Genomic DNA, 558,485 nt, shown 5'->3' on the forward strand with positions numbered 1-558,485 from the left:
TCGACGAATATAATCGCGATATTAATACAATATTTTATTTTGTGAAAATAAATTATTTCAAAATTGTTTTTTTGATTTGGAAAATCTCTATTAATATTTTTTATTAAAAAAACATATTTTTATTTTAATTCGTTCTTTTTTTATTTTATTGTTAATATTAAATCTAAATATTATTATTTCGTTTTAAGTCAAATTTAACTAACTGTACAATTCAATTTTGAATTAAAATTTCTTAATATAAATTCAAATTCGAATCTTTTTAAATCTTTACAATTTTTATTGAAAATAATGAATGATTATGAATTATTTGACAATTGTTTATTAATTTTTTTTATATTTAACATATATGTATTTTATTTCAGACACGTCTTTTTTTTTTTTTAAATACTAATCCAATAAATAAGTTTGTTTCAGATTTATTAATTTCTAGGATGAATATAATAGTATTTTAACTCAACAGCGGCATAATTCAAACAGGTATGTAAATATGTATTCTGTCAGGATCTTGAGTGGAATAGCAAGAATGAATGAAAAGAAGAAGAGAAAAGAGTACATGTATTTACAATTACGAAATACGTGTAATTCTCTTTTGCTAAGAATTTATTATTATATATTGTAAACTTTTACTAAATTTTTTGAAGTTTAAATTTGTTTCAGAATCCATGGTGAAATTTCAGGGAAGAAGATTCTCATGTTCTGCCTATCTCTTCCTCCTATTCCTTGTCCTTTATTTAAATTAGGTTTTTATATAGGTAGAATCATATGATCAATCTTTCCATTTTTGTTTAGGTAGGATAGGAAAGATACAATTATTAAATAATTAATGTAATTTTTATGGATCCATAAATTAAAGCTTTAATAGAGAGACCTTATAATTAGATTATTTGGTAGATAGATTTTGTAAGTAATTCAGTTAGGTAGGTTTTGTAAAAAGGTACCTTTAGGTTTTTGGTAGATAGTTTGTATTGGTTGTTGGATGTAGGATACTTTTCGGTTATTAAATTTGCTGTTAGGTATGTTTATCATTTTTAAATAATAAACATATATATAAAAAACGAGAAATTATTAGTGAAATCATTCACTAAAAATGTAATTAAAAAGCATGAAATTTCAATGCTATACAAATAATCAAATATAGGATATATTTATAGTTAAATGCATGCATAAGGATAAATAAAATAAAATTGTTGGTGATGGATATATAGTATTTAATTTATTCTTAAATAAGTGTATGAATAATTAAAAATAGTAATTAATTTTAAGTAAATTATAGTGAACAATAAAATAATTTTTTGTGAGACGCATTTCATATATTTTTTCTTTTTATTAATTAATAAATTATAATATTTTAATGTTAATAAAATTTATTAATTCTCTTATTAATTATTAAATATTTTATAAGTTATTTTATATTTTCATAGTAATGAAAGTATAAAATAACGATACAGTGAAGAAGCGTCTCACATAAATTAAATTAATTACTATTTAATTAATTTTTAATTTTTAATTTTAAATATAGTTTAAGTTTTATTTTAAGGTTTAGTCTTCCGCGTCGGTTTTTCTTATAATTCCTTTTGTTACTTTGCACAACGATCAAATATTTGAACGTTTTGTAAATGTACATCAAAAGGAGAATTAATGTATATAATAAATTAATAAATAAATTTGTGCGTAAAAGGAGGGTGGATGGGACGTGGCTAGGGTGGGTCTCCACTTTGCAGCAACCTCCTCGAGGTGAGACCTGGGCAATCATTATTATTTAGTATACAATTTATAATCATATTCTTTTATAGGTAATATCGTAATATAATTATAAATTATATAGCAAATAATATGAGCTAATTGGCTGCAATTAGGTTAGGAATAGTTATATTGAACAAATTTTTCTCGTTTACATAAATTAATAGCAATTATAGATACTATTAATTTATGAATAGTATTAAAATTATCAATAATAATAATAAAATTGAATTTAAAGAAAAAAATATTCGATGATTTTTCAATAATTTTTTCCAAATTTGATTATTTGATTTTGTTTAATTTCATTTAATTTTTTTTAAGTTTTTTGTTTTATCATTAGAGAAGATAATATACAGTATATTCTTTTTTAGTGGTTGGGTATTTCAAAATATGTTATGCAAAGTTCCGTAAGATGTCGCCACACGTCTGTTTCTTATGTGCGATGATAATGTGCATCGGTTTAATATAGCTATTCACGTTATTAAATGTCGGTAAAAATGTTAGCTTAAAAAAGAGATATGTGACATTATTGAGAACGATTCTGAAAATGATATCGATAAATTGTAAAAAATTTTTAATCTTATGATTTTTGTAAATTAAAACTGTTGTTTTCGAATTGGTCAAATATTAATATCAAATATTAATATCAAAAGATAAAAATTTTGCTTGAAATGAGTTTTCAGAGTAGATTGGGTATAATTTCACAATATTTATTGGTCGAAATCATAGAGGATATATTAAACATTGATTTTTTGTGCGATCGTGAATGTGAAATATAAGTATAGATATAAGATCTGTATTTTTTAATTCGTTTGTAGTTTTGATATGCTCTCTGTAATTCAATTAATTTAAAAATTTTATTGTAATTTATTTTTATCATGATTTTTTTTTGCTAACATTTTATTTAATCGTAGAAAAATTATTTCAGATAACTCTGTGTTCATAAAGTATGAGTTTTTTTTGAATTTCAATATTGTTTAAATATTTTATATGATACGGAATTTTGAAATTATACATAATATGTATAAAAAGAAATAAAATTTAAAGTAAAGATAGCATTTATATAATTGTTAAGTTTATAATTAAAAACGTTTGCCTTCTCAAGTATTATTATATATTATATATAATATTACTTAGAAATAAATTTAATTTTATCGGTTTACGGCATCGAGTATCGGTATTTGTAAAATTGCTGAAAGCAGTATTAATAAATAGAATTATCAACGTAAAATATCCATAAACAAAATCTTTTTAATAATGCTTTACGTACCAAAGAATGCTGTCGCTGTTTGTTTCAATCATGTGGCCAGCGTGTTTGATTTATATTTGTAAAATCTCATATATGATTTAAAATCAAATCCGTCTTTTTTCGTATCTCTCGTTTTAACCAATTGTACTCTTTGGCGATGATTTACCTGATTTACAAATTAATTTGTATGATATTTGTAATCTAATATTTATGATCTCGTTTAGACGTTATGTGTATAAATTTGCCAAATAGATAGATTGATGATTATATTTTTAGAGTGAAACCATGATTGTAGGAGAGATAACCGAGAAAAGTCAGTCTGTAAGTAAATTGTTGGGTAGTAAAAAGCAATTTATTTTCAAACGTCCGAAAAAAGTTTATTTTATACAGAATAGACTTGTACATCGTGTTGCTTTTAATTGAACCGATACGACCTCGTTCGTACATCATGTGGAACATGGATATATAATAATAAACAATTATTACTTTCAAAACAATTGTGTTTTAATGTTTTAACAAAAAAAAAAAATCAAAAATTTTCGAAGGTTCTGCATTAACAATATCCTAATCTAAATTATTTTAAATTCTTGGCTTCCAATATATTATCGATTTCAAATATTTGGTCGGTATTTACACATAGTCATAAATTAAATTAAAAAGTAAAGTAGTAAAATAAGATCTTTCATCGTTCAATTGTTTTTTTGCTCGAAAATTTAACAAACGACTCGATGATGGTCAAAAAATACGTGGGTGCGGGTGATCGTCCTCGTAGTTGTTCGTGGACCCGGTACATTGCCAACTGTCAGTTGACAGGGCACAGGATGTGCCTTTTCCGTTCGAAAAGAGTTCGCTCGGGCCACTCCCATCCCATACAATTGCGTTCAATCGTCCATCGATTGAACATGATCGTATCGCTAACTATACTTATCGATTGGCCCTTGCCGCGTATCTTTCCGCACGATGTTCTGCTCGAAAAATGATAGAGGCGCCGGTTGCATCTTCTTCCAACGATTTGCCCGTCAAATAATTCTTCTGAACGCTGCAGGCCTCGCGATTATTACTATTCTTGCTGTTCATCTCGCGCTCGCAACATTATTGGATTTACGACGGGTTAACATACTCGACAATTCGTTTGTTCCTTGCCCATCGATATCGCCGATGGAATGATATAAAATCGACAATATCGGTCTCTGTATTATAGTACACGCAAGCAATATCCGTTTGATATTTTCACAATGGCATAGGCGCGCGTTAATTACGCGGCAAACGATTGTATTGTTCGTGCAAATGAAATTTTAATTCATGACGTAATCCGATTTTATTCTCTGTTCGAGAATTACTTAATCGTCGTGATTATTCACACCGCCACTCGTAGAACGGAGGACCAGTTATTTGGTCCATTTATATGTCAAGATAACATGAAAGAAACGAACCTTCGATTTCACCGGGAAGACGCGCCCAGCTCTCAGAAAAAAAATCCTAATGCCCCCGTTTACGTGACGCAACATCCGGCCTCCGTTCGTGTTTCGAGTCACATCGTATATCGTCTTCATTGTAACCGCCGTCATTTTCTATACGAAAAATCCGTTCTTTGTACACTTCAGCCTATCGTTTTTTTTTTCTCTAAAAAAAAAAAAAAGGAAGAAAAAAATGTGACCGTTGCATCGCATATATGATCGAGGAGCGTAATATTTCGTAAATTCTCGGTCGATGAATGTCATTCAACAAAATTCATTGAGAATATTTGTAGCAAACTTCGAGTCGTAAAGCTTTTTAATATACGTGTCCGTTTTCACGCACGACGCATCGTATTCCATTGTAAGGGCGAGAGGGAGAATGTTGCATTGTCGACAGACTCGCCCTTTATGCCTTTTACATCGACTCGTCATGTCCCTTCTCCTAGAGGATTTCTCGGTTACCTGGATCCCTGAAAAGTTTAAAGGACGTTTTCTCGAGTTTATCCAACCAGCCAGAAGAAACGAAGCTGTGCTTCGAAACGATTCTTTGTCACTCAGAGATTTGTTGGTGCAGTGAAAAACCTAGGAGTCGTGTGTGCAGGGGTCGGGAGAGAGAAATCTGAGCCCTGCCCGTAAAATCACGTTACAGAGAAATTGTCTCGGAGGACGGATTGCGTTTTTGCGGTTACCAGAATCCTCTCGTTTCTACGTTGAACGGTTCCTACTTTTTACCACGAACTTTGCATCGATTTTTAGAGACCATTTCCGCGATTGCTTTCAGCTTCTCTAATTTCTGTAATGGATATATTTCCGAAGAATTAAAAAAGTGTGACGTGAAGGATTGGTCGATTTATAATTTATATAATTATATAGTTCTCTAAATAGGGATGATGATTCGAATTTTTAATTTGGAATCTTTTTTCGTTGGTAATAATGTTCGAGAAAAATTAATCTCGTTAATATACCATACGGTTACGTTAATATGGATGCACAAAGGGGGGATCAACGTGATCGTATTGTCTAATATTTGTCTAATATTTTTATTAGAAGAATTCAGGCGAGAGAAAAATATTTGTAGAGAGTACATGTGTATATTTGAAACACAATGGTTTTATCAATTATATTGCGAATAATCATTTTTCGGATTTATCGAGGAAAGAAACAAAAAAAGTTTAAAGAATAAATTTTTTTTCTGTTTCAAAGTAGACACGAATAAAAAAATTCATCTTTACGTGATTATATGTCGTGTCTTCCCGATACGAGAATAGAATGGCTGGATCGTATTTAAGCGATTCAATTGACGCGAGTAATTATGAAGCCCTCAAAAAGCGCACTCGCTATAGGATCCACTTGCCGCGTCTAATTATGTAAATCGCGATCGAGTCGTAAATTAATTAGCCTCGCTGACTAATTGAAGGCACCCGGACTGGCTTGATCGATCGCGAGTCGGCAACCTCGCCGGAGAATTGCAAACCGCGTAGTTCCTGGCTCTCGCAACTTTTCATCGTTACGGATCGATCCATCCTCTCTGCTCCGATACGTCGCGATATGTCGCGGAATCAACTTCTCTAAATAGATTCTGATGTTTCTCGATTCTTCCTAATATATAACTCTATACGTAATACGAAAATATCTTCGTCGAGCATTAAAAGTGACGTTAGAAAAGAAAGATTTAAAGGATAGACGGATTCGATAGTTACAGATATATCGAAATCAAAATTAAATATAGTTTATCGATAATTTTATTGCTATCCGTCAATATAATGGATACGATTTATCAAGTGTTTCTGTTAAATTGAATTTCACTGGAGAAAGGGAAAAAAGGAGAGAAGAAAGTTTAAAGAAGGGGAATCAAAAAGGGAATCCGAACTGTGTCTTTTAAATTCTCGCTATTGGACCGTTGTAGGCGTCGCGAGTATATACCGCGGGCACCGTAATCACTGTTATTTTATCGTGAACGGTAATGCTCCGGCTTAAAGCCGCCCTACTTATACGCATTACCCGAGCAAAAGCATCGCGGACCGCGTCCCCGGGCAATCATCGTTCTCCAGCGTCATTACGAAATTGCTTTGGCAAATGAAATGCGCGGTTATGCGCGAGTACGAAGCATCTTCTTAAATTGAGATTTATTGGAAAATCGAGCGTACCGCTTTCCGGTGTGTGTCGCCCATAAACAGGGTCGGGAGATGGACGTGGCTTTCTTTCGCATCGGTTTACCATGTCGCCATTACGCGCTCGATGATTCAGACGATTTAAACGAGACCAAAGAAGAAATCCTTCTCGCGAAATTGCTTTCATTTTTCCACGCCGCCGCCTACTATTTGTCTTGCCACGGTTACGATCCACCACCAGGTTTATCGAACGAGTTTCAATCGCTGGAATAATCGGTTCAACCGATGGATATTGGAGGACGAGAATTTACATTTCAAAGTAAAATAAAACAAAGTTTGGAATAATGCGATATTACGATAAATACGTGTTTTTTGATACGATCAAACGAATCATAGATTCTAGCGCTACCTCCTTTGCGGGTCGTATTGATTTTTCTTCGCGTCTTGCACATCTTCAAGCGCCAATTAATTACATAGTTCGATAATCGAGTTAAAGTTATTAATCGTACTTTAATAACTTCGATTAAGATTAATGGTTGCTCGTATCATTTCCCTTATTGTATATACCCGTTTATCTATCAAACAATATAACGTGTAACGATAATTTCAAATTTTTCAAACATGTCGGGACGTTAGAAAACTCGATTCACTGTAATCGTATCTAAACTTCACTAAATAAATCCTTCGAGATTGTTCTTCGAACAATTGACACGAATTGCGCGAGACGAATCGAAAATATCGTTACAATAGCATGTAGCATAGAGTACACGGGACGGAGTGGAGGATACGGAACGGATAGGCGGGATCTTGGAAGACGTTTCGGTTTCGCGCCTCCGTAAGCCTGTCGGTAATCCATACCGATTTCTTGAATAAAGTGTCTCTTTGGAAGGGCTCGTATCGGCGATAACGTACTATTGCGGTTTCTCGGACAGCTCTGATATCTGATTACATAGCGGAATCTTGGTTGCATTGGATGCAGTCGGTAGCCAGTCGAGCAGGGTATATTGATTTGCCCGGATGTCTCGGGGCGCGACGTTCAACGGACGTCGAGAGGATAATGGCGGCAGCAGCTATTTGCCGAAGCGAAGTTTTCGTAAGAGCCGCTACAACTTGCCACGATAAACGCGAATAAACACCAGCCGTCTGTCACTTTTTTAACTCGTCGATGGGAATCACCGAAGAGAGAGCTATACTTCTCTCGTTATCCATCGAGCTCTTGACTTTCGACGGACTTCCTTGCGGACGATTAATATTGATATATCTATTGGTCAAAGGAATTTATCGATGTAAGATATGCGGTGATGAAAAATGGATCGAAAATACAGGAATTAGAATTTTTGAAAATGTTTCTCGAAGAAATATATATCGGTCATGGTTTTTGGGTTACGTAGATAAGACGGTTGTAGGAGCCGCGCTATCTAAATAACGTGTCGGTGCTAATTCGTTAATGGGACATCCTGGTTGGTACGCATTTTAATCAGTTTTCAGCGCACCGATAACGAGTTATTATTATGTGGCCTTCGGGAGAATGGTCACCATGTGGTTCATCGCACGAGTTTATCAAGCTAGCTCGCGCAGGATCGCTCTAGAACGTATATGATAAAAGAAAAAAACTTTTAGTTAGTTTGGAATATTTGCTCGGAATAGCTCACGGAACAGGGACTGCGAAAACTCGATGAAAAAAACGATGAAAGCTAAGAGAGAAAAGAAGATTCGAGTCCGATAGAATCTGTGTTTATTCGTAAGGATATTCGCGTAATTACACAATCTAGTGTTATCGCTTATTATCGGCTTGTAACAAAATGGTATAAAATTGATATATTAATTGTCGGACGGAGCCACGAAACACCGGTTGCGTTGTGGAGCGAGGCCGATTTTCCGTAGCCGCGAATTAAGGCATAACACGGTCTAAAGGGGGAAGAGGGAGAAAAATGTTGTCGGTATTCGTTCAACTTGGTCTGAAAATGAATTTACGAGGCCATAATCGCCAATTGAGATGAGTACTTGTTGCGTGCAATCAAGCCCGGCTTAAGACCTTGCGCCGAAGCGTTGCACTCTTCTCACGTTAGGGAAGTGTGCGCTACCATCGAAGCCACGGCGCATACAGCTCGTCGCAAAATTACGCGAAAATTATCCGAGACTTGATCGATCCCGGCCCGATATTCGAGACGATACGCAATAACTTAACCGATCGATCGAACGATTTGTTTGCTCGCGCCTTTCAACGCGGTTATTATTCGCGAACGTCGTCGCGGCGAGAAAGCAAACACTCGGCCACCATTGTCCCCGGCAAAAAGTTTCGTTCCTGTGAAAGGAGAACAAGTTGGTAGAGGGGTGGCGAGCACGGGAGAAGTTAGATTTCGAACTTGCGACACCCTGTATACCCGGGCGAATTCAGTGGCGATGACGCAGAGACGATTATGCTGAGCTATACGAGAGTCAAGATTAGCGGTGATCCTTGGTTCGGACCTTAAATGAGAAAGATTTTTGCAGCGTGTCTGCTTTATATAAAAGACCGATTCAATCGGGATATCCTGTCCATCTGCGAATTGTTAATTCGTATGTTTGCGCGGACTGCAGCCTCGTTTGTTTAGCGCTCGTCGATAATGATTGAATGTATGCTGGATTATCTCTGCGTCTGGTTGATTCTTTATAAAAAAAATCTTCTATTTTCTGAACGTTCATTCCTTTCGTTTGTTTTTTGCGTAACAATTCGAATATGTATTTCCGAGAAACAAACGTTCGATTGCATTGATCGGTGTTGATGAGTTTGGAAACGAAGCGATTGTGTTATTGTCTATACCGAGGGCTGTGTAACATTCTTCGATGTTTGCTTCGAGAAAGGTATTAAGATTACCACTTGACGATTCTCTTCTATTTTTCTATTCTTGCAGTTTGTTTAGATTCGTCGAACGCTTCTCGAAACATGAATTGCGTTCGAATTTTCAATTTCTAGAAGAAGCCACTCCGTAAGCACTTGGTTTTGACTTGGCGTTTTAACAAAATGACCATTCGGAACAGATCTCACACATCGATGCCAACATTTCATCTACATTTCCTCTTATCTGTAATTATTAAATTTGTACACATCAAAGTATGTAATAGGATTTACGGATAGGAAGAGGATATTTTCGTAAGGAACGGACGCAATTAATTTATTTGTTTTCAAATAGGGGGTGTAACGTTATCCTTTTTATCAAGAGCTATGTCTTCCAGAATGATCTTTGTATATACAATAAAGCTCGAAGAGGGGGATTAAATTCGACAGAAGGTGCTCGACACGATATTTGAATAACAAAGTGTTTCCTCGTCGGCGTTACGTGAAGTCATGGAAATTTTACACCGGAGAGAGGTCAACGGAGGGAAAGAAAATAAAAGTGACGGCGGCGTCGGGATGCGGGGTGTGGGTATATAAGTAAAGGAAGGATGGATGGGTGAAGGAAGAAAGTTGCTTGGGTGCATTATGACGCGATCGTCGACTGCACGCAGATCCGATCGGATCATACGTATACCGTGTATTATAATCTCGTGGAAGGGCTGTTAGCCGATAAATTCTTCATCTAGGTGGAACCACTTACAAAAGGGAACACCTTTTCGTGATTGCATGCTTATGGCATGTGAAATAGTGTCCAAATTATAGGTCATGGCGTATAATTCGACGAAGCGTTGAGCAGGGTCGTGCTTCGCCAAAAAGGAAGAACGACAAAAGGAAAAGAGAGGGGGAAGAAAAATAAGCGTTGGAACAGGGGACCCATTTCTCGTTCGTAGATATACGAGACGCGTTTCCTCCTCTTTTCTTCTCTCGGTCCAACTGTCTGTCAACACTTTTCCTTTCCGTCTGTCTCGATTTTGCGTGACAAGATGGATTAAACAGTAAAGTTCGAATGGATTTGCTGCGAAAACAGTGTATCGTTTCTGAATAGGAAATATCTGTTTGACCATTGATTAATTACCATCTCGTTAAGTATACAGTATATATTGACATGATGGATAGAGAATGGTTTTAGCGTCGTTGAAAATGTTAATAACCGTGCTAGCCGACACTGCCAACTCAACGATCATAAGTTTCTCTCAAGGAGGTTAATGGGAGTCGCAACCAGTTAGTTTTTCTACAAGTTTCACTGGTTCAGTAGTAATGATCGTCAGCCACGGTTTAACGATGCTTTACGCGTTTCTCATACGACGATCGAAAGAAAAATCTAATCGAATTCTGTCCGCGATATTCTCAAGAGTTGCTCTTATCCTTGTATAACGGATAATCGTTCGAGTGTGTCTCTTCATTCATGAAAGGGAAATCTTTTCATTCAGAACAGAGAATGACATCGTTTCGACTCCTATCAGGCCACTTCCTTTTGTTCCTACGCTGTATGCCGTGACTTATCGTTCGAAACACGCACACCCTGTGTATGTAAATGTTGACGGAGGTTGGAACGGGAAGAGAAACAGCCCGAAACAGTATGATATAACCAGTTAAGGGGCCATTGGGCCAACATTCAACGCGTGCTTCACGAGGCAATAACTACTCGTTGTTACGCGCGTCTTGCATCCACTTTATCGCTTCGTTCACCCTTTACTAACTCTGCTCTTTTTTTTTTTTCCTTTTTATTTTACGTTTGCACGAATCATCGTTTGACTCGTACCGCGAAACGTTTCATTAACTTCCTTGTAAAATTCAAACGATCGTTTAATTACTATCGATCATTGTCAATACCGTGATTCAGTGTTCCCAATTTATGGGTCTCGAGTTCAAAGAGAATCGTGAAGTAATTTTCGGGAGGATTATATATCGTTGTAACAAAGCTTTTGTTTGCAATCATTTATATAAAAATCATTGTTTTATTAAATTATGGATCGTATTATGATATTTCTTTCAAAAGCATTTTTATCGCTTCATTATTATTCAATTTATTCGAATAATTATTCGGATCGTAATGAAAAATAATTTGTCAAAGCTTTTTCAATATTTTTCTAAAAGACGTTCGATTATAATGAAATCGAGAACAACAAAGCACGACACGAGACAAAGTTCTCCCGAGTGATGATGAATAAGATCCAACGCAGGACGCTGAAGAGAAACAATCTTGAAATTCCAACGACTTCTAATAACCTTAGAAATCTGAGAATGATCGGATTTACGTGGTTAGTTGCCGATATGAAAACGTAATACGATAATATAATACGATAAATACGAAATGTAATACACACACAACCGGTAGCTGTTAGTGCTCGGAATTCGCGGTAAATTGCGAAGCGAGCGGTCGAGTCGATGGGGCGGAATTGCACAGCGCGTGTTCCATCGTGGACGAGCAACGCGCGTGTTATTCTTCGAACGAATCTCGGCAAATAATAAAATGACCGGAGGGCATGGCGGCCGATCAAGCGGCCGTGCTGATTACTTAGCACGGCCCGTTGTTCACGTTGACATCCGTAATCGGCAACTCGCACGGTGGTCGAATGCGCCTCCACGCGAAATAATAAACGGAAAAGCATATTGGATCGATCCATTAGTCTAACCGTAGTATTGTTATTACTCGTTCATTTTCTTAGTGGAACTTATACTCGTCCACTGCTCGTCGCAAGTGTGTCCCGGACACACGTGTTCATTCTTGATGGAATGTGTTGAGAATTTTGAAATTACGTATAAAAGCGTATGATATAATTGTTCGGATTTAACGTAAAGCATAAAATATTGCTATAAGATTAATAATAGAGGATAGATAATATCGGTCATTTTCTAACGATTATTCAACCTTCTTCCACGATTTCTTCTATGATTCGGATAATTGGATTGTGCAAGATTTTAATTGATCGACGGTGAATCGAGAGTTTAATTTCACTTAGAGGCATCGTTCCACCGAATCGTCGAGAATAGAACACTCGTAATAAATTCTTCCAAGGTTTAGAACATTGTACGGATCGCGAAACAATGTCGCATAAATTAATTAATACGATTTTGTTACTGTCGCGATCGCAGACTCTTACACGCGTTAATGCGAACGAATTCGTTCGAATGAATAACATATTACGAACGAAGGAGAAATGGAGACGCTTTATCGACGATCCCTTTTCGTCATTTCCATAATTGGCTTATTCTTGTTAGTTTTCGGCGTGTCTCGAGAGATACGGAGGACGCGTCTCCCGGTATTGATGGATTTCGCATAAAAGAGCAATTATATCGGTTATATTCCGAGCGTGTGCTGCATATTAAAACGAGGCAGCGATAAAAAAAATACATAATCTCGTCAAGAACGTTCCTTGAATCGTCATTGAACGCGTATTTACTTTGAGTTGGTAGGCAGCCACGGTGCATCCGTACCGAAATTATTTAAAGCCGATTCTGCGCAAGTAGAATCGAACCGATGCTGTTTGTCGAAATTAATGAATTATACCCGGTATATTTTAATAAATACATATTTAACGTGGGCAAACAGAACGAGCGCGCCACGATGATCGCCGACTGCGCTCCGATCTTTCGTATCCGGTTGAAAGATAATTAACCCTTGTTTGTTCGATGTTTGCGCGATGAAACGTTGGATATCCAGTTTAGGATAATACATTTTGCTGGAGCTGCGCGAACGATTCGCTGGCGCCAAACTAATGTCTCGTGCGCATCGCGAGAAAGCGAGTTCTCGTTCTCGATTCGTCGGTTGGTCAGTGGACAGAACATTCGCGCATATCTTCTCGACCAGACGACGATTCTACAGTTGAAAAAAAGGAAACGGTTGGAAGAGACGTTTCACGATTTTATTTACCGGTTACGCGAGTTTTCCTCGCGCGTTTTTATCGCGTGTCAAAGTTACAGCTATTGAGATACGCGACTCACGGCAATAAACGACAAGCCTTGGATAATTTTTTAGCAAAATGTAGTAGGAGAAGGTATTTAATCGATATCGTCGCATACCGATTGCATCAGCTTTGAACAGGTGCAAATATTCTATTCGGTTTTTACATAACAGGGGGTTATAACAAGTGTACAAACGTTTTCATTTATTTTTTTATACGTCTACGCGTTGTACATTCTATTTCTATGAATTTACCCATCTACTTCTTAACTTGACTAATGACTTCTGCTAAGAATTGTTGGCCATCAGAGTCGATGAAGTTCGCGCAAGTCGTTTAAAAAATTCAAGCTAGATAAACATGCACATACATCTTCGCGCGCTTCGATCGTTGGAAAAGGCCATCGGTACTTTACATATTATCGAAATACATAATGTTAAGTTTTAATGTAATCGTTAAAAAAAAAAAAAAAAAAAAGATGCTATTTATGAATCACACGAGAAGAGACAAAACTTTTTCACTCATCTAACACTTTTGACCGTACTGATAAGAAACGCCTGCTTAAGAATCACGCGAGTCAAAAGAAACGCGGAGATCCATAGTTCGTCGGCCAACGCGAGGAGACTGGTAACCCAGAAGATTTTCTCGGAAGAACGTTTTTTCGCCCAGTTGTCGGTTTCAATAGTAGACTAGAGAAAAGAGTTTCTACTTCTTCTTTTTTTTTTTTTCTTCCGCGACACCGTTCTACTATGCAGACTCGATTTGTCGCGGCACTTACGACTCTCGCGATGCGCTTGGTCGATCGACGAAATGTCTCGCGATCGATTCGCGACGCGTGAATGCGAGAGCTAAAAATGGAAAGCGGAAACAAGGAGGAGAGCAGAATCGCGCGTGGCTTCAGGGCGTCACGCTGTCCACGAATGGAATATCCACGGTAGTACGCCCGTTGCACCGTTACATCGATATCCGAAGAAAAACCGCTAACGCAATCTCAGGCTAAATTTTACGAGTATTCGTACAAACCTATGCTCGCGGTTCGTTGAACCGGCGATAGAGAAACTGTCAGAATAGTGTCAGTTATTTCGAGACGTTTGTTTCGCGTATGTATATCTACCCTCTTCTTATCGTTGCTTCATCGCGAAGACTTTCATATTCGACCAGAGCGAGTGAGTAAGAAATCGTTGTCGATGAATTATGCTTATAATTCTTGAGAGGAAAAATTTCTTTTCTTATGCATCGTTTGTGCAGAAGCGTTTTGCACGTAAGTGCGAATAATTAAGCCTAAGAGGATGCACGATCGAAGTGCAAGAATCAAGTGCTAAGAGCATCCCTTGGAAATCTTTCCTTTCAAAATCCACCTATCGTACTACTACGTTCGATCTTCGATTGTATCCGTAGGATTTCGACTCGTTACACGTAAATGACGCGCAAATGCAATAGGATCTTAAATCATTCCGGTATCATAGAATCTATCAAAGCGGGCAAAATGTAAAGATCTTGCAGCAAGGGGGAGAGCAGATCCATTGTTTCAAAGAAATTAAAAAATATATAATCTATCGATTTATTGTTGTTTTCATAGAATAAAAAAAAGTTTTTTTTTATATTCAAAACCGGATCTGCATTCTTATTACATAAAATAGCAAAGGTAGAATGTATAGAAATACATAAATATCACGTAACATAAAATTATATAGTATTACGTTGCACATGATAACACGTGACATCACGGTTGAGAGGCATATTTTTGTCTCGTTAAAATAGCAACAACTTATTATTAACGTAATAGGAATAATTTACTAATAATTAATAACAGAATGTGAAACCTCGAGCAGAAATTCCTTGAATCGAGAGAAAAACGAATTGGAAAATCTTGCAGCATTTTTCGCTCTCCTTCATTTTCAAAAAACAATCGGAAATTTTTATCTTTTGCATCATTTATCAATTCACGTCAAAAATCGTCGAAAACGAATTCTCCTATTGTATTTGCTTCTCAAGATAGTAGTAGTAGTAGTACCCAATTCTTGAAACACGGAGATTGAAATTTCTTTTGGATACGTAACGGATAATGTTTCAGAAACTATCAAAAATATCCGCTTCAAGGTCCTCGTCGATATTCTTACGCGACTAAAAGTGTCCCGAAAAAGGAGAGCACCCGTGACTCTTTTTCTTTTTCGATCCGTTTTCTCGGGGATGCGGCTCTCCTCCGTGTACCGGCTGGTGCATGTGCCTTGCATCGTGCGTGAACACGTGCGTGGTGGCGCGTGTGCGTGCACACAGGCGCCGAGGGATGCGTCGACGGACCTCCGCCTCCTTCCTCCTCGGATCCACCACCACCCTGCGGACCTATATATTTCCCGGAGGGTCTCCCACTTTCGCCACTATCATTCCCGTCGCGGCTGCGCCAACCCGTGAGCGCGCAAACGTGAGTCCGCTCTCGGCTTTCCTCCTCGGAGTTTCCGCGCTCGATGATCGCGCGCCAACACCGATTCTCTCTCCTCACGTTTTCTCTCCACGATTTTCCACGAACGGAGGAAACGCGTCGTGCGGTGCATTCGTGTCGAGGTTAGTCAGTGTGCGGTTTCCAAGGAAATTGGTTTCACGGACGAATCGAACGCGGGAATCGGTCCACGCGTGTTGTCGTTCCATTTAATTTTCTCTCGATATTTTGTTTTTATCGGGTGTAGAGAGAGAGGGACAGGGGAGAGAGAGAGAGAGAGAGAGAGAGAGAGTATCAATCGCGATCAAGGTTTTTTTCTCTTTTCTTTTTGTTTTCTTTTCACCCGCGAGCGGCTCGTGTTTCTTGGGAAATGTGTGCCACGTGTAGTGAGCCCGCGAGTTCACCTGCTACTCCTACTGAATGGGATTAGATGAAGTGCACGACGGTATGTCGAAGTGTTTGTTCAATTTTCTTTCCTTTTTTAATCGTGGTTGTTCATGGGAACTTTATCGTGTGGAAACTCGAACGTATTTCGTGTCAATTATTATGACATAAAATCACGGAATTGACGATTATCGTGAATGAAGTTGTTTCTCGATACTTCGAAACTTTGTTTAAAAAGAAGTTTCGAAAAAAAATATTTTATTCTCTTGCCAGAAATCGTGAGATCAACGAATGTACGAAAGTTTTTGATAAGAAAATGACGAAGAGAACGAAAAAAATTATTTCGTCGAATCGAACGCGTCTATGGATTTACGATGTATTTACGATATTAATTTTTCACTCGTTCACTCGTAGAATTGCCGCGTTTCAATCGCCGCGCAAGAACGCGAGACGAGACGCATTTTTCACAGCTGTTCATACAGCGAAACGCGTACGCTCTTCGTACACAAGAAATCGTGAATAAAGATGCTTCCTTATTCAACCGTTCGCCAATTAGTGACGCAATATATCGTCTTGTAAATTATCTTTCCGCGATTTTTATCTTCATACTTTTGTAACTCGATTTTTTTTTTTTCAGTTTTTGAATAACTTCGAACGATCCCTCGATCGTCTTCTGCATAAAAACGAATAAACACACAACTAGAAAATATATCAGCCTATTTCTTTTCTAACTTCGTGACGCGTTACTCCACATACATAATTCATCGTTCTTTTTGTAAACGTTTCCACCGATTCGAAATAATATTTTTTTTTTTTTTTTGTTCCACAAAACGAGGAAAGTCATCGACTATGCGGATCTCGTGTTTTCTCGTTGAACGATCGCACGATCATTCGCGATTCCACGACCGTTTTCATCGATCGTTTTCGACGTGGGCATCGAGACCTGGAAGGAAAAGAAAACACGGGTGTGAGATAGAATTATTGAACGCTTTATCGATCGCGCGGCAAGAGTTTATTACACAATGAGACAGAGAGAGAAAGAAAGAAGGTAAAAGACCGCGGAGTCTAGGACTTAAGGCGATCAAGCTTAACCGGTCGGTCTAAAGACGTCCCTCGAGTTTCCACGCGGGGTACACACTGGTGATTTGTTGCGTTGCTTTCTTTCTTACGCTCTATATCATTCAGCCGGTAATGAGATTTGCCTTTAACGTATTCGCGACGTTTCTCATGCGCAGGATGGCCTGAGCCTCGGAGCAAATCTTCATGGATCGTTCACGAAAATCGAGAAATGATCGGTCGCCGCGGTGTCCCGCAGAAGTTCCGCGGCGCCAAAGATGCGCGCCACGACGCGTCAACATCCCTGTCAAGAATTTCGGGTAAGTGTGAAAACGTGCCGATATTTTTGTACAAAAATTTCAACCGTTATTTATATACCAATACAAACACGTGGGTCGGATGTTGGTGAAGCGTGTCGAACTCTCTCGATCTCTGCGTCGAAAGATACGTGAGAATGAGACGTATTAGATTTCTGAAATATTAGCTTAGATTTTCTCACCGATCAACGATCGTCAATCGTCGCCCGTCGTGAAAAATATATATCCACTGTTTAAAGAACAGTTTTTGGCTCGTGTGTAATGTTATTTAACGGATATTCAACTGCAAATGACGCTCGTGCAAACGCTTGGGGCGCGGTATCCGGGGGTCTTCGGTTTTGTTTAAAAATTTTACGCGATATCGCCTTGGAAACGTGAAACCGTAGAATATTCCGGATCGAACTCGAGTCGAAGAATTTCACTCTTATACTGGGGGAAGGGGGGGGACACGGAGCATTATTGTGACCCGATGAAATACGTAATCGAAGTGCTCGATGTCGCGATTAGAAATGGATCGTTGCGACAGCTAAACGATTCCGGTTATCAGCCTTTTCTGTACATATATTTTAAAAACTGTCGTCCGGGTATAATATTTATGCCCCATATGCCCCCCAAGCTTCGTATTTCCGTTTCACAACCGATCTTGATTAATATTTATTTCTCAATCTGATGTCTGGACCAACAGGAGAGAGAAAATACAAACCGTTTCACGATCGACGTTTATATAAAAGGAGAAAAATATTTAAAAATTTTCTCGAGGGCTTCTTTAATAATCCAATAATCCATCGGTTAAACCGTTTAACCTGGAACGCGATACTCAAACGAGCAAATAGCATCGAGCGCGACGCGAAATTTGTACGCGATTTGTATCGAGAATCTCGTGACCGCGAGCGTGTGCGGTTTACTGTGAAGGAAAAATGAAAAAGAAAGAAAAAAAGAAAAAATATGTGGAATTAAGAAGAAAAAGAAAACGGAGAACAGTCGAAACACGATCGCCTCCTCGATAAGTCGTCTCTCTTCCTCGTGCCGTACCGTACCGTACGTATATATCGGCAGTTTATTTTAATACAGACACCTCGTAATAATTCTCAATATACATCGTACCGAATGAACGGACATCAATCGTTGCCCTCGTTACTTTCGATGCTTCGGGCAGAGGGTCCCTTGTTATCCGCGCAGTCTTCTTCGTACGGCATGCATGCCAATGTCCGCGCATAATTACCGGTTTCGATTACTGATCGGCCATGGCAAGCGGTTGAATTTTCCGCCTGTGTTGAGAAACTTTTACTTTATCGTGTGGACCTTATAACTCGTTAATTTCTCGGTTTAATCTTTATTTTTATCCGCCCGTTTTACTTTTCCATCGTTTCCATCGATTATTATATTCATTCTCAATACGCTTTTCTCGATCGTTTTCTTACAACGCTTATATGGCTAGTTTCTCGTATTCGTTCAATTGTATTAAAATATTTCACGTGTTCGTGATTAAGCTGGATACGTATTAACTCGAATAACGCGATTTCCGAGCGACCGTGGCACGGAATTCCCAGATGTAGATTCTCAAAGCACCGACCGACGTCTGGCAGCGCGCGTAGTCATCACTGAAAAGCGTGAAAGTAACTCATGTATCACTCTCTGTGACACTAATCCCCTGGGTCGTGGGGTGGATCGGCCCCGAAAAAGGGCCAAGGAGGATGGAAAAAAGCGAGAAGGAAGAAGCAGCGATGCGGACAATAAGCAATCTGTAACGTGTAGGGTAATTATATCGAGTCTAGACGTACGCGTGCGATTATACGCGTCCCTTCCGCGCGTCACATGCGGTATACATTACGCATGGTATGTTGGTTGTGTAGTCGAGTTTGCCAGGGTCTCGCGTGTGTATGCATGTATGTCTGTGATAATACGCGGTGACTGAAAAATACGACTCGTCCGACTTGTCGGTCGAGAAAGTTTTTGCTCGCCTTGAAAACTTTTCGTCGCGACGTCCTACTCGTCGATAATTATGCTCGTCCCTTTTTTTTTTTTTCTTTTCTTTTTTTTTTCTCTCTCCCCTCTCCGAATCGTCCACTTCGATCCTGACGATTTTCGCAGACATCACAGACGACGGCCACCTGCTTTTTTCCCCTCAACCCTGTCACTTAACAGTTGCGAACACTTTCCTTTGAATTATCGTGTTTCGTACTCGACAAATTGTTCTTCTCTTCGTTAAATATCTCGATAATTTACGCTCGAATAATGAAGAGAAATGTTTATAATATCGTCGTGGTATAAAGATTCGTAAATTCTTCGCCAAATTTTTCGTTAATTTCTTTCGCGAACGATCGTGAATTTACGTAGCATGCATAATATTCGCGTATATATGTCATTATACGATCCCCGTGGACACGTAAAACTTGCACCCATGGAGCTTTTTATATCTGGACACGAGCCCATTAAGCGAACCAGAAAGGCCATCAACGGATCTCCGAGGTGCGAACCGCGAAGTCGACTGGAATATCGATTATTTACGTGACGAAGGTTGGGGAGAGAAGGCATCTTGGTCGGAAAAATAGGAGATCGCGCGCCAAGGAACTGTGGAATGAATGGAAAAACAAATAAAAATGCATTAGTCGGCGAGCGTGTTAAGAATATGAAGGGCAGTTGGCGTTCAACCCGCGATCTACCTCCCACTTTGATCTTCACCGCGACAACGCAAAGCGTTACCGATGCCGTGGGGAAAAATGCATTTCTACGCGTTACGTAGATGCCCTGCCCTCTTCCTTCCTCTTCCCTTATCCCTCTGTCCCTTCGAGCAACGTATACAACGCCCCCTAACGTCCCTGCCACGCCGCTGCTTCAAGTACTCACTTATAGAGTACTGTTAATCGGTGTCCAACCGACCGACCGGTTGTTCGTTCGTTCTCGATGACGTAGGATGATCGATCATTTGCCAACCGATGCGTTTCCGTTCGAAATTCATGGCGACGATACCAGGCGCTGTTGCCTGGTACGTTTGAGTGGATCTCCGTTATCGAATGCCTGGAAGAAATCTAAGGACGTATCGAGCCGCGTCATCGATGTACGGTTGAACGGATCGACGATTACGCGGTAGTCGTCGCTTGTTAATTAACGTCAGCGAGCGTCCATGATTCGAGTTTTATTGGTCTTTTTGACGGCTGTATAAGTCGTCGAACGGCGTCGAGAGCGAAAGAAAAGAAAGCGGCTCGAATCGAAGGCGAAATAGGAACGTAGATGAAATTTCATTTGGTCGTCATTCAGGGGCAATGAAACGCATCTTTGAGAGCGAGGTTATATATCGTTTAATTACGGATCAGCTGTTTCAGGCCGAGCGTGACGGCCGCTCGCGCCTGTGTGCGCGCGCGTGTCCCGATCGATTTATTTCGAATATATATCGAGAGGTTCGCAACGAAGCGATCCCATCTCGGCACCGAAGATAGAATTGCCGTGGACGGCAGCAATAAACGCGATCCACTCACGTACAACGAGTACTATTCATAAGTCGGATGGGAGAGGTCTAAGGGCCGTAAGTCCGCTCCGAGCGTGGCGCCTTCGACCACCTCGTAATTCTCGTCCGGAGACTTTTCTTTTTCACGGAGGCTTACAATTAAGCTCATTATGTACGCACATGTTCGCCGCGTTTCCGCTGATTTGCGCGCGTCACGCGACGCTCCGAATGCACCAGTCGTCGTCTCGTTCAATCTATCTCCGAGATCCCATTCCGCCGCTTTTTTTTCCCCCCTCTCCTCTCTCTATCGAACTCAATTGCTTGTTACGTTCGTTTATTACGTTCGTTTCTTTACGGGGGTGGGAAAACGAGAGAATTATTAATCCAATAATTCTACGTGTTTCTTTCTTTCTTTCTTTCTTGAACTTCATTTATCGACTCCGTGCTATTCGTAGCAATTTCGATGAAAAGTAAGACTAAAAGGAAGACTAATTGTGATCGCCGTGATACCAGTTAGTTTGATTATCGAGTTTTCGTTAAGTCAATTTCCATGTAGTTATCCGGATCTTATTAAAAGGGTCGCCCTACTCGTTTCCGAGAGCGTTGGGGTCCGGTAGAATCGATAGAAACGGATGGACTACTAATCGGGGAGAGAGAGAGACGCTATCTTTAATTATAACTTTCTTTTCGATAAGATTTTATGCTCGGTTTATTCTGGACGGTGCGAGAAATGATTTTTAGCGAGCGGATGATTCTTATACCTGTAAAAAATTTTAAAGCTTCCGTTAAAGAAATGTCGGCGATAGATAGACTCTCGACAGAGCGAAGAAAACCGTTATGGAACACGTGTGTCCATAATGAACATTTATGCGTAACTTCCGGAAACGTTAGGAATAACGATTATGTTGTTAAAGTGGTTTTTGTAATAGTGACGATCGTAAAGCATTATGATTAGTCTCACTGTGAAAAGTCTCAATTGGATCGTGCTTTAATTTCATTGTTCGAATTTCTTCGATCATGGTGCGCTGTCGGTCTTTACGAGCGGTCAGAGGTGTGATGGCGCGAAATGAAAATGAAATCGAAGAACGAGGCAAACCGACAACCGTCTATAAGCGAGCATACGAGCCGTAAAACCACCAAGATCGTAAAATCATCAAACAATAGATTACACGGTAGTTACGAAGTGGTTGGCAAACAATTTCAACCGTTACCCACTTTTCTTTGACGATTCGTGAAAAATCGAATCTATACGGTTTCCCAGCTTATATAATAGCCTTACGCGCGCCATTGTTTAAAGAAATTTCTTTATAAAGAAACTTCGGTTCCATTTCCAAAACCTTTCACTGCTTCTTCTCTTATGCGTGAATTTTATAACTTGGAATTTTATAACTTGAAGGAATGAAAAGACCTGTTCGAAATTAATCTTAGAAACGGCGATCGTCGATTCGCGCGAGCGGTTTCTGCTTTTCTGCCGCTAACAATCGCGTTACGCTTAACTGTGGTGCAGCGGATCGTGCGAGTAGCTGCGAGTCATTGACTCCTGTTTACATCGATGATTTACTCTAACGACGATACTTTTGTCGTATGCAACGAGGCCTAGGATCGAGATGAAAACACGATTCCGATTATCTGGCAGCGACGACAACATCAACGTCTATAAGCGTTCGATTTATGCGCCAAATATTTTTTTCAAATACGTGACAAATTCGTCCGAGTTGCTCTTATCTTCTCTATTGTACGTATTTTCTGCGAGTCTTCCATTCTTGAATCCCTTGAACGCAAACCTTTTTTGAAAGAAGGAAGACTTTTCGATTTATCTTGTGCAACATAGTCGAAAAGAAAACACGGAGATAAAAGGGCGCCTCGTCCATTCTCGATCGTTGCAATTGCTTAAGATTCGAGATTAAAAAAAAATACGTTTGCATCTTTCGTTGACGAATCGTTCGTCAAACCGTTGGTTTTTTTTAAGATTGTGTAGTGATTCGTTCATTGATCATCGATGAAAAGAATAATAGTTTATTGCATGATCGATTAAATCCGGCTCTCCCTTTAAAAATAGAAAACAAAAAAAAAAAATGCGAGGATAATGGCAGCAATATCGGGCTAATCGTAAGTCTCTATTAAGAAACAGTGATCCGTAACGTTTAGACGAGGGTGGGGCGTCTCTAACGCCATTACTTAAAATATCTCTGACGATCTGACACGTGTTACAAATAACGTTGTAATTTATCGCAACGCAAACAGCGTTACGACCTTCACACAACCTCGAGTGCAAACAGATTTTTCCCGAATTTTTGTGGAATTATTATTATCGTATTTCCTCGTATTGCTCGATAAAAGCAAAACGAATGAATGCGTCGATCACGGTGGAAGGACGAAGTAAAGTAAACTTCCAACTTCAAGATCCACCAAGATCCATCTCTTGGCACGATCGAACTCGAAAGCGCAGAGTCCAGAGGAGACTCGACCTCTCCGTATCGGCGGATATCGAAGAAGTCGCGCACGCGAGGAGGGTGGCGAACGAGGCGGGGGCGGAACGAGAGGCGGTGACGTTGATTCGCATCGAGTCCCGCTGCGAGGACCTTGACAGTTTAGAGGCACAGTGACAGCCACGGACGCCTGACACCGCACCGCAACCCCGAGTCAACGATACGTATTCTATCAACGTCCGTGGAGCGCGATAACCTCGGCAACTGCATGCTGAATGAGCCGTACGAGAAACGACGGATCGTTGCCGTCTTCGTCGTCGACTTGGTCCCTTTTCTGCAACAATGGCCTTTATGGGCGCGGGACGGATGCTATTCTAACGCGGCACGAGACGAGAAAGGGAGAGAGAAGAACGGCGGGTGATCCACGTCGGCATGGACAAAGCTGTTCCCTTCTCCATATAGGAACCGAGGCGGACAGCCAAGATTTAAATTGATTTCGAGATAAGTGCGTGGAATTAAAGATGCATTCGGACGATCATCATCCGCGCGCGGTCAACCCCACGTTCCCTCCATTCCTCCGCCTTGCCCTCTCCATTTTGCGTACGATAACCGGCAATCGCGTTGCTCGCTTTCGTTTCCCGTTCCCTTTCTCGAGGGAATCCCTCGGTATCGGGGGGACCCTTCTCGAGGGTATATCTGTCGTTGTTGAAGAATTAAGAGGATAAACTCGTAGTTTCCTGGTTCCGAAGGCAGAGAAACGAGTGATTAAGGGCTCGAGGAGGAAGCTCGAGCACGAATCGCGTATAAATAACGAGCGACGAAAAGGGGAATGGCGGCGGTGTATGGTCGCCGTTCCCATCGACGACCGTTTGTTTGATGGAAGGCCTGTCGTCGCGATCGTCCCGGACCGGAGGGAAGTTGACTGCACTCTCGCGTGCGCGCCCGTTTCAACCGGCTAGAAAGTGAAACGAAGAAGTGGTTTCTCCACTGTTCGTGATTCCACGCTTAAGTAAACCCGTTAACGCCTGTTCCGCGTTCTGATACCCAGCGCGTTCATCGAGTGTGAACGAATCGTTCGAAAATCGGTAAATCGATGCTCTTTCACACCTTCTGATATAATGTCTTCGAGACTTTTAGAGGATTCAATTTCGTTTTTATTATACGCGTTGTTTAGACAAGTACGCAATTAGCGCCGCGAGATTAAAAGATAAATCTTTATTCGAAAAATTTATCTTTCGAGATAGGGATTATTGAAACTTTCGATCGATCATTTAGTGAAGAAGAAGAAAATTTTAAAAGTAAATGTGAATAGTTATCGAGAGGTTTTTACGATTTACAGGTTGGGAACCATTAGCATCTAAACGATGCTAATGTCGTGTTAATGAACGAATCGATAATAATAATATGCATGCGTTATATCTATACGCGCAACAACCTCGAGCGGGGTGTACATAAATTTTTAACGCTTAAAAACTTACGCACGACGCCAACTAGAACAACGTTCTCTATTGTGTTATATGTATATGGTCTTAGACCGTCTCGAGAAGATAATCTTGGAAAAAATAGGCTACACGATCTTTTATCAGTCTTCCGCGACGCCACGACGAATTTTCTCGATGGTGAGGTTAGCGATAACGCATTCACTCACTTTGTGTGAGTGTATGTTTAATATGCATCTACGAAGAATCGCGAGACACGACGCATTGTAATTAGTTATTATTCGCGATATACGTTGATATCGTAGCTTCGCGGCTTCATTGAAGAGAGTTCAAGAATGGCGCGGCGACAGGGTGGAAAGTAGCCATTATCAGTGCGAAGTATGCATTATTTCGCAATACCGTGTTTACGTATCGTAACTTATCTAATTGTTAAGCAATTTACAATAAACATACGTATCGACTTTGATGAATTTATAGCGAGAAGAATAAATTTGTATCTGAAGCAACGTATAATATAATCTAGCTTTTTTTTTTTTCCAAATCTACGATTAAATTCTTCCAACACGCAAAAGAGCAGATTTATTTATAACAATGTCTTAACAAGATCATCCTCAATTTAAATTTTATTTTTGGAAAAAAAAAACAAAGATCGCGTTAATCATACATTATGGAAAATATTCGAACGTATAAATTCCTCGGTGAAGACAATCAATCGTGTTCTACATTAGATAGAAAAAAGGATAACAGTCCGTCATCAACGAGATATCGCATATATCGTACATGCACGGGACGCGTATTGGATATATCAGATAAGAACGTTCGCGAGGTCTCGTAACTCCTTCGTCCGAGTAGGAGGCGTACAGCTCGAAAGCGGCATTAAACGGTCTTTCCTCGTTTATTTTTCAGTGAGCGCGAGATAGCGTGGTTTGACGTGAACCACCGCTACCGCCAGCAGCGGTACCATCTCATGTCTTACCCATTCGCGTACGAGAAACCTATAATTATTCTTTCGAACGAGATCGTGGGCGAGTTGTGCCGTGCATGCTCTCGCGACCGTAATTTAGACTTCTCTTCCGATCTTTTCTTTTCGCTTGTCAACTTCAGATCTTACGATTTCATTCGAATCTTTGGCTAATCGTTCATTTTCTTGAAACGTTAAATGCCAATCGTGCACTGCTTTTCCATTAAATTTTCCGATCCTTTCATAGTATAATTATATAAAAAAAAAAAAAAAAAAAAAAATATACCATATCAATTTTAGAGGAGAGATCCAACAGAGATTCGCGAAATTGTGAAAGTTGCGGTGTTAAACGCTCGAGAATATTCTTCAATTGATACGCTGTGCGAATCGTATCATCGAGTCGGCATTTTCTCGTATTTATTGGCAGGCTTCGAATAATCGAAACATTTTGGTCTATGATTTCTGCCGTTTCTACGCGGTGCATGGCTTGGGATACGTGATATCGACAAGATATCAAAAGCCGTTTTCCCACGGGCGACGTTGCTCGAAGAGCACCGGGGATTATCGAGCTGCGATGATTATACATCATACGCACCACTGTTATTATACGGAACGTAGAAACAGAACCGTTAATTAGCCGGTACACGCTCCGCTGACACAATCGATCGAGCCATATTAATTGAAATCGACTTGAACTTGCCCGGCTGGAACTTTTGGTGTGAAAGTAATACGAGCAAAACTATCCGAATCGATCCGTTTCAATCAGAAATTAATTAACGATCGATAAGATTGATTTACATTTCAAATTTAAGCAATTTTTTTTTTCTACTCGTGTTTCTCAAACGAAACGACATCATCGTAAATTCATATTAAAATGCAAAAATATCTCGACGAACTAGAAAACTCTCGAAGAATTTGTAAAATTAGCAACCGTTTCAAGAAAGCTTCGATACTTGGAGTTACTCGAATGAAATTTTTAAAAATTAAAAGAAAAAAAAGAGATCGAACATTCGTATTCATCAAATAAAAATCTATTCAGCCTAACGCGGTCGAGAAAACTTGCTAAAAATACACAATTTTTCGGTTTATACACACAATCGGAGATAACTATTCGATCATCACGATCAAATTTCGTGGTGGAAATCACCAATGAAGATCGTTGCGGGAACACCGCACCGTTAAAGCATCATCGATTCCTTGTTATTACTGCTGCCTGAAAATAGACTTTACCGGAAACTACGTACCGCTATACTCACCATCTGAATCCGTGGTGTCTCGCGGAACCGAAAGCATCGAGATGCGTCCCGCCTGTTAATGTTTTCGCCGTTGTATCCCGCCGACTTCCCGTCTCGGAAGTTCTTTGGGACACAGGCGCGCAGCACGAGTTTACCGGAAGTTCCATCGTGTTTTAATTGCCGGCTCTCTGTTTCAACGGGGAATGTGAACCGTTATCGTTTCGAGGCTTGGAGAACGACTTTAAGCCAGCTTTCGTGGTCGACGATGGTCAACTCGAGAACAGAGAGGATAGAGAGAGCTGCAATTTCGCGGGAATTAAAGGTGGAAGCTGACTGAGGCGGCAAGTTTCCGCGTTTTCACGATTAACGAACAAACAACTAGTTAATGCGACGCTGATTCGTATCGTCCTGTTTACACACGCCGCGTCGCCATTCCCTTTTTACACCGTAGACATAGTTTTAACGCGATTATATCGCGCGTACGCATATAAGTTCGCTCACAATTACGAAGCTCGCGCGTACACACCCTATGCACATATTTGCACGCGGATCTACGTGCAAATATACGGGCGCGCGTGCACGCGCGATTTCGACGCCGGCGTTTGTGCGTGCCGCGTAGCGACAGGGATGTTCTTGAGCGCGGGTAAATGTTTATCTTCGTGTCGATGCATATTAATAATCGCTGATTGCTTTTTATTCTCTCTTCCCTGTATCTTTTGAAAGTGGAGGAAAATAGGATAATATCGATCAATTAAATGTATGCATTTTAAATGTTGTTTTTTCCGTTTTGTCGATTCGTACGTTCGATTAATTGGTATGCGATTTTTAATCACATTTTCGTGCGAATTGATCGAAAATTTCACGTGTAGATACTCTTCTTTTTTTTTTGTTCTTTTTTTGGTAAATGGTATAATAGATGAACAAAATATTCTAATTTTCGTTTGTAATCCGATACAACGTAATTGGACAATTTTTCTTAAATATATTACTCGGTACTCCTTTATTTTGTAAGTTCTTCTTCGTTAGATCGATCAGTTTCGCGATTCAAAGAGGCAATGTTCGTCCTATAATTAGGCGAGGCTTTCGAGTGCAAGCCGCGTCTTATAGAAATATTGTTCTCACGACTTGCCAACACTGGTGCGTCTTCATCGGGATCCAAACCATGACATCAGTGACCAACAAACAAGCACTGAATCTTAATTTCGACGAGGACTTATACCTGGATCGATAATGCTTAGAAAACAAGCTGCATTTGGAAGAGGCAAGTCATCGAAAATCAACGAGCATGTCGGGATCCATAGTTAGAATCCACTTTCGGGGATCAAGGGTGATATGACTGTGCAGAAACGCGGAGCATATTTGATGACTATTCTATTTTCACGTACACGAAGAAAAATAAAAAAACTTAAGAGGAAGAGGGTTCGAATCAGGATAGCACACGTGGGGTCATTTTTTTTTTCTTTTGCATCGAACATAAGGTCGGTGACCTATTAAGTCGTTCGTTTTGTGAGATTTCCAGACGATTATAACGACAAATAACGAGGTCACGGTTCTTCGTGTCGTAAAACATACGAGTTCTTACTAATATTCGTTGACAAACGTTTCCTCCGACTAATTGCGTCGAGAACGAGTCCGGGATTAGAATCCTAGAATCATTGATCATTTCTCGTTTTCCCCTTTCCATCATCACCGTGACGAGATTTACGACGGTCACGGTCCGATCGCGAGTCTAATAAAGACCACCGCGTAGACGAGAATGGAACGCGTGGCACGCGTGGAAAGAATTGGTTGTATTATTCCTCTGCAAAATTTTCAGCGATGAATTCATTTTAATTGCGAGGACGCCGCCGCCGCCGTCGCCTTCCTACTCGTTCTTCGTAGCTCGCTCACCGATGTTTGTTTAACCCCGTTGAGCGTATTACGCGTATATACTGGAAATTTCAGCCACCATATGAACGCGGATCGTGGAAAGAGAAATTTCAAGAAACGTTGGAACTAATCTGGCGGATTTCCATGGAAAATACTATTTTCGCTGGTTGGAGAGAAGGAAACTTTTTCATCGAGAATCGTAAGAAGATGGTGGAAAACCGAGCTACAAGCTTTCAGCTGATTCAGCGTTTTTGATTCCGAAGAAAATCACCTCGAGTAAATTTCACCGAAAGAATCGTTTCCACGGAGCGATTTTTCCCTGAAATTCGTTACTGTCTCCTCCATCCACTTGCTTACCGCAAGTCCTTCACGCCCAAGCGCAAGCTCGCGACAAGCCCGGTCGTAAACTAACGAGCGGAAAATCCAAGCAAAAACGAACGAACAACATTCGAGCTCGTAGCGTTTCCAAGATCGATACTCGAGAGGTATGCGGTAACCACGATCGAGAAAGAAGAGATCCATTCTATTTCCATTTCTATTTCGTGGCACTGTGTACGTACGCGTGCAATTGCGGAAATAAGCTGTAGATCAGAGGGTTCAGACTTTTTCCATTTAGACGGTGAGATGCATTGGCATCGTTATCGAACACGCACGATTCGTTATTACGCGTATCTCTTTATTTTCACGGGGAATTTTTTTTTTGTTTTTTGCCGCCATTTTCCATTTCTTCGCGTATATTTTCTTTATCGAGTAGTAGTATCAAGATATATGGGGTGAACAACATCCACTATTTCCATCGATGCTATTATATCGAGTATTTACGAGCCGAGCGCAACCGGATATTTGATTCTACGAAATAACAAAGCGAAATTGGAAGAATCCCTCTTTTTTTTATTCACTCGTGGGAATCGGAGAATAGGGAACGTTGAAAATACTCTCCCGAAACATTACAGTAGAAATATTGAGTCTGATAGAAACGTAATCTCGATTTTTGCGAATAGAAATACTCGTACGTCAAGCTTTAAAATCATAGGGGCTATATCGTGTGTATATCAAAGACAAATAATACCGGAGAATACTATCCTTATAAGATGAATTTATCACGAACGAATGATGCAATAAATGCACGAAACATTTGAAACTGTTCATCCTATCAGAGTTGGAAATATTATCGACACATAACTTTACCACCTACTCAATAACCGACTGCCAAATCTCTCGAAATGCGTTTCGAGCTCCCTGTACATCGGTGCACGCGCTTTGCCAATGTCGTTTTATTTCAAAGCTATGCAAACAAAGGCCGGTAAGAGGGTATACGATCGATATACGATAAAAGCTTTCGCGCAACCGTAATCGCATCTGTAATTCTATATCATTTATATCGTTGGTTGTCCGTGCCGGACTCTCTAGGCATTGTATTCGTAAGTCTCTTTTGTCTTTGGTGAAATTTTTTCCACCTGCGTGTGAACGAGACCGATCCCGGCCAGAGTCGACCGTGTGGCAGAAAACGCGAAAACGAGAGTGCGCGAGGGGTCGAGATCGAAATCGAGGAAAGGGCGAGAGATAGCGTCGCTTCCGCCGTTCTCGAGCCAGAAACAACAACGATGGTATACGTGAGCTATCCGACATACGTGCTCGCCGTTCGTTAAATGAGCGAAACGCGCTTGTTCGACCAAAACAATGGTCTTGTACGATGGCTACGTGTATTGTGTGCGAGCGCATCAAAGGGCCACGCGAGGCATAGCAAAAGGGTTCTCGAACACCAAGGTAAAAGTCGATTGGAAGTCACGCCGCTCTGTCCTCGGTATCCGTGCCATCAACAATCGTATCCGGTCGTGGCTAATTATTTCCTGCTGCCGTGGAAGAATCGAGCTTTCTCGTCGTCGTCGTCGTCGTCATCGTCATCGTCGTCGTCGTCGTCTCTTAATCGGTTTGTTTCGTCGTCGCTCTTTTCGAACGATCGATCGATCGATCGATCGACTGGCGGACGACTTATCGGGACGACCTTCAATTCGACGATTTTAAACGCGTACAGAAAATCGTGGGGAGAATTTTAATGATCCGAGAGGGAGGAGTTAAGAGGCGACAGATCGGAATGTAGAATTTGGAGGGAAAGTTTCTCTTCTCTTTTACTTATATATATGTACACGAGTATACACGATTCCAAGAAACATCTTGCCTCTCCCTCCCTTTCCCAAGGGTTCGTTTGTAGGAAAAGTGAATCAAACAAAACGGTGAGAACGTTTGCACAGGTGGACATCTCTTGGAGGCATTTCCTTCTTCTTCTTTTTTTTCTATTTCGAGATAAAAAAAAAAACCCTTTTCTCGCAGCGATATTACTACCTCTTCGTTTCCCAAAAAATTGTCGGGCTTATCGCGAGCAACAGGTTAACAGGTTCGGTCGGAGATATTGTAGGTAGTGTGACGTTAAAATGTTCACACTTCCAAGTCTGGTTCTCAGCGGCAACGCGCATTCTGCACGGCTGCCCTTTCCGGCACCACTATCTTGGATCGGCGCCTTTGTACGTGACATTCTCGACGCGTGTACCGGCCAAGGAGGTGAGATTCCCGTCCACGGAGACGAAAGGTAGAAATTTACGGTCATTAAACGGCGTTCAAACGGTCTCTCTCGAGAGTGGCCTCTCGACACGGCCTCGCGTTTGCCCCGCGTGTGTCCGTCTTCCACGGATCAAATGCAAACGTAATTGCTATTAAAGCGTTTATTCGTATTACAACTTCCATACGCTGCATCCCATACGATGCGATTATCGTGTATGTATGTGCGTGTGTGTTTCGAGGTCGAGAGAAAAGCTTCCTTCCCCGTTCCTTCTCCAACTTGTACGTGGGAATTAAATCTCTTCGAAAATCTCTTGGAAGTCGAAGGTCTGATCGTGGGTGCACGATTCTCCTCGCAATTCCGATCCTTCCGGTATCAAAGGCTCGCGTTTACTACTCGATTTCGATTCGCGAAGGAGCGATAAGGAAGGGGAGGCAGAGGAATCAGAAGCGATAAATCGAGTTTAAAAGCTGTTTCGAGTGCGCCTCTCGTGCCAAGGATCTAGTTTAAGAAGAAAATTACGAAGAGATCATCCATCTCATCGCGGGTCATTCGCGGCGAATTTATGCCGCCAGGTTACTCGTCCTCGGGACTTGGATAACGGGCCACCGAGGTGGTGACTTCCTTATCGTATTATTTACGACACTTCCACAGCTGCTCGAGGAGAGAGAAAAAAAAGACATTCCAGATGGGAGATCGGTGCACACGGTTGTACATCGAATGCTATTCAACTGCGCCTGTTGGCGCCTGCCCTGCTCGCTCGCTCGCTCGCTCGCTCGCTGCCCTCTTCCCTTTCCGATTTAATCGATTTAATGGCCGAATGACAGCGGACGATGAAATCGGTCAGACCATGCTTTCGTGGCAGCGTTAACGAGTAATTAGTTTAGGTTTTCGATAACGAGCAAACTAACAGACTTCCCGGAATAGATAAAATTAGAACTCGAGTTGCTCTCGAGTTTCCAAAGAAAATTCTATTTCGCGATCGCGATCTGTGAAGAAGAAGATACTGTCGCTACGATTTCGAAAAAAAAAAAAAAAAAAAAAAAAGAAAACGTGCACTCCCTCGTTAACGTGCATCCGAGAAAAATTCTCCATCCTTGTGTTTCTTACTCGTTTACATCCGCTCACCTTTTTACCGCGCTCGTTTACGACCAGCGTGTCGACAAGCGAGAACCGGGTGAATTCGCCTTTTCGTTTATCGTCCTTAAAAATCTCTAGATCAATCAGATTTTTCTTCGAAAGCTTGGTGGAGCACTGGCTTGAAAGGAGGGGGGGAGGGGGACTTTTCGAGACGGCATGCAATACCAGGCACAAAGGCCTGCGTCTATATACCCGGCGGTGTTAAATAATAGCCACGGTGGAAAAAGCACGATTCTCTCGTAGCTCTCTCTCCCCGTAAAACTCCCCTCTCGCGGTTAAATCGAAAGATCGCGATTTGCGGCCAGGTACTTCGACCCGAGAAAAGGGGGTGCACGAGGGAGTTGGAAACGCAACGGCGGAAAATCGGTTCGTTTTGCCGCAGATTGCGCGGAGTTGGAGCGCGCTGCTGGAAAAGGCAATCGGTAATCGTTCCGGCCTGAGCTTTGAACGCGCGCAACATCGTAGATGCATTTACCTGTTGGTTATTTTTGCGCCAACTTGCGCGAATTGGAGAACGTTACGCTGTTAAAACAGCACACGTATACACGCACGTATATATAAGAATCGCGAATGGTAGGTTTCCGAAGGGTCGGCAAAAATAGATCACGAGAGGCAAGTGGAATTCGATGTCCGATACCCTTGGCAAGGGAATGCACGACGAGGCGGTTAAACGGGACGGAATTTGCTTTTATCGGGAGAGTCTAGAAGTCTAGAGGCTAGTTAACGCCCCCTCGTCGATCGTGAGCTACCAACAGGAAATTAATTGATTTAAGTGGCCGTTCAAGAGCCCGGTCGAACGCTCGAATATCCTCGAACCGATACTTAACCCGGATTCCACGGACATCGATGGCATATCCACGTGAAACGCGAAAGTAATTTCTTCATCTGCGTCGCACGCAACACTCCCCTGCCCCCTCCGGATCGCAGCGAAACGAAGGGGGTAGGTATCTCGGTTATCTCGAAATTGTTAATTCTCCAACGTGGATCTCCTTTAATTGCCGATCTTTTCAAACATGTTGGTCTGGCGTGTGCAATTATTTCTACGAGAAATAGAGCAGAGAGTCTAAATTACTTCGATTTTCTTCCATGATGGAGCGTGTCTTTAACCCGTTTCTTCGAACGTCAACTATTGCTCCATTTTATTTCTCTCTACGTTCGTTCTCGTGAACTTTATGGACGACGTTTAGCGTTTTGCGTTTTCGACGTTTAACATTTCATTCCGCGGTGCCAACGACCTACCTACCTTCCATCGACAGGGGTGGTAATAGTAGTAGGGATTTTGCTGGCGGCGCCTAACTCTCAAAGTGTTCCCCATAGGTCAGTGAAATGTCGCGATCAGAGGCCCGACCCGAAAGCGGCCGATCTCGGCTAAACGATCCCCGGACGATGGCTCTCGCGGTGGGGATCGAAGAAATAAGAGTGACACGACCTTAACGGCGATTCCTGCGGTGGCCTTAAAGGCAGCGGCCGCGTTTCACGGAGGCGAACCCGTCTCGTAACTCGCACGCTCGTATGTTATAATATAGCTAGCCGGTCGTAGAGAGATCTCTCGAGGATCTCGAAGACGGAGCCAAGGACCGGTTCTCTTAATAATTAACATATGCAACGTTAATTTTACGGAATTATAATTTCACGTCACTCGGTGGCGGCAGGAGAAACCCGATGGGCGAGAAACGTGTACCACACGTTTATATGCGTTAGGTATACGTGTAGGACGCTAGCTAGAACGAGGAGGGAAGAAAAGGGAAGAAGGACACCGAGTGTGCAACTGACTGAAGGCGAGAGAAGGTCAGGATAATACGGATCGTGCGCGCGCGCGCGCGTCCTGTCTTTCAGCTACCGGCTTCGTTTCGAAGATCCGTGTGTGCAAGAAGAAGAGAAAAGGGAAAAGAGGAAAGATGGAAAAGGGTCTTTTTTTTTTTCTTCTTTTTTGCGTTTCGGAGTAAGGTGGATTAAAGGAGTCGGTTAAGGGAAGCTCGTTATAATTTTTCCTAGCCAAGATTGAGATAATTTCCCGACTCCGGTTTTATTACGATATACGAACGATTCTAATTGCCGGTCATTAACCATTTAATAACTATTGTACGTGCGCTACGTATTAAGGTTTCGACGTGTCCGGTGGTCTCTGTCACGATCTCTATGATCGTGAATGTAATCGTTAGAACGATTAAATCGTGTAACGAAACATCGACTTAATTTCGCTGTAGAGATGTAATTTCACTGCCGGTCGAGGAAACGGACACAGAACTCGTTTAAAAGAACGAGGACGTCGTTCCCTTACGGTCATTTTTCTTCCTCCTTCTCCTCCTTTTCTTTCATATTTTTCCCTCCATTTTTCTCTTTTATCCCAGATCTGTTTCTTTCGAATATATTTCTCTTACTCCTCGGATTCTCCTCGAAGAGTAAAAGAACGAAGGTTTCAAAGACGGCGATGACGACACAAGAAACGCAGAAACCGACGTTTCACAGCGTTACGATAATCGTGACAAAATGGGATTAGATCACAAACATGATTGATGGTTTAAAAAGCATCTTCTTGAAAGACGCCAGATCATTTCCATCACAAAACCTTACGTCGATCGAATCTTTGTAAAACTATATACGATTCACGTTTTCCTTCGAAACATCGAATAGAATTTAATTTAAGAGGGATATAGTATATAGTTTCTCTACGAATCTCATCAGACCGTAATTTCATGATTCATTACGACATTCGTGATCATACATCGATCTACACGAGAGTGTTGTAAATAAGAGGAAAATATGTTTCTGAACAAAAAATGGGCGGAAAAATGATGGAACAAGGAGAACACAAGTAGAGAAGAGTTATGTACTAACAAACTGGTTGCGTGCGGTATACCTATGATGAAGATGGTTCATCTACATACTACGTGTCTTGTTAACTGCACGCACGACTGGCCATATGTGTGTGGCTCTTGCGTTCGCGTGAAACCTAATATACCGAAAACGAGTTAAACGGATGGAGAGAGAGACGAGAATATAAAGATGCACAGGTGGAACCAGAATAAGGAAAGTTCCGAAAATGGATAAAAGATGCGCCGAAGAGCTTTGCATTCTTTAACACACTATTCGACCACACTCGTGCTTTGAGTTAGGTCTGAGTTGGTTGGTTCCTTGAAAGAGAATCTCACTCTTCTTCCATTCTTTCGTTTCGAGATTAATGCTTGACACATTGAAACGTTTCCAATTTGTCATCCATGTTTACTCGTCGCTGTTCTCCAGTTTTAACGAACGTATCGCGCGACTTAATTTGGAACAGTTTCGAGTCTCACCTGGCTCGAGAAGGTGATTACATAATGTATTCGTTCTCGTTTCGTAATACACTGGAGGAATTATACGAAAGGAACTCTCGCTAGCTTCTGTCGTTAATTAATCGAAATGTAGGTTCCACAGTATCGAATTTCGCGAATCAAAAGAGCGGAATATAGGTTAACGAAGCGGAGGATATTTAAGATTGCGAAGCTGATGACTCGAGGTCGAGTGAGGCGCGATTACACCTGGTCCATTGGTGCACGCGTCCTCAGGTGAGAATGTCGATGTGTTGTGTCACGGCTTTCCTTATTCGTCTCACGTACCACTCTCCTCGCATCCTCCCACACTTCTAATAATAACGCTACCAAGAGGTGTGTATTTATAGGCATGTCACATTGTCGTACCTGCTGCTTAAAAAAGCACGATATGTAAACGAGTTCTAAAGTTCATCATTCGGATTAATTGTTCAGTTTCGTAAATTTTTTTCTAGATTTTAGATTTTATTCCAACCCATCGATTGAGGCGTACGAATGAGGAGTCATAAACGTTTAACACAGACATTTTTATTTCTGATTAATTATGTACGAAAATTTCATCGTTTATTTATCTCTTGGTATAATTATACGTAACAAACAGAAATGATTCGTAATCTGTTGCAGCGGATACTAAAAAAAAAAAAAAAAAAAAAAAATCGTATAATTATATATTTATATATGTACGTTAAATATTTAGATCTCGGGACCAATCTTGTTTCCACTTCTCGTCTTTGGTCTTTTAGTTCTAAAAATATAAACCTATCAACGAACAAGTAATTAATTCTCGATGCAAGCGGATCGATGCAATGGATACAAGTCGAATTTATTGCGCGGATTGTTAGCTCGTTAACGTTAATCAGCTCCCGTTAGCGATTTATTAATATTAAGAGTTATCGAATTAAGATTCCACCGCGACGACGGGGGCAGTCATGCATAGATCATCCGATTAGACTCGACAATGAAGCGAGTATATTACAAAGGGCCATCCAAGGTGCTCTTATATTTCATTCCTTCTCGACGTTCAACTCGTGGCTGATTAACGCTGCGTAAAAAACTCGGATGAATCGATAACGATCGATGGAACGCGAAAGTTCGTGACTGGCGAACGATTATGCATCCTGTTACGTCGTCGGATCCGAATATCGACGACGTATTCGATCGACCTACCAGGAATCCATTTCCAACTTTATTTTTGCGTTTCATCGCTGAAAATCTATCGAGTCGGCCTTGGAAAAGACGAGTTTACGAAGGACGAGATAAAATCGATAAATATCGAATCTGTCCCTCGAGATTTAAATGAAGATGTCAAAAGATGGCTATCGACGACGTAATTAAACGGACACGATAATTACGTGTATACGTCCCTTTTCGCGTACAATTAAGTTCAACGATACGAGAAACGTGACACGAATCTCTTTCGTGTTTACATCTTCTCTTTATGGAGTCCGTGTTCGAACGACGTCGTAAAAAGGAAATAGCATCGATCGATAATCATCATTGAAACGCGGGTTCCGTGTTCGAATAGGAAGGAATGCTTTCACTCTATTTCCTTTTTTTACCTTGGCCTTGCGCCCTAGGATACGAAATTGATAGGCTGGCGATCTATTTGCATTCGTACACGATACCGTACTACAAGAACGGATGCACTATGCTAATTAAATAAAATTTTTTGAAACGGGTAGCATGCGTCTAATTTAATTACTTTTATCGGAAAACAACGTTATCGTTTAATCTAGAAAATAAAGTATTATTTTTCTATGAAATTTCATCGATATTCTTCTTCTGATTTAAACATTTTTTTTTTTATTATCAAAGATCATATATCGTGATACAAATCGATTTTATTATTCGATCGTTTGTAAAACGAAAAATTTGCTTCTAATCTTTTAAATTTCGGTAAATGTATAAAAAATCAAAATTATATGAAATAGTGGAAAGCAACTTCTTATCACTGTTAAAAGTGAAGTGAATAGCAAAAAGAAAAAATTTTTTTGCTTCGTTCATTGCTATATTTCGTTCCATTATACTCGTGAATTCGCCAAAGCAAAGTGTTGTTATTTGCGCATTGTCCATTTTTTTTTTTTTTTTTATTTATTTTTAAACTGGTTGTCGTCAAGACGAGAATAATTAAGCAGAGCAGTTTTGGAACGTTGCTCTTTCGTTTAATCAACGAAGTCGATTTACGGAGACCGCCAGGGTCGTCGTTGAAGGACCTTGAAAAGAGAGTAAGTAACTAACCAGCTTCCACGTACGCCTTCATTGTTATTTCTATCTGTTTAAATTTGCCTTGGCACGTTCCGCCCTCGTCAATGTAACAGCCCCGTAAAAAAGCCAAACACACAAATGATTATATCGTGTCAACTCCTTCCGTAATCAAAGTGTGAAAAGATCGAAACGTTTTACGATACGGTTTTTTCTCTATCGAATGTCAAAGATACTATTCCAGTTATACTTTAATACTTGTAATTATTAATGCGTTACAATGTCACTCGTGCCATTTACGCGTTTACAATTCGTTTCACGCGAACATACGTTCTTATACGTCAAATGGGAACGGCCTTCGTCTATCTTACAATTTCTTCACCAGTTCGATTGTTCATCGATCCGTTCATCGAGGAAAATGAGGAATTTCAAGGAAAACGATATTTTATCATTCGTATAAAATTCCTTCATATTATGGCCTAATTCTCACGATTCATGCGAGAAAATTTATGATATCTTTAATTATACACACGCGAATTGTTGTGAAAATATTCTGTAATAAATAAATTTTTCATCTAATATCGTCGACGATTTGTCGTGATTCACTTGCGTGCTCCTTCGCCCCATTCGCATTAATTTTCCTGAAGTAGAGTTTCGTGGATTTTGCCAACCACCCACTCGTCGCGTGTATTCTGTACGCGGAAGGCGCCCGTGGTGCTGTTCTCGAGTAAGTAACGAGGCGAGAGATAGACGAACGGTGTTACAACGGAAGAGGTTAGATGGTGAAGAAACTCGCGAGGAAAGGCAAGAGGAAAACAAGAGGAAAAAATGCGACAGCAGGGTTAGAGGATGTGTAGAAAGGTGGAAGCGCGCCACAAGGAAGAGATCCTGAGAGGAGTGCAAGGAAGAAATGGAAGAGACAAGGGAAAATGTTTATGACGACAACAACAGCAACCGCAGCACGACAGCAGCTTGGTTATAGACGGTGACAGTTTATAGTGCAACAACATCGCAAAATACCTCTCTGTTCTCGACTGGCAAAACGAAACGCGTCAACGATAACGTTTCACCAACCGTATAATGAAATTTTCTTCACGCTACGCTATGAATTATTTTCATTTGCAATAAATAATTTTCTAATTCGAGCTAAATCTTCCATTATCGAAATAAGAAGAGAAACAAGAAAACAAGCCTCGTACAATATTACTTTAACGTTTTTGCAATATAATTCGTCTTGTCGACATTCCATCCTAAGATGAAACGATGAGAAGAAACGAAATGTCTGGAGAACAGACGCTTCGTCTATCCGGAAGTTTCAACCAGTTTCAACAGACAAGAGAACACCGATTGCATTGCAACGACCTTTTGCTCTATCGTGCTTTCTTTGCGAGGCAAAGTCCCCGATCCTCCATGTGAACCCATTGTATCCTTTCCAATGAAAAAAACGGGACGGAAAGAAGGGGAGGAAGCGGAGGAAATAAGAAAAGACAAAAAGAAAGAGAGGTTAAAATATACGTGATAATATACGCGTAAACAGGAACGTTCGCATTTATATACGCTTCGATCGGAGGTGCTCCGGTATCATTAGAGGAGGCATTCGAAACTCACGCCCCCATTGTCCGAGGGCGACTTCTTGCTCCTTTCCCTTGGTTAACGCCGGAGATGCTCAACAGCTTACCGAGACAATGCCGCGTACGTGTATCGTGCATCATATTTCACGGCCATTCCTTTTTGTGTCCGGCGCGTACGTATCGGCTCTGGCCCCCCCCTTTGCACGAGACGAAAATCCCCTTGCATCGGACCACCGTGGTTAAAATGATTTCGCCGGCCTCCCGCGATGCCGGCCGGCCGCCCAGTTATTCTTATCCCCTTTTTTTGCCCGCAGAAACGCCGCGATTTATCGGATGAATTCCGCCGAGAATTGGAAAGTTACTCGCCGATCCAGGCAGCGATTTAATTGTTATCAATCGTTATTATTGCTCGGGACGACGCCAACATTTTTATGCCCGTTCCTTCGGGCTAATGTGCCGTGCGATCATCCAGACAGAATCTAGCCGGATAGACAGAGTTTTTCTCGATCAAAAGATCCATCGATCTCTCGGTTTTTTTTTTTTTTTTTTGAAATGAAAAAGTATTGTCGAAAATTTATATATCGACTTGGTGCTTTTATTATCCATCGTTGATTATTGCATGTACTTGTCACGTCGAATCACGGATCATTCGTTCCGCGCATGTTCACTGACCCTAACTCGATGAAATATCTCCGGGAGGAGCGAGCGTTAATCGGGCGCAATCGTTGTCTCGCGGGAATCATTATCGGATCGTTGCACCGGCTAGAATTAATTTTGCCCGACGAGTCGCGCGGACTCGTGAAATGGCGGGAAATATCGAGCAAGTTATCACGTTCCCGCGAGATCTCTCGACAAAAGCGTTATATCCACCGAGACCAGGGAAACCAGACAGACGCTGCGTTTCGCACGCAATCGAGAACTCTTGTTTCCCCTTTTTTGCACAAACGTATCAAACTTTATAGCCGGGAGATCTTATAGCCGAGAGGAGGCTCGTATTTTCGAACCGTTACGACTTCGTGGCGGTTGATGCATCATATGCCGCGATAAACAATGTCGGTCTTGTTTTCAATGGCGTAAGAATTACGCTAAAAACGGATCAGTAAGAAGTGGACGCGTATCTTTGCGTGCCAGTGACGAGTATTAGAAGCCTCGGTTCAAAGACAAGCGCGATAGATGACCAGCTACCATCAGTCGTTGCCGAGTCAAAGATTTCTCAACGATTTCCACGAACAACGACAGATATAGCCCCAAACCTTTTGTCGCCGGGATAACAGAACAAATTGGCCTCGCTATTCGTCTCTGTACGATCTTTGTTTCTTCCTGAAGCGTGAAGATTGCAGATAACTGCGAGTTTGAACGAACGCCTCCTCCATAAGTATCCCGTTTTCGTCGATTATTTTTCAAGACACGAAAAGAAGCAACGACGATCGAAGATATTCTCGAATTAATAATTTGAAAAATAATTTGCTATTATGACAATTCTTAGGACAAAGAATTCGTTGTGAAAGCGAGAACGAGAGATAACTCGAATCAGAACGAATGAACGATTTTACGGCAAATCTCGCGATCTGTTTAGCGTTACAAAGAATATAGCGAGGAACACATGTTCGTCGTTGCGGGTGGATACGATTGCTCTCGAGCGGATAGCTAAAGCGCATCCAGCCAAGTGCAATGCTTCATCGCGCCGCTTGCGTGCACCGTGAACGTCCCTTTCTTAAGCGTTGTGCATACCGTGACACGCGGATCCAGCTGCGTGTCGTCGTTGAATAACAAACTACTTCGTTGTAATTCACGGTAATCGTGTCTAACGAAGGGAGCACGATAGATGTTTGTTTGTGAGGTAATTGATTGTCGTAATGAAGGGACAATAAAGGTGCGAGTAGTAATTGTAAATCAATGGGATAACCGTTTCATTAGTGCAAATCACGTTCTCGTATTCTCGCAATCCTCTTTTTCTACGTGTATTCTTCGTTCATCGTCTGTATCATCGATTGTAGTCTTCCTTCCTGCTCTTCGATTTCTCTTATTTTTCTCAACGTTATTACTTTAATGTTAAATTTGGGAATTAAATGGGGATCTCGAAATTCGTCATAGAGAATAATTAATAAAGGAAATAAAAATGATTTACGAGAAGTTGTGACGATACGAATTAGGAAATCTCGAAAGAATTAATGTTCGAAAGTTGTTCGAATGATGATCGTCCGCTTCTCTAGATGTAGAAGAAAATTTTTTTCTCGAGATTTTTCGCTTTGAGCAACATGCTCGAGATGAGCAATGTTCAACATAGATGATCGATGAAGCACCGGCACACCTGACACGCCAACTACTTCTCTTACCGTATCTTTAAAATAGTACTTAAACCCAACCTCGCATCGTGTGTCGGAGCGCTATTAATTTTATTCCACTTTGCCGGTATGTACGCAGCCTTATTCGCGATTCGCGAGAAGATCGCGTGGAAAGGCAAGAGAAGATACGGCTTTTTCTGATTTCGTCGCAATAATAACGCGCGTTTACACGTGTTTGCTGTGTGCGTTTCACGCACGCGAGTAAGCGACTACTTCAGTGGCTGCGGGCGGTCCGCCTCTCCTAGCCCCTCTCTCCTCTTTCTCTTTCTCTTTCCGCCACATAAGGGCGTAATGATTAATCAAGCTTTCCAAGAAAACGCAACAAGTGAAACGTTATTAGCGCTTAGTGGCACAGTTTACACAGTTTCCAACCTCCCTTGCACCTCCCTTACTCCCAACTTGTTTCTTTCTCTCCCTCTTCCTCGCCTATTCCGACTATCCGATCGGCGATACATCCCCGCCGCAGTTTTAATAATTATCGTGGCAAAACGAATTGGAGGCCGCGATACCATTGGAGGCTCTTCTTCCATCTTGGACGCGTTGCTATTCGCCGCGTGAAAATGGAGAACTTTTGAAATCTATGGCGGCGATTATCCGCTGCGCGAACTGGATGATCGAGAACACATGCTCGGTTATTCCTTTCCCGTGAAATCGTTCTAAAAATGCCGTAAGATATTCCGAAAGAGGGAGAGAGTGGATCTCATCGCGCTATTTTTTTCTTTTTTTTTTTTCTTTTAGATTTAATTTTGCTCGCATTTTAATACGATGAAATTCTTGGTAATCTCGTCCAATCGTTGATCGCGTTTCTAAATATATATTGTGGAGCATCTGCGTAAAATTATCGTGTCGTGCGTTATTAATCCGGAATCGCGATGGGATAAATCATGGGGGATGTATTCAATTAATCGTTTCGAGGTTCGATTCGGAAGGAAGACGCGGCTGTACGTTATTCAATCTAAACACGATCTATCCGTATTGATCGCATTAATCCTTGTCGGAGATTATTTCTTTTTTTCACCGGTAAATAATTGACGGGGAGAGGAGAATACATTAACGAGGCGCTTGGACGTGGATGGAGGAATTATCCAATCCCCTAGGTCAGGAGCATTTTACGTCGTCGTAGTATGCAGCGCTACTCATCCGAGGAAGATTATCACATTCTTGAAATGTCTGACCCGATGAAACCAGCTGAAAGATAGATATTTTGCGATAGATAAGGGGGGGGGGGGATAATTGGCTCGGTTCAACAGTCGACGGACGCTCGTGAAAACCGCCTCGTAGATTGACAACAACGATAACAAATTACATTCCATTACGTCGGATTAATTAAGGCATCTTTGCAATCTCTGTTTCAGATCGATTCTAGCTTTGACAATGCTGACTGCGGCCACCGTCTCCTCTACCCACGTGCCCGACAAGTATCCCATCGAAGTAAGTTTCCGTCCATGCTTGATTAACATTCTATCGATTTCTATTCGATCCTCCGTGCTTTCCAACTCGATAAACTTATTTCGTCGCGTTATTTTTGCGTTGTAATAACTGATAAAAAAATTTATATATATAAAAGATTTTTCCATTTTACGAAGTCGATACGAAGAGGAAGAATGTTTCGAATGTCGATGGAATATGTTTATTATAATGCGATGTATATCTAGGAAACGTTTGATTTTCGATGCAATTTAATACGTACATAACTTCTTGCCGTTAACTTATGAACGTAATAACGTTATCGTGGCTATCTCTCGTCCATTAATGTATTTTATCTCGAATGTACGGTCGAGCGGTGAATATTAATTTAATCCACTTACAAGAATTAATAAGCAATTACGTAGACGTTATTCTGGGTGGCACGACGAAGATAATTAATTGACACTGGAGGATCTTCCTAAATTACATCGGAGCTGTTGCTGTATTCTGAAGGCCGAGCAAACGAATGAATACGAAACGCGCAAACACTCTAATGCGCCGCGCCGTTCTTGCAATGCCGTTCGTGCTTCTTGTTATATGCCGCGTTTTTAATGTCGCGTTTAAATGGATCGTTTGTTTTGGAAAATACTGTAATATCGCTCTCGGCTTGGCGCGATTACGATTCGTCGTAAAGAAACATTTGAACATTCTCGGTTAACGCTCTCCCATATAATGCCGTTTAATAGCTCTTTCTTTACTTAAAACTTCGTGATCGTTTTCTTTTAACGAGCGCCTACGTGGATCACTCTCCTCTCTCGCGTTACAACTCAATATCATCCTTATTCTCGCCACGTGGATATTTATCACGAAGATAATTAATTCGCACGCATCGAAAAACGCACATCCTCCTGTTTCGCGTGTTTATAATTTTTAATCGATCTATTTTGATCGACATAGAACGTCGACAATTCGGTGGCAACCTGTTGAACCCGGGGATAACGGCGCTTATCGTCGATTAAACTTATACATACTTTGAACGATCGTTCCAGTTAATCGTAATGATTGGTCGATCGGCCAATTTCAATCGGTCTCCGCTAACAAGCGCGCCGCAGCTTTCTAACAGCGGTATATACCCAGCGGGGAGGAGGTATTCCCATCTCGAGACTTCCTCCGTGTTCAATCCGCGAAATAAGTTCGAGAGATGATTGTTACGAGAAACGTAATCCAAATAAGAATCGAGAAAAATATAAAAATGAACCTGTACCTTCTTAAAGGTTTCTCGTCTATCTATAATTGTCCTCTTGGGATGAAATGCGTTGGGCGTAATACCGAGCTTCTTAACCGTCGCAAAGACGTTCGTTACGCTCGTAAGAATCCCTTTGAAAGGATCGCGGGACAATGAGATTAAGATCGTTCATCGTGGAAATAATCTTGAAACGCGGCTCCATTATTCAGCGCGATGCCAACCAGCGGCCCCTTCTATATATCCCCTCGTCGAGTATTTTCGCATTTCCCCTTTCCATCTCTGTGCTGGATCCAGTGCACGGCTAGAAGTTCATGCGCGGCGCGATTAACGTGCCGGAGTTAATGTCGGTCATCAAGGAAGTATTACTCCGTTTTAGCGGGTTAACGACTTTTTGAAACCCGCTCGAATTTCGAATTCGTGTAAACGTAAACCACGTTGACCATTCGGATCAATGTTCCTTCAACATTTTTACGACAACCGACATAATTCGAAACGATTTCTCTTCTTTCTCAAAATTAATTCGAATGGGAAAATGAACCTCTCGATAAAGGATAAAGAGTAAATATAATATTCTTAGGTATGTAAAGATTGGGAAACACTGGATACACTATAATAAAGTAAAAATAAAAAATAAAAATATAGATTCACGTGCAATTCGAAATACACGGTAAAATTTCCGTGATTTCTTTATCAACGATGAAGGAACGATAAGTTTGGAATGATAATTTCAAATAGATTTCGAGTAATCGAGTTCTTCATTTTCATCAAACGAAGGTAATGTTTTTCTGTAACATTTACTATTTTCTCGTTTTACCTCGGTATAATTCACTGCGTGAGTTATTTCCCCTCCAATCGCGAATTTCACCGAATGAGAAAATGATATACTTGATACGACACGTTTGATTATAACCATCGAAAATTTAAATCTGCATACCGTACGTATCGATGGCGCCACAGATCCGTCTCTTAATTAATTATAGTCTCGCGAGTGGTCTAATTACGATCTCAATCGCGGAAGTACCGATATTAATTATTGAGCAAACAGTTTGTATGTCGTTATGTCGTCTCTCTCTCTCTCTCTCTCTCTCTCTCTCTCTCTCCTCTTTCACTCTATCTACTGTAATTAACGCGGTTGGATTATAACGCAAGGGTTATTCCGACCATTTGATTATCAGCAGCCGAGGCAATTTTGTTCACCATCCTTTGATTGATTAATCCGACGGTCCGGAGATGCTTCTAATAAAATTAATTACATCGCGGCCAGTACGTGATTACATAATATCTCGAATTTCTCATTCGCACACGAGACGATGAATAATGATTCGTGCGCATAATGAACCTTTTGTCAAAGGTTTCATGCGTTATTGAGAATCCTATTTGAATGAATCGACGCGAAATCTGGCAAAGCTTGGACGACGTGATGATTGATGTGAAATGAAAATGCAAATGTAACGAAATTGAGGGATATGATCCTCGAAACGAACGATTTCAAGGATATCGTATCACAAAAATAACAAAAGATTTAGTAGTGTTTCATCCATCTCTCGATTTTTCAAATATTTTCAGGTGTATCATATGCTACGGGAGAAGACTCAATTCGCTCTTGGACGAGATAATCGTATTAGAGGAACCTGGGGTCCGTGGAGTTCGTGGAGCGAGTGCTCGCGTACCTGTGGCACGGGGATCCAATCCCAATCCCGTGAATGCGTTCCCTATCAGTAAGTAGAACATATTATTTCGATGAAGTAAAATAAAATAAAACAAAAAAGTTACAACAGGATGCAATTAAATCCACAAGAGGAGGTGGTGGATAATGAAACGAGGAGTCGTATAATTTACTATGAATTTCAATAATAAAATCGTTGATTTCGCGATACCGTTAACATCAAAGATCGTGGATAATCGTTCCACGAACCAAACGAAACCGTTGCAAGAAACACCTCCACGAGAGAAACGGAGAAGGCTAATTTCAACGAACTTTCGATAGACAAATTCACGGTTACCGTTTTCCTTTGCAAGATCTTGCGAGAGTTCGACATGACGAATCTCATGACACGTTCTTCGTAGCATATACGTGCCGTATACGATATACGGGGAAGAGGCGAGCAAATTGCGGATCGGTAGCAGAGGAAGATTACACGCTGGCAAGCCGACGAACTCGCGCGAGCGACCCCGAAACGTGTTATTGTCGCTGACATTTACACCTTTGTAGCGCTACCTGCGCGGTTACGTGATCCTCGGCGCAGGATTTATCGGTGGACCCGCGAGTTTCTCGACCGGCGATAAAATAGTCTAAAGACCTTGTTGTTGTGTACCGTTAGAGTATTTTTCTCCGCTTGACGAGGGTAATAAGTAAAAGACATTTCAACCCTTCCTCCTTCGTCTCTTACGTTTTAAATTTTTATACCCTTTCTCCTTTATGCAAGTCTCAACAATGTTCAGAGACGAGAGTTCTCGAAACAGCTGTTAATATAATTGAACAATTTATTTTTAAACAATGCAACCTATGTATTCTCGACAACAGTTTTTTTTTTACATGAAATTAGCAGTGTCTTCGTTAGAAACGAAGGGAAATTTACGTTTTGGTTTTGTGTTTTGTTTTTCTGTCTGTATAAAGAAACTCTGCGGAGGGGTGGGGAGGGGGGAACGTGAGAATCGGCCGTGAAAAATAAGGATCCATCTCTCTAAGGTCGATACTTACGAGTAATCGCGATCGATTTGTTTCAGGCGACTGTTAAGGAAGCGGAGCATTATCTCGGAGAATGGCACGAGCAACTCGCGACCCATTTGCATCGGTACATATAAGCGATACCACACGTGCAACACGCAGGTAAATCAATGCGACACGTAACGCGAGTCAATGTTTACGCCTTTAACCGTTTCTGTCTCGACACGTGATAGATTAACATTTCAATGACCCCACGCCTGGTAAATCTTTTTAATCTGCAAGCTATTCATTACGAAAAACACGGTAGAATGACTAGTAATAATCGTTATAAATCTAAATCGCTGTACCGAGAGAAATTTATACCTTACTTCTCTAACATTCGTGAAAAATACGAAATATTCGTTTTTGTCTTTAAAAAATTTAATTTTAATATTATAGAGATTATATTTTATACGCTAAATACGAAAGATCAGAAGCAAATATTTTTGATTATTGAATCAAATAATTATGTGCAATTTTGATTCTTTCGTACTATTCAAATTTTTTACTCGTTTTCCTCTTGAACTTTTCATAAAAATGGGAAAAAGAATTATATTTATATACACGCGAATATTGTATTATATATACATATAAGTGCATGGTGTCAAGGATAGGCAGGCATAGAGAATAGATGCATATCGAAGGGCGTTTCCTTTTCTTTTCGATATATTATGAGTCACGAACAAATCATCGCGAAAGCCAATTAAGGAAGCGCAATTTATATAGCTGGCTAGCGAGTATTAACCGATGTTATTTAAAATTCATAAGAATAATCACCACCTGCAGAGTTAAAGACCGCTGGTTGGTAATAGACGAGTTTGGCCTCTGTCCAGATATTCGCCTGAACGATAATCAGACTTTCATAGATGTAAAGATTATGATTGACGTTTGTGTCTCGTTTCCAACCGCGAAAAAAATACTTCCGGTTTGGTTTTAAAGCGTTTCGAATCGTTAGTCGCTTGAAAGATCGTTGTACAGATCGTGTGGAATTCGTTTGATGTTCTTCGCGTACGATCGTGGGAAACAAAGACTCTCGTAGAAACGAATCGAAATAAAAAATACAGCCAATTGAAAAATCCACCACTACAAATCGTGTTCATTTTCGATCCATTTCGAATCGATCGAAACAACGGGGATCGCAATAATCGGGGATTTCTCTTTTGTGACAAACAGAAGAAAACAAGTTTATTTTTGTAACAATTTATGAAAAAGAAACTAATTAATAAAAATTATCGTTTCGATTTTGTTTCGAGCTATAACGTGTAATAAAATTTAAATTTGTGGAAAATGAATCAACGTTTCTTTTTTTCTTCTTCTTTTTCTTCTGAGAAGATCCTTCCATTAATCTTAATGGTATCGGAGTGTATATTTCTCTCACAGTAATGATTGTAATTTTTAATACACTTGAAATCTTGTTTTCGACGAGGGGAATTTTCACGGTTTGTTCCTGAATGAACGCATGCTAGTTAATTTTCTGCGTGCAAACGTGGCAATTAAAAACTTTGCATGTTAACCATTTGTCTCTTTTTTCGGCGTGGCGCCACGACTCGGCTAGATTTATCTCGGAAACGGTGGTTTACAAACATGCGAGACTATTCACGGTTTTACTGGCCGGTAATTAATCTTCCACCCGGAAATTACCAGGGTAACGCTTCTCCTTTACGTGTCGGTATTCCCATTTCAGTGTATTCGTTCCGAGTGGAGCGGCTTCTTTTTGAATCCACTGAAATCCCATTATAAAAGCACGGAATTTACTAGAAATTTAAAGAAATTTTTAGAATTTGAATGTTTTTCCGCGTTACGTTGCACGAGAAATTTTATCCAAATTAAATTTTTTTCGTCGCCGAAACAATTTTTTGGGAAATAAAACTTTGGGAATATTCTAATCGAGTTGAAGAGAATCTGTTGGAAAATCTGAAATGACACTGTAACAGGTTTCCCAACAACAATCGATCTTTAATTACCTGAAGTTTAATTAAACCGTTGCTCGCAACAGAAATGTCCGAACTTCCCGGAGGATTTGCGGGCCGAACAATGTGCCAAGTACAACGGAAGAAATTACAAGGGCGAGAGTTACGATTGGGTCCCGTTTTTGGATGGTAAGTTAAACCCATCCAAAACTCCGTCTTATCATTTTAATGGGCAATTTAGTTAAAACACGACCGATTTTTAATCAATTTACACTTTCTTCTTGATAATTCTTTTTGAGAGAACGAAAAATAAAATGCAAATACTCGGTTATAATAAGGATCCTTCTGTATATTAGTATATTAACTAAAAGACCTGTTTTGATATTTTTTTTTTTTTATTGTGCGACGACTGTCGTCCAGCACCGAATTCTTGCGCGCTCAATTGCCGTGCCGTTGGCGAGCCTTTTTACGCAACGCTTGAACCGGCAGTAATGGACGGCACACCCTGCGACGCTCCGAATCTTCGTGGATATAATGCTGGAATTTCTATGGAACGCACCGATCGATGGCTCTGTGTCGCCGGACAATGCAAGGTACGATGAGTCAAACGCGAGTATTAATTCCTCCACGTCACGTCGGAAATCGATCGCGATTCCTCTTCAATGCGATCGATCGAATCGATTTTTCTTTTTTTTTTTTTTTAATTATACCCGGTTTGATCGCAACGCGGACTAGTTAACCGTGTCTCTTTTGTCCATTCCGCTTGTTCTTTCTTTCTCTTTCGTTCACCATTGTTTCTGCGCCTATTCTTTCACCGCGATTCAACAGCGAGTCGTTTCACACCAATTTTCGAATTGTTTTCGATCCATTGATTTCGTCGATCTATTTAACGCGGAAACGTTGTGTTGCACGCTCGTTTCAGAACAGAACAGTTCATTAAATGCTTTTATGTTTCTTTTTTATGTTTCGCAGCCCGTGGGTTGCGACGGTGTGGTAGGTTCCGGCGTCACGATGGACGCTTGTGGTGTCTGCGGTGGTCAGGGTAAAGGTTGTAGACTGTACGAGGGCATTTTTATGGAACCAATCCTGCCACGGGGTCATCAACCTGTAACCAGTATTCCGAAAGGAGCCATGTCCCTCAACATATCCGAACTACGGCACAGTAGCAATTTCTTAGGTATTCTTATGGAAAAAAAGAAAAAAAAAAAGAGAAAAAGCATGCTCGAACCGCGTTTATTTAAGGGATACCAAACTGTATCGCCTCTTTTTTCTCTCTGCTTTTCTAACGAATAATCTGATGTGTTAGCGTTGAGAGACGGCAACGGTAGTTACATCCTGAACGGACCCTTGGCTTACAGTCCAAGCGGCACTTATAAAGCGGCTGGCACGACATTAACATACCAGAGGGGTGACAGAAACCGCATGGAGTGTATCTTGGCGACCGGGCCACTGAACGATTCTTTGCATTTAGAGGTACGACCATAAAGATGTCTCCGATATCTCATTCGTTCCAATTTATTGGATCGATTTTCTTCTCCTTCTTTTTTTTTTTTCTTTTCTTTTTTTGTTGCCCTCCCCCCCCCCCTCCTTTTTTCTTTACACGATCTTTCTCGACCTGGCATTGTGTTACTTTAACCGTGACTTCGTGTATCGATGTATTATTGGTATTTTTTTTAAATCGGTTCTTCAGATTCTGGCACAGGAAATGAATCCTGGAGTACTTTACAAATACATGATGCCGTTCAATGGAAAGCCATTAATAGCACCGCCACTTTTTGCGACAGGTAATACATTACACCGAAAAATCTTTAATCGAACTCATTTTTCTAAGTTCTCTACGATGTCTTTGGTTAGTACTTTTACAGGCTTTTTAGTGGCTTTTAAAGTTGAGTTGACATTTTACTCTTTTCGCAGGATCCATCGATCGTGGCAACGAGATCCCTGATTCGGATGCGCGTGTTGGTCACACGATTCCCGTAACCAGAATGTAAATATTCTCAAATATCATAGAGATTTCGATCGTTGGAATTAAATCGGAAACGGAAAACATTTATTTATACGGAAAAAAAAAAAAAAAAAAAAAAGAAATCACATTTGGTGGAAAGTTACGATTTAGTAGTCCGCTAGGATTTTCGCTTTTTCAGATCCAATCAGAAAACCGATTTATTACCGACGATTCGCAATCAAGATCGAGCACGAGGCCGTGAGAGAGGACGAAAGGAGGAGATGAAGCATTCCCCGACTACGGTGATGGCTGGTGATCAACCGAAGTTAAAGGGCAAGAAAAAGAAACGTGCGCGGTTCGCCTGGAAGATGTTTGGATTGACTCCTTGTTCCAAAGAATGTGGAGGAGGTACGTGGATATTGCCATCAATTTCTCCGTAATTTATTACCATTTCGAATAACTTCGAGGAAGAAAAAGATTACGCTTTCATTTACGCTTCTCACGCGATTCTAATTCGTTGTGGCGAGCTCGATTTTTTCGGACACGCTAATTAAACGAGCAATTATAGAAAAAAGGCGCGTAGACAATTAATAGACGATCTAGAAACCGCAGAGAAGCGGCTAATCGAGCAATGCGTGGGAACGACTCGGTCGAGAACTCGTTCGTTTCGGTATTATCGCCGAGGGTTCGAAGGGTCGTAAGATTATACAGTGCTCGATTCGCTCATCGCCATCACGGAAGTTCCGTTCAATTCACGAAATTTATTAACAGGAAACCCCACATCCGTGGCCACCTTGTTATTTTCCATCGACCTCTTCAATATCGGGGTTCATTCACATGATGCGCTTCTGTATGCATCGCGAATAGGAGATTTTTTTCATTTTGATTGGCAGCTCATACGGGCAACACGGGTGAAATAACACCGTGACAGCTGTCACTCGTTTCTTCTTGATTTCCATTCCCGACACGAGCGATAATTGACCCCGAACATCGTTATAATCCTTCAACCCTTTTAGATTGCATTGCAATCTTATCGAGAAAATTGCTTTATTGGGCAACTAAAAAATTTGTGTGTCGTTCCTTTTATGATAAAAGGATATATATATATATATATATATATATGATATAAAATAGACAACCACTTGTGAAACGAAGACAAGACTGTTTTACAGACTTGGTTCAGTTAACTACAACCAAATGTTACCCACATTTTTAGGCGTTCAGACAGCGATCTTCAAGTGCTTCCGCGAGACCAAGCAGATGATCGTGAACGACAAGCGTTGTCGCAACGTGGGAAAGCCGCAACACCCGCCTCCGTTGCGTTGCAACGACAAACCTTGTCCACCCAGGTAATAATCCATCTCTGACGATTCGATGGTTCGCATGCTCGCAATTCGGAAACGAAGGAAACGCCGTTTCAGGTGGAGGGCCGAATCGTGGGGCGAGTGCTCGGTCACCTGCGGCACCGGCACGAGAACACGAAAATTGGAGTGTGTGCAGGAACTGAAAGCGAATCTAACGATGCGAGTGTTAGACGGTGCGTGTGTACAACCGCCCGACCTTAGAACCGTGGAAACCTGTGCGAAACCGGCTTGCACGAACAGTCCGGAATTGAGGCATATGCACTCTCAACACGACACACCCAGATGGGACGTCGGCGCCTGGGGTCCTGTACGTTATTACTCTTTTTCTTTTCTTTTCTTGTCTTATATATATATATATACACAGGTAGTAAGAAAAGAGTCTTTCGTTCGAAAAAGAAAATAGTCTGAAGCTACGTTAATGCGACAACGAAGCGCATTAAATGCATTTTGCGCACTAAGCGAGAGTTTTTTATGATTTCAGTGCTCGACGACGTGTGGGATGGGAATTCGAAATCGAACAGTGACTTGCATCACGTCGGGAAGTGTCTGTCCCGCGTTCAACAAACCCGAATCTCAGAAAATCTGCGAATCCCCGCCTTGTACCGCGCACAACACTGGTATGGAGCAACGAGCGCCTTGGCTCTACTCGGAATGGTCGGCCAAGGTAAGATCGATAAATGGAAAGGAAGAATGGTGAAATCGAAGCGAATCGAGTAAACGTTCTCTTATCATTTGTTCAGTGTTCGGCAGAATGTGGTAGCGGAGTGGAAACGAGGCAAGTAGCTTGCGCCGATGTCAGCGAGTTGTTCTGCAATCCCAAAGAGAGGCCGGAAACGGAAAGGGAATGTTACGGAAGAGGAAGGAATTGCGATAGCGCGAAATGGTTCACCGGTCCATGGACATTGGTTAGTAATAGATAAGCAAGAAACAGAGTATCCCCGGTGGCTTGTCGAATAATTGCCGACGGCAAAAAGGATAAAAACGACGACGCCACCGATCGGTTGCTATCGTCTCGAACGAGCATGCTGGACAAATATGGTTTCAGTGTTCCGTGTCTTGTGGAGTGGGTGTCCAGTATCGAGAAGTGCTTTGCGTCGCAAGGACGAACAACGAATTCGTCGTGTTGCCGGCGAGCAATTGCAGCGGCTCGAGGCCAGCAAACGAACAAGTATGCAGAGCGGCCGCGTGCACGCCGACATGGTTCACCTCGGACTGGTCGAAGGTAAATCGCGAGTCGAGTCATGCGAGTCGAGTAGATTTATGATCGGACGAGCACCGTGACTTTTTGACTCCCCGATATATAAATACCGATATAAATTTCGATATAAATACCAACGTGGTTTTTCAGTGCTCGGTGACATGCGGTACCGGCGTGCAAACCAGACTGGTTCGTTGTATTCTCGAAGGTGTGAGCAGCTCGAATTGCGAAGATGCTGCGAAACCGAGCGACCAACAGCAATGCAGCCTGGAGCCATGCAAAAAGGATCCTACGTCGTCGATCAAACCGCCGAAAAGTAAGTTCGATCGTTTAATAAACGCAAACTTAGTTTTGTGTTTCGTATTTTGTGGTTAACGATAAATTTTTCGAGAAAATTTTTCACAATTTCAGAAGCGTACGAAGCATCGTCGGAATGCGTTGACAAGCATCCAGATTGCTCGGTGGTGGTGAAGAATGGTTATTGCCGGATCAAATATTACAAGTATTCGTGCTGTCGATGCCGCGAATAATCGTTCGACAGCCGAGGACGAGTCATCGTTTCAGGCAGGTTCACCTTTTCCATTTTAGGGCCGTTTTCAGTTCGATTAAACTCGTTGCTTTCCTCTTTCAGTTCAAATGTAAACGGGGGAACTCGATAGAGAATCTCTTAGCGAGTGATAAGACTGTGACAAAGAGGCGATCATGTTATGTACAATTTTATTTAACACGATAATCAGCTAATCCCGCGTAGCTTTACTCCATCTATCTTATCTTATTCCCGCTGCGGAAGAACGATTATTTAATTCCACAAGGACGTTAAACCCGGAAAGTGGGATAGTAGGTGAAAATTCACGTGAAATCCAACTAGTCGTTCGAGAGCCGAAGAGAAGCGTTGAAAAGGGAGCAGCAGCACGATGTCGTCGTATAGAGCAGGAGAGAGTATGTATGATGCGTCTGTACACTGCAGAAACTCGTATCGTACGGGGCATGTATATGTGTTACGTATGTAAATATCTCTGTACAAGCGAACAGTTGCAGGGACGTAATTTTGTTGTCAATGCATCGATCTTGTTGATCTTCACTCGATACCAAAATAACTTCAACAACGATCGAAATTCTGACTTCGAAGACAACATTTCGAACATTGCAAACGTCTCGAAATCAAAACGTGAGTATCCCATAAAAGCAACGAAAGTGAAAAGTTCTTATCCGAATTTTTTATCCGAAATCGTGCGATAAATTGAGAAAATAGTAGGGGTAGCGATAAATAGGTTGGATCGTCGGCAAAGAACGAGAAAGGATTATCATTGTTACGCCCCTGCGATGAGTTGCGGTCCCATTTGCATGCGCGTTCGACGTGAAACCTGTACGCCCATGTACCCACTTAGGTAAAACCCTGCGTGCTTGTGCCCAGACAACCGTGCGTGGACACGAAACGAAACGAAACGAAGCACACGAGCTGTCTGGTGTCGCTGCGAAAAGGAGAAGCAAAAATGTTTCGATCGATACAACTGCATGTGCTCTCGATGTACTTCGATAGGTAGGCTGTATTAGTTGCAAAAACATTATTTATGCGCTCGTATAGGCCAATCGGACCACGATGAATGCGAATAATTTTTGTTATCGAGCATTTAATTAACATATCGAGTCGAACGAATTCGACTCCGATTTTGATTTACGAACCTGACTTTATTAACAAATTCATTCATCGCGACAAGGACAACGCGGTGAACTCAAACCGGAAGCGCGTCGACATATTTTTCCCCTCTTTGCATTCTTGTTTTCAACAAGGAACGAGTTTCGAGAACGCGTTCGATCTTTAGAGAGATATTTTACGTCGGATCGAACTTCGCTCGGGGAGTTTTATCGTGAAACTCGTGTATTCATCGTTCTATGTGGCTGATATCAACTGATTTGCCTATTCTTTAATGTGCGAACATTAGTTGTAGGATAATAACTATAGCAGTGGTATCGAATCAAATATACGCTTGTCTCTGTGTAAAAAATATAACACTGGTATACTGTATACGTAGAATCGAATTTAATTTCCGACAATTTCTAATAAAAATCGCGAGAAAGTATTATTATTAAAATCCACGAATTACTCGCGCGTAGAGAAACCTTTACGAGGTATATGCACGTTGATTAGCTTAAGTTTTAAATAGATAACGAACGATCAATGGAAACCTCGTGAAAATTGCGTGGGCAATCAATTCTCGGTGTCAATTAAATCGCATTCCGGTTTGCCTTCTCGACATGAAAGAAGTCTGTGCGAACACTGTACCATATTCCGATTCGCTTTGTGTCCCTCGAGAAGCCAATTTCTGTTGCAATTCGTTTCAATAAAATTTCCGTTTTTCCTTATATCATTTCTTTACTTTTACACCGATATAGGCTGATTCACAGGTAAGTGTTGATTTCCCTGAAATTATTTTAGACGAAGCACGATTTTTGATTTTTTTTTTCTTTTTTTTTTTTCGTTCAGTTCTCTTACCCTTAATTTTTTTTTTTTTTTTCCATTTGTTATAGTTTATTCGACATTTGCACACAATAACAGCTGCCGATCTAAAATACAAATACTGCATGCGTGTACAAAAACAGTTCCTCCGATTTAACTATATTATCGATTTCATCGAACGTATCTGATTACACGATTAAACGATTAATTTGGCAATGACTTTTTTTTTTTTTTTATCAAATTGAATAAAAAAAACACAATTGTTCGACCGAACCTCAACTCTTACGATAGATCTGTGTGTACGTATTTAATAATTGTATCGTATCCCGTTTATTATTCGAGTATTAATATTTATGGCTGTGACGCGTACCATGAATGGTAAATGTACGTATCTCGACGAAGGACATCCCCCAGCAATGTGTTATTTATTAAATAGCCATCAAATGCCGACTTGTTTTGCATGTGAGGATAGGAAAGAAATAATCTTTTTATAGGGAAAAAATATTCAAGTACCCTACGATGCGTTTCGAAGAGATACGAGCGTTCATACCACGTAACGTATTTACACGACTATTACGTTTCTTTCTTCACTTAGATATTATTATCACTTGCTGCACATACTGAATTCGATTTTAAGAATCAATGATCGATAGATGAATTAGGATAGTTCTGCTTAATCTTCAAAAGACTGCTTTATATTTTTTCAAATCCATTTTGAAACTGTATTTATACATATATTTTCTTAAATTTCTCTAACTATAATAAGTATACTTCGATCTATGAAATGATAAATGTAGTAGGCATCTTTGCTATGATTCATTTTCAATTTTACCGATATTTTACGTCTACTTTGGTCATTTTTTGCGAATGAAAGTCTATTGTATTATCACATTGGCTCGAGACACGATATAATAGTGCTCGTTAGCAAATGTGACCTCGTCAAAGACTGTGATACAATCGTAGTCTCTTGCAGGAGTGAAGTACAACGAAGAATTAATAAATAATGAATTATCGATGTAAAGAATTGCCAGAAAAATGAATAGCAATTCTTGATCGTAAATGTGTATTCTATTGATATTCGAAAGATATTATCCATAAGAAGTTTTCACGAATTTAACCCTTTAATTATTAATGTCATTTCTAAACAAAAAAAAAAAAAAAAAAAATAAAAGAATAAATTTTGTTATACAGTTGCGTTTTAAATCTTCATTTACTCCTTACTAAAATATCAATTAGATTGAGTACTCGTTTAACGTCTTATATTAAAAAGGATGTTTTGTGAAAACTTCTTTGTAAACGATCATCTTCTTGATATTTAAAGATATAAAGGATAAATGGAGAGTATAGACTGATCGGAAAAATTTAATGCTATACAATCTATACGTGATGGATATGTGTTTGAAGATGGATGTAATTTCGGATATTGTTCATAATAATCAGGTATATGTATATATGTATATGTATACACCTGACATTGCTCAAAAGAAAGATCTTTCCAAGATCCAAAATGACGAAATATTAAAATCGAGCTTATACTTTACCCGAAGCAAAGAATAAATTGAAAAATTTTTCTTGAATTCTTAATTTAATAATTAATAAAATATATTTTTCACGCAATTAATTAAATCAATTTTCGGAAATATCATTCATTATGTGTTGAGAAAAAATGTTAATGCATTTGCTCAATAAAAATAATATAAATAAGAAAATTCTGATTTAATAATGAAATAATAATGAAAGTGACAATGTAAACGAGATATTGAAATAAAAACCGAGTTTAAGTGTGGTATTGGTATTCATATGTGGTTGATATGTGCATTCACTAATTGCATATCTTATCGTAATAAAGATAAAAGTTTATTATAAATTTATATTAATATACAACGCATAAATATACATCAATATATAAAAAAAACAAATTTCAAAAAACAATACATATAATGTATTGCTACGAAAAATACTAATATCAGCCGTTAGTTTTTCACATGTATATTTATCATTTTTCAAACTAAAATGTATAAAAATTTGAAATATTTGCAAAATATACATGATAGCGATTATTAATTAATTAATTAATTAATTAATTCCGTTGTTCAAGGATGCACCTTTTCCGGTCCATTCTTCTTTCAATTCCACTTTCAATCCCAGATCTCTTAAAGCCGCCTTCACGTCACTTTCGAGCTTAGAACCATGTTGTTGAAGAGCACTTGTCAAAACGTCCTCTACACCGTGAGTAATAAATTCTGAACATTCTGCCTTATTTCTTACAGACATATTTCGAATAGCCCAAGCAGCTTGTTTCAAAACATTCACGCTTTTAGAATAAGCTTTCATCGCATCTATGATTATAAGCGGCGCTCCGCAATCATAAAACACACCAGCGTTTGAGGGACACCTCAGTGTTAATGCGGAAATGCATGCAAGTCCTGCGGTCACTACACACTCGGATTCCTATGGCATGATTAACATTTCAGTACCAAAATTTTTTCTTACACGCATGGATCTAAATAACTAATCAACGTATTTCACAGAAAAGCATCATCGCAAAAATAACGAACTTACTTTGAGTCTACTTATGACGGAAACAATTAAAGGGCCACAGCCTGAAGTTACAATGTGAGATTTCACATTATCATTTCCAGCAAGAGCTTTTAATAATTTTAAAGCCTGCCAATTTAATTTCTCTGAATCTGGATAATCAATCATGACGTCTATAACAAATTTTAAGCCTCCTGCATCCTCTACTTCTTGACAAAATTCATTTCTCACTATTAATGCTGCTAAAGTTATCATTAAATCACCTACAACCCCTTTATCTTTTTTATATCCTATGCATAGTAAATAGTATCTATTAAAAATTTTTTTGCATATATATAACTTTTTCTATACATACACAAAGATATCATTTACTTGGCATCAATCCAGTAAGGACATTGAGGGCTCCCTTTGCAATAATACTTGCATGCTCGTGTGCTTTCCCATATTCATGTCTAATATCATCATCTAACACCAGAGCTCTAATCACAGCACAAGCATCTCTTAACTCAGGTCCAGATGCATTATCTCGAATTAATATTTTTTTAAGCTTATTAAAGATATCTGCATTAAAAATATTTTGTCTATTATTCTCATGTTTTATACAACATTCTCTTATCCACCGTAAAAGACACTGTAATGTTGGAATGTCTGGATAATTATCTAAAATCCTAACAAATGGAATAATTTATAAATGAAAAACAATTGGCCATATTGTATTTGATCATAACTAATAAATACTTCTTACTGTATTTGCAAGGCTATTCCCTCATCATTTAATAAATCTGGATTACCAGTCATCAATGAAGTAATAGTTTTCAATGCTGCCTTTATTACTGTACCATTATTAAGGCATGCTTTCATTAATTTTATTAAACTATTATAAGCACCATTTCTTCCTGCATATACTCTACGTGCAATATCTTTGTCTAATTGAATTCTCAATTTGTCTAATGTATGATGAATATTTCCATAATTTTGATCTTCTATAGCAATATTAATTTGATTTAAACAAGATGTAATTAATTCATTGTCATCATTAAGAATTAAATCTTTAATGATATTGCTCAAGTCAATACCCTATAAAAATAGAGTTGATAAAAACAACATGCAAGTACATTATATAATGTGTTCTAGATTATTTGAATTCTAATATTCTTGTAATACTTTTTTAAGTGAAAAAAATTACAATATTATATAGTTTGATATTTATTTATTTATTTATTTTTTTTAACTGTTATTAATATAAAAATAAAATTATTATTTGCAATAATGTAAAGATAATAAAAAAAAATATTACTACTAGAATTCTAACGTTTATAAAAAAAAATTAATTTGACACAAGCTCCTATATAAATAAAATAGCCTGTGATATAAGATATAAAATTAGAGATATTACTTATTTTTTAAAATTTAATTTAAAATTTCGAGAATTTCTACATAATGAATAATATTAAAATATTGATTATAATTTAAAATGATGAATTGTGCAATTTGAAATAAAATTTGTAAGAAATTAACAAACATTTTGTAGAAATTTATATATCAGAAAAATTAAAAAGAAACAAATTTAAATACCTGAGCTTCTAATTGTTTTACCGCGTCTTCTATAGCTTCTTCGGGAGTCATCGAGAATTGCTCCATATTTTCATGGACAACTTCGTCGTAGGTTTCCTGACTAATTACGCGAACCATGATAATGCTATGCCTTTATTCACCACGTTCTGAATTTCTATATTAGGAAATGAATGCTGTCTCGAGAACGCAGTGTATCTTATCCACGTGAAAACAAAAAGACAAATGTCAATCTTCGTCGTGTTCTATAATACATTAAGAACAAATTGCGAATTGGTGGGGGTAAATCTAGGGATTTATAATCTAAATATATCTATCATATTTTATTTATTTATTCTATCCATTTTATTTTTATTATTTTATTAATTTATTTTATAAATTATTTAACTGTCATTAAAAAAAATAGATTATCTATATGATATTTAAAAAAATTAATAATTCATTTTATCAATTGAAATTGATAAAAAATATTGATGAATTTCTTTTAGATATCTTTAAGTGTTATTAGAAAAAAGTGATTTTCAAATTTATATAATAAATTCATAAAGATATTAAAAAATATGAAGAAAAATAAAATAAAAATAATCAAAAATAAATTTGAAAAAGTAGGTTTCCCATCCTGATAAAACGTAAGCAATGATCGATCGTAGCGCCCTCAGCTGCTTTGCCTGGCCTAACCGTGTTCGTACGTGTTGCGATCGAGGGAAACAATTCTTTGTCACTTACTATTTGATCTTTTCAAATTTTCCTGTCGATTTGTCGGCAGCTGAAACTGAAAACCTCAAGAATTCGATGTGCCGAAGTGCGAAGGTAGTGTTTTTAATGTTTATCGGTTCTACGGTACCTTTATTGTCAGATCTAATTCTTGCATCCCCACCGATCACTCCATCGAGTTTCTTGTCCGTAAGAACTCTAATCTTTCTCGAATCGCTTTTGGGCGTTGTATCTTCTAGTGCATAAAAGATATGATTATGTGCAGTTGAAAAATGAACTCTTTATCAGAATTCAAAAAACATTACTTCTACATGGTTACTTAACACGCGTGTAAACTGTGTTGTGTTATTCATCATTAAAGACATGCATTATAAAATTTTGTGCGCGTAAAAATCACCATGTGATTAAAATGAGTTATAATATTTGCGAGTTTATTTTATATTTTATAATATAACGGAATAATGACTTTTATAAAATCATAATATTTCATTGATTATAATTTTGATCACTTTGAAACGCTATGTACGCCATTCGCGTCATCGAATTAGACAAACGCACTTTCTTTTTCATTTTATTATAATTACCAAAATTTATACCAATTATTTGTTATTAACAAAGACTACATTTAATTTTAATGCAATATTTATTTTAGTATACTGTTTAATGTGTTAGTAGTGTTTTCATGTGAAAAGTATATTGGATAATTGAAGATTTAATAAAAATATAGCTATAATAATATGTTATGAATTGTTATCGTTATTAAGTGTTATAGAATTATGAAGGAAATTTCATAAACATTGATTTATGTTACAGGAATTGCACTAAGTGATTGTGGATATGAAAAAGCATGAAATAAATATTTGTATGAAAGAAGAGGTACATTTGAACTATAGATCTCCACAAAAAAAATGCAAGAAAGAATGATAAAATCATGATGCATCATATTGTCATGCATAACTAGTTATCGCTGTGTTCATATCAAGTTACTTTAATAGATTTTGTGTGTTCAGAGAAATTAACACTCAAATATCATCACAGATCATCATTACATATATTGCTATACATTATATATATGTATATATTTATCAAACAAGATTTTTAAAAATAATTTTATGTATACATGCGAGTAGCCTTAAATGAGAGTTACTGTAAATTTGTAATAATTCTGGTGCCGTTTAATATAATCAATAAAAAAATCAATTTTATAAAGTAATAATAAATAAAAATTACATTTTAAATGATGCTCAAACTGTTACAAATAATTTTAAGTAGTATACATGAAGTATTGAATAAGAATTTGTTCTGACACAATTTGTGGTATATACAACTACAGTGAAATAAAAATGTTTTAATGTCTAAGAAGAGGATGCACAACAATCAGGAGAGATTATGTTCTGTGATTATAGTGTTGTGCAGAATTACTCCAGTTTACATACCATGTATGACTGACAAATGAGTTAATTCTAATATATTTTTCCATGGAGAGAATATGTTAATGTGATTATTTCTTAAGAAATTTCGGATAAGGCTCCATTTTGGAGGGGGAAAAAAAACAGTGCTTATATTTCTATAAATAACAGGAGAACTAAGAAGACTTTGTACCGGTATGAGAAATTTTTAAAAATTTAAATAAATTTGAAAAATCAAACATTGTTTTTAAAACAATGTGTTTTTAGGTGTTGCAGGTACACGCGAGGAAGTCCTAATGCTGAAAGGAAACTTATCACCGTACTTAGACACTCATAATGAAGAAGAGTCGTCTTATGTAACCCTCAGCAATAGGCCATATGGTATTGAACATTTCATAATTATATATATAACAATATGATGTAACTCATATTTAAAATATTTAAAAATTTTCTATTTTCATTGTTATAGTATATGTAACTGAGTCTTCTAATACGGAACCTAAAAATAATCACATCCTCATAGATACATATTTTTTAACTCCTATCCTTTGTAAGCATTGTAAGTATTATTATAAAATACTATATATATATATATATTTTTTTTTTTTACAATTATACTGAACTTTTTATTTATTTTTATAGGTGAAGATTATGTTTGGGGCACTGGAAGAGTGGGCATCATATGTAAAGGTGAGTTTTTTCACTTTTTTTTTGTTGATAAATATTAATGCAATAACAAAAATTTATTTTGCGATCGTTCGTGTCAAATGTAAATCCATAAAAAAAGTTGATTTTTTTATAATTCAATTCAATAGAATAACTAACACGATTAAATTTATAAAAATTTAAAAATCAAATCAAATACGAATAACTAGTTATTTGTTTGTTAATTTTAATAATTCGAAAATCATATCGCTCTATCATATTCGCAATATTCAAAATTAACAAATCATGAAATATACCGACCGTGTAACATGGCGATATAGTCGCCCTCTTCGAAGTAAAATTGTAGAGCACGACAATACGGTTCATCATCGTTTCCTCGATCACCGTCGAGGGCGATACCGTAGCATAGTAACACATGCAGTCACGGTGACTTCAAGTGGCGTGCTGTCGTGTCCCCCTTCACCTTACCTCGCGTTCGTTTCCAGCTCAGCCGGCAGTTTCTTTTCTGAAACTCCACAACCCTCTCCTGTCCCTCTTATTCCCCACCACTGACGTTTTGCCATCGTACGACCCAGGAACGTATCTACTCTCTAATGAGCTTCGTTCCTATGCCGTTTAAATGTGTACAACTTCTTGATTCACTTTGATATTCACTATTTATACATTCGATCGATATTATTTAATATCTATTAATAATCCTACTACCTTCGTTACTTATTCTTTTTATCTTTTTATTAAGAGAGAAATAGATAGTGGTTTTTTTTTTTTTTTTTTTTTTTTTTTAACTTCCTACTCTTCGATTATATTCTTTTATAAAAACAATTACATATTTTTAAAATAATATCGTATCGTTCTTTCGGTCTTTGACATCAAAAGTTCTTTCATTCTCATGAATGTCTTTCGATATAGATATTCATCATTTTCAATAAGAAAAAAAGATCAAATTTCGCATATCTCAGTACGAGATATCTCCAGAATTATTCCATGATAATTCGTGCATCTTTGGCGAGCGTGTATGCCGAATATAGACGCGACTCGTCACGAATACATGGAAGATACAAAATTAGCGAACAGAAAGGTAGAGAAGCAGAGGTTTTCTTCGAATCGTTCCTGAAAGTATATTGACGGTATAGGTTAGCCAGTAGCAGATATCATAGACTGGCAACTGTGCAAACGAAATTACTTACGTTTCATTGGATTTCACGCTTGGAAAAGGAAACTATCGCGGCGATCACGTAGCACGCGGACGCGCGAGACGAGTGCTTTTCAATCAATCGTATTAGCACGAAATCGTACGAAAGAAAGCAGAAATCAGAGATACAGTTGATGTAACCGCACTTACGTATAGAACGACCGTTTTGCACGCTTTTGCTCTTCGACGTAATCGTACGAGAATCGACCAGATCCTTCACAGGCAATCATGAAAATCAGTGTATTTGATTGCACGAAACATTTACCACCAATATCTGAGCACTCTTATACGTAGCCATTACGTGTTTGTGAACTGTATCTGGGTATCGATACTTTACCACCAATATTTTCTGATGGAAGAAAGAATAAGAAGGAGGGGAAAAAAAGAAAGAAAAAACGATCAAGTCGCGACGATAAAACGAGTTCCTTCATACCAAAGACCCGCTTCTGAATGTCTGCACCCTTCCATGACCTACGTTCGAGTCGATACGTCCTTGCGACTCCGATTTAGAACATTGAATTTCACGAGCATACGATCACTGTCCATTTTTCCGATTAGTTTTTTCCATGGGGATGATTAAAATTAGTAGATATTATATTCAGTTTGATAGTTACTGGTATGCCATTTATGCGTGGATATGTATATCAAGAAAAAGGGGATAAAAATAATCTAAGGAAGAATACGAGGTCATCTCGAACTATAATTTCTTTTCTCTTTTTTTCTTTTCTTAATTTGATAGAGAAAAAAGAAAAGAGGAGTGAAAGTACATGCAATCGCATACTTATGGTAGAAACTAAGCGCGGGAAAAAGCGTGGATTAGAAAGAAGTTGGATGAAAGAGTCACATCAAAGTATGCTCTCGCACGATGTGAAATAAGAGGACTGGTAGACTGTACTATTCACTTGGCGAAAATATTTCCTTTCCTCGTATGAATTGATGATCTTTTTCGTTCTATTTCGTTGAAAAGAAGCGTGTTTGCTTCACAGTCGTCGAACAAAAAGTCGAAGAATCTGACTAAAAAATTCCTTTCAATTTCTTTCATTCTTCTATTCAAGAAGAGATTTTCACCGATTTTGATTGCGATGCGCGGATCGCGATTTGGCAGTGTTTCCACTGCTACACTGTGTTTCTCGATCTATAGGAAAATCCATAGATTAGAATATATAACTCGTGTATAATTTGTAATTAAATTTCTTCCATGCGCGTTATCTTCCTTGTGTAGAATAGTTCGTTCGTAAAATTGCGTGTATTGGCTGGGAAAACGATTGGGAAAACGGCATATATTTCGAAATATAGCATAATAAGACAATATCGAAATTATTCTGTTCGACGACAAGCATTGTTCATATACGTGCCACTTAACGTCCGTATCGTGGCTTTCTTTGCGCATCGATCCGCTCGTAAATTTAAACTCGTGCGTCATTCGTGATCAACGCTTTCGAAATTCATTGATCTTACTTTTATTTATTTATTTATTTATTTTTTTTTTTTTTTGAGTAGTTCAAGCTGTGCAGATTTCAAATGTTTTTTTTTTTTTTTTTTTTTTTTTTTTTTTGTTATTTTCGTTGATGATCATCCCCAAGTATATACGTACGATCGTTAGAATAAATGATAGAAGTGAAATATTATCGTTGAACTAAGAGGAATCTTATCGAAGACGATACACGCGTTGAGGTTAAAGAAGAGTGACGCCTAAGTGCGATTCAACGATGCGTTTCACTTCTCTCGGCCGACAAAGCGGGAGAAAACGATGAGGCATCGAGTTGTTTCGAAGGACAATCGAACGGGGTCAAAAGTCCTCCTGTTGCTACGTGAAACGAACGAAGCCATGGAAACGAGCTCGTCGCGCAAGCGCTTCGCCCTTCTGCTGCTTTCCCCCCTTTTTTCCTCGATTTCCGGCTTCCCCAGTTCCTGTCTCCTTTCCCCTCCGCTCAAACAGATACGCGAGTTTTTCCACTTTTTTTAACCACATCGAATTACGAATCGGCGCGTATCAAATCTTTGGAAAAACTATAAAAAAATATTTTCATTTTCCTCGTTTTCAAAAGTCTTGCCGATTCGAATTTAGATACGTTCAAACCCTCGCGACTCGTTATTCGCCCAAGGTACTTCGACCTTCCCTCCTCTGATTTGTATTCGATTCGTCTCTGGAGAACGCCCTACACATTCTTATCGTCGAGGGGACATTTAACTTCCGTATTTCTCGCTACCTAAGCCTCGTTGCATCGCTTCGCTATGCGGCGAAGGTACGATGCTCTTTCGATAACGAGCGGGTCGTCAATAATACCTTCGATGATCAAAAAAAACGTTCGAGAGGACCAAGGGAAAGCGTCTCTTCTGGGTTCGTCACCCGATGCCGGGCCTGATGATTGTTTCGTAGTAGCCACTGACCTTAATTGAATGATTTCGATCCGAACGACTTCGAACCCTCCCTCGCCCGTTCCATTTACACGAACGATCCGAATGCACTTTGACTCTAAAACGGAAGCCTCTCGCAGCCGCTACGGTTATACTACGAGTATCATCCGGTTAAGCTTAAACAGTCAATTTCCACGCATTTACGTGGGGGAACGCAGGGATGGTTCGTAGACGGTCGTCATCATCGATTTTTCAGCAATGTTCGTGAAATGATCCGTATCGAGATAAATAATTTCCGTATCCCCGTGAATGATCAATTTGCGACGATATTGCGTGGAATCGATGCATCGAGTCGCATAGAGATTCCTATATCTATCCTGAACTTTGTGACGGGAACGCTGTGTCCAAGTGTCGGGAAACTCGAAAGTGAATTCCATGGGGGGGAAAAGCAGCGGTTGTCGAAGTTACACGTAAGCCAGCGACGCATAACAAGTCCTTCCGTATGTATAGAGGCGTGCTTTGACTCGTTCTCGAGTGCGCGGATACGTATTGCTTACTTACGTACATGCACCGACGCTCGTACACGAGCTTCTCGTATCAGGTCGGTCGATTAAACTAAAATTAACTCGTCCACCTCGAGCAGGCGAGTTCCCTCTTTCGGTGCACCTTCGAGCACCATACCGCTCGGTTAATGTCTCGATATTTAGTCACTCGCTGTCCTCATGTTTTTTTCTTCCTTTGTTTCTTCTCTCCTTTCTTTCTCCTTTCCTCCACCTTGAATTTTAGCCACGAATTTTCTTAATACACCCATTTTTTTTTTTAACAAGAAAGAGAGAGTTATTCTTTCAACGAAGAGCGCAGCTTGTCTAAATAATGCTTCGTGTTTTTCTACTCCACCAAGATTTTTCGACCGCGTGCAACGCGTATTACCGTCTTTTTTCATTCTTCTACCTCTTGCGCGAGAGAAAGGAGCGGCCGTTGCACGAACCGGGATTTGATCTTTTTTTTTTTTTAGGATTCTCTTGTTAGAAGTTTCTTTAGTTAGCTTTTACGATTTCAGATAACTTTCATTCGAAATAAAACTGCCCACTCTTTTCTACCTGTTTAGTTTTTCAAATTTATCGCCTCTTGTCGCTCTCGCGTATTCAAAGTCGATTTCTTTCCTCTTATTCATTTAGCCCGTGATTGAGTATTGGTATGCATGCAACGTTGACCGCGAACAACTTTATGTTTTTCGTTGTTTATGCTTTATATATATGCGCACGATACGAGAAAATCCCGCGTTCGTACGCGAATTTAAAATTGACGGTTCGAAGAAACCGTGTTGGCTCGCCGCTTTTAATAAACGTTCCCGATCGCCGATGGATAAGTAACGCGTACAAGTTTCGATAATGCGAGATCACGAGCACGCCCACCTTTCTTCTTTCGCCGCGGTTCAACCCTCTTTTCGCCCCGCTGACACGATGAAATTCATTCATCATCCTTTTGTTCCGTTTTTTGATACGCTTCCAACGGTCTTGGCGCATACCCGATTTACAGTGTATACATATTTATGAGCGGAATATTTGTATAGAAGAGTCGGGAAGAGTCGGACCAAGTTATTCAACCAATGTTCCAGTGACTCGCGGAAGTCGAGGATAAAACTAGAACTCCCTCGTGCTCTTCTCCAACTTTTTACCGTTCGATTCTCTCGAAACACTCGCAAACCGCGCGAACGCTTATGCATTTCCTTCCTTAACCGCGCAACCTTCCTAAAATTATTATTGTATTCAAATTGGCCACGAGTAAAATAAACGATTCGCTTGGTTTTAAAATCTGATTTTAACGGATAAATAGAGCATCGGCCGGCGCTTCGTGTTCGAAGTACAAGACGCACTTGTTAGCGGTAATGAATTGCACCGGTTTCGATATAACGACGCGTGTCCCCTTTCCATACCGAGCCGAAGTGTGTCTCTATTTTCTCGTGTACCATGTAAATTACGGGGCAGACAGGCGTGCGAGACAGGAGGGAAGACGGGAAATAAGGCGAGAGAAAACGATCGTGTTCGCTTATTTTCCACGTTTGCACCGATGGTCGCGTGACTATTCCGATTAGGCTACCGGCTGTATTTCGGAGACTGATACATGCATGTACAGCCGCGTACACGGTTGGCACACACATAGAACCGGGATGCACGCAATGGAGCTGCATTGATTCGCAGATATAGAGGCCCCCAGGCTCAGGGCGGAGGTCATGGGTAATGGAGTGCACCGTCACGTTGCTATGGGAAATTCAGGATTCCCGGGGTAAACGATGGAGCCGACGCGAGGAGAATAGGATATGTTTCGCGACAGAGTTAATCGAGGTTTACGGTGGCACAGGTCGCCAATGGTGCGCTCCCGTTGAATTAAAAGGACAGCATTTATATGGACCAGATTGCTCGTCGTCAGTTTCGTCTTGGGAGACATTACTCGCTCCGACGACGAGCCTTCTCGCTCCGAGATGTTCCCAAGGACGTTTCCATTTAGAATTTCGAGGAAAATCCTGGTTGAATTAATTCCATTTCGGAAATAGAATTCGCGATTCGGATTTCTCGTAAAGATACGTAACGGAGAACACGTGCACGCGATTCCAAGCATCGTATAATATATTTTCCCGATGACAATTTTCCGTTCGTCAATATCATCGAAACACCGGCAATTTTGTCGATTATGTACCACCGGCCCATAATTCGTCTCATTACATACGAGAATCTATCGCCTATCGATTCTTACACGTGCATTCTGTTATTCGCGATTCTTCGAATGGAAAGCAAATAACCAAGAAGGAAAGGAATAAAAATTCAATCTGACTAATGTTCGAATACGAAATAAGCAATGTTAATCCATCTCGATTTAATGCGGAATGTGTAATTGTGAGCAAAAAGAAGACACGGCACCCGGCATGAATTTTTACGAATCAATTTACATGGTTAAGTAATCACCGTCATCGATGCTTTCGACGTGCCATTGGCTTTGATCGGTGACTTCTTCCCCGGTATGTATGCAACCCGATGTTGGAATTAATTTACGCGTTAACTCTTTCGACTACGCTACGACATGTGAGACGTGCAAAAGTATCGAGCAGTCGAACAATGGAATAAAAAAAAAAAAAAAAAAAGACTCAAAAATTCTCGTATTATACGGGTGCAACAAAGCGTGTCTTCGTCACGTTGTCGTATTTATTATAAATATTGACGAAAGCAAAGAGGGGACACGGTACATTATAGGAATCGACGTGATCGACCGATTTTATAACCATATGAGAAGCGTTTTTCCCTAGTCTAGTGTCAACCCACTAGTTAAACTGATGGTGATGATTGTGTGCCATTGTACGTACATCGGGCTATCTGCGTGTCACTGTTGTTAGGAAAAACTCGAGTATACTCGTCGTCAACGAGAGATTCGACATCGACGATACTCTATTATTTACCTTTAATAAATATACTCTTTATCGCGGCGATAAACATTCCACGAGCGGTACCGAACAACCGATACCGCCCCCAACGAGCCGGTCAAGTACAATGGCATGTATTGTTATCGCGACGTACATTTAAATACTCGAGACTAATCGAATTGGAGCGTCGCGAAAAAGAGTTCTTCATTTTGTTTATATCGTTAGATATCGCGGTCGCGCATGGTCGCCGAGATAAGATTTTTATACAGAAAATGGAAGATGGCGACAAGGTTCTCTTTGTAATCGGCTGTTAACATGTGCATAATACACGCGCTAACGCGTGACGATCCATCGCACGCAAAAGCCTGAGATCCTTTCGACCTATCGTCGTATTCGATCGATGGATCGATCGATCGATCGGCGAGCATTAAGAATAATACCGCTTTTGTTCAAGTTTCGGATCACGATCTGGCAGATTCTTGGGAGGCGTGCCTCCGTTAGTTGGGCCGCGTTTAAACCGTAGACGTAAAATTCTGTTCTCGGTGTGTGTTTCCTTCCATCTGGCTAAGCAAGTTTTTGTCGTGGCTTTTATTTGACCAGCCACGAGTCTCGAGCCTTGCATAGTTGAAAGTTATCAAGCAAGGTTCGTGCAATAGAGATATTTAATAACGCGTGTAGAACGCGCGTGAAAAGCGCGCCGCGCCTCTTTCGACCTGATTTAAAACATACCATCAGTGCGCGCCAAAAGGAAACGCGATTCTTGCCGCAACACCGTTGGATATCTAAGGATTTCTTCGGCTCTCACGACGCACACCTTGATTGAATCGAGAATGCTTTTCTTAAACAGATCTTTCGCCTTTCGATCGTCTTTAATCGTTTTGCTACTGAAAATCTATTGAATCGAAACGTCACACACACGTCATTCTTTGTTTATTTCGAATAAAAGCGTACCCGATGCACTTCCTTCTTTTGGATATCCATTAACACCGTCCTTCTATTTCAAGTAGTAGTAGTTGTGACGCATCCTTATCTGAAGAGACCTTGACAAAAAAGAAAAAAGAAAAAAAGAAAAAAAAGACGTTTCGGGCATTTCAGACACAGAACAAGTCGTTAAGAATATAGGAAAACTACCGAAATAACCACAGACACGTCGATTGAAATTTAATCCCTCTCCCTCGTGTGTCTGTACAACAAGGGTCTATCAGTTGGCTTTTCGATGGGAAATCGATCGGTCCTTTTGTGTTTATAACATAGGGTGAAGGGTTGGTACGTGGTTAGTACTGTGACCTTGAACAGGATATTCGAACCAGAACGCCTGCGCGGCCGGATTCGATCATCTCGCGTCCAGGGATCCTTGCATCGCGTCATCTCTCTCTCTCTCTCCCCCCCCCCCGCGTGTCTCCTCTTTTACCTTGGAAAGTCGCTTTTCACTTTCACATCCCTTTCTTCCCTTTCAAGTACTACACGCGCGCGGCCCTTTCATATGATTCGAGTAGCGGGAGGCCCTTGGTGCGCGCGAGAGCACGTGCGTACGCACTTGAGCGTATCGCATGCAGCGCTTTCACGATAAGAGCGAGAGTAAAGGCTGATCGTAAAGAATGAAATCTGATTCTGTCCCCGTCAGCATTGACATTTACGACACGGGAAAGGGGGACGGGAATTTTCGATTTTTACTCCTTCTCTCTAACTATCGCGGATAGAGAGAGATTTTAGAACCACAGATTTATCCCCCTTTTTTCAACGAATCGACAATTTTCGACCATTGAATTTCCAAGAGGGGTCGAGGATGGGTTTATCCCGAAACCCGATTCGTTTTATTATCCATTTATTTTTACGCGTTTGAACCGATGGAATTTTTGCCTATTCCGGATCTTTGAGTCATCAAACAGAGGATTTACGTTTGACGCGAACGGTCATCGAACGTTTTTCGAACGAGGCACGTAACTTCCAACAATACGATATTGGTCCAGCTTGATTTAGTCACGAACAATGGCGAACGATGCTTTTTTTTTTTTTTACCAAGCATGACTTTTACATCAGCTCTTATATATTTAATCGCGATCTTTATTCCGTCGCGTGCTTAGAAACTGCAGATGCGTTCGCGCGGTAGACTTTATCGCAGCTGGTCCCAGATAAGAATAAGAATAAGAGTTGATAGACCGATTGTAATTCGATGATAATTTTTAATTAATTGTTCGAATCTTTTGAACGTGTATTCTATATAAAATCGGAAAACCTTGGATGATTATTTAAAACCGTGATTATTTCAAAAAAAAAAAAAAGAAAAGAAAAAAGGATGAAAAAGGAAAATATGAAAATGAAGAAAGATATATATATTTCGGTGTATAATCTGATTTTTGTTTGATAAAAATCATCAACCTTTGCCATTAATCAGATGACAGATGAAATTCCGATAATCGTGACTCTATTCACGTTTTTTGATTGGTCATTTGTTGATCGTTTAATAAAAAAAAAAAAAAAAATCTTCATTCGCTCGAGGAAATGGCCGTTTCTATTTGATGTGAAGTCGAAAAACGAGACCCCCTGAGCGTGAGAAGCATGTAAGCCGAGCGTAAAAAATGGTCGGGGAATTTCCACGAAGCCGCTTCGATCGGCCGGTAAGCCCGGGGTTCCGATAGTCGCTACGTACGGAGATGGCTCGCATAAAGGCCACGGAAAGAGCCGAAACGAGGCGGAACAGACCGAAGTGTAACGCCGACGGTCGAGCACGAGCAACCCTCGGCAGGCTGCGACTGCTATGGCTATTGACCGAACTTGGCGGACCGGCCGGTCAGCTGTGCGCCGAGCCGCCGGAGATATTTTCTCTGGTAGGAAATCGTCCGTGTAGATGTATGATTCGCGGCCGGTGGCAACGGCAAAGAAAAGTCTATTGGAGAACGGAATCCAGTGTGTTGGACGGGATCTGTGGAAAAGTTAAAACGCTTCGACAAGGATCGGCGAAGGTGGAAAGACAGAAGAAACCTAGAGACAATATCGGACAGCTAGACAGAGACACTGTATCAAGTATCGTAATACGTGACCGGCGATCGTACGGAAAATTAATGGTGCTACTTAAAGCGATGTGTACTTGTTCAATAAATCGAAAACACCGATCTTAACGACTTGGGATTCAGTGAAAGCCAGTTGAAAGAAGTTGGAAATCTTCTCCGTATGCTTGTGAATAATTTAATAAACTTACTCGATGAAATGAGAGGACATTGGTGAAACAGAAAAAAGAACAGACCGGGGGAAAAAAAAAGAGAAAAGATAGAGAAGAGAAAAAGGGAAAGAAATTGAAGACTGGCCCACGGTTAGTCGGCACGTAGACCGGCTGTGTATGGCGAGCAGACGAAGTGAAGGAGAGAAATATAAGAGAGAGTAAAGGAACGAAACGTGAGAGAAAGAAACAATAGTGGCAAAGGTAGAAAAAGAGAGAAAAGAGTGAAGGAACGAACAGCGGTTGAGAAAGAAAGAGAGAAAGAGAGAGAAAGAGAGAGAGAGAGAGAGAGAGAGAGAGAAAGAGGAGTATCGCGAAGGAAAGAGGCAGATGTATAGATAGGTGTCGTGCACATACATGCAGAAAGTGACGTGTGTGCCGTCGTCGTGTGTGCAGGTGTGCGCGTGGTGCAGGCTGCCGGTGCAAAAAGTGCAGTGCCCAGTGGACTTTTCCATCTCGTGCGTGCGCTGTTTCTACGAGTAGGCACGTATATATGCCGGTGTTCCGATGTAGACTGATCGGAGAACGAATAATACGGTAAGAGAGTTTGATATCATCGTTTTCTACGCCGGTTATACTCGATTAACAAAAGATTAAGTTCGTTTAAAGATTAAGTGCATCGAAGTTTTTTAGGATGAAATCGAATTAGGAATGTGTCAATACACAAGAGGAATTGTAAAATTGGAAAGCAAGAATTTTGTAATATAATTTTGAAAAACCTATTTGATATATATCGTTTGAATAGAACGATCATCAACGAGAAAATTATATATATATATATATATATGTGTGTGTGTGTGTGTGTGTATAACGAGAAAAGAAACGGGGTAATAAGATCGTCCGTGACAAACTGCTTTACCGACAGATTCGTTGACTCGCTGTTGGTAAGATACCTCTATAGTGATCTATCGACGAGGAAGAACGGTGAGGCAGACCGAGGAGACGCAGCAGTCGCAGATTACTGGTGGTCGTGATAAGGGCAAGCGCGGATGTATTCCGTTTTGTGGATGTGATCGATGATATTTGCGCGGATCGTTTGAATTAATAAATCCACTTTATTATCTAAAGAACAAAAAAATATGGAAAGTTTCTTGATCAATTTTATCGTGATGATCGATTGTGAAATTTTTAAAAAAGAGTCGTCTGATTCCCGGGCAACGTTGTGTGACTTGATTGTGAACCTGTGAAATTAGACGAACACGTTTCCTTTACAAATGATTCTTCTGTTTGCCTGTTGTCTCAATTTGAGAGCTATTTTATCCAATCCGTCTTGAATTAACGCATACTATTAAGACGATAGACACAGGAGCCGGTTGTTTCATCGCAATTAACGACGGTGAAGGTTATGAAGATCCGGATCACTAACGTGCTTTTTTCACGCTCTCTATCTCTCTGTCTACAAAGAAGATTGTTTTTTAATTTCCAACGAGAGAATAGAGGTTATAGAAGAGAAGCCACACGAAACGAGCAACAGAAGAGGATAAACGTTAATAGACACGTTTGCTTGAGTAGGCACAGTAATCGAAGATCGAGGTGCGCGCATGTCGCTCGATCCACGACCGATTCGATCTGAAGCGTATAACAAACTTGTTCGACCGCATTGGTAAAATAATTCGATCTAATTGACGAAGGGAACCGCTTTAAGGTCACCTGGAATTGCTCTCTCGAATAACCCACGAGGTACTCTCTTCTCGTCTATACAGGCTCGCGGGACTACGTTGAAAATCGTTCGGTGTCGTTGCTTGACGAAACCGGTTTCGTTCGGCTCGGCGAATCTCGGCGTTTATACAAAGGTCGTGTGTGCGCGCACGAGAGAGAGTGGTAGGAGTGAGATTTATGAAAAACGAATTTACGCGAGGTCACACCCACGGTAGTGACTCTTTCTTCTCTCTCTCTCTCTCTCTCTCTCTCTCTCTCTCTCTCTTTTCTTTCTTTGTTCTGTTTTTTTTTTTTTATTTTCTCCTCCTTATCTGTCTTCCACGTTGTCCGTCTATTTCCATTTCAAGCATATTAATAATAAAGGACGAAATTGAGAATCGAATCACATCGTTGGATCACGTCACTTGAGAAGAGGTTACCCCATTGGAAATTCGACGGACCTTCTTTTTTTCCTCTACTCTCTTTATCTTTCTCCATGCTAATAACGAGTGGAATCTTTCCTTTTTAAAGATATCGACGTGTTTGGCGATAAGCTAACTAACTCGAATATGAAACGACACGTTTCTTCGTGGCTGATCGGCAATTAATAACGCGACGAACGCGATTGAACGAACGAAGCCGGTTTCAAGCAGTGTTTAGTGAATCCTTTTGAATAAAATAAAAGAAATCAAAGAAAATGATGTATTGTTGTTGGTCGTGAGAAAAAAAAACATACAGAGATCACAACGAATCACGATCTATTCTACTCTTGTCTCGAACGAATTCCCAATCTTGGAATCTTGGCATCTTGGCATCTTTTAGAAAAAGAAGAAAAAAAAAAGAAGAAAAAAGAAAAGCGTAACTTAAAATCGCTAGATCGTTGATGGCGACATGCGAGTAACCTTGCAACGCGAATCAATTGAAACAATTACGTTTTTAACACGCGAGAATCGAACGGTGGTGAATCAGTGGTATCCTGGAGGAGCGGAGGGAGCGGAAAGAAAGTAAGTAGAATAAGAAGAATCGGCCGCGACTGTTATATCGTGAGCTTGTTGTGTGTTCCGTAAAACGGAACCGAGAGTACTTCGGTTGACGAGGCGAAGGCGACGATGACGGGCGATCCGCGTCGATCGAGGGAGGCTCAGGACTCGCCGGAAAGTAACAACTTGAACTTAAAAGCCTCCGTGGAAGTGTTTAATAAAACCTAGTCGTGGCTGGAGTTTTGATGACCGTGATTGGCCTCAGCGATGAAGGGGGCGTCGAGTGCATCCGGTGCAGCAGCTGCGACCGCTGCTTCGCAGGTGCAGCCTGCGGTCGGCTTACACGGCAGGATACACGATCTCTTTAGCCCGATAACGGCGGCGAGCTGTGCGGACAAGGAGGAATACGAGAAGCTCGCCGAAACGAAAACCAGGACAGACAAGATCGAAGTATTGCCCAAGGGATACTCGAACGATGACACTAAGGCTAAGTCCACGGCCATGTCGCGGCTCCTAGCCGTTGATTCTGACAATTACATGCTCCGCAAAGGCGCCACTTCGGCCAATGGCGCCGTCGCCTCGACGTCCACCGTCCCCGCGATAGTGCCTGCAGCCTCTATATCGAATGCCTCCTCGATCGCACAAAATTTGCAACTACATCCCAGACAGATACCACCACCACGTAATTTTCACACAAAACTCGGTTTCAACAGCAATGGAACTTACAGTGATCTCGAAACCAGCATTGCGATCACGGCAAAAACTTGTACCAGCTCGATTAAAGCTATGCCCGTTAACGATCCTCCTCCATCATCGGAACCACACAATTCTAAAGGAAGTGCCGCGTTGCTTTTGCCTAAACGACAACATACCTCCGTTAATCAGCAACAACAAATTCACTCCGTTAATAATGCCGCTTCCTCGTCGTCGTCGTCCTCCTTTTGCCCCGTCGTCACTTCTGTAACTTCGACAAAGTTTCTAAATCTTCCTATAAGCCGGAAGCAACAATTTTCGAAACTATCTTTGATTGCGGATCAATTCCGATCGAATCCAACGTCGAAAAGCATTTCGAAGGAATTGCTTGAAAATGCAGAGGAATTTTCGCATCTATGGCCGAGCGGGTTATTTCCTTGCGCGAGAACAGTATCATTTCATCAGTATCTGTGCTCGTGCAATGATTTTTCGCAACAACAGAACAGTGAATCGTCGATAAATGGTAATGCTTACGATGTAGTGGCAGAGGAGAGCGTCTATTCGAATTCAATCGGTCATGAGGGCTTTGGTGGCGATAGCGGACAGCGTGCCCTTGACAAGGGCACTGGAGCCGGCCGCGAACCGGCTACTATGCGTAATCTATGTTGCTGCATGTGCGGTTCTCTATGTCCTCCAGAGTGCCATGCGTGCTTCCACGTGGTCTGCTCGGAATACAGCGGGCAGCACCTCTGCCAATGGAGTAGCAAGGGTCACGCGCTACCGGGCCAGGTTCTCGACAAGGACAAGGTCAGTAAAATCATCCGTTTTTGTTATTTTTGATTATTATTATTATTATTATTATTATTATTACATGCTCTTTTTCTTTCTTTCGTTTTTACATGTTCTTTTTTTTCTTTCTTGTCAACACGTGATAGACATCACTGATAAACTGATTGAAGAATCGTTGCTCTTATCTTCGAATACACATTGAATCATTCTTTTTTCTTTCTTTCTTTCTTTCTTTCTTTTTAATATATAAGTTTAATCCATCTGCCATTTAAAATAGAAAGTTAAGAAATTAAAGGCTTCGTTTTTTTCTCGTTAGTTTCTCCATGAAAAGAATCGAGAAAATTTAATTTAAAATTATTTGAAAATAAGTTTCTTTTAGTTCGATATCTAATTTTGATTTTCTTTGTCGCGCATTTTTATTAAATGCTGAATTTCGATTTAAGTCTTTTGATCAGCAAACGATTCTGTTTACAGTCAAAGTTCAGGTTTACAATTACGACACCGATTTTGCCTAGTTCTCGACATGAGTAAGGTCACGTTGGCGATTTAATCGATTTATTCTAAAATTAAAATTGTAGCGTTATAAATCAACGAAAATTTGCTCGCAAAATTAATTTTATCTTATTTCAAGCAAATATATAAGAATGCTTTTGTTCTCATGGTGCACAGTAGCTGAAACCGACGATTTACAAGGAAAATTATTTACCATGCTCCTGTTACTCGCCTTCAGAGGTGAACCAACTGGTTCCACGTCCAATTTATCTCCGTATCTCTGTTTAATTTGCATAAATCGCAGACATATTCTCACCACGAGCATTGGAAGTCTGCTTCGAACGCATGTTTTCCCCTTTACCCACCTCTATTCGGAACATGACTTTGTACACAAACACTAGCCAGGTTTCGTTATCAGAGCGAAACCTATTCGAGATCTGATGGCGTAACGACCTAAATCGTAACATTGCTACTGTCTCTATATATTAAATTTCAAAAAAAAAAGAAAAAAAAAATCAAATCTTTGCTTAACACTGTATTCTCCATCTCGACTTCTTTTATCCGGTGATCCTCATCTCGATGAGCTAGATAGGTTATTAGAATTTTATCCACAATTATTCACAAAAGTTGAAAATTTCGAAATAAGATCAGATTTGATCTATGTATTATTTATAGAATAATACATACTTTCCGGCAATTTATGTTTACGAGTTCACGTGAACAGGAGGAATGGCAGCGTGCACGAATTTACATACACACGAGCGGGACAAGCATTCCTATGAACGACACGATGTCACGGCGTAGTAATTTTGCGAGCTAGCGCCAAACCCGTTGAATGATACATTCGCATCTCTGGTTTCAACCAACACACGTATCGTGTATTTCTAATTCAGTTTTCAAATTTACGCAATTCGACGGGCCTCGCTATCGTTTCTCATTTCTCATTCGATTATCACAAAGATTGCGAACGATGCGACAAAAGTAAAGGGATGAAAATAGTTCGGAGTAACGCTGTACGAACGTGTACGTAACGTGTGGAGCGTTAAAATGAATCGCGTGTATATTCGCAGGAGACATATTCCGAGTCTTATTTCGAGTGGGTGATACGCGGCCTTATCTCGCTCGTGTCGTCACGATCGTAGGCTTAAGGTTACGAGAGAAGGTTACGTTTTCTTTTTCCCTTGGTTTTTACGCTTTCGCTTTATCGGAGCATTCCCGATATCAGCCGTGTATGTACGTGCGCTCGGTCTTCTTTCTCGCCTCCTCGTCCTCTTTTTGTCGCGCTAGTGCTATCTAATCCGAGCTTCTGGTCGCGTGGTGGACGCGTTTGCAGCCACGCTCGCATCCGCCGACAGCATCCTCGCGAACGACGAGACAGAACAATAAACGATACGTTTCGATAATGTAGTTTTTCATTGGAAATTTATCAAGTAATAAGTTTTATTATTTTTTATTCGTGGTGAGAAAGAAAGATACAAGAAATATAAAAAAACAAATTTTTATTCATTAAGGTAACTTTATTTAATAGGAAACTAACGATAATAATGTAAAAAAAAAAATTTTTAATTTACGAATTTTGTTTTCAATTCATTCTAAAATTGAAAATAATACGCAGAAATGGATAATTTTAAATGAAATTAAATTTTTAATTTTTCTCGTATCGTAGAAGGAATAACAGATTTGTCATCTTGATTTATCTAATATATATTCGAAATTCGTAAATTTAACCATAGGGATCAGAGGTGTAAGAATTCTTGAATTCTTATGTCTGATCATAGCATGTATAAATCTACTTATTTACGTCAATGTTATTTCGTACGATGAGACATATATATATAGATTGCAGAATAAAAAAATATTCGTTTTAAGGTTAACGATTATCTTCACACGGATTGAAATACATTGACAATCTTTTTTCCACATTCTTATAGCCGACATTAACATTTGTGACTAGTGAAACAGCGATGGTTGGAATTTTTATGCAAGAACATTATTCATTCTATTTATATAAAAATTCTTCGTCGAAAAATTTTTTTTAAATGGCAAAGCGCGTCATTGGGATTTATCAGCGCGGAATTCGCGGCCAATGATTACCGGAAACCTTACGTAATTTTATTCGTGAGAAAGCCGATTAATTATATCTACGAATATTCGTCGTGGACCATATGCGCGTGAATCTCTCGCGACTTAATGTCCGATTTACTATTGAATTTTTGCTATTTAAAAGATTGACCTGTGTCACGTCTCTTTTATAACAGCCCGTGAGCGAGTGGACATCTTTAAACGTTGTCGAATGGATGGCTGCTCTAAATCTCTACCGCTATGCGGACGTCTTCAAGTCTAAGGATATCAAGGGGAGCGATCTTCCTTTCTTGGACCGGGATAAGTTGATGGTAAGTAAATTCTTTTCATTTCTTCTTCTTCTTCTTCTTCTTCTTCGTATTTAATTTCAATTTATTTATTTTTCGTTAAATTTTCGAACGTTTGTTAGTAGCTCGGTCGTAAATATTACAGGACGTTGAAAGCCGATAAAGTTTCTCGATGGAAAACGAAGGTAAAGGGAGTAGTCGGCCGCGAATATTTGTCTCGTTTTTTCTTGTTTCGAGGCAGGGAACCGTGTCGGGAGCGGAATCAGCCACGGTGGGAGATCGAAAATTCTTTGGCTAGTACTCAAAGGCGATGACCTCGACTCAAGAGTATCTGGACGACGTTTTCCTTGGCCCGTTGACCCTGTAATTGCCATGTAGCGTCTGCTCTATAGCACAGTCGATTCTTTATCGTGTCTTCCCCTCCCCTCTTCTTCTTCTTCATTTCTTGTTCTTCTTTTTTTTTTCTTTTTTCTTTTTTTATATCGTTTATCGATTATCGAAAGTACTTGACGAGTGCTTTCTCATTATCTCTGAATGACTTCACGAAGTAGACGAAACATCATTTCAATTTTATTTTCAATACACGGTATCTTTCTTTTCGACGAGTAGTAAAAGTAAAATGAGACAAATGACATGGATTGTATCTTTTCGTTTCTCTAATTTTTTCTTCGTTGCTTCATGATGAAATTTCGCAATTTTCGTTCCGTGCTCATCCAAAAGTCCGTTCTCTTAGGATTTCAACTCTCTCGGTGTCCTGGCAAGGATCTTTCGCAAATTTAGTCACGACGCGTTTCGTGTCCAAGCGAAAAGAATAAAAATACTCATCTGGCCAAGGCTTCTACGGGTGTAAATCGCATATTACCATGCTAATCGACTCGTAAATCGTCTGGAAGTGTCCTTTCGGCGCGAGAAATCGTCCGATTCCCATTCGCCTCGTCCTTCGCGTCGATATTCGAGCCTCGGCCGAAGGAAAACGCATTTCGACGGAACCTCGGCTACTTTAGAACAACTTTAAATCAATTCCTCTCTCGGCGGTTGCGCGTTGCATCGATATTCCGTGTTTTCGTTCGTTATTTAAATCCTTTCCTTTCTCGAAAGAAACAATTTTGTATTCTCGTGTCGAAAACGGACACAATTCGATTATCGAAAATACATTAGGGCCGTGTACCTATCTTCGTAACAGAAACGACACTCGGGTCTTCCTCCTTTCCAGACGACGGAGCGTAACGATTTAACGACTACCTCGCGCACCGCGTCTCGTATCTTCCGCCGGCAACGCTGAATAAACTCGGAGGATTGATGCGTCGCGTATAATTAACACTCAACGCCGAGTGTCAGCTTGATAAATTACGCATTACTTTGTGCCCCTTATCTCTCGTGCGTCGTGATTCCAACAAAAAAATCCTACTTTCTCTCTCTCTCTCTCTCTCTTCCCTCCCACTCTCTTTCTCTCTTTCTCTTTCCCTCCCACTCTCTCTCTCTCTCATCTCACGATATGCCCACTTTTTTGCCCCAGTGTCGAGACATTCGTAAATTATTTCTCGTCTCCGTCTGTCGTCGATTCATCCTTCGTGCCCACCATATCCCGGGAGATAACCTGGCACGGTGGCTGGACGCGAAACAAAATAATTACGCGTCAGATTTGACGGTCGCACGAACCCGTGGACCTCGTAATAATCACAGCGTTTTCGTGTATAACACGCGTGCACATCGATCCTTCTTCCCCGCCACTGGCACGCGTACGGTGCTAAGAATATCGTTTGGCCCAGTGCGACTCGTGGCGCCGGGGAAACACGTTCTTCTCGTCGCCACATTTTAAAATAGCCCGCGCGAGCGTATACTATACAATTCGGAGGAAAAATGCGTGCCAGTCACCCGTTGCCGGAAATGGCGCCTCACGCTTCAATCACGCACGATGCTCCTCGATCTCTCGCCGCGAGACGAATGGCGGCGTTTCTTTTTGCCACGGGATCAAGACTTGGTTAAAATTTTTATCGCCGTCGTATTACGTTGGAACGTGTCGTTCGTCGCGGTTATTACGTAAGTCTGTCACTAGGATATATAAACGGTTTTTCGAGTTGCATTATTGCATCGATTCGTTGTAAGGAAAGTATTGTTGTAGTATTGAAAATATTGGACGATGTTTTATCCTTTTATCGTTTTATCCTCGACGCAAAAACTCCTTTATCAGGAGTTGCATACAGTTAATATATATATCGTCGTGACACACGTGTATCCGACACCTGTTGACTCGCCAATCATCTTCGCCTGGAAAACGAGATTCTAGTTAAGAGAGAGAGAGAGAGAGAGACAAACGCGTATAAATTCTAGTCCCCTTCGTATTCTTTTTTTATTTTTCTCTTCTCTTTATACTTATTCGTATTACCGTTTCTCCCTTGCTTGTTTCTTACTTCAAATGCTAAATCAGATCGTACCTACGTTTCGAATCATAGCCATCGAAATAACGAGAAGATCTCTTGGAACAGCTTAACAATTTTACGAGGCGTTGATTTTAACCATGCTGTTCTAGGTGATGATTTCGGACATAACTCCGTTTAAACTTCGCAGACTACAATGTGTTGGTTTTTTTTGTTCGCAGAATATGGGCATCAAGGATGACTTCCACCAGAAGACCATCTTGGCTTGCATCGAGGAACTTTGTCAGACACCGGCCGTCGGTGCCACATTGTCGGTCTCCACGACCACGTTGAACGCGTCCTCCGCCAATGTGGCGAACGATGCGATCGTTGGTGGCAGCGGGTCCGTGGCCACCGGCAATTCGCCTCACACCCTTATGCCTCAGAGTTTCAGCGTGCTGGAGAAGTGCGATAAGTGCCATAAATACCTCAGGGGCCTCCTGCATCAAGGCTTTCTCTGTCTAGGTAAGCAATCGATGCCCTGATAATTCGCCGCATCAAGATAACGTTTCCTTAAAAAAAAAAAAAAAAAAATCTTGTTCCTTTTTCTCTCTTTCTTTTTTCTTTTCTTTTTTTTTTTTTTTTTTCGACGAACTTCTTATTAAAGCAACGTTCGTATATACGCTCCAAATTTCCCCCATATATATTCGAAGTTGAGAAACGCGATTATTTTAACGATATTATTAGATTTAGTTGTCTAACTTGTCTCGCTTATCATTCGATCGTCGATTAAAGTTTTGGGACACGGTTTAATCGTGTTTTGCTTCGTTTGCTCTACTTTTTATATAATCATGTCTTGTTTCTCTTTCCCTCTTTCGATAGATTGCGGTCTGGTAGCTCATAGGACGTGTACAGCGACGGGTTTACCCTCTAACTGCTTGCCGGTCGACTCGGAAAATCGTGCCCATAGATTTACACCAGGTAAGTGGCACAAAGAAGTTGTCGCGGTTTAAAACGCAGCACACTCGCGGTGGCGCGTTCAGTTTCGTAATGTGACATTGATACGGCTCGGCCGTAACACGCCCATTACTTCTTGGTTACGTTAATGGACCCAACACGGAAACAATTTAAAAATTCAGATGTCTTTTAGTCGACTATCCCGGATTGCATCAGAAACGTGTTCGCTGACGTTGGACGTTGCTTTGCAATCGCGCGCCAGAGTCGATTATGAAGTTTGAAGCAAGGACATTTGACGTGGCGCATTTACTAGTGTTGATCTAATATCTGAATAACTAAATATTCATGCGTCTTTCGAACGTTGGTGGCCGGAGCTGGAAGAGGATAGAAAATGTTATTTCATCGGTCACGTTCGCAGCTTCTTTTTCCTCTCCTCTTTCGCGCGTATTTTGGCTAGAGAACGGGAGAAGGATCGTCATCGTCGCCGCTCTCGAACTAACTCGAACGAACGCCTACGATACGCGAGCCGTATGATGGACGCATGTGCGTAACTGTTGGCGCGAACTGTAGACGGTCTTCTGAGAAATTCCACGGCTACTCTCGGAATCGTGATCGAGAGAACAGGACTGTATGATGGATAAAACCGTGCGAGCGGCACGAATCTCGCCACTCTCGTACACTCGCATACACGCCGGTATCATACCTCCTCGAGAGAGGTGCACACACTCGTTGGACGTCTCGTGCATGCGCGTTAGCCTTCCGATGTGCACCGAGAAGAGTAGTGGTGGTTTCATTAAGTTGTTGATCGCGTCGCGCGTTGTCAACGCGATGAGGCAGCCGTGCAACTGCTCTACACGAACGGAACAATCTGCGTAGTCGCGTTATTTATGAAATTCGCTCACGCAAAATACGATCTATAAAGGCGGTCGTTTCGTTAGAAACTGGTCGTGTTTTTTAAAAATTTGCAGGAGAGAGAGAAAAATCGCACATCGTCGTTCCATCGTGGCCGAACATGCAAGAATCGCGATCATCATTCCGGACCGGGACAATAAAAACATTTCCACGTACTCCTCGTAAAATTGGAACGTCCTCGTTTCGAATTGTATGGCGCCAGTCGCGATACCTCTCGCCGTTCCCCGATATCGCAGCTTTCCTTCGGGGACCCCGTGACCAGTCAACCGATCGTCGAGAACAGCCGTGACGAATATCGAATTTCCGTATTGACCTCTATCCAACCAACCCACCTTCGATTTATACTTATATATATATGTATGTATGTATGTATGTATGTATGTATGTATGTATGTATGTATGAATATCATCCCGCGCGTCTTTTTAATCCCAACTTTTCTCTCTCGTCGTGTCGTCTCGGCGTAGAGAAGAAGATACACGCCGCTCGTGAAGAAACAAAACGTCGTAGTCGTAAAAATAAATTTCTTTCTCCTCCTTTCCTCTCCTTCCTCTCCTCCTCGTGAAATTCTCTCGCTAACCTCCTACTTCGCCTTCTTCATCTCCTCCTCTCCTCTTCTGCTGCCTCATCCTTCTTTTCCTTCCGATCCCCTCCCCCCTCTCCATTTCTCTTTCTCTATTTCTCGATCTCTTTATAATGCATGCGTACACGCCTTTGATTGTACAAGTGGTGTATTGACGATAAGCCGCGCGGCTAGTTCGAAAATACGATCTCTCTACGCCGTGCTTCGAGTCGCATTCTCGAGAGAGCAGATAAGGAAAAACAGGATAGTCATCGAACAGAATAGTGGCCGACGCGTGGAGAGAGTGAGTGAGAGAGAGAGAGAGAGACTCGAGTCCGCCGAAATGGTGTTCGAAGGACGCGTAGAATCTGGTACCTGGCTTTTTCAACCACGCGAAAGATCAACATCGTGGAATTTTTCATCGAGGCAAGAAACGAGGTTACGTAATTTCAAAAGTGCGGGCGCGATTGTTTTTCCCGATCCGATCGGATTCGAAGAGAAAGAAATCACACGCGTTCCCTCCTGGCTTCTTTACGATTTTACGCGTCTCTCGCGTTTGTATGCCGAGCGTCTGGAATGCGTCTGTGAGATGTCAAGAATTTTTTTCTCCCCCAACATGTCCATAAAAACGGACGAATCTCTCGCAGATGCCGACTTCTCCTTCCCGCTGTTTCCAATTCCGCCGTACGTGTTCCTCCTCTTGGGAATGTTAATTCGACGCAGCCAATTAATTTCGACGCCACACGATTATTTCCCCGGTCGCGAGTGGGTCAACGGCTCGGCCGTGCACATCTTTTACGCACCGTGCACCTGTTCGCACGCGCCTCCTCTTTTCCTCCTCCTCCTCCTCCTCCTCTTCCCTTTGACACACGCGTTCAACCACGATTCGTACCGCTTTCGAGAGTTTCCGATTCTCCCTCGTCGAGAATTCTCTTCTCGATCCTTGTTTGATCCGTTCATGATCTCGATCTCTCGCCAGTCATCCACACGTCGTCCACGCGCCGTTTCATCGTTCCTTTTCCACGGCCTATCGACGCGGCGGCGGCGATGCTCGTGTTCGATTCTCGTATCATTTACAACCGAGGAGGTCACGCGACCGCTCGGTTGCGCGCAAACACCAGAAACACCGCATACGTACCGAACAAATGAAAGTTTTATTATCGGCCGCGCGTTGAAAAAAATTCCTACGCGGAGGCTCGGGCGAAAGAAGCGACTAACATAAGTCCTTAGGCTTAGAGGCCGTGGTAATAAATAGAACAGTGAAAGGTAGAACTTCGTGGTTCTTTTTTTTCCTCTTTCTCTTTTTTCCTTTCCTCGTTTCGATCGACGACACAATTTCATGGTGCTAAAAACTTATCAGCGAATAGAATATTTTAATTACCTTAAATAATACGTTGACATGCCCGCCCCTACGGCTAAGGATGTACTCGAGACGGTGAAAAGTAACCTTTTTTTTTTTTTTTTTTTTTTATATTATATATATATATATATATATATATATTTCTTCGTTACTCCGAATCGTATCGATTCCTCTCGAATATATAAGTGTAACATATAACATATAAGTGTAACAATTTCTCAATTGCAGTATTCGGTCTTGGCCTGTGCTCGCAATTCGACATCTCCTCGCGTCCAGCTCCATTGTTGGTGGAACGATGCACCAGTGCCTTGGAGGAGAAGGCATCCGAGGACAGCACGTTGGATCTGTACAAAGTCTATCACAGTAGTCCTCCTAACGAGCAAACCTTGGAATTGCGACAAAAATTGAACGAAGGTAAGTTTATATATTTATTTCTGGATTCCGTGCCGATGATAGAATAGATTTCACGTTAAATCACGTTCGATCCTCGATCTTTTTTCAGATGTGTGCAACGCTGATTTAAGTTCGTATAGTGCACAATGCGTAGCGGGCGTTTTGAAAAAGTTTCTTCGAGAATTGCCAGATCCTGTGATCCCTGTACAGTTTTACGATAGATTTATAGAAGCATCCAGTGAGTATTGTATATGTATAAACAAATATGTAAAATGCTTTGTATAATGCTTTGTGCAATAAATCATGAAGATTTACTCGCAAGCTGTGTATATCTTATATATCTATTTATACTTATATACTTTTTGATGTTTAGATATGAAGAACGACGAACAGTGTGCAGCACGTTTGGGACAGCTCGTCTCGGAACTTCCAGAACATCACCGTAGCACCTTGTTTCATTTGATGGCTCATTTTTGTCGGATCTGTCAATTGCAACACGGAAGGGGTTACATAGAACCCCCTACCATCCTTATACAAGTGCTGTGTCATATTTTCGTCAGACCACCTTGGGAAAGGATCGTGTAAGCACTTCTTAGATCGAAGTAATTCTGATATACTACTTCCTTCCTTCCAATTCTTCTTCCATGATGGATCGTTCGTTTTGCAGACAAATTGTTCACAATATAGAAGCTCATATACGAATAGTGGAGGTGTTGCTGTTACACGGTGATTGGAACGAGAGATTACCACAATTTGCAAGTCCACCGCAGTTACCGCCGCGAAAAGTTTCAAGGCCGCAGTTTCCAGTTTTAGATCCGTTCTCCGTTCTCGACGAGGACAATTCTATGGATCGAACAGTGTCAGTTTCAGAGAGCAAAGAGTCGCAACAGCAACCCCACAGGTAAACGACCTGTTTATTTTTATCCTGTACGAATGGCGTACTTCTGATTCTGAACTATATATATATATATATACTTTGCTGTATGTTCTCGTTTCGTTGAGAAGACCACGCACGCTTCAAGAGGCTGAATGGTATTGGGGAGACATCACTAGAGACGAGGTGAACGAGAAGATGATCGACTCGCCGGATGGTACTTTCTTGGTACGTGATGCGTCTTCTAAGGGTGGGGAGTACACACTGACATTGCGTAAAGGTGGGACCAACAAGCTTATCAAGATTTGTCAACGGAACGGAAAATACGGCTTCTCGGAGCCGTATAACTTTCATTCGGTTATCGAGCTGGTGGATCATTATAGGAATTGTTCTCTGGCGCAATATAATTCGACGCTAGATATTAAGCTATTGTATCCAGTATCTCGGTTTCAACAGGTAAAATTTTTTTCCTATAAAAAAATTTAAAGGCTTGGCTGCTTTAAAGATCCGATTTCCATCTATTTATTTTTCCTATGAATTTTATTTTGAACTAGGATGATGAAATTGCGAGTACAACAGATATGGCGAACGTTGCCCAAAAATACATCGAGCTTGACAAAGAGATAACCGATGCGTTGAAAGAATATAAAGACCTTTCGGAATTATACAATAGAACGTCTTTCGAAGTACAATTGAAACGACAAGCGTTAGAAGCTTTTTCCGAAGCTATCAAAATGTTCGAAGATCAAATGAAATTGCAAGAGAAATATCAGAAAGAAGCTCAACCGCACGAGATATCAACGTGAGTTTCAATTAATTAATTAATTAATTAATTAATTAATTAAGCTTCGTTTCGGTGCGTTTCAAATCGTTTGTATAAAATTTATTTTTTTTATTTACGCGTACAGATTAACCGACAATGCAGAATTGTTGAAACGAAGACTGAAATCTTTAGAAGATAGTAGAGAACAATTGGACGGTAGCTTGAAGGAGCAAATCGCTTATAACAGAACTTTAGAAAGAGAGATGCACAAATTGAAACCTGAACTCTTGCAACTTGTACGACAAAGGGATAAGCATTTAATGTGCGTACATTGATTTTTATAATCTATTCTCGTTCGAAAGTATTCACAGATTTCGAGATAACGAGATTTAACGTATCTATATCGTATTGTGTTACAGATGGTTGAAAAAAAATGGCATGAAGCAAAATAAGATAAGTCAACTCGTACTGAATCATTCGTTATCGAATCCTTTGTTGGGTCATTTGGCGTATGGGGAACTTCAAGAGATAGATCTCGAGGTTCATTCCGATGAAAAGACATGGCTTTATCTGGAATGTTCTCGTTCTGATGCTGATCGTATTCTTGCCGACAGGCCGGATGGTACTTTTCTTATTCGAACATCAAGAACTGGTCAATACGCACTTTCCATCATGTACGCATGTCACTTGTAATTTTCTCTCTCTCTCTCTCTCTCTCTCTCTCTCTCTCTCTCTCTCTCTCCAACTTCTTTCCCATTCATGATTTTATATAATTTATAGAAAAATAATTCCTCTAATAATGTTACAGGTGTAACGGTACAGTGAATCATTGCATAATATACGGTACCGAACGTGGTTTTGGATTCGCTGAACCGTACAACATCCACAAGAGTTTGAAACACTTGGTGCTACATTACGCTCAGAATTCTCTGGAAGAACACAATGAGAGTCTAAACACGACTCTAGCTTATCCGGCTTTCGCCTCGCCTGCGGCGTTATCAAAGTTACAAATGAAGATGCACACGCAAAACCAATTACAGTTAACACGTCCTCTTGAAAATCAACATTATATGACGCACACGTAATACCCGTGTGCCGATCAGTTACAAATATAGTTTACAAAGGTATTAGGAGATATACGTGTGCACGCAAGTTTACTTGGTATTTAATTACCAAGATTCGAAATCGAAAGTGAATGCGATGACGACAAATAATTTTTCGAAGAAGATTCTGCAAAATTTATATATATATATATATATTCGTTTAATCGGTATTTACGGTTATTAAGGAGAAACCAACACGCGATAATTGATCGTTCCATTTTTATATAGGCTGGAAGTAAATGACACTTCCTTGAACGAAGTACAGTGGTATTGATAATGAAGTGCGAAACATTGGTAGCGATAATAACCTCGGAAGCTGCTGTAGTACAGTAAGGTATACGTATGTTATATACGTATGTTACCGTGGCGCTGCAGCAATAGTTTTGGTCGACAGGATCGATGAAACATTTTACGCGCAAGATTTTACAATTTTCTCGAGGTCAACTGGTTTTGACGGATCTTGTCGACAAAACCAACGAAATCGATGCAAAAATTAACCGAGAGTGAAAATAGGTTTTTGCCGCCCATTTATTATTTTATATTCGTGATAGAGAAGAAACATTTGGAATTGTGTTTTCCGTTACATTTTCTTTTTTTTTTTTTTTCGAGATGCACTTATTATTCGATCGAATACGTCAGAGTTAATAGAGGCATATATCTAGTCTTATAGGCAAATTGATGGAAGAAACGAATAATAGAGCAGGACAGAAAACAATAAGTCTGACTAGGCTCAAACTACTCGCAACTTTCGATTGGTAATCAGGGTAGTTGCATTTCGTAAAAAAAAAAGGAAAAAAAAAAAAAAAAAAAAGAAAAAAAATTTGATACTAATGACTAAGATTGGATGGATGCATCCGTTCGTTCCGGAGCAAGCGGAAGTGAAACAATACATTTCTTCATAGACCGCTGTACTTCTGACTCCTTCGATATTTTTTTTTCTTTTTTCTGCGAATATTTCCCGAACCTCCGGTTTTTGTAACGCACGATACACGCGGTCGTCGTTTACATCGCGAATGTGATCGACAAGGTGTAAGATCTTTTCAACAGTGATACTAGGATATATTATTAGACGCATCGCAAACATAACGTAATCGAGCCTTTCGGATGCTTTACGGAACGTTTTTTGTAGTGATTTACAACAATATTAAAAAAAAAAAAAAAAAAAAAAAAAAAAATAGCATCTATCACCGTTGAACCGAAGAAGTCAACAACAAGAGGCTCGGACAATATCTCGATCAATATAATACTTCCTTTCGATTTAAACGTGCCCGCCGCGTTACTTTCGAACTTCATTACAACGAAAGAAAGAAGAAAAATTTACACGGATGCGCGGGAGCTTTTTTATATGTACGTTAGATTTCAAGTGCTGTGCCAGATCTGTGTAGGCTATTACTACGCGTGTCTAAGGCTAATACAATGGTGTGACTACTAAGAGAGTGTGAGAGTACGAGTGACAGAGAGGGAGAGCGAGAGGGGGAGAGGGAGATCATTTTTCGAGAAGTTAAACATATTGTCTGTGATTTCGGATTGCCGAGAAAGGAGATATATATAATATTATCTTGTCTATTATTTTTCATTCGCTTTTTACAATTTGCTTTTCTTCTTCTTCTTCTTCTTCTTCTTCTTCTATTATTACTTGTTCTTTTCCTTTAAGATTTACGAACCGTGTAATCGTACGATTCGATACACGCGTCGGTTTCGCGTCGGATATAGTATAATTATACATGGCGGACATCGTATGTGCAAAAAAGCTATTCGTGATTTTTTTAATTTTTTTTTTTTTTTTTTAATTACGTTCGATCCATCAGTACTTTTTTTTCGATACATCGCGTCGAAGTTTTACGTATCTCGTCGCGCTTCTTTCTCTTTCAACTCGAAGTATTTCCGTGTCCCTGAAAACGTGTTGCGAAACGTCGATTAATTTTGATTCTATCCGTTATTCTCGTCCTATCGAATATGGATAAAATCTGTGCACGCATAACGTGACGTTCTCGCAAACGTTAGACAGGATCGATCTCTTCTCGCCTTCAAAGACGTCAAAGCTTATCTCGTTTGAATGATCTCAAAGGTGGGGCAAACGAGGGTCTCGTCGGGTTGGGACGGTAACGAGAAGAATCGCGGAAAGGATCGGTCGCGATTGAATCGATACTCGAGAAATTTTACGTATTACATTGCGGTCCGGTAATCGTAAAAGTGTATCGAGGACGATTCGCGCGTACGCAGATTCCTCGACTTGTAGCGGTCACTTGAGTCGAAACGACGATTCTTCCCGTTCCTGCTCTTTCCTGCTCCAGATCCTTTTTCGCGATCCACCGTATAGTCAAAAGGAAATTAAAAATCGTGCAAATAAATCGAGCGAGAAACAAGTTCAAGTTTTTGAAAGAGTCGAAAGCGGGGCGACGATTTTTTTTTTTTTTTTTTTAATCTTCTTTTATTTTTCTTCCGTTTGTTTGTTGCGCGCAGTATAGGATGACGAATTTCGACGAATAGGGCAAGAATTGTGGGCAGAGATACTAGAAAGATACTAGAAAGGGAAAAAGATTACAGAAGGAAAGAAAGGCTCGTTGCTCATCCTAAAAAGCTTCGAATTACAATAGATTTAGGTAGTTTAGGTTTTTTATACGAAAGAAAGAAAAAAAAAAGAGGAAATTAAGTGCCCTGGCGCTGATAGGCTTATATATTAGATTCAATGGTGTCCAATCGCGTGCAGGTGCAATATTCGATCGTTGTTCAACGATCGTGTTGCCACCGGATCGTTCTTGCTCCCCGGATGTTTCGATCGATGCAAATTATTTAAATGTTTGTTTCCGAAAATCGATTGTTCTCTTTGCAGATTTCAATCTATTATTCTATAGTTGAACGTGTTTCCTTTTCGATTTTAACGTTGCTTTCGATGATTGCCATTTTGCCATGAAAAGAAAATATAAATAAATAAGATAGGGGGAGGATTCGAGGAAAGATTTTATTATTAATGGGAAGAAGAAAAGAGCTACGTTAGAATCGATGATTGAAATAATTATGCCGCGTGCAATTACATTTTCATTTTCAGATTGAAAATGTTTAAAATGGTAAAGAGAACAACGATATTTTGCGAATTAATAATTAATGAGAGCGGAATAGTCGGAGGTGTTCGATTCGGTGACGAAAGTGTGACTTTTACGTTATAATCAGCTGTAATTTGCGACGAGTTCGAGATCCCGATTGAAATCTTGAAATAGAAATAAATACGTATAGAGATTTTCGAAACTCATTATCACTCCTTTTTCTAGATGGTTCTCAAGTTTGAGAGAGAACACAGTCCCGCTTCTTTTTTTTTTTTTTCTATCGCGATCCATTGGATTTCTCGATCGCGACTCGATCTCGTCGTCCTTTTTCAGAAGCAAATACACACAAGCAAAATATACGACCATATACACGACCATCGTACATACATTATCAAATACATACACACACACACACACACACACACACACACACACACACACACACCTTCATATACACACAACATACATACACACGTGTATCGCATGCACGCAAATGCATGAATCGTGTGCGTGAAATTTAAACGATGAATTTAGAAGTAGACAGAGAGAGAGAGAAAGAGAGAGAGAGAAATAAGAAAAGAAAAAAATTAATAAAAAAATAAATGAAAGAAAGAATAAACGAAATACATTCGTTGACGAAAGAATATATGACGTGGAAGTGATGACGAAAAAAAAGGAAAATGAAGGAAAAGAAAATGGAAAAAAATATATGAACATATATATATATATATATATCTATATATTTTTACTTACTTTGAAAACAAACCTTTAATTAATTATTTATAATATATTCGTGCGTATGTTGTATACATATATATATATATACATACATATATTATATCGTAGCATCGTGATGTACCCTGTTCGAAGCTACGCAAACCTTGACGATCGCGTTTCCCACGAGGGGGAAAGCGCATATCGTGTGGGACGCGAGATCTCCAAGGCTCGTGCGTTCTCGAATATTTGTCGATGGAACGGAAAAAAAAAAAAAAAAAAAAAAAAAAAAAAAAAAAAACGTGTACGCGCGCATACGAATTTACAAATTTCCAAGGGAAAGACTACAATCGAATCTTTTTCTTTCTTTTTTTTCTTTTTTTTTTTTTTTCTTCTTCTTTAAATAACAACGTACGTGTTACAGCGGTACGCGATCAAATTCGAAAGACGTTACTATTTTTACGATCGCGTATCGAAGGGTGTGTAACCTCACGTCGACAAATCAATTTTAACGCGCTCGTTTTTGATCTTTTTATTCTTTTTCGTGTGCGCGTGTTCACGTTTCGATAGGTTGGTATCGCAGGCGGTTTATATTGTTTCGAGCATCGATGGAGGCTCGAAGAAAGAAGTGGAGGAAAAAGTACACGTGGTGCTCGCACGCGTGCTAATTAAAACTTAAAAACTTGGGGCGAATCAAGTTCAACGAATGTATTTTCACGTTACGGTTAGAGAACGGAATAGGGGACGAATTACGAGAAAATAAATATGTCCAGACGTATCGAGTTTTCCAAATCTGACACACACACACACACACACATATATATATATATATACAAACGTATACACAAGAAAGTAAAACACAGTTTGGAACTATAATGAATGAAACGAAGCAAGACTAAATCATTCCAGTAGTATCGATCGTTGGACTTGATTCGCTTCGCTCGTTTAAACTCGTTCGTTGGAACGGGATCATATACATACGATCGATTCGAGTACGGATTTTTTACGATCTCGTGGATGATCGACCGTGAGAGGTTCGATCTCTCGCGGTATTCTTTTGTATTTTTCGAAAAGGGGACGACGAGTCCCTGTTTGAGATTTTATGGCATAATAAAAAAAAAAAAAAAAAAAAAGAAAAAAGCTGTTGTCCGATGTAAAACACGTGTTGTCACATCACGATGTGTATATAAATATATCGGAGCTATGGTGGTGAGGCTCTTTTATACAAAAATGGAGGGGAGAAAGAAATGGAAAGGAGAAGGGAGGATATGACTTGGAAATTGGCGTGGACTTCTCGGCGGGACCGATCCAACAGTTTCTTTCACGAGCCAGCAGAACGGTTTATCTCTAAAATTACACTTGTTCGGTCTGATGATCCTTGAGCCGATCGATATTCTTTTTTTTACATGTTTAACAACCAGCGTGTCGATCGCTGAGTCTCCTCGAATCGACGAAATCAATTTCAAAGAACCAAAAGAAACTCGAAGCGAGGAGGATTCAGAGAATTCTCGGATCGACTCGGCGAGGCTCAGACTTTTGTCGCTGTTCGATGAGCGTTGTTTGGTGGATTATTTAACGAGATCGATTGTGAGAGAGAGACAAGAATCAATCTTACGAACGCGTTTCGAAGAATTGAAGAATTCAAGGGACAGGAGAATTTTAAGTAGATCGGGGAAAAAAAGAAAAAAAAAAAAAAGAAAAAACGAAGCGAAGAAGAGAAGAAACGGAGCGACGAGAGAAGATAACGTGTAAAAGTTGCCTTAGCTTTTCTACAAGTTGAATATGTGCAGAATGCGAGAGAAACAATGGAAGAGAGAAAGAGAGGGAGAGAATGAGAGAGGTGGAAGATAAGAAAGGGCGCGTGCAAGAAAGAAAGAAAGAAAGAAAGAGGAAAGAAAGTTGCAAGAAAGTTGAGGAAAAAAAGAGAGACGAGATAAATATTTCGTAACGGTGTTACTTGTCGATCGATGCAGATATTTTGCGACGAAAAAGAAAGGAGTGATTGATTCTACTAAAGGTTATTCACGACATTTCTCACCACGAAGAGGAGAAGAGCCTTTGCGAAAAAATAAATTTTCTGCGAAACATTGATAATCAAATCGTATCGATAACACTTATCGTAATCGAAACTGCAATTTGTAATACATAAAAATAGCGATTCCTGTAATAGTAATTGCGTGCGCCGATTTTCGCGACACTTTGTAAACTCGTATAGAGGAAGGTAAACAGTTTCTCTAGACGCTCGTGGACACTCTTTTTCTAATATTTGCAGCAATATGTATAAAATATACTTATATAATTACTTGGCGGTTTAGCTACGGGCAAAACTCTCAGGTTCCAGTTAACTAAACGAGATATTTAAACTACTTAACGAATTAATTGTAAACGGAGAAACGAGTAATTTAAGCGTTACGATACGTCCTTTTATGGAGAAACCAATGAAACATGGATTTCGATTCCTCTCTTTTGTCAATGCTAACGATTTAAGTAGTGACAACAAGCCAATAGGAAATAGATAATTAGAGAAAGATTGGGGGATCGCCGTAGACCAATATATTGTTAACTTACTAAGCGTAACGAATTAATTGTAAAAAAAAAAAAAAAAATGGAGTTTCTCTTGAAGCCTCTTTGCCAGAAATGGCTAATTGTAAGATCGAGAAAGAAACGAGATTAAAACGAGAATGACAACTCTCCGAGTGTAGAGAAAGCGTGTATGTTCGAAAGAAGATGAGAGAAAGAGAGTGAGAGTGAGAGAGAGAGAGAGAGAGAGAGAGAGAGAGAGAGAGAGAGAATGAATCGTACAAAATTACAAGAGAGTCGTGTAACGATCTTTGCAATTTCCCTTTGTCTCTGCGTCCAAATTTAGAAAGAGGAATAGATGAGAGAGAATTCGTTGATCGTGTTACTTATATTAATAAGTAAAAGCAAATATCTTCGTTTGCCATTGTTCGACGAATCGAACGAAATTACGCGCAATTGGGCGGTTATTTTGTAACAAAATATATTTTTTTTTTTCCCCATTCACGATTCTGACGAAAAAAAAAAAAAAAAAATAAAGACGAAGATATAAAATCGAAGATGATTCATCGGAATAATGTTGCTGCTCATTTTATTCGTAACAATGTAAAAACGTATTCTTGGCGTGTGTTGCGATCTTCGAGGAATTGGCGTATTCTCCATTCTCATACGTATTATGCAGAAACTCTCGAGGACAATGTTCGCCGAATAAAATATTGGCCCAACTTTGATCTCTTGCCAGTCTAAGTAAAAAAAAGAAAAAAAAAGGGAGAGACGGAGAAAGAGAGAAAAAAAGTACAATATATCGACGGGGATATTTCGACCGTCTATACAAATACATCTACGAGTCGCGAGAGCACGGCTTCAAGGCGATTTCGCCCCTATTGATCGACCGTGTAAAAATAAAGGGAGAAAGAGGGGCTGGTCGCACGCGAAACCGTCTTAAAATCGTGTTCGACGGTCGACAGATTTCGTGTACGTCCATTTGGATCCTTGCCAGTCTTTTTCTTTCCTCGTTTTCTATGGTCGGGGAGGTATGGTATCGTGCGAGATGTAAATGTGTCGGTGGACATCGAGGCGCCTGGTATGCGAGTGTGTGATCGTGTGATGGATGGCGATAATCGCTGATCGTTAAACGAATCGATACAGCGAATGAATTCTATTTCGCGAATAGAATGCGTGAACAGGAAAGAGGAGTGAGGGAAAGAGTAGAAGAAGTCGAAACGGGGTGGGTTTGCAACATTTGGGGCGTGTTGGTGAGGGAGGGAGGGTATAACAAACAAACAAACAAACAAAAAAAAAAAAGAAAGAAAGAAAGAAAGCGGCAGAGAAGAAGTTATCGATACGCAATTATTACGTTATTAACGAATGTATGCTGTCCCACTGTGATAAAACTTTTTGTTTTTGCATGTAAAATATACTATTATTGTCATAAGTATATGAGACGATGGAAAAGAAAATAAAAGGAGAGAAAAAAAAAAAAAACGTGAAATCATATATTATAAAACGGTGCATATATATAGATGTATGCGCCGAGGCATGCGCGATCTTAGAACGATCTATGTATGTACCTATATATCTATATATGTGCAGGCACACACAGAGAACACCCACATGTACACAGAGGCATAAACACAGACAAACCGAGGCATACATATATTGTGATTGAGTGTGCACGCAATAAAAGTGTATACTACTACAAAGAATATACAAATTTTAATTATCGGACCCACCTGTTATCACGTACGATCGATGAATGGGAGAACGGATAAAGAAGACCGTTCAATGTTCCACGATTCGATGCAATTTCAATATAACGTATTCGATATTTTATCAAATTTACAAGAATTCTACATATTATTCTAATACATTATTCTGAATGTTCTCACGTTTCAAGAACACGTTGAAAAAAATAATTTCTTTTTACCATGTAAAATTATTTATACTTGCATACGATTAATATGTTTTATCGCCTTGGTATCCCGTGTTATTAATAACATTTTAATTTATTATTCTTCCTTTCCATGGATTCAACGGATGTGTTCAATGGATCTTATAAATGATTAACCTTTATAAATAATTGACTGTATCGAAACACGAGGCTCGTAAAATATCAAAAGATAGATGAATCGAGAAAATTTCCAGCTGTGCATACGAATTCGATTCGATTCGTTGTTCTGTATATCGACGATAACGAAAAAACGAAAAAATTAATTAAAACACGCAAACGGAGTTGCAAGGTATTACGGTATTATCCAATTCACCTGGAAGGATGAGGTGAAATAAATGAATTGGAAAGAAATCGGTGAGAATCGCGTGCCTCCGCTCGAAAGACATACCTGCCATATCCAACATTGTTGGATAGAAATCGCTACTGGTGACGCCGGTGGTGATTGTACGATGGTTGTGACGACTGTAGCAGCGGTGTAGGAGGTAGTGAGGAGGGTAATGGCGTCGGTAATGGTGGTTGTGGTGAATCTAGCCGGGGACGCTCGTGTCGGTGTAGCTAACGCGACGAAACAACGTTCCGATTGGCAGTGTGCATAGCGTAGCGAGCTTGCGCGCCGCATTGCACGGCTGCAGTCGAGTCATTATGCAGGTACTGGCTGTCACTTGTACTCACCGTAACCGCAGACCGACGTTGACTATCGTCGAGTTCTCTGTGCATCCGGCCTCTCCACGGTTTCGTCGCCCGATACAGCGGTAGACCGCTGAATATATTACATATGCTCGTTTAAACCTGATTTCTAGTGATGCACTCCCCAAGTGTCGGTGCTCTGACACTGATTCACGGAATTATCGCCTTCCTTTTCGTCGTTGCAGATATTTTGCAGATACATTTTTCTTCTTCTACACGGAATCCTATGACTGAAGACTCGCGTTGGGTAATGAGAGCCCAATTGGTGGAAATGCACGTGTTCAATTTCAGGGAGAGAGACTGGAACGGTGATTAAAAGGTAAAATAAATGGCAATTGGATCGAAGGGAATAACAGCACCCTGCCACTACGTTCCTCACAATTTGGATTACGATGGTTGGATCGCGATACCTTCGCGTGATACCGATGTGTACGAAGGTCCCAGTGTTCGGTTGGCACGCGACTAACTTTCCAATTGGAGGCGTCGCTGTCGGGATCGCAGTGATAATCGTTCGCTTGAGAAAAATGTAGAATTTAGAACAGAAATTCTATCCCGAACTCGGAAAAGTAGAACAAAGGATTTTTGTTCACGCGTCCATTTTCAACGTTGGGGGAAGGAAAGGATTTATCGGGGAGATGACATTTCGATCGCGCAAATTTTCGCTTTTAAGTTATTATTCGATCGATCGTAACTCACGCGCTGCTGCTGTAAGAGTCATGATTTTTTTACTTATTTATTCACGGATGGGAAAATCGTCGTCGAAACAAAATCAATTCGATTTAAAAGTTGACGACTTCTCGAGATTCGATCGAGCCCACGTCACCACTATAAATCACGCACCTGGTGTTCGCGGATGTTTATATCAAATCAAATCGAAGAACAGAACTTCGAAGAACAACTTCTTACGTCAGAATTATACGATCGTATCGCGTGATCGTCGTCATCCGACCTTTGAAACTTCTTCGAGGTTACTCCTCCGTTTTATAATTCGAAGCGCGATGGAAACAAATATCCGAAGAACCTCGAATCTCGTAACGATTGTTCACGGTCTTAAACAATCGAATCTTCTTAACAACTCCCAAGAACGAGCGTTCAGCTTCTTCTACTCGAACAAATCTCAAGTTTTCTTCCCGACTTTCGCGTGGACTCGTTACTTTTTCTACGAATTACACGGCAATTAACGCGGAATAAGGTTCTTTTTACGTGCTTTCCTTCTTGGCAATTGATTATTCGCATAATTGCTGACTCGGGTTCTCGTACATGGCCCGTTCGACTATTCACTTACTTCTACCACTACATCGAACGTATCTACGTCTCGCCTGACCAGTGGCGCGCTTATACCACTGGCTCCAGCACCGATTCGGCTTGGTCAGTAAAATCCTTGGAAATCTAGCAACATCGTGCAATTTACCGACACGTACGCTCTCTCGCCTTCCATTCATATATCTTCCTTTACCTTTAAATCGGTTTTTCCTCGCGATAACATTCGCGAAAGAAATCGTTGGATTAAACAAACTGTGCGACAGTACGAGCGTTATTTTACGATCCAACGAAATAATTACATTGTGCGGGCGTATAAAACTCGATTAATATTACACGTCAATATTAGGTTGGCTCTATTTAACGTGGCCAATCGAATCGCGATTATGCGGATGACCTGCTGTCGGCTACATTTTTCCCCCGGTGGACTTGAATATCGGATTTTCGAAGCGTCGCGATGAGAATTAATAATACTGTTTGCCCCGGCATTATGCGCCGCATCTCGTCGTCCACTGGTCGTTCATGAATTCCGGTAATCATCCTTCCTAATTGATAACGTTCGCTAACACGACGATAACACGACGATCTACGCTTTCGACAAAAATCATCTCGTCCAATGTTATTTCGAACATTCTACTGGAAATATTTATTCGTACGCACGCACACGTCATCGTTTATTAAGAGGGGCAAGATGAGGAGAGCTGCTCACCGATGATGGACCGGTGAAATTTTCAACGCGATTCAAGTTGCTTCTGCAACGATGAAACTTTCACAACCTTCCGTTGATTGGTTCTACGCTACGTGGCATAAACGTGTTTTAACTTCATCAGGGAAATAGAAAGTTGGCCGCGAACAAGTGGCAGGCAGCTAGCTGTGCTTGTGTATCAGCCCGGAAATTCAGAGACGACCGTGTATCTCCCAAACTATCGAACAAAAGTGTTCTGCGTTCGTTAAATTTCTTTCCGAGCTTATCGGTAGAAGATGAACGGATGAAGGTAAAACGACGGTTAAGCCGATTTTCAAGGATGGACCGCTGCGAGGAGAGGGATGACATTTCCGCGTAACCGACCTCGACAAACGGAGCGAAACGAGGTCAGGAACGATGGCGCGTACGAGGAAACGAGGGTCGTTGGTGGCTGCTCGCCCACCTGGCCACCCTCTCTCTCCCCCAGCCAGGGGATGTTCCTTCGCTCGGAATACCTCGGATCCGCTCGGACGTTGTCGTTTCCACGAACTGGAATCGTGTTACATCGACACGTACGGCACGACCCGCACACACCGCCAACGCTGTACGTGCTCGATACACAGCCATGTGCTGCACGCCGGCCAAATAACTACGGACACCGATATCGGTTCGAGTCGAACTTACGAGGAAGAAACACGCGACGCGTCTACTACTACTATTGACTCGATAGCCCGCGCGACGAACGAGGATATCCTTCGATTCGGTATCTTTCTTCCCTCCTCATCCGTCGAAAAAAGGGAAGCCGAGAGTGGAAGAAGGAAATTTGGATCGGTTAGAGGTAAACGCAGAAGAGCCAACGTAGTAGTAGCCACGAGGGGGAGATTCGGGTACGCGTGGGATTAACGGAGCAGGTGTGCGTTCTCCGGGGGGAGGGGGAACGATGCGTTACCACGGAGAGAAGAGGGTGTGCGCACACACGAGCGCACTCGAGGGCGAGCACTTGGGTCGCGTGCAAGGACACGCAGAGGGAGGAGGGACGGGAGGAGAAACGTGGTTCTCTCGGAGGATTCGGAACGGCGCACACTTTGGCGCAGAAACTATCGTGTGTAAGGTTGGGGGGGGAGGGGAGTGGGGAGAGGGGCGGTGGTAGTCGCGCGGCGAACGCGGTGCGGCCGTCATTGGGCGTCGGGACGCCGTGGCGACGCGGTCTCGGCTCGAAGGCACGCTCGGTTGGCGAGCACGCGCGCGGCAAGTGTGTTCGAAACGCGACACGAGGGCCGAGAGAGTGGTGCGCGACTTTTGCCGCATCGTTTTCTGCAACCACGCTCACCACCCACCCGTCGTCCTAACTCGAGGCTGCCGCGACGCTTTTATACATCGCGTTGGAATCGCCGCGTAGAATCGCAAGAGGAGAGGAGAGTTTGGTGCGGGTTTTCGTTCAGTAATTTCGACGCCGTCCAGGATCCGTGACGGTTTGGTTCGCGAGTGATCGATCGATCGATCGACGACGACGATTCTTCTTCATCCGCGATCGGGTTGAAGAGGATGTTCGGTGCGTCGAACGCGGTTACTACGCCTGTTCGAGCCGTTGTTACGAGTTCGTTATGAGTCGGGAGTTGTTTGGTCGGATCGGTGGCATTTCTCGGTCTCGTCGGGAAACCGCGAGAAAAGTGTTTCGGGAATAGAATCTTCAAGTATAAAGTGTGCGCGTGTTACTTTTCTCTCTCTCTCTCTCTCTCTTTCTCTCTCGAGAAAGAAGGAAGAGGAGAAGGTGGTAGAAGGGAGAAGAAGAGAGGTGGATCATCGGGTGGAATCGAGCGGTGTGGATAGAAGGACGAGCGTTGGGCCTGGTTGGATCGGATCGAAGGTGGAGGAGACGTCGCACGATGAGACGGACGACGAGAGAATGTCGCGCGGACGCCGCCGCGGGATTCGTCTCAGTCGTCCGACCGGTCGACCGGTGGCCGTTGAGAGCGTCGAAGAGGAAAGGGTGAAGGGCAGCAGGCCGTCCTCGATGGTGTGCCACGTCGATCCGATGGGACGAGTCATGTCACGTGTCGTCGGCACGCTGCTCGCGCGCTCCACGCTGCTCACGAGCGTCGCCGCTGCCCTCGTCCTACTCTTTTGCTGCTGCAGGTGCACTCGCGCGAGCGAATTCCCGGAAAGGGAATGTTGCGACCTGATATTCCCGATCCCGGAACCGACCGGCAGATCCACGTCCGCGCCCACGCCAACGGGCAGAAGCGGTGAGTATCAATCAAATTTATCCGGCCAATCGTTTGACGAAAGTTGAACGAGACGAGGAATTCGCGTCGTTCTTTTACGAACGAGAAAATATCTTTCTTCGGTTATTATACACGGTTCTCCTCTTCGATTCTTCGTTGAGAATTTGACAAGGATGGTCGAGCAAGTGATGTCAACAAGACCATCATTCTGCTCGGAGCAGAGAATCGTTCCTTGTTGACGTAGGCTCGCCACCTCGTAAAGTCGATTCGTAAACAGTCGCGATCCCTTCGATCGCGCGTTTTCGTTCGGGCGAAGGATTTGTCTTTCCTTCTTCCTACTTTTTCCATTCTGTTCGAGTTTGTTTCTCTTTGGGAGGAAAAGAGGGGATATTCGTGGTACAATTATAAATCGTGAAAATATCGCGAGTACAGACTCGGTTTCAATTTTTCTATAGCCCGCGATATTTAAAAAAAAAAAAAAAAAAAAAACATTTGAACCGAGTATTGTAGAGTGTATTTTTATCGTTTCGGTTATGATCGTTAATTGACCGAATACGGGGAACAATGGGGCAAAGAATATACATTTTTAGTATCGGGAAATGTATTCCTTTTTTTTTTTTTTTTTTTTTTTTTAAACACTCGTTTTGTCAATGGTTTAATAGAACATTCCAACGGCGAAAGCTGGGAGGAATGGAATAGAAGGGAAGTCAATAATTGAACAGGGAACCAATAACTGTACGTATAGCTTGGCCGTATTTTGTTAGCCACCGTTCACCTATTACAATTTCCGTAGAGGGATGAGCGGATTATTAATTCAATTAGGATCAGTTATTAATTCAACAACGACGGTTTATCGACGCGCGAGTTCAACGCGGTGGTAATTTAAGTGGCGATACAACCGCGTAAATCGAGTGGCCTGTTTTCAACCGGAACTCAACTCTCCAACCACCTCGTCTCTTTTCCTATTCTCAGTTTCTTTCGCGAGGAAATACACCGAAATAACGACCGATCCGATTTTCAAACGACCGATCGAACGACCTGTGATATTTCTAAAATAATACTTCTAACAACGTCGCGCATCAATCTTTCCCCTCGTAACCGGACCGTGCTCGAACAAACGTCGAATCGATCGATGGTCATTTCAATCATCGGGTATTTCACTTTGGAATATTTCTGGAAATATTTCTTTCGAGATTGTTTCTTCGATCGATATCTTCGACCAATTCGAACGTTTTCCCCTACCAACCTCTGTAAATTTTTTCTCCCGTCTGTCTATTCGATATTTTAAGTTCGATCAATATTCATTCCTCTTTTAGACGAATGTTACGCGTTCTTCGAATAAAATTGATGCGATTGTAACAATCACCGTTCAACGCAATTTCCTATTACTGAAACTCGAAAAGTTCGGTTCTTTCAAATCTGGGCTTTCGAGTCTCGGTTAATGAAGACAACGGTACTTGGCAGGGCACGCGCGAGGGATTGGTGGTCGACGTTGTCGTCTACGGAATCGATGTCTGCGGGAATTTCGGTCCCCGCACGGGATGAAGTTCGATCGAGGTTGGCCACGATTGAAGGTTATCCCGCCGCGTCTATAGCCAAGTCTACTATAACGGAGTAAGTTTCAGGGTGGAAGTCATTTATATACCCTCCCTACACGGAATTCCTCGGTGGCGAAATATCGCGTACGTGTTCATAAAGTGTTGGTAATGAAAGATTCGATCAGAGTTTCGTCGGCCTTTTTCTACCCTCTATCTCTCTCTCTTCCTTTCTCTCCAAGGTCAAGGGTGAACATCCCGTGTTCCTTCCCTCTCTCGATCCGTCTCGTCAGTGGCGAGAATAATAATCAGTTCGTTCCTTTCGTTCGACCGAATTCGATAATTTTCGAAAAACAAATCAACGTTCAATCCTCAACGTTGATGTTTAATCGAAGCAGGGTTAAGGTTTTTTTCCTTTTCTTTCTTTTTTTTTTTTTTTAAATCGATCGAGATTAGATTGCCCCCGATATCGGTCGTGATTCGTCTTAGAAGCGTCGCAGTGGATCGAAGAGGAAACTTAAGAAGATCGCGTTAAAGTGAAAAAGGCGCGATGGAAAAGGGGAGGAGAAACGTCGCAAGGCGCGAAAGCGTCGTGCGGAATAGAAGGCGACAACCCGTCAAGAAGGAATCCTACACCGAGGAAAAAGAGAACGGCGGGCACAAAGCTCGCTCGCTCGCTCGCCCGCCCGCCCGCTCCTGGTTGCACGCTCGCTCGCTCGAGTCCAAAGCGAGTCGAAAGATTTTTCCAAGAGCTCGCCTACGTTCGTCGTTCTACGACTCCTAGCTTAAATGTCGCGACTCAACCCGCAAAAAGGAAGAAAACGCATGGAAGGGAAAAGGGGGAGAGAGAGAGAGAGGGAGAGCAGCGGGCTGCGGCCGAGAAAAAGGAGTCGCACAGCCCACGGAGAGAAAAAGAAAAGAGGGGAACGAGAAGTGGCCCATTGACGTTAAATCGCACGGTGAGGCGCTTTTAAACGTCCTTGCTATTTTCATGCGACCTACTTTGCCAGCCGCACCGTAACGAGGTTGCTTTCGAATAAATTCCAAGTGCTTTCGAATCCCCTCCCCTCCCCTCCCCTCCCCCCTTTTATCCTTATATCGCGATTTGGGCATTTTTTGGTCATTGATCGAGCGACCAAACTTTCCCCCCTTTTTCTTCTTTGTCATCCGCGCCATCCCGAAACCACCGTGGCTGTCTCGTTGTTAGTCGAGCGCGTCTCTCGTAAAAAACGATCCCCTATCCCTGGGGGAAGCTCGAACGGAAGATAAGAGTAACCCGACTTTACGCGAGAAAATCTGAAGTAAGTAGCAGCACAGGTGACGTGCAGAGATAAATATCGGTGTCGATCGGATATTTACTTGCGATTAATTGATCGCAAGATGGCTCGAATCCGAGTGTATTTTTTCACGCTCGCCTCAAGTTTCGCCTCTGTTTCTTCATATATATATATATATATATCCATCGGTGATTCCGATTAAAATTTACACCTTTGAAACGTATATATTTTCCAGATCGATTCGATCTCTTCGATCGATCGTTCAAGGAACAGGATGAGAAAGATAGATGGGGAGTTATTGGTTCGAATCTCGAACTTAATATTCGGCACGAGTTGCAAAAGAGAAATCGAGTTGATCGCGCGTCTCTCCCTATTTCGATAGATAGGAAACATGAAAACGTATGCGCATATTTTCGCGTGGCGATCCCATTAGTCAGACGAGGGCACGATTTAAAAGAACGTCCCGATAACGTGTCTGATTCGATTAAATTACGGAACGGTTTGATTTCTCGGCTCTACCCCTCCCTCCTCCCTCCCCCAACCGGACCAAATAATTAATTATTCGACAAAATTTCATTATTGGAAATAAATTCGGGTGTCATGTTCGCTTCAATAATGACTACGAATGGTACGAATCTAAACATTCTATATCGGATCGAATCGTTTCACGATTTGATATTTTGTATCGCGAAACACTGGCCTATCGATGATTATTTATTTATTTATTAAATCAATGATCAAATAATGCTCGTGACACGAATGAACGGAATACACATTAGCTTACAATAACATAATATAATTGCGAATATGGATGCACAAAATTGTACTGTGATTATTATTAGGCGAACGAAAACTCGTATTTATCGTTAATTAATATTGGACAGAAATTTTTGAAATGTCAAAGATAATGCACGGTGTCTATTTGTCGAAATACAGAGAAAATAGAATTCGATAACTCGACTTCTCGAAAGAAGACGAAAAATTCAAGAATATATCGACCGATCGATCGATCGATTTTCGAAAAAACGAAACGGGTTTTAATTCGATAAGAAGATTTACATAATTATCTCGTGTGTCTCGTGTATAAATAATAAAGGATATTTGATCGCGTTTCCAGTGGAACTTGGCCGGAAACGAGGAAAGCCAGGAACCGCCGGACCAGAAGGTCGGCCGGCCTGCACTCCTGTTTTATTCGACTCGACCTCGTTTCCTTTCTTCGATATACGATTCTCTTCTCAGTGGGCTCTCGTGGTGGGTGCTGCAATTCGAAGAAGTCCCGTTATTACTACTTGTATCGCGGCAAAGGGAACACCTCGAATTACGAGAATCCTCGTCAAAGAAATGACTAATTAATTGGCCGGCAACCTCGGCCCTCCTTGACCCGAGATATATATATATATATATATACATATATATACACACGATTCCCTTTGAACCCTATCCTTCGCCGTGACCCGAATCGTCGAAACGGTTTGCGAATCTTCTTGTTAACCTTTCGATCGTAATCGGGTCGCGTTTGTTCGTCCTCGAATTTCCGCCGACACACTCGACCATTCCCCGCCCGCTAGAAATATCGGGGAAGCCGCTACGAACGAATCTAGATTCATTCCTTCTTCCTTTTTCTTTTTTTTCCATTTCCGACTGTTGCATCGAGGATTAATTTGCGGGAGGGAAAACAGATACGAAATCTCGTTTGCCGATATTATTATACGGAAGATATCTGGTGGTGGAGGGAGGGAAATCGGGTCGGGTTGGTAGACTAGGGCGGTTCGATTTGATTAAACGACCGCATTTGATTAATCCCCGATCTTGAAGACTGCCGCCGCTTGTTGTAATTCGGTCGCCGCTCGTAACCGGGACACGCTTTATACATATTTCATACGGAATTCTGATACGGAAAAACAAAGACGCTTAATCCTCCCAAGTATTTGTTCTGTCCTCGTTGCTCCAAATTAATTCCGCGATCGTTAATCATCCGCGGGATGACGCGTTTTCGCGTACACGACTTTCAACGGTTTCCGAGGAAGTGGCCGCATTCCTTCCACATCAATTTCTTCATTCTCGCTCTATTGTGCGAGATCCAAAATGCAGCAGCAACCCATCTTACCAACTTTTTTCCAACTCGAGTTTCCTTCTTCTGGAACGGCCCAACTTTCGAGAAGAGTCGAGCCGATTACGCGACTCTCTCTCCTTTTCATCCTGCCAATTATTTTTCGAACTTGGAAATTTCGAAAATCCAGTTTAACTTTGTCCCTTCGTATTAAGAAATTCGTGTTACTTTTCTTCGCTACGGGAGTAACGAGTAATTTGGAAACGAAGAGAGATAGAGAAATGGATACCGTAATAAGTGATATGCCGGTGGTTGCTGCCTGATTTTTATCGGTCGTAATTCTCGAGGCGATGAAATCTCGTGATCCATTTCTCTGGAAGAAAGCGCCTATTAATAACGTATCCGATGGGAGAAAAGGAGAAAGAATTAAATTGCTTTTTGCCCTGTTCTCTCATCCGTCTCGATTCCCCGATAGAAATGTTAAATCCAGACGTATGCGCGATGCATTTACGTTGTTGAAACGTTGTTAACTAAAATCGCGTATATACTTTGTTTAATTGGACGAATTTTTGCTTTCTCTCTCCACTAAAGGGATGTGCTTTTTCCTCCTTTTTTTAAACGAAATTTGCGTTTGATCAACAGAAATGGAAATTAGCCGTATCGTATTCGACCCTCGTCGAGTGGTTCCACTGCGAGCCGAGTCCACAGTGGTAGAGTTGGGTTATGGCCAGCCACTCGGGGCCGAGTTGTCGGTGAAATATATTTTTATAAAAAAATTTTTTCGCGACGCTTCAGATCATCGTAGTTATACTTTATTGTCGTATTTTGCACGCGCCGCGTTTAACCGTCCCGCGTTACACGCGGTGATTCTCCACGGAAAGGTTTCGGCTTCACGAGCCACGTTTTCGCATCTCATATTTTTCCACGATTCGAGAGCTTTTCGACCGACCCACCGCCCTTTCTCTCCTCGTCGTACGAAACACGAAAATTAAAAAATTTGTCATCTCGACGAAGTTGATGATTTGTCGGACGTGGCAACAAAGTAACAGAGAAGAAGTTCTGGGCGGCTCTAAGGGCGCGCAAAAAAAGGAAACAGGAACAAACAACGTTCCGAGGAAATCAATATCGATGGGGGTTCGAGTGTCGTGGAGACGAGTTTTCCGCAACGAAAGTGTTACTTGGGGAAAAGGTAAACGGGTTAGAAGAACGAGTTCCTCCGCAATTCCCATGTCTGTCGATCATTGATCATCCGAATGACATTATCCAGGGAAAATTTCATCTGTTCGCGAGAAAAAAAAAAAAAAGAAAAAAGGATATTTATCTTTGTAAATGGGAAAACTAGCCCATTTATATATCGCGAATATCAATCCTCATTTCCTGATTATGGTTGGATATCTTTATTCCCGAATATTCGACACCGTCGATACGAGCGATAGATATCAGTTTACAGTTACGTATCGCGATGCATTTTCGCATCGGCAATTTATGTCATACCCATCAACTTTTAAAGCGCAGTTTTTTTGCGCTTTATTCTCGTTACTTAAATTTCCTCCATGGTAAAATTCCTGCATATTTTTATCTCTCAAATTCCTCTCGTTACGCTCTTTGCATAGTCGTTTTCACGTTGGTGCGATATTTTGACGTAATTCTTAAAATTCCACCGTTTTTTATTATTATTATTATTATTATTATTATTATTATTATTCTTTATTCGCGGAATAAATTCAACGAAGAATTCGAACAAAATAAATAGATATAATGGATAAAATATCGAGAACGAGAATAATACGTGTAAAGAGGAGACGTGACGAAGAAACAAACGCTTAATTATTTGATTTATCAAAAAAAAAAAATCAATATAGCGTTATTAGGAAAGGAAAATTCTTGGAATTTACAAGCGATCGAAAAAACAAGCACGATAAAACAGTCGACAGGAATGATTTTGAAGAGAAGGATAGATCCCATATCATTGATTGATCGCAGATCAATCACACGTTGTTGAAGCAAGAATTTAACAGAAGAATTTACTCGAAGAGTATTAAGCAAGCTTTCGATACTAATAAAAAAGTGAAAGAGATTAAAACGGATCACCCAGTGAAAAGAAAAATCGTCGTCACTGCGTATCTTTTTGCCATTTACCTCGATAAACGATGCTTAACCTGGAATATAAGATCAAAGTTGCCGACAAATGTCTTCGCGTTAATTTTACACTTGAATCGATTATTCTTTAATAGCGAGATACGTAAGAACGTATGTACAAAGTCGTTGTTGGTTTCGATCGATAATCATAGTGGATACCGCGTTACTTAATTTCCTTAACCGTGGAAGTTCTAAAAGGGGGTTCCACCGACTCATAAATCGAAAAACTTTAAATTAGAATTGTTTCCTTTTCGTGAAAAATTCTCACGAAATTATTTATCGTCGTGTACGAATTTAAGTTTCACATTCAAAAGTTCTCGGTTGCCACGCGTGAAATAATTATCACAGAAAAATAACGGATTACTTAACGTTGTCGTTCTCGATGTATCGAAAGTACTAAAAAGGAGATTTTTAGTAAATGTGACGTTCGGTTCATCAAAAAGAATTATCACAATGTAATATAAAGATAATGTCCAGAAAAGATATTCAATTAATATTATATATCTATGTCATTCGTATAGATATGAATGGAAGAAAAATGTAATGCCGTTCGATGATACTATTGCTCAATATATAAAAAAAACAATATTTTTCAAGATAAATGTGGAAGTGAAGGAATAATTCTCTTCTTAGAACGCTCATACGATGGATCAAAAGTGTTTTTTTTTTTCATTAATATTAAGGACACAGTAAGCCGATACTGGAACAGATAAATAACTAATAAGTCGTTAAAAATTCATACTTACACGTTGAAGCAGCTCGACGAGAGAATTGATAGGAAGTTGAGAATATACGATGGTTCAGAGACGCGTCAAGTACACTTTGGCTTTGATCCAGTCTCCATCGAAAAAGATAGGATGTTTTTGCGGTTCTGAGCATCATCGGTTTGTTCGATCGGCGCTCGATGCTTTAATTTAGGACCTCGTACGTATCGACGAAGCTGCGATAAATTTCTTTCACAAAGGAAAACGCTATTTATATCGCGTCTGGTATTCGATCCCGATGAAAAGAATGTAAGTTTAATGGCGACCCACAAGTAGTTACACCTGGCTACACGTACAACAGGTTAAAGCTATGCATTTGAGCTATGGCTCCGGGAAAGATCGATCCATCAACCCGACCAAGTTAATCCTTTTCGCGCGAAACGAAAAACTTTCTCAAACTGGCCACCCTTTGAAATACCATCTTTTGAAGAAAGATCTCTCTTTATTAAACAAAATTCCCAATCTTCGTCTTTTCCTTTTATCGACGATCACTGAACCGCGGCAAAGTTACGATCCCGCTTTGGAAAACGGTGAAAAACGTTCATCGAGGCGTTGCCTATTATTTATCTATGAGCTGGATCGTTAAAAGGAAGGAAGAAAGGAGAATTTTCACGCGGTTTTTCCCTGGTGAACTTGGAAGCATTATTTACGAGGCATCCACGAACCGGGTAATCGAGTTCAACTCTCGTTCACTCATCGAATTCGAGCAATTGTAACGCGAGAGAATTGAACATGAAGGATCGATGGAAGGATCGACAGGTCCTCTTTAAAGCGTGCTTTACATCTAGCAACACGGAGTGTTTTAACGTCGAATTGGGGGAGGCACAATCCCTACGTATATTATAGCTGCCCGAGGGTGAACAGGAGATTGACAACGAATCTGATTCCGACTATTGTTGGCTAGATTTTGAAAACCATATCATATCGTGAATTCAGGCAGCATGCGCAACCAGCGTAAAATTAAAATCGTTGCTCCTCCCCTCCCTCGACTTGCTTTTTCGCTACGTTATCGGATACTTTCGATATCCGCGTGGAACAGATGCATCCGACTTTTATAATCCACGATTCTTATTGACAAGAGGACAATGAGAGAAAAGTTCGAAAAAATAACAGGAAATTTATCAACGCCGATCGATCGATCCCTGCTTCTAAATTGTTCTATCTAAGTTATCGCATCCATCCGACAGGTTACGAGACTTTTGAACGATTTTAGATCGTTCAATCTCCTCGTCGAATCACCAGTCGTTTCGACGCGATAAATAGATAAAATTGCTCGTTTTCGCGAGGTTGTTACGCGATCCGAATACCAATAATTCTCGCTGTTAGCCGATTCATCGCTTGTAAACCGGTCGGATTTAAGTGGCAGAGGACGCAGGATGATCGCTGCACGATGGGATAAGAAATAGAAGAGGATGGCGAAATCGTGTTGGAGGCACGGTGTATCGGCTGGTGTAAAAAGGGAAGGAAGGTTGGACAGAGTTTTTACGGTAGCAAAACTGTGTTGAAACACCGGTCGAAGCACGGTTGAACGTTCGACACGCGCAACCTTCCTCTCTCTTATCCACGAGGTTCGAACGATTGCTCTTTGTACGGGTGAACGGTTTTGGAGCGAGTTTGCGATAAACGTCCCTGCAAACGTTTCCTCCCTTTTGACGCGAGCACGCTCAAAGAGACTTGCCGTTCTCTCGCTCGTTCGTCATACGCGCAATACAATTATTTTCTTCTTGAAAAGGTGTTCTTTGACGCGTCTCTATCTAAACACGGAATCGTGGAACAACGCGGAAGCGTGCTCGGGTAAATAATTCGCGCGATTCGAAGGGAAGGGGAATTTTCGCGTTGATTAGAAAAATGTTGGAAAAGAAGGAATCTTGGGATCGATTAACGTCGAACGAATCATTCTCGCGATTAAGAGGAGAATTAAGAAGAGGAATAAATCGTTTGAATTTTAAGGCGTTCTATTCTCTTCCCTCGATGCGAGTCGTCGATACGACTTTTAAATAAATCCACGGATAAATAGGGCATGAATATTCCCGGCCTTTGACGCGATTTATCGAACGGCACCTGCCTCTGGCAGTCCGTACTCGCTCCTTCTGTGAAATGTAATTAGCATCGCAATTATCGACACGAACAAACAACGGATCTACGTACAAGCGTGTATATTTAATTAATCGTTGGTCGAGGGTGGAGTACGTACGTACGTTCTTTACACATTTGAAAAAATTGTCTTCTATCTGTTTGAAGATATTGGAAATCGTCGAAGAGCTCGTTCAACTTTAAACGAACGGGAAATAAACGGTCAGACGTTTAATAAAGTAAATTTGATTCCAATGTGACGAGATAAGACACGTATATATCAGTTTTACAATTTTCAAGTAACGAGTTGTTTAATAAGTAACCGTGATTCCAATGTAACGAGATAAGGCACGTACATCAGTTTTACAATTTTCAAGCAACGACTCGACTCGGTTTGGGGAGCTTTAAAGAAGCTTTAAGAGCTTGGAAGTTGCACGTTACGTAGGAGATAGCCGTGGACAATAAACGGAAGGAGGGGATACATAATAAATAAGGAGAGGAAGGGCCGTTATTTCTTGGATTAACCCATTTCTTTGTAACGAAGCACGAGAGCTTAATAGAGGGGACGGCTAAAGTTTTTCCCATTTCTTTGCGAATTTTTCATACATTTTCCGATGCAAAAAAAGGCCGTGAAGGAATAAAATAGCCGCGCGACCTGAATTGACCGGCGGAGCAGCGAGGCGCGCCGGGTCGAGCTTTCATCCCACCGGGAGCCGAACCGCGTCGCGTTTCCATTTAAAGGCGCAACCAGATATAAACGCTCGCCGTGGGAAAAGTCGATCCACCCAGAAACAGCGAATTATGAATTATACTCGAGGATTTCTGGGTATAAGCTCGGCGTAAACAGGGCGTAAATATTCACAAGCCCTTCGCCGCGACTTATCGAACGTGGCCTGCCTCGCTACATGCACCACCTATGTAACGCAATTACCCAGGTGTCTAACGTGCTTGTGCGCGCGCTCCCCCCATGCGTTGATGTGTTTGCACGCGCACTCTCTCTATCTCGCGTCTTGATCTGCATACATCGACGCCACCTGCATCAATAATATCTTTCCGACGAGGGGAGAGAGAGAGAGAGAGAGAGAGAGAGGGGTTGGTTCGTTTTGTGGAAACTGGATAATTTAATAATCGATCGTCGTAATCGATCGACCGATTCGTGTATAACGAATAATATTTCAACGCCGAGAGTGGATCGCCGATGATTTTCCAAAAATTTGTTCGAGTGGAAAAATTTACGTCGGGTTTTTGGACAATTTTCCTTTCCTCGCGACTTGTTGAAAATTCGTGGCAACCGATCGACGAGTTTACTTTCGTATCGCACGCGAAACGAATCTTTCGAATCTTCAGAGTTACGATGAAACCGTAACTCATCAGCCGCATTGTTACGTCGAATCGGAAGGATTTGTGAAAATTGAACAATCTGCGGTGGCTGGATCCCGCGGCGCGTTATTGAAATTCCGTTGTTTATGCCGGCTGTGTTGGCCGATCGCGAGCGAGATCTCTCCGCAAGCCGGATTCCATACGAGCGAGCAATTAAATCACGCGCTCGCTTTGAAATTTTAGCTACGTCGAAGCGTAGGTGGCGCTCTGGGCGGCGATCTCTCTGCGCTTGAAACGGAGCGGGCGTACCAATTAACGTCGCAGAACGCACTCCTCCAACCTCCTCCGTCTAATGCTTCGAGTAATTGATAACGTAAGCCGTTCGAAGCGAGCAGCTCGTTTCCGCTGCTCGACGGCTCGGAATCTTCTCAAATACGCGGATGGAACATCCGTGCAATTAACTCTCGAATTCCATAGCCAATTGTTCCATAGCCTTGTTCAACCCCCCCGTCGAATGCATCATCATGTTCGAACAATAATCGTCCGGAGAATATCGAATGTTCCTTGCTTTTTATCTTCTTGTAAAGTGAACTCGCGTCGTAAATCGATTATCGATGAAAATCTTAACGGAGAAATTATTGGAACGCGTGCAGTGTTTATTATTCGAATCTTTCTACTTGTCTTACTCCTCGTGTTTTTCAAGCTTATTCAAGAACTTGTTCGAGAACAGATCGATCCACCACGATTCGTCCAATCATGTTCCACTTGTTCCCTTTTCTATTTGCCTGGCCATAATTCTCTTTATCTACTTACGCCACAATTTCAGAGGTCTAATCCTCGTCGAATTTATTCGTATCTCTCTGAGTCTTGCCACGTACACGTCTATACGTACGTAGACAATTACGCGCGAACTTGACGAATTTGGAAACGTGACTGGGCTGCGATGATTCTTTTACCTAGACTCGGAGAGATGTTCCGTCGAGTCCAGGAGTTGAGTTTGATGTTGCAGTGGTGGAAAAAAAGTTATAAAATTGCATGCCTTCGAGTTGTTTCGTCTTGCAGTTAGCAAGATCGGTTATTCGGGATTTCATCGTAGATTTCAAAGAAGAGATCGTTTGTTGTCCCGCGATAAATCGCAACGATTGCGTATTTGCGCGAATTTTCATTGTAAACGGGGGATCGATTTCTTTCGCGAACGCGTTCTGGCTTTCTTCTTCGTCTCTTTCTTGAGATCAAAGGGTGAAAGAATCATCGCGAGCAAAGGTAGGATAATTAAAAATGTGTAAAACAAGTTCTATATCTTACGTTAGTAGTTTCTCTTCTCACTTTTCTTTTCTTCAAGGCTCGAATACCTGACATCAACTTTCAATTTCGATGAAATTCCACGAATTTGGAATAAAAACTCTCCCTCCTCCCTGAAGAGTATCAAATTTCAAGGGATGTCGGAACGAAGGATCGAATCGATTTTGGATACGTGTTCATAAGTGGACCCTACCTCCATACGCTACTTTCTCCGCACGATAAACGATGCCCTCTCGACATCGATCCTACAATTTTTTCTCTCATTCAATTGTTACAATTTTCTCGATGGAAACTCCTTACAACTCCTTTTTCTTTTTTTTTTTTTTTTTTTGTTTCGAGCGAGGAGGGCGAATTTCCCCGAGGATAAAAGTCAAGCGGAACTCGTAAAAACACCCCTGCCATTATCCACTCCGGAGGGAGAAAAGAGAGAGAGAGAGAGAGAGAGAGAGAGAGAGAGAGAGAGAGAGAGAGAAAGGTGCGCTTCGCGGAGGGAGAATTTTTCAGGATTCTGTTTGCCCGCGCGGAGGTGGGATTTTTTCGCCACCTCTCTCCCTCTCCCCCTCGTAATCACGAGGGAATCATGGTTGACCGTTTACTGCCGACCGGGGAGCACGCTCGATGACGACGAATTTGCACGCCACGCGACCGTGCCACACGCGATCCGAACATCGTTACCGCGGATTCGACATGCGAACTGGAAATCAGAGAGGCCTCTCTCCTCCGTGTGTGGAGAAGGAAACCGTGCGTTTACGCGAGATCGCCACGCGACTCTATCGCGGCTCGTAAAGACGCCACGATTTTTGTTTACTCTCCTTATCCTTTCGATAAATCGTTTCGGGACGCGTGCTCTTTGTTCCATAATGTGATACGAGGAGTTTAGATGATCTGAAAGAATGATTCTTCGAGAAGATTCTTTAAAAGTAGAATTCGAGAATCGGATCGATCGTGCAACGAAATTATTTAAATTTCGCGCGGTATGACGAGTCACAAGGTACTCGTCTATTTTTAACGCGATCGCACGCGATACGGGAGGGAGGACACTCTGGCGGAAATCCGGTTCCGCTCACGCGAAAAGAAAGTGAAAACGATGGATTTCGCGTGATTCTTCGTATCCGATATCGCGAATAAACGATCGCTTTACGATCGGCAAATTGACTCGGGAAACATTATTCGTAGCGATTTTTTATCATCGCCCCATTTATGAAGGACGATTAGTTGCACGAGTTTCTTTTTTTTTTTTTTTTTTTTTTTTTACGTAGAATCGAGAAAATTAGGAGCATCCAGTATGGAGGACGCATTTGGAATTCCGTTTCACGGTGGCCACGGGTGCTTTAGGCCCCCGCGCGATGCACTGTAATCTAGAACACGTGTCGGTTGGTACGTAGGTGCGCGTTATCTGCTCGCAAATATGCATTAGGGCGAATAGGGAAGAGGCCTGTTCAGGTAAACGGGAATAACGATGCGCTCGGGTATGAAAAATTTTATTATCCCCGGATAAGGGAGTCGGTTGATAATGGAACCGCGTGCGGGAATCGGTTTGTGTCGTTGCTCGGCTGACTAATCGCGTTTCACTCCACTTCGAGCCGACCTGCGTTATAACGAAAACCCAGCAACCGATTTTCGTTTATTCCTTTTCTCTCTCTCTTTCCCGTTTCCATTCGTTATGAAAACGTTATGAAAAACGGGGGGAGAAACATCGCTAAACACCCATTCGATTCGCGTTCCTTTGCTGTTCGTTATAACATTTTTTTCCCCCTTTTTTATTTATTTCTTTTTTTTTTTTTTTTTACCCGTTTTCCGAGGCAAGGGAGGAGGGGTTGTATTCGCTCGAAATTTACAGCGTCCGTTATTAATATTTCGCGAGCAGGGCTCCCGCGGCTGTTGGCCCGCGATTTTTCGACCAACGAGAGGAAAACAATTCTACGCAAATTTACGCATTTTTTTTTTTTTTTTTTTTCGTTACCTCCCTCCTCCTCCTCCTCCTCCTCGACTCCTGTTTCTCACTCGATGCTTTTTATACGCGTCAGAACAGGTCAGGAATTTCGCGTTAGCTATGAAATGGGTGATGGGTGTGGATATATATATATATATATAGTGTTATAAAAAAAACGATGCACGGGAGGCGGGATATACGATTATTCGACGGTTTCTGGTTTTTTTTAGTATTATTCCGTTTTTAATTAATTCTTGTTAGCGTCGCGGCAACCACGAGGGGGAGGGGCATTGTATCGGTATTTCTCGGCTCATCGTTGGTTTAACTATTCCCTCCCCCTCTTTCCCCTCCGTCGAACAATACGGACAACCGGACCGATAATTATAATATATCGTTTTTATCGCCACGAGAATCCATCGTATCTCGGATGCATTTCCTTCGTATCGTCGATAAATTCGGTTAAATTACCGGATCGTGTACGTGTTTTTTCTTTTTTCTTTTTTTTCTTCTCTCCCTCTTCTTTTTAATAAGTAACGGGAACGTGATTAACCGTGCTCGCCTCACGCGATCGGTAATTAATTAAATTCGAGGAATCGAGAACTGGATCGATTCTTGGCGAATCGTGTCCGCAAAAAAAAAAAAAAAAAAAAAGAGAGAAAAAAATGGAGAAAGAAGAAACACAGAGAGGAGAGGTTATCGCAACGCGCGTTGGAAGCTCGCCTCGTTCCATATTTTTTTTCTTTTTCGTTTATTCGAGAAGAAATAAGGGAATCGTTCCTCTAAATGGATAAATGGATCTTTGGTGGGATGATGGCGGCGACGATGGTAACAGGTCGCGTGCGTTTCGTCCGCGATAAATTGGCCGGTTCGTGGGTAAGTCTCAGGTGCGCGGGCAAATTATAAATAATCCCCTGTCGGATTAACGTATTCCCAAAATACTTTGCGGTGTACGCGTGTTTGCTTTCCCCTGGATTCGCCGCGGTGTGCGATCGCGATTAAAATCGGCACACCTGAATAAAACTGTCCGTTTCGCGTGTAAATTATATTTAAATTCGCTCGAATTTCGCGTCAACCTTTCATCGAATAAATCCGTGGAAATATATAGACGATCCATCCCCAATAATAAAACCGTCGGGGTTAAACGAAATATCGATGATAATTTCGATAAAATTGTCCGGCCACAATTGAGAGTCTCATTTTTCTAACTAGTGGACGCTCCATTCGAAAAGATTGTTCAAGAATTAAACGCCATAATAAATCGTGTGATATCCACCAGCAGTAGAAACAAGTTTCGAACAAGGAAGGAACTCGCGATGCGTGTGTATTCACGATGCGTTAAGAAGAATCGGAAGGATCGTCACCGATTGTCGACAACCGAGCATCGAACATCGAAGCGCACGATGAGATGGACTTGCTTAGATCGGATTTGCGAATTACGAAAGTTGCAGAAGTTCGCTTGGGACGCGTGGCTAATAAAACGCTTTCGCGTCGTTCTTCTTCTTCTTCTTCGGTTAATTCGACGACGTGACGGGTTGCCACGGCACAACCTATTTAATAATAGCGGATTGTCAACGGGTTTCCGCGTTGTGGAAAGGAATGGAATGCAAATAAAATTTAATCCCCTTTTCTCCATTTCGCTCTTAGCGAATGTTCCCGGAACGGGAAATTAGCACTTGGAGTTTGTTTCGACGAATCTGTGTCATGGACGTGGCGCGACGCCAGACGCCCTCAGACCGACTCAATTAGCCGAAGCTTCGTTTTGACGAGTTCCGCCGGATACTCTCTGGCCGGAGTTCGTGTCAGATTTAGAGGAGAGCGGGATCGAAAGTAGCATGTTAAATTCAAGTATCGTGGATATAATCACCGACTTTGAATACAACGTTAGGATGTGAAAATTATAATTAAAGTATTTTGAAATGTGAAGAAATGTGAGGAAATGCGGGCATAGAACGGAAAATCAAAATTTTTATACAATCTTCGAGACGTTTGAACGGAATAAAAATAGCCGCGGAAAATTGAATTTTAAATTAAAAAAAAAAAAAATAAAATACGTAAAGGCAAAAAACTATAAATTAATTAGATATTTATAACAGTCACAATTAGTGGAACTGGTATATTATTTGTCAAATTCAATTTATCAAGGATTTATGACGGATCGAAATATAATAATATTATATTTCCCCACCATCGGAATATTAAAAAAGCGGAAAAGCACTTTTTAATTCGTTATGCCTCGAAAAAGTAAAAATTGCGATATAAATATTTCTGCTGCAACAATGTTTTTTTCTCTAATATTTCATCCGACCTTTCTACATTGTGTTCATCGTTATTTAACATTTTTATGTATTTCGTTAATAAAAATTTGCAATTTAAATTAAAAATCGAACAAGTTCGTAACGTCATCGGTTAGAAACTAACCAACAACCAAAAAAGAAAAGTTAATACACCAGCCAAATATTCCATTCCCTCCCCGATAACGTGGACCATCGAATTCGCTTGAAAACAAGGAAACATCGTTTCGACAATCCTTTACAAATCATCGATCGACATCGCTTCGTGTAAAAAAAATATACTCTAAACCTTCGTGTATTCCTTCGAACTGGAATGATTTTTCGAAGAACAGAAATAGAAATTCTTGGACGAAACGTTGGTTGATCGCGATCGATGAATTGGCACGAAACGGAGCTCACGAGATTCCGTCGTTCCGTCGTTGATAATTTCAATGGTGGCGCCCGGGGAAACAAATCGCGCGAAATGGTGGACAGGAAGGAAACAGGAGGCGAATGAACTCGATGAAAATCGATAATCAGAGGCATCGAAGCTGCTGGTTGTCCGCCGCTGACAGATGAGCGTCTTCCATGAATCGACGTTCTTTGATCATCGTGTCACCGATCTTTTTGTAACGATGTTTTCGAATTCCTCCCTCCCTGCTCCTTCCCTCCGCCACTCTCTCGATACTCTCGACTCTCTCGTAGTCGACGGAACGTTGCTCGTTCGACTCGAGGAAAATGAAGTCTCTTAAGGGTAGTTTTTTCTCTACTCGATGCTAAAGCAACTCTTTGGGAAACTCTTGGCCGGAAGAATTTTTTAAGCGAGTGTCGCTTCTTCTTCTTCTTCTTCTTCTTCTGCTTTTGGGGAAAAACTTGTCTCGGGATTTCGTGTACGAATCGTAAATTTTTAACATGTTTCTCGAAGTTAGAAGTTGGAAGAAACGTTATCGGATCGTCCGATTTTTCCAGATCTCGTTTCCTTCGAATCCAGGATAAACACGGTATAATCGATGGAGGAACGATTTCGTTTGGATCTTGTTTTATTTCTCTTTGTCATCAAGAGGATTAAGAAGAATCGTTGTCTCTCTCTCTCTCTCGAGAGAGAGAGAGAGAGAGAAAGGAGGCGGAAGAAGGAAAAATCGAGGAGAGAAAACGTAAAGAGAGAGAATTGTAAAGAAACCTAGAGAAAAGTGTGTTTTTCCATGCGCGTATACACATGTTGTTTCGATCGTTCGATTTCGTCCAAGAAGCGAGCAAAGAATTCGCGTCTACCCGGTAAACAACGAGTTATGATTTTCCACCGTTCCTTGCGCTCTTGTAAATCGTAAGAGAACCTAGCGAGGCGGATACATTTAAGATCGTTTTTCTCATCCCTTTTTCCCTTTACAACTATGGAATATAGATTATCGACGAATCGCGAAAATTGATTAGAAAATTGATCGCCAAATAACCGATCTTCCATGTTTACATTGATATCCTTTGAAGCCAAGATTGTAAATCGAGCTTAAAATCGAGAAGAGGGAAAACGTTAGGAAGGAAGCTCGGTTTTACAAAAATACAAAAGTCGGATAAGAAAATACAAGGAATATTATTAAAGGAAAATGATTAAAATTCCGACTCGAATCGGATGGAATAATCTCATCGATCTTTGCTTTGATTCGAAACGAGACACGCGGGGGAAAACTTGTTTCGCATCCCGCCAAGGTAAAAGAAGCGAGGAGAGAAGGAAGGTTTGTTGAATTTTCAAGGGGAATCTCGAAACTTTCTTTCCCTCCTCCTTCTCCATTCCCCATCGAAGGGGAAGGGTGAAACGAGGTCGAGGGATGACGTCGTCGGAGGACCGTTCAATTTTGCATCGCGACAAGTTGCGAGGTCGCGTTAAATAAGCATTCTCGCTGCGCGTTCCACGTTGAATTGTGGTTTCGAAGGGTAATGGAGGAGTTGAACCGATGAAATCCTGTTTTCGCAAAGCTAAAACCAAGTCGCGGCGACGAGATTTCCCGACGAGCGCATAGAAGGCATACGCCACCACCTCCCTCGCTCAAGTCCTCCTCTCTTTATGCCCGTGTTTTCTTTGCCGACTGTATTCCTCCATTTCCTATCCTATCCTATTTCTCTCTATCGACCAGCTCCCCTACATTAGAAATGCATCGACCCATACACCGAGAATTCCCTCGGCCTGTAAACGGCTCCGTTCCCAGCCATCCTTATTTTTCCCCCGATTTTCCAATTAAACCGTGCAATCGATGCTCTCCGGGGATAATTTTCGGAACGAAAATTGAACCCGTTCTTTCCCCGGAACGAGCGGCTGGCTACGGATATAAGAGATATAACGGAAACGAGAATAATATCTCCACGAGTGGAGAGCTATCCTTTTAAACTATATACGAAGTCTAAAAAAAAAATTCTCGATACACATCTCGAGATACGGAAGAATGGAAGAGTTAGTTAGTTGGTCGATGGGAACGGGAAGCATCCATTCGGAATTCTTCGATCGACTTAATCCGTGAATCGATCTCGGGAAGGCATCCGAGTTTTCTTCGTTTAAACTTGGCAGGCTGGATCGGAGGAGGGGAGGCGCATGGAAGAGCCGCATTAAGGCTGCATTCCCTCTCGCTAATCCGACTGTTATTCCCGAGACTTTAGACAGGGGACAAGGCTCGAGAGGCAACCCTAACTCGTGCCGAGAGAGGAAGGACCTAGCGTTTCCCCAGCCTCGTTGCCCCGATTGAACCCGCGTCTCTCGTCTCAATGAAATATGCATCGGTTTTGAAGCGTCCAGTTCCGCCTGCTAATTAGCGGGAAAAACATCCGGGCAAAAAACGTCTGTTTGTCCGACCGCTTCTTTTTGTTCGCCTACTCTTTGACTCCTCCCTCCCCCGTTTCTCTACACCGTCCACGAGTGGATACGAAAAAGGGGAAGGCCCGTTTAATTCGTTTAGACTTCGTTCCCTCCACTTTCCGAAAGCAGTTTAGAAGTTTGTATGGAACCACCCTCCTCGGTTTGGTGTGCCGATTTTTCTTTTTTTTTTTCGGGCCACGACTCGTTTTAAACCATCCCTCCCTCTCTTTCTCTCCTTCTTTTTGTTCGTAAAACGGGAATTCAAACGTAGAGGCGTATCGAGCCAGCGCTAGTTTAAGTCGCGAGAATTTATATTTTCTACTGCACGCGACAAGGGACGATGGAGGTCGCCGCCTCGTCGAAGACGAGAGAACGGTTGAAGATTTCGAAACGCGCGATGACCATCGACGATACGAAGAAGAATCGCGAAAGGAGAGACTCAGTGCGCAGGGAACGTCCGTTGGTGTTCCAGCGTGGCGACTTGGCCCGCGTTAAGGGGATACTCGAGTCGAGTTCATTTATTTCGCGGCTAACAACCGGCAGATGCGCAAATGCAAAGCGAATTTATATATATATATCGGTGGCGAAGCAACAACTTCCGGCTGCTAATTAGCGACAAGGACAATACCGGAAGAACGGCCGTGCCCCTTTTGTTCCCATTGTCCCTTCCGCCTATTATTCGACCGCGTATAATAATTGTAACCGTGATCGAAGCGTGTTACCTATCTATCTGGAAAACTTCTATCTCGAGGTTGTACAATTTATCTGTTCCAAAAAGACGTCATCTGTCCGCGTTTCCATTTTCCTCATACGTTTCATCGTCCCGGTTAATTAAACCTCGTTCACGCTTCTTCTTCGACGTTAATTGTTTCGTTTTGATAAAATTTCGAAGCGAAGTAAATCGAAGATGGCGCGGATCGATCGAGCGATTTTTTTTCTCGTCGTCGTTTCTTTCTTTTTTTTTTTTTTTTTTTTGACGAACGAGGAGAAATCTTATTTGCTTTGACGTAAGGGTCGTTCGTCTCTTTGGAGGAGGATCACGGGGATACAAGCTTGCAGGAAGGACGTCTGGTTTCGCCGCGAGGACCTTTACGTGTCTTGACCGTGGAAGCCGGTACAATGGCCGCTGCCAAACAACCGGTCGTAACTCGCGACCAGATAAAAGATATCGTCCATCCTTCGCTCCTCTCTCTCTCTCTCTCTCTCTTTTTTTCTCTTCTTCCTTTCGAATTTCCTTTCAACGCTGCCATTTTCTTTCTACCTCGTTCGTCGCTGGCAGAGGATATTGTCAAAACGTGTCTAGAAACTGGTACACTCTGGATGCTCTTCACTCTGTTTCCTGGATCCACAGATCCAGTAAGGGTGACGAGCGTTTTTGTAATCTTTCGATCAATTCGAAGAAGAGATTAGGGGATATTTCTGATTTATGTCAAATATGGCATTATAACGACGTTAGGTTTTGTCGTTGCAATCATATTGGAAAATCGTATTTTAATGTTAATAGTTGTTTTTATCGGACGCGACCGGTGGTGGCGCAAGTTTTTCCACCGAATGTGTTTCTCTCTCTACTTGGGTCTTTTTTGCGTATTTCGGAAAGCATTAATCAATTTACGTTGAGAGGAATTTTATTTAATCGAACCGTTTACTATTGTCTACGTTCGACCATTGGTACGGTTATTCCACTGAATATATAGCTTTCTACGCTCTCTCTTGCTTCATTCGTTTATCTCTTTAGAACGAGGTATTTTTAGATTGATCAATCAACAGAGATTTTATTCAATATCAAATCGTTTATTAATGATCTTAAATTACGAATCGATTACATTTTGATTTAACAATGTTACCTAATTAGATAGGGAATATCTTAGAAGTTTGAATAATTAATTAGTAGATAGGATAGAGAAATTCATTTTCACGAAGCTCCAACTTGAGCTTACATTCCATACAATAGTCGAGAAGGTTTATTCATCAGATAGATCCATCAACTTCTTCGTCAAATCGCTTTACGTCTACGAGTACTTTTCTTGCAAGATCGCGTGAGAATCTTTTTTTGGCCAACGAGTGGGCAAACGTTTTATCCTCCTCGAAAACAAGCTTCTAATTCGAGATCGTTCCATACATGGAATTTCTATCAACTATATTTTTCCATCTTTCCCTTCCAATTTAACACAAAGCCTCCACCAACTTTAAAATCTCAGTAGCGACAAACGATCTTGCATCTTGTAATACTCGACGGGGTTCACTTTCGAGCCACTCCTTCCGTATCCAAAGAAACTCGATTTTGTCCACTCGTGGGAATACCACTGGCAACACGTGAAGTTGAAAATTTCAACGATTCGCTTTCGGAGCTCGTCCTTTCGAACGCGTTATCTCAAAGGACGAAAAACCGTACGTCCTGACGAATTTACTGACCAAGATTCGTCTGCATTCGTTTCGCCGATTTTTCTTACGTCTACTTTCTCGTCCTTCCAAATTTAACAACGAAAACTTTATCGTTATCGTCTAAAGCTGTAGCATCCAGCAAAAGAACGATTGACAGTCGCGGCAAAGAAAAGAATATAACAGATTCAGATATTGATCAACGTAAGATTTTGTAAGATTTTCGATATTGCAATAATAACGGTGATTATAAAAATTACAGATCGAGCGATTCGAGAGAAAATAGAAGAAAAAAACGAGGAGAAACGATGACTCGTGTTTTGCCCCTCTCCACACTCGAAGTCGCCTGACATGTTTTTTCTCGTTTCTCGTAGAATCGAACAACGAAGAGGAACAAATTTGTCTCGAATTATCATTCAAATAACTCTCTCTCTCTCTCTCCTCGTATTTACCATTACCTCGCTCTTACCATTTTTGTCTCTGGAACAAAAGAAGAGGTGGAGATTCGATCCGGAAAGTCGACATTGTGATAGTTTGAAATTTGATTGCGGAGGAGGAGCGTTGCCTGGAGGCGAGTCGATGTTCACCATTCCGCGCGTTTCTTCATCGTCCTCGTGGATCAGAGATGGCGGGATCTCGACGGTCGGCAAGGAAACGTGATAAATTTCGAGAGAGACTTTTATTGCGGAAGGGGCGGAGGAGTTAGAGTTCGCCTTAACGTCTGACGCTTTATCGGCAGTTTGAAAAGTTTCACGGCCACGGGAAAGTCGTGCAATAAACGGCCGTGAACCGGAGATAAGATAGAGCGGCGTAACTCGGCCGCAAAATTACAGAGGATCGTGTAGAGGGCGGAGAAGCGAGGACCGCCCGCCAACGATTCCCCACATAAATCCACCACTTTCTTTCTTCTCGATTTATTTAGGATCCTAATGCTTCCGAATCTTCGAACCAGGATTTGCCTCGAGACGACGATTCGAAAGATCGATGCAAAATTTTTGAAACGAAACTTTCGTTAACGTTGTTGTTGGAAGAAGACGAGAAAATTCTTTCGAAAAATCGATGTGTTGAATAGTATTATAAAAAGAATTGTTTGTAGAAAGACAAATCTATACACCGATGCAAACACATCCGTTTATTTCAATATCACACGGATAAATCGTGCGAGTTTTCGTTTAATGCACCGGTTAAAAGTAACTCGTCGAGTGAAATTTGGACGTGGAATTATTTTCAGCGTTGTCAAGTTGGCCACGGAACCACGCTCTAAAAGGGGGACAAAGTTTTTACGAGGCGAGTCGTTGGAAACGGAAAATCCTGTTCTTTTGCGGCGCGGCAATTAGATGCTCGCGAATATCTCTCAGCGTACAGGCTTTATCGGTTTCCTTTTTCCCTGGTATCGTTCTTTCTACCGTACGTATATCACGTCGATGGAGAGAGAGAGAGAGAGAGAGAGATGCATAATGCGGACTTAGTTGTGGTTGCGCTTGGTTGTTGCTCATTGCGGAGAGCGCGGCAAGTGCGAAACCCGCGAGTTTTTATCTCTCCGCTTTCGTCCTCTTCGCTACGACGCGTAACAATTGAACAAATGCGATGCGGTTACGTTCTCTCGTGTAACTCTCGTCGGGGACGGTTTAAGGGGACGATCTCGCTCTCGTTGAATTTTTCAAATTTTCTAAATGTGGTGAAAAGAGGTTTAACTCCGTTAAATACCGAGGTAAGGTTATTGAATCGAAGAGTTTATTGTTCCGTGGAAGAATTGCAGGGCAAGTTTCGAGTACAAAATCCAGATCTAGACTCGACTAAAATTGTATCGATCTTCTTATTCCACCACGTTCTCGAATAATGTCTTTAAAGCAAGCTTTCGATTCGATTCAATTACGATAGTTTGGACCATCGAGCAGGAGTTAATAATTATAGTTTAATAGTTTTAGTCGAGATTAATGCGCAAGATCGATGCCTCTTTGTTTAAGCAGGAAGTAAACGGACTAAATTACTATGGAGCAGAGGGTTAACAAAGCTTTCTTACTTACTCTCTATTTCTCTTCGCGTCTATTTCACGAATAGCGATAACAAGAGATAGGATTAATCCATTTTATCGGGGAGCGCAGTCGATACGAAGAAATCGAAGCAGAAATAGCCGATCTCGCGAATCGTATCTGACCAAATTCGAATCGGTCATCGAATAACCGCGTTACAGGTTTTCTCGAGGCTTTGAATCGAAGAATGGCGAACTGGCAAAGCCGACGAGTTGCAGCAGTTTGAAAATTTCCTTTCGTTCCCTCGCTATTGGATTTCGCGTGTGTTGCTCAGCGCGGCGCCGCTTTTCATCGGCGAAGGAAAGAGGAGAGAGAGAGAGAGAGAGAGAGAGAGATTGGACCGGTGAAGAGAAGGTAAGGGAAAGGAGGGAAGAAAGAGGGTTTAGTCATCAGAAGGTATCCCCCAGTCGACGTGTTTTGCATGCTGGTATTGAGAGAGGAGGGGTCAGGGAAGTGGCAGCTCCTTTGAATCAGGCGAAAAGATCTAGAGAGAGAGAGAGAGGAGAGACTTTGGAAATACGTTTCGACGAAATTGGCAGGATGCGGAGGAAAAATTTCAGCGTTTTCTTCGTGGATGGAAACCGTTGTCGGGGCCGTGTGTTTTCGATTTGTCAAGTTGCATGAACGTCGAGGGAAATTGTCGATACTGCGTCGCAGACACGGGTACACGTATTGTATCGCGTCGCAGTCGAGTCGAGAAAGCGTGCAACAAATCGCGGGGGGAGCAGCAATGTAGCAGGAAACAAAGAAAGATTAGGGTTTTGTTTTGCGTCGTCGTCGAATCAGCACGCAAGGATTCCTATCCTCTTTATTATTCGCGAGGAGGAATTAGATTGATTTACGCTCGTTATTCGTCATCGTCGACTGATAACAAAGTCGGATGTTTTACAATAGGCTAAATGACGCGCTTCATCCAGGCTCCATTCGATATCGTGCTGGAATGATAATGGCGAACGAATAGCGGCGCGTGGATCGTCTCATTTGCCGTCAATTATTTCCGAGTATAATTTCATTTCGAAACGCGCTCGAGCCTTGTCGCGACACGATTCGTCCGTGTTGTTTCGCGATGGTATTGTTTCGTATTGTGGCGAAAGAATCGAGATTCTTCGGCGTTATCATCGTTCAATCCGTGCATTTGATCCGTGCACGACAACAAATGAGAGAAATCTGATCGAATCGAAACGATATTCTGCAAATTTTTTTTCACGCATTTCAACTCGTACATCGCATAATAATAAAAAATCGAGGAACAAGGTTCGATAACGCTTCTTTATTTCCTCAATTTATTTTCATTAGAAATTCATATCTAAATTCCGTAATGTAAATCTGATTCCTTTCTAAACATTGTGTACATTCACGAAAGATTAAACGAGAATTTCGCGCGGGAAATTTAAATTAAATCGATAATATTTATCCAAGGATGTTTAAACTTTCCCCTCGATGTTTGCGTTTCGATATAATTAAATCCTCGATCGATACCTCGAAAGATAATGACACTTTTCCAATAGTATCTGGATCGAAAAATTGGAAAAACTGGCTGCAATTCTCTATCCTATCCTATCCGGATCGAAATGACATTGAATGGCTCGCGGAAGCGAAGTATAATCGGGCTTAAACGCGGATAACTGGCGTGCGAACGCGTTCGAATCAATTGAAACGAAGTCAGCGATACGATTTTATTCGCGGTGGTGAATAAAATAATATTTTGACGGGCAGACTGGCGTAAGCCGAAATAATGAAATGGAGCCGGGATGCTGGAGAAATCGCATGCTCTGCAAATGAAATGAATTTCCAGCCGGGCCGGTTCGTGTTTTACGCATGCTGCTCGATTTACAACCCGAAATATCGTCTCGCCCCGCGGTAATGCGATATTCATCATCGTTTTGTTTCTATCGCGCGCAACTCCCTCCTTGAATATCGAATTCTACCTTCACTCGATATTTCCCAGAGTTACCACTCGCCGTTTCCCCCTCGACGAGAATAATACGTTTAATTTGTGGCTATGAATATGTAGCGTTGGGAAGGAGGGGGAGGGGGGCCTTCACGATCATTAAATCGAAATTAACGGCTATAACTAGGAGGAACTAATAAGGGAGTAGTAGTGCAGAGTATCGGTTTTCTAACCAAAGAGTTGCCATTTCCAATCTTGGCTTCTTCGCTTTTTTCCCCTTCGATTCTTCGAAACCGATTGAGCAGTTGTTTCGGGATTAGAGTATTTTTTCTCCATTCTTATGATTTAAAGTTCCTTCGAATCGGTATGAAGGAATAGCGCAAACCAAAGTTTTTATAAATTAATTAAACTGTTTCAGAACAAGAGCATAGGCTCCCTGCCTAGGTTTCTGGTTCAAAGGTTCGTTGTACGATTGGCTGCGAACTCGATCGAGTCGCGGCGAGACTCGGAGAGACATTGCTCGGGCAATGTCTGGGGGCATCCATATTCTTTTACGGTTCAGTTGGCGAGCGTCCTCGGATTTCCCCTTTTCCTCGGCCATGCATTTGTTGCTCGCGGCGAAACTTTTCTCGTCTTCGAACTGAAAGCGTTTTCTGATAATCCGATACCCGGCAAACGCAATTTTCTTCTCGCCTATCCCTCCCCCTTCCCTTTCTCTCGTTTGGCCGCTTATATCGGCGCACACCTCTCACACCCATCGCCTCGGGCGCATCGCTGTAATTTTCTCTTCTCCCGTCTCGCCCTCCTCGTCGTAATTAAAAATTACCAACCGTGCGTTGAACCGAATCATCCACGAGGACGTTAGAGAACGAGTTGTTTCCAATGTTCCGGAAATCGAATATTTCTATCGTCTTTCTATTTTGCACGTTTGCAAAAAAAAAAAAGAAAGATAAGCGTTTACACGAAACGTGCTCGAAGACGGTTTATTTCGAAGAGAACTTGGTGTTTTATTGACAGAGAGCGGTAATAAGGGTGACTTATCGGCCGACAGAAAGCGTGTTTTTAATGCCATCAACGGAGCTATTACTTCTGGCAGGGCCACTAACGCTGTTATCGTCGCGGCTATTGCTCGAGCCGGCGCTACTATTAGCGCCGCTACTCTTTACGATACCGTTATACCCTGTGCCACCATAATCGTTTACACGCCGCTTCTGGTGTACCCGCCGCCCCGGTTAAGTAAATGGAAGCGTGTGCGGCAATGTAAATAGCAGTGCGAATGGCAGCAATCGTGTAATCATAACAGGCGGGGGTGGCGAGAGGGGAGGAACGCCGGCAGCCAGGTTGACTTAATTACCACCGCTACCGATTAAGCAATTACCAATGCGAACGTTGGGCAAAGAACACGTGTAATCTTCTCGGTGATGGAACGCGGAGGAATCTTTTAAGAATTGTTTTTCGTCGAACGAACGTAGAAATTTTGTTTTGTCCGCGTCCGCGTTAACGAAAAAATAATTGTCTCGTTTCAAAGCGTTACCTTTTCAGAGTTTTAACAGAGTTGTCGAACTTTCTCGGCCTGGTTTCCTAAGGAAAATTCAATGAAGCGGAATAAAAGGGGTGACAATTGCGGTCAAGGGATGGACAACGAAAAGGCGAAGAGGAGGGAAGAATGGGAGGGAAAAGGGACGGTGGCGTGTGTTTTGCGGCCGAATCGATATCACTGAAAGATCCACAAAGTTGAACCCGGATAACTCCGTCCCCGTGGAAGCCCGGAACGAGATTATTTTCTCATTTGCGGCGAAAGGACGAGCCCTTGTAACGATTTTTACCGAGTGATTCGATCGATACCCCGTTACACGCTCCCTCTTCTCCTTTTTTTTTTTTTTCGGAATGGGAGCACCTCTCTAAACTAAACTCACTTTTCAAAGAAATCCGAAATCTTATCTTTTTCGTTTCGAATCGTTGTGTTCCCTTATCTTTGGAAACGACACGGTTATCGTGCGTAATCCATATTTTTTCCGTGGCACGGAATAATATTCACTTTCAACTCTCTCTCTCTCTCTCTCTTTTTTTCAGAATTTTAAAATCCTAAAATGCGCACGAAACGCGCATTTTTTCCATAAGGAAAATCACGTCACATCGATATCAATCCGTCGATCAAGCGAGAACTGTAAATTAGATCAAATTAAACACGGTATTCGGCTCGTTGATTCGTTCGAGTTAATTCGACATTATTAGCGAGAAATTAATTAGGAATTAGGGTTGAAACGAAAGAGAGATTTCCGGCGCGAAAATTGGCGAGTACTTTGAACAGATGCGGGGATTCTCATGGGTTCCTTCCGCTTCTCGTGGAAGAGAGGGCACGGTCAGCAACGGGCGGAAACGCTTCCTGTCGAGCTGACACGACGGGAAACTTACTCGCCGGATGTTTACTCGCCGCGAGGGTAAACTGGACGTAAAAGCGATAACGGGCTGCACGTCCACCCGAAATCGGATACGTTTTTCGGGTTTCCGTCTAAAAGCTCGATGGTTTCCCTCCATTTGCCGGAGACGTCGTTCGCCTCTCCATTTTATTTTTCCATTCGAAGAAAGCACACGCTTTCTCGCCAACCGAGTATCGCTCTCGAGAGTCACTCGTTCTCCTTTCTCTTGTCGTCGTTAATCGTTTCTCCGTCTTCGTCCATTTTTCTTTCTTTTTTTTTTCTTTTTTTTTTTTTCGTATAGCATCGAGGATACACCACCTGGACGACTTTCTTCGTCCATCCGTTCGACGGACCCTCTTAATGGTGTCCCTCTTAATACGTCAAAGGGAATGTTGGATTAATCGCGTCGTTCCAACGTTTATTAGAATTCCGCTCGTTAAAGGCTGATAAAGGTTGCGTAAACTGCAAGTTTATTATACTCGTGGCCGTTATTGGAATTCAACGTTGTTACAATGGAATAATAGCAGAGTCATTGCGGATAACTGGCACGCGTATTAATGCGGTTCTGTATTCCAGACTTGGAAAAAAAAGGAAAAAAAAATAATATTTTCGCACGCGTTATTACCAAAAATCTCGATGTGCACACATCTGTCCGCATATTTTTACGGGGAAAGTGTCTTTAGCCTCGCTTTTAGATCGATCGTAACCTATGCTAGACGCAAGCTGCATCGGATTACTCGCAGAACGGTTTTATTAATCGGTTTACCGTAGATTTCGATCACGTTATTAAAATCCGCCGATCGTTAATCATATTAATTGTTTTGCGGTAACAGTTGCGTTCTCGGAACAGAAATATGCTCCAATAACTTTGCGCTTTAATTACGGGCCTTGCTTGTAAAGCGGGCACCAAACTCTCGCATAATTACGCGTACGCGTTTAATTAAATCACCTCGTCAAGAGTCGCCGATTGCTGGCCCCGAGCTAACCCTCGCCTCGTCTAACGCTTCGGATCAATTAGGTATAATACATGTATATATGTGTATATATATATATATATATATATATATATATATATATATATATATATATATGTATGTACATCGATGAGAATTTCGAGTCTGTTCCTCCTGAGTCTGTGTTATTCAAGAATTACGGGACCAACACGATTGCCAGTTTATCGTCATATCGGTCGTGTAATTGCGAGAGGTCACGTTGCTTTCTTTTGGACTCGATGTCGAGGTAAGGTATCGTCGAGGTAAAATGCAATTCTTCTTTCTCTGTAATTTGATAGTACAGTTTTATCGTTTTACTGTTTCTTTTTCAGTAAACGTCGCGATTTATGCCGATAATCGTTTTTCAACCGAACTGTTATATTCGAATGCATTATAATCGAAATCGTTCGCAATCGTTTTAACCCCGCTTTTTTGTCCGCTCGAATTGGCCTTTTCTACCGTTTTTTGCTTTGTGTATGAGATTCGTATGCTTTTTTGTTGTTTCAATTTTTTTCTTTATTTCTTTCTTTTTTTTCATTGTCTCCGAATTTTATTGCTTTTTTTCGTTCGTGCCCTTTCGTTTGGTTTTTTATTTTTCGATTTCTCTTCGAATAGGAATATTGTTAGATTTCGACGCGAACATAAACGCGTGTATAACTGCGGCCCGTGTAATTTCTGGTATCCACAATTGAAGGTCTCTTTTACTTGTACCAAGTATATAGATGTATAATGCGAATATAATCTCGAAGCCAATCAAAACGTAAATTCTCACGTTTCTCTCGAGCATCGTCTCGATGAATTCATTCTCGTGGAATTCCAGTCTCGTTCGGATATCGGCTCGATGTTAAAATGTTCAATTCGCTGTGAGTGATTTTACATCGTCCGTATATAGCAACGAGGATGCGTGAACGTTAAGAACATGGATTTTTAATTGTTACACGTTATTACACGTAAAATTTTGTATACACGATGTGATCGTTTCAACTCGCGATTAAAGTTTCAACGGATGGTCTTATCAATCACCGACTTATTCTACTGGCGCCATTAGAAAGAATTCGTTCTCTCTCTCTCGTTTTACTCGAAATTTCCAATAATTTTTCTCTCGCAATTCCTCTCACAATTTTATTTAGATCGTGTATTAATTTACGCATTGCGCGAATTTCTGTTCAATTTTTTTCGTACATATATATTTTGTATATTTTTGGACGCAGTAGAATCACGAAGAAGAATTTTACGAATCTACATTCCATCGAACTCAAGTTTTGCAATTCTATATATTTCCTAATTTTTAATATTACGCGTATAGCAACGAAAATTTTCAAAAGATTTTCCTCTTTTCCCATAAATCCCCGGTAGCGCGCCACAACTTTATTTCGAACGAAGATCCAAAGGTTTCCCGTATTCCACGCGAGTTTTCGCGAAACGTTTCGCGAAGGGAGAAAAACACTTTGAATAACGATTGTTACGAAGATGTTTCCCCGCTCGGGAGAAATGCACGCATGCATCGCATCGTAAGATTGAAAATCGTTCGTTTCTTCCGACCGGAGATTCGCCGAGCTTAACGAGAATCCTGCCAACGAGTAGCTGTCCCTACGTGGCTGGAATTTCTCTTCCCCAAATATCGACATATTTTCATCCTGACTCTTCCTTCGGAAAAAACTCTCACCTGACCGCTGTCTACAGCGAACAAACTTATTAACTCAACCCATCAATTTTCTCGAGTCTTTCTTCCACCGATCAGAAGAATCGCCAATCGTAAAAGCAAAGCTTGGATCTAATTTCCACACCGTACTTGGCAACCTATATAATTTTCTCGAATCTTTCTTCCACCGATCAAAAATCCACCAATCGTGAGCAAAACTTAGATCTAATCTTTTAGATCTCATCGTATTGAATAACTCGACAAAGGAAGAAACTAGCTCGAATCTCGCGTCTCTTCTTCTTCTTCTTCTTCTTCTTCTTCCTTTTCTTTTTATTCCCAAAACACGGGGGAGGAAAAAGGGAAGAAAAGTGGTCGAAAAGAACGGGACGCGTTCTCGGGGCGTGCGTGGCGTATTCGGAATTCCGACTGGCGGCTAATTAACACCGCTTCGAGGCATTCGCGTGGACAGTTGGCGCGGCCGAGATATCGGAATGCAATATTCATAGCTGGCGCGCGCGCGCACACTCCTCCAATACACGGAACGGATATACAAGCGAGACTGCGCCGACATCGAAACTGCCAGCTATATCGCGAAAATCGATCTCCCCAGTCGCCTGCAATTTCACGACTTCTCTCTTAACGCTTCCTTCCCTCTTATATCCTCGATCGCTCAAATTCCACCCCCCTGCTTCACGATCCTTATCGCTAGCGTACTCCTCGACGCGTACTTCTCTCTCGTGGGAGGAAAGCGTGTAGCATTCTCGTCCTCGCCTATTCTCCGCGAGCGAATTACGCGGCAAACCCGAAAATCGAGTTTCTTCCCTTCCGTTGCAAGCGTCTAATTTTTCCACTCCCCTCTCTTCTCCTTTTTTTCGTGATTCTCCGTGGATATTTTTGACTTCTCCCTTCTCTCTCCCCCCCTCTTTGGATTTCGGTTCGTTACGCCGCGAGAGGAGGCGACGAGGCGAGAGGTGCGCGACAGAGGCAAGACGGTTAAATCGATTTCCACGGAGGGGTGGATTCGATTCGAGGAATCGGTTTCCCTCGAGGCGATCCTTTTTCTCGGCTCGGCTCGGCTCGTTGGTGAAGCGCGACTGGTAAAGCGAAATTGGAAGGAGACAAAGCGACTGGGAGAACTTTTGGAAGAAGACACGATTGGGCGTGCGGCGTTTTCCTGCAAGAACGAATTTTCCGGGAAGCGGGGGGGCGAGAGGCGCGATTACGTGGAAGGAATTCGATGGAGGAGTTCGAGGAATGTTGTTCATTTAAAGGATGGGGATAAATAGGTGGTAGGTCTCGGTGATTTTTCAGTGCTGTGGCCTGGCCTCCTCCTCCTCCTCCTCCTTCTGCCCCAATTCGTGTCCGTTTCGAAGGAAAGCGAGGAACCTCCTCTTCTGCATTGGCGTGCTCCTTGGTTGGAGAGAGGAAACTTGCCTCTTTTTTTTCTTTCTTGCTAATCGAAACAAACGTTTAGACCAGAAGTTTGCTACTCTTCTCTTTTTCGCGTTTCTTTTTTTTTTTTTTTTAGTCGAAGAACTCTCTTGATTTCGCGATTGTCTACGATCTCTTTTTGCCAACGTTTCAACTGTGCGAAACTACGTTTTTATCGTTACGACGCTTTATCCCGACGACGGAGCGAGAGAGTGTCGCTTTAAGGAGCCAGTCTAGAAGTCGTAAAAGTTCGCGGTTTCCCTTCCTCCCTATACAGATTTTTTCCACCACTTTGTTCGCATAATTCGTTCGTTAAGATACTTATCTCACATCTATATTTTTCGATCATCATTTCCAATCTGTATGTAATTTCTTTCGCAAAGAATCCTTTCCCGTAAAAGAGAAACGATTATTTCCAACAGATTATCTCGATATCGAAACGAAAGATTCGATTCGGACGAAGCACGAAGGATTGAATGAAAGCAAGGAAAAAAAGGAACGAGAAACAGTAAAAAGAGAGAGAGAGAGAGAAGAGAGAGAGAGAGAGAGAGAGAGAGAGAGAGAGAGAGAGTGAGGAAAATAAGGCACGGGGTAAATCCGCCATAATAATTATCGCGGTGGTGGTTTCTTGATGGCGCGGCGGTAGCGGTGGGTGCAACAGGTGGCCGTGAACGAACAAATCGTTCAGGATAACGACGAATCCGAATCGAAGTTCGGTGATTACCGTCCCAATGGAAATTCGATTTCGGGGTGACCGTCGAATGGCCAAAAGGCGAGCTCGGTCGGTCCACGCTTATTCCCCTCTCTCTTTCTCCCTTCTACTTTTTCCTTTTGCTTTCCTCGTCTCTCTGTTGTTGCATCGACCCGCATCCGATGAAAAGGGGGGAGGAAAGGGGTGGGAAGGGAAACCGGGTCACGGATACCGCTCGATGCTTTCCCCTCGATGTCCAGGGATTCGCATATTTTCCTTGGCTCGTGAAACATCGACACTGGGGCCACGGTTAACGCGGTACGCGCTCGTATATTCGGAGAAATTCTGCCGCGGATGAATGGTGGGTTCGCACGCGTACCTTCGGAAACCGATGATGCCTCGGCTTCGCTTCGATTCGTTTGTTTTTCCTCCCCCCCCCTCTTCCTCCTTCTTCTTCTTTTTTCATTTATCGGGATTAGACCGATTTTCCACCAACATTCCCGAATATATGCTATGCTCACACGAGCAAACACGTGTATTCTATCTCTACGTATGCACGAGAAAAAGGGATTCGCATTGTTTTAATCGCTAAATATCTCGCTACAAATGATTCCGGTATCAATATTTAACGCGCACGCTCGACCGAAATATCGAATAATATCGGCCGACTCCTACTTCAATCGTTTCGATCGATTGGCCGTAAAGCGCACCGATAATACCGTTCCCGCGCGCGTATCTTTTTAATTCGCCTCTCTTTCCATCGATCGTGCGCGGGAAAAATGAATATTTGTTCAACTGGGCTCTCGTCGATTTGCAGCGAAAACAACGGTGTATTCCTTTCTTTCTTCCTTTTTTTTTTTTTTTTTTTTTTTTTAACCAATAATTAATCGACACGATCGATATACCGATAATCGAACGAGAGAGAGAGAGAGAGAGAGAGAGAGGAAGAAGAGAGTTAGATTAACCGCGATTAACTTCTATCGTGGCGTGCTCGTCGCAGCCATTGAAACGGCCCCCTTAATCGATACGCATCCCCTCGAGCTGATCGACGCGTCTGTCTCTCCAGATTACGATGCCGGTTGCCGCGAGATTATCGGTTAGGAACAATGTAAATTGGTCCCGCTCTTGGATACGCATCCCTGATTAATAGGAAACAGTTACGTGTCGCGCACCCGGCATCGTTATCGGCCAAATTGCCAACCGCCGCACGATTATTCCTATAAATTGTTCGTTAATTATTTACCGGTGTAGATAGGAATCCCTTCAATTTCCCTCCCCTCGCCCCCAAATATTCCCAATATTATCGAACGATACATTCGGTTAAATATTAAATTCGTTTCGCGATCGATTCGATACCCGATACGGACAACCCTATTTAATTAGAACGATGTCTGGATTGGAGGGAAAGAGGATCGAAAGAGGTAGGACCAATCGGATCGTCGAGAGATCTTTGTGCTGGATTTAACCCGATTTTCACCAACGTTTACCTTACCAACGTTGTCCCAAAGAGCGGGAGATCCTCGACATCTACCTCTCTCTCTCTCTCTCTCTCTCTCTCTCTCTCTCTCTCTCTCTCTCTCTCTCTCTCTCTCTGTTTTTCGTCGATCGTGGTGTCTCACGCGTACACGTGTAGTGTGTGTGTGTGTGTGTGTGTGTGTCTCCTTTCTGTTTGATCCGGGGAGAGAGGGGGAGGGGCAGAGATGGTTGGCGTCAAAGTGGCCCGTGTCTCTCGCCTCGTTTTCAAAGCCGTCGAACCGGAACGTTCTCGTAGAAACGAGAAACGCCACTACGATAATGCTAACTAGTCGTTAATAACCAGGCATTTCTCGTGCATCAGTCTTTCGAGAAGATTTAAATCGCTTTCTGCTTTAATTGGCCCGCGCTGCTCCTTCTTTCTCCTCCCCCCCTCGCGCTTTTCCCGCGACACATTGTGCATGCACGCTCGTTGAATCCACCACTGCAGCAGTTCCCCGCTTTTTGCTCCCCGTCTTTTCTTCTCTTTCACTTTCTTCTCTCTCCTCCCCCCCTCCCTCTCCCTTTCTCTCTCCGTTTCCCGCCCTCCTTCCTTCCTTCCTTCCTTCCTTCCTTCCTTCGCTTTCTTCGCCCTCTTTTTTCATTCGCTCGTCCGTGCGACTCTCTGTACGTGCTCGCTCGCTCGCTCGCTCGCCCTTTGACCCCGCTGCTGTTTTTCACCCGCCCGTTGTACGCAACGCGCGTCGCGAGATTATTTTCGCGAGGAAAAGGTGAGATATACGATTGACTCTTCCGCTTCTCGACTTCAATACCGACGTTTTTTTTCTCTTTCTCTCTCCTTTTCTTTTTCCCCCCCCCCCCTCTTTTCTCTCGACTCTTTTTCCGCTCGAATCACTTTTTCACCAGGTCACCGAGAATCGTCCCTGACATCGAATCGCTTTCATCCGTTTTTTTTTCTCGTTCCCCCCACCCCTCCGCACCCCCTCCCTCGTCCCCTATAAGTAATAACGTCACTGGTTAACGCCACTTTGCGTTAGACGTGAGTTTCCATCCTTGCGGATCGAGATGTCTGCGGAAGAGGGACAGGTTTAGATTATCGGTATAAAGGGAAAGTCGAGAATGAATTGAATGAAGTCGGGAGATATCGACTAAATAAGGCTAAATAAGAGAGGACCAAAAAGGAGGAGGATCGTTTAAGGGAGTCGTTCCGCGGAAGAACGGACGGAGAAGAATGTGGTTAAATTTGCCGGTAGCTAATCCGCTGGAGAGATAAGGGAAACCGGCCGAGAAGAGAGTTTCAAACGGACGGTGGTTCATAACTTATGAATAAGCAAAGCCGTTTCTTCGCCGCTAATAACGTTATCGATCTTTCCCCGCGTATTTTTCCCCCCTTTTCCCTTTCAATTTTTCATTTACTTTAGGCTACTAGATCTCGTCGATCAACCTCTCGTTATCCAATTATCTCGTGCTATCCCCTCCCCTCACAATCAGCGGCGGAGAAATGAAAAGAGAAGAAAAGAAGAAGAAGAAGGCGGATTAGTTGTTTTTCTTTCTCTTCTTCTTCTTTTTTTTTTTTTTTTTTTTTTAGTTCTTCACATCATATCGTATCGGATCATCCGATGGGAAAAGCGTGAAGACGCGATCGGAGGATTTATAGGCACGCTTGAAACGACAACTGGAACGAGAATTGACGGATTAATGGCGGACACTGGGGACGTTGGATAAACACGCCGCCGTGCGAATTATATTCCCTCTGTTGCGTCGTTTCTATCTAGACGAGCATCAATCCAGACGAGTTTTCCGCTTCCATCGAGATCTTTTTCTCGGAGTCGTTTTTTTTTTCTTTTTTTTTCGTCTTCGATGGTATTTCTTCTAAGGTAGAGTAGCAATGGCTCGGCAATGGTGTAGCAGTTATAGGCGAAAGACAAATATAACAGGCCCATCAAGGATTATCGAAGTTAAGCTATTGTTTTGTAATTGTGGCGTTTATATATATATGTATAGTTGTCTATAAACGATAAAAAGATAAGATCGCGAAATAGATACAGTAGAAGATTGAAACTTTAGATCAGTACGTTTCGCTAGTTGCCTGTGTGAACAGAGGGAGGGAACGATGTGAGGCTTATGAAGATCGAAAGTTGGTCTTTAACGTGCATTTTGAAAGTATGGATCAACGCCTATGCCTATGAACGAACGAAACAAATTGTTGTTTTTAACAGAACAGTGGAGGATCAAGATGATGATTTTAGGAGGCTAGTAATCTTCGATTCTTCGTGGATAAAATAACGGGCAAGCAAGCAAGTCGAAACTTTGAAAACTTTTAACAATTTCGAATCGAATTCGAAACGGTCCGAATTTTCAGCCATTTCGGAGATTCATTATAGAGAAGTAATTAATTAGAGTTTCCGGTACGTAAAAATTGGTTTTCGCAATCGCAAGATCTGCCGTTCGATCTTCGTCGCGCTGACGGATTTCATTCCCATTCAACCCCCGTCTGTTTTTCAGAGTTACGGTTCAATAATGTTAATGGATTTGTTGGATCCGTCGAATTCCCGCCACTCCCTCGCCTGTCCAGCCCGCTCTGAAAACGAACACCGGCCGAATCAACGGAATAAATCGGGCCTCGTGCAACCTCGTCCAATGACTAAACATTCGTCGAGTTTCCAATTTTCCAACGACGGCGTGCTCGCGTGTTTGCCCCGATCGATCATCGGATGTCTGGCTTGTTCTTAGCTCTAACGTTGGAAAAATTTCGAAAGGGAATGGAAGAAGTGTGTAATTTTCGTTCGAAAAAATTTCCGACGAAAATAACGAAATAAAAAGAACTCGGATTCGATCCAGGCTGAACAATCATCATCCTTGCTGGATTCTTTGCCAGAAGACCGGAAGACTAGCGTTTTATTATATTCAGAGCGTAAAATCGATATCATTTTTTCGCGACGTACGAAGCGATTGAAAACGAGATCCAATTATAGACGCGCAGGGGGCGCAAGATCGATACGAGAAAACCTATTCACCGAGCCGATAAACTCGAATTAAAACGAGTATCCACGAGGTTGGGAATGATATCGAAAGGAGGTAAGCACGCCAGCCAGCCTGATCCGAGCAAGAATCGAATACCGGTTTAAGAGCCTTTAATTTCGCCGAGATAAATGGTCATCAAGAAGGTGCACGCGTATCCATGATTATCTTGAGCGGCACTGAAGCAATTTCGCCCCGTAACGCCCAGGAATCTAATTCCCTCCGGAAGATCTCTTTCCAGAATTCCCCCTTTCACCTCTGTTCCCGGCAATTTCTTAATCTTCTCGCGCCATATTTCCCTGCCTTCATTTTTCTTGTTTCGATTCTCTCCCGCGAAACCATCCATTTTTCTTTCTCTTTTTTTTCTTTTTCTTTCTTTCCACACACACACACACACACACACAAGTAGGTGAATTCTACGTACTTCAACCAACGAGTGGTCGAGGTTATTAGACCGACACTCGGTGGACGCATTGTTGTCCCTCGCGACACCTTTCATTTAGTCACGATCCCCGCTGGCACTACTCTCTCTCTCTCTCTCTCTCTCTCTCAATTATGAATTATTCCGCGGCTGCTTTCATCGCTCGATTACTCTTAAAACCAGTCATCCTCTTTGCTTCCTCTCCGAGCTTCTCGAAGCAAAACGAGACACGGAAAGGGAGGAGGAACAAAGAGAGACCCGAGGAGATAATAAGGAATTAAGGATATCTGTGACGAGAAGAAAAAGAGACTCCACGGTGAATATAATAAGGTGAGAGAGAGGGAGAGAGACTTTGTTTCAAAGGGGAATTGTTATCGGTGGACGATTGATGTTGGACGGTGATGTTTCACGGTGGGCGAAGCGAGAAGACACATCCCGATCTGTTTCATCCCCCGGCTCTTACATCTAACGGCTCTTTGCCAGGAAATTGGATCATCACGAAGTTGATCAAAGAGCCTCTCGTTTTTCGCTTCCACTCATTTGCAGCGGATCGAGATATCTCTTCTCCGAAGGGAGGAAGACTGGCCTCCCTCCGTCCCAGATATAAAGCCCACTTATCTGGCAGGACGATTCCGATTTAGAACTCGTCCCACTGATCACGCCGTTTCTTCTTTTTCTCGAAAAGTATACAGTTTCGAACGAGAATAACTCGTATTAAGATATCGAGAACGACGCGAGAATTATTAAAGCTCAGTGGGATCATTCTCGGTCTGAAACGCTTTATGAAAATTTCACTCGCGAACGAGGATCATGCAGCGAGTCACGTTGAAGCGAAGAAAGAAGGGGTGGAGTCGAATCGTAAAGGGAAAAGTGGAAACTGGGGCGAAGGAGGAAAACAACGCGGTTATTAATGCTTTTTTTCCGCTAACAGTTATTCCCATCTCCCTGCGGATAATAATCTTCGAAACTTGGCGAATCATTTCTCATTCCTTGTGAACGTCGCGTTCGAAAAATGCTTTCGAATATCAAACATGCGATGGAAATGCATCCGCAAAAATTGGAGCGTGACCCATCCCTGTACAAAGATTGATTTGACCAACGAGGGAATCGAGGGTGGAGGACATTTCCTTTCCTTTCGAAACGAGATGAGGATCGACTCTCTCGATCCGTGCCGGTCGTCTTCTCCACGTTTCCCGGAGGCGCATTATTCAGCGGGGTTTATCAATCTTTCATTCCGAGCGGGCGGATCGAGGAGTGGGGGCCCTGACCCCCAGGGTTGAAAAACGAGCGGCGGGGTCGCGGTCTAATCTCTCGAGCAGAAGGTGGCCGCCCCCAGCAGCGTCGTTGAGAATCGCAGACTCGTCGACCGTGTCGCGCTAAGCGATTATTTTATCTCGACCCGGCCATCTGCCAAACCCCGTACGAGCCTCCTTTTTACCACCCCCGCATCCTCCAAGCGCCTTTGTTTCCTGCCTCTCGCCCCCTTATCGAAAGGTTATCTCTCCTCTATCCCTCGCCCTCGTTCGCGAAACGTTCGTGAAATGGATGGATCGAGTGGTACCAGAGACCGTTTGGAGAACGTTTTATCCTATCCTCGAATTCAAGGATTCATTTCGCTCCTTTCGAATCGCTCACGAATCGTCGTCGAGTCGATTATACACGGAGCGTGTTTCGAAGCGTAATAAAATTCGAATAATAGGATGGAGGAGCACAACTTCTCATTGCTCGTCGAGCGCAACGATTCTTGATCTTTTTTCTTTTTTTCTCCACTCGTGAAGAAAACTTCCCTCGTTTGAACTTCTCGTCTCGTTATCGCGATTATCGAAGCGTCGTCGAGTGGTGGACCGCCAACCTTGAAAGAAGACGATTATCCCCGCGTAGGTCTGGATAAGGAAAAGAGGGGAGAGATTTTTAATATCAATTTCCATATCGTAAAGAATGATTTCACGGACGGTTCACGGAACTCGTTTAACTCGCGTAATTAAGGAACTCGACTTTTTTCCTCGCGAGAACCACAACACGCTCTTTGGTTCTTACGCTCTCTGGCGTAATAAGTATTAGGTTGCTCGGTTTATCCGAGATTATAGGGTGCATGGCTCTCTGGTAAACTGATTAACCCGCGTGGAAAATATTATATTGGTCGGGGGGAGAAATTGCGACAGGAAGTGGAATGGACGCCAGCTGGAAGGGACGAGAGAGATTGGCCGTGGGACGGGAGCAATGTCGGATGAAATTATTCATCTGGAGGAGGTGATAAGGAGGAAGAGAATCCGCTTCGGGGACGCGAGCGACCAGCCAAGGGTATTCTCGGAAAATTGCTTCGAACGATGTTTTCCGGTACCGGTCGAAGCGTCGCCCCGGAACTTCCGGTCGGAAAGCTTGGAAAACTTGGAGACGGAATTCACGGCGAAGCTTGGCAACTCTCGAGATTTCGAGCGAGGAGAGAAGTTGGACGTGGCGCGTTGACAAGTCCGTCCATGAGGCTACTATCTCCGACGACGTCGCGAGAGGAAGAAGCGTGCATATCGCGTTGGAGAGACGAGTCTCTTCTGAGAAACACGAAGAAATCGGGCGAAATCGGTCTTCCTTTCTCGTGAAACTAATTTCTTTTTTCTTTCTTTTCCGAAGAGAAACTCACTCCTAGATTGTCGATTTTCGATCGAATCGCCCTTGTCTCAGTTTTTCAATTAATTTTTCCATTTTTCCAACGAAACAATTTCATTACTCAGTTTTGATTGATTATTTTTTTTTTTATCGCGTAATTTTTTAGTTCAATGATATCGAATCACGATGTTTAACGATGTTTCGAGTTGCTCGATTCCATTCGATTTAGCTGCACGCTCGTACAGATTTACCAGTTATTGCGTCTTCCCGCAATTCTTCCGCTTCCTAAGGTTCTATCCTTACTCCATACCTGGTTATCTATCTCGCCGGCAACGCTTCCGCCATTGTTCCCTATTGTGGCAAGCGTAGAATGTATAGGGAAGCGCGGAAAACGAATTCCTGCCATTGTAGGATACACGGGTAATAATTCGAACACGAAGAGGAGTTGCCCGCCCGATTCTCTTCTCGGAGAAATCGAATTCGATCGAATGTGTTTTCTTTCGCCCGCCCAGTGCGATGATTTCCAGTTGGATGAATTGGACTTTCCCTCGGTGTTTCAATTACAATCACCGATCGTGATTAGACGACACTGCTTCGTTTCGAAGAGATTCGCAATTCTTCGGAAAATGATGAAATTCGTCGGAATTCTTTTTCCGATCGAAATTATTATCATCAAACATATTAAAACTTATTACTTTCTCGATACGCTCTTTATCACATTCGATAAAATTATTTTAGAAAGATAATTTAGAAAATAGGAAAATGGCGGAAAATGGAGTAGACGACGTATCGAGGCGCGGAACAAGAGCAAGGGCCCCGTTATTCCCTCCTAAGATATCTTATATTTCTCGACGCAAAGTTTCAACTGCGAACAGCTTGATTCCGGCTTATCCATGAAAACGTTTGATCCTCGCCTCACGCCCGCTCCTTCATCCCTTAATCCGTCGGGTTAAGCTCCCTGCGGTGACGACAAAACGACGAAAAGGATCACTCATTCTCTCTCTCTCTCTCTCTCTCTCTCTCTTCCCCTGTTTAATCGGTTTCGCTTTGTGTACGCGAATTCGTCGTTTCTACCCCTTTCGCGATTAAAAACTCATAGGAGATTAACGGCGGCGAAGGGATTTTTTCGATGGAATCGAGTCCGTAGGAATTCCGCCGCCGCCAAAGTAAATCCCCCAGGCTTGTAAAGTCATCCTTGCTCCAACTTTGTTTGCCCTCCCTTTTTTGGCGCCGTTTGTCTCCCCGTGACCTGAATTGCCAAGACCTGTACGCTCCCTATATTCCCACTTAAATCTCTCGTTTGTTTTCGTTCCCACCAGAGGGAACCAGAGTGGGTCGGTGTTTTCGAGCGAGAAGTCGAATTTTCGTATTTCCCTTTCTTTCTCCGACTGCGTCACGATATGACTCGTAATCGAGAAATGAAAATACGAAATACGTATTATTATACATATATATATATTCGTAAATACTGAAATATAGCGTGATACAATTTTTTATTCGATAATTGAAAGAGTAATTGAATCCTGCATCGAAACATGCTTGATAGATTACGCTCTTATGCACGCTCGAAAAAGTACAAAACAACCGCGCATTATCGTGAAAATTGGCAGAGTGGTTAACGTTGCAAGGGTGTGGGTCCCGCGAATAAAAAATCGCGACAAAGGGTGTCTGTGGACAGACTGGTCGCTTTGTAACGACGTGAAACGTTAATTAATACGGTAATTAATTTTGTGGCTTTTCGACCGAACATCCTTTACAATCTCTCTCTCTCTCTCTCTCTCTCTCTCGAATTCGTCGATCCCTCCTTTGACAAGGGACGGATGACGAAGAAACTCGCCGCGATCGAGAGATGATTTAAAAGAGAAAGGAGAGAAACGAGAGGGGGCCACCGTTTAAGCGGATAAGGAACTCGCGTCACGAAGTTGGAGGCAGGAATCAATTTCCAGAATTGAAGCGTTCGTAAACGTGTCTTTCTCTCTATCCGTGGATGGGCTCTTTAGCGGCGTGTTTCCGTCTCTCCAAAGCCTCGACTCGAAGCGGCGGTGGTTTTCAGTCCGCTGTGGAATTAATGGCGAGAAACCGAGGCTATCCCAGCATGATTTAACCCGACAAGGCCGGGAGGACGACGAACAGAAGAGAAAGGGGGGGAGAGAGAGAGAGAGAAGCGAGGCGTTACGTTACAATCTTCGTTTCTGGATGAGAACACCGATTCGAATTCGATTCCGGTATCCCGGGTCCACGCACGTAAATCCGCGTTCGCGTGTTACGTCGGCCTGGGTTAACGTAATCGGGGCACCGACTGGAAAATTAGCCGACAGGGCTGAAAGCTCACGCGCCTCCGAGACACTTCTCTCCCGCCATCTATCCGATTTTTCCTTCACGCGCCATTCGCTCGCCGATCTTTTTATTCTGCTTCGTTATATCGCGAGGAATTTGATCAAAAATAAATCCCTTGAAAAAATATCCACGATGTGTCGAATATCTTATATACGCGCGATCGATATACGAGCAATTTAATAGTTAGAGATATCGTTCGATGCGTAAATAATATTTGTGAATTTTTTTTTTTTTTTTTTGCGACAAGAAGAAAAACCACGAACGAACGAACGAGCAAACAAACAAAAATGTAGGGCGAGACGGGATTGGAACAAGCGGATTGATCTTACAGATTGGTGTGCAGATGGCATTTCATCAGCGCGCGAGCCACCGCATCAGCCCCTTAATCGGATTAAACGCAATTGCAACGCGGCCCGTTATTATCCGGTCGCGTTCCCGTTATTGTCGCGAGCGGATGCGGCGAGATTTATCGCGCGGATCGATTTCGTCGTTTCGCTAGCAGTTGTAAACAAGAACGCTAGTTTAATTAGTTAGGTGGACGCGCGCCGTACCGGGTAATTAAAGCTCGCATCGCGCGATATTTCCACCCGTTGTTGCCGCGCTATAAAATGGATGAACAATATCGATGATAAATAAAACCGAAGGAACCGATTTCTATCTTCTCTGCGGTTGTTGCGTTGTTTCGTTCTCCACTCGTGCGTGTATCATATCGTTTAAGGCTGCCATCGAAAATGGAGATTTAGATTATTCCGTTCGTATTTTTAAAAAGGATATTGCGTTTCATACAAAAGTGAGTGTATCCGTGGTGTTACGTGTCTGAATAATCTGAATAATCTGTTTGTCTCTCCGCTCTCTCTAAACTCTTTGTATTCGACTGCGCGCCCAAAAAGGGGAAGCGTTTTCAAGAGTTTTTAAGAGCTTTTGTCCCCTCTCGGCATCTTTTTGCGCGCTGTAACGCGCAGTTTCGACAAAGCATTATCAACGGAATGGAATAAGTTCAAGATTCGCACGGATTATTATCGAGCCTTGAAACAAATGAAATTTATTGAGTTTAACAGAGCGTTAATTAAAATTATTCCAATTCCAGATGGATAGAAAGGAAAATAACGAAGCTCGTCGAAGGGAAACGCCACGTTTGGCACCGTGCGACGAATCGATCGAAAGATCTTTCAAACAGAGGGTAGTAATCGAAAAAAAAAAAAAAATTAGGACGGCTGTCGAACGACACGCGTTCCGCGACGCTAATCCATGCTTTCTATGAATTTTGGATAGAGCGAAGAAAACGATGGATCGTGTCGTGACCGGCTCGGTTGAATTATGAATTTTCAAGAAAGTAAGACGGACGAATATCTTCCCGACAGACAAGTTCGACAGACTTTGTACGGATGACGAAGGGGGAGGCGAGGCACGGTCGATCGGGTTCATAAATATCGATGGAAGTCCCGGGATATTCCTGGAGGATTTGCAATCCCTCGTCTATCCGGAAGCTCGGTCACCTTTTGCAATATAAACGTTCCATGGGATCCAAAAGAAGCTTGCCGACTGACAATGAGAAACACGAGAGGATCGATTTTTTTTTTCCTTTTTTTTTTTTTTTTTTTTTTTTTCCTTTTGGGATAAGAGAACGCTCTTGAATTCCGTGTAGATGAGTCCCCCCACCGAGGTTACACACACACGAGAGCACCCGAAATAAGACTGTAACGATCGTTCGGAGTAGGAATAATTCAAACTCTTTCGATTATTGAAGCGGGAATCGATCGTGTGGAGAAACGTTTATTTCCATTCAGTTATCTTATCGCGTGATCGTCACGAATCTCGGCGAGAGATCGGAAGGAAAGGAAAAATGGAGGGGAAAATTAGGGAAACGGACGACAAAGAAGAGAGGATTGAAACGGATTGCTCTCCGGTTATCATACTTGTATCGACTTAAAAGAATCTACTTATATATCTTCTTTCGATCTCGCAAGATCTCTTCTTCCCGACGAAATAAAGAGAGATCTCGAATCTTAGTTTGCTTCGTTCCTCGTTACGAGGAAGGATTCACCTTAACCTTTGACATCGATGTAATAATTTACGCGGGAAAGAAATTCCGTTCCAAAAATTGATCTCTTCTTCGGAGAAGATCCTGCGAATTTCCAGAGGAGGAAATTTCACGCGCGACGTTTCTTCGCTGCGAGTGAGCGAGTCGGTCGGTCGGTTTTTCGAAAACTGGTTGGAAAATGGGTGCCGCGACGTGGACATCGTTGGTGCGGAGCGGAGGAGGAAATGGGGTGTCAGAGATTGGGTTCGCGTCAGTTGGTGGCTCAGCGACGAGTCGCATCTGTCTTCTCTCGACTCTATCACGGGATGAGAGGGGGGGTTGTGGCGTGGCAGGGCCAGGTTCGAACCGGCGTGATGGATACGCGAGGTGGAGGCAGCCATTCGCATATCAACTACACGCGAGATGGCTCCACCAGTCTCCTCCAGTGCCATCCTTCCACACGTTCCTCCACTTGCGGCTCGCCGACCACCTTCTTCTTTTCCATCCCTCGAGACGTATCCGTTTCGTTTCGTTTCCAACCCTCTCTTGCTCTACTCTCCCCTTCGTTTTTCGCGTCTTCCATTCTTCGTCTTCTTTCTCCTCGCTGTTATTCTTCGCTGGTATCCGCGAGCTTCTTCTCCCTTCTTCTTTTGTTTCTTTGTTCGATTCCTCCCCTTCTCTACCGCCTCTTTCAGCCTGGCCCCTCTGAACAAGAAGCTTCTCCTTCTTCTTCGAATCTTCTTCCGCTAGCCTTTTCCTTCACTCTCTTTCTTTCTCTTTTTCTCGCCCACTCGTCACCCCCCCCTTTGCATCTCGCATTCGCCTCCGCTTTGATCGCGTATCGCGAGCTTTTCACTTCCCGCCCGAGATCCCTTTGTCCCCGCCGTTCCTTTCGCCGACCTCCTACTACTATCCGTCCTCCAGGGATTTGCACACCGGTCTCGTTTCACCGTTTGGCCGACGACGATATCGCGCGATTCGAGAACGCGATGTTTCGATCGTTTCGTCGATACGATGTCCGATAATTCGGAAGCAGGATGATTCAACTTCGGTTGAACGCTCGTTCGATTCTTTTCTTCTTTTTTTCTCCCGCTCGTTCCACATTCTCGAGTTGCTCGCATCCGCGATATCGATCTTGCTCGTATTCGTTTTGTCGCATTTCTTGCACCGCGCCAACCGTTGGCAGTCATCACGTTCCGCTCGCAACTGACAATTTCATCGAGCCACGTTGTCGCCTCGAAATGTGTTCCACGAGACACCTCGGGAAGGAAGAAACGGATCTCTCACGAGCGTTATCTCCTCCGCAGCGAAGTTTAATCGAATTCAATTGGCAGATTCAACTGGGCGTCTTTTCAGTTTTCGAATTTGTTAATTGTTTATTCGACAAATCTTTGGAACAGGAGACGGAGACAGAACGGAAGGGGAAGAAAAGGGGTTTTGTATTGGCGCAGCTTAGCCGCAATATCCTAGGCGCGTCGGGACAAGAGCGGATTCTCCGTGGCTCTCGTCCTCGCGAGGAATCCTGGTCGAGACGAAGGGAAGGGTGGGCGCATCGAGAGGGGTAAAGGGCGTGTCTGGGTGTATACAGAAACGAGAAAAGAGGCTGGAAAGGGTCGCGCGACGGGGTTGAAAATCACTTGGCCGATGCTCTCGAGTGCGCGCTGCGGAACAACCCTCTCGATGACGATGAATCAAAGCAGTGCTGGCAGACAATGGAGGAAAAGGTGGAGAGGAGAGGAGAGGGCCAGACGGCAACGGACACCGGGTGTTGAGGGGAGGGAGGGTGGGTTTCGAGGGTTCGCAGAAAGCGGAGGAAGAACTCCTGGAAGAATCGGCTGGAGTGTCATACATCGCGGTATGAGCATTGTTCGACGCAGCACCGAACGGTTTTCTATGGGCAAAGGTCCTCACCCCCATCATCACCCTCGAGCACCCTCGAAACAGACGCGGAAAGACAAAGGGGATTATGATTAGTCACGCCAGCGATTTCCACTTTTTTTCTCTCTCTTTTCTTTTCTTTATGGTTTTCACGGACTTGCCATTGTCGTTTTCGCGACTCTCGTCGCGAAAAAATTGTTGTGTATATACATATATATATATATATGTCTAGGAGCAATTTTTGCACATTTTAACGAAATTTCAATAAATTAAAATTGAGAAGGAGAGACGCGAGAGAAAAATTAAAGTAGAGTCGGATGAGAAAGGAGCATCCCGTGCTTTTCAACTGAGGACTGAATTAAGATTAAGGTGCATTTCGTGCAACGTGAAATTCTAATAAAAAGAAAACTCGATTTCTCGCGAGGAATTTTCGCTCGAGCTGAAAAACGGAACGCAAAAGGACACATCGAAAAAGGATTCCAACGATAAAAAAAAAAGAAGAAAAAAAAAGAAGAAGAAAAAAAAAGAGGTGTAAAGTCGACATCCTAACACGGCGAGAACCTTCTCCTCGACAATAAGAAAGGAATATTTCACGAACGAAAAGTGAAACTCGTACAAGTGAAAATCATACAAGCTACGATACTCTACGATATTTTATATCGTACAATGATAATAATAATGATTAATGGAATTAATCGTCTATTATATATACTATCGTATACAAAAAAAAAAGGAAAGAAAAAAGGATTCACAGGATAAAGACGAACTAAGTTTATAATCAATTAATACAAAATACTGATCGATATACTTTTGAAAGAATCCTTTCAATACCGTCCGTCAATTAAGAAAACGAAAGATCCCTCTACGATGATCCATTGTCTTTCCACGCCGTTTACGATCACGCAACAGAAAATATTGCAACAATTAATTGGTTGTTTTCGTCGCGAGAAAGTTACGAGACGAATTCTGCAACATTGCAGAGAATCGCGAGCATTCCGTACTACTTCCTAACGGAACGATTTATCCCGCGATCTGTTCTCACGATATCACCGATATATATATTACGCCTTATTTTTCTTTCTTTCTTTTTTTTTTTTTCGGACGCGAAATAAAAATTTCCACGCCAAAAATCTGAAAAAGAGGCCGTAAGATTCGAAAAAATACGACGACAGCGTTCCAAATATCCCACTGTCCACTCTTTGTCTCTCATATTGTCCCATACTCCGCACGCTACAATTCGCTCCCCTCCCCGCGATCATTTATCGTCCGCTCGTTGGCCGCTTTATCTCCGCGATCTCTGCGATCGAGCGCGCTCCACACGCGTCTACAATAGCCGCGAAATCATAAGCATCGTAACTTTATTTTCGCGACAATGGGCGGCAGCCGCACCGCGTCACAATCAAACGTACCGACAAATGGAGAGAAGAGAGAGAGAGAGAGAGGAGAGAGAGAGAGAGAGCTCGTTTCGTCACGGTTCGCGATGTCGGTCGGGTCGGGCGAGCTTTAATCAAAATTGAACAATGCTCTGCGTGTATATATATATATATATCCCTCCTCTTCTTTCCGCCTCCCCCTCCTTTTTTTTCGTTCGTCACGTCGATCTGGCCCGGACTTCTCGTCCGTGGTGAATGCGCGCGCCCTTTCGCTCGATTCCGTCCCCGAGTAAAATAGCATCGCGATTGAATGGAATCGCGAGTGAATAGATGGTAACCTGACAGTCGAAACGTGCGGTTGCAAGACAGAGAGGGAGAGAGAGAGAGAGAGAGTTCCATCGATCCGTATATAGAGCAGCCGCGTTTACGCGAAATACGAGATACGGGACGGGACACCGTTCCGTTCGATGGGCGAATCGAGTTGGTCTCCAGTTTGAAAATGGCGCGTTTCCATTAGGGATAATTATTCGTACGGCGGTTGTTGGATCGCGGTTGATCTCGGGGATCGTCCCTCTATTCGCTTTGGGATATTTTAAAGGGTATCCCCGACAGAGAGTTTCGAGATTAGCCTCGATCCTTTTGACGTCGGGTCGTCTTTGAAGGAAGAGAGCGCTCGAGAGGAAAAAGACACGGCGACTCGGCACGATGCCGTTTGAAAAGTTTTCACGACACTCCGGAGGTAATGTCTCGGCGGAGAGTGGTGGGTAAAAAGTAAAGGTATTCGTTGCTCGACGTTGATCCGAATGGGATGAACTTTTCAGCGACGTGATAAATCATGGCGACGAGTGACGCTCTCGAAGGACCTAAGCTCGCGCACGGATCTTCCCGAAAATCGTCGTCGAATCGAGAATTCTCTCGAAAGGTTTCATCAACCGGATCGATCGGTAATCTTTCGATTTCCAGAATTTAATTCTTCGAAATGATCCCGGTTGAAATCGAGTCGAAACGAGAAAACGGATTTATATACGTCGATCGATGCACGGTTCTCGATTCTAAGGAAGGAGGAAGTCGCGGATTTACGAGAAGAAGAGGAGGAGGCGATCGAGAAACAGGAAAGGAATAAATTTCACGCGATATATAGGCCGACAAATAGGGAAGGGATCCTTTCCAGCTTCCCGGAATCCGAGAAATTGACGCTTTTACCTTCTCTTTCCGAGGTTGGTGATATCGTGATTAATCGAGAGCGCGATTCGATCTGTGCGGTGCTCGCTTCGACGAATGATGATTAATGGGATCGTTCGAAATGCTCGAGTCGTAAAATCGCGAGCTTTCTCTTCCCTTTCTCCTTCCTCCCTCCATTTCTTCTTTTCATCCTGCCGCAATTCTAAATTTCTTGGAGGTTGAATATTTCGCTCACCGCGACGCTAAGCGAAGCGAAACTCTCGAAGCGTCGCCGCTTCTTCTCGTCGTCGTCGGCTCCTGTTTCTCTTGTATAAATCTGGAGAGCGCGCGAGAGATGGTTTTAAGGAAGGCGAGGTTTCCAGGAAGAAATCACGGAGGCGTTGGAACAAGTCTAATTTTTCCCGACGTCAGCCGGCGAGAAGTTCCGTCGTTAAGTCGCCTATAAAGCTTCCCAGAGCTTTTTTTTTCCCCATCCACTGTTCGCGTCGCGGTTCAGCTCGGAGGAAAGATGTTGTTGGACAGTTGGGAAACGAAGAGGAAAACGAAGTGACGGCGAGAGGCGCGTTGGAGAGAGGGAGGAGGTGCACGCGGAGATAAAGGGTGGAGGTTGGGCAGAAGACTTTCTTCAGACTTGAGCGCTAAGCTGACTTTAAAGTTTCTGTTGTGTCAAGAAGTTCCGCGCGGGCATTCCCCCCCCCCCCTCCTCCTTTCTCTGGCGGATTCGACCCGTAACAACGCTTCCGAATTCGCGAGCAACCTTAATCGCGCCGAGCGTTATGAATTAATTCGTGCTTCTCTCTGCACGATCGATGTCTTGCGCGTCACAGTGATCCCGTGCCCTCTTAACGATTTCCATCGCCGAGGAGGAGGAGGAGGGTCGAGTGGTTTGCTCTCTTCCTGCGATTCGAATTCACGCGCGCAACACGATAAAGCGGAATGGAATGGTTAAATTATTGCACGATCGAATACGTCACGGGGACAGGGCAGGGGTTCGTGCACGCGTAACACGACAAGTAGGGAAGACAGTGATAACGATGCCACACGTATAAATCCGACGAAAAATTACCGTTCACCACCACCACCACCACCACCACCACCATCACCGTTTTAACGTTAAATCTATCTATCTATCTATCTATCTATCCGCGTAATTCGGAATATTTCGAATGTTCCGCGTGGAAAGGGTTTTTCGATGCATCGACCCCCCCCCCCCCTCCCTTTTTTTTCTACGACACCTCGATTTTTCACGTTCAGTTTTTTATTTCATTATCCGCCCCGCAGACGATCCGTCACTGTCCGTTTCGCCGTTTCGAACAGTGTAACGATAATACAGCGAAACACGTTGAAATCTCTCTTTCTATTTTTTTAATTCCACGCCATCCCGGATAATCCTACGAAAAAAAAAAAAAAAAAGAAAAAAATAAAAAGAAAGAACTTCTACCAGAGCCACGGTAGGACAAGTACACCGCGCGAAAAATTCGTTATCAGTTTTTTCCGACGAGTATCCAGCCACCTTACGAAACCCCCTCCCTCTTGTTCCAATCCCGTGTTTCCAACACGGGACGCGGCTAACTTTTTCCTCTCGCCTGATTTATAAAAGATGGACATCCGAGCCGATCAAAAATTCGTTTGACCGCTCGATGATCGACGAACGAACAAGGTATTGGCCGATACGATCGCGTTTTAATCGGCCGAATTTTGAATCGTCTCGAATAACGCGCTCGATTGCTCCCTCTGATTTCCATGGGAATTTTAAATTCGCCCGTTTCGCGCGAAAAGAGTTACCACACACGCGCGCGCACACACACAGAGAGAGAGAGAGAGAGAGAGTGGACGAAAATCGACACGATTTTTTTCTTTCTTTCTTTTTCCTTTCTTTTTTTTCGTTTTTTTCTTTTTTTTTTTTTTTTCCCCTCCCCAACCACGAGACCGATGAAAATGACAGCGGGTAGCGAGCGGAGGACGAGTGGAAAATCGAAATAAAAGCCGGAAGCTTAAATTACACGGCACAGCGGTCGAGTTGTTGCGGGCAAAATGGCGCGGCGTGTAATCGATGTAGCGAATCGAGCGAAATGTTTCGCCACGTGTCACCCTCCTCGTTCTCTCGTACCGGTGTCTAATTGGACGACAGGCTTTCGCCGGAGGATTCCCCCATTATAACCTCGCTTTCGGGCCAACTTTAAGCCGACCTCGACTTAGCGAGCCGCCAATTTACCAAGATATCGGAAACATGGCCGCCATCGAACTTTCGAATCGTCGATCCATCGCGTATGAATTATGGCTACTTGGTTCTTGGAGGATGCACGAAAGTGGTTAAGATCCTCTCTCTCTCTCTCTCTCTCTCTCTCTCTCTGCGAGAGGAGCACGTGGATTTCGAGAATTACTTAACTGCCGTTAAGCTCGCGGATTAACTACTCGCTTTTCCAAGGGTAATCCGTTTTTGGTAGATAACGGAAGCAGCTCGGAAGATTAAGGATTTTGTAAGGAGCGTATGAGTCGCGTGGTTGTTCTCTCTCTCTCTCTCTCTCTCTCTCTGTGGCCAGGTTGAACCTCGAATTCTCGAACAAATCGTTCTCGATATTCTTCGAAGAAAGGAGACCTCCTCCAAAGACCGGCAAGGAACGTTGTTAAATTTCGAACGGGAGTTCGAAAAGGAAGGGCGATACTCGAGACTTGATTTTAATTTCCGCGTTCGAAATGCGGAAGAGAAGGGGGTCGCGATGCAGTTTTGATTGTTGGAGGGAAGAATTGCACGGATTCTCAATCTCGTTGATGGACAAAGTTGCTCGAAGCCGGAGAGTGAGTGACGTTCGGCGGAACGATCCCGATTCGCATAATTGAACCGAAAACTTGGCCTCGTCACGGTTCCTCACATTTCGTCAACTACGACTCGTCTCGTTTTTAACGAATTGCAATAACCGATTTCCTCCGAGTCGCAAAGTTGGATCGAAGTTTGCCGACGAAACGGGGGGAGGAAAAGAAAATGCACGAGGAAGAAGAGAGGTAAAGACAAATAAATACCTGTGCAAAAGTAGGTTAAACTTTCGTTGGCGTTCTGATTAATCGAATTCTGTTTTCCAGTCGAGTCGAATCGATCTCGACACGGAACGAGAGCTCCCCTCGAAACGAGGAATTTGGGCGATGGTGATCGCGATTTATCGGACGGGTATCGAGAAACAAACGGGGTACGGTTCGTATTCGTATCTTAAACGAGTTGAGAGGGAAGACAATTCGGTTAAATCGACACAGTTGTACGTACGGTCGGAGGAAAACTTCGCATCGCCTCGAATCGGGTGGGGAGGGATCTTCCTCGTTTTAGCCCGGAGATACCATTTCCGGCTTTACGCCGGCCGTAGTTCGAAGAAACTTTGCGGAAGTCGTTAAAGAACCGAGTGACCCGCTGTGAAATCACTGGCCCTGCTACACAATCGAGTAAGACCCCCTCCCCCACTTTCGCGGAAACAAGTTGACGCGCTCCTTGCGCAAGAAGCATCGAGCATCGCCGAGCTCTGCTTTTTCTCCTTTTTATTATTCCAATGTCAATTGTCGTTCAAATTGTCAGTGTGCGATCGTTTCTTTCGTGTTCGTTAATTTTCACAGTTTCGCGCAAAGGAGTGTTTTTCACAGTCAGGATAAGGAAACATTGAGTCGAGCGAATCCACGAAAAAATTTCCTGAATATCGAATCGGATCCAAGAAGAATCAGAAAATTTTTAATCATTATATAGAGGTAATAATAATAACAACAAGTATTCAAATTGCTTTTCCAATCTAAGCGTAATCCTCTAGTCTTCCGTGTTTCGTTATAAATATTCGTCTTATTCACGCGTATACAAACATCGTACAGCACACGGATAGATATCGGATAGATACGACCGAAGGTGTTGATACTCGCACTCGGTTAAAGTTATCGCGTCGCAGTTGATTGGCGAGAAGTGGGGATATAAACACGACTGGTTAAAGAGACAGCGAGGTGAAGATGAAAGATGGAAGGTTGATTCGGCAGACGCGATTATTCGTTGGGCGGGCGTGTTGGACGGAAACCGTCGACTGTCGATAACATTTTCGCGTGGAAATTTTTCCGCGGAGAGGATTGGAAACGAGGATTGGCGCGTTGATCGTCGGGGCGATTTATTTGGCCGCGGTCCACCGGGCCGACATAATTTTCGACGCGGCCCGTTTTACTGTGTGCCGAGCAACCGTGATTCACGCCCCGAAATTTTAATTATTTCCACGCTGATTTCGTCGCGAGTCGAAATAAACGGGACGTGTTAATTGCGCTGCTCGATTAACGGATTCGCAAGATTTTTTTTTTTTTTTTTGTTTTTTCTGTTTTTTTAAACGCGCGCTTTGTTCCGCGATTACGATATACATTACATCATACAACTACATCGCGGGAAAAATATCGCGCGAATTATTAATTCATGAGGGGGGGGGGAGAGGAGAGGGGAGGGAGGGGAGAAAGGAATCGTATAAATATTCATCAATTATGAAATCGCGGGGCGGGAAAAGGCGTGAAATGACGAAAATAAAATTCCGTGTTTCCCATTTTTATCTCGATTTTCCGCTTAGATGGACGAACTGAAATTGTACCGTTTGGAAGATAAAAATTCTTGTTTTTTGCGTCTATATAAAGAAAACGTATAAAGAATCTGATTAAATACTTCACTACTGAAAAAAGTAGTAGGCGTTCGTGGAAATCTTTCGTGGAACAATTCGTACTTTTGAACGATTTTGAGCAACGAATCACACGTGTGTATAAATATATCGGTTATTTCGTAATGGACCAAGTCGAGTTTTGGACTCGAACGAAAAACCATTCATGATTCAAAGGCGAAACTTCTATTTCTATCTACTTTAAAACGCGTCTACACGTCTCGTCTCGATCAATTATTCGAATATACAAATTTGGTTGGGACAAATTTAAATTTCACATAGGCGATGATATTTTTGGAACGGACAAAACGATTTGCTGGGACGGAGCACACGTGGCGGCGCGATCAGCGAAATTAGTCGTCGAAACAGAGCGGTGGCGAGCATTAATCGGTCATTAAGTAATCGTTGGGCCGGGCAACGGACAAAAACAGGTGACACTCTTTCCCTCGGTTCCTCGCCACAACAGGTTCTGTTGATGCAATTTTAATTAGAGGAAGCTTCCGGCGTAATCGTCGCGCGTGCGAAACCTGCGACACCAATTCCAAAGCACAAACTCGTCGCTTGTCTTGTTGTACGATCCGCTCGAGAATCGTCACCCAGCCGCTCGTTAACGTCGAATCCGACCATCGCTCTCTCCCTCGCATCCGCGGCAATTCGAGCAGTTGGCGAAACTTGGCCGCGTGAAAATATAGCTGCCTCCACAGCGTCTCGAAACACCGATCGTTCGCCAACCAATTTTTATTCGCGAATTCGACGCATTTCCATCCGTCGAGGATAACTTTTTCGACATTTCTTAACGTCGAAAGACGTGGATAAAACGATCACAAGGATCAACCAGAAGAAGAGCTTTCGTATAATCACGAATATTTTAAGGATCCAAACTATTCGCGCGAGAGAAATTGTTCTTGGAAGACAAGAGCTCGAAAGGATTGGTTCGTAATTTTGGATTGATAGCAATTGATAATCGAGCGAATTTTAATTAACACGAAATAGATCGAATACAGGTGTAAAGCGTTCGCTCGATCGACGAAGTTATAAATAGGCAAAAAAGAAATATTAATCGTAAGTTGGATGGATGTTGATTTCTTGAAACTCGTCATAAATAGCCGATCAATCGATCGCAGTAATTCAGCGACTCGAACGAAACAGACAAAAGATTCGATGCTGGAGAAACATTGTAGATAGAATTTACACCTTGGTCGGGGGGAATGCATCTTATACTTTCCGTATACTCTTTATTGGAAACTTTTTGTCAAAAGAGATCTTTGCTCCATCTGTGCACGTATTATTGTTATTTCTGAAAAGGGGAGGATGATGGTACGATGGTTGGTAATTTATTCTCGATCGACGTTTCTCTGAAAGTTATATATACTTTTGAAGCCCGTGTCCCGTCCACTTGGAACTCGAACACGGAGAAAGCTTTAGCCTCGATGAGAGTAATCGAGAAATTTATCGCGTTTGTATCTCGTATGGCGCGATTGTAAATCATTCGAGTCGTCGCGCAATGGCAATGGATGAGCTTAATTAGGCCTCCTGGAGGCAAGGAACGAGGCCAATGGCGAAATAAATCGTATTATAATCGAAGCGCGAACAGACCCCCTCCCTCTCTTCCCTGACTAATGTCGATCTGTTATTACGAGTATTACGATCGATCGCTATACGAACAGGGTAAGCGAGAATTAGGATCTCGATAAGAAGAGGAGAAATACAAATTTGCAATAATCGGGAACCTCGTAGTCAGATTTCTTCGAAAATTACGTCGATCGCGGAGATAATTTCATTGGCTCTGCTTTTTAATTATCATCTATTTTTCCCGACTCGAGCTCGAAATATCAATTACTTGTTGACTTGTTGACCCTGGCGGGGCGAGAAGAAATGGAGATTAATGAGCGAAAGAGGCAAATCGAGTCGCTTCGAGTTAAAATAAAATCGCGAAATTTCTCCAATAAAAAGCTATTCTCGCTCGCTATTTCGCGAGAATTGTCAGGATTATCGTGGAGTTATCGTGTTCGCCCGCGATGAGGAGTGAAGGTTCAGGTGGGCGAAACAGGGCGGCCGAAACTTGTTCGCGAACGTTGAAACTACCGTCTTTCTAGTTAAAACGTCACTAAGGGCGGCACGGTCGGTTAAAGGCGGAGAGCTCGAGAGAGGGGAAGCCGCGACATCGTAACTGTGACCGAGATTACCAGACCCTCGTTAATTCCAAGTCGGGAGGCGTTTCGATATCAACCGAGAAACTCCACTTTCTCCCGACCTGCTGCATAGTTTATATTCAAAATTTCTCGAATTCCTCTTTCGAAGAGTCACCTCCTAATCCGAACTTGGAAACAATTCCTGCCTCGATCGATCTCGCTCTTACGACTCGAGGAAAGGGTGGAAAAATTGGCGGAGAGAATTCAGGCGAAGATCTGTCCTTAGAGAAGGAACGGTTATTTTTCTCCGGTGGATCGATCTGACGGAGGAACCGCGTTAATCGAGGCGACTTTCATAGCCGTCAAACCGCCTGTAAACGCGGTTGCAAACTCGCGGGTTAGACGGTCGCATTACCGGCTTAACCAGAGGCGGACCCAAGCTCGTTAACCCGTAGTCAGAGTGTGACCCACCGCACGACAGACACGTGGGTTAGCCACTTATTTACTTAGCCGAAGGCGGAACGGTAAAACGCCACCGTTGCCAACATTTCGAAGAGATTGAATCGAGTTCTATTTAAAATCGAAACCGAAAGAGAATCTTTCGATATCCGTTTATCGAATCGCGTTAAGAGAAGAGAAAGAAAAGCTGAGGCTCTCGATCGATATTCGACGGCGCAGTGGAAAATTTACTACGACTCGTGTTCTCGTGCTCGTAGTAACACGCTCCTCGATCGTAGGATCGAGTGGATATAAACAATGCGGCTACTTAGCGGAGCGGAACTGCGATCTAATATTTGTCGACGCCGTGCACGGGCCAGTGCTTAAACTACGACGACAAACTGATCGAATTTCTGGTTAAACTGTTGGTCATCTACGGTCTCGGGGGAGCGGTGGTCCTCGTACCAGGACCGCTAACTACCTGCGCAACTGCAAGCACGTGAAATCACGAGCCGGCCACCAAGTTCATCTCAACAACCTTAATTGTTTAACCGGAATTGTCTCGTCCGTGAACGAAGACGATACCCTCGAGGAGAGGCGAGAAACGACTTTGCTCCACGGTGCAATATCCGTATTCCGATGTATCCCTGTTATATTCCGCTTATCACGTGCCCCCCCCCCAAACTCTAAATTGAACGAGTTTTTTCAACCGCCACGTCTACCACGATAAACCAGCTACGCGGATTAGGATCAATTTATGCATTCTCGTCCTTCTTCTCGTCGTGTTTACTTTAATTTTGTGTTCCAACGTCGTATCCTGACGAGTGTTGCCACCAGACAGCGGACGATACGCTGAGAATCGAATTCGAAGTTGGTCGGGGATAAAGTAAGACGATGGTCGATTCGCCCTAGACCGATTCGCTGGGTGGAAACGAGCGTATTATTTCGGTTGAAATTCAGGGAAACTCGTTTCCCGCCCGACGGTTCCTCGACGAGTTCGGATGCAGAAATCCCGGAGGAGGATATCGGGAGCGGCTCGAAATTCTGGGGACAAAATGCTCGTTCCGTGTGTACATTCCGTGACGTCACATCTCGTTAACCGAGGCGTGACCTCCTCCCGTTAAACGCGTAAGCGCTATTTGCTCCGGCTCCTTACACCCCTCTCTTTCATTCCGATCGAACGGGTTGAGAGAAATTAACCAGTTGTCGATTCGTGCATACTTTTCATTCGTAAATGAAAACGTCGGGTATCCGATTCGATTGCGAAAAATTCGATAGAGAAAAAGTGAGACGTGATACTTCGATCGATACATGGGTGAAATTGCGTCTGTTGACGAGCAAACGACGCCGTTCGATTATACAAATTTTCGAATCTTAATCAGGGTGGGGCGGGGGGGGTCGCGAGAAAGGGAAGAGGCCATTACCGGGCCGAGTCGTTTATCAACGCGGCTGCATTATGCACTTGACTCACGACCCCGTGGATAATATCAGCATTATGGACAATCGATGGCGGGATATTTAAGGCGTGGAAAATGGGCGCTCGTTCATTCCGCGTGTCAAGCGGGATGGATGGACGACACGATTCGCGCGACAAACGCCGCGATTAGTTTTTAATTAACAATCGGAGAGGGGTTTGTCCGTGTTCTTCCGCGATTAATCGTCCCTTTCGAGCGCACGTCGTCCACCACGTTGATGGCGTTAATCCGAGATTAATGTCGGAATCTAGCGCATGGATCTTTTGCTCGGCACGAACGCGATTGATAAATTAGGCCGATTCTGGGATATCTAGATCGTGGGATCAACCGCATTTTATAGCAGTATACGTGCACGAGTCTGGTTACGTTAATAAACGGTTCGAGGCGGACGACTTGTGACGGAGCGGGTTTACTGATTGTTGGTGCTCGAATCTTCGAGGAGGAAACAAACATTCTCGAAGCGTGTAGAAAATATTTTAAATATTTCGCCGATTGTCAACGTGTCCAAGATCATCGTCGATCTTCTTTTATTTATAGATTTTTGACACAAAAAGTGTTCCGTTTAGGAAGAAGAAGAAGAAGAAGATAATTTTGCTCGATGCAAAGAAGACGGATTTATTTGGAAAAAGCGTGGACTCGAATTGTTGATGCATTAGCCTCGATAGATGCATCGTGAATGTTGGAATCCTAAATAAAAATATTTTAAATATTTCGCCGATCGTCAACGTATCCTCGTCGATCTTTTTTTTCTTCTTCTCTTTCGCTTAAATATCTGACACAAACACTGTTCGTTTCAGGAAGAAAGAAGATAATTTTGCTCGACACAAAGAAGGGGTGGACGGATTTATTTGGAGAAAGCGTGGAATCGAATAAATCTTTGTCCCTAATTATTTCTATTGAATCAAGAAAGAATGGAATCATTGTGTTAACTCGACACAGACCTGCCTCTCGTTTTTCTTCAACCCCGACGGAGTTAAGGAGTTATCGTACGTGTACTTCGTACACGCCCTTCGATCCATAATCCCCGAGTGACTCATGCCAGCCATTTCTCCCCGTTGTTTCGCGTCGATACGCAATCGGGGACTGTCACGGAACGAGCGCAAAAACCGTGTCTCGAAGGAGGATACGTGTATCTTGGAAATTACGTTGGTTGGATCGTTAGCCACGTCTAAATTTGACTACGTGAAAATAGTCGATGAATCGCGTGAACTCGAACAACGGCGAGGGCAAAACTAATCGCGGGATTACCGATTCTTATCGGTAGGATTGGAGTCGTTGTAATTGCCGAGTCAGAAGTATTTGTTCGCTGTATCGGTAAATCAGCAATCGATTTTCCAATGGATAAAAATAAAGTGGAACGGTTTTCTCGCTTGGTTTTCTCCTTTTTTTTTTTTTTTTTCAAATATTCCGTCGAGTTTACAATTAGATTCTTGGATGAAATATCGCGTATAAAAAACGATCTACAACCGGTTAAGGATATGTAACGAGTATTCGTACGAACAAGGAAAGTTCTCTTGGCGAGTCGAACGAATAATTAATAATACGAAATTGATGGAATTTATTTTTACCTTGGAGAAGTAATCCTCCTCTGTCTAATTAGAAAGTAGAATTGTAAACGATATCGAATTGACCGAAAGTAACCCTTGGTAAACCAATTCCTTGGAACTGTGGGTAAACGTCCGTCATTTTATATTCGTCGAAATAGCGATTATCGCTGTACAACAGCACCGCGTTTGATTGATCCTTGGTTCGCGTGATCGCGAGAAGTGTGCCGAACAAGGACGTTGGCGGTGACGAATCGAACACCGACAATTACGATCGAGGGAAAAGAAAATTCGACATCGATTTTCGTTTACCAACCTTTCCTCGCGTGAACATCTCTCCTCCCGCTTTTGTCTGCCCCTGTTTGAAGTTTCGAATAAACTTCAGCAGAAGGAAGAGAATTCTTTCTCATCCTAACCTCCCTCCCCCTAAACTCGAGAAACGTTTCAAACTTTTTAAACGGTTTAATTCGACTAAAAGTCGACCAAAGCGACGCGTTGTATAAATAATATATAAGGCGAGTTTTAATTGGGTCGGGAACGGATGGAAAGAAAAGTTTCAAAATTGGAAGCTTTCGAAATTATGCCCCGCGAAATAAATCCCCGCAAACTTTATAACTTCCTATATAATTCTATATAATTAATAATCAACGGGATTAATTCTTGCAATTGGAAAGGATTCGCCGAGGGGAACAAGAAGAAGGACGATTGTCGATACGCGAGCGTTTAATGAAAGGTCGGGGAGGAGAGAGAGAGGAGGGGGTCGATATTAAGGCAGAAACGGTGTTTCGATCGAGTCTCGGCGAATACCGGCGGACTAATTTTCTAATTTCCACCTCTTGCGTTCCAATTCGTCGACTAATATCCCATTAAGCCCTGCCAACCCCTGCCTTCGCCTCGTCGTTAATGTCTAATCAGCCATTCGGCTTAGACGATCTACCATCGCCTAGCCATCGTCTCGCGACAATCTCCAATGTATCCGCTGCTGCTGCTTCCTCAGTCGGCGGCCACACGTTATCGCGTTAATTTGTAACTTTTGCCCCTGATCATCGTTTCGATTAACGAGTGTCGCTCGAATTTCCACGACGATCGAGCTCACCGATCTCTCCAAGTTTACTGGAAATACTAATTTTTCAAAGGTGCCGGTAATTTTCCCGTAGTTAATTCGCGTGACGGTCGGTCGTTAGGATCCCCTCTTTTAAGGGGAGGGAAAAGTGTGAAGTATTGGGAGTTGGGAGTTGGAACAGAAAAGAAAAAAAAAAAAAAAAAAACTGCAGATTTGTAAGAGAAAAGGATAACTTTGACGTTCGAGCGAAAAGTAGACAACAGACACGGCATTAATTTATCATTATGTGATAAGAAAATTAGGAGAAAGATACTTAAAAAAAAAAAAACTTCCATTCGTATAATTATTAGTTTCGATATAATTCATTGGAATAAGATATTAATAGGATCACGTGCAAGTTAATTAATGCAACAAATAAAATTCGATAGAAACGTCATGTTACAAGGAAGAAAAAAAATTTCATTAATTCATCAGCAACGCTGTACCAACGCTGTCTCCTCAATTTCCTTGACACTTATGACATGGTGTTGGCATGGAAAAAGGTGAAATATCTTGGGAAAAAGCGCATTTCTCTTTGCGAGATAAACGTGTGCTCGAGCGAGGGTTGTGGGTCCGCTTATGGGGCATAAAATATTCAGATGTAACGATAAATTGAACTCGAATTTCTGAACGCGATAAATGGCGGAGATAAAGCTTGGTAAGAACTTTCGGGACCACACGCCAATGTTTGTCAAATACAACGAAGGAACGTAGTTGTTGCGTCGCCTGCTCTTGCTCGCCAAGTTGGACGAGCGAGGACGAATAATCGATCCCTCGCGTATTTTTCATCGTAGTTTAAGGGAGGGACAAGAATCTCGTTCCATTTTCACGGGACACGGCTCCGTTTCCAGTTATTCGGTCGAGACAAACGATCGAAGGAATCCCGTTTAATTGCTCTCGGAGAAACGCTTCGTTTCACGGATCCTTTTCACTCAGACCTTTCTCTCGCTCCGGCCAAGTAACTGCCAAACAACCTCTTATTCCTTCTCGACCAGCCACCAAGGCTGGTTAATTCTTCCACTCTCCTTGCCTTGTATCTCCGTTGCGAAAGTTACGATTCTGCGATCACAAGGGTTTAATCATTCGTGAAACGAATACAGGTCATTCTCCACCGAGTAAAGAAGAAGAAAAAAAGGATTTCTCGATGAAAAGAATTTCTTTCAAACAGATAGTCGTGTAGAATTGGCGAAGGATTTAATCCGTTTCGATCGTGGTCTCGATTTGACAAATTCGTTCGACGAATTTTTATCTCGGTAAAGTTTTCCTTCTTCTTCTTCTTCTTCTTCTTCTTTCTAATTAATTTCACGAGGTTGAATATACATTTTTATCTCGCAAACCGGATTCCCGGAGGGTAGAAACTTTCGATCGATCAAGATCACTTTATTCTCCGCTAATCCATCGAACGAAATTTCTAGCTATAATAGCACCGTCGATACAATATTATTTATTACCACGGAATTCGCATCGTATTCTTGGATCTTTGGCAACGAAGGATAGATAAAATTGGCGCGTCGAGGGAAAAAAATTGGAGGCATCCATTTCCGTGGCGAGGAAGCTTTGGGGAAAGGAAGAAACGGAAGTGGCGCGTCCATCCGTTTCGTTGTTCCGAAAGTACAGGTTGATTAACGAGCCCGTTATTGGAACTACTTATCCGTAACAAGGTTTCGCAGACATTTTTTCCTCCCCCCCCTTGTGCCGCGGCCAATTTGCTTTCCACCCTGATATTCCACGAAAAGGAAAAATTTCAAATTTCGAACGAGGAGGAGAAGACAGCACTCTGGGAGATTCTAATTCTTGTAGCATCGTGTTCCAGTGACGGTTGGGTGGTGTCGATGCAGGTGGTGCGGTATCCAATCACCGATAAATTTATGCGAAAACTTTGGCGGCATAAATCGTCGAGAGAGAAGGGCGGCGTGGTTTGGCTCGACCTTTGAACCGATCGAAGACGATGAAAATTCCGGGCGAAAAGTGGGAAGAAAGTTTGGAAAAGATGGTTAGTCGAGAGTCAGTCGATATCCTCCTATTAGAGGAGCGTGCTCGTCATCAACCGATTACCAGAGTGTATATTTCGAGTTCACGTCTGGCAGAGTTTGGAGAAATATATATACGCGTTTAGGGGAGAGATTGCTCGTTTCTTCGTTCTCGAGGAATAAATCACACTCATACTTGGCGAGTAATGGATGAGAGTGGAGGAAAAAGTGGAAACACGTCGGGAAGTTTAAAGAGACGCCGATCCCAGCTGGCTGGTTGACTGGCGGTGAGAGAGAGAGGGAGGGAGGGAAGAGGGGCGGCCGGTCGTCGAACAACGAGAGAAATTTCAGTTTTACGGTCGGCTGAAAAATCGACGGTGGCGTTTGGCTGGCGTGAAAAATTACCGCGGGATTCGCCGATCGTCCCTTTCAAACCTTTGATCACGCCTCCTCCTTTTTCATCCGATATTCATTCATACGTGCCCACTGCCTTCCGCACAACTGCCGGCCAACTTATCCGCAGAACAAAACGCCGTATGTTATATTCCCCTCCTTCCCCCTTCGAACCGGCGAGGAGATACGAGGGGCGGGTTCGAAAAGGGCGTTTGCTTCGTTCGGATCGTTTCTCGAACGAGTCGATTAACATCGTGGTTACGAAATAGTCATGGAACAGGGTATTCGTAAACAGTTTGTCGAATCGATTGAGAAAGCATGCAAACTTTGTTCTACTATCTTTAACCGGTGGAGCGTATCGCAAGTAAGCGTGTTGAAACTGGTTTATATCGATGCCGGGACGGAGCCGCGTGGGTTGAGAAGAAGGATAAACTTTTGAATAATTATCGCGCGGGCGATGATATATCGGGGACAGGTTGATTATATATAGGTCGGATCAGGCAGCCAGAAAATTGGAATTGGTTCGATCGGCGACCGTGCCAATAATTCGCTTCGTTACCCAGCCGAGGGCTCTCGAGGATGTTGCCACGATACGTGCTCGAAGAGGGAGGCGACGAAGCGGGCTGCTGGATGGAGACGTTGATCGGTCGAGAAAGAGGAAAATCTCGCGCCCGATTTTTCGAACGAGGATCGAAGCCCTCGGACGAATTTTTCGAAATTAGAAAAGTTAAATGGACATTAATGGAGGGGCGGGGATAAAATTTGTGTGTGCAAAGTAGAAAATTGTGTGTGCAGTAGAAATAGAGGATAAATCTCTCTCTCTCTTTCTCTCTCTCTCTCTCGTTCTTTCTGCTTTTTGTTCGACAGTTATTAGGTGGAATCTGTTAAGGCCGCATTCGAAATATCGCACGCATTCGACGCTAATTACGTTTAATTAATCTAATAGCATAATTTGCACACGCTCGTGGCTGGCCTAGTATTGACCGCGATCTATGCGTGTAACAACAGCGAAGGAAGGATCGAATCTCGATATCGCGACTCGATAAACGCCGTCCATGTGTACGCGATCACGTGAAATTTCGATACACAACCGGCCGTTATTCGGCCATTAATCGTGAAAGTGGCAGGCGTCGCGTGATTTTGATCGCGTCGTTGTTCCACCCTCTGCTGGATCGTTGCCGTTCGGAAAATAATAATTGCACGGTCAATGAACGGTGAAACTACTTTGCGCGTATTTAATATCGATAATTTCCTTCTTCCGCTTCATTTCGTCACGAAAGTTTCGTCACGAGTTAAATCGTTTCGTGAAAATCACGATGTTCGATCGGAAACGCTCGATCTATTTTCGACAGATTTTCATCGTTAGAACCCATCAGAAGAACTACTAGAAATATTTCGTCGATATTTTCTTGGGAGGGGGACGCGTTTTCTCGAGCGAGAGGAGTGGAGAGAGAGAGTGCAGGGATTGGTTTTCCGCCCTGTTGTCGGCATCTCCTGTTCCTTGCCGAACGTTGTTTTCCACGAACGGCACACGTCGTGCAGGAAATTGCTACTCCTCCCACTCGACGAAACGCCGACTTTGGAGACGACCAGTGACGTAATCGCCCGTATCGTTTCGTGAGCGGGTTTAACGTGAGGGATATTAAATATTCGGGGCTGCGCAATAAAGTATCGAACCTCGCGTGAATACTTCGGGGAGGCGTGTAATCGATTCGAAAAGGGGCGCATTCGCGTGGCAGTTTATCGCGTAATTGCTTTTCACGAGCCGGTCACAATTTTTCCTCCTTTTTATCCTCCTCTTTCTTTTTTCCAACCATCTTTGCTTTTTGATCGCCCCCCCCTCTCTCCTTCTCCTTCCTCTAATTTCACCTCGATCGCGTGACCCTCCCCATCGCCCTATCGTCGTCCGTCCAACGAATCTGACAAAAGGGTTTCAAGCGTTAAAAAACAGCTTTTCGAACGAGGAAAAACTCCTTCTTTTCATCCGCAACAAAACTGATTTACGCGATTCCTCTCCTTTCGTTATTACACCTATTATTCTCCAGGACATTTCCTTCTTTCCGCTGGATTCCTCGTCTGGCTCGTTCCATTCGAATTCGAAGAAGGTGATCGTTGATATCAAGTGGAGTCTCACGTAACTGTGGACAGTCGAATATATACCGTTGTCTCGCTCGTCTCATGGGTCTCGTCGGCGAGCAATGTCGGAGAACAATGTCGCGGCTTCTCGCCAGGGCCAAGTATCTGTATATACGGTTTATGCTCTGGTTTCGGACGAGAATTGCCGGCTCGAGAGAAATTCACGGAAAGAAAAAAGCTCGTGAGAGAGTTAAGCCGCTATTACGAAACGGTTGCTCCCTGCCACCGATTATCTTCGAAACATCTTTTTCAACCGTCGGGAAATTTCGTTTCCCTCTAATGCTTCATAGGATGGGCAAATGTTGAAATTCGTAGTCTTGCGCGGATTTCGATTTGGAAAGCGAAGCGAATCGATGAAAATGTCGGTGGCAACATCTGCCAACCGATGGTGGCCAGAGATGACTGTATAATGTCGGCCAGCCCTCCCTCCCCTATGCATAATGCCCTCTATTAGAACGATTACTCGTGTTTGTCTTGGCGTACAAAGCGATGTGTACACCGAATCCTCGGCCTGCCAGCGTAATCGAGCGTGCAAAAAATACGCGACACCTTTAAACGTGGAAACGGTACACGCTGGGAGGAACACACCCGTGTATGCATACGTTTGTATAATTTCCGATAATATTCGTGGGAGGGGGAAGAGTTTGCCTCTCATTCGATGATTAAATTTTTCGTCGGCCGTTCATGCCATTTCCCGCTTTTTAATTTCGTTTAATCGGACCCCGATATATATCGTTGGCGCAAATATTGTCTCGTGCAGTGGCTCGTTTAAAAATAGATAGATGGAACAGGCAGAGAGAATTTAAGAAATAATTCAACACGTTTTCGATCCTCTCGATATCTTCTCTCTCTCTCTCTCTCTCTTGCGTTTATCGGCATTTTCGCAAAATAAACATTCGATCTCGAGAGATTAAAGATTAACTTACGAAACGAATTGTTCCGCTTCTTCGCGATTCACGATTCATCCATTCGTAACGAATATTTACCGTGTAATCTCGTTCCCTCTTCGAAGGCGGACCTCTTCGTTCTCGGTGTAGTGTGACGGAGGAGAATTGTTTCGATGAAAGATCAGTGATTTGAAACGCGGAGGGGAGGAACGAAAAAATTCGGGACGGAGATGCAGGCTACGACACGATCTGTCTGTGCAACCTCGTAAAAACCTACTGCTCGTAAATTGCCTCGTAAAGGAAAACTTTAGGGGAAGTTTTATAAACTCTCCTTCCGGTTGAATTCGAGAACGAACGTGCAATTGTTTCTTTCGTGGTTGGTCGATCGGCTTCAACCGTGCTTCGAAGCGGCAAGAACGGTTTTCGATCTTCCATCTACGAACGTGGTTTTTTTTTTTTTAGATTTTGCAATAGTTGACGAGCTTTCGAATGAGAATACAATTTACGCAATTTGATCGATCGAGTACTATTACTATTCGAAATATGATTTGATATGATAAATGGTGTGTCGATTAATATTGGATCAATTAACGCACTAAATGAATTTCAACAATTTTTTTTGTCTCTTTGTCTTAATTGTATTCTTATTAATTTCATTGCTTTACTTTCGGTGTAAAGTAAAATCGCTCGATATCTCATTCCAATAATTAGAATTAAACGTTTTCGTTTAATTGCCATTGCGATACCGCAAACACACACCCCGTTAATTTCATATCTAGAAATTCGTTGCGGACCGAATGTAGGAAAATACACGTAAGATTATATCTAAACATCGGTGGGAAATAATAGTTCAAACAACGGAGAACTCGATAAACCATTCGAGTATCAGGGGGATATTCGGATAATGGAAGCGCGGAAATACCGTAGAAAATCTGAAGGAAGTCACGTATCCGACTCCAAAAGTACTGACCAAAGTAAATAAAGCTTAAATTCCATCTTAGAAAAAAAAAAAAAAAAAAAAAGAAGCTATCGTCTTAATATCATCCGAGATTCTCGGATCGAAATTCCAATTACGCGCGGATCAAGAGGGAAACTTCGTTCCTCGAGGTTGGAGGGAAAAATTGGAAGAATAGGGAGTGGAGAATAAAGCGAGAAAATATTAACGAAGACGAGGAATGTCCGGGGAAACAAGTATCGCCGTCCAAGTTTGCAATCTAGGGTGGCTCTAGGGTTGAAATATGGAAATTACGGTGGAGGGCAGGCGAGTAGAAAATGGCAAATGGCACGGTGCTGCTCCGGGTCACGTGAGCTGCGTAATATCCAGTCACGTTATGCGTTCGACTGCAAACCCTTTAAGCCGGCAATAAAATGCAACGATTTTCGTCGTGCGCGCATCCACCGGCGCGGCATCCTTTTTCCACGCCGCAGTACCGTAACGGAACAACCTCCCCTCTCTTCCTCCTCCTCCTTACATTCACTATTTCCTTCCCTATGGCATTTGTAAGTCGAAACACGTCTTGAATATACGGTAAAATTTTCCCCTAGATTTCGGTTCATCCCTCCGACTCCCTCGACGACCTGCACCGCGACCCCTCCCTCCTCTCCCCCGTCCTTTCGAATATAAGCACCGAATTGTCCGCCTATCTGCATACACGCGAAACCGGTGCCCGGCGCTTCGTATCGAATCGTATCCTCCAACCCATCGTGCCCTCCAACGTGGTGGATCTTTATTACTTCGAGCAGAGCGAAATAAGAATTCGGAGGGAACGGTAAAGAATTTTCCAGCTGGGGAATTTCGTGCTCGGTTCTCGTTCCGAATGGATAATTCGATCGATACATGATTCGATTAATGAATATCGAGAACACGGATTCGTCTGGTTTATTCAATGGCTCGTCCGTTCGAAGGATCGAGTACGATACGAATAGGGATGGGATCGAGGCGCGTCGAGAACGGGTTTGAACAGCAGTTGTATTATAGGTATAGATTTAATCAGACCGGAACTTGAATTTTTTTTTTTTTTTTTTTTTACAAGTATTTTCGAAAAGGAAGACGTATATTTTCGAAGATTAGATTAAAAAAGTACGGATCGAACGGATTCTAAAATTTAATTCTTTAAAGAATTATAACTATAATAACTATTGTATATAATTTTGTAGGAGCGATGTAACGGCACGTTGGATAAATAAGGATGACAAATTTTTCGAATAATCCATTCGTTCGTGCGGACACGTCGAGACGGTTGTATCTCTCCATAAATCCTTCTTCGCCTCTTCGATCGTTTCCACGATACGATTGAAAGCGTATAGCCGTGTACAGGAAACTCTATCCGTATTCGTATTTCTATACCGAACGTCTCGAGACGTTCTTCCGACATTTATGGCAATATGCCGAGCGACCTTATGGATTCGCATTCAAGAAGAGTGGACAGCCCCTCCTTCCTTCTTCCTTTCCTCTTTCTCCCCTCCCCCTCCTTGCTCTACATAAAAACTGCATTCGAAATATTCCGTGCGAAAAGTTGTCCGGATCTTCGAGAGAGGAGCCGGTGTCATATGAAATTTGCGTCGAGGAATCCGCGCCTATCGTAATTAAGAGAGTCTCTCTCTTTCTCCCTCTGAAAGATTTCATTCCAGATTGACGCGAGGCTAGGTGAGTAATTACCTTCGGCTATAATCCTTGAAACTTGGAATAATCGTCGAGACACGTATTTCGTTCGATATCTCTCAAAGGTGGACGCAGCTCACAAATTTGGAAAGGATTCGTATGCACGTCGTTCTTGACGTCGGTTTCGAGGGGCGTTCGTATCTCCTCCCTCTCCCTCTTCGAGGGAAAAAAAATTTCTACGATTTGAACGTTGAGAGGGCGAGAAAAAACGTAGGCTGCGATTATTATTCATTCGCGTATTCGAGGCGAGAGAAATCGTAGGACCAGGCGACGTTTTTTCGCGCAATTTTTATAATTAAAACGAGGCTCGCGCGCGACCTTTCCCTCCTCCCTCAAAGGTAGACGCTTTAATGAAAGGTCTGCTCGCGTTGAAAAATATTTCGAGCGGGGTTGTATATTGTCGCGTAATTACTTGGCGTGTCAAAGTGATTCGTAAACGAAATTAATTAAGGTAATTCGATCGCGAGAAAATCGCGATTTTTACCTAAATCGATCGTCCTAGGAGAAACATGCACCACGGTTTTTTAAAGAAAAGGAAAAAAGGAAAAAGGAATTAATCTCGATACAAAAGGCGATGTGGAAATGGGAGAGCGATACGGTGTTAAAAGATTCGCGATGAAACTCTGTCGGGAGGAATATCCCTGAAAAACTGTTTGTACCAGGCAACGAATAAACGGCTGGATCATTTTCTCATAAACGATGCCAGCAATTTCCTCTCGTCGAGATTTTTAACTTGCGCTTGAATGTTAGGCCTTTAAAGAAAGGAAAAAAATTTACGGCGTCGAAAAATGAAAGGAGAAGAAGCAATTTTTCTCGATTCTGATTGTGCCAGTGCCAGAGGAAAACGTGCACTCTAACCTCCCTCTCTCTCTCTCTCTCTCTCTCTCTTTCTCTCGACGTTAAGAGAGTCGTAACGCGGAGTGGCGGTGGAAAATATCGCGAAGGAAATCGTTGGATGAACTGGGTAATTCCTACGTAACTTTCTTTTCGCGTTTATATAAACGTTTCCCGTTTTTCTTTTCTTTTTCTTTCTTTTTTCCTGTCCTCTTAATGCCTTTCGCGGCGAGTCGAACAGGACACTGTGTGTGTCAAAAAGTAATTACTTTTGGGAAGGATCAGGGGAGGAACGTTTATGAAAAGCTCGACGATAATAAAACGTGGAGGGAAGCGCGGATAATAATTGTCGCGACAGAGGGAATACCTCTCGACCGTTTTTTTCCCCCGGACAGTTTGAGCTTCGACCATTTCACCCCGCCAAAAGAAGCGGAAGAGGGATTTTTCACCGCCTATGGAACTTCCTCTCCTCTCCTGCCGACGAGTGTACCGATACTCTCCTCCCGCCTATTATGCTCGAAAAGTTTCTCGTAAGTTTCGAGGCGAGTTATTTATTATCATAACGACGTCAATGAATATTGAGCCTGATTCGGGGTAAGTAAGATCGTAAATTAGGGGGTCAGAAACGCGTTAAGTTGGAGATGAAGCTGTTAAACGAGAAAGAAGGGGAGGATTCTTCTCCCTTCTCTTAACGGCTCGCACATACATCCACGTCGAGTGGATTAATCTTCGAGTTTCCTCTTCCTCTTCGCGGGTGGTGTACGTTTAAAGAAGGTTTGAATTCACAGATTAATTCTATTCGAGTTACGCTTGTTCGAGAACGCGTGAGAACCAGCCCGCATATTAACGAGAATGACGCGTCCAACCGTCTCCAGGAGCGCTTGGTTACAAGGCTTCTCTTTGAGCCGGCACATTTACCGCCGCTAATTTTCAAAACTAGCTGCGCAGCCTATGCCACCAACTTTGACGCTTTCGCCTAATTTCCTCGGCGGTTAGTGCGTTTGACAGGTAGTTTGTAGTCTCTAGTTGAGAAACGTTCAAAGTCGATTGATAACCGACGCGATCTTTCTTTGATCTCGATACTTGATTTCGAAAGAATTTCTTTTTTCAAAGTTGCAATTCAAGTCGGTTTTAATCGCGTTACTCTCACGTTTGCTCCACCCAAGACAATCCCTTCGAAAACATTTATTTTCGAAGAGAATCCCCGGTTGTCGAACGGTTCCTCTTCGATTTCGCTTCGATCGCGAAATCCACGTTAGAGGAAGAAAGGATTGGCGTGGAGAAATTTTCGAGAATCCCACTTTCTCTCCCGTTCCTTCCATCGAGGATGAGCCGGTCGCATGAGCGAGGTGTCGATCGAGTCGTGAGTAAGACAAGTGCGAAAGTAACCCCCGTCCAATCAATCTTACGGCATATCGAACCCCATCTCTTTGCCCTTCTCGAATCTCCAGAATATCCCCCGACGTGGTCCACCATCTTTCATTCCTCCCCCCTTCCTTCTATTCCGACGTGTCTTTCTTCCGCCACTCCTCAGTCGCCGCGAAATCCTCCGTTAACAAAAAGGGCGACACGTAGGTGGGGGGGGGGGAGGAGGAGAGGGGTTGTTATCCACGAGCCGACAAAAAACATCTCGTTCCACCACGTATAGGAAACACGATTGGGATTGTTATCCGTGGAGCGATAGGTGTACATCCACTCTGCTCCAAAAAACTTGAGCTAGGAGTGGCTATTCCTTGAATGGATGGATGGATGGATCTCTCTGTGGGTCAACAGTGTCCCACACTTACTCTTTCTTATTCGCTTTTCCTCGCTCCCAACTTTTTACACGCACCAGACGAAAATATCGCAAGTATCCTCGGTTTCTGCGATAACAACGGGACGATACTTGACAATATTGTGTTGCACCGTGGGCTATATATATTTATATCATCCGTTGGATTTATCTCTTAATTACTTTCATCGTACTTTTATCTTCTCAAGAGGATTGGATCCATATCCAACCTAGGACAGATCGGAGAATTCTCGTGCGACAAAAAAGGAAGGGCGAAGGGAGTTAAATTTTTTATCTCGATACGACGAAGGAAGGTTAGGTTCAGGGAAGGTTGTACACTCGTGGGTCGTCGATCGAGGAAGAAGCGAGGAATTCGCGTTATCCTCCAATTGTCCTGGCCGTCATTCAAATTCTCCGTTTAAACTCCGCGCGTTATCTCGAGGGAGGGAGGGAGGGAAGCAGGAGATCGATCTCTCTTTTCCACGCTCGCCGCTTTCGAAGATTTAAGAGAGTCGAACGACAAGAAGCGGAAATCGTTCTTTCCTTCTTTCGGGGGAAACTTTTGCCCATTGCTTTCCCCCTAAGTGACTCGTTCGAATACCGGAGCTTTTCTTGCAAACCAGGTTTCGCAGACACCCATGCAAGTCATTACTTGGCGTATTCAGCTTCTCTTTGGGAAACAAATTAATTTCAACTCCTCGACTCCAGAGTTTAATCCATGGATAGAATAGTAATTTCGATCGTCGCGATTATGCTTTTCCCGTCCAATTCGCGTTTATTAACGCGTATTTATCTTATTCGAAATTTCGTTTCGTATTGTAATTAGAGAAAATATCCGATTGATTCTCGGGCGCGTGATATCTCGTCTTGGAAAAATCGTAGAAAATGTAACGCTCGAAGATACTACGTCGATCCGAATTGTCGACGAGCGATTAATAATTCGGCTCGCGCATCATCCATCTCGCTCGTTTCTCGTTCATCGGTTGAATTTATTCGCCGTTGCATCGTGATCAAACTTTCATCCGTTCGCACAGGTCGATTCCCTTACGATGTATGCGCGCGACGCGATGCAATTTGCATTCCGTTCGTCGATGCGATTGGACGACGGTTGGACGGTTGAATTTTAAGACTCGCTTGTTTTTCCACTCGACCGATCTCAATTGCCGTCGTTTAATCGGGAGGGAGCATAAATCAGTGGATCCGTGCATACGATCGGTGAATTAATCATGGTAATTAATGATTTCGAACGGACGCGCACATATTAATTTTATATAGCGACGCGTCTGCATCGCGATCGCGTGCTCTAAGCACGTGGGTATATTTGATTTCGGCTTCCTCCATACTCGAATACCGAATGGATGTTACACCGGAAACACCGATTGGATACCGATTAAATCGTATCGAATATTCGATGGGTCGATTTTCTTCCTCGAATTGGTCGGCGAGGTGAAAACCAATTATTGAATTATTCGGTGGAATTCGGTCGGACGGATGAATTACGGGATCGTCCGTATTGAATATGAAAATCAAAGTGATCAAAGGCAAGGGACGTCGTGAGAGAAAGTAAGAGAAGGGAGTTTAAATTAATTATCCGCCCGATTATCCCGCGATTCGTCAAATTTAACGGGACTATTACAAATTATTCTTTCAAGAAATCCTATATTACTGTAAATCGGCTCGATCACGCTCGGATCATGTTTCGTTCATTCAGTTCACGGGATTTCCTGTGAATTAATGCGAAAGTACTTTTAAAGCTCGTTATCAACGAATTATTATTAATAATTACAATGATTTTATTATACTTTCTCGTATTTATTCGCGCGATTCAATTTAAAACTCGTTAAAATTAGGAAAAATCGGAGATGTATCATCGTGTAAAGGATAATTTTTAATCTTCGTAATTTTTAATCTACTTCTTATCTCTTCTTATTCTCATCGTATCGCAAATTTTAGAGTTCGATTCCGTTGAAATTGATATGTTATTTCTAGGAAAAAATATAAATCGAAGGTTTCATAATTTGCACACGAAAATCTTGAATCATTGTAAAACCGATTGATATATCGGAAAAATAAATAAAATGTTTTCTCTCTTCTAAGCCTATTTTGAAACAAAAATTTCGCGTTTTCTTTTTTCGCGTTTTGATTTTACGTGTAATACAACGTAGCACAAATTTGCACTCCACAAATTATAACAACGTATTATTAATTAAAATGCGAGACGCGACGTTCGAGAGATGGGTGGAAAATTCATATGACGCGAGCGACGATACAACGGCACATTAAGCTTAGCTTTGCTTCTTATCGATGAAAGAGATGGTCGAGAATAGAGCGAAGGAAACGAAGAAGAAATGGGGCATGAAGGGAGGGGATGTTTGGTGGGTAGAGAACGAGCATCGGAACCGTGCTTAATACTCGGCCATTGACTGGTGTGCACGGAGAGACACGATGCATTTAAGTGACATCGCATTACGGCAAATCCATCGTAAATAGCCGAGCTCAAGATGAAAACGGAACATCTCTCGGGAGTGACTCGGGGATGAAACGTTGCTGCGCTTCTAGCTTTACAATTTTCTTCGTGTAATTTAACTAGATCTAAGATCCAACGAGAGATCTCTCTTTCTCTGGTTCGCGAAAATTCCTATTCGCAACGAAGAAGACTTAGAAGTCTGATGGCAAGCAATTTCCATCCAACGAAACGGGTGGAAACTGGAAGAATTTTATTATTAATAGAACGACGCCGCTGAACGATCGGAACGGGGTTGGTCCTCCCTCGAAACGATTGAATTTCTTTGTCATTGATTCTAGGATTATCGTTATTACCACTCCGTGGTGGATTCGAGTAATCGTCGAAACGAAACACCCGTAACGTATCTTCCATTCTCCTTTTCAATCTCTCTTTCAAACGAAACCGAACTCGTATGAGCGCGTAAAAAAATCACTTTTATATCGATCGCTATTAATCGATTCGTTTCGCTACATCGAATCGATTAATAGCGAATCAAAAAAAAAAAAAAACCTTGCTCTAATTTCAATTCAAAATCAAATTTTGATCGAAGGAGAAATAGAGAGAAGAGTCGGCCGCGTTATCGCGTGCAATTTGCAAACATGATCGGTTCCCTCCGTCGACGCCTCCGCAAGATTGCCTCCACTCGAAGAAATTCGAATAACCGTCTATCGTCCGTCGACGTTGGCCGATTCTTTCCTGCGAAATGCCTGGCGTTCCTTCGAGACCCGTTTCCCTCCCCTTTCTCTCTACATCCCTTTCTCACCGCGGAAACAGCGGCCGTGAAATGAAATGAAATCGATAATGGGATACGCTCGTGCGCGAATCGTTCCGAGATAAAAGCTGTTAAGGAGACAAAGTGCGGCTTGGAAAAATAGAGGAGGATCTCTCCCTTCTCGATCAGAGAGGAGGAGGAGGAGGAGGCGGTATCGCTTTGGTAGCGAAGAGCGCCGTGAAGGAGCTTCGCGTCTTCTTGCGGAAACTCGCGGTGGCTCGCCGAGTTTCCGGGCGAGGGGAGGGGAGGGTGGCTCCCGAACTTTTAAAAACTGGTTCCCGCAGACTGGAACTAACTTATCGAAGTGTCGTTCCTCTCCTCCCTCTCCTCGACACCGGCTTCTCGATAGCGATACGGCAACTTGGCTTGGATACTCCCCTCCTCTTCCTCGCGACGAACCATTTGCACGCATTATCCTCTACGATTTTCTTCCCTCCTCTACTCGGAGGCTTCTACTCGGTGAACGCGTAACGAAAAGGGAGACCGATCGTTTTGGACGGATTTTTACTATAGTGATAGGATTAATAATTTTGTTTCTCGATGCAAGGAAGTTCTTCTTTTTTTTTTTTTTTTTTTTTTTTTAGAGAAAGATCTAGATGGAGGATGGAATGGAACGAGAGAGTGGAATGGAAAGAGGAAGGGAGCTAGGCGCGAATTGGTAATTGGGAAAATTGGGGAGGAAGAAAAGGGTAGGATGAAAGGGGAAAAATGGAATGGAACACGTCGTTGGTGCACGATAGGTTCTCGGTCCCTGTGGCGCGGTGGCGACAAATCGATTCGTGGCCGACAATTAAAGTCTTCCACGTTGGCGTGAGGCGTAGATGCGATCATTATCTCAGCCGTGATTGGCTTCGCTGTGGCGTCAAACGGATTCCACGGGATGATTTTTATTCGTATCGAGGTGATTCAATAACACGTAACGTAGTGGAGACCCGTAAAGGGGAAGATTTGGCCATCGAACCGACTCGTTTATTTTTATAACGTGTGTATGTATATTCGAGGCAAGAGTTTCGAAACGGTAGTTGAACGCTAGTGGATTTTTATAAAGCGAAGCGAAGCGTGGCCCGATAATAAAACCTTTTATTTTTCATTTGGCGTTTCGCGAAACAATTTCTATTACGGCGAGCTACTTAATCTTCCGCTCGATCGTGTGATGCGATAAATTATGCATTATCTTTGGCCAATATCGGAGCCTTCTGAAATTACAATTATTCATGCTGATCAATTATTATTATAGCCCGCGGTCTCTCGTTCCGCCTCCCCAATTCGGTGTATCGCATGGATTACTTCCAAATCCAACTACGGCCTGCATTATTTATCTGTTAGTCGATTCGTTTTTTTGCAATTTTTATCAAAATCGATTGTTCCCCTTCCCCATACCACGAAAGCTCTACATTTTTTTTTTTATTCTCCATTCATCGAGTTTCAATTTTTAAATTTCATTGGAAAATTCATTTTTCAGTTTCATCGATTTCATCAATCGTCCAAGGTAAAAAAAGATGTAATAATTCAATCGCTTTTCGTTTCTCTTCTTAATCTTTTAACGATTTTTTCGTCTCTTTTCTAGTTTCTAAAAAATTTAACAAATCTCCGACGAGCGGAGAAAGATCGTTCGAGCGATTCTTCGGATTCACACATTTTTCTTCCCCCTCCCCCTCCCCTCCCCTCTCGAATCAATTCGAATGCGATTAACGTAAATTCGATCGTGTCTCTTTCTCGTTTTCAAGGAAAAATCGACTAATTATCGAGCTTTGCGCGCTCGAGCTTAACGTTATTGATAAATAGCCTACGTGGTCCTGGACGATTATATCGTCGGAATAATAACCGAGGCCGACCTAACTTCGCGGAGCTACGATACCTCGCCTCGGTTGAACGGCTGGATGCTTTTCAAGCGGAGGTTTGCACTTGCCTTCGTTATCCGGCAAGGTCTTTCACCTCGTTGTCGTTGAGCCTCGATAATGTCGGAGCTACGAAACGTTTTTTTCGAAACGTTCCGTAGAAGAATTTCCAATTTTGAAATCTCCAATCTCTTTCGAAAAGAGGATCGAACAACGCGATATGTATATATAAAGTGGTCATAAATCATGACCGTGAAACCGTAAAAGGATCGATCTTCGAAAAATATCAAGTGGATTAAGCCTATGATGACATCGCAAAGATACCCCCCTCCTCCTCCTCCTCCCCTTCCTCTCGTTCGAAGAGAGGATATTTATCGGTTGAAATCGGGGATTGGAAATAGGTGTGCTATCGACGTTCGATAGATCGAACGATTGTCAAATATTTGAAAATAAAGCAATCATTTTTATAGAATCCGATTCGATGTTGCAAAAAAAAAAAAAAAAAAAAAAAGAAAAAACCAGGAAAAAAAAAGAAAGAAAGATCGCGATGCCCGCTTTTCCCGGTCCGGAGGGAGGCAAAGCTGGAAAGGTAAAAGTGGAATATTTCCGGTTTAATTAAATCGAGGGGGAATATCATTGTCAATGCGTGGTCTCTGGATCCCTTTCATCCCTGTAATCCTGATTTATTCTGTACACTCGGTCCGCAATCGCAATCGAAACTTCATCGAAATTAAATGTATCTCCGCATCACAGGCGGCACAGATAACCGGCGACAAATTTCTGATTGGCCACGGTATATACAAAGGGGATCGTTCCCACAAAGGATGATATATATATATATGGAAAAGGAATGAGAATACGAGAGTTCGACAGGAACGAGAAAATCGTACTAATAATCTATCCGATCATTGATTTTTTTCCATCGGGCCGAGTCGGGAGAAACGATGAACAGACAGAGTCGGGAGGGGATTAAACGGGGCAACGATTTTTTTTTTCGATTCTTTTTTTATTTTTATTTTTTTTTCCTTCCCCCCCCCCTTTTTTTCCCTGTTTCCGCGCGGAGAAATTCGCGTTGTGTTTCGCGAAATGCGATTATACCGGATGATTACGTTGAGCACGACAACATCATCAGCTCGTACGATCATAGCTTCGCAACAGGATCTGGATTTATTCCGGCGAGACAGCGGGGCTTACACGATCTTCTATCGAAATTAAACAGGGATTTCGCGTTGACCCTCTTTTCCGCGTCTCGTGTACGTGTTACACGCGTGCATGCGTGCGCGCCAATGGAAACGCACGCCCCCCCTCCCTCCCCCTCGCCTCCCCCTTCGTGCATCCATCGAGCTGGCTTACATTTTGATCGCGTTCCATCGAATTCCACGGGAAAATCCGTGGCAAATCCCCCGAGGCGTGGCGCACGCGGAGACTTAGTTGTCCGATTTTTCGCGTCATCGAAACGATGATCTTCTCGCCGCCGATTTTCCTTCCATTCCTTCGACGCAACGAGGATTCGACGTACGTCGTGATCGAATTCGAATTCGAGTTTCCGTTTTGAATTATACTTGGATGGTACTTAAATGGCACTCGGATAACGCGAAATTGTTAAGGAGAGAATCGAAATATGAATCGATGTTGAAATGGCGTTGATTCTACGCGACTCTTCGTTAGAAATAAAAGTGAGATATTTTGTTTAATGAAAGGAAACGTGTATCACACGGTGGAGAAAAGTTGTTTACGAAGAAAGTTTATCACAGATAAAAAAAATTTTGATCGCAGTTGGACGGAAAATCCGTGAACGGAAAAAAGAAAAAAAAAAATCACTGATACGAAGTTTCATATTTCTGACGAAGCATGGTGCGCCGAAAACGATAACATCTCATGATCTGGTGGTCAGGTACGGATGAACGCGAGCGACGCACGAGTTCCCCGCTGAACCGATAATTGAAAATCACTGTCCCATATATCGATTCGCAGGATTGTCCGACGGTGGCTCCTTCCTCGTCCCCTATCCTCGTTTGTTCGTTTGTTCTACTGGCCGTCCTGTCTCTGTCTCTCACCTTTCCTCCTCCTCCCCGTCCATACATTTGCCGGGGAGGAAATAAAGTTAGGAATTTTTGGCTTTAAAGCTTTTTTTTCTCTCCTTTACCTTTTATTTGTTTATTAAACGGACGACGGAGAGATTTGGGCAGAGATGTAATATACGACGTTGAAAACTCGAATCACGTTCGATAAAAGGAAAAAAAAGAAACGAAAACGGGGACAAAGCGGGGACAAAAATCGAAATAACGAAGTTCCCTGGGCGAGGAGGAGGGAGGAAGGGATTTTTGTACGCCGATGTGATCAAAGGAACGATGTACGACGATCGTCAACGCTGCCGGATAAAAGATTATAAATGAAGAGAGACGCGAACGAGAGTGGCATTAATCGATGCAAATTTTTATTTTTCAAACGTTTCGGATATAAACGCGAAGATTTTTCACTTGTAACTGGAGAAGAAGATTAGTTAATCGTTCCTTTATAGCCTCTTCTTTTTACGTTGGCGTTAATTCGATACTGGCAGAAGATAGGGATTAAATCGGATTTGCGTTAATGTCTTCTACTCGAATTTTCAGGATAGAACAGATTCGATTCAATGGCGAGGCAGTAAAAATTTAAACACCGTGCATAAAATAAATCTGTTTCTTTCTCTTCTGCGATCGTATTTCTTTTTTCTTCTTTATTTCTGATTGTTCTCGTGATATACGCGATATATTCACATTATACCTCAACGTTCGTATAATATAATATAATAAAATTTCTTTTTGTCGGGTCCAACAACAAAATGTGCGGATAGACGGACCAAGTTATAATATTTATATAATAGTATGTATAGATAGTAAATTATCCACGTCGAGAAAATAGTAATTACAACAACGATTCCCAATTTGTAAAATGCAAATTACCGATACTGATTTATCGCACACATTTATTATTTTGTTGTTCCATCATATCATTATTGGCGATAGATTCGCCAATAATGCAAATCATCTGTGTTTAGAAATATCGAAAACGACAACTGATTCTCATTACATCGATTGTTCGACGCGACAATCCAATCGTTACGACGACATTCCATACGATGAAAAGTCATTTTCTTTTCTCATCGTTAAAATAACTCCAACACTGAGCAACGTTAAATGCATTTCGAAGGAAATATTGGGAAGTGGAGTTTCACAAGTGCGATCAAAATCCAGTTCTTCGCATCGATGCGAAGAGCGTTATATATTTGTTATCGTTGCTGCACCTATTGCGAACAACGAAGAGGAAATATATCCCATGTTTTCGATACTATTTCCGAGAAGAGAATCCATTTCGTCGAAAAAAGGAAGAGAACGTGTAGTACGGACTCGCTTAAACTTGAGTCTAACTGGGGGAAGGGGGGGGTCGGGGAAAGAAAGGTGGAACGATGAGAACACAGAAGGGGGATATAAGATAGCGGAAGAAGTAACCGCTCAGGCGGAAGTTCCAATTGCCAGCTAGATCTATATATAATAAGACAGGAGAGTTATACTTTCTGCCAGGCGTCGTAACGCAGTTCGAGTGCAAAAGTTTCGGCCCTTTCCCGCCACCCTCTCGGAATTATCTCTAGCACCTTTCGTCTACCATCGCCGAGATAATTAAATATATCCCGGCACTGAAACGCCCAAATGGATTTTCTCTGGACGAAGGCGGCCGCGATAAAGGATTTTCCTCCCTATGACGAAACTCGAAATTGAAGGAAACAAGTTTTCCTCCGCTTGTTCTTTCTTCGGCCCCTTGCTTACGCATCCACGTTCGCATCAGGATTTTCGAAAACGAACGCTGCCGCCTCGAAACTTTTGTAATATTTTTTTTTTTTATAATCCCCCAACGAAACGTTGGAAGAGAATATGCATATAGACTTTCTTACTTGCTCGTCGAGTTGATTTGAAGAGAGAAGAAAAGGAGAAATAATTGGGGATGTAACAAACTTGGAAATCGATGAAATTTTCTTACTTTCAACGTGGATATTTCGTTATTGTCTGAATAACGAGCGACTTGTCCGAGGAAATCGAGATCGTTTCTATTGCTATGATTTCAGGAAAGATGCGCATCCGACTGTTCCGTACAAGTGACAATTTCAATTGCTTTGACAAATCGGATTTAGGGGAAATGTTCTGCCATCCCGTCGTCCCCGTTCGAATGACTAGGCACGAACAGAGCGTAGTTTTGGAAAATTGTTGCAGGGACCTGCAACTCCCTCTTGGGAGAAGCCATTAAGTTTCATTTTTTTCTCTCGTTCCTCGCCCTCTCGCAATTAGGTTAGCCGCGCGAACTTCCACTCCATAAAGTTAGCTACCACCGAAGGACGATAATTATTATGCCGCATAGCGCGACTCGGCTTGCGCCATGGCACTGCGACAACTAGGTGCTTTGGGACCTACTTGTTCCCGTCCATTTTATTCACGAAACCCTCTTCGATGAAAACGATATTCCCTCCTCCTTTTATTTTTCTCCAGCCCAGCCCAGAAAAGCATACCACGTTAGCATACCATCTGTATGCGTATCCGATCGATACTAAGACGACATAATTAATCATTTTTCGCCCTTACTTAATTATTAGATTGAAATTCTTTTTCAACCTAACAATATCGGGAAAGGAGAGTAACCGTTTCGAAGGAATTAAACGTATTACGATGCGGTCGAGTTATTATGCGAGGGAGGTAAACAAAGTTGATGTCTTCGGAAATGGCTGGAGGATCTCTGTGACACTCTGTTCGAGGGAACGGCACGAAATCGCCCCGATTGGGAGGCCAGACACGTATTTCAAAGCCAGTGAGGTCGGTTAGAAATTAGTATACTCTATCCTTCTCTGGGATGTGTCTACGACTTTTTAATTTATTCAAGGAAAGTTTGTTAGAAATTCGTGCAGTTCGAAGCTTTTGGGCTTTCCCGGAATGAGTAGCCCGACCGATCATCACCGGAGGAACCAGATGCCACGTTTGTCATTTTTACGTTTCGTTCCATTAAATCTTTCTCATTGTTCCTCTCTAATTTTCTCTAATGGAGCTCTGTCTGTTCGACGCGACTCGTCCAAGATGAAACTCGTCCAGATATTCTTTGCGAGCGAATTAATTATTTTTAAAAAGATTTTCTTTTCTCACTTCGAAATTCTTGAAAGAAGTAAAGAGACCGTTAAGAGTCTTTATATTCGTAACCTCTTATATCGTAATCTTTTTGTTCAACAGCCTCCGATCAATTATCTTTTACAATTACATTGTCTCCTAATTCGAATGATGATTTAATTATTCGTATCGGTTATTTAATTACGTCCTCTCGGCTGCTGGACAATTCCCTAAACAATCTAGTATCTCTATCGCACGACAGAGAAAATCTTCTCGCCATCGGTCATCGTTATGACGGTACGTTGATTTTCCAGTGTGGCTGAAAGCAGGAATCGGACAGGCCAGATGACCATACGAGCGACGTGTGGATACGCACAGCTGGACTTTATCGTGTTCGCGTGTGCGATCGTGAATCATAATGCGTCGGGCGATTACACATTACGCGCCCCCTCCCTATCTAACCACTCGTAACGCATTACTGTACGAGTGGGTTCGTCAATATGCCGGCGAACTAGATTATGGCTGTATCCGTGGTAATGCTTTATCGTTCTCCGTATAACGTTCGCGTGTCTCGCACGTTTACTCTCTTTCTCTATTCCCTTCTCTCACTCGTATATACGTTTCGCGGAAATAAAATACGCTCGACCTGGCCGTGAGACTCTTTCGCGACGAATATTCCGCTTTCGTATCGATTCGGCTGTGTTTGTTCAGTATCGTAGTACAGCCGTACTAGTTATTCCACGCTACTTTGTTTCTCGTATTCGTATCGTTTCGCATGACACTCTTTTCTTCTTTTTTCCCCCTTTTTTCCTTCCCCACTTGTTTCGAACGCATTTACGTCAACGATATCGCACGTAACACGGTATTAATTAATTGAAATCGAAAGAAGATTTGATTCGAGAAATGAAAAGAAATTGTGATACTAAGAGAATTAACGGAGGATTGTATTGTATTGTATGGTGCGTTAAACGATAATACGACAATATCGTATTACCATGCTGGCGTGGAATATTAGCAATATTATCGAACGTTGATTCTGTTAAGCATATCGGTTCAGCGAACAATATCATCGTACAAATCGTACATTGTGCATACATAGATTTTTCGGTTAGGCGAGAAACGATGAGCTCGCAGTCAGTCCGGCGATACTGGTGGCCGTGGCCGCTTCGGACACGAGTAAATCATGATTAATCGCAATTTCATGGACGTTCCGCGTAAGTCATGAAATTAATGTAACGGTATAACTCGCGATTACGTACATATTACGTGGCCGCGTATCTCTCCACTTGTTACCACTGTCTGGTCAGTTCAATATGCCGACAATACGCGCATGTTCTCGTGCTTTATCGCACGAGGTATAAACCGCCGATACCGCTAGGGAATAAGGAGTGCCAACCCACGATAGAAATATGTACGCTGCGATACAGCGTTACAGCGGAGAATTAGACAATTGTACACGGAGAATTTTGTTGATTTTTTTTCCACCGCGACTGCGCGAAAAATTTTCTTGGTAGTATCGAAACTCGTGGTGTATGATCAATGGGGTTCGAATCCTTTCGAATCGATGTAGGTCACGAGCAATCGTTCTCGAATGAAAGCACGATTGTACGTCGCACGATTCGTTCGTCGAATGTGACATTTTTACTTTTTCATTCAAATTTTATTTTCCCTTACTACCAGGTTGTTTCTCGTGTATTTCTGTTAGACGCGAATGTTTTGTCGCAAAAAAAAAAAAAAAAAAAAGAAAAAAAAAGTGTAAAAGGAACAAGCTTTTGCCTCATGCACTTAAAACAAACGTCTCATTATAAGGCGGCGCCGAAAAGAAAGATGGCATAGTAACGATGAATAATTATCTTGGTGGAAAAAAGCAAGATGGGAGAAGTGAGTTCAAGAGCAACGGAAGTTAAATGGAAATATTATTCTACTCTGGTCGGGCACGTTTTACTAACTATTCCCTACTACTCTTTTTAAATACTGCTATTATTTTAATCCTTTTCGTCGTTTCGATAAATTGTTTTTAAATAGTTAGCTTTTAATCTAATTAATCATGATGAATCATAAATCTAATTACTATTTCTTTTCTTTAATACCGTGAAAAGAATTTATTGCAATGGAATAATCTATTTTTTAGATTACGTTCGTTTATCTAACAAATATATAATATATTTTGGCGCCCAATATTCGATAGAATATATTTGAAAGGTGAAAATAACGTAAACTATGCATATGGAACTATGCATATGAAACTACGCATGACGTAATAGGAGAAAAGTGTTTTTATATTTCTCTCACCAAATTGACGTTTGATGTAGGACGTAATACTCTTTCGGAAAATGTCTTGCAGCACAAAATTAACACTCAACACCATGGATTTTCACTTTAATTCACTTTTTGTCAAAATGACGACAACGTGCCACCATAGAAAAATAATGCTCTACTGTCGAAGTACATATGGCGTCAATGTGACTACTATTTTATTATTTATGAAGCATTAAAAAATTAAAAAAAAACTATATTATCGATAATTTAACACAAATAGAAGTAAAACGTATCCTAAAATTCTTCATTGATATCTCGTTAATAAAAAAATATATTTTTTAAATAATATAATTGCATCGATTAAAGTTCTTAATTGAGCTGTACGGTAGCGATAGCTTGCGATTGCCGTGCCATCTACGCTGCAAATTTTAAACGTCTTAAAGACAAGCGATCCTTTCTCGTCCGGACCTCGTCGAAAGCGGTTGTGGCGTCGTTCTACTTTATGTAAGTAACATGAAACAAATTTACATTCACGGCAAAAACGAGCAGTTCCATCGCGAAGCGTTGTAAACTTCCACGGTGTGTTCGTACACGTTGTTAAACATTCATATTTTTTCGCACGCATGAAATATTCTGCGCAGTTTCCTTTGGCGTCCCGTGGCCCCGCATTACTTTTCGTTTCACGATTCGAAACAATAGAAAAAAGGAAATTACTGTGTTTGTTTATCCTCGTTTGCAAGCATCTCGTTCGAAGCACGCTTTGATACATTCGCGGAATAGAAATAAAATTAAAGTGATGTGTTGTTTGAGCAATTAGAGTGTCTTTTGTTACGTCGCAATAATATCTTAATAATTTACGACGTCAAAATGGCTGCCTAATTCGCCTTGTGTATTGTTCAATTGTGCGTATATGCGTATGCTTATTCGTTTTCCCGTATATACAACGAATACGAGAGAAAATCGTAGGTACGTTAGGCGAAAAACTTCTCATATCTTGTATGTCGAATCTAGCAGGAATCTACGACTAATTTCGAAATATCTTGATCGTGCATCGAATGAGATCAATCCGTGAAAAATGGTGTTCGCGAAGTCGTAAAAACGAGATCGAAAGTGGCTATCCTTAACCTAGTCGCACTCGAAAGAGCGGTGCTGTGTTAAAAGGTTTCGAATTCGATTTACGATTCGAAAAATCCGTCTATCTTCCTAACGCACTGCTCCGGGATATGCACGGACAACTGGCATGAGAGGGAATATATACGAGATAGTACATTTTTTTTTATAGCTGTTTCCAACGGTAGCGAACGTTTCGTAATTAATTACAGCCGGGTACTCTCTTCTTTTATCGACTGCCGTTTCGCGAGTGGCTCGTAAAAATCCGTGAGGGTCCGCACAGTTTTCCTGTCTCTTCCGTGCCTCGTTTTCCATTTTTTTTTTTTTTTTTTTTTTACTTTCATTTCTCCTTCTTTGACCGTACTTCTCCGCTCTCTTCTTCTACCGGTTATGGTTACCGTTTTGAAACTTCGTCACGAATTTTTTTTAGTAACTTGTCACGATCTGCGTAAGAAATAAATGGATAATTTCGAACGTCGAGCGTAGTCGAGTTATAAAGTTACTCGAAATCGTTATCTCTTTTCTTCGACGTCTTTTTGCTTTCGTTCTCTGTTTATTCGAGTTTATTTGTTTGTGTGGTGAATTATATATCACAAGTTGCCATATCTTTTTATTTATTTTTTTTTTCACTCTCTATTACGTAAAATTAAATTATACCATACTTCAAATCTTCAATCAAATTATACTACATACACTACTACAATAGTAATTTCGATTTTCGATCTTCGTTTATCTTGATTAGTATCGTACGAATGAGAAAAATTTACAAAGGGCATCTCGATCATTCATTTATTCTTCTTTCTATTCCCGATGAATAAGTGCGATCTTTCGTGAGTTACTTCGTTAACAAAATATTGTTATCAATAAATAATACTCATATTAAATCGCAATTGTAACTTTCCATTGTTTTTCTCGAGTGAATCATTTCTTTTCTTCTCGTTCCATTTTCATTTTCAATCGTTTCGATCTACGTGTTCGAGTATCTTCGATTTCCTATAATCAGAATGCATTTCAACGGGATCCATTATGTGTTTTCTTATTGTTAGTCGCCCGATAGTGATTATTAAGGATTTTCCACGCGATCAAAGCTTTGTTCGTCTACCCTTCTTTTTTTTTTTTTTTTTTTTTTTGCGCCTTCATCCTCTGGAATGTATACCCTCGTAAAAAGACACTTTATCTCTTCTTTATTGCTAACGTCTGCCGCGTTATTTCTGCTTTCAGGATCCGACATCAAAGTACCGGTTGCAATACTGAACTGTCTTTACGCGCGTCAATTGTGCTTCGAGGATGCATCCTGCAGCGCCATTCTAGAGATCATACCGAGGGTCTGTGGTCCAGAGCTGGGTGAGTGTTAAAAAAATTATTCTTTTAATTTTAATTTTTAAACAGAACAGTGAAAATAAGCAAACATTTTTACTGAACGCCGCGAACTCGTCCGGTGGAGCTTTCAGTTTTTAAGAAATAAGAATTGATCTCCGAGTCGATTCTGAAATATTTTCTTTGATTTAAATAATTACGAAGAGAAGTAGGATTGTATCGAGCTTGGGAAATCGAATGGTGTCGAGTAGTGCAACTGCTTTTTCTTGACCAATGTAACGAGAAGCGAAAAAATGAGGGGGACCAGAGATACGGTCGACGACCTCATTCTTTTCGCACTTTTTCCTCGTCTTCGTATATTCGTATAATCGTGTTTTTCTTTCTGTTTAAATCTTTGTTTCTCCACGCGTTCTGAATCTATTGAAGTTAATGGAAATTCTTTGATCAATTAGTATTAATTGTAAACATATTAAATTAAAAATTCGTATGTAATAAATTTTGGACAGTTTTAAAGTTTATTGACACTTCGACTTCGCTGTAATTATAAATGGATTATTATCGCCCGATATTTTTTCGATTTCGTTTCTCGAAAATATCTCCATTTAAGGTAATGGAGATATTGGAATCGACGTAACCTGGAAAATCTGTGCTGATTTTTGACAATTCAAAAAGCAGCATTTACTACAATATCACTTCTGACGTTGTCAAAATGATATTGGTCCGATTTCAATTTTTTTTTCTTCGATAAAATGCTTACTCCTGAAGTGTATTGAAATCCGCGATCAAATTAAGTTCAAATCGGACGCTCTTTTTCCAATAATCCTTGTTTTCGAAGCTCTTTGTCCGCCGTGTAAATTACAACTCGGATACATTAAAGAGGAAGATTTACGTTCGAATTTAACGAATTTAACGATACATACGAATGGTGGGGTAAATACAGCGGCGAAGTCGGTGAAAATTAAAACAAACAGAAGGACGGCCCTACTACATAATAATGGAATTAGATGCGTTTTACTTTAACGAAAGTAAAACGTAGGGAAGGCCGTTAAAACGTGCTCTTTCGTACGCGTCTCGGGAAAATGGGATTAATTCGTATTTAATTTACCGAGTAAACGAGGCTGGAAGCGTGATATCGTCGTGGTACCACGTGCGACCGCGAGCATGAACAGAGGAACGCTTTGCAAAGCGAAGTAGATTAACATGCGGAACTTCTACCTTCTGAATTACGTGTAATTAAAAAAAACACAGCACACCTTGATTGGTGCCTTTCGAATCGTTTGTAATTTTATGCTACCTTCCTTCTCCCTCCCTCTCAACAAAACCGGCGCACAAATTTTTATCGAAATTGATTTTTAACAAATGAAATTTCGGGAGAGGGAGGGGGTGGTTAATGTCGAAATTTATCATTCGAGAATAGAAATTTTGATCTCCGTTTCTTTCTTTTATTTTTTCTTCTATAAAAAAAATTGGAAATTATCATAAATGAAAAGAATTGAAAGTATAGTGGTATAGTGGAAAAAATCGGGGAACGGTAAGAGCCGCCGAATGAAACGACTGCTTATTTTCTGAATGGCTGCTCCGGCGAATTAATTATCGCGTTTTCTCCGCGAGAAGCAAACGCTTGGAAAAAGTTGAGTTGAGTCGAAATTAACAATTCGAAAAACCGACGTGAACTATCGAATCCCTTCACTCGGGATTTTTATCGCAAATTGACTAATCTCCTTCCGTGGGAAATAATCTGGGAAAACGATTGTGCGCGATTATTATTCGCGTTTAGAGAACGCCTCGTGTTTTTGATGTTTTTTTTTTTTTTTTTTTTTTTTTTTAATCTGATCTCAAAAACCTCGGAAATACTCGTTCCGTGAAAGTTCCACGAAAGGACAATTATCGGAGTTTGAACGTAACTTGATAAAAAGAATCAATTATCCATAGATTATCCGATACACCACAACTTTGACAGAAAGTTAATCGCACTTCACATCGATTACTGCTACTGCATAAAGTATTGCAACTAAAGGGAAAAAAGTAGTACGATCAATGGTTTTGTAAAATGTATTAAAAACCCGTTATTTCCTCTAAAAAAGTCCGATGAAATATTCGCTCGATTTTTATTTTTATTTTTTTATTTTACGGACAAAAAGGAGTCGCGTTTTTTTGTCACGTAATCGTACAAAGGGTTGAACATCAACAATCCTATCATGCCCCGAGGATCGTTAACGGATTATTAACAGAGTTGGAGGAGGAGAAATTTCTACTTCGTCGATTCGGGGGAACGATTAGAACGAATCTACGCGAGGATCTGCGCCGTGTAATTTCGATATTTCAAGGGGAGGGGGAGGGGAGGGGGGGGGGAAAGATCGGGCGGATAAGAAAGAAGCGAACGATATCGCCTTCGGAGACCGTATCAAGGGAGAGCCGCGTAAATTCTTCAGCCTGAAAATTCTGGGTCTCTGATAATTTTCTGAACACCTTCGGGAAATCCGGGTGAAAGGGCATCGACGCGTATTTCACGTTTCAGAAACTATTTTCCATCGTTTACCACGTATCTGCTTGACTATTTTTATGGTCACTCTTCCCCGCTTTTCCGATAGTTTCCTCTCCTCGTCGTCGTTCCACTCACTTCCTCTCTCTCTCTCTCTCTCTCTCTCTAATTGGAGAAAATTTTTATTTATAATCGAGGCACCGATTCTTTCTAAAGTTTACTTGTAAATTTGTACGCGATGTTGCAATTCCCTGTTACGCAATATCTCCCCGCGTTTATACTATTCTCGCGTTCGTTGATACGTCGAATCCATCGATGGACATTCATCGAGCTCGTAATCATCCGTCCATAAACAGTGCGGTCCCCGGAACACGGATCGAGATATCGATCCTTCCTGTTCGCAGTCGATGCGAGTCGAAATTTCAGTTGCGGAACGCGTGGAGATAGGTCAACCGGAAGTTGCCGATACACTCGACGCATTTCCGACCGTACATATTACTGTTGTCTCTTAGACGGTCCGCTTGCGTCGCAATTTCGTCTCCCGTCCAATTGTAAAAACCGTTGGAACAGATGGAGAATTTTATTTAGTTTCGTTTCGAAATTCAATTATTTTTGTTTTTCCCCTCCTATCGTAGAATTTAATTGAATTCCTTGAATTATTGATCCTCTCGTTTAATCGAATCGAAACCAGAGGTCTGAAGAAAACAATCGGAAACAGATGTAAATATCGATGGAACGAGACGATTTGCCAACGATATTTTGTCCAAGTCAGCGAAAGGTTATCGCTAAGAAGCGCGATGTAAAAAATATCGATGCGAACAATTTTCGGGATTGTTAACGTTTCGAATAATCTCAGCAGCTGTTATATTCTTACACGTAATCCTCGTTTCGCGCCATACGATGAATATCGTCGACCGTAACCGACTTTCATTTCGTGCTAGCCTTATCGATGAAAATCTGATCACTCGACTGGAGGAAAATGTTTCGAGATCTGTTATTTTCGTGGACCGATTTCAACAGTTTGATCCTGCGCCCTTAATGCAATTATTATTTTCTTTTTTTTTTTCGGCAAAACGGATGGAATGTTTATTCGATATCGGTCGCATAATTGCGATCGAACGTTTAATTGCGTTTAATCGCGCAACTTGAACGGTCCGTTTCGTTCCCTTTGTACACGAGAGTTTTGCCTGCCTCCCTCCCTCCCTGCTACTGCTCTAATTCAATTTACCACGATCGATTTTCCGTTACTACGTCGAGCCTGATTAATAAACGCTTTTACTTTATTCAAAAGGTAACGACGATTCGAGTTTCACGACTCGCATGGAGGACGATTTAAATTCTCAATATCTCTCTGTCACGGGTCGCAAAAATCATCGTGTTTCGATTGATCACAGCAGAATTCGAATTTATCACGTTCTATTCGACTATCATCTACTTGTTTCATCCGTTGAATATTTAATCGGTTGAAAATTTCTCGCCAACTTAGCAAGGATTTCCTCAACGTCACGAAACGAAACGAAACGTCCACTTTACTTTTACCCCTCTTCCTTTCGTAAATATGTGATTGCGACCGAGATACACGAAAGAGTTGCGGGGAAATCTCGTCACACAGACAGGTGGATTAACGTTGAAATTTTAACGTTGAAAATTCTGAGCGTTGAAAAAAACCGAAGAAAGATAGAAACGGCTCGCGTTCGTTAACGCGAATAAAGGCCGTGACAAATCAACGGGTGGACGCATCGCATCCGCGATGTATTCAGCCATTTAAGCGCGACAAGAAGGAATTTCCGGTTTCCATTTTCCTGTCACCTCAAAGTGAAATTTCGCTTTTCGTACCTTTTCCAAGATTTCTGAGGGTTTCTGTGCGCTTGACAACCAACCAAACGCTTCCAAAGTGGGTTGTTGTCCAGAAAATCGATCGATGGAGGAAGAACGAGGATTGTCGATCGATTCCGTATTTCCAAATGTTGGCTTTTCCATATTCGGTGCGAACCATGCCGTTACACGAGCCGTTCGTTTTTATATTCTTTTTCGTGCCATCCATCTCTCTGCGTGGTCCTCCTCCGTGTCGATCTAAGGGGATGAAAAATGAGAGAAAACGTTCCAAGTGTATGCAAGTATATCCGAAGTAATAACGTGTCGGGCAGGACAGGGGGATATGGAACGAGAGGACTTCCTTATTAAAAGGCTTCGGTGGCACTTTGCGGACGGTATACTACTTACGTCGATAAATAACCATCTCTGCATCTCTTTTTCCTTTTCCCTCTCTTTCTTTTCTCTCTCTCTCTCTCTCTCTCTCTCTCTCTCTCTCTCTCGTCAATCTTCTGGAACTTTACTTTCCATGTTATCATGGTAAAATGTCCGCAGATATTTTGTTATTTATTCGTTGAAAGATGGTTACGAAAACTCTGGTTCAGGATGATGGAAGTTTATCGAAGGAAAAAACTCTCGCGTATACTCGTCTACTCGTGTTTTATCAAATTTTATTTTATTCATCGATCGTGTTCTAATTCATGAAATGGGTAATGAAATGAAATGGAATTAACGCGATTTCTTCGAATTATAATTGGCAAGATAATTGGCCGGATTCGTTAAAAGTCATTAGGATGCAAATCGCGGGATACTTGGGGGGGAGGAATTTTTAATCGATTTAGGAAAGAACTTTTACAATTATTTCTCCAAGTTGACTTGGAGATACGTTATAAATGGGACGAGCGAGAAATCAGTTTACCTTATTGTTAGTCGAATCGAGGATAGGAGCGGCCTGCATTGTTAAGGGCCAATTTCCCGAGGCAAGATTAAGCTTTCCGATCTCGGTTGAAGCGTCACGTACGCGCCGAGATTTATGAGTTCCGGCACGTGCAGATTTTTATTCAAGCGTTTCCGCCCAACTACTGGCATCCTAAGCATTTTCTATGCTTAACGCTAATTTCTTCATATCTCGAGACAGTTCCCCCCGGTTCGAGGAAGAAATTTATACGGGAACGTTTCGTCTTAAAAGTAAACTTAAGGAAGAAAATCTCGTCGGTTCCGTTCCATCCGATGATGATGGAAAAATATACGATGAAATATACGGAGGAAGAAGCTTATAAGACTCGTAGTGTGGATACAGATACAGATGATGGTTGAGAATTGGTGGTCGAGAATCGTGGTGGTTAAAATTCGCATTTCATCGGTATTACGCATACCGTATTATTCAATTACGGTAAATTCAGGAAGCATTTTTTATAAAAAATTGTTACACGATTCGCGAATAAAAATTCATGTTTAATTCCCGTTTATTAAATCTGGACAATTATTTCCAGAATGAAAGGCAGAAAGTGTTGGAAATAGAATTTTTAACTTCCTGAAATAACTTTTTCCTTTTTTACAAAATCGGCGTTTATTAATTTTATCCCGCTAAGCAAAGGAAGTGTATATTATTTTTCGCATTTTTTGTATTATTATTATTATTATTTTTTTTTTTTTTTTTTTCCCCCGTCACAGAAGAACAATACAATTTTCTTGGTTACACGGAATGAAACGTTTTCCCCTTTTCAAATAGATTTTTTTCGTTATTATATTCGCGAATCGTACGAAATATATATATATATTTTTTATTAAACGAGAATAAAAGGGACGATTGTTTTATAAATTATCCCGATTATTCGAACGAGTGGTAGCGTGTATGCACACTTTTAAAGGGGCCACAAATTGCCCTGTCGGCCGCGTAATAATGGGCCGGATTTACTTTAAAATTCAACCGTCAAGTCGTCGTTAAAGGACCGTTGTCCAGCGCCATGGTCGCTGAACCATACGGTTGGAACAATGAATAACGTTGAAAAGGAATATTAACCGAAGAGAAAGGGATATTCGAATTCTCTTTAGAATCGCGGATCGTTTGAAATCTGCAAGGCAGAAGAGAGTCTCGAAAACGTTTATTTGGATTTATGAATCTTCCTATAGACTTCCACCTCCACTTCCATTTCCACCATTCTCTGTGTCTCTCGTTTCCCTTTGCTTCGTCACCTTTTCATCTCTCTTATCTCTCGTTTCGGATCTACCTTTTCGGATCTCTCGCTCTCGCGAGGCCAAGTAAAACTGAACGTTAAAAGGGATAGCGTCGACGTTCAAATTAATTCTGATTTATCGTTGTATACTAATCCCGATGCTTTCGGGGCTTATCACTAACGCCGCGAAAGATACACGGACCGACCATTCCACGATCGATTCCAGTGAATATAGTATGGGAAAGTCGGGAGAGAGCAGCCGGGTATCTTCACTTTTTAACGAGCCGGCCCCAATTTATAGAATTAGGTCGAAACGCGCTTTAAACGTTTAAAGAACGTACACTTTGAAAATTATTTACAAGATTCGTTAAATCGAAGCTTTATAGATAATAAAGATTAGGAAACGTACGTTTAGATAAAAAGTTAGGAAAAATGCGAGGAAATAATAATCCAGGGAGATTGGGATTAAATTAAATTGACGAGATAGATATAAATAAAACTGGGCGCAACTTGCAGATTCCGGTACAATTTTAATTTTCTTTATATTTCTAGGATAAATTTTCATAAGAAAGGAAAAATATTTTTTCAGTATATCAAAAACGTACGTAGATATTATGAACCATTGTTAAGTAAATATTTAAAAAAGGAAATGAATGTTATAAAAATATTCGAGCTCTCTCTCTCTCTCTCTCTCTCTCTCTCTCTCTCTCTCTCTCTCTCTCTCATATAGGAGAATCGTTTTAAGATAAAAGAATCAATTGATTCTTTTGAACAATATAACGATATATTAGGTAAAAGTTCGCCGTAACGAGGTTAAAATTGGCCAATAGTTCTCGCTGTATTCGCTGTATTGATAGTAGATCGTCATCACGTTAATGATATCGTCGAGTTTATTTGGCGGAATTGTTCGCACAATCGACAAGTTTAAATGATTGTCATAATTAACGAAATGGCGAATCGTCGTGTTATTTACGCCCGTAGCAAATACCGCGTAGCAAATCGCGGGCCGGGCAACTGCATAGGCCGAAGTTTATGTTTCCTGTCCCATATTCGCCGGTCTGGTTAAAGGTGAAACCGAGCCCACGCCGGGAATCTCCGTGTCATTTGAAATAACGCTTTCATTTGGTCAACAGTTGGCCGAGCGAATGACTGATCGTTTGAACCGGAGCCAAATCATCGATTACGCCTGAAGGTATAAACGAATTTACTTGCTGTAACTGCGAGCCAAATTAATCCTGTGGAAACACAAAATAATAAAATTCAGCGATGTTATCAACAACAAAACAACTGCAAGTTTTTCGTTCCTTTGTGATTGACAGTTTCGCTATTTCGCCATATTTTTTTTTTTTTTTTTTTTTCTAATTCCGAAATTTTCGTGGAACAACAGTTTCGTGTTTTGCCAAAAAAAGAAAAGAGGGAAAAAAAAATATCTGGCTTGATCGAATTCGAAACTGAGATGAAACGGTTCATAGGCAACGAAAGCCAGATTCTTTTTCAAAGGATTTCTTCGCTTAACAATTGGACTTCTCGTTATACTTGCTCGTGGCAAGTGTGCTTCGTTATCTCTCGCCTCGGGTTTCAGCAATTAGAGCTTAGGGTGTAATTTTTCGCTTCCAAGAGAAACGGCGATTGATAGGAGAGGAATTTTCGAACTTTGTTTAGATAGACCACGGTTGAAATTTTGGAAATCGCGCATAAAATTGGCAAACGATTAAAGTAAAATGGAAATAAAAATTTTCCGCTCCAATATTTGTTGTCGAATATTTGTTTATATATTTTCGAATATCCATAATTTTTGCGTATCGTTTTTCGATTTCGATTCGTTTTTATCGCCAAATCGAAGCGTACCGTCGTTTCAAAATTTATTATTTTTTATTTCAAACGATGCTCGTTTCGTAATGGTAAAAGTTTTTCAGTATTCGGGAGCAGGAGTAATTTTTACTCCTCGCTCGCGAGGAAAACATTTTCATTTACTTTCTATAAGGACTTCGAGGACTTTTTTCCTTTTTTTTCTCTCACAACGTTTCATCGATCGTCCATAGTTTTTTCCCGTAGAAACTTAGGGGAAAAGAGCGAGTAGTATCGTTGGCTAGGCTCTTTAACGTAAAAATCTTCCGTAAACGTAATTTCGTTGCTCGCAGGATTATCTCGTTAACAGCGTATCGATAAGAAACTGCCTTTAGAAATTGGCGAGGGAACTTAATTCCTTCCCTCTTCGCCCTTCCCTCTTCTCCGCTTCTTGTGCAAAACTTTCGAATAAATAGCCCAGTTTTTCTCTCTCGATGCGAATCGGTATAATGCGAAAAGCTTTTTGTAACAGCAAAGCAAATTTCCACCCAAGTTTTTCCCAAATGAACGTTTCGCGTGTCCCCCTCCCCGGTTAACCTCGTGATACAAACGTTCCTGTAAAATACTGTAAAATTGGAACGAAAAAGTCGAGCGATATTCGTTTCGTCTTGTTGGAAAGGGTCATCGTGCGAGTCGAAATTGCAAATGAATGAAATGAAGAGGAGCGCGCGCTTATCCTACAACAGCGAGGCTTGCACGGCGAGGAGGAGATGGCTTGGTGGGGTATTGTTTAATTGCACGGTGTCGCGTAGAAATTTACGCGTCTGATTACGGCGCACGATCGCACGGCGCGATTTCGAAAACGATATAATCGGTGGGCACGACGATTACATTTATTGGGTTTAGCATGGGGGCAATCAATTTACTGCTTAAACGTTTATACGGTAAAATGATCCGGAATATACGAGCACGCGGCCCTTCGTCCCTTGTTATGGCAACCGGTAGACAAACCACCCTTCCGTTAAACCCTCGATCGCGCTCGTTCTACTACCAACCCCCTTCGTCCGGGCGGGGTAGAAAATTCTGCCTCGTCGTTGGTTATTATGCGCACGAACGAAAATCACTTTGCGAACGAATGCGGCAATATCGTATTGCGTACGATCTAATTTCTCCGCTCTGGAATAATTTCGCCCGCGAAACGATCGTCCACGCGCCGTTACACGCCATCCACCGCCATCCCTCGCCCTTCTTCTTCCTCGAATTTGCGAAGAATTTACGAAGGGGAAAGAAGGAGAGTCGGGATTGTCTTGTTCTGTGTGCGCGTACTTCTAACAAGTAGAAAGTTGTTCGCCGTGGAGGATTATTCGATTAAGGAAGAAGAGGGTGGGCGAGGAAACTTCGCCATTGGTTCATCGGTCGCAAATCACGGGAGGTGGTAACACAAGCTGGTTCTTCTCTCTCTGCAATCGGTCGAGAGGCGTCTTCTTTCGAGTCCACGCGCAATTTTCCTCCAAATTACGAAACGGTTAATTATTTCGTTTAGACCGAAGTTTAGAGAGGGGAGGAGCTAACGTTAAGGTTTTAACAGGATTCGCGAGTGTGGATGAAATCTCGAGCAAGGGGAAACTTGTCGAAATTTTATCGTCGTGAAAATCGTCACACGATCCGATTTTAATTTTTTAATCGTCCCCGCCACGCCACGCCATATGTGGATAAGAGGATATTCCTTTAGAGAATGTCGGTGATTCCCCGGGTATATCTCTGGTATATAATCTGGATTTTTCTGGAGTAATCGCCGGCACCGACGGTATTGTTGCGAGGATCGGCAAATAACAGGATCGCCGGCTCATTTAATTAATGAGACAAAGAAGGGGATCGGGTATTATGCATCGAGAGCCCCGTGAAAACGTAATCGAGGGCGATAAAGCACCGTGCCGGGAGAAAAGGGAAGAAAAGAAAAGAAATCCCCGGCTATTCACGGTTAAAAAAAATGAATCGGTTCTCGTTGCTGATCGACGAATAATAAACAATGTCTGTGAATTGTAACGAGAGAGAGAGAGGGGAGGGGGGGAGGGCGGGGCGGGAAGAATATAGAATATAATTGAAAGATGGATCGACGGCTGGGAAATAAAACGGGCCGCGCTTGATCACGGATCGAAACTCGACGATCGTTTGCCGCTTGCCACCATTAATAAGCGCGCGGGAAGCTTGGTCTTGCCTTTGAAAAAAGCAGCGATAAGGTGGCAAAGAGGGTGGAAATGGCGATGAGGACGGAGGATCTTTCCCATTGTTCGAAAATACAATGTACGTTGTTATGGCAAAGCGCCGTGCACGTTGGTTCTTGAGAACAATGGGCTGGATGGAAGGGAGATAGCGACAGAGAGGAAGATCGTACACAGTTGTATGCGATCTTTTTCGCGTGTGCTCTTCTTCGCACGTGCTTCTGCTGCGTAGTGTTCCCGGACGAACATGCGCCTGAGAAAAGCAGGCGGAGAAAAAGAAGGGGAGAGAGAGCGATGAAACGGAGAGGAAGAAAAAGGGTTGCGCGATTCGTTCGAGATATTTGCCGCGCGCATATTTTTCTCCCTTTCCATTCTTTCCACTCGCCTTTTTTCCCTAACGGATGAATGTTACATAAACTCGCGCTCAACTTTCGGCCACGATCACCACCCTTCGCGATGTGATTCTCGTAAATTCTGATAATTAAAGCGCGGCGAATCGAACGAGATGAGCGAGAAGAGGAGGAGGAGGAGGAGGTTAAATGAATGAATAACAAACGGTCGAATGAAAAACGATCGTATAACACGAACAGGAATATAGAAGTAACGAACATTTAACGGATTTATTCCGTTAATTTTACGTAGATTTCGCTCTTGTTTTCTGTTGATTTCTTCTTCTTCTTTTTTTCTCTCTCTCTCTCTTTTCGATGGACTCACCGTTGTTGAAAAACACACTCGGGTGAAACGAGGCTTTTTATGATAATTATGGAGAAAAGGATGGGAATCGAAACGAAAGAAGCGGAATCAAAGGGGGATGTCGCGCACGCTTTGTAACGCGGTGAATGGGAAACCTTTTTTCCTCGGGGGTTGTTTAATAAAAATTGGAAAATCACGTAGCCATTTGATCGTGGTAGATTTAATAAACGTTGCAATTACATTTGCGCATTGCTTTTTTTCTTTTCTTCTATCCTCGACGTATCGAACGAACGGTGGAGGTCGCCAATCCTTTGAACCCGGTTTTCATATTTTTACATCGCTTTAACCATTCGATTCCGGTGGCCGCTTTGAATCCCAATCGCGATACGCGAGGTCCACGTTTCCTCCGCGGAACGTTTGTGCCGCGCTGTGTTTTCACTTGGACGAGGTGTACGACAAATTAGCTAATAGTGTATCGAGATGTGTCAGGACACGATACAATTGCATGAACGTAATTGTGCGAGTATCTCTGTAAACTCGCTTGTACGCACGCGCTATCCTTACCTACCCTTCTCTTTTTCCATAAACGTTTCGCCCGCAGCAGAGGCTTGACTTTAATTCGTTACGTTTCGATCCCGTGAAAATATCGTTCGTTGCTTTAATTGAATTTCGATCCTCTGTTTCTTTCTTTCTTTTTTTTTTTTTTTTCCTTTTTCCACCGAGTTTCCAGTGAAATTTCGAAAACGAGAAAACAACGAATCACGTTCGATAATCAAAAAGGGGAGAGACTAATAGTTCGTGATATTTACGACGTATGAATGAATAATGAGATATTAATAGTCCGGTTCCAGGAGCGAATATAACGTGAAAAAAAAAAAAAAGAAAACGGAGGGAGATAGAGGGGAAGAGGGATATAAAAACAGTAATTCTTCTTTTGGTGCACGAAACGAGTATGAAGGTTCGGGGTTGAATACAAAGCGGAACTATCGCTCTCAAATCTGGGAGCGTGTATTGCGGGGAATATTCCGTAACACAGAGACGAAAGTCCTGGTAAAAAGTTGGTAACCGGGATCTCGATATAATAGGGTCATTATCTGCGGCAAAAAGCAACCCATTTTTATCCGAATTAAGATACTTACTTACGAAATAATCCGCCCGTTTTAATAAAACCCTCTCGAGGAATACCTTTTTCTTCGACCGACGATTTTCATTACGGTTATAAAAATCGTAGATTCCCCTTTCTCGGTGTCGATGGATTATTATAAAAATAATATAAAATTTAATAACGAGATCTCATCTAATTTTCGTTCCGAATGTTCTCGAATATTTCTTCGAATCCTTTCCTTTTAACGATCAAACAAATCTGCGATCTCCGCTTCGTTATTATCCGAATAAGAACTCTTCTATCTATTTATATTTAAAGAAATGCAAAAAGAAAAAAAAAAATTCTCCTTTCGCAATTCATCGATCGATTTGATCAATTAACCAGAACCAGAAGGATAGAATTTCTCTCATCGTTACGTGTTACACACGCACGTATTATTTTTACGATCGATTATATATTTCACTCAAAAAAAAAAAAAAAAAAAAAAGAAAGAAAGAAAATAGATTAGATCGAATAAATCGCGCGAAACAATCATGCACCACACTGGGTGGTATTCGTTAAAATGGAGCGCGTAGAGGGTGCAGGGGTTCGAATAGAGATAGTTGGCATCACCTATGCTTTCCACAAGAGACAAGGGAGCATGTTTCGGATAGTGGTTGGTGGTCCAGCTCGTAGAATGCAGATGGGTGGTGCACAATTGTACGAACGTATGTAGGTATGATCTGACGTTCTCTCTCGGCCACCCCAAAGCCGCTATCTAACAGTGACCATGCAAGTTCACGTAGGGTATGGGCGCATAGGCGCGGTATGGAAGCATTAAACGGGGGAGGGGGAGAGACTGGACGGTATCAGCGTTGGTGCAGCTGCAACTGTAGCTGCCAGATCCTAGGTTTTGTGCAACATCGTGTATTGTGACGGTTCGAGAGCGACTTTTACACGTGATGACTATCGATTCAACCAACCCTATAGGATAAATACGTCGCCAAGTTTTACTACGTTGCATTTGTCGTTCTTTCTTTCTTTCTTTTTTTTTTTTTTTTTTTTTTTTATTAACCCATCCTTTTGTTTCGAGGGGACGATCAATCTTTGAAACGTGTGTCGTTTCCAGTCAATGGTGATTCCACGTATGTGCGCGCGTATTTTTTTTTTCTTGTTTGTTTGTTTTTGTTTTTTCTACTCCGCGCCACCGTTGATTCGTTTTATATTTTATTAAGTCTGTTTTTCGACGGTTGGTTAACGTAGTTCTCGAACCGTATTGATTTTGTTTCAATCGGTGGTCCACCCCGATATATCTCACCCCGTGTTATTTTTGTCGGAACTATTTCGAGGCCTGACCCTTTACCTCGTCTCGTTTCGTCACGATGCTCAACTTTCGATTGAATTGCGGAGCAAGGGGGTCGGTCGATACAATTATTCTTAAATGCTTCTCTAAATTGTCCGATTTAAATATCAAAGAGAAAAGTATCCCCTAGGAATCGATATTCTTCGGAATCTCGTAGCGTCTTCTTAAATCTTTGATAAAAAAAAAAAAAAAAAGAAAATCTCATGTTCTTTACGAGAAATCAAAGAATAATATCGGTCGAATAATTTCGTCCAACTTATTAACTTTCCTCGGACCAGTCTCTTATTGTATCTCGTATTCATTTGAATACTGGCTAACCTTTCTTTTTCCTCCTTCTTCTCCAACCACGGATTTATTTTATCTCAATACTATTTGTCCGACCATTGCTAACCTATAACCCCTTGTGTCTGGCCATCGTAAGTACCGTCGTGGTGCTCTGGGAACGATTTCAACGGTTAAAATATTTCCTCGTTAGAGCAGTTTCAACTTGTAGTTTTCTTCTTGCTCTTTTTTCCTTCTCCCCTCCCCTTCACTCGAGATTCCCTCCGTACGCAGATTAATTAGTACAGCGTCGTCGTTCAGGGAAAGAATAGGAACGAGAGCGCGCCTTAATTACTATTCCAAGATACCGTCGTAAGTTTCGTAATAAGCGAGCGTAAGGCAGCGCGGAGGCGAGGTATAAGTAATGAATGGATCCAGATGTCGTAGCCATCGTCGGACGTCAGATCGAAAAATAATGACCAAAAGTGGAAGTTTCAATTGCGCTTCCGGCCGCAGGAATATCGGAATAACGCCTCCTCTTCCTCCTATCCAATAATCTCGATTCGCTTCGATGACAAATCGCGCCGAGGAGGAAGCGGAAGTAAAGGAGAGTTGTTAACCGGATACGAGCTGACCTGTTTCTTTATCGTGACCGAGCTGCTCTTTTAGAAGGAACGTTGATGATGAGACAAGGCTTCGACGTGAACTTTCTTTTCCTTTTTTAAGATGACGATCTTTCGAACTTCCGGTCCCCGATAGGTTCCCGCAAACCGACGGAAACCGACGTTTAACCATCGGTCGCGACCTAATTTCGACACGTTTCGGTCGTTGAGGAAATAGAGAGAGGTGGTGAACATAAGGCGGAGAAATAAAATGGGAATGGAAGCGAGGAAGGTCGAAGAATTAATTCGAGATAAAGCATTCGGCTCTTCGTTCACCATCTTTTCATTATTTTTCAAGTTATACTCGTTGTAACTCCCTTAAAAAGTGGCCTCTTTAAGACCGATTGGATCCATGGTTAAGTAACGAGTTTTTACGAAGTGGCGGGGAAATTAATTGATTTTTCACTGTCGCGGACGGAATAAATACCACGAAACACCGCCTCGTTCTGTAACTGTGCTCCATTCTTGGGTACAATTTTTTTTCCAAAACATTGCGATTACAGCAGACGAATAATGTCACGGTCGCGACGACGACGAATACACAAAGGTGAACTTTGTTGTTAGCAAGACGATCGAGGCTCGAGTGTTATCCTCGAGTGTTTGTACCACATCCCATCGCATTCCCTACGGTGTAACGCGCGAGACAGTTTCATTCTTGCGATTCTCTTCGATAATATCTGTGCCGAGACTCTTTCGAATTTTTCCATGGGATTTTTATAATCTTTTCACAGAATAGGGTACATATAGGATAGATATAAAAATCGATCTTGGACTTGAGAGGCTTCCATCCAATTATTCCGCACTCGCGAAAAACGTAACGTCCTTTCGATACGTTATTACACGCGCGTAAATTTATCGATTCGAATTTCTTTTGTTTTCGTTTAATCAGGATGGGACTGGTGGGGGGGAGGGGGAGGGGTTGAATTTCAACGACGTCATTTACATATTCGAATTGCACGCGTTTCATTTTCTTGGAACGGAACATCACGTGTTTACGAGGAAGCATTTGATTGTGAGAGAGAGAGAGAGAGAGAGATTCGTGAAATATATTCATGCTCGAGGCTCGTTAAGGTGGCGTATTTGTCATCGGCAATGAGCGCACCCGCTTAATAATAATTTAACTGTTACAGTGGCTTGTTCGACGGTGACAGTGACAAAGTGTCAAGCGGCCCTGCACACTCTCCAAGCTTTCCCTTTCTTCCGCCCAACGTGCCTCTGCAGGGAACCGCATGTAGACCCGGATTGTAACAGTTTCCAGAACTTCCTCTTCGACCACCCTTGCATCTACGTCTTAAAGAAGGGTAAGTTTAACGCGAGAGGGCCCATTATTTATTATTATTACCTGGAACACTTGGAAACACACTTTTTATTTCTTTCAAACTTCGTTCACTTGTTTTGCAACAAACTTGCCTTCCCCAAAATTCATGGGAAAAATTGGTGCAAATTTTTTTTCGAAATTCACGAAAAAAGAAAAAAAGAAATATCACGCGCTTACTCGTTATATCACATCCATGATTCAATTATATTCAATAAATTGACGATAGTTCGATTTTCTTCATTTTCCTATATTCCAATTTCGCGAAATTGGACGAAATCTTTCCGCGAGTATATATACGTATGCAATACGTATATATGTAGAGTCGCAGAATTTTTCCCTCGTCGGAAAATAGGATTTATAGGGGGGAACAGGGAAAATCAATTAAGATCAATCTAGTCGCCGTGAAAAAGGGATCGAGCTGGACACGCGTTAATCCTCTAACAAGCGTTTAATCGCGAGTCGTGATTGTAACGAGGGATTCCGGCCAGGAACGTCGGGAAAATTCCTCTCGACGGCCTCTATCCCCCCTCCCTCTCCTCTCCCCTCCCCCTCCCCCTCTCGTGGACGACGATGACTCGGGCTCGGAAACTTTTAACGAGTCGCGAACGTTTCTAATAATCTGGCCGATCGTTCGTTTCTTCTTCTTTAACCTTTAACTACCATCCGCCGTTAGACGCCAGCACTCGAGGCCAGCCACGAGGCTAAAAAAAAAAAAAAAAAGAAGAAAAAGTCGTAGCCCTCGACTCGCGTGCTCACGAATCGTTGCCGATATTCGTCCCTCCCTACTTGCCAGAACCAGATTATTCTCGATCCGAGAGTTAGTCAGCGTAGTCGGCTAGATATTTTTCTTTTTTTTTTTTTTTATCACGAACGCGTTTTTTCCGCCCCGATTATTCCCAATTTCAATCCCGCGTTGTCGTATTTTTTTTTAAACCGATTCGCCGAATCGAGGGAACGAAATTATTCTTATTTATTTTTTTCCGCGTCGCACACGTCACTCCGATCGTTGGCAACTAGATTACAACTAGATCTCGTTTCATTCGAATACCGACGGGGAAACGTTATTTTGCTCGCCGCCGTTTCTAATTCATCATCCGTGATCGTTTAATTTTTCAAAACTTTCATTGTTGGAAAAATCACCGCTTATACGCGCACCCCGTACGCGCAACGCTTGACGCAATCGCTCGGCTCGCATCGATCCGCTTTATTTTTAAAAACCGTTCCGTTCAACGGATTTCGGAAGTGAGCAGCGTGTTACCCCTGTTTAATTATTCAGTTGCACGCGATAGAGTCGAGGAGGAGCGGCGGTACTCGAGGAGGAACGAGAGATGGCGGATGCATGCAACACGTCGTTACGCATCGAAAGCGTGGAATTGATTCCTTCCTTTTCTTCTTTTTTTCTTCTTTTTTTTACGGCTCGCCACGGAAGCATCAAAGGCCTCTCGGATGCATAACGCGTTGCTTTTCACCGGACTCTGAAACTGACGTTGACTTCGAGAAGAGGGAAACGCGCGGATCTTTGCGTGTTTAATGGAGAGAAAGAGGAGCCTTTGCCAGCCTCCTTCTTTCCCCTTCTTTCTTTTTTCTTCTCCTTTCTCTTGCTTCCTCTCTCTCTCTCTCTCTTTTCCCCATTCGTTCGCCCAGCCGCCAGTTTTCCCTTTTCGTAGCTTCCTTTTTCCCCCAGAAGCAGAAGAGCGAATTTAATCTCATTAAGTGCCGAAGCTTCCTGGTTTTCGTAGCGGCTGCGGCCTTTCATTATCCACCTTGCCTTCCCCGTATGACCGGCTTTCGCCGGCCGGCCCATGCCGGCTTATACACCGGGATAAATGTAATTAAGATTCTGGCCAAACTCTTCTAATTGCTCGACTCATTACTCCCAAATTATTCCCCGGGATCGGTATTAGTAGCACGATCTTTCTTCGCCCGGTATTGTTCTCGATTTCGATGTATCGATCCCCTAAATTGTTCCGCGAATAAATTATTTTCCATTCGTTCTCCGATTGGATTCAACGAATCGTGTGGTTCTCCTCGATCGATCACACGCGAATTCGTCGCGATAAAAATCGCGATACGTTTTCATCCGAATCGCGTATTTTTATAATAAAATAAAACTCATAAATTATTAATTTGAATCGTTTATCGTCGGAACGACGGGAATCTCTTCCCTTAATTTGTTTTCTCGCTTAATTGCCTCTCCCCCTCAAGACACTCGTGCACTCTTTCCGAAATTAAAATTTTAATCTTCCTCTGGATATTCTTTTCTTTCTCTCCCCTGGTTTGCAACAATCGTTCGAGATATAACGCCGTTTGAAAATCGTAATTCGAATAATAATCTAACTCGAATCGTGGAAACGAATCCATTTCGAGGAGGATACTTCTAGTTTTATCTCGATCGCCGCGACGATCTGTCCGTGACGTATCGGATGACGTTAATCGCGGGAAGGTTATCTCGAGAGGTTGTCGGAGACAGAGTCGCGTCGGGGGACGAGAAAATTTGATCGAGGTGTCACTCGATCGGATATATATCTCTCTTGGTCCGAAAAAGAGAGAGGCTCGGTCGCGGCTCTCTCGTGAAAGAAACAAAGGGATCGCGATATCTTTGACTGCGGCCCCTTATATAACCTCCGCGCCATTGCGGCTTCTCCTACGATCTCCATTGTTCATTTTCCCGAGGGTTCGCTTCGTGTCCGGCCCCCGTCGTGCCTTTTGAGCATTTTCGAACGATTCACGGATAATTCCCAATACGCTTCTTTTCACCCACACTCGGTGTTTCAGCCGCGTTCCTTTTTTTCCCCCCTTCTTTTTCCTCTCCAAGTCTTCCCCTTCTTCTCGCTCTTCCTCTCTTCGTCATTTTCCTTTTTCGTTCTTATCGAAAGAATGGCTTTTCTCCCCTCCACCAGAGAATCTTCTCGTTTATATCTCACGTTATTTACGGCATTTGCTCTACGAGTATTTAATAACGATCGAATCGATTTTATCGATTCTCCTCATAATTTTCACCATTTCTTCGAATCATCTTCCTCGTCGTCTCTTGAAATGAATTAATCCGCCGCTTAATCGCGATTTATATTTTTTTTTTATTAGGAATTCGTGAACGGAGGATAGCGATCTCGGAAATTATTCACAGGAAATTTTCCTATCCACCCCTCTTTATCCGCGAAAAATCTCTGCTCGCCTCTTTAAACCCGATCCGTATCCTCTCTTCTCTCGATAAGAGAATAGCTTTCATTATTTTCTTCCTTTCGCCGCCGACGATCGATTTCTCGTTGTTTTAACTCTCGTTGAATTTTGTGCAGACATTGTATTTTCTATTTATACGTTCGTACGAGACCAATTATTAATAAGATATCGTGAATTTTCTCGTTGCTAATGACGAATATAACTTGGTTGGAGAAATTCGTTTAATCGTTCACCACCCGTTAATCTATATTTCTAATAAATATAATATAATAGCAATCAAACACAATATACGCACAACACAGGTTCAAAAGTGATAAGATTAATCCCCTCCTTTTCTCTCTTCTTCTCCAAATTTTCCTTAAGATATTAGATAGATATATTCGACGAGATATCGAATAACTCGAATAATCCAAAACCGGACGTGTCGAATGCTCGCAATTATTTTATTTTCTTCCTTCCCCTTCCCCTCCTCGTAAACTCTCTTCTCCCCCCCTGCCTCCGTCCATTTCCACTCGATCGTCCACTCTTTCTCTATTCGAGAAGGACGACACGGATGGAAAAAAAAAAAAAAAATTATAATTAACTCTCTCTCTTTCTCTCTCTCTCTCTCTCGGTATTCCAGATAAGGATCCGTACCCCATCGACGCGCTGCCTACCTGCAATCATGCGCTGAGCGTCTGTTTACGCGGCAAACCGTGCAGCCAGATTTACGAGGACTTCAAAAGCAACTGCAAAGCGAGGGAGGGGAAATGCAGGATGGAGAGCCGGTGAGTGAAAACGTTGCCATCATTACCATAGTTTATTCTACTTTCGGCGATCGCGCCGCGGTGAAAAAGGGGGAGGGGAGATCCATCCCCCCTCTCTCTCCCTGTACGAAGACGAGCCGTAAGTCCGCGAGTCAATATTTACGTCTGCTCTCTTCTCACGCAAAAATGTTCTTCGAGGAGAAGCCTATGCTCTCTCTCTCTCTCTCTCTCTCTCTTTCTTTTCCCTATTCATAATTCAAGTTAAAGGAAACTCGGGAGGGGAGGAGTGTGTTCTTTTTGAATGTCAATCAAAGAAATAAATTTCTTTGCGTTTGAATTTCTCCGTGCATGTGCGTCCTATTCAGAAACTATCTTCCACTTCAAACGGGCGAGAAAGATAACTTGCCCTCCTCCCCCCTCCTTTTTTTTGTCAGGCCGACTCACTCGCGTCGAATTTAATGCTTCTTTTTTCGCTATCTCGCTATTCCCCTTCTCGAAACGAGGATGGAGAACGAAAGGAAGAGAGAGAGAGAGAGAGAGAGAAGGTTGGTTTTTTTGTCGGTAAACGATCGCGCGAAAATTCGAGGTGAACGGTTACGCGTGGATAAGTTTGACGAGGGGATTAATTCTCGAAGCATTTGATACGGGATTGAGAAGCGGAATCGGAACGTTAAGCTTGCTCGAAGCATTCGATCTCGGAGATGGTTATAACGAAAAGTTAAGGGGGAGTTGGAAATGAAGTTTCGCTGCCGGGCTGACAGCCTTGTCTGCTGGTAATTTTAAACCTATTAGATGTGCTACTTGCTTAGCATTCATCGCCAATTGAAATTCTGGAATTTCCTACGATCGCTTTATCTCCCGATCGAATCTATCATTACGGAGAATGTAGAATTCGGAGAAAGATTGACGAATCGTTTTGTTTATACACGCAAGAGTAGGTATTTTAATTAATTAAAATTAAGAGCAAAGATGGCAAAGAGTTATATAAAATTTAAAGCAATGCAAATATGGTAAATTATGTATATATATATATATATATAATTCGTAAGTTTGCGCGCGCATAAATTATGCTGGTAAGTATATTCGAATGCACGTGAAAACTTTGTTTAGATCCGTGGTGTTTTTTATAACAATATTTTATAATTATTCATACACGTATTCCCCTTAATTCTACGCGAAGCTTGCGCTTGTATAATTTATACGCGCATTCGTCGCTGTTATGTTGTAACCTATGTTTAAAATTAGTTAAGGCTAAAGAGACGGCGCAAGAGCTCGCGTATTACGCGTATGGACGATGCTAGAAACGTTGACAAAATTCGCGTACCAGTTTAATCTGTCCTCTAAAAACGAAGAATTGTACAACTGTATATAATTTTCCAGAAGAAATAATAATCTCGAAGGAAAGTTCTCATCTTTTTCTCTTTTTTTCTCCCCTCGAGAAAGATTCGATTTGAATCGGTCAATTTTTTAATTTTTCTTTTTTCTTTTTTTTTTTTCTCCTCTTTTTTTACCACCCTCCTTCTCTCCTTTTTCTCTTGCGTCGTAAACGAATTAACGAGCGAGCGTGTGTACGAGGCACACGCTTTTAATTACAAAAGTTCCTCGCGTGTCGAAACTTTACGATCTCCTCGATCTTTCCTCCCGAACTAATTGCCTCGTATTTTTCTTGTCACTTTCATCCCTTCTCGCCGTCTCTCTATGATTATTATACCTATCTAATAGCGAAGGGAGGGGAGGAAGAATGAATAAAACTACATTCGGCCGATACGTAAAAAGAACACAGCAAAGTTTCCGTCGAAACGATTTACGACTTCCAAGTACGATGCATCACTTGGCTAGCGCGAAAACCGGGCACTTTTGATGGAAAAAAGGTCGAAAGAATTTCCGAGTACGTCACACACGTTCCACAGAATTTCGTATCATCGTTATTAGACTGCAAATTTTTTTATGCAAATTTTTATGCAAATACATATATATTTTGCATATTTCACGTAAACGATAAACGATAAGATCCGATTTATTTCAAATGGACTTTTTAAATCGATTTAGAATCTTCGGTTAATAATATCGTTATCTATCTATCTATCTATCGTATCTCGAAATTCTGTTAAATTCTTCAATTGAAATTAGAAAAAAATCAAAGTATCATAGTAACGACGAATGGACGAATCTTTTTCATTTATCTCGAGATATAAAAAGGAAAAGGTAATTTTTAATCGTTTATTATTTCTACTCTCGTTGTCTATTCGGACCTCTCGTTCCCACCAACCTATCCCAAACTCCAGAAAGACGCGAATTCCCGAAAGTACACACTTCCTGGAAAAATCCAGGTCACTCGGTCGCGAGCCCATCCATAATTTCTTCCCTGTATTAAGCGCTATGAATAATAAAACTTATATCTCGGCAACCGGTTGAAATAAATCAAAAAGTAATTTCGATCATTTTTTAATTTCTTCTCGCGTTTTCCACGCGAAAATTTAAATTTCTCTTTTTTTTTTCTTTTTTTATCATCGAATTTAACTCCATAAAAATCTGCTCAATCTTTCCTCGTAACGAGAAACTAGATTTTTGAGAAGGAAACGCGAGAGGCATCGTTAAAAAAAAAAATAGTAAAACGTGAAATCGTCATTGGCAATCGTCGCGAGAATAGGACGAGTTTCCGCGAAGGCTCGATCAACGCAGGACGTTGCATGCAACGCGCAGTTAAGTTATTTCTTCGTGGAAGAAACCTCTCATCGTTCATAACTGACGTACGTGCATACGTTTTCTTCGCGCCCTTCGAGTAGGAACCCCTTAAAAAAGTTGGAAGGAAAGATATACGGAAAGGAAAAAGACGAGTGTTACGATAACCGTGGCGCGCCATCTCGATTCGGGGAAACACGGTGCGAAGTTTTCGGGGCCAAAATTAATTAGACGTTTACTCGGCTCGCTGACTGGCGTGGAAAGTTACGGGGCGGGTTATTAATAAAACGAGCACTTGTAATAATTAACTCGCGATTTGTTACGGATAAACTGTGTTTAAATCTGTGATTAAATGCGGCGCGTTGTGGTGGGAGGAAAAAGTTGGAGGAAGGAGAACACGAATTCGACGAGTCGAAAAATTTAATTAATATATCGAATGAGCAAGAATGTTATACGATGCCTCGATTTTGCAATAGAGTAAAAGTGTTTGCGATGGAGTAAATAGAATAATTTATTAAAGCATACGCGCAATGAATGGACAATCTTCGAATTGGATGCGCAGTGAATAATCACTTTTGTAATTGTTTGTAATTGTGCATTTCTTTCTGTATTCGATTCAATTGCGGTGAATCGCACGAATTATTCCCGGAAACATTATCACGCGTTTCCCCTCCCCCTATTAAACGGAGTAAGAGTTGGTTATTAATTTATTAACGAGTGAGAACATTTTTTCACGTTTCTTGCATATTTCCTCTCTGTAAATACCGTACAATTTACTCCGTTACTTAGTTGTATTAAACACGCTTTCACCGTGTTTTTTACCGTGTTTCGTTAGAGTTTTCGAATAAAATCGTGCAAATATAAATTATTTTTCTTTCTTTTTTCTTTTTTTTTTTCAAAATTCCTCGCGCGGAAGAAATTTTTAAAGAAGAAGAGGGTAGCTACTTTCTCCCTTCTCTACCCTTGCGCGAGTTCTATTCACCGTTCTATTTCTGAAAAAAAAAGTTGGTTTCCCCTTTTGCAACGTTTACATGGAGTGTAGAGAGAGACGGGTGTACGCGGTGCAAGGAAAAAGTAGGAAAATTTTATTGAAAGATTGGAGGGGGGAAAGTGGAGTGGAGGAAAGTTAAACGGGAAGACGTTTCCTCTCTATACCTAACATAACCTTTTTCTCCTTTTTTTTTTCCCCCAGAAATTCTCAATTCTGTTAATCGAAATACAATAAAACGAGACGATCGTGCAGCACGATCATTCTTTCAATTTTTATCCACGGCTCCTTTTGAACGCTATGATATTTCCTCGTCTCGTTTAAAGGTATTTCTGCTAGCAGCAGTTTGACGTATCGTGCTCGAAGGGATTAAACGCGAGGAGGTACGAAACGCGGTCCGGGATTCGCAATATCACGACGATCGGCGGAGCTGTTGTATTATTGTAAAAGCTTTCGAACGGAATTCACCCTGTTATCTGCTTTACTTTGCCCGTTTTACCCGGGATCTCGGCTCGCAGATTAAGAGAAAATTGGAACCGAAAGGGGCCGAAAGACGATGATCAGGGATAAGTTTTTCTTTTCCGGAGTGGGATGGCAGGTTGAATAATTTCAACGTCATTGTTACCGGACCGAGAATAACGACATAGAAACGCGAGAACGATGGAAAATATTCGAAAAACGGGTTATCGATATTTGGAAGTCGAAAATACGCGTGCGAATATTTCATCCGTTGACAGAGGTTCGAATGGCTTGGCGAGACGATCGATCGAATAAAATTAAGAGATAATAATCACTATTGGATTTGGGAAGGAAAACGTTCGGATTTCGAATTAAGAAATATTCACGGAAAGAGAGAATCAAAATTTTTCACGATTGTGCTTTAAAAAAAAAAAAAAAGATTCATCTGTGATTCGAAATTACACCTCACATGATATAAGAGAGAAGAGCATTGATTCACTCGCTGAAGAGCAAAATCAAATTCGTATCGCAAGTAATAAAAAGAAAAAAGAAAATCAATAAAAATTAATACGAAGTGAAATCGCAGACCGATTTTTCCTTCGAACGGTTGATAATTCTTCTCTCGACTCGAAGTAGAAAATGTATACACACGTTGCCTCGAAAGACCAACATCACGAACTTCTGCAACTTCGAAACATCTGTGTGTCCTATTGAATTCCGTGTCGCCAAGAGCGATTCGCCGAAGGTGTGAAGTTTTCCTAGCCTTCTTCGAAAAAAAAAAAAATAAAAACAATAAATAAATAAATTCGACGACGAAGTTGGTGCTTTGTTCCCGCGAATAAATGGTCGAACTGGATACGCGCGGGGAACAGGACACGGGGTCCTGACCGTTTCTTGCTTGCCCGCGTTTCGTTGTAAACGGGAGGTGTCCCGTTCCCCGGGACACGAAAGGCTCAAGAAATGCGCGGGGCCGCAATTAATGATCCCGTTAATTTAATTAATGCCTTCCATAAAGCTCGCGGTTCGTTACGGCTGGTATAAGCAGACTCGTTGCGTTTTCGCAAGAAAACGGTGACAAAAATAATCGTTGGACAGGAAGGGAGGAGAGGGGAGAAGTGGAACGAGATATACGGCGAGAGCTTGCTGTACGATATAATAACGGGTCGCGAGAGGGATTAAATGGATTAAATTCACGTTTCAGAGATGAAAAACTGAGAAGTTCGTTCGCTTGTTTCGCTGTATACCGACGTTCGACGAGAAGATCGAAGATTAATTTTTCGGTGGAAGAAAGAGGAGCGAGGTTTTCCTTCTAGTTCGAAATGTTCGAGGCGAGAAAAATATGGATTATCGAGATTGGTATTAATTAGGAGGGAAGAGAGAAGGTTGTACGAGGTTTCCGCTGTTCCGAGCTCTCGATCTACTACTACCTAGCTTAACTATCCATTTTCGTGTTTCGCGAAACTTTGGACTCCCGCGCAGAGTAGACAGTGGCTGATTTTCACCCCCCCTCCCCCTCCCCCCATGTTAACTCGGCTCTTGCGGGAATATCATTACAAGTTATATGCGAAATAAGTGGATAAGAAAGATATTTTTAAACATCTTCTCCTCGTCTCGAAATATGCCGAATTTTGTAACGATCGAGTTTAGTTTTCCAATAATAATAATAATAATAATAATAATAATAATAATAATAATAATAATAATAATAATAGTTGATTGATATTTTTGATTTCAATGACATCGAAAGATGGAATATCGAATCACATCAAAGTTACAGATTGGAAATTATAACGCGATGTCATCCTCAAGAAGATGATGCTCTCGTTACAAGAAACAAGGCAATATCGATAAAATTAAAATATTCCTCGAGTCTGAACTCGAGATAACGAGAAATAGAGATTGAGAGAGACAGGGAGGGAAAAAAACGGGGATGGTAAATAAATTTTCGTAGGACGTTTTATTAGAAAGGGGCGAACTGGAAGCATAACGACGGAATTTTTTCTTTCCACCCTTGGCCGGGTGGGAGATATTCATTTTTCAAGCGGCAATGCACCATCTTTTCTGGCGCTGAGTGGATCGTTTTCACGAGAGGACGGACAGGAGAATGCGCTTTCTAAAAAGCTACCACTTCCCGCTCCTTTCGTCTGTCTTGACGAAGACAAACCTGCTTCCATAGTGGGACGCGCGATCTGGCTGGCCCTCCCCCTCCACAACCTCACTGAATATAGGAGAAGAAAGAGAAACGAAAGATAACCACTTATCTCTCGCTTGCGGCGAGACTAGCGAGCGTTAATGAAAACGTGCCACCGACGTGTATGGAACAATCATCACCTTCGTGCCCCTTAAATCTCGTAACACGGAATTTGATCGTGAATTCTACGGGCTCGTTTTAATAATAATTCGAACCACGATATTTAAACCGAAATAAAACGAAACGTGACTAGAGTAATCTTTAGATCTTTAAGAGAGGTCTTGGAATATTTTGGAAACGTGTCGCCAAATTTTAGAAATATAAGATGCCACGTATGACGATTATTATAATCTTCGGATTTTGATTCGTAACGAATCTCGTAATTGGAAACGTGACAAAAAATATGATACTTCGGGCAATAAAATTGCATCTAGATTTTGGAATCGACGACAAAATTGATGAAGAAGATAAAAGTTGAGAAAATTAAGAGAGCTACCATTGAATGCGATGTTGTCCCTGTTTTTTTTTTTTTATAGTAGAAAATAAACGTAGCGTGAGTTTAAAAGGGAAGAGGAAGAGAGGAAGGAGACACAGGAAGAGAGGAAGAGAGAGGAAAGTTGGGAAGTCGGTGTCGCGTACAAGCTGTTGACATTTAATTTAAATCAAGTCGGAAGGGAAAAGTTTTCTCGTGCTCATCGATCCAAAAGTAGTTACAAGAGGGGTGGAAGGACAAGGAAGCGCTTATTAGTTAGGTCTGGTTTGGAACTTTTCGTCCGGTTGGAATTTCCGGTGCGCTCGATGACGATCGTTTCGAAAAAAATGAATGTCAATATGTAGCCTTTCTCGAGGGAAACTTTCGAGGAATTTCGAAGTTGAGGAACGAAGGATGCGGCGGAAGAATGGCGGAGAGCAGAGGGAGGAGAGGATGGTGGTTCGAGTAATGAAACCGGAAACGACCGGGTAAAATCAATTTCTCTGTGAAAAATGCCATCGGCGAACGCGTAATTAAGCACCAGATTTTTTAGATTAAATTTGCCCTGCTCGCGCCCACCCCCTCGACACGCGTTTTTAGACTCGATTGGAAAATGAAAATCGCTGTATAGAGAAAGATAAAAAAAGAAAGAAAGGAGGAAAGAAAAAAAGTGACGATACGATGATACGATACGTATTTGAAAATATTCACCGCGCGAAATGGGCGAATTGTGTAGCGCGTTAATTAGCACTGCCACGAACTTCCTCCTAAGGATGATAGGGAAGCGAAGATAATTACGGACGTGTCGACGATACTGTCGCTCCCTGACGAAGGAGTTGACGTTTCGAAACGAATGGATTCCATCGACCGGCCCTGAGTTTCCCCGCTATCGAGTTATCCTCGAATACCGGGGGAAACGATCAACCGCGTGACAAATGTTGCCAGCTCTTTCGACGCTTCATTCTCGGAAGAGGGAGGGGGGGAGGGGGGAGTCGCAGTGGAAAATAAACACAGATCGATGCCGGCCGTGTTTGATAAACTATTTTAATAAAACGCATAGATTATATTTTTTCCAGGATCATCCAGGCATCAGGACAGGTTTAAACAAATGCCGTGTTTCCACGATCGAAGAAGATTGAAAAGAGAGAAACGCGATATTCATTCTCGATATTTTATTTTTTTTTTTTTTTTTTTTTATATAACGATGTTCCATAAATTTCGGCAAGGGGGGAGGGGAGGAGGGAGAAATAGAATCGAATGGTATCATCGCGTCGTTGTAGTATCGCGATGGGAATTATATACAAACGTAACGAGGGATGAATTTCAAATATTTCCATATTCCCGTTTCTCCTCGTCACGCTATCGTTTCCCAGGAATTATTCCCGTCATTATCTTTCCACTTATCTCCTCGACATCCTTCCGGTCTCAAGGCGTATCAATCCAATCGTATTTAATACCCGATTTGCATCCTGATATATCGCGAAAAATGTTCGTATTCCGCGTCGAATGATGATTATTTTTCTGGGCCGATATTGTTGTACAATCGTATCGAAACACGAAACAGGCAGCCGAGATTACTCGACTCGAGGCGGAATGAAAAAAAATCCTGAACTCTCTAAATTTTTTAAATTTAGTAAAAAAAAAAAAAAAAAAAAGAGTAAGAGAAATAAAATTTGCTCTCGGGGAGCAATTTTTATACTTCTTTAATCTCCTCGAGGAGAAGCGAGCTGGGCTTATTTCTGGAAAAGGGGGAGGCAGAAGAAAGAAGAAGGATGGAAGGGGGGGAGAATCGAAGCGCTCGATGAACGGCTAACGAGGTCCAACTTGGCCGGAAATGACGATGTACCGCTTCGCTTCGATCCCGAGGCGGTCGACTCTGGGATCAAATCGCCCCTCTTTCGCCAGTTGAAACCGGTGTGAAATTGCCGGTGAATTCCTTCTCCCGTTCGGCTTGATAACCGAGAGATCCCCCAGACAAAAGAAACCCCTAGCCCCTCGGATCAAAGTAATTTCAAACGTTTCACGATCCTGTCTTCGATCCCCTTTCCCCCTCATTCTTCGAGGTTTGTCGGCCACCACAACTTAGACCCGCCGTTCTACTCGCGCGAACGGGCTTGTTCAGACGCGGAGCAAAACTTTAGGATAAAAGGCTCTCGCGGTAAATCGAATTTCTTCTCGCGACTAAGACTATGACTGTAGAGGCGCATCGATGTGATCGATGTTGGAATATCGCGATATCTCTCGCGAAATAACGCGATCCATGCCCAGAAGAGAGGCCGATTCTATCGGGAAATAAAGCGGTTAATATGCAGAGCTCCCTTTCTTTTTATCCCTTCGCCGATTCCTAAGCCTAGGCCGTGGTGGTGCGATTCCTCGGGGAAATGAACGCGTATATATACTCGAATATTTAAGAATATCGATGCATCCGTTTCTAACGCGATTCTTCGCCATCTCCTCCTCCTCGCTGGCTGAAATTATTCGATTCTTTCGAGAATAAATCCTTTCCCCCAGAAACGATTCACAGAGATAGAACACACGAAGCGAATAAACAGCGCGGCATTAGCCAAGTTATATTCAGTACGTTCGAATCACATATTTAAACACACGTACAACGTAGTACACGTTGCACGAATGGATTAATGTAAATCGTATGCGATCGATGCTCGTATCAACGCCCCCATCTTGTACAGATTTCGGAAGCGGCAGATTTCGGTAAATACCGGAGAACAGCGGAAAGTTGGGCCGCTCCGTATGGAAATTTCCACGTTTGCCTTTTCTCGCGTGCTCGCCGATCCCGAGGTGGGGCTGGTATCTCGGTCGGGCAGAAGTCGGAGGCGAATTGTATCGAGGGATTGTTGGGGAGAGGATAAGAAGAAGAGGGGTGAAGGGGGAGCGCCGGTGGCCAAAGCCGATTGAAACAATCGGCGATCAGTGTTCGGTGATCCCGGTTGGAAATGGCGGAGGGGTTGGAAACGAAATCGAGTCTTGACATCGAGCCCCTCACCCCCTCCACGATTCCGCTCCAACGATCCGTGTGTTCGAGGCGACTAAAATTTCTCGCAACTGCCGCCTCCTCGACAGACGGGGAAACAGTTTCGAATAGTTGTTGTCCGCGTTTGTTGCTCCTTCTTTTTTATCTCGCTGCTTCGTTTGCTTCAATCATCGATTCGATCGAAAGGATTCGATGGCGGGAAGAATGGGAAGATTTTAAAATTATTGCCGGGGATCGTGAATGAAATTGTCGAAGGAAGTTGTCTTTATTTTCGAGATTGGGATTGGACGATCGATAGAACTCGGCGAGGCGAGTTTCAGCCGCCAGAAGAATTATAATTGCAATTTTATTTTAACGAAGGATTAAAGAGGGATAACCCTGCAATTTCGATGGGACAGGATAATAAGAACGAATCATCGCCTGAATTCGTGAATTCTTTTTTTTTTTTTTTTCAAAAAAGAAGAAAAACGTATTACAAAATCGTATTACAATATCTCACCACAAGTATTGTTATTCGTTTTTTTTTTTTTTTTCTTTTAATTGAAATAAGACACGTCGATGATGGAATATTATTATGGAACACGAGTTTCCTAGACACGATAGAACGGGGTGGAAAATTACGAAGAAATAGTTGGCAGCATCAAGTTGGCGCGATTCAGCAACGATCTTGGCCGTCGCGTATATAATACGCGATAAAACATTGCCGGGTTCGAAGAGAATGAATATTTGCACGTTGGTGAATAATTCAAAACGAGGGAAGAAAACGGGATCCGCTTTTGAATAATATGCAATCGGTGAAATGTTTCGCTGCACGCGCGGCGTGCACTTGAAAACTGATCCGTTTGATAACCCACAGAGGGTGCATTCGAGTGTATAAATGCGTTATTGGAAACCAATTGGGAGGATAACGTAATTGGTGAAGTGTGTGCGCGTGATACAGAGAGAGAGAGAGAGAGAGAGATTGTCATAACGGGACCCGGCCCTTTAAACATACTACCCTAGGAAAGGTAAAGTTGTAACAGGTGAATACGAATTTTGTAACGAAAGTTGTAACGAATGCTCGCCCGCGAATCCTCTACGAATTCCAGATGTATTATTACACACACGAATAATTTTCATCGTTGGCAAATGGCTGGTCGATTGTTCGCAATCGATTCGAATCGAATTTCGCCTCGAAACGAAACGTTTAAAGGAAATAATTATCCCTTTGATCGGCCGGGTCATTTTAGATTCTTCTCCAAACACCTGTATGCCTTTGTTACCCACGAGAGACGCAGAACGTTCATCCGGAACTTTCAATTTGCCACCGATATCGTTATTCGCCTCTCTCGAATCTCAAAGATCTCTGCCTCGTCGGACGAGAGGATGCTTTTCTCGAAGAGGAGACGAAGTCGAATGAAAAATAATATGGATGAAGGTCTGTGCGACGACCAACTTTGTGTGTGGATAATGGAGAAACGGAAGTGGAGGTGACCGAGTAAAAAAAAGCTATTCGCCCGGGATAAATATTAACTCTTTTATAAATATGAAACGTGGGCAGGCATTTTCCTCTTGTTTACGTCACCCTGGGTAAAGAGCGTCGAGGGATGGGGCCGAGGAGAACGATGAAGAGACGAGTGGCTACCAATTGGAGAAAGAGAAACGTTTCTCTCGAGAAGGCGATCCTTGCGACAGGGAAGGAAACGAAGGAGAGAGAGAGAGAGAGAAATATGGGTGGAGAAATATGCGGGGGTGTACGTGGATCTGAGAGATAAATTCCCGCGGATTGCGTGGAATCGGCAGAGCGGAGTTTATTTTACGGATACGGGGAGTATCCCTGTCCCGATGTAATTGTAATGATGATTTATATCGCGCGAAGAGAATCGATTCTCTTCCCACGATTCCTCGGAATTGGAGTCTGTTATACTGTAACTTTATATATTCGTTATTCAGGGATGCGCGCATTACTTTTCGATGCACCTCTTCTCGCCGATTTTTTCGCCGATCGAGAATCCTTTAGAGAGAGGATTTAAGGATATATCGAATTCCTCTGTGCTTTTTATAGCACACCTTGTCGAAGAATGGATTCGAGCACGTGAAAGTATGGTGCGATGGAGGTGGATGATGGAAACTCTTTCGGTTGAAGCGTCAGAGCTCACCGCCGGTATTTTTCACAACATCGGACGGTGATTAATTTCCAACATCTTCGTATTCGTGTACGAATGCCTGGATTTCGCGCGTTCGTCCCTTTATGGATGATCGAACTTTCATCGATCCTACAATCTCTCGCGTAATAAAATTATTACTCGTTAAATCGATCTTCAAAGTATCCTCTATCGAAATTCCGTTTCAAGGTAATTTTTGGCCAGTAAAAAAAAAAAAAAAAGAAAATCGTTGGATTATTCTCTTCGTTCACCTGATCTATAAGTTTTCTCTATAAGATTCAACGATATCGAGAGAGAAATTCTTTTTTGAATCCAAAGTAGACAGACTTATTTCCGAGGAAATCTTCGTGTCTTTTTCGTTCGAGAAATCGTGAAATTGCCAGCGTTTTCCTGCAATCATCGGCATATTGTAGCCGAAACTCGAGCATCCGGGAGGAAGAGGAGGAAGGAGGAGACGAGGATAGCGTTTAGCAGCGTAGAGAAAGACAAATGTCGGAACAATTATCCTGCGAGTTCCGCAGTCTGATGCAGTTTTCGCGTACGTCCGATTGTTTTGACGCCCCGTCGAATTTTCTGGGCGCAGACGTAGTAGAAGGTTCACGCTAGAAATTAGTACTCGCTTTCGAGTCGTTCACCCCTTGGATCGCAACAACCCCCTACAGGAAAAGAGAGAGAGTTGAAATTCGAATACGAGGAAAATGTCCACGATCCTCGATCGTTTCTGCCACGCAAAAGAAAAAAAAAAAAAAAAAAAATCGTATTATATCGTTTCCATTTCTCTCGTGTCTCGTGAAACGAGATCTACTCGTTTTTTCCCCCCTCCTTCTTGTCTTTTTCACTTACGAAATTCGGTGGAACTTCATTTGTCATTTGTCAGGATAACAACGGGGAGAGGTGATACGTCAATCCGAAATCGAATTAAAGTCGAGGGAATCAAGCAAAGAATATCATTTATTTTCGACTCTTAAATCGGTGAGAATTAAGGATGTTCTTTCGAAAATAACTTTTCTCTCTCTTTTTTTTTTTTTTTTTTTTATTAAAAGAACGTGATGTAAATAACTATTTCTAACTGTAGATGCATAGTTAATGTATGACAAAAGGAACGAATATTTTTGGAATTTTTGTCCGAAAAGAAAAATGCATTCGAGTCTTTCGAATTTATCCAACATTCGAAATTTGTCGAAGAAGAAGATGTAGGATTAATCTTGTCGAACGATCAGACGAACGATTCTGCACGAAGATTCTCTCTTTCTGGAAGCATCAATCGTGATCTCACGACCGAATAAAATATATGTCCACACTTGGAACCTTGAAGATTCGCGACGAGGTCGAAACCGAGCGCGGTTTTCTCATTTCCACTCCCATTCGTCTCTCTTCGTCTACGAATAAATATCATATCTGATCAATTGTAGCACTTGAAATTTTTCATTTCACTTTCACCTCGACGAACTATTTGCCGGACAGTATCAGTCCAGTCTTACGGTTCAACGCGCTCCAAGTTCCAGAAATTTCACAAGTTGAAGAATTTTCGAAGGAAATGAAATGTAAAAATATTTGAAACAAGTCGAATTGAGAAGAAAAGGAGCGATAGTTTCGAATTTAAGCAATTAACTCTCATGGCGTCATTAGAATGTTATATATATATATATATACACGACGACGAGATCAAGACGCTCCAAGCCCGTTGTAATTGTGTTCGTTAATTAAGATTACGATCGGGACGAGTTGAACGTCTGACCTGGTTCCACCGGTGTTCGTCAATTTTCCAGCGACTTGGTGAATTCGAAGAATCGTTGGGAATAATAGTACAAGTTTGTGCATCGCACTTTCATTCCTCTTCCTTCGTTCTCTTCTTTTGCCATTCTTCCCTTGATTCCCAACCGCTTTATCCCAATGCCTTGCACGCCGAATTATTTTTCCTCGACGACGACAAGAAATGCACGCTATAATCAGAAACACGAAACATGGATCAACTGTTGCTCGCCGATACGGTGCCCGTAAATCGAGAGAATATCGGTGTGTTTCCCGTTTGTTTGAACGTTGGAAATCGAGCTAGCGAGGCGCGAGCCGAGCACAATGAAATTTGTATCACAAACTGACGGAAATGTGGGTTAACTTCATGCTCTGACAATCACAAATTTGCCTTTGATACGAATTTTTCGCCAACCGAGGCAGGCCACCCCGGCTCGCCACCCCGAGTGTACATATTAAACGTCATTCCGCGGGATATCCTCGCCCGGTTTAAACTCTGCGAGAAAATTAGCGACACGCGTGGCGTTAACCGCTCGTGCGGATATTTCGCAGATTTCACACGCGGTGTTCCTCGTCCGAATGTAAATGATCATCTCTTCGCTCTTCGGGTTGCAACTTCGTCGAACGTTGGCTCATTCGAATCGTGTGGAAATAAAAATATATATATAATGGACTATGATTGCGGCTTGGTAACTTGAATAGCTTGGTTTCCTAATTAATCTCCGTTATCACGTATATTTGTACAGCTTTTAAAAAATCTATTTCTTGTTTTTTCAGTATACAAATATTCGTTTATCAGGTACACTTTAAATCGTCATTATCTTGATGTGATATCGTGTTTCGAAGAGGAGAGGAAGTAAACGACGTTCGCAATAGGGAACACTGGAATTCTTTTGGGAAAGGATATATATAAAGGGGGAATGAGGAGCAAAGAGAGGTCAGAAGAGGTCATTAGAGAAGTCGCGTTCTTGGCTAGATATGGATTCGCGGCGATGCACGAATGCCCCCGCGAGTCGAAAACAATGGCCGCGATTTAAAAGGATTAATTAATCGTTGCTTTAAGCGCGGATGAATTAAAAGTCGGACCCGCGTGGAATGGAACAAAGTGAGTTACCGTTTCTTTTGAAACGAGCAGGCTTCTGCCCCGCTTTGTGCACCCGCGACTCGAGGGTCGGAATCGAATTTTAGAAATCGCGCGTTCCACTCCACGTGTCCCGTACAAATGTCCCGAACGAACGGCCCCCTTTTGCGCCATTGTTCCATGTTGCGAGGAGGAGGAGAGGATGGACGCGGGTGTGACAGAGTTCTCTCGAGAGAATTCTTAAAGCCTATTGCTTTATTATCCTCGATGTTAAAACGAGGATCGCCACCGATCGTAACTCGGATTATCGGTTTGTCGTATTTTAATCGGTTTATCTCGTGATATGAACGCGCTTCACGACAAAATATCGATAATTTTCGTCTTCTCGTTCAATTTGCTACGAATCTCGTTTCGAGTCTATACAATCTCGGTTGAGTACTTTTATCTCGATTCAATTTTCGATCGTTAAGAAACGATCATGGAGGAACGAAAAACTGTATAAACGTATTTTATAATCGTTTCGTACCATTTCCCGCGAATAGAAATAAAATTGTTACCGATCGATATAGATCGTTGTCATTTGTGCGTATCGTTTTTGACAAACTTGAGCGATCTTAATCTTCGAATTACGATTCTTCGGCGAGTTGAAATTCTTTCTTACTAGAAGCAAGTAAATTTCACTTGATCGTGCACGCGATTTATTTTTCCCCATTTTCGCGTCACGTAACGGCGAACTTTGAATAGAAGCGGGAGGTGGGGGGGGATAGGTTTGTGTGCGTCACGTTTCGAATATCCTCGACCGATTATTCTTGCGCGAATGGAATAAGAAGTGGCACCGGTTTGTTTGTTCGATAATTCACGGGATACACGAAGGATTCCCGATTTTATTAATTCAGGCTCTCGTTCAGAATCGTTGGTTAAATCATAATCCCGGGTAGATGCGCGCAGAAACTTGGCCCCAAAAAGCAAGAGTTATCGTCTCGAATATGTTTACACGCCGCATGCAGAATTTAACGGGACGAAAAGGAAGGCGGCGAAACGTCAGCAGAGTAGTAAACTGTTTAAACGTGCAACGTTTAAACAGAACGGGTGTATATACAAGGATTTACACGATCAAACGCGCATTCGTATCGCGTGGTAAAGGTATTTGCTCGACTCGTGCAAATCTTTTAAACGTTTCGTTACGACGCTCTCCAATTCCACGGGACTCGCGTGGCGTGGATTAATTCATTCCAAGAATGGCTTTCTCGACCGACCGACGAATTTCCCGCGAATCGACAACGAAAATAGTGGAATGTGACGGTTGGAGAGGATCGTTGGAGAAAAACGGCGATCTCTCTCTTTTTTTTTTTCCCTCCCTCGTGTCGACCTCGCGATATCGATATTAAAAGTTGAAGAGGAAGATAAATGAAGCGGAAGTTGGAATGGATGACCGATAATTAAATTTATATTCCCGGGTAATAATGAGAAATTGCGAACGGGTTGAATCGGATCGTCAGCCTCCCCTCCTCCTCCCATCTCACCTCTCCGTCGAAGGGAAAAAGTTTCAGCGTTCTTGTTGGAAGGATCGAATTGTTAAAGGTCCGATCCGCGAGCAGAGCATTTTCGCGGGGATAATTTCGACAAGGATTTCTCGAGGCTTGGAAGTTTCATCGGTGCGTATCTAAACCGGTAATCCGTTCGGAACGATTATCAATTTACCCGCCTCTCGAAACCGTTACCGACACGATAGATCGTTTAGACGTAATCACAGTAATAAGGCGTGCCGCGTTTGCTCCGTCGACGGTGTAATTTTGTTGTAAACTCATCAACGTTTACGAGCCGCCGCTCTCGACGACTACCTTCGTTCACTTTCTCGCGCATGTTCCTTCCCTCTACAGTGTGCGTTACGTTTAATACACGTGTATTATTATTATTATTATTATTATTATTAATAATATTATCTTCATCGTTCACCGAATGCCCATCCTTCTTAGGAATTAAGACGTGATCAAGGCGTTGGGATGCGAAATCGAACGGATTTTTCATCTCGACGAGTTTTTTCTCTTATGGAAGAGAGAGAGAGAGAGAGAGTGTGTGTGTGTGTGTGGACAGTAGAGGCTTTAATTGAGACAAGGTGTGGTAGAAGTTGCAGATCTTTCTCTTCGTAAAGTTGCAACACGTTGGCGGAATCTTAACGAGGGACGGCGCGATGCGGCCGATCGCCTCGTGCTTACAAATCATGGGTGATTCATCGTTACCTTGTTTTCTCCTCTTATTTCCTTCCCTCTAACCCTTCCCACGGCAGCGATAAAAGGCTTTTCGTCTCCGTGATGGCTATCGCGTCTAATTAGCCGAGGTATCGATTCCCCTCAAACGTGTCCAGACTGTTTGCCCGTTCAATTTTTTTTGGAATTCCGCCAACGGATTCTTTTCTCTCGAGGTAAGTGTCGCGCGTTTGCTCCCTTCAAACCGTGAAATATCCTTCTCAAAGGGATATTTCAATTTCGAAACGCGATTCTCTCTTGTAACCGATTTAACCGATTTTTCGTGTTTATCCATTTATTCGTTCGATTTGATCAACGAGGATACTTTTGGGATGCGATATTGGGATATAAACGAAATAAGGGAATAGCGCGATTTATAGTTTGCAAAACCATATAATAATCTTAAACAAAATTGACGAAAAATTATCTTTGTGATAAATATCTTTTTCGTGAAACATCTGTAAATGTAAACGTTTGACGAAATAACGATCGATGTTTTATAATTTTCTCAATTCCCTGGAAACGTTTCATTTGGACAATAATTCACGTTTCCAACGGTTTGGCGAACGAAGAAACTTCAACGCCCCCCCCTCGACTCGTTAAAGTTTTCCAAAAACTTTTTACTTTATCGTCGTTCCATAGATTCGTTGCACGAAGGTCTCTCTTTAATTGGAATCCAACGTTGGTTCGTTCGATTTTCGTTAATGTTAAACGGCGTAAACAACAAAATAAATGCTCGATGGAACGATGTTAATGGTTTGTACTCGGACCAAGCCAATTACCGTGCCCTTTTTCCTACCGTGTAATCAAAATGTAGAATCGAGTAACTAATCGTGTTGTCGCGACTGTCGCGATCACGTGCGGTTAAACGAGACAAAACGTGGAGGCCACGTTAGGAGGAGTAGCGCGATAAATTTAAGCAGTTAACGTCTCTCTCTCTCTCTCTCTCTCGTTCGTTAATATCGTCTGCAGATATATTTTATCGTGGCTGTATAAAACATTCGACTCAGTGATCGTTTAACGATAAGCGTATACGACGATAATCTTATCTCCTATCCTTTTTTCCCGAAATTTTATTTTTTGAAATTTTAACCCATTTCCGTTCATCATTGAAAATATCTGAAAGAAAGATAAAGGGATACTTAATATCGAGTTAGATTATCGAACGTTTCAATTAATCCGTTAAGATACGCGTATCGAAATACTCAAGAAAAATTCCGAGGAAATGATTTGCTAATTTTTCAAGAAAGAAAAAGTTTGCATAAAGGTTCATTTCCCTAATCAATTTCCCTCTTCACAAGTGAAACGCGTGTAGAAGGATCTTATTCGAAGAAAATAACCGACAAAAACTACAACACCGGTCAGCAAGAACGAAGAATCCACAAATTCTCCTTCTTTTTTGAATATCCCTATCCTTCTTCGCCTGCTTCCTATCATCCTTCCTCGCAATGGAAAAACAATGAGACGAGGCACCGGTGTATCGTTGATTTTTCAATTTACGAGATTCCCAGGGTAGTAGGAGAGTGGTGGCGCGTAACACGGGGAAATTTCAGCGAAACAAGATTTCGCTTGAAATAACCGTCTCGTGTGGGAGGCGTGCGAGCGTGGTGGCGGTATAATAAATGAAGGAAGAAGGGGTGGTGGTGTCGGGACCGTCATGGCGTCACCTTATTAAAATCGGCGATATCGGGCCGCCAGATGATCGAGTATCGATTCTCAATTACGCCTTAATGGCAACGAGAGCTAACCGTATCGGTCAGATCCCTCCACCCTCACCCCGTTTGGTCGTCTATCGTGACGGCGAATATAGACGCGCGCCATGGACTGAATTGGATGAAAGGTAATATTTTACGGTGGAGCAGAATATCGATATAAAGTTTTGGGAACGCAGAAATTGGAGGAAGAGGAATCAACGAAACGATCAAAAAGCAATTCTCCTTGTGACGGTCGATCGAGAAGAAGAGAGAGATCTAGCTTCTAGGCTAGGCTTTATCTCGCTTAATGAAGCCAGAGTTGGCTCATGATCATCCTACGAGGGAAACTCGTCGATGGTTGTATACACTGACCTGACGTGTTACCAACTTTGCCCGTGTTACTCGAGTTGCATGCCTGCGAAGCTTCCTTCCCCTCTTTGCTCGTGTTTCGCTCTCGCCTCGCCTTCTCCCTGTAATGTTCTTGACATCTCTGAAACTCTCGGGATAGACGGTGAGATTCGATTCTCTTAGGCCCAGTTTATAACGGACGTCCGTTTCGGTAACAAGCGGGGAATAACATCGTTCCAGTGCTCGGAATAGGAGTAAATCGATGATTCGTTTACACGGGATTTGAATAATAATAAACGTGGAACGTGGTGGAACGTCTCGTTTTTTCGAGATTGGAGGATAAAAATATTATTCGGAGGTAGGTTAGGTGGAAGCGGAAGTTTGCAGCACGGGGGAAGAGATTCTTTCATTCTATGGGTTGATCTATGGGGAAGGGCGGTATGAATTATACCGAATTAAAATTTCCTCGCGACGCGCGTATCTATCGTAAAAAGTTTGGGCATAAAACTTTTTAGGCTTGAAATTATAGCAGTTTCAAGTTATATCGAGCCACGACACGAATCGAAGGGAGGGTTGGAGAAACGATTATTTCTCGTAAAACGTTCGAGGCGAGCTTCCTTTCCGAACATTCGTCTATTTCCTCGGCTGGGAAACCCTCCCCAGTTGTCACGAAGTTTTCGAAAAATATTGGAAATTTTTTTTTTTCTTTTTTTCATCTTCTCTTATTGTTCCCTTAATTTCCATTCTCTCGAACGACGGAACGACAGAATTTCGAAATAAATGGAGAGTCTCCAGAGAGTCTAGTCTCTCCACCACTCGAGTGGTATATATTTAAAAGAAGAGATCGAGAATTTAGTCTCGAGACAGACGTGGAAAAGTTGTTGGAAATCCCTTCGTTTCTTGATCTCTCAGCCCAAAGAGACCTCGAACGAAATTCTCGGGAACGGTTTTCGGTCGCAAAATTTCCGGGGAACAACAACCGCGTTGATATATCCGCTTTATCGGCAAGGTTTACCAGAAAATCCCGTGAAATCGACTCGGTTCCTCCTTCCGTCTTTCGTACCCGTTCCGTTTTCCTAGCTGCTTCGATGATAGAAAAGTTGAATAAAGGGGAAAAGGTTCACGCATCGGGCGACGATTGTCGGTTCGACGAGAAAATGTCAGATTACGTGTGAAGAGCACTTCGTGGTGAATCCGAGCTGAATCTTTGACTTTTTATTTTTCGAGTTATGATTATCTCACTCCCCTTGATATTTGCCCTTCCATTAACAAGGGAGAGCCAACTTCTTCTCGTTCCGTGCCAGTTTCGAAGTAATTAAACCGCTTCTCCATCGTTTTTCTTCGCTTTTAAACTCGAACCGTACGCAGTCTTCCACTCGTTCCTCCACTCCTTCCTCACCTCCCTCCTTGCTCGAAGAATCTTCCTCTCCTGTACTTGGAATGGAAAAGTTGTTTCGATTTTCCCCTTCTTTCCCCCTCCATTTTATTAATAAAAAAAACACGGTTATTCCCGACGCATTTGTTATCGGTCGAGTTTGTTACTTTTAATAAACGAATTGGAAGACTCGGTGAAAGAAATCCTCCATCCAACCAAGAAAGGGGAGAAGGAGGAGGGATCTCTCTCATTAATTCTCCTAGTGTCTCTCTTGGCGTGGAATAAAAAGGAAAAGAAGAAAAAGAAAAGGATTGAAAGAAAGAAAAGAGATACACGTACGTGTGAAAGGAACGTGTATATATATATATAACGTGAATATGAAAGAGAACGCGATCGCAACTCCCCCGCAATTAATTATATTTCTCGTATCTTTTTTTTCCACCCGGAACGACGCACCTCCCCCCCCCCTGCCCTCCCTCCATGATTAAAGGGAAATCGAACGTGACGATTTCTTCCTTTCTCTTTTTCTCGACCCGCCGAGGAGGAGGGGTGAGGGGAGAGAAGAAAGGAAAGGGAGGAGGGAAGGCAGCTTTCTGCCTTCCGCGGTTTTATCTCGCGTACAAATTCGCGCATTGTTGCTTTTATTCGAAAGTTCCGGCCACGGTGCAGGGAGGGAGGGAGGGAACGGATTGTCAGCTTGTGGCGCGAGCTTGCAACGCCAGCTTTCTTTTCACAGCTTTCTTTCTTTTTTTTTTTTCTTCCCTTTTCTTTTCTTTCCTTTTTTTTCTTCTTTTTTATTTGTTCCCCGCAGTGTGGTTGCGCGTACGTGCAACACGATGTTACGGGAGATAGAGCGGGGGAGGAGAAGGAGGAGAGAAAGAAAGAGGAGGGGGGAGAAAAAAAAAGAAAAAGAAATAAAGCGGGTCGGAGCTGCTTTCATGCGGTCCTCCATTCACCGGGAAATTAGGGCAAGCGCTTTAAAGTTCATTGAAAAACTTGCACGGCGGAGATCCACCGGAATGAAAAGAAAAAGTTCTTGCGCGAACGAATTTCGAGAGTTCCTTATTCCGCCCCTGAAACAGCGCGAGAGTAGCTGTTTCGAGTTGTATCTGCTGTATTTGTTATCGCCTTTCATCTCAATTATCCCTCCACCAGAGGACGGTAATAGCGGAAACGGAACAATCTTACGATGATCCCCGCTGTGAATGTCTCGCTCGCTCTTTCGTTATAACCCGTCAAACCGTCGTCGCATCTCCTTCCGCTTAATTAACGAAACAACGATCTCGTACGATTTTCACGAACGTAATACTAAACAACTTTTCCTCCCCCGTTGTTGTCCTCCCTCGAATTTCGAATATCTCAAAATTCGAGGCGCGTCGACGTTTTCGTCGTGTAGGAGATCGTGTCGCCGCTCTTCTCTTCTGTCAACTTTTCCCCGGAATATCAGTCGACGTGGCGTGGCGTCATCTTCATCTCGCTCCACTTCCCGTTCGAGAATTATTATCCGTATATTATTCGTCGTCGTTGTCGATTCGACTTTCGCGAAACGCGGACAAGAACGTGGCTCGTAGTTGTTGCGCGAGGAATCGAATTGATATCCGAAAGCGGGCCGATAATAGCGGGGAAAATATAGTTACGGTGCGAAATGGCGGACGTCGGTGGATGGACGAACGTGCGGGGGTCGTAGTAAATGGGGAGGGAGGGGGATTGGACAAAATTTACCACTCGCAGCTGGACAAGCGGACACGTAATTAAGCCGAGCAGATAAACACGCAATTACCTCGGCGACGACGAGAATCGAGCCACTCCGCGTGGCTGGCTGGCTGGCTGGTTGGTCGGTCGGTCGGTCGAAGTTGGAATTGCAATGTTGTCCCGTCCATCGGTCGGCGATAACGTCAAAGAAAAACAGATCGTTCTTCCGAACCGGCGATCGATTTGTAAATTTGACAATCGTTGGTTTTTAACTTTTTTTTTTTTTTTATTCGTCGACTCGACGGACTTTGATCGAAAAAGATTTTGATGGAAAAAAAAAAAAAAAAAAAAAAGGAAGAAGAAAACGCAACGATCGGCCACGTTTCTACGATGAATATTTGAATTACGTGACGCGTGTCGTAATTATATATGCGCGCGTCCATCAGCCGCTTTGTAGAAACGCGAGGATGGAATTAAAAATAGGGATCAAGTAAAGGGGAGACGATAAAATGGATTGTGGGATAGGGTTGAAGGGGGTACGAACGAATATGCGTGTGTGTGTAGCGAACAAACGTATTTTTTAAATTTGTTTTTACATTATTTGCGATTTGTTGAACAGTTGATGATTAATTGTTTTTCTACGTTCATTATTTTCTTCCGGGCGAATTGTTAAAAAAAAAAAAAAAAAAAAACGTGAAGGAAATATCATTCGGAATATAAAGCAAAACCTTTGTGGCATTTGTCATTTACATTTTTAAAATGAAAAGTGCATAAATTATACACTGGTTCGCGGAATAATATTTTCAGAAAATATCTCCCATATTTTGAAAAGAATAGATACGTATCGCGATGATTTGTACGAGTATGAAAAGTAATAATTTAATCTCTAATTTCTAAAAAATAATTTATAAGTAACGATAATTGGATTATTCATAATCTTGAAAAACTTAAATTACTTCTTCCATCACAATAAGATTTTAATGCTAATAATGCGGGCAATCTCGAAAATTTCTCGCGAAAACATTCGACCCCGAAATATCAATCGTCTCGGCGCGCGTTACCTTCTCTCTAAGAGACTTGGGAAGAAGAAAAACACACAAAAAAAAAAAAAAAAAAAAAAGAAAAATTCGCGCGATCGTTGCTGCGAACGTGGAAAGAGATGTGGATTCATAGGATACATTTTTTCCCCCCTCGTGCCTCTTTTTTGGCTTCCGAGAGACTCCACTCTCGCTTATTTTTGTAACCTCTGCACTTTAAAACGCGCTTGTGTTACTTCGCTAACGACTTCTCGTAATTTTTTACCGGGATTTAGGCAAACAGGGAAATAGAAATCCCGCGTGCACGGGTAAACTTTTACAAGCTGAATTCGTATGGGGAGAAAAAGTGAAAAAAAAAAAAAAAGAAGAAGGAAGAGAGAAGTATTTCGTAATATATTTAATATCAATTTCCCAATTTTTTTTTAATTCAACTCTTGAAACGATTAAAAAATTCGCGATAAGGAGAGACTTCAACTCTTTCAACTCGAAAATCGATCGTCGTTCAATTGGTTTTTTCTTTTTTTTTTTTTTTTACAGGAATTCGAATTAAGATTTAGAGATAAAATTGATAAACAAGTAAAGTTTCTTTTAAAAGGGAAATTGCGTATTAATGCAACGTTTAAAGGATTTTTCATTAAAGTCGGTTAAAGAGATGATGGAATCTCCCGCATTAGGAACGTTTTTCCACAGAAAGAAAGAAAGAAAGAAAGAAGACAAAAGTAAGAAGACAGAAGGGAATAAATTATGGCAGAGACATTTTCATAGACTTTCGATTAAAACTGACTCGGGACAAATATTTATTGTAACGTAACACATGACGGACAGTCTCTCTCTCTCTCTCTCTCTTTCATATTCTACTCCAACACGAGGAAAATTGAATTCTAATTCAACATCCTTAATCGCAATAATAATTGATCGATAATTCCGTACAATATTTTCCAAATATCGATCGATAATGCAATTCTCTTCTCGTCAACCCCACGAGTCAGCCACGTTGACAGTGACACCGACACCGAAGAGTAGAATTTGCGAGTCGAGTAAGAAGGGTCGCAAACGCGAGCGACGTGCTGCTTACCAAGCTCGCTGTTTCCGCACGTGGTGGCCGATAAGTAGAATAATAATTCCAAGTCGTGGTTCGTTGTGGTTCGTCGCTCGTCAATTTCAAACGTTTCACGGATACGTTGTTTCGCGAAGAACTCGCAACGTGGCTTAACGACCCTCGTTAACTCCCGATACCGGTGTCCCCATTCGATCTTAAATAACGATGCTGGTAATAAGTTGAGGGACATAAGTTGGATGATGCCTTCACGGACGAGAGAGAGAGAGAGAGAGAGGGAGCACAGGTGGTTTCACAGGTAGCGTTTCGTCGTCGTAGGCGCGAAGAAAATTTAACGGTCGGCGAGCTTGCGGACGAGGATCGTAAATTTATTACACGTTCTATTTTTAATATCGGTGGCGTGCTTTAGCGCGAGAAAATAGGGGGAGATAGGTCGCGTGGAAAAGGTGGATTCAGCAAGAAGGAAGGATGGTGGAACATCGTGGAACGTGGCGGAGGAATTTTCGTACAGCAGATGGGCAGACACACAGGTTATCGGGTGTGTGTGATAACTTTCGGGGAGAGGGGGCGAGAAAGCGTGGAGGAGAAGAGGCGCGATAATAACCGTATAGGAGACATGGTTAAACGGTGTGGGCGGGTATAAATCTTGGGAGAAACGCAAAATTGCCACGGGGCCGCCAACCTTGCTCTCGAAAAATATGTGTATCACTCGCTCCCCCCCTCCCCCCTTCCTCTCTTCCGCGATATTTTTCCAGGCCAGAAAGAGATAGAAAGAGATCTTCCTCTATCCGCTCGTCTCTCTGGAAGGGAAGAGACAGACGGAGAAGGAAAGCTGTATCACGTTCCAGGTAATCCGAGGTGTATCGATCATTCATCGCGTCCTCTTGTTGTGACACGCAACGATGCACAATACATTATCGAGTTTAATTATCAATTAGCGAGAAGCGATCCGAAATTCGAGAACTCGATAAATCGCGACCGACCTCGCTCCGTCTCTTTCCGCCGATGCAGCCTCCTTCTCGGAGCGCACGCTGCCTGGCATATGGAGGAGGTACTGCAATGCAGTTGCTGGCCGCCGCGCCGAGCCTGCCGGGTATTCAGGCATAGCCAGGCACGAGAGTCAGCCACGAGTCAGCCCGCGCAGGGGAACGGTAAGACCGGCCAATAGCGTAGAGACAACCGAATTTGAATTTTTTCATCGTATGTATTTTCGCTACTTCGTGTTTTTCCGCTACTCTCGTAGCGTGTATCTTCTTTTCTCGAGTACGAGAGTTTTACTTGGAAGAGTTACTTTTTATTATCTTATATCTCTTTGGAAGAGTCGGTGAGAAAAGTAAGAGGGAAAAGTTGGATCGAAAGAAGAAGATTTCGTTTTAGATCGGAGACGAGAGGAAGAGCCCTCGGTGGTTACGCCACTGCGTTTGACCTGGCGTGTCGTAGCGCCGCTTGTTTTTAAAGTGGCCTCTCCACGACATCGCGAGCACCCTGTTCGTACTAATACCAATAACCTTTTCCACCCTTCGAACTCCTTTAATTACAGAAAACGGTGATATCGATAATCGCGTAATCACGAAAGAGAATTCGTATTTCCATTCATCCATCATTTGATCTCGATTCTATCAACAATCGCGTATATCTTTATCAAAATTCGCCTTGCCGCTTTCTCTTTCCCTTTCTTCCTTCCTTCGATAATTTCCACCTCTCGGCTTGTTATCAACCATCCCCCGACTTTTTTTTCTTTCGTCTTTTGATTTTCGGGGAGAAGATTGCTACGCCAGTGTCGAGGAGGGAGGGGGGAAGCGTGGTCGTTTTTAAGGCGGCGCTTTAATATTGCACACGCGGCAGAACGCTCGAAACCCGAGTCTTCGAAGCGGGTCGTGACGAGGCAAGCCGCGAGCTACGACTCCCTCGCGATAAGACACGCCTTAAATCTACAATTCCTCCCCTCTGGCGACGCGGCGCACGTGTATCACCCATTCGGACCCGCTCGTGGATCCACTCGCGTTGCACGGCATTGGCGATTGTATAATCTGTTGCCGAATCAATGCGTCGAAATTGGAATGCGCCAAGCAGCGTCGAATACAATCGTGTTCTCGTAACGGAAGGATTGGCTTGCGTTGAGAATCGTCGACACGTTTTTTACAAAACAAATCGTTCTTCGATTGCGTGGACGGATTGGAAAATATCGCGCCGAAAACATATCCATTTGTGTAATGATCATTCGACGAAAGTAAATAAATGAAATAACAGGATACGCGTTGCACACAAGCGCGGATGAATTTCTTACGGAAAGATAAATGGAAAATTTCAATAATAACTTTTTGCTCGTTGTTACTGCCGCGCTTCGTTTGCTTCGAGAAAATTAAATTTGAAACTTCTTCAAATATAAATAAATTTGATTAATTCCCGATTGGACGTGAACCAACTATCGATGTAGTGTATTGTTCCGTGTGTAAAAGAAAAAGAGAAAAAAAAAAAAAAAAGAAAAAAGAAGGAATCGCGACTGCAAGAGTAATTAAATAAAATTCGATCGTCTAAATCCTTCCTTTTCTATCGAGAATCGAATTAGAAAAAAATTACAAAACTTCTTTACACGTGAAAATTAAAAAAAAATAATTTAGTTTTTATCGCTCAATTTCCCTTATATAGGTTTGTAAGAAAAAGATTTTCAAAAGTTTTCTCATTTTTCTCAAAAAATGAACGACATAAAAAAAGAAGTAATTATAAAAAAATCGACGAATCGGCTAAAAAATCGAGATTATAAATTAATTCGAAAATATATAGCGAAATTATCTATTACGCGGCGGCAAAGATCGTTTTCCTTTTCAATGTTTATATTACGTGTCGTTCGACGAAACGCGTTTGTTTCCATTCGCGCCGCCCTTCCACTCAACATTCGTTTCGGCGGCGCGTGTTTTCGTCGCGACATTCGCTCGGGCGTCGTGTCGCGAAGCACACGTGACTCCTTCGATCGTATAATTTCTCGAGAATATATACACGTTTCACGTTCAATTTACACAATTCTTTCTTAAACGTGGAAACGCCGAATTTTCCATTCCATGGGGGAGGAGGGGACGAATTCGCGAATAGAAATTTCGGTGCTCGAGGTTGTTTTGCTGGACGAAGAGGGGCGGAATTGGTCGATGTTTTTACAACAAACGGCCACCATTGTACAAAGTATTTAGTAAAACATCGTTAACCCGCCACCCGGGGAATATTATTTCACCCGCGCCCACCCCTTCGGTGCAACGTTTTCGGTTCTCGGCCCGGCGAAAATATAGATTAACGATAACACGGCGGAAACGGTGGAACGAGGGTTGATGGGAAGGAGGAAACAATAACGCGATAATGATGAAATATCGTTTTTCTTTCGATCGTACGTATTAAATAAAAATCGTTATTCGATGGCTGCTATACCGATATTTCGTGTTATTGATTAATACGATTGGATCACGGATACTATACACCACTGGGAATTTTAACGTTGCTCGTTCGCGAGGGGAATTGGGATATTTAGATAGATTTACGTCGTAACGTGTATTCGAAAATTAATAGGTAAATAGTTCAGAAGAGAGTTTCGTTACAAATATATTCAACAATCGAATCGTTTTCAATAAATCAACGAATTATAAAAATCGTTAATAATCAAATCGAAATGATATAAATAATATGAAACTTTTCGATCAATTTTAATTCCTTTCAACAAACGAATTAGAATTCTTATATTAAAAATTCGATCCATTTCACTTTACGAAAGTTTATGATCGATCAATTTTATTATTATGTTGCATTAAGAAAAAAAAAAATATCCATTTATAAATCGTCTCAACTGTTATTTAAACAGTTTATGATGCCTTACCCGATGTCCTCGTAATTTCGTAATAATAGTTAAAAATACGGATCGTCGAAGATAAATGTCTTTGGGGCGAGATAAAAAAAAAAAAAAAAGGAAAAAATGTAGAAAAGAAAGGCGCGTGCGGTGTAAACGTATAACGATGGGATGAAATAACGATGGCACGGAGCCGCGGTGGTATAACCTTTTTGCCGGTGACACATCAGCCTGTTCTTTATTAAAAATATCGTTTCAACCAATCGCGCTGCACTTCTCTTGGGGTGGTTGACGCATCGTAAACATTGCGGTCGGTGCAAACAGGTGGCTCAATATCGGGCCGTGTTTGCACCCGGATTAGCGATTCCGTTGGATACTTTATTCCCGCCAGCCTCCTCTTCTCTTCCACGATTCGCACGGAAAATTAAGAACGAAATGGAACGGCGAGAGATTTACTTCTCCATGAACTGGAACAAATTCTTCCAACGAATGGAATGGACCGTGTCGCTTCGTTAACGAGAAATACCCTTCCGTTACGATTTTTAAGCGGAAACGTTCCTTCCTTCCTTCCTTCCTTTCCTTTTTTTTCTTTTTTTTCTTTTTTTTATTTATTATCCAAGTTTGTTTGCGAGTTTAAATTCCACGATATATACGAATAGAGTAAAATTGTCGAGAATCGAAGGAATACCGATAAAAAGAGCTCGGAGAACACGAGGGCATTGTCGTTTAAGTTTATTAAGTCGTGTGTTTATTACGAAATTTGCAATTTTCACATCACCTTCTTCTTCGAAACGTATCTATTTTCAAAAAAAGGATCGAAACATTCTTAAGAATTTTACATCTCAAATACAATATTCGCAGTTTTAGACTATTTTTGGTAGTGGACGATCGTATAAACGTTATTCGTTTAAAGCGGGAAAGTGTAAAAATATTTAAAAACGAGTGAACGAATAATGGTGGCCGAATTTTCAATAGCGGATATTTTTGAAAGCTGGCGAAACGAATTCGTTATTACCGTTGAACCGGCGTAAATATCTCTCAGTTTTTACCTTTTATCGAATTCGCTTTGAACGAATCATCCTCGATGTACAAAATGAAAATGTGCAAATTCGTCTTTTATAACAGTTTCGTGGGATTATTTTTATCCCTCGTTTCCTGTATTATTTTCATCGTCGAAATTCGTGTATCGATTGGAAAACAGGTTGGAGGGAAAATCGTGGGGTATATAAAAAGAGAGAGAGAGAGGAGGGGAAATTGGGATATTCTCTTTGTTTCGAACGTTTCCATCGGTGTAATACACGTAATGGCCGCAAACTCGATCAAATGGTTCTCGGAAAGCTTAGCTCACTCGTTAATATCGTAATAGTGGGTACTGCGTTAATGCGTGAAAGAGAGATGCGAAGAGAGAATTGCGTGTGCCAGTGACACGGAAATTCTCTCGAATAGAGGTACACGCATGGGCTGCACATGTGCTTAGATCAATTCTCGTTGGACGAGGAAGCGGACCAGAAGCGAAGAGAGACGGATCGACATTGGAGTTTCACTCGACTGGATTTCGGCAACCCGTCACGATGGATCTTTTGATCGATCGTCCATAGAAACGCGTACAATTACGATCCCCGCACACAGGATTTCCACTTGCGCGTATCGATTCCAATCGACCGAAAGCTGGGAGCTTTCGAGTTTATAAAATTATCGCGAATTAAAAAAAAAAAAAAAAAAAGGAAAAATAGATCTCGTGTAAAATTCATCGAAGAACGTGAACGTTTCGTAAACGTTTATTTATATCAACAGGAAGAAAAGGAATAAGGATAAAAAAAAAATTAAAAATTAATTTTAACGCGCGATATATATATATAATAATAATAATTTCGAATAGGTTGTGTATCGTGGAAACCAAGGAAATTTATGTATTTATATATCGAAATCATTAACATTAATAATATACGATTTATACGATTGAATTTATCGTACGGGATGATGCTTTTGTACGAGGGAGAACGCGATTAGTTCGTAATTTTATTTATTAATTTAATGATTTCTCGTTCGTCCAATTTCCCTGAAACCGTGTTGTTCGTTCATTTCCAATCGTTACCCCCCCCCCCCCCTCCCCTACAATAACGAACGATAAAACAGGTGGAAAAAGAATATATAAACGATTGAGATCGGAATATACATGGCAATATACAATGAAGCGGGATACATTCGACGTTCGGGCCGGCTCTGATTAGTCCTTTGTCATTGGAACCAATATTCGTCGGTTCCTAGCCACCATTCAACGGTGTACAGTCCATCGTGATAATATGAAAACACGGTAACAAGACTGTTTGCAACGATTTATTCGGGCCGGAAAACTCGGTGAAAATCGATACCCTGGAATTCCGATTCTCCTCGACCTCGTAATTCTTTAATATTCATCCGTGGTCGCACGAAAGAAAAAAAAAAAAAAAAGAAAAAAAAAAGAAAAAAGGAAAAAAAAGATCGGCGGGTCCTTTTCAAAGTCGTCGAGTAAACAAGCGGGGAGAAGGGATACGTACGTGTGTTAATACGCTGTCTATTCAACTCGATTTGCAATTCATCGGGAATCTATAATTGACGAGGGATATTTTTTTTTTTTTCGATTGGACGAAAAGGGAGAAGGAAAAGGAGCGCAAAGATTGGAAGAGAAGAGGGGAATTTTTATTCATCTCTCTCTCATCCTATCAGAAATCGAAAGAAGCATCGAGATCGATCTCCAACAGCTTAAGCTTTAATTGCTTCCCCGTTTACGGTATTTGAATAAGTTTTCGGCCTCGGGTCTTTCGCGACAATTAAAATGAAACGATTAAAGATTCATTATTGCGGGAAGCCAACCCCTCCTACCCCGGTAACCACCATTCGTCGTCGCGCCATTTCTCGCGCCGCTGGTAGAAAAAAAAAAAAAAAGAAAAAGAAAAGAACGGACGATTATTTTCCACGAGACAAAGAGCAAGAGTAAATAATCGTTAAACGTGGCCGGCGATGCAAATGTCTTCTTGTTATTCTTGCCCGGTTAAGAATTATAGTAACGACAGCTCTTTTTTTCTTCCCTTCCTCTTATTTCCTTCCAAATGAGGGATAGGAAAGAAAGATTTTTCGTTTTCCATTTGCATTTAAGAGCAGCAAAGATATATATATATCCAAAGGAGAAATATACGATCTGAGGAAGACGCATGAATTTGTACGGGCGAAAATCATCGAACAGATCATGTAAATCGACGAGAAAAATCGATCCATCAATGAATTCATGGAAGAAGAAATTTCTCTAACCGTTGTTTCTTCTCGTCTTATAATTAACGATATAAAATAAAGAGAAAGAGAACGTATCGGTATAAAATACTCGATCGCTCGAAACACGGATAAGGAGAAGGAGATTTCGTTTCCAAGCTTCAAAATTTGTTTCGCCCGTGGTGGACAAATTTGAATAGCGCGAGTCAATCGTTGGTCAAAGACCACCGTGGTGGTGTCTCGAAGATCGAAGGAGCACGGCGCCTCTCGAATCTCGATCACGAAAGATCTTCTATAGTTTTCTGAACGGTGAAAAGAGGGGAAAAAGAGAATTCTCCCGGATACTCCCCGCGGAAATCGAAGTGGATCACCGCGGAAGCTGCGGGGCCTTAACCCGATTTGCGGATGGGAGCTTCCTCCCGGAACGAGGAAGGGATACTGCCTCCCTTTCTTCTCCGCTATACGGACTATATATTATCCCGCTAACCGAGCTGGAAAACCCTTGAAATAACTTGGAGGATCGTGAGAGGGGTCGGTGATCGAATTGGAAAGGAAGATATCTCGATTAAACGATTGCCTTGTCGTCGACGACAACAACGAAATCTTCCTGTTACCGGATATCTTCCAATGCTTCTCCCCCTCTCCTCTTATTCTCCAGAAAAACGGCGGCCCACCCTTTCACACGTCTCGCTCTCGATAATTCCACGCGGCATTTTCGAAATAGGGGAAGAAAATCGAGTATATAGGATTCGAGGGGTCTCGATCGATCGTGTTTTTATCGTTTTTTATTCCTCCACCAAAATATATAGGCGGTCTCTCCCTTCGATTTCGAAAGACGCGCGCTTCCAAGCGTGAAGCTTTCGATGTTTTCTTAAAACGCTGTCAAAAACGAAACCGATTGAATATCTCGATTCTGTCCACCGGGGCCGATGCGCGTCAATCGAGCTGTCAATTTTTCCAACGAACGAATATTCGTCCCGACGTATTCGATAAAGGATGGTTAATACATCCGGATTAGCACGTTGTCCGTTCGTTCTATCCGTTTCTGTCGATTCTCTTTCGCCTTGTCTCACTTTTTCACCCATCTCCTTCTCTACGAGGAAACGTTTACATTTTTCCGGGAATACGGACTATAGTCTTCCAATAGTCGTTCTACGTCTTTGGCACGGGTGTGTGTTTGCACAATGTGTGTGCGCGCGCGCGATGTCCGCGACAGGTAAACATAACTGTTGGCACAAAGCAGAGGAGGGAACGCTCGTACGTGTGCAAATGTAAAAATGGCCAACTTTTCTCCGCCCTTCGCCGTTCCGCCTTTTAACCCGATTTATTCGCCCTTTCTCTCTCCACCCCCCCAACTTTCTCCTACGAGTTCTTCTCCCTCTTCTTGCTCGTGTTGCTCGTTTACCGAGAAAAGCGACGAGATTTACCCGGGAATTCGAACGAAAAAAGATCGAAATAAAGCGAAGGGGAAGAAGGGGTACACCTCGTGGAAGTTTGTAGGGAGAGGAAAATCAAAAAGACCCTGATGAGAGAGGAGAGACTGATTTCCGACTCTTTAAAGGGAAGCAATCAAGGAGAAATTGCTCGCGACACTCTTTGCGTTTGCCAAAAACGCAGAAAGAAATAAATCGACGAAAGGCGAAAAATCGTTTACAAAAGTTACAAAAATTTCATTGGTTCGAAATTTTACCCTTAAATCGCGAATAAAAACGCGAGCGACCAGCATAAGTATTTAATGGCTCGAGTGTCTTCTTCAAAGACGCATCGTGCATTATACATTTTCGAAAGGGGATCTCGTCGAACGTTGTTCGATCTTCTCGAAAGCTGGCTATATATTTTCGCAATTCACGAGGGAACACGGTCAAGAGCTGGCGAATAATTAAGAGATCGATCGTTGCCGAGTTACCAGGCTCCTCTCTCTCTCTATTCTTTCCCATTCTCTCTCCTTTTGCTCGTCCGTTCGAACAGTACAGCAACGAGTAGATTTCCTCCCGACCATCTTAAATTCGAGATGCGTCGACGCGGAATCAGACTTAAATCCCCTTCCAAGAAAACGTAGGAGAGGAAAATCGTAGGCGTGGAAATTAATTTAACAACGCAAGATCAACCGACAATGATTTTCGAAAACGCAATGTTCGATCCGTGAATTGAGAAGCTCGACGAGAGCTCGCTTCCAGTATCGTTTTTCACTCGTTTCAATATTTATGGATCGGAGTGGAAACGATAACTGCACGATGATGTCGACGCTTGGAAATTCAAACTCCCTTTTTAAATATAAATCTTTTTCGATTTTCGCCCGTGGCATCCGAAATTTCCTGTTTATTCGCCACGCGCGCTGGACGTTTGAATATTTTGTCGACCTAACCCCGTGCACACACGACGAGTTTCCGCTCATTTTAGCCGAGGTCTCTTAGCCGCACGCTTGCCTTCTTCTCGAACTTTTTTTCTTGGAATTTGTTTTTATTCGAGGAAACGAGGATACGAGTGTTGATACGTGTAAAAATGAGAAAATTGATTTTCAATTCTCGGCGTGAAACGATAAACGTTAGAATAGAAATATCATTTTGATATTTATTAAAATGCTATTTATCTCTTCTCTGTATCTAATTATAAGTTATTCCATCTCGGTTGTAATTGGACAACAAAAATGATTTGGTTAATTTTGTAAAAATCGTGTATTAATAAAATAACGATATCGAGTAACATTACACGAATTTTTCTTTAATTAAATTCGTTCGCGAGTATTTTGGTTTTATTAATTCTTCTCAAAAATTAAAAGCCATTCCAAAGAGCGATCGAGCTTACAATATTTAGAAGATTGTAGCCGAACTTTAAACAAATACTTTACAAGTATATTATCCGCCTTCGGATAGCTTCTCAAAAGAATGAATATTTCAAAAGTATATATCTATATATATATATATATCAATCAACTTTTCACAAAGAGGAAAATCTACATTTTTATAAAGCTACTCGTTACTTTTCATACACTCGTATCTTCGATCCCTAGATAGATATTGAAAATCAGTAGTTGACGCGCGATTGTCGTTTCGAGAAGTTGTCGATGGGATAAAAGAGAAAGAGAAAACGAACCGTGTTTGCTTACATCTTGTTCCGGTTAATCGACGTTTAATTCCAGCCCATTGAACTTTGCGACAACATTTACAACGTGCGCTCGAACGTTCTTCTTTCGTTCGCTCGAGAGAGAACGTGAAAGTCTTGGCGTGACACGTGGAAAGTTGTCGGGAAGGATGGTTGAACTACGTGCTCTTCGTTAATCTTGCGCTCCATCGTTGTCTCGTTTTCCCCAAGATTTCTACCACTCGATAATAATAACGTTTCTCATCGGGGAAAAATGGTGAACGTTGTCTCGTTTCGCATGTAAGATCTTGCGCAGGCATCCGCAGGAGATATTACGCCCCTACCCTCTTTTCGGGAGGAGCAAGCTATCCAGTCCATCTGGATCCTCCCTGCATTCGACCGTTCCATTCCTCCTATTTGTCCTGAGAAATTCCCCGTGGAAATATCTTTTCTAAACTATTCCGTCCGAACTCGTAGCCTTCGAATCGTTTCCATTCGTTTATATTTTCGTTTCCCCGTAAATTTCGAGCGGGAGGGGGGGGGGGATGATGTAATTTTGGAAAATTGTAATTTCCTTTATGAAGTTTATTCAACAACTGTTATTAAAAGAACGAATAACTTCGTTCTATTCGACTCGAACAAAGTGTTAGTAATCTCTCTTCAAAATTATTTATTCTATTCGCAAAGTGTTAACCGCGATCTTTCATAATATTTTCTAAATGAAATAATTTATCGTCGGTAGATATAAGGATCATCGATCGTGCCGCAAACGCGTTCAAACGTTGAGAAAAAAACGGTGGAAAGAAGGTGGGTGCGCGGGATCGATCGATCCCGCTCACCTCTGACGTCGATTCATAGCTCGAAACGAGTCGGAATATTAAACGAAGATCAGCGACTATTTTGAAATATTTAACAAGCGTCGGACGACGATGCATCGATCGGTCTCGCAGACGCCAGTCTGAATTATTGGGTACGAGGTCGCGCGGGGAATCGATACCGATTCATTGCCGTCTTCCCTCCTCCTCTTTCGTCTCGAGGATTTCTTTCATCTGCGCGCCGATTAAAAAATAGGAAATTTCAAGTTGGGATCGATGCGAAATTTAAACTCGAGCCTCTTTAGCGGAAAATTCCTTTGAATAAACCGGAGACAGGGGAATACGACAAGGTGGAGTTTCGAGTTGTTAAGAAAGCGGATAGAATTTAAATTGGTCCGAGGAACGGGAGCGAGACGCGTCGATACGTATGAGGAAGGAGAGAGAGAGAGAGAGAGAGAGGACACCGTTCAAAAGTTACGGAATAAATTCAACAGAGGAGGAGGAGGAGGAGGAGATTTTCGAACGAGAAGTTTGCTTTGCGAGGAGAGCGGCGCGAAAAGCGGTCCGCTTTTTAAAAGAAGAATTATCCGAAGGTGAATTCGAGAAGAGGGGGGAGGACTTGGGAAAAGTTGTCGTTCCACGGTCACGCGTACCTCTTATTATTATTCAACCGCGCCTCTAACCGCGTCAAATCTGCCCACTGAATCTCAAAGAAACAACGTCCTCCCCACCGGCGGAAAATTCCACCGACTAACTTTCCACTCTCTCTCTCTCTTCTCTGAGCCGAGGGAGGGAAACGACTAGAGAAGAAATATCAGCATTTTCCGGCTCGCGAAACTTTGGAAGGAGAGAGAAATCCGCTCCATCTTTTCGCCATCCGTGCGACACGGGTATAATGAATATATTTGCGCTCGTGATATTTAAAATATCTCGTGGATGGAGGGGGAAGTAAGGCGAAAAAAGTGGAGGACAAAATCATCGAGGGGAGGAACATCGAAACGGGGTTGAGGAGGGGGAGAGAGAGGGAGGTAAAAATAAAGGATCGGCATCGAAGTTTACGCGGCTCGGTTTTCGGTCGGGTTGCGGGTTTTTGGATGGAAAATTGCGGTCCCCCGGGCCAACTGCTGTAAAGTATAACTGTTTAAAGTAGACAAGCTTGGACAAGCGCGACCGCGTTTGAACGGGGCCGCGTTTCAAACCAGAAATAGCCGCGGCTCCCATTCTCAATATTGCACAATGCAATTTCCATCGTTGTACACGCGACCAACCGGCACCAATGCGATCGCCCCGCGAAAATCCATTTCTTCCGCTGTTGGACGTTGGAAAGAAAATATCGCGCCTCCCTTTTCACCGCCGATTCCTATTATCCCTCGTTTATTTTCCCTTTGCCCCGCTTTCCCGCCTGGACTTTACGAAGTCGTTCCACGTTCGAAACTCTCGAAAGTGTTCTACTCGATAGGTTGGAAAAGGGAATCTTTCTTTTGGTTCAAATCGTTTCCATTCACGGCTAAATTCTCAATTCCTTTCGGTGCAATGTCATTTTTTCTTTTTTTTTTTTCTCCGTCTACTTGCCAAAGATATTTTATTCCCAAGTATTTGTGATTCGTACTCTGTTAATGGCGAGATTCCGGAGGAGGGCAATTTCGCAGCGACAATCGAAATGGAGCGACGAAATGGAGTTTATATTCGCCTCTCAAACTTAATCTGTTTATTTCGAAATCGTGGAACGAATTACTTCGATCGTTCGTCAAAGCGTGAAATGGCGTCAAGTTTTCTCGTCGAGCTGTATGCTACCTCGTCCACTTTTCTCTCAACGATTAATGCGATCGATGCGGGATCCATCGATGGGAGAGATCGAAAGAGAGAGCGAAGAGAACGATTCCGAAATCTCGTTTCCGTTTTCACGGTCGCTCGCCAACTCTTCCCCAGTTTTCTCTTTCTCGTGGAAAGAAGGAAAAGTCGAAGCGAAACCACGAAGCGAAGAAACTCGATTTGTCGAGATAGGAAGCAACTCTCGCAACCTTCCTCTCTTTCGCTCTATTTCCATAGCGATCACGAAGTCTATCTATCGCACAACGGTACAAAAGTACACACTTTCGGACCAGAAATCCAAATGTTCTCCTGAGCCTCCAGTCCTTTTTCTCGTTCCAACGGATATCCTCCTTCAACCCGTGCGCGCAAGGTAAATTCGAGCGCGGAATTCCGCGAGGGAAAGTGCACGCTGGAATAAACAATGCACTTCCGCGGCCCCTCTTTGACCTTAATTAACAACCGCGGCTCGCGGGCGCCCCACAATTGTTCGAACGTTGAACCTTGGCAATTCGTCCGGGTATAAATAACCATTTCCCCGGGGCAAGATTGGGGAAAAATGCTGCAACATTTTTTTCCCCGTCAAACTTGGACGAAACTAATATGCTAATAGCCCGATGAACCGTTAAACCGTAGGAGGATAGAGAGAGAGAGAGAGAGAATGAATAAAAAAGGGGAGAGGAGAGAAATTTGGAGCGGGGATGGAGTTGGTTACGCGCGTTAAACATTTAAGTCGATTAAATATTTATATAGAAGGAGGAACAACGATGGAAAGTTTGCCGGCGTAGTTTGGCAATGGAGATGGTCCGCAATTTGTATCGATGCAGCGGTCGAAAACCGCCCCAAGGCTATACGCTTGATTATTTAAAACTGCCTCCCTCCTTATCGAGCCGCATCAACGAATGCTATAAAGTTGCAAAATGCCGCGGTATAAATTCACCGGGCAAAATAGAAAGTAAATACACTGGTGTGTGGGGTGGGTAGAGAGGTAGTAAAACTGGTTAGGTTATATCTCTCGTCCTTCTCGCTCGCCTCGTGCATCAACTCCCTCTCTCTCTCTCTCGCTCGTTGTAACTTATCGTCGCAGATACGGCAAGTTACGTTCGGTAAGCCAGGCTGCAAACTCACCGCGGTGTTAATTTTGTCTGGGAGTAGCCGGAGGCTGTGTCGCTTACTTTATACGCGATATGCTGTCGTGACTTTGCTCGTTCCAGCTCCACCGGACAATGCCCCGTTTAATTTATACTCCTCCCCCTCGATTCCTCTCGATTCGACGATCACAAACGTTTTCGCGAGCTTGCACACGAAGCAAGGCCAATCCGTATTTATTTCCTCGAAGCGGTATACTTTCGCGCGAAAGAAGAAGAAAGAATAGAAGGTTATAGAATTTTTTAACAGCTTGGCTCGGTTAAAGAGATTTCGCGAACGAGACACGATGCGGGTAGATATTCGAGTTAATGCGTACATAAAGTCGTCGGGGGGAAATTCTGTGTTGCGTTGGGACGGGGAAAAATTAATTTATATCCCCGAGGCGGTGGGCCGCCGCCACTTACCGATTCGTGCGACGACCACGAGTCTGTCTCGGCCCGCGAGAATAGTGAAAAATGGCGATGGCGCGTTGCGGTCCCGGCAATTTAGTTTGCATTATGGCGAGCATCAATCGTGCGCTGCCTTCGCGGGAGATGAATGTTTAGCGCCGCGCTTAACCCCCTCGAGGTTAACCTCGGGCGACCTGCTCGGGCGGCGAGGTCACTCGGCCGAATCTCGCCAAGGACGCCAGTTGGCGAACCTTCACGTCCGTCTATATTCTTGCCTGAATCTCCAAGTATTCGCTTCAAGCAAGTATTTCAAGCGAGTCGACAATCCAAAAATCGATCATCATTTTCCTTATCATCATCGTGCATAGATCATTCTCTCTCTATAGGATTTACTTAACAACTTAATAATATCGAGAAGACCTCTGAAAATATCCGATGAGAAATGAAAAATCCTCGTATCGATTAATTTTTTGCGCTCCAATTACATTCGATTTCAACTCCATCAGAACGAATGGCAATTAACAGCTCGAACGAAAATGGAAAACCTTGTTACGTAATACCTGCTCGCATTCAATTGTTACTCCTCGTCATAGTCGTCCGGGCCAGAGCGTAATTATCGAGGATATCCGACCTTGACATTCGACCATGCCTCGTTCGGGGCTCGAAAGGTCGAAAATAGAAAAGCAGGATGCACGCGACCACCCGCGACATAAATAGACGGCCGAAGGAAGCCGAAGAGGTGGATATATATAAGGGGTACTTACGTGTGTCCCCTTATCGATTGGTTCGGTCGGTAAGACACACAGATGAGAGCGCGCGCGTGCGTGCAAGCGCACTCAAATCCTCGAGACCGACGACGACGACTACGACTACTACTACTACTACTACTACTGCTACTCGCGTCTTTGTCGAAGAGATTTACGCGTCCTTGAGGTATACGGCCGGCGAGGTATTCAACGTCGAAGGATCCTTACGTGACTGCTTTCAAAATGGCGACCTGTTCCACTTTTCCCCCGGGAGAGTTTGCTTTTAATTATACCGGTAAACCCGGTATATTTAGGCGCCATACTCGGGTTCGTTCGGGGCGAGGGCCCCGGGTAAATATCGTTAGAAGGCGCGGTTTACACTCGCAACTTACGCCGCGTCTTCTTCCTTCTACTCCCCTTCCCCCGCGACGACCACTCTTTTCTTCGCTCCCCCTTCGATGATCCTCATCACGCGGGTCCAACGTGATTGGTGGCCGCGATAATGGCGGCCTGATAATGGAAAATATCTCGGCTCCTCTCCGTGGAGGGAAAATAATAGTTTTTTCCTTTAGGTAGAGGTGTAGGCTTTCGAAATTTTTCTATCCGACCTTTCACCTCCTCCTCCTCCCCCATTTTTAGCGATTCCGTTCCACCGTACGTGCATCCTAAGTTTTAATTTCCTGTCGGTGGGTGGAGGAAGTAGAGGAAGGAAGCACGATCGAGGTTGAAACATTGGAATTTTTTCACGTCGCATGATGCGACGTGTGATCGAGAAAAAGTTTGTATCGTTTTAATCATTGGACGAACGGGATGGGTGTGGAAAAAGAGTGGAAATAATTCTTCTCGAGGGAAGGTGGAAAAAGAGAAAGGAAAAGAAGGGGGAGGAGATGAAGGATGCTGCCACTTTAAACTTTCGCGGCCCGCTCCGGGTCATTTCTTTCGCGGCTTGGAAATAGAATTGTTTGCGCGGCCGGCTTTATTTACATTTTTGTTTTTAATTAAATTTTCAACCTTTTCATTTTCAACCTCGCGTTTCAAAGCTTATCACTTCTCTCTCTCTCTTACTCTCTCTCTCTTACAAGTCGAAGAATTTCTCCCCCATATTTCTGTATATCGTGAACAAGAATTCCATCCTCGAATGCGTATGGATGGAGGATGGGATAACTAGCTTTACTAGAAATAATAACGTTTCCTTTTTTTTTTTTTTTTTCTTTTTTTTTTCTCTTATTTCGCCTATACTCGGCAATCTATTCACGCACTGTTTCGAGAACCGCGCGCATTTCAGGATTATTGTTCCAAGCAAGGTCGGCCGTTCCGAGAAAATCCTTTTTTGTGGCGTGTCACGGCCCCTCACGGAGCCGACTATCGATCCGCCGATTCCCCGAAATGTCAACCGCAGCTCGGAGCAAAGGCATTCTGGCCTTTTCCGAGAAAACGAAGCCGCCGCCACAACTTTGTCTCGACTCTTTCCATTCACCCCCTCCCCTTATCTTAATTCGATTTTTATTTTTTCTCAACCGTACCCTCGCGTATTTGGTCTCTTTTCATACGCGAAACCAGCCATAAAAACGACACTCGAAACGACACGATGTTGCTTGGTCGATGGAAGTGAAATACCGATAGAGATTTCGAAATAAAGGCAAATGATAGGACGAATCCGATCGTTTCGCGGGAGACACGAAAATTCGCGGCTATATCATTCGCCTGTTTTCATCATTTTTCCATCATTTTTCTTTTTTTTTTTTTTTTTTTTTCATCGCGTTATCGATTGTCCGGTCTGTTAAGAATGGTATATCGCGGCGATATCGCTGACTGAGTAACTGCATTGTTGTCGGCTCTCCCCCTTCCGCTGTCCGGTTTGATCGATTAATCGATCGATCAATCATCCCGTCGTATTTTCGGCCGTCGTAATATCGGCTCGTTGTTTTTAAATTCGCAACTTCTGTACGCGGTGATGCTCGTGGTCGAACCGAGCCAAGTTTCTCGCGGACACGGTGGCGGGTAAAAATAATATAAATATAAAATCGATGTCGATTAAACTGGGAAAGAACTGTCGCGAAATATGGACTGTCGTTTTTGTTATCGTATTACGAGTATTCTGTCGGAGAGATATATAATGGGGAAATATAATGATGGATTGATAGACTCGATGATTTTCCTTTCATGAGAATATATCCTCGTTAAAACCCACAGTCAGTTCCGTTCCATTTGATCATATTTGATCAAGGGAGGGGAGGCCGTTTTTCGAATTTTTTGCAATAAAATAACACGCTGATCGTTCATTAATCGAGGAACAATACTCCTTCGAACAATGGGGATAAAAACTCCAGACGTATAAATTAAACGCGAAAATAAAAAAAAAAATCGAACGATCCACAACAAGGAAAGGGAAGGAAAAAAAAAAAATAGGGCGTAAAAACTCGACGATCGGATTATAGATCTCCAACCGCTCGAACCGGCGATGATTTACAATTTTAGAGTGTTTCGCGAAAAACCTTTCCCGAAAGCCTCTCCGAAAGAGGGAAATAACGAATGGGGGACGCGTATGCGAGAAGAGAGGAGTTTACATTTGCGCGACGTTTTCCATTGGGGCGCGCGAAGCCTCCGCCATACACCGAGAACCGGATACAAGTCTCGTCGAAATCTGTTGATCGATGATAGAGCCAGGCTTCCGACCAATTTCGCCGAGAACTTTGCAATCTGCTCTCACGTCGGATGCATTTGCAATTTGATTTATCCTCGGTTTGCCGATACGATCGGCCCGTCGTGGATCAGCCAAGGGATTTTCCCGCCATTTTTCCCCGCGACTCCTCCTCCGATCTCGTGAAACGATAAATTACCGGAATCCTTGCATTACTTTAACGACCTTCGAGACGTGATAATTTTTACACGTCGTTTCTTCTCGTGCGGCCTATATTAACTAGTGCTTGAACTTAAGTCTTAGAATAAACGGCTTTTATAACGAATGTTATACTCGGTATTTGACCGATCGATTTAATCGATTCCGTTTAGACGGCGAGCGAATGTGTATCGTGGATTTTAGGGTGACAAAATTGTAGACAGACCTCTCCCTTTAATTTAACGTAATGTACATGGATAGGTTCAACCTTTAGACTCCATTATCGCAACAACCCTCTCGAGAACATCGCAAACACTTGTACGAAAAAGTGAAGCGATAGGTTGGTCGAGGCTTGGATCGATGCATCAAAAATTCAGGAGATACGCGCGCGTATAATTCGTCGAGATTTATAGAGATTTGATCGCGTTACGTTTTTCATTCTCCGATAGAGGAGATAAAACGTCTCGGCAACTTGTTTCCGAGCAACAGAGTCGTACGCTTTATCCAGTCCCGGATTTAGTCCCGTTCGAATCGAAGATTAGCCGCTGCGAGGGATGGCCGCAATCCCTTCCAGAACACGCTAAGCTATTCGAGGAAAGAATTAAGAGGGGCAAGGATCTGGAAATTAATTTTCACGAAACGGATGAAACTACGAATGAATTCGGTTTAGTTTAAAAGTGAACGTGAAGCCCCTCTTCCTTCATTTGCATTGCCGAAATTTCTTTCGACAATCCGTATTCAAGGAAGGAAATCGAGCTAAGTCATCGTAGCTGCATGTATTGTATGGAGAAGGAGCAAAGTCACTGGAATACTTTAAGCGAGGCAACAAATTATCCCTCGACGCCGTTGCACTTCGGCGTGGGAAAAGAACGCATAGAAGATGGAGGCGGCCCCCATCCTTCTTCAGCCCCGTAATTGGCAGTTACGAGTCATCTTTTCGTTTCATCGCCGTTGACACACTGCCAACTTGATAAATGAACACAGGCGACGCCCGCGATACTCGAAGATTAATGCTCCAATAAGATTCCATTCGTCCGATTACGACACGTTTACCCCACCCCGCCGCCATGGTAAATGATCGCCCGGGCTTATCCCGCCCGCAATATCCAATATTCCGCCAACATTGCTCGCTTAATCTCGCGGCTCGATCCAAAATTAAGCCCGTAGTAGTGCTCTCGAACTTATCTCCAATTCGAAGCCACGCGTTCCTCCCTGCGCGCCAGTTTGGAAACGTCGTGACTCGAGCGATTCCGATCTATACATCCGCGTGCAATTTATTATTTTTCAGAGGGGAGGGAATCGACGAATTGGAATGTTGCAATTTTTCGTATTCCGCGCTCAAGATGAGGATAGGAGATAAGGAACGAGCATCGACATCAATTTTTTAAACGAATGGTAGGCGTGAACTTTTTTAGCCCAATGGCATCGTATTTAAATACCCTATCAATGGGGACGTGAGCGTAATAGCTTTTAAAATATTTTTCTAATATGAATGTCGCGTATGGCAGCATCTTCGTGCGACTACAGTTCGTCATTTGATACGATTGGGTGAAAAAAGTTGATGAAGCAGTTTAAATTCGCATTGGAGCGCTTAATAAACGATTCTTGTGTTCTTTCGTAGAATCGAATCTACGAATATATCTTCTGAACGTATCCTGTGTATAAATACATTTTGGCAAGAGTAGCATGCCACTCACGTACGAAGAACGAAACGAACCGCGTGGATGAAGCTTCTCTTAACGAAGGACACGCGTTTTTGCGAAAGAACCATTTTTTTTTTTTTTTATAATCTTTCCGCGTTACTCTTTAAGATTCCACGTTTACATCCACGACGGAGGTTCGTTTCCCCTTTCATCCACGGACACAATTCAACTCTCCTCTTTTCTCCTTCGTCATTAAACCATCGACGAAAGAGGGAGCTCGATGGATAAGGACGGCCGCGTTTTCGTGAACATCGAAATTCATTACGAATCTCTGTCTGTCGAGAGGAAGCGGGACGATATAGCAGGCAATAACCGGTTTCGAGTTTAATTGGTCGCCACGTGCACGCGGCCAGAGACGCGTGATTTCCAGGGTATCGGCCAACGCTTGTCTCTAATTCGGCCAGGATGGCGCAGCTGCGTATAAAAGCGCGCGAGCGGAGGAGAGAGGAAATTCGGATGGATGGTAATCTGGACGGACACCGGAAAGATGGGAGGAAGCGATTCACGCGTCGCTTCGCATCTCGAAACGGTTGCTGCGGCTCGTCGAAGATGCTTATTTGAATAATAGAGTGGCAAGAAGCGAGGGGGGAGATATCGTGGAAAGGTTAATGGCTCGATCGATGATCGTTGTATTGTTCCGACGAAACGCGAAAAGAACACTCGCGCTTTTCGCTTCGAGTAGATGAAGCCAGATCAGACTCGAGGAGCTGATCAGAAGTAGTATTGGTATTAGATTGGCGCGCCTACAGAGACGATGGAAAAAATGTTATTACGTATAATTAGAACAAGGATTTCAACTTTTTCCAAGTTCTCGCGCGAGACAGGATTAGGAAGAGGCAAAATTTTGCGGTTTATCCGCGATATTATTCCCTTGCATGATCAAGCGAGCAAATATTTGTCCGTTGTTCGGCGATAATTCGATCGACGCAGGCACGGAGCCAAGTGCTCTCGAAACGTGTTCCTCGAGCAATTCTCTCTCTCTCTCTCTCTCTCTGTCTCGTGCTCGAGAGGAGTGAAAGGATACGGAAAGAAGTGGTTTCTCTCGTCGAATCGGAGGAGCGATCGATCGATCGATCGACGGATGAGAAATTATGACTCGAGTCAATAAACCGGGGAAAATATCGACCGATTCCGTGACACAGCTATAAAGGATCCGGAAGTGGAGGTAGTTATCGCTCACGGGGACGCTTGTCGCGACGCAGCAGTCGCGTGACTTTATCCCACAAACGACGTTGCTCAACTCTCTCGTGTCCGCGCACAACACGACGCGCACGACGAGTCTGAACGGTCGTAAAAGACGCGGTTCCTCCGACCGACGAGCGTTTATTTCGCCGCGAGATTGATGCTCGTTAATTCAATCCGCGTTCGAATGATAAAAGCGGGAATTGGGTTAATTACGCTACCGTTTTGTAAACGCTTATTTCCCTGGCTGATTATAAATTTCGGATGGAACGGGTTTACCGATCCATTAACTTAATCGATGAACATATAAATATTACGCAAAATATTTCAACGACGTTTCGTAATCAAACAATCTTTCGAATGTTGTTTGTCTTTCGAAATCGCGATTAATCGCGATTAAAGCGCGAATAAATTTCGGCGCAAAGGAGAAGTGATTATATCATCCTTGTGACCCGGCGAAACGAACCGTGAAATTGGAAAAAAGCATCGCGCAAATTACGGCACGAAATACAAATACCACGCGTGTACACTATACCGTACCGCGATTCAGGGGAGGGGAAGGGAGGATATATACTGGAATAATAGTTGGGCCAATTCCTGGTGGAATAGGAAAACGGTAATAAACGAAAGATTAGAAAGCAAGGAAGAACGGAAAGGAGATGGTTGAAATGTCAAGGAAGGCGGAATTAAAGGAGTAGCCGATGGAATGAAATTGGCTGGCAAACGTACTGCGTACCAAGACTTTTATGGATGGCTCGACATCGTTAAGACACAATAAAATTACACGACGTGAGAAGAGAGAAAGAGGAAGAAAGAATGAAAAAAAAAGGAAAAGAAAAAAATGGTCGCCGGTTTGAGATTGCTGCGAGCAATCCTTCTAATCAAGCTTGTTCCTCTTCCCCCTCCATCCTTTATCCTCGACCGTCCGTTCTTTCTCCCGCGTTCTCGTTCTCTAATTTTTTCCATGCGACGAGACGTCGTCCGCGGGGTGAAAGTCGTTGTTCGATTCCGATTGAAACGCCGCGATAACGAGCATAAATTTCACCGATGTGGCGTGACTTACTTTATTCCGCTTGGCACTAAAACTCGGGTTGAGCCCGTGCCAAAATTTGTGGAAAATTTACGCCAAACTTTTCCTTTTTTTCAACCTTTCTCTCTCTCTCTCTTTCTTTCTTTCGCCGCGATCCAGTTGATTTATTTCTTAGATAGAACGTGTGCGACCCTCCATCGATCGATCCACCGCTCCGGATTTTTCGTTATCTCAAATTTTTAATTCGAGGAAAAGTTTTGCTAATTGACGAAAAGAAGATAAAGAGATCCGTGATAAATTGATTTACGAAAGCGGCTACAACAGGCAGGAATTCCTTTCTCTTTTCGATAATTTCAATAGTTTCTTTGTTCGATAAGAATCAAGCCTTCGTTTTAACTTCAGGAACAGGGAGAATCTTTTAAAGGAAAACGATCAAGTTAAAATTTATTAAGTAATTCGCACTTGATTCATTACTTTCGTTAAAACTACCACTACGAAATAGGCGATTCTTCGAGCATTGGTTATCGATCGTTCAAGCATCCTTTCGTATCATCGAAGACTCGAATAATCTCGAACAGAAGAAGTTAGAACTCGTAGCTTCGGGCACGAATCGAGGGCGCATACTCGCCAAATTGCTCGCGATCTGATCGCGCGAAATTTTTCTTCGACTCGCCAGTTTAACAATCTATGGACTGTCTACGGAAAAGGAAGAAAATGTCGAGAATGCTAATTTTTTCGCAAGGGGGGTAGAAAAAAAACGCTGGTGACCGAGCTGGAGAGCGAGCCGTTCGTTGTCTTAATTGCTCACGTGACTCACGTTGCACGATAATTACTGGGTAAACACTGATTACGCCGCGCCGCGGCTGATTATACCCAGGAATTCGTTGCAACGGCCCCTCCCCTCACCCCGACGATAGAAATCCCGACGAGCCGCCGACTCGGAAGTGACAGGAAGGGCAAACGATCCCAGGATTCCTCCTCGCCCCCATAATTACGAGCCGCCCTCATTTTGACATACCGCTCGATTCGTCCAACGCGTCCAACGCTTCGATCGAAGAATAGTCGTCGAAGAACAAGCCGTTTTTTTCGTATCGACGAACTCTTAATCGTAAGGGAGGCGAGGGATAAAAGAGAGAGAGAGATAAGAAGACGCGAAACCCTTTTGAAAGTTCGAAGTTTACTCGTCTAAACTGTTTCCCCTGATAAAGCTGAACGACACGGAATGGAAGGAGGAGGTATGGCGGAGAGACAAAAGGTGAGAGGAGGAGGAGGAGGAGGGCAATTCAATCTTGGAAAGATAGGGAACGGGCTGTTCCTTTCCGATTCTGACAAGGGTAATGGTATTAGTGGGCGATATCTGGGGGATTGCCATTGGCCGTAAAGGCCATCAGCCGCTATTGGGCCACCTTTGGCCTTAACCATACAGGCATGAGCCTCGCATTACCGGTCGCTTCGAGTTATCTGCGCTTCCCACGTTTAGCCAGGAGGCCGCGCAACGTCACACCGCGCCGTGGCCCACATTCCTGCCCGCCACCTGCACTGCAGAATCCCGATAGCGCACGTACACATGCACTCCTTGCGGCGCCAACACCTCCCTCCTTCCCTCTCGTTTCTCTGTCTCCGAGGCGAGCCCCTCCAAACCTCCAATGGCGGTGATCTCTCTGTCATCGATGCATTCAATCGATGGACCTGCGTTCGATGTAAATGTCTTTCCTTTCCGTTCAAGGAATTGGAGGTTAGCTTTTATCCTCTTTTTTTTCTTCTTCTTCTTTTTTTTGTAAATCCTTTCTCGAAACACGGAGGAGAAAATCGTGCGTCGATCCGGGGGAACTGATAATCCGGGGAAATTGAAGAAGCGATGGTGGCGGTTTACGAAATTATTGTTATTACGACGAGGGTGCAAGAAAGCGGAACAAGCGAAGTGGCTGCCGGCGCTGCGAGCTCTGGGTCTGATTCAATCAACGTCATCGAAGTCTGGAAACAAAGTTGGTCGAAACGCGCTCGAATGTCTGGCGCGCTTGCGCATTTCTAACCGCTAACTACTTGACATCGATCGACCTTAATTAAAGTCGGCGGCACATTCGCAAAGTTTTACCACCGGGGCTACCGTGTCTGCGTCTCTCCAGTTTACGACTCCGGTCTAACCCTGCGATTTTTCCATCAACCCTCCCCTGTTTATTGTCGCCACCACGAACGTCCTCGCGAGTGTTAAAAATTTTCTGAAGCGAGGCAGGGAATGTTGTAGTATCTTTCTTTTCTTTCTTTAGATGCGAAGAAAATCGTCAAATCGTGAAATGGCACGAAGAAGAAAAAGAATCGAAGGGAAGTGGAAGGACGTGCTGTTGTGTATCGATCGTGATTCTTCCTAGTTCTTGGAGGATGAGGATCCTGTTGGAACGAATTTGCATCCGGGGAACAATCGTTCCGCTATTGATCCGACTCGAGACTCGCCCGCGGCCACCAGTTTGTATAGTTCGCAAACACGAAAATAGATATTCACAATGGAATCTCGTCACGGTGGTTCCTCTCGCATGGTCACGTCTCTGTTACCTACGAGAGCATACCCATTCTCATTGTCAGACGACGAATTGTCCCGGATCGAAACTTGGGTCTTTAACGACCGACTGGTTACACGATTTGCCTCTGGCTTTGATGGCCTGTTGCGGCCATCTCCTCTTCCCCCTGCCCCTCACCTCGCCACGAGATTCTTGCTCGTCTTCCGTATCCATCTTCCCAGTTTCTTCTTCCACGATTCGTTCGAATCCTTGCTCCCCTCTTCGATTCTCTTCGCTCGCTTTCGATCTCGCTTTTGCGACGTTTAATCGCGACTTTTTCCATTCAAATTTCTCCGAATTTTTATATCCCACCTCTGTTTTTCTCCTCCGAAAATGGTAAAATCGGGATCACGTTCGTGCTAGTTTCTCGAATGCAGCTCGGAACATCGCGACTGTTCGCTTCGCATCCCCCTGGGACGCATACTTCCACCTTTCGGTTTCTATCGTCGTCCAAACATTTCCAGAATCTCGTTCGTCTTGCTGGTCACATGAAATATCTTGGGTCTTGGGAAGCGATTCGATGACCAAGGAATCGACCAAGGAATTTCTCTCTCAAATTTATTCTCCTCCGGCTATGGTCAATACTCGTATTTATTTGAATCAACGCGGGAGATAAACGCGGGGTGAAAAACGATTTCATTTAACGCGACAAACGAGACGAACTGGACGAAATCCAGTGAGATAGAAAAAACGGGGGAAAGTAAACGAATAAACCGAGCGAATTAGAAACAAATTCTTCTTATTATCGAATCATGGAATTGCGTCGATTCGATTCTGCGCGAATCTTCGATCTCGTTATTTTTTTCATTACAAAATAAAATTACCTCACCTTTCGCGATTCTGTTCCACGAGGCTGTTGAAATCCGAAATTGCCAAAACGTTCGCGTGAACGCAAACACCGGTTTCGTTAGCGATGGCCAGGCTACAGGCACAGCGTAGGATGCAAATTACGAAATTTCGTTAATTCGCCCAATGAAGAATTTAACCGTGGCCAGGGTGGTATCGGTCCAACTTTTTCAACGTCGTTGGTTGCACGGCCGGCCGGATAAAAGTTGCGAGGGGGGAGATTTGCATGGGTGATGGCGGTGGTGGGCACACACCACCTGCCCGACCAAATTACCACCACGCTATGAACAATTCAGAGTTACTAGCGCGGCGGCAAACTTGCAAATGTAGTAATTAATATACATTGTCTCGTCCACAACAGCCAAGCATCACGAAATTCTGCCAAATAGAGCGTAATAGCTACGTCATCCTAATTTTCCAGATTTTTCAAACAAGAGGGAGGGAGGGAGGGAGGGAGGGGGTTAGCCGACGACGACGACGAAGCCGCTTCACCGCTTGTTAATATTTTTATCCCTCCAATTTATAGAACCTCGAAGAGTTTAGTCGACTTATTTTATTATCACGGATACGATTATTATTCGCGCTGAAACGAAACTTTTTCTACTCAATTTTGACTTGATTCTCATTTCCTCGATGACGGAACGATTTGTTGTTAAGAAAAAAAAAAAAAAAAAAAAAACGTATTTATCATAAAGAGAGACAAGATTACACGAATACGTTGTAAATAATACAATTTAATACTCCATCCACGTCCTCCGTCGCGCTTGATGTTGTTACGAATTCGGTATACGAAAGGCTCGACACGTTAAACGAACCGGATGGAACGAAACAAAAGAAGAAGAAGCCCCTTCCCCCTCCCCGGATGGGAATATTTTCAAGAATTTTTCCGGTGGAAAATTCGCGGGAGGGGGTTTTGTGTTGGTTCGATCTCTACGCGGCGTGAAACCGGTTTCTATTTCGGCGTATAAGCGCGTCATAAATTTGCCCCCGCGGCCAGCAGCCGGCGTCGGTTGTTTTATGCTCTCCGGGCAGGAACCAGCCCGAGTAATTCTGCAATGCGGTTCACTCGTACCTATATCCTCTCCCCCTTCTTTCTTCCCGCCTTTTCCAACATCCGCCTTCTTTCCTCCCCTCCCCCAACTATGGCAACTATCTTCCACCCGTAGGTCGCCCGTAGAATTGCAAACTAGCTATCATACCCCCGCCAACTTTCATGGGAAGAATTTATGAGCCCCGTTAAGAGGCGTTGAACACCAGCTGCTTTTCTAATGACGAAGTTTCGAGATTCCCCGCGATCGACTTGCCACCTCTGGAAACTTTCCAGAGGTTTCGCGATATTCGCAGCGATATTGTTGACTGTGGTGTGATGAAAGGTAATCGAGAGGAACGTTGACAGATCTCCTTACGTTGCCATCTACGCGGGAATCGATCGTAAGTGAGAATGTTTTAAACGAACATGTAAAGGAAAAAAGGAGTCTAGGAATTTAGGAAAATTTTTAAAAACGGATTATTTTTCGATGTTTGTCGTCCAATTGTTGTTCCCGGTCGAAGATTTCGATAACGAATGTTTGATTTCTGTTCTGTCTCTTTATTCTCTCTGGCTTGTGTTCTCTATGAACCTAGAGACTGGATTTCGACAGAGATCCAATATATATATATATTGGAATATTGGTGTACAGTTGAAGCTTATTTATCGAGTTTCTATCTTTGACAATTTGACGAATTAATTCTTCAATCGCTTCTTATTTTTTCCTCTTCTAGTATCCAATTAATAACCTTCGTCTCCTATTTACCTTTTAATCCATCGATCTGCCATTTTCTCCTTGTACACATCTCCTGCGTACATTGCATTATCGAAATTGAAATTGAATATTAAATATCCTTGAAGGGAGGATTTCTCACGTGGGATCGCGGAATTATGATTTATCCACGCCGATAACAGAGGCACGTGGTCGATTTTTCTTTCGTGGCGAGCGAGCTGCTCGTTCACGAAGCAAGGTTGGCTTGTATCTCATCGCCAACCAGCCGGGAAATGCAATGAAAGCAGCTTGCTTGGGAAAAAAGCCCGCGGTAATTCACCTGGTTAAAATTGCAACCGGCTGCATACCACATCCAGATGAATTCATCATTCCCCCCTAGCCTATTCGAGAGAGACTCGTTAAAATCGTAAATACACGGTGAACATACTTTTGTGGAAAGCGGTAATAAATAACGCAACATCCTTTCACCGCGTTTCCTCGTATGAAACTCGAGGAACTCGACCGGCTCCATTAGAGGTAATGCGTCTCGACGAAATCTTGAATGGCCGAGAAACACAGAGAGAGAGGAGAGCCGGCTCTCTGGCCACGAAGGTTCGCCAAACACTTTGAAGTGTGTTTTCAAGAAGATCCAATCGCGTATGGAGATTCGACGGAATTAACGAAATCACAAATAAAATTTGTTAACGCGAATACGGATGTTGGATATTGTCCTTCGGGTTATATATCATCCGCTTGTAAATTTACTCGTCCATTATTATGCAAGCTTTTATCTAGAAGAGGGGATGTTTTCGAGCCGAAATTTTCAAATTTATCAATCCAATTCACCGCATCATCCCCGATATATATATTATGCAATCCTCCATTTCGGCCTCCGACGCGCTTTCAAACTACCGAAAACCGAATAACAAACGCATTATTCTTGCTTGATACAATAGCGTAAAGCTGTTGTTGTACGTAAAAATAAAATTGATAAATTGTCTCAAAAATCAAACTACGAAGATTCACATTTTATTTGATTATCGAATCACCCTCTGAGAAGAAAACACTCCGATTTCAAATTGGCAGATTGTGGATATAGCACGTTCGAGGAAAGTTTCCATCTTAATTAATCGGATCAGATTTTCGATTCGTAATACGACGATCGAGAGAATAGAGAAAATTTCGCGCTGGAATATTATAGAAGGAGATGGAGGGCCGTCTGGAGCGTGCAACCGCAACGAGGATTACCGGTAGAAGGTCGAAGGGAGGATGGAGAGGAGAGGCATTCATCCGGGTGATAAGTTATTTATATTGGGATTCCTATTGTGGCTATTTTGGAGAAATTGTGTTACAACGAGGAACAACGGCGAGGGGCGGGGCGTTAATTTATGAGCAGAGTCGGCCGTTCCGTGCAACGGAGATCACCGCGGCGGGAAACGGGAGTTATAACCGACACTCTGAATGTCTGAATAAAGTTGGCCGTAATGATCGTTTATGCAACACCGTCACGAATCGTCCCAGTTTCGATTCAATGTGTCCCCCCCCGCCGAAAATCTGCGCGACGTACCACACGATTATTTCGAACGTAAATTTATTTTCTTCCTATAGACGTAGGACGATGATGCGGTGTTGATGCTATCGTTCTGTCGTTCTCGTGTGGACATATATATATATATATATGGAAAATCGATGCCATTTCCCGTGGCAAAAACAAGAATTCGAAACATTTAACGACCATTGTTATTCCAATTTTGTTGAATTTATCGTACGAAAGAAATAAATAGTGCAATATTCTTTTATACAAACGCGGGAGAAATTTTCGTTCCTGATTATTTGGCTCGTTTATCCCCTCGAAATTCGGGAGATTAATTTCGCTTTTCTTTTGTATAATAGGAAGGAATGAAAGCTTAAAAAAATAATAAGTATTTCAATTTTCTTTTATACAAACACACGAGATTTTCACATTGTTCCTGATTATTTTTGGATACACTGGCTCGTTTAACGGTCGAAGAGATCGAATTTGGGGAGGAAATAAAAAAGGAAGAAGATTAATTTCGTTTATTTCGTACGAAAGAAAAGTAACGGATGAAACGATAGTAACAGCTTCTTAAGAAAGTAATAAATACTGCAATTTTCTTTTATACAAAAACACGAGAAATTTTCACATTGTTCCTGATTATTTGGCTCGTTTATCGGTCGAAGAGATCGAATTTGGGGAGGAAATAGAAAAGGAAGAAGATTAATTTCGTTTATTTCGCACGAAAAAAACGGATAGCAATAGTTTTCTTTAGAAAGGAATGAAAGCTTAAAAAAGGAAATATTGCAATTTTCTTTTATACAACACGAGATTTTCATATTGTTCCTGATTATTTGGACACATCGGCTCGTTTATCCCCCCGAAATTCGAAGAGATCGAATTTGGGGAGGAGAGGCGAGGGAGAATAGAAGAAGGGGAGGAGAATAATTTCGCTTCGAAATGCACAGGGAACAGCACTTCCACCCCCGCAGGGGTGGAAAATGGAAACCGCGCAACCGATGTTAACTTATTTACACGAAGGTTGGCCAACCCTGCCGCGAAAGAAATTGGCTGGTCGCGCGAAACGGAGCGCTAATTCGCCGACTCGCCGGCTCATCCGCCGGATTACAAGCTCGTATCAAGGCACGTTAATTCAGCTGCAGTTGCAGCAGACGGCATACAAAATGCAACCGGCGAACATTTCCATCTCCGCCTCGCCGCGTTTTCCATCTCGAATCTTTCTCGTTCGAGCTGTAATTTATCCCCTCCAATATCGGACGAACTCGAAAATCACGAGCCAACGGACGTTTCGCGCCATTTCTTCCGGCATCCGACCGGAAAAATTGATCCTCCTTCGATCATTGCTTTCCTTGTCGTCTCGTTTCTCATCTACGTGGATGATGGTTGTTGGAGATCAACGCCAAGGAAGAGATATTACACGAGATTAACACGAAGTTTACGAGATATTCGTTTTGTAACGAGGTGAATTCTTCATGGACCACGACTCGACGCAATTACCGTTCGATAATAGAAGTAGTTTGCCCGAGTTTGCGGTGGACGAAAGATGTTGGCAGGGAGAGGCGACTCGATGACTGGTGGCGGCCGCAACGTGACCGTACACACGGCTCAAGTCCAATTAATACGACGTAACAAACGTGCCATCGAAATCGCTCTTCTCCTCCTTCGACGTAATTAACGACGAGAATCGCGGCTATATCTGAGTATAGGGCAAACAACCGTCCCTGTACGCTTGAATCTACGATTATTTAATGGAAACTGTTGGCTGAATACGATCGAGAAGATCGTCCTCCCCCTTCTGTGGATGTTCCATTTAATTTATTCGAAATGGATCGAGTATAAGTATAAGGGACGAAACAGGCAAGTAAAATTTAAGGAATGATTTCGTTAGTGAATTGAAGTTTTATCTTTCACGAAACGGAACATCTTGGTCAACGGGGTTGTGTCTCGTTGGCATATTCGGAAGTTTTGCGACGGAAATGAGTTAACGGCGTGCCGAAAATGAACGACGCGTCGTTGTTTCGCCGCCTCTCTCCGAGTATTCGATAAAAAATGGAACGAGAGTCGTTTTAAAACCGGGGAAAGAGCGCATGGCTAGAGAGCCTGGAGCATGGAGGGATGGTAGCCGTCGACGGAAAATCGTCCTGCTCGCATGATTACCAGTCGTGAAATAAAAACGGAATCACCGCGATAAGCTATCAAAATTGCTATCCATCCCTTTACCTCGATTGTCATTGGATTAATCCAATGTGTAAGAAGAGGGGTATCGAGATTACATGTAAAAACATTTTGCCGTTATATCCTTTTTATCTCGATCGTAGTTGGATTAATATCGTAAAAGAGAAAGGGAGAGAAGAAATGAATTTGAAATTGTTTTAAATTAAAGGATTGTAAAGGATATATTTTCGAATGCATTCTAACGTATCCAGATCTTTGTTTGTCGAATTAACCGTAAGAAAAGGATCATCGAGATGAATGGAAAAATGATAAAGAAATTGTATGTATAATACATTTTAATGCATTTCAAATATCTGTCCCTTCGAATCAATCGTAAGAAAAGAAGCGAGCAATAATAAAACGAAATCTCTTACGCGAGGAGGGGAAATAAAATTCTTAAATGTAAAAAATCACGCGAAATATTTTCATGCGTTCCAACTCGGCAAATGAAGAAGAAGAAGAAGAAGAAGAAAAAGAAAAAGAAAGAAATACTCTTAAGAGAAAATTTGAAATTCATGAAAGAATATCGCGAAAAATAAAAAGATAAAAAAAGAGAGGAAGAGAAAGAGCAATTATGACTAGAATGGCGACGAAATTTTGCAGAAATTATACAACTAGGAGGGACGATGTCGACTCGACAACTGTGTATGTATAAAGGCATAACGAAGCAACGACGACGGCGTCGTAAAGGTGGTGGTGGAAGAAATACGAGGATAAAAAAGGGTAACACTCCCTCCTCCCTCTTCCTCGACGCGAAATAAATTAACGCGGACGCACGCGTGCGTTCACGTACGCCATTCGAATATCTCGCGTGTTGCGACGCACGTGGGAGCACGTACGAGACGCTCGCCTCGTAATTACAAGCTGACTCCATAATAGGATTTTCGGCGGTTTTAGCAGTGGTGGGGGTGGGGAGGCGCCGCCGCCAAGAAGAACGATGCTTATCGTCGCGAACGAGGGCTCCGTTGATTGCGAGGAACGCACGCCTTGCAACCACCCATATCCCGCCAGTTCATAGTTTGTTTGATGAGTCGTGGATTTTTTAAAACCTGTCCACGCGCGTTAATTCACCAAGTTGGGGCGAAACTCCCGAAACTCGTGTCGCACTTTGTGCTGCACCGTGTGCAAAGATGATTTCGTTTTTTTTTTTTGATATTAGAGATGATGTTAAAAAGTTGAGGGGGAAAGTTTCGTACGAGGGAAAGAGAGCGATGGATAGGATGATGTTGCATAAACGTAAACAAGGGTATGCAATAAACATTGGTATCGACGATTCTGTTCTGGAAGGAAACGTTGTGAAAGTTAAGGAATTAGGAGTCGATGATGAGTTTTTCTCTCGATAATTTTGCGTCCGCACCATGAACACGAGCATTTTTATTAAGTAAAGTTATTATTAATTAGCTTCTCGATTAATGGCCAAATCTTTGCTTGAAAAGTGTCTGCAAATACGTGTCACCGAACGAAATTAAAGGAATTTTTCCATTCGTCGGAAATTCACGTTCATCAATAACTTCTTGGACAAAATAGCGACAATCGAAATTTTGAAGGTATCCGTTTTATTTTAAGGCATCGTTACGATTAACCTCGATGAAGTGAAGCTCACGATAACTCGAGAAAAATCGGTTATCCAATCCTTGGACGGTTGAAAATGCGAGGTATTTAATAAACGTGAAACGAGAGGGGTTGGCTCGATGGAAAAATTAGAAATTATATCCTCTAATAGTCGTCGCGGCGGTGATTTAGGGGGTTGATTATTGCGAAAAGAAGCCCGTAAATCATGGCCGTGTCTCGCGTGCGCTTATTGCGCGCCTCGCAGGAATTTCCGCTCGAATTTAAGGGGCGCGTGATCGACGCGACAAATAAAACGATTCTTTGCCCTGAATTCCCTGAAAATAGGGCCGGTCGAACCGTGTATATATTTTAGTTTATCACCCGTGAAACCCGTTTCGAAATTAACATTCATAATCCGGCTTTGTCGATGGCCGCGGAGAGGGTTGTCCGCATTCGGCGCACGTGCGAGCGCGATTGCTACGTGATCGTATTACTTCTGTGGCGGGGGAAAAAAAAAAAAAAAAAAAAAAACAATGTGGGAAAAATTGGAACGGTCTCAATGGATGTTTGGTGAAATATTGAAATTTGTTTTGAATTCGGTTTACATCGCCGCCTCGCCTCTTCCGGCCTCGAATTTTGTTTCCTTCTCGATGTTGTTGCCTCGCGTGCTGATGCCTTGCTATCGGTCCCGGTGGCTTATTTATTTTTACTCGTTTGAAATTTCAAATCGCGTGTTTTTTTATTTATTTATATACGTTGAATTGATCGACGAGTGATCTAACCCTGTTGGAAATTGTTTTGATTGGAACGCTTCGTTGGATCCATTTTGCGGTAATTAGAAGAAATATATTGGCTCGCAAATTTCTTTTCCTTCTTTTCGTCCAAAGTAAGTCTCGAGTAAAATTATTCATTGGAGAACTCTGTGGTGTCTTTGATTCCTCGTTATCCCTCAAAAATTGGACCCGCCTCGCTCCTTTTCTCATCTAATAAATACGCTTCGAGAAAAACTTGTCGTTGGACCAGGAAAATAGAGATAGAAGTTGAAAGTGGAATTCAATTTATGCTTGAACGTTACTCGATATGGTCTCTTTTGGTCCCTTACCAGCAGGATTTTCGTCTTGGAAAATTACGGAAATGGCGCCATCCCGATTGGAATACGAAACACGGCGATAGCTACGACGGTGTTAGTTATTCATGCAGTTGTCCGCTTCCATTTTTCTTGGGACGAGCATATCACCGTTCCCCGAAAATTTCCACGGCTGCGGATAATCAGGATTTTTGGCCTGTTGTTGATAGAGATGATCATCGGATGTAAAATAGCGCGCGACACTTTGTTACGACACGACACCATCATCCCTGGTTGCGCATCCCTTTAACCGGAAATATAATTTAGTTTAGCACGCGGTCGTCGCGAAAACGCGATTATAATTCAGGAAGAAATTAAATTTTCTCTCCCGTGGTGGCGCGAAAATCGGGCGATTAATTCACATATTAACGATGCGAAACGGGCGTGTCGCGATCCGCACGTTCCACGCGTCTAATTCGCCGGCAAATCGTTGAATTTCGAAGCACTTGCCAGTCGTTAAAGCCCTATTAACGGCCGACAGGTTGAAAAAACGGAACGATCGTTGGTAGCGTAGAGAGAGAGAGAGAGAGAGCGGTTGGTTCTCCGACACACAATGTTTCGATAAACGTGTGCACGCGCTTTTGTATGCGTTTCCACGCGTCTCGATAACGAATCGAACGAATTTCGAACGTGTGCATAATTTTTAGATTATCGACGGGGAAAAAGAAAAAAATTATCGTATTTATGCGAAAAAAATACACGTTTCCCCGATCGAGAACATGATTTGGAAACAAATTCTCGCGTTTCGATCGAAACGGTGTAATTTTTATCTCTTCATCGATACAATAAAATTTTCACCTTTCTCTCTCTATCTATCTCTATCTCTCTTTCGTTGAAATCTGGTCGACGATGTACAACAAGGATTTATTCATTGAAATTTCGATTTGCACGCGAATCGAAACACTTTCGAGAGTAGTAGGGTCGGTCTCGAAAGTTGCTCAAGGACGACTTCTTCTCCCTCCCTTCGATCGCGGAAGCTTAGCCTGTTCCGCAAGGGTGGCAGGTAGGGAGCCCTTCTCCCTATCACGTGACGATACGCATCATTAAAATTCATAAGGCGAGAGACTCGCCCATTCCCACTTTAGCACCCGACGCCCTGAACGAGCCGCGCATCATATATTTATAGACGCCCTCGAATGCACACACATGCATCTCGGGCACACCTTATGCAACCGGCTGCGCATCGATTTCGGTGCCCACTTATCCACCGTGGACGGATATCCAACGGTTTCCGCGAAAATGCACACACACACACACCCCCTCCTTCCACTCGAGCTCCTTCCATTCGAGGGCAGAAGAGGTGCTGTTGGATGGAGACGGTCGTCGGTTATTCCATGCATGAAATATCAAATCCCTCCCTTTTATTATTATTATTATTATTATTACATATTAGAATTGATTTGACAGTAACGATACGTAATGGCTTTTGCTTGCATATATATATATCTTCCAGGTGTAATCTGTCGGATCTATGGAAAGGATCTATGGGTGGATTCTTGGATCGAAATTGTTCCAAGTTGGTTGGTTATTTATTTATCGAGCCAACGTCGATGACGGGCAGTTTGCGTAGATTATGCGGCGTGGTCCCGTTGCGACCACCGTTTCTACAGAGATGGCACGGCTCGCCTATGAATCTTGCACACGCATCGCACGCGTGCGTACACGCGTGAAGTAGGAAGGAGGAGGAGAGGCCGACTATTCCTGGCGTGTCGGTACAATGACAAATTGTGGCTCGGGCCACACGGTGGATACCAACAGCTCTCGAGCCGATACGAATAAATCAAATTTCACGGCAGCAGCCTTGTAAAATTTACCGATCGATCTCGATACCGCGCTTTTCGAGGAGAACGATATCTTGTGATATCTTGGAAGGAGTAGAAACGAGTATCCCGCGCATCGATCCGTGTCCGAATTTCGCTTATTCGAATGTATATATATATAATTTAGATATGAAGGTATCTAAATTGACTTGGAATTCAATTAATTGAACTCTGGATTCCGAACATTTGTAACATGTGTCGGTTTCGATGGGATGTGAAATGAAATGGTATAATTGAGAAGACGATTTAATTGCAAGGAAGATATAAAAGAGATGTAAGAAAAATATGAATGTAACGATTCGAGAATTTCATTTATTTTATCGTTTTCTTTTTAAATTGTCCCATTTTTCTCGCTGTAGTTTTTCACGCTCTCTTTGCGCGCGCCTACAAATTTGAATTTCGCGACGCAAAGATTTAACCGACGCGTTAATCAACGCGATAATTGATTTATTCCGAAGGAAGTAATGTCTCAACATCAACGTCACCGTGTATCAAACACAAATCTCTAATAAAATTAGCACGTACGTAGTTGCGCATAATCGAACCAGACCACCCTCGCCCAAGGCTTTCCTCGACAAAATTGACGCGCTACGAATAAATAATCGACTGTTACAACTTGCAAAAAAAAAAAAAAAAAAAATGAAACATCAAGGTTCTCGCTAATAAATCACTCGAAATCGTTAAAACTTCCCCCAAAAACGTTCTCGAGCGAGAGTAATAAATTAATAAGAAGCTGATAAAATAAAAGGTCGAGTAGATAACGAGCAAGGTGACCATGGAAGAAACAAAAAAAAAAGAGAGAGAGAGAAAAAAAGGTCGAAACTTTTCGAAAGTTACAAGCGGATCAACGTCGTTAATCATTGGTCGTTCTATAGGCGCATACATTATTCAGAAGCGTCTCGACCAAGTGCATAACTTTTGTCCGTGTTCACGCGCCGCTTTCTTGAGAATTATGGGTAGAAACGCGATCATCGGGTCGAAATCCGCTCGAGAGAATGACTGACAGTCGTATTCCTTTTTTCTTCTTCTCCTTTTTTCATCCCCTCGAAGTGGAAATTCCGGATTCGAATGATGGTTGCTCAGTGAAAATTCAATGGAAACTCGGTGTTTACTTTATTCCGGAGGTAAGTTGTAGGGGGATGATGCACAGGGATTGCAGGAAATGGAATTTTCTAATAATTCGATCGAGTATTTGTATACATCTCGAAAGGCAGTTTCCGATGGAGAAACATTTAAAAGGAAGTGTTTCAAATAGTAGTAGTTGAAAATTCATTCCAAGCTCTGGTATGATTACACTTTTTTCCTTTTTTTTTTTTTTTTTCTCTTAAGATTAAATCACGTGTACGGATCGATTACGGAGAAATTGTAAAAATTATCTCGATCTCTTGTTCGCGCGGCAAATTTTATCAAGTTGAAAATTAAAATATAACATAATCTTCCCCTACAAAATAATTCTCTCGGACAGAAAATGGAAGCTTCGTTTCAGAATACGCCGTATCGATATTCATCTTTTACCACACTCGCCTCTTGCGCAAGTTGATGACAATTTTCACAAGCTTCCACTCCACAAATATAAACAATCGTGTAATAAATTAATACCAAGAAAGCAATTATATATTTCATATGTAAATATAGTCGATCCCTGGCTGTGGATTTATCGGAACGATTGGAACGAGAAACGGCGGAGAAAGGGGAGAGGGATCAGGAAGGATCGATCGATCGGGATGGATGGAAAAGTTGTGTGGCGTTTTTGCAGCGGCTAGTAGCACGCGCGCGCGTGTGGGGTGTGCAATGGGCGATGCGAGGGTGCGTCAGCGCACACGTAGGCGCACTTAGCACCCCCGACTGTGTAAGACCACTCGACCGGCACGTACCGGATCCTTCAGACGTACCTACACGCCAGTAAATTATCGCCCAACCGTACGTAGAACCGGGCAAGTATTATACGCCGCCTCTCGTTGTTTTACACTTTCTCTCCCACTTACTCTTTTTCCACCTCCTTTCTTTCCTTCTCGTGGTGCTCGTCCACCATCCACGCCTCGCATCCCACCCTCTCTCGCTTCCCTCTTTGTTCTTTGCAAGCTTCCCACGCTTGCCACCATCGCGATAAAAACGAGATTTACGGATTATTCCGTGGTCATCCCCTCTCTCTCTCTCTCTCTCTCTGTGTTTTTCCACGTCCTCGCGACAAGATGAATTTTGTATTCCTCCGGTTGTCCTCGCGCGGTTTCATTAAGATCGGTTAATTTTTCAACCGGTGTCATAGTAACAGTCAGCTTGGGCGGGAAATAAAGGTAATAATGAAGCAGGAGCAGTTTCAAGGAGCAGGTTTCACGTTTCGTGATACCGTATGTGTGCACACATACGGGATGAAGAAATTTTGATAAAAACGGCGCGTTGTTCGTTTTACGCGAATGATATAACGTCAGTGTTCTTTTTTTTTTTTTTTTGTTAATTATTATTATTATGGACGATTCGTGAGTATACGTAATTGGGATATATTATTATTTGAATCGTTCAAAAGGATAGAATTTTTTTGAAAAAGCACGATGTATTATATAAATGTATGGAAAGATTTATTCAAGAATCGATTTCCTTTTTTTTTTTTTTTTTTTTTTTATCTTTCATTTTTCATATTTTCAAACTCGGTGACTCCGATATCATATTTTCGTCATCTCTGATAATACATCTGCCACACACAAAAGTGAAGCTTATTTTGAATCGATTTGAAGCGTTCGAAAGCAACCAAAGTTGGTTAAATTTAAGGGCGAATCTTTTCGTGCAGTGATCATTCGGTTCGTGACAGATCGACGTAAAAAAAGAGAGAGAGAGAGAGAGAGAAGGTGGATAGGTCGAATCCCCCTGTAAAGTCGAAAATCGACAGAGACGGGGCGTATATTTCATTGCCGGCGTGCGATTTTCAATCTCCGCGAATGTCCGTCCACCAACCAACCCCCTCATAACCTTTTCTTTTCACGTTGCCTCTCGAATAACACTGGATAACTTTACGCTTTGTAACTTGGCTTCGAATCGAACGCAACAGACAGGAGAGGAGGGGGAAAAAATCGGCGGAGAGAAATCAATGATGAACTTTTTCTCTTTCTTTAAAAATTCTTTGAAATCCAAAGTTCAAAATATTTTAGAAATGTTACGAATTCTCGATATCAAAAATTTTGACGCCTAACAAAATAATATTCGATCAAAGTTTCGAAAAGCAAGATTAAAATTGTCCACAATTGTCAAGTTACTAATTGATTAATCCAATCAATGATCGCTTGCTCCCTGCGATTCTTTTAAATGTAGAAAAAGAGAAAAGCAATCTCGTAGATTAGCAGAGATCGTTCGTTTCACAGTTTTCGTTCGAAATCTCAGTATTTTTGTTTCATTCGTTGGAAATCTCTCTCTCTCTCTCTCTCTCGCTTTGTAAATGTTTCACGAGCAAACCGAAGAATCGCGACGACTCCTCGAAGAAAGCTTCTTTGCAGTTCCGTTACCTGCTAGATTATGCTGGCAAATTGGGGCGGCGCGTTTCTGAAATACATCCGTTCCACGAGCGTATGCAATTCGAGGGTTAGCCTCGAATCTCTGTGCGTCTTTGGCGCGTCCCGAGATTAAATTCCCCGCATCAGGAATAACTTTCGCTAACATTTGATTAGCATACGTGAGAAGAAACTCGTCACTTTCGCCCGCCCTTTGACGCCCCATCCGTTAATAACCATCCACCCCTCCCCCCCGTTCCTGGATATGAATTAACCAGAGCCACCTTCTTATCTGGCATTGATTAAATCCGGAACACTCGACTGTCGTCTCTCGCGTCCTTGAATTATTCATACGTTCTTTAGCCAGGCCCGAGAATGGGTTACATCGATTTCTGGCGACGAAGTCGTCGGAGAGAAGGTGGCGAGAGTCACCTGTTCCTCCACCCCGCGTTATTCTCCAACCATGTTATTCAAGATTTCAAGTAGAATAAATTCAAACTTGCTTAATGTCGAATGGAAAGAATTTCACTCGAAAGGGTTTCAGAAATTATTCATAATATATAAAGCGGTTCAACAATATTACCCATCCCAAAAAAATTCACAAATTCCCCATTTTATTCCCGCTTCCTTCCTTCCGAAATTAGATTAGAAACGCGTTCGTAAACGCGTTTTATTTCCTTTCCATTCAAGAAAATTGAAAGATGGATGGAAATTTTCAATGGAGCACTGCGGAAAATTCAGACGACTGACGGCCAACTCGGCTATAAATTTAGGGGACACGGGTTTAAAGCCGTGGAACTCGAAGACGGTCGGAGAGACTGCGTTCGATGTGCGGGCAGACCGCACGACGACGCTTGTTCCTCGAACAGGCTACACTCCGGATAACTGTCAGCGGCACACCGCCGACGAAAATCGTCGCCGTCGTCACACGAGACCCATAATTTCATTTCGACCTCAACGTCGTTTAAAGCGTTGTTCGCCGCTGTTGAAGATTTTCCGGGGAGGGGAGGAACGCATGATGATTTTCGTTTTCTTTCTCGGGATTGTATACCCGTTGAGAGTGGACCTTTGAGAGGATGGGATGGAAGGAAGAACTTTCGAAAACTTTGCGTATCCGCAACGCTTGTTACAGAGAGTTGATGCGAATCCGTACGAGGCTTGGACAAGTTTGCGCCTCGGTATCGTATCTCGAGGGATTTCCTCTTCTTATCTTCCAAGCTCCCGTTTCGCCTGTTAAGTTAAACTCTTTCCAAATATGTGGGATAGGAAATGGAATATGTGGATCTCCCATAGTAATAAAAAGAAGAAAGATAGATTGTTTCGAATGCAAACACCTTTTCATCGAAGAGTTCAAACAATACTTCAAGTACAAACTCTCTCTATTCTAAACGCATTATTCCGACATTCGAAAAACATTCGTTCTGCACGCGCTTTCCATCTCCGACTTCAATCTCGAACGAAATATAAACATTCCGCGTCACGATTAAATAAACGCGGATGGAATATTCGAAGAGAGGATATTTGGGAATTTTGGGACACGCACGCGTCGTCTTGCCCGATTTTTCGTCCGCTTTTACTTCACCTTCGGCTTCGTATTTTCCTTTGTTGTTTTGTTTTCCCTCTAATTTGACGAGGGCGAGGAGCATGGAACCGTGTGTACCATTAACCCAAATAATTCCGAAGAACAACCCTCTCTCCTCACGAATTCTCTCCCGTTTGCAGACCGTTGAAACAATGCGTATTTTTGAAGAAGAAAGAAACTTTTATACATTTCTTGTTCGTTTCTTTCTGAGTTGCAGTTTCATCTAGTTAGGTCATCGAGTTAATCAATTTTTGTATTAATCGTTTCGTTTCGTTTTTTCGGTCTTTATAACGTCGATACATATACCCCGATATCAATCTATCCGATATTTATTATCTCTATCAGGTCGTTTTATCGGCGAAAACCGCGGACGGTTTTACAATTGGCGACATCGATTATTCAATGTCGATTACGAACTTTCTTAATGGGATGGTAGAGCATAGAGATGCGGAAGAAAGAAAAACGTTGTACGAATAATATTCGATTATTGGTGAACGCAAAACGATTGCCGCGTTCCTTTTAAAATATCACGAAACATTCCCTATGTTTTAACTGTATTTCGAATTCCACGAGTTTTCTTTTAAAAAATTGTAGCACTTGATCGAATCAAAGTTTACGCGAAGTGAATGTTCACCACAACGTTTAAGCAGAGACGATCATCTCTCTTACTCTTAAATTTAATAATAATAAAGTAATTACTCTAAGCTCATTGAAAATTTTTTAACTTTCATTCATCGTATCATATCGAGCGAATCGAGCCTTCGTTTTCCATTGTCCAATTCTTCGTCGCTCGAAAACGTACAAAATCAAACGCGTCGTCTTCCCGTTTCTTTTTCTCCTCTCGCGACAAACGCGTGGAAACTTTTCAATTAAATAGTTAACCGCGATCACGATTATTGTAGGAAAGGTATTAGCCAGTTTTTTAAACGGTAACGATGTTTTAATTAAATTCGTTCTCCGAATGGGTTTGAACGCGAACCCCCTCTCTCCCGATCGATGCTGCTGCGCCCTTTCGGCGCGGGCTTTAAAGGCACAGTTAATGATATCCGATTTGATTTCCATCGGTAAACGTTCCGTTATTGGCGATTGTTGTTGTTAGCGCGCGAACGGAAATTAACCCGCGATTAAACGCGGCCATTTTCACCGATCCTGTCCAAAACTATCGATCGTCTCGATAATTACAAAACTGCCCCGCTTATCGACTAATACTTGATTAATTTCGCGATACAGTTTCGGATAAGCGGTATTATTGTATCGCAACGATCGGAACCGCGGCTAGTGGAAACTTTCGTTAACTTTAGGTTAAAACGTAACCAATACCCGCCGTATTTTGAAACACCTCAACTTTAACCGGGTATGGAAATACCCGCGTACTCCACGTATTTCCTCGATCGAGCGAATGTGTCAATGATATCGCACTGGTTGTTAATGAAAATTATTAATAGAGGCTCGATGTAGGTCAACTTATTGTTGGATTCGTGACGAAACGGAGGATATATTTAATTTAGAACTGCGATTAAAATATTATTCGTTTCTCTCGTTTCGAAATCGCTTCGATCCATATCTCGGTTCGAGTGGTGTGCGTTTTATTTATATGCGAGTAAATTACCAAATAGGAAGAATTCGATATAGGTTTCTTGGATTTGTAAAATTTAGAACGGGCTACTTTCTTTAGCACCGTTCGGAAATATTTCAATCTTAACCATGATGTAATGAAAATACAAATATTTGCTCTATATTTGCTTATCTGGTTGTCCAAGCATCGAGTAATAATACAATTCGAGCGTCCACTCGCGTTGAGTATCCATTGTTCGATAAAAGGAGAAAGGAAGATGTTTTAAATTTGGTGTAAAAAATTTCCGTTGTTTCATTTGGACGAAAATGGCGGCAATTACAAAGACGAGTTGCTTGAAAAGCGATCGAACGAAGAAATTCCCTTTTTTCGAGCAAAACTTCACTCTACCAATTGGCTTTCGAACTCGGGAAACGCGTTTACTCGAGAACAGTTAGCGGACTTTATTCTTCACTTCTACCTGTAAAGTTTGGTGGCCAGTTTGGTCAGTATTCTTCCCAAGATTTTTCTCGAGATTCCACGATTGCCAATCAAAGATTTTTCCCTTCTAACTTTTTTCTTTTTTTTTTCTTTTCTATTTTTCAGGAGCGCCTGTCACGATTCCTGGACCCAGCTACGACTGTCACCGATGTTCGGCTGCATTTGTCCCAACAATCACATGAAAAGACGCTGCGACAGGATTTTCTCCACGGTGAATCACAATCCCTGCGTTGGTAAGTATGAAATCTTAGTTTTTTCCAGAACCAATTTTTTTGATACATTTATATATATATATTTATATGTATATTTATGTATGTATACGTGGTACATTATACGCAGGTATCTGTAACAATTGCGTACACACACGCAGAGAAATATTTACTCGCTTCTCTCGGATTTTTATTATTAATTCTATTTGTCCCGCGATTTATCAGACACAGTTTTTTTTTTTCTTTTTTTGTAATGGACGAGTTATACACACGCGTTGGTTAATCGTTGAACGTTTTTTTTTTTACTTTAGCGCATCCTTGTGGAAGACGATGATTGTCGATGTTGTGTGAAGTAAACGTGTGTATTGTTTCTCGCATCTTTCGTTTCGTTCCTTCTTGATTTGTGTACACGACAAATTTCCCGTTTTTTAGTTTCGCTCCTCGAAACTGCCCGCCCCCTTTTCTACGTCTGCTGCTGTTTGTCTGTATCTTGTTATCGAGTGCTCTCTAGTATGTCGTCACCTTTCACTTCGATCGATGTATAAGCGTACTCGGCTCGACACTCGAAATCGCATCACCCTGTCGATCTTGGAATCCGAATTTTAACGATTTTTAGCTACTCCATTTTCAATTCAATTATTATATTATTAACGATTAATCTCGATCGAAGAAATACGCTCTCGAATCAATTCGACTTTCCGTCTACCGAAGAACTCGCGTCGAACTGCAGTAAAGTCTCTTCTCCTCCTCTTCCCCGTGGTATACAATTGCCCCTTTCTTCCCCGTTCAAATGGTCATTGACTTTTTCACGAGACTTGCGAGATCGGGTCGCAAGCTCGTTTCCAAGGGGGAGGAAATTTGAAAGGAAAGAGGTGAAAGGATAGGAGGAGGCGGAAAGTTTGGCCGTTTCCATCGTAAACACCGTTATTTTTCGTGTCGAAGAAAAGGTATTGGAGGTATCTCCTCTCCTGTTGAGGGGGGAGGAGCAATCACTCTCGGCGATACCGCGGTGTTTAAGGACGACGTTATAGCCTTCTTCGGATAAGCTCCTTTCTCCTTAATTAACCAAAGGCGAACCGGTATCGAGATGTAGATAAGGATTTCATCGCGTGGCAGGCTCGACCTTAATTTCACTGAAACCACCCCCCCCCCCTTGGAGGAACATCGCTCCCTCGATACCATTCCAGTTTAATGACACTCGAATGCCTATTTTTACCTCCTTCTTTCCTCGTCTCGCCCGCGAAATTATGCCTCGTCTTATCTTTCGCTCGAGACGAGGATCACCTTTGCGATAAGATAACGGTTCGTTTCGTTTTCACTTTTTCTGTTCGAAACTGGGTGAAGCATATCCCTTGAAATTCTCCGTTTTCTCGACGATCGAACGTGATATCGATGATTCTTCATTCTTCAACGAAACCGCGTCATTCTTTCGAAAATGACTACTTCGTCTCGCGTGAAATTATCAAATTTGGAAAAGATGATCGATCATACAATTCGAATGTTGCAATTGTCAAATGCATATAATTTGAAAATACGATTACGACAGTGTGTCGATTAACTCGCGAGGTATCGAGGTATTGATCGAGTTGGTCCACGATCGACAGCGTGATGATTCGTGATACGCTTACGATAAGAGGAGGTTTACATTTTGCATAGAGCGAGCATCTACAGTAAGTAAACCACCATACGAGGCGCATGTGCGACGTTTGTTTCCTTTTATCTTAAGTGTGCGTTTGGCCGAGCAATTAAAACTATTAGATCGTGATCGGTGGACAATCAATTTTCTACGTTTCAGCTTCGAGGAGTTCGATCTCTATCATCACGCAGCCCATTCCTCGAACGAATCGAATCGTTGGTGAAAAAGAAAAATCGCGCGACTGATCGTCGACGAAATTACCGAACGTTTTTCTCACCATCGCGAACAGATTATTCCTCGGGCGACGATACGCGAGTTCGTCTAAAGAAGCGCAAATTTACGATCGAAAGGAGCATCCTGAAATGATTGTTGTTTCCAGATTTAACTCGAATGCAATCGATCATTCGCTCGTTGTATAAATTATCGAAACGAGTCGAGGATGATTCGACATGTTGCGAACGGGTGAGATAATTAGAAAACGATTCGATCAAGAGGAAGATCATTACACGAGATCGCTGGACCCATTCTCGAAAAATCGGAGGCGAGGGAGAGTAAAGAAAGGGATCCAGATCGAAGAGAACGAGGAGGGAAACGTGTGCACGAGAGCACCACCAGAGCACCTCTCCTCCCCTCCCAAGTACGCATTCCGCCCGAAGGATCCGCATTTCGAGATCGATCCGCACGATTTCCCAGCTATATACGCGTCCAACATCCGCAATCTCGACTCGTTCCGCCTCTTTTCACCTCGCGCTTCGACTCTCGCGTCCTCGATCGCGTCTAATCGAACTGGGTCGCCGCGAAATGCTACGAGGGAATTTCTCGAATCGGGGCTCGGCGCAACGAGCACGCGAGGCCAACGACGAGGCAAAGAGAAATTAGCATACCTTCTTTTCCTTCTTTTTTTTTCCCCCCTCCTTTCTCTATCGCAATAGTATTTTTATTTTTATCGCCGACTTTTCGTCGCGTTTCCATTTATCGGGTTATCGATACCGTTCGAAGCAAGTTTCGAAGCGTTTCTCCTTTCTTTTTCCTCCTCTTTTGTGCTCGCTCGTAATTACCGGTCCTTTTCGATCGATTTATTTTTTCGTAATCGTGGGAATGGATAAAGGAAAAAAAAAAAAAAAAAAAAAAAGAAGGAAGGCTCGAAAAGAGTCGCGATTATGTTTCGTGTACGAAAAAAAGGCGGTTCGATGAAAGTGGATAAGAAGCCGAAAGCCTTCGGGCGCGAACGCAAAGGAAATTATGCACCGCATGTTGTTGTACTTTTGCACGGGATACTTTTTTTTAGATGTCGTGCACGTATTCTCAGCCTGCATGCTCGTATTTTTCTACATCTATCTGAAATATGCATGCATGCGTCGATTAATCGGCTACCACGACTCTCTATTACTCTCTGTTACTGACTCGACTCACTTACTACTCGACTCCCACTCTCTGCCTCCCCCCCCCCCCCTTTCTCTCGCATTTCTCGAACGAATCAATTTTTCTTCAGGTGAATTTGTCGAAAAGAAAGAAGGAAAGAAAGGGTATCAACGTACGATAATCTCTATACGAATTATTCCAGCGAATAATTAACGAACGAAAAAAATCTGTCCTCGATATTTTTCCCTCTCACCTTTTCTTCGTGCAACACTTATATATAACAACGATATGATAAAACGACATTTATAACATCGATGACCTTTTTTACACCTCGTAATAAAAGCCGTAATACCTGGTCTTTCCCCACATCCTTTTAACCCACCTCCTTATTCCGATTCCGAAAGGGTAAAGGAGACTTTTCGACCGGGGGAGAAAAACCTGCCATTTAAACTTACCAACACGGGGGATGAACAAGTTGGAAGCGGGGATTCCTCCTCGGAGGACGGTGCTAATATTTTCTTTTCGCGTGACACGGCGGCGTGGCAAAGATTCGAGAGGAAAAATCCACGAGTCGTCGAGGGGTTAAACGAACCAAGATGTAATCGGAATCGGGATTCCTTTTGCCAGGGAACTCCGACGACGAAACGACAAACGGCTGAGCAAACGCAGCCGCTTTGAGCTCCAGCCACGGACAGATTCTTCCTTTTGCTCGCCAGTGTCGGCTTCGATAGACGGCTTCGCTACCACCAGAGGGGATAATAAGGGTCCTCGACGGAGATTCCTTGTCGCTGGAATAATTCGTTGTTAATAATGTCTCGCTAACCTCTTCGTGTTCAATAAAACGCGTAAAATTCTAAAATTGACGAAACGAATGTTCCCTCTCGTCGAGAGACTCTCTCGTCCTGACGAGAATCGGTCAGACGTATCACAAATATCACGGATGTTTTACGCGAACACTTTTACATTCGATCGTTAATTTCAGCGGCGAACGATACGAAAAATGATACGATCCACCACCACTCTGACCACCACCACCACCACCATCACAATCACCACCATCACCACGCGACCACAAGAGTAGCACGTAGCACGCGAAACCCGTGCACGTGTACCGATGCGATCACGCACCCCACTCACCCCGTTCTCGTCCGCGTCTCTGCTTCTCTGTTACAGAGTTCCTGCCCTCCTCCACCTCCGTAGACCTGTCGGGCACGGACTCGGCCCTGTATCCGTTCGACCCGCAGCAGGAGAGCTACCAGGAGATCTGGTTACCGCCGACCAGTATGTACCCCTATTTTCTGTTCCCCGGGGCCGCGCGCACCTCGTACTACGACCACGAGAGCACGTACGACGTCCAGGAGGCGGGACAGGGGCGGCCACAGCACGGCCACCGCCATCAGCACGGCCGTCATCAAGAGGCACCGGAGCTGCCTGGCAGGCCCGGTGTCCTCGTGGTCGAGACGTACGATCCTCGTGCCGATCGAGGCGAGGCTCGTGCTGGCACCGACGACGAGCATCTGCACAGGGAGAAAGATGATCGTGAAACGGAGGGATCCAAGAGCTTCTATGATCGCGGCTCTTCTTCTTCTTCTTCTTCTTCTTCCTCTTCTTTTTCTTCTTCTTCTTCTTCTTCCTCTTCTTCTTCTTCTTCTTCTTCTTCCACGTTGTCCAAGCATGATCGTGCCTCCAGCACAGTGCACCTGCAGCCAAGGCACTCCCAAAGCGAGCATGACGCGCACCTGCACCATCATCACCATCACCAGCACCACCAGCACCACCCCGCACCACCCGCACCACCGTCCGCCGCGACGTCGTCTTCGTCTTCGTCGTCTTCTTCGTCATCGTCGTCGTCGTCGTCATCGTCGTCGTCGTCGTGGTCGAGTTATCCGCCACCGGCTCGTCCAACGCCTACCGTGGACGAGACTAAACGAATCGAGGGGCCCGAGCTGGTGCATCCGAAGAAATTCGCACCGAGGCCCACCTACGAGCACCGGGCAATCTTCGATCGCGCCGACGACGACCTCGATGACGAGTTCAGGATCGGCGCGCTACCAGTCGACCGGCTCTTCGACCTCCGCGAGGCCTTCGAAGGGTTCGTCGACCAAGGTTCGTACATGGCCGCGTGCACACCTCGCCGTTTACCATAGGAAGCGACCTCCATCGCGCGAGAAAGTACGGAGGAGAAAAAGTCATTCGATTCCATACGCTTCTCTTCCCCCCCCCCTCTCCCCCACCGTCGCGTGCATATATTTCTTCTCGCGCGAGTTGTTATCTTTGATCCATCGTCACGGCGACTGCGAAGGATCGCGCGAGTTGTCGAGAGACTCTGGCTGGTGGGATTGATTATACAACTCGAAACTCGAAATTCGTACGAAGATGCGATCTTTTTTTTCCAAGGAGAAATTCTTTTTTCAAAAACACAAAATCTGCGGCTGCCTGCCGACCACTGTTCTCACCATCGACAGCTTGCTGCTTTCAAAAAACTTTATACAGGTGTACCTGTAAAGCGAAGGATCATCGTTGTGCAAGTTTTTAGAGAGAGAGAGAAAGAGAGAGAATGCTCGGTTGAAATTTGACGGGAACGATTTTAGCGGTGCTTGGCCCCGTTGATCGATCAGCCCTCGAAGGAGATTCGCGACTGTTGCGAGCAACGTTTTAGAAAGAAAAAAAAAAAAACCTCGTTAACGCGCCGCGTTAGAGAGAAAAAGAGAAAAGAGAACGAGATGAACGCGGTTTCCTCGACGGTTTCCCTCGCGCGAATCGATAATATTTGCGGGGAACGCGGAATCTTAGAATTGAAGACGCGTTTTCCTCTCCATGCTCCGTTACGTTTGCTCGTTTACAGTGAAGGTCATCTCGCATCCGGACAACTCGACCAGCTTCGAGGTGATCGAGTCCCAGCTCGAGAATCCGCTGATCGACGCTGATCATCACGATCTGGTCGCCATGAAGCAGATACCTGTTCCCGGAGGGCATCATCATAAAACGCAGCACAAGAGGAATCAGACGGACGACCGTAATCGTGAGTATTTCATTCTTTTTCATTTCCCTTCGTTTACCTTCGTTTTATTATCGGTGAGATCGGTGAAAAATGTAATTTGTAGTTCGATTCGTTTCGATCGATATATGGATTGGAAATTGGAAGATCGAGGAATATTCGTTAGATTTCGTTTCGTTAGAGAGATCAAAGATGGATATTCAATTTTAAGAATCGAAACAAATTTAACAAATAACTTCGATCAATATTTTTACATATCGATTTTTTAAATATCGAGAATCGATCATTTATCATTCGTAATGATAAAAATATTTAAATTAGCTTCTACGTTGTATCAACGTCGTCAACGAATATTCTCAGAGCACAAATTTGTATTCGAAAGATAATAGGAATGAAAATTTGAGGATTCGTTTCACAAATACTTTTCATCAGAAAAAAAAAGAAAAGAAAAGAAAGAAAAATTGCAGCGATATAATCCATTATGATTTACGTATACATGAATTTTCATTAAAAGTCAGAATTTTTAAATTAAATGAATATCCTCCCGTAAAATAACGTACGACTATTTTTGTGATCGTATAGTTGTGTTAAAAAAAAAAAAAAAAAAAAAACATAGAATTCCAGTTTTCCAATTAAAGATTTCCAATTAGATTCTCTATCTCGAAAAACAAAAATTTTGAACGATCAATTATAAATTACAAATCCAATCGTCATTCCATCTTTCCACACTCGAATCTTTCATCTTTCCAACTCTCTCTCTCTCTCTCTCTCTCTCTCTCTTTTTTTGATTTCCAAAAACACACTCCAATCCATTTTCGAAAAATTCGAATTACGCGTAGAGAGATCGCACAAACTTTCCAACCATCCGCGCTACTTTTCCTATTATTCAAAAACCACACTTTCTTCTTCCATCATCTCCATCTCCATTTCCTTCCTATTTCCAAAACCATCATCTTCAGCCCCGTATTTTCCTCGATTCGCGAAAACACCCGACGAACTCGAGCACCGTCGTCTCTAATAATTAAAACCGCGGCGAGCGCGGATCAATCGGTCCCCCGCAGAAAAAGAACCCGCGGCAATTGAACGCGGTTCGAACACGAGGCTTATCGACGATTTATCTCGGGCCGAGATACGTGGGCATTCCGAGCGGAAAGTTACGTCGGGACTCGACGGGATTAAAGTTCGAAATCCGGGAAATAATATGAGGAGAGATAGGGAGGGGAGGAAATGAGGGAGGCGAGAGACGAAATTAAATTAAAGTTTCACGGTGATAAGTCTGCAGGTGGTGCAGTTAGACGCGACGCGATATTACGCGCGCCCATCGGATCGGATCCAACTTTGGCGCCGCGTCAGAGGGAGAGGGAGAAGGAGAAAAAATTTACGTTGCTCGCCTTCCCAGAAACGAGTTTTTGTACCGCGAAATTTTCGGCCGGATAATTTTCTCTCGGAGGCGGTGAGAGGAGAGGAGTTGGTTGGTTGGTTGGGCTCCGAGAAGATGATTTCCTCGAAAAGAGGAAATTTTTGCCGTCGTTGATGGACGGGGGGCGGGGGGGGGAGGTGGGTCCGCGTTAACAAGAGGGGAAGTGTGGTCAGCATAATTTGGCCGGCAACAAATATCCGCCGTTTTAACAGCTAGTAAATTTTCGCGTGAAAAAAAATAACGCGTGGCGCAATTTTGTCTAAACGTTCCGGGTTAATAAGTTCTCGCGCGTGATAACAAATGTGAGGGATACGAAGGAGGGGACGAACTCTCGTAGAATTTATATTTTTTTCCTAAAATTTTCTCATTAATTTCGTTCGATGAATCGATCGATCCGTCGTTAAATTCGAGAAACTTTGGTGGTATTTAGGAATTTTGGTTTTGGTAGTTGTTGTTAGTTTGGCGAATAGCGATTTACATTTATTACTTTTGGTTTTTTTTTTGGCGTTTTATTTACTTCTTTTTTTTTTTTTTTTTTTTTTTTTTTTTTAATATCGATGAATATACATTAATCCATCGTGAGAAATAAGGGACGGAAATTAAAATTCGTCTCAAGTTTTAATTGCGGTTCGTGCCACATGGTCGTGTATTCAGATCGCTGCTTTTTTTTTTTTCTTTTCTTTTACGAATATATTTTCCTTTATTTTCCTATATTTTGTATTTGCCGTGGTAAGGAGGGAAGGGACTACGTTATGCTACACTTCTCGGCTGATGTCCGAGAATTTGTTCATGTATTTTACATACATAACACGTTCGTTGCTATGCCTCGCGTATTATTATACGATACCTTGAATATTTATAAATTTATGTAGAAAATTTGAATGTACAAAAACCTATAGAATACACATGACATGCAAAAAGATAGAAAATATCTAAAGTATGATGGGGTATGCATTATTATTGTATGCTACTTCAGGGACGAAGCAAATTAAGTTTTTTCTTTTTTTTTTCTTTTTTTTTTTTTTTTTTAGTCATATTCATGAAAGTTTGATTTTGCATGAAAATCCGCAGTCTGTTTGCGATAAAACATTTATTACGTTAAATTATGAAATTTTTTTCATACTCGACAAAGATGATTGTATCGTGTTACAAAGAATAATTAACAACAACGCTTGCTCGTTATATTTTCATCCTCCCCCCTTTTTTTCATCCATTTCGTATTCTATAAAAATAATACAATCGAAATTTTTCTCCTCAAATGTGTTAAGTTACAAAGACTCTTTTCCTTAACGTAAAGATACAATTTTTCGTCAATTTCGAGGCAAAGAAGAGGCAGGAATGAAGTTTCGAGCCATCGTCGCCTCGCCACTTCGAATTCAACCAATACGTCGGACATCATCGACGGTTCAAAAAATCTTCTTCTCGCTCGAAACTCTTTATTACTTGAAATTACTCGTCATTTAATATCGCGTGATCCATCGTGGAAAATAAAACGAATGCAAACTTAACCGAGTCGAAGAAGAAATTAAAAGCGCAGAGCTGTAGGGTAGCATTAAAGGTTTTAGTTCCAGTTAGATCGACCTATTGGTAGGGGGAGGAGGGGGGGCGGAGAGGAAAAAAAAAAAGAATCAGCAGGAAGGAAGACGGATGCGAGTGATCACGGGGACAGAAAGCTGGCGGGTTTGGTGGCGGTAGCGCGAACTATAACGCATCGAGAATTGATTGCATCCGGATCGAACGGCGAGTAATTATCCTTGGTTATCCTTTAATCCAGCGATTACCCGCGTATCGATGTTCCGTCGAGTGATTGATTCGAGCGAAACGGCCTCTCCTACGCTTCGACGAGCAACGCGAGGCGGCGGCTCGTGTTCGCTCACCCGTTCGAAAGAAACGCGGATGATGAATTTTTCGGGTCGAAAAATCGATACGACTCGATCCGTTATGTGTCTGTCCTCTTTATTCGTCGATGCGAATCCTTGCGAAGAAGAAGAAATCCATTCTTTTCGTATAACCAGTTTGCTCGAAGAAAAATTCTAAAAAGCGCTTGATTATCTCAATCGAGTTCTCTTTATTCGAGTATTAATTTTACGAACAGTTTCTTCTTTCTTTCCTCAAATTCGAACGAATCCTCCCTCGAGTTTGTCAATTATTCTAATTTTTGGCTGCGCCTAAAAGGGGCCCCCTAATTGATCGCTTTATTTCACCACACCGTGTTTCTCACCGAGGCATACGCGCGTGATTCACGCGGGAGACGTAATCAAGCCGGTTTTTTACATCGGAACAAACGCGCATTTCCCCGCGACTCGTCCTCGTTCTAATTAAAATTCGTTCGGCCGTGTTTCTCCGTGGAAACGGCGCCTAACGAGTCCCTATTTTCCACCGGATCCGAAAGTCAGTCGAATCCTCGGCGGACCTGAGCGCCGCTGAAATTTCGCATTCATATATTCAATTTCAGGCGGCGGCCGCCTGCTGTGCCACGCTCTGGGAACTCCGCCTGGAAACTCGTTTTCGCCGTTCGATGATCTTGCGATTTCTCCGATTTCGAAAAATCGAGCCGACAGATCTCTCCTCTTTCTTAAAGAACAGAGAAACAGAGAATTCTGGAGAAAAATCGAAATACTTCAATTATTCGCGACCGATCGAGAGGAAAGGAGAAGAATTGATCGATCGATGAAGGGAAATTTGATGATAAAGGCGGGAGTTATCCGCGAAGGCAGAGATTGCCTTCGAAATGGGAAAGAAAAGTTTGGTCGGTTTGCTCCATTATCTTGATAGAACTTTATCGGATATTCTTTGGTTCATCGGATAACTGCTTTTCATCGGCCCGTTTTCTTCCTCTTCTTCCGGACCGCACGAAAACTCCTTTCTTCCTCGATCCTTCTCGCGCTTAGACGGTCTTCTCAATTATTTCTGTCCTAAACTGTCTGACTACAGAGAGAGAGAGAGAGAGACAGGAATTTTCCCCGCATCGCGATTAAACGAGACGATCTCCTCCCGTCTTAACCGCGAGTTCATTCGAAAGAGAAAGCCCCCTTCCCCTCTCCCTATATATATATATATATATATTCCCCGCTAAGAATCCCAAGAAACAGCCGTTTCTCGAAAGGCTGTGCGCGAGAAACTGTTGTCACGATTAGCTCTTGACAGGAACGCTGGCTCAGGACAGATCCACGCTAATTACTCGACATCGCGTGAGAGATAGATATCGCCGCTTGATAAATCAGCGGGATGATGAAAATGCCGCGTGTTTTTCTTTTTTCCTCTCTTTCTTTTCATCGAGGTGGAGGGAGATAGGCGTAAAATCGTTGCTCGTTATCGGCGGAGTTAAACAAACGGGTCACCGTAATTATAACTCACACCGGTGCGCGCATCTAGGTCCGGGCATGCGCCCCCGCACCTGCGAGCACAGGTTCGAGTGTGCTCGTCAAAAGTGCGCCCATATCGATTTCGGATATATATATATAAAATATATATATATATATAAAAATCGTCGACGTCTGCCCTACATTTTTCCCTTTCCCGCGAAAATACGACCGATTTGCAGAATTTTTTTTTTTTTTGAAGCTTGATACGTTATTGTTTGTATTGTCGTTGTTGGTTCGCGGTGTGACGATACTTTTGTAATTTTTGCCCGATTATGCTGATGGCGCATTGTTGGAGATATGAATTCGCGGAGAGCCGCGAGACAAGCGCTATTCTGCACTTTTGTAATTGTAAAATAGAAAAAGTAAAGGGGGGTATGCGTACGTGCATTGTACGTATATTAGAAATAATAATAGAAATTCGTCGACAAGTGGTTGCTTGTCCGCGTTTAATTTTTTTTTTTTGGGAGGGGTAAAAGCGATTTCCTGGCCTTTCTCTTATCAAGTCAAGAATCAGTGAAATCAGGAATTCGAAATGAACTGATAAAGAAGAAGAAGAGAAATTTTCTCTCTCGTTCGAATCGAATTGAAGAAACTACTCGCTCTATCCAATGCAGCAGGTGGACCGTAATTATGAAAGTATGTCACTCAACAAGTCTAGTTACATTAAACTAAGTCCAGGCACGTTCTCGTAGCCTTGGAAGCCCTTAATCGGTTTACTTGATCGAACTTGCCACACTCGTCGTGGACCTACGAGCTGTTCTCTTCGAGCTAGGTCAAGGTGGTGGACTAAAGTGTAGCAATCATCGAGCACACGTGTAAACACGTGTCACTTACGTAAATAAGTTACGTTACGTGCCTAGATAGATTGGACGAACGTGTATCGAGATTCTCAACAAGAAACAAGAGCATCCGTCAACAAGAGCTGCGTTAACGTTTACGCCCAATGATTGCAACGTTGTATTGATCTTTCGGATAATGAATAAATAAATTACACGTTTTGTAGGCAATTCGAAAAATTCGAAGATTAAAAGGTATATCTGGTTCAAAACTCTCACTCCTCCATTCTCGTTTACGAAATATATAGCTAACTCTCGACCGAATTAACACCTTGTGCTTGTACACTCGGGCTACGTAAAATTTGGAAAACGTACACCTCGAATAATTCCTCCGACCCGCTTCGAGGCGATAATTATTCGTTCCAACGTGTTTCCCCGTATTCTACAGACGTGCATCTTTCGCGCCGCCCGCTATTTCATTTAATTAACGGGAAAGTGGGTTGAGAGTAGTCAACGTTTCAACGATCGTTCCGCTTGCCTATATGAAGCAATAATAATAATAACGATAATAATCCAAAGCTTTTAACGACACCACCACCGAATCCTTGCTGACCTCCTGTTGACTGGATCAGGACGAGTCCGTGAAAGTCTTTGGGACAGAGATCCCTGTATGCATCGAAATCGATCACTTCGTTCGTGATATACAAATATTCCAAGAGAGAGAGAGATAGAGAGAGAAGATTCTCTTCATTACCATCCTTCCAAATCTTCCCCTTTTCCTTCCTCTCTCTAATTTCGTTTCTCCGGTTAAACAATCAATTCCTTGCAGGACATTCATCCTACAATTTGCTTCATTTGCATAACAGTCGCTCCAACGCTCTCTCTAATTTGTACGTCTTGCCTGCTACTCGACACACACACACACACACACAAATGAGAGGAGAAAGGTTTAGGAGGAGGAACCGAAACTCTCTCTCGGCAGATCCTCGACTTTTACAATCCGCAATTCCGCAATTCTTACATCTATTCATATTCATCCCTGTTGACGGATACAACGCGAGTTTAATCGCGTGTACAACGAGGCTGTGACCGGCTGCGATGGTTGGAATTGGCGTGGAATAATAATTTTTCGCCCGCGTTTGTTTTTCATTCGTTTTCGATTAGCTATCGATTCGATCGATCGCAAAACTTCGATCCTCTCGTTATAAATTTCATCCGACGCATTTGCTTGTTTGGAAATTTGTTGTTTCGCGCGATAACTTTTTTGTTTTTGTTTTTTTTTTTTTGTATTTTATTTTCCTTTTTTTTTTTTTTTTTCGTGTCGCCACAAAAGTTTTCATCGAGCAGTTGCGCCAATCGCCTAATTATTCAATTAACTTAACTGAAACGTGCGATTACAATCGGTGAAATCCGATTGTCGATCATTTTGAGGCTTTTTCGCGTTTTTTTCCCCTCTCTCGTGTTTTTCTGGCTATTAGTGGCGTGCTAATTAGTCGGTACACACGAAATATCCGTTACAATCATGCGAAAACGCAAACAGACAGAACGCGCCGCAAGATACACAGAATTGTTGCCGGAACATGACGGAAGCATCATCAATCGGCACGATTTTTCACGCCCTTGTTTGTTCTTCTTTCGACCTCGAAATTTTTCATCGAATTCTCGATAAGAAAAAAACGGAGCATCGAATCTGAAATTCGAGGCTCGTCTTCGTTTATTTCCTGTCGTTCGCAATTATAATAAATTCTTCCTTAAATTTGGTCGAGCAATCTCTCTTTCATCGATCAACCTCGTAATTCGATTCCCGTGGTTATTATTCTATCGGATTAATGTCTCTGCTAAAATCGATACATCAATGGAATCATGGATCGATATTCGATACTATTCATTTATACCGAGATAAGTTCAAAAGAAATTTTGTATACAACGTTAAAAGCTCTCGTTTTACAAAAAAATCGATTTCAATACTTTTTTCGCGATTATTTTCTTCTTACAACGCATCGTTTTGAAACCCATTAAAAAGTCGGTTAACTATCAACCTTGCTTAAACATTACAGGCGACAAATTTCTGAAAATTCAATATGATACATCATCAAAAAAAAAAAAAAAAAGAATTCCAAAATTAATTCGTAGATTCATCTCAGCAAGTTGCCCGTTGTATCTCTGGAATAAACAAAAATATCTCCAAACTTTTCCAACACGTTCGAATCGACGATCGAGATCCCTTTTCATCCCATTTTCGCGAGTAGTGGCCACCGAATCCTGGTCGAGCGTGCAGCCGCGTCTCTCGGAGGAAAGGTTCTGGAGGAAGGAGGGCGGGTGTGGGGCGGGCCACGGCATCGATCTCTCGAGCAGCCAGACGGACACCGGTTCCAATTACCGCCGCCTCGAATTGGCTGTGTTTCTCCGGCCAACTAAAGGAATCTGTTCGCGATCAAGGAGCCCAACCCTCGACGATTGATATTCCTTCGCGCATTCCTCCTCCTTATCGAGCTGTCCCCTCGCGGGGAGAGCAAACTTCTCGGAGGAGTTTGTTTGGCGGAAGGGTTTTTCTCGACACTCGTAACGATCATTTTAATTGGACGATGGATGGCTGCGTGACGCTTGGAGAACCGATGGGAACCAATTAAGGGGAAAAATTATGCGGGGAGAGAGTTGGGCAGAATCAAACGTTAATTGGACTTGGAAGAAGGAATTATTAGGGATGCCTGATCGATAATTTCGTGGTGAATCTCTTTCTACGAGAGTTCTTATTCTCCTGGTACGGAAGAGCTTGCGATAAATAAAATTCTTTTTTTCTTCGCACGAGGGATTAAAGTTTCTGAACCGTTTCTCAACGCTGTGTACAAGATCGTTCTTCGAGGACACAGACGACTAATTGTCTAGGAATTGTCGTTCTGTTCGGGCGACGTAAGGAAGAGACGGCTTTATTTAGGGAGTTCGATCGAGGTGTCGTCGATTCAAGGACACGCGTATACCTTCCTCATAACCACCGAGCCACCCGTTCCAAAACTGCGGGAATATCAATAAAGGGAATCCTGGTGGTGTTGGATAGAGAGAGCCGCAAAACATCCTCGTCGCCAACCATCCCGAATGAATTTATACGGCGATCTTATCGGAATTTTCAATGCGACCTGTACTCTTATTGGCGTTGATATATTCGGGAAAGTTTTATTCGGGGTCGTAAATTATCGCAATATTGCTTCCAGAGTTCTGCTTCAGAGAGTCAGATTTTTCTTGGGGATATCGGGAAGCGAGAAATGATTATCGCGTTTAAGTGATCGATTTGTCGATTTGAATGGAAACCCTCTCTCGTTGTTGGTCTCGTATCGAAAATTAATTCGAGGTAATTCGATATTTATCGAGAAATAATTTTCGATGGCGATATATTTAATTATTTTTAAAGATTCTTTTCGATTGTTTGCATACGAGTTCCTTTCGTGTCAATTTTCCACGAAAAGAATCGCCTTTTTATTAAATGCTATTTCCAAAGCAAAATCGTTTTAAAAAATTATTAAGAAAAGGAACGTTCGAGATATTATATAATTCTGATATCAGTATAATCATTTCGATTATCATATCCAAAAATCTAAGAGAAAAATATAAAAGATAGTAAAGATAATAAAACTAGGAGAAGTTGGTAAAGATATAAATTTAACACTTTCGTTTGTTTCGAGACGAATTTCTTAATCCCACGATCTTTTCAGTTTCGAGCGAGTTCCTTTAACAACAGTTTCGATTCTTCGAGAAAAGGGATCGCTCGAGGCTAGTTCATTAAATAGATTTAGTTGGTGAAATGATTTTGCTACGTTTGCATGTGTATGGCACGATCTCGATCTTGTTTGTATCGGTGTTTTTCCGCCTCGACGGGGAGATATCGATAGCGAAAGTGAGAAGTTTTTACGGGTCGACGACTTTTCGCGAAATTACTCGACCGTTTAAAATTTCTCGCTCGTTTTGCTCGAATTTTCTTCTTCACTTTCTTTGGGAAAGTGGATCGATTCGATAAGTTGTTTATCGCCTCGTATTCCTTTCGTTGCTGTATCGTTTCGGCATTCTTTTTAAATCCTTCCCCTGAAATGTTCGAGTTTTATTCAAGAAATTTTATAAATATCTATCGTGAGATCTTCACATTTGTGACGAAAGCCACGATATTTCAAAGTTTATGATCAACGTCAAAAAAGATTCAAACGTATTAATTGTAATTCAATTTAGAAAATTCATTACTACTACATTTAACGTAGAGTAGACGATGCAATTTTGTTTTGTACAAACTAAATTTGACAATATAATTAAAAAAGAAAAAATTGATGATATCTCGTATTCAAGTTGGATCCAATCGGACACCAGTTTTCAAGGGAAGAGTTCTCTTTACGCCGTGGATCGAAGAGTGTACCACCCTCATTGTAACGAAGATTTCGAGGGTGGCGATTAAAGCGGGCGGTTAGAAGGAAGGAAGGAAGGAAGGAAGGAACAGAAAGATGTCGGCCGGGTCGTTTGTCTTAATAAAGTGCGTCGAAGGCATGCTCTTCGCTACGGCTGACTTATGGCCAGTCATCCGAGTAGGCTGCACCCCTCTTAAGACCCGTTTCAGTGGTTTTTCGTAGGGAGGAGAGGCCAGTGTTCCGACGATATTCAGGAGGGTTCCTCGAGGTCGTTAACCTTGCCTCTACCAACTCCATCAATCGAACGAGGGTGGCTGGTTAACGACGCCAAACATTCGTCATCGGGTGGATCCTTCCTTCTACGACTGTTACCCGTCTCGTTTCCAACTTCTTTCTCTCGCTCCCTTCGCCGGAATCGTTTCTTTCTCTTCGATTCTTCCGATAAATAGGTCCAACCTTGGATCTATTTATCGCCGATTATTTAAAAGAAAAATCAATTTCGTTTTTTAATATTATTTCCATTTTAGAAAGAAAACACGTGCCAATAATATATAGAGATTGTGAGTATGTAAATGGAATATGGAAAGTGTGTGTAATTTTAAGAAGAGACAAAGAGCGTTGGTTATAGGTTAATCGATTGATCAAACGATTATTAATCACGAGTATTATTTCATATAAAGAAAAGATTAAAGATGGTTTACACGGGGAAGAAAATTTCCTTATCTCACGGCAAATTATTTTTTATTCATCCCCGTTCTAATCTCACTTCTTTCACAACAGGCGCCGCCCACTCGAGTCTCATAAATTCCAGCATCGTACCGCGAAACCAAACAAGCCGTTTATTTGCATAAATAAACAATTATTTTTAAGTGGTGGGATAAATACCGGCCGATAAATATTCAAGATTCTCTATTAAAAGTCCCTCCTTTTTGCCCTCCCTGGCCAGGAGAGGTCATCCTAATGATTTATCATTTGCCTTCCCAACAACAACCTCCGCTTCCAATCGACCGTGCAAACAATCCTCCCCGCCTATAATTCTTTTATCAACAACACGTGGCCATTCGAATCGCAAAGCCTCCTCCTCCTCCGTCTTAAGGAGTTAATTCCCGTAATTCAACGCAACATATAAGTTTGTCACTCGGCTAAAGCACTCTGAACTGGATATAAACACACGTTCCGCTCTCTCTACTCCTCACTCGAACTGAACTTGCAACTCTCCATTCTCCCTTAAGAAGCGACACGTCTTCGTGCGGGTGGTACATAAACCTCCGAAATCACCGGTTGGCGGCCACCATTTGTCCGTATTCCCAGGATCTTTAACTTGCAACCATAACACAATTCACGTATTCACGAGAACATGCAAATCCCCTTTAAGAACGTTTTGTCAAACTGTATACTTTTCTTTCTTTTTTTTTTTCTTTCGCAGAGACGTCCGTGGTGCTGCCATCCGCCTCCTCCGATCTCGATAAGATACAGCAACCGGTCAAGATCGTGCTCTCGAGCACTTGCCATCATGCCTACAATGCTTGCAAGTAAGCAAGTGATAATTTATTTACGGATTATTTATCGTTTATGTATTGTTTATGTAAAGATTTGGAAAAATTATAATTATTTAACGTATACATATATATTATCTCAAATTTTGTTATAATTAATAAGTATTAATATGAGGAAACAATATGAATTCTTCAAATTCGTTGGACTTATCACTTATTTATTAATACACCGTTTATATAGAAATGAGTATAAAGATTTGAAAGAATGATATTTATTCAATGTAGATGTAGATATATATATATATATATAATCAATAAATTTTCACAAACAACATGGATCCTTTAAATTCATTGGACTCGTTACGGTATTTCGTCCGGTCGATTGATCCGCAATGCTCGATGCTTCCGAGAGAATGGAATCGAATTAATAATGCATAACCTTCTTCTCTCGTTCCAGAAACGATCCAGAGTGCAAGGTGCTCCTCGAGCCGGTGTTGAACCATTGCGACTCGACGAGTTGCGCGAAGAACGAGTGCATGGAAGCGTTGCAGACCTTCTACAAATCCGCCAACTATAAACACTCCGTTGAGATCGCGTTCTGCCTGTGCAGGTGAGACGTAAAGAGGTGAAAAATACAGAAAAAAAATTCGCAATCTTTCCGCGATAACGAAATAAAAGAAAATTCTATAAATCCACGACAACACACGTGGATCGCGAAAATCGCTTTTTCCCTCTCGACGGAGAGAATTTTCGCAACGAATATTCTCGAATCGATGTCGACCAATCCTCCGTCCAGATTTTTACTTTTATTATCGCTTATATCGATGCCCTTTGTTCCAAACACAATGATGATACAACGTCGTGAACCATAAATTCTGCCGATAATTAATTTCGCGCGTGAATAAGATATTTCGTGGTCACGATTGCGACTTAAATGACGAAACGATTGCAGTACCTTAAACCGAGGATACCTTCCCCGCGAATACGAAGCGGAATACGTCGAGTTTCAAACGATTATTCGAACAGGAGGGGGGAGGAAGGGATGGAAGGTCTCTGTGGAAACACGAGAGAGCTCGGGATACGACTCAATTAAAGCCGCTCGTCTTTGTACGTTTCCCGTAATCCTGAGTAAACTCGCGGCAAAAGTGATAGGGAAAAGACAAAGGGGGTGAGAGGGCGCCCCTCTCACAAAGAAGCGTCGTTGCGCCGGAAATACCCCGAGTTCTGCATCTCTAATCCCTTCGCGCGACCCAAGCAACCAGCCGAGACTTCTTTTTCCGAAGGAAGCTCCTTTAACTTTTAAGTGGCTTTTGCCCGCGAAACAATGCAGAAACTTTCTATCCGTCTTTCACATTTCCTCGGCCATCCCTTTCCTCCTCCCTTCCTCTTTTTCTCCGCCAACTTTTCCTCGTACGGCTCTCTCTCTCTCTCTCTCTTTCCTTCTTTCCTCTCTCGTGTTCATTGTCCCGAGAAATCCCGTTCCTTTCCTTTGTCCCGCCACGGGATATCATCGGTATCATCTCGGAATTTATTAATATTGGATGAGTCGTAGCCCCCTTTGACAAATTGGTGGAAACTCGTATTCTCAGGTTGGTTCAACAACCGGCTTAACGGCCGTTTAAGACGCGATCATTCATTCAGCAGTGCGGGGCAGCACGTTTTACTTTCGAGAGCCTGCCCTTGTAATATTCACGGGGTTTTTGTTGAACGAGGAGGAGGAGGAGGAGGGAGGATCTCGTTTGATTCGAGTTGGAGCTTTGTCCGTTCGAGCCTGTCGACTAATTAAATAGATGGCTGGAATTAGCGGGAACGCTCCTTTAAAAGTTCGATAAAGGGATATTGATGGAAAAATTCGCAATTGATGGAAAAATTCGCGCGAGACGAAGATGACAGTCGAGGATTAAACTGTCTCGTTTAATCCTGAACAGTATCTACTGTCTCGCGTTGCTGAGCGATTCCTTTCTTTAAATTCTTTCGCTATTACTGTACTCGCTCTTCGTAAGATGTATCTTTCTATCTGGAAATGTATATTATATTTTGTTTTTATCATCAATTTTTTCTTTTTTTTTTCCTTCAATAAACATGGTCAAGCAACGATCTTTCTCGAGTATATTTTTGGTATCGCGTAGGCGAGAGAAGTCGATGATAGCGAAAGCGATTAAAATTCGCTCGAGACGAAAGAAATTTTTCTGTTTCGACGAATCGAATCACTTTCCTTTTATTCGAAAACACATTCTCACGTACGTAATCTTTTTCTCAATCGAGAATCGAGATCTAAGAGATCTGCGTTTATGGTATTGTTGGTAAAAAAAATAGTAACGATATTTTTTTTACAGGAAAACGGATGGAAAGAAGGACGAGTGTATAATCGCGCAGGAAAAGATGCATCCTGCTTGCGCGCAGCGAGTCGAGGGCGCGGAAATGCCGACGTGTCACAGTTTGGCGGAAGCTTGCAAGGAGCACGAAGCATGCAGGTATGCCCGGAATGTAGGGACTAATTCTAATTAATCATTGCAACAGTTTAAAGCCAAGATACTTTCGAAAAATGGCAAGATTGGATCGAAACTTGAAAACTTTTCGAAATCTTGAAAGTTTTTTCTTTTACTCTTACTTGCGATTCGAAATCCGTCCAAGTCCGAAACTTTTAAAAAGAAGGAAATAAGTATTCTGGGTTCCGAGAATTTCAATCTTTCGACACATTACAACTTTTACGAATTTAAAAATTAAATTTTACTCCATTTCTATTTAATTGGAATTGTAAAATGAATCTCTTTGCTCTCCCTCTCTCTCTCTCTCTCTCTCTCTCTCTCTCTCTCTCTCTCTCGATGAATTAATAATCATAATTTCGTGGTTCGAAACGATTTTACTCGATCGTTTATCGCGAGCGACAACTACGACCAGATTATATCACGGGTCTGAATAAATCTTTTGATTAAACGTCCTTTTTTTTTCTTCTTCTTTTTTTCTGTCGCCTTGGCCACGGCTGCGAGAGAAGTGCTCGTTTCAATTTGAAAGTTAAATTGCGAGTCAACGAGACGTGGCTTGATCCAGTCTTGCCGTGTAATGAAACACTTGGTTACTAAGAAAAAGGCGTTGGTCCGGCCGCCCGTTGAAATTTCGAATAACAGTTGGATCGGTCGAACGATACCATGGAAACCATAGAAATTGAAAGGGGGTGAGATTGGTTGAAAAGGCCGAATGAATCTATTTATCGGCAATCTATTAGCGGGCTCTAATTAAAATCGGGCCGATTGATTAACTCGATTGAAAATTTTCGAATTGAAAAGGAATAGCGCGCCGCCGCCTCTGGGAACGTTTATGAGAATGAAAATATTGGGGCGCATCCGGTGTCGATTGTGTTTGCGATACGATTGAATTACGCATTTCAATTGATTTATCATCACCACTACCACTACCGTCACCACAATTTCCACCTTTTTCAACACGTTGAATATATTCTTTAATCGTTCGACGCGTTATATAATTTGCCAATTTTTATATAACGAGGCCCTGTTTAAACGGCTTTAATAATCGCAAAATCGAACGAACGAAGGATTATCCACGTGTTTTGTACTCGCGTCCGAATAATTCATCACACGACCCGTGAGTTTGTCATAATTATCGCGTGTGTACAGGATAAGGGAACAAGGGAAATTCTCGAATCTATAATTAGACTTACGTAAACGAACTCGTCTTCGTTCGTCGCACTTTACGCGATCGAAACACCGCCACCGGATAGAGACGCGTGCGACGAGCACGACACTACGTAACAACGCGTGGTTTTGATTGAATCATTCTCCAAGAAGAATCGAATTCTCGAACGAGTTCTTGCCACGGGAACACGTGCACTTTCGATTAGATCCACGGGTAGTTAGAGACAATCCAAACGATTCGAGATTAAAATTTCTAATCTAAAAGGTTTGCTTTTTCTCCGTGTATCGAATATTCGCGGCGGTCGTTTTTAGACTTTAATACCGGCTAACGAGTAATTGCACGCACTCAACCCAATTACTGTGCTGCTTGAAGGGCGAAATTGGAGTACTACGAGCAAAATTGCGCTGTGGATAGCGTAACAAAGAAGTGTGCCGGTCCAACTGCGGAATGCAGGAAAGCGATGCTGGGCATCCTTGGCACGGAATTGCGGTCGAACTGCGCGTGCAAGGGCACGGAGCTCACGCAACTTTACGACTGTCTGGGATGGCAGAGGCTCCTCTGGGTCAATCCCTGCGTGGGTGAGCACAATTTTTTAAAATTAATTCAATTAATACGATAATAAATTCGCTCGTATTTACTTAAAATTACGACTTAATTTATTCGAGAGTATCGTTGGAAATGGAATACGATTCGTTGGATATCTTCGAATCAACTACCATGATGATCATTCGAAGAGAAGTTTCGAGCATCTCCTGCGATAAAATTATCCGGCTAAGATTAAATATTTTGCTCGAGAAGAACAGCGAAGCATACGGGACAATACGTTGTGCCAGCATCATCGTACGGTGATTAATATCTGGGACGATTAATATCTCCGCGATGACAGAGCCGATTCCTTCGCTACGTGCTCTTCTCTTATTCTTCTATCATCCACCCTTGTCTCCGATTAAACATGTAAAATTCGGCCGTTTATCGGAAAACGTGACGAATAATCATAAACCAATTCTTATCTTGGATTATAATTGCTTTTTGTATATCTTTACGATGCGTCTCTCTGCTGTATAATCGTCTTGCTTGTCTTGTTCTTGTTAGAAATAACTTTCAATGAACACGTTAACTCGAACATTGTTCTTACGAAATTTCAATATCTCGAATTGTTAAAAGAATTTCGAATTTTACGTAAGTAAACGAGATAACAATAGAGCAAATGGAATCGCGCGAACTTATCCTTGAGATTAGAGAGCATAAAGGCGATGTTCACGATGTTCCGGTTTGAACGATCATCGAGATTCGAATTCGCTATTTCGGATCGAAAGAGGGGCGAGAAACGGGGCCCTTTTATCGATGTTACATCTGTTACCGTGTAGCAAAAGCTGACGATGGCCGGCATTCAGCCGGCGGCAGATAAGTCATTTAGATATGAAGAAATTGCATTCTCGGCCGAGAAGCGGATCTACACGTGTGTCGACTGGATCGATCCCCGCCTCGATCGTCCTTCGTCGATCTCCGATAGGGAATGTTGTAGGTCGGAGCGGTTTCGACCGATAAACGGGGGCTGAATGCAAATTAACCTGGACCAACGACGATTCGCGTCTCTGAAATCTTTCGATTTTCCATCATTTCTATTTTTCTTCTTTTCTTCGCCTCCAAGAGTTGAAACGCGAAGTTCTCGATCGAGACAAAGTTCGATAGAAATCGGTCGGTCGATGGTTTCCAGTCGAGTCCCAGAAGGATTACCACGCGAGAAGGAAACACCATCATTATCCGAGGACCACGACGACTACCGTCTTGTCGACGACCAAGTCGCCGGTTAGCACAACGACGGTCACCGCCGTGGTCGAGCAAGTAGAGGATAATCAAATACCGGAAGTGACGAGGTGGACGACCACCGAACCCACGGAAACTTGGGAAATCACCACGACTAGCAGCACCACCATTAGTACCACACCCACCACCACCACCACCACCACTACGCCGCCTCGTAAGTACACTCCTTCCCATATATATATATATATATATATATATATATATGTGTGTGTGTACAAACCAGTCTCCTCTCTCTCTCTCTCTCTCTCTCTCTCTCTCTCTATCTCTCTCGAGATACTCGAACAACAGTCCTCCTTTCGTTGGAACAATTTGGAATTCACTTGTGAGGGTGAATAGGAATTGCCAAAAATCCGGATATTGAAATCTCGGGGATGGAAAAATGGTGGGGATGGATGCGTGCGGTATTTCGTCGAATAGGAAAATGTGGTGGAACTGCTTTGATCCGTTTGAAGGATCCGAGGAGGGATTCTGTTCGGGACACGCGGCGCGACGAGGAATTTTCGTTTCGCCCCGTTTGCCGAACGTTACAAAGCGCGAGGCACGGCTGATGGTTGAAACACAGGGAGGTAAAAGAAAAGATTCGAAACTGGAGGAAACGTGGCGACGAAAGAGGAGGAGCGAGGAAAGGAGAGGAAGGGGAAAACGGTTTGCCAGGAAACGTCGTTGTAACCTCGCGCTCTCGTCTCTTTATAGGCTTCTGTGTGGTTCAAAGGCCGAGGCAAAGTCACCAATACATAAGGGAGGGCGAAGGGAAGAGGGTGAGTTTCGTCGACAATCTGTGTATTTTCGCGTTCGACCGGGCGAAAAAGCTCGGTAATCGAAGGGACGAATGTCCAGGAAGATGTGAGAAATCGAGAAAGAAGTTGAATCGAGTCGCTATTTTTAAAAATCGCCCTTTTTTATTAAACGGGAAGATTAAGAGCTTTCGATCTTATAGCGATTCGAAGGTTTCGTTAATTTTAACAGAGTTTAATCGAGTTTTACCACTAATGAGATTAGCGGAAGAATCGATTTAAGGTCTTTATTTCTAAAGTCTGTTCCCTTTAAGATGTGTCGAGTCACGTTGGGATCGTACAATATCAAATGTTATTTTTTCTCTCTCTCTCTCTCTCTCTCGTTGAAATTCGTACACGTAAAATACATCGAATAGAGTATACGGTAAATATTCAAAAAAATATCCTTTTATTAATTCGTTAAACAATTTCCGTACGTTTATATTGCTTTTTTTCCACCTTTGATACCATTTATTAAAATCAAACATTGTTAAAAAATATCCATTGTGCGGTTTCGCTGGTTTTAATCGCGGTATACGGTGTAACGCGAACAGGATTTCAGAGAGAGTTTGGTTCTCTGGGAACGCTTAGCGGGAACACGGGGCAAAGCCTTTTAATTGGTGCAAAAATAAAAGAAACACGGTCGAAAATAATAAACAAGCTTTTAATGCCGTTTCGCGCGGTGAAAAAAAAAAAAAAAAAAAAAAAGAAAGAAAAATTGCGAATCCAGGGAAGTTCATTATCTCGTCGATCGATGTGCGTGAATTAACAACAATGTCGAATCGGGGAGTGAAAAGTTTAATTCGAAGTGGCACGATTAACGTCGGCGATAATTAACATTCAGTGTACGTGTTTTTGAAGCAGGCTCATTCATCTTTAAAACGGTACGCCGTGTTGTATCCCGATTATCGTGTTCCATTACAATTATCAATTTCAAAATAACAAAATAAAATTACCGAATTCGATATCTGGAAAATCCTTAAATTTCCTCTTCAAATTGGAAATTTTTCATAAAATTATTCATACAATCTATATAATAAAAGAAGTACAAGAAGAAAGAAACTTTTTAATCGTTCGTTCTATCGATTCTACGATAGATTTCGAAACGCGTCTTCCTGGATCACTTCGATCCTTTTCATCTTGAACGAAAAAAAAAAAAAAAAAAACGAGAACCAAATCGATTCCGGAAAAAGATTTAGATCCGAGCTATGCACTACTTTTGAACCAACCAACATCCTCGATTCGTACAGCTGTATCGCGAGGATGAGCCGGAATGTTCGGAGTTGTGCCAATGCGGCGAGGGTGAAGTTTTGATCTGCAACACGATCTGCGTGGATTCATCGCCCTGCAAGACAGACTTCGCCTTCTACAATCACGAAGCACCGGCGTATCAGGCGCATCGCGGCCCCTGCCTTTGCTACAGCGGCCGTTTCATATGCATGCGGCCGTCACCCGGTGAATATACCATCCTTTGAATATCGTTCAAATATTAGAACGTTGATTCTTTCAATAATTAATTATTAATACTCGTAATTGCGATCTCGCAAACGAACATTAACGAAGCTTTATAAATAATCTTCTCGATTTGCAATCTCTGCAGACGCTTACTCTATACCGCACGGAGTTTTCATGTTCCTGGGCTACAGCGAAAAGGACGAGAGTTTGTTGCGACGGCACAATAATCTCACCGTCCTCGACGCGGTGTCGTCCCTCGATAACTTCATGAGAGAAGAAGTTAACAATCAGGTAAAACGTCTTACCCTTACTTTACCATATATTCGTCATACACGATCCGATATTTTCAAACCATCTCTCTTCTCGAATCGAAATTTCGCAAAGAAGATTTGTTTCGATCCAGGAATCGAACGAATTTTAAGCCGTTCCCTCGTTGGCCGTCAAGTATTCACGCGTGGGAAGGGCGAGAAAAATCTCGAGAGACGGATCGGAAATATAAAGCGAAGACCAGGTCTCGCTCGCCAGGCGAAACTTAATAATGCGAGATAGCGTTGGAGATGACACACACACACACACACACTTATATACCATATTTCTTCTTTCCTTCCTTTTTTTTTTTTTTTCACATTTTATTTGCAGACAGTGTGCACGCTGTTCCTGTACAACGCGACCCGAGAGAACGTGATTGCAGTGGCGCGTCTCGGGACTGACAATCCACCCTTAAATAGCAGCCAAGCTCAAAGTCTGCAGCACCTTCTGCGCGTCAAGGTGAGTAAATTGCAAATAGCAACTCTCCCGTGAATTCGCATCTCATTCTGATCTTATTTCCCGGCCAACTCGACCCGGACCTAACGCTAACTTTATTACCGCCCCTGGCTTTCCAATCCGCCCACCCCCGCTCGCCTTTTATTTGGCCACTCCGTCAACCGTTTTATACGTAACGCGTTATTGAATTAGCCGCGAGGCACGCCTTCACAATTTTATCGCTCGAACTTCCAACACCGCCCCTCGACTCTGTCCCCGGGACAACTTAGCGGACGACTGTTTCGTTGTTGAAAGTTGTTGGATTCGTTTGGTCGAAGTCGTTCGGGAAATGAAGATTTCACGAAGGCGTTTGTCGATTTCTTTTTTCAGGATAAGGATTAAACTTGTAACGTTTTGAAAATAACGTTGAGAAGAAATCGTGATCATTTACTAGGACCTAAGATGATAGTTTCAGTAAGGAGTAAATCTTCTTTCTTTCCAAATAATATGCATAAGGATATATAAATAATTTGCACAAGGATTTATAAAAATTCGAATATACGAAGATATCCTTGAGTAAACCTTAAGTAAATTTCATTGGTGAAAAGGACGTTCAAGATCGCGGTTAGTTATCGGTGCGCGCGAGAAAAAGGGCAGAGAAAAGGTAGAGGGGAAAAGAAAGAGGAGGGAAAGGGGGGCGGGGGAATGGACAAAGGAGACGAAAGGATCGCGTGCCCAGCGTCGATTCGATTCGCGACGAAAGGGCTGGTTTCGTGTTTACGGCGTGCGTGCCACGCGCAGGAAGTGCGTGCTGTATATCGAAGGGGGAGGGGAGAGCGATATCAAACTTTGCAGAACTTTTCATTTCTCTCGCCCTCCCTTGTCCACCGTCCCTTCGCTCGTAAACCTCTCGAGGGGAAAGCCAGACTGTGCCGGCCACCCTCCCCCCTCGTCGAGTGATTATCGCGATTAATTAACCGGTACGCCATCCTTAATTTCCCCAAAAAATTATCCAACAATCCTCCCCTCCTTCCTATCTGATTTCGCGACTCGTTGATTTTTTTTTTTTTCTTCCATCCCCAAGTTTCTCGAGGGAGGGATTTCGTCGAGGGGGAACGACGAAATCCGTGTCTTTTATTTCTATTCTATTTCTGTTCTATTCTATTCTATTCTATTCTATTCCTCTTCTTCATTTCGAGAATATCCAGGTTTTGAATTTACCAGTGGAACGGAATTAAAAGTTGGTTTACTTTTGATTGAAGGGGAAGAAGATGAGAATTTTTCAAATTGCCAGCAGTGGGATTATAATCGAACAAGCGATGCTAATTACGTGCACGAGATTCACGTTGCAACATTTTCCTCCGGGTTTTTTTCTATCACTGGAGGGCGCGCATTGAAAAGGCAATTAAAGCGCGACACGATTTCGTTAGGCGGTCTCGCGACCACTTATCGCGCTCGAGTAGTCGCGAAATTTCGCGGAGATCGCGCGCGCATTTCTCGATCGATAAATATTGTTTATCAGCCAATTACCAACAAATGGAGGAAATAAATGGTAAATAATCGAATCGAATGGAGGATAATGGAGGCGAAAAGTTGGTAAATTTCTCTTAAGCGAGAAATCTAGCCAAATCTACATCGGATTTCCAACAAGAGGGATCTCTTAGCAATATCCAGCCAATGATTCGATGTAATTATTATTATTATATTTTCGAAACAAACGATATCCTATTGAATCTAATCTAATTGCTTATATGATAAAATGGACTAAATTAATTTAGAACGAGATTACATTCATGATGGTCGATCGATGAGCCTCGATCATTGCGATATAAAAAGCCTGTCTGTATCAATTTCGCGAAAAAGTTGTCCCTGGCAAATCGTACACACGTATCGAATCAACTCGGATGCGTGTTTATCTCGCCAGCCCCATTTTTTTCTCCCCTGGCCGTGCTATTTTTCAACGAAAATTCGCATAACGTTAAACGCGGAGGAGGCATCCATCTCCTCCCTCCCCTTCGTATCGATAGAGGCCGAACGCCGAGCATTTTGCGCCGGTCATACGAGCTCCCGCGGCGATTTCCAATTTGCGATTAAGCGCCGCTCGATTTGCAATTTGATGGAGGGATCGCGGATTTGAATTGGCGCGCTCTGCACAATCCACTCCCCTATTTTTCTCCCCTTTGTCTCCCTCGCGTTCTCCCTTCAACGTTCTATAAACGCCGTCCATTTCGAACCGGTGTTCGAAACAGTGAGTTGGTTAAAGCGAGAATTTAAAGGCGGAGACTCTCCACCTAACGCGGATTCTATTTTTCGTTAATGAATTTCGAGAATGAATTGACAAATTGAAACAGTTTCAGCGTATAATTTTCAGTTGCGTTAAGAGTGATTCTTGAAGAGAAGAATTTCCTTCGCGACAATTCTCTCGTGTGAAAAAAGCGATTATTCATATCCTCGATTGAGAAATATCTTCCGATAGAATTCTTTTCTAGAGAATTCAATTGGCATTGGAGAAGAAAATATAATAACTCGATCCGCGATTTCGCGAGAATTTCGTTGATGATCGCCGCTGCGAGGAAACGCAATTTGCATGCCGCGGTCCTCGATTTCCACTCCATTATCCCCGCATGTTTCGACCGCCGACTGCGTGGAATTCGTGTCATCGATAAATAATAGCCGATAGATCGCGCGAGTCCCGCGAAACAAGGGTGGAGAATGCGCGACGCAATGCGGGAGACTAAACTGGAAAACGAGATAAACGACCAAGATCCAAGATTAAAAAGTGGCCGCCCTGTGTTTTAACGATGTAGATTGAAACGGGGGAAGAGGAGGAGGAGGAGGAGGAGGAGGAATTTTTCGTGAAAGTGAAATGGAAGGTGGATATAGAGACTTTCTCTCAATTTCGACACGGGGGATTTCGAGCCGATTTTCTAGGCTCTCTGCTGGTGGTAGCGCGAGCCGGAAATTGGAGGGACGAATTTTGGCCACGCGTTGGGGAGGGTCTATTTCCTGGAGGATAACCGATAGGAGAGAAATCAGGGGGCGGGGAGGGTGGCTCGATTTCTTTCTAACTCGTAATTGGACGAGCGTTGGGGATGGCAAAGGGACCGAAACGAGTTCCAATTGAATTCGCGATATATCGGCTCCAATGATCCGTTTTAATCAAATAGCTTGGCCGGATATCGCGTTATTGTTCAGCCTGAAAACGCGTGGACTCGCGCATTTCACTGCGTGCACACGTTCTTTTTTTTATTTTTTTTTATTGAATCGCAGAAATGGTCGAACGTGCCTCTCGAACACCGTATACCCCGTTCGATTCCCGAATTCGACAGAATTCGGAGGAATTCCACGGTTTATTTGTTTCCGTGAAAAAAGAAGGAAAAGAAGGGAGAGAGAAAGAGATAGAGAGAAAAGTGTCGAAAAATTGTCTCTCTGCGCGCGAAGGGTGTAACAAGTTCCGGTTAAAAGGGCGCGACCAAGCTTGCTATAATTAGTTGGAACATAGATCGAGTACGAGAATAGTTGGTACATCCGTGACCGATTCGATCGTTCGAAATCTTTAATTAAAGGTTGGCCTGGGGCTGGCCTCGGGCCAAATACGCGCGATTAAAAAAGAGAGGGAGAGAGAGAGAGAGAAAAGCGGATGATATCGCCGACGGCGATTTTTAATGTTTTTCCTAAGCGTCCTCTACGTGCCGCGAATTCCCCTCGTCCGATCCTCGACGGAACGAAATTGTTCGGGGAGCGTAAAAACTGGCAGACGCACCAATCACGAGGCCACCTCGAACTGGTCCCGGCCACGAAAACTTTTTATCATCTCCGATGGCCGGCTTCCAAGTTTTTACACGGTAGCCGAGCGACGCACTCGATGAGATTTCCTCCAAGTAAAATTCCTCCTCCCCGATTTTCCACCACTCTCTCTCTCTCTCTCTCTCTCTCTCTCTCTCTCTCTCTCTCTCTCTCTCTGAGCCATGTGAAAGCAAAAGAAAATCTTAGAAAACGTAATGTAATGATTGCAAGTGTAATTGATAGTTGAAGAATTATTAGAAAAAAGGTAACAACTGAATTAAATTTTTTAATTTCAAGGAGGATTCACGAACTAGGAGGAGATTATCGTGATTTTTTTTTTTTTAATGGAACGACGTGAAACGTTTTACTTACCTTCAAAGCCTTAAAAAAAATCCTCCTCTCAAAAATTACGATCTCTAACGAAAAAAACCATATATATATATCAATTTTCTTCTCCATGTCGAAAACGCTAATCATCGAACGAATAATCATCAATTCTTCTTTCGCAACCAAGCGGTTAAACATTTTTTTCCACCGCGAGATTATTCGAACAAGCCGTTGTACAAAACGAGAAACGTAGGGATTGTAGACGATAGAGGCAGTTGCTCAATTACTCGACCCCCGCCGGTGTAATTACCCCTGCGGTGGTGGGGTCAAAGTGTCGGGCTCAGTAGGAGCAGTAGTAAAGCGAGCCGCAAACGAACTCGACTCGAAACGCGAGCGACTCCAACTCTCCTCGATCGGTCGCTTTAATTCGACGTGTGTCGTTCGACATCCGCGCGGCCTCCTGCTGACGAGCTCTCCTAATAAAGCAATTAAGCGACCGATTCGGAGTTATGGCGCGAGTGGACCCGTCGCAAAACACGCTTCCGCACTCTCGTGAATCGATTTCGTCCCAGGGATTGGGACGACCCTTGCCGATTGATCATCCCCTGCTGTGGCCCTCCTCCGTGGTCAAGTATCGCTTCGATTTTGGCGCTTGGATTTTTCGCGCCTCCTTCGTTTTCGACGAATAAGAGAATGTTCAAGGGATCGATTGTTAAAGGAGGTTAAAGAAAACGATTTTTTGAGTCTACAAAGATATTTACACGCAGATTTCACGATGCTTAGGATCGATTTCAAACGAGGGGTTTGATTGCATATGTTTCATTAAGATTCTAAAATTCTAGGAATTTTTAGAATAATTAGTGATATTTTATTTTTCAGGTTCAGGTTGAAAAGGGAGTAGAATTAATATAATTTAATAATTTTTATTTAAAAGACGATTATTAGTAGTTTGGATATTTTTCAAGGTTTTCATCGTCTAAAAAGTGCAAAGTGATAGGAAACAAAATTATTTCGCATGTGGAGGAAAATTCGGCGAAACATATCATTTCAGATCGACATTTCCAAACACAACAGTTTGCCGAGTTAATAATTTCTTAAAGTACGTTTGATTTCTTCACCTAAATCCATCCTCGTTGAAATTCTCCACACTTGAATAGAAACAAAATATTGACATTCTCCATTCGAGGAATACGTACTTACAAACGAGATTTAAATCTCGTTTGTAATGGCAAGGTTCAGGTCTTTAGCAGTATTGAAATATTAAAACCGACTCATTCTCGAATTAAACATCTCGCAAAGTGTATAATACACGTCGATATCGTCGACCTTTCGAGGCGTGATGATCTTTCGGAATCGTTTCACCGGTTTTCCAAAATCAGATTTTTCAATTATTCATCGGCCATAGAACTATCTCGCGTAAAAGGGTTATTTTCATTGAAGATTCAATATCCATTATTTTAATTTAAAACTCCCGTTCCCGTTGAAACACGGCCTCGCATCGGCTGATATTCATTTCACGCAATTGACACCTGTTCCGTTAGTGGAATCCCGGTGGAAATTCGCTCGATGGAAAATATTCCTTCGTTCCGCGAAAGTAATTATACCTCGGCCATAATTAATTTGAGCCGTGCATGTCGATCTCTTTTTCGCGAACTCGTCGGTCATATTGCCTTTGAAATTGTTTTTCTTTCTTTCCCTTTCTCTTTCTTCCGAGTTTCAAAATACTCGAGTCTGACGAGAATAAAAAAAAAAAAAAAAAGAAAGAAAAGGATATCTCTACAATCTGTATAAATAGTGCAAGTTTGGATGGATCGCCAGAGAAATATGCCTGCGATAAACTCAACAACCGCAAACCGTGAACGAAACGTAAGATTAATTACTTTCTTATTGCCCTTTTATAAATCTTTCGGAGATCTACAAATTAAATGGATAAAAATCTGGACAACTAATTGATAATTCTGTAAAACAAAAGAGAAGGATATAATATTCGAATCTCATTGTGATGATCAATGAATAAAAAAATCACGAAAAATTTTCCATCACCGTTGAAAATCGTGAATTGCGTAATTTCGAGTCGAAAGGCCACCACCCACTCGATCTCTCCACTAGAAGATCTCTGTCCCGAATATAAATTCCATCCATCCCGAATTTCTTTAGGCATAGAAACTTGATGAGATCGCGAAAGGAAACGAAAGGAAACCACAAACGAGAATCGAGAATATGTTTGAATAACAGCTGGATGGGATTAGGGGCCTCGTTTCTGCCAATTTTGCCTCGAGATAGCCAGTTTCGATCTCCCGCGAAACTGGACGGTTGAATGGCACACGACCCACGTACAGATATACAGATAAATGGACGGATGGAGGAGGGTAGTGAAGGAAAAGGGAAGTATTGAGGAGGGAAGAGCGAGTTTAGAGAATTGAACGGACTTGTTGGCCTCGGGATGATCGTTATCACTGATGGAAGAGACCTTCCCGATCCCTTTTCCCGATCATTATCTAAAAGGAAAAGAAAATAATAATTTAATTCGTTTCGAAGTTCGGTGGAAAGTGCCCTCACTCGTATCGCTTTTCAGGAATTGCGAGAGGGATTTGTTAAGTAAGAGGAAAGGAGTTCCTCGAATTAGATCGCTCGATTTAAATTTTTTCAAGCTTTCATCAAGCTTTTCTTTCTTTTCGATTCGTGAAATTTCGCGTATAAAATGGAACGACTGGAGGAAACTATTGTATTTTTCCCTCTCACCGATATGAATCATCCGCGTGTATCATAAAATTTTACTGCAAATAATAAATCACGATTCGAAAAAAAAAAAAGAAAAGAAAATCTTCTGTCGTTTACGACTCCTCGTTCACAATCTTTCGACTCGGCTCTCGATCTCGGAGTGGCTTCGTTGCTCGATTCGTTCGAAATCGCGACGAGGAGGAATATTTGATGAAATAAAACAAATCGACGCTTCTTTTTACGGAGGCGCGCTCTGCTGGAAGATCTACTAGAGGGGAGGGGGGAGGGAGGAGGGGCGCCATCGTCGAATTCATTTGCGAAATTAGCTGTGTCGACGGGGAGGGTTTGGTCGCGCGCTTTTTGTTGCTCGTTCGAAATATCGAGGTAACGTCGAGCAAGCACAGGTGTTCCACATAGATAGGCAAGCATTGGCACACGGCCAACAGAGGCACCTATGCCTCCTCGACCCACGGTCACCCCGTGCTCCCGCGTCCAAGTATCGATCTCTCCTCGGTCCTCTCGTGACTTTTCATTGAATTTCCATGCGCCGTTTAAGAGGCTGCCTCGTCCCTCCTTCCATTCTTTCTTAGCTTTTTATTCCCGTATTCTTCGCGGGTGAGAGATTTCGTATGTTTCGAGATATATTTATTTATACCAGATATAAAATTCTATGAGCAATTTATGTTATGTAATAACTATCGATCACGTTTGATTTAAGAGGCAATAAGTTTATTATTCGATAATAATTCGTTTCTTATTCTATCATTCTACAAAAATAATCATTTTCTTTCTTTCTTTCTTTCTTTCTTTTTTTTTTTTTTTTTTTTTTTTACTTTTCAACGAATACGGTTAGAAAAGAATTTCTTCGTCTTCTTCTTTTTCCTCATCTCTCTGAAACGGATAAAAATGTTTCGAGTTTTTTAAAAACTCGAATTTCTCGATCTCCTTTGGATCCCTTTCCACAGAATTGATGGATACAATTTTCATCTGTTCCTTTTGCTTAGGGATAATCGCGAAAACGTTGGTGGTAAGTCGGCGGTGGAAAGTTAATTAAACACGTTCCAATAAACTTTGCCCCAACAACACAGCAACCACGTCGCCCAATGAGAATCAACGACAAGCGCGAGAACGAGAATTTATCCAATCTCTAGGAATAAATCGGACACAGGGAGGAGTGGCTTGGAGAAGGGTAGTAGTATCGTTTACCAACGCTAACCATTCGCAAACGATGTTTTGGAAACGGGGGATCAATCCATTTAAAGTGTTTCAGAGACAGCGAGCTGTCTATTACAGCTCGAAGAACAAAGTTTACCGTACTTCGAATTGCCGAGAGCGTGATATTCCACGAATCCACGATATTCCATTTTTTCTTTTCTGAATAATATTTCTCGCCAATTGGAAAGTTATATCATGAATATATCTCTTCGATTTTTCATATTTTTCAAACATTTATCATTTCTCTCGATCGATGAAAATATGATAATGAATAAAACATTTTTTTAAAAATAATATTTGGAACAGGCTTGAATCTCTAAGATGTTCGATTTCTCTTTATTAATTACCCTTATTATACAAGAATAATTTCGAATCAAGGAAATTGCAATTAAATTAATTTCTATGCACGAGATCAAAGAAGATTATCGTTTCCTCAAATGTTCTTAATTCGTTTCATTTTCCTATCTCATTTCGATTCAATTTTTCAATTCGTCCCCATCCTATATTTACATTTCGAGCCTAGTATTGCAATGTACACTTGGAGTATACACGAGTATTTTGACTTTAAATATTATAAAAGTATCAAAGAAAAAAGATCGTCCTTTTCCCCCGTTCGACTCGATATTCGATTCACAGGCAGCGGATAAAAAGGTGAGGAGGAAGTGGTGGTGGATCGTTGGAAATTTTTAATTCGAGCCCGGAATGAAAGTTTCATGGGGATTCTCCTGTGTGAAGGAATCTGTCGCTAACGGCGGAACCGGAAACGGAACGGTCCCTTCCTCCCCCCTCCCCCGTTGCGTTCGATTCTCGCATCGGCGAGCCCGCGTCTCGTTCCATTTAACATTTAGAAAGGAAAGGGATCGGTGAATCGAACGATCCGCATTGTTAAGCAGAGCGTCGAATTATAGGCAAATACCGTTTCTCGTATCCCCCCTCCACGACCCTGAATTATCAGGGACCGAGGATGGAGAAACGGGGGGGGGGGGGGTAGTAGTCCCTCTTTCTATTTTCTTTTTCAAGCTCCACCGACCGGCAGCATCTCGACTCATTCTTCTCTTAAATTCGCAGATAAAGCGCTTTGCCGCTCCATTAAGTCGGCGCGGATAAGAAAAAAAGGAGAAAGAAAGAAAGAAAGGGAAAAAAGAAAATGCTGCCCCCCTCACCGCGTTACAACATCTCTTCTACAGCCATCGAAAACCCCTTCTCGTCGCCTATCCTTCTCCTGGAATAATAATAGAGCCAATGCCAATGGATGGAAGCAAAGGGGGAGAAGAAAACTTTTTCTCCCAAAGTTTTTGTTTAGTTTTTTCGCGAGAGATCGAGTTTTCTGGGAGTTTACATAAAACAATCGGGCCAGACCCCCTTCCTCTCCATCTCGCCGGATAACGATTCTCTGGTACAACAACCGGTAGTAGCGGGAAGGAGAGGAATGAATTCATTCTTCGAAGAAGCGGATTCTCTTTCTTTCCTTTTTTCTTTTTCTTTTTCTTTTTTTTTTTTTTTTTCGAGGGAACATTTCCAGGGAGGAGTCGAAAGTTACCTAGGTGGGGCGAAGTTACTCCACGGACAAGTTAAATTCATCGAGGTGGTGGTTGCCACCGGGAATATCATTCCCTCCGTAATAACGTTTCATTAAAACTCGGCCTAAAGATCGAGGAAAGTATAAGAAGTATAAATCTCGCCGATGAATCTCCCTTCTTTCCCCCTCTCCCCTCCCCCCCTCCCCCTCCCCCTCCCCCCCGGGGCGATTTTAACAAAGAATAAGATTTAACCGCGTGTCACGAGTGTTCACCTCCCCTCCGAGTTTTATTAAACGAGACTCTCTCTCTCTCTCTCTCTCTCTCTCTCTCTCTCTCTCTCTCTCTCTCTCTCTTCTTTTTTTCAGTTTTCGATTTTTTTAATTCTCCGTGTTTTAAATTCGTGGACAAAGGGAGGAAGGGAGGAGGAGGAGGAGATATCGAAATGGGTCTGTCATCGGGTCGATGCTCGGCTCGTCGAGGCGAACAGCGGCCGTACAATGCAACAAGGGCGGAGGATGTTAGGTGGCTGGTTTCGATAGGTCGACCCATTAAGGCATTGAGGCCCTTATCTGAATGAAGACGCCGCGATATCGCGCCATTTCGAGTTCCATCTGGCTCTCCACTCCCGATCCAACAATCGTGGCCGACGAACGTGTCATCCAACAAAGCGCGATTCTCCCCCATCGTTCCTCCATCTGCGGATGTCTTCCCTTGTCCTTGCGTGAATCTGCGGCCGGTTCGTGAAGCGGTTGGTTGCTTGTGGCTCTGTGGAAAATGTCAAGGAAACGTGGTGTCTGTCATGGGACAGGGGCGGTGGGAGGATTTTCGAGAAATGGGTCACGCGTTTGTTCGACGCGTCTCGATTGTTCTTGGCGCGAAAGACGATTTCGTGGAGCAGCGAATCGGAATCTGGATCGGAATCTGGGTCGAAATTCTCGGATATTTCTTTTCCCTCCCCTCGCCCGGTGAATCGATCTCATTTACAAATTCCGAGAGCACCCTTTATCTCGTTTCGCGAGAATTTATTCCTTCCTTTACGAATTTCTTCCACGAGATCTCTGATTGAGACGAGTTGTTCTCTGACCGATTTTATCCATCAGCGTGCAAACCGTTTGGATTGACACAATTGATAGTGTTTACGAGCTATTAACAATTTATTGCCATTAATTTGTTGTGTTATTATTATTATTATTATTATTTATTTATTTACCACTAGGTGTTGCAATTATTATTAGGTGACAGTTTATTCGTAATGAATCGTTCATTCGCCGAATCAATTATTCTATCATCTTGCGTAATTTCATGCGTGTACGTGTGTATGTATGTACAATATAAATATACATTTAGCTAAAAATGTCTGAAAAATGTATATTTGCGAAGATTATAACGTTAAAGAAATAATTATCGTCCAGCAATAAAAAATTGCTTCGCGTTCTTCTTTTTAAAAAGAAACACAATTTTTTATTCCCCCTCCCCCTCCCCCTCCTCCTCTTCTCGCCCCGCCTCCCTCGACGTAATAATCGAAATTAGAACAGTTCGAAAACATTGAATGTCGAGCAAGTCGTACAATAATAAATTGATAATCCGCTTAATTTCTTCTACCTTTCGAATTCCTTCCCCACCAGTCTCAAGTTCATCATTCAGAGACAATCATCGAGACCGATCGGTCGTACGAAAGCCACGCGATATTCACGTGAATTAATAATCGTTTTAATAATCGTGTCCCTATTTCGACGGAAATATCTCTCCGCGGACGATTTATTCCGCATTTGGATCGGTGTCAAAGGAAAGGCTAATTTCTCCTCCGGTCGAAACGACTTTGGATGGGGGGAAAGGGGTGGGTGTGGACGGGGAGAAGGAACGAGGGGGATACATTCCTCCCGAGGGACGTTGTACCGCGAGAAATGATTCGCTGCTTCTTTGAGCCACCGACAGACGGATCGAGCCACCATCCCCCGATTAATTCCGCCCGAGGCGGGAGAAAGGGTGGATTTTTTTTTTTTTTTTTTTTTTTCGAAAGAAAGCCGCCAGAGCAAACGAGCTCTCGACCGTGTTTTTCTCTCTCTCTCTCTCTCTCTCTCTCTTTCTCTCAAACCCTTCTGTGTTACGCCTGTATGCCTTACGCGTGTGCACGATGCTCTCCTCGTTATTCCCGTGGCCTGTCACGAGAACTGAGAAACTTCATACCATAGATTCGGTGACACGTGAACGTACGTGGTAAAATTTTTAAGGGATAGATTGGAGGAAGATGTTACGAGTTTTTGCAATACGGGTTTTTTTAAATACGAATATGGCATAATATTCTTTTAGACAATTTATTCGCCGGTAGTTTTGGAATTATTTCAAATTATGTTTCTCGATCTTCTATATTTTCGAAAAAACTGAACTGTTCTGAGGGATTGTTATATTGTTATATCGATTGAATTATTGTCAAAAACGAGTTTCTATCGCGAGACACTTATTTTTATAGTGTCTTTTTTATTTTCTGTTCAAAACAGATTGCTTGGTTTGAGATCCTTTTTTTTTTTTTTCTACGTTAATAACGATTTTATATGTAATTCTAACATTCTAAAATGCGTTTCTAGAACGCATAGAATAAAAAGGAAGAGTTAAAATTATCTCTCAATTTTCTCTACTAATTGAACCGAGAGGTGCGCTTATAAAACGAAACGAGTGGACTCGCGTTTTGTTTGGCGCGGAAAATTGTGTCGCAGTGACCTGTTACGGATCATTAAATTTGTTTCTTCTGTACAGACGCCGGAATAAACCCGACCCGACGTTACAATTCCTCGTTACAATGCGGTAACACTCAATTACGCGCCTTTCTCCGACTCTTAATATTGTTCTTTCTAAATCCTCTACGTCTCTCTCTCTCTCTCCCCCCCCCCCTCCTCCGGATAATTCATTTATATTTTCTTGGGGTTAAAAAAAATTAAAGTGGACAGAAACTCGGTCGTCGTCCGCATCGATGCTAATCCAAGATGTATGCTTCGTAGATGTAAACTCGTCACAATACTTGCCAGAAAATCTCCAAATACTTACTTTAATTCGTAATAATTTAATTCCTTCTAATTGTTGAAAAGTAATATCAAGTTTTTAATACAGTTTGATTTAAAATACCAGAGAATATTTCTATATTAAAGGAAAGAAAAACACCATTTTGCGAGGCACATATTTTTATTTCTATCAATATACAATTAAATTAAATTATATGGATAGTTAAGGAAATTTTATATAAATCTCTAATGAAAGTTTCAATAATATTCCATTTTCGAAATACATTTTTCCCCTCTAAAAAAAAAAACATGTTCGAATCCATCCATGTTCGGATTCGATTCTGCTCAAACCTATCACTTCTCTCGACTTTTGTCTCGACTCGTTTGTTCCAATTTGTACGTTCGATTCCATCACTACCCGTAACTTTCCTCGCGGTCAAAAATCGAGTGGAAAATATGGTGGCGTGTTACGAGCGGGGCAAGTAACGACACACATCGAACGTTGGTTGTTTACGGTGGTTGTAAGCCACACCCAGCGTTGAAGTTTGGCCTCCAAGTTCGCCACGGCGAAATTGCACGCGAAAATTTACGGCTCCGTCTCGCGTACGTCGTTCCACCGACGTTTGCCAATTTGAAGAAGCCGCACGGAACGATCCTTCTCCTCCTCCATCTCGCCGTTTCCTTCACGTTGGAGGACGTTGTGCGTGCCGCCCCTACGTCGCTTCGATACTCGACGCACGTCCCACGACGATCGTTCCCCACGTGACGATCCAGCGTGACGACAACGACACGTCGAGCTCGTCTCATTTTTTAAATCGTGTTCCTCGCGCGAGTGAATTCACCCTTTGAATTAAAATGAATGTGCCGTGGCCGTCAATTTCAAAGATTCTTTCTTCTGCAAAGAGATTTGGTGATGAATTTTCGCGCGGGGTTGTTGAGATCTGGAAACGAGACGAGAGGATAAAAACAATTGGATATAATAAAGGTATGGTGTATATAAATATAAAGAAGTTCGAGATGAATTTTGAATTAGATTTTTCGAATGTTAAATCTTCGAGGTCTTAGAACGAGAGCAGCGAATCGTTGGTGTTACGTTTTCGAAGATATTCCATAATTTCGAGTGGTGTTCGTGGCAAAACTTTAAGAACCAATTCTGGATCTTCGTCAGAATTCTCGTCAGAAATCCTTACCTCTCGGAATTTAGAGTCTTTAAATTGCTTAAGATCCGAAAAACGAGATAAAAGAAAGCATTGAACGATACATTGTATCCTATATTTTTAAGCCACGTTATTACGAATAAACACAAAGCAATTTCGAATGAATTTCTGATAAATTCGAAATTTCCATTTCAAAAATCTCGATCCTACGTAGAGTTCCGTAGGTTTTCCAAATAATTTAATTGTCAAGAGTTCAAAAAAATATCTACATGTATAATAGACTTTTACACAGTGTTCCTTTTTTTTTTTTTCAGCTACACATAGAGAGCCGAATAAAATTTAAAGTTTGTCGTGCTATCGCGGGCTTGTTTGCATCGAAGCTGTGGTGACCTGGTGGCGTGTTCACCTCGCGAATATTGGCTGATCGCGAAAACGGTTCCGTGCGATAACGTTCGTTGAAGGCTAGGATTAAAGAAGACCAGTATCTCGACACAGTTCCACGAGGAAACTGCGACGAGCAGGCTACGAGCGATTCTTGAAAGAAAAGCGGGCTGTGGAGAGAGAGAGAGAGAGAGAGAGAGGAAAAAGAGGCCTTTCATTTTTAAAACAGTCCAAAGGCGCGCTCGCACATCCTATCTTTAGAGTGTAGAAGAAGGAGAGAAAGAGAGAATATGAGAAACGAGATGTTTTCCAACAACATCGAGGAAAATTCTTTTATCTTCCTTCTTCTTCTTTTTTTTTTTTTCTTTTCTCGAAATGAATCGTTTCGATATTCATTTCAGAGTCGTTAATCACGGCACGAATTTGCCTCGGTCGCGAATTAGAATCGCGTTACGCGAAGAAAAATGCGAAATCGAAGGTGAAAAGGTGAACCGAAGCCTTTAGTTTCCCTTGGCCGGGTTTCGTTCGAATCGTGTGGAGGGAAGATTTAGTAGCCGAGCAGCACGAGGAAAGAGGGCGGACAGCGGAAAAGAGGCGGTCTTTCATTTTTAAAACAGCGAAACGGCTCAGCGACGCCTCGAGAGCTTTCCAGACTTAAAGAAAGAAAGAACGGGGCGAAACACGCGGCCGGGAAAACCCCTTTAACATGCAACCTGCTTATCCCGGCCAGCTTTTAAAGGGAAACAACTTGGACGCGTGTTCTCGCCCCATTCTCGCTGACCAATCCATCTCTTTATTCGATTGTTCTCCGTTCGTTCGATATTCGATATATCTGGGCTGTGATTAAAAAACGTAACATAAAAATCGAATAAGGAATTGAATTTTCTTCACCGAAGAAAAATCATTCAAAATTATACTAAGGGATAGTTGAGGATCACTGGCTTATATTTTTGGATTATATTAATTTTTATTTGTGTAAGAAGTGAAAGGTATTTGTAAAAGTTGAAAAGTACTCGTTCTAAGGTTTAAAAATAAATTTCCAAAGTCAAGATCAGGTATCGGAATTCACTTGAGTTGAAGTTGAATCCCACAGCAATGAATCTTTTGTACTCGTAAATCGAAATCAAATCAAGTATTATATTGCATCCTCAATTCAATTATTATTTTTAGATTTTCAAATCAATATCGTGCTCGTTCCGCTACATCTCATTAATGTATGGTCGGATTTTTCTTTAAATATTCGCGATTATGCAAACGTGACTGTTATTTCGCACGATTCGCACAGAGGGAAATGAAATTTCCACGATTGAGAGATTCTTCCCAAAATTCTGGAATCGCGATGATTCTGGCTTCGGTAGAATTTCGGTATTCCAGGACAACGAGGTGATCCAGAAGATGCCGAGATTACAGCCATGATCATTTCTGGGATCTTCGAAATTCGCATCTTCTACGCCTCCGGAATCCTTCGACGATGAAATTTAAGACGTCTGATGTATCCATCCTCGTAATCCTTCGATATCTCGGAACACACGGACTCTCCATCCTAAAATTCCTGATATCGAAAATTGCAAGAGAGATAGGAGGAGACGTAGAACTTCTGAAACAAAATCTTTCGCGATTTAACAATTGATTGAATCGATTTTATTTTTTGAACGAGAGGAAATCTCTTCCTCTTGGACTTGATAATAAATCGAAAACGAATCTCGAAGAGAATATGACGAAAATATAGACGAAAATATAGACAAAAATATGGCGAGAAGGCGGTTCTACTTGCAGAAGTCGATTGTCGCCCGACTCGAAGGCTCATTTGCATTGCGTGACAGGGCTGTTTTCCGCGACGGCGACCCTTTACGTGTTGTAAAGCCGGCATGCGGTGCATGTCGTTATTCCTCGACTTTCGACCCTCGGTAGGCTGGCTGATTTTTATTTTTCCACTAGGCCCTTTTATCCAAGCCGAGTTCACTCTTTTCTCCTCGTCCATCCCTCAAGTTTTGCTTCTTGACTTCTTGCCCTCCTCTCTTTTTCCCTTTTTTTTTTCTTTCTCTCCTCCATTTTAACGATTAACGTCGAGCAGACTCGACGTCGTTATTGATTAAGCGAACACGTGAAGGCGCACCGACATCTTGCATGTCGGAATTTCTTCTTTTTTTTTTCTCCCTTCTTCTTCTCCTTCCTTCTTTCCTTTTATCGGCACAATTTTATTTGCTCCGCGTACAACGTTTCTTTCCTTCCCAAAGAATGAAAATATTTTCAAGATTATATCAAGGATACTTTGAGTCCTGACAATATACAGGATGGATCTAAATATTCTATTTAGAATTCTGATCGAGAAAGAAATCAAAGGTTTCGGTATCCCCGCCACGATTTAAAGTTCGAAATTGTTTCGAGTTGAAGTACAAAATTATGTCCAGTCCAACTATCGAAGTGGGTAAGAATGAAAAGATTCAATATTGATTTAAAATTGGAAAAATAAAAATTTTGTCATTGCTTAGATATTTGGACATAATTTGAAATACTTGGATAAATTTAAATACTTATAGACCTGAAGGGATCCAGCATCCATGTATCTGGACCTGACGGAATACTCCGACATTCGAGAAAAAGTAAGAATATTTTTATTATTATTTTTAAAAGTCTGATATATATTTTGTTTATATTTTTATATATTTACTATATATAACGTGTAAACATATAAAAATATACAAAATATATACACGAAAATAAATTTATGAAATATATAAGGATGATTAGCCAACTTTATTACATGGAAAATCACGTTTGTTTTTGATACTATTAAAAAATGAGTTAAATAGAAAATGAATGGTTTAAAAAAAGACATGATACAATTACTTTCATTATAGATGGAAGTAAAAATTCTCTTTTCAAGAACCAAAATTAATCATTGCGAATCATTCACATATTAATCAACCACAAAAAAAGAAGAACAAAATATATTATCCACAAAACCATTCATTTTCTATTCTAAACATTTTTTAAAATTATTAAAAATAAACGAGATATTCTTGAGTAAAAAAGTTAAATAATCTATCCAATACATATATTCATAAATTATTAGTTTTAAGTAAACTGACAAGAAATTGTCAAAAAAAATGTAAAAATATAACGCGAAAAGGTAAGTACGGAAAAGGTAAGTAAAAGGTAAGTACAAATAAATACATGAAATTTTATTAACAGTCACAATTCTATAAAATCTTTAGTGCCACCTCTTTGCATATCATATTCTCCTAATGAAAAGTCGAAAATTTGGACGAGAAACTTTGTAAAATTGGTCTCTGTTAAAAATTTTTAGTGCCACCTCTTTGCATATCATATTCTCCTAATGAAAAGTCGAAAATTTGGCCAGAAACTTTGTAAAATTGGTCTCTGTTAAAAATTTTTAGTGCCACCTCTTTGCATATCATATTCTCCTAATGAAAAGTCGAAAATTTTGGCCAGAAACTTTGTAAAATTGGTCTCTGTTAAAAATTTTTAGTGCCACCTCTTTGCATATCATATTCTCCTAATGAAAAGTCGAAAATTTGGACGAGAAACTTTGAAAAATTGGTCTCTGTTAAAAATTTTTAGTGCCACCTCTTTGCATATCATATTCTCCTAATGAAAAGTCGAAAATTTTGGCCAGAAACTTTGTAAAATTGGTCTCTGTTAAAAATTTTTAGTGCCACCTCTTTGCATATCATATTCTCCTAATGAAAAGTCGAAAATTTTGGCCAGAAACTTTGTAAAATTGGTCTCTGTTAAAAATTTTTAGTGCCACCTCTTTGCATATCATATTCTCCTAATGAAAAGTCGAAAATTTGGACGAGAAACTTTGTAAAATTGGTCTCTGTTAAAAATTTTTAGTGCCACCTCTTTGCATATCATATTCTCCTAATGAAAAGTCGAAAATTTGGACGAGAAACTTTGTAAAATTGGTCTCTGTTAAAAATTTTTAGTGCCACCTCTTTGCATATCATATTCTCCTAATGAAAAGTCGAAAATTTGGACGAGAAACTTTGTAAAATTGGTCTCTGTTAAAAATTTTTAGTGCCACCTCTTTGCATATCATATTCTCCTAATGAAAAGTCGAAAATTTGGACGAGAAACTTTGTAAAATTGGTCTCTGTTAAAAATTTTTAGTGCCACCTCTTTGCATATCATATTCTCCTAATGAAAAGTCGAAAATTTTGGCCAGAAACTTTGTAAAATTGGTCTCTGTTAAAAATTTTTAGTGCCACCTCTTTGCATATCATATTCTCCTAATGAAAAGTCGAAAATTTTGGCCAGAAACTTTGTAAAATTGGTCTCTGTTAAAAATTTTTAGTGCCACCTCTTTGCATATCATATTCTCCTAATGAAAAGTCGAAAATTTGGACGAGAAACTTTGTAAAATTGGTCTCTGTTAAAAATTTTTAGTGCCACCTCTTTGCATATCATATTCTCCTAATGAAAAGTCGAAAATTTGGACGAGAAACTTTGTAAAATTGGTCTCTGTTAAAAATTTTTAGTGCCACCTCTTTGCATATCATATTCTCCTAATGAAAAGTCGAAAATTTTGGCCAGAAACTTTGTAAAATTGGTCTCTGTTAAAAATTTTTAGTGCCACCTCTTTGCATATCATATTCTCCTAATGAAAAGTCGAAAATTTTGGCCAGAAACTTTGTAAAATTGGTCTCTGTTAAAAATTTTTAGTGCCACCTCTTTGCATATCATATTCTCCTAATGAAAAGTCGAAAATTTGGACGAGAAACTTTGTAAAATTGGTCTCTGTTAAAAATTTTTAGTGCCACCTCTTTGCATATCATATTCTCCTAATGAAAAGTCGAAAATTTTGGCCAGAAACTTTGTAAAATTGGTCTCTGTTAAAAATTTTTAGTGCCACCTCTTTGCATATCATATTCTCCTAATGAAAAGTCGAAAATTTTGGCCAGAAACTTTGTAAAATTGGTCTCTGTTAAAAATTTTTAGTGCCACCTCTTTGCATATCATATTCTCCTAATGAAAAGTCGAAAATTTTGGCCAGAAACTTTGTAAAATTGGTCTCTGTTAAAAATTTTTAGTGCCACCTCTTTGCATATCATATTCTCCTAATGAAAAGTCGAAAATTTGGACGAGAAACTTTGTAAAATTGGTCTCTGTTAAAAATTTTTAGTGCCACCTCTTTGCATATCATATTCTCCTAATGAAAAGTCGAAAATTTGGACGAGAAACTTTGTAAAATTGGTCTCTGTTAAAAATTTTTAGTGCCACCTCTTTGCATATCATATTCTCCTAATGAAAAGTCGAAAATTTTGGCCAGAAACTTTGTAAAATTGGTCTCTGTTAAAAATTTTTAGTGCCACCTCTTTGCATATCATATTCTCCTAATGAAAAGTCGAAAATTTGGACGAGAAACTTTGTAAAATTGGTCTCTGTTAAAAATTTTTAGTGCCACCTCTTTGCATATCATATTCTCCTAATGAAAAGTCGAAAATTTTGGCCAGAAACTTTGTAAAATTGGTCTCTGTTAAAAATTTTTAGTGCCACCTCTTTGCATATCATATTCTCCTAATGAAAAGTCGAAAATTTTGGCCAGAAACTTTGTAAAATTGGTCTCTGTTAAAAATTTTTAGTGCCACCTCTTTGCATATCATATTCTCCTAATGAAAAGTCGAAAATTTTGGCCAGAAACTTTGTAAAATTGGTCTCTGTTAAAAATTTTTAGTGCCACCTCTTTGCATATCATATTCTCCTAATGAAAAGTCGAAAATTTTGGCCAGAAACTTTGTAAAATTGGTCTCTGTTAAAAATTTTTAGTGCCACCTCTTTGCATATCATATTCTCCTAATGAAAAGTCGAAAATTTGGACGAGAAACTTTGTAAAATTGGTCTCTGTTAAAAATTTTTAGTGCCACCTCTTTGCATATCATATTCTCCTAATGAAAAGTCGAAAATTTTGGCCAGAAACTTTGTAAAATTGGTCTCTGTTAAAAATTTTTAGTGCCACCTCTTTGCATATCATATTCTCCTAATGAAAAGTCGAAAATTTTGGCCAGAAACTTTGTAAAATTGGTCTCTGTTAAAAATTTTTAGTGCCACCTCTTTGCATATCATATTCTCCTAATGAAAAGTCGAAAATTTGGACGAGAAACTTTGTAAAATTGGTCTCTGTTAAAAATTTTTAGTGCCACCTCTTTGCATATCATATTCTCCTAATGAAAAGTCGAAAATTTGGACGAGAAACTTTGTAAAATTGGTCTCTGTTAAAAATTTTTAGTGCCACCTCTTTGCATATCATATTCTCCTAATGAAAAGTCGAAAATTTTGGCCAGAAACTTTGTAAAATTGGTCTCTGTTAAAAATTTTTAGTGCCACCTCTTTGCATATCATATTCTCCTAATGAAAAGTCGAAAATTTGGACGAGAAACTTTGTAAAATTGGTCTCTGTTAAAAATTTTTAGTGCCACCTCTTTGCATATCATATTCTCCTAATGAAAAGTCGAAAATTTTGGCCAGAAACTTTGTAAAATTGGTCTCTGTTAAAAATTTTTAGTGCCACCTCTTTGCATATCATATTCTCCTAATGAAAAGTCGAAAATTTGGACGAGAAACTTTGTAAAATTGGTCTCTGTTAAAAATTTTTAGTGCCACCTCTTTGCATATCATATTCTCCTAATGAAAAGTCGAAAATTTGGACGAGAAACTTTGTAAAATTGGTCTCTGTTAAAAATTTTTAGTGCCACCTCTTTGCATATCATATTCTCCTAATGAAAAGTCGAAAATTTGGACGAGAAACTTTGTAAAATTAGTCTCTGTTAAAAATTTTTAGTGCCACCTCTTTGCATATCATATTCTCCTAATGAAAAGTCGAAAATTTGGACGAGAAACTTTGTAAAATTGGTCTCTGTTAAAAATTTTTAGTGCCACCTCTTTGCATATCATATTCTCCTAATGAAAAGTCGAAATTTTGGACGAGAAACTTTGTAAAATTGGTCTCTGTTAAAAATTTTTAGTGCCACCTCTTTGCATATCATATTCTCCTAATGAAAAGTCGAAAATTTGGACGAGAAACTTTGTAAAATTGGTCTGTGTTAAAAATTTTTAGTGCCACCTCTTTGCATATCATATTCTCCTAATGAAAAGTCGAAAATTTTGGCCAGAAACTTTGTAAAATTGGTCTCTGTTAAAAATTTTTAGTGCCACCTCTTTGCATATCATATTCTCCTAATGAAAAGTCGAAAATTTGGACGAGAAACTTTGTAAAATTGGTCTCTGTTAAAAATTTTTAGTGCCACCTCTTTGCATATCATATTCTCCTAATGAAAAGTCGAAAATTTGGACGAGAAACTTTATAAAATTGGTCTCTGTTAAAAATTTTTAGTGCCACCTCTTTGCATATCATATTCTCCTAATGAAAAGTCGAAAATTTGGACGAGAAACTTTGTAAAATTGGTCTCTGTTAAAAATTTTTAGTGCCACCTCTTTGCATATCATATTCTCCTAATGAAAAGTCGAAAATTTTGGCCAGGAACTTTGTAAAATTGGTCTCTGTTAAAAATTTTTAGTGCCACCTCTTTGCATATCATATTCTCCTAATGAAAAGTCGAAAATTTGGACGAGAAACTTTGTAAAATTAGTCTCTGTTAAAAATTTTTAGTGCCACCTCTTTGCATATCATATTCTCCTAATGAAAAGTCGAAAATTTGGACGAGAAACTTTGTAAAATTGGTCTCTGTTAAAAATTTTTAGTGCCACCTCTTTGCATATCATATTCTCCTAATGAAAAGTCGAAAATTTTGGCCAGAAACTTTGTAAAATTGGTCTCTGTTAAAAATTTTTAGTGCCACCTCTTTGCATATCATATTCTCCTAATGGAAAGTCGAAAATTTGGACGAGAAACTTTGTAAAATTGGTCTCTGTTAAAAATTTTTAGTGCCACCTCTTTGCATATCATATTCTCCTAATGAAAAGTCGAAAATTTGGACGAGAAACTTTGTAAAGTTGGTCTCTGTTAAAAATTTTTAGTGCCACCTCTTTGCATATCATATTCTCCTAATGAAAAGTCGAAAATTTGGACGAGAAACTTTGTAAAAGTGGTCTCTGTTAAAAATTTTTAGTGCCACCTCTTTGGATATCATATTCTCCTAATAAAAAGTCGAAAATTTTGGCTAGAAACTTATAATGTTTTAATTTTCTTTTAAATTCCGTGTGTGACCTCCTCCATAATTATGTTCCCCTAATCAGAAATTGTAAAATTTTACAAAAATCCTGGCTGGCTATCCGAAAATTTTAAATCCTGGAATTCTCGAAATAATTTCCCGTGTTACCTCTTTATGTTTTATATTCTTCTAATACGCAATCGAAATTTCAGGCAACATTTTTGCCAAATTTTTCGATTTTGTAACAGGAGAATATAATCATAAAGATGGTGGCACGATTAATTTTTCCAAGAGTTCTCTTATTCATAATTTTGTGCCATTGACAGAAATTTTCGATCGTGTTTTACAATTTTGTATTAGGAGAATATAATCCTATTGGAGGTATCACGCGGAAGTCCTTTCGAATTCTTTATACTTACCTTTTATACTTACCTTTACTCGTATTTGCCGTTTAAACGTTCTATTTTCGGGACCTATATATGTTTTTTCAACAGTTTACTTAATTCTAGATTAATTTAATAAATATAATGTGTTACTTACCCTTTGCGATATTGCTCCTTTATTATCTTTTTTGAGATGTATAGCATATCTTGTTTTTTTTTTTACTATATGACGATCGGATGAAAAATCTGTCCCTCAATTAATTTATTATATTTTTTTTATAATACTTAAAATTTCAGTAATACCTTGTGAACAAATGTTAATTTGCAGCAAATGACGATTATCTGAAAATAATATATAAAAATATATCAAATAGAAACTATGAAAATAATGAAAAGTTAACGTTTTGTTCTTTAATGGAAATTAAAAATTAAAATACATAAGAAATATAATAAATAGTTAGAAATTTGAACTACTTACTTGTATATGTAATTATTTCAGTATCCTGATAGCATCCTGATTGTCCTGATGGTTCATAGATTAAGAATTGTTATCGCAAATAAATCACAATTATAATAATTTTTATATATACGTGGGACAATTGACTGTCTATATTTATTTTTACAATTTTCCATTTTCTAATATCATTGTCCTATATCAATAGATTATGTTACATACATATAAGTATGATAACATACATCATATTCCACATCTTTTTTTACATTATACGAAGCAAAAATATATCGAACGATACGTTTATATCTGGCTTGTGCTTTAAATATCATTTACCACGTTTATTACAATCCGCAGAATCAAGATTTGTTCTCTGTCATTTATGACAGGAGACGTGATAATTAGCATCATCATCCGTTGATCCTGGTATCCCAGAGCACGCGTCAAATCCTATTATATCGCCATTATAAATTGACATCGTCGTTTAGGCGGCGCGAACAGAGATGTATAAGGATCACCTTGGATAGAGCGAATAGAGGTGGCCAATCCACGAGAACAATCGTTCCTGATATCAAATGCATTTGCTTCGATGAAAGGGCTCTTTCCTCTCTCTCTCTCTCTCTCTCTCTCTCTCTCTCTCTCTCTCTCTCTCTCTCTTTCTGTCTCTCTCTTTCTCTCTGTTGGCAGAGATAGAAGGGCTACTGGGAATCGTAATTGCAAGATGGAACCCTGTCTGTTTCTTCATTATATCCGCCCGTCAACTCCCTATTCACCTAAACCGTTCTCTCTTCACTCTCTTTCCATCTCAAATGAATCATTATTCAAAAATTACAACTTATTATTATTATTTATTATTTACACTTTAGATTCTTCTTTATATTCCTTAATCTCTATTTTCTTTATCTTTCTTTTTTTAATCCTTATCAATCATTTAATCGGTGCGCAACTTGCTCCAAATTCTTATTATATGAATAATAATATATTCACGTTATATGATACGTGTGCTCCTAAATACGATTGAATTAATGCAAACGTTATTAAACATTAATAAAACGAAGAACTAAATATTGATACATTCGATTTTACATATTTAACAAATTCGTAAAATATACGATACGATAAAATTAAAATTGTCAGTGATGAATCTATCAAGGATTAATTCGTTTATAAATGTTCTTTTTAATTTTTCTACTTTCTTTACTTACCTTTATCCCGGCCATATTTTTATCGAACTTTTCCATTTTCTATCCGATCCATTTTCATCTCTTTTTACACTCCTTTCATTATTTCAATTTCAAATCTTTCATACGTCTCTTTCTCATCTCTTTCAGTCCTTTTTACAGCCTGTCCTCCCCTTCTCGTTCAACCGTCGCTCGAAAAGGTTCGCAAGAGAGACCGACCCACGCCAAGAAATTCAATTAGCCGATCATTAACAAAGAATTCGCTGTCCGTCGTGGATAAGTGACATCCCTCTAACTATTCACGGAGAGCAGAGAACCGCGGAGATGTACTACTTCCAACCTATCAAAGCGTCGCACCACGAGCTTTTTTTTAACGATCGTTCCAACTAGCCACCCTTTAAATTCTCGATCTTCCAACTCGCAATCTTTATTTGTTCACCGTGGAAGAATCCCTCTACTCCATTAGAAACAAAGAAGTTAATTCCTCGAAACTTTCCAACCCCCCAACAGAGAAAGAAGTTAATCCTATGCTATACCTCTTTTGGACACAATGATGATAATTTTGAAGACAACCGACCATATTTTTACGATCTTCGAGAAGAGAAAATCCGTGTTGCTTATTAATTTTTAAAAATTTTTCGATATTTATTGTATATATTCGTTATATTTGTATTATTATTGTTTCTAATAAATGATTCTAACGAAAAACTTAATTTTTTTCTCTTTTTCGTTTATCCTCGTTTATCCTCCTCTTTTTTCGAAAAGAGATTGGGTGTTCTTTGTTGAATTATTGAAATGAAAATTTCAGCTTGGATCGGGATGCGATGTAAGTAAAAGTAGTAATTTATTTTTATAAATACGTTATTCGAATAAATATTAAAGTAAGAGAAGAATAAGAAATGAAGAAAAGTTTTCACTCGAATAAAAATTCATTCTACCAGCACTCTTGTTTAATATTTTATAGCCTGAACAATGGTCGCCTGGATTTTTCATTGAATAATTATCTTCAAACCCTCTTTCTCTCCATCTTCCACGCCACACCTCCTCCCCACCAATACCTTTTCACGGATACTTTTCAATATTTCTTTTTTTAATTCTTGCTACCCTCGGCTAGTTTTTTGCTATCTTACCCTCTTCTCATTTATCCCCCTCGCCTTCAACTCCATAAATCTTCTTCTTATTTACGAACGCTCACAACGCCCTTCAACGTTCCGCGAGTAAATTCTAAACGACATTCTCTAGACGAGGCGAATAACCCGCTCTGCCTCGTTTGATTGGCGCTGTTCCTGCAGAAATTCGTGAACACGAAGGGGTGTTCCAAGCCTGACGAAGAACGTCATTAACCGAATCGAGAATAATATTTATTCGGCGGAGAGGGAACGATTCTTGACAGATGTTCACTTTTACGTATCCTTCGACGTGAAACTTCGACGAATCTCGATTTAAATATTCTTCGTTGTAGCTGTTTGTCACCACTGTGGACTGATTATTATTCCGCCAAATCGTTTTCTTCTCTTATTCGTTTGAATAAGATACTCGTATAAAATTCATTCGTGATATTTCTCGCATATTTTGCAATTTATTCGCAATTATCGCTGGGATCGAAAGTATTCCATCGTTGCAGTTGGGTTAATTATTGCTATATACTTTTTACCCCTGTAAAAGGGGTAATTTGGAAGATATTGGGCAGGGATAGGGGAGAGGAAAGGCCGCGGTCTGGTCCCATATTCGATAATTAAGCCGCAACACGCTGCAATTAGCGTTGGCCAATGTATAAAACGAGTTATCGTTGCCGGGCTTCGACCGCGTATATTATATCTACAGTGGCGGCTTATTCAATTACACGGGGAATCGAACAACGGCACGGACGATTCTCCGTAAACGAACGAGGCGAACGACGAGACGAGATTTAAATTAATAATCCTGGAAATTAATGTCTTTCTTATTCGAAGAAATAATATAATATAAGCTAGGAAAGTTTTCCAAGCGTCTTCTTATTATGGGAATTCGTCCCATTTTAAGAAAAAAGGAATCCGATTTCAATGAAAATTCGCGCTTCATGATTGTATCTGTTGAGAGCAATTTACTTCTCAATCAAAGATCAATTTGAATTTTTCACCTGGTATAATTTTTGGAATATTTTTTTTTTTTTTTTATTAAAGATACTAGGGTAATAAGAGCATTAAAAATTTGAATATTTTATTCGCTTAAAATTTTCTTTCATCTCGCATATCATTACACGAAATTTTATTTTAAAGAACGAGAATAATATCGAAATGTCGACGGATCGATTTCACTCCCCCTCCCCTCACGAAGTGATATTAATAAAAGAAAAATTGCTCGCATAAAACTATTAATCGAACTCGCGTGAACCGTAAAAATAAAATATAAAAAAATTTTTGCGACCGACTGTATATGCTTCTCGTTTCACGCTCGTGATTTTGACGAGGCTAAACCGTTGTAGGTATCGAATTTTATCCCATCAGAAATCCGATAGCCGTATGGATAGTGGTATGGAGGTAGCGAGAAGGAAGAAAATAAAAATAGAAATAAAAACGAAAACGGAGGCGAGAAAAAAAAAAATTATCTTGAAAAATCGATAAGGAAAGAAGAAGCGAATATCTAATGAAAAAAGAACGCGTAAATTAATCAACTGATTGATTACGCGTTAAAAGTATCCGCTCTAGCGAAGAAAGAGAGAGAAGGGAAGAATACAGAAACGAATATCGATACGAGAGCGGAGAAATTGTCAGAGAAATTGGGACTGATTCCCAATTGCATCGATAATTTAGAAAGAGCAAGAGATCCCTCTTCCTCTCTCTCTCTCTCTCCTCCGAAAATTTATTCAGGAAAGAGGTGTTGCAAGAAAGAAGAAGGGTCGAAGGGTTGGTGGACGATAGGTCGTCCTCTCTACTCTCGGGTGGAATTTAATTTCATTGAAAATCGGACGTCGATGCTTCGAGGCAAAAACGAACGTACCTTCTGCAGTACTAGTACTAGCAGCAGGAGGAGGAGGACAGTCGGTGGAGTGACGTCGTGGTGGATTTGGTGGGACGACGAGTCGCTGCTGGTCGGGCCACGTGGCGCCATAGCCGTGGAGGGGGACGCAGCCTGGTGTGTGTCCTCGGAAAATATCGCCAAAAATCGTTCGTGGCCTCGCCTCCTCCGCCGGAAATTAAAGATCAACGAGTCGAGGGTAATTTCAGGGGGTGGAAAGAGGAGAGAGGAACAAGGAGGAAGGCGAGGAGAAGGAGGAGGAGGAGGAGGGGGGACGACGAGGAAGGGAAAGATAGAAAATGATACGGGGGATGAAAATGGAAATCGATTCGAGAAGAGAGGGATGAAGAACGAGTTACATTCGGCGTCGTTAAACCGATATCGACGGTTTCCCCGAAGAAAACGTTCGGGGAGGTCGGTTTTCTCGTCCCCCTTCGGGGGATGGAAAAACTTTGGGGGCGCTTTTGACCTTAACGCGGCCGTGGCCTTGAAACTGAGTTCTAATTATTCGAGGTGAATTATAATCGCGTTAAGATGCGTTCAGAATCTTCATGATAATCTGATCGTCTCTCTCTCTGGTTTTAGTTCGAGTATGTTTGCAATCTCGTCGTGGAACGAATAATTTCGATTATCAATGGCGAAGGTTATTGGAATAATGAAAGGTGATAGAAATTTTACCGACTTTTAAAAGCGAGGCTATAGATTAAATTGCGAAGAAGTTTCGATTAAAACCGTGGTTTCTTTTATGCTTGAAATTAAGGTATATTAAATGAATTTGAATCTGTGTACACTTTGGGTGATGACAACAGATCGTTGTAATCGCTGAATGATCCGAACATATAGAGGAAACTGTATCTATTTTGTTTCATCCTATTTATTCATTTATTATATTTCATTTGGATTGATTGGAGATATAAGGATTTAAAATCCATATTATTTAACACAGCACCAAAAATTATTTATTCATTGTTCTCATGGAAATGCACTACGTCCTTCCAGGAATCTGTGTTTTTTTTTTTCACCAGGAATCTGCAATTTGGGATAGGTTAGTGAGCGACAAGAACGGAAATAGCAAACGATTAAAAATTACCCTTTTCTTTGCACGACCGAAAATAACTATCTTCAGATTAGATAAAATTACGATACGAAAAATGTTATAACGATCTTACTATTTTAAATTGATTTGCAAGTTATATTCGAACATTATATCGTTTGAATCCAAATGTATTCTCGAATCTTAATAATTTACAGTTTTCGCAAACTTTTAACATCGAAACTTTCGACCAATCGAAGAAATGCTTTTGTACCGCGTCGATCGATATTCGAAACCGTCCGTGTACAAACTTATCCCTCCCCATTAACGAATGTTATTATTCCATATTTTTCCACGCAAAATCCTTTTCATCTTCGAAGAACAGTGGCCGGGGCTCTCGTTAACGCAAACGAGAGTAACGGTTCTCGCAAAACTAGTTTGCGCAAAGTAATAAACCGTGAGCGCGGTGTTTTATAAGCGGATCGCCGCGGACAAAGGGATCCTGTTATTGTTAATTTAGTATAATTTGCCGCGGCTTAAGGGCAACGGTGGAAAAATTAGCACTTGTTATCTGAAATAGCCGCAATGGTGGACAGCGTAGGGGTCAGGACAAAAGACGGTGAAATTTTCACCGGTCTTCACGATATTACGGGGCGTGATTTAATTCCTGATTACAAGCCAGATCCCCGCCCCGATGTGTTATCGTTCCGCTTAATTAAATCATTACGGTAATGGCCGACGTATTCCTCGAATATTCCTCCAACGTCCCTCCAATTTTCGTATTCAAAATTATATTACGATACGTGAATTCGACACGAACGAAAAGTATACCACCACTTTCTTTCCTCGTCCAGCAAATCCACCATGTATCGATATACCGATTTAACAAGTTTAATTTCCTATCAAATTTCCATTGTTTGATCGGTTCAATCCGATATAATCTAGAATCCTTGTTTCAACGCGAATCAATACCCCTTCTTTCCCTCGTAATATCGCCACCACCGTGTCATAATTCTACGCATCATGTCGCTAAAAGATTCTTGACGTTCGACAGGAGGAGTGCTTCTCGATGCTGCAGGATCTCAGCGACAAGATAAACAACAAGCACCACGAGGTCCACACGCACCCGTTGCTGTCCATCTTCAAGATGGCCGAGGTCGAGGTCAAGTTGCCGTACAGCAACGAGGTCGGGTGTCTGTCGGGGTCGTCGAGCTTCCCGCTGGTCGCGCTCCTCCTGCTGCTCACCCTGTTTCGATCGGCATCGACGACGTGCCTGCTCGCCTCGTGACACCGACGGCCCAGCCCGATCTGTCGAGAATTTTCTCCAACGCCTAGAAAAAAGCTGCAGTGAAAAACGCCTCCGAGGCGAGGCGTGAAGAAAGGGGGGCGGCCCCCCTTTGATCATCAACGAAGTCGAAGCAAGTTCGTTCAACGGGGCTCTAAATCTTTCGTGCCTCGTGGATCAAGCGTAGTAGAGAAGTTTCAAGTTCGTTGCAGCGGTTCGAGGATCCATATGTGTTTCTCTCCTTCGATCGATTATTATATTGATTTAACTCGTCCATTCCCCTCCCAAATTGATATCGCTTCTCTCGTAGCTGGGATCAATTTTTGTCGCGCGATGTGGTCAATAATAAGAGCGATGTACAGGGAATGGGCGTGGATCCAAACACTCCCTGGCTCCTTTACGCTGCTGGATCAGCGACGACATCGCAAGCCAGAAACGAGATTCATTAGAATCGCGCGATTTTCTCTTCGAAACATTCGCCAGTTCAAAGGAGAAACGTTTTCGATGTTATTTCCCTTTCTTTTTTCTCTCTCTCTCGATATTTTTCCGTTACTGAAATACCGTTCAATCGAAAATATAATTTTATAAAGAAATTCCATTTCGCTCGAGACTCTCTCTCAAGTTTTCGTTTAAGAAAAGAGACACCGGATCCTCGAACGGAGAACGAACGAGCACCCAACGCGTGTATAAAGGAAGCACCGTAGAGTCTGTAAATGACAAGCGCTAATTTACCGTGTAATTAAAATAAGCTAGCAGAAAACGCGAACGCTCCTCCTGTATCGGACCATTAGGTGTTTATTAACATGTTGTTCAGAGCTAAATCTAACGGGCGTTTTTTCAGGCATGGCGCAAGAGGCTCGAGCGTGTAGATAACTTGTAGAACTTGTTAAATAGACTTAATAAAAAGTGGGAAGGGAAGAATGAATGGCTGTTTCTCGCCGCGTGTTTTCCTTCTTCTTTTCCTAAAATTAACAGTTAAATTATTGAATTGAAGGGGAAAAGTGTATAAAATTCGACGAAAAATAATCGTTTCTTTCCAAAAAAAAAAAAATTTATATCTCGTTATCGAAATTCGTGAATAGCAAAAAGAAAAAAGAAAGAATTTCGTGTCTATTGGCCGAGAAATAACTCGACCAGTTTAATCATGTTTTTAATCCTGACACGAGCCGAATTGTTAGAATATCGGCGATAATTTGGCCGTTTCGCAAAATGGTTGGCTGCTGCGTGCGCGAGAGACAGCCGCTTTAAAACGGTCGATTTGTCAGAGGAAGAGAAAGAAGCGGGGAGAAACTTCTAAACAGGTTGCCGGATGCATGACGTATACAAACGACGACGCGAAAACGCACGAGCTGAAAATTATTCAACGGTAAAACTCCTGGTTCCTAGTCCCTCGTCGGCTCAATTATAATCTCGCTCGAAATGGCGATATTTGAAATTTATCGATAAATTCATTTTCAAAAGTTTCATCTGAAAATTTCATTTCAGAATAAAATTTCAATGCAAAAAAAAAAAAAAAAAAAATGATGGAAAAAAAGTTGTAAAAGTATTTTCCAAATTTTTATTCCAAGATTTCCTTTCGATTCGAAGAGCGGGTAATTTTTTTCAGAGAGTTCGATTGGTTGGAGAAGTTATGAGCGAATTGGAAATATATAATTTCAAATGATAAATTCATTTCATGAGAATGGTATTCCGTATTCATAAGTTAAAAATTAATTTTTCGATGAAACAACCGTTTCAGATTGGTTGGCAGATTCGATTCGTTCGTGTTACGTTGAATTTGAAGAAGATACACCAGTTCCTATATATTTGCTCTAATTTTGATTTCGTTTATCAAATTTCCCGATCGAATTTCCTACTAGATTGCGTATACAACAATTTTACGATATTCACGCAAAGTTTAAACAATTTCAAACTCGAGTTATATATATATATATACATACGAATGAATGTGTTCTAATTCAAAGAGAAAAGATTCGAAAATTGTCACGAATCGAAAAAGCGGTTTAGTTTCCTCGTGCCAAGCCGCGGCTCGAGTTTGAAAAGAAGAATTTAAACCAGACGAGGGCGTGACACGTTGAAACGTGGGAAAGGATTGCCGACGAGTGTCGGGGAACGAGGATGAAAAGAAACGACGCGAGAATGGGAGAGAATTTCGAAAATTTACCGTGGAATTAATTGTGCGTGCATCCGCGCGCCTCTGTAAAAAAAAAAAAAAAGTGTGAAGAAGTGGTCGATGGAAGAAGAATCCAGCTCGCGTTCGTTCGAGAATATATCGTTTCTAATCTTAAAAAAATTTCTTTTTCATTGCACCCACGATCTTTAGAATCGTTCAATTAAATATCGAGAACTCTTTGGAAACTGACTTAAATTTTCCGTAGAGTTCTAATCTGATCTTGTTTTCCTTTCACGCGCGATTTCATAAGTAAAACAATTTGTAAAACAATTTGACAACAATTGAAAATTGATTTATCATATCGCGGGAAAAGATAAGCTCAAAAATAATAACAATTTATAATAATACCTCCGATGAATACGATATTTTCCAAAAATTACATTTCAATGAACGCGATAAATGCTCGTTTGAATCCCTAATATTAATCCTCGATTCGATTCGTTAATTAGACTTATTCATAAATACAAAAAAATAAAGCTCAACGGATTTGTTTCAACGTCTGAAATGATACCGACTCGATACTCTTCTACTATTTCCTCTCCCTTATATCTCGTGGAACGTTACCGGAATAGAAGAAAGGGAACCGGGTGGTCGCGAAAAACTTGGCGGATCGCGTCCGCGCAATTAGCCGAATTTCAGGACGAACGTGAGCTGGATCGAATGGTACGTGACGTGGTTATCGGCAAAGCAATAATGTATAAAGTTTACGATCCACGGGCACGTCGCTCAAAAACACGGGTGTAGATGGGGCGGGAAGGGGGGGGGGGGTTAATGGTTTATATATCCGGGGCGAGATGTATAAATTATACACGTTATACATAACAAGCACGTAGGGGGAAACCAACTAATAATAAATGTGACGCGTAAATGTGTGTTAATTCGCGACGAAAATCATCAAGATGAACGAACGAATCTCTTCTGATGCGAACGAACAAGGTATCGAATAAGAGATTTCGAAAACCAGTTTGGAAAAACGAACGACGGAATCGAATGTGTGTGTATGTGTGTGCGTATGTGTGTTACTTGTCCTTTGTTCCGCGAAGCACGGAAGACTTTGGCCGGCCGATGGACGGCTGCTTATAAAGTACCTGTCCCACCGATAAGGAAAGATTCCAAGGTTCTCAAGGCGTCTAATGGAACGGTTGCACAAATTTACGTTTGTACGTTGGGCACAGAAATCGAAGCGGCACCAAACACGCACACCTTCGCGATCGTTTCCGAGTTTCGTTCTACGCGATTTACGTTCGGCACAAGTGTACATAAATTGCTAGGCTCGCGTATATTCGGCAGCTTTCCACACGCTTAGGGGACACATTCGTGTGGCCTAACTCGTATATACGTCTCCTTTATCTTGTTTGCTTTCGATGTTTCGTTTTTTTTTTTTTTTCCTTTTTTCTTTTCTCGACGCACATTTCCGTGCTTCGTGGACAAGACGGATAAAGAATAATCAGGTGTATGCGTGATTGTAGCGAGGAAGAGTAGGAAAAAAAAAAATTATAAACGCGGAGAGAAGAGTTGGCGAGGAATAAGTTGTTTCTTCCAATAAGTTACGCTACGTGGGTCTTCGTATGCAATTGCCCGATTCTACCTGCCACGATTCACTGTCGAGAGTCTCGCAGTTCAAACATATCCGTATGTAAGATGTTACTCGTTTTATCAGCAACACTTTGTACAAATGATGATCACATTACTCTCCCTCTTTTCTTTTTTTTTTTTTTTTTTTTGGTAACTCGAAGATACGAAGACTCATATATTGAAATCGTACAATTATAATTACAGAAACGACGTTTCGTTGTTTTGAAGTTTCGAGGAAAGCTTCGAGTGCTTCGCGAAAAAAGAAGCGATGGCAATAATTTACAGAACGCCAAGCGTACAAAAAAAAAAGTAATTAAAAGTAGGACGAGATTGATCAAGCAAGTTGCTTCGTAAAAACTCGTATCGCGTCGCCTCGAATGCGAGATCGACGAAAAACAATTCGTGAAAATACACGGTGGTTCCAATCGAACATATCAAGGCCTCTTAGAAGTGGTCAGCCAATAAGCGGTTTACTCTGGTTTCACGTAGTTTCAGTTTTTTCGATGCTTTTTTCGAACGTGGGGACACGAAAAACGTGTAAAAATGGCCCATTCGCGATCCGTTGCCATTGCTCCAGGGATTTCTTCGTGGCGGACAAACAATTCGAGACTTTTTTTGCTGAAGAGGAAAAAAAAAAAAAGAAGAAGAAAGAAAGAAAAGACTATTTTGTTGATCCTTTTCTCATTTCGTCCAATCGAATGAAATTCGGTTCGAATCTTCGCCAACAAGTTAGCAATCTTATCGACCGAGCTCGTTCGAAAACCTGCCTAGATATCTATCTAGGGGAAAAACTCTGCGAGGAAGAAATACCTTGGCAACATGGCAATACTGTTACCGGCAATCCCCACGTTTAAAAACTAATCGCGGATGTATTATCGCGAGGCGAGAACGCTACAAATGTGGAAGGGGTCAGAAAATCGATTTTCCACGTGTAACATACTGCGTGTGAATCCTCTCGTATTCGATTCCTTAGGTAGTAAGTAAGCTCACTGAAAACGTTCCTGCTTTACCGACAGCGAGAAATGTATCGTCGTTCAGTACCAACCCCCGCTTTAGTAACTAGTTTCGTGAGAAAACTACCTCATTCTTGATACTGCGGCAGAATTCTAGATATCGACCAAGGCTACGCCAAGCCTTACAGATATATTTACCATGCATCAGTCGTTATACTGGTGAAGAATATTACATTTTTCTTCGATTAATTTTATTTAGTTCGGATAAACAAGTTTTAAACACCGATATTTTCTGACTTAGAATCTATATCTTTTATAATCGATATATCTTAATTATTTCTACCCTAGAAATAGTTAGACAATTGTTTAATTTTTCGATAGAATAATGATGTCAATTCGCGTCAAAGCCTCCTACGAAGGGCGGTAATTCCTCGAAAGTTTTCCGTCGGTAAACCAGAACGGAAGCTCAACCTCTCCGACTACACACACACACACACACACACACTCTTGAACAATTACTAAACGCGCGCAATTATACATATATTACCGGTGTGCGTATACATTTATTATACTCGAAACGCACTCTGACCCCGGCCACGCGTGTAATATAAAACGTACGTAATTATTACGTAATGTAAACTTAAGTAGCGCACCATTCAAGATGCTTGATCCTTCCCCTAAACGACACACACGTAAATCCTCGTACAGTCGCCAAGTTATGGAGACCTCTCGTCTCGTAAGCAGACAACATCTAGGTATACGTTGCACACTATCTATCGTATCGGTAAAAAAGAAAAAGAAAGACGAGTCGACTACGTTTCATCACTCGACACTCGAATTTCGTGTGTCGATTTATTCCTTTCTTTAAATGTACAATCAGTCGCAAAACTCTTCTTCATAACTTTTATAACGAGTGAAGACAACTAAACAAATCGTATTATCAAAACAATTATTTTATACAAAAGTACGTACGTAATATTTAAAATATAATAAATTATACATGGAGCAATTTCAAAGGGGCAAAATTATTCGTTGAAGTTATTCCATGCTTATATCTCTTTAATATTACGAGAGAGGCGAAATTTTATAAATTCATGTAAAAATACATAAAAAGCTTTCGTTTCCGCCTTTTTCACCGGGTGAAAAGTAAATCCGGCGTCAAAATTGTACTTCAAAATTGTCAAAAGTGCCGAAACTTCAAAGGGATCTATATCATTCAGAGGGAACGAGAATTTTAACGAGATAACATGCGAGGAACATTTCGTGACCAAGTGTATATCCGTCAATCGGGATCGATTCACGCTATTATTATTGTGAAACGATGATGTAGAAAAATTACGCCCGCCTCGCGTGGCTCGCGTGACCGCGCCTCCTTTTTCCACCGCGTGAATACTTAACGAACTGGGATGCTTACGAGACGCCTTTTAGGAGGTCACTTTAGAAGACGCAAAAGTGGGACGTCGCTTTCAGTAGATCTCTCTCGGTTCGCACATAGAACGGAGAACAGAACGAGGAGAGGGGATAATAGAAACTAAGGGGATGTATCCCGGCTCCCCGCAAATACTCGAAACGTTCGCCAGCCATGTAAACGCGGATCGTGTGTATGTGTGCGTGTGCCCGGCCGCTTTTCTGCTTCGATCCGACAGAGAGATGAAAGATCCCCTTAAGACGCGATTGATATTCGAAAGAATTCGATTCTTCTCGACTTTTGAGGAGGGAGCCAACTTCTCTCGATGAATATCAATCGCTCTCTTCGTTTCAACGAAGGGGGAGGGTGTCCTCGAGATAATTCCTGCTTGTAAATAAAACGAATGGAGGATGATTATCACCAATCTGGCTGGTAATTCTTGTTACTGTAACGATCCCGTTTCTGAGAAGATTTCGTTCTCCATTAAAACTCAATGTGGCTGTTCAAACTATATATAACTCGATTCATCGATCCCCCTCGAAATTCTTACTTTGCTTTAAAAGACGAGCGGGAGAGGATAGAGGGACACAATCCTCTAAGTTCCAAAATCAACAACAACGACGACGACCCTCTCTCGAGTAGCAACCAAGTCTAGTGCGATACCGATGTAACGTTGATTGTATATATCTATACATAAGTATATACATATACATATATAAATATATACATATATACATATGAATATACATAATATACATATGCATACGCGAAGGTGCGTGTAAGTACCTATAAAAAGAAAAAAAAAGAAAATATATACCACCTAAAAAAAAAGAAAGAGAAAACGATCGACGAACGTACTCGAGCGGCCATCTTCGTCGAATTCCGCCTTTCTCCGGTTTCCGGCGGATTCTCGAGCGAATATCGTCGCTCGAGAGAGGCGAGGAAACCGCTTGGGAAGAAATACGTGGAGAAAGGGAAATTAGAAGGGTTGAAAAGCGACGAGACGACGACGACGACGACGACGACTAGGGAACGAATGTTAAAGAGATAATAAAAAAAAAAAAAAAAAAAGAAAAAGAAAAAAAACGACACAACGGTGCGGATGGCGAGAGTGTACGATAGATGAGAGAGAGAGAGAGAGAGAGAGAGAGAGAGAGAGAGAGAAGAAAAGAGAGAATTATTGAATATCGAAGGGTGTGTGAGAGTGCGAGTGGACGATGCGAACAAGAAGCGCGAGTATTTGTTATAATATTATTATACGGACGACTAACGAGTTGCCGAGGCGTTGGTAAATAAATACGAACGGGCTCCCAAGGGCCTCTGAAATTATAAAAATCGCTGATCGAGTTTATCATTTACCATACCCCAAGCGAAAACCTGATAAGACGACTACTCGTTAACCCCTTGTCCGACGGAAATGAGATGTCAAATCAAGCATCGACAGTGTCGGATACGGTGAAATTTTCGAAAGTGTTGGAATTATCGTAAATTTTATATTTCGAAGATTAAATAATACTCCTTTCAATTGAATTGAATTGTAAGACAAGGGGTTAAGTTATAAGTTTTTGTTGTTTTGTAAGTTTGCATAATTAGATAAAAAACAATTTGAAAACAAAAGTAGTTAAAAATATATAAAGCGAATTAAAATATACCTGATGAAATACACCACTACGATTATCAATCCAGATATATTTCGATAATCTATTGGTTAAAATCGGTTAAAAGAAAGAACCGCGAAATTTTCAAACGATCGATCGATATTATCCTGTTTCCTGTTCGATCGTTCTCCGATCCACCTTCCCCAAATTGCTCGTAGATCGATGGCTAACGAGCTTTCTTACGCGAAAGTTTGTCGCGGGTGTTAATTAAATCGTGGAGCTGTTTGCAGAGCACACAGCACGGCGGTCTATCTTGGCAAAACAGTGGCACGAGGGAAAATTGAACGTTGCTGGCCGGCCTCCGTGATATCGATATCGCTTGTCGGCCACGGATCGATCGTCCAATTTGGACGTGCGTCCACGCGTGCACCAACGCAGACCGCAAAACGCATATAGGTCAAACGCAAACGCGAATCGGTCGGCGAGATGGCTGAATGAAATCTGTAACTGTGCCACACCTAAGGATTCCTTCGTTGAAAATATCACGATCGATCGGTCGAATAATATTTTTCTTCTTTCCGTTTCCGTGTGGTTGCAAGTTTGTTGAACCAATACCATGCCATATCGAGAGCCAGTATCGAGAGTAATATTTAAAGTATCCTTAATGGTAAAAAATACGGTTATTTCTATTAATTAGAAATGACCAAAGAAACGAAAAACGATGACGAAACGATTAAAATCATATTTTTGTTTCTTAAATATGACCACCTTTTTTTTTTTTTTTTTTCCTCTTTTGAAATACCCCATTTATTAATTTCTATCTTTAATCTAAAAAATAATTATCAATGTCTATAAATATTTGTTACAAATGGTACAAACTATCGTAATCACTTATTAAAGGATTATAATTATCGCAAAACTACGATTGCTTCCAAATTTTTAACAATATACCTCGTCTCGATATTAAATTTCTTCTGCTCAATTACACGCGTTCAGAAATAGTTCATTAAATATAATATTGCAATGGATACATTATATATGTATTCGAACAACGATAAATCACATTTTCTCATTTAACATCCACTCCAATAATTCTAAAATTTTACACATACATTGTGTACCTCGAAAAGATGCACAATTTTTTCACCATTCTCCGTGAATTTTTTCTTCGTTTCCGTGCAATCTGTTCGAACAAATGTTATCACGCAAATGATCTTACATCGTGGAAGGAATCGTCGAAGGAATTTGAAACACCCAGTGTATATCCCGGTAACAACCCTCTTACGATTATGTTTGACGCGACCTCAGCGACTAGGCCAGCTTAACCCCACTTACCCCTGCTCACCGAGCAAGTCGCCGAGTGGACAGAGGATTTAAAGGTATATTTCACCCTATGAACATCGGCTGCTGGCACCTTGTACGCTTAACCGTGCGAACTGTCAAAACACTCGCTCGTCCAATAATTGGATTCAAAAGGGTTAGACGACGAGCACGCCTGTCCGCGGTTTCCTTTCATCCCCTAACGATTCTTACTTATCGTATCATTTTTCATAAATACGTTTACCAACGTAACATATCGCCACGGAGACGAAGAATATAAGTCTAGAATGGAGACGTGTATCGAACGTGAGAGATATTTGGACGAGAGGGGATGATTTTTCGAAAAAAATGAGAAGAAGAATTCGTTTGCAAAATATTTTCACAGATGTTTCTTTAAAAGGAAGTTTGAACAACGACGATACCGTTCAAGAAAAAAGGGGGTAAGTTTAAAAATCGATGGATCGATGTTCTCGAGGAGGTTCTAAGATCAATTGTTCAACAAATTGAATCGATCTTCTCTTTTGAAACGATTTTCAAACTCTGGATAATGGATCGAGCGATTTTATTTTCAGAGAAGGGCGAATTCAAGAAATTTATCTAAAAGAAGAGAAAACGTTAAGATCGTTGAGTAATTATTTCCAAGAGGCGATCGAAGATTAATTACAATGTTGGCCGAGGTTGAACGGCCGCATAAATCGCTCGATCCAGATTCTCCGCTCGAGAGAAAGCCGTTATACCATATCAAAATAGATCGGGGGTGTTTTCTACATTGGTTTCGCGCGAGCGCAACGTTAGCGCGCTATTTTATAATTATTCTCAAAGAGGAAGCGCGCGCCGGCGTGGAACGGAAAATAGAGCAGATAAAAGGGAAACAAAGCGAGTGGTTACAAGAGGACAGACAACAAGCGGCCGAAACCCATCTCGACATCTCTGGTTAAAAATACAATTTTGAATCGACAACGGAATTAGATGAGTGGTAGGATATTTTCGGTTATCATTCGGCTGCATTCGATGATAAGCAATAATGGAAAGACTGAAACTGAACGAAAATAAGATTTCTTAGAATAGGATAACGGATCGTTTATATGATAAATACGTTATTATTATCATCTACGAGATTATTTCTTTTTAATTTGCTTTTCATTCATCCCCCTCGATGAGAAGGGTCTCTCGATCTTTCTTCGCCATCCGAGACCCACTTTCTTCCGTTTTTTTTTTTTTTTTTTTTTGATTCATCTTCGGACGAGGCATTTCGATGAAAGGTGATCGCGATTAATTAGAGAGCGTAGAACGAATAATCGGATCCTGGCTCTGGAGTCGATCAAATGGGATCCGCTTGGAAAACCCTCTTCGTTTATACTTGCACCTCCGGCGAATCTCATTAGACTGAAGTCAAAAGAGGGTATCGATGTACGTACAATCCATACACTCGCGCGTGTGCCACAACATTACGTACGGATATTTATATCCAATAACACGCACGCACGTATGTATACCTTATATCACGCGACGGTTAATATCATGATGAAATACAACAAAGTAACGTGAATTTTATTTGTTTCGTAACGTATCCTGGAAACGAATAATAAATAGATTGTAATAAATAAATTAAAAAAAAAAAAAAAAGGAAAGCTTTTATTTTCCTTTAAAAAAATCCTATTTCCTTGATATTTAAAAAAATTAGGATAAAAAAATACGATTACTATTATCAATATATTATTATCCATCCATCTATCCATTTCAAAATTGTCTATTTTCTCCGGGCTTACCTCTCAACATGCGTATCGGATATCGGATATCCACTCATAAATTCTAAGCCCAAGCCCAAGAAGAAAAAATTCGAAGGAAAAATTCTATAATATCTGCCGATGAGGATATCTCGAGAATACGCGTGGGATAAATTTTAAATCAGTCAAGCGTGCACGCATCTCGCGGAAATCTCGAATTTAACTTTCACGAGTTGCCGTGCGATGATCCAACCATGCGATACGCGTTCTTAAGAGGCGCGTGTACACCTTGGGAGGAAAAGTTAATCCAAAGTTCGAAACCAAGAGCCGTGGGGAGGACGCAGATTTTATTACTCGCGCGCTAGGTTAAGAGAGTCCTGGAGAGAAATTCGTGGAAAGGGGAAGGAGGGGGGGGTAAGATGTCTTGATGGAATCCTCAAAGGATTTTGCATCGGGTGTTGTGTTTGTCGGAAGTGGAGCATCCGATTATTCCCTTTGCCATTAGACGCGCGAGGAACGTTGAATAGCTTGTTAAACATCCACCCTTTAAATAGAACCTCTTTGAGCGGAACTCGGATGTTCCATTTGCGGTGGTGGACCATCCGGAATAACGGCGCCATTTCGAACGTCCACGGTATGATAAGAATTTCCTTCGTCCGTGATTTCGATCTCGTAACGAAATCTCTATCTAATTAAAGTATTCCCTCCTCTTCAAGTTATTCTTATTCGTCGAAATATGCTCGAAATATTCTTCTTTTCCACTACGTGGAAAGAAAGAAACGTTCCTCGCATCATCCCAATGTGAATTGTTAAAACGAGTTGGAAATGGGGGAAATTTAAAATGATGAAGCGGAGAACGTTTAATCCGATAAAAAAGAAAAAAGTGGAAAATTTTTCCACTTCTCCATACAGAAGAAGAATAAAGAACATTTCGCAATCTTTTCTTTTCGCCCACGAATGATATAATGTCCTCTATCTTTGCTTCTATCGTTACCACACCCCGACGTTGCATTATTACATTACGTAATTACGAGTTGTGCAAGTTGAGCGAAACGAGGTAGCAAAATATATCTATATCTATATCTATACCTACCACACACACACACACACACACGCACATATATATACATATAAAAAAAAAAAAGAAAGAAGAAGTCGATCGTTATCTATCATAATCCGAGAAAGGGAAAGGAAAGGGAAGAGCGGAATTCTAATTCCGTCCCTAACAAATCCGTGAATCAACCGCATCTTCGTGCCCGCACCCTATAATCGTATCTCGTGCCGGAAACAATGCTCGTACGAAGCTGTCCCCCTGTGTATACGGACAAGGCACTCCCACACGGGGAGCGCACACATTGCACGTCCACCACGATGAAAGAGAGTAGGGCTTAATCAGTTAGTCGATAGGCAAATTGGCTTAGAGGCAGCGACCGACTGGGTGGTTTACAGAACCAGCAAGCCCCGCCAGTGGCCAGTGGCCGAGTGGCGAATCAACCCTTCGCCGATAAGAGTCGCGTCGTGTCCCCGATCCTTGCTAGGGTTTCCTCCACGGCCCGAAATTGCCACCGGTGAATTTCTACGGAGGGAAGCGTGATATCTCTGTTTCTTCCTCGACCGTCTTCCCCCGACGAACGCGAAACAACAATTTTGGCGCACGTAGGACGGCGAGGAAGAGTAGGGACACGAGGGGCAGGTTTCGTAGGAATATTCGTAGATCCCGATCCTCGATGATCCTCGTTCGAGGATCGAGGCGACTGTCGCAGATCGACGTAACGCGCTCCGGCCACCGACTTTGATGGATATTCGAGGGAAGTTGCGGCTGGTGGGCTGATAAGCTGGCCGCGATAAGGAATTCTGGAGTGGTTGACAAAGAGGATCGGACACGGTAGAATGTGCAGCTGATCGGTGAGTCGAATCGATCGTTCGATTCTTCTTGGAAACTTTGCCTCGTTTCCATCGGCGCGCGTATATACTTTGTTTCGTTACACCAGCTACCTCTTTCTCGAATCAATCTTCTCCGAATTTGTGATGATTGGAGAGAGCGTTCAAATCTTTTCAAAGAATCTCTCTTCGATTATAAATATCCTGGCAATTCAGAGCGTGTTGATCGATCTTTTATCGTGGAAAGAATTAGAACTGCGAGGGGAAGTTTAAACAACGTCGACCTAAATACCCTCGTGCGTTGCTGATAAGCCCCCCTCTCCTCCTTCCGTAAAGGAGGTTTCCAGCGATGGGAATTCATTTCGAAATCTCGAATGAATATTTTTCGCTTTCGAAATTATCGACCCTTTTCCTCCGTTCATCGATCATCGACAGCACCTCGTTTTCATCATCGTTACTCTACTTCTGTTCCAGGAATGAAGAGACACTCTCTGGTGATACTATGCTACTACCTGTGCACGCTCTTTGACATGGCGGCCCTACACTTTCCGTGAGTAGGCGAACATGTTCGAAAGTTGTATAGGAAAGCCGCGAATACTCGGGGTGCAGGATACTCGAGATCGACTCATCATCGATCGATCTATCCATCGATGGAAATCTCTCGAGCCTTCTGTTCTCCCATCTACGTTTTCTTTTTTTCTTTTCTTTTTTTTTTTCTTTTTTTTTTCTTTTCTTTTCTGGAGGACGATACACCGGCCTACTTGCAAAAAGAACGAATGGACGTGCGTATCGTGGAACAATTTCAGCGGAAGGGATCGTCGTTCTTTTCTCTTTTCACCACTGTTTCTTTCTGTTTCGTCTACCAACAATAACCGTTTTGTACGATTTTGTGAATCGATGATAATTTAACGCGACATACGGAAATAATTGTAAAAAATTTCACGACTCGTTTCACTTGAGATTCTTATTGAAATAATGACGGGAAAGGGGGGAAAAAAGGGATAGGAAAAGTATGGCGGTAAATTCGTTCTGATTGCAAATTATGGCGAGGATAGAGGCTGCCTCAGCATCATCCGCGACTCTGTCGAGTTTCAGCGAGGAAATATGCGAACCGGTACTTTCCACGGAGGTCGAAGGCTGGCATATTAAAGTCGATAGCCTATCGTCCAGTACGTTTCGACTTTCGGCGAGAAAGCGAGGGTACCGTTTTTTTCCCAAGATCGAAAGGTAACGCATCACATGATCATGACATCATCAAACAAATTTCGATCTCTCTCTCTCTCTCTCTCTCTCTCTCTCTCTCTTTCTATCTCTCTTTCTATCTCTCTTTCTTTAAATCTTTATCTCTCTAATTCTTTCCTCGAAATATCCCACCTTCTCTTTTTTCTTCTCCGCTCAACAAAACTCTATCTCTTTCTTAATTTCTCGTTATTCCAACCGATCTCCGCGAAACTGTTAAATCTCTTCCTGCAAAGAACACACAGCTTTCATTTAAACTAAAATCGCGAATTTCCTTTATTACCATTCTTTTTTTTTTTTTTTTTTTTTTATTACCTGCCTCCGTTACTGTTTGCTCGACAAACAGAAATATCGAGCCGACAGGAGGAGTATTGGCCGATCCTATGGCGGGGAGGGGGATACCGCGATCGATCGAGAGGAAATTGAAGATTTCTGAAAAGTCTACGTGGATTATCGGTTTTTACGACGCCACGTATAAAAACGACGCCACGATCCATTTGAATCGCCAATCCACTCGAGTCGTATGCCCGGATAAATAAACGTCGATCTCGCCAACCAACCCTTTATCACCCCACTTATATCGATAATCGATATTATCATCCTTCTTCCGTCCCCCTCTTCGAATAATTTGCATTCTCCTCGAACTAACCGCCAACAACGTTCGCAAGGTGAAATCAGATCGAGAAAATTTAGATGTAAGAGCAAGCTTCAGATGTGACCGAGATCGTCCAGACTTACAAAGAAAAACTCCTCCCCGAAGTTAATCCATTCCTCCTCCCGGATATCAACTCATAAATTAAAGATCCAAGGGGGCAGATCGAGACGAAAGAAGATATTCCGTGAAAAGGGAGGATCGGTGTAAATCGGGCAGAGATGATCGAGAAAGGGTTTGTAAATAATTGCGCGTCGAACGAGGATTTGGAAATTCTCGGGGAAACCGGATTCAGAGGTCGTAGGTTAGCATATTAAAATGTCCGCGTGTAAGGAACACACGTATCTCGGCCGGAGGTGTGCCAAGCACGAAGACCTATTATGGCTTCTGCGATATTGCTGTTTCATCGGAATCGCGCCAATATTTTAGAGTCCGGCACCGTTCGACCACCGTTCGTGGACTTCCCCGATCTCCTCCTCCTCCTCCTCCGATCCATCCACTGTTCCCGATATTTTCGCGGTGAAAAATAACCGCTGGACAATTCATCTGGAGGGTGTGTGTATATTTAATTTATTTCGAGGGTGTCGTAAATCGTGCGAAAATAAAAAGGGGATGCTCGAACCCCCTGACAATTCTTCTTCCTTCGAGACACGACAATCGAGGTGGTTGCAACATTAGTGGGGCGAGTTGTGGGGCGATTGAAAAGATTGCGAGAGAATAATGAAAAATAGGAGGAAGGGAAAATTTTAGGAAGAGGGATGAAAATAAATATTAAATGTTTATCTTTAGGAACGTGTGGAATGTATCGGTGTAATATTCGTCTGGAAAATACGCTGTGTAATTCAACGCTCTGGATTAATATTTGAGTTCCCCTCCCCTTCCCTCCCTCCCTCCTTCCTTCCTTCTTTCCCTCCTCCTTCCTCCCCCTCTTTTTTTCCCTTTTCTGATAAAAATATTTTACACGATTTCAAAATATATATATATATTTTTTTTTATTTATTTCAAATGCGGTCTTTACCGGTATTCAGTAGTTCTATTTGTCAGACAACGTTCGTCAGAATAATTTATTTAGGCTCGATATAACGAAATAGGGGAGGGGATACACGATTTTAGAAGGGATCAAAGAGGGGCGAGTTTCGGTGCACATTTTTTTTTTTTTTCGCGCACATTTACACGCAATTACCATATTCTATACATAAAGAAGTAGTTAATACGTACGGTTACGAAATAATGCAGAGGAAAAATTTAAACGCGAGCGAGCATGGGGAAATGTCGAGGTCGGTGAAAAACGGTTACGTGTTGCCTCGATTAGCATATTCTATAAATATACAAATAGACGAGTTGTTCTTTCTCGTCGCGTTGAAACTCAAGAAGAGGCGGGCAGACGTTGTTCGGAAATCAATACCAAAGTCTCTTAGTTAACGATCAGAGATGAAAGATAATAACGTAATGAAATTAAACTGGAGATAGACGCATTCGCTATCGCTATCGTAATCGTGGAAGAGAGAAGAAGAAGAAGAAGAAAAATCACAGGCGAAGAGAAACGATCGAATTTACTAGTAAAACAATTAATAAAATTGAACGAAAGGACACGATCGAGAATCGTGAAAGATCCAATTAAGAAAATTACCTTACAAAGAGATCCGAATTTTATAAAAATCATTAACCCAACATATACATCTCGATCATCGAGAGAAGAGAAAAATTAGAGCGCGAGAAAAGGAAAAACTTTACACAATCATTTTCACAATCTTATAAATCTTGTGCCATCCCCGCGAACATAATGGCGAACACAATGGTTACCTCGCGCGAGAAATTAATCTCCGTCCTCAGCCTCGCTTCTCCTCGCTTCTCTGCCTTTTTTCCAGGGAGTCGGATCTCGAGTACGGGAGAAAGGAGTCCTCCCTGTCGCTCAAGGACATCCTCCCTTTGAACCCGAAGCTGTACGACAAGCACAGGGCGCCCAAGTTCCTGGGCCAGCCTACCATCGTCTACTTCCACGTGACGGTGCTCAGCATCGACTCCATAAACGAGGAATCTATGGTAATTCGGCCGGGTCGTGCTTTCGTTTAATTAACAGGCGCGTTGCACGCCTCGAGCAGAGCCGAGCGAGGTGAATGGGGACGAGTGGAGAGAGGGGTTCGGTTGAAGAGACAACCCGACAACACGGTTGGCTGCGACGTTTCACACCTTTCGAAAGGAATCTCGCGGTTCCAACGCGGAGCAAAGTCGTTTTCGTTCTTCTTTTTCCTCTCATTTTCAGCGGCAACGCGTGTGCAAATTGGGCCAACGAGGCGTGCACGGGTTGCTCGGTGTGTTTTATTTAAACCCCTCGGATGCGAAACGTTTGAGAGATTAGTTGGAACGAGACGATGAACGAGGGTCGAGGATAAGACGCGATGATGGCCCGCGCTTATTGAATTAAAATCGATTTATAACCGGCCGGCTTTTTCACACCCGATTCAAATTAAATTATTCCCGTTTTCGTGCGCCGCGCCTGATCATTTCCTATTGCGAATCTTTCACAGAGCAAGTAAATTCGTGATAATCGAAACTGTAATATAATAATTTCATTAATAACCGATTAATTAAGCGTTCATATGAATACGTACTCTCTTTGAAATGCATGAAATGTATAATAACGAATCGAATAAACTAATCCTTCCTTAAAAAAAAAAAAAGAAAGGGAGAGTCAAGCTATTTTCTATATAATTCTAGAAAAGTTATCTCCCCCTCAAAGGGTGAATATTTTCGTGGAATTCAATTGCCATCTCGAAAGCATTTTCGAAAAATAAATGAAAATAAATCGGATCGATGATGTTCTTATTTATTGCACTTGCAGACGTACGTTGCGGACATATTTCTGGCGCAAAGTTGGCGGGATTCTAGACTACGACTTCCGGAGAACATGTCCGAGGATTACAGAATATTGGACGTAGACTGGCTGCACAATATCTGGAGGCCTGATTGCTTCTTCAAGAACGCGAAGAAGGTCACCTTCCACGAGATGTCGATACCGAATCATTATCTTTGGTTGTATCACGACAAAACCTTGCTTTACATGTCGAAGTAAGCTCGATCTTCGACACTTCCACTTTTTTGCGATTAATCTTCTTATCCGTTTAATATCGACGTATGTTCTCGTTTCTCTCCAGATTGACGCTCGTCCTCTCCTGCGCGATGAAGTTCGAGTCCTATCCCCACGATACTCAAATTTGCTCAATGATGATCGAAAGTTGTACGTATTATTACTTTTTGTATCAATCTTACAAAGAAATTTTCGCTTTAATTAATTTAAACACCGATCTCACTTTCTCCACTTAATAAAACAATTGCTTGAATAATCTATATATTCGCAATGTTGCAAAACAAAATTATTGCTGACTTTGATATTATAATTTATCAACCGAACTCGCATCAACTCAAGATCTGTTTTAACTTACTGTGCATTGCAACAATCTACTCGCACATATTAATCGAACGTTAAATTATTAACCTAGAACTCCTGCCCTTCAGCCAAACAGATCTTCCTCTTCCCCAATTCCAAATTCTCCAAATCTAAACAACTCCGAAACTTTCGTTATTCCAGTCGAATAATCTTGTTACAACATTCCCAAAGTTTCCACCTTGATCGATAGAATGAAAAAAAAAAAAAAAATCGATCACTTTTCAGTGTCGCACACCACCCAGGATCTGGTGTTCATATGGAACATGACCGACCCCCTGGTGGTGAACCCAGAGATCGAGCTACCCCAGCTGGACATCTCCAACAATTACACGACCGACTGCACGATCGAATACTCGACAGGGAACTTCACCTGCATCCAGATCGTGTTCAATCTTCGACGCAGGCTTGGCTATCACCTGTTCCACACGTACATACCGTCCGCGCTGATCGTGGTCATGTCCTGGATCGCGTTCTGGATCAAACCTGAGGCGATCCCGGCCCGGGTCACCCTCGGTGTGACGTCACTGCTGACCCTCGGTAAGGTCGTCGCGCCTGCGATCTCGTTCCCCGACCGCGGATCGACCGAATTTCCAAACTTCCTCTCGATCCGATCGATCGAGTCGAGAGGATCGTGGAAGTGTTCCAACACGCGTCCAATTTCGATTTCAGAACCGAGTAATCGAATACTGGACAATTAAATTTCGAATTTTATCGAATTATTATTCTGCTCGTTCGATGAGATGGATATATCTATGGATTCGTGGATTTTCAAGTGTCGTTGAGTAGCTTGAACTCGTCGACGATTGATCGAAGAATACGTATATAAAGAATTCGAATCTAGATACTCGAGTATCTTCGAACGCATCGAATTTGATATTCCATCTGGATATCAGTTCAGAGCAACAGGTAGAGTGCTGATAGAAATTGTTCTCGGGATTTTCTAGATCTTGCATTCTTTTCCTATATTTCCCTTCTTCTTTCTTCCCTTCCTCTTCTTTTTTTTTTTTTTTTTGTTTATCTTTCCTCTCGTTTTAACTCGTAACGAAAGTAACGAGCCGCGGTTTCAAATCGAGGTTGGATCGAGGTTTTCCTTCCGCTTCTTTCAAAAATCCGCTTTCGAGTTGAAACGAATCGCGGAGCAAGAAGAGAAGGTTTTTTTTTTTTTTTGAAACGCAACGCCCGAAATAACGAGGCGTCTTTAAATCGTGGAATTAAAATTCGCCACGTCTCTGCTCAATTTACGATCGTCAAATGCGCGTCGAATCGTTGAAAGACGCGTATATATACAATGTTTACATGATACTTTCACTTGTGTGCGACGAAATACCGTAAATCAAACGAGAAATATTTATTAATTGTTCGATTTACAGCGACTCAGAACACGCAGTCTCAGCAATCACTGCCGCCCGTCTCCTACGTGAAGGCCATCGACGTGTGGATGTCCTCGTGCAGCGTGTTCGTGTTCCTCTCGCTCATGGAATTCGCCGTGGTGAACAATTACATGGGACCGGTTGCCACCAAGGCGATGAAGGGCTACTCGGACGAGGATCTGAGAGAGGCCATCGACGAGTTCAAAGTACGAATCGTTTACTTCTCCAAAACCAAATTCATCCAATCCGTTAACCATCTCAAATAGCTTTCTCTACCTTTTTTTTTTATCATTTTTTTGGCAAAATTAATCGCAACAATATACCGGTTCCTTGTTCAAAAAGTACGACAACCAGTTTGTACACGTCGATCGTAGAAAAAAAAAAAGAAAAAAAAAAAAAAACCAATATCCAAATTAAGCAGGAACGCGTGTTAAAAATATCCTGTGTTTCGTACTCGTGGAAGGTTGTAAATTCGCGTTGTCGTTAATTACCGCGGAAATGTCGAACGGGGAAATGGCACAAATGATCCCCGGCGAGGAAGAGGGGAAAATTCGCGGAAAAACCGGGGAAAAAAATAGAGGACAGGGGAGGAGCGAGGCTGGTCCGCGCGAGGTAATTCATGCGGCAGCGCGTTCTCGTTTCTCATTTACCCAAAGAATTATGCATCTCGAACTTACAATTAGTAAGGGTTAAGCGTTCCTGAACCTGACTCGAGGAGGGTAATAATAAATAACCGAGTGGTAGGAGCAAAAATTGATGGTGCAGAGTTTCCTCTCCGCTCTGGAAAACGTGAACGAGGAGAACGAACGAAATTACGGGGAAGAAAAGATGAAACGGAGGGGGGAGGAGAACTTTCCTTCCTTCCTTCTTCTTCTTTTTTTTTTTTTTATTTCTTTTATTCAAAATTTCTTTTATTCGAAGATCGAGATCGTTTGATTCGCGAAAGATAAATAAAAAGATAACGAAACGAAGCGAGGGTGGAGAGAAAAGGCACACCCGATATATTCGCGTGACATTCTGGTAACACCTGACACACTTAGAAATTCAGCGGGCCGAAAGTGTCGCGACTTTAATTAACGCGCTGGTTCCACGAAAGTCTGCCAACTTTCCGCGGTGTGCAGAAACTTGGTAAATTAAAAATAAAAGATGAGGATGATGGAAAATTGATAGACACGATATTTTTTATGGTGGATAATTTAAAAAAAAAAAAAGAAAAAGCATCGTCGATACGTCGCGCGAAAGAGAAGAAAATTCGTATATTTCCTCTTATTTATAACCGGTCTTTGCTCTTGGAAAATTTTATTGTAATAATACAGAATGGGTGTTTGCATTCGACTCGTGTTGGTTTATGCGTATTTATATAATATTAAATGATATTATGAAATAATAATAATAACACGAGGCTAATTTCAATTTGAATTTTGTGATTCTTCCGATGTTAATGTACAACGAATGAATAATTAATACGATATAACAAACGGTCTCTGTTTCATACTTATTTGTAACGATTTATGACAAATTTACGTTTTATTTTAAATGTTCCCTGTATTGAGAATTGAGAACGACAATCGTATATCGACGATGACTTTTTTTTTTTTTTAATTTTTATTAAAACGAGATATCCATCTGCGACAATAATAAACGATTTTTCACAAGGGGAGAATAATAATTTTAATTTAAAATTTTCCGCGGATTTTCAAGAAACTCTTCTCTTCTCGAAGAAGAGAATCGATCGATTCAATGAAAATTAATTAATTCTTGTTTCGAATTTTTCGCGTGGAATAAAGCGTCACCGTCCGTTTTCTAAATTACTACATTTATTCGCTAATATCGAGAATACACGATCGTTCGAAATTGATAATGGGCGCGCATACACCATTGTTTAATCAACGTGTACTATCGCCAACTATCGTGAATTTTTCATGGAGCTGGCCTCTGAATTTTTTATGCTTCCGTGTGTACGCGCGTAACTCCACCCTCGAAAAGCGCGCAAACGTTAGCTTTCACGGTCCACGAATCGTGATCGTGTCGATTTTTCTCTTTCAACTCCACGGACGAGATCGCGTAGCTTTTTAGAGAATTTGCAAGGCGACTCGTCGTCCCTTTGCACGGAAAAAAACATGGTTTCGTTTCATGAAATTAAACGTCAATTACGTTGAACGTGGAGAAAGGTACGGTTTTGAAACGGATTCGAAAAGGATTCGAAAAGGGAATGCAGGTTGAATTTTAAATTATTATTACTTTCGAAGCAAGGGGGACTAAGTTTATCGAACTTTGCTGAAAGTATCTGACAAACGGTGACCCAATTATCGCGATCGTTCGTTCGTTTCACAGATCGCGCAAAATTTTTATATCGGTGAAACGAAACAAAATATTGTTACAGAGCAGTTCTTCGTGTCTCTTCGAAGTGAAAATAAGTTTTACGTTTTCTTTCGAGACGGTTTAACAAAAAAAAAAAAAGAGAAAGGAAAGAGGAAAGGTAATCGCTCGTCCCGCGTGAAAACGGCGAAAAAGATGCGTTTTCCATTTGCGAGGCAGAGGGACAAACATTATCTCGAGGCGAAATTAGCTCGTCCCGGGTAAGAGTAAAGTGAGAAGTTTTCAAAAACTCTCGCTCGGCCAACAACTTGACGCAAACTTCGTCCAAACGAAATGGATCTTTCGATCTGTCTTTCTCTTTCCACGCTTTCTCCAATCTCGTCGATTTCGAAATTATAACACGATCAAACCGTTTAGATAGATCCTCGACGAGCTAAAAAAAAAAAAAAAGAAAAGAAAAAATTAGAAGTATAAAATCACCAAAATATAAAATTTAAATCGAATTATTATTTTATCTTAAAGAGAAACACACGTGGCGTTGTGAACGAAGAACGAATTGTCAGAAACGCTTCTAAATTGCAAAATGAACCTCCGGGGGAAAAATGTTACGCGGCGTATAAACGCAGAAGGGAAGTTTCCATTTGTGGAAAGTGCCGAGAAAGAAAGATTGTCTCTCGTGCCTTGAATAAGAAGACGCGAATTAATTTAAATTTCATTCGAGCCACCCCTGAGATGTTTTGGTGGAAATTCGAAACGCTTTTACGTCCAACTTAATAATTTATTGTATCCAATTGACCACGCTGCTGTAATTGCGTTATTTCCAACTCCGTTATGCGCGTTCCGACTCGTTTTTATTTTTCACGCTAGAATATTTATTCACATCTCTCTCCTTGGCCTGCATCGATCCCGAAAAAAATTCATCGTTTCCTCCAAATTCACCGCCATTCTTCCGTCCGTTCGAGTCGAAAATTATCGTAATCGAAGGTTTACATTCATTTCACTGTTTCGCAATTGTGAATTCTCTCGACAGACACCGATGAGGAACGATTCGGAGAGGAACAGAAGCCCGGTGAGGCCGGCGACCGTTCAATACGACACCTGCTGCCAGGGTCGAGCGACTGCGATTTACATCGACAAGGTGTCCAGATTCTTCTTCCCCTTCTCCTTCCTCATCTTGAACGTCGTCTACTGGAGCACCTTCCTGTAGAGAGGATCGAGGATCGAGGAAGAAACGACGAAGGAAGAGGAGGAGGATCGTTTCAAACGGTGTTTTCTTTTCGTTCGAAATAATCTTTGTTAATCCTCGATGATTAAAATTGATCGTCGCAACGAAAATCGTAGAGCATTCCCTCTTTGAAAATAAGATCGAGAAAGATTAGGTTTCATCGAGCCGTTAACAAAGAATTATCGAACGAAACGGGCGGGAATCCGCTAGAAGAATTTCCAGCACCTTTTATATACAATTATATAGAGAAACACGCAACCGTCTAACGAACGGTTAATTAATCGTAAGAGCATGTTAGCTGTTAAGATTCGCGTTTAAGATTACTTTAAGTGATATAATTCGAATTGAACGATCGTGTACTCACCCCTCTTCGACGTGAATCGTACTCTTTGTCATCGTTGAACGCGAATTTCCGCTCGTTCGTCGCGATTCAATTTACCCTTTACTTACTTACCCGAGTCTTGTCTCCTCGAGTTTTGCTACGATAGATACATAAATACGTACGTACATACATGCATACATACATACATACATACCTTTCACTGAACGTTCACGCGCGCTCAGCCAAGCTCGTTTCTCGTCGTCAATTTAAGGGTTATATAAATAATTTATCCAAATCACGAGACGATGGGGGAAAAGAGAAATAAAACAAAACGCGGGACGATTCGAATCTCTTTTCACGCGAGAAGTGAAAAGAAAAAAAAGGCGGAGGTCACCTTTGCTAAAATGGAACGATTGGAAATTGATAAGACGCGATTTATAAATTTTTATAGGCTTGCCGCATGCGAAATCCGTTTCGAAATCTTAGGTAAGGTTGTTTTTACAAAACGAAAAAAAAAAAAGAAAAAAAAAAGAAAAAAAAGAAACGGCCGCTCGCGTGAACGTTCGAATCGCGATTACGGAACAACAATTTTACCCGTTGTGCGCATAAGAATTTAAAAGACAAATAAACGGAGTATAAACACGTAAAGGGATGGAGAGAGAGAGAGAGAGAGAGGATCGTTTTCCCTCCCCCTGCTGCGTGATAAACTGCAAGGAAGGGTCGGCCCGGAATGGGGAGGAATGAGAAAGACGACGACCAGCTTTACGAGGCAGCTTATTTATTCTTTCAGCAGCCGATAGAGAGCTTTTTATATTATACGGGTATTCAAACAGTTGCCCCTCCGCCGTTCCTTCTTCCTTCTGCCTTCTGTCCTCTTCTTACCCTCGCCTCGGATCCTGCTGCTGTCTCCTCGTGCGTCCGAGAAAGATCGTCGACCTAGAGTCTCTAAATTCTTGGACAAACTTTAACTTAATCCATATTTTAATCAAATCGGTGTATTAAAAAAAAAAGAAGAAGAAGAAAAGAAAAATTCTTAAAACTGTTTGTCGATCGAAGGATAAAAATATTTCTCGGTATCTGCCGTGTAAAAAAAAAATTTCTTTTAACCAGATTATTAAAGATACACATGTCGAGCAAATACCTGAAATTCTCTGAAATCGAGAAAGTAAACTTTGCGGCGAACCGCTCCATTTCGAGCCATCCTTGCACGGGTCGACGATGTGCGACGAGGACGTCGACAATCAGGATTAAAAAGAAGAGACGTTGGTTTCGTTTTCGGAGAAAAGAAAATTTTTCTCGGAAAGAAAAGAAAAACGATCGAAACGTTTCCACTAACGAGGCCACTAGCATACACGAGGAGAAAGGGATCTCGCGCGAGGTGTCTCACGGTGTGAAGGAGTTTTCGTAGAGAAAACTTGGAGGTGACGATAAAGGACCAACGTCATTTCCCTTATACAGGCGACCCCTTTTGGATTACGGTACTTTTAGCAGTGACGAGAATCTCGCCAGTAAACGACCAGCAGTAATTAATTGGAACGAACATACGGCCTGGCTCCGGTTGCTCGCCGAGAATAATTAAATCCGCACGTAAGGTGGCGTAATTGTGACGCGACCGAATGCCTCCCTCCCTCTCTCTCTCTCTCTCTCTCGTCTCTCGTTCTCTCGTTCTCTCTCTCGCGAGACGGAACACACCGCCTCCAAAAGATGTTCCACTTTTTTTTTCCTCCGCTGCCGCTTAATTAAAACAACGCGTCGTCGACTCTTTTCGCCTCCCTCTTTCTCCCTTCCGTACGATATCTCTTGGTGACGCTTTAATAATAATTCCAAACAAAGGTTCCTTTTTTTTTTTTTTTTTTTTCTAATACATTTTTAAACGGCCAAATCGTGCCCACGTTCATTCTCGATCTTTATATAATAATCGATCGAGTTAGTCCAAGTCTAGTCCAACTTTCTTAATATCTTCATCGATAAGAATAATTAATAACGATCGTAATACAAGTAATGCGTGTATAGAATTTTCTCCAAGAAACACTAGAGACGAAGATAGAATCCGTATCGAATCTCTTTTCTCCCTTCGAGAAAGAAACGCGTTGGTTAAAACGGCGTCAATGTTCTCACGCCTCTAAATACGGTGGAGGATCGGAAAGATTGAAACGGTGAAAAGATTCGTTTGACTGTTTTTTCAGCTAACACGCGCCGCCACTTGAGGTTATTTCATCTTGAAAACGTCGCTTTGTAGGCCGATCTAACCGTCCCTCTCTCCGTCTCTCTCTCTCTCTCTCCTTCTCCGGATCTTCACCTCTGTCCATCCTTGTCACCCGCGTCTCCAGCCATCCGATCCGGCTCGTTTTTATTTCGAGACAGAGACAGGGAGGGTGAGAGAGAGAGAGAGAGAGGAGGGGGAAAAAACGAAAAGAATCGACGCGATGAAAGAGCTCGAAACGACTGCGACAATGCCGCGAGCACGCGTTTGCGCGTGTGTATGTGTAAAAAAAAAAAAAAAAAAGAGTGTTCCGTTCCACGAGGAGGAGAGAGTTTTTAATCATGCCATTTTATCCTGAGAGAGCCTTTGTACCCGGGAGGATAGAAAGATACTTTCATCTGCCCCGCACTCCGGCTTCTTCATCCCCCTCTGTTTACGAGTCGATCTCTCGTTCCCACGATTTAACACCCTCCCCTCACGGATTCACCCCTTAATCCCTTCCGATGGCCCGTGTCACGCGATTCCTCCTTTTCTCTTCTAACCTCTCCTTCCTTTATCTCTTCCTTTCCTTAATTTTCTTTCTCGCGCGAATATTTTCCGTCGATTCGACTTCCAATTCATGGAAAAATCCATTCGAATTCGTTGCTTCTTCCCTTTCTCAATTCTATTCCCTTTTCTTTTTCTTCGTTTTTAATCTAATTTCGGTATCGTTTATGGGTGCCAAAGAGGAATGAAAATATCTTTGAGACGGCGAAAGTTATTTCGATCTTCAACTTAATCTTTCGATAATCAAATAACGAAAGCCTTCGCTCTTGGCCTTTTCTAAATTCTTTGCAATCCTATTAAAAATATCTCTCCCCTATCTCTTTCGTTCTAATCCTCGCCCATTCTCCTCCTCCTCCTCCTCCTCCCTCCCCCTCTCAATCCCGATCGCTGATTGCCTCTTTAAAGAAAGAGAAAAAAGAAAGAGTTAATAAGGACGGTAGAGGCGGGCAATTATGAAGTCCGTGAGAGAAATTGATCGTAGATCGATCGAGATTTAACGGCATCGAGGACAGAGGGTGGCCCATCTTTAACAAGATCCCTTCGTTTGCGTAATTAACTATCGACTTTCCGTCGACAATCTTGTTAACGAGAAGCGCGCCGATCGTTAATGGATTCCGGGGGAGTGGAGGCGGGCGTGCAACCAGAGACAGTGAAATAATTACTCTTTGCTTTCCTTGGAATAATTCGAGCGTCCCACGTCGAAAAATATGAATAACGGATTCGAAATCGAACCGACGAAATCCAACCGCTCCTTTCCACCCGCTCTCCGATGGAGAGAAGCTCGCCCGTCCCTGTCAGAAATAACATCCGGGAGAGGAACCGTCTCAATTAAAATCCATGCTCCACGAGGACGAGGTAAGGAAAAGGACGCTCTATTATCAACGAAACCGCGTCGAGGGAAATTTCGACCGGTTTCCTTAAAAATATGATATTCGACACGGTAACCCAGATCCAGATCTCGCCAGATCCAGAATACAGAAACCGTGTTCCGTATGAATAGTTTCGACGGAATTAGCGAACAAACGGTCCACCGAGTTACGACCTGAATTTATTTAAAAGGAAAGAGAGAACGCCCGATCATCAATCCCCCTTTGAAACGGGGAGGGGATGCTTGCCCCGCGTTGAAATTTTCCAGTAAATCTCCAACGCGAGATCTACCCATCCATCCATCTATCCATCCGTCCATCCTACCTTCGATCGGGATAGGGAAGGTTGTATAGGAAATCAGCGCTGGTTTCTGCCATCGTTCACTTTCCAATTTAAGCCTCGGCCCGATATATCGACACGTCGTCCTTGACCGATGTTCCGGAAATAAAGCGACCCAACAACCCGTGATTCGTGGTTGGCGGAAAAGTGGTGTGCGATCCACCGGATAAAAATCGAAAACAGTCATAAATAGACCGAGATATATATATATATAAAAAAATACGCGGCAAACATCGTGTCAAATCAACTTTTCGAGTCGTGCGGCTAACGAGCACGTCCTGCTCGCGCAAATACGAATCAATTTCCGGCGTGGACGCGCCACCGTCACTGCCTTTGCGGCTGTCGTTCGGCAAACATCAATTAATTCCGTGTTTTCTTTTCGAAGCATTCGTTTAGCGGGGTTCGAAACGAATTCGACGGGACTGTTATATATGCGATCCCGACGAATCGACGCGCGATCGTGGAAAGTTCAACGACACCTTTGACACGGTTGGATTGATCGGTTGGAGGTTAAGTTCAGGCTGGAGTGGAGTGGTTGGAGTGATTTAAAATGCCGTGTTAAAAAAAAGAAAAACGTTGGAAAATTTTGGACACATTTTTCTTCCTTTTTCTTTCTTTTTTTTTTTTTCACTCGTCAAGGGTACAAAGTAGAGACGAGAATAATGAAATTCTTCGATGATATCTCGCTTGATAAATGAAAGAAGGATCGTAGAACGTGTTAAATAATGAATTTCAATTTATTTTTTTTTCTTTTTTTTTTTTTTCTTTTCACTTTTTGAGAGTAAGGCGTGGAAGCTACCGAAGACGGACAACACCATCGGCTAAAACGTCTTCACCCCTTTTCTAGTTACAACTATCGGGTGTACTTGTTACAACGTGCTGGCGCTTGACCGCTGTCGATAATTCTTCTTTCCAACTACCTTTTCCAACTTTTCTTTCTTACACTCCTCTCCGTCCACTTATTATAATATACGTACGTATATTTATTTATTTATTTATTCATTTATTTATTTATTTATTTATTTATTTATTTATATATATATAGATTTTTTCTCTCCTTTGTTTTTTTTTTTTTTAAATCGTCTCCGTTTCTCTCCGTTCTCTTCACTCCTTTGCTTCTCTCTCTCTTATATTTTTTTTTTTTTTTTTTTTTTTTTTACAGTTGTACGATTAAAAATATCGTTATTGCCAAGTATGATCGATAACACGGTGCGTAACCCCGAGCCTCTGACCGGAGAGACAATATCCCTCGCTTATCAAACTAAAATGCATCGGAAACTAGACATACTATAGCAATATACAATTCGACGAACATCTTATTACGTATTACGTATTTCTTCTTCCTCTTCGAGTTTCATCCTTGTAATTCTTATTTTTCCTTTTTTCTTTTCTTTTTTATTTTTTTCTTCTTTTAATATCTCTTTACACGGGGCTACAGCCAAGGCGATCGCTTTCCTTTCGAACTTGCCGCCAATTTGTTTCTCGTCGCGCGCGAAAAATTGGAAAATTTCAAGGAGACGCTCGAGAGATTTTGACGATCGTTTCAAAGATTGATTAAAATTCGTACGAGAGTTACGAGATTAAAAAAAAAAAAAAAGGTTCAAAAGAGAAGCGACCTCCTTTTCGATCGTTTTAAGAAAAATATACATAAATAACGAGGGAATATGATCGACGAACTACGTGCTCCCCGCGTTATGGACGATCCTCGCCACAATCGCCACAAGTCTCGATATCTCGCCACTATCGTGGCTCGATTAATCGTCGCTTGATTGCATAACAACTGCCTAGTTACCGACCGGGAGACGCGATTTTGTGATTGATTCTGACCTAGATGCGTTGAGAAACTGTGGTTACAGGTATCTGCGGGTTTCTTCGTTCGAGGCACACGTGGCTAGAAACGTGTGACGCGTGTTTAGAATGTTTATATTGCGAGTATACGCTTACGATACACCAAGAAATCTTATGTGGAATATACTTCTTAATTAATTACGAAATCGTATCGAAGGAAAAATGAAAAGTGACAATTCGAAAGAAGAGGGAAACGATCGTTTAAACGCCTACGCCTAATTTAATTCGATAATCAGACCTACGAATTAATAATCGAGAATTAATAAAAACGAGATTAAAAACTGAATCACTAAAGAAAAAATCACTAAATAATTCTACGGGAGATAAAATTCTACGCGGCAAGAAATTTACCACTTACTTTCGAAATTTCACAATTTCGTCTTCCATCACTTTCGCATCAATATAGCCCATTGTTGTACATCTCAGTTACGTATTTTAAGGCAAGAGATTGATACACAGGCAAGAGATTCTTCGATCCTCGACTCACCAATTCAGATTTTCCATTCGAATTCTCGGTTTCTCAACGCTTCCATCATCGCGGAGGACTCTGTAGAACTCTGCCCTTCGATCCAGCGCGGAAATTTCGCGGAAGGAAAGACATAAGATGGCGCTTATTAATTCCGGCCTGCAGAATCTCGAACGCAAGCTCGATCTCCCGGTGTCGAATCGCAATCACGAATTATGTCGAGCGTGCCAGGAACAAACGGTCGATCCTGCTACGCTCGCAGGTCCTTTGGACGGTGTCCTGATTACAAAAGGATCGCTCTCCCCCCCCTGCCCCCTTCCCTTCCCCCTGCCCCCCCCCCGTTCACGAGTGCAAAAAGCAAGAGGGTAAGCGGAGGGATTGGCGCGGAGGGTGACGCTTTTCGGCGACGCGAAACAAAGCGGAAACGGTTTGACCGATCGATCGATCGATCGATCGATCGATCGAATTCACCTCGCGACGTGGTTCATCTTTCCAAAAATGCGCGCGGTTGGTCTTTCCAACGAATTATGCGAAGCGAAAGCGGTTCTTTCCCTTTTATCCTCGTTCCTTCGTTCGGATCAGAACAATCGATCCCCAACCAAGTTTCTCGAAGATTTGATTCGGGATGAATTTATCGCGCGGATGAATCTCGAGGATCTTGCAGTGAAGGGGGAGCTGTGAGCTGTGATTCGATCGCAACATTAGTTATAGAATTATTATTGCTTCGATTATATTAGATATAAAATATTAATTGGAAACCTTTTTTTTCGTACAATGGTTATAATAAATCGTTAATTGTAATTATACCCTCGAAAATATATCACAAAAAATTATCTCTGTTAATTTAATAATAAAATACATAATTACCTATCGACTTAATTTATTATTATTATTATTATTATTATTATTATTATTACTATTATTATTATTATTGTTAGAAATGTTTCCCGCGAGAGAACAGAGGTCCAGAAAATATCCAGAGGTTCTTTCTTCATCACACAAAACAATCCGAAATCCATAATCCATGTATAAATCGTTCCGCCATTTTATTACACCAAACTATATTGTATAGATATAGAGTATAGATCCCGTTCGTAATATTGTAATAACTCGAATATATAGTTTCTACTCTCTTCGTCTCGCTGCAAAATCCTCAATTGTTGGAAAAAAGAAGATAAAAAAGAAAAAGGAAGAGGGGGGGGGGCGGGGAAAAGAAATTCTTCGTTCGACGAACGAAAAGCGGAACACCCTCCGTGGTATCCCTTCTACTGACGATTACATCGCGGGACAAGTCCTCCCGTCAGGACTTCGGAGCGACGAAAGAAAACGAACGTGAAAGTCGGACGAGCGTGTTTGGACGCGAATCGTATCGCTCGTCGCGGCTGTTCGCCTCGCCTTAAACTCTTTTTATTAAAGTTATTTACGCGTCGCATCGGAAAAATTGGCAGTACGGTAGTGAATTGAAAGACTCGTTTCATTCATAATCCTCGCTCCTTCTCGATCTATGCGCTTTCCCTCGATCTTCTCGTGTCCTTCTCGTGCACCAAAAAGAAAAATGAGGAGGAAAAAGAAGGAAAAAAAAAAAGGAAAAAGGAAAAAGAAGAAAAATATTCGCCAAACACGAAATCTCTTTTTCTCTCTTTCCTCTTTTTTTTTCTTTTTTTTTTTTTTTTTATTTCCAACTAGAAACCTTGCCACATATTTCGTTTCTTTAACGAGAGCAAAGAGTGTCAAGCTTTCTCCTCGGTGCACACTCGCGCATACACACACGCTCACGCACGCACACAAATACACACGCGTGCATACACACACACACACGCACACGTATACCGATATTTCGAGAGTCGCCGGTCTCGTCTTTTTTCCTTTTTTTTCTTTTTTCCTTCCTCCCAAAATTTTTTCGCTGTATCAACATACAAACCTCGAGAACCGATCGATTAACGGAACGGTGAATCGTTCTGCACCGACGCGATTTCCGGCCGGAAACCACGAGAAGGAAATCGACGAACCGATCGACTCCCGACTATCCGTAAATCGAAATCGAAGATCGAGCAGAAAAATTATACAATCCCTCATCTAGTAGAATCCTCGTCGCGAGCCGGAAGCGGAGGCGTGACAACTCGGCCAGAGATTAATCAGTTTTCTGGTAAATTAATCTCTAAGTAACTCACGCCGCTACTAACTTTCCATCGATTTATTCTCGCTCGCTTTTTATCCTTCCACGCTTTTGTCCCCTTTTTCTTCCCTTTTCTTTATCCCTTCTTTCCTTTTTTTTTTATTTTTCTTTTTTTTTTTTTTTTTTATTCGGCTTTTAGAGCAATTCCGTGCTCGCAAAGGCAATACGGCGTCGATGTTCAACCCATTGGACAGCCATTTTTCTCAACAAGAAACGCAAAATGGGAACTCGACAAGTTGAACGTCTTGTTTTCCTTTTCTCCTCTTTCCTTTTTTCCTTTCTTTTCAATTTATTAGAATTTTTCCGAGATAAGAAGAATAAAAGAATAAAAAAGAAAAAAAAAACGTACGATAACGTAACGTAAGGAATCTTTATAATTGAAAGGTGGGGAGGGAGATAGAAAGAGAGAGAGAGAGAAGTATTATCCACAAATTCGGATTAAGCACGGATTCATCGTTTTGTTACGTTCGATTTTCATCGTTAATCTTTGCTTCCTATTTTATTCTCTTCTTCTCCTCCTCCTCCTCCTCCTCTTCCCCCTCCCCTCTTTCCCCTATAATAAGTTCATAATAAATTTTCACTCGCTTTTAATACGCGATCTCGCCGATACAACTGCAACTCTTTGGACGACAAAGGACCTGACACATTATTCTCGATTATCTCTACGATCGTGTAATATAATAATCTTCCTTTTTTTTTTCCTTTTCTTTTCTTTTTTTTTTTTTTTTTTTTTTTTTTTTATTTACTTAGATTCACGTTTACGTAATCTTTTTCTCTACCCGTAAGCCACCGAGCCACGCCTCGATTCTGGCACAGCATTCTGCATTAACAACCTTCCAGCGTCGCGTAATTTTTCCCTTTTCCCCCTTTTTTCGACACCGTATTTTTATCCACTTTTAACACGATCGACCGGACCGGATCGTCGAGGAAAAGAGGAGAGGAGAAAAAAACATTCTGTTCCCATTGATTTCTTAGAGAGAGGAAAAAAAGAAAAAAGGAAAAAGAAAAAAGAAAAAAGAAAAAAAGGGAAGCGTATCGACCAACCTTCGAATTGAAGGAAGGAAGAATTTTTTAAAAATAAATTGAACCGTCCTCTTTTTTATTCAAAGGTATTTAAAAAGTATCGCGTCATTGAAATTTTTCTTTAAAAAGTTTATATATCTTCTTTTCATTACTTTTTTTAACAACTCGACCACTGAAACGAGCTTTCTTCTCCTTTTCTCTTCTTCTTCTTCTTCTTCTTCTTTTCTATTTCAGGAGAGAAGAAATCGAAATTTCCAACGCATTCTATTTTCAACCGATGAATTCGTTTTATATCCTATATAACCGAAGCTAAAAACGATCGAGCGACCACCGATTAAAGAATTTTATTTTCAGCGACCGCAGCCGAGTATTCCCTTCGTTTGTCTAAAATTAGCTAAAGTTTTAAATCCGAATTAAAGTTTTTTTTTTTTTTTTTTTTTTAGGAGAAGGGCGACTCGGTGGCTCACGAGGGTTGGTCTCCCACGCATTCAGGCACGCATTCTAGTTTGAAAGTCGATTTAGAATTTGTTTTATTGCGCGACGCGAGGGTGCTTCGTGTGTTTGTGTATGTGTGTGTACGTGTACAAGTGACAACGTGTATCGCGTATGTCCACCTGTGTCCCTTCTTCATTTCGATTTACTTACGTAGCTTCGCGTGTGTGCGTGTATGTATGTGTGTACGTTTATCTGTAGAGAATATATCTGTATTTTTATGTATATATATAATATATTCTTTTTTTTTTTTTTTAATTTGTATTTATAATATAATAATATATATATATATCCTCTTTTGTTTCCTTTTTCCTGCTTCTTGTTTTCTTTTTTTTTTTCTCATCTTCGCTCTATTAGATTCGTTTACAATTAAATTACAAAGTTAATTACAGGACAACTCCCTTCTTCTCCCTCCCCCCCTCCCCCCTCCTTTCACGAATTATATTTACAACGTCGTTCAAATTAAAACACGTTTATTCTTCCGTTCCAGCCTATCGTCCACCCGAGAGAAGCGATTCCTTCGAAATTCTACCGCCGTTCCATCCCTCGAGTCGTGCGCGAATCGATCGTGGGATTCCTCGATCCTTCTCTCCTCCACTCGATCTCTCCCCTTCCCTCGAATTCCTCCCTTTCAATCGCAAAGCTTCGATAGAATTTAAAAAAAAAAAAAAAAAAAAAAAGAAAGAAAAAAGAAAAAAGAAAAACGGCTCTTTCTCACCCGATATTCATCTCCAATTCTCGGCGAAACGGAGAATAGGAGAAAAGAAGGCCACGATCGATCCGGTGGAATTCGGATTGGTTACTCGATCGACAAATTACTAGGTCTAGGGGAAAAAAAAAATAGAACGAAGAATGGACTCGTCGTCGAGAGAGTTTTCTTTTTTTTTTTTTTTTTTTCTTTTTTGAAAGAACGAGGGCATCATCTTACTTTATTTATTAAGAGTATCAAGAGTACGCGCGATCGTTTCTTTCTTTCTCCCCGCCGATCATCGTTCTACCTTTGCCCTCCAACGAACATACTCGATCCGAAAAATCGACTCTATCTCTAGGATACCGAAATCGAAATACGACTCTCGCTCGTTTCCACGATCGTTTTTACGATCGTAAAGGCCACGATAACTCCTTTTATTTCCCCCCTCCCCTCTCTTCTCCTTACGAGACCACCCTTTCGAATCAATCAACCCTTTATATGCCACACTAGCGTACACTTGAGCGTATACCGTCCGCTAAATTGAACCTAACGAGTTTAAGAGAGGACTCGTACAATATAAGAAACCGCGTCGTTTCGTGGATCGATCGAATTTCTCTCGCTTCTTCTTATTCTTCTTTTTTTTTTTTTTTTGTTTTTCTTCTTCGTTTTTCTTTAAAAATCGAATATTCCTTACGAGCTACTGGTCAGGGGCGTGAGTCTCGTCTGAGAAAGAGTGACCGTTCGACCATTTTTCGTGAAAATACGATAATACGTTCCCCTCCCTTCTCCTCTTATTTCGAGGTTTCCGCTCCCCAGCTTCCGCAAGCGTTAAGAAGCTTCATCATCGCTTCTTAAGAAACGTGGCCAAAAGATTGGAGGGGAATGGTGGTGCGATCGAAACTCGATCGATCGAGTTTCTACGTTGGTCGCGCGACTACGCTCGTTTTCCGGGCGGATTGGTCGGATCCATCCACCGGAAATGACGAAGGGCCGTGGAAACGCGCGCCAGTCGCGCCGGAAATCATCGTCATTTTCCGCCGCTCGAAAATTGAAAAAACCAATCGAAACGGAGAAGATAAAAATCGATCGAGTTTCGACTCGATTTTTATCCTCCTCCTCCTCCTCCTCCTCTTCTTTTTCACTTTCTTTTTTCCAAGGGAAGGGGTTCGGCTGGCGCGCGTCCTTCTAAAAGGCGGGGGTGAAAATCCATCGAGGGGAAAATAACTGAAAGAAGAAAAGTGTGTGCGGACGCGTGTGCGTGCATTTCGCGAATCTTCGTCCTCGAAAATGCGAAGAATTCCGGGTTCGATGGATGGTTGGAGTCCTCTTCTTCCGGTTCCATCCACCTTCGAGTCGAGCGGAATCCATCCTCTTCGAGAACGAGCGGCTTCCGTCCTCCTCGAGGACGTCGTGGATCCGTTCCATCCCTTCAATACTCTTCCTCGCTTCGTTGAACGATATTTCTTTCCTTTTTCTCTTTCTCTTTAATTTCTCTTTATCTATCTAATCTTTCCTTTCACAGCTCCAGTGGAATTTCTCTCTCTCTCTCTCTCTCTCTCTCTTTCTTTCGCCCTTTCTCTCTCATGGTTGATCGTGTGGCGCTTGCCACTTGGGGGGCGCCATCGATCCGTCTGTCACTCTTTTCCTGACTGAAATTAAAAGCAGCTTGATATACTCCGCTCGCGCGTGAGCCGATACCAAACATCGATCGAGGTGTTTAACCGCGTCGAAGGAATACCTTTGGTTGGTTGAGATCATGGAGCAAATTTTATACACGTATATAAAATACGTTCTTGAAAAATTGGTCGGCTTATTTCAAATCTAAATTATAATCCGTCCCTATAAATATCTCTGGGAAAAAACGCGTAATAAATCAAGCGAAGAAAGAAATCAAGTTGGCCGATATCGCATACAAAGAAATTCTATTACTCGATTCTATCTATCTTGATGCTGGTCCAATCACTCTCGCTCTACGGGAGCCGATGAAAGGAGGAGATGATCGTTTCCCAAGGAGCTAAAAAGAAAAAAAAAGGGGGGGAAAAAAGCGTCGAGCACGGAAGAAATCAGAACGTTGGCAATAAAAAAAAAAAAAAAAAAAAAAAAAAAAAGGAAGAAAGAAAGGGTGGCGCGAAATCTCGCGAAAATTGCCATTAAAAAAAAAAAAAAAAAAAGAGTCGCGAAAAATCTCATTCCCCGGAGCGTGTCAAAGCGGCCGTGCAACCAATTTTCCCGTGCAACGTTTTGAAACGTGTCCCTTCACGCTCTTTTATCCCCCTTCCCCGGTATCCAATCTTCTTCGAGCCGTTCAAAACGAATTTTATTCAAAGAGAAACGATCCTGGAGAAAGATTTAAATTCAATTTATCTCTCTCTCTCTCTCTCTCTCTCTCTCTCTCGTATATATTACGAATTCGCGAATTAAAAATGTTGATTCGATGTCGCCAGGTTTCTCCTGTTCGGGAGATCGGCCAATTTCACTTTACGTAGCTCGCTCGCCGGGATAGGATAACGTTGCCAGGAAAACGAGGCCCCCTCCTCGTAAGGAGGGTAAAGCACACAACTACTACTACTTTGTTTTAATCCTATCAACTTATCTCGGGGCACATTTCTTCGCCTCGAGGCCGATGTAATGCATGCGAGACCGTTCGTGATTCTTCATTCATGAAGGCAAGACGAGGGCTCACCTTTTTTTCCTTTCCTTTTTTTAATCTGACGCGAATCTAAATATTTTCATTCTTCGGTGTATTATTATTATTATTATTATTATTATTATTATTGTTGTTGTTGTTGTTACGTTTATATTATATATATATATATACGATATTTTGAATGCGATGTAAATATTATCGATTACACGCGAGAGAAAAAGTTTCGTTCAATTTTTATGATCCGACGCGATACACGAAATTGTAGAAATTGTCGTTACACAACAGGGGAAAGGAATGCAAAGGAACCTTTCTTCTAAAAAAAAAAAAAAAAAAAAAAAGAAGAAACAGGAACGAAAAGGAAAAATAAAGAGAGGAGGAAGAAAATTGGCGTGTCTCGAATTGCTGTGGTCGTTGCTTCGAGCTTATTGTTCGCGACGGGAGGCCGTACGAGTTCGCGCGCGCGGGAACTAGGCCTCCTTTGAAACTCGGTCACGACGTCGTCGTCGAAAAAAAGGAGGAAGGAGGAAAAAAGGAAGGAGGAGAAGAACCGATTGTTAGGCTAAGAACAGGGCTGGCAAAACGGATCCCGGATGGAGAGGGCGTGGAAAAGGAGAGCGAGTGATCGACTCGAGTACGTCTCTCCGGTAAGTGAAGCCTTTCGCCGAGAAACCGTTCGTGCCCTCGAACTAACTTAGAAGCGACAAAGAAAAGCCACCAAAGATGGAAATAACACACTCGACTGCCACCGTCCGGATCGATAATCTAAAGCTGGATTTCTCTCTCCTCGTGTGTGTGTGTGTGTCTGGAAAAAATGATAATCGTGATAAGAGGAAATTATACGATGATTGAAAAAGTACATATAAAGTTTCCCGTTTATCGAACGTTTTTTGAATGGAACGACGATTGCACAGTTTCGCACGGTCGTTGAAGGTAACCGACTAAGATTGTTACTAAGGTTGCCTTGATTTTCGAGTGAAAAAATAATGAATAACCGAGCGTGTCTTTACACCGTGTCCTGGTATACGGAAAGATATTTTGCGAGGAAATTTAGATTTTAATGAACGTTCGTAAGGAGAAAGGGTAATGCGAAGAATGATGGATTATAGGATGGAGCAAGTTTTTCTCAAGCGAAAAATTTTCTGTGCTTCCGTAACGCATGGATGCGCGTGATGGAGCATTTAAATCTCGACATTTTCGTAACTTTTTGAACGATTTATCGATTACTCGTTATTGAAAGTGCATCACACTGTGGGACGTTGTTATTCTATCAAATTTTCATTTTCATCCAATCAAGATAATAAAAATTCTCATAATGCGTATATCGTGTACGTCGCTTTGTTACGACTTTGATCGTAATATATGTATAACGCAGGATTTTGCTTCAAAAAATTTTGCTCCACCGTTGCAAAGTTATATATACGTAAAAAAAAAAAAAAAAAAAAAAGGAAGCGAAAGGAATATGAAAATTTTAAATATTTCCCTGAAAATAACATTCCTAAATAAAAAAAAAAAATAGCTCCATATAACCTATCATCCTCTGCACGGTCACAAAATTTTGCCAAATAAAAAAAACTATATTTTCGCCGATTTTATAACGCGACTCGTTAGCTAAGCTTGCACAAAAATAACACGTGTGAAAAATAAAATACGAGAAATATTCGCGATTGATCGTTTCGCCTTGATCGCACCCCTTTGAAATACAATCCTCAAACAGAAATGTTTCGAGAGATATGAAACGATCCGTGTCAAAGGATACGAAATGAAATTCCTATTAATTTCGAAGAGATTCGGATATTTATTGTATCCCCTCGAAAAAAAGGGGGGATCTCTCAAAATTTCCTTCCCCGTTTCGTACGTTCACCGTCAAACCCTTGACAAAACCCTTCTCTGCGCAAAGAAAACAGGGGGTCGACAAACGAACGAACGAGCGTACAAGTCGAGCCGCGAAAAGGATAGGGCAAAGAGCGAAAGAGGGAGCGTTTCGATTGTGCAAATTTGCCTTCGACCTCGTTTCGAAGATCGAAGGGCCCAGCTCTCGCAATATTCGAGCAACGCGATCGATCCATCATTCGCCGATTCATCCGATTCGCCGGGTCGAATCCACCGGCTGGCTTCTCGGCCAGCTCGAATTACGCTCGTAAACGCGATTAAAACCGAAAGAGTCGAGAGCCTCTTCTTCCACCACCGCTTCCGCCCGATGGATCTCTCTCCGCTCTCGCCAATTGCCAAGTGTAAATTTTCCTCGAGTGACGGGAATATGAAAATCGATCGATCGACTTTCATGGATATATTCTCTGAATGGAAATCGAGAGAGAGAGAGCGAGAGAGAGAGAGGAAAAGGATTGATATTCAACGATCGAATAAAAGAAAAATAAAGAAACGGTTGATTCGCGTGTAAAATGTTAGGAAAGGGGAGGAGGAGGGAGAAGGAGGGGCTGGTTAGAAATTTACCGGCGATTTTATCTGTCGAGATTCGAGGCAAATTCAATCTCCAAGTCGTCCGGGTGTTTAATGCTTGCGATCGAAGGAATTGGTAGCCAGACCAATCTTCGACCCGCTATTTCGAATCTCTGAATAAACGTGGCATTTCATCTACGAAATGAACGGCGGGACTATTGGCCGCTTTCAAAACTGCTTTGTGCCATTTCCTCGCGAAAGCTCCGCTAATGTTGATCTCACGAAAGTCCAGTTCTGCGAACTTTCCCCTTTGCCCGCCAAGTTACAATTCTATTTCGCGCACACACACACACACACACACATATATATATATACATATAGATTTCAATTGTGGATAAAATTAATTTTCAATCAAGGTTCGCCCGCGGGTTATTCTCAACCAACTCTGTTCTTCCCTTCGAAGCGTCAACCACCTCGATGCCGATGTTTCTTGAACGATAAAAGCGAGCCTCGATGCGTCTTCGTGAACGAACGTTAAGCTCTCCAGGCTGGCTAGAGCGATAAAGCTTGATCTGTGTCGAGGAGGGGGCGACTTTCCGCTAGATTTAAGAGGGCCAGCTTCGCTAAATCCCGCAGCCGCTAAGTCTGCCAGGCGTACTTCGAGATCGATCTCTCGAGAGCAAAGATCCCTCGGCTAAAATTTGAAACGTCGCGACTTCGTCGCCTCCTCCAGCTCCAGCCTGGCTTCCTCCTCTCGAGCGCGCATGCAAAGAGAGCGGGGGGAATATCTGCGGCTAACGATAGAGGTAACCAGCTCTATACGACGCTAGATGCACCATTCTCTCTCTCTCTCTCTCTCTCTCTCTCTCTCTCTCTCTCTCTCTCTCTCTCTCCCCCCCCTTTGTCGTTAATTTATTTCATATCATTTTTCACCTCTTGTTTCCAACGGACGAAGAATATCCGAATATCGATTGAAAATTCTTGCCCATCGAAATGCTATAATTGAGAAATTAATTATCGTTTATCGTCCGAAGATCGTGAAAAATCGGCCGTTTCCGGTGATCGTCGGTCGATCGATTCGAGCCGCAAATAACTTGTCGTAGAATCTCGCTTGAGAGAGATTTATAGACGAAGACGCGGACGCGTATATATAGTCGGAAGTAGTCCTTCGAATTGAAGACGATTGAAATTTCCCCCCCCCCCCCCCCCGGTTAATAAAGTTCTGTTCCCGCGGAAGAACGTTCGGCAGAAGGAAACTGGAACAAAGATTTCTTCCTCGGACTACTTCCGGCTCGAGTCACGAGGACGCATACATACAGACCCGCCGATTTTAAAAGATCGTGAGAGGTGTGCAGGCTCACCGTTCTTCCGGCCGGTCGGCCATCGTTCTTTCATCGAAGATAGAAGAGGAGGACGGTGATGGTGTTTTGTTAAAGGTGATGTTATTGTTACTTTTTTTTTTCTTTTCTTTCTTTTTTCTTTTTTTTTTTTTTTTTTTTTTTTGTTCATAATAGCGGATATGGTGATCGTGATCGGTCTCGGTGATCGACTCAAGCGGTCTCCGATACCGGGAGCGGTGGCTGGCCACCGGAAGTAGTCATGGCAGGCGCGGTGTTGGTGGTTGTGGTGGTTGGGACCGGAAGTGGCTGTAGGGCCTGCATGTCACAGGTGTGGGAACCGCGCTTCTTTAGGTCCTGGAACAATTCGTATTTCGGATATGTTTCAATTTAGATTCTTCGTCCATCTACGTTTTGTCTTCCTGCTTGCCCCTTTCTCTCTCTCTCTTTCTCTCTCACAATCATCATTTTCTCTCCGGTTCTCTCTTCCAGAGACTCTTCTTTCTCTCACTCTTTTCTGTCATTCTCCCTTACACGCTCTCTCTCTCCCTCTCTCTCTCTCTCTCTCTATCCTCTTCGCTCGTCCAAACATTCTTTCTTTCTCTCCCTTCCTCTCGCTCTCTCTTTCTCGCACCCGTTCTCTCGCTCTGTCGTACATATCTACGTTTCTAGAGCAACTATATATAATCGAAACTATATAATCGTGTGTATATATATATATATATATATAAAACGAAGGAATGTTACGCTATTCTCTACGTCTCCTCTCTCTCTCTCTCTCTCCCTCCCTCTTCTTCTCTCTTTCTCTCTCTCTCTCTCTTTCTCTCAATCTCTCTCTTTCCGTTTGAATCCGTTTAATCCGCTTGTAAGTACACTTCCTGTTCTCTCTTCCTCTCTCTCTCTCAAGCTCCTCGAGCTTGATGATGACGACCATGGTGATTCCTTTCTTGTATGTATATATATGTATATATGTATATATATATATATATTATACATACATATATATCTCTCTTTAGACACAAGAATGCAAGGCGTCTCAATCTCTAAATCTCTCGAAACCGAACAAGCTACTATTACCTTTTTCTTTTTTTTTTTTTTTTTTTTTCCAAAGACTCGTCTCTCTTCGGATGAAAATGAAATGTGAGAGATGCGATCTCGCGCGACGTCTTGCTTGCCTCTCGATATTCATCACTTTCGGAATCAATCAGATTTCTTCTTCTTTCTTTCTTTTTTTCTTTTCTTTTTCTTTTCTTTTCCCTTTCTTCGAAAAAATACTATCACGAACGAACAGAAAGGTGAAAAATTTCTGACGCCACGAAGGGAATCGAGTCCCTTGGCGTGGAGCTAATCGAGTATATATAGCTGATAAAAAGAGTATCGCGTTTGTATAACGAGCGAAGAGAGATGTCGAGAGGAAGGAGGGGTTAGAATGAGAAAGAGGCACGCGGGCCACGTGCACAAGCCAAGTTCAGAGAGAGAAAAAAATTTTCATGCGAAAAGAAAAAAAGAAGAAAAAGAAGAAGAAGAAGAAGAAAAGAGGGGAAAAAATACAGATAACGATCATAAGAACGAGAGATCGGAGAAAGCGGAAACAACGATTTGCTACCAACGCAACAAAGAGATATACAATTCAACAATCACAATATATATGTATGTACATATACACAATTATCATTATCGAAAGTAACAAAGGGAAATGATAAGAACAACAGCGATACAACAACAGCAACAAGAAACGTGTAAACGTATTTAACAGTGAAACGGAGAAAAAACAGAGGTGAAAGAGTGTGCGCTGCTATGGAGATAAAGGGGTGGAACGATCGATTCGTAAAGAAACATGCCAGGTGCAATAAGAACGATCCTTTTTTTTTTTTTTTGACAAGCCATTTAATTGCAATACCGTCTGTGAGTTTTGAGTTTCGTATCAATCGTGTTCGTTCGAATGACGCGTTCTCTGCGAGTTTTCCGCAACCAATCCTCCTTCGACATTCGTAACGATATTCTCTCCTTTGTCTTTTTTCTTTTTCTTTCTTTCCATATCTACTCACGTGTTTTATATCGTATCTTCGAAGTTTTATCTCCCTTTTTTTTCAAACGAGCAAGGATCGTTATCGAATCTTCGTCGAAGAATAATCTCGTTGCTACGAGATCTCGAAAACAGAGAGGAAAAAAAAAAAAAAAAAAACGCATCCACGATGCAGCAGTGCATTTCGCGTACAGGTGCATTGCAAAAGTTGCTCTGAGGATGTGATACATACGTCGAAGCTTCGCCACGCCGCTTTCCCAACTCAACTATTTTTCGGCCATGTGCGAAAAATAAAAGCGGATTTGTTCCATCAAGCTTTTCCCCTTTAACCATACTTCTCCTCAATCTACGTATACCCAACTGTATTTCTATATATAGTCTCCCCTACTTTGATCGTCAACCTTCGACAATAATAACTCCAACTCAACAAATAATAAATAAATAGTAATCTAATGAAATCAATTGATCCGAAGACAAAGAACTCTGCAGATCCCTCACAGCCCAATTTTCTCTATTCGCGAGTGAAAAAAAAAAAGAAAAAGAATAACAAAGATCCGCGTGCACAAAACATTTCGAGTTTCCCGGGCAAAATTTGCACACTGCATCCGTGCACCCGCAATGCGGTTCCTTCTCTTCCTTCCACTTTCATTATATATATATATTTATATATATTCGCGTTGGTCTCGTTGTCGAGTTCGACAAGCGTCGTTAATCCTTTTCAACCGGCCTGTCCGCGATCCTTCCTTCTTCCTGTCCAACAGCTGCGTCGCTTAAAGGCTCGAGGCATGAAATTTATACGCGGCCGTCACAAATCGAATCGCATCCCCATAAGGAATGCCATCGCCATCCCCGGTGAGCAATAATAATAATTAGACGGGCAAGCACGAAGGGAAAGAGAGAGAATCGCGCGAGGTCGAAAACGCGGCATTACAGGATTTCTATTCGATATCGCGTGACGCAAACTTTATGCCAAACCATGTGCTCCACGCTCTGCTACCATCAGTATATCGCGACTGATGTCACGATGCACGGGATTTAATATCCAGCTTTTAACGATTAGTTGATCGAATATCGGTAAGTTTTGTTTCAGGAATTAACACGAGGATAAAACCGTGAAATTCCTCTTTTCTTGAAACCGATTCTCTCTCTCTCGAGAATTTTATTCTCAAAATGGCGACGATCGACGACAAGAGAGAATACGATACGAGAGATGGTTTTAGAGGAAGAGAATTGCTCGCGTGAACGGGGTTTCGTTGCTTCCTTTTCGCCCGATGACGCACGAGACACGCGTGTTGTTCTCTTTCGGTGGCGCGTGCCACCACGCGTTATTTCGGTCGCGACGAGTCGGCCTTTGTCGCGATTGATCGCAGGGACGTGGTTCGAGTTCACGGCGGAGTTCACAAAAAGACCGGGCAGAAGCTTTGTTCGACACGGCGCAAGTTCCGATAACGCGATACCGTTCCGTATTCGAAATTCGACAAAGGGAAGAAAGTATTGAAATAAAAATAAAAACCGCGTGTGTAGAGATCTCAACGAGTAGAAGAATAAAATACCAATTTTTCGTTTCCTTTTTAATCGTACCATGTTTAATCTCTTTTTTTAGAGCCATCGTTTTTCGAAGAAAAAAAAATTGTAAGAATTCCATCCGTTGTTCGAAGAGTGAAACAGAATAGCAAGGAAAACTTCGATAAGAAATGATTGTTTCGGAAGGATATTCCCTGAAACGTGAGTTTCGAATCGGTCACGTACACGCGATGCTCACGTTTGCGCGGAGTCGCGTGGCATTAGCACAATACAAGGGAAACGCATTAGGGCGGCGTGAAAGGATCCGGTCGCGAATTTCGTCCTCGCCTGTGCGGCGGGGATGCATTAATCATCGGCTGGCACGAGGGCGCGGATGAGGCGGGGCCGGTTATTAAAGGCAGCGTGCCATTAGTATCCCGTGCACGCAGCGCCGGAAACTTGAAAGGTGAACTCGATCGTAAAATGAATCACGCGAGTTAAAGGGTTAAAAATTAAGCGCGAAGACGATAGGTGTGGAAACAGGCGAGGTGATAAAGCGACACGAACAGCCGTGTTCGAAAGCTATATTTGCGCGTACGTTGGTGTGTTAGAGATAGAAAACCGTAGACATTTTCGTGTTTCTCAACCTATCCTCATCCATCCAACGAATGGATAATCGTGATGAGAAAGTAAGTTACGTGAAGATATACGTTCTTAACCCTTTTGAGGGGTTTTTTCGCATCCTCGATGAGTTAGTACAACCTCGATTGAAATATATTTGAAAAATTTGGAAAAATTTTGTGATCTTGTAGAGGATCTTGTAGATTGAGAAACACATTAATAATTCATCAATCACTTTATAGTTTAATTTCATTCAACGAGCGAACAATTTTATCTTGGAACAGGAAGCAACGTCGCGATCTTCCCCTGAAAGCTGCAGAGAGCAAGAGTTGGACAGAACAAAGGAAAAACGATCGAATGGCGGACGTGGCTGAAAGAAAATCTCGCGTAAATCTTCGAGTTTATCCTAATTTCTTTCTCTCTCCCCCTAAGAAGCGGCCAGATACTGTAAAATAATTATCTTGGTGTTTGTTCCGAGACGATCTCAATCTAGAACGGAAAGCTCGCAGCTAAAGTAAAAGAAGCTGCAACAGCGGATTCAAAGCCGCCAAGGATGGATTAAGGATGGATGAAGGGATGAAGGAGGACGAAGATACGCTTGTTCTATTTGGATGCAGGCGTTTTTTTGAACGAAGAAGCGTAGTAGCTGGATACCTGGATAGAGAGATGCATGAATCAGAAAGCCAGATCAAGAGTCAGCCGCAACGCACGACGAGGTTGTCGAGTGGGCGCCATGCCAAAAGGTGGAAGGATGATTCTCGCGAAAGAAAGGGAAAGTAAGAAAAAGTAAACCAAGACCGTAAGGTGAGGAAAATCCGTGGATGCGTGAAAAAGCAAAGGGGAATCGGAATAAAATTCCCTTTCGAAAGCGAGGGGGAACGAAAATGAAAGTTTTTCTTTTTTTTCCAAGAAAGATCCAAGTTGTTTCACGATCGAAAGAAAAATGATGACAGAAGATGAATATTATCGGAAATCTACGTGATGTGTGTTGAGCGCGTGATTCGAGATACGTTGTTAAACACGATAGAGTAGAGAGGGAACAATAGAAAGAAGAGAAGATGCGATGGGGAAGAAGCGAAAGGTGGCAGGTGGTAGTAAAACGTATCTCGGGGAAAGCAGACACCCAGAAGCCAATCCAAGGATCAGCCACGCGACACGATATAATTCTCGACCACCAAGGGGATGCATGGGGAGGCCTTCGTGTGTCCTTCGTCCTGATCCTTCCTTCGAAGGACAAGAAAAGCTGCCTCATATTCTCCCAACGGCCATACACTGATATATATATATATATTTATATATATGTATATACACATATATGTATATAAATATATATATATATATATATAGATCTTACACACACATTTGATAAACATCGTGGAAGATTGCACACGCGCCCGCGATCCCACGCGCTCGTGGCACAGCGTGTAATGCGCGTGCTTGTATACGACGTATAAATTCAACCATTTTCATCCCTTCATCATGACTCTTATCTATTTATTTACTTAGGAACCGAAGTTCGGAATTTTCGTGAATAGAATAGAAAATCTTTCGTGCCGGTTCAATTCAAAGATTGAAGGATATCTCTGAAGAGATATTTACGTGTGTGATATAAATCCCTTATCTCTTTTCTAATTCTTTCTGTTTTACTTTTTCTCTTTTCTTTTCTTTTTTTTTCTCTCTCTCTCTGGAAAAATGGAAACCGTACTATTATGCTTTTTTTCTTTTTTTTTTTTTTCCGTTATAAATCTTCATTTTACATTTCCGGTATACAAGCGAGGACGCATTACCCGCGAGGGACGCGTGAATCGCGCGAAGCGCGCGCACAAAAGCAACGAAACGATATAACATAGTATGTAATGTACATCGATTATCATCGTATCCAAAACGGTTTTCAGGTAACACGGTTTTCTTTACCTTTTTCCGCACTTGTATACGGTCTTCATATACGAGCACCACTCTATCCTTGCTCTCGTTCGAGGTGAGCTGATAAGACAAGCTCTAAATATGGACGTGCGATATTTTTCAGCGGCCATCGTTCAAAATATGTCACGAGATATATATATATATATATTGCGTGTATATTTTTTTTTTGTTTTTCATTTTTATTTAGTTTCGTTTCGAATCATTTTTTTTTAATTCATCGATCACGATATATATATTTTTTTTCGTTTTCGTTTCCATCATCGAATTCGTTAGTAGTTTGTTTCCGTCATCATTTGTCAATTTATTGTTGTTGTTGTTATTGTTATTATTATTTTTAATTTCGTCCAACGTGAAGATTTCCAACGTGAAAGAGAGGAAAAAGAAGAGAGAGAGCGCGCGAGAGAGATCCATTGGATGATCCATAGGATTCATTGGATGAGTTTCGCACGAGTTTTTTTTTTTTTGGACGAATTGTTTATTCGATGTTTATTATTAGTAGTAGTGGTGGTGGTAGTATTATTAGTATTATTCCGTGATTCGTTAAAAATTCGTTTTTTTTTTTTGTTCCATCGTTGTGGAAGAACGACTCGGATGTGAAGAAAGAGGATGTGAACAGAGAAAGATGCCGATTCGTAGGAGATGAGGGACGATTTAATTTTTCATGGTGATGGCCGGTGGAGGCGATGACGCCCGGTGATGACGATGACGATGACGATGATTGGCGGACGATGCGACGTCATCGTTGGTCGTCCAGCGGTTCCACGTGGATCGCACAGTTGTCGGGGTGGTGGTGGTGGTGGTGGTGGTGGTGGTGGTGGTGGTGGTGGTGGTGGTGGTAGTGGTGGTGGTGGTGGTGGTCGGTCGTCGATGAACGGGTGGAGGCACGGAAATGAGGAAATAGAAGAATTTGATTGATTTACATATCTGTGTACTTTTTTTTAGAATCACTATGTGTGTCTTGTGTCAATTATTTCATTTTGTTTTATTATTATTATCATTATTATTATTATTGTTATTTTATTTTCTATTTTCGACACACGTGTTCGCGCGTGTGTGTTTTCATTTCATCTTATATCCATCGTCTTACTTTTTTTTTCTTTTTTTTTTTTTGCGTTCGTTACAACAATTTTCCTGAATTTCTGTGAAAATTCATCTCGTTCGAGTGTTCTCTACGAGCGTGGACCGACTACTCGAAATTTTTATCCGTATACATATAACAAATACGTGTCGTGTATTCTCGTCGTGTTACCTTTCCTTCGCTAAACGCTCGGCCATTCGACCGATTCAAATCGTTATATTCGAGTCGTTATTTCTGATCGTTTCGATTTTATATCGGCCGTTTTCGAGATCCGTTTGTTCTTTCTATCTTTATTTTTTTTTTTATATATATATACTTTTTATTATTATTATTATTATTACTGTTACTATTATTATTATTACTATTATTATTATTATTATTATTTATTACTTTTCTCTCGATTATTTATTCTGCTCTATTTTTCTGCTGCTATTTTCATTTTATTATTATTTGCCTCGGGTTTTTTAATGGGTTTTTAATAGTTTCTTTTCTTTCTTTTCTTTTTCTTTCCTTTTTTTCTTTTTCTCTTTTTTTTTTTTTTTCTTTTCTAACTAGAACTGGCTAAGAAACACGGGTCAGGCGAAACGCTCAGAACGAGGCCTCGACGAGGTAAGTCCCGTCCATCGCAGCCCCGGTCTGCCCCCCTTGGGCACCCGTTACTTGGGCCCTTGTCGCCGGGATGTACTGACTGTACGCCTGCTGAAATCCACACCACAAGCACACACTACATTGTTGCACGCTAGGCTCACCTACCCTACCTAGTCTGTTTCTACATGGACCATCTACCATCTTTTTAATCTCTCTATTTATGACACGGTGGGAGGAAAAAGAGAGAGAGAGAAAAAAAAAAAAAAAAAAAAAGAACGAGGTGTGTGCACGACGACGATGATACGATCGGGACGTGATTCTTTTCTCATTCTTTCTCCCTCTCCCCCCCCCCCTCCCCCCGCAAACGGAAAAATTTCTCAATTCCGTTTGTCAATTTTCTTTTGGAAATTGTGCGGTTTTCTTTCGTCGAAAGAGGATTTAGGGGGGGGAGGGGGGAAGGGGGGGGGGAATTATTCGACAAATCGATCAACCAAACGGATCTAACTATATCTCGCGCTACATCCTCTACACACGTTCCCTTTGCAACTATCCCTAATCCTAGATCTATAAACACGAAGAATCGCCACTTCGAAGGGTCGACAGCTCTCGAAGGGTCGACGAAAGAGGCCTTAAAAAAAGTATCCATCTATGGTGTACGTTGGTAAACTTCCCCCCTCCCCCCTCCCCTCGACAGTGCGTCGTTTCTCCTGTCGTTCTCGACCGAGTTCTGTCTCGTTCTGCGTCCCCTTCCTTTTACCTAAGTGCTTTAAGTCTAAGGATTCGACTAACGCTCTAAGAGCTTTAGATCTCCCTCTACCTACCTAGATCTATCATCGATCATCCCCTGTCCGTTGTCGGTGGAACGGTGTCGCGAGAACCACTTCGCAACCCGTTCAAACTAACGGAACGGACTTAATCGCCGGGTTTAATTAAATTTAATTAGCCCGTGTTCAACACCCGACCCGACTGCCGATTTCCCGAAACTGTCCCGTTTAACGGACGCGCTTCCGGTTTCGTGTTGGGTGGAAAATCGACGACCGTGCGTGTAAAATCATCATTATCACGATACGAATTTTAATTGGACAAAAGGGAAAAGCGAAAAGAGGGTCGAAATAATCGGATCGAATCGAATCGAATGTTTGTCGAATTGGATCGCGCTTGTCGGGTTGGGTCGTGTGCGTATCGATTTTTTGCGATCAATCAATCTGTATTTTGAAATTTGTGTGAAATGTAAATATTCGTATTTTCCGGGTGCGCAGATTTTCATTTCTTCTTTCTTCGTTCCAATTTAATAAGCACGAAGGGGAAATAAATCTCGCGAATTGAAACTTTTGGAGAAGAATATTGAATCGAACGAATATCTCAATCATATTTTCTATCACGTTTCGAGAAAAAGAATCTGTATTAATTTCCAAAAAAAAATATCTCCTTCACCAACGAATTTATCGCGATCACGTCGACGTTGTTCCATTCGTAATTTTCCCATCAACCCGATATGTATTTATATATATATATATAAATTTCCGATCGAAAGAACTTTCTCCTTTTTTTCGGTAAATCTCCCTTTGCAAAAAAGGAGAGAAAAAAAGTAAGACGTTTGAGGAACGAAAGGTAACATAGATAGATTTCTCTCTCCATCTTCGCGATCGATCGAAGTAAAGTTAAAAGTGTATTACAAAATCTTGTAACTGTAAAAATCTCGTTTCACTGAAAGAAAACACAGAATAATTAGAGGATAATTGTGGGGAAAAAAAAAAAAAAAAAAAACCAGTAACCAAGAAGGGTTCGTTCGAGTCGATCGAGGGTCAAAAACAAGAGACAATAAATTCTTGATTATCATGCAACTTGTCGCGTCCTCGAGCGCTCGCTAATTAATCGGTCGCGAGTTCAACGACACGAGGGTCGTCGGTGGGGCAAGACAGGAGGAGGAGTGGAAGAGTGGGACGAGCGAACGAGTATTCCCATCGTTCCCTCGTCGTTCGAAAAGGAAAAAGAAAAGGGGAAGGGGAGGAATGGTTTTTCGAAGGGGGGCAACGACGTTCGAACGGCTCGCGAAATCGTGTCTGATAAAGATACGGTTCGTGAAGAAGGTTACGCATTCAAACAATCCAAGAAACAAGAGAGGCAATAATAACGTAACGCAATGCGATGAGGGTGGTGGGGTAAGTGGAGGATAAGTGTGCCAAGAGAACGAAGAAGAAGAAGAAGAAGAAGAAGAAACATTGTAAGTAATCGATCAATAAAGTTAATAACAACATTTCCCAACAATGTAATGCTAATCTGAAACTAGCAGGCTTTTGGTATCGGGGGTGGCGATCAAGAGAAAAACGAAAAACAAAAAAGAGAAAAAAAGAGAAACAAAAACGAAAAAGAGACAGACAAGAGTAGTAAGATATATAACAGAGTTCCTTTTTTTTTTTTTTTTTTTTTTTTTGTGGTTAAATTAAGGGTCTTACCTTAAACGGACGAGAACTGTTTCTACGGGACGAACCACACACAACAGGGTGCCGACAGTGTGTTTTATGTTACAAAATGTACAGACATATTTACATATATCGTGAAATTACGCGTGAAATTACGATTTCTCGACGATTACGAGAAATGGAATGGAATGGCGAAAAAAAATTAAGGGGAGGGGCCATGAGATCAAGCTATCGATCAATCTCGAAACGAAATTGATTTCTCGTTTGTATATATCGATTTACACATCGTGATTGCCAATCGATCGCTCGCGTACGGTCTTTTACGTGACAATGAGAATCGCGATGAATTCGGCGCGAACGCGTCACGGATATTCTTACGTGATGGTCGAAAATAAGGCAAACATCTCGACATTTTCTTCCCTTCCGTGAAGCGTTGCTCGACTACTTTGCATACATCGCATTACCGATTTCTACCGATTTTCAATTTTACGTACAAACTCGTAAAAATTGGCACACGAACAAAGGCAGCAGCCTGCCTCGTCGCTACGTTTACAGCCGGTTCATCCGTCCGCCCACTTACCTGTTGAACGATAATTAATATGAACGTTGTTGAAAGGCCCGCGACGACATTGGATGCGAATCACGGAGGAGAGGAAGGGCAGGCCGCTTCATAATTATCGATCGATGATTTGACAATAATTACCAAGCTTCTTCTCTCCTCGATCTTCTCCTCGATCCTCCGTGCGGAGGATTCTTCAATCTTTTTCTCTTACTTTTTCCTTTCACCTTCTTCGCCACCACCGGCTGTAATCGAGGCGAGCCGACAGGCTGACCGGTTTCTAATTAATTTTCTTGCAACAATCGGGTCTCGAAACAATCGAGAGGGGGGATGATTGATGTACGTATGCGGCCCACGAGGAGATTTCCGAATTTCCCCAATCCCTGACACTCGTTCACGGAACGAGGCGAGAAACGAGATGATTTATTATCGTCGTGGGCCCGTTGTTCCTTCTTTCGTTTCGAGCGAGGAAAATCGATCAGAAGGGCTTCTGTGTGGCGGCTTCCAAACGACACAGACATCTCTCTCTCTCTCTCTCTCTCCTCCCCAACGTGATATTTCGAATATTTCGTGTTTACTCGATTTTTAGCCGATAATTTTGCCGAAAATTTTGATACATTTGATAGAGAAAGAGACAAGATGCCTGTATCGGGTCGAGATGCCCTCTCCTCCTCATTCTACGAATTTTCCTTTCCCCGCGCGGGGAAATACTCTCGCTTCGTACCCTTGATCGGATTAAAAACATACACAAAGTAACAATGATCCACGCACAATTATATACAATATATATTTAATCGAACCAGCTATATGGTATATATAGTGTGTCATATAGTGTGTATATAACGGACCAATCGGTTTCTAATAACGATTAAGTGGGGCAAAAATTGGGGTGGAGGGGAGAGGAGCAGTGATCAACATCAACGGCGTGAAAATGTAGGTCGAGGGGCTCGAAAATGGTGAGGGGTGGCGTAATTTTACGAATTTCGATCGTATCTTGACGATCCCATTCCCTTCTCCTCTCTTTCTCGAAGAAGGAAAAATCAAATTCTAGCCTGAAATGATTGATCCATCTTTCACGAGACAGAGAGAGAAACGAAAGTATACAGAAAAGAGATGATATCGCACAACAAGCAACGCACCTCAGCATATTTCGACCCACGACCCACGATTTCCATGGATTCCAATTATTCGGGGATCGAAAAATTTTCATCGATCGTTTAATTCTCTCGATAAATCGAAGACGTGTGGTTTGTTTTCGAGGAGGTGGTGGAACACGGATGTGAGGTGGTGGATAAAACTCGACTGGTTGGTAGAAGTGTCGAAAAGATGGTGCTCGTTACTGGGCCGACGTTAAAAAGTGAATTGACGGAGCTTTTCAGACGGACACTTAAGATTCAATTTTATCTTGCCTGGCTGATCTGAAGTGGATGCTCCACTACAGGCTCCCGGTGTTCCTTCGGCTATGCATTATTCATGAAAGCAACTCGTGTTATATATTATAATACGCATTATTATTGGGGCAATTAATTTCGACGCGCTCGGTGACAATTTATTTAATTTATTCTTTCTTTTCCCTTTCTTTTTCTTTTCTTTTTCTCTCTTTTATTTCCTCGCCTTCTCCACCAGGCAACGCGCCATACAACGAAAGCGAGATAACGAGCCATTGGAGGAGCACAGGAGTCGGAAAGTTTGGAAAAATCGACGATTTTTTATTTTTTTTTTTTTTTTTTTCTCCCGAATCTCGTCGTTCTTTCCGAGGAAGCTCGTTCGTTCGAAATTCTTTGTGAAGGGAATCTTAGAATCGTCGTTCAACAACGGGTATTGCGAACGGTTAAAGCGATCTTGGACAATCTCGAGAGTAAGAAATGTATTCCCTGATTGGAATAAATATATATATATATATATCTATTTAGCTTAGAGTTAAAACGTTTCTGGGACGAAGAATCGAAACACGTGGCGTTGTTCGTTATAGATCTTCTCTGGCACGGTTTATTATTACTAATGGCAGCGATGGTGGAAAGACGTGTTCGCGCTTGGCAACACGTTGTATCAATTAGTTTCTGTCCAAGGAGGAAGAGTTTGAGGGTAATTAGCATCGGCGTTATCCGATTTTGCATTTAATGAATAGAAACGAAAGCAAGAGGAACCTTAATTACCACTGTATGACACACGTATCTCGCACAATAATTCGTATTAATATTTGGGGATGTGTTTGTCAACGTGTGACGAGAATTTCTTCGATGTTTAACAAAGTTTCGATCCCTAAGAAAATGATATATCGTGAAATTGTATCTTATTCCTGAAAATCTTCAGGAAGGAACGTTGGGAGTCAGACTCGAAGGATATTCTCGTATGCATGAACAAAGGGATCAAGGAAAACTGCCTATCGAGATTTAACGACAATCTATGACAGAAGTTGAAATTATACACGTTCGAGGAAACAAAAATATTTATCTCTATTCCATTAATCAATCGATTCGCCTCGGCTGGATGGATGGATGGATTTCACGTGTTTCCTTCAAAGAAGAAGAAGAAGAAGAAGAAGAAGAAAAGAAGAAAGACAGAATAGATTAATCAACGCGTACAAAGACACGTTTCGTACGAAACGTTGTTCGAACGAGAAAAAGGAATCGCAAAGTTGGCGGATCAAGAAACGGATTTGCATAGTACGAAGTAACGAAGCGTGACACTTGGACAAAAAGCGAAGATTAGGTAACACGCGTGGGTCGATAAACGAGGACAAAGACGGGGGATGAGTAAAATTAGTGCGAGAGAATAGACACAGAGTGTAGAATAAACGACGAAAAGGAAGGAATGATATTAAAATGTTGGAAACAATTGAGCATAATAATCGAGGTAAGAAAAAATAGTATCGAATAGGTACGCGTATTTAATGAAACGATAATTTCTTTATAAGAAAAAAAAAAAAAAAAAAAGAAATGAATCGAACTTTTAATTATTTGAACGCAAAATTTGGATTCTTTCGTGCAAAGTAGATGAGTTTGAAGAACGAAGCGAATTATCCACTTAAAAAGAATCTCCCTATATTTTAATATCGCGCAAATTTCGCGCGAATAAAAATCCTCGGGTATAATATAAATATTCATTCTGCGTATCCCTATGTATAAGCAGTGGAAGTTTAAACGTCTTAAAGATAATTCCAACGAGAAGAGACAAGATAATAATAATAATAATAATAACAAATTTTCTAATTTCCTCGTCAAAAAAAAAAAAAAAGAAAAAGAAGAAATAAAAGAACGAAGCAATTTCCATTTTATCGTGAAACACGCGATCCTTTTTTCTTCTCTCCCTTTTCTCTCTCTTTTTTTTCTTTCACCACTCGTCGTCCATTGTGAACCAGCCACGCGACGCACTAAAACACGCGACGACGCGCGCCCAAGTGCGACCGTTCCGTGGAAATAAAAAAAAAAAAAGGACTCGACGACGACGACGTTGGAGCACGAAAAAAGGAGGAGGAGGAGGAGGAGGAGGAAGGTTGACACGTGCAAGAAAAATTCAGCTCGAGAAACTTTGCCGGTGTACCGGTGAACGGCGTCAAAAGTCCCGGGGGAAATGTTCTTCGGGAGATTTTTGTCGTTAAGCCTTCCGGAGGGGGGGGGGAGGAAGGAAGCCTCCAAGTCGACGAAAATTGATCCACAGATCTTGGTGGCAAAACTAAGAGGAGAGGGGGAATCGACTGCGCGTTTACGCTATCCTCGGAGGTGATTTAAAAGAAAAGAAAAATGTATCCAATATTAAAAATTGTCCTCGAAAAGTCTTGGTGAATGTCGCGACGAGGATATTGGAATTCCATTGGACAATATTTCGATTTCTGGAAACAAGTGTTTACGAACAACGAAGGTGAGAAGGTGCAAGAAAGTGTGAAGAAGCGCAAGTGTGACAACGAAATTTTGTGCTCCACGGATAATCAGTACATTGTCCAAGAACGAGATTCGATCCTTTCGATTTCATCTCTATTATTCTCACATTCGACATTTTTTCACAATATTCCTTAACGAGTCGCATTACGATTAAAAGAGATCCCCTTTTAAGCTTATCGATCCACTTTTCTGTTTAAGAATGCAAAAAAATGGCAAAGAAAAGAGTATAAATCGATCGCGTCATCTTTCCTCCGGCAAATACTGGATGATCGAACGATCGTCGGACAAGGTACGTGTCAAACGACGAAGCTCAGCAGGGGTGCCTTTCCTCCTTCCAGCGGAAATGCTCGAATGAGAGACCTCGAACCCTTGAACACGCGCTTATATACACGTATTCTCACAAGAAAACGCGTGTATATACCTACTGTCCCCTCTAAGGCCAAGGCCGGTTGTCGTACAATTTTCTAGTCGATAACCGTGCAAGGATGACTCGTGTACAACGAATATCCATAATCGGTTGTTTCAACTCGTTCGAAGTAAGGAAAGCATTTTCCTTGAATCCGTTTCAGAACTTGTGTCCCGAGACGCGAGATTCGTCCCCAACGTGTGCTGAACCTCGAGCGTGATCCGTGTGTCGCCCACCTGCGATGCAATTTGAAGATCGAGGAGAATAACTCTTCTTTACATCGTCTAATATCGATAATAAATTCGTATTAAATTCGAAAGAAGGGAAGAAAGATCCGTGCGCTCTTCCTGACGTTAAATAAACGGACGGGTCGTTGAAAAGTCGAAGATTCGATCGGAGTTGGAGTAAGATCTTTCTCTTTTTTCTTCTCTCGAGTTTCTTCTTTCGAAATTTCCCTTCCTTCGCGAATGTGGGTATTTCGAGTTCCAATCGTTACTTTCTCGATTTCTCGGTTTAAATTTTTGTTCACAATCAGAGAAATACTTGTTTGGGGAATGGGTGGAAAGGACGCGGAAGATTAAAAAATCTCAATCTCTTTATTTCCTTTCAGACATATCGCCTCGTCAAAGGATCTCCCCGATTCCTTTCCTTCTTTCTTTCTTTCTCGGAAGAGAGAAGCGTCGCGTAATCGTGACAAGATGGTTGGAATGTGTGGATCTTAAGGATCTTACTTAAAAATCGTATCTCATCCTCGGCTCGATCAAAGGACTGGGCACTGGGAAAAAAAAAGGTCTACGAAAATCGAGAGAGAGGATCCGATTCCTCTCTTATTTGTCACTTATTTGAAGAGGTAACTCTCCAGAGTTACAAATTTCTTTCTCTAAATATATTCCATGGTTTCGAACGCGTGGACATATGTCCTTGAGAAAATTTCCACGTGCAACCTCGTCCGCTATACTTTCCGAATATCCGAATAACCGTTTCGCGGCTCGTGACAAACGTTTCTTCTATCAATCGAACGATTCTGGTCAAATGTTGTCGCGGCTCGTAAGTTTGAAACTCGTCTGCGCGATCTAAAGTGTTGCAATATCGAGTTCGAGCGATTCGAGGAAGATGGTGGAAAATGAAAATGGTGGAGAAGAGTATTACGAATATTATTTTGATTGAGAGGAGGACGGTTTCTGTGTCGACGCTTTGGAAAGTTTATTCGAGTAACTCGCTCGCTCGACGATACCGGAAACAGTTCAATCTTTACAGCACAACGGACGAGGATTCGTTAAATTGTTCGATTAAGAGAATGATAAAAACGAAGGAAAAACGTTACACAAATTTGCACGCATCCAACAACGACTCGCCGCTCAAACAGATTTATTCGGATTAATTAATAGAAAATGGACGACAACCCTTAATTGATCGTGGAATGGCCGAGGATTGGGCTTCAAACGGTACTCGAGATCGGCACTCGGATCCGGCTTGCTGTAGATACGAACGAGATCGGGGATGGTGCGAATTTATGTCGCTAATTTAGGAATCGATCGATAAATCTCTCGGCTGGAAATATTTACACGATTATTCCCAGCCGTGAATCACCATTATTAAAACGAACCGTTCGATATCATCGAATCTGTATAACGCGATTATTAAATACGTTTCCACGAATTATGCTCGACCAATTTCGATTGTAAGAAAGAAAAGAAAAAAAAAAGAGAGAAAAATTCTACCTCCGTTCTGAATTCTCCATTTCACGAGAGGGAGGGTTGTCGTTTCTTTTTATCAGGAGAGAGTATCGAGGAAAATTGGAGCTCGTTGGAAAAGAATTACAATTACAAGCGAAAAGAGTTGATAGCACGCGCAATTTAACACGCGGACAAGCAAGCCGGATCCCAATGCAAACCCAAACGAAGGGTGTTCGCGATCAACCATTCTCTCGCGATCGAATGATCGATCGACCCGCCTCCTCTCCTATAATACACCTCCGTATAATAGCTAATACGTAATCTCGAGTTGCGATTTCTCTCCCTATCTACGAGAAAAGAACGTTGGTTTTTTCTCTCTCCTTAAAGACTAATAATTTCTCTTTCTAGGGCCGAAAGCTCGCACCTTTGGTCTCGAACCTGCTGCTGCTCAAATCCGCATTGTAACACGTATAACATTATCTAGAACCTAGATACACGTGGCACACCACGTGTGTCCACGATCGAACGCGCGATTAATCGAAGAAGTAACGCGTTCGAAAGATCGAACAACGCACGACACTCGATACGAAGGTCGAGGATACGAAACAAGGCCAAGGGAACGAAATTGATCGGAGAGAACGAGCTTCGTTCGTCTCCGTTTTTTCGTTTCGCGCGAATCCCATTTCCACGCGTTCATTATATGCAATTTGATTTGGTCGCCGGCTTTATCCAATTCCCCCGTCGAACTGGATAAAGGGAAAAAAAAGAATAGTGGGACACTCTATACGATTATATATATATATATACCCGAGAACGAAACAACGCGTGCGAGAAGAGATTTTGTTTCCCCCCCTCTCTTCTTTTCTCTTTTTCGTCCGTCGTCTTCGACCGACACGCGGTGTTCGCCCGGGACGAATATCACTTCCGCTCCGGTGTCTTCCACACCGCGAATGCTTCAGCGTCGTCTCGTGGAACTTGATGGACATTCGGGCAGAGTTATATGTAATTAGAAGGGGGGAGGGCAGGCAGGGCTTGTTTTGATGATCAATTTGTGCGATCGGACGAGAAGAAGGCGGGCACGAGCTCGGGCAGGATTCGTTTATTCGACTTCCAGAGTTTTGTTTTTTTTTTTTCTCTCTCTCCTTTTTTTCTCTTCTTTTCTCTCAATCTAAAAATGGAAGACGTAGGATAGGGCTGACGAGCGGCGAAGCTCGACCTAGAAGACGGGGAAGACGATTCAATTCTGGATATACCCCTGTCGTTTCCTCCTATTCGACCGAGCAACGATATATACGGGATATTATCCCATTGGCTACGTATTGGCTCGAGATCTCATCTTTCTCACGTAGAATTTTATCGAGAGGATACGAATATCGTTTCCCATCGAGCTGGAAGACATCGTCGAATTTCTTTTCCAAGATTTCGTCAACTCGAAGAGAAAGAGTTTCGCCGTTACGTGTTATGGATAATTTCGAGCGAGGGGTGAAATTTCGAGGAGTCGTCCCGCGTACACAACACGGCAGGAACACATTTGTTGGGCGGTTGACGGCTCGCCACCCGTCTTCCCTCTCCGCATATGAATCTTATCATTGATTTAAAGCCATCGTGGAACAAAGATCATTCGTATACACGGCGTGACACGTAGTCTGTCGTGTCCTCGATCAACTCATCTACGCGCGCGATAAGTTAATTCGAATCGTCCCTCACGAAACGAAATTTTCGCCGACAATTGAATCAAATCGAATTCCTTGACGATTTTTCCGCAAAGAGGCCGTGCATAATAATAACTTCCTCTCTCGTATATATTTTTCGTCGAGGAAATTATTATTCGTGATGGTGCGCGTCATCGTGGAACAGGAAATTTCCATATCGCGTCATCCACGTGAAATGAACGCGCGTTAAGTTGAAATCCAGCCGAGCTTCTGTTATCTGAACTGGTGCCAAGCGTCAATTATACGAACATCTGTTATGAATGGAAACAAAGACGTAACACCGGCGCTGCACCGAAAAAGCGATGTTCTAGCGAGCGATTATTAAACGTTTGGAGGACGAAAAGTGGCAACGATCTCTCAACGACGATCAAAAATTAATTAACGCTCTTGCGTTTAATTCGATCGGTTTAAAATCCTTCCACCACGTCTACGAACGAGAACCCCCAACGATTATTCCAACGAAAAAAAGGATAATCGATGGACGATTTGTATGTACAAATGCTTGTGCAAATGGGAAAATTCTCTCTTCCTCTTCAGAGATGAAAAGAAACCTCTTCCAATCGGATGGAAATTATCGAAAGAAAATATCAAACAAAAGGTGAGAGAGAGAGACTTTAATCGATCTCTCGAGATTCAATCTGAAGAATTAACGGGCGAATCAATGGGCGAATTAACGCGCTCGAAGTTGCGAAAGGAAGCTCGAGTAGGAAAGAAGTGGCTTAATGCAACTTGGATGAACTTTTTCGACCCGGTCGTCTATCCACGGTTTTCGATTTCGATAAATGACGACGACGCGTCCTATTAAATAAATTTCACGATCGTTCAAGACGCGACTATTGGAAGCTTATCGATATATATATCGAGAATAAAGGAAGGATTAACACGGCGGAATTGGAATGGAACGGAAGTGGTATGGGCCGAAAGAAAAATGGAGAGTTCGTTCGAGGGAGAGGAACGACACTTAATGGGGTTCCGATAGGGTCTCGTAGATCTGCCAGCATCCGACAGACCGTCATTCATCACTTCTCATTTTCCCTCGTTAACTCGTCGATTCTACATTCTACGAGTCGCTCATCTACCGAGTCCAACTACCACGCCGTTTCTTTTCTCGAACGACGATTACATTCGACGACTGTTTACACTTATTTACTTTCTACGCGTTGAAAAAAAGAAAGAGAAAAATCCAAAAAGAGAGATTTCGAGCCAAACGTTTGTTCGCGCCTCGGTCTCCTTTTCAACTGATGATACTCTCCTCTCCTCGAGAGAAGTGTCATCGTTGAGCGAGATAAACTCGTGGACGTTCTCACAGCGATGGGACTTGCTTTGGCGAGAATCTACTACTCTGCCTGCTTCGAGGGACGAGAAAAGAGAGAGAGAGAGAGAGAGAGAGAGAGAGAGAGAGAGAGAGAGAGAGAGAGAGAGAGTGAGATTCGTGAAAAGGCCGCTCGACTGAAAGAGGTAATTCCTAGAGGAAGGTTCTCTCGATCTACGAGATTCTCTAAGAGAGATCTAGTGATTTCGATTAAGGGAGGGGGCGCGCCATGCTCGTCGATTCAAAATTATCCAGCAACGGGACAAACACGGCGAACCTTTCCCCCTCTCCTCGATACTATTCGCTACGACATCGATTTAGAATTATTCGCCACCGAATAAGAGAGTGGATTAAGGCTAGAGCATAATTTTCAATTAGAATCGTTGGGAGAGGCCGATAACCAATATTGATCTAGTGATAATCGTTATAACTCTACGAAATGATCAGAGCCTCGATCGTCGAATGGTGTTCGAGAAAGAGGAGGGATGAAATCTTAACCTGATATGATATCCGACTGAGGAGTGGAACACGATTGAGGGAAGGAGCGGAAAACAACGGCCGCTCTCGAAAAATGTATCAATAGCAATCACAGAAGAAACGTATCACAAAGGAATGCCTCGAGAGATCCCGCCATCGCGCAGATTCTCTCCTTTCTTTCGATTCCAGCGCGGACATACACGATTCGATTCCCATCGAGGAAGGGAAAAAGATTGAAAAATCGGAAATCCAAACCCATCTTCGAAACGCTTCCTTTCCCTTCTCCCTCCCCTTTTTCGAAACAGTTTCGACACGTTACGAGCGGATTTTTGGAAGAGTTCCAAGAACGCGCCGCGTGCGTTCTATCCTTTTCATTTAATCCTTCTGTATCCATCACTCCTAGAAGACCACCACCATGACGACGACGTGGAAAAGCGGTTGTCGTCCATTCGAAGAGTTTCTCGTTTTACCGATCGTTGGTAAACGAGAAACCGATAAAACCGATCGTCTCGAAGGAAACGCGGCCATATGAAGATCGTATTCGAGGCGGATCTCTTCTTTCTCGGGAGAGGGAGAATCTGTGCGCGAGAGGAGGAATCTTCGACAAGCCCTCCTCCCCCCCCTCAGTGTTCGAAACGACACAGATTTATTTTAACCGTTATCAAATACGCGCCGAATAATCCGTGCGCGGATGGGGGATGATGATGATGATGATGATGATGATGAATTAGCGAGAATAGGGGAGGAAAAGAGAGAGAGCACACGGTTCGAAATTCGAACCCTCGTTGGCAGTGCTTGTGGGAGAGACTCTCTCCGTGGAGAGTCGTGTTTAACAACCGGGATTCGATGTCGACGATATTTCGTTGTCGCGCACACCTTTGATAGGATGATCCGTTACGTAATGCACTAACTTCATGTATACGTACAATACAATGTATGCATCCGGGTTGTTGTTGTTGGAATCGAGAAGGGGATGGTTTTGAAACCCGATCGAATCCCGGCAATTAATCTCCAAGCGACTCGTAATAATCTTAAAAATCGTGAAAACGATCGTCAGGATCCGCGATTGATCCAGTCTCTTTTCGAGGACATTTCGCCCTGGATCGGAACACAAACGTTATTTTTTTTTTTTTTTTTGATTTCTGAACCCGACTCTCATCCTCTGCTCGAGTCGTTCGATCGGGGATAAGATCGAAGATCGAGGTTCCGAGTTTGAGCTTCGTTATTATTATCGGCCAAGAATCATTCGAAACTGATCGAGGCAACGAGTCGTACGTTTACTCGTGTCGGATCGAAAATCGAAATTAGCGCCTTGTAGAGTCAGTCAGTTTCAAATCCCTCCAAGATATGGAACGTTCAGTCTTTCCACCGATCCTCGTAACCCTTGTTGTCGCCTCGAGATCGAGTGCGCCAACGAAGACACTATAATATCCATAAACATATATATATCTCCCTCCAAAAAAAAAAAAAAAAAAAAAAAAAACGAAATTCAAACCTCTCCAAATGCATCGAAACCTGATCCACCCACCGATCGATCCATCCAATAATCACCTCGTCCAAAATAAATTCTTGAAAGACGAAGCTGCCGCAACAACACCGACACAAACTCACCGCGAGAGAAACGAGGGTGCAGGGTACGGGATCGTGGTGGTGGTGGTGGTGGTGGTTGTGGTGGCGGTTGCAATCTCAAAGGGGCTGAAGGGGAACGAACGAATTCCTTCGATTGAGAATCGCTGTCCCGAGCCCGGCTCACACCCTTGTCTCGTTGTAGGGGCTGGAGGAGCTGGTGCCCTGGCGACGTTGCCGATCACTGTCACCGGGCACGTTAAACGCGACGTTCGGCACCGTGGTTGGGTCAACCGGCTGATAATGGGACTGCGCCGGCTGCGATTGGTGAGAGTGGGAGGAAGACGAGGGTGGGCCCTCGCTTATGGAGGTCGTCGAGGCGAGAATACGGCGACCGCGTACCTGGTAACGTTGGGGGTAGCAGCGGCCGCAGCAGGCGTGCAGCAGGCCGCCCCTCGAGGCAGTGCTGTGCGCGGGAGAAGTGAGGGGCGAGGGAGAGCCCGGCCTCTTCGGGGCACCGTTGTAGGGCACCTCCATCTCCACGAACTCGCGATCCTGAAACAGAAATCGTCCTCGTTGGTTAGTTTAAATTTTTATTTATTTTTATATATATATATAGGAGATTGGAGAGGAATCGAGAAGAATGGAATTGATTTTTCGTTCAGCGATATTATAACAGTTACTTCGAATATACCTTTCAAGTAATTGTAATTGGGAAAAATTTAAGGGGAAAAGAGGAAAGGGAAAAGGATATTCCAATGTTAGGGGTGAATACACCCCTGATGATAATATTATTTCGTTATATTCGTTATTATTGACTCGTGTACACTTATTTCAAATATTAATAATCGCGAGAGAGTTTGTGTAACGGATCGGATTGATATTATAATTCCTGACGCGTAGAAGGAAAATAGAAATCGAACAGTCTTGGTTATTTAATGTAGCGCCGCCACGTGAGTTTTTTTAGATCAAGGGTAGAACCTCGTCTAGGTCCACTTAGAGCTATAACATAACTCGCAACTGGTAAACCCTGCCACGCTGAGTGTATTATACAGCCTCGTAATTCATCGTCTAAAGTTTCTATCCCCTTGTTCTAACTTTTATAATTCACAATATACCATCGATATATCTCGTTACCTATAAATATTACACGCAAATTTTTAATATCATATTTCCTTTGTTTATGATTCCATTTTCTTTTTTTTTTTTTTTTTTCTTCTCTTTTAATAGAATATCAAAATCGATCAGGTAGATTTTTACGTTACATTGCACACATAGTTTACACACAGTAGTAACTTTGCACAAGGTTAATATACGAATTATACTTTCTAAATGTTTCATAAAGGAAATTAACTTGATAAACTCGATGAGAAGTTTTTCTTTTCTATTTTTCAACGGAATTAATCACGATATCGAATAAATTGTGCAGTAGATAGAGTATACGGCTAGTCAGACACGCTTCGACCCGAATAGATCCATTTTTGAAACGTGATACGTGATTTGAAAGTTAACTCGAGTGTCGGGAATATATATTTGAAAATAAAATGTTCGAAATTTATTTTCGAATAATTAGTTATTGTCGATTTTTCAACGGTTCAAAAATTTTTCATTAAATGATGACTATTTCACTTTTGAAAAAAAAGGGGGAAAAAGGGATACGAGATCAAGTCATTCGTCGAACAATTATTCTCGACGCAATATTCATTTCTCTCGAGAAATAGTTTCTCGAGAAAGTAATCGTTCCGAGTATTTACTTTCAAATATACTTTCCCTGCTCCCTTAAAACGTAGAATATCTTTTTAAAAGCGTCTAAAACGAAAGGGGATAAAAAAAAAAAACAGAAAGAGGAAGAGGGAAAAACACGTGCACCGAGGAAAAATAGTTCAAAGAGCAAAAGTGGTGAATACGTTGGCATTTTCGCAAGGGCAATTTCACCGGTTCCTATTGTTGTCGACTGAAGTTTGGTCCATCGGGTATTGCTAGAACTGCGTTGCAACTTGTTTCTCTTCTCGAATTACATAGCCCGAGGGAAAGCACGCGTTTATGCGAAAGGCTTATTGTTACAGTTGTGTTCACAGGATTTCGTCCATGGATCACTATGGAAATATTTATGCATTCCTACGCGATTCCTACCTCCAGACACATCCTAATTCTGTCCCCATTTTATCGATCTATTAATATAATTCCAAACGATATGAAATAAAGTGTACCATAAAACGAGTAATAGACGAGTAACAAAATTCTTATTTTCCTTTTTCTCTTAACCTTCTACAATAATATTTAAATCGTTGAAATCGATCGATCGATCGAATCGATTTCAACGAATCTCGAAGTTATTCTTAGAAGTTAGATTGAAAGAATCATTTCAAAGAAAAAAACCGTAGTAGCAAATCGCTTCAATCGCGTATCGATTTGTCCAAAGATCTCTTCTCATCGCGAATCTATCCGGATGCATCGCTCGGCATGCTCTATAAACGACTATAAATTTTTCTCTCGTTATTCCCGTTCCAATTTATCGACAATCGATCGATTAAAAGGGTGGGGAACGGGGGGAAAGGGTTAATCAACTTAAACCGAGCATCGATAATGTTGAACCGCAAAAATAGAGCGGCAAGCGGTTTCATAACGTCGAGGGGGATCGATCGAGGGGAGCTCTCGATGGAAAATCTATCGAGTGTTTAACCTTCGAGCTTCGAGAGAAGGGGAGAAGGGCCCTCCCCTCCCCCTCCAACTTTCCCCTAAAGTGGTTTTCCATGAGATGAGATTGCGTGACTGCTCCATTCCACGGGATCAAATCTTGCGCCCCGTGCACAGCTTGCAAGTGGCCGACTCTTCTCTCCCCCCCAACCGCGTTCGACCAAAGTTTTATCGATCTATTATATAACAGTCGAGAGATCAAGTAGGGCCAAGTGGGCCCTTCGATGCTCCTCTCGCCGAAAAGTCGGCGAAAATTCACTTTCCGCCCGATCCTCCTCCTCGCGAAAATCAATATTACCCGATAAATTTTTGACTCGAAAGATCCATCCGATGAATGGATAACGCGAAATGAAGAAAAAGTTTGTTGACGAGTTTTTGCGACGAATAGATCTTGGATATATAGATTGTTTCACATTTTTGTTCCAGCTATTCTTATCGATTCATAATTTTCGCTCGAGAAAAAGAAATCGATGCTGCTTCGACAAATGAAGAGACGAGAGAAGAGCGAAGAATTGAATCGTGATTTCTTTCCAACTAACTAAACCATCTTACTCGTGCCGTCCAGTTATTATTAATAACTAACAACAGTCAAAGTGTCTACGAATTTCGTTACGTTATCCACACACACACACACGTTCGAATACTTTCACCGCAAAACGTGATTGTCGATAAACTGATCTATCGACTAAACGAGCGATATAATTGCAATTGTGGAAAAGGAACGTCGTCTAACGTCGCGAAGTTTCGCGATGAGAAGCCAATCGCGTTTTTCAACACGTTTTCGCACGTACCGTTAGATAGAAATATTTTCATCGAAAGATTCATTCCGATATAATTATACGCATATTATAACGAAAAGAAAACGTTCGTTCCGATCTCTGAAAAATATTCCCTGCTTTGCCAATTGCGGAGAAAAGAAGATGGAGAAAAAAGAAAGAGACACCGCACAATCTCTTATCCTTCCGAGTCACTTTCTCAAAGTCTCTATCGTTTCCCGGATTAAACTCGTCCTTATCGTGTCGGAGAGCCTCTTATTTTCGTCCCCGCGAGCATCATCCAAGCGTGGAAATAAAACGAGCCACTCCTCCTCCCTCCTCTGCCGAATCGACAAAAAAGATATCTCTTTCATCCCTCCCCTATTATTTCTCACCACCGAGCATCCTCTTTCTCGGAAGATGGAATTCTACTCCCACAAACGGAAATCGAGATCGGATCTTCGATGGATGATGGACGAGTGGGATGGACGAATAACCGATCGAGCCAAAATAAGGCTGCTTTGGAGAGTTGCGATTTCTTTTTTTTCTTTTTTTTTTTTTTTTTTTCGTGCTCCACAAAAGCGAAGGAAGAGGGTTATCGATCAAGTCCGCCTCCGACGTCGTCTCGAATGATAACGTTTCGTGGACGGGAGACGTGTGTATGTTTCCACCAACTTTGTTTCAAAGCGACGACTTGGACGGTTTCTTTGTCACACACGGTAGTGGGGCAAGGATACGTGCTCCACTTTGATCAACGAACAAAAGGGGGCTGTGTGGCGCGCCGGTAATGCGCCGCTTTGTTCGATCAATCTTTCCTTGTGCCTTCACTTTAAGAAACAACGGATACAGAGCACACCTTCTCTCTCCTCTATTTGTTTCCGATTCCCTCCGACGAGTAAGTTGTAACAGGCGAGGCAAGAATTTGCTCGACTGACAAATCGACCAAGGCCGACGATTATTAACGGATTGGAAGAATATGATCCGTCGGACGAATGGAACGAGTGTGTTTAACGACACAAGGAGGAGGAACTTTTGGTTTCGCAGGCGGGGGGATTTAATTAATACGAGTAGTTGAGTGGAGGGGAAGGAAGTTTGAGTTTCTCAAGAAATATCCAACCGACTATCAATTCGTTCCACTTTCCAGTAGTCGAATGAATGTAAATTGCACTTTTATCCAACTGTTCGTTCGCAATTTTTCATTCCCTCTTTTAATTTTTTTCCTTCTCGCCAGATTTTTTGCGAATGAAAACGAAAACTTTTCAAAACTTTGACCCATTTTGATTCGAGCTTCGTTCGAGTATTGAATAATCATCACTGACAACGACAAAAATTAAATTTACGCGTGCCATCATTATCGATAAACGTTTTTTTTTTTTTTGCGTCTTGACGATCGCTGCTCTTTGTATTGTGAAGGAAAATAGAAAAGAGGAGATAACGATAATAATTTCACACGCTCGTTTCAACAATCCCAAATAATTTTCCTCGAGAGAAGTTGCGAATCTTAACGACAAAATAATCTCACGAATTCGAGCGAATTCTAATTCGATTCGACGCGATCGTTAATTCTGCCCCGATCGTGCGTATCTCCTCGTCGAGGAGAGGAAAATATACAACTCCATTCGTTCCGTACGCGTCGGAGAATAGGCGCGACGGAGCGTAGGCACGCGAGGAGGAAAAGAAATCGAGCAGCCTCTATAACCAGCCGATGTCGCTATTTCTGTTACGATGGATCGGTTATAAACGCAACTGACCTCTCCAAGATAGTGACGCGTGTCATGACACCGTTTTGCCCACCCAATTGCGTCTTCTCTGTTCAACGCAGCCATTGATCCAACCGGTGTACAGCTGCGAGCCGTTTAAATATAAATTAAACAAATTCCGCGCCGCGGCTTCGCCTCGTTTCCCGCGCACAATCGCGTTTAATGGATTGGAGCAACTCGCGCGTATCCCTCGATTGCGCCGATCGAGCCGATGGAATTTTCGCTTTCGCCTCCAATTCAATTTCCAAAGTTGGAAATTTCGCTTCGAAAAGAAAATAATACGGTGGTATGAATTACAAATTTGAAGAAGCGAACACGAAATAAATTTTTTAATAACCGATTATGAATGACAAGAGGTCGAATATATCGAGGGTGAAACTATCGAAAAACAATTTATTCTCTCGTTTCTCGAATCTTTCGAAACGAATAAATAATTATTTCTCGACACAGAAGATGGTTAAAGGTTTCGTCGGGATTTAACCTGTATTTCGGTCGAATGAAACGACCGAATGGCGATAAGCGAAGACGGATACACGCAACGGATGCGACACCATTTTAGAAATGCAGCGACCGCAAGACGCAGCCAGAATGGATATGCATTCCCCGGTTAATAGAGGCGGTGGTGATCAGCGTTCGTAAATTCAGCCGGGCCATCCTCGTCCCCCATAAATAACTCGACCTGACCCCGCTCCGCTGCCTACCACCAGTCGCGCGCTTGTCCCGCCATTTTATCAATGTCCCCTGCCTCATCCTATCTCGTTGGATCAAACTCGAATCGCCCTTAACCACGACAGAATCTTCATGATCGATCCGACGGAAAAAAAAAGGCGAGCCGACCTCGAGCTCCCCAACGCCTTAAATCTCCTGGCAAAATCCGAAATGGAATTTCATCGTCATTTTGGATCGAGGAGGGAATGGAAAAATGCAGTTTCTCCAGGAATAATTCGAATAATCGAACGAATATTTCGTAATTGAAGGGGGAGGAGATTCGTTGGTCCGTTGCCAAACAGGGAAGGGAAAGAAAGTTGGAGAGTTTTCTTTTTTTTTCTCTCTCTCTCTCTCTCCTTTTCGAAATGATCATTTCTCTCTCCAAGATTCTTGGAAGGGAAGGGATTATTCGAAGGAGGAAGAGAATGAAACGCTGGAGCTTGAAGAAAGTGAAAGAAGCATCTCGATCGAGATCGATCGCCAATTTCGTCCACCGCCATTTTCTCCATTCTTCTTTCGCTGACTTCAAGGGACACATAACTTTTTCCTTCGAACGATTAGTTCCTCGCGTGATCTCTCTCTCTCTCTCTCTCTCTCAAGAGAGAAATATTCTCCAAGAAGGCTCCGCTCGTGCGAGTCGGAAAATCCGACGCTATTGTTGGATCCCTTTAACGCCGTTTCCCCGGCTATAATTAGTCCCCGGGTCCGGGATGACGTCTCGCCTCGAGACGACTTCGATTCCCGAAGAGATTCGATCGAGGCCGGCCACGACCCGGAAGAAATCAATACCGCCGACACGACGACACCGCCCCCGTCTCGCGCCCCGCGCAACCGCCTCCAAAGATCTCCGACCCGAGATCCTTTCCCTCCTCGATCTCTGCCTCCTCCGTGCGTCACAACAGCCAATGGATCCACGTCGTTTTCGAGTCGTTTGTAAGAGTGGCGAGATAACACTGGGTTCAACTTTCGAGACAAGGAGGAAATTCTTCTTTCGAAAGATTTCTTCTTCTTACCGTGAGAGACTCGCTTTATTACCTGGAAGAGAGCGATTCATCGAGGGTGAACGTGGAGTCTCTCCAACGCGTTAAAAAATAAATTTGTCTTCGCGCGTGTATATGTCTCGTTATATCCAAGCTTTCTTCGAGTTTTCGCTGTTTATCTTGGAACTTTCGTTCTTTTCAGAGCGAGGAGAACGCGTGCTCGATGAATGATTTTCCATGGGAATGGATTGCGATCAGTCGGGGCTAACAATCAGACATCATTGGATTGGATCGGTCGATTTCGAGGATCCGGATGGATTCTTGTTATCTTGATATTGTTAAGGGTGGATGGACGTGTTCTTCGGGGGAAAAGACTTCTCTTTTCGTGGAAAAATGATCCAATCTTGCGGAGAGATCCGATGGAAATGTATCGGTTGCCAATTATGGAGACACGAGCAGAAGAGAGATAACTCCGCCCGGAGAACAAGATCCTTAAAAGTATTAACCGAGCCTGGTTAAAGAATTGGAGAAATTCGAGAAACACGAGCGATTTCTTGTCAAAAATATGCTTAAATGTTCACCCAACCGTGTTTCGAGTAACAAATCAATCTTTTCAACCTCTCCTCCTCTCCTCCTAGTTCAAACCGAAAGTTCTCGTGTAAACGAGATCAAAAAAAAGGTCTTGGTATACATCTTGCTCAAGATCGGTCAAATATTGATTAAGAGAAATTTTCGTTAGTTATCGAAATTTTAAATAGGAAAGGATGCGTCGCGGAAATTCGCGTTTCGAATTCTTGTGAGTAAGAAGATCGGCGCGTTTGATTCGCCTCGCGAGGGGACGTTTCCTCTTCTCGACGAAGGGGAAGGGACGAGGGATCGGCGTTGAAAAGGCGGCTAAACGCCGGCAGGAAGTCGAGATCGTAGACAGACGCGTGGAAAGAGGGAAAGGAAAGGACAGAGCAGGAAGTGGAGCGGCGCTGCCCCGGGCCGTATGCACGATTTTCTTCGCCAGTCGACAAAGGCGACCGGAATCGCGCTGCTTTCTGGGTTAAGTATATCCAGCCAGGGGAGAAGACTGCTACATTTACCCGGAAGTGGAAGACTATCGGGTGAAAAGTGTCGTCGAAAACGAATTCCAACCAAGTTGGATTGAAAATTGATCCAAGCTAAGAGGACACGTGACGATTATTTCGAATCGTTCCTCTTCGAAATTTCTCTCTTTTTCTCTTATGATTTTTGACCAAATTTTTTTTTTCCAACCACGTGACAATGAAGGAATTGAATTTGGATCGCGCACTTGATCACGATTTTTGAGATACATAAATTGAATCGCCATTCCTTTTGTCCTGTCTTGGAATTTTTGGAATATCTTGAATATTAATCTATTGAGAAATCCAAAAATAGTGAAAGTCTCGTCGAGTGACTTGGCTTCGAAGGAAATAATACGAATTATCGAATTTTTTTTCCAACGGACGAGTAGATGAAGGAATGAAAGAATTGAATTTGGATCGAGCACTTGATCACGATTTTTGAGATACATAAATTCAATCGCCATTCCTTTTGTCCTGTCTTGGAATTTTTGGAATATCTTGAATATTAATCTATTGAGAAATCCAAAAATAGTGAAAGTCTCGTCGAGTGACTTGGCTTCGAAGGAAATAATACGAATTATCGAATTAGAGATCGATGATTGGATCGGTTCGGGGAAAAATAATAGGATCGAGGGGATCGTTGAAATGCATTTCCTCTTGATCTTGTAAAATGTGCATCCTCCCTGTGCACGGGTAACCCGGGCGGACCTTGCAATTAACACAATTTCCGTGGAAATTCAGGCTCGAGTGGCCATCGAGACAGGGTTCCGATTTGCAGAACCGACCTATTTATCCACGTTTTCGGCAACGTTCGATTCCAGGGACGTGGAAACACTCCTGTTAACTCCTGTTCTTGGATAAAGTGTCGATTCTTAGCTTCGACAGAATTCGCAAATTAAAAATATATGCTCGAGTTACATATAGGGCATATATCGTAGATACGTCTCTTGCGATCAATCTAACGGTGGTAATAGAAACCGTCGATGCAATTATCGGTCAAATTTATCAATCAAACGTTGTACAATCAATCATGAAAGATCTTCGTATGCATCTTGCTCAAGATCGATCAAACGTTCATTAAGAGACATTTTCGTTAGTTATCGCCGATTAAAATCACGATCGAACACAACGAGTTATCCTAATGAATCGTCCTAATTCGTCGTGCGGGAACGATTGATTCGATTTCAGAATTTTCGAAAGTCTTCGTAAAGTAAAACAGAAAAAGACTAATTAAAAAGACTAATCAAGTATAAATTGAAATCACAAATTTAACATTACTTCGATGATTCTATAAAATTCTATAAAAAAAAAAAAAAGTAACTAAAAACCTTCATTGACTATTCTAATCCTATTGATCCTATAATTTCAAAAAATTCAACTTACGAAACAAAACTGGATAAACTGTTATACCATATAAAATTAATGACACGAATAATATTCTACAATTCGATCTACCATCTCACAAACACAATAACGGAGGATACATACATACCATCCAAACTCGCGCTACGCTAACCTGCGACACACAAGAGTTATTCTCTCCGTTTATATTCACCAGTTTGCGCGCCACACACCGAGTGGGTGGCCACGGTGCGCGCGCGCACACACACGCACACGAGTGGTGTGCTAAAATTGGACGCCAACCGAGAGGGGAGGTTTATTCAAATTACAGCGCTTCGACCGTTGGACTCGTAACAGGCGACGTTGGTTCGCGGATAAACGCGCGACATTTCAACCATTGATTCCGCGAAATTAAACGGAGCCTCCTCCCGCGAGGCGAGGGTTTAACGAAGCGGACGCCTCAATGGAGGAGAACCGCTCCTCTCGAAATCGCTCGGGGGATATTTCCAATCCGCTTCTTTTCTCTCCCCGCCCCCTCCCCTCTTCTCCTTTCCGTGCACGCGTCCACGGGTTATTTCGAAAGAGTTATGAACTCGACACTTGGAGCAACCGAGCGCTCTGTGTCGTAAAAGGGGGCCGGCCGTTTTAATCGAGGTGTTGTCGCGCCGCGAAAATCGGTTTATTGCCGGTGATTTATCAACACCGATATCTCAAAATATTTACCAACGCGTGCAGCGGTCGATCCACGAGAGTGGTTAAGTTAAGGAGGAACGAGTTGAACTTGTACTTTGCGCTTGTATATTTATATTTCAGAAGATTGCCAATCGAGCAAAGTGTATAAATTATTAACTCTTAACTTTCGTACCATTACGATTAAACCATTTTTTAATCCTTTCTATGGTTACCAACGTGAAGAAAAATAAATATTATGACGAGAATTTAGAGCTGAGTACATACTGAAGGCATGTTTGATTTTGAAGAGTTAAAAGACATTATGGAAGACGATGTTGGTTATGATTCTGGCACTTCCATTATACTGCCAGAAAGAGACGAAGAATTATTGAAAGTGAAAGCGAAGATTCGTTGCAAGACTTAGATGAATGGCGTGATGGAAGAATTAGACATTCCAGGTAGAATACCTTTTAGCGTATTGTCACAGATCATTGGTTCCTACCAGCCGACACAATATTTTAAATTGTGAAAGACTTCCTTTATCTCAGGCGTTCCGCTCCAAAAATGTGCCGGAGTGTGCTGGTAGGCAGTACTTAATATTGTATGTATGATACGATGAAATATAGGATGGCGATTGTACGAGTGCAAATGTTAAAAATGTCCATCTTACCGTGGTCTTCTCTAAACAACGAAGTAGATGATGATGCTGCAGCTCGAAGATATCCTCCTCCTTGTAATTGTCGTCCAGCTGAAGGCCGCTCTCCTGGGCGGCCAAACGTGCCTCGGCCGCCTTCTTTTTGCTCACGAAGGCCGCCCCGCTCGACGCTTTCGCGATCCTGATCCGTGCCAATCTTGCTTTCTGGAAAATAAAGAAAGGGCAAACGTTAGAAAACGTTGTATCATCCCGGAACCAAGCGTTCGTCCTTCGACAAATTTTCGTCCCTCCGATCCATTCGTAAAAACTTGGGGCGGAGATCGGCGAAGGGAAATATTTTTAGGTTGCCAAAATAAAACCGACAAACAACGCGTAACGGTCATCTTCACGGTCAACCTAGTTTCCCTCCGAGTTTTGGAAAGGGACCAAAATCGGGGAGAGAAAGGGCCGAGGAGAGTTCGAAAGACGGGAAAACGCGCGTCTTTCCAGGTCATCCAAATGAAATTGTCTCGCGCGAGGAACGATTAGAAACGCATCAGCTTCGAGCAACGAATTAGACGAATTCGGTAGAAGAGGTGATTAGACCAACACAACGAGCATGCATTTCTGCTTTTTCTTTCTTTTCTCTCGCGAGACGTCTCTCCTGTTTCCCGCCGACGGTCAATTAAGCTTTTAGCGAGGATTTTCCAGGAGGAAATTCACCGTGTGCACCGCCATTCAAATGCCGCAAATGCCGAGAGGCGTCCACGCCCATTTCCGCAACGATTATGGACCCGGCCGTTCGGCATTTTTCGCTTCAGACACCGCCTTGTTCAAACAGCCGTTTCGCTTCGCGAGAAATTCTCCACGAAATGAACCGATAAAAATCGAGCGAGGGGATCCTTTTACTTTCTAATCTATCGAATTTACACCTATCTCGGCTATAAATATGATGAATAATTCGACGAGATCGAATGTCGATGATCGAGGAACGCCAATGGAACACGGTCGATCTCGATGAAACGAGAATTTCTAAGAAATCTTTTCCACGAATCCTTTATGGAGAATATTGGGCGGGATCGATGATTTTTCCTCCACCTTTTTCCTTTCGATATCGTTGAAAACGTTGAAAGTTTCAAGACGGCCCGATGGTTTTCGCGCGTGGCAAAATAACCGTTCGTTGCGTTACTCGGATAAATTTATTTTCATCGCGATTTTTATCGCGCAAACATTTTTCCAGCGAACTTTTTTTTTCTTCTTTTTTTTTTGCGCGCGCGCGTTCAACATGATTCACCGGGCGAACGTTATTACCATTTATCTCGAGCAGCCAGCCACTATCCACGTCCAACCATCAGTATCAATCGCAATGCACTCAGCTTTCGTTCTCTCGCTCGCCAAGTGGAACAAAGAAGCGCGTTGCACGACATCTCGGTGAATCATTAACGAATCATCAAGAGGTTACCTCTCTCGCAACGACGATGTCTTTTATCCACCTCGTAAAACGAAAAAACGAGCCATCATAACGACGAAGGCGAAGAAATTATTATTATTTTCTCCTCTTCCTCGCATCGCTCGATAAATTCAGATAGTTACGGCTCCAAGTCTAATAAAAATTAGGTATTTTTTCTTTCTTTCTTTCTTTTTTTTTTCTTCCCCCTCATTTGCTCGGATAAAACTTTATCCGCAAGGATAAATTGCATCACGCCCTTATGCTAATACAGAAAGTTTCGATTCCCGTTCTTATCGAGTTTCGTGGATCTCGCGAAAATTCTTCTACAAAATGTCCTTAACGGCACAATAATGCACGATCGTTGAATTATCGAAGCGGCTAAACTGTTACGAAACTGCACGTGATAACTGGAGATCCATTACGCGAGCTCGCGATTATGACTCCGCGATAAATCCTTCAACCGGCGTTTCGTGCCCGTTGAATTATCTTTAATTCCGTAATAGTTTCGTCGATAGTTCCAGCTCGCCTGGATAATAAAATCAGTTATCGTGCCACATTGTATCAATCACTCGTGAGTATTTTTCATTTAATATCGGTCCAACTGCGAATCGAACTGCGATCGCTTCGTCTTATATCTCCTCTCGATATTGTAATTCGTCTGTCAACTATAAAAAGATGTTTGAAACGACGTCTGTTTCAACGAACTTCCATTTTCAATTTTCTTTATTTCTTCATTTACTCGTGAAACAGAGAACTGTGATCGTGATCCTAATTTCACGAATTTCGACGCTAAATTTCGACAAAATCGATTAAATTACGTATGATCCTCGATTTCCATGTTTATATAAAATTGCAACATCGAATCAATCATCGATCATCCCCTCCAAATTTCTTGCAATCTTCAAAATCCTTTCGAAATTCCGGATTCTTCTCTACGTTCTCAAACGTTTCAACAGCGAACCATACACGTTGCAACAAATCCAACCGTGCGACGATATATTTTCCGAGACAACGTTGCCCTGCTCGAAAAACCACCTCTCCCTCCTTTCGAGGACAACTTCCTGACGTTTCGCAGCTGCTCGACCGCGCAAACATCCGGCAACACCGAGGATGTCCACGTGCAGACCGATCGGATCCCTCTCGAACAGCAACTCGATTTCTCTCTCTCTCTCTCTGATCCACCGAGAAAATATACCATTGGATGGATATAAATATGGAGCGCGGCTTGCTTGGGCCAGCCAATCTGTACGGTTGTACTCTATAATTAGAGGAGCGTCGCCGATGATGCGCCGCTTTCAATTCACTGCATGGCTCGGCCAATGTTTGGCAGAATTTCTGGCCGCGTAAATGTTTCGCTTCTTTGATGCATTGAATGAGAGAGGGGAAGAGGAGGATCGAATTCCGATACGGTTCCTCGAATTTTAACTTTCGAATCTCTTCTCTGGGATTGGAATACTTGGACGAAGGTATTTCTCTCTGCGGAGTGTGTATTTGGAGTGGAATATTGAACACGTTCTGTTCGCAGTTTTCGCGCGTTTCGAGTGAACAAATTCGCGTGGAACAAGTAAGAATGGGAGTAAGAGGAATAAATTGTTCGTTCAAAAAAAATTTGACTGCAGAATTCGTGACAGAGAAACTGTGTGTGGAGAGAATTCGGTGATAACAACAATGGGTGGAGAATTGGTCGAGTTGTTATCGTGGCGATTGCCAGATTTTAACAAAGTAGGTGGATGAAAAAGTAAAAGAAGAGTGAAAATATAAAAGGATGATCGAATATATATAATAATCGAAAGCAGCGGAATTTGACTATATTCTGCGAAACCAGGGATAGATTCGTAAATTCGAATTCGTTGAAAAAGATATCGTTGGTTGGTTAGTGCAGTGGTGAACGATAAATAAGAAATATACTGATTTAGCTGAACGGATATATATTTTGCTTATACGTGAGTGCACGTGTCAGAACAGCAACTGAACAACTGACGATCGCGTATCGTAGACAAACAAAAGGATGCCAACTACAGAATAGTGACACTGCTAGCAACGTTTAATGATAAAATTATAGATAAAATTTCAGTGAACTTTTATACCCTTTTATACCGAGCGTTTACAATTCGAATTGCTTTGAAAAAAAAGAAAAAAATTGATGATAGAAACAAAATATCGAGCGACTATAATCAAAAGGGTTTATATCAATATCTTCTTTTTCAACGAATTCGAATATCACGAATCTATCCCTGGCTTCGTAGAATAGTCAAATATAGTCAAAGAATTGTTATAGAATTCGGTGAGGAAATATTAACGATCGAAACTGATAATGGAGACCGGAAACGAGCATCGGAAGATCGATCTCGAGTTTCCGATCCGGCGGAAGCTGAGATTTAACGGCTGACCGAGATCCCTCGATGATTGGGGGGATTGAAAAATTAATAGATCGTGCGTATTACTCGGGATAAGTATCCTCGAGGAGATTTCGATCCGGAAAGAAAGATGGATCGAGTACAGTTCGAAAGGAAAAAAGCGAGATTTATTGTTATGCACGACGATTATGCTTGGTTGGATGACGTTAAGTTGGAAAGATGCGATGGCAGGATCGGGCGTGGAGTGGACCATCCCCTGCCTGTCCAACGAAATTATTAATCGACGGCGGCCGCTAATTAATTCGCTTATGAACAGCACTTTTTTCGCCGGGCGACAGCTACCTGTTGTCTCGCATCGAATTAATTAACTATCGACATCGTTGCGATCACCCGACCTTCCGCCCCGTGTAATATTAATTACCATGACAGAGAGAGAGAGAGAGAGAGAGGGAACCCTCTGTTTCCCAAACATAATCCTCTAACAGGAATCATCCGTGCATCGACCATGATGGAAGATTAAATTTCAACCGGAAATTACCGCATCCCTTCTTATCTATTCAACTCATTTTGGAAAATCAATTCGACGGATTGAAATTTCATTCGTGCCATGTACAGAGGAGGCTGGCCAGATCAAGTTCAACGTGCGAATTTGAATGAATAGATCGAGATTTACGAATAGTAAAAAAAAAAAAGAAAAATTGGCGGCCAAAGTTAACGCAGCGCGATCGAAGAACAAGCGGATCCAACGATCCTAAAAGCAACTTTTGAAGCTTGTTTGTTGACAGGGGAGAGGAAGATCATTTTTCAAAGATTCGAATACAAGATTTATGTTCGCTCCCTGTCGCGTCCCTGTCGACTCCTCGTCCATTGTGCGTACTTTCGACGACACGTGGCGGCCAAAGTACGCGCCCTTCGCGTCCACATTTATCCATCTCGATCCTTGGCGAAAAGGGAAAGGGCATCGATGCGGAAAGGACACGGGGGTTGCGAGTATCGCGTGGCTCTGGACGATTAATTGGAGGGAAGACGAGGGAGGGGAAGAGGGCCGATAAGAAAAGAGAATGCACGAGAGATTCCAACTCCGCTATCGCGGTTTTCCGTCTCGTTCGACCCTCGCACGGGTCTGTCTGTCTGTCTGCCCGCTCGCGAGAAGACGACGGTAAGTTAATTAAGCGAACGCCGACGAGTAACACGCGGGTCACGGACGGGTGAAAGGGGCGCGGCATTTCGTTTCAAGAAAGGGCCATCACACCACCTCGAATAAAGTACGCAAGACCTACTTTCTCCACCTCGAGCATTGAAAATTAAAATAGTAAAGTGCCGCTGCGAAAAAGAAAAGAAAAGGAAAGAAACGGAGGGGGGGGGGGGAAGTCGCGTTTCCATGCGCCTTCTTCTCCTCTCCCCGCCCCTCTTTCTCGCCTATAATGTTAATAGTCGGGGGAGAAGGAAGGAAGGAAGGAAGGAAGGAAGGCTCTAGACGGAAGGAAAATCTCTGAATAATTTTTCTTGACGAGGTTGGTGCAATAATAATAATCGTATCCCATCACGATGCCACACGCGTGTAACAATCATTTCTTCGATTATTTTTCCTTTCTTTTTCCGTTTGTTTCTTTCTCGGTATACGTCGATACCAGGTGGGAAAATTATCGTTATTGGTCGTCGTAGCGAATTGTATGAATCGAGTCGCGTTTCAAATAACAACGAAGTAAAAATACACGACGAGATTTTTCTCGTCGCGGAATTTCAAAGATCATTTCGTGATTGTTTCATATAATTTTTTAATTGTCACATTTCAGAGACGAGACCGCGCCGAGCGATTAATCAAGCGAGACGAAATCTCCTTCTTTCTCGTTCCGTTGATGGCGTGAAATTTATCATCGAACATATTGAAATTTTTCTTACCCACATTGAATCTTAATAATCCAAAGATAATTTGATAAGATTATTACGTTGTTGCAAGCATGTAAGATTGTTATAATAAAATTAACTCTCGTTTATTATTCCTTCTCTTAACTAAATTTGTTATAACTTTCTATTAATTTCTTTCTCCAAAAACGAAAAAAAAATAAAATAAAATAAAATCCACTTTTCGGTAACGCAAACACGTTCCACGATAAAGTCTCGTAAAAATCGTTATCACCGGTTCGCAACAACAACGAATTGTTCGATCGCGTGGTTTGGCAAAAGAGAACCGGTGCACCGGTGTAGATACGTTTCATTCAACAGGGAATTCCTTCTCGCCGTTCGCGCGATACCGCGATGAATGCGTTGAATCTATGCAACTTCCGCGAGAGAAACCGCGCTGCCGGATGCTGATAAAAATTTCGCGCCTAAAATCCAAATTTTCCAAATGTCACCGTTTTTTCCCTCTTTCGTGTAATTTCCACACAAGTTCGAGCGATGCAAATCACGTCCAGAGCCCGACGAAACGAAAGGATCTCGAAGAAAAACAATCGAAAATCGGAGGAAAATCAATCGTGGACGTTTCATCGAACGGACCTCTCTCGTGTCTTCCTTTCTCTTCTTTCTTCCTTCTTTTCCCTCTTTTCTTCTCTCCCCTCCAGAATTCCCAATCTTCATAAATTTCGCGCCGAAATCTAAAATCCAAATTTTCCGAATGACGTCGATTTGTTCGATCGTTTTGCTTTCCTTTTTTTTTTAATCCGCGCCACTGTAATTCGCGGTTCGGGATTGATGTTCCATGTATCGGTAAAAGAACAATGACGATGACGACTAATCGTGGATTCAATTGAAATTGGTTTGGTAACAATCGCGTTTGTCCCAACAATCGATCGATTCCGACACACCTCTTAAATTGACGGATTTTTGACCACGTTCTATGTAAATCGGTCTTACCGTTTTGTGAACAAATATCAGCAAAAAAGAAAAATGATCTGCGGTTTATTAAATGAAAGGAAAAAAAATTCTCTTCGTTCGTTTAATTTTATGATTTGACGATATACGTGTATTAATCGTGAATAAAATCGTTGTAGATTTTTAATATTAATATCAATACGGTAATTGCAATAGAAATTATTCTACGAGTGAAAAAGAAAAGACTTGATTATCGTGTGTTCTATTATCTATAAGCTGTCTCTTACATTTTCAATTTCTTCGTTCCTATATTAAAGAAAAATTAAATTGATACGTGCAAGAAAGAGACACGTGCAAAATGTCGCGTAGTTAAGATATTAAAAAAGCGGTGACGCATTTACAGTTTCTGTTATCGCGTTTCGCCGAATTACTCGTAGCGAGAAGTAAAAACATCTTCGACAACATCGAGAGACAGAGATAACGTGTGTTGATGTTTATTAAATGTTATCTCGATGGAGGCCAATATGATAACTAACAATAAGTCGCAATTAATTTGCGAATTTTACCAATCCATCGAAGGGAAAAAATTATCGTTTTCTTGTCATTTTTCCCGTACAAAATTATCGATCAACCCACTCTTGCTATTTCAAACAAATTATCTTATTTTATTAAATACTCAACGTTCAAACGACAAGTGGCTCGCGAATAATTCGTTTAAAAAAATCCGATATAACTTTGCCGATCCGATCCGACATTCGACGCGTTGTTTTTTCCCTCCGAAGAGGAGAAATAAGTGGAAAAGTAGCGTTTGAAATTTCGGTGGTTTAACAATCGGCCACCCGTGTCGCCGATATCCTTTTATTTCCGTCCGAATGAGATCGGGCCGCGAAAGTCGATTTTCACGCGGCGGCATAAAGAGTTCCAATTAAAAGTCCCTTTGCCGAGTTCGCGCCAAGTTAATCCGAGGAATCTCGCCTCCATTGTTCCCGGCCGACATTTATCGTAATATCCCGAATATCGAACAAAGGTAATCGACTCGAATCAAAGTAGGAGGAGGAGAGCACGCCTCGTTCAAAGCTTTCCAAATATCGGATGAAAAATTATCCTCGATTTCTCAATCATCATCGATTCGTTCAACGAAGATTAAAGACGGGGAGAGAAGTTGCGCTGTTATTTGACAAAATTGATGTGTTGACAGAGTTGTTATTAAAAAGAATTCTTCTCTCGACGTGTTAATTACATTGCGATTAGAAATTCGAAAAATCGAGCCACGATTTGTAATTGTGATGCGTTTATACAGGATCAACGCGGAAGAATAATAAAAAAGTTATTTGACAAAATTGCGACGTGATATATACAGAATTATTAAAAAAAATTCCTCTCTCAAAATTTCTTTCGACGGGCGTTAATTATGCGGGCGTTGAAATTATCGATATCGCGATTAGAAATTCGAAAAATCGAGCCACGTAATTGTTTAATAGGTTTATCGTGGTACACGATAGAACGAGGATGAGTTAATAAAAAAAATTGTTATTAAAATTAATAATACGATACGAAAGACGCGAAATTTCGAAAAATCGATTTATAATTGTAACACGTTTATACAGGATCAACGAGGAAGAATAATAGAAACGTTATTTGACAAAATTACGACGTAATATATACAGAATTATTAAAGAAATTTCCCTATCTTTTCTTTCAACGTGTCAATTACGTGGACGTTGAAATTATAATCGTTATAATCGCGATCACAAATTTTAAAGAACACGAAATTTCGAAAAATCGAACTGCGATTCAATGATCTTATTATAATCGACTTATATACGATGCAGTTATTTGAAAAATAACGGCGCAATATAGTATAGAATTGTTAAAAAAAAATTCCTCTTTCGCAATTTCTTTCGACGTGTTAATTACACGGGCTCTGAAATTATCGATATCGCGATTAGAAATTCGAAAAAATCACGATTTGTAATTGTTTAATCGGTTTATCGTGCTACACTATCAACGAAGATGAATTAATAAAAAAATTGCGCAGTTATTTGACAAAATTACGGGGCAATATATACAAAAGACGCGAAATTTCGAAAAAACGGGCCGCGATTTATAATTGTAATACGTTTATCAACGTACAAGATCAACGAGGAAGAATAATAAAAACGTTATTTGACAAAATTACGACGTAATATATAAAGAATTATTTAAAAAAATTCCTCTCTCGCGTTTTCTTTCGACGTGTTAATTGCATAACCATTGAAATTATAATCGTTATCGCGATCACGAATTCCAAGTGACGCGAAATTTCGAAAAATCGAGCCGCGATTCAACGATCCCCTCTAATTGTAATCGATTTATCGTAATACACGATCAACGAAGAATAAAAAAGTTGAAACGCAAAATAACAACGCAATAGAATCATTCAAAGAGCATCTGTTCGCTTGTTAATTATCGATATTAATTAATTATCGCGATTAGAAATTTTGTATTTCGATTCCGATACGATACAAACTACAACAAAAATGACAAAATGGTTGCGCTGTTATTCGGCAAAAATTACAACGCATATATATATAAGAAAATATCTCTCTCTCTCTCTCTCTCTCTCTCTCTCTCTCTCCTCTCTCTCTCTCGCATTCTCGTGTAAATTAGTCGAGACGCGTGATTAGAAATTGCAAGAGGTTTCGAAAACTAATATAAAAAAGATGCTTACGTGCCTCGAAATATCGAACTTTTGTATCGCGTATTTTCGAAGCGTGGAACGGAGAGAAGCCCGACGCGACCGGTCGCGACCGTTCAAAACAGAAAACTGATCGAAGCGCGTCGTCGCCCGAGGTCGAAGCGTCGACCGTTTCCACAACACGCGTACCACGGTGAAATTTCGAAACGTAAACACGGAATTATACCTCGATTCGAAATCGACTTTGCCGTACCCGTAATCAATTAAGGAAAAATTCGTTCGAATATTCGATTGATACCGCGTGATTGCTCGATCAATTAACTTGGATTAATTAACGCCCCCGCATTCGTTTACGATGCACAACGATTTTCGTAACGCGCGTTCGATTGCGTTGGACAACGCGTTCGAAATATACCGCGATTCGAGCGCAACAACACGGGGGAGGGGAAAAAAGGAAGAAAGAGAAAAGTTGTAAATCATTGGAAGAAAAATATATAAGGACGGATACGCTTGGAGGAAATCTTGAAGGAAATCGCGTGAGATTCGAGGAACCATGTTTTTACGATCGAATTATCCGCGGAAAATTTCGGTTAACGATCGAAAATCCCGATAAATAGCAGAATATTCGCAGGAAATTAGACATTGATTTTCGAATTAAGAAGAGGGACGCGAATTTTTCGAATTGGAATTTCTCGATTTGTTTCCCTTTTTTAAATATTTAAGCAACGATTGATCGAGCCGAGTCTCGTAGGATATTGAAATATATAAAATAATCGAGGAAATCGGCCTCTCTAATTAGATACTATGATATTTATCAATTATTAATTAACGCTGTAACAAGAAACAGGATATATAGATGCTATGATTGTACGAACGACGATACATTCCAATTCGAAAAATCAATTGAATTTTTTTCGATATTTCCTGTTTGTTTTAATACGAATAAACGATCCTTTCTCGATATTTCCTTTTTTTCGCGCGTCGACCAATCTTATGTTCGCACAAGATACGTAAATCGACCGTTTTATCGATCGCAATAACGGAATGGCAGTTGGCGGTAATTTAGTATCTAGTCCATTTTGATTTATCGAACGTATGTGGCCAGTGAAACGTATACCGATGTGTGTTTTACGAGGTGCAAACCCGGTTGACAGGCCTCGTCGAACAATGTGGGATCTTTCATCGCACTTTTCCTTTCCCTTTCGCCCGTTTCCATTCTATTTTTATTTAGAATAATCTTCTTTCCCTCTCATTTTGTTTCCTTCCTCTCGCGTGAAATTTATCACTTATCAAACTTTGGAAAATTTTAAAGAATCTTAAAACTTAAGAGTGAATTTTTTTCCCAACCTTCTCGAGAACTCGTTCCTTTCTTTCTTTTTTCTTTTCTTTTCTTTTCTTTTTTTTTTTTCTCCCCTCCTCGATTCCGATTAATTTTTAATTTACTTTGAAAATAAGTCTGTTTAAATTCTTCAAATTGGGTTGTAGGATATTTTCGCATTTTCCACTTTTGTTCGTTATTCAAATATATTTTTTAATAATTTAAACTTTAATTTTCAACGAAAATATTGAAATAAAAATATCACTTTGATTAAAAAAAAAAAAAAAAAGAAAAATTTGAATTCTAGCCTGATAACGTAGCACAGAGATAACGCAAGCACAGCCTCGCCTCGTCGTATTAATTTTCCATCGGGATAAATCCACGACATATCTCATCGTCAATTTTAGATTTTCGCGAAATTACGCATAAAATCAGAGAATCGAGTCGGACACCCGGCGCATAAATTCAAAACACGATAAATTTCCTCCCCCTGTCACGTGTAATTTCCACACAAGTTCTTATTCTCGCCAACCTCCCCACGGGGACTGTGACGCAGATCCTCTCGCGATATAAATCATGTCCAGAGCCCGAAGAAACGGAAACCGAAAGGATCTCGAAGAAAAACAATCGAAAATCGGGGAAAATCAACCGTGGACGTTTTATCGTCACTACGAACGCATCGAACGAATCTCTCTCTCTCTCTCTCTCTTCTCTCTTCTCTTCCTTTCCTTTCTTTTTTTTCTTTCTTCTTTTCTCTTTTCTTCTCTCCCCTCCTCAATTCCCCACCCTCATAAATTTTCCAACGAAGATCAACGACGACGGATTTTTCCGACACGATGGTTTCGATTACGTCGCTTTTCCAGACAAAGATCGTCCTCCAACCCAGATATCGGATCCATTCTTATTAAAATTGTCGTGTCGTTTGAAATTTTGCAATTGTCTATAAGAACGGCAAGGAGAAATCGTCTCGATACATCCTCCTGTTCCTCTCTCTCCAAAAGACTCAAGAGACAAGATTCTTTTCATCTTGTTCATCGATCATTCATTCTAACACGTTTAACACGTTCAGCGTGATTTCGTTCCTCATTATTTTATATATTTTAATATAAAATTTAGTTGGGATATATATATTAATTTTCATTAACTAATTCTGTAATACCTGGTTCTGAATTAATTGTTTTCAGTGCCTCTACTTCTACTTCTTCGCTCCCTTCCAAAATCAATTTTAAGTATTTTGGTATCTCTGAATATAAGCCTCTAATTGGCAACTCGGTTCTATATTATCGATGGTAATAACACTCCTATGTTATACCATATACCATATAACTTTAGATTTAAAATTGTATAAAAATGCAGAGTGATTCGCTAACAAATCACACTTGTCCCTCTTTCATATTTCCATTATTCTCTAAATTTTAAATTCTGTGATTCCAAAAATATATTTTACATTTGTACATCACTGCTTATTCCATTTAAATTTCTTTTAAAAATTCCGCTTCAACTCTTTGCGTTCATATGTCGCCATATAATCGCTATCCTATATTTTATTATTATACGTATATTATACATTGGTAAATATTCTAGAGGGTTGTTCTTACTTGATGAACCTTCTTAAATATAAATACAGATGGTTAAAATCTTATTTTTCTTGAAGAAGAAAGCGTCACCCGTGGTACACGAGTGACGACGAACGTGTTAATCGACCTCCGTGTTTCCTCGTAAACTCGAGTAGACAAGTGGTGGCGCTGTCTCATTCCCCTCGGAAGCCAACCAAATTTTCCCATAGAGGGAACGGGGAATTTCGCCTCGAGACGCTAAATGGGTTAATTACTAGTCTGGTCGGCCGGTGTAAATCTTCGGCCGGGCATTCATCGATAAATATTCAGCAACGTTTCAGCGTCGTGACTCGGGTGTCAAACCGTCTGCCAATAATTGTCCAGTTGGTCCGAGGGGAGGCGGCTTAACGAGCCACGCTCGCCCCTATGCCAAATAGGACGAATTGCATCACGAATTCGATCCAACGCTCCATTCTCTCCATCGATTTCCGTCGTGGTTTATTTGTCGAGGGGGGGGAAGGCGGGAATATCATCGAAAGCGCGCGAGACGTGGTGTTTCCACTCAAGTTGGCTCGCGTGAAAGTGGCCCCGCGACAAAAGCGTCGCTTCACGACGCTTACTCCTCCTCCTCCTCTCTTTTGCGTGGGCGCGAGAGAACAATCGCTTTTCGTCCTTTCTTCTTTCTTTCTTTCTTTTTTTTTTCCACGGGTATCTTGGCAGAACTCTACACGCCTCCAGGCGATCACGGAGCAAACGAACGAAACGTTTCAGAGTTCGTTCGGGAAAACGAGCTTTTTCCTTTCTTTCTTTTTTTTTTTTTCGCGTTCGTTATTTTTTTCTCTTCGAGACTTTCGAAATCGCCGGACTTCGAAAGAAACTGAAAGCGCGTGGCGAGAGTTTCTCCTCCAAAAAGAGAGAGACGACGACGAGGAGGAGATGATATTTCGTCCGAATCTCATCTTGGGAATTTGAAGGGAGTGATGGAATTGTTTGTCGTTTCGAGATACTTTTTTTTATTATTTCCAGGCAATTCTGGCCTGGAAGAGGAGAAATTATACGCTCCAAAAATCAGAGAGGGAAGGGGGAAATCCTTAAATTTTCACCCTGTTTCCATGAGCAAGATAAGGCTCTTATTTTTTTCTTTTTTTCAAGAAGATGGCTCACGAAGCGAAGCTAAGTATATACTCTTCTCGAAGAAAAGCGATTTGTTGTGTACACGATTCTCCGTGCAATAAAAATTATTTAAACATTGTGCCGGGGCCGCGGATTATTTGCGTCTCGCCAGGCCAGTTTAATAGCCGTGGAAACGCTAAAATCGTCGATGATCGGTAAACACAGTTGAGACGGTTGAAAAAAGATTTCTTCCAGAGATCTGAGAAGAATTATGGAAAGAATTATCCACGTGTTACTCCAGTTCAACTTTTTATCCAATAGCGTTCTATCTAACAATATTTTTCCTCGAGCGACGTTAATCGTTTTATTATTAATCTTTCGTATTTATTATACAAGATTTTGTACGCGTGAATTTTGTTCGCTGCTTGAAATCGATGATCAATTAATAATTATTCAGTATTTTTAAAAATGTAAATTTTGCCAAAATTTGCGCCATTATGAATGACGTATATCAGAAACGAGGTACATTTAATCCTGTATCGAGTAAAAAAGAAACGAACGAATGAAATATCTTATCATGGTTTAATCAGTGAAATTAATTGAATCGAATCGGTGAAACAAACGATTCCTATTCACGTCCGTATATTTAGATTTTAGAAAAATTTGGAAAAGTTTGTTCCAAATTTGACTCGCTTCGAGAAAAGAGTATCGATCGAAAGGAAATTCGGAAGGTGGAAGGTAATCGTCGCGTAATGAGAGAAAAGGAAAAAAGTTCTTCGAGATTTTAACGATGGGGATGGGAAAAGTATCCGTGGAATACTATCCCACGAAAGTTAACGCGATCCCCGCTCGTTCGCACGTTTAATTACTTTTTGTGCCTCGGATCGTCGTTTCGTTCATCCACGAATGACCAACAAAAAAAAAAGAAAAAAGAAACGACGCCACAATGTTTCGATATTCTGTGCAATTTTTTTTTTTCCCTCCTTCTCCCCTCTCTCGATCACGCACTTGGCTCGATTTTCGATACGTCGATCGTTTTTCGATATCGCTTCCAGCGAATAAGAAAGTGATGAGATAACCCCGTTCGAGGAGCTCTCATACGAGTGAGACGATTTTTCGTGACGTCTTATCCTTAATCGCAAACTTACTTAATTTATATTTATTTTATATTTCATTACATCCCTTCGTTTCATAAAAATCATTATTTCGAACGAGGAATTTGATATTTTTTTTTTAGAGGAATTTTGAAATTTACTTCATGTGGAGGACGAAATCCCCATTCCTCGTGGAATTTTGTACGGGAGAAGAACGTGGACTTTTCGTTTCTTCGCCTTCTTATTCTTAATTCCTGTAGCAAAGTTAATTATTTCAATCCTTCGAGGTTTACGTGGAATAACAGTTGAAGAACGAGGAAGGTTGGTATTAAATTTAAAGAGAGATAAAATTCGAAATTTACGCGGGGAAGGGGAGATAAAATTTCGGGATATTCCATACGAAATGAAAGTTAATCTCTTAAATCGCAAAGTTACATTCCTTCAATGCTTGTTTCATAAAATAATAGATCGGAACGAGGGAATTGGTATTTTTAAAGAAATAAATTTCGAAATTTATGCAGCAACCGGACCTGGTAAAGTCAGTAGAGGAGGTGTAGAGTTTGTTTCACGAGACGAGAAGTTTCACCGAGCCAGCTGTTTACTTATGGAAGCTTCTCTCAAATATTTGTTTATCCTTACCAGGCCGAACTTAGTCCAGGGATCGATCTCCGAAGGCCAGATCGCAGGCAAAAACCGGACAATTTCGTCTCTGCTCGTCTAAATGCTCCACGCCGAATCTATTTATTTACAAGCTACGTTCCCCGGTATCGTATTCCTGTTCAAATCTCTCGCGTTATTTAAATGCAACTTGAACGGTTTTATCGTTTCCTTCGTGGACTCGATTCTGTTCGTGTCTGAAAATTTATGTATGATCCCATTTTCTAATTATTTATTCCAAATTCCTGATTATCACGATACTAAACACATTTTTCTATCTTCGATATCCAATTAATAAGTAATTGAATTTACTGCTGGATAATTACTCCAATTACATAAATGTCTATATAGCACAATGCGTCGATGCAATCTAAAAAAAAAACAAACTCGAATAATTAAATACCAACTACCAACCTGTCTCCCCTGTCTCAAACGAACCCCTTCTATACCAAACAATATTCCACCAATTTTAAATCTCCATTAACACTGCATTTGAGCTAGCCTGCCCCGCGATGCAACTCTCTCTACCACGAATTTCATCACCCACATCGTATACAATTCAATTCAATTGAATCATTACCCTCGATGAAATTCGAACGCGTGGTAGAATCGCAGGGGGGAGGGAAAGGGGAAAAGGAAACGAGGAAGGAAACAAAATAGGGGAGGCCCGTATTAAAAAATCAAATCTCGTCCGGGCAGGTGACGAGAACGAACGAGAGGGAAGGATGTGTGTCCGAAACCGCATGCATATGTAGATGGGACGCATCTGCATTGCAGATTAAACCGAAGGGGGAGGGGAGGGGGAGGGGGAGGAGGAGGAGGAGGAGGCGCGAAAGAAAACGATTTCGCAGGGAAACTGTGCGAATTGTCCGCAAAAATTCCCTCCTCCCATCATCCTTGGCTCGATCCTGGAATTTCTCGCTCCTCCTCCTCTTTTAACGTAACGTAATAAGTAAAACTCGGTTGCTGTTGTTTTTTTTTTTTTCTTTTTTTCGACCAACTTGGCAGCGCGTGAAAGAAACGGCCGTTTAGTCGTTTTGGTGAACGTGGACCGGAAGTGTGCGAGGAATCGTGGTACCATAACGTCGGTCGGTGGAAAAAAAAAAGGGGGGCGAAAAGGGGTTTATATAAAAGGCTTTGAAACCGGGTAGCAAAGCGAGTTATGTAAAGTTGAGATGAAATTCTCTTTTCTTTTTTTTTTTTTTTTTTTTTAGCAATGCGTTCTACAAAGAGAAATTCGTTGCTGGAACTGCTAATCGGACTCGAGGGCGCTACTTGACAGGCTTTAAACAGGGTGAAACTAAATTGAAAATTTCGTACTTTTTTAGTAGTAGAAGAAAGATGGATGTTTGTGAAAAATTGTTGAAATTTTCTTTCTAATCTAGATATGCCAAATATGCCAGATAACTAAATCTGGGGGATTTAGCTTTTGGGTAAAGACAGACAAAATTGGGGGAGGGAATAATTTCCAACAATTTTCGGGACAATCATGTACGAATAAGGAGGGAAAGTGGCAGTCTCCTCGATCTCGAGACGATTCTCTGAGGAGGAGCAACAATCGTTATCAATCAACCCCGCGAAACGGCCGGAAGTTGCCCGACCGTGATCCTCCGCTTTATTCGGCCAGCTGCCTCTGTCTCTCGCGGAAACACAGGATAGTGGTAATGAACCGAGGGTAACCGCTGGCCGTCGGCCAACCCAAACTTCTCCTCTCCCTCTCTCTCTCTCTCTCTTTCTCTCCGCGTAAAGATTCCCGATCCCGTTTCTCAGGCAGAAGGAATTACAGGTTCAACTTTTTTGCCAGCCAAATATCTCTGTGTCGACCGTGTGCTCCTCTCGTTTCTCGCCCTTTGAACGATCGAACAAGTCGAAGCGATCCTCTCTTAACCCTCGGTTAAGAGTATCAATCGTAATCTCGATTAATTTTCCCTGCTTCTTTTTTTATCCAAACGTTGACATCGAACGATCGTGACACGGAAATTGGTCGAGTATTTTGCCGTACGGAAATAATAATAACCGTTTAACATTTCCAAGAGCAATTTGTCGGATGGAAAACGCGCCGATATAGCAGCAGTAGGCTGCTGGGATTTTTCCTTTTTTTTTTTTTTTTTTTTTTGTGTCAAGACAAGACCTCGACAAGATCTCTTCAATTTTAACGAGAACGATTGCGGGTAACAATTGCGAGCGATCGAGGGTAACTCAGAGAGAGAGAGAGAGAGAGAGAGAGAGAGAGTCGGCTCAAAGGGAGGAAAATGTATTCGAGGAAGGGGGGCTTAATGGGTGCTCGATCAAATTGACCGGTTTAGCGAGTCGGGGAACGAAAGCGGATAATCGGTGACTTCCATTCGACGATTAAAGCTCCTTCCTCCCAGTTCTTTCTGGAAAGTAAGGGGGCAATCGTGGAGGCTTCATTAGCATCCGCCTTCGCAACCTCCGAGCCGCCTCTCAACCCCTGTTCTTTGATGTTCGTGCTAATAAAATATGTTCGAGGCGATCGATCAGAGAATAGATCCGATTGATTCCTCTTTTCCTTTCCTTTTTTTCGTTTATTGGTGCAGAGTGGGGGACGAATGACGAACGAGGAAGATGATCGACAGACAGATGTCAAACGTTTAATTTCGAAGAGAACGAACGTGTACGATCCTCCATGGAGATTTTTAAGTCCTCCGTGCCGATTTTTAAGAATCTATCTGCAAGTTGTATATCTACCTGTTTCACGATCCTACTCGTTGCAAATTATACCTATTTTTATGTATATCCCTCTCAGTTCTATGTGAAAATAGAAGCTGAACATTCGGACTGTTTCGGACTTTTCAGAAGAGTTTAAATCGGGGGCAGCACCAGACGGTTGTCGAGTTTCGTTTTAATAAATTCGGTATTTATTTTTTCTTTTCTTTTTTTTAAGATCTCCTTCGTTTACGCAAGAAATTCAAACAAATTGAAAATACACCAACGAAACCACGACTCGAAATTGCTGTCACCCGCTCCATTTTCCGTGCAGCACCTCGTTCTAATCGATTGCTCGCGTTCCTGGCCACCCGGTAAGATAACCGCGATGGAATGACGGAATATAGCCCAATTCGATCACGACGTTATGTAACGTCGAATTAAGCCTTGTCATTATGCGATGTCGACGATAGATAGAGAGCTCTATACGACTCTATATACGACGCGTCAATTCTGATACATCGAATTTTAAAATAGACATATTCTATTTATACTCGAAGAGGAAGAAGAAGAAGAAGAAGAAGAAGAGGCGATGTTAAAAATGATATACGAGGGAATTAATCATATCAAAGTTCCTTCAAGTAGCCTTGAATCCACCAGGTGGTTGCCCCTCCGCGTGCAAAATATCTCGCCTCCGATTTTATTAAAAAATTTCTTCGTGTTACGAGCGAAAGAAATTATATTAAAATTTTGATTCCAATATGTGTCAAAGTTTGGGTCGAGTTTAAACCGATTTAAATCGCGATCAAAGCAGGGGGAAAAGACTTTTTTGCGTGAAAAGTGTTTCGCAAGGCTACGGCCTTGAGATCGGGCAAAGACAACATCGATGGACCAGAAATAAAGCGAGCAGCCCAGCAGTTTATTCGTGGATACGAAAGAAAAAAAAAAAAAAAAAACATTTCACGAAACTAAGTTGAACGAACACTTCCATGTTCTATCTTTCTATTTCCTTTCCCTCCTTCGAGATCGAACGGAGGGGTGGGAGGGGGGGGTGGAAATGGGAAGGAAATCCCATGGAAAAGGATGGAATGCCTCCCGTCATTTCCATGGAACGTAAATTAATGTTAATCGGATTCGCCACTCGGAATTCGTTCCACTCGTCGGCCCGATCCGTTGAATTACAACTGGATCGGGCCGGAATTAAGGTCGAATTAAATTTCGAAACGTAACGTGCTCGTTTACGATAACACGCGTTCCCGATAACAGATTAACAACGCGAGGATAGATGGTCCGTGATTCGAATGACCATTATTTTCCATCCGCGCCCGATAACGTTGCTGCGCCCGTCGCTTCGATAACAGAATAAAAGAAATGAAGGGGGGCAGGGGGAGAGGAGAGAAAAAAAAAAAGAAAGGAAAAATTTTCACACTCACCCTCTGCGCCTTTCGCTTATCGGCCCGCTGATTCTGGTGATATATCCGGCTGAAATTACTGACGATAACAGGCACCGGTAAAGCGATCACAAGGACACCGCTGAGAGAGCATACACCCCCCACGATTTTTCCCGCGATCGTTTTCGGAACCATGTCACCGTACCTGAAACACAAAATTTCCACAAATTTGTCAGTATTTTGTTCCGTTCGATCGTTTTCGTTCAACGCGATGAATCGCTCGACATCGTTTATAAAATAGAGGATATGGAAGATTGGGATGTAAAGAAATTAATCCCCGCACGGGGAACAATTTTTCAGTGAAGTAAGAGAGAAGAGTTGTAAGCGTGGTCTGGCTATATATACGGGCCATTTCCCCTTACACGCTTTATTTTTATCCCCGCGTGTCAGTCATGCTTTACCGAAATATGGATTGGGCGAAAGTTATTCGAATCGACGAAACAATGGGATTAAATATACATCCCCGAGAAGAATCTCGTCGCACAGTTTCGAAACGCAACGTGACTGGTTGACGTGACTGGATTCGAACAGAGTTGAAGGGGAAAAATTCGTTTAATTGAAAAGTTCGAGGCTACCTCTGTTCGCACAGTCGTTTCGGCCACGATAATTTGCATTGTAGATTTTTATAATGGGTTAAAAAAAAGGAGGAGGAAAGGGATGGTGGTTAACGAAGAGGGAAGCTTTGAGAATTACTTTCAATTTCTTTGGCTGGGTCTCGCGTTAAAATAGGATAAAAAGGGAGGGAGGGAGAACAGACAGGAAGAGTTTCACGATATTACGCGTAAAGATTACGAATCGCTCTCCTTATCGGTCGAACGTACGACGATAAAACTTTTCCTTCGAAACCGTGCTTGCCCATTTCCTCCTCTCGAGCTTCTGCATTTACGAATTCATTTCGGTTGACTGTATATCAACCGAATAACAGTTTCCTCTCTTTCCTTCTTTTTTTTTTGTTTACGATTCTTTTCTCTTCATCAATTTTGTGAATTTCGAATTGACTTTGTTTGACAAAGTGATTCGTCGATATGAGAGATCTTTTGATTAAAATTTTTACTCGTGCAGGATCAATTTGTAATTTGTAACTTTAATATAAGAATTTTAACCATGTTCACAAAATACTTTTGTACACGAATGTTTTGTAATAAAATATTTTCGGTTCCCAATTTTTTTACGATAAAATATATTTTACATTTCCTACATTATTCGCAAAATATTATATTGTTGCGAATACATGAAATCAACCCGAAAATTGATTGACAATTCTCGATATCGAGATTACGGAAAAATATCGTACGGTAGAATCGATATACGCGATGCATTGCGTGTAAATTAAGCCGTGCTTAATGTCCTGTCTTCGCGGTGGCAAGCAATGCCGCAAGCTTGCGCCGCAAACGTCGCCGTCTACTTTACGCTCTACAGAGCGTCTGACTATGACGTCTTATTACGGAGCGAAAGTGAAAACTAAAAACTTGTTGGAGTTAATTTCGATGCGCCATCAAATTAAACAATTTCTCAATCGCTCTGACCGAATCTCTCCTCTCTTTTTTCCTTTCTCGCGTTAAACGCGTACGAAAAACAGAAATATTAAACCGTTCAAAATGCAAACGAGAAATTTATACGCGGCGAATATCGAAAAAACGGGGGACAAACTTTGATCAAAATCGAATTGAAAAAAAGAAAAAAAAAAAGACGAATAGATTCGAGAAAATTGGAGGATACGAAACACGGATTAAAGCGACGAATGATACGTGAAATTCGAACGAAATCGGGTAATTTGTTAGGTTGAATTAAAATTGAAAATTGAATTGAATTGTTGTCGATCGAGCGAAAAAGTTTCACAAACGAGATGTTCGATCGAAGAACGATCGATGGACTAAGTAAGCAAATTACCATTTCGAAGGAATGAATAAATCGAAGAGACAGCCACCAATTTTTGAAGAAATAAGGAAGAATAGTATTTATTCGAAACACGAGTGGAACAATTTTCCACGAGAAGATATCGATCGACCGCCGTCAGGTGTTCGTATTTCCCAGGGAAAAACCTCGCTTGTCCATATTTCTTAAACACAGACGTGTCTCGCGTGAAACTTATTCGCGAAAAGTTTGTTTCTCTCCTAGTTGCCTTCGATCGACAACGCCGTGCTCGAGACACTTTGTCCACGCGTGAAATTTCAAGAGCGTCGGAACGAGGGGAAGGAAGAAACACTGCCTCGTGACTTTTATGAACAATCGGCAAATTGGGCCGATTGGATATTGGAAACGTCGCGTTCAACCGATTGCTCGAATCGAAGGGACCAAGTAACATTTATAAAGAGTGACGAAAATAAACAAAAGCATCGGAATTCGATTGTCCGAGTTTGGCGAATTTAATGTCGGTCGGTGACAGATGCAATCGACGATGCGTTCGCCTCGGAGTTTGGGAAGCGAAAGTTTCAGCGGAAAGGGAAAACGTTAAAGGGAAGATCGTGACGAAATTTTCTTTCGATCCTACACTCCCCTTCCCTTTTCGATAAATTCGAAATAAATTTGAAAATCGTTGAAAAGATCGGTCGATTACACTTTGCCAAATGTAAACGTTCCTTGTACACAAATAAAAATCGAAAAGAATCATATATATATACTGAAAAGGAAAAATAAGCAGAGGGAAACATGGGTTAACCGAGGCGAGGCGAGGGTGGGGGGGGGGGGAGAAGAGAAGCGTTTATCGAGGTGGAGGTATTCACCGAGACAGGGGGGCGTGAAACAAAGGGAGAGAAATCATTGAGAGGCAGGACGGATAAGCCGTGGATTCCCGTGGTCGTAACGTATTTGCCCTGGCACGCATTAGCGGCCGGCGGTTTCCACGTAATTATGGCCGGTTTCAACGTGCAAGCCGCACACGTAGCCTGTTATATTATTAAAAAGAGAAACGTGTGCGCTAATTGGCAAGCGACGAAGGCACCCCTCGTTACCCACCGAGCTTTGCAAACCGACCGAGCAATTCATCCGAGCCGAGGGGGAAAGATGTTTAAACAGCCGGTGAAACGTCGGAGAGGTAAGATCCTGGCAAACACCACCACCGCAATATTCTCATCGTCGAATAAATTTCGCAATACGAACACAATCGCGTTGTAAATCAAAGCCTATTAAAACTTTATTTCGCAAAATTTCTAAAACTATCCACGCATCTACAATGTGTGAACCAAAAAAAAAAAAAAAAAAGAACGAAACTATCCGATCATTCCTTCGCAAATAATGAAAGAAATTAATTTTTAAAATTCAACCTTTCGATTTCCCGAACGCATCTTTCACTTAACAATTCCTGCAATCTCCTATCTCATCTTCTAGGCATCGATCCCCAAACGCCGAATATTTTCTCATAAATAGATTAACCCTTTCGCTCTGCACAAGATGCCGCGTATGACATGACGAGTTGAAGCTATTGCATATCCTTCTCTGGAAAGTGTAGCAAAGCAACCATCTTCCTCGAGCACCGTGCACATTTTTGGTGGCGTGGCGACTCGTGGCGCGGCGGAAAAGTCGCGAAAGATTAGATTAAAAACGAGGAAACGCGTTTTTAATTGGGCGGAACTTTAAAGAGGAAGGAAGGAGGAGGGCGGATAGTCGGCATTAAGGGGAGCTTTAGGGGTAGGAAAATGCAGGAGCAATCCGCCGGTCGATCGCCGGTGTTCCAGCGATGTATGCCGAATTAGTTGACGGCACGCCGGCATCCGGTTCCCGCGGGATGGAACGAAACGACGACGTGCGCGACCTCCACCCCTCCCCTCTCCCTCCAGGAAACTGCGACATAATTCGATAAAGCGCACCCTTCCTCCCCCCCTCTCTGATCTCGTCTCGACGATGGAGGATTGGCCCGCTGGCGATGCTCCATGTCGGTTAGAAAATAGCTTAGAGAGGAAAGGATGAGATCGAGATTTGGTTTTTTTTTCGATCGCACGCCGATTGGATTTATCCGTTTGCGTGAAAGCTTTTCATCCTGTTTGCTCTTCATTATCTTCTTGGCGGATCTTTTATTTTTAACTGCAACTGGCTTCTCTCTCCGGTGAATGGGAGAGGTTTTTGGACGCGTGATCACGTTGTTCCAGCGACCGGATCGATCCGTTGATATTTCGGATCAATATCGATTTAATAAGCGTCGCGATCTGATTTATCTCGTTCCTCGTAGAGAGAGGATTATCGCAACACATCACGTGTCATTTTGTTTCGTGAACTGTGGAAGAATCGTTCAGTTATGAAACCGATGTATCTCAGGTTTAATCATTTTTAAGTTGGAAATGATGCACAAATAATCGGTTTCTCGATGTTGCTCGCAATGAACGAGAAAATAATCGTGCGCGTTTTCGTATGATTCGGATAATTAAATTCTACTCCAGGCTTTCATCAGGCTTGTTTCTTTCGTCGCGTTCGAGAAGAAATTCAGTGGAAAACAATTTGCAAATTTCTTCCCGTGTTCCTTATTCGGAACACTTTCAATTTAAATCACCTTACTTTAAAGAGCGCTCGGTTCAACACCAGGTCGAATCGATCCCTCACGATCAAACTTTCCCACTAATGTTCCTTCCCTGAAAGAGAAGGGGGAATGGTAATCAACCCTTCCCTCGAATTCGAATCGTAGAACGAGGGTGAACTTTGTAAATTGCCGATCCAGCCTAGCTTTTTCATTTCATAATTTTTTTTCATTTGTTAATTAACGCCGATCGAGATTAATAAGAATCTGCATGCATTGCAGGAAGAAACAGGTTCGTTAAAAAATCGTTGAAGTCTTCTCCTTATTTTTCTCCAATTCCTTCTTTTCACCAGAATTATCACGCACAATTGATGAAAATTTCAAAAGGCTGAATCATTTCGGATACGTTCACCGAATTGGAAAAGCAAAAAGTAGATAGGAAGCTGCGATCCTCGCGATATCTCGACCTGATTCTTTTATCCTTTCTTCCCTCGAATCAAAGGAACGGAGGATCGTCCAAGGGGCAAACCCCTTGGAGGGAAGGGAAACTACTTTCGCACGCCGATGAATCCGATCGTACCGACTTCAAACAACCATCGACAACTTCGATTTTCGGTTTTAAAGAACTCCTTCTTCTTCTTTTTTCCTCCTTTTTTTTCAAAGTTTCCTCAAAAAAATAGTAACTTGCCTGCTCGTTCTTTTTTGTTTCTATTCGAACCGATAAATCGATCGGTTTGAAAGAAGAAGAAGAAGAAGAAATCTTGGAAAAAATTGCGAAGCATTCAAATTTCGCTTCCTCCAAGATTATCAAACGGGAAGAAATCCGTTTATTCTCGCGTCTTGTTCAAGAAAACGGTATAAAACAAATAGGAAAAAGGCGAGGAAGTCATTGCAAACGTTAATTATTAGCTACGAAATCTTCATTCGCGATAATTCATCGAGCGAGACGACGTCCCAGATAATTTTCTTCACCATCGTATGTACGTAGACACAAGAATAGATGTCGTTTTTCATGCTAAAACCCAACTTAACGAAATTCAGAAAGACGATCGTGTCGAGTGGTTCGTTTGAAACGAGTTTCGAGCAGCGAATTTCCGCCCGACCTTCGCGAGATTACATCGACACGCTTAGTTTTTTCCTCCCAAGAGGAGGAAATCTACCTTATCTTCCCTTGTTTCATTAACCAATTTTCATTAACCAAGCCAATTCCTCTTAAGAAAAAAAGAAAGAAAGAAAGAGAAAGAAAATCTCCTTGAAAACCTATCTTGAAAAAAGAAAATGCGTGCACCAGCGGCGATATTCCCTGCTGCAAAATTGCAAAAGATGGAAACCGTACGCGGGCCGAAGTGAAAACCATTTCTGGAGAGCCGTTGGCGGTGTGGTCCGCGAGGATAACATCGAAAACATGGGGAATCGTTCAAAAACGAGACCCTGTTTTACGACCACTCTTCAACCGATACTAAAACCGCCCCTTAAAAACGATTTTACGACCCTCCCAACTTTGTCGTATGATCGACCGACCGTGTTTCGTTAAACTTGAACGCGTGTACGTGATACGTGTTGTTACGTAAGCAATAATAGAACAGCAAAAGAGGTATATATGCACCGGTCTCTCGACAACTCGGACTAAAATTGATTAACAGTGTCGTTTCTCCGCGAAAGCGTATATTTTACCCGACCGATCGTTCATCCACATCGAACCTTCCTCGTTAACTCGAGTCGAGTCGAGTCGAATCGAGTCGTTTGTTCGCTTTTAATCGATTCGATGAAGTGTACGCGTTGTTTCTTCGAGGATCGAAGCTACTTTGCGAATCTGTTTACGTCCTATTTTCCGTATACAACTAAATAAATTTGGAACCGAAACTTGGATCGTATCAAAGCGGAATTCTTTCGTCCACACGAAAGAGCGAGTCTACGTTCGAATATAAAATTTTCATTTTTATTATCCGAAAATCGAATCGATTATATATATATATATCTTTTTTTAATCTCAAGATTAATACAGAGAGTCTACAGTTCATTTAAATTCCAAGTGGATTTGGGACACTTCGTTGCGTGCACGTAAGAAGAAAAATTTTTATTTTCATATACGAATTCATATCGATCGAAGAAAAATTAAGTAATATATTTGCACGAAGAATTGTATAGTTTGAGGCGAACTTGCTCACTCCTCCCTCGACAAGATCCACGGAATTCTCTAGTATTTAGTCTGTCTACAAAGTTTGTGTTGTTCGACTCGTGATCAAGAGAAGCGGATTTCGAAGAGAGAACTCGTTGAGAGAAATTCGTTGAGGAAAAGGAAACACAACCGGATGGATCAAAGGCTCTATCTCAAAATGTTATCACTATTCGCGTGACGTTTTCCCTCGCTTCCCACGAAATCGTTAAAATTGCTCGAATTTTTAAATAATTGCCGTTTCGGCGGCCGACGATTGGTCAGGAATTGGATCTCTGTTGCGCGCAACAGAGAACGTTCGGAGGGTTCTCCACGTTCGTCGTGGGAACCCGAAGAACGAGTTTAGAATCCTCGGCGAAAATTCGTGGATTAGAGAATCTTTAGAGTGGCTATCTTTAGAGAAGCGCGAGACTTGACCAACACCGCGAGAATATTTTGTCGCTTAAACGCGCACGTGTGTTAAACTCGTCTTAGATGAGATACGAGATGGCAATCGTAAATCCTCCTGGTTTCCGGGAAACGAACGAAGAAGGTGTTTTTACGAATTTTAATTCTTCACGATTTCTGATCGAAAAAAAAAAAAAGAAGAATTACCGCCCGAGTTATATCGAGTTATTTTTCTTAAATATACAAACTTTTAATTAATGCGTAACAGCTCTGATAATTTATTGGAAGCGTTATTTAAGTTATACTTTCTGGTTCCCTCAACCAAGAAAGAACGAGAGGAGGGGGGGGGGAAATAAGTCTGACTAAGTGAAATCGACGATGTTTCAAAAAAATAGCAGGGATGATCCATGCGCTTCGAGGCGCATCATCCCTGACAAATCCGTTTCCACGAATTTTTGCAAAGATGCTCGAAACGTTTTCTTTCGCTGCTCCCTTTCGTTATTAAATCCCTCTCCTCCCGAACAAACGCGATTGTTTATGCTTGGTGAAATTCGTCGGAAAAAAAGAACGATCCTTTCTCTCCCCACAATTTTGTCTCCCTCTCTCTTTCTTTTTTTCATTACTCCATTTTATCCATTGTTCCCCGTCGTGCTAACGAGAATCGAATGTAATGGACTCGAATTTATTTTATCGGGCGAGACGCGAGAGAAATCAAAAGGAAAAGGAAGGGGGAGGGAGGGAGAGAGAGAGAGAGAGAGAAACACGAGGGAAACGAAGAAGGGAGCATCCGAGAAATGAAAAAAAAAAAAAAAAATCGAGTGTTTGGTTGCTCGGTGCAAGCAAGCTTTCGATATATAACACGACCGATCGATAAAAATGGGATCGAGCCATGGGTTCTCGAGCTTCGCTTTCGACGTCCATCACGGTTGAAACGGATCGCAGGATCACCCGTTTCCACGGGCGGCAAATGGAACAAATGTCGCCGCATAATGAAAGTGTCATGAAATTAAAAAAGTGCCTCGACGAGGGAAGCATTTCCCGCCGGAAGGAAACGATCGAGAATTTTTTGAACCGAGGAGAATAATGCGTAAAAAGAAAGAAAGGAAGGAAGAGAGAAAGCGCCAATAATGAAACGATAAAACGGATGTGGACGTGCGAAAAAGTCCATGGCGTGAAATTTTTGAGGAGGAAAGGGGGGAAGAACTCCGATAGATTTAATACCGAGCGATTAATTTTATTTTGACGTGTGTGTAAAATTCTTTGTATATCTGCCAGCCTATTAATAGCCTCCTCCTCTTTTGTTCGTCACCGATCACCCACTTCTTCGATTCTCTCAAACGCGCGCGCTCAAAAAAAAAAGACTGGCCGACCACAGTTTTCGCGTCAACGCCGCGACTGGCCAACTCGCGCCGCGGCGGGGAAAATAAACGAAGAGGGACGTTTTTTTGCCGGAAAAAAGAAAAAAGAAAAAAGAACAAAGCAAATGAAAAAGAAAAATCGCGATTGCATATTTTTGGACGGATGATTTATCGCCCGAGTCGGCTCGTTCACATTTATTTTTCGTTCTAGGCGTCGAAGCCAGACCAAGATGCAACACGCTATTAAAAGACGTACACGCATCGCCCCTTTCCAGATTTTCTCGCCCCGGCCTCTTAGAGCGCGCGTTGTCCGAAAATAAAGCGCATTCTCACCTTGCGCCCGAGGATGATCGTCGTGCGTCATCCGCCTCTCTCCACCTCGTCCTCGCGGGACAAAGCCGCGCGAGGGAACGCTGACGAGGAGGATCGATCGAAGGGAGGAAAAAGGGGGCTCGTACAGATTCGTAGACCGAGGAAAGGAAAGGAGGATTCGGAAAGGGGGCCGAAATAAAGAGGCGTGGCCAGGTTTCTCGCCGTGAAAATATCACCTGACCCGAATTTATCATCCATGGATTTGACAAATTCGCTTTCGTTCGAGCGAAAGGAAACTCTTGCCCCCCTCCCCGAAATCGCGATATTCTCCCAATCTTTCCCTTTGAGACGGGTTAATCGATCGTTGAAGGAAGAGAGAAGGAAAAAAAATGTGAAAGTAAATAAAACAATTTCGCGGTGACGTTGAGATTCTTCTAACAAGACGTATCGCGACAAGGAGAGACAAGAGAAAATATTTGAGGAAAATTCTAGGCTGACGAAGACAAAGCGTGATTGCACAATTTTTCATCGTCGGGTGAGATATTGCTTGTTCGTATTTATTTATTTTTCTTTCTCTCTCTCTCTCGTTTTTCTTTTTTTTTTTTTTTTTTTTTTTTAATTTGCGAGAGAATTTCGATGAGGAAGATCGATGGAAGCTATCACGGTAACAATAACATCATTTAACATTTTGCCGTGATTAGAAACGAAGGAGGATCGAAGATAAAGGAAGGGAGGAATCCCTCGCGTTTTCGAACGAAAGATCTCGAACCCATTCGAGTCCAGATAAAAAGGTGAGTGAACTTGATACGATTCTTCGATACGTTTAACGAACGCATTTGCTCGCGACTTGTAATAAGTCACGCGTGACTTTCGTCAATTTTTTGCGCGGAGCTTCGGGAGAGACGAATTTGCAAATAGAATCAGGATCGCGCGAAACGGAGAGGTAGAAAAATAAATTTTTCTCGCAGTTTTTCAGCGATTAAGATGTCGTATCGTCGTGTCAATAAAAAGAGGAAAAAGGAAGATGGGCATAAAAAAAAAAAAATCGTAATCGATGATACGAATCTCGATGGTTACTTTCTATCCCTCTCTCTCTCGGTTGCAATCTACTTCCGTTACGAGATTGTTCTTTCTCGCTTTCCCCGTGTTCCAATCGCATTAAAGCTCTAGACGTTTTTTCGTCTATACCCCACTCACGTGCCTCCATTTTCGTGCGATGAAAGCGATTTTATCTTCCTTATTGCGTTATCCTATTATATCCATCGAGCTTTGTTCCACAACAATGCACGTTCTTCCTTACCCTTCCATAAGGAAAACATACGGGAGAAAGGGAAAGTTTGCAAGTTTTTATCAAATTTTACTAAAATTCTATGAAAATCCATCTCTGAATTTTCCTCAAACGAGTTTTGCCAAACATCATCAAAATCTATTATCTGATTAGGATAGATCCGCAGGTTGAGAAACAAAAAGAAAAAAGAAAAAGCGTAACAATAACAAACGAGAAAATTTTCATTTGAAAATTTGGATTTTTCATGCCTGAAACGACAACGGGCATCGCGAAAATCCACGAAAAATCAAAAATACGAAACGAAAGGAACGACGAGAGTCCAAACACCGATTAAAATGATCGTGAATTTCGAACGATAAACGTTACAAAAATCTAATCGATTAAAGACACAAATTAAATGTATAAATTGAAGGAATATCGATCGAACGTTTTCCTAGGAATTCCAGATCCCAAGGATGAAGAAACGAGACGTCAACTTTCGTAGTTGAAACGAAGCTTAGATAATTCCGTGAACGGATTAGGAATAATTGAAGGATACGCGTCGCGATCATCCCCCAACGAGGCCGCGAGGCGCTACTTGCTCGAATTATGAGCGGCACCAGGGCCAACTTCGTGATTAATCGAATTAATCGCCCCGAGTGCATCGTCTGCTCAACCTCGCAGACACGCTCGATTCGTCTCGACGCTGATTCTCGCCGAGCCAGCTCCCTCGCTACGCCTCTCTTCTTGGAAAATTAAACGGGGGCTTCCTCCAAGAGTAATCCAATTTAAGAAAAGGTAAAGCAGTGTTGCGACAGTTGTCAAACCTTGTTCCTCGAATTTTAATTTCAATTTGCTCGCTTAAACGGGCCCGTGAAGACGCGTGAAATGAACGTGAAATTTTACGATACGTTTTTGAAACACGGTGATGATCGATCGAGAAATCTGAGAGACACAAGTATTTTAAGGAGAAACTTTGCAAATAGAATAATCCGCATTTGAAAGAGAAGCGATCAGATTTTGCGATGAAATTCCGGAAATTTTAACGACCTTCTCAACATAACTCGATTCCCTAAAGGAGGGGAGTTAATTCTCCATCTTGTTGCAGGATCGGTTCACAAATGGAATTACCAATTCTTCCGATCCATCCCCGAATTCCATCCGCGAGTTTCGCAAGCGATTTGGAGGAGCGTTCGAGTCGCGTTTCAAACTTAAGCCGAACGAGACGTCCATCGGGGCGGGGGAGGAGGGGGAAAGGAATTTATCGACAAGTGGCTCTATGGATGGACTAATGGAAACGTCGAATCTGGGTCTAACAATCTGGGCAAAGGCGAACCTCCAGGAGCCTCCATTAATCCTCGATGGAGCGTCTTTTCCCCTTAACTCGAAGGGGGTCCGATAAATAAAGAAAGAAAGAAAGGGGTATATTGTATATGTGGGTCAGGCGCGGGAATCGTCGTAAAATTATCCAAAGGGAGCAAACAAGCCATCGGTCGGATCGCCAATGAAAGGGTTTCGTTGAAGAATGTTTACACGAAGGATAAAGGGGGATCGATCGCGATGGAGGAGGCGGTGATCCATGCAACAGCGATTTCGCTTGGTAAAGAAAACGCGCCACGATAAAGGGGTGGGTTTTGCAAGAAGCTCTCTTCTCTCTCTCTCTCTCTCTCCCCCCTCCTCCCCCGTGCTCGCCACGCTCTTCTTCTCTTCCTTCTCCTCCCTCCCTTGGTTGCAGCCTTCGCTATTCTCGTCACCAACCCGCACGCTATTTATAAATGTCAAGCATTCGCGTGCACGTGTTCCACATTGTACGATTTATGCATTCCGATTGTGAGAGAGCGGGAAGCTGGGCACGATCGAGGCGGGCCAAGTTCACAACAGTCGCGGAGAAAAAATTTGATCGGCTTGAAATCATCGATTCTCGCGACGTTAATCGGGCGAGATAAAATCTCGAGATGTCTTCCTATCTCTAATGATGAGTTCCTTCTCTTCGAGAGGACACTTCGAGAGAGGTTGAGCTATGTTTCTGATATAAATAGAACGTTCGTGCAACACGCCACTTTAAAGACGCGACACAGGTTGTATTAACCAGGAATGATCGGGGCAAAGAGTGAAAGGCTGGTGGGGTCGAAAAGTCGGCGGGGTTGGATTTACATGGGCAGGAATTCAAACGGGGACGGCGAAGTCTCGTTCCATCCTGGTATCCATCGATTAACTCTGTTCTCTGTCTCGTCCACCTCGAATTCCGTCATAATTCGCTGTGATATAACTCGTGTATGTGCGAATTCGTGACAGCAAGCTTTTTTTTTTTTTGACGGCAAATGAAATTTGAATATTTTTTTCTTCTTCCTCCTATTTCTCCGTGCGAAATGAAGATGTTTTTTCTGATACTTTTTCAACAAGGAGAGCACGAACGATAACCCTGAATTTTTAATTAACAAATATCCATTGACGCACGATGATGACACGAAGAAGATTTTTAGAAATTTAAAATTTAAAGACGAGTCAGCTATTTGCCGTATCGTCGGGACATCTTTAATTAATTAATAATCGACGCCTCGAGATTTACTCGGTTCATTTTCATCCATCCCCTCGGAATGGCGCCCTTCTAATTGTTCGACGAGATTGATTGCCAATCGGCTCGAGCCCACCACGTTTCGGATGCTGGGGATTCCCCAGAACGGTACAGGCTTTACGTCACGCGAGAATCGACTACACCAACTTGTTAGAACTTTACCGAGAACTCCCGTAAAATCACGTCGAGCTCAATATCTTCGAAACTCGTCGAACCTCTTTAATTTGACTCGAGAAACTCGCCCAATTTATCAAACTCCCTTCGACATTTGTTACGATCCTTTTGGTTTTTTTTTTTTTTTTTCCTCTTTCGAAAACGTCGAAAGGATACAAATTCTCTTCGTGCAAGAGACGTCGTAGAAGTGAAATACTTATGATTTTAAAATTTTAATTTAATAATCGATGAATATTGTTTAAAATTCCGCTCGCGAATTTGTGAATTTTCGTATTAATTTTAAATTTGCAATATCTCGATAAAAGGGAGCAATTATACAGAGAATAAATTCTGCTGTAACGAGAACAAATAACACACCTATGAATACCTTCAATTTTCTTTTTTCCTTTTTTTTTTTTTTTTTTTTTCGTGCGCTAAATCCATCCCTGAAGCAATTCTCGCGTTGTTTTTCGCTCGACAGAGAAAGGAAATAAAGACGTCAATTACGAGTTATCGTTAATAACGATCGTCACGACAAATCGTGTCCCCCCTCCCTTGAGGGGACGTGTCGGTAGTTCTTTTAAAAAATGGTGCAAATTATAGAGCGATAGATGGCGGTGTGAAATCTTTCTGAAAGAGTTATGCGTTCGTGCAACCGGCCTGACAACCCTATCCAAAATGGCGCAACTTGCAATCTTGCGATAGCGTGAACCATCCGACCATCCATTCTTCCCCAAATTTATCGCCACAGCTGTCCCGTTGTTACGTGACTCGATAAAAAGAGGAGAAAGTTGTACGCACACTCGTGGCCGACATAAATTAACACACGAGAAATAGCGGATTCGAAAAATGATAATAAAATTCAATGAGGATTACGATCGAAATGCAAATAGAATCATCGAGAGAAATTCCGCTCGATGTCGTATTTAACATCTTTACGATGAATTATATCACCGTCTTCGTGATACGTTAAAAGAGGAAAGGTATAATCGTTCTTTAGGAACAATTATTACGAGATATTGAAATTATTGCGCGGCCAATAACGGCCATTGTCGAACGACAGAAATAATATTCAACCACTGTTGTTGGTAACGTCGCGTGACAAACGGATAGAAGAAGGAACATGCGGCGGAATGCGGCGATCTGCGAGCAACGTTAATGCATCTAAATTATCGTAGCGATAATAGGTGGGATGGAAAGTGACAAATGTTGGCCACCGACCAAATCGCCTCGTCCATCTTTCTTCCTTTTCCCCCGATTCTTAAAAATCCCGCCAGGAGAGAAAAAAAAAATAAACACCAACACGCGTCGAACGTGTTGTCTCCAAATTATTGGTTAATTGGTTAACGAGGGAGAGAATTATTAATTTTTAGCACGCGATTTTTGTTCGAAACAAAAAAAGGAAAAGAAAGTTTCCTCGCATTAATCACCGCGATCGATGAAACGAAACTGCTAATTTCACGACTTCGAGCGGAGGAATCATTGTCACGGCATCTCTGTTGTGTTGTTAGCTAAATACACAGATTGTTACGGTCTTGCACGCAACGACAATCAAACACGCGCGGTTGAGCCGGCCTCGATAATTGGTTAAATTCGAGTAATTAAGTAAATTTCCGTGAAACAAAAATCTCTTCGTAGGATCTGAATTGAATGCTGAACCGAAGTCACACGAGTTATTGGCGTATCGATTTCCATTACCGTATTTGGATCATAGAACACGTTTAAATTTCTCCGATCCAGGAGGCAACAATTTCGTCGAACGAAGAATTTTCGGAACAAATTATTGCCCGCCATTTTTCTCGGATAGACACCGCGAAAAGAATACTTTCGGAAACCGTGGTTGCCAAGACAGTTGTCAAGAATTTGATTTTAGGGGAAAGCGAGCAACGAGAGGGGCACCGATCGTGGCAGGCACTCGGCCAACGAGAAACAATTGATAATACGCGGGCCAGTTTCACAAGTCCCCGATACTTAAAATATATTCGAATCGAAAACGTTAAAAATATCCATCCGCTTGAACAATAATAACAGCGAATAGATCCTCGTCGATTCGAATCGCGCGCCTAATCGATCATTGCCGATCGTATTCTGTTAAAAAAAAAAAAAAAAAACAAGAATCATTTCGAAATAACGATACAATACGATTTCGAGAAATAACAATAGGAATAATAACAGTGGAGGTTTGCAAAACCAGCTCGAATCTCGATTCGACACGCGATCATTAGGCGGAACCGAGCGCGCGAAGCGGACAATACTAATCGCCTATTAGTCCACCGACAAGTAATTTCACGGAGTGTGCAATGCAATGCAACGCGACGCAATTATTGCTCGCGAACGACACCGCGTTCTACGCCGACGAAAACAGAATTAAGCCTAGATTTACGATGTGATAAAGGGGAGGGAGGGAGAGAGAGAGAGAGAGAGAGAGAGAGAGAGAAAGAGGAGGGGGCGCAATCAGGTATCGCGGGCGGGATGGAATTAAAGCGGAACCGGTTTTCGAAATTAAAGCGACCGAGGGCTGGATTTATAGCGGGCGAGAAGTGCACGTGTTTTAATTAAATACAACTTCTGCCGATTCTAGATCGGAAAGAGAGAGAGAGAGAGAAAAAAATAAAAGAAGGAAAAATTGTGAATCTCTCTCTCTCTCTCTCTCTCTCTCTCTCTCTCTCTCTCATTCCGTGCGTGGAAAATTAAAATTAAATTGCTCGAACATCCGGTGGTATAACGTGTATCTTCGATCGAATGCCCTGCTGTTCGCGGGGAGGAAAGAAGGTACGAAACGATCCTCGAATCCTGGAGAAATTTGCGAAGTTTCGGCCGGGCTTATTGGCCAGAAGCATTGATTTACATTACGAACCTCTTCTTTCTCTTTCCTCCTCCTCGACAGCCCCTCTTTTATCCGCGCTCGTCCACCGTGAAGGGAAGAGGCTGCTGGCTCCGTTCCAAAGAGGGAGGAAGAAGGATTCGATGGAATCGCTCTCCATCGACGAACGAACGAATGGAGCGCCTCCTCCATTTTTCCTCCCTTTTCAGAACGCGGCACGACGCCCTTGGGAGCTAAAGGATCCCATCTGGATCGCGATACCCTCCTCTCTCTCTCTGTCTGCCTTTTTCGCGCCACTTCGTTGGCAAATCGACGCTTGATTCTCGCATCGATGCACCGATCTACCTCTCGAACGTCCCTCTTCCACGATCCGTTTCTTCCTATTCTATACACACCGAGTTCTCGAGTTTCCACCCTCTTCGTTCATTTATTGGAGAAAAAGAAAAAAGAATCTTGCCTTGTCTCTCTCCTTTCGGCATTTAGGAAAATATAGAAGAAGCGAAGAGTGGAGCGAATATTTTATTTTTCGAAAATTAACAACGATGGCATCGAGCACATCGATGTTTCAATTTCTCGACGACATCCGAGTAAGCAAGAGCGGCGTTCTCCGTAACAGGGATTGAAGCATGAGATTGAAATCACTCGAGTCACTCCAGTTTGTTTCGAATAACTTTATCGAAGCGGCATTTTATTTTTATGAAAGCTGGCTTAAAAAACGAGAGAGAGAGAGAGAGAGAGAGAGAGAGAGAGACTTGACCCTTTTTAAACAAATGAAAATCTTCAAAAATCGGCGGGGGTATCGTCGCTTTTAAATCGAACGATCTGTTCTCGAGAGAAGACGCTCGAATTAAAATATTCCAGACCGAAAATATTATAATTGTATAAAAATCGAGAATAAATATCCTTCGATCGTGGCATGGTTCGACACTATTAGCCCGTTGTAATTTTATTCCGATCTTCTTTCGCACCGATTACTAACCGTAGACGTCGGAGAAACTGATTGAACCGTAAACCGTGAAAGTTGGTAATGAGAAAGGGCGATTATGTTTCAGAAAGAGAGCTCGGCTCGATTAACCGTTAAATGTCACGGAGAAACATGTTATTTTTAATCATCGATCACCGGTGGCTGGCCAACTTTCTCTCGATTTTGCGTTCCCTAATTCCCGTCTTTATAAATTTACGAACCTAAATCTAAATCTTAAAAAAAAAAAAAGAAAAAGAAAGAAGAGCGAACTTGCTTGAAAAGCTTCGAGGTCGTTGCGTACAATTGCGCGTGTGAAACAATCGAATGAAGGCGAATTCTCGAAGTCAGCGAACAAGCAAAGTGTCGTGAACTCAATTCGATCTGAAAGCGGGGAAAGATCTTAAATTTCTCCAAATTCAATTTTAACTTTTCACGTCGCCGCGTCGTTTCAATCGACCGATGCAATTTCCGCCACAGGAGCGGAACAAATCGACAGATGGAACCAGAAATTCCTGTCGAAGAAATTTCTGAGGGATCGAAATCGAAACCGAGAAGAGGCGAGAACGCGATACACGGGACTTTCGGCCACTTTCACCCATGGATGTCCGCTTCTGATTTCGACCAAACTCGTAGAACTTGGAGAACGGCCAAAAAGGGGTTCCGAAACCGCGGCAAGATGGACGAATAACAGGATAGTTGGTTGATGGTCGGGGCAAAACTGATCTTCCCATCAGAGATCGTTCACGAGAAAGGAATTAAACTCTGCGCGACGATATTTCGAAATTTAAATATATCCATCTCGTTTTTCTCTCGTCTGGAAGAACAAGAAGAAAATTAATTTATCCTAGAAAAAATCAACACGATCTTCTCTCGAGTTATCGATGCGCCATCCTACATCGCTTCCTTCAATATCTGAAAGCAACTCTGAGATGGAACGATTGGAGGAATTTGTGGGGGAGGGGGATACCCTATCCGATGCATCTCCTTTGATGTTATTCGCCCGATAATATAGCTTAATTTTCGTGGTAGTGGCTCGAGTTTAGAGAAACTTTCCGAAGCGAGTGCATTCGTCTATTTTCTCGTCTCTAATTAGAAGAGGGGAACGAGAAGCGGTGCATAGATCGGAGGAATAGATACACGGGCATCTTCGTTTCGCCGAGTTCGAGCTAATAAATAAAAGGCGGCGATTTAACGATCGCAGAATCGATTGTTCAATTGACGGGAAGATCGAGAGAGATCGGCCGATTTCTCTCCACCGAAAGGGGTGGAAATTTGTGTCGGGAGCAAAGCGAACCCTTTGCGCCAAGTTGCCTCCATAATCGAGAAGGCCGTGTTGCCGACGAGCAACTGGGTCACTTTCTAACAAAGTGACTTCGGTCGACTTCGAGCACGGCTCGAACTTTTCGTTGGACACACCTTTAGGTCCTCCCCATACACACATGCACATAATTGTACGGAAATTCGAAACTGTTAATTATTATATCGTCCGTTCCAAAAATTCCAATTTTCTCCACGTCGAAATTCCATTCTCCTTTCAATCCAATTCGAAATCTCGAAATCTTTAAAATTCGAATATATTTACTTTAGCCAAATAAGTGAAAAATTAAATTAAGTGTAAAAAAGGTAGTTAAAAACTATTTTAAATTTACCTCCGGTTGAAATCTCGAATGGAAGAAAAAGAAGGAAGAAAAATGTTGAGCTTCCACGCCCGATTCGGGATATTTTTTTCAAGCTTCCTCTCCATCGATCGGGATTAAACGATCGGTTGTTATTAATTTTTCTGTTTCACGCGCGATTTGACCCCGCCCAAACTGGCCTCGTGCACAGCTCCGGCCAACCAGATCGATAGAGACATAGATGCTGGAAGGCCATGGAACATCTTATGGGTGAGAGCGTGGAAAAGAGAAGGAGGATCCCGTTGGGATCTGAAAACGGCTGCTTCTCGTTCCATCTCGATTTACTCTGGCCAACCGAACGAACGATACTCGTCGAGATGTACACTTGGAAAATTTTCATCTCCTTTTATCTTCACCGCCTCGATGACAGGACGAACGGAATGCGTTGGGCCGCAATCTTTGTTTAATTTCGATATCGAGAATTCCCTCGACGAGTCTCAGTTTCGCGAGTTATCTCGTTTCAGAGCAAACAAAGAACCGAACAATAAAAGAGAGTTACAGGACTCGAAGTTTTTGCCATGAAAGATATACCATTTCTTCCGATATCATTCTTCACGCGGTATATTTCACGCGATGTTGAGTTGTTCCTCCAAGTCGCGGAAAGATTTTATTTCGGCGTTCCATTGCCCGTACGTTGAAGAACACTCGAATGAGGTGAATTTTTTCCTTGGAAAGGAAGCTGTACGGAAATTCGGTCGATCGATCCACCAGTGTTTCTAAACAACGCACGAATAAATCCTTTCCTTCCTCTTAGTTAATAAATCTCCAAGATCTAAACTCTAACAAGTCAGAATTCTTTCTTTTCTTCTTCTTTTTTTGGGCAGCTAGTCTCGTGAATTACACAATCGTTAATTTCGCGAAATTTTCATCCATCGTCCATCCCTCGAATCGACGACGATGTTGTCGTCGAAAACGTGTCCACAATTTCATTTAAGTGAAGGAGAAAAAGTATCGTCGTCGATGGTAATTCCATCTTTCTCCCTTCCTCTCCCCCCGTGGAAAAGCAAGTAAAGTCGAGCAACAGGGTGAACTTAAAAGGGAGACCCGCCGTTAAAATCTAGCGGCGGAGCTGCTATTAATACTGCCATTAGCACCTTCAACGAGACAATTCCAGCCTTTCCTTCCCCCGCTCGTTTTACGGCACAGCCGTAAAGGAAGAGGAGAGAACGTTCCCCCTCGAACGAAGGAAACCGTCTCTTCGACACGCGAGCCGACTTTCCTTCCATCCATCCAAACTTGGCGTCACCTTACCTGGTTAAATAAATAAGCCGAAAGGCGTGTCTCGTCTGCAGGGAGGGGAGAGGATTGAATCGAGCATAAATCACGCGCTCTCTTATCCATCCTCCATGGATACACGATGGGATAGAAACACGATTCTACCTATTTTACGGTGACTCGAGCGAACGAATCGAGTTCGAAGGGAGGAAGTCGCGTGGAAAAACGAAGGAAAGATTGGACGTAACCAAGGAACCGCGAAGTGCCTCCATCTCGAAAGAATCGTCCCGAGAAATATTACAGACGTGAAAAAGGAAATCCGGTGAGAACACGAAGCAGAACCCCTCGTAACCGAGCATTTGCGCGGTTTCACGATGCTTGAAATTCGCACATGCCTGGAAAAGAAAGTCGTAGACAAAGAGGAGAAATTAAACTCGAAATTAATCTATCGTTTCAGGCCCAATTATTCGATTCGATCGAGTAAAGAACTTTCCACTGGGTGCAATTATGAACCGGAAATCCACCCGCATAAATATTCTTCTGGTCGAGAACCTGGTGTAGAAAGGGCAAACGAAGCCCGGATCCTTTGGAGAAGGCTTTAATTAAGGATCAAACGAGCTTGGACGAATCTGAGGACGCGTCTACGAAAGAAGAGAGAGAATAACCCGGTTGCTTCCTGGACTTTATTTTATCATCCGGGATATTCGTTCGTTTTTCCTTTCCAGAGAAAAGAGGAGAGGAGAGAGGTAATGGTCCATAACCGTTGCTTTTATCCACCATCGCGATTACCAGCCAGGCATCGAAGCGAGTGTGTATTCATGCATCCTCGAAGAAACATCTTATTTCGATTGGATCGTGTTCCAAGGTGAATCGGAAAAAGCTTAGAAAATGCTTTGAATCTTGAATTTTCGAGAGAATAACAAAAAGATTCGAACTTGATGATGATAATTGACGAGGATTTGCATTTCGCGAAATCGTCCCTTTTATCCCGAAATAAAAAATTTTCCACGCGTTGGAGACGATCTCGCGGCGAAATTTCCATGATTTGAATCGCTGATGGATACGTGGCAATCGATTACGCCGTGCTCGCCGTTGTAATACACCTATGACAGGGGCTCCATTAGCATTTTATTGGGAATCATAGCGGCCTGTTGCATTGATTAGTCGCAGGCCTGGTATTTGCGATCGAAGATGGTGTTCCGATGATTAAGCCCCGGATCGATTTTACGATATTAAGAATCGCGTGTCAACATTCTCGTTCTGTTAATCCTTCTATACAGAATGATCACTCTTCCTCCTCGGTTTAAACCGATAATTGCGAGCATTAAGTGGAAAGTAAGCAAGAACGAAAGGGAATAATCGTAGCGCGTTATCGAACGATCCTCACACGCTTCTCATTCGCTGTGTTATTGCTGTAGGATATTGTCGCGTTCGAGAAGCGATGGTAAACGATGGTCGAGTGTCCCGAGCTGTGGCAGAGTATATTTTTATCGTTTTCCAGAAAGAAGGCTGGCCACGAAGTCCCGCCGTGTGGAACGACAGGAAATCGATGGCCAATGAAAGTTCTATTATAAATTCGCCCCGCCGCCGCCGCCGCCGCCGCCGTCGTCGTCGTCGTCGTCGTCGTCGTCGATGTCGTCGTCGCGTGGCGTGGCGGAATAATTATAATAAAGCATTATTACGCGCATAAGAATCGTAAAATAATTACGCCGATATGGAATCGACAGTCGTTTCGACACGAGTTCAAATTTTTTCCCAGGCAAAGGAAATACCGTCGCGTTCTGCGAAGCAATTTATCAGAAATTATATACTCGCGTATTAATTGTGAAAAAGAAGAAATATAAAGAGTTTAAAAATATTAAAAAGATGATATACATTTATACGGGAGTTTAATCCCAACAGAACGTTTAACGTTGAACAAATCGAAAACATTAATAATGAGAAAGCATTATTATCGTTATTTCTATCCGCAACAAAATCTTCAATTATTTTAATTCCGAGTCGGGACAATCGTACTAATGTCTCTCGTCTTTCTTTCTTTCTCTCTTCTTTTTTTTTTTTTTTTTATCCTTCCTTATCGTACTCTCCATTAAAATCCACGGAGCTGCAAAGCGAATTATTTCTTTAATATCTCTAGGATCGTTCGAGTTTGACATTCGAAGTCTATTCGAAGAGTCTATTAATCGTACAATTGATTCGTCGCAATATTAAAAAGAAAGGAAAATATTTGGTAGCAGAGAAACGCGTATCGCGTAAATTATTCTAATTAAAGCATAGCCACAGTGCACAGTGTGACAAACTATTGTACGATTCGAACCGAGTCTTCCCATATTCCCTTTCCTTTCGAAGCGGAAATCCATTAAAAATTATTCTCCAAGTCGATTCGACGAGAACCGGAAGAGAACGGTGCGCGCCTTCCCTCCCCCAATCCCTCGAAAATCTTTTCCAAATAACTATAAATAGGATCGTGACACGATACATTCAGGGAGAGACGAACAAAGCTGCTCTCTCTCACTCTCTCTCTCTCTCTCTCTCTCTCTCGTGCAAGCGGATTTCGCGAAGAAGAAGAGAATACGAGCGGAATAATATGGAATATTCGAATTTTCTCGTATTCACCGCGATGAAAGTTTACAACGGGTAAGAAGTTCCGTCGAAACAACGTGCACAACACAGTGGAATAGTCCCGAGAGAAAAAAAAAAAAAAAGAATCAGGAGAAGAAAAAACGAGACGTGTTATTCAACGCATTTTGCGTGTTCGTGGTACAAAAAGAGAAAAAGAGAGAGAGAAGAGAAGAGAAAGGAGGAGTTTCGAAATCCTTTCGAAACGAAGAATTTCAACTAACGCAACTTCGTTGGGGGGGGGAGGGGAAGGGGAAGAGTCTTTTCTCTCAAAAGCTGAGAGAGGAGGCCGAGGGAGGGGGAGAGGGTTAATGAGGCCGTTGCACAAATTACCCTCTGTGGACGTTATCTCTCGCCCCGTTATATGCGATCCCCGGCCCAACGAGACCGTGCGCGCTTTTCATCCGCCCCCGTTTTCATCTTCCCCCTCTCCTCCCTCCCCCCCTATATTTTCGTGGCCTCATCTGCCCCACCCCTCCTCCGATCGAAAATCCTATGAAATTTATCCACCTGACCGCGACCCCTGCGCTTGGCCGGCATTACACTCCTAGCTAATCTGATATAAACAGGGATCGCGAATTAATTGCGAGTAACAACGGGCAGCCGATCAAATCTCCTGTTCTCCCCGCCCACCACCATTAGGGATTGTTCGAGATTTACGAGGCGAAACGGAGGGGGAGGAGAGAGCATTATCCATCTAATTTCCACATATGATTTGCGATTCTCGGCTGAAACGCGTGATCTTGCCATTCTCCTCATTTCGGCCCGTCGAGAAAAAAAGAAAAAAATCTCGGTCATTTCTACGATCATGGCACAAGTTTCGTCGTATCGTGAAAACGCGTCACGTCTTAGACTGAACAAACCTAATTACCCATCCCCCCCTCTCCTCCTGGAGAAAGAACGTCATAATGGCGAGGCTAAGCAAGGATACGTGGCTCGATATCGCGCGCCTTTCTCTCTCTCTCTCTCTCTCTCTCTGTGTGGACGTGTTTGGAAAGGATGGTTGAAAATTCTTGTCCGTTGGTCACGAGTCGACGAAACGGCGCGTAATATCCTCCCTCGTGCACGATCGGCCTATATGCAATTTCCATTATCACGCTGCGAAGACGGCATGCTAACTCGATTCGATCTTTCCACGGCAGCTGGCCAACCGTTTATACGAACGACGATAAGTAAAGTGTATGGTAAAAATAGGAAGTAATATGTGGTTCGATGTGGTCGAAAGTAAGGAGTGGTAACTTGGTAATTTCCGAGTTATTAGTGGCCGCGTGCAGTTTTGATGGTAAACGGTGAGACGAGGAGGGCGAGTTACCATCGCGTTATGAGATCTAGAGAGATTATTCGATGAATGGAACGAGGATTTAACGAGGATAGAATGAACGAGATCATCGAGGGGAAAGATATCACGAACTGCCGTGGGAAATTAGTTAGACAGCAAGAAGATGATGAAGATGTGACACGAAGCGTATTGCTGAATTCGCGAAATGGCCCACTTCGAATTCGCAAATTGGCCTCGACCAAATGGACCGGAACTTTTTAGCAGGGGGGGACGAGTTGAAGCCATTTCAACAATTCCGATTTTTTCTTTTGTTAAAAATAAAAGCACAAGCTTTTATATTGCGTTAAAGAGAAATTCCATCGTGATCGTTAAATATAAAATATCGTAGAAGTTCCTTTCAGCACGTTAAATATGATTTATGCGTTCCTAATACTTGAAATATTGTTTGAAAAACATTGTATCGATCGATATTCTCACATGATCGAGAGATTAAAAAAAAGGAAAAAATTTCGAAAGAGAAAAAGGAAAAAGTAGGTATCTAATGAAAGAGAAAAACTGTAAACCCTCTTAATACCCATGCCAGACTTTCCAAGGATTTCTCTCTTCTTTCCATCCACCAACTTCGATGAACATACTATACACGTGGGCTTTTTTGTCCAACCCACTTTTGCGTTTTTCTCCTGAGCCCAACGAGGAAGATTGATTCGAAGTTTATACTACGTGGCATGTAGCAATCTTATGGGGAAGAAAAGACAAGCAAACAGGCTTTTCCCTATACTCGAAGGGATCATTAAGATTGCCCCTGTTTCGGCTTACTGTAGTTAATTGAATACCTCTCTCTTCTCGGCCTTTTTCGGCCTTCAGTTTAATTTAAAGCCGATGTATCAATCTATGTAGAACGTACACTTTTCTTTTTCCTAGAATTTTTCAAAGTCTCTCTCCTTCTCTCTCTCTCTCTCTCTCTTATTGTTATTCATAAATTTTCTCTTTTAGAACTTTCTAGGTAGAAAATACGATTACACTCTCTCTTTCTTTTGTTATATAAAAAGCTCCTTAAAATTATAATAGGAATTATAATAAATTTTCTTACTCGTAGAGATATTCTTATGTAGAGAAATCGCATTTACTTTTCTTGTTCGTTATTCATTCGCTTTGCGAGGTGAGAAGAAATTCATCGAACGAATATTTAACAATCTCATTTACAATTGATAAGGAACCGACAAAAACACAATTACAAGCGAATTTTCTTCGAAACGAAGGAAGAGAGAGAGAGAATTATATCCCAATCTGTTACCCCTATGTAAACTTAATGATATGCCGGAACATTACTAATCGGAAAATGAGAAAATATTCGAAGAAAAATCTTTTCGCCCCTCTCTGGGAATCGAACCCTAGTCATAATTAAGCAAAGGCGAGAACCTTGGTAACTTCACCATCGAAGCAATACTACTTGTCAACCTTATCCCTCCATTATATTTCTCCTAATTTCATTCCCTTTGTAATTCTTGATTACTACAATTAACTATACAATAATATAATTACATCAGATACATTCGCTAAAATAATTCAAGGAAAATACACATGGAAAAAAATGTTATATCCATACGATTTAATGAGAAGAATTTATCACGACCTATTCATCCAATGTTCAACTCGAATTAACTTCCAAAGCTCTCGCGCGTAAAATACAAATTTTTATCGCGACTTTACCACACTAGTTTTTATTACCCTAGCAATATCCTTCCGAAACTTTCAAAAAAGAATACGCAATAAACACGAGTAGAGCCGGGAATATCCTTGACGGAAATAGGGGCGTGAAAACGCGATCATTTTCCACGCGTTAATTCGACCTAATCGCACACAATATGCGTGTCCAACGCATTGGAAAAGAGATCGGATTCGGTTTTACGAGACCACACCTGAGGCGAAATGTGTTCCGTGTATACGGAAGGTTATTTTGGCGTTGCGCCAATCGAACTCGGAGAAGTGTTTGCCGACCGTTCACTCGCTTTCGTTATTCGTCCTCTTTTTCCTGTCCTCTCTCCTCTTATCTGCTCATTTTCCTCGCCTTCTTATCCTGCTATCCTCTCAGGTCCGGTTCTCCAATTCAATTATCGATGCCGGAAAAGGTATCGTTGCATCGATTAATCGACGTCACAAAGAGATATGAATTCGACGTGACGTGATAACAATTTTCCTTTTTATCCTCGAGCCGATCGTCGTGCGCGAGAAATAATTAGGAAGGAATGAAATTTATTTATGAAAAATATGACATTAGTTTATCCGCGGCAAAATTCTATCCCCGTCAAAAATTATTTTTTCAATCAATTATTTTTCCGATCCTGGCCTGATCCTGATCGAGATGAAATTCGACGATGACCGGATTTCATATCATACCAGTCCAGAACTTTTTCAAACCGATATACCTATGTATTCTATGATCCCAGCGAGAAAGAGTGGAGATGAATATTCGATTCCTAGCTGGGGAAAATCCACTGTGAAAATCCAGTTCCAACGTAGACTAGCATCGACTTAGTCGCCATCCCAGGATTTTCTTGCCGAAACGACATTCGCCTTGCACTTTTCGCCCCTTGCTCTATCATATCCTATTTTATTGCATGAATATCTCACAGTAAAAGAATTGTACTTGTAACGTGTCTGATACTGTCCTTCTGGAAAAGTCAAATTTTATTTATCACCATAGAATATCTTTTCTTATATGGATATATACCATTTTGAAGATATTTTTTTTTCTCTCTCCATCTCAATGGCAAGAAAGTGACAAGAGGAAGAAAATTTAAGAGGACAATTTTCTTCAAGGTTAATATAAATTGAAAAGGACATTAAGGGCATTATTTATCTATAGTTTTCGAAAAAAAACTATTTTTCGAAATTTTATGTTAAAAATAATTTGAAAACGGTACACCTTAATAAAACAAATTCTACGGTGATAGATCAATTTTAATATTACCTGTACCTGATGCAATATTGATAGAAATATTGAGGAAAAATTTTATTTTCTGTAGAATATATTTTTATGCATTTATCTTCGAAATTTAACGCGATGGCCAATTTTTACATCCAGATTCATCGCACGAAAATAAAAAAAAAATGTACAAAATCTTTCCAATTCCCAAATAAATTTTTATCGATCTATTTTTCCATTCCATTTCCTACCCATTTGTTTCCTACCCATTTCGTTTTCAAATCTATTTTCCAAAATTTCTACCAATATTGTTACATCTTCTATCTCCGTCCGAAACTGCAATATATAAATAATTGCGACAATCCTTCAAAAAACATACATATATATATATATATACTTTTCATTCCACATTATGATTCAAAATTCCTGTCCTCAAAATCAATCGAAGAATTGAACTTTACAAGTTTTTAAGAGCAACCGAACTTTCCATCGAAAACCAAAAAAAAAAAAAAAAAAAATGCGTACGAGCGTAAATTCGATTAAAAAAAAAATCATATCGGTATTCGAAACCGTGCACACTTCCGTGCAACGTACTATCCGGATATCCCGTAAATGGCATCGAGACAGAAGTGCATCGATAACAAGAAACGACGAGAGCGTTCGCTTTCTCCCCTCCCTCTCTTTCGCGTTATTTTAAAAGGATTTACCCTCGTCGTATCCCTCCTGTTAATTCTCAGCATTCGACGTACACACGTTTTCGTTCAACGTAAAAAAAAAAAAAAAAAAAAAAAAGAAAAAAAAACCGAGCGTGGAACGATTTAAAGAGAGAGTCCAGAGGGGGAGGGGGCAGGAGGAAGGTGGATCGATTACGATCGGGTGGAAAGATCGGCCGATAGACGAATCCGTGATTGAATCAATCACGGGGATCTAAAAATCGAGCACAGTTTCGAGACCGTACTACGAGGTTGGAACTGTTGTACGTCCGCTTAGATATATCCATGCGGAAAATGGGCAGGAAAGCTATTCGAAGCCAACCGTACTTTTTTCTTTTTTTTTTTTTTTTTCTTTTTTTCCTTTTACGAGGCACAGTTGATTGTCCCGCAAATCTTTTAATACCCCGTCGCGTGAACTTTCCCGAAACAACTTCCTTTATCCACGCTCGCGACCGATAAAAATGCCAACTGCGAGAAAACAGTTCCCCTCCCCTGGATAAAAGCTAGCCTGCCTGTGAAACGAATCGAATCGTTTCGCGGACAAAACGGGCGGAATTCAATGTTGAGTTTGGTTGAGGGGAAAAAAATTGGTCGAAAAAATTATTTATAAAAACCTTCTCCGGATAGATTCTTTGGACAGAGATTCGTCCAAGAAGAAATATAAACGAAGCGTTTTCCTTTTTATATCTCACCGAGATATCCCGAGATTCTTGTTATTTCGAAGAGTTTCGAAATCGCGAAACGCTGAGAAATTCGATAGTTGTTACACGGATTCTTGAAACGGATAACTCGTGGAACGCATCGTTCGAACCGATCTGAATTACGGCGTATCGTACGCTGGTTTCGCGTATTAAACGACTTTTGCACGCCAAACGTTTTACAACCGATAATTTCATTCCCCGATTTCATGCCGCACTCGTGTTATATTTTCCGTGGAGGAAAGATTCTTGCGTGCTAATTTTCGTCACAACCTTTCCGCCGCGTTTTCAGCTTTGCGATTTTTTTACATTTTTTTCTTTTTCTTTTTTTTTTTTTTTTTTTTTTTCCAGCACGAACGAGGCAACCTGCTAGTTTGCGCGACGCGAACCGCATGCATTGTACGCGATGCACGCGCGACAATGCACCATCCGCAATGTTCAGTTACACGAGTAATTTGACCGTGTAGCTCGCACGGTTTCCGCATATTTTCTTCCACCCTGTGGTTTCACGATAGCGCGAAAATAGAAGGCCAAAAGGCCGAAGAGGAGTTTTTTTCGCCAACTTTCGAAAAAAGGGGAACAATGATCGAGATGGCTTTGGGGGAGAGGAATTGACGAGAAAGAATGTTCTCGTTTCCACGGCTCTCGCTATTTCTTTTTATTTTCTCTCTGATATATCCTGCTCATCCTATTTCTTACCGATTTCTTCGAAAAAATGGGGCACGCGAAAATGAGATTTTGCAAAAAAAAAGAAATAGATCTTGTTCGTTTCGTGGTTCGTATCGTTCGAGGGAGGATAAAAATAGAATAGAAATAATTATTCAAAGTGTAATATATATAAAGACACTATAATCTAGATTATGAAAATATATCCCTCGAAAAAGAAGGAACTCTTTCTGAACAAACGTGTAACAAATGTTTGTCCATGGCATGATAAAAAAACTTAATTAACATACCGACGTGTAATGGAATTCGGACATCGATCCCGTTCGAAGGCAAGCTTGAAAAGTCAAAGCTTGGTTGAATCGCGTGAAATCGCAAAGGGTGAAACTACATTCCACGGAGGGTGTAAATTAATATCGGATGGATGGAAATTTATGGCTCGATTTTTTTTCCTCTCTCTTTCTATTTTTTTTTTTTTTTTATTTATCTCAGCCAAAGAAACCGCGTGGCAGAATTAGAAAATTTTTCCACCAATCACGTTTCTAATCGGATCAGGGATCACGGCAATCGTGGAAACACGTGTATATCACGTTGTTGCGAAGTAAATGTTATTCGATAGATGTCGTGATAGGAATTTCGATGCAACGATGTATGTATTTCTCTATCCTTCGAATAGATTTAAAAAGTGAGACCGTTACAAGACCTAAGCTAGAGAAATCCTCGAGACACCTGTTGATCGTTCTCGTTAAAGTTTGAAGGAACCGACCTGGACTAGCCTGGACACGCGAGCTGAAAGACGATTGCTGCGCTGACGTGGAAGAAAAAAATTGGCGATATTTCCTCACGAGCGAATTTTCCCGCCTCGTCACGGAACACACACCAATTTTCACCGCTTATTTTTCCATCTAACCTCTCGCTCGAATTTATATTTTCATTCATAAATCGTTCGAATAATCGAATTCGAATCGTCGACATTCAAATTCATAAATTTAAGCCCGATTCTTTTTCTTTTCTTCTTCTTCTTCTTCTTCTTCTTTCAATTGTAAAACAAGTTTCGATGATACCACAGTTTCATTTATCGTTCCTACATTTTCCTGTGACGTCCCAAGACGGGGTTCTAGTTTATTTAAACCGAAAAATATTTACAGTGACAATAGGGCCATTGTATTATTATTTTTTTCTTTTTTTTCTTTTTCCCCTTCTCTCTACGATGCCCCAGTAATTTTTATCAACGGCGTATACGCTCGCTCTTCCCGTGTTTTATCGAAAAATATCGTGGAAAGGGTAAAACGGAGTGTAACAAACGGGGATGCAAGCTTTTTTTCGAATTCGAAAGCGAGCAGCGAATACGAGAGCATCGAGAAAAAGAAATAGGGGGGAATAAGAGTTTACAATCCCGTTCGATACATTCGAAGTATCCAATCGAATCAAATTTTACAAATTCGAATTCGCGAGAAAGATTTTGCTCGGCATTTTTTAATTCGAGATAAAAATGTAAACGAAAATGTTTTACTGTGAAAGTTGTCTCTCCGCGTGAAAATATAACGTATCGAATGCGAATCGGAAAGAAAAAGAAGGAGGATCGTCCCCTTCACACTCGAGGTTCAATCAATTTCGATGGAGGCGTTGAATTCGAATATATATTTAACGGAGCGCGATTAAAATTACGAATCAAGCCGCAAATGAAAATACGAATACGGGGAGAGATAGAGGGAGGAGCAGGCGGAAGAAAAAAAGACGGAGGGATTTAATTTAAATCGAGATAATTAACGGGGAAAATGTGGAAACGCGGCCCTGTTATAATTTCATCGGGAAAATCGCGTGTTCATAGTTCGAGCCGCGTAAAATAATAATTATTCTTCTAACGAAGCTTATTCGTTATCCCCATGCATTCACAATGCAATCGGGAAAAATCGGTTAATCAGCCGAACGTTCCTTTCGATTTCACCGATTGATGAAAATCCAAAATACTCCAAAAAAGAAAACTCTTTCTTTTTGAATATTTACGAAAAGAGAAAATGTCCACCAAGTTCGTTGTGATCACGTGGTGATCACAGGGTAACCACGCCTGTGTTAATTTTTTCAAAGCGGCTGGATAATTGTTGCCCTCCAGTGATCTCTCCCTCCACAGAGAAGAGAGACAGAGGGCACTTACGAAAGAGGGCACCAGTTCGATTCATCGGCCCTTTTTTGCATCTATTCAGATTGGATCACGATGGATCAAAGTCGCATTCGACGACATTCGACCACCTAACGACTCGCCGGACCACCGGCTGCGTAACTAAGATTACGCTGATTGTCAGCTGTCCGCGTCCGAAAACGAAATGAAAATACCATTTGACATAGATTTCGCTTCGCGAGCAGAAAATAGAGGAAGAGAGAGAGACAGAGAGAGATCAGAAGCGGACAGACCGAATTTTTCCATTGCTCCTACATACCACCCTTAATTAATCCAGATACTTCTACTAAGAGACAATAAAATTCGATCCGAATTTTATCTCCACCCGGAGATAATATTAATATTTTCGAAACCGTGTAGAGTTTCTTTTTTTTTTTTTTTCTGAACGACGAAAGAAACGTTCAACTGGAATTATAAAAGATTGAAAAAGAATGAAAGAATTTCGGGATCGAAAACGGGGTTAAGAGAATTATTATTATTTAAAATGCTCTTATATACATTATACCGCGTTTATATTATATCTCATCTTATACCCCTTTGTTATAAATATTTTTCCCAATGCAAAATCCAATTGCATTGTTTTCCGTTCGTTAAGAGTAATCCTAATTAAGAAACGTAATAAGAAACCTCATTCTCCGTGGGAGAAGATTGAAGAAAAGATCGAAGGGGGATTTAATCCGCGATACTTGTTGGAACCGAACTTGTTTTCCCGAGGAATTTTTTGAGAAATTAAAGGTAAACAGAGGGACGAGGACCCTCCCCCCTCTCTCTCTCTCTCTCTCTCTCTCTCTTTCTTCCTTTCTCTCGTCGATTCTCTCGCGGTCTCTTCTTGTTTGAGAAAGGGTGGAAAGGATCGGTCACTTTAATTCGTAAAAAGAAGAAGGGGGAGGAGGGGGAGAAACGGGACGGGAGTGGAGGAGGACACGAGAGATGCAGAAGAAATTGTCGAGCGAGGCTTTTCGGGTGCTTGGTGCTTCTACTTCGCTGCGGATATTTAGAGAAAGCAGCGAAGGCCCTTCGAGGTAAAAAGGTCGACAACGACCTCTGTTTAAAAATATCACTGGAGACTGGTGCTTGTTCCAGCTTGGGGCGGTTTACACGGAGCCAATTACTTTCACAGATGCACCCGTTACTTCTGTTTCATTCGGCACACATCTAGAAGCTACGAGTTACGCCTCGACCATCTCAAGATACACCTTTTGTATTTCCAATAACGTCGAAATTCGATAATAATAACAACGGAGAAGAAAATCGTGTCGCTCCTTTTTTACTTACTATACGCGAACTTATATGCCTTTTTATTGAGAAAAAAAAAAAAAAAAGAAAAGAAAGCAAGAATAAAAATAAAAACAGAGGAGAGTTTCCAGCTCGTATCACTTACGCTTCGAAACGTAAAAAAGGAAAAGAAAAGGAGAGGCACGATATAATCTAAGACTCGATCTCTTAACACGAGGTTCGTATAAATTAAATCGGGGCGAGTCGGAATTAAGAAAATTATACGGAAGAATCGGAATAATTAGAAAATTTAGAAAAACGAATGGAACTCACCCTAACGTAGTCATAGTGACGATCGTGTACCAGAACGCGGCAGGTATCGAGGTGAAGTTCGTCCCATCGACGTTCTTCTCAGCGTAGAACATCACGGTGGCGAATATGATGATCGCCATGGCGAGGGAGAAGACGAGGAAACCGAGCTCCGAGGCGCACGATTTCAACGTGTAACCGAGGATCCTGAGCCCCTGCGAGTGCCTCGAGAACTTGAAGATCCGGAACACACGGAAGACGCGCAACGTAACGAATGCACCGGATACGTCGTCGTTGTCGGTGATACCGAGACCGATGTAGTACGGGAGGATTGCGACCACGTCTATGATGGACATGACGGATCGCGCGAACTTGCACCGGCTCGGAGCCGCGAACAGCCTCAACAGATATTCCGCGGTGAATATCATGACGCACGCGGTGTCCAGGCAGAAGAATACGATCTTGTAACGCTCGCCGCATGAAAGCGTGCCGGCGCGTCCCGGACGATTACCGCACGGCACGGTCTCGACCACGTTCGCCAACACGCTCACGGCGATGAAGAATCCTGTTACATAATAAAATACCAAAGCCGCCGTCGAGATGTGTGGATTCTGGAATGCCCTCCACATCTTTTGCCTGATGTCCGGCAACTGCTGAAGAGTTTGATCCCCGTTCTCGCTCAGCTTGTCGTCCATCAAACGCTCCGCGTTCTCCCGTTTCCGGTCCCGATAATCCTCGTAACAGCAATCGCCGATCACGTCCGGCAATATACCGAAGAACGCCAACTCCTCGTCGTAGCTTGTCAGGCATTCGTGCTTCGGATAATGAAGCTTGCCGGTTCTATAATAGTTCAATATGTGGCGGAATATGTCTGGATCACGGTCGAAGAAGTACTCTTTGCTCTCCTCGTCGTAAAAGAACTCGCGCTCGTTCGAGCCGAGAAGAGTGTCCGGATACTTCTCGAGGGTGTTCCGCCAAGTCTCGAAGCGACGGCCGCTCACGTTTATCAATAATTTCTCGTCGTCGGCCTTGCGACGATCCTTGGGGATCGGCGGCGGTGGCAGTGGATGTGTAGCGATCGGCACCCAACCAATCGCCGCCGCACGAGCGAATGGCAGCCATGCTGCCACCGAGGCCATGCTCGAAGGTGGAATAGTTTTCTTCCTTCCCTAAATTTTTCTACTCTCCTTTCCTCTCTCTCTCTCTCTCTCCCTTTTTCCCCCGTTCCCTCTTTCTCTATTTTCTCTTGTTATTATTATTATTATTATTATTATTATTGTTATTATTGTTATTATTATTATTACTACTACTTCGCTCCTATTACCTTCCTTTCTTCCCCGTACCTTTCTCAATGTTCTTCAGTCTCTTCCATTCATCGTCGTCGTTCCAATCCAACAATCGATACGATATACGAGTTACGTTCTTCGATCACTGTCGTATCGATCGATGTGTGCGATCTTCCTCCTGTTCGCGCTCTACCTCACCTCGATCACGCATTCACGCGTTTTGCCCCCTTTTGTTCTCGATGTTGTTCGACTCACCCGCGCGAGCTCCGTTTATTCGACGCCTCGAGGAACCAGTAATCCGGCTAAAACTCGAGGTGCCTGGGGGTATCCCCGAAGGAGAGGCGGCTGTTGCCGGCTGTTCTTTCTCGACGAATAGGGAAATCCCTCCCCCGAAATGCCGTTTCTCGTTCTACGGATCGTTCGATCGTTAAAAATGTCCTCGACAATCTCGTAGCGGTCTCCGCTCGAGACCCGTCGCCATTCGAACGATCTGGTCCGTCTGTATTAGCTGGTCGTGCAACAGCGTTCCCACCAGCTACGCGTCGACCGCGACGACCACGACGACCACGACGCCGACGACGACCACGACGACGTCGGCAACGACACCGCGATCCTAAGATCGTCGACGACCACCAACTCCGTCATCGTACCACGGCATTCCTTCGCTTTTTTAAGCTATTGTTTACTTATTGCCACTTGACTCGCGATATTAGCAATAACGGCAACAGCCCCTAGCAATGAGTCGCGAGCACCACGGCAACCAATCGTCTTCTGGCAGCTTGCCCTTCACCATCATCGATACGTTTCCTCGTACCTCGTCTCTCTCTCTCTCTCTCTCTCTCTCTCTCTCTTCCTCCCCCTCTCTTCTTCCTGCCTCTCACGATCAAACACTCGATCGAGATCGAGCTTCGAGATCTTCCACCTGTTCTTCCTCCTCTTCTTCCTCCTCTTGTCTCCCTCTCTGTCCAACCGTGTTGCAACCGTGTCGAGTCGGGCAACTGGCCTACGCCAACCAAAGAGTATCCTCGAGAATCGTCGAGATGCACGATCCTGCTACATCGTCGAGGAATATAATAGAAAGAGACCGATCCTTTCCATTCACTCGCAACAACTGGTATCGAGGCACAGCCGCGTACTCATTTTTTTCGAACGAATCACGCGGCGATCCACGAATCCCGATGATATTTCGATTTATTCACGGCTATTTTTTCGCGACACGGAATTCTGTCGGATTTGCTCGCGTGATCGATCCTTTCCTAAGATAAATCGCCGTTGTATACTATCCTCTTCGTTGATCAATCCTTGTCGATCCGAGTCGTTGTCGTTTTCTTCTTTTCCCGGAAGAGAACGAAGCTGGTGATGATGGTGGTGGTGGTGCTGCTGTTGCTACTACTTTCGTCTCTCCTTTTTCGCCAAGAGTTTCGTCTCGCCAAGAACGAACGTTTCGCTTTGGTTTTCGATCGGATTCAAGAGGAGAATATTTTCAACGACGAACGTTCGACGAACGAGAGTTTCAACGTTCAAGGAACGAGAGGTCGAAATATATTTTCGCGGTTTCCTCTTCGACGTGGCTCGCGAGCATCGTCCGCGAAACGTTGAACGAGCAGTGAGTGGCCGTGGTGCTGATTCAGCCTGTATCGTTCTTGGCACGCGCAAGCTTTTTTTACTCGCTCGAGGCCTGTCGCGGATCACACAGCACGCAAGGACCACGCTGATTCCGTTCGTCGACGTAACACGACGTCAGAGAGCGGGGAGGCACACGAGTTAAAAGCTTCACCGGTCGCGCAGATGTTTTCCACGACGCACAGCTCTCGCGATAGACGGCACGTCGCATGCGTCACACCGTGGACTCGTTCCTCGTGACACCACAACTCTGAACAGAGAGCACAGCCTTTCGATTTAACGTTCCATCGTTCGACATCCAGCCGTCATTTCATCAATCGCCACATTTGGATTGATCGATCGATCCGTCGATCTTCTCACGAACCCCGTTCCATGACTCGATCGAACGGAAAAAACCGGGAAAGCTTGGAGAAGCTTGCCTCCTCGACTCGTCCAACAAATCCACTAATTATCCTTCGATGAAAATTCACGACTCGCTTCTCCCCTCGAACCTTTGATCCTCTCTTTCGCCCGCGATATCCTCTCCGATCGACACCTCACCTCTGCCAACAATTTACGAATGGGAGGAAGATCAGGAAGCCGGCGCTCCCGCGACCCTCCTCGTTCGACCGGAACAATCCGGCCCCGAGAACCTTCTCTCTCTCCTCCGTGTGTTTACAAGCGTTCCACGCAGCACAGTTGCTCCAACTCCCTTGTTGTGCTACGCGTCGTCCCCTCGCGTCGTTTCATTTCGCGTCCTTGCGCACAAAAACTCGATCGGTTCACCACGTTCTCGCACGATCCGAGGGAGGAAAAAAAAAACGTTGGCTTCACCGATGACTTCACCGATGCTCGTCACCGTGACACCGTGAAACCTCCTCCTCCTCCTCGTGGATCATTGTCCTCCTTGTGAATGCGTAGGAAAACGTATCGAAAAGTATCGAGAAGAGAGGGAGAGAGGGGGGGAGAGAGAGAGAGAATGTGTGTGTCTATGTGTGTATGTGTGTATGCGTATATGTGTATGCGTGTGTGTGCGTGTGTGTGCGGCTGGTCGGCCGCGTGCGACGAATGGAAGGGTGCGCGTCAGCGGACACGCTCGCCTGGCAGACGCGTTCTCTACCGTCTGGCGTACCCGCTCGGTTGACGACTCGCGACTGAGCTGCTGCTCGCGGTGCGGTATCGGTCAGGCGGTCGGTCGGTCGGTCGGTCGGTCGGTCGGTCGGTCGCCTAGCTATCTATCCAGCTAGCTAGCTCGCTCACTCGTTCGTTCGTTCGTTCGTTCGTTCCCTCGCTCGCTCGGTGGCGAGGTAACCGGCAGCTCCGGAAGGGAAGCGTGGTGCTCTCGAGGCTCGAGCCACCGGAGCAGCCGCGACGCAGCGCCGAGCGAACGGTCACCTAGCCAAGGTCCAAATTGATTTTTACGTCGCGGCGGCGGTGGCGACGCACGACGGTGTCCCGACGCGAACCGCTTCCCCGTTGCCCGGGCAACCCTCAACTATGACGTCATTCCTCCCTCTACCTACCCTCTACGCCATCTTCAACCCCCCTCCCCTTCCATATTCCGCTCCCCTGCCTTCGTCGCCGCTCACCGTTTCCCATCGTCTATCTCGCTTCATCCATCCTTCGATCCCCGCATACCTTCCTCGTCTATCGGTCCCGCTTTCGCTCGATTTTCCTTACCTGTCTTTCCCACCCTCCCGCACTCTTTTCCCCCAAACTCTTCGTTATCTGTTCATTCGTTTGATTCCATCGCCATCTCCGTTCCTTACCTCTCCTCGCGTGCTCGTCGCGCGTTGGAATATACGTCGCTTCTACCCTGTTATTGAATTTGAATGTAGGTTTATGGAGCTACACTGACTGCTGCTGCTGCTACTACTACTACTACTACTACTACTACTAGTACTACTCATTCGCGCGACTATCGCTTAATTATTCCTCGATTTTAATTTGCCTTTCGAGAAAACTTCGCTCCTATCGTCGTCTTCTTCTTTTCTATTCCTTCTATCGCGTTCAAGTTTAATCGAAGTTCTTTCTCTCAGATTTCTCCATCTTCGTGGTGGTCGACGCGTGTATTCAAACGCACACCACCACGATCACGCTATCTGTGCCCGTGCATCTTCATTTAATCATCCACTAGCTTATTTTTCCTCCCGTCCAATTCACCACGTGCATAAAATCTTCGCGCTCCAACTAATTGCACGTTAACCCCCTCCCCCCCCCTCCTCCATCCCCCTCCTCTTCTTAAATAACATTTTATTTTCACACAACCGTGCTCGTTCGTGCCTCGTCTCTTCCGGTTCTCCTTAAGAGTCCAGAATTCCACGTTACCAACCTCTTGCTCTCCTCCTCCCTTCCTCCTGGGAGGATCTCTCGTTTCCCGTTTGTCGTTACTTTCCCCGATTTCTGCTGAAGATGGCATTCCCCCTCTCTCCATCTCCTCCGCTGTTTTTAAACAGCCCTCCTGTTTTATTTCGTCACGCTTCGTGACATTGCCACGCTCAACTCCCAATTTTTCACACCAAAGTTTTTATCTCCTAACTTCCTCTAGTTTTCCTTCCGGATTTCCCTTATCTGATCGTTTGATCCATGCATTTCCGGTTCTTGTACGATTACCCTTGTTATTGCATTAATTCAAAACATTCAAAATATCGAAATGGACGAGATTCGTATCCTATCGCCGTTTCCTTTCGCCGATTCGAAGCGAATATTCTGAATGTACGTTACACCTAGACAGCTGATAACCAACTTGACCCGAATATGTAAATACACGGGATATATTTGCGACGATTAGCCTGGCAATTCTTACAACGCTCTTCGAATATTCATTTATTCCAACAGGTCGTGTTTCGTGTTGCGAGATGTGACGTGATCATTGTTCTATCGTGCGATGCTTAATTTATGTATGAAATTACTCGGGCAAAACCCATGTTATTTTCTCTCACACGCGCTATTTATTTCGTATATCGTATTATTCGTTGTTTCGAACTTTCCCCGTGAATGAAATATAAAACGGTCGACCAACAAGCTAAAATCGTAACTAATAAATTTGCGTCACAAGGTAACAACAGGTTCAACGACAAAGCGCAAATAATCATACTGGGAAACAAGATATTAATTTAAAATTCAAAAAGAAGCGGATGAAAAGGGTTGAGCGTCGAAAAGGAAGAGAGAGAGAGAGAGGGCGAGGCAAGGTTTGTCGTGAACATCCTGAACCCTACTTCGGATAGGGCCAAGACGTAACGAGCGGGCCAGTGTGTGCGTGTGTGCGCGCTTCGCCGCCAGGTAAACTGACGACCCTAATGAACGTGCGAAAGAGTGCAACCTCAAAACGCAAGTGCATGTCCTCCAGCGCAAGGTGTAACGTCCGCTTAAGTGGAGCTATCTTCCGCTTTGCCCCTTCCAATCCCTTTTAATCTCCGTTTAATTCGTCCGCCCGCGTGAAAAGCCAAATCCTCGCGAAATTTTCTAGAAAAGGGAAATGTGCACGATCGAATTCCAGATCAGGAGAAAGAAAGTTTTAAAAAAGTTGAATTCGAAGAAGGAAATGTACAAACTGTATATTTTTTATCCTCCTCCTTTGATTTATCCGAAAAGTTTCATCGAGATCCGAAGAGTGATCCTCGTCCCAGTAAATAAAGTTTTGTCCATCATTTACGTCGACCTCTTGGCCCGTTTTCAACGCTTGCACCAAAAAATGGTCGAAGCAAGCAATTTCGGCCGTTGTTGCCATCTCAGCTAATTCCATCTTCTTAATTTCTGTTCAATTTCTGTTCCCAGATCAAGAATCGAAGTTTCGATGGCGAAGCAAGCAAATGCTGTCGGATAATAGGTTGAAAGTTTGCCACCACCGCCGATTCCTGCCACTCCTGCGAAGCTTTTAATCGGATTTCAAGTTTCCTCTTGAAAGAAACAACAATTCCCTTTCTCGGCACATATAACATATCGTGCTTTTATCCACTCGTGGCAATGTGGGATCGAAATAGGAATCGATAGGATGTAACGACAAATGAATTAAATTTATCTAAAAAAAAAATTCATTCTTATGTATCGCTTTTAATCGATAGAACCTTGAAATTTCCAAATCTCGAAACTCACCTTCTAATGGAATGACTATTGATTATTATTGTCACTATTGATCAGTTGCGAATTTGAAATTTGAAAAATTTCAGAAATTAAAATTTATTAAAATTCAGTTTTTAAAAAAAAAAGCAATTAATATAAAAAAAAAAAAAAAGAAGAAAATAAAGGAACGATTTCGAGTGTTTCGAAATTTCGCAGTTTTTGATTCGAATTTTCATGAATTAAATTTCAACCATCTCTTGTTAAATATTTGATAAGAATATTTTAGAAAAAAAACGGAAGACTGAATTCTAGAAAAAATTTTTATATAGGAATGAATATTTTGTCGAGGAGAATAGATAAATAAAAATGATAAAAAAAGAGGGAAAGAGAAAAATAGAGGGTAAAAAAGAAATAAGAGTAGAGAGAAAAAGAGAGATAAACTCGGAATCGTCGACCATTGCTAATTCAAGTTTGTTTTAAGCTCTCGTTCCTCTATCTCGGTTTTTAAGGAACACTTCACAATCCAACCTTAGCGTCCTTATCCTTTCTCTGTATAAATATCTCGGGGAAAAAACGATCTTTATGACACCATTCACGATTAAAATTCTTTTCTTTGCGGATAAGAAAGTAGAGATAAGAAAAGAAAAGGAACGAGCCGAGATAAAATCGGTCGCGTGTGCCTATATCGAACGATTCCTCTTAAAAATTATCTTCCACGAGAGCGTGAAATTAATCCTTGAAGATTGCCTCGACCAAGGCAAAAAATTGTCTTTTTTTTATCAAGAATTCAGGAATATTGGAATATTTCAAGAATATTCCAATATTAAACATTTTAATTGATCATAAAAAAAAAAACTTATCTATTTATAAAATAGAATTTGTTTAAAAAAATAATAAAAGAATGAATTCGTTTGGATAAAATTTGCATGCAATGAGTAACAATAAACGGATGGGAAAAATGGAAAAAAAATTTCGTAGAAGATGAAATAGAAAAAAAAAAAAGGTGTCGACTCACCGATGGAAGATTGGAAACGTCGAGAGGTAATGATTTGGTTTATCGCGTGGATTATTCTTCATAAAAGAGATGGGTTTACTATTATCTTCAATTTTCAGTATCTGCTCGTCTAAAAAATATACAAAAGAAAAAAAAATATGAAACAAAGGAAATGGGAGAAATAAAAAGAAATATCGAACAAAAGCATTAAACTCGCTTTTGTGAAACTTCTTGACAATATTCCAGTATTCTTTGCTTTTAATCTCGGAATACGGTTCAACTGAATTACATTACCTAATAAGAACTCGAAACAACTTGCAAGCAGGCTAATTTCCAAATATAAAATTTTTACTTGTTTATATATATAGCATGCCTCTCATTATTCCTCGTATGTTTTCGTTTCTCTTTCGTTTTAAATCGAATTCTTGTGAACAGAGATTAATTGATAACATCGAAAAACATATGCTCACAATCCAAGATATAAACCTAAACCTTGTGTTTCCCTTCCCTCGAATGCATTCATCTGTTAAAATATTCTAAATTGATAGACAAAAATTGAATGAAATAACTTGTACGAAACTCTGTTACATTCGTGACCCTGCTTGGATTTTTTCTTTCATCGACATGCCACTTATTTCTATCATTTCTATCATTTAATTTTTTTTCGAGATGAAGAATAAATAATGAATATTATTTAGAGATTATTCATAAGAATGATCTTTATTATTTGAAATGTTTCTTAAACATTTTACACGTTTTCGCCAGCATTGTTATTAGTTAAATCAACACGAGCGTCTTTTGTACCAATTTCACATTTTTTTTTAAAGATTCTCAATAGATTCTTCAAGAGATCGACACTCTTTTCTATCAATTCCATTCTTTCCAATAAATTCTTCAGAAAGTGCATGCAAGATTATCTCTCATTCCTTAATACTTCCTGCTTCGAATTCTGTTCTTGAGATACAGAAATATTAGTTGGCATGATTTTGAAATATCTATGCTTCGTAAGAATCAAAATGATTTTTATATAATTTGAATGAATGCACATTCTATTTAACATTTTATAAAAAAAACATACGTATTCGTTATCGCAAAAATAATACATGCATAAATTATGATATTTAGAGACATGCAATCCTCTACTTATTATAGTATTATAGTATATCAATAGAAATTATAATATATCAATAAAATGAAAAACTCAAAACCGATCATTGATTAGTAAACAAAATCGTTCAATATTCTAGATATTCTGAAGTCACGGGAAGTCACGGAAACAGAAAAAAAAGTAAAATTGAGGAAATCGATGAACGAGGAAAAACAGAAATACAATATTTTACATGCCAGAAGCTTTCTTTAATTCTGGCAAAATGAAATTTTACGGATTTGTATACAATGAATGAGCACGGGCATCCAAATTTCTAACGTAAATTTAGTCTTCCTAAATTTGTGAAACCTTGATGCTCTTGAAATACACGGAATTTACGGAGGATGTCATTTAAAACAAGAAAGATAGATAAGGAAAGAAAGATAGAAGAAAATAATCAATACAACTTGTGGCAATATAAGATTGAAAATTGACAATGAAATAAACTTGGAAGTTTCTTTCTCAAAAAAAAAAAAAAATTCGTACAAGATTCAAAAGAAAGTAAAAAAGAACGTAATAAATGCTAAAAAATATCGAAACATGATTCTTTTTAATCAACAAGTCTAAGACTTAAATGATTAAAAAGTTTTAATCGATTAAGATGCAAACATTACATCAATTTTATGTGCATAAAATATCTTTTTAACGGTGAAGATTGACAAATAAATCGATAGTAAATGCATAGGAGAAATATGAATTTTTTTAAAATTCATGATACACGACGATCGATGAATACGTGTTGTTAACTAGTAGTTTTTTCATACATTTGAGAAATATGTATATTGTAAACATTTATTATCTTTCTCTATAATTATTTGAGGATAACTTCTTAGAATTAATAATGAAAGATAAAAGCCGAGCTTCAAATTTTAATTAAAAATCGATGAAAATTCAACAAACGAAATTATAGTTGTAATACAAATATAAAAAGACATGCTTAAAGAAATAAGACTAAAACTAAGAAAATAATAAGCAATGATAAGAAAAAAAGAAGAGAATGTCAAAAATGTGATAAACAGGTGTTCGAAAAATTTGACCAGTTTGAATTCAGCGACGATGACAGAAATCATGTCATTATTATTTCAGACAGCATTTGATCCATATCCCAGATCTTACACGTAACATCGACGTCTCTGTGTGTGTTCCTATTAATAACATTATACAATTATGTACGTACGAATGTATAAAATTCTTTTGTTTGTTCATTTTATGACTAATACGGGAATGTACGATCCGTTCTTTGTTGCAGCGTCTTCGGAACGCTAAATAGATCATTGAAATATCGTTACGACGATTTTCTTATAAATATGACAGTGCAAAATCTATCGAGAACGAACTCGTCGAGATCGAACAATCTAACCTAAATGATCTGTTTCTTTCTTCCTGTCTTCTTTTCAATTTCTTTATATGCAATGTATCAATTGCCGAAGGAACATGAACTCGTCGAATTCGCACTCGACCATAAGTAATTTCAATCATTACTTATGGGAATGTTCCTCGTTATATTTCCGATTAACGAATAAAATAAAATAAACAAACAAATTTATTCATATAGTGGATCGCATTGTCGATCGGTTGTCCGTTAATTTTTTCAATCTTTTCTTTTTTTTTTTTTTTTTTTTGTCTGACGATCCTTACAAACAATCGCCGAAAGATGTATAGTTACATTAGATCGTGAGATAATTACACACAGTATGGCACACCTACACCTGTGTGAATTTGTCGCTATTCGAATGGATTTCGAATCGGACTACATTCGCACTAATAGACGAAGAAGGTTTTGCACGCTGGAAAATCAATTAATGCTAACATGCTAATCATGAAACAATATTCTTCATTTCAACAAAGATCGCATTTGTTACGTTAAGCGTCATGGAACAATTCTTTTACCTTTCGATAGTTACTATTATACATTATTAAAAACAAGTAACTACATCACAGTTCTAATGGCTCAGTCATTTGATGTGTTGATGCGTCATATTATCGAATTTCATTTCATTTCAAAACAGTAACAACGATCGTCAGAACTCTTTATCCATGCAGATACATCATAAAAATCATTATGTATATAATAATTTAAAATGATGATTTTTATTTAAAAAAGGAAAGAAAAAGATTGTAGTTCGGAGTAACGCAGCAGGTACAAGAGCAAAATGGTTGAATAGTTTGACGATCGGTTACACGCCCAATGAGTATTCTAATATTCTAAAATTGAGAAATAAAATAAAATGTTTATAAATACCTTTTATAAATACAGACGAAAGCTGATACACAAAATACAAACGCGATTAAAAACACGGACCTTCGTCTATTATTCAATTATTTTTCAAATACATTATGCATCGCGTAAAAAAAGATAAAAGCGATTTGTGTAAACTCACGGTCATGGCGACCACTGGATAATCTCGAAAGTATCGATAATCGATTTTCGCGATTCTCATTATAAACTTTTCATAGCTTACAATCTTATAATCTTATGTACACGTTCGCTTTATGAAACTTGGAAAAATGTCTGTGAGAATCTAAGTATTATTCTTAGCATTTAGTATTCCCATGATCTGTTATAATCCGGAAATCTTCAAGATTTATCTTAATAATTAGAACCATATCAATATCCTTACAATCTTCTTGACATAAACGCTTATTCACTGCACATCTTGAAAAAATTGCAAATACATGTAACGCTTTTCAATTTCTTCATTTTTTTTTTTTTCTTTTTTGCTCGTTTTTCTTTTTCATTCAGACGGAATGGATATATTATGCATTGTATCACCAACGAGCTTAAATAGCTCTATTAAATCAAATTAAAAATGGATATATTGTGCACTGTATCACCAATAAGTTTAATTAGATCTATTAAATCAAATTAAGTATTATGAAATATTGATTTGAAAAAAAATTCATCAATATATAGAAATATATTAATATATTAGATGCAAATTAAAGATATTTTCTGACAGATTAAAAACAAATTTTTAATCAAGAAAAAATTAGTTATAGAGATATTTCAAATTTTTTGATATCGTTGCTATATAAAAATCACATGAATTAGAGAAATTTTATACTTCATACATTTTATGATACTATCTTTAACACGCTTTAGAATACGAATATTCTTTTTAAGAGATTGCGCCATTTTTTTCTCGCTTTTTATCCTTTCTTCTTACTTTTTTTCTCTCTTTTTCTCTCTCTCACACATTCATTCTCAAACATACATTACATACAATAAAAAAATGTAAGAACAAAAAGAAAAATAAAAAAAAATTAGATCAGAAAAAAAGCAACATCGAGCTCACTACTATATTCACTATTATCAAATATTAAGATTATCTCTCCTCTACCTTACCTCTAATTTCATGTTAATAAATACATCGCTCTGAATACATCCAACATGATACATGCATACTGTTATGACACATGGATTGACTTTTTATTATTCGCATTATTATCGGGCCTGCAAATAGCCATCATTAGGACCATCAATCTATCACTCCATCAGTCATACTTCGCAATGGAACGAGTATGTAAACTTAAATTAATTTGTTCGTCTTTTTCAAGTCATGAAAATTATCCTAATCATAGTTCAAATGCACTATGATGAAGTCATGGTATACAAACATAGTAAGACAAATCATTATTCATGATCGTAAGGACTAAACTATTATAGAAATAATCCGTATCGTATTAATACAAAATTATTTCTTATTATTCGTACAAGCTCTAATTGTACGATTCGAAATAATGTAATCTTTCACTACACCATTACGATAGCTTCTTCACCACAAAATAAGAAAGGATATTGATCTATCATTGTTTGAACAACATCTTCCAAATATGGTCTCATTGCTTCGAATCTGCCAAGATCATTAAATTCTATTGGTAATAAAGTAGGCCACCAACAGATTGCCAAATTTTTACTATCCATACTGTTCAGCTTACAATTTTCAGCCACTCTAAAAATATATAAATATTTCATGATTTCTAATAATTAATAATTATACAACTATTTAAGCTATAGACAGACTTACTTTACAAAATGATGGAAAATAAATTTAAGTACATCAAAATTAACTGGCTTCAATTTGTTGAGCATCAAACGTAATGCTAATAATCTGCAGCTTCGATCTATAATAAATCCATAAATATTTATCTTAAATTTATCTTAAATATATAAATTCATAAATCTTTTATCATTTATTTATTAAAATTTATATAATGATATTTACCTTCCATATTCATACATGTTGCAGACATTGGTTTGCTAATACCACGAGCACCTAAGGAAAAACACTTCTGTTAAAGGCACAAACAGTTAAGAATTAACGTTTTTTAAAATCATTATAATTTACCTGAGATATCCTCGAGTTCGCTCATTCGCTCTTTGTCAATTAATGGTGGTAGTCTTTTTGAAAAGAAATCTTTCAAAGCAGTTGCAACAGCATTTACTGGTATATCCAACGAATGTATGTCCACATTTCCGTCTGCAATAATAAAATATGAAATAATGAAAAAAATTAATATTTAAATCTAAAATCTCAAATATCATTTACCTTCTTCAAACTTTTGAAAAAGAAGTTCAACGTGTGCTCTATTTCCAGGAACTCTATATATACCTTCAGAATCTAATCCTTCATCTTCAATAAATTGCACACATTTTTCAAGAAATAGAGGTATTCGATTTGTTTCACTCTGTGCAAAATCTTCAATTAATGGTTGTTGCACTTGACTCAGACTTAATGTTGAACTAGGACCTTTAGTTTGTTTTGTTTTTTCTTGCTTTTTCTTCTCTCTTTCTTTTTCCTTTTCCGCATGTTTTTTTAGCTTTTCTTCTTTTTGACGACGTTTTTCTAACTTCTCATCTTCTTTCGCTTTTTGTTTATCCTTTTTTCTATTTAACTTATCGCCATCTTTGACCTTATTTAAAATATTAAATCGAAACAGAATATCTTTAAAAAAATTTATACAAAAATTTATCTTTACTTTTTCGTACATCCTTTTTACTTACACTGGGAGAATTAATTTCTCGTGGAGATGAAACATCTAAACTGGATTCATCATCTGGAATATTGCCAAAAATAAAATTACAGCTTTGCTTGATTAAAATAATAATAATTTTATTTAATATCAAATACATAAAAAGAATTCTAAGCAAATCTTTTTTTATATCCTGTCTGAAGCATTTTAAAAAATAATTAAAGAAAATTCTATAACTATTATATTAAAATATAATATTAGCAATTGATTTAAGTTTTAGTAATTTTTATATTTTGGCTATTTTTGATTTAAAAATTACTAAACTAATAAACTAGAAAATCAAAAATAATAATAAATCTTTTTTAAGATAAGAAATGACAAAATATACACATAAATTAATTTCTTATTTTTTTTTTAAAACATTTTTAGCATGCAAAAAAAAATAGCCATTTTAAGTAATATAATGTTACTTACAGGAAGCACTAAACATCTCTTGAGTCATATGTTTTACATTGTAAGGATGTTGTAATGATGCAGGCAGATGTTGTTGTGGTAATGAATTTCCAAATCTCCTTCGTAGGATAGCAGCAGCATGCTTATATTGTTTGGCTCTTAATCTTGAAGTATGTTCTGGATCACTTGACTCAGAAGAATCTGGTGTTTCACTAGATACTACATTAAAAAAGAATTGTAATATATTTTTATAATAAAATATAACCATAATAAACATATACCTCTTTCTGTAGGATTTACTCGCCAAGTTTTATCTTCTTTAACATTATAATTCAAACCAACAATGCCATCTCCACTTCCCATGCTAGCTAAAGATGGTACTTTAGGTGCGGCAACAGGTATAGCTGTACGTTTTTTTCGTATCCTTTTATGCGATGGTGGTTTTTTGTTTGCTTTACCTAAAACATCAGCTCTTTGTCTTTCCAAAGAACTCCATTCAGAATCAGAATCACTGTATGCTACAAAATGAAAATATAATTAGTATTCATGTATATATTAATAAATTATAATCAAAATGCATTATTCTTTTATTTAGGTTCTTACAAGGTTGTCCTTTTTCACGTCTATGACGTAACTTGGGTTTATTATTTCCGATAGAATCTTGTACTGAGGCATACATATAATCACCATCATAAGAAGGATATGAAGTTGGTACAACATCTTTAACTTGCGCATATTCGGAGAAATCTAATTCAGGAGTAGCAAGTGGAGCATGACCCATACTTATTTTAGGACCGTGTTCATCTTTTTCTCCTACTGTCATTCTAGCTATAGCATCCGTGACATTTGAAAAATCTTTCAAATTTATTTTACCAGGTTGTTTTAAAGTTTGACTGTTTCCTTTTGGACGCGGCTTTGCTTGAGAAATATGTCTTCTACCTGTTGTAAAAGCTCTATGAGAGTAACTATTAGTTACTCCATCTTGATGCATAAATGTATCTTTCACCCATCCTATAAAATTAAAAAATAGATAAAAAAAAATGAATTTATATGTAATTCTATATATATAAAATTTTGTTATTATAAAACTAACCAGATAATTTGTTTGTAATATCTCCTGGTTTTAACAAATCTCTTTCTCTTTCTTCTCTATAAAAATCTACTTGGCTATAAATATCACTATCATCACTAGGTGTAGCTCTATTGTCTGCAAACTGTTCATTTAATCCTGTATCTCCAAGATCACCATCGGGAGTTAATTGTTCATAAGATTCAGAACCACTTCTGAAAGTTACGGACATACTGCTTCACATTAGATATTTGAATTGTCAGAAAATTTTTAAGATAATTGTTATCAATTAGATGACATTATTAGAGATTATTTCAGATTACTTACCCATCATCTGGTGTTTGAAGATGATAACTTTCGTGACGTGGTGGTGGCATAGGATGCAATGCAGAATATTCCAAAGTTCCTTCACCGCTATCATTTAAATTACCTGGTTCTTCCATATTAAATGCCTGTTCGATTTCGGGTTTTTTTTCCCACACCTCTTTGAAGAATGGTGTATAGAATGCCGCTGCAATAAAAATAATATAAGAATAAAAATTACTCTAATAGATATTTCTAACGAGAATATTTAAATAAGTATAAATACTTTTTTGTTGGCAACTAGATGCTGAAGTCATAAAATGTGCTTGCAATTTATCCGCAATTGCGTTTCCCTCTGTGATAAGTAAATGACTTAAATCATTACTGAAGAAAGCATTAGCACCTCCAGTATCAGTCACAGCCATTATTTGTATTGGTAAGTTTGGTATATTCATAGAAAATGCACTACGAAAAAGTTTCAAATTAATAATAAAATAGTATTAAAATAGTATTTTGAAATATGTATATTATATTATACTTAAGAGTCGCGAGTGATGCTTTTCTTTTTGTAGAATAAACGAGTATAAAACCATGTACTAATTCATCTCTAAATGCATTTGCTCCATGAAAACTTGAAATAATAACTTCAACTCTTCGTTTCGATTCTCCTAGAAATGTTTCTAAAACAATCGATCGATCGCCACTAAGAAAACAACATTGATGATTGAGTAAGGGACCAAGTACGTTTTCTACGGAATATGGATCTCCGCAGAACATACACATTATTATTCTAAAATAAAAAAATTATTAATAGTATAATGATCAAAAAATATATAACTTATTTAAAAATTATTATATATTATATATTACCTAATATCTGGTTCTAAACATTCAATAACACTTTGGTAAATATTTAAAAAACCAGCTCTGTGATTTATAGATTGTATAAGTTGCTGTAATGCATCTTTCACAAGTAAAGTAGGAAATCTTTTATCTTGCTCCAAATCCTCTATGCAAACATCAATAAATGGACACTGCAAACTATAAAGATTGATCATTAATTTTTTTTTAAATATAAAATAGAATTCATAAATAAAATGAAATAATAGAGAATTCATAAATTTTTACCTATCAGCAAGATTCTGACCCTCTTTCCTAAGTCGTATTGCTTCCATTTCGTCTATAGTTGATTCTGGTACAAACATAATAACAATAGGCAATCCTTGAAATGGTAATCTATCTTCTTGTTCTAAATTCGATAATAAAGTTTTTTCTAAAGAAGAACGGATATATTCAAACGAATCCTCATTTGCATAAATACAAAATGAACCTATAAATTTAAAATATTTTCAAAATTTTGTTTCTATAAAATTTATTATATAATAATATTATAATAATATACCATGAGGCATGAAGTCTGAAGTAGTAAATGAATTGTGTGGTAATCCAACATCACCATCGATTATTCGATATCCGAGCGTATACAATTGACAATCAATTTCTACTTCATCATCTTCTGTTTGTGCTCTTATTTCACGAGCAAATTCCTCACCAAGTCCATTGCTTCCAAGTATAACTAAATTTAATTGATTATTATCAGATGTTAATTGCCACTGACTACTGTGATTCCATGAAGAAGGTCTATAAAATTATTATTTTGATCATTATTTTTTATTAAAAATTTATTATTTGTTAATTTTAAATTTTACCTGTGAGCTTTTGTTCCAAGTATTCGTTCTATAAGTGCATCCATGCAATTTGGATAAGCTGGACAATGTTCTCTTATAGGACAATGTACAAAACCCAAATGTTGAAATAGCATTAATTTTCTATCTTGATCTAATCTATCTAAAGCTTTATATCTGTACATCATAAAAGATTACTCAAAAATATTTATACATATAATTTAAATAAAAAAAATTAAATTAATTACCTAAAATCATCCACTAATGCATCTGTAATTTCTTTAATATCATCTTGTGTTATAGTACCAGATGGTGCTATACTCTTAAAATGATAGAATAAATCAGCATGTTCTAGCAATAGTTCCTGAAATATAAAAGATTAAAAAATATAATAGAATAAAAAATATTTATTATGTTTATGTTTATGTTATTATTATTATTATATTAAATATATTTATACCTGGAAATTATGTTTTGCTTTTTCAATAATTTCTTTTTGATGTTGATCATATATTTCTTGACAATCATGATGAGAAAGAGCTTCAAAACATTCTCTACCCATAAAGAGAACTCTAACTTCAGATAAATGTTTTCCAGGTGTAACATAACCAGTTTCTTCCAATAACTGTTTAAACTGTTTTTTCCATCTAAGAAATGATAGATTTTTTATATAAATATAAAATTTCTTTTTATTTCTATAAATAAAATATTTCTTTATTACAATATAATTATTTTCAATATTTAATATATTATAATAATTATATTATAATAATTATATTATAATAATTATATATTATAATTATTTTCAATATTTAAAAGATATTTATAAAGTTTTAGATAGTTAAAGCATATATATGTAATACTATATGTGTGTAATAATAAATACAAAATGTTAGTATAAATAATTATATATTTTTATGAAAAAATAATATTCGAGAATATAAAGCAATAAAAAGCACAATTTACCTTTTAGGGAGTCTGCACAAAAGAAACGCCACCCAGAATAAAGCAAAGCATTAGTATATTGCACATAAATATCTAAAATGCTGAATGACTATATAATTTTAATAATTATGTTAGCAAAAAACTACTAATTTCTTTTCTATTTATAAATAGCAAAAATTTAATAAATTATAATGATTATAAAGTATATTAAGTATACTAAGAAATATTTGCATATATATTTAATAATTAATTTTAAAAAATATGATAATACTAACTCTAATCGCCGTTGTTCCTGTTGCAATACATTTATATGATTTTTGAAAACTGTTTCAGCTTCTGGTGTTTCTAAGACATCATAAGGAATTTTTGTTCCATTATTTTCACCGAAATCACAATCAATCCATGGGATATCTTCAGGACATTCATAGAAATATTGATGAAAATCAGGATGTTCTTTTATATATTGTTGTACTGCAGACCACTCTCTACATAAATAAAATAAATAGAATAAGCAAAAAAATTTTTTCAATTAAAATTAAACAAATATAATTGGAAACATACTCATTGATCAAATTTGTTATATCAGGACATATTTCATGAAGAATATCAGGTAACATATCCAGATATCCCTGGATTTTTTTTGCCACTTGTTCATCTTTCAATTTTTTAATATGTCTCCTAAATAATCTTTGAGTTGCATCAATACCAAATAATTCAACAAATGTTGAAAATTCTTTGTGTTGAGCTAATTTTTTAGATGCTTGAGACCATAATGCTCTATAATCAGTAACATGTATTCGAATCAATCTTTGTAAAGATTCTGTTGATGCATCTAATAGTTCCTTTCTAGCTCTGGCTGCTTCCGCAAATGGAATAACTTTACTTCGCATTTTGGTTTTATCAATCAGTTGAGCCAAAATCATAAATGCCAAATCAATATTTATATTTTCATGTGCAGATGTTTCAATTATTAATATGGAACCTTTGTATTCTTTACGCATCACTAATTTTTCAGCTTCTTTTACATATTGTTCATTAGCATCATCATTTTTGGTTGTTACCAAAACTATTGGTTTTTTAGTTTTCATTAAATTATTCAATATATTTGCTACTATTTCAACCTGTTTTTCTATAGATCTATTTGGTACAACACTTACATCAAATACACACAAAAAGCCATCAATGTTTAATTTACCATCTGGTAAAACTTTTTGTTCATATTCTTTTTCTATACCTAATTGATTTTTGCAAATATACATAAGCTTTTCTGCACTAGTAATTTTTGTGGCTGCACATCTTTTTGCATAAGGTTCCATTTTACCACCTTTAAAAGGCTGAAAAGATGCATCATCTATAAATTCTGTATGTTCTATCACTTGAAATTGATATTCTGTTCCATCCTCTGCTGTTTTTGTAACTTCACCCCAATATAGGAAATGATCATTATTTACCACCCGACCACTAAAATCTGACTGTAAAAAATAATAATCAATTAATAAGAGGAAATATTGCAAAGCAAATAAACTATATTTAACCAAACTAATCACGTGTATATTTAACAATTACCTGTGATAACACTGATATATGGTCCACATTATAATCATCGTTCAAAGAACGCATAAAACGATTACACAGACATGATTTTCCCACACCAACTTGCCCCTTATCTTTCTCTGTACCAGAAAGACCAACAATAGCAACATTGATGGTTTTGATATTATCACTTTTTCTTGCCATTTTTAAAGCTTAATTTGATTATATCATTTATATAATTAAGTGTGAAAATAAAAATCTTTTCTTCATCAAACTTTACTCAGGACATTTTTAAGTACCATTATTAATAGTTTCCTCTATTCGTTTATTTTGTAGTTATTAAAAACCAATATTTTTCCCTTTGGTCATTATATATCAAGTCTAGAAATTTATATGAAAATTAGCATTACCTTCCTTTGGTAACATTTTTAACAATATATTTTTTATTTTATGTTTCTCCTTGCTTCACAACATTTGAATATCATGCTTCAAATTTTTGTATGGCATGCAAATTTATATGTAAATAATCATAAAGAAATGTCATTTGCCAAAATTTCATTTGCGTTTTGTTGATATAATTATTATCATAACTTTATAAATGACAAAATTACATCATTAAAGAAATTAATAATATAGATTTCAAGAAATTTTTACACTTTATTTCTTTATATAAAGCACAACATTTATAATTTAGCACAAATGTGAGCAATAATTCTTTGGAATGGCACTGTATATCTGAAAAAAAATAATATTCACAAATGAATAAAATGATAAACAGCATCATTACATATTATTAAATTTTATTATACATTATACATTATTAGTTGCACTCATGTTGCATATATATCTTTATTATGAAAATTAGATTAAATATTCATGATAATATTCACTATCTAAAATTCACATTAATAAAATATATATTTAAAATCACACAAAATTATATTCATCACATGTATATGTACTATAAATTATATTGAAAAATACACTTCATAGTAATATTAAAATAAGAGATGAATCAAATAATAATCAGTCACTATATATAAAATTAATTTTTATACCAATTTATAGTCTCTTAGAAACAGAAATAAATTATTTCCTACATTATACAGGTTATGAATTCAATGAAACGGAACGTCAAAAATCTCTTTATAAAGTTTTTTTTACATTAACCTTTATATATATGATACAAAACTTGGATTTTTTTTAATAATAAAAAGATCAATATAATAATTTTTCATGAACACTAATGTTAAAAGTAACATTACGATTATATTATTTTTTAATAAAATTACGAAAATATATATTTTGTAATAATGACAGAATATTTCTATCATAAATAAATGGTTTTGTTTTACGAAAGAAACAAATTAAAGTTATAGACTTCATATAAAATTTATGAGACATGATTCATGCAGCAGAAACAAATTATTCGATATACAAATGACAGCTACGAATAGATCAATATGCATTGTACACAACCGCGGTCAATTTTAACACCGATGATAATTTTGGGGTTCAACAAATTTTAATAAGATATATAACTAATATGTATAATATGCTAGAGCTTATCTAAACAAAGTTAGAAAACTATTCAAAATATCTTACTCGATGTAGTAAAGGCTATGTTACCTGTACAGATTTTTGTTCAGCAAGCGAACTATTACACCAACCGGCCGTCCTGTATAATTTTTTCTTCAGGAACTCGATCGATTCTTCACTGCTATAGAACACGCACTCTTTCTTGATTTGTTTCACGCACACGGTGCACAGAAAGACATCTACAACTTGTCTCAATGAAGGCTTAATTCCAGGTGTGTAAATAACTTCACGTCAAACACCTAGAATTGCCCCATAAAGGAGCCATTTTGGTGGGTGGGCACAAGGATTAATGTTTTCAGAATAGATAGTATATGTCGAACAAGAACAAGGCCGTATCTAGCATATTTTCTATGATTCATTTATTTTTTAAATAAATTCTCTTTTTCTTATAAATAAATTATTAAATTATATTTATTATTTATACCCATTTAATTAAATACAATATTTATTATTAATAATTTTTTAAATTTTTATATAATAAGAAAAATAAATAGATTAAAAATATTTTTAATATATTTTAAAACAAATAAGAATATCATATCTTTAAGAACTACAAGTATTTTAATAAAATAGATTTATTATTGAAGCAAATTTATTATATTTTTTTTAAATTTTAAAATAATAATTTTTCAATTTTATAATTATTTATTTAAATTGATCAATTATTTATGAACAGTATCGACAAAAAGTACCTGATTATAAGCACACCATGATTACGCTCCTGTAACAGCATAAAAGCACCATCTGTCGTTGAGTAAACGTACTAGTGTGATTTCGAATTAAAAATGGCTGACAGCGGGGATGCTGTGAATAGTACGTCGTCAGGAAAAGAGGCTAGAAATACCGTTACTGATGGTCCTGTCACTGATCCAGCATCAAACAACAAGGTAAATTTAAGGATTTTGTCAGCTAGATAATTAAACAAATGAATTATTTTAACTTAAATTATGATAATATAAAATCATGATAATATATTACCACGAGTATTGTATTTTACCGCCGTATTAAATTTTTAATTAATTAAATTATTTATAAAAAATAAAATATATATTTTTTTTAATTTATATAATTGTTGTACAAAATAAAAGGATAATATATTAGTGAATTTTATTTTTATTATTGTTTTTATCTTTTTATTTTATTAAATTATTTATTTAAAATTTTTTATTTATCTTTATCTCTATTAATATGTGTTTTGTTTTTTTTGTCACATCTTAGCCCAACCCTTTCAAGTCTTATGACCACATGTTGCTATTATGTAATACAACACATGGTATTAATTGATGTATGGTCTTATATATACTTTCTGTTTATTGTCAAACAAATAACTTCCACCTATTGTTATTACATGCAAATTAAACTTCATTATGAAAAAATTTCATAAATTTATTATTAAAAATAATGATTTAATTTTAAAATTTATTAATCATATAATGCCAATATATATATAAGTATAAGATTATTATTATTTGAAATTTTTATAAATGTATAATAATCATAAGAATAATAAAAAAAATAATTTATAAATAAATTGAATATATACTTTTGAGTCATAAAAGTATTTTTGTATTTAAAAAAAAATTACTATAATTAACATTTCATTAATGTTACACAACATAGAAGTAATTTTATGATAATTGGTAAACTTGTAAATAATTCATATACATAAGACCAGCTGCTAAGGAACAATTACTATATCTTTCAAAGCATTTTTGCTTTGTTTTATATGCTTTATTGGTATTTTATAATTTAAAATAAAAATGTTTCATATAGTTGAAAATATTTTGTTATTTGTTTTTTATTTATTTATTAAAGAAACAAAATAATATAAAAATAGAAAATTCATTAATATTCATTATTTTAATGAAATTTAAAAAACAAAAGATTTTTAATTTTTTTTTACATATTTTTTTTTTAATTATATCTCTTCTTTTTATATATCTCTTTTTGTGTATCAGAAACTTAAACACAAAAAATATTTAATTCTTTTTTACATATTTTTTTTTTTAATTATATTTTTTTTCCTTACATATGCTATTATACTTTATTATTTTAATTGTATTATAATAAAAAAGATATATATATATATATCTTTTAATATCTTCAATGATATTTGGTACATAATATATTTATAATTTTTATTTTGATAATGCAAGAATTAAGAGATGATTTGCATGCTATATATAGTACCTACTATCAGGGCGCTTATATTATTTTACATATAGAGCATTATTCACACAGTAGTCCGTAGGTTCGGTACCAATCACTCATTCATCGCTCATTATAAGCCTAAATACACCATATAGGCGTGGCACAATTAGTATTATAGAACAAATGAGTGTAATAAATAATTATATAAGGAATAATTATAAAACAAAAAGGGAGATCTTACATAAACTGATTGTAATTTGAATTTTACAAGTACAATCTTTGGGAGCTTTGTACCAAACTACGGACTGTATTATAAAAATTTGACCCAATTTGAATCATGAAATGGTGGTTGTTGTGATTTCAGAGCTTAGAGGCATCAAATAGTGCCTTTCACGGCGCGAGAACAAAATTAGTAAGTAAGAATATACGTGTACAAAACACAAAGTAAACTTGTATTCCTTTCCAAAGCAATCCTTACAATTTCCTCAGGGCTGCTTTAATCCCTATGATTACATAAATATGATATGTGCCAATGGATTTATCATTTTGTCTTCTCATCAAATAACACAGGGTAATAAGACGACTTTTCCTTAAAATATAATTGAGGTCATGAATAATTCATTCATTAATTTTGTTAGTCTAATAAAGTAATATAAGTAATATAATAATTATGTAACATAAATGAAAATATATATAGAAAGAATTATTAAATTTCGTCTATATTAAACTGTGTCCATTCTATCAAATAAAATAGCTTCATTTACATTTTTATGTTTGTAGTCTATTTCCATCTATTGCAGCCCTTTTTGAGATAAAATATTCATAATTTTATAATGATATATGATTTAATCTTTTAAATGTTTAGGATTCCAAATCCGGAGCCTTGAAAAAGTCCAGTCGTTATCGCAGTCGTTCTTTGTCAGCTAGTAGCACAGATAGTTACAGTTCTGGTATGCATTTGTTTTTATGCACTGTATCTATAATTAAAAAAAATTATTATTAATTTAATATACTAAATTTATTTTTCTACTACATTAGCATCTTATACAGCAAGTTCATCCGATGAAGATGATGTATCACCTCGAGAAAAAATTCAAAAAACAGAAAATGGTTTCATAGATTTTTGTGTACGCAATATTAATCAACATGCATTTGGTAGAAGAGAGATAGAAATAGCAGAGCAAGAAATGCCAGGAATTATGGCACTTCGTAAACGCGCTGCCGAAGATAAGGTATATAAATTATCTGCAATAAAAGCAAAAGATTAATTGATATTAATATATATAATAAAAAATTATTTTAAACAGCCATTGAAAAATGCTAAAATTGTGGGATGCACTCATATCAATGCTCAAACTGCTGTTCTTATTGAAACTTTAGTTCATTTGGGAGCACAAGTTAGATGGGCAGCATGTAATATATATTCTACTCAAAATGAAGTGGCTGCTGCCCTTGCTCATGCTGGCTATCCAATTTTCGCTTGGCGTGGTGAAACAGAAGAAGATTTTTGGTGGTGTATTGATAAATGTGTAGCTGCTGAAAATTGGCAACCTAATATGATATTAGATGATGGTGGAGATGCAACACATTTAATGCTCAAAAAATATAATGCTATGTTTAAGATGATTCAAGGTTTGTCTATCATTTATTTTATAATAAAATGGATAATAATAATATTAATTTCTAGGAATCGTCGAAGAGAGCGTAACAGGTGTACATAGATTATATCAATTATCAAAAGCAGGAAAATTATCCGTCCCTGCCATGAATGTTAATGATAGTGTAACAAAAACCAAATTTGATAATCTTTATAGCTGCCGCGAAAGTATTATTGATAGGTAAATTAATTAAACATCAATTATTGAAATGTTGAAATGCACTAAAATTCTGCCATTAATTATGTCTATTAATGTCATATTATAGTTTGAAAAGATCCACAGATATTATGTTTGGTGGAAAACAGGTTGTAATTTGTGGCTATGGTGAAGTTGGTAAAGGTTGTTGTCAAGCTCTTAAAGGTTTAGGATGTATTGTTTATATAACTGAAATTGATCCAATTTGTGCTTTACAAGCAAGGTAGATAATCTGAAACAAAATAAAAATATATCATGTAAACTTTGATTATTTATACATATATTTTTTTACAGTATGGATGGTTTTAGAGTAATGAAATTAAATGAAGTTATTCGAAATGTAGACATCGTTATTACCGCAACTGGCAATAAAAATGTAGTTACGCGTGAGCACATGGATAAAATGAAAAATGGCTGTGTAGTGTGCAATATGGGGCACAGTAATACCGAAATAGATATTGTACGTTTAAATTCTAACAATCTACAGTTAATTCTTCTAAAATTCGATTAGATTTTCAACTAGAGTGTAGGGAAAAATTCGTATTTCTTATATTTCAGAACAAAAAAGAAATATATTGGTAAAACATTAAGACTCCTTTAATATGTTCTTAACAGAACAGTTTACGCACGCCCGATTTAACTTGGGAAAAAGTAAGGTCTCAAGTGGATCATGTTATCTGGCCAGATGGAAAGCGCATCGTATTATTAGCAGAAGGCCGGTTAGTCAACTTGTCTTGTTCCAGCATTCCTTCGTTTGTTGTGTCGATTACAGCTGCTACTCAAGCATTAGCACTGATTGAACTTTTCAATGCACCTCCAGGACGATATAAAAGTGACGTTTATCTGTTACCAAAAAAAATGGGTAAGTATAAAACATCTTTGTGTTTCATTAGCATTGCATCAATGCATAAGCTGTAATACAATAATACTATTCAATAGATGAGTATGTGGCATCATTACATTTACCGACATTTGATGCGCACTTAACGGAGTTAACAGATGAACAAGCTAAATATATGGGACTTAATAAGGCTGGACCTTTTAAGCCTAATTATTACCGGTTCGTATTACTTTATATATCTTCTAATGTTATTATTTAAGTTTATTTATTTAAAATTATTTTAATTTATTTCAGCTATTAAAAATATATGGATAAGTAACATGGCATAGTATATGCAATATTTGAAATTTATGTTTATAAGTATTAAAAAATAGCTGCCTCATTTTATTAAAATTTTTTCTATTAATTTTGTCTAAATTAATAGAAACATATAACAAGGTTTCATGTTAACATTTTGTTTTATTATTTTAAAAGAATATTTTCTTTATATTTCAAAAAGATATATACATATTAGTTCAACCAAAATATTGCCTCCCATTGCAATAATCAATAACTAATTATATATAAATATATATATTTAATTAACATTCAAAAATGTATAGAACTTATTAATTTATGATTTGTGTATTTAGAAATACATGTGCAGTTGTTCATTCGAATTGAAGTACAAGTTTGTTAAATGCAATTTCTACACAAATAATATTAAAAAAATGTTTCCTGTAAAGATCTGTATACGTAAAGCATATTTAATGCTATAGATTATGTAATTATTTAGAAATTTTCATTGAGATTATTTTTGATGTATTAGATGTTACATTCTACATTCTGAACAATATTTGATAACATTGAAGATATGTACATATATAGAGAGAATTTAATATTACAAGATATTAATGAATATTAATGAATTGAAGTACAATGACATATCTTCTAATGAGTTTATGTCTTTGTAATTATATCTAATAATTGTTCACAATTGGTTACCGAAATAGCAATCATGTATGCTTGAATTTAGTATTTCTGATTTTGTTATTAAAAAAAATGATGAAATTGTAAAAATAAAGCAGATAAAATTATGTACATAATTATTTAAGAAAAATTAGGAAAAAATTAATCCTTTTATAATTGGTCATATCATCCGTCGATAGAAGATAATGAAAAAATAGAAATGAAATAAACATTTATGATGCCTTGAATCACGTGTTTATCTTGATTTTACCTTTTTATTATATTTTATAGAAAATAAAATTCTCATTTTTTTAAATATAAAATTTAAAATATGAACAAATGTGATATTTGTTTCTATAAAAATTTTAATTGATAAAAATTTAAATGTTTAAAAAATAAATTGTTTTCAATTAAAATAGATATAATCACAGTAAGTAAAAGGAAAATGTGAAAAATCAATATTTTAATATAACAAAAACTAAATAAATAATTTATATATATAAAAACAATAAACCATTATAAAAATAATTAGAAATACACAATACTTTTTCATATGATATGATATTAATTATTATTTTATATATAGAAAATAATAGAAATATTTATTAAAATATTAAATTTTATAAAATAAATAAAAAATATATTAATTTTAAATTTTATTTTTTCATTAATATAAAAAATTATTAATATCATAAATTAAGAACAAGGAATATATAGTAGTATAGTAGTATAGTAGTAAGTAGATTTAATAAGTAAAATACATCACGTCGATATAAATGTTATATATTTCAGTATAATATTATAAAGTAATAGCTTCTAAAGCATTTATCAACAGCATTAATTGAAAGATAAAGTTTTACAAGATTTTTTTACTCGCGATCAATATATGAGTATTGAAAAACAAAATAACTTTGGGATTAATCTTAAAAATGAACCTAAATAAATGGCAAGGCTCAACGGCATGGCATACATAATGGCATAACAGCTGCGATCTATAAAAAAAAACGAACTTAAAATATAATTTTGTATATATAATTATATAATGTTATAAAGAAATAAATAATAAAACCAAAAAAATGTAGTAAAAATATATTTTACAATATTCTGTACAAGATCTTATTAGATTAATATAATTAGCTCGATGTGGATTATCATGAATCAGTTTATTAATCCTGGAATACTCTTAAAATTATATTATTTTTAGGTTTTCTGATTAATAAGAAAGAAATTATTTTCTTGATTACATAAAGTCTGACTATTATTTTAATATATTAAATTTTAAAAATCATTTATAATTTCATTTTGAAAGAGAATGCAAGACTAAAGTATTCCATGACTAATATTAGTGTAGTTATTATCGCGGTGTCTGCACATTTCTGCAAAAAGACATTTTCATAATTTTACAACATTAATTTTCAATGAAACTAAAATTTATTTCATTAACAAACATTAATGTTGCTTAAGAACAAGATAATTATTGCAAATAATTGAAATTTTTAATTTTCACAGAAACAAACAGGCACGTGTAAAATACGTAAAGTAAAATTTTGAACACTTTCCTTTCAATATTTTAACAACAAATATTTTAATGAAAATCTGATAATTTGTATCAACAATTCATTGCGTTCTAGATATATATTAAGAAGAAAAAAAATTTATAGTCAGGGAGTTCATATAAAAACATAATTCATGAAATTAATTATGTTTCACGTAATAACATTTCAATACAATTATGTTATATGTAAAAAAGAAAAATCACTTAATAATATTTACAAAAATTGATTACATGTGTGAATCATTGCACTAAGATTGCTTTACATTATAAAATATATTTATATCAATTAATTTCATCAATTTTTTTTAATTTAATCAAATTGCCAATTTATTATAACACTGAGCTCCCGTAATATCGATGAAGATATATAATATAAAAATTATAAATATCTTAAAAAGCTATTTAACTAAATTATACGAACTCTGTTTGGCTACATAAAAAAAAAATTGAGAAAAAAGGAATATACGTGTTTTATATATGCCTGTTTTCCGCAAGGCAAATTAATCGATAAAGGTAAACATTTAATAATAGAAATAGGTCTTATATGTGTCACATAAATCATTGATACATCTTTTATATATTTTTATAAATTCATATATGTAATATAATATATATATATATATTATATATATAAATCGTTCACACCACAAATCTATATTTAAAATTTTTAGATTAGACTACATATAGACAGAATATACATATATATATATATATATATATATATATATATATATATATATATATATATATATATATATATATATATATATATATATATATATATATATATATATATATTATATATATGTATATTTATAGTGTGCAATAAAGTAGTTCTTCTTCATTTATAAATATGTAACAAAAATAGATAATAATAGATATATTATATATACAATGAAGACATGTAAAATCTAACAAAGTAGATGCGTTTGTTTACTTTCTAAATCAATCTAGAAGCCTTTATCGTGAAAAATACTTATTTCAATGAGCATATCTCAAAATCTTGCGTGCATTCGTGCATTTTACTTTTCGTTTTTACAAAGACAGCGATATATTAATCTATAATTTTATTTTTTTATTTTATTTTTCATTCTTTCGTATAATAAAAGATCCTTCTTGCATGGATAATAATTTTCAATACGAATTTGCTCTTGTATATCTAAATTTTATACATGTCTTGAAACATTTTTCTGTATATGAAAGATGAAAATATCTACCTTTCCGAATGTAAAAATAAATCCAATGCATTCGTGACGCACTAAACGTATTTATTATTCATCGTCAACTAATTGTTTTTTCTTAATCTTTTTTTAATTTTATCTAATATTTTTACGAACTAAATAGTATTTTTTACAAGTTACACGCAATTCATTAAATATTAGCAGCTTTTCTCTTAGTAACAACAATATAACATACGAGTATATGTAAGCTCGCTCCAAAGAAAGTACCACAGATTGTCAAATTCATCCGTGGCACTCATTGAATAATATTTCACAAGTTCAAACAATATTTTATTATATAATCTTCATCTTCTTTTTTTTTACATTTTAACGAATACAAGTTTTACAAGTTATAACTTAACAAGATCGGTAAAACTTGTTTGAGCTTGTGAAATAATTACTGCAAAAATCCTCCCAGGCCTTTTTTGTACTGATATATATATATATATATAATATGCTAGACTTTAATTATTCGATTGTTCGATACGAGGCAAAATACGATCCTTGCAATCGTCATAAATGATTGTTCGTTATGATACAAAGAAAATAAAATTTTTCTCTTTTTATATTTTTTTATAAAGTGATTCAGAATATGAAAAATTGATTTTACAAGTTGAAAATATAGAATAAACTTTTTTCATTTAAATTCGAATGAAATTTCAAATGAAAAATTTTTATTCAATATTTTTAACTTATTTTTTTCACGTAAAATTAATAGTGTCATATATATTTCTGACTCATTTTATATATCATTCTTTCTATATTTGATAATATAATCTATATAAAAATTCTTCGATAAACTTGCAAAAGTAATTAATACATTAAATGATATATTTCAATTTGTATAGTTTAGCATCAAATGATATGTCGATAATTATTAACAAATTAACAAATTAACAACATTTTAACAAAATCATTAATTAGAAGAAGAATCGAAGATTAAAAAAACCATTCAATAATCATTCGTAAAGTATAAATCGTTAAAAAAGGCCTGTAAAAACTCATGTACCCCATCAATGACTAGCTTAAGGTATTATGCATATATATGTATGTGTGTGTATATATATATATTATATATATATTATATATATATGATATATATATATATATATATATAAAATCTTGCTCTTTTTAACATAAATGTTTTAATGGTATTGCATAGTTCCTTAAAATTTTTGCAAAATGCTGCTTATAATATTTATTTCAAGATATCTTTATTTTGCATTGCTGACTAATAATTTGTTTGAAATATTTATATAAATGATTTTATCTCTTAAAATGATTTTTACCAAAAATTTAAAAACAATTTATTTACCAATTGAAATTGATCTAAAAATTATATATTTCTTTTATTTAAAAAATATGAAAATTTCATTAAAAGATTTTAATGCAATCAGCAATGATATTTAAAATATAAAAAATTATATTATTTTTAATTATTTAAGTATTTTCAATCGATAACAAAATATGTAGAATGAAACATGCAAAAATTTAATTAGTTTCAAAACTGCAATTTGATTAACTTTTTCTTATCTTATTATCTTTGACCCTGTACTTGTTAATAGTTTTCGTTTTACTGCGTACTTTCTGTCAATCATTGCTAGCGTTAGTAAGGTACTACAGGAACAATTTGTAAATTATATATACAGATAAACAAATTGCGCATACGAATGTAGTTTAACAAAAAAGTTGATATAGTTTTTGTACATAATATACGAGTTTAACAAACGAATAATTCAAAAAATATCAATTTTTATCTCTTTCAATTTAGTTTTAAAAGAGATAGAAATTAGCAACTTTTTAACATTTGTAATTTTAACATTTTATAAGTGATTTATAATTGCGAATACTTTTTTTAATTGATTATGAATATTTGTTTATTGGAACAATAAAAATACTTGTTCCTATAAATGTATAATTTTCAAATTTCATTGAGATTAAAAAAGAAAAAATTGATCGATATACATATTATTACTATGCACGATAAAGCAAAAGAATGCATTTATATCGATAATTTACATTATAAAATAATTCGTAATGAAAACATCTTTGAAATTTTTCAAATCGTTGTTTTGAACGTATTTCGAAATGTTAATATTACTATATAGAGTCGATTAAAAGCTTCACAATGATTAAATAACAATTTTTCTACAGTGAAAATTATTATACTAGTATAGATAGCAAAAAATTTGATTGTTCAGATAACTACGAATTGTTTGTCGATAGATGTATGCCACATAATTTACTTATAATCCTTACTCTAAATCCTTACTCTATGGCGTTGCTAGTGATCTTCAAATCACATTGTATGATAATATATATGATACAAAAGAAATTCATTTTATACATACTTTCACAAATGAGGGTGTTTCATATTCGATGTATCCTTATACCGAATATATCGTTTTACATACGACATTCTTCAATTTCTACTTTTAATTTTCCTTTTTTTTTTTTCTTGTTTCAGCCGTTGATTCAATATCGAATCATGCTGTCTTGTGAAGAATCCTAGAAAACACTAAAATTTTAAACACATCGATACGTATTAACAAAATATCGCAATATATTTTTTAGGATGCACGTTTTGTGTTCCAATTTAGTATTTGTCAGGTCTCCAACCTAAATACTATATCCGTAAAACCAATGTAGGATTTAAGTTTCATTATCTTTTGAAAGCACCTACAAACGTGAAATCGTATTGCACCATCATTGTTCATTGAAAAATGTTCCTACATTGAAAAAAGTTTACACAAAATAACAAAATACACAAGCTACGCTGCCACAATTGATGTATTTGCACCTTTTCCTTTTTATTGAATAGTACTTGGCACAACAGTCACTTTACTGTATTGTTCATCTGACTGTCCAGTAGTATTTTGTGGCAATGGCTTCTCAAACCTTTCATGCTGCACATACGATGATGATAATGTCGACGTTCTATGTTGATCTAACTTTGGGTTCTCTGCTATGGTAACATATCCAGTATTCTGTTTAGTCGTAATAATTGATTTATCTGCGTCTAATTTCGAGCTAGGTTTTGTACCACTTGTTTGCCAACACAGAGGATACACAGTGGTAACATCCTCTTCTGATTCATCTATCACTTCTGAAATGGGAGTGTCTGATTTTCCTCTTTGTTGTTGTTGTTGTTGTAGCATTTGAAATACAGAACTTGCACGAACGTATGGTTGAGAACCATCGGTTGTTGAAGTTTGAGGCACAGTGGTCTTTTGTGAAGACTCTAAAGTAACTGTTTGAAGATTTGGTTTCTTTGAAACTTCAGAAATCGATGATACGGAAACATAAGGTTTCGATGATGTATCAAGCGTAGATGCTAAAGTAGTAGTTGGACTTACAAAAGAGGAAACAAATGGTTTATTACATGAGTCAGTTAAAGATGTGGCTGCGAATGGTGTAGACATTGTCGTGCTTCTTGTACCATCAATATTGCTTAGGGAGAATGGTTTCTTTAGTGGATCAATTAAACCTGTTTGCACATATGGTTTAGAAATTTTGTCAGAAGGTGAAAACGAAGTCAAAGATTCTAATTTTGATTTGTTCGATTCAATAAACGTTAATTCATCTAGATCGTGTAAAGTATCAATAGTTTTCTTATCTTTTTGTTTCTGCTCTAAAGATGCCAAAGTAATATATGGATTTGTAGATTTAGTTTCTGACTTGGTGGATATTAATGTATCTGCAGTGGATTCAGTTAAATCACTATCATCTTCTGACTTGGATTTTATAGACTTAGGAACCGTTCCTATAATACTATAGCCACCTGCAGTTGAAGTTTCTTTAGGAACAGGACTTGGATTACTAGATAATTCTTCTGATGATGGCATACTAATATAACCTGTTGAAGACCAAGTATGTTGTGAAGTTGTGTAACCTGTACTATCAGTTAAATTAGGTGTAGATCGTGCCAAAGATAATGTGTCTCCAATAATAGGCTCTCCAGATTTTGTAACTTTCACGTATGATTCCCAGCGTGCTGTTTCCGTAAATGGTTTAGTAATTCCAACATTTCTTTGGCGAAGACTCGAAGATTCCCAAGCTGGTAAAGTTTCGAGTAATTTATTGGGCGATACCGGCATCGGATCTATCTCTGTACCACTATCACTTGAAACTTGAGAGTCTGATGTTAGCGAAGAGGTAACAGATTCTTGTCCACTTGAGCAACCACTTGAATCAGCAGAAGATTGTCGTATATGTTGTTCACCCACTTTTTGAAGAAGTTTCTATAACAAAAATATTTAAAATATTTAAATGTTTCAAAATGTAATAATAATAAATATAATAAATATAAATATATATATAAATAATATATAAATAATAAATATAAATCTTTTAATATGTATATGATAAAATAATCAATTTATTTTTATACACAGTACCATATTTGGTGCTAATCCTGGTGGTAATTTAACTTCAACATCTTGCATAGCTTTACACTTCAACCACATTCTATAACAGACAAAAAATATATGTAAATAAGAAAATTTATTTTACAAAATATTCAGTATTTAGTAAAGAGTTATTCATACCTTTTTGATATATGTGCAAGACATAGAAGAAATGCTACAATACTAATACCTCCTATCACCCATATTATAACCCATACACTAAATGATGGCCCTAAATAATATAATATAATTGTTACATAACTATTTTAATTAAAAAATTATCCAAAGAAAAAAAAAATTGATTTTATACTTACCATCACTATAACAGTTTCCTTCACCAGGTTCAGACCAAGGACCTTTTAAATGTGTATTATCTGATGCAATATTAACAGCTCTTACACGAAACTGATATAATCTTTCTCGTCCTAGAGTTTTGCAATCAGGAATAGGTATCTGAGCCTCTGAAATATTTGTTAGTGATAAAATAATTTTAAACAATGAATAAAAAAATTCTTTTTATACAATATGTGACATTTCAATTATTTATGGTCATATAGCAAAAACAAGTTAAGAATGTATAACAAATAGTGATAATAAATATTTCAAAAATTGCATTTTTTAAATATTTTGTTAATTTTCTCATAAATTTATATATAATATAACAATTACAAAACAATTTTCTGCAAAATATATTTTTATTATAAAAGAATTGTTATCAATTTCTCATAAATTCTTATATAAGATATATAAGATATATATATAAGAAAAATTCTTATATAATATATAAACATATAATAAATGTAATCTTTCAAAACAAAAATAATCATTTTCAAATAAAGTTCTATTGAATTATTCATAAGTAATTTAATTTAGATTAATTCAAATCATGTTTACACCATTTAAAATAAATCAAAATATAAATCAAAATAATATTATTTTCAACTATAAATATATTATAATATAAATAAAAATAAATTTATTATAATAATATAAATAATAAATAAAAATATATTTTTGAATTTGTTTTAATGTTCTCTATAATGAAAAAAAAATATACTTAATTTAATGTACTTATTTATATTTATTGTACTACAAAATATACTTATTTATATATTTTTTTATTTAAGAATCTTTTAAAAATTTAAAATAAAATGATTTTAAAAAAATAAAATATTTTCAAAATTATTATTGTTATTATTGTTACTATTTGTTATATACTCAATAACGATAAATTTTCATAAAAAAATTTTCTTGTTTCATAGCAATATGAGAAAATAAATAAAAAATCATACATTGCGTTAGGAAAAGTATTCTAATTTATTTACTATTCTAATAATTTCTGAATATTTATTAAAATATTACCTGTTCTAGTACTATTTTGTATTTCACCGTCACTTAATATTTCATAATAATTCAAATATCCAGCAGAATATTCGGGTTTATTCCAAATGACAATCACTTGGCTTGAATTCATAAAGCGTACATTACGTATATTCACTGTTCCCGGTACTCCGATTTTTGTAATCTTGGAAATTGTAGGCGATTTTATACTGCAAGACACAGTACATGCTGCTATACTAATACTATAATTCATATGTGCTAACAGGCCTTTTAATTCAATATGATTTGCTTCTTCAACTTTTTGCATGTGATCATTATAATAAACCTCATAATAACGCAATACGCCATTCATTGCTTCTGGTGGTTTCCAAGTAATGTACATTGTTGTATTTGTCACATTAATAATTCTTACATCCTGTGGTGGAGTTGTTGGTGCAGCTTCAAGTGTTGTATTATATAAAGGATCACTATGCAATCCTTCTCCACTTTTAGTAAGAACAGCAACAGCTAACATATATGTTGTATATGGTTTTAAATTGTTCACGATGCCATGAATAGTATGAGGGTCGGCTTTTATCGTTGTATTAAGTTTTGGACCTTTACAATTTAGATTATATGGCGAAACAATAGGGCAGTAATAGATATTGAATCCTTCTACTATTCCAATGCGATCCGAACAATCTAATTTCCAACCAACTTCAATAAAATCCGAACCAATTCGATTTATCCATACAGACTTCATTTTTCCAACAACTTTGTTATGTATTACAGTACATGATGCCCATACCATGCCGCTACTACCTTTATTCGTATTTGCAGAAATTGCAAATTGGTATACTTTGTCGGGATCTGGTACTGTCATATTATAAATTGTTGTATTTTTCGATACATGTACCCAATCTAGATAACCCTGTAATCATTAATTCTAGTATTCTATTTTCCTTTTTTTTATTAACGAAATTATCAACAAATACATACATTACACTGATAAGGACGATCGCGTTCATTATCACACCAAAAAATTGTATAATTTACAATTTCTCTATTCATATTAGGTGGTTTCCATGATAACTCATACAGACCTCCATCAAATGCAATTTTTGTAAATGCTACAGGTTCTTGCGGTACTGTAATATAAACATATTATTATTCATTTATAATGCATACATATTATATATCATATATATATCATAAAACTTTATTTTCTTTTTTTAATCTTACTTTCGTATTGACTAGGCACAAAAATTTTAGCACGTTTTTTATTCGCTCCAACAATGTTTGTTGTGACAATTTCGAATCTATAATTAGAATATATTCTAATTCCTTTAAATTTAGCATATGTTCTCGTAGTTTCATTCGGCACAAGTGATAATTTTCTTCCATTTTCCTCTACATGAACAATTTCATATTTGAAACAATCACCATTTTCTAAATACTGTGGTATAGCTTGCCAGTACAAATATACGTCCCTACTAGCACTATTTTCTGCTATTTCAAAGCTTCCAATATCGGTTTTTGGAGGACGGCCAGGTACTAAAATATCAAATATATAAGAATATAAAAAATATTTCGAGAAATACCTAACAATACCTAAAATTAAAATTATAAGAAACGCAACTTACATCTTGGTGGTGTCCTAAAAGTAACGTCACTAAAGTTACTCCATTTGTCTTCTCCAGTCGCGACAGCACTTTTCATGAAAACTCGTACATCATATGCAGTATTTGCATATTCCAATCCAGTAAGATTATAAGATCTTCTATCCAAGTGAATATCATTCGTAATATTGATTACCTAATATATTCATTATTAGTGGATAATATGTCACATTTTCAAATATATTATATTATATATAATACAAATAAAGATTTTTAAATTTACCTGCCAAACTTTTTGATGATCCCATTGATTTTGATACATGATTCTATGATATAATCCAGGTGGAAAATTTTGCATTGGATAAGGCACACTCCAGTGCAATAATGCACTATCAGATGTTTTATTAATAACTGATAGATTAGCTGGTTTTGCAGGAATAACTAAAACAATTTAAATAATGTTGTAAATTATAATTAAATTATTATTAATCGAAATTAAATAAAAAAATACAAACCATGAGCAAAATGATGAAATTTATATGTAAAACTGCTATTTCCAAGAACATTATTTACATTCAATATAAATGTATAATATTCATACGGTTGTCGATAAATTGGATTAGTGGATGTATCCCACAAACACATATTTAATTTTTCATCTTTTTCTTGTTTTGGACATGGATATAATTTTCTACCTCCTGCTCTTCCTGGTAATTTAAATACAAGAGTATATGTTGTTGTAACATAATTTTGGACAGGTTCCCATGAGCATATCATATTTTCCCAATTATAAGATACACAACTGAAGTTTTGTGGTACTTGAGGTTTAACTATTAATAATTAGTAAATAAATTATTATATATTTCCTTTTTAAATTCTAAAAAATACTATATAAATACTATATTAAGAATACTTATAAATAACTCTTTTGTATAAAAAGTTTTTTATATTTATGATCTTATCTTAAATGACAGTCAAATATGAATTCCAAGATACAAAACACATTAAATGATATAATCTTTATGAAAGCAGACATTGAATGCTCACTTTTGTATTCATGAAATACTTTTAGCCTATTCTGATAAGTTTATATTAATGACCTAACTTAATAAGAAGATATATACTACATTAATTATAATTTTTTACTTAAAAAATAATTAATCTCTAGAATTTAAGAAAAAAATACTTACAACCAACCACAACTTTATTCAAACAAACTGCTTCTAATTGCTTACTGCGATTATTTTGTAATCTTAATCTACAGTAATACATATCTTCTGCAGGTGGAGGTTTTTCAACATCCAATGATATTGTAGTTTCATTTATAATTTTAATAAATTGTGGTTCCATTTCTTTTTGGTTACGAAAGAAAACAAGATCTGAAGCATTTTTTCCAGGAAATTCATCCAGTATACAAAGTATTCTCAAAGGTTGACCATATTCAAGAACAATATCACCTTGTGGCCAAGTTCCTTAATAAAATATATTATTATATTGTAATATATTGTTTATAAATTTAAATCAAAAATAAATGTTGATTACAAATTATTTTACAATTCATATTTTACATCAATATTTAATAAAATATTCAATGATTTTACTCTAAATTTTAACTTATACTGTATCTATCTTGTACATTAAATATAGATATACATTTAGCACCAACATTAGAATTCCAAAAGGAGAAAGATAGTTTAGTATTATTTATAGATTCAACTGCAGTAGAAACTTACAAATACTTCAAAATCAAGAAAAATTTAAATTCATAAATACATATATATATATATTTTTAAATAAAAAATTTGAAATTATTTTTTTTTACTTACTTCCAGGTGTTGTTAGACCAACTGCACATTGATTAGGATCTGCACTACATATTGTTGTACATAATAATAAAATAATAAAAGGAATTAAAAATATTCTCCAGAAGCAATTCCTCCACTGTGTACCAACTCTTTTTGTAATCAATAATGGCAAACTTTTATTTGTTCTAATTCTCCATAAATTATATATAGAATACATATAATTTTGTGAAATTTGTTTATGTTGTTGATAATGCATTATATTATAATTACAATTAAAATTAACATTCTCACTTAACATACAATGATTAACTAAACATATATCAGATGAATATTTAATAATTGTTGAAAATTCAGTTGTATCACATGGATTATCTTGCATCCAATTAATGTCTATTTGGGAAAGAATGTTATTTCTTGGTACATATGTAATATTATTTTCACATTTCTTTAAATTATAGCACAGAGTTTCTGTCATTCTTTTTGCAATTGGATATCTAATAACATCATCATGGTTTAATGCATTTTTAAAACTTGATTTTAAAAACATTTCTTCTTGAAATTTGTTGGGATCTGCTATGTTTGAAGACATCTTGTGCTCCCATCACTGAAAAAAATATAATTTTCACTATAATATATAAGATGATTAAACTATATATTTTAACATATCTTATCAATTAATCAATTAAAACTAATAGTGGAAATACAAATTTAATATTATATTAAAATAATTAAATTATTCAATAAAAGATAAAATATTTTAAAATGCAATGCAACAATTTCAAAGCTGAATTATAACTGAATTTTTGTACTCTAGAAATTAAATATAAAAGTCTACAATTAATAAGATAAAATATATTACTGCTAAATTGGAGGTCATGACATATCATTTCTAGATTTTCATATTGTTTCCAATAATTCCATCTATCTTTTATCATTATTATTTATATAATATAGTGAGATGAGATATATTTCTAATTAAGTTGAAGTCACAAAGTTCAAATTAGAGGAAGTATTAATTTTTATATTATATTTTCAATGATTCCTTATGATATTTATCTTTTCTTCTGTAACTTCTATATATATACATTACATAGTTATATTAATATTAAGTAACAAAATAAAAATATTTATGTAAGAAATTATAGAAAAACATTATAAAGAAAAAATTTTAGAATTATAATAAAATAAAATAAAATTAGAATTATATAATTATAACAACACAATAACATAAATATGTGATTTACATTTTAGTTATAAAATGTATTGATTAATATTTTTATGTACCATAATATTACCATAATAAATGAAAATTGAATGGAGAAATGAAAATCTGAAATATAATTTATATAGATAATTTGTTCAGAATGAATTATTCATTAAACAGGTTTAATACAATTATTTGATATATTATACATAAAACAAAACTTAAAAATTGTATTTCTAAATAAACTATTATTATTTTTATAATGTATATATTTTAATTTATAATTTAATTAAATAAATAAAAAAATCTATACAAAGTAAATAGCAATTTTAAATAGTAAATTAAAAATAACAATAAAAAAATAAATAAATTCTATTATATTGTGTTTTAAAAAGTTTTATTATAAAAATATTAAAATATAGTAACTCTAATTAAATCAATTAATAAAACAATGAATAAAATAGAAATTAATAATAATAATAAACAATTTTTCGAAAGATTTTATTAATTATATGTTATTATTGTCATTATTTATTAGAGAAATAATTATCAGGATAATAGAAAAATTTGAAGATAACTTGAAAATATAATCAGTCATCACAGTTATAATATAACTGAAGAGAAAAAAGAAATATATATATATATATATATGTGTACACATACATACATATACTATATATATAATATATATCATTCCTACACAAATTATTTAGTGCAATACGGTAAAATCATTTTAAAAGATACGGAACATTTTCATAATTATTTGAAATGTATATTTAGGTAAAACTATCAAAATCGTTTATTTACGAATATTTACTATATCCACAGCGTAATGCGTTTCATGTAGATATCCGTACCTTATATTCTGTCTTGTTGCACGTATATGTCTCTGTGTGACTGTACGTTAAATTGTGTGTGATCTCACAAATGCTAGTCTAATATAAGCCATACATATATAACAGGACACATGAAAATATGTAACAAGATTTATCTATCATACATATATGAAAAGTTGTAATACATTCTAATATATAAAAAATATGTATTCGATTTATCAGGAAAATTAGATAATTAAAATGTGCAAGCTTATTTCACGGAGAAATCGACCAATACGACATATTTTGTGAGAGTTGGGAAAGTCCAAAGCAGTTGTTCGTTAGTACCATTCGTTTCGGAGTACTTACCGTCAGCAAGCAGTCAACGAATTTCTGCAGATCCCTCATTGCACTTCCATGTATTATAAACCGTCTTCACACTATTTCACTGAACTTACATTACGGGTGGTCAAACGTAAACCCGTTTTATTCGCTAGGTATATCTTCTGGTTACCGTAACGCGTTTAAAACTAATATTTGAGGTCTTATGAACTGCTAAAACGGTCAACACGATATTACAAATTACAGTTTCCATGCACGAGTCGTAGCCGCATAGATCGGCCGTGTCACTTCATATTTGCGAAAAAATTCTGTTTACATTCGCCCAGAGGGACCAGGAATAAATGATGTACATTCTAAGTAAAATACGTGCGATCAACAGTAGTGCCAACATGTAAACGATTCTTTATGAAAAATTGGACGACATAGCAAAAATAGTTGCACAAAAATAATCTAATTTGATGATTTAATATTATCTAATTCGATGAAATGTGATACTTCTGTAACATTTTTAATTATAATTTATAATTATTTTGAAAATATTACAACATAGAAAGCATAAAAAACACATGTTTCAAATGTTGGATGACATTGGCTGACATCATAAGAGTCGAGTAGTATATTCTTGGAAATGTAGGCATAGATTCCACTGTTGACCGCAATCTTCTATGGGCGCTGCTTTTAAATTTATTAAGATTTTAATTTTTCAATTATATTTTTTTTAGAATTTGTATATTTATATTTTTAAAAAAATAAAAATTATATAAAGTTAGTTATATATTGATTTGTATATTGACAAATTTTTCTTAATAAACATAAATAAATATAAAATTTATTAATTATTTCCAATGAAAAATAAATTCAATATTAATTGTAAATGTTTATTATCGATATATGTATTAATAGTAATGATCCTGTATAATAGAATTTTAATAACAATATCGATATTTCAAGTTTAATAATAACAAATTTATACAATATCAAATATTGAATTATAATAAATATCGAAAGATTCAAAAAATTTAATAATTACATTGCAATTACAACATAAAAAAAATATGTTTAATGATACAATATTTTCAACTTTTAAGTATATAATATTTTTAGTAAAAGGATGCAATATATTTGTAAGATAAAATTTTTTTTAATGATGAAATTATGAAGATAATGAATACATTTTAATTGAAATTTTTTTTTTATCTTATAACTATCTTAATAATGTCATACATAATGTCACACATAATTTTTTAGTGTATCTTTTTAATATTTATATATTTACAATTTGTTTGCACTATTCTATATAATATACAAATTGTAAATGTATGTATATATATATATTTTTATATTTAATTATAAAAATAAACATAATTATATAATATAGATAAAATGTAATAAATTTTAAATGCGTTTACTATTGTTTCTTGTTGTTAAGATATATGTAAAATAGCTTACGTAAATATAAACAATAAAAATTGTATACAAATTTTCAAAATTTTTAAAACAGTGTTTTTTATTCGAAAAGATTTAAAGATAAAAATATAATCTAAATCAATCTTGTTTAATACATTCATTTTTAACATTTAAATTCATTATATTTCATTCAAACATTTTTTTTTTTTAGTTATTACTAGTAAAAAAATATATTTATTAGCTTTTTATATATTCAACACATTTCAATATCGCAAAAAAAAAAAAATCGAAAAAGATTTTCTATATTCATTCAATTTCATTAATGATTTTTTTCATCATTATTTTATTATAAATATCTTCACATAATTAATAAAAAAAAGTATGTTATTTATTTTATTTTATTTTAAACAAAGATTTTAAGTAAGTAATAAATGTAGTAATATTTTTTTTTGTATCGTTTACACTGCATTTCAAAATGATTAAATGCATTTGTTTCTTTGGTTGTATCAGTACTTAATTTAATTATTGCTATTCGCATATATTTCGTACAATAATCATAATAAATATTATATTATAATAAAAAAAATATCAACAATATTCTTTAAATGCTGCTTAAAAAGTAAAATAATAATGCATTAATTAATAAATTCAAAGAGATTCTTCACAAATTGTATACATATACTCAAAAGCATATTATTTTATGATTAACATCACAATATTATCGTAAATATCGTGAATTTATCAAAATATTCCTGAGTGTATACAATTACTACGGAGTATAACATATATACAAAAATATTTAATTTAGATACTTCAATTTGCGAGTTGTTTTAGTAAAAAATCTACTAGTAGAGAATAATTTTTCTACGCAAATATTAAAATAAGTAAATCCTATACGATTTATAGGTATTAATACTATTTGTTATTACAAATAGATTATACTCTATTAACATTTGCAATTCACCGTATTTGTTTACAGTAATTCGTTTATACAAGGAATTTCAATATATAATTTATAGGTCAATATTTTTTATAAAAAAATGTAAAGTGATCTAGTTAAAGATTTTAAAAAATTTTTTCTCAGAATTAATATTTAATTTTATAATATTAACTTATTATGAATAAAATAATATTATGTTTGTAAATGCTTGTTTATCATAAATATCTATTTTTAGATGAACAGCAGTTGAGTAAAATGAAAAATCGAACTTTCTGACGTTTTTTAGGATGCACACCCATCTCGTGTAATTTCAATAAATGTCTGCGTGGTGTGCCTTCATCAATCGGTCGAATACTTATTTGGTCGATTGTAAGATTACTCTACAATAAAGTTCAATAAAAAATTTATAATTGCTTCAAAAGCTTAAGCTTTTGCTTAATAATTTTGTTATTAAATATGGAACACGCGTAAGGCACAATACTCTCAAGCTATCACACGTGTTAGGATGAATTAATATCTTTTCTTTCAGAAATTAGATCATTTAAATATAGAGTTAGCACCAGTCCAATTTTGTTAGAATGAGCAAGTATCATCCCTATAAATCGGACTTTACAAGTTATGTTCATAGCTGCAAGAAAAGTCGTTCACATATTTGTTTTTTCAACTTAAAAGTATGTAAAATTTCTTATTTTAATAATCAAAACATTATAATTATATATAATACGTAATTAATATTAATATTATTATAAAGTATAATTCATTTCATTGAAAATCAACAACCATGTCCACAATATCCATATTAATATTGTTGAACTGCAATATGTATAATTTGAAGCTCTAATAATCACTAGTAAATAATATTATCAAATATAGAAGCTGCACATATAAGCTATAAAAATTGATTTCAACGTGTCGCATATAAAAAGTATATATCTTACTACATACCTACATTTATGTATAACCAACTCCATAAAATATACAATATAACACTGTTTTCCGTTTGCACCAGATATTTCTGTACCAAATGTCATAGTACTGTAAAACAGTATTAATCTAACTCTCACTGCAATAAAACAACCTCTTGCAATCATTGTTTTCTTTTTCATATTGTCTTTAAATATTTTTTTTTTTTTTTTTTTTTTTTATTATGGTACCTAATGTTAAACTTTGAAGCTTCAAATAAAATTATTAAGGAATGTTATACAAGGACAACGTTAGCATTAGTATCATCATTTGCAGAAATAAATATCGTTAATATTTTTAATATTAATGTATTGTTATTTAGAGTGGTTAATTTCATATATTCATGTCGTAGAGGTGTGGAGGAGCACCTACCACTGAAGGCATTTGACAACCACGTCGAACTAAAAGTCGAACAGATGGTCCACCATTTCTTATAATTTCGATAGCTTCTGTATGTGTCATATTTTTAGTATTAATTCCATTTATTTCAATTATTTGATCGCCGACCTAAATTTATATTAAAATATCATCATTTATATATAATCACATTCTGATAATATTATATTTATATTATATTTACTCTTAATCGATTATCAATAGATGCTGGACCATTTTCTGCAATTTGTAAAACAAATAATGGCATATTTTGAAATTCACGTCCTCCACGAATACTAAAACCAAATCCTCTAGTTCCACGAGTTAATTCAACAGCATGATATTGTCCTCCATCTCCATCACATGTTGGTTCATCCTGAAATTATTTATAAAACTATATTTATTATATATTATATATTATATTATATATTAGGATTTAATTACAAATTATTTTAGAGTTAAGCAATACCTTTTGAGATAGAGATGTATTACTACAACAATCATCAAGAGGGTAACCAATTGTTAATGTAACAGAATAACCTGAGTCTTTAATTAAATTCACAATATCTTTATGACAAACATTTGTAATATCTACATGATTAACGGCAAGAATATGATCGCCAACATTTAATCGCCCGCATCTTTCGGCGGGTGAACCTTCAATTATTCTACCTATCGTCGAACCAGCTTTATTAACTGAAGAAATGATAACAAAACCAAAACCTTCATTTTCCATTCTAGTGACCGTTACATCATAAGGATATTGAAGATTCATCTGTCTATTATATGACGTTTGAAGATTTTCTGAAAGATGTTCTTGGGTATTAATTCGGCGACGAATTCCCAAAGTGACTCTACCATTCTGAGCAGCGGCTATCATTAATTGTACAACATGGTGATGTGACGAATTCATAACACTCTCACCATCAACAGACATAATGAGATCACCTGTATTTAATCTATTATCTAAATCTGCTGCTCCACCAGGTACTATATGTCCAACTGAAACCTGCTGACAATTACATTATCAATATTTTTGATTTCCTTTAATTAAAGTATAAGCAACTTTCCAACTCACTTGAGATCCTTCCTCAGTACCACCAACTATTCTAAATCCAAATCCTGTATCTTGTCTTATTAAAGTTACTAAAGTTTCTATCCATTCTATATCAGGCACGATCGGACATACTAATTCGTTGCTATATTGAGGATATCTAAAATATGAAAATTAATTTTATATTAGAAAATAGATTGAAATAGAAAATTAATGAATCCATATTATCTACCGTGATATCGAACTGGAATGTGGTTGTTCATGCTCAAAACTAGTAGTCTCTTTTCGTTTATCCCATATTTCACCAGTATCAACATTTTGTTCTTGACCAATGGAATATACATTATAATCTTGTTCACTATACTGAGAATGTGATTGCGATGTATATAAATCTTTATAATAGTCTGAATGTAAGCATCCATTCTGTTTTAACATATTATCATGGTGAGGTATATCAATAGAATATACATCATTATTTATGTTCAATTTTTCATTTGTAACCCAATCTCTTTTTGTACCATTTCTTATAGAATCATCATCTAAATTTGTCATTGTAACAAAATTATCAGATAAATTTGTAATATTTGCTTTATATGGATCATTATAATATATGTTATGTGTATATTCTGAATACTTGTATCGATTATCAAGTGGATTTAATTCATTTTCGTTTTGTTCATTCCAATTTGATCTGATTGCACTAGATGGAGATTTTGGACGATTTCTAGTATCAATAAGTGGAGTTTTTGGTCGACTTGGTACAACAGTTTTTGTTTGAGTGCTATAAATATCAGCTGTTGGTGTTTTACTTCTAAAAAAATCTTGTGAATTTTTTTCTTTCTTTTCGTTTGATTTTGATGTTGTTCTTTGTACATGTATCAGTGCTTCTTCATTACGAGAACAATCTTTTAAAACTTGTACTACTTCTGAATGACACATATTTCTCACATTAATATCATTTATATTAACTAAAATGTCACCTTCCATTAAATTTTTACAACGTTGACGATCTAAAATCTTTTTAACTTTCTGACCATGAGCAGAATCTGCTATTGTAAATCCAAATCCCATAGTACCCTTCACAATCGCAATACTGAGAAATTCTGGTTTGGAAGACGTTGATGAATCTTTACAGTCATTTAAGTCACTGTTTTCGGATAATAAAATATCTGTACTACTAGGTCTTTTAATTGTATTAATCTTATCCGAAATACAAAGATCTGGCATTGAATTGACAGAAGTTGTGGCAAGATTTTCACCATTTTGAAGATTATGTACTGGCAAGAATGTAGAATCCAGAAAATTGAAACGACTATTACTTTGCAAAGCAGGATCCAAATCCATATATAATCTAGGATCTTCTGTTAAAATATCTGAGAAAATAAAATTTATTCTTCTAACAAAAATATATTATTATTTAATAAGATTTTTACCTGGAGTATTTACAGCAATAGTTGTAACCACTTCTGTGTTTGGGTCATTTGGATCAAATGGTAATGGATAACCACGACAAACTTCTAATGTAACAGTTTCACCACTGCTAATTGATTTGAAAACACTTACCATTTCATTATGTGTAAAACCCAGAACACATGTATCATTAACATAGACTAACACATCTCCTGTAATGAAATTTCAAATTAAAAGAATCCAATAATAAAAAACAATGATTTTATATTACCTGTTTGCAATTTTCCATCTAACCATGCTGGACCATTTGGTACAACACTTTTAATTTGTAAAAATTCTTCCACTGAATCATCTCCACCAACAATTGTAAATCCCAATCCTCTTGTACTTTTTATTAAAGTTGTTCTTATTTTTTGGCCTTTTAATTTGTCAGGATTTCTTGTAAAATTAGGACTCTTTCTTTCTCCTAAATTTTGTTGTGCTCGTTTGGCTTGCAATACAGGATTTTCATATTGAGTTCTACGATTTACATGATCAATGAAATATGTACCATAGAGAGTATCATCTATTTTTTCCCAACCATAAGGTAATTCATCATCTAAACATTCTTCAAGTGATCTTTTTTGAAATTTAGATAAACGTGGATCTAACCAGTGAGAAGTACCTGTATTATGACTATAAAATAATTATATTTTATATATATATATATATATAAATATATAATATAATAATATATAATATATATAAAACAAGTACAATACAATTTATACTCAATAGTTTAAAAAATTTATGTTATACATACTCTATAAAATAAACTTCTCCTGTGTCTGTATAAGCTTTTTCCCAATTTGGTGGTAAAGGTCCTAACTGATCTTCTGAAGCTTGAGTACGATTTTTATTGTTTTGTTCCTGATTAGATATTCCTGTATTTTGTTCAGAACCTGAATTATACAAATATGTTGGTGGAATACGATGATTAGTTTCATCATTTCCACTAATTGCTAATACCTCTTTATCCATACTTTCTCCTGAAATTACATATATCATAGCAATAATAAAAATATATTTAATAAATATATAATAAAAATATATTTAGAAATAATAAATAATAATTTTTATACCGTCATTAGTATTATCAATAGATGTTGCATCTTCTGTTCTTGTAGCCATTTTATAATTTTTTTAATTCCACCTTAATACCCTATTAAATAATACAAAAATTAAGTATGAACAATTTCATTTGCATTATGTTAATATTTTTAAAATTTATTAGTTTTAAATATAATATTTTGTAATATAATTAATAATAAATTAAATAATAAACAAAATAAAAAAAATAGTATAAATAATATGGTAACAAAATAGTATAAATAATATGGTAACAAAATACGAAATATAATAAAAATTTCATAGAAATGAAATCAGTATCAGTAATAAACATAGTATTAAAATTAAAAATTATTCACGAATTATGACATATTTTACAATCAACATTTTAAAATATTTTTTATTTCTCTAGAATTATTTACTGGCAGTTACTAATCACAGTATCTCCAGATTGGCAGTATTCAAATAACCGAAAATTATTTTATCAATTAATTCAAACATTTGACAGATAAGGAAAACAAAAACGTTGACAATGAAACGTAGCTGACTTCTTGACACTATCGTTTAAATGCCGATATTGATACGATATTTAAGATCCTATCGGACAGGTGTTCGTAGTAAAATTACATAAAGCTAAAGAGGAACACGACACACGGCGGACGTGAATGCATTCTTACGAATGCATTCACCCGAGAGAGTCTGTGCGTAGCCCACATATCGCGCATCATTGAATGCAACTTTCTATCTAGAAAAGTAACGTTGGTTAATCTCGACGTAAATAAAACTTCTTGTCACGGTGATTCAGTAAGGATTTCTACTTTTTTTTGGTATAACGACATATTACTTTCAATATCTTTCTACAATATTAATAAACATAATTGAGCTATGAAATTCACCAAGTAGAAAATAACGATAGTACGAACTAGAAAAGTATATAATTTGTAGATATTTTTTTCATCAAAGTCTACTTACATTGATTTTTTTCGATATAATTCCCGATTGATTCAATCATCGTGGTTCAGCCATAAAAACAGGCTGAAATATTTCAACACTGAATCACTTCGGGATCGAGGAAATACTCATCATTTCGAAATGATAATGGAGCGATATGTACTCACGTTTATCACAGATCTACATCACGTATTGCACCGCACGCAACTGAGGCATTTAACTAACGTCTATGTTCAGATACACCTTGCGGTTCAATCATGCACTAGTACATGGCGCGAAATTCAATCACGAAATATATTCAGAAAAATTCAACTTATATTAAGAAAATGTACAAAATATGATATATATATATATAATATAAAATAATATAAATTAAAAATATTTACATACATATATATATTAAAATATATATTTTTTATTATATAAAATATAAAATGTTCATTTCGAAAAATTCCGAAAAAGATATCATTTCAAAATTGAATAAAATTGTAATCATCGATGATTTTATATCTCTTTTCCCGATAGTGTACCAAGTCATCCAAGAAAAGCAAACTGCTTTCGTTATGTAATTTTGTAAGAACTGGAGGTAATGGCGTTATTCCAGCAGTATTTGCAAGATCGTTGTAATAGCGATCCTGTTTAAATCCCATCATATGAAAATGTTTCTTTTGCAAACCCTCTTTTTTGCGACTTTCCAATTCTTGCGTTTCTTCTTTCAGCATATCTGCTTTAGAAGGAAAGTCCTTTTTTCCCGACCAATATCGTAGGACGAAACGGACCTTCGATCAATAAATAGAATGACTCATATTAAAATAGTTCTTATGTACCTTATTATAATATTATTTTTTTTTTAATCGCACCTGCAAATCGAACATGCTGAAGGCACAAACATAAAAGGGAAGACCAATCAACGCAAGGGTGGGATTTTCAATCGATATCAAATGCTTCCATAATGGTGTCACCATATTAGAATCTACCCGTACTCCACATTTTTCACTCAGAAAGGGGAAGCTATATTTATATCCTTTGATCAAAAAGAAAAAAATAATTAAGTTATTTTATAAAAAAATTAAATTGATAATTACCTGTACAATAAAATATCGCATCCACAGATTCATTAGTATCATCTTTAAAAAGAACACCGTGCTCGGTCAATTCTTTTACATCTGGTTTCTAAAAAATTGAAATAATTTTATATTTTTTAAACATTTATTTTTTATATTACATTTACATGCATAATTTACTTGAACAACATTGTCAGGAAATACAGTGCCTATGGGATCTTTCAGGTGATGACTTAAAATTACACGTTTTGCTTTCTTCGATATTTCCAAAGCTAAATCCATTCCTATTGTTTTTTTTTATAAAAATGTTAAAAAAAAGCTATTTTTCTTATTAAAAAAATAAAAGATCACAAATAACGTTACCCGAAGGTCCGGCGCCAAGTACAACTATAGTTTTATCGGTAAAAATATCTGGCACCCTATAATCGTGGCTATGTAATTGTTCTCCTTGAAAAATTTGTTGACCTTTCAAATTTGGTATACTAGGTTCGAAGTAATGACCATTGCATATCATAACTGCATCAAATGATTCTTCTAAAATGATATTTTTTTTTAAATCTTTCACTTTGATCATCCATTTTCGATCCCCGATCGATGGTTCCACTAATTCGACATTATGAAGAAACTGAAAAAAAACACAAATATAATATCTAATATTAAATATAATATATTCTTATATCTATAAATAATATATAGTACTTGGATGTACTGGCGGAGATTAAAATGATCACAATATGAATTTAGGAATTCAAGTATTTGCGTTCGAGTCAAGTAACTGTCAGGATTATCTGGAACAGGATAATCAGGATATCCCATCACTTCTTTTGGAAGATTTGTTCTGTAATAAATAAACAAATATTAAATATATTATTAAAAAATAATATAACAACATATTAAATATATCTTGGACAAGATAAATAAATAATTTTTTCAATTTCTTTTTATAATTGACTTGCCTTAAATTTTTGTACATGCTAGTGTGTATTGGTAAACCGTATCGATCTAAACCTGTTTCTTCCCTGTAAACCCATGTACCGCCTACTTGATCTGTTTTTTCGTAACATATTACTTGAGTGTCATATGTGTCAGAAGTACAATGTCGTAGAGCAGCAAGACCAGCAGATCCAGCACCGATCACGGCGATCTTCATATTTAAGAATTAAAAACTGTAAATTTTATGAACTTGTTATTAAAAATTCTTACAATTTCTTAAATATTTTAAGAGAATTTTTATCTCAGTTTCAATTATTATTCAATAATAATTGAATAGTAATAAAAAAAAATCTATTCAACTTAAGTGTTACTTATAATTTTTAAAAATGAAATATATAAATTCAATCGATATTCCTGTGATGTACGTATACACGATCAAATTACAAATGGGAAAGGTGCAACGATTGAAAGTTGTACCAACGCGAACATTCCTTCTTTTTTTCTCTTATAGAACACTTTCCTTATTACCGCGTGACTTTCCTGCGTTGGACAGCAAAACTATATTGTAGCTCAATAAATATGAAGAACTTGGAACAGAATAGAAAAAGCAATAATTTTTTCCATAAATTTCTCATATATATATTATTATTACATATTTAACAAGAAAACAAACAGAAAGTGTAATATGTGTTTCCAAATTAATTTTTATTCAATGAAATTTGAATAATATTAATTAATATAGTATACTCACAAGTAACAAGAAAATAATCGTGTAGAGTTGTTAGCAATATTGATGTATTATGATCAGTGAAGAAATACGAAATGACCAATCTTGAAATAATCAGTTGAAGTGTATCATTCGAAAAATGACTGTTACTGATAACAAGGTCATTGTGTTCTATACATTTCTATATAAGAGATACACATATAATACTACTATGAAAAATAATGAGTATCAGTAGCCTTGCACATGCCTTCTTTAGAAATCTGTCGATGCATTAACCAGAAATGGCTAATAAATTTTTAGAATTTCATTAATGTGCTATACTATATATATAATGAAAATTTTTATTATATATTGAATATACATGTATTAAAATTTTAATAAAATATATAGCAAAGATATTATAACGTAATAATTATATAAATATTAAATAGTAAAAAATAAATATACTTGATAATATGAAAATTATAATAAGATTTTTATAATAATTTTACTTCATAATTTCTTTTCTAATTACTTTATAATTATAATTAATATTTTATAATTTTTTAGATATTATTCTTATAATATATTTTTCATTTATATATATTTCCATTATAAATTTTTTTTCTTTTAATTTTTAATTTTCTTAGTAAATAAATAAATATTATATATTTTTTTAAATTTATAATTTAAATAATTTATTTTATTTTTTTGATCTTGTATCATAAAATTTCAAATATTTAAAGATATAAATATATAGATAAAAAAAATAAATACTGATAACAACATTCTTAACAAATCCTTTTAACATATTGCTGATGGATAAAATTCTAGAAAGTATATGTGACATACAAAATTTTTAAATTTAATGTTATTCAAAATAATATTTTAAAAAATAATTTACAATATGTGATCTTTTCAAATATTTAAATTTCATTTATATGTGAAATTAAAAAATTAAATGGTGAAATACAATGAAATGTATATACGGATTAAATATGTTTTGTAGTAACAATCAAAATTTGAAGATATAAAAATAATTTATAAATTAATATTTTCTTTATAATCTTTCATTAAAGATATTATGAACTATATGATATTAAATATCTCTTGTCATTCGATAACAGTTAGTATTTGGACAATTAATTGCATGTTTTAAGAATGCTTTATAAGATAACAAATTACGAGAAATAGATTCGACAAACAATAATATTCAATAATAACACAAAACTTCTTCTTGACTTTATTGTCAGACTTTCATTTGTTTAAATTCCAAAGCTATCGTCACACGGTATTAAAATACTTGTATCATATCACAGGATATATTACATATTACAAGATCGTAATTTCATAGAAATACATTGTAAATATCTATATTTTTTATATTAAAAATTAAGATATATAATTTTGAAAGAGAAACGGTGAAAATACAATCAATTTAGAAGATCTCGTACTTCTGATTACGCGCCAAAAGCAAATATAGACAAAACGAGCAAGTAAAAAAAGAATAGAGATAGAAATAAAAATTGTGAAATCAGCGCCATCTCTTGAGTGCTGTACACAAAACTCAAATATAGAAAAGGAGAGTAAGTAATAAGAGAAAGATAAAAATAGAATAAGAATTGACTGTTAGTACCATCTCTTGAGTTCTAAAAAAAATGCTTTCTGAAAACATTCAAAAGATGGTACTAATAGTTAATTTTTATTCTATTTTATCTATCCTATTTTATCCTTTGGAGAGATATTTTATTATTCAAGAGATGGCGAGAATGGTCAATTCTTATTCTATCCTTTTTTTATTATTTATTTTATATATATAATTTCAATTACGGTATATTAAAAATAATGCTAATTGCATTTTTTTCTATTTTTTTCTTTTTTCCATGATTTATTTTTCTTATTTATACTTTTTCTGAAAACTTTATGTGCTAAAAAAACAATGCATATCTAATTAAACTTTATTATTTTCTTTGTTTATTCTATTTATTAAAAAATTTTATTAAAAAAATTATTTTATTTTTTTCACTTTACTTAATATTAATAGATTTATAAATATATTGTATAAAGTGAATTATTTAATTTTATCACTGAACATCACGTTTATGTTTAATAATATCAAAAAATATTTCAGATAAAAGAATGTAGGCACTAAAATTTATATAAAAAAGAAATATATTTTGAAATTTTTAACATAAATTCTCTTACACTCTGGTAACAGCATTCTATTTACATATTTAATTATATATAATTATATATATAAATAATTATTATTATTTATATATATAATTATATATATATAGATTTAATATTTATGCATTGTAAAGCCTGAAGATTAATTTTTAAACATGATCATGAAAAAAATTGAAATATTTAATATAAAGTTATTTTATATAAAATAAATATTTTTATTTATTTTTGAATAATTTTATATTTAAAAGATAGATTTTTAAATAAATGTTCATCAAATATTTGAACTTTGTTATATATACACAAGATTTTTAGAATTTTTTATAAAAAATGTACAGATTGTTCATTATAATCCAAATTACCGTTTAGAATAGAGTTCAGATTCCCATTTATTTTTATAGAGTACATATAATTGCATTGCAGTTCTTGCATCTTCTATTGAATTATGTTCCCCTGTTTGTATTTCTTTACCTAGTAATTCATGTGCTAGTTTCTTCAAACTAGGAGTATTTCCTCTAGATAATTGTCTGAAAGTTTTAAATCTAGAAGTATCTCGTAGATGTTTTCTTGGATGAGAAAGATATAATACATCAAAATCATGTTTTAATGCATGACCAATTAAAATGCGACCTCTTAAAATTTCTGCTACTTCTTTCTGAACAATCTCAAATTCTTCTCCATTTTGAAGATTATGAGGTCTAATTCCACTAACTTTAGTTCTATAATCTTGAACAGGTTCTCTTGGTTTTACATATTTATCATAAACACAGAAACCATGACGATTTACAATAGATACTCTAGCTAACATACTTTCAGTACCATCTCCTATACCTACCATTTCACAATCAATTGCTATTTGTTTTGTTAATTTCTTCTTACTTTCATCAAAAACTATTTCTTCATCGTTATGTGATATTATATGATCCACATTTAATATAGATGAATAATGCTTTTTTCTTGATTTCTGATGTGGTGATGATTTTTTTTTAACACTCTCTTTTCCAGAATCTGGATTTAATGATGGCGAATTAAATACTAAATTTCTAAACATTTCCCAATTTCGACCAGATGCATTACGCTCCGTATACGGAGTCATACGCTGAGTATTTTTATTATCCTTTTTATCCATAATTCGCTTACTAGCAGATTTCTTAGAAAAGCATTGCTTTGGCTGTTCTTCGTTTTTCCTAAAAAAAAAAAAAAAAAAAAAAATTATTGAAACATCATCATGGATAAATGTATTAAGTACTTATTTGTTTTTACATTTTAGGTTACCTCTCCTAACCTCTTCATTTAACACGTGTATAAAGACAAATAGTCATAATTAAGTAATCTAAAAGAAACAATACTTATCGAATAATAAAATATACTATATTTATATTTTGAACTAATTCAAAAATAAGTAAATTTTAAGTATAAATTATTATAAATTATTAAGTAATATGTCAACTTAAATATGGCGGCACAAATTCAAAAGACTTATATTTAGATATGGTTTCATTCTTTTTTTCTCGAATATATATAATTAAATAAAGATTGTATAAATCTATAAACAAAACTTATATTCAAAAGATCTTCATTTAATAATGTTATAAATCAAGAAAATATTTTAACACAAGAAAATGTATTCATTCGATATTTATTTTACGGGTACATATTTTCAAATAAGAGGAGGGGATAACTAAAAGCAACAGCTTCTATCTATTTGAATAATGTGAAAGTTTTCCTACCTTATAAGTAATACTATAACGATAAAAAACACTATAAAAATTAAAAGAATCATTATGCTAGAATAAATAGAAAATATCCTAGAGTTTACATTTGCCACATTTATACTGACAGATTGTTTTTCTCAAAAGCTTGCGTAGTTTAACGGTTACCTTGTATGAAATAATACTGCATATATTTCAATTGTGCGTAAATTTCTGAAAGTTTAAGGAAATGTATGATGATAGTAATAATACAAATAAAGATGCTTTTCCAGAACCTCGAAAAAAATTTTGGTTGGTAAGTTCTTAAATCTTATCAAAGTTGCTTAAAAATGACGCGTGATTAACCTATATTAATTTAATTAATATTTAATGATATTAATTTTTTTGTTTTTTTTTTTTAATTTTATCTATTAAACTTTTAATTTTCTTATGATTATTTTAATTAGCAGATTATTAATGATTTATTATTTTTTTATTATTATTTAATATTTTTTCATATTGTTTTTGTTTATGATAATAAAAGTGACATTTTCTAATGTTACGAATTAGCGAACAAGAAAACGACCAAAAAGTGATGCTATCAGTATCAGTTCAATGGACATATCTATTGAATCAGATGTAATAAAAAAGAAAAAGAGAAGAAGAATTACAGAAGTGGCCAGCAGCATTTTTTCCTCTTCTACTCTAAGTAGTAAACAAGGAAGTATTCATAGATCTTTCACAATTCAACCAAATGCAACAGACTTATCATTTATAAATAATGAAACAGATACAGGAACATTAAAAAAAAAGTATAAAAATATTATTAAATATATCTTTGTTACATAATTTAGGAATATTCATTTAATTTAGTTTTATTTCTTAGACACAAGAAAAATATTGAAAATTCTAATAATTTTACACTTAGAAGTTGGGCAGTTGATGTAGCAAACACAAGTACTAAGGATAGACCTAATTATGTTCTAAACAGAAAAGAAGTAAAAAAACAAGAAGCAATTTATGAATTGTATTGTGGAGAAAATGTATTCATTAATGATTTATGTGTTCTCAAAGATTTTTATTATGAACCATTAATAAACAGTAATATTTTTACTCCTGATGAATTAAATATAATTTTTGGAGATATAACACATCTTATTGAAATACATAGTAGATTGAAAGATGAATTAATTGATTTAAGAGATAAATATGGATTTACAGAAACTGTTGGATCTACAATATTAAATTGGGTTAGTATTATAATCCATTCTTAATGTTTAATTAATATAATTAAATTGTTATTCAATTATTTTATTATAATTTTCAGATTCCAATATTAACAAAACCATATTTAGAAAGATGTAGAACACAAATATGGGCAAAACATTTATTAGATGAAAAAAGATTAACAAACAAACGATTTCAATCTTTTTTAAAAAAACGTTTAGAATCTCCACATTCTGTAGACTTATGGACTTATATAGATGTAGCAAGGTCAAGAATTGTTAAATATCCTTTATTAATTAAAGAAATGCTAAGGCATACTGCAGCAACACATATAGATCAAACATATTTAAAAGAAGCATATGATTTAATATGCAATCTACTTAAAAATATAGACAAAATTATGGGAGATGAGGAATGCAAGTTGGCTCAATCAAAAATTAATATAAAACCAGATTATGATCCTACCAAATGCATTGAAAATGCAACAGAATTAATTACTCAAGGACAACTTAAAGATATAAGGGGAATGGTAAGAATATTCTGTAAAATCATTTTATTAATTAAATAAATATTAAAAAATTTATAATTATGATTTTTAGAAATTTCAGTGCTTTCTTTTTGACACGGGTTTTGCAATAACTCGTGGTACAAGATCTATAAGTAAGAAGTATAACTTATTTTGTCCTGTCATACCTAAAGAACAGATTTGCATAAGTACAGATGAGAAATCTGATGTAACTTATGGATTTAAAATTGGAGATCATATTTTAATAACAGAAGATGACCATGGAAAAAGACACTGGATTGATTCATTTAATAAAATTTATAAATGCAGTATTAATTCACTAGAAAATATAATTAATATCAATGAAAAGGAAAATGAAGAAATTTTGACACCATCAAAAATAAATCGATCCTCTAGATTGTCTATAAATAAAATAAGTGAAAATCATCTTTCATTAACATTAAAGAGGAGTTTTTTAAAACGCAAACGTAGCAGCATTGGCTTTGTTTAACATTATAATATAATTTTAAATTTCATTTTGAATTATTTCGTTATATTCATACAATACTATATATAAATAAATATAAAGATTTAGGTCATCAAAAAAATATTATATTTAATCATAATAGGAATATTTTTTGTATTTTAAATTTGATTACTAAATTATTTCTCTTAATGTTTTAAATATTACATTCAATTTAAAACAATTTTGTTTATATCAACAAGTATGAGTACTTACCTATGTATTATTTACATATTTTGAAAAATATATTATAGGTGCTATAAAATTAAAAATATATAAATATATATATAAATGTATACATGCTAATGCACGAACTAAATATTATTTCTAACAAATATGTACAAATATTTTTGATATTAATGTAAATTAAAAAGAAATGTATCAATTGGTGTAAATGCAATTTATATGTAATTTTATATAAGTATGTACATTTATATTTAAAAATAAAATTATTTTTGTATGAATATCTTAAAACAAGCATATGAAAATCGGAAATTTATATTCAAATTTTATTAAATGCAATTCTAAATTTCATCCTAATAACATTTATAATAAAATAATTATCCATATATTTTATATTGTTTAAAATATTTATGATTTACTAGGTTTCATCGAGTTTCCATCCGGATAACGCTTTTTAAAGGCTTTAATAAGTTGAGGATCAATCAAATGAACTCCATCTACTTGATTACCTAATGTAATCCAATTAGGTTGAACATTATGTGGTCGACCAAATAATTCTATTTTTCTCGTTCCTGGGCTCATACGCTCAATAATTCCATAGATTTCATCAGGCTTGTGACTAGTTGCACGAACTTCAGCTACAATAACATCACTATCTAAACCTCGATTAATTCTTGGATTTCCTTTCATACCGACCAAACAATGTTCTTTGCCATGATTTAACCAATGACCTGTCCTACCAGTTCTTATTATCCTTTGCAATTGATTAGTTTTTACCCATATGATTTCATCTACTCTTTCATATCCCCACAATTGTAAACATTCTCTACCAAGTTCCATTGCTCTGCCTGTTACCCATAAAAATAAAAGACCTTCATCTTGAAGAGCAGGTATACCTAATTGTCTCATTTCATCATCTGACATGGTACCATAAGGCAATTCCATGTGAATGTCCCATGGAGGATCAGCCATTATAACAGCAAATTTACCCAATACAGTCATATCAAGGTAACGTAAATCACATTGTATCCATTGTGGTGGATAAAGAGTCAATTCACTACCTAAAGATCCACTAGGAGCTGGACAAGAAGTATTATTACCATTTTTACTATCTATTGTTAAACCTTTATTCACTGTACTATTATTTGTATTATCTGTTTCATTTGATTCCTTTGGTTGAGTTGTTGGTCCATCTACTTCATAATGAACATATCTATATATAAAATATTTAAATAAAAACACAATTAATAAATATTTTTTATAAATTAAAATAAAATTGTTACATTTACAATACATACTTGCATGTATCCATATGAAAACAAGTATTGAGAAAACTACAGTCACCCAAGGATTCATCTGTATGACTTTGAATAATCTTTTTGAAATGAAGTTTCTTGCATTTTTCTGCAAATCCTGGTCCACCATTTAACTTAACACAATCTATTCGTGTACCATGAGGACAGAATTCCATTACTTGTGCTCCTCCTTGAGATCGAAATCTTTCAGCTAATGATTTCTCCTTGGATGTTTGCTTTGATAATAAATCTAAAATTTGTTCTCCAACCTTCTTATTTTCTTTCTCCCTAATAGTAGGCATAGATATAAGTGACATTATATCCTCTGCATTTTTCTTATCTAATTTAGGCTGTTTCTCTGCAGGTCCATAATCATTTAATTCAGATGCAGATGTTTCTGCACTTTCTGGATTTTCAGTATCATCTGATTGAGATTGATATGATGATTGTGATTCTGCCACCGATAATACTGTATATCCAAAGACACCATTTTCTGTTACTTCTTTAATTCTGAAAAAGTATTTAATTTCTAATTTTTTATATAAAGTGTTAACATGAAATAGTGCAGAAACTTACTAACTTAACAATATCTTGTGCTGCAAACTTTTCCAAAATTTTATGGATATCTGAAGAACACACATCTGCATTTAAATTTTTACGAAGTTGATCTATTAGTTCTGCAGATGTGATTGGTAAATTGGGTAATGATTCATGTAAGATGCATAATACATCTCTTTCATATTCATTATGATCAGAACGGTGTGAATGTCCTATTAAATCTAAAACATTCATTATATTTCTAATATATTTTTATTAGTTAGTTTTATATTATATAAAATATTAAAAAATTATATTTAAAATTGAATGTCAAAAATATATTAAAGCATTAAAAAATAATTAAATGAATAAATTCAATTACCACTAGAAAGAGAAGATTCATTTGTCAAGGTGGATGATACTGGTGTTGTAGAAGTAAGAGTAAATAATTCATGTCTTTCACGTTTCCTTTTCTGCAATTTTTCTCGCAAACTGTTTCTTTTTATTTTAATTGCCTGTATCTCTTCAAAAGCGTCTGACATATCTTCGCGATAATATTTGTAAAAGAAATATTATATATATAATAAGTATATGAAAAATAATATCAAAAATTAAGTTTAATAAAAATTTAAAAAGTTATTTTTTACATTCCAATGAAAAGAATTGATATTTACTTTTTAATATCGATAAAAGCAATCTGAAATATTTAAGAGTATATTTCTATTTAAAAATTTCAACATATATAAAGTGTTAACGAACATTAACACTTTACAATACGTAACCTAACTTGATCTTAACAACTTAAGTAACCTAACTTTAACTGAAAAATTAAAAACACATGACTGATTTGTTAATTTGATAAGTACTTGAAGAAAATAATAGATAGTTGTTGTAACTAAGTTTGTACATAATAATTCTATTCTTAAGAATTTTGTTTTATTGTAAATGATAAGATGTCAAATACAAAAGAATTTTTTCTTTCGGTTACACAACGTATTTTTAGTAACTGGACTGCATTAAAAGTAAGTATTTATTTTTTGGAATTTACAATATGATATATACACGTTCTTGATGTATATTATTTTTTATAAAATATTTTTTATTAGATGGCAGTAGAACATGGAATGGGTATAAAGGAAAGAGCAATAGATTTCTGTCCATATATGACAGAGGTTATGTATATGAATGGTTTGTATTTTCGTCTCATTCATTTTCATATTATACCTCAATTATTTTTATAATTGATTTTTTATTTTATTTTTATCTTTAGAGGGTTTAAATACCAATGAAATTGCTAATGAATTGGAAGATTACATGGATGAGCATTTTAACACAGAACTTCAAGATAATAGTGCAATGCAAGTAGCAGAAGAATTGTTAAGATTTTATCGTTATTGTATTGAAAATAATGAAAATTTGGCAATGACAGAACTTGAAAAGTTACCACCATTACAATCATGGATTATAACAAATGAACCTATAAAAAAAATTCAAAATTCATATGCTATAGAAAATGATAGTTCTGAAAATGAAGAAGAAACATCTGTTTGTATGAAAGTTGCAGATGAATGGACAGAAGTAAAAACTAGACGAAAAAGATAACTAATATTTGATATTTTAAAAGGTACTTTTTTTTATTTTTTTTCCCTTTTTTTTTTTTTTTTTTTTTTTTACAAAAGAACAGATTAACAAAGAATATATAAACTACTGTTTTACAGTACATGTGCATTTTGTAATTGCAATGTATTCTATAATTTTGTAACCAATCACTTATCTAAGCAGTCTTTGGAACATTGTCAAAGTTTATTTGGCAGTTTCAGTTATTATTTCTAAAGAAATAAAAAAAGTACATAAAATGTTAATAAATATTTTATAAATGATTTTTAATATTTCATAAAGTATTACCTTTCTCACTTTGAGATAAAGGAACATTACAATATCCATTCTGTTCTTTTACAACAGTTTCATTTTTTTCTTTTTTTATTCTTTCTTTAGGACCTAATATACTTAAAATTACTGGTAAAAATAATAATCCATGAAACAGACCAAATATCACTACACAAGTAAATAACTGAAAAATTTTTATACACAATTAATTTCATAACAAAAATTTTTAATAAAAAAAGATAAAAAATTTTCAAATAATACCTTAAAAAAAGTATTGAAAAGATAAGCATCACTAGAACCTAGTAAAACAAATGCTAAAAATGTACTCAAACCTCCATTAAATACAGCTGGACCAATAATAGAAAGTGTTTCTATTGCACGTTCTATAAAAATTAATTAATTGTTAATTTAATAATAACTTAATTATTTTTTTTTATAAATTTGACACAAGAAAAGAAATTATTTACCCTTTTTGCTGCCTTTTGCACGTATAAATTCTAGTCCCATATGTGCGGCATAGTCAACTGCTAGCCCCACACATAACAGAATCATAATACTTGAGGACATTTCAATAGTTAAATTCAAAAAATACATAGTGCCTAATAAATCAATAAGCGTAAAAAATACGCAACAAATCACCCAAAATGATGCTTGTAAATTTCTAAGAAATATCAATATTACTACTCCAATGGTCAGAATTTCCAAGCCTAAATTCCTAATCAATTCTTCCCCTATGACCTATGAGAAAATTATAATTAATTGAAAAAAAAAAAATGAAAAAAAGAATCAGGATCTTTACTTTATTTGCTGTCCATGAAACATAATCAGGAGAAAAAATTGCTATATAATCATGTCCATGAGAAAAATTTATCGCCTGAATTGACTCTCTGATAAGTTGCATTGCTTGTATTTGTTCCGATGTTGTATTGATCATAACATGTTGAACAGGAATTTGTGATGTCTGAGGTAAATAAAATTATTGTTAAATGACAGTTTATATTTAACAATCTATTGTAAATGCACTTCGTAATTCGTCATTTTTCTATAAAAATATTTTATACGATAGCTGTTTGAAATTCTTTTTACATCTATAAGATAACTGGCGTTTACAATAGATTGTAATAATCAGTATATATTATATAGATAGACGTTTATTAATACCGTTATGTTATATTCTCCAGCCGGTAATTTATCGAAATTGATATCCTTAATATATGCTTGACCTTCCTTCGTCAGAAGTAAATATTCTGTCAAAATGTTATAATATTCTTCGCTGCTATCTATATCGCCTATAATAAAGTATTAACAATTTAGTTATTCTTAAGTGTCTTATTTTGTATATAAAATAAAAACTTACCTTTATCAGTAACATTAAGCCATTTTTCATAAGCAATAAACCATGGATCAAGGGTATTATTATTAATAAATTTATTGTGTTTTAAAACTTCTACCAGTTCAGAAAGAGATTTACGATCTTCATAATAATCTATGCCAGTCATATAAATCCCTACTCGTTTTCCATACTTTGGAAAATATTGCTTTAATTTATCATTAAATTGGATTGGATAGGAATCTTGATTTAAATACCAAAGAGGATCGAAATTTTGTTCCAATTGAAACACTGCCCATGTATTAACGCATAAACAACTGGCAGTGATTAGCAGAATAATTACTTTTGTTGTAGTCTTGGTGATACCTGGACCGATATAATTCTCGAAGATAATCTGTTGCGTGTTCCTTTGGCTACATTCGTTGGGTTTCCAGTTTAATTTTGGTCGACAGAAGCAACCATCCTTGCGGGCTTCGAGTCTTTTTTCATCATATACAAGACAACTTACGAAGAATATGATTTCATATATATATAAAAATAGAATTCCTAATGTGGCGAATGCGTAGAAGGATCTTAGTGTCGGCATCACAGTTGTAATACCGAAAGCAAACGCAATTATGTTTGTGAAAGATGTCACTGTGATTGACATTCCTTAAAAGAAAAATAAGAGATAAAAATAATATTAATACGTATTAAAAATAATATCACAAAATATAAGATCGTACCAGCCTGTTGAATAGCTTTAGCAATACGTATAGGAATTGCTGCGGATTGATCTGTTTCAGGAAGATTTACCAGACTTTGCATAATCACAAACATATTATCGACACCTATGCCAAGCAACAAAAATGGAAGAATGGAATGTATAGGACCATAAGAATAACCCAAATAATAGCATACTCCGTAAGAGGATAAAATTGCCTGACCAACCACAAACACTCCCATTATTGATAGATAAATTCGTTGTTCTAATGCGTTACATTTACCAATCATAACCATTACATAGACCGCAATCAAAGATATTCCACAACATAATACTGTAAGATTACTATTTAATATTTGATGTAAAGAATCTATGTAACTTCGTGAAGCTATCGCATATATCTCCATTCCTGGAGGAAACGTGATATTCGAATGGAGAACTCGATTTATGAACTCTAATTCCCAGTTGGCCGAGTTCGGATTAGATTTTTTTAACATCCAATTCAAAATTGTAGCATTGGCGCCTTTAATCCGACCTTTTTTGTCATAAATAATACCGGAGAGCAGAGGCGTAATATCTAATAGAATATTATCGTTGATCCTACAACAGAATAAACGTAACATTTTGAAAGATAGTTCGAAGATATGTTTAATTGGAAACTCACTTGTGTTTGATTGCTTTGGTCACATCCTCGAGCACCTCTTTTTTTGTCAAATTACGAATATCCTTCATTAAACTAGTTTCCCAAAGTTGTATGATGGACTGATATATACATCCATTTTTTTGTATCTTATCCTTAAATTCTGCCAGGCTGGATCCAATGATCTCCTCGAAGATTTCGGTCGTATTCTCCACATTGAACCATGTGAAATATCTATAATTCAGTGAGAATCTTATCTACAATTCAAATCAAGAACAAGATATTACAAATCAAACTAAAAATAATTAATTTTTGTTACCCTGCACACACATCTTCCCAGGTACTATTATTTACCACGATAGATTTTACTGCTTGCTCTATTTTGCTAATCTGAAAAGAAAAAAAAACACGATTCAACAAGTGACTTAATCTCTCAGAGATTCCAGCTCACAGATTCCAAATGCTAGGTAAATCTCGTGAGTCTTAAGAAATTTTTGACAAGAATCATGCGTTAAAGTGGAAAAGAACCTTCATAGATACTCGTATAATTCATGATCGCCTATGTACCGAGCGCAGCACTTCCGGCTCTAAAACGTTGGGGGCTGTGACGATGATACTTTCGTATCGGAAATCGTCCCGGAAGTGTGTCTTCACCCAGGCGGCGTCGTTACGTATTATGGAATCTTCGGGCACGAAGAGCTCGATATCGTCGAGCTCTTCCCTCCAGAAAATCAGTCCAGGCGCGCAGATACAATTTATGCAGAAACATACCAGCAACCACAGCCAGGGTCGTTTTCCAATACTTAAGCCAATACTAAAAATCACGATATTTTATATTAAATTTTCTATGTGGTAAAGTATAATAAGAACAGTAGTATTTATATAAAAAAAAAAATTTCTTAATGCAAAAAAGTTTTTTTCATTGTATTTTATTGAAAAGGCATTTTTTCTTTTTTTCTAGGCAAAACCATGGAACAGTGTCATTTGAGAAGCTTAAGATAATTTTATGCAATGTTGCGTTAAGGTATATTCTCTATCAGCAAATATAGTTTTCGTAGCGATACATTGAATAAAATACAAACTGCTTCAATTTTAAAAAAAATTTCAATACATAAAATATAACAATTTAGATGGATCAATTTAGAAGAAATAAGTTTAGCTGATTTTTAATTCAGATATCGTATGATATCGTTTAATTAATAAATAACGAATGACTAAGTGTAAAAAAAATTCGTTCGATATAATTATCTAATAAGGGCAACGATACTTAAATGAAATATTAAGAAAATACAAAGGGTAGCGCCAGAGGAACCGTTGGCCTAATATAGGCCACTTCGTGGAACGAAAGCGACCATCCTTGATTCAACTAATTAAGAGGGTCGCGATGATCTCACCTTAAGTGGATTAAATTGCACAAGGTTCAAGCCCCGAAACTTGACCACCGTTAATGTCATTATTCTACAATGAGATTTATTATGTTTTCATAGTTCGATCAATTGCCTATTGAAAACACATGCTACGACGCGTGGAAGTTGATTGATCATAATTGCAATTCGAGCAACAATCACGAATTTCATTTGAATCGAATGAATCATTTGAATTCATGAGGGATATTTCAATGTGAAAAACTTTAAATCAATGAGTAATTTTTACAGAGATTTAAATTTCTTATTACGCTAATGAAAATATATCCTTGTCATAGTTTGGATTGTGGCAATTAACTTTTCAGTATGAGATTATCAATAAAGTACATTTCAATGTCAGTTATTTAAAACGGACTGAAAACGGAACATTTCAATGTACAGTGTAGAATTAAGCGCAAATTCAAAATTCAACGGAGAAACGAAGACATATTTCCAAATATAAAGAACATAATTATATTTAATTTACCGAAATTTGATCAATTTTTTCCTCTTTAACAATTTTTTCAATTGTAAACAAGAAAGAAAAAAAAACTTTAAAAATAAAACCAACAATATGAATCAAGTAATTGTTTGTGAAAAAAAGCTAAGCATAGTTTATTTTTATCAAAATATATAAAAAAGAAAAACAAAAAAAAAAAAAGAAAAAGAGAGAGAAATCAATCTTAAACAACTGTAAAATTAAAATGTTTCTAAACAAAAATATTTTCTTAAAAATAATCTACTCACCGATAAAACATACGATCTGAATTTAAATGAAGATCTAGTAACAGATCTTTCAAGCGTTTCCACATGTTGTTGGCGTTTCTTCCTCGATGTGATTCCATCCTCGCGCTCAAGTTGTTCGATAGTTGAATGTCCACTGTAGAAGAACGTTTGTAAGCACACAGCCGAGTATGGCAGCATGCATGTGACCAACGTTGGAAGTAATCTGCCACAATTATATAACGTTCGGACCGAAGCTTCGCTTGCACGATCGCGGCTGATGCCATCGGGAGGATGAGGAGGAGCGTGGACGTCAGTCACCCCTCCTATTGTCTTCGTGAATGCTCATTTAGGATGTTTCTCAACATTTGTATTCATTCAAGATATACGCAATACAATTTTTCAAAAAAAAAATCATGAGATCTTTTTTTTCTATGCTAAAAATGATAATCTTTTGTATATTTTCAAATAGAAAAATATAAGAATTTGTTGATTGAAGTGTTCAACAGAGAACTTTTTATATTCTTGAGATTATCTAATCATGAATAAAACAGAGGTGTGATTTATATGAGATGATTAGCATAATTGTGGGTAATGTATCAAGAGTGTCGGGAAAGAAAATTGGCTGTATTGAAATTGATTTCATGGATCAGATGGTGTTCATTGTTTCTTTTATAATAGTCTTTTCTTTTTTTTTTTCTTCAAAAAATTAATGTAACGATATACTGGTATTAATACAAATATGGTCAAAATAATTTTTATTGAATATAATAGCTGAGGTCGAGAAAGAATCATATCGACAATATCGTTGCCATGAACGAATTCATTCGAAAGCTAACGCAAACAAAATGTTTAAACTACCGTTTGATTTACTTGTATTTCAACAGAAATTGCTTGATGGTTACCTTACCTGACGCTCATATCCAACGTTTAGAACAGCATAGCACCAATTCTAACTGGTCGACCTACTTATTCCATTAATTAACGCTTTTCTTTGAAAGTTTACGGCTACATGATGTAAAAGTCTTCACTAAACTGCAAATTAAAAAAAAAAAAAAAAAAAAAGTAAGTAAACTTGCAACATAACCAAAGATACAAAATTGTCTTACAAGCAACATTGATAGTTATACGATGATAACAATCGATTTTCCATGATTGATAACACGTTCATATTCTTCACGGTCTATGGGCACAGTCTATGAGTCGATTGACGAAAATAGTGCAACGGATCCGACTTATTAATTTTCTCACAACAAACGAGCATTAAGTCTCTTCTTTCAGACCGTTATTCCCATGGTGCACAACTATACGACTCTTGATCTACGTTCGCGGTCGAACGATTGCAGAAAAAGTTATTGATCAAACGGTAATTGCGGAAGAATCAATGTTTCCCAAGGATGTCTTGAATTCCTTGAAAATTACACAATTTTGCATTTCGTTAATGCTTTTGCTCAAGAGAGTCTATACATGATCATAATAATAAAATAACACGTGATCTTATAAATATATCTTTGGAAATTTTTCTATCTATATTATTTTAATATTTTATCACAATTAAGTAAACAAGAATAAGATATTTTCATTCATTAATTTAGGTCACTCCTGTCATCAAACGATAGAGAAACCATAATCGATTGAACCCCACTTATTCAAGAACAGTTTGCATTCTTTACTCGATTTTCACTCACGGTTCACTTTCTCCTGGAACATTTGTGACAAAAGAGTAGAGACCATTGTCAAGGAAAAGGAACGAAATGGTTCGCGAGATCACTGAACAAAATGAAAGGAATACACACGTTGGTTAACAGCAATTTCGTCCAGGTAATAAACGACAAGGGGACGGGTTTATAAGCTTGCAGAGAAGGTAGGGAGAGTCGAAGTGAATGGCTTTCTCATCGTGGATCTTCAGTATTCCTGGTTCCAGTCGGACCGATGGATGGTCTCCTCTTGTACGCTATTTGTTATAACAGCTGAATCTGTCAAGTCGGTGTTCAATGTAATTAAGAAATTTGTGACGAGACGAGAAATTTAGTGCTTGAATTATTGAAACATCGTTACATCGTACAATTGTAAGTAAAATTCCAAAAATTTTTATTTGTTTCTAATTAATTTTCGATCGAAGATATTTAAAATGCGATATATTTTTCAAAATGTTTTTTTTTCAATTGGTAATAAATAAAAATTATTATTTATCTAATTATTATCTAAAATTATGGATAAAGCTATAAATAAAATATTATTAATAAAATTTATATTTCGTTCAAAATTAATGTGTTTTTTTTTTTTTAATTTATGATGACAAATATATATATATATATATATGAAAAATCATTAAAATGAACAATAGCAATTAAAAATATCATGGCTATATTTTTATTTTTTATTTAAAATTTCATAATTAAATAATTATTTTTATGGTACTTGACATTTCTATTTCTTTTGTTCTTATGAATCTTATAAAAAATTATGCACTTAAAACCCATTCTAATTTATTTGTGTTGTAATGTATTGTAATGTTAGTTTGCTTTTCATTGCCGACATAAGACACGTTCCATGAATGGTGTCAATAGTCCTTGTCAACCAGTAAAAAGAAATCAAGGCGTTTTTTTGAATTTCGGCCAATCGCTGAATTTATAATGAATTAACGGTTTTTAGAAAGTTCCACAGGATAGAATTTTACTAAAAATTCTAAGATGAAAATTAAACCATTAATGACCATTTTAAACAGCAATAAAAATGAATATCAACAGCTCATACATTTAAATTCGTATAAAATAATTCCAGAATCAATCGAAAATGAAATGGATAGACGTACTAGTTTCTTATATGAAAATTTCTTTGACAAAAGTTGAAAAAAAATTGATCTTAAACAAGAAGAATAATATGCAAGTGTAGTCATTTTCTCTCAATGATTTTTTCTCCACTATTTTAGTCAAAAATGTAATTTCAAAAATCATAGTTTATGTATAATAGATATGTGATATGTGATCTATGTCCTCTGGTAATGTCTCGATTCATAATTCACCGGTTTATTTCATGAAATTCAAATAGAAATGTTTTATAGATTTATTTACGATTCTCTTTCTTATGAAAGATTTACGATTTTGAAGCAATAAGACTTCCATGATAAATAAAAAAGAATAGTAGATATATAATTTTAATGACGTGACAAAAGAAATATCTTTATCGGGAAGCGATTAATGAAAACGTGTTTCATATCAGCGTGATTATGTTCACCTTGACCGAAGAAAGTGTTACGCTGGTCTTTAACCCATGTCGATCGATTCATCATGAATGTACAATCGATCTACTTTTCCATATATTTCAATTAAACTGCAAAATGAAATATTATATAATATTAATTCTAAGATTAGCTCAATGATTAATTATCGTAACAAATATATATTTATATGGAATATAAATAATAAAATTAAAATTTTTATAACTCGTTCCTTTCTTTTCGTTGGCCAGCGATAGAATGATAAAACGACAAAACGCTTCCAAGTATTAATTTTTTTTTCTGTTCGTTAGTCAAGTTAATTACAATTATTGAAATTAATTAATTACTTGAAATTATTAATCAATAAACTCCTTCTAAAAGTTTTTGTTATTCATACGAATTTTGCTAGAAATAATAAATATATACGTTATTCTATTTTTATTCTAAAAATTCGATTTTGAAAAATGTTCAAAAGTTAGTAGATTTACCATTAATTCCAGAATCATGAACCTGTTGGCAACGATCTTGTTGGTCCTCGTGGTAGGACTAGTCAATGGTCAATTAAACTTCGAGGGTAATCCGTTGACGGAAAACACCGAGTACACGGCCGTGGAATCACGACTCTTCGAAACTGCAAGACAAAAAATGAGAACAGAGAACATGACGAATATTGCGACAGAATCTTCTCAAAAGTTTTCATCATCGGCCCCAAATGTTAATAATTCGACCCAAACCGCAAATCCGATAAAAATCGATGATCATGCAATCATCCAAAGAGATTTATATAATTTGTCGTATCCATCGAAACAAGAGAAGATCGTTCAAACAGGTCGACATTTGTCTACAAATACCAACAATCAAGGAATCACCTCCAAGGCTCAAGTAGCGTTGAACACTTTTCTAAATTCCAAAACGCCAGAAGAGTCGCGGCTGTCTTTAGATCATTATTTACGAAGCAAAGAAAATATCAAGAACGTCGAACCAATAGTCGCTAATGAACAACAATTAACGCAACAATTAGTTAATCAGCAACCCATATCCTCCTCGGTGAATCAACATTTGACTGCACAACTTATGCAACAAAGACAGACATTGCAACCTTTTCCAGTTAATCAACCGACCTACAATTCGCCTGTGAACCCGATAGATATTCATTCGGCTATATCAAATCCAATATCTATACCTTTAATGCAACAATCGTACGCGCCTGGAATTCAAGCGAGGAACGATGTCTTTTATCCTGGATGGTATCAACGTATGAGAAAAGTGCACGGAAAACCGTTTCCTTATGCACAATCTAGGGTTGGATCGGGGATATATGTTGGTCCTGTTCCTCCAGGTGAGACATTTCGACCGTGTTTTCGTAATCCTTGAAATCTCGTGTCACATATGAAAAGAGGTCAAAGTACTTTATATAATAATTTAATTTATTTCATTGCAATATTCTGATTAAGCATCTTATTTCTATTTTATTTCTATTGAAACTTTCAACTATCTCGAAATGTTAACCATAGTAAGGAAACAGGTTTAGCAATCGAGAGTTACATCGTTCAGGAAACTTGTTTTAATGCAATTCGCATTGTAAGAACTTCTTAATTAGAGGATTTGTGAGAATTTTCTTATTCAATGCAATAATTGATTATTTTCACTTGAGATTAAATAAAAATTCATTTTAATCAGTAGGTAATTAATTTTGCAATCAAATTTCTTAAGCAGTACCGTTCAAGCAGAAAGGCTCACCTGTTGAAGTGATCTACACGAAGCCACCAGGATTTCATCGTGGTCCACCAATTATCAACAACCATCCTATCCCATATGAAGACGCTGCTTGGTTCCCCGAAGTTGATCATCCACCGTCATCGAATAAAGATATCTACTATTCTCAACTATACGCCCAATCGTACGATCCTTATTATTACAATTATATCGCTAAAACGGGAAAGATAAAACCTCATTTGTATGGAAAATTGGGTAAGTATCACGAAGAGGAAGACGATGGTATTTGGTCAGAATTGTACCAAGGATTCAAGAAACACGGTTTAAAAAATATTATGACACCAACGTTCCTCTTGGGAATGACTCTTCCCGTGGTCACTCTAATGCTCACTGCGCTCGTGCAGAAAAGATCCTTCGCTAGGTCGGATTCGAGAAAATTCTCGACACGAGAGGAGACGATCCAAGATTATCTGGAACAAGTTCAAAGAGCTGTAGAATGTTATGAAAAGAAAAGAAGGAAGAGAGACACGAATGTAGATGAGTGTTAGAGTTATAACTACCTTTAATTCCATTAATTTATTAAATACGAATGGATGATCAAAGAAATGGAGAGGACGTCTTATGTACATACCTTATGTAATATAAAAAAATAATAATGAGGGGAACATTCACAGGATTAACAAGAATAGAGATTGTTTTCTCTTTGCAATCGATGATTTATATCGTGTGATTAATTAAATCGTTAAATCGTGGTACTACGAGATATCAAATGGAAGAAGGTGACAGTGAAACGTTTTCCGTGATGAGAGTGGACGATGCGAGAAACCAACTTTCGCGGGTCAATTATATCTGTGACCCTGTTCGCATTTACGTACGTGCTCGTGGGTGTGCAATTTGTATATCGAGATAGCGAATTACTTTTACTTTTCCATAATAAATTGTTCGATCAAATGAATTTTCTAGTAGTAATTAAATTATAGATGCATACATATACATGTATAAATAGAGAACGAGATTGGGAAATACAAAAATATTAAAATTATATATTATATTATTGTCTATTTTTTTAATTCCTTTGATATATCATACTTGAAATATTTTTCTTTCCTTTCTTCTCTTCTCTTTTAAGTAGGAAAAGACGTTCAAACGGGCAGTGATCTTCGACCTATATTTTAGTATTATGTGTACTCTGACGAGTGCTGAATTTTAAATTAGAAATGACATCCACGATTTGTTGCACCGCAAATCGTGCATCATGGCACAGAAATGGATAACCGGTTTGATTATTTATTGGGTGGATCGTGCAAAGTGTTACGCATTGATTTCGATGAAATTTTAAACGAAATTCTATTGTGAATTATTTAATATTGCATCTTTCGTTGCTTCTTTACTTTTAAATTCACTCAAGATTTCTTTCCTTTTTCAATATTTCTTTTATATCTTCTAAATTATTAAATTGCTATAAAGAAAATGATCCAATTTATTGAATTTTAATTTTCTACGATTATTAATTCCTATTAATATGAAAACAATATTCATAAATGATCGACCAGTAAATGTATCGATCTTATTTTTATTGAATGTTATTTATCTTGTACAAACAATTAAATCCTTTTTTTCGTTTAATCTCAAAATATTAAGGTCAATTTTTAATCTTCTTCTTTATCAATATTAAATATGATAATGGAATCATTTTTTTTTTTTATTATAAATTTTTTACTACAAAATGATTTCTTGAGATCGATGATTATTTGAAAAATATATTCGTTATGTTTTTATTCCGTTCCGTTATGCTATGACATAACTCGAATACACGATGTTGATTAGTAATGTGACGATAAGGTCAATTACGATAACTCGACCATTAATGAACTCGTAAATTAAAATCATATGGAATAAAGCGACTCGTTTGGTATCCGAGAAAAAGCTTATGCAAACTTCATCCCAAAGAAATCTCGGTCGATTTCTTCTCTTGCCGGAAATGCCTGAATGTACATAGAACCGTTCCACTTAACCTGTTGAATTTTACTAACATGGCTGTTAGGATATATTCTTAGACTTTTAAAAAAGGCGAGACACCCATCGAATCTTTGGATGACATTGAAGTAGCAGACATACTTATTCAAAACCGGTTTTCAAACTTGCACTCCAAATGATAAAAATCTAGTTATTTCTTTATCGGTATTAATATTTTTTCATTATTTAATATGAAATATTATTTCTTTTCTTTAAAGCTTTTTCGTTTATATATTGATAATAGATATAAAATCCATATATATATATATATATTTTTAATCATAATCATGCACAATTATATGCATTCAAATAAATATCGATCAATATTCAATGATTCTTCAACCTGAAACTAAATTTATTCTTGGTGAAGATCTATTAACCGATATATAATTGAATTATTTCATCAAACGATTGACGGTTTAATTCACGGGTCATGAGATCCAGACGTTCTGCACGTTCCATCATAATCAAAAGCAATTACTAATTTCATCTCAATTTTCTGCACATCATTAACGAAAAAAAAAAAAGCATTGTTCAATTTACAATAGTAACGTCTATGCAATACGTTTTTTTATTACTTACCAATCCTCCGTTGGAGAAATAGCAGAGAAAGTATATGATGAATATTAACGCGAGAGGAAAATACATTTTCGTTCGACAAAATTATATTGTTAATTACAAGATCTAAAAGATAATTTGTTAACAAAAAATATATTGTATATTTTATTGTACCTAGTTTCTACAATTAAAACTTGTTATGATAAGCAAAAGGGATTTAATTAATAAATGCCCTTATTTTAATAATAATAATTGAAATTTCAGCAGCCTGATAAATTATATAAATCGCTTTTGTTACGAAAATATATTACAATTAAAATGAATGTTCCATTAGTCGTTTGAATACAGTCAAAGTTGCTTATAACAAAAATAAATCAAATGTGTTTTTATTGTTTTTTCTTTTGCTTACTTTAATAAAATATTAGCGATTATTTTTTTTATTCATGATTTGAAAATTGAAAGAAAATATACATTTCACAATTCGTGTGCAAAGAAAAAAAAATTATTCATTTAACTAGACTAAATTACATATGTTAAAATTTGTTTAAAATAAAATAAAATAATCAAGATTTTTATGCATGTTTTATATCTCTTAATATGTGATATATCCACATGCGATTTTCGAAAATTGTCTTTGAGAAGAAAACAAATTTTCGAAATATTACTTTTCTTTAACTTTCTTCCAGAAAAAGAAAATTAAAAAAAAATGTTTTTTGGCACACTTTGTAACTTTCATAGAATAAATAAAAGGATGAAAGATAATACATGGAAGATAATACAAAATATGTAAATTCTAATTAATTCCATGAAAGTCACATAAGTTTTTTTATGGATATAATATGTATCAGGCGCTTGTAAAATTATAACTAAAAAAAAAAAAAAAAAAAAAAAAAAAACAATGTAACTCTTGTATTGCTTTCAATCTTAGTATGCAACACTACACATATTACGTATATATGTATAACTGTGTATAATTGTTCTTTATTATCTATACAGGCATCACAAAACCCTATTCTTTCACACAATTTTAAATAATATTTTATTTTTCGAAAAAGAAACAAGAACAATGATTATTTTCTTATTCTCTTCTTTTAATTTATTAATATTAACGCAAATTATAACACTGATACCAGTAAATATTTATTATTGATTTGATTCTACATAGATGTCAGTCTTCATCTCAGCTGACGTCTATTTTGTCTTTTTTTTACCATCAGCTGTGGCAAATATTCTTGTGTAATATCGGTTTATATTATTTTTTATAATTTGTTTGATGCATCCAGTGTTGTATTCTTTCTTATTCTTTCAATGATTACATGTACAAAAATAAAGATTGACAAAGTAAAATTATCTAAAATTTAACAATTGCATATTTTTTGCATTGATAAGAATTACGAATTGCTATATATAATAACATTGCTACATATAATGAAACTGCGACTAGACGAAATCTTGTGTATAAAGCGATATTAGCCAATAAACGCTAAAAATAATGCATTTGTAATACATCTACTGTTAGATTACAATTTTTCTTAATCGAAACAATTGCATATAGTTTATATTGTTTTTTCTTTTTCATTTTTTAATTCATTTTTTTCAAATTGAAACTAAATTTTTAATTCGTATGATCTACCGTCACAATATGATAAAATTAAACGAGACATTAAAATTTAATCATTACATTGTATAATGTCATCATAATAAATCTTGAATTTAAAATTATACGAATGTATATATCTATTCTATATATAAATGAATATATGTACATATATTATCTTCAAAAAATTTTCTAAATATTACACATGTATAACATAAATAATAAAAATTTCAAATATACATAAAAATCTATATAGATTGAAAGACCATTTTTAATGTATTCAATATTTCTAATATAAATTGTTGTACTGTCTGCTAATATCATTGACTTGCAATGATAATTTCTTAATTGATTAGTAAAGATTACTGTAAATATAATATTTTCTTTTTCTTCTTTAATAAAATATCAAATAAAAATATTAATGAAAATGATTAAAAAAAAAAAGCGCCAAATAAAGTATCTTAAGCAATTAGTTACAGTAATCCTATTTTTCAACGTTCTTGCCTCCAAAAAAAGGCTATCGAATTAACATGATACTTACGTGATATTTAGCAATGATATATATAATTTCTTACATCTCTTCTTTTTATCTTAATCAATATTAGGATGAACAGTCCAAGTCTAAAAAGATGTTCTATAGCATTATATCAATTCAGTCAAATTTTTCTTCCTTAAACGCGACGTTAATAGCTTCGCCAACGTGTTTTACTATGAATGCAGGCTTGCCAAGACCATCTTCAACTGGTAAGAAGTCTCTAGGACTATGCTCAGATATAAAATCAGAATCTCGTTGATGAACACCAGTTTCAACTAAAATACTAATACAAGCTTTTGCATTGGGTGGTTTGATATCCTTGTCAAGTAATTTCTTCAATTTATCAGATTTTAATGCATCCTCTTTTGCACAATAAGATAAATATTTATCGTACAAATTTGCACCAAAAATATCAGTGTTGATGTTATCTCTATAAAATACAAATTTAATTTAATTATATGTTCATTTTAATTCTTAAAATTTTGTTAGTTTTTTAATATCTTCAATGGATTAATTACCCAATAGCATATATGGTGTTAACATTATCTATACCAATACTTTTAGCATGTTCATGAAGCATATAATTTGCATGATAATATGTTACTTCACTAGGTTTTCCGATTAGAGCAGAATATATCATATCTTTTCCTGTAATCTTTTTATATAATGATTCTAAACAAAGTAGAAAAGTACCATGACCATATCTAGGAATCGGTGCTTCTGATACCCATAATAAATCCATATTACATGCCAAGATTGGAATGTGTGGATATGGAATATCGTCAAGCAAACCAGTAGGCATGCCATTAGTCATTAAAAGATCTATTATAAGTTGTAATGGGGTTTCCCAAGAAACGGGTTCACTAAATAATACAATGGCTTCTATTCTAGGAAACTTGGGATCCACAGGACCACATATTGGATTTCTCTTTTCCATATTTACATAATCTAAACAAGGAAAATTTTGCACTAATTCTTGAATAGTTACTGTTTTTTGAAAACCCAATTCCTTAGCTATTTCTTTGATTGGTCCTTGACCAGATATTAGTACTTGTTTATTATGAAATTGATTAAATAATTTTAATGGTGAATGAGCCATAACAACTTGTGATTCTTTTACTTCAAATCCTATCCATTTAGATAAATCTGCTGCCTTTTGACTACGCAATGCGTTTCCACTGTTAGTAACAAATACAGTTGGTACACGGAATTTGCCATCTTTTCCTTGCAGTTGTTTAAAAGCTTCTGATACAGGTGGTAATACTTTTTTGCCACGTACTAATACACCATCAATATCAAAAAGTAAACCAAATTTTGGTTTAATACTTAGATGCTGAAAAAAAATATAATTCTTATATAAAATAAAAAATAAAATAAAATTTTATAATAAATGTTTATTATGTTATTATGTCTTTAAAATAATTAATTTTCTTTAAAATATTATATATTAATTTATATTTTATAATTATATTACAAATAATAATATATAAATTATTATTGTTTACATGTTTTATAAAGAGTTATAGAGTTACTTCATATTTTTGGAGCAAGATATTGATACAGCTATATAGACCTTGAAACAAGATATAAAAATATACTGTTATGTTATGAATGTTATATAGTATATTTTTATACTAATGCATAATGCAATGTTTGACAAATTTTGCATCATTTGTTTTTATCAATTTTTAAAATATTTAAAATTTATAAATTATAAATTTTTGCATAATATTGAAAAATGAATATAAAAAATACAATTTCAAAATTTTTTAATTAAAATAATAAAAATTTGCATTAAATTTGATAATTTGTATTTATGAACAAGTAGTTTATTTAAAAATTCAAATTTTAATCAAAAAGAATTAATTTTAAATATTTTTTAAATAACAAATAGTATTCGAATAGTTCGAGAGAAATGAAATTAACGATAAATAAAAATCTTGTCACAATATCAATTAATTGCGAATGAATGAATCATTATTATATTTTCAATTTATAGTGAATTTAATTTAATCTACGTCATAAACAAAAAAAAAAAGTGAATAACGAATCTACTTTGATGTACAGTAACTAGAATCAAATATAACAATGGCGTGTGAAATGTAACTCACTCTGACCCCCGTGAATCTTACGATGTCTGGTCGTAATAATATTTTCATAATTGCCATTCTAATAGTGGCAATAAATAAATAAGAATACGATGATAATACTTTAAACTTATATTATGTTCAAAGGTTACTTCTCACTGATTGATTATGCATAATGCAATTTTTTGAGGTTATAGTGACCTATAGATCACACAGTGGATTTTATCGTGTTTTTCCTATGTGCCGTAAGAGGACACAGGATACTTTACAATACAACTATCATTATCGTGCATCATATATATTTCATTTTTTTATCATAAATTTTCTTTGAATAAATTCATTTATTCTTTTTTGAATTAATTGATTTAACATTTTTTTCTAGATAAATATTTATCTAAAATATGTAATCTACAAATACACTAGTAATACTTTAGACTGAAGTATTGCATTTGGTAACATCGCTTTTAGTCGAATCGTGATGATATGAATGTACAACAAAAGAAGAATCTTTAATAAATATATTGGAAAAATTGTTAACCCTTTTATCAATTCTAAATTTATTATACATTCTTTTGTTAATTAATTTTTTGTACATTTATGTTTATTTTTCAATTATTGTATGCATATTTCATGAGAATTATATCCATCGTAATAAATTTTAGTTACTTACCTTGATTAAATTTGCAACGATTAAATAATGGGATGAAGGGTTGGATAACCTGTGTAATCTTGAGTATAGTCAAATTTTTATCCGTACAGTTTTGTTAAAGACTTTGCTGAACAAACTTTGTTTTTATATTTTGTATGAAATCAAAATGTTTATAAAATCGTTTAAAGTAAAATCTAACAATCAATTGAAAGGAACAGAAAGGTTAGTATAATTTAATTTATATTCTCAACAATTTATATTATATTACATATATATTATTATTGTCTTTAATTAGGAAAAAATTATGTGAAGAAATTTTAGCAGTATATCCCACATTGACAGATGAAGAGACACAAACGTTAATTCCTAAAAAAGAGGCAATAAGTGTTATGAAAATTGTAACTCACAATGGTCATTTAGGAAAAATTTATTGTGTAGCTAAAATACCTATGTTTTTTGAACTTGAATCTTTACATCAAGCAATATTACCTACCATATATACTTTATGGCATCATCCAAATTTATTAAAAACTTTTACAACATATCCTCCAGTTATATCAAAATTAATAGGTGGTGCAGATTTAATGTTGCCTGGTGTCTATTTGAAAGAACCTGTGACATTATATTCTTTTGGCAAATTACAAAAGGGTACACCTGTTTCAATAAATACAGAGGATAATAAGGTATAATATTATATAAGTTTATTTTTCTTTAGTGTATCATATTATAGTTTGATATATAATTTTACTTTTTTTTTTTTAATGTAGGCACCAGTTGCTGTTGGTTTTACTGCACTTTCTAGTGAAGATATGTATATGTCTGGAGGTCATGGAAAATGTGTAGAAATTCTGCATGTAATAGGTGATACATTGTGTCAACTTGGGAAGCCTCCTTTGAGGCCAAATTTAGGGCCACCAAATATTGATATTGATAGTGATAAGATAAAAAATATAGATGAAATAACTGATCAGAAAAATGAGAATAATGAAGAATCACTTATTGAGACAATGAATAATTTAGATATGAATAACGATCTAATATCAGAAACTGAAACTCCTTATGAGGAAGAAAACAAAATGGAAGAATCTGCTAAAATTAAAACTATAGCTACTGATGAAATAGAAATGACTATGGATCCAATAAAAGAAATGGATAATTTGCTTGAATATTGCTTCTTAAAAGCTTGCAAAACTTCAGTAAAACCTAGTGATTTACCAATATTAACATCCAATTTCTTTAAAAACCATTTAATAGCTGCATGTCCATCAAATAAAAACATAGATATAAAAAAAACTCGGTATAAAAAATTATCCTTGTTTTTAGCAGAAATGAAAACAAAAGGAGTTATTAATACCTCTGTTGTTAAAGGTGTTGAAAGTATATTATCAATTAAGGTAAGATTTTGATTAAAATTTTATAGAAATAAATTTTTGCATTCAGAAATTGTAATATCATCTTTTTATAGTTTGATCATCCTCTTCTAAAAGAATTAGTCATTATAGAGGAACCTACATCAACCCAGGAGCCAATTGTTTCCAATGCGGCAGTTGTCTCTGAATGTTATAAAGTGACTGCCGATGTTTTACCAGTACTATCAAAATTTGGATATGAGTGAGTATATAGTGCTACACTCGGGATGTGTCACGTTGCCGCGATACAATAAATGCAAAAAGATTGATTTTCTGTGCAGAGCAGAAGTCGACAACTGTTACATCATATACCATTATGCTGTATTATATGATACGAATTATGTATATTTTACTCCCATACAATGATTGCAGAAAAGGAGACATTATGAAAAGAGCTGAGATCAGAAAATGTTTTACTGAATACGTGAAAGCAGAGAATCTTCAAGATGGAAGGTAAAAAATTAATGATGAAATATATATTTTATTATAATTTTGTTTAATGATAATTTTGTTTGTATAGGATACTGAAACTGAACCCGCAACTCGCAGGTATTATGAAAACTAAAGCGAATGTGGAAACTGTAATGATGGAGGATGGAATAAACAAGTTTATCGGACGTATGACACATATGCATGAAGTTACTTTAGCAGGAAATAAATTGTTACACACGGGTAAATTGGAACCTATTGATATGAGAGTCACTGTTCGATCCGGTGGTAAAAAGGTATAGTAATTGATTTTTTAAAAATTAACATATAAAATTAATTAATGTAGATGTAATGTTGTTAATTATTTATTTAATGTTTATATAGGTAACGTTAGTAAATAATTTGGAAACATTTGGCATAAATGCTAAAGAATTTAGCAAAGAATGTCAGAATATTGGAGCGAGTGCAACAATTACGGATGAACCAGGAAAAAAAACTCCTAGTGTCCTAGTTCAAGGAAATCAAATTTTATATGTCTACAAATTACTTACAGGCAAGTAGTAAAATCGATATTTTATAAGATATTAAAAAATATTTCTATATCTTTTGAAATGAATATTAATTTTTCAGAGAAATACCAAATTAAAAAAAACTATATAAGAGGATTAGAATTCGCTCCAAAGAAACAAGGTTCCCATAAAAAATAAGATATCTTTAAATAGTTATCACGCTATAGATGTGACATGTTATATGAAAAATTATGTTATAAATGATCTATTTTTTATTTATTTAAATATCAATATTTTTCTGTCCATAATTTTTTCATTGTTTGAAAAATTATATATAGCATTCATGATATAACGGGAATATAAAATTCATGAATCGATCGATGTCCTTATTGGATTAGAAATTATTTAATATAGAATCTCGTTATATATGACGCTATTGTAATTATTATAAAAAGCATGCTATCATTTTTGTATATTTTTTTTCTTAAAATAATAATTTTGATTTAACGATTAAATATTAAATATACAAGAACATTTTATGATAAATACTACAACTCATAAATAAATCATTCTCGATTAATTTTTATGTAATCATTTTTATGTATCCTCAACCTTTTAAATAAATAATAAAATAAAAAGATGAAAAGAAACAGATGATTGATCAAAAGAGAATCAAGAATCCAAGTTTGTTAATATAATTTATTGTATATCGAGGTTTCAACATGGAAAAGTACAAATATTGCAATATAGGGCCCGCGAGCTCTCCTCGGGTGGGAGGGAGGGAGGGAGGGAGGAGGGTATAATTCATAGGAAGGAGAGACAACGCACGTTTAAGATATCTTGAGAACTTTTTTTTCCATTTGTTCTGACGAAAATGTGCTTGCTATGCACCAAAAAACCGAGGATATGAGGTATACATATGAAGATCTTACATATTTCCGCTGTTTTTTTCGCTTACCTGGCAACAGGGAAAAGTCAGTGAATTGACAAGACAATCCACCGAAATTTCTTTTGAGTAAAGGAAGGTTCCCTCCTCTCCACGGCCCCCGCATATATTTAATACTCGTTTTGTTCTTTTTTCTGCTACCAGTACGCACGGACGCGTCACGATTTTGGCGCGCGACGCGCACGTGCGTGTCGTGACAGTTATTATTCTTTTTTTTTTCTTTTTTTTTTTTAATCATCATCATTACCATCGTCATCATCATCATTTTCACTTTCTGTTCCTTAACTAAGCAGGCGGCCTCCGGCAACCATGATCGCCCGATTTGATCGATTATTTATCCATTTGATTCATCGATCGAAGAAACGATGAGTTCAGAAAGTATCTTAAAGTACTTATTTCTCAAATTTTTCAACATGTACGACGATATTACTTTCTGATTGGATTGACGGGTTTTTGGGCGGATATGACATAACACTTCGGTGACAGTTCTTTAAATTAATTTTTCAAGATGATACGAATCTCGTACTTTTATAGTCATACGTATATATTCAATATTTAGCGCTTGCTTGCCCGCGAAGTGTTTAATTATATGTAGCTCTCAAAATTTACTTTCTAAGAATCAACTGATCGTTTCTTAAACATCATCGATCATCAAATCGTGATTAAAAACATTCGCGTTTAACGTGAAACATTTCAAAGCACCCTTAAGTTTTTATCTCACTAGCTCTCTCCTTATCCTCAAAATAAATAACTTCGTCCGAGATTATCATCACAATTAGTCAAACTTGATCTTTATTCTCGATCGACGAGCGTTATCACGGCTGCAACAAAGTGCCTTTGTTTCATTCTCTCTTTCTCTCTCTTTTTTTCTCTCTTCTCACATTCTCTCTCTTTCTCTTTATATTCTAAATCGTTTTTTTTTTTCTCTCCTTTTTTGGGAACATATTGCGCCTACCGTTGTTACCTTATTCATCATTGGTTACGATCACAACCGTAATCATCGCTTCAATTGATCATCTGTCATTTATCATAATCGTTCTTCATAATATAATTACTGAAATTTCACCAATACCAACTTTTCTCATCTTTTCTCTAACATCATTCACCCTCGCGCTCATTCTCTCTTTTCTCTCTTGCTCTCTTGTTTTCTTTTACGCTCTCTCTCCCTTTCTCTCTTTTACGTTTTTTTTCTTTCACACTTCCATTCTCTCTCTCTCTCTCTCTCTCTCTCTTATTTCGCCTTCGGAATTTTCATAGTTTTTTTTATGCAACACATAATGCGACTAGGTAGTACAGATTAATTAATAATTAATATTGTTAGTTATACAATAATAACGTATGACTAGACAATGCAAGATAATAATTATATCGTAAATAGTAATAATCATGGATCGCAATTTATATCAACAATTGTGATGGCGCGCACGTGTTTTCGAAAATGTTGCTGTCTGTTTTTTTTTTTTTTTTTTTTTTTTTTTTTTTTTTTTTCCCTTTAAGTCATACTTGTGTCTGTTATGTGCCACAGTGTGCGTGAATGGTCTTCTTTTCTTGTACGTGTGGGTGCTTGTAATCATGTATTTTGTGTGCTTTGATTGTACGCGGATTTGTAGTACATCCAATATAATCTTTCCGTTCCTCCATTTCATTAGATGTTAAAGATACAAGAGTTTATAAATTTGTATGCTTGTAACGTGTATATGTGTGCGTGTGTGTGTATGTATATATGTATGTATCGTGATACGCACCTACATGTGCATATTTGTAATTTCTGTCTCGCGTATGATTATAGAAAAAGTACATTAGTAAGATTCTTGTAAATTCGTGTAAATATTCAACACATTTCTAGTTCGTTGCCCTAAAGTGATTTTGTGAGGCGACGACGAAGAATGCTCGACGGAACCCATTAGGAACGAACATCCCATCGTTGTTTCCTCGGAAAAATGAATTCTGTTCCCTTATGCGGATCGATCATCCGCACGTAAGATACGTATACGTGTATTCATCGATGAAGGAAGTTTGTGTGTTTCAATTTGCTTCGCTTGGCCGGTTACATTTTTTTTTTCTTTTTCTTTTTTTTTTTTTTTTTTTTTTTTTTTTTTCCCCTCTTTTTCCTTAGATCGAATAAACCTCGAATTCGCATTTGATAAATCATGATTACACGTACGCAAAGACGAAAAGATCAATATTATATAGTTATAACATAGAATTAAATGGAAAAAGTACATACAAGAACATACAATCAAACTACTTACGCATAATACTCGACTTTTTTAAATATACGCATAAACATTTAAACGAATATATCTAGATAATAATAGAGCACAATGTCACAAATTATCATAATACTATACTAATTTTAATTGTAATTCGAGGTTTTGAAACTTGAAACTATTACAGACGGACTCGCGTATGCGCATATGTGTGTATGTAATGTATACGTATGTATGTATGTATGTATATGTACGTGTTGTATATGTATATGTAGAGGAAGCTTTTTTGCTCTGTACTACGTAATATTAAATCGGTATCCCGATTAACCTCTTAAAAAGCACGCCCATATATACTTATTGCACAACAATAGCCGTCGCGGTGTTGTATTGAGATGCTTGAAAAATTTCCACGTGAGAAATATATGTGTATAATATAATATAATGTAAATACAATATAATATAATGTAATATAATATAATATAATATAATATAATATAATATAATGTATATATAGATATATCTAACCTCCACATAATACTTCATAATGGGAATTTCTACCTGTAGTTGTATAAATAATACATGTAAGTAATAATCATGCGATAAGTACACAGTAATATGATAAATGACGATAATTAAATACAGATTATACTTATATAGGTTTTAGATTTATTCAACGTTTCGCACCTAGACGAACTTTAAATAAAACCATGCTCGGCCCTATTAGAGAAGGTATACGAAGAAAGTATATCCCGCGAAACACTCGACAAACAAATCATCCATTTTATAATTCGAGAGCGCTTAGTTAATTGAAGATTCTACTCTTTAAGAGGTTAAATGATTTGCTGGCGCAACGTTTCCAACAAGATCGATCAATCGTTAGATCGACGTATCGATCGGATTCAAAAACATGTCGATATATCGATATACGATGGATCGATGGTAACAGTGATTACACGGTATCCTTCGCGGTGATGACAGCCTGCGAAATTGATTCTTCGTGGAATAATTTCATCAGGAGTCCGGTGATGATCATAGATGCTCTTTATTATAAAGATTGAACGTTACGAAAGAAAATATTCTCTACGACGACTGTCACCCACAAACTTGTGAAAGCTTGAAAAGAAACCTTTTGATTCCTATTTTTTTTCTCTCTCTCTCTCTCTCTTTTTTTTCCCCCAATTGCCTTCTCGATTCTAGTCTCGATATGCTGCGATCAAAGCACCAGTCGTTATTTAACAATGAACGTGAATGTTCGTGTCATTCGCGATCGAAGTGATCAACGATATACATATAAAGGTTATTTCGATTCTCTAACGTAAAACAAGCATAACTTGCTCGCTAACGTAGAATTATCGAAGTGGATAATCAAGTGTTTGCTAGCAATTAACGAGGTAATTAGAAAGAGGAAGAAGCTCAGTGTTCCGATGCTTGGTCGATGCGTGAACGTTAGGCCTGTGCACGACCGACAGTAGTTATAGTCCGTGCGTGATCAGACGCAGGCCAAACTTCCTAGCAGAGAAAATAGCATCTCTGCAAAAAAAGATTTTTTTTTTTTTTTTTCTTATTATTTTCTCTTTTCTCCTCGAAAAGAAGAAAAGGACTCTTTTCTTTTTAGAAAATTTTCTGTTTTCTATTCACTCAGCAACTCAATTGAGAGCCATTCGATTGGAAAATAGTACAAGCCCATGCAATATTAGACATGGAATGAAGTTCTTAGTAAAAAGATTTTTCACTTCTTAGAAGTTTTTCTATTCGTCAACTTGACTCGAAGATTGTTCGATCGATCCTAGTATAAACAGGATTCAGTTTTAGATTTTCTTTTATTTGAGTAAAAGTTTTGTCGTTAAATTTCATCTATATTAAATTCACGTATCGTTTCTCAAGCAGAAAATTTCATGTTTTTTGTGTAATCTTACGTTAATTGGATAATTTGTAACATAACATAAACGATGATATTTCCATGTTCATAAACTATCAACCGATCGAAAAACGATACTCGAATCAAGCAATCAATCCTTTCACAAATCAGTCTTACTTTGTCTACACCCACAGATTTCCCTCGACCACCCCTCCATCCCACCCTAAACATTTGTTTAATAATAAATAATCGCTATATACTTTTTTTTTTTTTTTTTAAATTGTAAATCGTCCCATCGATAATCGATCTATCACGATTCTCGCGTTCACCGCTGGATGTAAAGCGTACGAATTTTTGGTATTCCCCCTTTTTTTTTTTCTTATAATTCCATCTCTGGCGACATTTAATCGCTACAATACATATATCTTATATACGTTCGCAAATCATTATCACGTATGATTTCATGCAGTCCATCTTGCGGAATGTTCGATGATATTACATTTAACATTTATATTTAAATTTGTTCTTTAGCGGAGAACGTTCCCGTAAATTCGACAGTATTTTTATTCTGGAATCGTTCCATAATTACTGGAAGCATCAAAAACTTTGGCGAGAATCATCGAAGTTTAATCCCTTGCTAACAAACTCCCCGATCACTTGACTTTTTTTTCAGAAAAGAGAAAATTAGGAGATATAGTACCTTAATTGCATCGAAGTTTACGGGGTTTATTTATAAATGTTCTTCCCTTCTTCTTTCTAATAATGGTACGCGATGCTAAGTTATTATCGTATTTTATTGGCATAAGGATTAAATTTCGTGTTCAAGTCGAATCGGAATTCTCGCTCGAGTGATTTAATCCCATTGTACGTATATATAATAAAACAGAAACAAGTGAAGGAAAACGCGTGCACGCGTGTATCGAAATCTCTTTGTGAAAAAATTCTTTGGTAAAAAAAAGTCCTTGGATTTTCATTATTCGTTTCAATATTCGTTTTTCTCTTCCCCTCGTTATCTTAATATCTTACTTGTTCTCGTCCATTTTCTTTCCCATTTCGACGATCTAATGCCTAATCGTTTATTAATCTTATAGTAGTTTTACCATACAGTTTATACCACTGTGTGTTACATCCTGTGTCTCATTATCGTCTAATAATTTCACATTCAAATAGTGTCTTTATTATCAGTTACGGCTAAATATCGCTATTAATATCGTATTAATACCGCTATTAAAACCCGTCATAAAATACATTACTCTATTATAATTCATGTTTTTCATTATTATTATTATTATTATTATTATTATTATTATTATTATTTATTTATTTATTTATTTTTTTTTTGCTCCTTTTTTTTTTTTTCCTTCCATACTTCATTTCGACAGACCTCACTTTCATTCTCTTTACCTATCTCGCTCTCTCGTATCTCTTCAACCCTTTAATCCCGTCTCGATCTGATTAAACAGATGTTAAACACACTTCCATCAGACTTTCCTCTCGGTTCGTTCAACAATTATTAATTTCGACGATGATAGCTAGGCATTGTTCAACGAAGCTCTCTGTTTGTTTCGCTCTCTCTCTTTTTTTTATTTTTTTATTTTTTTTTTTTTCTTTTCTTAGCGACATACGTTTAATTTTATCACGATAGAATGAGAATCACGAAGAAAGTTATGAATGATAGAGAAGAACACCAGAACGTAATAACTTTGTTCTTGAAAAGAACGCCGTTTCATTCCCTCATAATCCTTCAAGCTTTCCTGTCATTCCTTTTGGTTCCATTGGTGCTAAAACACACCAATACTGAACTCGTTTTCAGACAAAATCTAATTATATAAGCAACATCGGTGGGGGTCGGACACTGAGAGAAACACTTAAATCGGAAACTTGATTCGATTAAAATATTGAATGGAACTTGGATCGACGTTGAATTGATCGTGTACATACGAGAACACGCGGAGAAAATTCTTTTCAACGAAAAAAATATAATGTTAAATAAATAGATTCTAGAATGAAAATTTTGTATAAAAAAAAAAATATATATATATATATATAACGTTCAACGGAATCGATGTTTATCGATGTTTCTTTTAGTGATAAACCACCGCCGATATCTATCAAAATTGGTTCCGATAGTTCCCGATCTGCTTGTTCTATTAAATTCAGCATTACATCGCGTATCACATTACAATGATTTACATCATGATATCAGATTGCACCGTTATTAAACACGTGTCGAACGAAATACAAGAGAAATCGAATGAATCGTATCTCTTTTCTCGATCGTCAAAAAAAGAAAAGTGTTTGTTTTTTTCGTCTTGATAATTCGATTTAAAGAAAAAAAAAAAAAAAAAGAAAAGTGAAAGAAAGGAACGGAATTGCGAACAGAGACGATTGGATGAAATGAAGAAGGCTCGTAGTGAGTAACGTAAGCGTGTCATCGAGAAAATTGCGGGTGAAAGAAGTCATGTCCGTGTCAGATTTAAGAGCAACTTATATTTCCTTAGGTTACAAAATCATTCATAGTTTATGGTTTTTTTGTCCATTTAAAACGACAATCAAAAGACAACGGTATTTATTTCGAGACAGAAAAATTCGAGGGTGACGAATAGCTTCCCTTGCGTTTTTCGTTCATCCTTCTTCTCTCTCTCTCTCTCTCTCTCTCACTCTCTCTCTCTCTCTCTTTCGCTCTCTCTCATTCTCTCTTTCTCGCTCTTTCATTACGTATCGCTTTCTCTCTCTCTCTTTCTCTCTCATTTTTTTTTTTATTTCGTTTTCTTCTATATTATTTATTATGTTTTTTTTTTTTGTGTTATTTTTAATCACGTTTTTTTTTTCTTCTTTTCGATTCTGCTTTTTTGTTTCTTGTTGATTAGATTAGTGCCCTCCGTTCACTTACGTCTACGGTTGTTTCCCATTAAAGCTGTAAACGTTTTATTATAAAGACAATTCGTAACAGTCGGACAGATTTCACGTTCGATCGTGATCCCTTTGAAAATCAACGAGTGTTTTCGCGTTTTTTTTTTTTTCCTTTTTTAAAATATTTTTTTTTTTTTTTTTAATACTTTTGTCCTTACGAACAGACCGTCAAAACTTACTGTCTCTTAATATGGTCAACGTGTATTATCGTTTGTAGTTTGCTTTTAATCTAATTTGTTGTTTTTGCATCGCGAAATTTTCTCGATCTCGAGCACCGTTCTTTTCGATCTTTTTCTTTTTTTTTTTTTTTTTTTTTCCTCATTGATCCGAATCGCGTCTAATTTCGCGTGAAATTGAAAGAAAGGAGGCGCGCAGTTTTTCGTCTTGTTTTTTCTTTTTTCTATAAATTTTTCGTTCGTTCGTTCGTTTGTTTCGTTTTGTTTTTTTTTTTTTGTTTTTTTTTTTTGCATTGTTTTTTGCTCAATGGATATAATATTCCACACACGCCTTTGAAGAAAGTGTCACTGAGGACGATGAATGTATTGCACTGCGTTTATCCTGGGTGATAATAATTTTTTTTTTTTTTTTTTCATGAACACTTATACATACAACGTTATAATATCATAATGGTAAAATCTGGTATTATAATAATTAATACGGAATCATTGCGACAACTGCGAGTGTAGAAAGTCGATTCCCTCGAATGCGTCGAGGATCATCTACACTGGTAATTATCGATCACACAGAGTGGAATCATTTCTCGAAACTAAACACCATTTCAAAAAAAAAAAAAAAAAAAAAAAGGAAAGAAATTCCACTAGTTTATGCAAATAAGATTTTTTTCTAAAAAAAAAAAAGATACTTATGCAGTAAAAAATCAAACGAACGAATTAATTAGTTTTTCTTTGATTCTCTTTTTAAATTAATAAAAAAAAAATGAAGGTTACTCATTATATTTCGGAGAAATAATTTAGAGATTTAATTATCAAATAATAATACGAATTGGTGTCAAGTTTTTGAAAATAATTCTACACAAGTGTGTTGCTCTATTTCGTCTCTCCGCGAAAAATTCCCCTTATTTTAATACTGTCGATGAATAAACTTTCATTCAATTCCCTATAGAAATCCCTGTCCTTTCGATAGAAAAAGGATAAATGTCTTTTTGGCGATTTTAACTTACGGGAACGCGTCTGTTCGAGATCGATCGTTTTAGAAACCGCGTCTAAATATAATTATGTACGATTATTAATCGCGAATTTTGTACCTCGAGGGTGATGGAATGGGCAAAAATTCGACGATCCTCGTCTACGTGATCGATAAATCACCGACAACCTTCCATCTTCTTCCCTAAAAATCATTCACCGATTTTATTAAATCGAACGTTCAGCCTCGACCTTCAACTATTAAAATATTAAAATTGTATCGAAGAGAGATGAAAAGGAAGGAAAAAAGAAGAGTACGGAAAAGAGAAAAGTAGCGAGGAAATATAAAAAAAAAAAAAAAGTAAGCTTGGAATGTCGTAGACGAGAAAAGGAAGTCTTTTATTCCGCGCCAAAGCCCTCGTACCCGGATGGAATGTAATCTTCGATATTAAGAGATCATCGAGATCTAATAAGCACCTCCCTCTTCCTTAAAAATCGTCTTCTCCCCCTCTACTTCCTTTCGAAACTAAAATCTGCCTTAAACTTTACCACTAATTTCGCGTCGAACCATCCTCTGTTACCCGCTTCCAACTCGCTATTTTTCACAATGTGCGCTCTTGTGCGATGATCGATGGAACTCGCGGAAACACGCGATCGATTACGATATCGCGGTCAAACCTTTGATTGTCGTCTGGTTTTTTTTTCCTTTTTTTTTCGCTTTTTTTTTTCTTTTTTTTTTTTTTTTCCTTTTCTTTTCTTTAAAATTCTATCCACGCACAGAGTGTATGTCGATAAGAGATTCGAGATTGATTTTCAGATATTAATTCAGCACGCGAAAATATTAATTTTATACTATTTCATTTCATTTCTTTTTAACGCTGAATTTATCTTTATTAAATTCACTTAACGAATTCACATCGCGCGATATATTCTTTTGTACGATATCTCAACGCTGATTTTCTTATTTCGGATGGAGGATGTATTGAGAGGCGTATAATACTAGCGGGATCCAAGACGCGATCAAGAGGGTTGACCCGTTCCGGAGTAACGTGCATTCAAGATCTTTGCTTCTTCGTACAGAGCTCGTACGACGATTATCTTCTCTCTCGTTCCCACTATTCTTTAAATAATTTATATATCGCGTTTCCGGTATGAGCAATTGATTTACCGACAGTCTTTCCGTCTCTCGATTTACATTTAAACGCACTGAAGTATTATACGTGAAAAGGAATTGTTCTATCTTCCCCCCTGTTCAACCAAGTATTATATCTCCGGCAAAATATAAATTATTTAAACACACATGGATCACGAGACTCGACCAGTTTCCATCTATAATCGACCAAGTCGTTTTTCCTCAATACCGTGACAATTTTTCGAAAGCAAGAAAGAAGAAACGACCAAGGATAATAATACGACAGAAATGACAAACGGAATGATCCGTCAAAAGATTCTTTGAGCGTTCAAATTTCGTTATTCTACTTTTTTGAAAAAGTTCAAGAAAAGGGACTCGATTTATTTATTTATTTATTTATTTTTTTTTTTGAATACCACTTCCAAAGCAAGTATTTGTCGAGAAAGCAAACTGACGAAGAAAAGGGAACGGAAGAACACGACCAAACTTATTTCGTTCGTCAGTAAGGTAAACCTTTCTGAAAAAAAGGGTTCGTGTCTGTTCACGGAACACAGACGATTGAACGCATACTTAGATAACATCATTCTGTGATCCATCTCATATTCGTTATGTATATATATATATATATATATTTATATATATGACCGTGCGAACTTTGTGTATTTTGTTAAAAAATGCGAAAAGCGGCGGTAGCTTTTCGAAGAACATCTCGTTTACGCGTCGACCACTAGAAGAAGAAGAAAGTGTGCAAGGAGACAAAACGGAAACGAAACGGAAGAAGCCCCCACGAAGCACCGTGAAACTCACTTTGCGCGTGTCCCGAAATAATATAAATCAAAATTTCCGGGACACCCGTTGCAACAGTTCGTTTCTTTCTTTTTTTTTTTTTGTATTACTTTTTTTTTTTTTTTTTTTTTTTTTTTTTTTTTTTAACACTGAGCCGATCCGCTTGACCAACCCAGAAAAATTATCCGATCATCCCTAATAAATATCCGCGCTCGGTTTTCGATCCATTTACGTTTCTTCCCTTTTTTTCCCTCCCTATTTTTACGCTATTTAATTAATGTTTTCATTTCGCTTCGCTTTTTCCTTCCTCGTTTAAAGTTTGAATTAATTACATATACTGTATATCATCTTGATGCTTGTGTGTATGTGTATGCGTGTTTTTCTTAATTGTGTATTTTGTCACGTATTTTTTTTCTTTTTTTCTTCTTTTTTTCTCATCCATCCATTCTTTCCCCTTTCTCTCGTTACCATTCATAAATCATTCGCATTCGATCCGATTCCGATTCATCCCTTTTGTTTTTTTTTTTTCCGCACGCGCACATTTTCCTGGATTTTTGTTTGTTCGTTTGTTTGTTTGTTTGTTTGTTTGCTTGTTGTTCTGTGGTAATTGTTTTGTTGTTGTTTTGTTGTTTCATTTTTTTTAGTATCACTATAGAGTTATCGTAATTAAATATTTATACACCCATTGACAAACTAGCTACCACTTTTTTTTTGTCGTTTAAATACAGTTCCATAGATATCAATTAATTTAATTAATTAATAGTTATTATAAGTTACGATAATTAATAATTAGAATAATCAAAACATGTACAGAAGATTATAGATTATCTCTTTCTTCCCCCACTATCCCATCTCACTCCTCCTCTTTCGTTAGCCGTTTTTTTTCTTCCTCTCTTAAACTCCTCTCTCACTTTCGTCATTTCTTTTTTTTTTTTCTAGCCTTCTGTATTTACACCCCCAACTTTTTTCCTCCTACTTCATTCTTCTTATTTTTTTTTTCTTTTTTTTCTTCTTTTGTTAAAGAGTAGTTTATCGGCTTTTTTTGTTGATCCGCGAGTGACTCGCCTCGAGGTAATTTCTCGAGGACTTTTTTTTTTTTTTTTAGTATTTTCTATCTCTTTTTTTAATTTCTCTCTCTCTCTCTCTCTCTCTCTCTCTCTCTCTCTCTCTCTCTCTCTCTCTCTCTCTCTCCCTTTCTTACATCTTCTTTCTCTCGAAACCTCTCTCACGCAATCAGTCTCTTTCGTTCTCCTTTTAATTTGCCGATCGACTCTCTCTTTTCTCTCTCTTTCTCTCTCTCTCTCTCTCTCTTCCTCCCTCTATCTCTCATCGGTCTCATTCTCTCCCTTTTTCGCCCATTCTTTTTTTTTTCTTTTTTTTTTTTAATTAGTTAGTTTAAGTATATAAATACTTCTCACCTTTCTCTCTCTCTCTCTCTCTCTCTCTCTCTCTCTCTCTCTGTTTGTTCGCTTTGTTTCGTTTAGTTAGGCCTACTATGAGCTAGAGCTGCTTTTTTTTGTTCTCGCGACAATTTCCACCTTTCACTCTATTTTTTCCTCCCGTTTTTTTTTTCAGCGTTTACGACTTTTCGACGTTCACGTAACGCAACCATCGAACGATGCGTTCGAGAACGCGTAAAAATAATTTCATCCTCCCCCCGATATATATACGGCGCGCCTCTTCACACTCTTTCTCCCTTTCTCCCTTCCCTCTCTCACGCACACACACACTCTCTCTCGCGCTTGCATCCTCTTTTATTCTTCCCTCTTTCTCTTTCTCTCTATCTTAAACGAACACACACACACACACACTCACTCATTCACTCACTCTTTCTCTCTCTCTCTCTCTCTCTCTCTCTCTCTATCTATCTATCTATATATATATATATATCTTTTTTTCTTTGGTTTTAATACCCGGCCCAGGGTCGAGTACACCGGCTTTCTCGATCAAAGAAATATCCAGCTTTCTGAGAACTCGGAGAAACAATCGAAGCGGAACAAAAGGGGGGGAAGATGAAGGAAACAAGGGCAACCAAGAGGTGGAGATGGTCACGACAAAGTGACAAAAAAAAAAAAATAGGTGGAGGGGTAGCCATCGTGAGACGAATGTCGACTCTGTTAACGAGGACGTAAAGAAAACCACAAAAGTGGTGTGGTGGAGGGAAGGGTTGTGCGGTAATGATACGACGATTGCGAAAAGCGGGTGTACTGGACGCTCGACGAGTAAGCTGACGAGACGATCGAAGCTCGAAAGCCCGGCACGTTGTTTAAACGAGAAAAAAGTCGCTTCGTCGAGCGACGGGAGGGGGATCGAGACGAAAAAAGTGTCTATCGTTTTTTTTCTCTCTCTTATCTTCCAATATCCGAGTAGAACAAGCGATGTTCGTCGATATTCCCCCTTTCTCTCTGCTCCTTTAATTCCCCTCGATTTCGTTCACCCCTTCCGCCACCCCAAGCATCACGTCAGTCCGCTAGAAAAAAGTTCGTTCGAAAATTCGCGAATTGTCACTTGCTGCTTTTCCTAGAAAAGAAAAAACGATTCAAAAAGTCGGGAGCCTATTCTCGTTCCGGCCTCGTCGCGCCTCGCGCCACCGAGCATCCCCCTCTATTCCCCTTTTAACTCGCCTTCTTCATCGTTCTTCCGACTCGGGTCGAATCGATGAAGTCGTTTGCCGTTTTTCTTTTTCGAGCCGAGTTTTCTTAAACTCCCCTTAAAATCTCGAAGAAGCTCGAGAAGCTCAGTGGCGACGAAGGCTCGATCGATTTATCCTAATCGCAGGGGGTTCACGATATTAATCTCTAAAACAGCTAGAGTTCTAAACGCTCTTAGTTCCTCTCTCCTAAGTCCACGAGAAAAACGACGTTTGCTTTTGTTATCTTCTCTCTCTCTCTCTCTTTTTTTTTCTTTTTTTTTTCTTTTTTTCTTTTTTTTGCGATTTTGGGGGTATCTAGTTTCCCTGGAAGTTTTCAGGAGAGTATCATCATCGATCGCAGCCACGATCATTTCGGAGCTAATTAACTTCGCCTAAAATCTCAGTCTCTGCGGTATTTAATCGCTTCGGTACAAATTGGAAGAGAATTGTTTATTACCCTTTATTTTGTTCAGCTTTTGTTTGCTCGCTTCGCTTGCTCTTGGGTTGCCTTTGCTGCTTAATCGCGCGCCCTGTGCAACGACGATCCCTCGTTTCGTATAATATCCGTTAATATCACCAGCCGGCCGGCTGGAACCACGAATGAATGCGTAAACGATCCCTCGCGATCGATTAAGAACCACGATTACATGGCACGTTCTATTCGTCGTCGAAATTCCCTGCAATTTCGACAATTAATCCAATTTCTTTTAAGAAATTTCGTAACATTTCGAGGAGGAATGTTTTACACTTTCGATCGGTTTCTTTTTTTTCCCCTTCTTTTCTTTCTTCTTTTTTTTTTTTTTTTTTTTTTTGTATTTTTTAAATACATTTTTTCCCTCAAAGTTGAAGCTCCCTGGATCCATCCTAGATCTTTGCACGACAGTGAGACGTGAAAAAAACGTGAAATCGTCGACTCGATCTTCTCACACGATTCGATAAGCCACACGATCGACGAACCATCCATGATCGTTCAACAGCGATCACCGAGCGATCTCGAATGCGGCTACCACGATGATAATGAACCACGCGAATCATCAATGACGAGAAAAGACGACGACGACGATAATGAGAGGGACAAACAATTCTCTGGATCGACGATCAACGCACCCATTGAATTTTCGATCGACAAGCTGTCGAATAAGGACAATATTGTGCGTTGTTCAAACTGACAGCGACGTATTTCATATCGCGAGATCATTCCCGGTGAACAATATGAGCGAACCTTCCTTCGATTCCCACCGTAATCTTACAAAATATTTTTTGTGCATTCTTACGTTACATTCGAAATCTAATAGTTTCTATTATATTATTCACCGGTTGGATCTCTCGAAGAAATGCGTATTCTCAATCGAGAGGATTAAAAAAAAGGAGTCTCTTGATCAAGAGACTCGTTGATCGATCGTCATTTGTTCGTATTCCCGGAACCGTTTCTTCAAAAATCTTTTAAATCACCAGTTGATCGATGGATCCATCATTTGGATTATCCTTTCCATTTCGTTGGTTACTTCCATCTCTTCGAAAAAATCGATCCGATTTTTTATCCGAAGAAGAAAACTTCACGGGTTTTCGTCGAGAATCCAAAGATTTTCACAAGATGTATACGCGTATCGGCGATCGATATTCGGATATTGGGTCGGAAAATTCTCCATGATATTTTGCACATATTTTTTTTTTCTTTTAATGATCGTAATTGATGTTTCTCGTGATATACTATACACTATGCTATGGGACGGAAGAAAGAACAGGAGCCTTGCCCTCGATAAATCTAGATTCGAATCTATAGGATTTTTATCAACGAATTGTAAACATGTAATGATAATTCTATGTAATGGCAAACGCATTTTCGTCAAACGGATAAAAAAAGGAAGAATGAAGAAGCTGAAGAAATTCGTTTCTGTAAATTGCAACGAGAGAATTCGCGGAGAATTCGACTTGATTAAAAGGGATTATTCAATTGGAGAAGCAAAGTCCGTTCCTCGCCGTACGTACACCTCATTTTTCTTATATCACAATCGAACGAATTCTGAATAAATCACATTCTGGAATATCTTCTCTGGAAACACCTCTTATCCCCCTTCTTCACCGGTCAAAGAGTACAAAAAAGAAGTATCGAATCGTTAATCCTTATGCGTTAATGAACATTAGAAATGCGGTTAAATGCAACTCTTGAATAAAAAGTATTTTTTCTTTTTTTTAATATTGTTCGTCTGCCGGTGAGATCGTGTAAAAAAATCGGGAATGCATTTTCACATCACGCTCGATCGGGCCGATTTCAAAACGCGATTTACACGAAATGTATTTATTAAAAATGAATTTTATACCACAGGTAATAAATAAGATTTGCTAAATGTTTTAATTAATATCTGATCGCCCCCGATATTTTCAATTTAATATATAAATAAGAATCGCAACTAAAATACTTCTCCTATCATTCGAACTCTCAAAACGTTCGAAATCGGTTCGAAAGCGATCGGTTCGATGCTCGATTATCAAAATCGTTTCCTCCTTTATCATTGAGTCTTATCATCGAGAATAGGCACGCGGTGCCAATATCGCGTAAATGTGTGTGTTCCCTATGTGTCCCCTGTGAATAGTACGCGTGTACGTGTGTACGTGTCCTCTGATTCTCCCACTTTTCTATCTACACCGATAACAAACGCTCATTATCATCGTCATCATCGTAGCGATATAACTAACAACGATTATTAAGACATAAATACAATACACATAATGTATATCTAACGTAATAATCATATGGTAATAATATAATTTTATAGAGATATTAAGTAGATTAGCGTGTCCCCCCCCCCTCCTACCCCTCGCTCTCGCTGTTTTTCATCACGTCTCTCTCCTTTCTTCTCTCTCTCACTCTCTCTCTCTCTCTCTCTTTCTCATCATTCCCTTTCTTTCCTTTCCTCTCACTCCCATAATATTCCCTTTCCACCTTTTTTACGTTCTTGCGATCGATTTCCATTTCTCTCTCTCTCTCTCTCCCTCTCTCTCTCTCTCTCTCTCTCTCTCTTTCCTAGTCTGTTAAGCGGCTTTTTCGTCTTTGAAAAGAACGGGACAGGGTTTGCTCGCGACTTTCATACGCGAAAACGAGATCCAACGAGTTCGTCCTCGAACGAGAATTAATCCTCGTCGCGTGTTGTGCGTCTCTTCGACTCTGTTCGAGTCTGTCTACCATCGAATAACATCTATTATGTGCGCTAAATTGAGCAGCTTTGACTATCGACGATCGTATCACTCGCCAAAAGGGAAAGGGGATGAAACATCCAGATCCACCACTGTTCTTAACGCTTTCCTCCTCCTCTTCCACGAGACATTAACTTCTACTTTCATACTCGTCACGTTTCATACTCTTTCCTCTTGGCACGCGGTTCCCCACACTTTCCCTTCTGATACCCGGGGTTTCAGAGGTACACCGAGGGACTACGTCCTCGCTTGTTATCAACGATTTATTCGTTTCACATTCCAACAAGCTTCCTTCGTCGTATATATAGTTTTTTAACGTTTTTATTGGCGCAACATGGGCAGTAATATATAACCGAAATGCGCACGAGAGTATTTAAAGCTACTCGCGCGGCCGTCCCGTGGCATTTGTACTTTTACAACAATGAGAGTTATCTTCTTGTCTTCCGGATAATATCACCAAGCCGTTCATCCTTTTTAATCTCTACGATTAATCGTGGGCGCGCGGTTGGAACCAACGATCGACCATCGATAATAATTCGATAATCGACACAATGACAATCGATGCCAAAATTAAAAAAAAAAAAAAAAACAACCCGATCTTCCAAGTACATCGATGATCAATTTTTTTTTAACGCATCGACTCGGCACGAGAATACGACTCGTCCTCGAGATCACAGATTTTCGATAAGAAATTTATAAGAAGATTCGCGTGCCGCGTAAACGCGTTTTATTAAGAGTTATTTACGTGCTCTCTTCACACGCGATTCGATTCTCGGGATGGACAGAAAGTTCTCGCCGGTTCCACAGGGTCGCCCACGATGGAACGAAGATAATAATAGAAATGTTACGAACCACGATCGACGAGCGTGCAGTAAATGTCCAGCGAAACGTCGGTCTACGCTGCGCTCGCGCGTGCTACGCATCGATTACGTCAGTCTCTGTGAGCAACGAGGAATGTCAGGAAGTAGTAGATATATATATATATATATATATACATATATATATATATATTTTTTCAGGATGGATAGAAAATGTAGATGTAACCATGGTTGGGAAGGCTGGTGGTGGCAACTGAAACAAGTAATCGAAATAAAACAAACGACGTATTTGAACCAAACACAAATCAGTTTAATCCTTAAATAAAACATAATTTCTGTTATGTTATATAATAATTAAATAAATAAATAAATAATCGGTAGAAGTAGTAGTAGTAGTAGTAGTAGAGTAGTAGTAGTAGTAGTAGTAGTAGTAGTAGTAGTAGTAGTAGTAATAGTAGTAGTAGTAGTGTAGTAGTGTAGTGATAGTGGTAGTAGTAGTAGTAATAGTAGTAGTGGTAGTAGTAGCAGTAGCAGTAATAGTAGCAGTAGTAGTAATATAGTAAGTAATAGTAGCAGTGATGGTGGTGGTAGTGGTGATAGTAGTAATAACAGTAGTAATAGTTATAGCAAATAGTTATAGCAGGTGAGAGAAAGTAATGATAGTAAGATGTTAAGTAAAGTGAGTTTAGACGTTCTTTTCTTCACTGTAATGAAAAAGGTGTTAAGATTTTACACATAGCTACTAGACGAGAGACACAAAAAATATATACGATCATAATTAATAATAGCAATAATAATAGCAATAATAATAATAATAATAATAATAATAATAATAATAATAATAATAATAATAATAATAATAATAATAATAATAATAATAATAATGGTGATGATGATGATAATGATAATGATAATGATGATGACGATAACGATGATAATAATGAATAATAATAATGACAATGATTATGGCAGCAATAATAATAATAATAATAATAATAATAATAATAATAATAATAATAATAATAATAATAATAATAATAACCAGAATAATAAGTATAATATACATGATAATAATTATGAAAAGGAAAAAATTTATCATTCAATATTAAAAAACATTGAAACTGTGATTTCTTACACACGATTCGTCCCCCGTTTTAAAAGATGATCAAAAGTTATCCTCCGCCCTCGAACTCTTCAAACTTCCCCCAAAAAACAATTCGAACTACAATTGTATATATAGTATATCTCCTGTGTACGCACCATTGTATTCAGCTACGCAAACTCCTCCCTCTGTTAAAATCATCCTACTATTATTTCTTTTTTTTTTTTTTTCTTTTTTTCTTTTTTCCACTGATTTCACAGCAAACCATGTTCGTGATCGGCGCAAGAAGCATCGAAGCAACGAGGGGCGAATCGTTTCAATCGAATTCTCCTTTATTTTCTGACGCCTGTAACACACGCCACTGCACGCGACGACACCGGTATGCTATGCTTGTCAGCCGACCGGCGTATAATTTGCACTAATCATCGAGATCCTTTTTTCGCCCCGTGGACGCGCCGATCGTATCATCATCCTCCAATCCCCCGATCGAATGGAACCAGGGTGTTCAAACGCGTCTCGCACGACCGACTGTTCACGAGTTTTTCAAATAAATAAAATAAAATCTTAGCAGAAAGCATCTGTTGCTTGAGGTTCAAATTACGTTTTTTTTTTTTTTTGAGGGGGGAGGACAGACAGGTATATCGTCGCGCTCTTAAAGAGCATCTTCACTTTGAAACGAACAGCCTGTTCCTCGCTCCCAGACTAGACACAAGAAGGTACACATAAATAGGACAACATATATATGTGCATACATATATATATGTGTGTATATATATATACATATATATACATATATATATATATATACATATATATACATATATATATATATAAGCTACGCTTTTCTCTCTCTCTCTCTCTCTCTCTCTCTCTCGCGTTACACTAAACCTAGGTGCTTAAGAAATTCTCACGATTAAGTACTTTACGATCCGTGTTCATTCGCGCTAGATCCTTATCACTATTTTGAAATATTTTTATAAAATTATTTAACGGAACGAAATAATCTTGCCCAATTTATTCTCTTATCGTCTTCGTTTAAGAAAAAGATCTCTCGACTTCTTCTTCTTCAGTAAACACGCTCGATTCCATCCAGGATAAATTACGTTGACGGGCCAGCGCGAGGGAAACGGTTCGCTTACCTTACACATCGTATCTAAATCGCGCCTTCTTAGATATCGTCCGTCTGATTTCCTTACTAGTCTATATAATATAAAAAAAAAAAAAAAAAAAAAAAAAAGAAAAAAAAAAGAAAGAAAGAAAGAAAGAATTTTTTTTTTTTCGTTCTCTGTGTGGAGAGGTTTATCAACGGGGGTGGGGGGGTGGGGGTGGGGCGCCATACATTTTCTATGCATCGACGCCTCTTTGCACGTAGACTAGACACATGTTTCCCGACGATCCGGAATCATTCGTCGATCATCCATTCTCGATCTGTCCGTGTATCACATATCCGTGCACCGTCGCGAAATATTTCTTTAACCGTTGTTCCTTCTTCGTTGCGGAAGGAGCAGTCTTGCAGTAGCAAGAAAAGACACGCAACGCGTCCAATCTGCGTACCGTGTATTATATAAGTAAACCGTCTCTCTATGAAATATTACTTTGTACGTTGGACTTTTTTTTCCTTCAATATTTTCATTAAAAAAGGGAAATCGAACGTTCGTGTTTATAAAAATCGGAATATCTCTGTCGCCACGGGGGGAGATACATGTTTCGTTCACTTTCTCCCCCGTTGCAATCAGTTTTGTTTCTTTTCTTTGTATGTATAAGTATCTATGTGTACATGCGCACATATGTGTATTAATATTCATATGCATATATATATATATATGTATATATACATATATATACATACACACACACACACACACACACACACATATATATATACGCGTGTGTGTGTGTGTATATTTTGGTTAAAAATTTGGCTGACAAAGTTCTTCTAAAACGTCCAAATAGTGGACGGTGCACATTCGAAGGACACTAATAAGCAATGCTCGATAAAATCAGACTCTGCACTCAAGAAAAGCACTTTGTACTAGCTAAGATTTCTTATACATACGTACATATCAACTATAAGTAGAAGAAGGAGGAAAAAGGCAAAAAAAAAAAAAAAAAGGAGAGGAAAAAAAAAAATAATAAAACAAAAAAAAAAAAAAGTTGGATATTCTTTGGGCAATCGGGCAGAGAAGTATAAGAGCTTGTGTGACTAGCAAATAAAAGAAGATTAAGTACAACGCGTTTGCTACGTTACAATGAAACGTGACGTAATCCCTCGGGTCACTGTTATAACGTTTCGATCTTTAGTTCTTTAGTCGCGACATCGCATTGCAATATATATATAGCACGTAAGCCCTAAAATATTTTCTTAAATAGATATAATAATCATTATACTTCGTCTTTCGATACTTGTCGAACAATCGCTCGTCCTTAATTCAACTACAAGATTAAGAAAGTTTAGCTTCCTTTAAGTACGTTTTTTTTTTTTTTTTTTTTTTTTTTTAAGTCTCACTGGCTGGACAGGAAAAAGAAAAAGGGGAAAAAAAGAATAATCGCTTGTAATTAACAACCAGTTTTACCAATCTCTTTCGTCGCTTTTTCGCGTGTTCTTCGAAAATCGTGCAACGAGAGAGTTCTGATACGTACTAGTTTCATATTTTTTTTTTTCTTTTTCTTTTTTCCCGACTATCGATATTCCCATTTCTCTTATATCCTCTATACCAGAGAGTTCTACTTGTCCCTTGTCGTTACTTCGATCGATCCATCGATCGTCCCCGTCCCGTCCTCGCTCGCAACACGTCTCCATCGTCCTCGCCATGTCATTCTATTTTCTCTATCCGTTCATTCATCCCTCCTTTCTACAACACCATTCCCCTACAACCACCTACTACTACGCACTCTTTTTTTTTTTTTCCGTTCTCTATGTGTGTGTGTGTCTCTTAA

The 558,485-nt window shown here is 39.6% G+C and overlaps 19 protein-coding genes and 5 long non-coding RNA genes across 59 annotated transcripts; 11 read left to right on the top strand and 13 right to left on the bottom strand.

The window, feature by feature from the left end:
• Positions 1 to 15,704: 15,704 nt before the first annotated feature.
• On the top strand, positions 15,705 to 56,173 carry LOC100869480 (thrombospondin type-1 domain-containing protein 4). Of its 2 annotated transcripts, XM_086911538.1 has the most exons (20): positions 15,705 to 16,219; positions 17,394 to 17,534; positions 43,388 to 43,463; positions 46,252 to 46,403; positions 47,413 to 47,515; positions 49,389 to 49,491; positions 49,723 to 49,895; positions 50,275 to 50,479; positions 50,609 to 50,775; positions 50,993 to 51,086; positions 51,217 to 51,289; positions 51,447 to 51,655; positions 52,464 to 52,596; positions 52,669 to 52,918; positions 53,093 to 53,275; positions 53,352 to 53,516; positions 53,657 to 53,833; positions 53,960 to 54,125; positions 54,221 to 54,373; positions 54,441 to 56,173. In XM_086911538.1, exons 2-19 carry the CDS (start codon positions 17,422 to 17,424, stop codon positions 54,337 to 54,339), a joined length of 2,661 nt encoding a protein of 886 aa, XP_086767664.1. In that variant the 5' UTR covers positions 15,705 to 16,219; positions 17,394 to 17,421; the 3' UTR covers positions 54,340 to 54,373; positions 54,441 to 56,173. The 2 variants fall into 2 exon arrangements, with proteins under 2 accessions (XP_086767664.1, XP_003697304.2); XM_003697256.4 differs by having other exon boundaries at positions 54,221 to 56,173.
• A 1,929-nt stretch (positions 56,174 to 58,102) lies between these two features.
• Positions 58,103 to 61,152, bottom strand: LOC100869683 (armadillo repeat-containing protein 6 homolog). The gene is made up of 6 exons (XM_003697257.4): positions 61,104 to 61,152; positions 60,381 to 60,622; positions 59,551 to 59,882; positions 59,178 to 59,473; positions 58,830 to 59,095; positions 58,103 to 58,718 (listed from the first exon to the last, which is right to left on the bottom strand). The coding sequence occupies exons 2-6, from the start codon at positions 60,495 to 60,497 to the stop codon at positions 58,344 to 58,346; spliced, it is 1,386 nt and encodes a 461-aa protein (XP_003697305.1). The 5' UTR covers positions 60,498 to 60,622; positions 61,104 to 61,152; the 3' UTR covers positions 58,103 to 58,343.
• LOC147657071 (uncharacterized) lies at positions 60,721 to 186,641 on the bottom strand. Of its 3 annotated transcripts, none has more exons than XR_015293149.1 (3): positions 186,495 to 186,641; positions 61,222 to 61,323; positions 60,721 to 61,149 (listed from the first exon to the last, which is right to left on the bottom strand). It is a non-coding gene; the product is annotated as an uncharacterized LOC147657071 (long non-coding RNA). The 3 variants fall into 3 exon arrangements; XR_015293150.1 differs by having other exon boundaries at positions 60,721 to 61,143; positions 61,222 to 61,326; positions 186,495 to 186,633; XR_015293148.1 differs by having other exon boundaries at positions 61,222 to 61,326; positions 186,495 to 186,633.
• Positions 61,029 to 72,473, top strand: LOC147657072 (uncharacterized). Its single transcript, XR_015293147.1, has 6 exons — positions 61,029 to 61,187; positions 61,905 to 62,695; positions 62,768 to 62,881; positions 62,970 to 63,059; positions 63,143 to 63,190; positions 72,415 to 72,473. It is a non-coding gene; the product is annotated as an uncharacterized LOC147657072 (long non-coding RNA).
• Pi3K21B (phosphatidylinositol 3-kinase regulatory subunit alpha) lies at positions 72,831 to 97,569 on the top strand. The gene is made up of 14 exons (XM_086911536.1): positions 72,831 to 74,951; positions 75,518 to 77,466; positions 80,199 to 80,333; positions 82,909 to 83,191; positions 83,549 to 83,647; positions 86,684 to 86,869; positions 86,958 to 87,086; positions 87,222 to 87,429; positions 87,516 to 87,749; positions 87,854 to 88,178; positions 88,277 to 88,524; positions 88,631 to 88,807; positions 88,905 to 89,159; positions 89,294 to 97,569. Exons 2-14 carry the CDS (start codon positions 76,234 to 76,236, stop codon positions 89,568 to 89,570), a joined length of 3,789 nt encoding a protein of 1,262 aa, XP_086767662.1. The 5' UTR covers positions 72,831 to 74,951; positions 75,518 to 76,233; the 3' UTR covers positions 89,571 to 97,569.
• Positions 79,422 to 82,914, bottom strand: LOC147657073 (uncharacterized). The gene is made up of 2 exons (XR_015293151.1): positions 82,745 to 82,914; positions 79,422 to 82,577 (listed from the first exon to the last, which is right to left on the bottom strand). It is a non-coding gene; the product is annotated as an uncharacterized LOC147657073 (long non-coding RNA).
• On the top strand, positions 101,993 to 333,780 carry Gfrl (Glial cell line-derived neurotrophic family receptor-like). Its single transcript, XM_086911537.1, has 17 exons — positions 101,993 to 102,692; positions 188,793 to 188,915; positions 204,563 to 204,733; positions 208,553 to 208,697; positions 275,312 to 275,439; positions 279,587 to 280,519; positions 281,259 to 281,435; positions 292,784 to 292,889; positions 293,311 to 293,463; positions 295,190 to 295,327; positions 296,880 to 297,085; positions 298,225 to 298,488; positions 299,028 to 299,092; positions 300,358 to 300,562; positions 300,708 to 300,853; positions 301,202 to 301,330; positions 330,644 to 333,780. The coding sequence occupies exons 1-17, from the start codon at positions 102,353 to 102,355 to the stop codon at positions 330,875 to 330,877; spliced, it is 3,663 nt and encodes a 1,220-aa protein (XP_086767663.1). The 5' UTR covers positions 101,993 to 102,352; the 3' UTR covers positions 330,878 to 333,780.
• Positions 333,781 to 343,095: 9,315 nt separating this feature from the next.
• Positions 343,096 to 360,660, top strand: HisCl1 (Histamine-gated chloride channel subunit 1). 2 transcript variants are annotated; one of them, XM_086911547.1, is made up of 9 exons: positions 343,096 to 343,533; positions 343,984 to 344,059; positions 344,605 to 344,736; positions 347,269 to 347,443; positions 348,243 to 348,469; positions 348,556 to 348,638; positions 349,074 to 349,385; positions 350,219 to 350,424; positions 353,568 to 360,660. In XM_086911547.1, the coding sequence occupies exons 2-9, from the start codon at positions 343,986 to 343,988 to the stop codon at positions 353,742 to 353,744; spliced, it is 1,386 nt and encodes a 461-aa protein (XP_086767673.1). In that variant the 5' UTR covers positions 343,096 to 343,533; positions 343,984 to 343,985; the 3' UTR covers positions 353,745 to 360,660. The 2 variants fall into 2 exon arrangements, with proteins under 2 accessions (XP_086767673.1, XP_012346942.1); XM_012491488.3 differs by lacking the exon at positions 344,605 to 344,736.
• A 4,257-nt stretch (positions 360,661 to 364,917) lies between these two features.
• Shal (potassium voltage-gated channel protein Shal) lies at positions 364,918 to 458,664 on the bottom strand. 8 transcript variants are annotated; one of them, XM_086911539.1, is made up of 7 exons: positions 454,639 to 458,663; positions 422,642 to 422,804; positions 403,542 to 403,730; positions 393,270 to 393,422; positions 377,181 to 377,264; positions 371,141 to 371,473; positions 364,918 to 366,384 (listed from the first exon to the last, which is right to left on the bottom strand). In XM_086911539.1, exons 1-6 carry the CDS (start codon positions 455,751 to 455,753, stop codon positions 371,330 to 371,332), a joined length of 1,848 nt encoding a protein of 615 aa, XP_086767665.1. In that variant the 5' UTR covers positions 455,754 to 458,663; the 3' UTR covers positions 364,918 to 366,384; positions 371,141 to 371,329. The 8 variants fall into 8 exon arrangements, with proteins under 8 accessions (XP_086767665.1, XP_086767667.1, XP_086767668.1 ...); XM_086911541.1 differs by lacking the exon at positions 377,181 to 377,264 and adding an exon at positions 383,247 to 383,297; XM_086911540.1 differs by lacking the exon at positions 364,918 to 366,384 and adding an exon at positions 368,861 to 370,775.
• A 6,087-nt stretch (positions 458,665 to 464,751) lies between these two features.
• RhoGAPp190 (Rho GTPase-activating protein 190) lies at positions 464,752 to 476,567 on the bottom strand. 3 transcript variants are annotated; one of them, XM_031918951.2, is made up of 23 exons: positions 476,297 to 476,567; positions 474,701 to 475,402; positions 473,696 to 474,606; positions 473,410 to 473,619; positions 472,650 to 472,836; positions 472,438 to 472,553; positions 472,214 to 472,366; positions 471,907 to 472,145; positions 471,633 to 471,834; positions 471,375 to 471,545; positions 471,043 to 471,294; positions 470,791 to 470,969; positions 470,529 to 470,712; positions 470,226 to 470,416; positions 469,736 to 470,143; positions 469,414 to 469,650; positions 469,154 to 469,351; positions 468,711 to 468,763; positions 468,256 to 468,619; positions 468,055 to 468,186; positions 467,932 to 467,982; positions 467,734 to 467,830; positions 464,752 to 467,658 (listed from the first exon to the last, which is right to left on the bottom strand). In XM_031918951.2, the coding sequence occupies exons 2-23, from the start codon at positions 474,869 to 474,871 to the stop codon at positions 467,460 to 467,462; spliced, it is 4,905 nt and encodes a 1,634-aa protein (XP_031774811.1). In that variant the 5' UTR covers positions 474,872 to 475,402; positions 476,297 to 476,567; the 3' UTR covers positions 464,752 to 467,459. The 3 variants fall into 3 exon arrangements, with proteins under 3 accessions (XP_031774811.1, XP_031774808.1, XP_086767661.1); XM_031918948.2 differs by having other exon boundaries at positions 470,226 to 470,434; XM_086911535.1 differs by having other exon boundaries at positions 470,226 to 470,437.
• A 459-nt stretch (positions 476,568 to 477,026) lies between these two features.
• On the top strand, positions 477,027 to 482,307 carry LOC100870632 (adenosylhomocysteinase-like 1). 3 transcript variants are annotated; one of them, XR_015293155.1, is made up of 11 exons: positions 477,027 to 477,153; positions 478,782 to 478,829; positions 479,283 to 479,367; positions 479,456 to 479,649; positions 479,725 to 480,049; positions 480,105 to 480,255; positions 480,341 to 480,493; positions 480,565 to 480,730; positions 480,829 to 481,132; positions 481,210 to 481,330; positions 481,406 to 482,307. XR_015293155.1 is itself a non-coding variant. In XM_003697262.4 (11 exons), the coding sequence occupies exons 1-11, from the start codon at positions 477,052 to 477,054 to the stop codon at positions 481,410 to 481,412; spliced, it is 1,599 nt and encodes a 532-aa protein (XP_003697310.1). In that variant the 5' UTR covers positions 477,027 to 477,051; the 3' UTR covers positions 481,413 to 482,307. The 3 variants fall into 3 exon arrangements, 2 of the variants coding, with proteins under 2 accessions (XP_003697310.1, XP_012346971.1); XM_003697262.4 differs by having other exon boundaries at positions 480,886 to 481,132; XM_012491517.3 differs by lacking the exon at positions 478,782 to 478,829 and having other exon boundaries at positions 477,045 to 477,153; positions 480,886 to 481,132.
• Positions 482,308 to 487,298: 4,991 nt separating this feature from the next.
• dome (cytokine receptor domeless) lies at positions 487,299 to 496,515 on the bottom strand. The gene is made up of 13 exons (XM_003697203.4): positions 496,373 to 496,515; positions 494,006 to 494,588; positions 493,370 to 493,651; positions 492,695 to 493,009; positions 492,463 to 492,620; positions 492,204 to 492,375; positions 491,803 to 492,114; positions 491,560 to 491,708; positions 490,603 to 491,491; positions 489,555 to 489,701; positions 489,382 to 489,472; positions 489,232 to 489,301; positions 487,299 to 489,075 (listed from the first exon to the last, which is right to left on the bottom strand). The coding sequence occupies exons 2-13, from the start codon at positions 494,571 to 494,573 to the stop codon at positions 487,645 to 487,647; spliced, it is 4,584 nt and encodes a 1,527-aa protein (XP_003697251.2). The 5' UTR covers positions 494,574 to 494,588; positions 496,373 to 496,515; the 3' UTR covers positions 487,299 to 487,644.
• On the top strand, positions 496,121 to 497,173 carry LOC147657074 (uncharacterized). Its single transcript, XR_015293156.1, has 2 exons — positions 496,121 to 496,500; positions 496,592 to 497,173. It is a non-coding gene; the product is annotated as an uncharacterized LOC147657074 (long non-coding RNA).
• A 291-nt stretch (positions 497,174 to 497,464) lies between these two features.
• LOC100872383 (membrane-associated guanylate kinase, WW and PDZ domain-containing protein 1) lies at positions 497,465 to 504,769 on the bottom strand. Of its 9 annotated transcripts, none has more exons than XR_015293154.1 (12): positions 504,574 to 504,761; positions 503,616 to 503,695; positions 503,297 to 503,522; positions 502,766 to 503,169; positions 502,518 to 502,706; positions 501,317 to 502,457; positions 501,109 to 501,244; positions 500,500 to 501,039; positions 500,236 to 500,406; positions 500,028 to 500,162; positions 499,638 to 499,755; positions 497,465 to 499,072 (listed from the first exon to the last, which is right to left on the bottom strand). XR_015293154.1 is itself a non-coding variant. In XM_086911549.1 (12 exons), exons 3-12 carry the CDS (start codon positions 503,662 to 503,664, stop codon positions 498,908 to 498,910), a joined length of 3,159 nt encoding a protein of 1,052 aa, XP_086767675.1. In that variant the 5' UTR covers positions 503,665 to 503,695; positions 504,574 to 504,636; positions 504,720 to 504,769; the 3' UTR covers positions 497,465 to 498,907. The 9 variants fall into 9 exon arrangements, 6 of the variants coding, with proteins under 6 accessions (XP_086767675.1, XP_086767678.1, XP_012346965.2 ...); XR_015293152.1 differs by having other exon boundaries at positions 500,500 to 501,042; XM_086911549.1 differs by lacking the exon at positions 499,638 to 499,755 and having other exon boundaries at positions 500,500 to 501,042; positions 504,574 to 504,636; positions 504,720 to 504,769.
• Positions 504,770 to 504,847: 78 nt separating this feature from the next.
• On the bottom strand, positions 504,848 to 507,549 carry LOC100872741 (senecionine N-oxygenase). Of its 3 annotated transcripts, none has more exons than XM_086911555.1 (9): positions 507,301 to 507,437; positions 507,078 to 507,136; positions 506,573 to 506,782; positions 506,316 to 506,454; positions 505,980 to 506,241; positions 505,797 to 505,900; positions 505,638 to 505,725; positions 505,413 to 505,576; positions 504,848 to 505,331 (listed from the first exon to the last, which is right to left on the bottom strand). In XM_086911555.1, exons 3-9 carry the CDS (start codon positions 506,764 to 506,766, stop codon positions 505,023 to 505,025), a joined length of 1,260 nt encoding a protein of 419 aa, XP_086767681.1. In that variant the 5' UTR covers positions 506,767 to 506,782; positions 507,078 to 507,136; positions 507,301 to 507,437; the 3' UTR covers positions 504,848 to 505,022. The 3 variants fall into 3 exon arrangements, with proteins under 3 accessions (XP_086767681.1, XP_086767682.1, XP_031774812.1); XM_086911556.1 differs by having other exon boundaries at positions 507,031 to 507,136; XM_031918952.2 differs by lacking the exon at positions 507,078 to 507,136 and having other exon boundaries at positions 507,301 to 507,549.
• Positions 507,550 to 509,639: 2,090 nt separating this feature from the next.
• LOC100862957 (RNA exonuclease 4) lies at positions 509,640 to 511,720 on the bottom strand. 4 transcript variants are annotated; one of them, XM_086911575.1, is made up of 2 exons: positions 511,323 to 511,720; positions 509,640 to 510,629 (listed from the first exon to the last, which is right to left on the bottom strand). In XM_086911575.1, exon 2 carries the CDS (start codon positions 510,569 to 510,571, stop codon positions 509,801 to 509,803), a length of 771 nt encoding a protein of 256 aa, XP_086767701.1. In that variant the 5' UTR covers positions 510,572 to 510,629; positions 511,323 to 511,720; the 3' UTR covers positions 509,640 to 509,800. The 4 variants fall into 4 exon arrangements, with proteins under 4 accessions (XP_086767701.1, XP_003697258.1, XP_031774815.1 ...); XM_003697210.4 differs by having other exon boundaries at positions 511,173 to 511,329; XM_031918955.2 differs by lacking the exon at positions 511,323 to 511,720 and adding an exon at positions 510,718 to 511,104.
• Positions 511,175 to 513,862, top strand: LOC100872980 (rho guanine nucleotide exchange factor 3). 3 transcript variants are annotated; one of them, XM_086911558.1, is made up of 5 exons: positions 511,175 to 511,449; positions 511,704 to 511,945; positions 512,020 to 512,383; positions 512,461 to 512,889; positions 512,960 to 513,862. In XM_086911558.1, exons 1-5 carry the CDS (start codon positions 511,384 to 511,386, stop codon positions 513,374 to 513,376), a joined length of 1,518 nt encoding a protein of 505 aa, XP_086767684.1. In that variant the 5' UTR covers positions 511,175 to 511,383; the 3' UTR covers positions 513,377 to 513,862. The 3 variants fall into 3 exon arrangements, with proteins under 3 accessions (XP_086767684.1, XP_086767686.1, XP_086767685.1); XM_086911560.1 differs by having other exon boundaries at positions 511,237 to 511,449; positions 511,678 to 511,945; XM_086911559.1 differs by having other exon boundaries at positions 511,254 to 511,445.
• Positions 513,774 to 516,219, bottom strand: Mettl3 (methyltransferase like 3). Its single transcript, XM_003697205.4, has 5 exons — positions 516,078 to 516,219; positions 515,786 to 515,947; positions 515,447 to 515,645; positions 514,870 to 515,376; positions 513,774 to 514,784 (listed from the first exon to the last, which is right to left on the bottom strand). Exons 2-5 carry the CDS (start codon positions 515,943 to 515,945, stop codon positions 513,980 to 513,982), a joined length of 1,671 nt encoding a protein of 556 aa, XP_003697253.3. The 5' UTR covers positions 515,946 to 515,947; positions 516,078 to 516,219; the 3' UTR covers positions 513,774 to 513,979.
• On the top strand, positions 516,174 to 521,848 carry LOC100863151 (uncharacterized). Of its 3 annotated transcripts, none has more exons than XM_086911577.1 (4): positions 516,285 to 516,425; positions 516,510 to 516,591; positions 516,674 to 517,027; positions 520,925 to 521,848. In XM_086911577.1, exons 1-3 carry the CDS (start codon positions 516,357 to 516,359, stop codon positions 517,003 to 517,005), a joined length of 483 nt encoding a protein of 160 aa, XP_086767703.1. In that variant the 5' UTR covers positions 516,285 to 516,356; the 3' UTR covers positions 517,006 to 517,027; positions 520,925 to 521,848. The 3 variants fall into 3 exon arrangements, with proteins under 3 accessions (XP_003697259.1, XP_086767703.1, XP_086767702.1); XM_086911576.1 differs by lacking the exon at positions 520,925 to 521,848 and adding an exon at positions 518,975 to 520,265; XM_003697211.4 differs by lacking the exon at positions 520,925 to 521,848 and having other exon boundaries at positions 516,174 to 516,425; positions 516,674 to 517,269.
• LOC100866782 (patched domain-containing protein 3) lies at positions 517,012 to 523,118 on the bottom strand. Of its 2 annotated transcripts, XM_012491454.2 has the most exons (13): positions 523,000 to 523,118; positions 522,114 to 522,526; positions 520,492 to 520,777; positions 520,283 to 520,353; positions 519,988 to 520,197; positions 519,346 to 519,923; positions 518,648 to 519,271; positions 518,452 to 518,579; positions 518,090 to 518,251; positions 517,758 to 518,028; positions 517,552 to 517,673; positions 517,309 to 517,474; positions 517,012 to 517,232 (listed from the first exon to the last, which is right to left on the bottom strand). In XM_012491454.2, the coding sequence occupies exons 3-13, from the start codon at positions 520,495 to 520,497 to the stop codon at positions 517,207 to 517,209; spliced, it is 2,364 nt and encodes a 787-aa protein (XP_012346908.1). In that variant the 5' UTR covers positions 520,498 to 520,777; positions 522,114 to 522,526; positions 523,000 to 523,118; the 3' UTR covers positions 517,012 to 517,206. The 2 variants fall into 2 exon arrangements, with proteins under 2 accessions (XP_012346908.1, XP_003697284.1); XM_003697236.4 differs by lacking the exon at positions 523,000 to 523,118 and having other exon boundaries at positions 520,531 to 520,777; positions 522,114 to 522,496.
• A 794-nt stretch (positions 523,119 to 523,912) lies between these two features.
• LOC105736526 (uncharacterized) lies at positions 523,913 to 528,080 on the top strand. 2 transcript variants are annotated; one of them, XM_086911562.1, is made up of 3 exons: positions 523,913 to 524,158; positions 525,810 to 526,648; positions 527,026 to 528,080. In XM_086911562.1, the coding sequence occupies exons 2-3, from the start codon at positions 525,814 to 525,816 to the stop codon at positions 527,571 to 527,573; spliced, it is 1,383 nt and encodes a 460-aa protein (XP_086767688.1). In that variant the 5' UTR covers positions 523,913 to 524,158; positions 525,810 to 525,813; the 3' UTR covers positions 527,574 to 528,080. The 2 variants fall into 2 exon arrangements, with proteins under 2 accessions (XP_086767688.1, XP_086767687.1); XM_086911561.1 differs by having other exon boundaries at positions 523,966 to 524,158; positions 527,023 to 528,080.
• Positions 525,472 to 527,468, bottom strand: LOC116415030 (uncharacterized). Its single transcript, XR_004225587.2, has 4 exons — positions 527,328 to 527,468; positions 527,050 to 527,238; positions 525,798 to 525,940; positions 525,472 to 525,714 (listed from the first exon to the last, which is right to left on the bottom strand). It is a non-coding gene; the product is annotated as an uncharacterized LOC116415030 (long non-coding RNA).
• Positions 528,081 to 530,560: 2,480 nt separating the features above from the next.
• LOC100872861 (haloacid dehalogenase-like hydrolase domain-containing 5) lies at positions 530,561 to 533,985 on the bottom strand. The gene is made up of 3 exons (XM_003697207.4): positions 533,843 to 533,985; positions 532,250 to 533,064; positions 530,561 to 532,161 (listed from the first exon to the last, which is right to left on the bottom strand). Exons 1-3 carry the CDS (start codon positions 533,897 to 533,899, stop codon positions 531,849 to 531,851), a joined length of 1,185 nt encoding a protein of 394 aa, XP_003697255.3. The 5' UTR covers positions 533,900 to 533,985; the 3' UTR covers positions 530,561 to 531,848.
• Positions 533,986 to 534,071: 86 nt separating this feature from the next.
• eIF2D (eukaryotic translation initiation factor 2D) lies at positions 534,072 to 537,394 on the top strand. 2 transcript variants are annotated; one of them, XM_012491458.3, is made up of 9 exons: positions 534,206 to 534,270; positions 534,481 to 534,689; positions 534,763 to 535,150; positions 535,235 to 535,861; positions 535,933 to 536,078; positions 536,249 to 536,329; positions 536,397 to 536,601; positions 536,690 to 536,858; positions 536,936 to 537,394. In XM_012491458.3, the coding sequence occupies exons 2-9, from the start codon at positions 534,634 to 534,636 to the stop codon at positions 537,010 to 537,012; spliced, it is 1,749 nt and encodes a 582-aa protein (XP_012346912.2). In that variant the 5' UTR covers positions 534,206 to 534,270; positions 534,481 to 534,633; the 3' UTR covers positions 537,013 to 537,394. The 2 variants fall into 2 exon arrangements, with proteins under 2 accessions (XP_012346911.2, XP_012346912.2); XM_012491457.3 differs by having other exon boundaries at positions 534,072 to 534,689; positions 536,141 to 536,329.
• The last annotated feature ends 21,091 nt before the right edge of the window (positions 537,395 to 558,485 follow it).

This window comes from Apis florea, unplaced genomic scaffold, assembly GCF_048593485.1.
Source record: "Apis florea isolate Af1SG1 unplaced genomic scaffold, ASM4859348v1 contig_3325_pilon, whole genome shotgun sequence".
In the NCBI taxonomy this organism is placed as follows: domain Eukaryota; kingdom Metazoa; phylum Arthropoda; class Insecta; order Hymenoptera; family Apidae; genus Apis; species Apis florea.

Coding starts and splice junctions, on each gene's coding strand:
- LOC100869480 (XM_003697256.4), top strand. CDS start 17,422: ATGGATCGTTCACGAAAATCGAGAAATGATCGGTCGCCGCGGTGTCCC. Junction 50,480..50,608: donor GCACAGTAGCAATTTCTTAG/GTATTCTTATGG, acceptor CTGATGTGTTAG/CGTTGAGAGACGGCAACGGT. Junction 51,656..52,463: donor TTCCAAAGAATGTGGAGGAG/GTACGTGGATAT, acceptor CCACATTTTTAG/GCGTTCAGACAGCGATCTTC.
- LOC100869683 (XM_003697257.4), bottom strand. CDS start 60,497: ATGGTTCGCGTAATTAGTCAGGAAACCTACGACGAAGTTGTCCATGAA. Junction 59,474..59,550: donor GGAATAGCCTTGCAAATACA/GTAAGAAGTATT, acceptor TCCATTTGTTAG/GATTTTAGATAATTATCCAG. Junction 59,096..59,177: donor CCTTACTGGATTGATGCCAA/GTAAATGATATC, acceptor TACTATGCATAG/GATATAAAAAAGATAAAGGG.
- Pi3K21B (XM_086911536.1), top strand. CDS start 76,234: ATGAAGGGGGCGTCGAGTGCATCCGGTGCAGCAGCTGCGACCGCTGCT. Junction 86,870..86,957: donor GCGACAAAAATTGAACGAAG/GTAAGTTTATAT, acceptor ATCTTTTTTCAG/ATGTGTGCAACGCTGATTTA. Junction 87,087..87,221: donor TAGATTTATAGAAGCATCCA/GTGAGTATTGTA, acceptor TTTGATGTTTAG/ATATGAAGAACGACGAACAG.
- Gfrl (XM_086911537.1), top strand. CDS start 102,353: ATGTCGCGCGGACGCCGCCGCGGGATTCGTCTCAGTCGTCCGACCGGT. Junction 293,464..295,189: donor ATCGCGTTCTGCCTGTGCAG/GTGAGACGTAAA, acceptor TTTTTTTTACAG/GAAAACGGATGGAAAGAAGG. Junction 295,328..296,879: donor AAGGAGCACGAAGCATGCAG/GTATGCCCGGAA, acceptor TGCTGCTTGAAG/GGCGAAATTGGAGTACTACG.
- HisCl1 (XM_086911547.1), top strand. CDS start 343,986: ATGAAGAGACACTCTCTGGTGATACTATGCTACTACCTGTGCACGCTC. Junction 347,444..348,242: donor CCATAAACGAGGAATCTATG/GTAATTCGGCCG, acceptor TTGCACTTGCAG/ACGTACGTTGCGGACATATT. Junction 350,425..353,567: donor AGGCCATCGACGAGTTCAAA/GTACGAATCGTT, acceptor TTCTCTCGACAG/ACACCGATGAGGAACGATTC.
- Shal (XM_086911539.1), bottom strand. CDS start 455,753: ATGGCCTCGGTGGCAGCATGGCTGCCATTCGCTCGTGCGGCGGCGATT. Junction 403,731..422,641: donor ATAAGCGAAAGGCGCAGAGG/GTGAGTGTGAAA, acceptor TTTATTTTCCAG/AAAGCAAGATTGGCACGGAT. Junction 371,474..377,180: donor GTATACAAGTGCGGAAAAAG/GTAAAGAAAACC, acceptor GAATTGTTCCAG/GACCTAAAGAAGCGCGGTTC.
- RhoGAPp190 (XM_086911535.1), bottom strand. CDS start 474,871: ATGGCAAGAAAAAGTGATAATATCAAAACCATCAATGTTGCTATTGTT. Junction 468,620..468,710: donor GAGAAATTAATTCTCCCAGT/GTAAGTAAAAAG, acceptor ATTTTAAATAAG/GTCAAAGATGGCGATAAGTT. Junction 467,659..467,733: donor ATTTTCCATCATTTTGTAAA/GTAAGTCTGTCT, acceptor ATATATTTTTAG/AGTGGCTGAAAATTGTAAGC.
- LOC100870632 (XM_003697262.4), top strand. CDS start 477,052: ATGGCTGACAGCGGGGATGCTGTGAATAGTACGTCGTCAGGAAAAGAG. Junction 477,154..478,781: donor ATCCAGCATCAAACAACAAG/GTAAATTTAAGG, acceptor TTGTGATTTCAG/AGCTTAGAGGCATCAAATAG. Junction 479,650..479,724: donor AACGCGCTGCCGAAGATAAG/GTATATAAATTA, acceptor TATTTTAAACAG/CCATTGAAAAATGCTAAAAT.
- dome (XM_003697203.4), bottom strand. CDS start 494,573: ATGTCTTCAAACATAGCAGATCCCAACAAATTTCAAGAAGAAATGTTT. Junction 492,115..492,203: donor TTTTAGGACACCACCAAGAT/GTAAGTTGCGTT, acceptor TTGATATTTTAG/TACCTGGCCGTCCTCCAAAA. Junction 491,492..491,559: donor ATCGTCCTTATCAGTGTAAT/GTATGTATTTGT, acceptor TAATGATTACAG/GGTTATCTAGATTGGGTACA.
- LOC100872383 (XM_086911549.1), bottom strand. CDS start 503,664: ATGGCTACAAGAACAGAAGATGCAACATCTATTGATAATACTAATGAC. Junction 503,170..503,296: donor GGAGAAGTTTATTTTATAGA/GTATGTATAACA, acceptor ATTATTTTATAG/TCATAATACAGGTACTTCTC. Junction 502,458..502,517: donor TATTGCTGTAAATACTCCAG/GTAAAAATCTTA, acceptor TTATTTTCTCAG/ATATTTTAACAGAAGATCCT.
- LOC100872741 (XM_031918952.2), bottom strand. CDS start 506,766: ATGAAGATCGCCGTGATCGGTGCTGGATCTGCTGGTCTTGCTGCTCTA. Junction 506,242..506,315: donor ATCTCCGCCAGTACATCCAA/GTACTATATATT, acceptor GTTTTTTTTCAG/TTTCTTCATAATGTCGAATT. Junction 505,726..505,796: donor TTCCTGACAATGTTGTTCAA/GTAAATTATGCA, acceptor TCAATTTTTTAG/AAACCAGATGTAAAAGAATT.
- LOC100862957 (XM_003697210.4), bottom strand. CDS start 511,225: ATGATTCTTTTAATTTTTATAGTGTTTTTTATCGTTATAGTATTACTT. Junction 510,630..511,172: donor GTTATAGTATTACTTATAAG/GTAGGAAAACTT, acceptor TTTTTTTTTTAG/GAAAAACGAAGAACAGCCAA.
- LOC100872980 (XM_086911558.1), top strand. CDS start 511,384: ATGTATGATGATAGTAATAATACAAATAAAGATGCTTTTCCAGAACCT. Junction 511,946..512,019: donor ACAGGAACATTAAAAAAAAA/GTATAAAAATAT, acceptor TTTATTTCTTAG/ACACAAGAAAAATATTGAAA. Junction 512,384..512,460: donor GATCTACAATATTAAATTGG/GTTAGTATTATA, acceptor TATAATTTTCAG/ATTCCAATATTAACAAAACC.
- Mettl3 (XM_003697205.4), bottom strand. CDS start 515,945: ATGTCAGACGCTTTTGAAGAGATACAGGCAATTAAAATAAAAAGAAAC. Junction 515,646..515,785: donor TGAATCTTCTCTTTCTAGTG/GTAATTGAATTT, acceptor TGAATGTTTTAG/ATTTAATAGGACATTCACAC. Junction 514,785..514,869: donor TTTCATATGGATACATGCAA/GTATGTATTGTA, acceptor TTTTATATATAG/ATATGTTCATTATGAAGTAG.
- LOC100863151 (XM_003697211.4), top strand. CDS start 516,357: ATGTCAAATACAAAAGAATTTTTTCTTTCGGTTACACAACGTATTTTT. Junction 516,426..516,509: donor GTAACTGGACTGCATTAAAA/GTAAGTATTTAT, acceptor ATTTTTTATTAG/ATGGCAGTAGAACATGGAAT. Junction 516,592..516,673: donor AGAGGTTATGTATATGAATG/GTTTGTATTTTC, acceptor TTTTATCTTTAG/AGGGTTTAAATACCAATGAA.
- LOC100866782 (XM_003697236.4), bottom strand. CDS start 522,376: ATGGCATCAGCCGCGATCGTGCAAGCGAAGCTTCGGTCCGAACGTTAT. Junction 520,778..522,113: donor TCAGATCGTATGTTTTATCG/GTGAGTAGATTA, acceptor CGTGATTTTTAG/TATTGGCTTAAGTATTGGAA. Junction 517,475..517,551: donor TTTTCAATACTTTTTTTAAG/GTATTATTTGAA, acceptor AAAATTTTTCAG/TTATTTACTTGTGTAGTGAT.
- LOC105736526 (XM_086911561.1), top strand. CDS start 525,814: ATGAACCTGTTGGCAACGATCTTGTTGGTCCTCGTGGTAGGACTAGTC. Junction 526,649..527,022: donor TGTTGGTCCTGTTCCTCCAG/GTGAGACATTTC, acceptor AAATTTCTTAAG/CAGTACCGTTCAAGCAGAAA.
- LOC100872861 (XM_003697207.4), bottom strand. CDS start 533,899: ATGGCAATTATGAAAATATTATTACGACCAGACATCGTAAGATTCACG. Junction 533,065..533,842: donor TAAGATTCACGGGGGTCAGA/GTGAGTTACATT, acceptor ATTTTTTTTCAG/CATCTAAGTATTAAACCAAA. Junction 532,162..532,249: donor AACACCATATATGCTATTGG/GTAATTAATCCA, acceptor TGTATTTTATAG/AGATAACATCAACACTGATA.
- eIF2D (XM_012491457.3), top strand. CDS start 534,634: ATGTTTATAAAATCGTTTAAAGTAAAATCTAACAATCAATTGAAAGGA. Junction 535,151..535,234: donor TAAATACAGAGGATAATAAG/GTATAATATTAT, acceptor TTTTTAATGTAG/GCACCAGTTGCTGTTGGTTT. Junction 535,862..535,932: donor AAAGTATATTATCAATTAAG/GTAAGATTTTGA, acceptor ATCTTTTTATAG/TTTGATCATCCTCTTCTAAA.